Genomic DNA, 568,819 nt, shown 5'->3' with positions numbered 1-568,819 from the left:
TAACCTTGAGCAAAAATCTGCTGCCCACACCTCTTATTCTCTCATCCACACAGCTGCAGAGGTTTTGGGGACCTTCCCTTGAGCTGATCCCATGCTGAGCAATCCCAGCCTTGGCTCCATAAAAACCAGGGCTGGGATGAGGCACAGCAAAACCATCTCTCCTCTCTAGTCCAGATTTTCCTGAAGCTGCTAAAAACTAGGGCAGCCACAGGCACACCATTTGCATGCTTAACTTCTGCTGTCAGTCTGAAAAAAAAAAAAAAAAATCAGGAAGACTGCTCAAAGTGCTGCAAATTTCCCGAGAAATGGAATTTATTCCCCCCTTAGCCTGGTGGATTTGCAGGCAGTGCCTGTCCCTGAGGACAGCATCTGCAGCCCAGGAATTCCCTGTGAGCCAGCAGATCCTGCTGCTCCTGCCTGGGAATTCCGGGAGCCTGGAGCTTCCCACTGTAACTGTGTGCAGTTTGCTAGGTTTGGAGAGCAGGATCCCAAGGAAAAGAGCAGAAGCTGCTGCTTTCTGCATGTTAATAAGCACAAAATATATGCCTAGAATTCTGTGTATCAGCCATGCAACAGTCTCAAAGAAACTAGAGCATTTAGAATATTTTGGAGGTGTTTTCTTACACATTTCAGCATTTATTGCTTAACACAGCCAGAGCAGCAACCTCACTTTTATAGAGACAAGGTACAAGGCAAGTCCCTGAGTTTACAACTGCTTTTACAAAATGTTCTTAAAGACCAAAATGCCCCAGAGCATCTCCCAGTGCCATTTCCCCCTGATTTACCAATTGTACCCTTGATTAAAAGTAGGGGAGTAACACATTAGGCATGCAAAGTCAAAGATCACATGCAGTGTAACAGCACAGACGCAAAAATTGCGGTGTAAAAGGGATCTGTGACAAATTGAGGTCACTTATTTTTGTCATTTTTAATCTTCTTTTTTTTTTATGTGTGTGTATTTATCAGCTTCTATTAAAAAAAAAAAAAAAAGAGAGGGAAAAATGTCTTTGGTTTCTGTGATTTTTTTTCCCTTAAAAAGCAAATGTCTTGATAGCAACTTCCAGCTAAAACTCTGGAAATCTGCAGGATTTTGTGCAATGGGGAGGGCAGGTACAAGCCTTACAATCCCTAACAAAGTGGAGGGACTGGAAATGCTCCAAGAGCCGTCCAGCCCGTGTTCAATCTGAAAGGACATCAATAAAACATGATCTGCTTCCCTACAGCTGATAGCAAGTCATAAATAATAAAACTCTTAAGATGTGGAGTCCAACATGGACTGAAAGAGGAGGAGAAAAACCCCTGGAAATGATGTGGGAGAAGTTAATTTAGGAGTCCCTGTGGCTTGTTCAGTGCTTCCCTTCCCACCGCAGCCCAAAGCACCACCTGAGACAGCAGGGACCCTTTTTGGGGTGCAGATGTGGCCCAAATAAATGACAGCACAAAAATCCAGGGCTGGGTGTGCTCCTCCTGCCTGTCCTGCCCAGGCTGTGATGTCTCCCTGGGCCTGTCCAGGCTCATGTGGTGTCACAGAACAAGTGCCACACTGCTGGAATGGTGTCACAGCAATTTGTTGTACACAGATGGGGAAGTGCAGGTGTGGGAGAAACCTTCAGGAGTGTCTCCCACATGCCTGAGAATCCATGGATGAAAGCACTGCATAACCCTTGGAGACCTTCACTCAATAAATTACAGAATGGAATGGTTTGGGTTGGAAGAGAACTTAAATTAATTTTAATCTACAGGGCACCTATCCACTATCCCAGGTTGTTCCAAGCCAAATCAAACCTGGCCTTGGAAACTTCCAGGGATGGAACAGCCATAACTTCTCTGGGCAACCTCGGCTAAGTCCTCACCACCTTCACAGGGAAGAATTTCTATCTAATATTTATCCTAAGTTTCCCCTCTTTCAGTTCACACCAATCTCTGTCGTGGACCACTCCTTCCAGCATGACCTCTTTCCAATAACCATAAGTGTCTGGGTTTGAAAAGACAGGTGAGAAAAGCAGGAGCCTTCTTTGAACTGGAAAATGATTTAAACCCTCTCCTTCCAAATTATTATAATTTTGAAATTAATGGGCTCTCAGGCATAGATATGGGAATAGGAATAACAGTTCTTTAAAAGGAAAATTAAAAATAAAAATGCAATTGTACAAAAAAAACAAAAAAAAAAAAAACAAAAAAAAAACAAACAAAAAAAACCACTGTCAGAGCAGCCCTGTCCCCCTGTGGGTCAGGGAGGTGGCTCAGCCCCATCCATGGTGGCTCAGCCCTCCTGCAGTGCCAGCTGTGCTTCTGCTGGAGCAGGATCCTGCACAAGGGGGGAGTTTTCCTCTGGAGCTCCAGGGCTGGGGGAGATGGGCCTGGGCTCCTCTGGGAATGCAGGGAGAAGAAAGCTGCTCCCCTGGGAATGCAGGGGGCAAAGGCTGCTGTGCTGTTCCCAGGTCAGATTGGATCCAGGTAGGAATGCTTGGCTCCTCCCCTGGGTGCAGCATCTCCCCATGGATGATGGAATTTTGTCAGCCATGCAGGGACACTCAGTGGCCATGGACAGCAGAGATCTCCTGGAGGGAGGATTGGCTGTGGGAGAGATAAAGAAAACTGCCCCATGAACAGCAGAGAACTGCCCCAGCTCTGACTGATGGCAATAGAATACACACCCCCAGCCACATCTTGGAACCTAAAACAATAAGAATTTTATTTTCCTCGCAGCAATGAAGGGTGAAAAGTCACCTGGAGAGACAGAAATTGACTTCATGTTGTCTGTGGAGGAGAAACTCTCACCAAGGCCATGCTCTGCCCCATGAGCAGCATGACGTATTTTAAGACTGGCAGTACATTTATTAATGTACCAGAGCTTCAGAGAGCAACACACATTGGAGAACAAATAAGAGAAAATAGACACCTCCACTTAACTTCAATAATGTCAGCAGAAAAGGGCCAGCAAGGGGTAAAAGGCTCAGGAGTGAAAGCTGAGCCACTGACTTCGCTTGGTCGCAGATCAGAAAATGGAATCAAATAAATGATTAACAGTCTGGTTTATACAAACTGAGATAAGTCAGTGCTGTAAAGAGTCCTGGGGATCTGCTGCCCAGAGGTGAAGGTTGTGTGGCCTTCCTACAATTGTCTTTAATAGGTTCATGTCACTTTGTATTTGTGATAATAAAAGAGGGTTTGTTGCTGTGGTTGTGTCTATGCTTGAGCTCCTACCTGTAAAAAAAACCCTGCTCTCGGGAAACTGAACTTTATTAAGTTTGGGGAGATTTATTTTCTGCTGATTGCAAAGGATCTTCAAAGAGTTGAATCTGAATCTCCATTTTTAATCTAAAGCTTTATTTCCTTTTGCATTGATTTTCATCAATTTTCTGTGTTTTTTTCATCTCTCCTACTACACAAATATCACAAGTGGCATAACGGTGTCAGGCAGGAATTCTTAAGCCTTATTTGAATTACACTTTATTTACTAATTAGGATATGTTTAGCATTTTAAGCAAACATTCATTTCTTTCCTGTTTGTTTGAGAGACCCTTTTTCTCTGAGGGATTGCTTGAACTCTCTGTGCTAGTGTATTAATCTGGGGAGTGCATTAAGATCCAGAAGCCTGAAAATCCACTGCTTCATCTGCTGCTTCCCTGCTGTTTTCAGCAGAGATGGCTGAACTTGGGCTGCAAATTTAAAACATTTTCAAGCACATTTTAATGCAATCTGCACTCAGATCCACTGAGGGAAATCACTGAGCCCTCAAACATTTTGGGTTGGAAGGGACCTTAAAAATCTCATTCTACCCCTGCCTTGGCAGGGACAACTTCCACTGTCCCAGGCTGCTCCAAGCCCTGTCCAACCTGACCTTGGACACTCCCAGGGATCCAGGGGCAGCCACAGCTTCCCTGGACACCCTGTGCCAGGGCCTCACCACCCTCACAGGGAGGAATTCCCACCCAAAATCCCATTTAAATTTACCCACATAAAGCTTCTGAGAAGGACAGGACAGCTGGTTGGCTCTCTGGTGCAGTGAACACATTCAGTTTTCAACTTTTCATCTACTTTCATTATTCAGCTGCCCCCAAAATCCCAAAACTGGCACTGAGATTTTTACTTCAGTGACCACTGGAAATTTGGGGAAATTCAGAGGGGCTCCAGGGTTGCTCATCTAGACAAAAAGGGGAGGATGATGTGGAAAAAAGCCCAAACCTTGTGACTGGATGCTCAAGAATCCTGGCACTCCACAACAAGTGGGAAAGAGGATCAGGCAATGCACTCATCCATCGTTGTGACAGCATCTCTACAGGCAGCACTTTCCAGCTGAACGAGCCTCGTGCATTTGTCATAGTAACTGTCCCCAGAATCTGCAGAACACTGCTCAGCCTGGTATCTACACATTCCCCTCAACCCTCTTGGTGAGAAAAGAGAGATGAATGAATGCCCTGTTTTCTTGGTTTGAAAAGACAGGTGTCTGCTAAGAAAGGTGGGAGCCTCCCTTGAAATGGAAAATGTAAATCCCCTCTGTCTGAGTTACTATAATTTTGAAATTCTTAGGCAACGATTTGGGAATAGGAATAACAGTTCTTTAAAAGGAAAATTAAAAATACAAATGCAATTGTACAAAAAAAAAAAAAAAAAAAAAAATTACTGCCAGAGTCAGAGCAGGCCCTGGCAGCCTGTGGGTCAGGGAGGTGGCTCAGCCCCATCCCAGGGTGGCTCAGCCCTCCCGCAGTGCCAGCTGTGCTTCTGCTGGAGCAGGATCCTGCACAAGGGGGGAGTTTTCCTCTGGAGCTCCAGGGCAGGGGGAGATGGGCCTGGGCTCCTCTGGGAATGCAGTGGGAAGAAAGCTGCTCCTCTGGGAATGCAGTGGGAAGAAAGCTGCTCCTCTGGGAATGCAGTGGGAAGGAAGCTGCTCCTCTGGGAATGCAGGGGGCAAAGGCTGCTGTGCTGTTCCCAGGTCAGATTGGATCCAGGTAGGAATGCTTGGCTCCTCCCCTGGGCAGAGCATCTCCCCATGGGATGATGGAATTTTCTCAGCCGTGCAGGGACACCTCACCCTTGTCCAGGATCCCTGCTCCAGCAGAAGCACAGCTGGCACTGCAGGAGTTCTGCAGCCACCATGGAATGGGACTGTTGACACCACCCTGACCCACAGGCTGCCAGGGCCTGCTCTGACTCTGACAGTGCTGTTTTGTATTACTGCATTTTTAATTTTTTTTTTTCTATTAAAGAACTGTTATTCCTACTCCCATATCTTTGCCTGAAAGCCCATTAATTTCAAAATGATAATAATTTGGAGGGAGGGGGTTTACATTTTCCATTTCAAGAGAAGCTCCTGCCTTCCTTAGCAGACACCTGTCTTTTCAAACCCAGACACAGCCTTTCTCCATCACTGGGTAGGATTCAGCTAGGTTGGTGTGAGCCAGATGTTTCCTAGGCAAGGAGCTGCTGGCACCCTCTTTTTCCTGGCAGAAACATCTCAGCTTTTCCTTGCTTGGTCTCAGCCTCCACGGTGCCCTACAGGAGTTTGTTCCTTTTTTCTTAGTGATGCTCAAACAGCTGCTCCAGGCTGCTCCAGAAAGCTGCCCTAATCCAAGGAAGCCTCATTTTCTTGGTGAAATTTCAGCTCCAACATCGTAAGATCTCAATAATGTACCAGCTCCATTTCTGCCCTGACATCTCATCCTGATGCAGTGAAAGGAACAGCCCAGGAGGCCTTCCCAGCTTTCCCAGCTTTCCCAGTTTTTCCAGCTCCTGGGTACCACTGCTGAGGAGTCTCTGATCACTGTTAGTGAATTCTGATCCGTGTTAATGCACACTAACACTGTTAGTGTAATACAATTAGCAGGTAAGCAACTGGATTGGCTTTATTGCCTCTCCTCTGGGAACACACAGCATTCCCTCAAGGCATTTTGAGGCCAGGTGTAACTCCACAGCTTTAAACACTCTGCCACATACCCCCATGACAGAAACTGGGAGAAGTTTAATCACATTTTTCTTCCTAAATTGCAGCTTCCAGGCAATGTGGTGACCTATGGCTGGAAATCTTCTTTACAAAGGCTCCTGATTTATTTTGATGAAGATGGATAAGCCCATCCTGTATTCCCAGCAGAGGAGGGCATTTTAGGATTGATCTGCATCACTGTGACCTGTGCTGCTGGTGGTATAATCACCATTTCCAAATGCAGGCAGAGAAGGACTGGATGGGGACTATTAAATCCCTTTTCTGATTACAGGTCTCAGAGGGGAACTGCCTGCACCTTATTCAGCAGTTTGGTTTCCTCTTATTTTTTCTTTTCCCATTTTATCTCCACTAATGAAAAAATAAGAATAGAAAGAATATTTATATTGTACCTCCATCCCAAGGTGGGGAAGCACTCATTGCTCACACATTTTGTTTTGGCTATTTAATTTTTATTTTTAGTGGATGTAGAATGTGTTTGTACATAATCAACCATGACAGAGTCTCTCTCAGATGAGTCCTTCACCTATTCCAGGTATATTTTAATTTGCCAAGTTGAAAGCCTGGTGTTGAAAATTCACAAAACTTTCCAGCACAAAATAAAATGAAATAAAATCCTCTTCACTGCTGCTCATGTAATTTTCAGTATCCCAGAGGAGCAGCAGGGAGCTGAGCTCAGCACAAGCTGCCCTGGATTGTCTAGACGTGTATTAGCATACAAAAGATTAAAGATGCAGTGGGTATTTTGGATCCTGTAGTGTGCTGTGGACCAAATTCTCTGCAATTATGGCTCTCCTGAAAACCTGAGGGAGGTGAGGGTGGCACCTCTTCCTGGCTAAAATTCAGATATTTAAGCCTCAGATTTCCCCCCCCCCCCCATTTTCCTTCTGTAGTCAAGAGAGATAAATGGTTCCATCCAGAGGGGAATTCACCTCACCTTAAAATAGGAAACCAAGGTCAGTCTGATCTCTTCCAGCCAGGTCTCATAAGCTCTCAGGGGAAAGTATCACAGCCAAAATAGCTCAGCTACCTCAGATGGCATAAAAGCAGCAGGATGGCTTCTGTGACACTGTTGGAAACAGAAAAGTTTTAATAAAAGGCAAAATAACACAACTTTTTAGAGAGAAAACCCAAGCCAGGGCAAGAGGTTCTTGCTCCTGCTAAAACACTTCACAAAAGCAATTTACTTCTTTTGTTCTCTTTTTTTTCTAGGGAATTGCTTAGGTGGGACTTTTTGGCTTCTGTCCAATTGGTTATCCTTAAGTTTGAGGTGAAGTCCCCAAGGTCTTATGAGGTGTCTTTTAACCAAATTGAGGAGAGAAACTTCTGGGGTTTTTTCCTTTTTAAGGGGACAAAGGATAATTTGGTCACTCCGTTAAAAGGGGGCACATTCCTTCACTCTGGGTTAGAAAGGGATCCCAGGATGAGGAATCCAGGTGCAGGAACTCAGATATCTGACTTCCAGATGCATGAAATGAAGACAAAACCCTCACTCTGAATCAGGTCCCTGTCCCTCCCCACCCCACCACGTGAAGGGACCAGACCCTCCTCTTCCACATCACTGCCCCACACACCACAGGACTGGGATGAGGGAAAGGAACTCTCCTTTTTCATCTCTGAAGGGAATATCAGGCCCTCTCCCACTCCTTGGGGCTGAGGGAGAAACCAACATCTGTGTGCTGAGGATGGGTGCTCAGCTGCAGCAAGGAAAGCACAACGTCAAGGTTTTTTGGGAGAAAATTATCTTCCTGGGAAATCTGAGCCTGATTTTCCCACCAGATCACCCCACTGATGTCAGAGTCCAGGACATCCCTCTGGCTGCCCTGGCTGTCTCCAGACCCTGGCAGGGGCCTCAGAGACCCTGGCATGAAGTTAAAAACACCTCTGGCTTTGATTTTAGCCCATGGGAAAAGCTGTTAATTTTGTATGAGGAAACCATACAAGGGTTTGAGTAGTGCGGTAGTTGAATTAACATGGGTGGAAAAGTAGAATTTTGGGATTTTTAGAATGGAGTTAAAGGGGTACAAGGTGGAGGGATTTGGGCGTGTCCTGACCTTCTTCTTATCCTCCACATCTTGCTGTGATGGTGACACTTTTCTATTGGTTCAAGGTATAGACACACCGTCCAACATAAGTGATAGATATTGGCACAATATTGTAAATATAGCACACATCGTTTTTGGTATAAAATGTAAACACCACCTGAGACTGGGGGCAGAATGCCATGGCCGACTTGCTAGACAGAGCTCAGCAGGTCAGAGAAAGAATGTTATAGATAAGGAAAAATAAACAACCTTGAGAAGCCAACCCTACACATTCCAGACTCCTTCTTTGGCTGCATGGGCTAGGAAACAAAGACTTTTACAATCTTGGGGTCATCCTGACACCCAGACCCTGAGTCACTGAAGCAGCTGAAGCACTGAAGGCCACTCCACAGCAGAGGACACTCACAGAGGAGAAGACAGAATCCAGAGTTTCCTGGTTGTTCTGGGTGTGCTTTCCCTCCCAGACCTCAGGAACAGGTTTGTAAGGTCATCTCAGGTGCATAAAAAGACGATCTTGGTTGAATCACGTTCCAAAGAGCTGCTTCCTGCTGCAGCATGCCAGCAGTGGCAGCTCGGGGTCCCTGTCCTTGCAGGGGACAATCTCAGCCTGAGCTGCACTCATCAGAGTCAGAGCGACTCCCGTGCTCTGCACTCCTCTGCGCTCAGAGGCACTCACTGAAAGCTCGTCTCTTCTCCCAGTACCAGGAAAATCACTTCACTTGTCAGAGAGACAGAGCCTTTTGATCAGCCCGACAGGTGCCTGACAGAGCAAATCCCTCTGCCTGCTCAAGGTGCAGCCTGCACTGTTTTTCCAGACTTGGTTTGCTTTGTGTTCTGCCCTCAGGTTCTTTTTTTACAAAGTAGAGCTGCAAAGTGGGACAATGCACACTCTGCCAGAGCCTATCAGGGAACTGTGAGCCAGGCCCTGTGAGCCTTGCCACATATATTTCTTTTTTAATCACAGAATGCTTTTGGTTTGAAGGGTCAGCAAAGATCATCCAGTGCCACCCCAGCCATGGGCAGGGACACCTTCCACTGTCCCAGGCTGCTCCAAACCCTGTCCAACCTGGCCTTAGACACTTCCAGGGATCCAGGGGCAGCCCCAGCTCCTCTGGGAAACCTGTGATAGGGCCTCTCCATCTTCACAGCCCGGAATTCCTTTCCAATACCCCACCTAACCCTGTCCTTTTTCAGTTTGAAGCCATTCCCTGTGTCCTGTCCCTCCATCCCTTGTCCCCAGTCCCTCTCCAGCTCTCCTGGAGCCCCTTCAGGCCCTGCAAGGGGCTCCGAGCTCTTCCTGGAACCTTCACCTCTCCAGGTGAACATCTCCAACTCTCCCAGACTGGCTCCAGAGGGGCTCCAGCCCTGGAGCATCCCCGTGGCCTCCTCTGGATTTGGTCCAGGTCCGTCCAACATCGGAGACCCCAGAGCTGGGCACAGCAGGGCAGGTGGGATCTCACCAGAGCAGAGCAGAGCAGCAGAATCCCCTCCCTCAAAGTGCCCACGTGTTTTTGAAGCAGCCCAGGGCATAGTGGGCTCTGAGGGCTGGAAATCCACAGGGCTGGGGCTTGTCCAGCTCCTCATTACAGACAGCCCTGATGCCTTGTGCAGGCTGACCTAGAACAGAGGCTGACAGAGCTAAAGAATAAAGCAGGGATTTATCCAAAGGATCTCCTCCATGGATCCTCCTTGGGCAGCACCAGAGCCCAGCCAGGGCTGCACCCAAATGACCCAAAATGGTCCCAAAATGCACGAGCGCTCCCGGGGCTCTCCCTGGGATCAGTTCTGCTCCACTGGCACCTTGGAGTTCATTGTCCCATTCCAGCTCCAGCCCAGGCAGTCCCATCCTGCTTGTTTTTCTCTCTCCAGCCCACGCTGTTTGTGCTCCTGGGCTGAGGTTTGGATCATTTGTCCTTGGTGCCCAGCTGGAGCAGGAATTGTTTTGTCTCCCTGCTCTGTGCACAGAGCTCGCCATGCCCTGATATGAGGCTCAGACCCACACACTGAAGCCACACAGAATGTGAAAATATAAAAGCTAAACCATGAGGCATCACCCCCAAATTCCAACGCCCCCTGATGCTCAGAAAGGAGTGAGAACCTGAGGGAACAATCTTTGCTGTACAAAAGCTGGTGTGCATTTGTGCCTAGAAGTGCTCTGGGTATTTCTGTGACTATTCCAGCAGTCAGACCTGATCTGGGTCACACAGCTGGGACACAGAGCTGTCCCCATCACCCTGGGATGTGGGACACTCCTTCTCAGGAGAAGAAAAGTGGAGAAGAACACGTGACACCGGCCTATGACACACCCGTGTTCCTGTGTTGTTCTCCTAAATGAGCAATTTCCAAACAAAAGGAAAAGGAGCATTCTTAAAGAGTTCAGATGTTTTGATGACATTTTTGAAAGAACCTATTTCAACCCACACGAGTTGTTCATTTTGAAAATTTCCCTAATTGCTCTTTTGTTATCTTAATTCTCCAACTTTGATCAGAGCACTTTGATTCAAATGAAATGTTTTTTTCTGAGGGTTGCAGTAGCTCAAAACACTGCTTTCCCTAATTACCCTGATTGCAGAGTCAGGGCAATTTGCCCACCTGGCACAGGAGGTGACACATGGCCAAGTCACAGCTGAGGCACAGAGGTCACCATGACTTCCCAGACAGGATAAACCCAAAATTCTGTTTCTGTTTTGGCTGCTTTTGATAGACAGGCACTGGAGATGGGCTTGAGAGTCAGCTCTTCCCTTAGGTTTTCCCTGAGGTTTGGATGCATCTCCCTGAGCTCCTCAGCCTACATGAAATCAGTCCAGGGGACAATTCACTTCATCTTTAAGAGGACACATAAATAGGTCAAGCATTTTGCTCCCTAAAAGTACCAGCTTCTTCCCTTAATCCATTATCAGAGCCCAGGGATTGAATTTATTTGCCTAAAATCAGGCTCCTAATGGTGTTTGAGAGTCATGGGACCCCACTGTGCACTCAGCTGCCACTTCAGCAGGCACTGAGCACCTTGTGCATCCTTCCTGTCCCATACACACATTTAAAATACCCCAGATTGCGTGAAAAGGTGCCAAACACGTGTTTAGAGCCAATCACAAACTTCAAGAGACAGAGAAAACCATAATTCTCTGAAGAGTTTGCTCTAATAAGTGATCTGCTCTCACTTTTCATGTTTTTCTCCTTTCTTTGTCATGTTCTTGTCTAGATTAAAGAGCCCATTTAGCATCCAACACCTCCCTGTCAGTGATGTCCTTTTAGATACAGCAATCAATCCCCCTCTGGACAGTGTTTGGGGGATCTTACTGCAAGATTGTGAACTAATTCACATAGGAGGCAGAAAGAGGTAGAGCAGCGCAAAAATAAATTTGAACAGAAGCCGTTTCTTAAAGAGAATTCAATCCCAAGCAAAGCACAGAACTTACAGGACTCAGAATTGTACAAAAAGTTTTCTAAAAAACAATTTCTGGCTCTTCCTAACATCATTTCCAGAAGTGAGGGTTGTCCTTGCTTTTAGGAATGGATATTATCCTGTGTAATTCAAAGAATTTCCTCTTACCTCACATCTGCTCTTGGCCATCACAATCAAGGTGAGCTCACTAATAAAGGAGTTTTTTAGTGTCTCTAAAAAAAAAAAAATAAAAAAAAAAAACTCAGTGGGAAAAACTCAGCAGAGGGAAGGGGAGTTCTGCCAAACCAGCCAAATAGTCGAGGGGAAAGTAATTTGTTAAGTCACTGATTGTTTTTATTACCAAGCTTTCAACCTCTGTGGCTTCCAACAGGAGGAGCAGAGATTTTATTACAGGCATAAGCTAATGCAGGGAAGTAATTATGTTAATGAACAAGGCAAAGAGCTTGGTGAGGAGAATAAATGAGCTCCTGGGACACATCAGGGCACCATTTAGCAGGGCACAGGTGGCAAATGTCACCAAGGAATGAGGGATCTGCACCAGCACCTCGGGAGCAGAGGAGCAAACAGTATTTGCTGCTCTGAAAAGAAAAAAAAAAGGAGAAATTTAAAAATAAAGATGTAGAGTAACTGGTCAGTGATCTGCAAAATATTCCATTTATTGCTTCAAATTCTGTCTGAAGGTCATAAACCTACTGATTCATGGTTGAATGCCACATAATTGCCTAAAAAATGTCATCAGACAATGAGCTGGCCTCTGGAAGTTTCTGTTTCTCGTGTCTGATGTAGAAAGAACCTGGGTGACTAATTTGAAATTGTCTGTTATCTTTTAAGCATCTGATGCTAGACAAAAACTGTTCTTCCCCTCTTGTTTCAGTAGGTAAAAGAGGATGGGCAGAGGAAATGATGGCCCTGCTACAGAGGCTGCTGCTGGGACTGCCTGAGCTAAGCAGGATGAGCACCTCACTGATGTTCTGACATTTCGTGTTTGTTTTTGTCTTAATGAAGCATTGTTCATCTGAAGATTGGCCTGCTCATTGCAGGGGTGTTGGGCTTGATGACCTTTAGAGATCCCTTCCAACCCAGATTCTTCCAAGGTTCCATGATTTGCCTTCAAAATCAAGCCTCCCCTCACCAGACAGGTCTTTCCTGTGTGTTTGTAAGACTAATGAGACCACTCTTCTCCAAAGCGAGGGCATTTCAACCACAATCAACTTCCTTATGTGCCAATAAATGGGTCCAAAAGAGGACAAAAAAAATCTTTCTCCCAGCCTGATCCTCCCCAGCAGGCACCACATCACCTCCAGCTGTTCAAGCTGCCAATTCCACAGGATGTCCACTCCATGCAAAGCCTTGTAGTCACCTCCAGACACCCCTGTCACCCTCTCAGGGACAAAGGAGCAGCCCACAATGGCCCTGCTGTCCCCAAGGTCCTCAGCATCAGACTGACAACACCCTCTGCCTTGGTTTGAACAGATAGGTGTCAGCTGAGGAAGGCAGGAGCCTCCCTTGAAATAGAGAATGTAAATCTCCTCCCTCTGAATTATTATAATTTTGAAATTAAGGGGCTCTCAGGCAAAGATATGGGAGGGGGAATAACAGTTATTTAACAGGAAAATTAGAAATACAAAAGCAATAGTACAAAAAAAAAACACTGGCAGAGTCAGAACATGCCCTGGCAGCCTGTGGGTCAGGGAGGTGGCTCAGCCCCATCCCAGGGGGGCTCAGCCCTCCTGCAGTGCCAGCTGTGCTTCTGCTGGAGCAGGATCCTGCACAAGGGGGGAGTTTTCCTCTGGAGCTCCAGGGCTGGGGGAGATGGGCCTGGGCTCCTCTGGGAATGCAGTGGGAAGAAAGCTGCTCCTCTGGGAATGCACGGGGAAGAAAGCTGCTCCTCTGGGAATGCAGTGGGCAAAGGCTGCTGTGCTGTTCCCAGGTCAGATTGTATCCAGGTAGGAATGCTTGGCTCCTCCCCTGGGTGCAGCATCTCCCCATGGATGATGGAATTTTCTCAGCCCTGCAGGGACACTCAGTGGCCATGGAGAGAAGAGATCTCCTGGAGGGAGGATTGGCTGTGGGAGAGATAAAGAAAACTGCCCAGGGAACAGAAGATAACTTTTAACAGATGGGAAACAGAACACACACCCCCAGCCACATCTTGCCACCCAGGACACACTCACATTCTGCCTTCCTCTCCTGGGACTCCTGGCCTGAATGGGATCTCACATCACAGGGCTTTGATGAACAGTGCTTTTTAAATTCATTTTGCAGAGTCTGCTTCCAGGGTGCACCAGACATCTCTGGCAAAATATTCCATCTGAGAGCACGGAAAAGCCAAGCAAGGAATGTGAGTCATGGTGAAATGTTTTAAATGCACAAAACCTTTTTTTTTTTTTTTCCTGGGGGGACTAAAAGCTGCACACTTGGCCTATTTTTAGTGCAGCTGGCAGTACATCAGCATCAATATAGCTGCAATATTTTAATGGGTGACAAGTTAAGAACGAGCCATCAGTCCCTGGTTAATGGATGTGTTCTTGGCTTGGGCCAGTGTGAGTTGTTCTTCCTCTCTTTCCTTGCTCCACAATTTCCTGCTTCTGAGAGCTCCCCTGTGACAAGTCACTGTCAGCTGAGCGATGGCAACTTCTCCATGGGTCCAGCACAAATGTTGTGCAATGGGCATTGAAAGTAATTAAATACCCTTAATTAAACCCCTTCCTTCTGCCTGTTCAGGCACAGGAATGTAGCTATGAGCATGTAAAGCAGCTCATTCTTATGAGCCCTAATGATGGCAGCATGATTGAGATGAATCATTTTAAACCCAAAAGTGCAAATTTAAATGTCACTCCTCTATCTCAGGCTGTTGACTGAGGTGTGACATTTTACAAGAGTTTGTGGTGATAGGATGAGTAGGAATGGCTCTAAACTGAGAAAAGATTGATTTAGAGTAGATGTGAGGAACAAATTCTTCCCTGTGAGGGTGCTGAGGCCCTGGCACAGGGTGCCCAGAGAAGCTGTGGCTGCCCCTGGATCTCTGGAAGTGCCCAAGGCCAGGTTGGAGAGGGCTTGAAGCAGCCTTGGAGCAGCCCATGGCAAGTAGGTGAAATTAGATTAAACTTAAGTCCCTTGGGCAGCACCAGAGCCCAGCCAGGGCTGCACCCAAGATGACCCAAAATGGTCCCAAAATGCACAAGCGCTCCCGGGGCTCTCCCTGGGATCAGTTCTGCTCCATTGGCACCTTGGAGTTCATTGTCCCATTCCAGCTCCAGCCCATCAGTCCCATCCTGCTTGTTTTTCTCTCTCCAGCCCACGCTGTTTGTGCTCCTGGGCTGAGGTTTGGATCATTTGTCCTTGGTGCCCAGCTGGAGAAGGAATTGTTTTGTCTCCCTGCTCTGTGCAGAGAGCTCAGCATCCCCTGATATGAAGCTCAGACCCACACACTAAAGCAGCACAGAATGTGAAAATATAAAAGCTACAACCTGAGGCATCATTTCTACTTTATTCTTTAACCTGTCTAGCCTCTGTTTCAGGTCAGCCTGCACAAGGCAGCACAGATGAGCTGATGCTAACCACAAATCCACAGGCAGGGAATGATCTGGAAACACTGCCAGTGTTTCCCTCACTGACTGGGGAGAGCCAAGTTCTCTTTGTGCCACCACTCAGCCTGTAAATTATCATGTTTACAAAACCACTACCTGCTAACCTAGATGGTTTTATGGGTGCAAAATGTTACGTGAGGATCTAGTTTAAAGTTCTCATGTCCCAACATTCCTAGATAGAAGTGGAGATTCCCCTCCAGAACCCCACGTGGTGCTGATGTTTTACAGGCCAAGATAATCTAACCAGACATGGCACAGCCAGGACATCCCCAGCCCCATGTGGAGGGCACAGGCTCTTTTTTCCTCCTGAGAGGAACACAGCATGCAGAGGTCCCTGGCTTTCCCCCATCAAGGTTTGGATGCACCTCTCTGTCACTCCAGAGTCACCCAGGTGGACACCCCAATGCTCAGCATTCACATCTGGTGAAGAAATTGTGCTGCCACTGCCTCAAGAAAAGTCCCCAAGGCAGGAGTGACCTGACAGCAAAGCTTCTCCCTCTGTGACAAATTCTCCTCATTCAGCAGGATGGATGGAGCTCTGATCTCCTGGGCATGAACAACCCATTGTGCTGAGGGCCTTTAACTCACCAGACAAATGCATTTGGGAGGTACAAGCTGCCTGGGCAGACACACAGCCAGGCAACTGGACAAAGAAAAGGGATTTCAGAGCTTGGCCATGATGGATTTCAAACATACTCAGAACTGAAGTGAGGCCCTGCTGTGTTCATTCTTCAGAGAATGACAGCAAGGGGTGAATAACTGAGGAGAGCTTCATTGAAAAACCTTAGATTTTCAAGTTAAATAAGAAGACAAGATGAATTAAAGGAGCTAAAAATTCTGTGCTTCTTGTGGTCATCGATTAGGGCAAGAAGTCAACCGTGGCTTCTGCAGTTTCATCCTGAAGGATGTTTTTCAGCATTACCAGAGATGCTGCTGTGCTGCTGTGTGTCCTTTTGTCAGGAAAGGGCCTCAAAGCCACCAGCTCCTTCTGAAAGAAGCCACCAGCTCCTCCAGAACTGCTGTGATCCCCCAGGCAGATTCCCCCAGGCAGATTCCCCCAGGCACTGCCACTTGCCTGCAGATTCTGGAGCAGGTCTCACTGATGCAGGTACAAACTGCACAAAGAAACAGACAATTCCTGCTGCAAAAGTCTCCAAATCCAAATATAAGAGATAAAAATTGAGAGGAATGTGTTATTTTATAGACTGAGAAGTGAGGCACGGATGGAGTGTACAATTCCCCCAGGGTCACTTGGGGAGGTTTGGCAGGACATGGGAGTAAATCAAGATCTCCTGAAATGTGCTGAACTCCTGAAACCTGGAATAAATAAATCCCTCTTTGCAGTCACAGCACAGCCAGGAAACATGAACATCCCTGCTTTGAAAATGCAGCTGGCATCAGCTGAGTCTCTCTAACACGGTGGGACATCCCTGGAAGAGCAGGATAGAGAAACCTTTGTGGCATCTCTGCAGTCCAGCTGTGGCTTGGAGGCCAGATTTTACACCTTGGGAAAGAGGCTGCAAACAATGAGCTCTCAACCCCAAAAACAACTTTACAGAGGACAAAACTGAACCCATACTAGAGAACTCAGGATACTGCAAGGCCCAGCTTTGCCTGTGACACACAAACATGAAATAGATGCTAAAGACCACAAATGCTGCCACTTTGTGGGTGCAGAGAAAGAATTCAAGTGCCATTATTTCTGCTTGGCTTGCGTTTGACAGCACAATTTCCTCCCAACTCTTGTTAATGCTGGCATAAAGAGAGGCCAACCACTGACACACACCATCAGTGCTAATAAAAATCACGGTTGCTTGGCTCACAGAGATCCTTTTGAGAGCTCCTAATAAGTGGGAAGCTGCTGCTATTACCACTCCAGCTCCTGTGAATGTCAGCTTTTAAAAGAGGGAGTAAACTGCAAGGGGGATGTATCAGCTTTACAGCAGCAATAACATTTTGATATCTAATCCACCATTGTTTTAAATGAGAAACTCTCACTGCTGCAGCTCAGCCTCTCTCATTCCTTTGCCCTTTATGACAATTTGCAGGTGGTCCCATCACTGAGGTTTGTGATGGTCCATGGGAACTGATCCCTAAAATGACCCAAGAGGGAAATGCCCACTTCCCACATCATAAAATCCCAGAAAGGTTTGGGTAGGAAGGAACCTTAAAGAGAATCCAGTGCCACCCCTGCCATGGGTAGGGACACCTTCCACCATCCCAGGCTGCTCCAGCCTGGCCCTGGACACTTCCAGGGATGGAGCAGCCCCAGCTTCCCTGGGCAGCCTGTTCCTCTTCTCTGGATCTGGGGCTGATAAATTTACATCTATAAACAGAAGGAGTAAATGACTCTGCCTGTCCATCCCATAATCACCCTCAGGAACCTCCCCCATCTCCTCAGCCCCTCTCTTCCTCCTTTTCCATGCTCATCAAGGCCAGCCCTGGGTTTTTGGTACTTTCTGCTTCCACTGACTCTGAGTGACACAATTTAATCCCAAGGGTTGATTGAGGCACTTCTTTCTCACTGCAGCATCTTTCCTCAATCCCCCAGTTCAACTCAGCATTTTTCCTCTATCTCAGGCAAGCAATGAGCTCTGAGCAACCTTTTTGAGTGGAAGGTGTCCCTGCCCATGGAAGGTGCTTGGAATTGGGGGATTTTTAGGGTCTCTGCCAACCCAAACCATTCTGTGACTGACCCAGCCAGAGATCACCCACCTTTGCTCAAGGCAGCCTTGTAAGCACTTGGTTGCAGGATGAAGGTGAGAGAAAAACCAAATAGATTTTGATGAGAAATTCCTGCAATTACAGAGCCTGGGGCTGCATCCTTGGCAGAGCTGAGACCTCGTTAGCACAGCTTTGAGAAGATAACCACAAGGATGTTTCATAGATGTGAGAAAATCCTTTCCAAGGCTTGGACAACCTGATCTTGGTGGTAGCATCCCTGATCTCACCCATCTAAGGTGATCCTAAAGTCGCAGACCATTCTCCAAAGAACTTTTCATTGGCTTTAAACAGCCCACACTTAGGTGCAGCAGCTTTGCCCCTGGCCATGGGGAACCCCTACAGCAGGATGTACAATGGGCCAGAGCAGTGTCACTTATGCTGAAAGAGCACAAAATTGGGGGTTTAATGGCTTTGGGCAGCCTGAATTCCTATTTTATACTTTTCATAGGAAACCAGGTCAATTCTGTTTCATGCTGAAGAGCATCCCTAGAAAACAGGGAAAGAAAAAGTAAAAGGAGTGAGGTGGTGAATTTACTCAGTGCAGAGATGCCAGACCTGACTGAGCTGTTTCCTTGTGCCCTTCCTCTGGGGAAAAGCACCACAAACTGCTCCCAGTTCTCCAGATGTGAGAAATCCTGATTGGCCCAGTGGCAGCTGATGAAATATGTGATTCCTGAGCTTTCTCTGGCCACCAGAGCAGCACAGGGACAGAATTTATCCCTGATTGTGCTGGTGGCACCATTTCTGCTCACTGAGCCATGCAGACTTCTAGGAGTAATCAGGGCAATGGGGTGATGGTCACAGCTTGGTCTCAGCCTCAAGGTCAGCAAATTCAAGCCCTGCTAAAGCCCTGCTGAGGCAAATATGAAATCCAGACTCTCAAATACAAAACACACAAATACACACACAGCTGTGCATGGTGACTGCTGATCTTTCAAAGGCATACATTTGTCCTTTTTTGGGGAAAAAATCAGGAAAACTATGTCAGAAATGAAATGGCGATGGATTTGAGATCTTCTCAGAGCCTGGTGTAAACAAATGTCTCTCCAAATAAGTTTTATAATGCTAAGGGAGAAAGATCCAGGCTGGCCCAAGCAGAAATATTCTCATCTCTGAAAAGCAAGAACCAGGTTGGACACAAGAGTCCTTGCAATTGCACAGGTCTCAGAGAGAACAATTTAAATTAAATGAGGGCATTTCTGGTTTCAAACTGGCCAAAATCAGCAGCTTCTCCAGGCTGAGGGCCCAGTGCTGCTGTTTCCAGCACCTCAGGGAACAGGGAAAAGTGTCCAAAGCAAGACTGGATGGGACCCAAGCAGCCTGGTCAAGTGGAAGGTGTCCCTGCACATGGCAGGGGGTTGGAACTGGGTGATCCTGGAGGTTCTTCCCAGAAATCTGATTTATTTTATTCCTTTCAACTCTCTGGTGCCCCATTCAGCTGAGTTTGGTCTCAGCATTCAAGGACCATCACCCAGCTCTGAGGGCACTTCACTCTGACACAGAGCAGCTTCCAACTCCCCAGGGCAGGCTGGAAATCAGACTCTGTCCTTCACATGAGAAAGGCTCTTATTGCCTCAGTAAAATTAAAAAAAAAAACCCTCTGAGCAGGGATTAAAAAAAAAAAAAAGGGAAAACACAGCATGCTGGCACCCAGGATGTGAGAGGTATCCTGCTGGATATTCCCTGCTGAGAGCTGGAGAAGGGCATCCAAAAGGAAATATCAGAGACGAAAATCTCCTCTGAAGGACTAGAAGCTTTTCATGTTAAAATATTTGAAGTTTTCAGGCTTTAATTCAGTTTTTCACTGGTAAAGGCTTGAGCAAGGATGTGGGACATCCTGGTTTCTGTGGTTTGCTTCTCTCCTTTCCTTGGAGGTTTGTCCTTGCAGAGTTCCTGCAAGGCAGTGTTGTGACACTGGCTCAATCCCACCCACCACCAATTTAGCTCAGAAAGCTCAATTTCAGGTCAGGGTTTTGCAGGAACCCATGGGTGACCTCCTCATCCTTTAAGTGTGTGCAGCCCCTCCATGCACTTCATTTAGCCAGAGAGTGAAATCCAGCCCTGCTGGGTCACAGCATGGATGTAAAACCAATAAAAGGGGTGAAAAGCAACACAAATACTGGCTGCTGCTTTAGGCTGAGTTTAGGGGCAAAAAGGGGAGTGCTCAGGCTCTAGTCCCTCTTTTCTGGCACTGAGGAGGGCACAAATGTTTTACACAGCAAGACAAATTCACTGTGGGGTGTTCCTGGTGCTGCTGAGGTGACAGCACAAGGACATTGAGGACAAGATCTCATTTTTAGTGTGGACTCAATGATCTCAGAGGACTTTCCCAGCCAGAATGATTGTATGCTTTTGTGATTTTTCCAAACCAGCCCCTCACAGTCAATCAAAGCCACGGACAGCAAAGCAGGGATTTTTGTGTGTGTGGTCGGTTGCTTATTCTGAGTTGTCTTATTTTCCCCCATTTCCTGTTCCTCTCCAAGTTTCAGTTTTCACACATCAGCTCTCAAGAGGAAGGGTTTGTTCTCCAGATCAAGCTGCCAGGACCCTGCTTGGCTCTCACACCTCCTTCATCCCCCTCCAGTGCTGCCTTCCCACTTTCCTTCCCAGATTTTCACTGGGAAGAAAATCTGCAGAGCTTCACCCACTGAGATTCCCCTGCCCAAAGCCTGAGGTTTTTGTGCTCCCTGTCCTCTCCAGAAGCAGGGACTGGGTTTGCTGGGCAATCCCTCTCCTATGGGATCACCCTCCCCTACCCACTCCTCTGAGCAGACAGCAAAGAAATGTTTCCCTTGTGAGAAGTTGAAGGAATTTTCTGATTTTCCTGGGTTGAAACTGTGGGGATCGTGTCTGTCCTGCCTCCTCCACCACCACCTAATGGCATGAGAGAAAACAGCACTTGGATCCCAGGGAATTCTGTGCAAGAGGCACACCAGGACTTGGTGGGCAGCTCTGTCACTTTGGATTTACTGCACAGAGCAACCCCTGCCAAAATATCCTGAATTAATCCTGCCTCACTGTTGGAACTCAAAATGTCTCTCAGACATTTTTGGAGATTCCAGGCCCTGGCCAGAAGCATTTGAGACCCTGGCAGGCAGCTGCAAACAGCTGTGATTTTGGGTTTGAACCATGGAACGATTTACTAACCTTGCAGGAAGAACAAGAAGTCACAAAAGTTTAGATATTATAGTAGAAGTAGTCACAAAGTAAAGGGAAGAATTTTTGAGTGCTGTACAGGGGGGTTTTGGTTTTGTACATGGGGGTCAGAAGTTTTAAGATGGAGGGATTTGGGCCTGCCCTGTCCTCCCTCTTTCTCCTTCCTTACCTCCATGTTCTTGGTGATGTTGGCACTCACAGATTGGTTTAGAGTAGAAAAGCACCATTTAATATAGGTAATAGGCATTGGGGAAAAACTGTAAACATGTAACACGTAATGTACCATATAAAAGATAGAAAATCACCATTTAATATAGGTAATAGGCATTGGGAAAAACTAACCATGTAACACGTAATGTACCATATAAAAGATAGAAAAGCACCATTTAATATAGGTAATAGGCATTGGGGACAATCTGTAACCATGTAACACGTAATGTCCCATATAAAAGACAGCAGCAGTCCTGGGTGGGAGAGAAGAAGCAGTCGGGGTCAGAGAGGATGTCAGGGTGTGTGTGTGCCTCTGCCTGAGCTGTGAGCAAACCACAGCAGCCTGAGAAGAAAATCTTTTAGATAACTTGCAATAAACTACCTTGAGACTGGATAACAGAAGACTACTCAGCTTTTCTTTGAAAGCACGGGTTGGAGGAGAGATTTTTCCACCACAAGGAGCCACCCCTGACCTAGAGGTGAGCTCCGGCACCTCACCACTGCACGGGCACAGCAGCCCTTCCCAGGGACACCACTCAGCCTCTAAAGATTGTGATATCCATTTCACATAGGAAACAGAGGCCCAAAAAGGACAAAAGGATCAAAGAGTGGAGGCAATGCAGAGAGAGGAGGAATTAAGAATTAAGAATTAATTAAGAATTAAGCCAGTGACCTGGAAATTGAATAGAACAAACACCTGAGAAGTTCAGTATTGTAAACACAGGTGAACCCAATGGGAAGAAATCACGATGTCTGACTCAATTCAGAAGGCTGAATGATTTCTTTATTATAACTATACTAAAATACATTAATATGCTATATAAAAGGAGGATACTAAAACTACATACTACTTTCTCTGACTCTAACACAACTCGTGACCCTCTCTGAAAGCCCAGCCCCAGGTGGGTTGGATTGACCATCAGGCTCAAACAATCCTCACCAGAATCCAACCAAGCCATCACCCCAGGTAAACAATTCTCCAAACACATTCCACATAGGAAAAAGAAGGAATAGAAACAGAAATTGTTTTCTCTTTCATTTCTCTCTGTACACCTCTATGAAAAATCCTGAGAGGGAGAGAAATGTGCTGCCACAGTTCAGTAATGCAATTTGAAAATCCTCTGATTTTTGCAATGCCTTTTTTCAAGGGCAGGTAAATCACCTTAGAATCTTTGCCTGCCAAAGAACCCAGGTTCTCTGTCATCCCAGAAGCACCCAGAGCTCCTTCCCTGCTCACGTAAACCTGTACCTGGTGCTCTGGGTCAGTCCAGGCCTTTCCAAATGGATTTGTACAGTTATAAATGGCACAGGACAATTTAAATTCTGCCTCCCCCTCACACCAAAGCAAAGCCACTGATTTTTCTGACCTTTTCCTGCACTCCAGTGTGATGCTTCATGGTTTATGTGACCTCCAACATGCAAAGTATGGATAAATCCTACACTTGGGTTCAGGATTTGTGGTGCCAAGAGGTATTTAGGGTTTTGATTCTTTAATGAGACACTTCAGTGAAAGTTTAAAACCACACAGCCTGCCTGGGTTAGCAATGAGACAAAAAGAGACACTGAGATTTATCTCCATGCTCTTTAGAGGATCTCCCCTCCAAAGATCACCCAGGTTTAAACATTTCCCTGGATTTAAACAAAAAAAAAATTGTTTGAACTGTCAGGTATAACAAAAAGATTCTTCCAGAGGTGAAAACCACTGGCAAGGCAAGGGAAAAATCAGGATATGTGTTATGTCAGGCATGTCTCGAAAGGTGGAACACAGGGAGGGAGTTTGCTTGCCACAGCTGAGCCTCATCCCATGTGTCCAAGGAGGGAAATCATCCTTCATGGAGGGTCAGGATTCTCCCATCACAATCCTGCTCCGCTCAGGATCCCCAGCTGCTGCTGCAGCAGGAAGAAAGCAGCAGTGGTATGGCTGCACTCAATAAAACTTCATTTCACACTCCTGCAAAGCCAGGGTCCTCATAAAACTGGAAAGCTGGACAGGACAAACACACGTCAAACCAATATGGTTAATTAAACGTTCTCCCTTTATTAGTGAGAAGATGGCAGCTTATCTATACTTCTATATAGTTTACAGTTTACAGTTTACAAAGGCACTCTCATTGGCAAGCTAACATTGTTTATCTTTGTCTTAAGGTGGCCTAAACCTTACACTATAAACCTGTGCTACTTCACCTCCAGACAGCCCAGTGCTTCCCATCCTTAATACAATTTCTAACTGCGCCACAAATTCCTAATTTCTAACTGCACCACAAACTCTTAATTTCTGTGCCACAAACTCTTAATTTCTAACTGCACCACAAACTCTTAATTTCTGTGCCACAAACTCTTAATTTCTAACTGTGCCACAGGCTTGGAGGCCTCACAAGGTCCAAATCTGAGGCCTGGACTGGAGCAGCTCAAATCTCATTCCAGACATAAATCATGCCCTCTCTCTCTCAGAAATGCTGCAACGCTCCTGGGAGTGTTTGATCTGTAGAAAAGGATGCTCAGGAGGGACCTTCTCACCCTAAAACTCCCCCAGGATGGGGCAGCTGGGTGGGGTCGGGCTCTGCTCCCAAGGAACAGGGACAGGACCAGAGGAAACGGCCTCAGGCTGTGCCAGGGAGGGTTTAGATTGGATTTTAGGGAAAATTTCACACTGAAAGGGTGGTCAGGCATTGAAAGAGGAGGGGTTGCAGTCCCCATCCCTGGAGGTGCCCATGGAAGGGCTGGTGGTGGCCCTGAGTGATCAGTCCCATCTTGGACTCCAAGGTCTTGTAGTTCTTTTCCAACCTTAATAACTCTGTGATAGTTCAGGGAAAGGCATCTGCTTTTCTCCCAGCCTCTCTACATCCCCAGCAAGAAAAATCTTACCTTTTTTATTCACTAAAATGATTTATTCTGCTTCATACCAAGCTTGCTGAAGAAGAGGGCTCTGCTCCACCACCCACACCCAGGGTTAAATTTGCTTTTTCCTCACACCCAGTTTCACAGCTCTGGCTGCCTTTTCTCCAGGAGCTGGAATGACAAGTCCCTGTGTTTGACAGGAGGGGAAGGAGCAGGCTTTCCCTGCTGGCTGACATGGCCATTTGCCTCTCTCCTGGCAGGAACCCACGAGGAAAACAAGCACCACATTTACCTTGGCCACATAAAACCTGTCCCAGTCCTCCCCTGCTGCTGCTGCAGAGCAAAGAGAGAGGAAGACACCAGCACCCTGAGACCTTTTATATCCCCTTTGTACAGACAGAACCAGCAGGGAAAATAAAAAAAAAAAAAGGCAAACCACCACCTTCTGTTTGCTAATGCACACAAATTTCAGCCACCTCAGCTCCCACTGTGCTTCAGCTCAGCTCTGCAGTGTCCAAGTGTGAATTGTCACCTCCCCTCACCAAATTTTTGCACAGGCTGGTGGGGCTCCTGGCATAATTTAAGCCTTTTTCTGTGTTGCTTTTGTTTTTAGCTGCCTGCAAAGCTCCCCAGAAGGATGTTTGGATATAACTCCAAACATAATTTAAAATCTAATAGCTGTTCAAAACCTAAACATGTGTCTCATCTGTTTTATATGGTTTCTTTTACTGTCAAGTAAAAAGAAGAGAGAAAGAAAGAGGTACTTCTAGATACCTTTAGAAGGCATTTTTGTTCAGAAATCATAAATAAATGTTTTAAGATGGGATTAATCACTGCCTGTAATTATCTGTCTCTGCTTACAGACCACTGAGGGTACCTAAGAGTTTAATTTAAACTAATCAGGTAAGTTTATGATTGCTAAAACCAGCAGGATTCTTCTCAAAGTATTTGTCTATTTATTTTCTAGCTCCTTCTGTTTTCACAAGGTCCTGTTAAAACTTCTATAGTTTTAACACGGGGGCCACAGGGTTTGGGTTTCAGTTTATCCCAACCAGACAGGCTGGGGAGGAGAAACAGCTGATGGACAAGGTGAGGGTTTATGTGGCACTGGGATCTTCACTCCAGCTTTGGGAGTCCCACAGCTAAGCCAGGCTTACATATGGAATCCTGAGCCCTCCTGTCCTGGCTTGTAAGATCAGCATGTATTCTATTTGCCATCTGTTGGAGGTTGGGCAGTTTTCTTATCTCTTCCAAGAACAATGTCTCCCTCGGGGAGATATCTTCTGTTCATGGACCATTGAATGTCTCACTGCATGACTGGTAAAGTTCCATCAGCCCATTGTGAGATGTTCCACCCAGAGGGAGGAGCCAAGCACCCCTACCTGCATAAAATCAGCATTTTATGGGACACCAAAGCAGCCTCTTTGCTGGATCCCCAGAGGAGCAGCTTCTTCTCTGCTGGATCCCCAGAGGAAGACCAGGCCCATCTACTCCATCACCAAACATTCAGAGAAAACTCCACCCTTCTGCAGATCCCCGCTCCAGCAGCATTTCATCTGCCCCTCCAGGAGGAGCAGCCACCATTTAACTGGACTATTCCCAACACCCTGACTCCTCAGGGTGTCAGGTTTCTGACTCCATCACTAGTTTTGTTTGTATTAATTACATTTTTTTTCTTTATTTTAATTTACTTTTTTTCCTAGTAAAGAATTGTTATTCCCATTCCCATATCTTTCCTGAGAGCCTTTTAATTTTGAAATTGTGGTAATTGGGAGGGAGGGGGTTTACCTTTTCCATTTCACAGGAGGCTTTTGCCTTCCTTCACAGACTCCTATCTCTTCAAACTAAGACCCCTCCCTCAACAGGAACTCTGATCCTAGGCAGGCTCTGACCTCCTAAATCCACTCTGGACACCCTCCCCCTCCCCCCCGATATCCGTCCTGGCCTCCAGCTGCCTTTTCAGAAGGGTGCTGGTCCCTCATAAATGCTCTGTGACACCTGCCAGGCCCATAAAAATGTCTCAGATGCCATCCCAATTGGTATTTGGAATCTGTGTTTGGGAACTGAGTCACACCTGAGATCTGCAGGATCAGGGAGCTGAAATCTAGGCCACTGGTGTCTTTTGTTCTCCTAGAAAAGGACTCCTGAGTGTCAGGTTTAGGTTGGAAATTTAATTTTTACATGTTAGGTAAGATTAATCCTCTGCTGAAAATGCTGGGGTTGTTCAGCCTCAATAAGAGAAAACTCTGCGGGGGTTTATTAATTCCTACAAATTCCTGATGTGTAGGAAGGAAAGAAGATAGAGCCAGATTCTTCTCAGTGATGCTCATTGACAGGACAAGAGGCAAGAGGCTCAACCAGAGTAGGGCAAATTCCACTTAAACATTAGGAAAAGCTTATTCAGGATCAAACCATGGAGCAGGCTGCCCAGAAATGTTGAGGAATTTCCATCCTTGGAGATATTCCAAACCCAAGGGTGCACATCCTGCCTTTCTTGACCAGTTCCAGCATGGAACTGGAGACCTCCAAAGATCCTTCCCAGGGGGCTCTGTGCATCCTAGGGCATGGCCAGACACCTCAGGCAAGTGTCCAAATGTGGAAGATGGGTTTGTAGGGAATTCTCCAGGCCTGACAGAAGGCTCACCCAGTGTGTGCATCCCTGTGCAAACCTTGAGATAAGAAATGCTGGCTTAGAAATGCCATGGAATAGGACAGACATTGCTGAGAGAGAAATGGAGCCAGACACAAGCTTCAAAGGATGGCCTTGCAAATAAGACCAGAAACTCTGGAGAAATAGAATTAGGAAAATGCATTGTAGTAGGACCCACAAGGGGTAATTTTAGTTTATTTGCTTTATGACATTTTCAGCATGGTGTGGCCAAAACTGATAGGCCAAGAAACACTTATAGTGTATTGTAATTAGGAAATATTTGGCTTCTGGTTGTGATGGCCTGAATTATAACATCTGTATTGTCTCACCCTTCTCATGAGACTGAAAATGTAATGAAAGTTTTTAAAATGCCTCTCAGTTGCCCCAGTCCTGGGCCTGGGTCAGAAAAGGGCTTAATCTGACATCCAAAATCTTCCAGTCCTACCTGACATGATTTCTGATGAGCAAAGCAGCCACACTCAGGAAAATAAGGCACAAGGCAGGGCTGAGCTTAAAAGCAGTTCAGTGCCTCATGACAGCCTAATTAAACTAAATTACAAGAAGCTGTGACTGTCCCTGGATCCCTGGAAGTGTCCAAGGCCAGGCAGGAGGGACTTGGAGCAGCCTGGGACAGTGGAGGTGTCCCTGCCCAGGGCAGGGGGTGGCACTTGGGTGATCTTTAAGGTCCCTTCCAACCCAAACCCTTCTGGGATTCTGTGTTAAGACATAACGTAGAGAAAGGTGTTTTTTCAGCTCTTTCCTCCAAGTCTCAGACATTCAGTGCTAGACCCAAAACTTTCTTCTGGATGGAAAAGGAGACTTTGCGTTCTTCTGGGATAGCATGAGCCAGCCCACAATGTCACTGCCCTGCCCTTAAATCCTCCTGTCCTTGTGCCTGAGCTCCTCTGACAGCTACGTCCTTACTGCCTGTATTTTTTCTGCTTTAGGGCAAATTTTGGATGACACCTCTGAATTGGGGTCCTCTAGAAAGCAAATCTAAGTGGTCCTTCCCCCCATTGGTTTAGGAAAAGATTTCTTTGGAGAAAAGTGGAAAAAAACCTATTTAACAGGCAAAGAATTTACTAGCATGAAAAATGAATACTGCTAAATAATAATGCCATTCCCACGGGCAGGAAGTCAAGGCAAGGAAAGGCTAAAACCCAGGAGTTCTACAGCAGGGCAAGGAATTAATCCCATGTCTCCTGAGCGTTTCTTAAGTTCATCTTCTTTCCCAGACCTCTTTTTGTCCCTGTTCCTGTCCCTGCTTTCTCCATGGAGAAATGATTGAATAGGTACTGAAATCAGCTGTTAGTTCTGCCTAAACCATCCTGATGACACTTAATGGTTGTGAAAATGGTTTTCTACGTTTCCTTCCTCCAGGGACAGATACACTTCTCCCAAATCCTCTCAGATTTTGAACCAGCCTCACTGTGAAGAAGCTTTTCCTAACATTTAACTAAAAATCCCCTGTTGTAGCATAAATCTACAATTTCTGTCCCTTTCCCTTTGGAGATGGGAAAGAGTTTATTCTCTTCACTTGCTCAAAGACAATAAAATCCCCTCAGCTCTCTCTCCCAACACTAAAGAACAGAACTGAATTCGTTCATCTCCCCCAGCCTGGCTCCAGAGCAGAGGGGCTCCAGATCTTGGAGCATCTCCATGGCCTTTTCTGGACTCACCCCAGCAGCTCCACATCCTGATGTTGGGAACCCAGGCCTGTGACACTGCAGGTGGGGGCTCCTGAGAGTGGAGTAGAGAGGGAGAATCAGTGCCTTGGTGTGAAAAGCCAGGTGTCTGCTGAGGAAGGCAGGAGCTTTCCTTGGAATAAAGAATGTAAACCCTCCCCTCTGAATTATTATAATTTTGAAATTAAGGGGCTCTCAGGCAAAGATATGGGAGGGGGAATAACAGTTCTTTAAAAGGAAAATGCAGTAGTACAAAACAGAGAGTCATAACATGAATTGACCCCCTGTGTGTCAGGGAGGTGGCAGCAGTCCCATCCCAGGGGGGCTCAGCCCTCCTGCAGTGCCAGCTGTGCTTCTGCTGGAGCAGGATCCTGCACAAGGGGGGAGTTTTCCTCTGGACCTCCAGGGCTGGGGGAGATGGGCCTGGGCTCCTCTGGGAATGCAGGGGGAAGAAAGCTGCTCCTCTGGGAATGCAGGGGGAAGAAAGCTGCTCCTCTGGGAATGCAGGGGGGAAGAAAGCTGCTCCTCTGGGAATGCAGGGGGCAAAGGCTGCTGTGCTGTTCCCAGGTCAGATTGGATCCAGGTAGGAATGCTTGGCTCCTCCCCTGGGCAGAGCATCTCCCCATGGATGATGGAATTTTCTCAGCCATGCAGGGACACTCAGTGGCCATGGACAGCAGAGATCTCCTGGAGGGAGGATTGGCTGTGGAGAGATAAAGAAAACTGCCCCATGGACAGCAGAGAACTGCCCCAGCTCTGACAGATGGAAATAGAATTCACACCCCCACCCACATCTTGCATTTCTAAACAAAGACAATCAGCCCCTCAACTCCTGACCACCATCCCTCCTTCTAGGAAAGGTGTAGCTGTATCTAACACAGGCAATTTAGAAGTGAGGATGACCCAGCCTTTGGTACCTCAGCTCAACCTCTGGCTCTTCTGTTTTGAAATCTGAAGAGTCTTCTGTTTCCCACGATGGAAAGTTTTTCCGGACCATCTCATGTCACTGCTAACGGAGGAATGTCCCACCCTGGGGTCCTGGCCACACCCAGGGGACACACACAACAAATAAAAATACCCAAAAAACATAATTAAACCATGCTCAAACCCCCTCATGGTCCCACGTGTTGAGTTCACCTCTTCTGCCACCTGGCCAGGCTGATCTTCTCACTGTCACTCAGCTCCCTCCCCCAAACCCTCATCCATTATCTCATTTAATTGCAGCATTTCTGAATTGATGGGATTTCATCGATTCCCGAGGAGCTGCTCTGGATTTGTGCCTCTCACATGGATCGGGGCCAGCTGGCAGCTGTGCTCTGTGTCCTCCCCTCAAATCAATACTTAATGGATGAGAGGGATCCTTGAGACTGAATGCAATTTTGGGATGGGAGGTATTTTACACCCTGACTGTCTGCTTTGTTTCCTGCAGCCCATTTGCAGTCTTTTACAATGATCACAGGCATAGCTCAGAACAAAGCAAAGCCCCCTGTGCAAGACAATGCAGGAGTGCTCTGGGCAAGCCTCCCTCTGCAGAGATAAACGGGTTTCATCACTCTGCTTAAAGGATCCAGCCAAGCTCTAGAGGCAAAAGGTGTACTTCAAAAGCAAATTCAGCTTCTTGAAGGGGGAATGGTGCTGGGCAGCCTGGACCTGGTGACTCCAGGGGTCCTTTCTGACCTCAGCCATTCTGTGACTCCAGAACAGCTCCCAGGGCAAACACAGGGGAACAAAGATTTACATCATCACAGGAGTTTTACATCACTCACCCTGCTGCCAGCTCAGGAGTATGTGTCGGTCTTGTGGCACTTGTGGTTTTCCTAAAGCTTCATTCGTTGAAATTGTGCAAGAATATAAGGAGAATTAGCAAACCAAGGCCGTTGATTGAAGCCTTGGAATGACCCCACTGTCACCTGGTCCTCCCATTCGAACCAGGGCTGCAGCTGCCTCCAGTGATTCTACTTATAAAAAGGTAAATCTACCTCAAATAAATTCAAGGCAAACACAAAATTAAGCAATGGAAAATAGAGAAATAAAGAAATCACTTCCAGAGGACAAGCCACAATGGGGCTGGACTGGCTTTACACCACGGTGACAGCCTAGACCAGGAAATCTGGATGAAATAGGAGAGCAGATGATTGCAGCAGAGCCATCCAGCAGATCCAAGAGGAGTTGGGCAGGATTAACCCCATCATCAGCCCTCCCAGCTGTGTGGGTGTTCACTGATGCCTGGGAAAAAGGGAGCTCTGTGTTCTGAGATGCTCTATTGCATGTGGTGATTCAAGAAATAAATCACATTTGCAGATGGACCTGAAAGGATGAGGCCATTACAAGGCCTCAGGTTGCCCAGAGAAGCTGTGGCTGTTCCTGGATCCCTGGAAGTGTCCAAGGCCAGGTTGGAAAGGGTTTGGAGCACCTGGGGACTAGGGAAATTGTCCCTGCCCATGGCAGGGGTGGGACTGGATGATGTTTAAGGTTCCTTCAGCCCCAGGAAATTCTGGGCTGCTGTGGTTCCATGATTCAGTGTTGGGACACCTGAGATGTCCACACAGGACTGGAACACATCCTCCAGGAGACCCAAACCTCCTGGGTTTGGACCACAGGGCCAAACAAGAGACCTCAAACAAGAGACCCCAAAAACCAAAAATGGATATCCAAACACCTGAACGTCCCTGTGCACTTAAGGAACACAAACATTCAAAGACACACATTTACAGGGCTCTTCACCAGAACCACATTAATATTCAGATGTTTATCACACCACTTATGCCACAAATCATTTCTCTTGAAGAGCTGCTTTTGTGTGCTTTGTAGAAATCTCTTTGCAGAAGAAAACCAGCAATTATGCTAAGCTCTCTTCAAGTAATTTGAGCCTTTTTCATCCAGTCCCAGTGTCTGCTTGTCTAGGATGTGTACTACACAGTCTGTTTGCATTTTATGAGTTTTATAACCCATTTTCAGACTGACAGGTTTTGTCTGAATTTCTGGATAAAAACCACATTGCATCCACACTGTCAAAGAGCACCCGAGGTGCAAAATGATGGAAAGACTATCAAGTAACTTTTAAATTTAAAATCAGTGAAGTCTCCCATGTTCTTTAGAGATATCACAGAATTATAGACTGGTTTGGGATGGAAGGGACCTTAAAGCTCACCCAGCTCTAATCCCCTGCCATGGGCAGGGTCTCCTTCCACTAGAGCAGGTTTTTAACCAGTTCCTTCCCTTCATGTGTTAAGTAAGGCCAAAGAGGGTGAGCTCAAACCTCCAAAATTAATTAAAACCATGAATACTGAAGGCAAAAATAAAATGAGAGGGAAATACCCCAAATCTAATGGCACCAGACATTTAGGCACCTTGCAAGTAGCAAGTAGTTCACTCCTGCAGAACTCAGGTAGGGTTAAAAATTTATCAGACCTCCTGAGACACAAAATAATGGGATGCGGAAGCTGTGGGAATCAAATTAATTAATCATTTATTGCCTGACACTGCCAGGGGGGAATAAGCACAGCATGGGAAGGGGGCAATGTAAAATATCATAAAATCAATGCCCATTGATTTTCCACATCCAGTAGGTTGATCTATTTGACTCGAAAGGCTCACGTTCCAACAGATTTAATTGGTCTTCCCTGGTGCTGAACATGAGCAGACACAAAAGGGTGAAACCTGCAAAAAAAATTCTCAGCGGGGCTCTGAGGGGTTTCTGACTGCATTATTTTGACTATTTTGCTCATTGTGGCTGGGTTTTTTCATGTTCCTGGGCTCTCTGGCAGTACTTGGAATGAAACCTCTCTCTTTGTCCAGGACTTGGTGGGTCTCGGCAATCTTGTACTAATAAATTTCTTATGGAAAGCTTACCTACAGATAAGATTGGAATTTGGTTCAGAAGCTGTGGCTGCCCCTGAATCCCTGGAGATGCCCAAGGCCAGGCTGGACAAGGCTTGGAGCAGCCTGGAATGGTGGAAGGGGGTTGGAACAAAACAATCTTTGAGTTCCCTTCCAACCCAAACCATTCCATGGTGGGTTTGGAGGTGTCTCTGTGACCTGTGGGGGGTTTCTGTGCGTGGTGTTTTGGGGCTGGTTGTTTTTCATGCTGATTGTGGGGTCCAGAAAGCAGAAAGGAGATACTGGGGTATTGTAAATGCAGGTGAGCCCAGTGGGAAGAAATGCTGATGTCTGACTCCAGTTCAGAAGGCTGAATGATTTATTTATTTATTATAACTATACTATAATACATTAATATACTATTTAAAGGAGATACTCAAACTACAACCCTACTTTATCTAACTCACAACTTGTGACCCTCTCTCTCAAGTCCAGCCCCAGGTGGGTTGGATTTGCCATCAGGCTCAAACAATCCTCACCAGAGTCTAGTAAAGTAATTACCCTAGGTAAACAATTCTCCAAACATATTCCCCATGGGAAAAACAAGGAGCAGAAATAGAAATTGTTTTCTCTTTCTTTCCTCTGTGCTGCTCGATGAAAAAATCCTGAGAGAGAGAAGAATGTGCCTGCCACACTGGGTTAGAGGGAGAGAGAAGAAGGACAAGAAGGATGAAAACGGGTCAATGAGAGTGACTGAGAGCAACCAATAAATAAGAATACAGTGGTTATGCTTTTATTTATTACATCATATTCAAGATGTAACATTGGAATATTTTTAGTGCCCTTTAAAGTGCAGCCAAAGGTAAATCTGGCAACCCCAAAGCTGTTCTTGTGCTGGAAAGCATCACATGCTGCCACCCTGACTGCCTTTTAACTTCCTAAATCAGCTGAACAGGAGGATAATGAATTGCTGGAGAGGGAAAGCAAATGTACACTGAGCAGTTCTTTCATTTGCTTTCCCCTGATTGTGAATCCAAGTCTCCAGTGGCACTTTGCCCAGTTCATTTTCCTTTAGCAGCTGGTAAATGAATATGTGATCAGGAAGCGTTTCCAATAAATGTAATTACTCCTCTGCTGGGGAGGGGGGGAGGGGGGTGTGAAGGAAATGCAGCCCAGCAACATTTTATATGAAAAAATAAAAAGGGAGAGAAGAAATGATGAGAAATTCCAGCTTAACTTGATTCTCGTGGGTTAAAGCTGATCACCTAAGTCCTAAACTGGTGAAAATCAGGATTAGCTGTGGAAAGAGTTCCCTCCAGTGGATCTACCCACTTTGCTACTGCTAGAATGGCAAATTCAGGGAATCATGGAATCTCAGAATGGTTTGGGTTGGAAGGGACCTTAAGGAACATCCCTGCCATGGGCAGGGACACCTTCCACTGTTCCAGGCTGCTCCAAGCTCCATCCAGCCTGGCCTTGGGCACTGCCAGGGATCCAGGGGCCACCACAGCTTCTCTGATTAACCTGCTCCAATGCCTCACTGCTCTCTAAGTAGAGAATTTCATCTAAACATCCCATCTAAACCCATTCTCTTTCAGTTTAAAACTGTCTCTCCTTGTCCCATCACTCCCTTCCCATGTAAAGTTCATTTTATGGCAGGAACAACTGGATGCTCCTCTGGGAAGAGGCTGAACAACCACACCAGCTGTGGATTTTTGGGTGTGGAGTTTGAATAGAAGTGTGTGATATCATAGGCTGGGAAACTCAGAGTTTGAGGGTTTAGAATACAGGAATAGATATAAAGCAAGATGGAGGTTTTGGGGTGGAGGCTGGTCCTTCCTCTTTTTCCTCTTCTTTTTCCTCCTCTTCCTCTTCCTCTTCCTTTTCCTCTTCCTCTTCCTTTTCCCCTTCTCCTTCTCCTTCTCCTTCTCCTTCTCCTTCTCCTTCTCCTTCTCCTTCTCCTTCTCCTTCTCCTTCTCCTTCTCCTTCTCCAGGGTTTGGGTGGTTTTGTGTAATTGGATAAAAAAGTCCCCATTGCGGGCACGGGTGGTTGGTTATTGGGTTAAAAGTAAAAATAATTCAGGTGTAATTTCCTAATTGGACAGTTGATCCTTAAAAGGCCTTGCAGAGAGAGATGGGCTCCATGTTTAGTTTGTCAGAGTGAGGGGCTGCAGAACTCAGGGTTTGTGAGGCTGTGACATGGATAAGAACTGATAAACATCTGAGTCCCAACATGAAATTCCATCTCAAGGACTTTCAATCCCAACCCTGACCAAGGCAGAAAAGAAGATAAAGAACCAACAGAAAACCTTTGGGACTTGTCTAGAGTGTCCTTTTCCCTCTGTAATTCATGGAACATCACAGGTCACAGGTGGGATCATTTTCACTGAGCCCTTCACAGCCACCTCTGAAGCTGCTCTCAGGAACTCTTTGGTCTTTCAGTCGTGAATAAATCTCTGCACCCACCACACACAACCTGTTCCACTGCAAACACACAACTGGGAGCTGGAAAATCCCAGAATGGGTTCAGTTGGAAGGGATCTTAACAAATCTTCCTGTTCCAACCCCCTGTCATGGGCAGGGACACTTTTCATTATCCCAGGTAGCTCCAACCTGGCCTTGGACACCTGCAGGGATGGGGCAGCCACAACTTCTCTGGGAATTCAGTCCCTCCTGGCCAGTTCTCCATGTGAATAGAGTGGGTTCCTGTGGGAAGAGAGTGTTACCCTGATTTTTAAAAGTGTTAAGTTTTCTTTTATAGCTCTTTTGAAAGTTTTAAAGTTCCCATAAATCTTCTTTAGCCTTCTAATAATGTTTACATATTTCTACTAGAGTTCTCACACACTGTTCATGTGAATAATAATTGTTTTACATTCTGCTTTGTGAGAAGAATTGATAAATTGTTCATTTGACCAGTGTGGTTGGAGAAGTGACAATTTCATCCTCCAATCCACTGTCACTTTTAGAATTCTATATATTACAAAATCAGAAATAAAATTAACACTTTTTCTCTCTTAAACTCACAAAACTTCTGTATACGCATTTCGTGTCCAATAACAACATCTGGAGTAAAAATATGTCAACATTATTAGAAAGGTAAAGAAGTTTTATTAGAACTTTAAAACTTTCCAAAGAACTATAAAGGAAAACTTAACACTTTTAAAAATCAAAGTTACAAGGAGTCCTCGCACCAGGGGTTTTTTGACCATCCTGAGGGAGGTGGGTGTGCAGGAGGTGCCCCAGCTGCCAAAGTGCAGTGGGGCTGTGCAGGTTTGAAAAGGCAAAGCCCATCACTCACTGCAGACACCTCCAGCCCGTGTTTAATGCTGTGACCTTTTGCATTATTGAATATGCCCATTGCTGTAAAAAGGATTGATTTTCCTCCCAGGCAGTGATGGATGGAAAGATCCGATGCAGGGGGAAGAGCTGCTTAATAACCTGGGTCAAAAATATTCTGAAAGGCATTTTCCTTTCTTGCCCACATGCCCAAGTGTGCCTAAAGCAGCAGGAGGTGCCATAATGAACCAGCTGAAGCCCACAATTCCTCTGTACATCAATGGATTTGGGGGCTACACAGCTGACCAGGCACCAAAGGATGACTTAATTTGCAATCATTAATTTATTAAGCACTTAAATTTTTAAGTCAGTCTTAAAAGGCGACGGGGTCTCCGCAAAACTGAGCAGTGAATTTTAATGACTCAAGACTGTCAGAACAAGGGCTGAGAGCAGCTATGCCTTGCCTTTAAAATCTTTATGTGATTAAATTCTTTGATCAGAGCCCACTGTTGCTGTTTCTAGGCTTTTCTGGACAAAAACTTGAGTTGAACAAAATATTTCATTTTCAGGATGTTTTCTTTTTTTACTTTTATCGAGATTGAGGCTAACAGGGAAGTATCAGAATGAAAATTGCAGCATTTCAAGTTTGTTTTTCTTAAAGACAAGTTTGGATTTTTCTGTTTGTGACTGAAACACCAGAAATCCCAGAATGGTTTGGGTTGGATGGGACCTTAATGATCATCTGATTCCAGTCCCCTGCCATGGGCAAGGACAATTTCCACTATCCAAAGATAGTCCAAGCTCTGTCCAACCTGTCCTTAGACATTTCCAGGAATGGGGAGATACAGTCATGCAAATCTGCAGTAAAAAGTAATTTTAGGTCTTTTTTGAGGCTGAGGTATCTCAATCAGCAGAAAAGTGAACTGCCTTAAAATAAGGGAACAACACCACATTTCTATCCCCAGCACACTTCTCTCCTGCTTTGGAAGGCACTGGTGGTGTCAGGTTATTGTAGCTCTCCCATAAACCTATAAGAAACTTGTAAATTGAAAGTTTATTGATTCAGATTGCTGATAACTGGGGAAAAAGAATTTTTTTTTTAATTCTATTGATATTTGATTTCTATCCAGAGAGCCTTCCAGGAGAAAAGTTTGTTTTGGGGTTGTTGGCAGGGATTTTTTGAATGCTGTGCTAATTTAGGACCTGAGTGCTGTGAAGCAGCTGAGCAGCACCCAGAACCCTCAATCACAGGATGGTGACGTGCCAGAGATGCTGGTGGGCAAGGACATTAAATCACAGAGTGCCACAGGTTTGTCAAACCACAGGGGTGTGGTTGGAAGGGCCATTAAATGAGGGAGATGTGGCTGGAAGGGACAAGGAGTGCCAGCTTTGCCTCGGGGCACATCCGCTCTGCCCAGCCACGATGGGCCAGGCTAGGCATGGAGAAAACCCAGCTTCACTTCCCTCCTGGTGGAATTTATATCCAACATCCAGCCTGGACCTGCCAATTGCAGTCACAAAAACACAGAACCACAGAACCAAAGAGATTTCTAAGGTCCAATTCTAATCCAGCACTGTCATGTTCACCACCAAACCCTGTCCCCAGGTGCCACATCCACACAGCTTTGAGCATAATTCTGTCCCTCAGAAGAAGCACAGAGAGAAAAAGAGAAAACAATCTTTATCTCTGCTCCTTTGCTCTCCCCATGTGGAATGTGGTGTTGAGAATTTTTTACCTGCAGTGATTGCTGGGTTGGATTCTGCTGAATCCAATTTTCTGGTTATTTGGGTTCAGTGACCAATGGGATCCAGCTGTGGCTCAGGGTCTCAGCAGAGAGTCACAAGTTTGTAGTTAGTTAGATAGGTAAGTAAGAAGTAAGTATGTAGAATAGGATAGTATTTATTTAAATATTATATTAATATAATATAGTTTTAATAAAGCTATCCTTCAGCCTTCTGATCTGGAGCCAGACATTATAATTTCTTCCCAGTCAGGGCTGCCTTTTTTTACAATACTGTTCCAATGCCTGAAAACACTTTCCATGGAGACATTTCCCCTAATGTCCAACCTAAACCTCCCCTGACACTACTTGAGGCTGTTCCCTCTCCTCCTGTCCCTGTTGCCCGGTGGCAGAGCCTGAACTGGCTGTCCTCTCCTGTCAGGAGCTGTGCAGAGCCACAAAATCCTCCCTGAGCCTCCTTTTCTCCAGGCTGAGCCCCTTTCCAGCTCCCTCAGCTGCTGCAGCCCCTTTCCCAACCCCAATCCCTTCCCTGGGTATCTCCAGCCCCTCAATGTCTTTTTTCCCAAAACTGACCCCAGGATTGGAGGTGCCCCAGCAGTCCTTCACTCTTTGCCAGTGAAGATGTGGTAGCTCAGCACTCTCCATGCAATGATCAGGAAGAGATTTCAAACAAACAAACAAACAAACAAACAAACAAACAAAAAAAAAAAAAAAAAAAAAACACTCCAGGGAAAGAAGTTGCTGGAAGAAATCCCTAAAACTATGGCTGGGAATTTTTTTTTCCTGATTGCAGGTGATACCAGAAGTAGGCAACTTCTTGTAGATGCTAACAGGACTCTCCTCCTCTTCACTCACTCCTCAACAGCAGCAAATTTGCTGTGGGATGAAGCTGGGGCAAATCCATCCTGTTTGCCTGTTCCTGGCACTCTGTGCCACCTCCTCTCACCAAGGCTGCAAGGGCAGCATCACCCCTTGCCCATTTATCAGCAGGTTTGGAACCAAGGCTTTGCCTCATGTCCCATTCCAAAACTCAACTTTCCAGGCAGTTTCTGCAGATGGATTGATTATTCTGCAGATAAGAGCTAGGAATGTATGGATGTGTGCCTCAGAAACCCTCCAGTCCCTTCCTGAATCCCTCAGGCTGAGAACAAAACCTCAGGGCTCAGACCAGCAGCGCCAGTGTTCAGCACAAAGAGCGAGGCTTTGTTCCTTAAACACAAGCAAAACCAAAAAATAAAAGCTGCAGTGATTTTTTGCTTCTGACAAACGGGTTCCAGCCCTGCCAGTTAAGCAGATTTGCAGCCCTGAAGTCTCCAGGGTGTTTGATCTCCATTTCAGGAATCCTAGAACAAAACCTGCCAGGAAAAGTGTAGCATTTTTAGGAGCAGGTTCCCCTCAGCTTCCTTCCAGCCTTGTGCACTGGTGCCTCCCAGTGCCTGGAAAAGGGAGAAGCAGAAAGCTCAGAAGAATTGAAGATTGTTTCAATATTTTTTATTTTAAATCAAAGTATTCCTTGCTATCATAGAATCACAGAATCTGAGAATGGTTTGGCTTGGGGAAAACCTTCGTGATCATCAATTTCTGAGGCAGGGACACCTTCCACCAGACCAGGCTGCTTGGAGGCCCATCCAACCTGGCCTAGAGCATCTCCAGGGAAGTGGAATTCACAGAATTCACAGAATTCCCAGAATTCACAGAACGACCAGGTTGGAAGAGACCTTCAAGCTCATCGAGTCCAACCCACCCCAACACCTCAACTCATCCCTGGCACCCAGTGCCACATCCAGGCTTTGTTAAACACACCCAGGGATGGGGACTCCACCTCCTCCCCGGTCAGCCATTCCAGAACTTTATCACCTTGCTGTGAAAAACTTTTTCCTGATATCCAACCTGAGTTTCCCTTGGTGCAGCTCGAGGCTGTGTGCTCTGGTTCTGTCAGCTCCTGGAGAAAGAGCCCAGCCCCAGCTGAGCACAGCCACCTTTCAGGAGCTGTGGGGAGTGCTGAGGTCAGCCCTGAGTCTCCTTTTCTCCAGGCTGAGCACCCCCAGCTCCCTCAGGGGTTCCTCACAGGGTTTGTGTTCCCTCCAGCCTCGTTGTCCCCTCTGGATGCATCCCAAGGTCCTTCCCAAGCTGAGGGGCCAGAGCTGGGCACAGCCCTCGAGGGGAATGTGTATGGAGCTGTGCAGGGGAATGTTATGTACCCCTTCATGCTTGGGGGAAATCAGGAAATCCTGTGTGAGCTCAGGGAACAGCCAGGGAGCCCTGGGAATGGGAGGAACAAGGCTTCTCCCTGCTGGGTTTTGTGTATCAACCACAAAGTGCTGCTGCTCCCCACCTGCCCCCTCCAGCCACAGAACAAACCAGGAAGGAGGTTGTGAGAGGAGAAAAGTAGATTTATTTATTAAACATGGGCCAGACACAAAGCCAAAGCTTCAGTACCAGCAGCACAGGGCGCCATCCCTGGAAGTGTTCAAAAAACATGTGGGTGTGGCACTTGGGGACATGATTTAGTGGAGTTGAGGATGTTGGACTCAATCCTTGGAGGGCTTTTCCAGCCTTGTTAATTCTGTGATTGTGACTCGTCAGGAGGATTTTGGCTCCTGAGTCCAAACCAAAAACCCAGCTGCCAGCTCCGGGATGCCCCAAGCACCAGAGATTCCTCCTCTGGATCACCTGAGTGTTCTTCATCCCCCACTTCCCTGGGCAGCCACTTCCAGTGCCTGGGAAAAAACCTTCCTGTAAAAAAACCTTTCCTAAAACCTAACCCAAGTCTCTTCTGGCTGAAGGAGAACTTGGCACGACTTGAGGCCATTTCCTCTGGTCCTGTCAATACCTGGCAAAGGTAAGCACTCATACACAAATCTGGGTCCCACCCAAAGCAGGGACAGCACATCCCAGGGTGAGGCACTGCCCCTGGCCCAGTCCCTGTCCCCTCAGCAGCTGTGGTGGTTCTGCCACATCTTCTGAGCAGCACCCAGGGCACATCAAACCCCACCAAACACAGGGGCTCTGCTGCTGCAAGCCTGGTGGAACCTGCACAGGTCTGTTCAGCACCTTCACTGCAGCTCGGTTGGGGTTTTGATCTCATCTAGCACAAAAATAGGAATATTTTGGGGCCAACCAGGCAGGTCTGTGCCCTTTTCTCCAACCCAAGGCCACCACAGCTCCCCAGAGAAAGCCTCGTGCTTGCTTTGCCCTCTGGTGGGGACTAAAGAATTTCAAGGCTGAACTTCCTGCCTAATTTGTCTATTATTTCTCCACAAGAGCCCATGAAATAAGGGATTTGGGATGCTAATTGTGGAATCTTTGCTTCTTTTTTGCCAAGGTTGGAATTTAATGTGCAAGACGGAATTTCTTGTTGGGACTCAGGTGTTTATCAGCTCTTATCCATGTCACAGTCCCACAAACCCTGAGTTCTGCAGCCCTTCACTCCAGCAAACTAAAAATGGAGCCCATCTCTCTCTGCAATTCAGAAATGACACCTGAATTATTTTTACTTTTAACCCAATACCCAACCACCTGTGCCTGCAATGGGGATTTTTTTATCCAATTACACAAAACTTCCCTAACCCATGGAGGAGAAAGGAGAAGGAGAAGGAGAAGGAGAAGGAGAAGGAGAAGGAGAAGGAGAAGGAGAAGGAGAAGGAGAAGGAGAAGGAGAAGGAGAAGGAGAAGGAGAAGGAGAAGGAGAAGGAGAAGGAGAAGGAGAAGGAGAAGGAGAAGGAGAAGGAGAAGGAGAAGGAGGAGAAGGAGCAGCCTCCGCCCTAAAACCTCCATCTTGCTTTATATCTATTCCTGTATTCTAAACCCTTAAACTCTGAGTTTCCCAGCCTGTGATATCACACACTTCTATTCAAACTCCACCCCCACAATCCCAGTTCTGCCATTCCATTTTGGAAGCTTCTCCACGGCCTCAGGTCAGTGCAGTGTTCTCCTGGGGTCAGGGCCTGGCAGCACAGAAAGTCCAAAATTCTCAGTATTCAGGGTTCCAGCAGTTAATGTCTTTCCCTGCATAATGAAGGATTAATCTCAGCCTTCCATGCTGTCCTGACTGGTGATTTGCCTTTTAATGGTCATTATTTTAAGCCTTCCTTACCATTCTTACATCGAAAGACATTTATTCCACCAAAGGGAATTTTAAAAGCATTTTGTGTGTTTTGCTTACTGTGTACTTTAAGTGGGAGCAGGGAGCAAAGGCTTTTTAAGGCTCTGTTTAATTTAATTTAATTACTTTGTAAAGGATTCTTCCAAGGGCTAGAGAAAAGTGAATCACACAATCCCAGAATGGTTTGGGTTGGAAGGGACCTTAAAGCTCATCTCATTCCACCCCCTGCCATGGCAGGGACACCTCCCACTGTCCCAGGCTGCTCCAAGCCCTGTCCTGAGCTTAGGACAAGTGGCCCAGGGCTTTTAAAGCCATGACCACTTGAGAGGGACACTTCACCTGTCCCCACCCCCTGCCTGCCCCTGCTTTTGTGGCCGTGGTTTTCTTTCCCCCCATCACAAACAGTTTTTCCATGCAACTGGGTCACCTTTGAAAGTCAGCAGAAGTGGAGTTACTTTGTTTAAAATAAAAACATGTATTTCTATCACCTCAGGACAGGAATCAGATTGTTTCTCTTTCGGCACAGGGACCCTCTGATCCTCCCACCTCCTTTTATCAGCATCTTCAAAAGAGAAAGGGAGTTATAATTGCTTTCTCCCCTCACCACGGAAGAAAGGGAGAGGCTGCTGTTCCCCTCCACTGGCATCCTGAGAAGAAACATGCTTTGAGCAATCATTTATTTACAGAACAAAAATAACATCTGGATTTCAAAGGGCAGAGCAGTTCTCCTCCTGACTCCCACCCCCTGTTCTGCCTCTCTCCTCATTCCAGGGGCTTCTCTCCCTCTCTCTGAGCTTGGTTTTGCTTTTGCTACAGAACCCCAGGGTGGTTTGGCTTGGAAGGGGCCTTAAAACTCATCCAGTGCCACCCCAGCCATGGGCAGGGACACTTCCACTGTCCCAGGCTGCTCCAAACCTGGCCTTGGGCACTTCCAGGGATCCAGGGGCAGCCACAGCTGCTCTGGGCACCCTGCGCCAGGGCCTGCCCATGATCAGAGCGAGGAATTTTCCTAATATTTAATTTAACCCTGCTCTCTGTCAGTTTGAAGCCATTAGATATCCCGTGGAGAAGCAGGGAGCAGAAAAACGTGAAAGAAACCCAGCAGTTCCACAAGCCTGATTTCTTCCTGCTCTTTGATTTTTGCTTTATTTTCTGGTTCCTGATCCAGCAGAATCCTCTGAGTCCTGTCCCACCAAGCATCTCCCCCACACATGAACCCATCCCATTCCAGTGATGGAAAAGCTGAATTTTGGGCCACATTAACCCCTTCATTTGGTGTCTTCAGAGTCATTAGCAAAGGTGGCTGAAATTCCCCCCAAAAGTCCACAAGCTTTTAGTAGGGACAGATTAATTAACAGGCCAATTTGCATTAAGGCTAAAAATGCACCTGCAAACTGCCACATCCCCACTACTCCCTGCCAGGCTGCTGGAAAGGCACCTTTGGGATGTGTCACATCTCATTTTGCCACTTCAACACACAAATATTGCAGGAAAAGCCTCTGAGAGTCTCTGAAAATAAACAGCAAGCTTGTTAAAGCCACAAGGAGATTCTATCCCAGCCTCCTGCAATCCCCTGCTTGGATAACTAGATTTCTATATTTAGAATATTTATAAATATGGGGTTTTATAAATATAATAATATATATTATACTTATTTAATATATACTTATAATATAAAATATATACTTATAATATAAATATTATAAGTATTTATAAATGTTTATACACTTCAGCTGATTAATTTGCCACAGGAATCACTGAAGGTGCCTGCAGAAATGAAATTATTGATCAATCTTGTTTCTCCTATAATCAGTAAATTCCAAACACCGAATGAAGACAACCATTACAAAAAAAAGCCATTTATTAGATATATGTACATATATACATATACATGCAAAATGATTTTATACACATTTACACAGGTTCAATTATTAATACAGTGCAAAAATGTCTAAAAAGGTACCAGCCCACCTTCTACAAACTCAACAGGTCTTTGGGAGAAAAGGGAAAAAAAACAGAGAATTACCAGCTTCATAAAGTGACTAAGCACTGACTAAGCAAATCTGGAAATTATTGGAGTTTATTCTTTGCCAATTTGCTTGTGCTGAGCTGCTGGGTGAGAAGAGTTTCCAAAATACTTATCTTGCAAAGTGACAGAATGAAGAAGATGTAATTCAAACCACATTAACCACTTTAAAGCTGAAAAAAGGGATGGATTTCTCTTTGGGATTTGATTCAAAACAGGAAAAATTCCACATTATGAGTCAGATTTTATCTTCTCAAACTGCAAGTCGCTCTTTTTTATCAAATCTTAAAGCACTGAGATCAATGTAAACTATTCTATTCCTCTTGCTGTCTTGCCAGGAGAAAATGTTTAACTGTATAAATACTGTGTGGACATGGGATAAATCCCAAATTAAAACTAAAAATAGGTCAAATTCAGTGTGCTCTGCCTCACCCTGGAACCCCAACCCAAACCTATGAAGTGCAAACAGACTAATCCACGTAGATTCCTTAATATGGTTTACACCTACTACAGGAAAATTGAAGGTTACAAAGAGATTAAGACCAACACCAAAACAGAGCTTTGTCACTGGGTAGAAAACACCTGAAGATTCAGCCACATTCCCCAAAAATCCACAAAGCAAAAAAAAAAAAATTAAAAAAAAAAAAAAATTTAGGCAAAGGCAGAATTGAACCAACTGATTTTGTTTGCTTTTACCAAAACGTTTTTAGGAAAACCAATTAAAAAAAAAAGCTGAATTTAACCTTTCTCCACTGTGTTAATTGCACAATTATCCAGACACCCTGGCCTAGCACTGCTTGGCAGAGCTGTGCCTGCCGTGCCCTGGCTCAGGGATGGATCTGGGTCAGGGCAGAGCAGCTGGATGCTGGGGCAGCATCAGCAACATCACAACTTTTCCCATCAGCTCTGAGGACGCCCTCTGGAAATGTTCTGTGTGCCTCAGAGCAGGGCTGGCTTCAGCCAAGCCCAGGAGAAACAGGAAAAGCTCTTTTGAACCAGAGTGAGGATAAAAAGGCAGGAGGAGGGAGTTGGCTCCTGCCCTAAAGTCCTTTTCATGAAGATTTGTCTGTCTGCAGTACAAACACTTCATCCTTTCCCCACAGGAAGCCAGTGGGTTGATACCAAATTTATCCTCTTGGAAAACACCACCAGTCACCAGATCCAGCATCCTTAAAGTGTTAAGTTTCTAGTGTCAGATTTTTGGGGGTGTTCTTTTTTCAGATTTTTTTTTAACTTGTAATCCAAACTGGTGGTTGAGTTCCCTGCAGTCTCCAGCAGTAATTTACCAGGGAAAACTGGGAGTGAACAGTGTGAAAATTAAGAGCAGCACAAAACCTCTCACATCTCTGGGGTTATCTTGGTGTCTCAGGGACAGTGGTTGAATTGTGGCTTCATTTCGCCACTTGCACTCTGACAGAAAACTGGGATAATGACAGACAAAGTTTAATTCTCTCCCTTATACCAGAAAACCTTTCCCTTATGGCACACAGCTCCAGCTGTGTCCTTAAATACCTGGCTAAAATATCCCTCCATCATTCCTACCAGACTATTCCTCAGTTTGCAGGTTTTTATCATGTTGCTCTTACAGTAAGTGCAGAGAAAAAGAAATTCCCTACATTTCCCCCTGGGAAAAGCTCTGGGAAAAGTCTCCTGATGTCCTAAAAGCTGCCCAGGCTGTAATGGGCTGCCCAAGGATGCTGCTGCTGCAGTCAGCTGCATCCAAAAATGCTTCCAAGGTCCTGCACCACAAATTCCTGGTCTGATCCTTGTGTTTGCATCCTGAGATTCCAGGGAAACTCACTGAGATAAAAGAAAGGAATTTTGTCAAGTGCTCCTGCAAAAAAAAAGACAACTCTGCTGCATCTGTTAATCTGTTAATCTCTTTGCAACCAGAGGTAGAGACTATGTGAGAGGAAAATAAAGTCTTTGGTGGAAGAAATGGAGATGACCAGAAAAAAAAAAGAAGGAAATTTTAGGACTGTAATTCCACAATAACATAGCCACACTTCTCTACATCTCAGACTGAATCTCTACAACCCCTCAAGGACAGCTGCATCAAACTGCTATGCATTTTTTTAACAGCCAGCCTAAATTATGCATCTATGCCCTAAAATGCCCCTGTGCACCTGGATCCATGAGAGAGCAGAACAGCCAGAGCAGCAGAGGTTGGGAATTCCAGTCCCCTAATCCAAAGTGCACACCCAGAAACTCATCTGAGTGTAAGAATTCATCCATTACCCACAGGTGTTTTACTGAACAAAGAGAACCTGCTCTTGCTTTCCATTCCTGGAAATGGCTTTCTACTCACCAGCTACTCATTTTATTAAAAAAAGGTGAAGGAGTCAGTGGCCTGTCATAAATAGTCTTGGAAGATTTATTATCCATACAGGCCAAGGAAAGATGGAATTGCCCTTATCCTAAAAGTGACCTTAGCCAAGGAAACAAAGGCCACAAGAGATGACAGATCACTTACACCCACCTGGATTATTTTTTTGCTGCCCCAAGCATATTTGCAATTAACCCATAAGCACACACTAAACTGCAATGTGCTGTTCAGCCAAGGAGATATTTATAGACTTTGTGGTTTATAAAAGAGCCACAGCCTTTCCCTGTCCTTCCAAACCTAGAAAAATGATCCTGAAGCTCACCCTCAGCATTTTCCTTGCTGATACTGCACTCACCTAATTACAGCAAACAACCCCTTCACTCACATTTACCAAGACAATCTAGAGACAAAAATGTTGCCCATCACTTTACCTTTGTTTTACTACATAATTTTGAGTATTTGCAGCAGCAAGGCAAGACTGACCTGCCAAGCTGTCACAGAGCCAGTGAGACAAATGACAAAATGCTGTCTGGATGGTGGCAGCCAAGGAGGAAAAGCTTGCTGATGGCAAGAACTTCCATCAGTGGTGACACCTGACAAGCTCCACCATGCACCATGTGAAATCCAGCTGCACCCCTCACTGTGTGCTGGACACAATTACAGGATCCTACTTATCCCAAATTGCTTGGAACAGTTCTCCTTGCAATAACCACGACTAAAAAACACTCTGAGCTATTTTTGGCCAGGTGAATACAAAAAAAAAAAAGAATTGTAAAAACAGAGTAGCAAACCCTAAGTTTTGTTTTTTTTTTTTTTTCATACGCCACAGTCAGGCTGCTTCTCCAGGAGCTGCCTTGTCAGGATCTGATAAGAGGAAAGAGAAGCCACTCCTATGTGGAAGGAGATTTGCCAGAGGTTCCTCAATCCATACAAATAGATGTTGCATGAGCAGACACAGAAAAGGAGCAGGAATGTCTTCACCTTCCTGGCTGAGCTGTAGAAGAGGTACAGGTAACACTGCAAAAGGAACACAGAGGGAGAGTTAGCACTGAATTCTGCACAAAACCATGGATCCAGCTGGGAATTGCTGCCTGGGACCCATCTACCTAAGGGCAAAACCCTCCCAGGAGAACATGAAAAGCTCCCAGTGCTGCCAGAGGAGTCAGTTTTTCCCCTCAGGCAGTGACAGATCAGCCTTTGTCAGCTCAGGTCACAATTTCCAGCTGTGCTGATGCCACAGGCAGAGGTCAGCACGTGGAAAGCACTGCAGGTTGTGCACAGGCACTTTGGGAAGAAGCTGCTATAAAACAAAAGGAGAAGAGAGAATTCTCCTTTATTCAGCTTCCCTGGCTTCAGGTACTCACAGGAAAAGAGGCAGCACACAGCCTTTCTTTGTGAAAAACAGCTTGCATCAGGTACTTAAATCTAAATTCATCTGTTAGATCTAAATTCATCTATTAGATTGAAATACATCTATTAGATCTAAACCCATCTATTAGATTGAAATACATCTATGAAATCTAAACAAATCTATTCACCCCAAAGCTCTGCCACGAGCAAAGGTGTAAGGAAGCTGAAAGACACTGAATTGTATCATAATACAACAAATAAGCCCATAAATACATCAAAGTCTGCAGACAGTGGTGCCCAAAGCATGATCCAAGTGCAACAAAGGTAATGTAGGCATCATTTATTCCTAGAAACAAAACTGCAGCAGTGTCGTAGTTTAACACAAAAAAAAAAATCTTCTCAAAAAAAAAGTCAATTTAAATATTAACACTTAAAGTAACTAATTAAAAATAGACACGCCTCTGAGAACACAGAGGCGTTAAAAGCAGAATTCCCAAAAAACTCTCTCTCTTTAATTCCAGAGAATTAAATGGAATTTAATTCTATATTCTCTATCACATTTCACAACACTCAATTAAAAGGTTGCATTTTCATAAAAACACTAACATTATACCAGTGTCAAACCATGACGAGCAACTTTCTGCAATGCCAGGCTAAAAGTTGAAGGTTTTCCAGCATATATTGCCCTCAAGTCAAAGGTTGTGGAATTTTTTAGGAATTCAAGGAGCCTTTCAAGAAAAATCAATTTGGAAGATGTTGTGTTTTCCTCATTCAAGCTCCTCTGTGTAAGGTCAGAGAAAATAACCCCATTGTGGAAAGAATCTAAGGAACCACAGGATTCAGTGTGATTTTTCATGTAAATTACAGCATTTTCAATGGGGTTGCTGTGCAATATTTGCTCAGTCCTCAAGGTGGTTGTGCTGCAAAAGCCCATCACTAAGTCTGGCACTGACAGGAAGATGGGCCCATCCCTTTGGGAAGAAACCATCTTTGGGATGGCATTTATCCATCCCACCCAGCCCCCTCTGACTTGTCACAACATGGAAGCACTGAAAAAGCCTGCAAATGCAATTTTCCAAGGGTCAAAATGCGCCTTGAGCTGCTTTTGTGCCACTTCACTGGCATAAATCAGTGGAATCACCCAGGTAGGATATTAAAAACCTCTTCTTAGCTAAAAATGACTCTGTCTTGTGAATTATAACAGCAAAATAATCAGCAAAAGTTTTTATTTGCAGTTAACATACCTGAAAAACACAGGCTAGAAAAGGTATAAAAAAAGCTATCACGTTTCCAATGCCTTCATGGTCCTCCTGTTGGGATTAAAAGAAGTGACAAGTACGTCAGGCACAGCTTTTAGCAAGTGCTGCTTGATATTTGAGAACATTATAAATATAGTCAAGAACCTCTCATCCCAGTTTATGTTGATTGGCTCTAACAGTGTTAAACACCAAGATCAATATCACCAAGAGCTGAGGCTTATGTGACAGTTCCTGCTAAATAAAACTGTGTCAGGATACAATCAGGATACTTTTTTTCCCCCTTTTTTAAAATTGTTTACAGTCTCATGTTTATTTAAAAAAACAAAATATGCAAGAGGATCTAAAATAAAATGCAAAAATGGAGAAAAAAATCCAGGCAGCCTGGTAAGAATAAAATACTTCTCAAAATTTAAACTTCCTCTAGAACAGAATAAAATGCAGAATACTGTGATGTGTACAGCAAAATACACAAGGTGTAGCAGGTGAGCAACCAGCTGCACATCCCCTGGAGAAACAAAACTCTTCTTGTGGAAAGATGTCTGCTCAGCTAAGGGGTAGAACAGCCACCCTTGAACTGGGTACCCAAAAACTCTCTGCCTTTCACTCACTCTCAGGTGTGGGAGCAATCAGGGTTACCTGAAAGGAATATTCTGCCAGGTGAACTCCTCGGATCAGGTTCAGAGCTCCACACATGATGTTCAGAACAAGTGACAGAATCCCCAGGGGCGTCACAGGCTGCATTCTGTAAGTAGGGACTTGAAATGAAATGAAAACCAGGCATTAGTGAGTTTGCACTTTTACTTTCAATCTTTTAATAGAAAACACCACAATTACCTTGTGTGGGTTTTAAGCACTTTCAAAACCTTTCATGCTTGCTGCAGGGAAGACTGATTATGAACAGAAACTCCCTTTTTTTGTTGTTGAATTGCAGTATTCAGTTCTTCACACATCTAGAAATCATCAAAAGCTCTGAAGCATTTTTAAACAGGCCAGTAACAGATTTTTCTTGACCTATTTGGCATCAATGTCTCCTGCTATGGTGCACGTAGATAATTCTTTGTTTATTCCAGAGGATGAGGATGCTCAGCTCTCCTCACAGGTCAGAGGAAAGCCAGAGGCTTTCACCACCCAAAGGTCTGGGGAAGGGCTTAGATTTCAGCCACCCATCAGAGCAAGGCAGCAATTCATCTCCTCCTTAACCAGCAATTAAACATTTCTTCCCACTGGCAGCTTGAGGGTTCAGGCTGCCCCCATTTCACAGGTAGTGAATTATCTGCCTCCTTCCTTTCTCACCTTCTCTGCTGCTGCTTAACACCCACACTGCTGAACAGCAATTCTGCAGGATAATCTCATTGATACATACCTAATTAAGGTCAAAGTAATTATCATAAATGCGCGTTTAGCTTTGGAATATGCTGCCTTTAATTCAGGCTTGGCCAAGAGCACACCTCCAGTTTTCCTGCACTTGTTCAAAACAGATTCCACACCTTGATCCTCGCCCACATTTCATCCCTACCTTTGGATCACAAGTAGGACACTGTCAGTTTAATACAAAATGATAATTTGCAGCTCAGATATCAAATCCAGATCTTCTCCTGCACCCAAGACACAGGAGAGAATGAATGAGCCCTCAAAAAAAAAACCATCCAACCCTCAGGATCTTCTTCCTGGTGTATCCAGATCCTGCCAATTGCAGATAAACTGCACCTGTGGCTTCCTTTAGAGGGACAGCTGAAACACCACAACAGCCACCACATGGTTTCAGAGAGGAAAACACCTCTGCCTTCTCCTTCAAGCCAGATTTTGATAGATGGATGTAAAAAACTCTGGTGTCACATTAATAGAGGGATGTAAAGCACCTTTCATCCATGGCTCTGTAATTAATTTGTCTGGCACGCTCTCACACACCCATAATTTCAGCTCCAAAAGAACTGGATCAACTCAATTTGATGTGTGTCACTTCAGGGAGCTTTACTGGATATTACAGACAGAATGTTGTAACTCTGTCACTCCAAGGCAATTTGGCTTTTCTTTTGCTACACGGTGACATCTACAAAGAACTTGCAGCTGCAACTTTATTCATTCACTGACCCCAGAATTCAGTATCCTTCTATTTTTTCCTGCTATTCTTACTTCCTGCTTTTGATTAATTAAATAATGTTTCAGCTATATATATGTGTAACTCTTCCTCAGATATTTCCTAATAAAGACTGTTCCTCAAATTCTAAGGTTTACTTCAGAGGCATAAATTTGTCTAAAACAAATTATAATTATCAAATACAAATGTCATTCATTGAGCAGAATGAATGTCATTCATCCTGCAAACTACACGTGCCAAGAGTTCCCAGTCCCTAGGGAAGAACAATGTAGGTCTCAATATATTGCTTCTGCAGCATGAAATATTATGTAAAAGTTACATTTTTTTTTAGCCCAGGAGGATAAAAAGAATTGCTGTCACAGATGTAGGGGAGATTAAAACATCCAGTTGCTCAGGGTTCAGATTCTGTGAAAACTGATCTTGAAATGGTTTGTTGCAGAGATTTATTTGTGCTGTTAAATTCTGAGGTTTAACTCACAAACTGAAATTGCACAGAGAAGTGAAACGGGTCCTGCTAAGGGAAAATTATTTCACTTCCTTGGGTGAAGTCAGTCATATTTTTATAAAGAGAATTTCATACTGGAATGTCATATTACATTAGATAAGGGAAAATAAGAGAAAAAAATACTCAGCGCAAGACAGCACCACAAGCACAAATAAACACTAATTAGGCTTCACAATGATCTGACTCTTCAGGCACAGAAGCTGTGCACTTCAGAGCACAAGACCCTGAAATGTCCTGGGAGCTGTGGGTGATGCAGCAGCAGGTTTGAACACGTGCAGAATAACTGCAAGCACAGCGAAGAAATGGAAACCTCTGCCCACAAAAGATTTTCTGGCAGAGGCCTGTGGCCATTTCACTGGAAGGAGACAGCAGAGTGTGCAGCAGCTTGGATCTGCCTCCTGCAGGCACAGCACAGGGCTGGACACTGAGTCACTCGCTGCCAGCTCTGCAGAAAAGCACCAGGAGTGAGAAATGAAATCACACTCCACCAGCCTCAACTGAAACACAAGCACACAAAAGGCAGCTTCAAAAACAACCCCTTGAAAAGGCCTCTGCAGGACTCCCTGTGTGCCTGTGGAAGATGAAGAACACTCACCAAGGGGAGCTGCAGGGTTCACCAGCTCTCTCACAAGACCAGTGTGGCACAAGTTGTTCTGCTGCTTCCCAGATCAGCCGTGATGTGCAAACCCCCCCTGCCCACAGAGAGCTCCTCAGAGCCCCCTGTGCCCTGCCCACAGCCCCATGTCCTCTGCAGCAGCACCAGCTGTGCCCACACTGGCACCAGGGAGGCTCTGAGCAGCAGCCAGGGCTGGGTGGGTGCTGATCGAGGTACCAGGGAAGGGTTTTTGTAGCCAGCGTTGGGCTGGGTTCAGTTAACAAAAGGAAAGAACAGCAGAAAGAATGGAAGTAAGAAGGGAAACATCTCTTGTTCTCATGAATACTAGCAAGGACAAAGCTGCCCTGACTTTTCTGGCTTTTTCACAGCAAACTGAAGAGCCAGAGGATGAGCTCACCCAGAGCCAGGAGCAGCTCCAGCCATGTGAGAAGGGATGTTTGGATCATCCCTGGATCAATCAACCTGCACCAGGGAGTGCAGTCACAATTCAATCCTGCTCTCCTGCAGCCACAGCGTTTCCAACAGCCTCTTGCAGAGGCAGAGCCATCACATAAATAACATTACTATGGAACAAACACTATGCACACAGCTAAACTTAGAGCAGCAAAGTGGGATTCAGCTGGGAGGGGATGATGAGAGGAGAGAGACACAAGCCAGGAAAGCTGACTCCAGTGGAGGCAAACAGATGATCATAAACATGATCCTTAAAATAAAGGCACAATCTGTGAGAGTATTTGGGTTAGACCAGAGAGAACAGCCAAAAATAAAAAACCAGATGGAAAGTAAAGGAAAGCAATTAGGAATAAGAGGGAAGTGAAAATATATTTCTGATCTGTGGACACAGACTAGATCACAAATATTTACTGGCACAGAAGCTGTTCAAAATTTAAAGAAAAAGTGCAAAGAATTTCTAAGCTCTGTCATAACATGAAAAGATTTAACCTTCAAGCACATTTCTGAGGAGCACTCACAAATCTGACTGGCAAATAAAGTGGTTTCCAGTCTATTTTTAATTCCTCCTGGCCAGTGCCCTTCCATACTCTAATTTAAAATACCTATGTCAAATTAGATTCCAGCTCATCTATCACAAACAATAAGATTGAGCAACTGGAACTTAATTTTATTAGTGTTTCATAAGTCAAGAACAACAACAAAAAAAAAGAAATACAAGCTCATGGCACTCCAGCTGCATTTAAACCACCATGCTAATGGGATTAAAATAGAGAATGGTTTAGTGATGGACTTGGCAGGGTTTGGTTTCTGATAGGACTCAATGATCTGAAAGGTTTTCTACAACCTAAATAATTCTATGATTTCTGCTGTGGAGGAGATAGGCAGGACCTTGACTGTGCAACTGAAACACAAGTAAGAGGAACCATTTCATAAAGAATTAGAGGTTGGCACTTCAAAAGCAGCTAAAACGTCAGGTTTTGTTATAAAAAAAGGCCTCTGTGTTATTTATACAGATACACAGTGCCTCTTTCAGAACTTTAGTCAAACTGATTAAATTTCTTAAAAAATAAGGTAAAAGGAAAAAGCAAAGAAGGGAGAACAACTCAAGCCAGACAATGTGGGAACAAGAGGTCACCCTCAGCTCGTATTTTTCTCATCATCTTTTCCCTCAAGGCTGAAGAAACTCATTCAGTCTATAACTACAGATCTTTCATTATGAGTCTGCAACAAGCAATGAATCACTGGAGCTTCTTTAGAAATTTGAACAAACAAGGATTTGAAGAGAGGAGAATTCCACATGGAAAATACCAAGCCCAGCCTATATTTTCCATACAGAGAGGGAGCTGTAAGGCTGGAAAAAGACTCCACAGCAGTCTCCAAAGCTCTGCTGCATACCTGCTGCAATGTAAAGCCCATATGCTGTTTACTATGATGGAAAAAGCCTTTTTTGGTTTCACACACACAATGTAAATAAACATTTCTTGGTACACAAGGAACCCCCACATGTTTTCCTGCCACATGCTGTGGGCCATAATTCGTGACCAAAAAATTAAGCACAGCAGATTTGTCCATCAATATAAATCTGACTGCCAAAACAGAATTGACTTTTGAGGTAGAAAAAGGAAAATATCAGCCTCAGTATTGGCCCCTGGGGTTGCTGCCGCAAAAAATTTAGAAATGCTAAGAGAATTGCAAGTGCTATCTAAGTAAGCAAAGCAGTGCTACATCCTAAGCACTGAGTGAGCTGCTAACCAATGCAATAACAACAAGCATGTAACACTATAAAACCAAGCAGCAACAGACTTTTCACTGCTTGCCCATGGACATAACTGCCAAGACTTTGAAAAGATGTGCTGCTTCAGCATTTCTTCACACTCAACATCTATCCACATCCAGAGGCTGAAGGAGAGAGTAAAGGGCTTAAAAGCTGAGTAGAACTCAAATATCAATGAACTTTTCAGACAATTAGGTTGACAAGATGGGTTTCATCTTTTGCCAAACAGATTTTGTAGGTTGTAATCATTGTTTTTATCGTTTTTACTCATGTTTCCCTGTCTAGTTAAGCACCTACAAAAATCCATTGGGGAAGTCTTCATAGTAGGAAAAAACAGGGGAGCTGTGGGAATGTAATAAACCAGGCTTTGCCCTGCAAAGATTTACCACAGAGTTTTCCCCACCTAGGCTGAAAGAGAGGACTTCCCTCATGGTGCTCTGCAGCACTATTGCCAGTCTTTGTCAGAAATCTGTCTTGGTATGAAAAGACAAGTGTCTGCTCAGGAAGGCAGAAGCCTCCCCTGAAACGGAAAATATAAAGCCCTTCCTTCTGAATTATTAAAATTTTATTTAAATTTCCCCATTGGCCAGCTCACTCTGCCCACCCCAAATGTTCATCCCTCATTCCCCCTACAGATTGCTGCCCTTTACACCACCCCTGTACCCTCAAATCACTGACCCCATCCTTAAACCTGTGCACAGCACATGGTTGGGTGTTTGTCCCTGATCCCTTTGGTGTGGTGGATGCAATAAACCTTTGCTGGAATACATCACACAGAGACCCTTCCTGTCCTTCCTCCCCTGAGCTATCATCATCTGGTGTGTGTGTGCGTGCATGGACTTGAAATGGCTGCTCTGGTGGCCTTACTCTGAGTGGCTTCTGAAGGAGACACTTCAAGCAGCATTTCTACTGTTATAGATACATACCACAACATTGGCTTTTTGCAAATTAAAATAGATTTGATATGTGTAATGTTAAGGTAAGTTTGTTATCATGATATAGTTTTTATTTCTGGTGTTAATTAAGCTTAGTAAAATAGCTGATAGAAGTGTGCTCGTGTTAAAATGCCTGCTGAGATGGGATAACATCCAATAAACACAGGATGAGGACACCTGTACAGATCTGCCAACCATCAGCACTCACCCTCTGAAGGCAGTGTGGACCAAGGCCCAAAAACTGAAGGGAATGATAAAAAACCAAGAAAAAGGTGAATCCAAGAAGAAGCCAGGCTAAAAATTCTTGGGACATGTAAACTAGTTGGAGGAAAAATTTTACTATGCATAAGGATCTATCAATATGCAACAGGCTGATGGAATTAACAGGTATTTAAGGGATATCCCCAAAGGTAACAGTGTGCTCTTGGTTCAGTGCCAAGAGCACCTGGCTGTAATAACATTTGCTCTGTTGTCCTTGTCTCCTATTGGCCTTCATTAAACCTTTTTAATTTTCACAGGAGAGCGAGCGTGTTGTTCACATCTACCACCTGGCAACAACATGCAGGGAGAGGGTGAGGAAATCTCCTGTCACCTGGTGTAGAAGTAACTTACCAACCTCCACATGGCCTCCTGCATGCTCTCCATTGCTCAGCCCGTTCAGCAGCTCCGTGGCCTCCAGCTGCAGCTGCACTGGGGGCTGCAGCTTCAGCTCCTCCTCCACCCTCTCCCAGCTGGCCTTGGCCCGGGAGCCACGGCTGCTGCTGAAATGGTGTTTCACCTTCTGGATGGTGTTGTCTGAAACAACAAGAAAAGCTGCTCAAGTCACCTCTGGAAGGCTGCTTAATTAGTCCTTAGTGTTGTTAAGACCTTAATTGGGGTGATATTTTATCGTATCATGGCGTTCTCTTTGATTTAATTTCTTTGTTTTGTTTCTTAATGGATTCAGGCATGAAATTCCACTGCTGGTTAAGGAATAAAAATACTTCTTGTAGGTATTTTACAGCACAGAAGGGTTTGGGATGGAGGGGACCTTAAGGATCATCCACTGCCATCCCCTTCCATTATCCCAGGGTGCTCCAAGCCCCAGTGTCCAACCTGGCCTTGGAAACTTCCAGGGATCCAGGGGCAGCCACAGCTTCTCTGGGCACCCTGTGCCTCCCCACCCTCACAGGAAAGAACTTCTTCTAATATCTACTCTAAAAAATAATAAAAATAATCTATAACTACCAAACAAAACATTAAACTCTTGAGCATCAAACACATCTTAGATGCAAACACAGGAAAGAAGACGATTAAATTAATAAATAAACAACCACACAGCGATATTAGGCACTCAGTAACTTCATAAATAGTAAAAATTATTTTTTTAAATGTATTTTTTTTTAAATAAGCTCTATGCGATTAATGAGAAATTCCCCAACTCCAATTCCCCTACTCAAGTTTAAAAAAAAAAAAAAAAAAAAAAAAGGAGCAATGTGATTCTCAATATGAAATTACATCCTGGCTGTAATGTGCCCTGCAGAGAATCCACCCAAAATCCAAGATTGCTCTGGAAGCAGCTTTCCTACTGGATGTCTCAAGTTTTTAAGACTGAGTTTAGCACTGTTACTGAAATCTGGACTGAAGAGTGCAAACACACTGCAGGATATTATTCTTTCCCAGAAAAGTTTCTCACTGCAAGGGAATTGTGTCTTTCAAAGGTGTGAAGTTCAGTAGAGCAGCTGCTACTTGGCAAGAAAACCAATTATTTCAGGTTAAAAAAGAACCACTGGGCATGGTTCTGAAGTATTCTGACTCCAAGTCATGCCAGAAATAAAGCTGCCCATAATAATCTATTCTGTCTCCCTTTTTTCCTGTACTCATCTATCCCCACTTGTCAGATTTTTTAATTAAGTTAGAAGGCGTCCAAGATACCCATTTCTTTTTTCTTCTCTGCTTGTTCATCAATCACCACAGCATTTTTGTTCATAATAAATGAACTCTCAGGAACTCCAAACCAAATACTTCAATTAGGTCAATTTTCAATTGCAATTTATTTCTTATAACATTTCAATTATAAATTTCAATTTAGGGCATTAAGACCTCCCCCTCCTCCTCCACATGCAGGCAAAGGCACACCCAGAGTCACTTTTATCATCAGCCTTTAGCCAGGAGATGTTGTTTAACACCATCCATTTGGCAGAGAGAGGGTTTTTACTATTAGAGAGCAAAGTTACAAACCAAATTCAATAAAAGCATATGGTCTGGAAGCTGAATTGATGCTCCTTGTGTTGTAGGAAGCAGCAAATTCCCAGCGAAGCTCTTCCAGGAAGCAGAAGGCCATGATGGTTGAGTAGCTGCTGGAACAGATTGCCATGCAGGCAATATCCCCAGAAGAAAGGAAACTGAAATAGAAATTAAAAAAAAAAAAAAATCACATCAACATAAAAAGTCCTGCTGAACATGAGGATGAAGCTGTGCTGTCTGTCAGAACAAAATGTACAGACTGAGCTGAGAGAGCAGACTGCAAAAAAAAAAGAAAAAGGACTTTTTGTTGTTGTCAAAGTCCTGCAACCCCTGCAGATCTATTTTTTTCTTACACAATTATTTATTCTTAACTCATCCACAATGCCTGCACAACACAGACCTTATTAAATTGGTACATCAGTACAAATCGAGGACATTTTTTCCCAGACTGGCTTTAAATCACCTTAATAAAAACCAAGGTGGTCAGAAGACCAATTTTGAAAACAAATGCAGAAAAAAAATAAAAGCAAAGAAGTTTGTTCCCAGGAAGCAGATGGACTCCTTGCTTCCCTTGACCGTGGCAACATCATATTAGCAGCAAGAAATATTTGCTAATTTGCACAACCCAAAATTTGCAAACACTTCCTGCTACATCACAACAAAAATTCTACTCTAAAAGGGGCTCCTCTAATATTGAATCCATCTTTTATTAACATAAATAAAACTTTTATTTATATATAAATAAATTTTTATTTATATATGAAAGTTTCTACTTGCAGATGGCCCAATCCTTCCAGGAGATTTCTCAGGGATATCTTCCCTTTCAGCTCAGCCATTTGTCAGCAGGAAATCAGTTTAACACCCAAATTTTGAAACTGAACAATTTGTTTCCTTCCTCCTTTTCCTATATTTTATTCCAACTTAATTTCCCACTCACAGTTTCTTTTTCACTGCATTTTTATTTATTTGCTGTACTGTAGACTTGGGATTTACAATTTTGCTTGGCTCTGCCAGGCCCAGTTCCAGTGGGGAGCTTCCCCAAATTCCTGCTGCTCCCAGCTGGGATCAACACCCTGCCTGCCTAAAAACACCTTTTCCAAACTGTCCATAATTTATGGCCTTTTTGCCAGGGATCCAATTGCACTGCTCTCATTCCAGAGCCAGGCCTGAGCTGCTGCACAGCAGATTAAAAGCAGCAGCACTTGCTGGCATCAAAAGGATCAAGTTTGTTTTGAGTGAAAAGGAATGGAGGTGAAAATCTCTTGCTTTTCTGATGTTTCAGTGTAAAATCATGTGTTTTTCACTCCCACAAAAAGGGATGCTTAGTTTTAGCTTAGGGTCACTTAAAGATTTCTTCCATTTGCTCAACAGAAATGTAACCACAAGCTAAAATTCACTTATTAAATTAATTTAAACAAATTTCTTCACCTCTTTCTCTGTAATGTCTTTAATAAATTTCTTCTCCTAAACTAAATCTTTCCAAAGCACTTGGATACCTTCTTAAAGGGATTTGTAGAAATCCATGATTCTCCAACTGCTAAGAGTAACAAGCACTGCCCATTTTTGCCACATGGAATGAAAATTAACATGAGCAAAAGATATATAAATAAGAAATATAATAATATAACAAAGTATGTATCAATATTGTGCAGGTGTCTATAAACATAACTAAATGTGTATAAATATTGTGTATATAAGTATATAACAACATATGTATTAATATTGTGTAGTTATCCATAAATATATAACTAAATGTGCATGACTATTGTGTATCTATCTATAAATATATAATAAAATATGTATAAATATTGTGGATGTATCTAAAAATACATCACTAAATGTGTATAAATATTGTGGATGTATCTATAAATATATAACAAAATATATCTAAATATTGTGGATATCTAGAAATATATAACTAAATGTGTATAAATATTGTGGATATATCTATAAATATATATAACAAAGTATGTATAAATATTTTGTAGTTAGCCATAAATATATATCTAAATGTGTATAAAAATTGTGGATATAACTATAAATATACAACAAAATATGTCTAAATATTGTGGATATATCTATAAATATATAACATAATATGTATCTATAAATATTGTGGATATATCTGTAAATATATATATAACAAAGTATGTATAAATATTTTGTGGTTAGACATAAATATATATCTAAATGCGTATAAAAATTGTGGATATACCTATAAATATATAACAAAATATGTCTAAATATTGTGGATATATCTAAAAATATATAAGTAAATGCGTATAAATATTATGGATATATCTATAAATATATAAAAAAATATGTATAAATATTGTGTATATATCTAAAAATATATAACTAATGGTGTATAAATATTGTGTTTGTGTATGTATATATAAATATGTATGTGTATAAATGTATGTGTATTTAAATGTATAAATGTAAGTCCAAAATGAAATCTATGTAAATATAACACAGTAAGAAAGAAATAACAGTCATGTAAGTATATTTAGATAAATTAACATACAAAATACAATATATGAACATATAAATATATACAAATATGTAACTAAGCACATGGTCACTCCACTGAGGAGGAACTGAGGAATGAGACTTCAAAATCATTGGAATTCACAGCCTGGACAAGCAATGTGGGATTTCAGAGTGCAATCAGGCACTGCAGATCACACCCATAGTGTTATTTCGATATAATACCAACCCCCACGAGCGATATTTCAGAAATTAAAGCCAAAAAAGCCCATCGAAGCAGAGCAGGGACTCACTGGATGCTCAGGTTACGTCCTTTGGCCGTGCCCCGACTGGGGTAGCGCGCCAGGATGGAGGAGAGCGCCTTCAGCCTCTTCCTGCACTCCAAAAAGTCCTGGTTGAGATGGAAATCTGTGGAGGCCGAGAGGGGAAGCCCATCCCTCACCCTCACCACACAGGCAAAGAAGATCATGGACATTCTCCACGGGAGTATTCATGAGGACAACCTGGAAAGGAAAAGTTGGAGTCAGCTCATTCCGAAATTCCAGGCAGGGTGAGAGCGAATTCACCACTGGAACTGAACGGCACCTCTGGTGACACCTCTGCCACTGCAAGGCAACCAAACTGTTCTCAAAACTCATGCCTCTGCCCAATTCTTGCCTCTCAGATTAAAAGGTGAGGCAGAGGATTTGCTAGGACCTCAACAATATTCCTGTTTTCCCTCCTGCTCTGCCCAAAGCATCAGAAAGGCTGAGTAAAGTTCTCACAGGTGTGGAAGCTGCTAAGCCCCACTGATGTGCTGCACCTCCACTGGAGCTCCAAAAAAGCTGCCTGAGCATGGTACTTCTCTATTTAATAGTGTAACACACAAATCCAAAAATAAATTTTAGGCTAGAGCCCATCAGGTTCTGCACCTCCACTGCAGCTCCAAAAAGCTGCCTGAGCGAGGTACTTCTCTATTTAATAGTGTAACACACAAATCCAAAAATAGAGCCCATCAGGTTCTTTTTACAGACTCACCTAGGGCTAAAAACAGAATAAAAGTTGCCCTCTCTTGACTTCTTCCTCTTTAAGAGGTCACAAACTCCCGTGGAAAGTTATTCTTGGGCTTCACCTGGCATATTCAGAAAATGCAGAGATGTGTCCTTCAGACATACCATGGGGATCCAGGGCACGGTGTCAGAGGATTAACAGCACTTCATATCATCTCTGAAAGAGAATCAGAATGAACTAATTAAAAATACATTTAAAAACTTAATTAATTACCTGTATTTACATGCATATTTACTATCGGATCTCCTGTGAAGTGGGAAAACATATCCTAGGAAGTGTTTTGCCTGAAGGAAAATAAACACCTCATTTTCTTCTCTAATATATTCAGTTCTAGACTCATTCAAAGATGCTGTGGAATGATACGCAAAATATTTATGATGCCCCAATCATATTTTTTTAAGTTATATCAGTAAAAGAGCAGCTCTAAATCAGCAGGTTTTAAGGAATTATCACAAACAATTCAAGGAATTAAAAAAAGGGAAAAAAGGAAAACCAAAGGCATTTACTTGGCTTCAGGCAAACTATCTAAATAAAGCATTGGGGAAATAAAAAGAAGGGGAAAAAACACTTTGTGAACTCAAACTTTTGATAGAAAGAACAACTGCTTTGACCAGCCCTGTATCACACAATTCATTAGGATGCTCAAAGTGTCTTTGAAATGTGGCTCATCAGGATGAGCTTTTCTTGTCTGAGAAGTCCAGAGAGCAAAACTTTTTCTAATTCAGGCACCACAAACTCTCCTGATGTCTGATACAGCACTAAGAGGGTCTCATTTCTACCCCACAGGAACTATTCCCACAGAAATTGTGGGAACCACCCCTCTGTCCAAGGTGCCAGCACATTAAAGCAACAGCAATTATCAGAGGATAATTATCAGAGGAATTAGCAGAAAGCACAATGGCACAAAACTTGTTTCCTTAGAAAAGCAGATTAAAACTACAGAAGATCAGAAAATTCTTGGGAAGTGTTATCTTGAACTTTTAAAATGGGGATTAAAGAATTAGATGTGATTTTTTTTCCACAATCCCTCTCACAGTTCTCTTCCAGCTGTCATTTAAGTTGTAAAAGCAAACTAAGCTCACAAACTCCAACACACATCAGAATGCATTTCAACAATAATCATGATTATTACAAATCAATTCAAAAGATCCCACCAATCTTCAATGTGCTTATAGCCATTGATAAAACAGTGCAGAAAATTTTCACATGAAAGTTAAATAAACGCAAAATGTGAATTTTAACAGAAATATTAACTTTAACACAGCCAACTTCTAAGCAAAGTTGTGTCACACTACAACACGAAATAACTCATGCACTCACACTAAGATTAAAAGAGTAAAAGGAAGTAATTTGTATTTCTGACTTTGTAATATATAGAATTTTAAAAGTGACAGTGGATTGGAGGAAGAAATTGTCAGCTCTCTAATTACATTCGTTAAACTAATAGTCTATTAATTCTTACCAAGAAGAATGTAAAACAATTATTATTTACATGAACAGTATGTGAGAACTCTAGTAGAAATATGTAAACATTAGAATGTATAGAAAATTTTTAAAATAACTTTAAAACTTTTAAAAGAACAGGGCGACACAGTTGCTCAGAAGTGCAGTATTAGAGTGAAGGGCTGGCAATGCTGAAGTTTAGCTCCAAAATAACTCCAAAACAGCCAGAAGATGATCAGGACAATGAAAAAGCACCAAACTGAGAAATCACAGACATTTCCTAAAACCTACTCAAACCATGAAATTATTCAGCTCCCTATGCCACTAACAGCAAGAGTTTAAATTTAAATATCTATATTTGTTATTAATCACCAAGGATAACATCACTTACAGTTAACCATCTGCACACGGAGAGTTTTCCAACTTTCCAAGACACACAAACCTTCCTGCTGCAGTGCCTAATGCTGCCAGCTGCCCATCAGAGGGATCCTTTGGTCTGGGAAAGAAAAATTAGGTGTCCACCAGGAGAGCTTCCACATTAAATGCCAGACTTCTCTGGAGAAAGGAGTCCACTCTCCCTCCTCAGAAAAAAAAGAGGTGTTGGGCTCTCCTTTTCAGAGGATGTTCAGAGCTGTGCTGTTTTGGCAAGTGACAGCCACCAATGGCACTGCCCTTGGAATTTTACCTACCCGCGAGCCAGTTTTGCCACGTCACCTGTGAGCAAGCACAGAGTGTCACAGCTGATCAAGGTGTGCCACTCTGTGCCACAGGTGGCTCGGTGCTGTCACTGTGTCACCCTGGCTGCCCTTTCCTCCTGCAGCCTCTCTGTTGGCACAGGCAGCAGCAGCCCAAAGATCTGCCACATCTGCTGGACGTGGCAGCTCTTTGACCTTGGCTCTGAACTTGGACAATGAACTCGAGGCTCTGCATTCAAATCTTGCAGAGTCCACAAGTGATAACATCGTGGCAGCATCTGGCACAAAGCAGAGCCTTGGGAAGTACTGCAAGAAATTATTTCAGAACAAGTTCTAATTTAGGACTGAAAAAAACAAAATTGTTGTTTTTTCATTTCTTGAAGCACCTGTACATGCAACAATGCTTCAGAATAAAACTGCCTAGTGCAAGACACACATCAACAGCCCCAGTCTCAGAATAAACAATTCCTCAGTGTATCTAAGTGATCTGGAGCACAATTCCCCTTTCCCTCACTTCCCAAGGAGCAGCCAACTCTCTCCTGGCTGAGCAGGGATTATCAAGGCAGCCTCAATCAGACCTCCTGCACTTCACTGTGTGTTACACAAGCTCTTCTGGATAAGAAGATTACAACTCACCAGGCCACACTTCCCCAAATGCTCAACAAACTCCTGCTTTATTGGCTGGACTTAGAAAACAATCTGCTCAAAAGGCTGTGGGAGCAAATGCAAACCAGCTCAGAGTTCATAAAGGAGATTGTATCAAAACCCTGCTTCTTTCAGAAACTATCTCACCATCAAAAGCAGGTTTCATTCCAAGAATGGCACACTGCTCCCAAAATATGTGAGCAGGATTTCTCTCAAGAATTCGCTGTCTCTCCCTGTTCAGACATATTTTCCTGCTCTCTAGAGGTGTCCAGCTTCAACCCCATCTGTTTTGTCCAGTTCTGACCTTCCTGCTGAAGGAAGAGCCAAAAGCTTTAGATGTTCCCGTGGCCCTGAAGCAGGATATGATGTTTTTTGGACACATGACAGCTTTGGACACATAATATCCGATCACACCTATTGCACTGAAACATCCTTCCTCAGGCAGGTGATCTCCAGAGGGAGTCCTGGAGAGCTACAGGTGGGATGAACATGAAAGAGACTCAGGTTGACTCATCAAACACAAAACCTGAGCTGCAGCTCCAGTGCTGCAGCTTTTGGGTCCTACCCAACAAGGATGTGGCTCATGTGGGAGATTTATCACATCCCCGAGGGATCACAAAGTGGAGTTTATCTTCTTCTCAGATATATTTAAAAAAATCAAATCCAGGACACTGTTAAACTTCTCATTTTCTAAGATTGCATCAGTCTCCACCTGATCCTTCCCAGCTGACCTCCCTCCAAGCCCCCAGCAGTGCTGAGCAGCTACAGACACCCCAGACCCACTCTCCAGACTGAGCAGTGAATAAAAGCAATTTGAAAACATGCTGCTATCTCAAAATTTAACACAGGATTTGTGCATATCCAGAGCTTTTAGGCTCCTATAAATCCTACAGGCTTACTCTTATCCCCAAGGGGAAGCATGTGGAAAAAACCCTCACCATCACAAATCTGTCTGCACACACTCCTGTGGATTACCAGAAATAAAGCACACACAAACCTCCAACCTCAGCATCCAGCTCCCACATCAATCCCACTATTCCAACAGACAATCCTCCAAACCACACTGCAACAACTCTGGGATGCTCTGAGGCTCTGCCCCACCTTCATCTCTCAGAAACACCAGCCACTTCACCTGTTCCCAAATATACACCCATCCCATCCACCTGAATCCTGATGCCTCCCCAATCCCATCAGCTCACCCCTGTCCCTTCATGAACCCACCCAACTAAGGACCCATCCCACCTCCATCCTGTTCCACTCACATTATACTCACTACCCCCCACTCACACCTCTCCTCCCCCGCATCAAGCATCCTAAAATCCGCAAAAGAACCCCCTTCCCTCACTCTTCAATAAACCTTGAAAGCAAACACACCCATGCCTCCACTCGGGGCTCTGCTTTGCACTGACAAGGCCTTCCACACATCCCTCAAGCACGCAGACACCCCAAAACCTTATCCCCACCCCGCAGCTCCCAAACCCTCCCGTTATCCCTGCCCCCATCCCCAACCCAACCCACGCCTCCTCCTCTACCCCTCAAAAAACCCGAAGTCCTATATCCTGTATCCCAACACACACATCCCCTTGCTCCCCACCCCATCCCCAAACCCCCCTCATCGCCTCCCCAAGCACTCGAACTCCCCCAGACACCCCCACACCCCAAATCCACCCCGGTTCGCTCCCCCAGCACATCCCGGACCGGCCCGCCCGGGGACGCGCAGGGGACGGGGGCACGGGAGGAGGATGAGGAGCAGGGGCAGTGTCCCCCCCGGAGCAGGGGCAGTGTCTCCCCCGGAGCAGGAGCGGTGTCCCCGGTCCCCCCCGGAGCAGGGGCAGTGTCCCCCCCGGAGCAGGGGCGGCGTCCCCGGTCCCCCCCGGAGCAGGGGCGGTGTCCCCGGTCCCCCCGGACAGGGGCGGTGTCCCCGGTCCCCCCGGACAGGGGCGGTGTCCCCGGTCCCCTCCGCCGCTCACCTCCCTTCCCCCGCGGCCTCGCTCCCCGCTCCGCCCGGCCCGGCCCCGCCCGCCGCACCAGCGAGCGGCGGCGGGAGCGGCCGCGCGGGGAGCGCCGGGACAGCGCCCGGAGGACCGGGAGAGCGGCCGGGAGCGGCGATGGGAGCGGGGATGGGAATGGGACCGGGAGAGCGGCCGGGAACGGGGATGGGAGCGGGGATGGGAACGGGAGAGCGGCCGGGAACGGGGATGGGAGCGGGGATGGGAACGGGAGAGCGGCCGGGAACGGGGATGGGAGCGGGGATGGGAATGGGACCGGGAGAGCGGCCGGGAGCGGGGATGGGAGCGGGGATGGGAATGGGACCGGGAGAGCGGCCGGGAACGGGGATGGGAGCGGGGATGGGAACGGGAGAGCGGCCGGGAACGGGGATGGGAGCGGGGATGGGAACGGGAGAGCGGCCGGGAACGGGGATGGGAGCGGGGATGGGAATGGGACCGGGAGAGCGGCCGGGAGCGGGGATGGGAGCGGGGATGGGAATGGGACCGGGAGAGCGGGCCGGGAACGGGGATGGGAACGGGACCGGGAGAGCGGGCCGGGAACGGGGATGGGAACGGGACCGGGAGAGCGGGCCGGGAACGGGGATGGGAACGGGACCGGGAGAGCGGGCCGGGAACGGGGATGGGACCGGGAGAGCGGGCCGGGAACAGGACTGGGAACGGGGATGGGACCTGGAGAGCGGGCTGGGAACGGGGATGGGAATGGGACCGGGAGAGCGGGCTGGGAACGGGGATGGGAATGGGAATAGGAATGGGAATGGGAATGGGAATGGGAATGGGAATGGGAATGGGAATGGGGGGGGCGGGCTGGGTATGGGGCTTGGACCGGGGCTGGGACCGGGGAGAGCAGGCTGGGAACAGGGTTGGGGAATGGGACTGGGAACAGGGCTGGAGACCGAGACTGGGAACCGGGATGGGACCAGACTGGAACTGGGCTGGGAACGGGACTGGGGAACGGGGCTGGGAACCGGGATAGGACCAGGGGGAGCGAGCTGGGAACTGGAACCGGGGCTGAGAAGGAGACTGGGAGCAGGGATGGGACCAGGCTGGGAGCGGGGCTGGGGGTGCCTCGGGATGCTGATGGCGTGTGGGATTGTACAGCAAATCCCTCTGGGAAAAGCCGGTGTCCATAAAGGAGACAGAGGAGTCCTGCAGCTTTATTCGGGTGAAGGCAGCGAGGCCGCTGGGGCACATCCCCACGGGTTTTCTCTCTCGAGGTTTCAGAGGGTGCAGCCTCCTTTTATCCCAAACTCGGCCACTTGTTTCCCTCTTCCTTCCCCCACTGGCCGAGGTACCAGGGAGGTGCAGCCGTCCCGAACCCCCTGCCACGTATCCCCCCTTGAACACATTATTTACCCCAAAGTTCAGAAACTCAGGCTTGTGCGGCCCTGTTTGGCTGTTTCAGGAGTCAAACTGTCCAGGTTCTGTAACAAACCTGCTGCTTGAAGTTTATAATACTGAGACATTAAGCCCCATTTCAAAGCTGTTAACAGCCATGCCCTTACCCATGGAATTGTTTGTAAAGACATCAGCAGACATCTTCCCTATGAGGAATGAGAATGGGAATGGGACAGGGTGTAGGGATGGGAATGAGGCTGGAAACGGGGATAGAGATGAGGATGTGGTGTGGGAATAGGGTGCCGGGTTGGGATTAAATATCAGAGACTGTATTTTTTGTTTGGACTTAGATGTTTATTAGTTTTTATGTATGTTACCGTCTCACAGACTGTGAGTTCTACAGCACTTCACTCTAACAAACTAAAAATGGAGTCTTATCTCTTTCTCTACAAGGTTTTTTAAAGATAAACTGTCTAATTAAGAAATGACACATAAATTATTTTTACTTTTAACCTAACAACTAATTACCCATGGCTTGTAATGTGGATTTTATCTAATTATACAATACCACCTAAACTGATGAAGAAAAAGGTGAATAAGAAGGGTTAGTCTCTGTCCTAAAATTTTCATCTGCTTTATATGTACTACTATATTCTAAAACCTTAAACATTAAGTTTTCTACTATGTGATATTACACGCTTCTATTCAAACTATACACTTATAATCTCAGTTTTATCATTCAATTTTGGAAGTCTTCTTTATGGCCTCAGGTCAAATGCAGTGTTCTCTTGGGGGTGAATGCCTGTCAGCACAGAAAGTCTGAAATTCTCAGTAACCATGGTTCCAACGGGTAGGACTGGATAACCTTTAATAATCTTCCCAAACCCAAACCATTCCATCTTTCGCATTGCAGGTTGTGCAGCAGTAGCACAACACAAACTGCTCTCACAGGACATTCATCTGAAAAAAAACAGCAGAATAAAAAGAGTAAACAATAAATCATTCCTGAACAAGGGAGCTCTGAACTCAAAAACCATGACATGGAGCTGTTATCTGAGCTGTTGCTGTCTCTAAGCAATAGCTGCCCTGCTCAGCACCACGTGCAGTGAATAACCATTGGTTTTCTGCTGTTCCTCTGACAGCTTCCACTCCCCATGAACACATCTCACTGCTGCAGGTCTGCCTTGCTTCACAATCTGACCATCCCTGCTGAGGGCTGTTGCTTTGAACACATTCCACTAGCCCAGGTTGCTCCAAGCCCTGTCCAGCCTGGCTTTGAACACTTTCATTTTGATTGCTGAGTCCAAACATTTATAAGGAAAAAAAATACTTTCATCTACAGACCAGCAATGATCTACCCAATGGCACAGGAGAGAAACAAAAAGCTGATTTTTCCTTTGCCACAACCCCAGCTGTAAGAATGTGAACAATGAGGCACAGAGCACCACTGAAGTTCCAAAGAAAACAAGTTTACATGCAGACAGGCTTGAGCCAGATAAGCTGACACAATCTGTATCCCATATGAGAAGCTTTGCCATGGAATTTGAAGCCAATCTTTCATTCCATTTTTAAGCAGAAAATCCTTATGTCAAGGAAAAATCTGTAGAGAAAAGCATGGACTGAGTATTTGGTGCAAAAGGCATAAAAATAAACCTGCACCACTGAATACTGGAGTGTTGGGAGAATCTTTCTGTGTTAAGCACTACAAACAACCAAACAAGAAACCCACAGAACAACCAAATACAAACCCACAAAACAACCAGGGCACATTCTGAAAAGGCAGCATGGTTTTATGCCCATAAAATGGGAATATATTTGAAGGTTTTCTTCCTCAGGGTGCTATGGAGTGGGGTCAGCACACTTTAGAAATGGCACATGCAGGGTCAGGCAGCTAGCCAAGGGGATCACACAAACTCAGGCATTATTCCCTAAATCCACAGGGAGCTGGGGAAGTGCCAGCCAACATGAGCAGGGCCTTGCTGAGAAAATACCTTGCAGTTATTTCACTGAGTGGTTTTTTAGGCTGTATTTAACACAAATTCATTTCTTCTTGCCATGGCATGGGGGTTAGAAAGAGGCAGGGCACTCATCTACTCAGCTCCCCACAGCACACAGGAGAGTGATTTTTTGACTGACCTCCTGTTTGAATTATCCTGCCAGCCTCAGAATTAAAAACTGGTTTATTAGATTGCTTGCCTTTGGGATTTTTTTAGGATTTAATGATCCTATTCATGACTGAGAAAGAAAAGAGCATGTCAAATACTGTAACTTTCCCTAAAATTTTAAATTAAACTAGAAGAGAATACACTGACATGCAAAACCCTTGACAGCTCTCTGGATGAGCACAAGTTGGCATTTGGTGGTTGTGTTAAAATAGACATAATGGCTTGTTAGAGCTCAAATGTCTTCATCACCACTTCCTGAGTGAACAGGAGGGCTGGACACTAATCCTGGGTTTAAAAGGCCACAGTGCTGGTTCCAAGGTAAATAATTGTGAATAACTGAAGTGATAGCACACAGCTCTGCCTGAAAGGAAAGGTACACCCTGGTCTGACAAACAAAGCTCTGGCAGACTTTATGCCCTTCACAAATGCTTATTTATGTTATGTGGATGCACCTTGTGGGTGTCAGAGTAGTGGGGTTAAACCACTGCTGTGTATCTCAAGGTTAAGATGGGATATTGGGAAGAAATTCTTCCCTGTGAGGGTGGAAGGCCCTGGCACAGGGTGCCCAGAGCAGCTGTGGCTGCCCCTGGATCCCTGGAAGTGTTCAAGGTTGGAGAGGGCTTGGAGAAACCTGGGATAGTGGAAGGTGTCCCTGCCCATGGAAGGGGTGGAATGGGATGAGCTTTAGTGTCCCTTCCAACCCAAACTATTCTGGGACTCTGTGACCTTAGACAGGCAAACAGTGAAGCCAAAACATTGTGAGGTGGGGGAGGAGTGTAAGATTAAAACCTCAGCACACGCAATTTTACACCTGTCCAGGGACCAGAGCCTCCATGAAAAGGTGCAGGAGGAGCTCTCAGTCACTTCCTGAGAGGAGGTTTGATGTCTACCCACAAGAGAGGAGCATGACACTCCTGTGACAGTGGCTGGCAAGACCAGGTAGCTCAGCACCTTCTGTAGCAGCCACATTTCTGTCTCACACTGTCAGAAGTGTGACAGGATGTCACCAGAGATGTCATTAAACATTTTGTGTCACCAACACATCAGTGTAAGACCCTGGCTGAGCTCTACATTCACACAGAAATTACAGTCTCATAATCACATCATAATGCTCAAATCATTTCCTCCCAAAACAACCATGATGGAGTAACTTAGGACATAAAGCCTTAAATTTCCATTTCCTAAGAATTTGGGAACCAGATTTGTTAACCTCTAGAACAACTGGTTTAATACTGTAGCAGGAGATAAATCATTTTCTTTGCTGTACATTGTTGCAGAAGAACATGTCATAAGCCTCAGTCTTGGGAGCATTTGATGAGCACGTGAGAGGTTTATTTGTCTGACTGCTCTCCCTGAACTGAATGCATCCATGCCTTTAAAAAATGTAATTCTGCCTTGTTTAAATGTGTTCAGGATATAGAGTTTGTTTCAAACTGAAAATGGGAAGAATCACTGAATGATTATTCTTCTTTTTAATGTTCATGTTAATGGTTTCTTGTTAATATATAAAAAGGGACAGGGATACTGATTCAGATGGAATGTGTAAGTAGTTCTCAAAAGTATCTGGAGGCACATGTCAAAGAAAGGATAAGTGATATTTCCCACATGAACTAGAGCTTCCAGCTACTTTCATCCCAGAGAATTCTGTGAACCTTATGTGGTTTTTCTACTTGGTAATCCTCAGCAGGACTCTCTAAACTCCTGACTTAATTTCCTTTTTAAGCCAGGAAAGCTTTCTCCATCCACAACCTCTGGCAAGGAGTTCTAAGGTTCAGCTGCCCACAGCATGAAGAAACATCTCTTCTTCCCCTGTATTAATAATGAAATATGCAAATCCACACTGACCTTATTTCTGTGTTTGTTGTTTGGGTTTGTTTGGGTTTTTTTTAATGATGAATTTACCCTGAGTTCTGGTGTCTTTGCCATGCTATCATGGCTTACATACAGATAATTTCCATTGCTCCTGCTGTCCCAGGAACGCTGAGCAAACCCGGAGCCTCTGGGTTTCCTCTTCCACTCCTGGGCTCACGCTCCAAGGACAAAGAAAGCAGCCGCACCCTCCAGGCAGCTCCCAGCAGCATCTCACTTTTGTGCCCAGGTTTTACAGGTGCTAAAACCGACACAACTGCTTGAAGTCTTCTGACACCCTGCTGCTCATCCCTGTCCCGCTCTGCCACGATGGTTTTGGTGAGGGCAGATCAGAGAATGAAGGCAGAAAAAAGAGGAGCTTCACCCACTGCTCCGTGTGAGCTCTGTCAGCCCCGGGGCAGGCGGTGCAACCAAAGGAGCAGTTCAGCAGGAGGTGAGAGTGTTTTAAACTTTGAGGAGGTTTCACGTTACGTTCACCCTGGAGTCAAGCAGCAGCTCGGAATATTTTTATCAGCAGGGAGCCCCGAGTACTTTGACTTTTAAAAGCCTGAACAGCATAAGCAATAAACCAGATGTGCTTTCTGTGTGCTAAATGCAGCCCCATCACTGTGTCCATTTGCAGTCCGTGTGAAACGGGGACTAAAGGGCACGATGCCTCCGGTAAGGGAATTAATAATCAATTACACATTTCTACTGGCAAATAATCCCACCATTGTAATACATAAGTGACCAGAATGGGAATAAGCTTTGGTTTTATTCTATTGCTTCCTGCTTCCCCCTGCCAGGAAGAGCTGCTTGGCAAAGCAGGGCAGAACCAGATGTGACCCCAGCTCAGGCAAGGCACGGTGCTGGAGCAGAGCTCTCAAACCCAGGGCTGCAGGTTCATGGGCAAAAACTCCAAATAGGAATTCTCGTGTTTCCACAGCAGCCTGATCCCACATTACAGCTGCTCTGCAGCAGGGCTGACCCCGAGCACCTAAAGAAAGGCCTGGGAGGGGCAGGGAAGAGGCTGCAGAACCTGTTGGTGCACTCAGGGCTGTGACAGTCACCTCCTTTCCCATCACTGTTTGTCCCCACACGTGATGAAAATCCTGCTTTGGAGAAGCAGGTATGAAATGCTTGGTGCACAGATATCGTCCCCCAGAGGCCAGATTCACCCCAAGGTGTCCAGGGGACACCAGTTTGGGGTGCTGAAATGCGGATGAAAAACTACACCCCACAATTTTAATAAAGATTTGTAGGGAATGGTTCTGTTTATTCACAGTGCTGTGGACACATGTCGGGACTCATTGCTCTTCAATGGACATGCGCCCCTCTGAGAACTCTTGATTTTTTTTTTATTACCCTTACTAATTTCTATATGCGTAGAATTTCACAATAGGTTAATGCATATTTATTTTGCTGATTTTGCATTATACTTATAGCTAGTTGCACTTGCACTCAGTTTTTGTTAGAAAGTACAGAAAGAACTCTTGAGTTACTCTGCCCTATCTGTTTTAAGGTCTGAGGAGTCTTTTTTATCTCTTATCTTTTAGTGTAGAAAGCTTTGTCATTAGCTAGGGTAGTTTTGCTAGGGCTGCAGTTACTAAACTAAACAGTATATTTAGTAAACTCAAAGTGACACATTTCACTTAAATCTAAATAGATTTCTACCCTGTTAAATTTTCACTCTCAGTGCAAAGCTCTGTAGATGCCCCCAACAGGCTCTGCCTGTGCCGGGATCACACCAACGGGGCAGCCAGCAGGGCAGTGATGTGGCAGGGCTTCTGTCCCCTTCAAGGAAGTGGCAGGGCTTCTGTCCCCTGCTGTCCCCTCTCAAAGGGCCACAAAGATGTTCTGAGGGCTGGAGCACTTCTGCTCTGGGGCCAGGATGAGAGACTTAGAGAACAGGAGGCTCCAGAGAGACCTTAGAGCAGTTTCCAGTAGCTAAAAGGGCTCCAAGAGAGCTGGAGAGGGACTTGGGACAAGAGTCTGGAGTGACAGGACAAGGGGGCTTCCCACTGCCAGAGGGCAGGGTGAGATGGGATGTTGTGAAGGATTTTTTGTCTCTGAGGGTGCTGAGACCCTGGCACAGGGTGTCCAGAGCAGATGTGACTGCCCCTGGATCCCTGGAAGTGCTCAAGGCCAGGCTGGACAGGGCTTGGAGCAGACTGGGATAGTGGAAGGTGCCATGGCAGGGGGTGGCACTGGATGACCCCTTCCAGCTCAGACCACTCTCTAATTTTATGAAAGATGTTGGCAGTCACTTCATTCATCTGGGACTGTGGCTGAGAGTGAAGGGGACAATCCTGTGTGCAAGGCAGAGACCTAATCCTGAGAGTGCAGGACAGGGCAGGACAGAGCCAGAGCACCCAGGTGGGGCAGTGACCTGGAGGGGAATGGAAATGCAGGTGACAACCCCTGGGAGTCTCCCAGTGGCCTTGGTCCCACAGCACCTGGGCAAGGGGAGCACAGCAGGTGAGAGTGGCCAAGAGTCCAGTAAATGCCAGACAAAAGTATGAAAGTAGGTCCAGGAAGCCAGGAGCAGGTCAGGATCAGCAAGACACAAGGCAGGGCACAGAGAGACCTCAGCATCTCTCAGACAAAGGAATGAGCTTCAGTGCAGCTCCTGAAATACAGCAAAGAGACCCCAAGCAGGTCCTTCCACACACTCACAGCTCAGCAGAAGGACCCGAGGCCATGGCTGAACCTTGTCAGAACTCCCCCCAGCACAGGCAGCCACAATTCCAGGGAGGAGAGGAGGCTGCAGAGCTCAGTGGTGCATGCAAGATCCTGATGAGGTCTCCTTTCTCCCTCTACATCCTCTTGTCATGCTGCATTAACATTTAAGACCAGACACAGGCCAGGAGCCTCTCCAGCTGACTGGAACTGTGAGGGAGCTGTTTACAGTTTTGTGGTCCCTAAAACAGAGCCTCCCTCTCTCTGTTCCCTTTCCCTCTGTAATGCACAGAACCTTCAGGCTTTAAAAATTGTCAACTCCTTCATACTGGAGAGCTTTGGTGTTTCTTGGGAACTAACAGGTCATTCAGAATAAATGTATGACAGTTTTTTCCATCATAGCTGCTCCTCCTCCTCAGGAGGTGCTGTAGCAGCTGAAAGCACTGATAGGTCATGGTTTAAAAGCTCAGACATTTTTCTGCCCCACAAATAAGCTAATTGACAGTATCTCTACCTGTAAATAAAGGTCAGGGTTCATCCTCTGACCTGAGAGCAGAGCTCCTGTTGATGCAGCTGAGCTGTGCTCCTGTTCTCTTCCCAGGACAGGCTGGCTCCTTCCTTCTGCTGGTCCACTGTCAGAACTCAAAATGTCCCTCAGACATTTTTAGATGTTCCAAGTCCAGGTCAGAAGCATTTGAGACCCTGGCACAGCTGCAAACAGCTGTGATTTTAGATTTGAACCATGGAATGATTTACCAACCTTGCAAGAAGAACAAGAAGTCACAAAAGTTTAGATATTATAGTAGAAGTAGTCACAAAGTAAAAAGAAGAATTTTTGAGTGCTGTACAGGGGGGTTTTAAGTCCTGTACAGGAGGGTTTTAATTTTGTACATAGGAGTCAAAAGTTTTAAGATAGAGAGATTTAAGCCTATCCTGTCCTCCCTCTTTCTCCTTCCTTACCTCCATGTTCTTAGTGATGTTGGCACTCACAAATTAGTTTAAAGTAAAAAAGCACCATTTAATATAAGTAATAGGCATTAGAGAAAAACTATAAACATTTAACACATAATGTACCATATAAAAGATAGCACCAACCCTAAGCAAGGAGAAAGGAAAAAAAGACAAAAAACAGAAAAGATGTCAAGGTATGTGTGTGCCTTGGCCTAAGCTACCGAGCAAACCACAGCAGCTCAAAAAAAGAATCTTTTAAATAACTTACAATAAACAACCTTAAAACCAAACAACAAAAGACTTCTGAGCTTTTTTTTTTTTAAAGCACAATTTAGAAAAAAATTTTTCCCACCACACAGAGCCACCCACAACCCAAAGTAAATTCCAGCAGTCCATGGCTCTCTCAGAGCCTGAGTCAGTCAGGAAATGCCAACAGCATCCCAAAGCAATGCCAACATCTGCACAGTACAGCCACAGACAAGTGTCCATACCAGTGTCTGACCATCTCCACTGGTTTGTAGGTGCCCATGTAGTCCTTGGGGTGGACATGTACTTCATTCTTTAAGAATTAAAAAATTAAAGTAAGATTTGATCCTAAAAATGATCTCATTTTCTCCTCTGATTCCCAACTCAAAAGGGGAGAGTTTCAATGTACCTGCCATCCACAGGTTGCTGACTTTTACTCCCCTCTCTTGCATGACAAGTTACAGGCTATATGGAGAAATACTTGGGGAAAAATCCAACCCCAGCTGATGTCAGACAGGACAATTTCCTCATCCCCTTTAGCTCTCAGCATCTGAGGACTTGGGTGCTGATACTTCTGCCTTTTCCAACTTTGTTGTTTTGTTTTGTTTTGTTTTGTTTTGTTGGGTTTTTTTTTGCCTGACCTGTGTCACTGACCAGTCTGGCTGGGCTGCAGGTCCAGCTTTTCCCTCAGTGCCAGCCTGTAGGAATGCATCACTTCAAAGAGGCAGCACCGACCTTGCTCTGCAGCATCTCCTGTCCCCTGTGGCACTGTCAGACACCAGATAAAGAACCTCTGTGCTTGATGAGTGCTCTTGCTTTCTCCCTGCCAGAAGGAATATTTCAATTTCACAGCCTGAGTTTCCTTCGTTAACCCTTCCCCACCTGCTCTCAGGGTATTTTTATTCTTCCCAGTCTCCAAGAAGATTCAGACTGCAGGTTATGTTTGACTGATTAGCAGTAGGCAAATATGCAGTTTTATAATGTTCAAAGAACCTTCTTTCCCCCTGGGGATTCTTAGAATTAGTGATTTAGAGTAACAAAAATCCACCACAAAAACACACCCTGCTGGAGCACCTTCATGTTGAATGCATAGCATTGGAGAGCTGAACATTTTTAAAAAGCTTATCAAAAGTGGCCAGGGATAATTAGAGGAGGAATTGAGGTCTGGAAGCAGCATCCAGAAGCATCACAGCTCCTCTAAAATTAAAATGCTGTTGTTTAGGAATCCTGGTCACAGGATTAGCACAGGAGGAGGAACTGTGGCACCTGCAGTGAGTGACACTGCTGGTACAGCACACGCTGCTCATCCCAAGAGAGAGAAACAATGGAATTACTGCTCCCTCCACCCCTGCTTCATGTCCCTGTCCACAGGGATGCAACCTTTGAGATGTCTCATGGATTCACTGAATCATTTTGATTGGAAAAGATCTCTAAGATTATCAAGTCCTACCATTAACCCAGAACTGCCACATTCACTAGCAAACCACGTCCCCAAGTGCCACATACACCAAATTTTGAGTACTTTCAGGGAAGTATTTTACGACAATATGTAAAATATGAGGTTTTAACATTCAAAGTTGTGGGATAATGAGAAACCAAGAAAAATCCTTTCCAGAGGAAAGGAACTTTGTAGGTATCCTAACAGCAAAAATATGAATCTCTGCAGGCATTTTTTTTTAAAAAAGCACCCCAGCTGTCTTTGCTTTAAAAATCTTAGAGGCTTTAATTCGGGTTTATGATCCTTTGGGGTTGGATTTGGGGGATGAGCATCTGGAGGTGATGTACCAGATACCACAGAAGCTGTGCCAAAGCAGGGACACCTTCCACTGTCCCAGGCTGCTCCAAGCCCCATCCAACCCAGCCTTGGACACTTCCAGGGGTGGAGCAGCCACAGCTTCCACGAACAACCCGTGCCAGGGCCAGAAACTTTCCCATCTTGCTGCCACATCCTTTCAGACCTCATTGCAGCCTGATCCAGAGCTGCTTCCTGAGCAATGCCCACACATCCCTTGCAGGCTGCAGCAGAAATATTTGGTGGGTATTAAGCAGGGAAGGATGTAGAAAATGACAACGTGCTCACATTTGCACAAATCCCAGAAGTCAGGGAGGCAGGCTCAGCCTTACAGGTGGTTTCAATGTTGTTTGCTCAATTTTCTTCCCAAGAGCCCACATTTTACTGCTCTCAGCAAATGATGCCTTTGCTCACAAATATGGTTTCTCCCAGAAACCTCCCTTCTAGGACAAAGCTCATCCAACCGTGGCACTACAGCATTCCAGTTACATTTAATCCAAATTAACTTGTCTCAGTTTTCACACATCAGGTACCACCAGTGCTGGTAACAGCCCATAAAACTGCAAGGGAGATACCAAAGCACTGGGAAAATTATTCAGAAAGTCTGCCCCATTAGGGAGAGAACAAACCAAAAGAAAATCACCGGCCTCAGGAACAGAAAATGAGCTGTGTCCCTCAAACATGATGTTTGCTGGGAATAATGTGGCATATTTACGCTGACTTTTGCAAATGCTGCAATTACTGCCTGGCTGCCCTAAATAGTCCCATTTATCTCGGGAGACTTTCTCTGCTCTGTGTGATTTTTCACGGCTCTTCCTCAGAGCTGTTTGCTCCCGGCAGAGTTGTTTACATGCTTGTTATTTTTATGGTTTTCCCCTTCATTTCCCTGTAAGTAGAACAGCAAATAAAAGGTGTAGAGAGGGTGTTAGTGAGTTCCTGCCAGGGGTCAGTGGCAGCTCAGTCAGGCCAAGCAGCAGAAGGTGGTTCTGACAGCGGGTTCATCCTACAATTGTTTGAGACAAGTCAATGGCCGAGGTTGACTTTAGAGAAGGAAAATGATTGATGTGGTGCTCTGGCAGGAAAACTGGAAGAAAATTACAGCAGAGACTCAGTTTTATTTCAAGAAATGAATTGTTTTCACCTCGGAATTAAAGGACACATTATTCCCATTTATAGCACCAGGAGAGTTTGATTCAGCCTCACCTTACTTGTCAGTGCCAGCAGGGATACACGAGAAAACGTGGCCATGGAGATGTGATCAAATACCCTTTAAGGAAGTTTTCCAATTGTTTTCCTTGGCTTACATGCTCTAACTAGACCCAGGTGCATCCAGTGTTTGGGTCAGAAATGATACTCAAAACCTTTTTCTGTTCTGTGGGTTTCAGTTTGGTCAGCTCTGCAGATGTTGGTCAGTAGCACTGAAGTGGCCAGAACTTTACAGAACTTGGAAGAAACATTTTCTAGTGTAGCCAGGATCTAAAAGCCTAGGCAGAAAGGGTCATAGAATGGAGTCACAGATTAGGTTGTTTAGGTTGCTAAGGTCTTCTGAAATCAAAATTAACTATTAATACTGCCAAGGCCACCACTAAACCATGTCTCTAAGTGCTACATCTACACATCTTTTAAATCCTTCCAGGAAAGGTGACTGTCCTACTTCACTGGGCAACCTGTTCCAATGCCTGATCACCCTTTCCATGAAGAAATCTTCCCTAATATCCAATCTAAACTTCCCCTGGTGCAGCTTGAGGCCATTCCCTCTCCTTCTGTCACTGTTCCTTGGAAGAAGTGACCAACCTCCAGCTGGGAATTGTAAACCTCAAAAGCCCCTCTGAGCCTCCTTTTCTCTGAGAACCCCCAGTTCCATGGGGTTTATATACAAACCCCTATGTAGGTTTACAGCTGTTTCTTGCCTCAGAATCTGAAGCTGAATCTGTGCAGCCACTCTTGTATTGATCCTGATTTCTGTTTATAGACATAGTGTGATTTTATCATTCCTTCATTTACCCACATCCTTTAACACTCCCACATCTGGCTGTCTAGTTAGATACCAACTGGCAGCAACAGCTTCATGGCTGGATCTTCCCTCATTCTGTTCCTTAATTCACCATTAAAACTTCATTATTATTGTGATGGTAAAAGGCTTGGTTATTCATTCTTACTGTCCCAAAGGCAAGCAGATCCCCTGGACAAACACTTGGCAGATTCGAGCACCAGGACTAAATCTAGCAGGGTGATACAGAATGCTACAGAAATTATTTCCCTGATCCATAATCCTCCATCAGAAAAGCAACATTTATCTGTCTTTGACTGACAACACATGATTTGATCAGGACATCCAAAATGCAGGTACAGGATACCTCACCTACATGACACCTGCAAAAGATGATCTTTAAAAGGACCGTTCCAACTCAAACTATTCTATGATTTTTGAAATCTCTGTGTGGTTTCTCACATGGCCAATCCTAATTTCTCACGTTGGGAGGAAAGTTTTGGCATGTACTGGAAGTAAGCAGGTTGGAGTTTGGCTGCTTCCTGATTCACATTTTATTTACATGTTTAAATTCAGGTTTTACTTTAAGATCCTGTCTTATCATAAGGCAAACCCTTCCTATGCAGAGACATAAATAAGATCTTCACTACATCATGCCAGAGTTTTATATATCTCTGTCCACCAAGATATCTTTTAGTATCAAATTAAATGAGGCACCAAACTCCCAGCACAGATATTTTGCCGCTGCTGCAGGAAAGAGAAATTGTCATTCCCAAACAGATCGATGCAGTTTCCTGTCTCTGACAGTGGCCAGTGCTGAATGTTTCAGAAGACAATATAAATCCTTCCCTTCTTCCAACCTTCTCTATCCATAAGTGCACACACTGCACTTAATAGTTCAATCCAGAAAAATAATATCTTCCTAACCTTAGCTGATTGTAATTGCATAGAGCTTTATTTATATCAACATCAATATTCATCTGGATGGGTTTTACCAGCAGTGCTACCAGGAGGCACTGAGTGTTTTATTACTGCTGTTCTCTAAAGGCACTGTGCCAGGCCAGGACTTCTGGCAATCCTTCATTCCCCCGATAGAAACCGCCCACCTTGCCGGAACTCTCTGCAGGAATCCATCCTGCCTGTGCCCACAAGCCAGAATTTCACAGGGTCATAGAATCACAGAATTATTTGGGAAGGAAGAGACCTGAACGATCATCATTTTCCACCCCATAGGCAGGGACACCTTCCACTATCCCAGGTTGCTGCAACCTGGCCTTGGACACTTCCAGGGATCCAGGGGCAGCCACAGCTTCTCTGGGCACCCTGTGCCAGGGCCTCACCACCTCATGAGGAAGAATTTCTTCCCAATATCTCACCTAACCCTGCCCTCTCTCAGTTTGAAGCCATTCCCCCTATTGCTGTCACTCCAGGGGTGACAAATTCCCTCTCCAGCTCTCCTGGAGCCCCTTTAGGGACTGAAAGGGGCTCTGAGGTGTCCCCAGACTTTTCTCCAGGTGAACACCCCCAGCTCTCTCAGCATGGCCCCAGAGAAGAGGTGTTCCAGACCTTGGAGCATCTTCGTGGCCTCCTCTGGACCATTTTAGCAGATCCATGTCTGTCTTGCACTGAGGACTCCAGAGCTGGACAGGGCACCCCCAGGTGGGGTCCCATGAAGACAGAGTAGAGGGGCAGAATCACTTCCCTTGACCTGCTGACCTGAATTTTTCTGTGCCCTCATCGGTTACCAGGATTCCCTGTTCATTCCTCAGGTCCAAGAGCAGGGAGCTGTTCCCTTTTTCTTACTCAGATCCTCTGTGAATTCCCCAGCTCGCTGCAGCCGTGGCAATGCCAGCTGCTCGGCTTTTCCTTCCTGGCACTTCTCTTGCTGTTATTATCACTCTGCTCTGGAGCCTCAGCTGCAGATTCACTGCTTTAACACCAGAACAAAGCACTGTATCAATTAGTTTGACCTCCCAGCTCAGAGGGGCCACTACATTTCACCCAGTTCCCTTCGCACTGTGCCTTGAATTCTTTATTTTTACAGCCCTGGCAGCTGTATGGATTTATCCGTCCCCGACATGGCTTTGTGTGGAGTCAGCGTGGTTTCCATATGATTGAATGGTTCAGGACCAGCAGTGCATACAAATGGAGCTGCACTTGTTCCAGAGCCAATTTGGGTCTCGGAGCGATGCAGGGCTCAGCTGGTTCTGCTTGGAGCCAGCTCCAGCCTCTCTGTGCTACATGTCACACCCCTGGAGCAGGAAGTTTGGGACAGCAGTGACAAGGTGTCCCAGCAGCGCTCCGTGAAGTCATCTCTGGCTCAGCACAGCAAAGTGATGAATCTCTGCCGTTCTGCAGAGCTGCTTTGATGGTCCCAGCACAGGCAGGGCCCCGAATCTCTGCCTACATTTGCATCTCAGCTAATTAACAATCCCTCCTGTGAGCCACGGCGCTGGCACTGGGCTGCAGAAGCTGTCTGAGCTAAAGCTAACAAGCTCTGAAGCACCTGAGCTGACTCAGATTCAAGCGTTTCAAGCTGCATAACAGAGTGTTCTCAGATGGTGCTGGGTGAGAATATCGAGCTGGATTTACACGTCTTTAATAATGCAAAGGCAAAAAGGTAAATTAAGCTTAAGGGGAAAAAAGAAAGGGAAAAATCTAGGGGAGAGGAAGCATCATGCCATGTTCCCCTCAAAAAGGTATTAATTAAATATTAGTTCCAATCGGAGTGGTCCTGGGGATATTGCAGCCTCTTACAGGGTTGTGTGGTTGCCTCCAGCAAAACGCATGAATTTTCTTTTTCTACTAGCTCAGTACCATTTTTTATTTCTAATCTCTGCCTTGGTGTCACTTCTGAACAGGAGCAGGCTTTTAGGCAAAATTGCCTTATCCCTTTTCCCGACAGCAGACCGATAGAGGTTGTCAAAGTCCCTACCAAAAGCTCTCCGTTGTCACCCACTCCGAGAGCTCAGGATTTAATAGGAGAGACAAGAGGCGCGGGGAGACAGATGGGAGATGGCAAGAACACAGTAGCACAAACAGTCTAATTTTATTGGAAAGGGTAAAAACTCCCTTGTGCTGCTGTTCTGCAGCGTGTCCCATTTACTGGCTTTCCACACGCAGAACCAGACATAGCATCGTTAACCTCCACAATCTCCCAAATTCACTGGTTAATTATACGCTGTCGAAACAAACCTCTTGTTTTTGACCTAGTTTGAGTGTTACTGAGTGGGTAAATCGTGTCTGATATGAGGGAATACACTTCTGCCTTTGCATAAAGAATAGTTTTGAGTGCTAGCAAGACATCAGGGTGGGAGCTTTTTTCATAATTCTGAATTATAGCACCCTGAAGTAAATGAAAAAAAAAAAAATCACTTTGGGGTTGAGATCAGGCCACGTGTGATCTTGAGACATTCCCAAGACACCAACCCACACATCAGGCATTTATTAAGTAGGGAGATGTAAAATCATCAATCCCTTTATCTACACACAGTAGAATATTTAAAAAATGGAGATATTTTTGTAAAATTATTTGGGGAGAACTCATACTAATGCAGGCAGGGGAGCAAATAAGCATGTTGGCAGACAGGAAGGTTGTGCAGCTAGATATCACCCTGCAGCCGCTTGGATGAAATGTGAGTTTCAAGGCTTGAAGAAGCCACAAGCACAGGAATATTCCCTGCCCCATTAAGCAATTCACACATAATGGATTAATGAGTTGCTGATATTTCTATCACGCTGGGGCAGTCATTAACAAATTCTGTTTACTGCTTGGATGGCAGATGGGGCCACCTACTCATGCCAGGGATGGAAACACTCCTAAAGCTTCAGGGCAGGATGGGGGAATGCTCAGTAATCCTTCAAGAAGTGTGTTAGTGGCTCAGGTATTAAGTGGGTTCACAGGAAATCCCAGGGGAAAGGCAAGCCTGAGTGAAGAGAACCACAGGCAGCATTGGGATGTCTGAGGTTACAGATACCCCTGTACCCTGTCCAAGTGTGCCCCCGCATCAGTGCTCCTTCCCAGAAAAAGTCCTGGGATAAAAGTTTTGCTTAAGATGTGCTATTTCCTCCCCTTTAGCTCTCCAAGCTCAAGTGCTGACCTGGGGATTTTTTAATGAAGCCCCTTTTCACTGTTCCCGTTTGTTCAACAGATAAACTGCCTACCAGCCTTCCACTTTTCATTTTGTGAGTGCTCAGCACTGAGGCCTGTCATAATTAAAGCCCATTTTAAATTATTCTGGACTGCAATATTTACTTTTTGTAACAAATACCAAAGAAATGGCTTTGCATGACTGACTGACTGAAGGAAACACTCCAGGTGCTCATCTGTTCTTCAGTAACAAGTTTTTTAAAATTTAAATGTAGAATTTTCCAGCTCTTTTTTTATCTTTCAATGCTTAAAACCTCAGTGACCCCATGAACAGCTCTGAGTCAGTTCTTCTCCTGGCGTGAATTCTTTGCATCCTGGAGCAAAATCTGCATGGAAGAGTGAAGAGTGAGATTTTGAACAAGCAGCCATGGATTTGTCTCACCAAAATATTCTGAGCACCAGCCCCCAAACTCAAATGACCCAGATAATGAAAAATTTCGTTGGAAATTCCTTCTCTTCCTTGAGTACCAAACTAGGTAGGAAAATACTCAGCACCAAGGAGTAAAGCAGAAGTTTTTCAGGCACTAGGCCCTCTACCAACAACTCGTTGCTCAGGAAAAAAAACTCATTTCCCATTGCAGTCTCAGGTTCCATGCATGGGATTTGCAAAAAAGATAAGGAAAAGACTCAACAAATACCTAAACAAAAGCTGCTTAGTTCAAGCTTTCATGGCCACATGGAGACTAATAGCTATTAAGGTAATCAAAGACTGGAAATTAAAGTCTGTGCCCTATTCAAGCAGTTTTACCCCAAAGTGACCGCAGGCTCTGTAGCTTTGCAGCCTCCTACTTTTCAACCTCACAGACCAAGAGGGCTCTGTCTCAGGAAGGAATGCAGCTTCCAGCCAAGATTTGTCAACATGCATTCTTAGGCATGAATTTTACCTCCAAGAAATCTCTAAAGTCGATTTGAGGTATGATAAAGTTGGATCCGCCGATCTCGGCGTGCACAGAAATTCTGTTTTGGACTGGAGAATAACCAGGAAAATTTTAGCCTATAAAAGGAGGGTGTTTCACAAATTTATGGCTTATCAAAAATAAGAATGACACAGAAGCAATTATTCATAACCATGCTGAGTGTGATGCCCTGCATACAGCCACTGCCATCAAAGGGGACTTTGTCACTGCTTTCAATGGACACAGGATGTAACCAGAGCAGCATCTGCAGCAGCTCCCAGAAAGGAACATGAGGGGGAAAAAAAAATCTTCATTTGTAACTCAGTACTTCATCTTTCAAAAGATCAGCTTCAGATTTAGTTCGGAAACTCTTCTTTTGGGTATCTCTTTCTTCCACCAAGCTGCATATTTATCAGCTCTAGTCCTAGACATCATTTTAGGAGCTTATCTCCCAAACAATCAGAACTTCTTTCCAATTTGTGCTTTATTAAAATAATCAGGGCTTGAAATCAACTTCTTTTTTTTTTTTTTATTGCTCACAATTTTTGCTATTTTCATCATGAGCAAGCCCCACATTTCCATGTCTTTTTTGAGACTTTCTGCTTACTTATTTGCTCATCTGCCTCTAGCAAGTTCATTTATGAGGACAGAAAAGCAAGGAACTGCAGGTGAAAGGGAATCAATAATCTATTTTAAGGAAATCAAGGAGATGTGGTTTCAAATTTTAATTCTGGCAAGGAATTCCTGCAGACTTCCTGCAACTCAACCTCTCAGTAGCTTTGTTTCTCAGCTACTGTGGAAAAGTGAAGCAAATAAAACCCTTCTACTTTTAAAGAGCATTTCACAGTCAAATAATTGAGGACCAGACTTGTTCCTTTTTTTTTTTTTTCCACATTTTTTGACAGCTTACCCTACAAACCAGCGTGACAATTCCAGTGACAGGATTCCTGAGGGACCACTTGCACAATCATATATTATTAGATCTAATAAAGAATGACAGAATCCGGCTGTTAAAACTTCAAGAGATCCTCAAACACTATCGTGACAGCAACCATTAAACTATAGATAAATTACATCTAAAACAATCCCACTTTGCTGCATTCCCAACTGCTAAAACATCCTGTGATTTCAGCACTGCTACTTTATTCTCAGCAGGTTTTTTTTTTCTTTTCATCTAAAACCTCTGAATTTCTCCTCAGACAAGGACATAATTGCAGATACTGCTGCCAGGTAAAATTACTGCAGAGTTCTGGTTTGTACAACTTTTGGGAAACATTGGAAATAATTTGCTTTTTGAGTGTTGAGGACTAAGTGTCCTTCCTGCTTAGAGAGAAACAAAACATCTTTCTGGAATTACTACATGTACTGTTACAAGAGTATTTATATAAATTAAATTAATAAACTGAAGTGTTTTAATCTTCTGGATATCCTTGGTGTGAAGTAACTTTGCCTGAAGGATGTGTTAGGCTGAGGATTTACAGATTTAATTCTCCTTCCCAAACAATTTGATGGTTCAATTTCTCGTTACCACTTCCACACTCCAGCACTGTCCAACATCCGCCAGGCAGAATAAATAACCTCTGGCCTGCTGCAATCATTAAAATGTATTTGGTTTAAATTTTTTTGAGTTTTTAAGACTGAGGCTGAGCAGGAGGCAGGATGATCCCTGGGCTGGCAGCAGCCACGTTCTCATCCTGAGGGGGAATCAGGAATTCATTGCAGCGAACATTTTCCATCCATAATCTTCTGAGGGCTTATTTATACTGGCAAAAATATTTTTTATTTCCTGGAGAGTTGTCTTAGACACATCAAATTGAAGCAGTGAAAGAACTGGGGAGGTCCCTCAGCACAGGCATAAGGGTGAGGGGTCAGGACAGCGAGATACCCCCACCGTGGCGTTATTTATTCTGTAGAGGTTATTTATTCTGTAGAGGTTATTTATTCTGTTATTTATTCACTGTATTTAGTCTGCAAAGGTTATTTATCATGCAATTTATTCTCGTTATGTATTCTGTAAAGCCCTTTCCTCCTCCCCGAGCCGCGTTCAAAGAGGTGGGCAAGCAAATTCCCACTCCCATTTGTACAGAGAGGAAAACACCGGAGGGAATCGAGCCGCTATTTCCAGGATTCAAACTCACAGCCCACCACTTACAGGCAATTACACTTCCCGCAGGGAGAAAGCATGAGTTAAAAGTTGTGGGTTTTAATTTTATTTTTTTTTTTTAAGTCACCGTTTTAAACGCGGCAACGAGGAAGCTCGCTCACGCCATGTCTGGCAGGGAGCCCCCTTCCCCTCATGGCGCCACTCCCCTCATGCCCACCGCGGCAAAGCATGAGTTAAGAACCGGATTTATTTTTCACACTAATATTATTATTATTATTATTTAAACATCCATCCCTTCAAAGCGGCGCGGGGGACGTCCCTCACGGCACCGCCCCCCCGGCCCCTCACGCAGAGGGCGGGAAAGCGCGGCGGGCAGGGCGGGCGGGGGGCGTGGCCTGGCGCGGCCATCGAGGCCGGGCGGGTAATGGCGGCGGGGGGCGGCGGCGGCGCCGCCTGGCGGCGGGGCCGGGCGGCAGCGGGGGCCGCGCCGTGAGGGGACAAAGCGCCGGAGCCGCCAGGTAAAAAACCCCGGGGGAAGGGAGCGATGGCGCGGGCTGGGAAAGCGGCTGGAAGGGCAGGGGATGGGCCGCGCTGACGGCGCCGAGCCTGGCTGTGTGTTGGCGGCGGGAACCGCTTCCCCTCAGAGCGAGTTCCCCCCGCCGGCGGGGTCGGGGCTGAGGCGGAGCCGCCCCGCTGTAATTGAAGCCCTGGGTGAGGAGGGAGGGACGCAGGGAGGGAGGGACCGCGGGGGCTCCTTCTGTGCTTTGTGTCCAGGTGGTGAGGCCGAGGGGCGGCCATGGGGGTGCAGGACCGGCCCCAGTGCTTCTTCGAGATCGAGATCAACAGGGAGCCAGGTAAGGCTGTGCTTGGGCTTTTTAAATCACGTTTTTGCTTGCATGATGGGCCCAAGCCGCTGGCAGCGAGTTTGGCCATTGATGCGTTATTTCTGAGTTACTTTGGAATAACTTCGGGTGTTTTCTGGGCTTCTGGATGCTCCTCGTTCCCGCTTGAGAGCGATTTTTATCTGCACACGTAAATATAAAGGTTCGGCAAGGCTGCTAAACGCTGTTGTGAAGGTAAAAAGCCGTCTGGTGATGTATTATACCTTTTCTATGATATCTTTGTTATGCCACTTCTGTAAACTGTGGAAAATCGAGGCAGGCTGTAAGGACATTGGATATTTACTCCTATAAGTATTTTTAATGATACAGTAATTAAAACTGAGAAGGAACTTAGGAGGTCATCTGGGCTAAATCTTTCCTTGACCTGCTCAAAATGCGTCTTCTAAATGTAAAGGAAGAGCTGTGCATTCAATCACAGAAGCACAGAGCCCCTCACCAGCTGGCCTGTAAAAAAAACCAAACAAACAATAATTTAAATAAACCCATCTTTTAACGCATATTTTCCCTATACAAGTGTAATGCTCAGAAGGGGTAGGCTGTAAGTTGTAATGCTCAACAGCAGCTTGGTTCCCTCTTGTGTTTCCCCCCGTCTCTGTAAAGATGGGAGTGGAGATTTTTCTCACCCGTCTCTTTGAACAAGCATTTATCAATGCATATTAGTTGTCTCACACATACTCCGTGCTTTATCTTGCTACCACTTGTCTCTAGAAAAATGAATGTATGTGATGGCTTCATTAGGCTTTCACTTTCATTTTCTTCTTCAATGTTTCCGTGAAAACCTTTGAATTAGGAGCTTATATCTCAAGAGATTCTAAATTTCAGCCTCATTCAGATGCAACTGAAACCCTTCCTGGGGTTTTATTTTCACCACAGTTTCAGAAGAGAGGTTCTGTTCTAACTTCAGAGACCTGATAGAGCATATCTATAAATCTGTTGCTGTTGTAACTCCTCTCTGAGTTATTTTGATTGGCACTGTGGTTTCTGAATACTTCCAGTGAGGAGATAAGTGATTATGTTAATGGAGTTTTAACGCGTTCCGTTGCTTTAATTTCAGGTGAAATTTACTATGGAATGAGACAACTAAAACTGTTTCAGGTTGGGTGGGTTTCCACTTAGGAACGGTAGTTTGATGGGATTGATTTAGAACAAAGACAATTCATTCTCAGTCTCATTTGCTGTTAATCAGTCTTTTTAGGCTTAGTGTGTTTTTGTTGTTGTTTTTTGGGGTTTTTGTTTGTTTGTTTGTTCTGACTCCATCTGAAGGGTCTCTCCCTGCACTGTTTTCTCTGCTCTCCCTGCACAGGTTGCTGCTCCCATTTCATAATCTCTCCTCCTGCCTCGTCCCCTCCTCAGCCTTGAGCTGTACATCTCCAGTGAAAGTGGATTACCTTGTTTTCCCCCAAACCTCTTTGGGTTTGGTGACTGATAGAGCTGTCAGGGAGGAATTGCAGTGTTGGTGTTCTTGGTGGTGCAGAGCTTGGGTTACCTGGAGCAGACCCAGGGCTTTGGCTCTGTCTGTGGCTGTCTGCATTTATTTTTCTCTTGGAAGTAACAGGAATCTCCCAGCTGCACATCAAACTTGGAGCCCTGCTGGTTTCATTACACCTGACTCATGGCTTGGATTTTTGCAAGAAAAATGCCAGTTTGTAAAATTGGTGCTGGGACTTGCGTGCTCTGGTCATGCTACTTTATTCTGGTGCCTGTTTATTAATTCACCATGCAGCTCTGTCTTGGGATTTAAGGACATATTTAAAAAGCTTAAACATTGCTCTCCTAGCTCTTAAGATGACCTTCAAAAGCTGAATCAAGTGGTAAATCAGTGCTTCCAGATGACATCAAGCACTAACTCTGAGAGATGTGCTCTCCTGCTGGCATTAGTGAGGTATTAATTTTAACTTTTAAGCTGCCAGCAGATTTCCAAATTAATATTTTGCTTATTTTGACTTCAATAAATAGGCTGATATTGCATTTTAGGAGAAGTGGGGAGCAGAACAGCCCTGCATTTTGTTGCTAGCCAAGAAAAAGCCTTGCCCCCACTTTGTGTGCACTGAAAAGCTGAACCAACATCTCCACAAAATGCAGAGAGAAGGGGATGTGCCTCTTGCAGCACTGGAAGCATCTTTTTGCCTGCAGAACACAAAACTGTCTCCTTTTTCACACTGTAGGTTGCTGCGAGTCCAAAAACATTCTCCCCACGCAGCTGCCAAATCTTGGCTCTGCCCTTCAGGCTTTGCTTGCCCAGGGTGTGCCAGGATACCTGTAGCAATTAAAAGTCAGGTCAGTTTTACTCTAATAAGATCCTTTGGAAAATCCCTTGGATCTCTGTTTTGGCTGTGCTTCCAGAAGCTTTATTACAGCTTTTGTGTCCATATTTTATTACAGCTACGGAATCTTGGAATAAAACTCGGTGCCAGCTTGTACTTGCCTCCTGCAGTGGGGCAAACTTTGTTGGCTTTCTGTTTTTTAGAGCTAAATTTAGTCTGCTTCTAAATAAGTTGCCTGTTAAGCATTTTTTTAAATGAATACGGGTTGTGGCTCATAATTTTTAAAGGGCAAATGGAAAACAAAGTAGGAAGAATAATGTATTTTGATACTGCCACAAACAGCGCTTCTCCCTTCTTTTGGGCCCCCCACCAGTGGATTTGGGCACAATGAATGTGCACACAGGATTGAACTGCTTACAGTATTCCAAGAATTTTGGGATAGCAGCAGATGCCTATTTCAATAATTCTGTCTTTACTCTGTGAGGCAGAATCTGTGTGAAGCTGCAGCTTTTCAGGTACTGTGGGTAATAGGAACAGATGTCCCACTAGGATGTCACAGATGCAGTCTGCTGCTCTAGCAGCTCCTGTGGCCATCCAAGGTCTTTTTCCCACATCTCACCCCTCCCCTTGACTGGTTGCATCCATCATGAAGTTTGGTGAATTTACTCAGTTTTGCTTTGTTTCATTCTTATTCATAGAATAATTAATATTTTCGTTTTGTTTTGTTTTTCTCCTGTCTTCTGTTACTATTTGACCCCTGGCTCATTGATTTGTTCCACTTCAGTTCCTGTCATTCCTGGCATGTGTCCCTTCCCATAAGTCAGTCTGGTGTTTCCTTCCTTCTCTCTCTCTAGTCACTTTAGCCTGAAGTTCGGTGCATTTGGGGATTTCAGCTGCTCTGAATTTATGTGAAAGGAGCACCCTTGCAATAGTCATTCTCATGTGCCTCCAGTAATAGACCCAGTGATGCCTTGTGGGGTTTTTGTTACCTTTCCTAGAGATAGAAACTGTTCTCAACTGGTTCTACATTAACTTTTAGTCTTTAGAAGGGAAAAAGTTTTGTATTTGCAGAAAATAGAACCCAGAACTTTGTCTGTCCATGAACACATGGGCAACCATTGTGTGTGGGACAGCAGGAGCCAAGGGGGATCCCACATGGAGAAATCCCTTTTCAGGGGTGGTAAAATGGAGATTTGAAAGGAATTGATTCACTAAAAAATTTATTCAGAATAATCATATGGAATTGTTGTCAGTGCAGGATGAAATACCCTGAAGTCTCACCTTGAGGTCTGCAACAAGTTGGATCAGTAAATAAAAGAAAAACTGATCAGCCATTTCTGCCAGAAGGCCAAGTGCTGCCTCTCACTTCCATATCCCTGGGAAACTGAACCCAGGGAATATTTGGTGTGTGCAGGACTGAAAGAAGTTTGGTTTTGTGGAGAGTGGAGGGAATTTCAGGTAGTGTTTGTGGAAGATTGGGATTAGAGAGATGGGGAGAGAAGTTTATGGAGATTTTCCTTGCCAAGAGTGCAGGTGGGGCACAGAGGTGAGAACAAAGGGTTAATGTGCCAGAGCTACAGATCCCTGCTCAGGGCAACTGGGACATCTTGAAACTCATTTTTTAAATAAAAATCTATTCCTGTTCTACACTGAGGTTTTATTTTCTTGAAAGCTGTAACCACATTCCTGCTTTGAAGCATGATTTTCTTTTAAATTCATGTGCCTTAGCATTTACAGATTTAGGGATAAACAAATTAATAAAATTCAAATAGGGTCCTTTTAGTAAGCTGTTATTTAAACTTGTATGCAAATCTGTCTGAGCCTTTGGGCCCTTGGCAGCCGTCCTGGGCTGTGCATCATTGTCTCACTGGTTGTAATCCCTGCTTTCTCCTTCAGCAGGATATTCCTGCTGATAGGCTGGGAAAAATACTTCTTGTTTGTTTACTCTTAAGAAATTGAGAAAACATAAAATCCTGTAGATACAGTTTTGAAAAACCAGATTTGTTTTGGGAGTGTGTAGCTGAACTTGATACCTGTGTGGTTCAAACATAAAATCTAGCAAAACAGTTCACATTACTTGGAAAATAACTTGAAACAATGTGTGTTTGGCTCCCAAGGTTTCTTCCAAAAAGTTAAGCAGCTAGATTGGAGGATTTACCTTTAAAACAATAAATACTTGAAATAAATGATTATTTTAATAAACTTTTCTAGCAGGAGCCCTAATTTCAGTATAGCATAGATGTTAATTTGAATCAAGTACTAGCTCTTCCTCAGCTGGAAAATTGTTAAGGAGTTCAAAGCCAAGAAAAAAAAAATTCATCTTTTAGTTTGAAGACAGAGTTCTGAAATTTGATTATTTTTGGTCATTCTGCCTTCTGGTTTCTCTGATTGGTACAGCTCATTAGCTGCAGAGAGCCTTTCATCAAATTTCCAAACAGCTTAGATTTTATATAGGCATCACTTGCTGTATGTAATGTACATATTTCTTTGACCACTTACTCTGATTCTTAAAAAAGCAAGTTCAAATCCTGCTTACAAATAATACTGTATCAAATTATTGTTTCATAAATAATAGGCAAATGCAATCCCAGCAGATTTTACTTTAGCCTGGAGTTGAGGTGTCTGTGCAGGCTCATTTCTTGGTTAAAGCCAGCTGAGGACTCTGGGTAGGTTTGTGAGCAGCTTTTGCTTACTTGACTGACTCTTTTTAGTGATTTTTGTTCGTTCATTTTAATTTACTGCTCAAATATTATGGTTAGTCACAGAGAGCTTGTTCCCTGATCAGATCACTTAACCTTTGCATCCATTTGTGAGCAGCTTTTGCTTACTCCACTGACTGTTTTTTAGCTATTTTTGTTTGTTTGTTTTAATTTACTGTTTAAATATTATGGTAAGTCACAGAGAGCTTGTTCCCTCATCAGATCACTTAACCTTTGCATGGGGAAATGAAGCTGAAGAAAGCATTGGAAATTGTCTGCAGTGAAGGTGATCATTTCAGAGAAGTGTCTAAATCTGGGGAAATAAGCAGCATCTCAAATGCTTTTTTTATCTGTGCTATATCAGCATATACCTCACCTCCAAGTTTAAAACGAGATTTTTCTTTTTTTGTAAGGGTTGAGGAAACAGAAGGATTTATAGATGCTATTCATACATACTTCTATTAATTTTTTTATTATCAGCTGTTCTTTCTTGCATCTTTGACCAAGGTGTGAAAATGGGTTTGATCTTTCTCTGGCACATTTCATAGCCTGTTTGTCAGTGGAAAATACAACCTTTCAGTGATAATGGTATTCATGCAGTTGCAGTAAAATGCAGCCAGTAACCTAGCAGATGGATTCACAGTGTGTGGTTTGTGTCTCAGGAGCAGACAGCAGCATTTTCTGTGGCTGGATGGAGCTGGGTAAGCAGTGCTCCAGGTTTTATGGAGGAGCCAGCCCTCATCCTATAAACTGGATCTGTCATCTTTGGATCTTGGATATATGTGCATTGCAATTTGTAGGATTAAAGGGCATAAAAAGATCAGGCTGGATGGGCGTGGAGTAACCTGATCTAGTGGAAGGTGTCCCTGCACATGGAGCTGGATGATTTAAGGTCCTTTCCAGCAGGAACCACTCTGTGATTTTATGAGCACCTGGCAGACTTTGTTATTGACAAAACACTGGTGAAAAATACTGCTTAAAGTGATACCTTGTTTATGAATGTCTCCTTCCATCCTCTGCCTTGTCATCTGCAGGAACATAAGAGAGTTCTTCCACTGGAACACCACAGTGGTGGTGTCTGCTGCTTCAGGTGCTAAATGTAGTGGGTTTGCAGCAAAATCCTTCTACAATTTGTGCCTCGGAGTAAAAAGTCCCTTCTGGAGCCTGCAGAGACTAACAGCCCTCAGTTGCTTGGCAGCTGGCACCTCGGTGAAGCAGGAGCTGGGCTGGAGAGCAGAATGGGCGTAGTGACAGCTTTTTCCCTGGAAAGTGCCATGTGTTATTTCACACAGCGAATGCAGGGAATCCTCTCCTGCAGAGACAGAGAGAGCTGGGGCTGTTCAGCCTGGAGAAGAGAAGGCTCCAGGGAGACCTTAGAGTCTCTTCCAGGATCTAGAGGAGCACCAGGAGAGCGACTCACATGGGCATGGAGCAACGGGACAAGGTGTTAAACTGAAAGAGGATGGGTTTATATGAGGTATTGGGTAGAAATTCCACCCCGTGAGTGGTGGGGCCCTGGCACAGGGCGCCCAGAGAAGCTGTGGCTGCCCTTGGATCCCTGGAAGTGTCCAAGGCCAGGTTGCATCAGTCTGGGATAGTGGAAGGTGTCCCTGCCTGTGGCAGTAGAGCTGGGACTGGATGAACTTTCAAGTCCCTTCAAACCCATCCCATTGTGGATTGTCTTCCATGGTTCTGCAGAGCCTGGACGTGGCTCTCTGAAGCACTGGGTCCTGCTCAGGTCAGTGCTTGTGCAGCAGAGGAATGGAAATGGGATTTGTGTTCTTCTGAATTCCTGGGCTGTAATGAAAATGGAGAACTCTTCAGCTAAACTGTCGTGTCTGTTGTGTTCCTTGTAGGGATCTTCAATCCTCACAGTTTAGAATGATTTGTTCACTTGCAAATAGCCATCCTGTCATAGTGGTAGTCACAGAACTGCTGTTTGATGGGGGATCTTTGAATATTCCCTGTTTCTTCATTTTTGGACACTCTCCCTAACCATTTCCTTGGCTATTCCTGCTGTAGTGATAAATGCTTAGAGAACATTATTGCTGCAGTTAATGAGATACAGACCTTTCAACAGCTCAAGGCATAATCTTTTATCTAAGATTATCCAGTACTGGTGCTGTTATTTTATTTCTTCCTTTCTGAACCAACAATTCACCATCTTATAATTGCATATATTTGGACAGAGCCTTAAAATTTAATGCAGTTTCTTAGAAACCTCTCAAAATTTTTTTGGTGACTAAGTATTGAATGAAATACATTTGAACTTAACTTCTCTTTTCTTTCCTTTAAAGGAAAAAAAACAATTATTCCTGAAGTAGTTACTTTTTAAAATGATGAAGTCTTACCAGTGTGCACCACTAGAGTGTAGTGCTCATTGACAAATTATTGCTGGTCTCCTTGTAATTCTACCCACCAGTGAGGCTTCTATGGATTATTTTACAACCTGCAGAGATACCAATTTTTTTCTTTATTAATTATGTATTTTTTAAAGATTTCATACATTTGTGAGCAATTTGTCATGGGTCTTTTTAGTACTATACATCCCAATATCTTGAAAAATAAAATAGAAAATGTAAATCAATTTTAAAACACTTATTTATATTCAACCACTTTTCACAGTATTTTAATAGATTTGGAGGATGCATAGCACAGCTACCACCAGTAACAAAGAGAAAATATTTGGTTTATAATACCTGGCAAGTGGAGCATTAGTCCTGCCTGCCTTTCATCTTCTCTGTTTGATTCATCTGGGTTTTTTTCAAACTGAAGGATTTTAGGCCAAGAGTGCCAATGCAGCTGTAATCCTCAGCAAAATATGGAGCTAAGCCAGTTGGACTTTGTAGGTAATGATCACAGGGAAAACTGTGGAAATGTGATTATTAATGTATTTGTATAAACACAGTAATTGGGGAGGGAATTGCTCCAGCTCTCTGAGGACCTGTATTTATGAGAAATCATTTTCAAGATGGGAAAGATCTGACATGATTAAACGATTTTAGTAAATCAGCTTGGCTTTCCAGGTTCAAATCACAATGGAATCTCTAGGACTTCTGATTAAGTCATATTATTCCATCCAATTTATGTCTTTTTTTTTTTTACAATTATGTTACTCCTCGTTCTTGCTGTATGTTTTAATGTATGCATGCTTAAGATATTTTCTTATCCTGCTTGATAAAATAACCTTTTCTCAGAAAATTACATTTTTTAGAACATACAGATTGATTTATATGCAAATTTTCTTATTCCAGACAGTTCTAAAACTCTTAATTATTTTTTTTAAATTATTTTCTAGTTGGTCGAATTATGTTTCAGCTCTTCTCAGACATTTGTCCAAAGACTTGTAAGAACTTCCTTTGCTTGTGCTCGGGTATGTAGCTGATTTTTCAAATATTTATTGTTAATAAATAGTTTTTAGTGTTAATAATTTTAGTGTTCATTTTAGTGTTAATTATAATTTTAATGTTAATAATTTTATTTTAATAGTAATTTTTGTGTTAATAATTTTTGTGTATGGAAAGAGCTGCTTAGGCAGGATGGGGCTCAACGACAATGATTTTTCTTTTCCTCACAAAATTCATGCACATCTAGAGCAAGAAGAACAAGGCTGGTATTTGGCCTGAAACAAAAGAGAAGCTGAACTCCAGAGCAGTGTATTGGTTATTGTGTGAAGGTGTCTGAGCTTGGGGAGGTGCTGCAGCTCCTGCCAGTGGAGCAGCTGCTGTGTCTTTCACCTGACTGGGAAAGCACTGGGGTACTCTACAGGGGAGTGAGAAAAGGGACTGGGACTTCTGACAAAGCTCCCATCTCTGTACCAGCTGTGTTGAAGAGCTTTAATTTTAAGGTTCAAATAGAACAGAATTGTTATCATTGATGTGTTCATGATACATAACTTCAGAAAATACCATGAAAGTATTACAATGCCATAAAAATATTTCATTTGTGTAGTATAGCATAGATCATCCATTTCATTGTTCATTTTTAAAGTTCGAAAATATTTCAACTGATGTAATGTTTGGAAAAGTGTGTTAAAAACTCCTCACTGGAGGGTTTTATGATATTCCATCTTATTAAAGGAATTCAAATGCAGACTGTAGTCTGAACTGCTTTTCACTTCTGTGTCTGCAGCAGAGGCAGCACTGGTGGTGTCTGTTGGTACAGGAATGTAACTGTACCAGCTCCAGGGCCATGCAGGATCCCAGTCTCTGAGGGATTTCCATAGCCCTGAGGGATGTCCATATCCATGAGGGATACATGACCAAACATGCAAGCAGATATTCCATGGTGTTGTTTGATGAGAGGTTTCCAGCTTTTCAGTGCTGTAGCACAGAGGGGTATGTTTTGGGAGGAGTGTGTCCATCCCTGTAATAGACAGCTTTGCTTGCATAACTGATGTGGAAAACAAAAATAGAGTAGGAGGAGGTGTGGATTTGGATTATGGGTGTGGAGAGGCAGGTAAATAACTTGTGTTCCATGAGTGAAGGATGATAAACAGCAATGCCCTGAGTGGCTTTTGTGCCACAAACTGTTTTTTGCCCTCATCCTGGCAGTGATGGGCTTGGAATGGCAAATTTGGGATGATTGAGCTGGCAGGTAATTTGGGGTGGCAGAGTAATAGATTGCAGCAGGGGAGTGTTGGCTCTGGGTAATGAGTGTACCTACATTTCTGAGAGTGCAGAATGTTTGGTGACATGTCCTCTAACCCAGTGTCAAATACTTGTTCCATAACCAGTGATGGGGTGGAACTGAACACTGGGTTGTTTATCCTGTTATTTATCCTGTTGATTTGTGTTCCAGTACCCAGCATCTCCTGTACATGTGGATAATGTGGGGTTTTAACTGTTGCACAGTGTATAATATTATTATTACAACCTTTTACTGTTAATTGCCACATTCTGCCAGCTCCCCTCCTCTAGGAACTCAAGTCAGTGTCTCTTGACCAGTATAAATCCCTCATGGATCTACTGCCTAGAACCTCAGCCCTGCCAGTCATTGTGGCCTCATCCACAAGCCCAGGGCTGCTTCTCTTCTGAATTTTGGAAGAAATGCTAATGAAACTTGAAGTTGTGGGACCACTAACTCAAAAATCACCAGCCCACCTGATCTGCAGCTGGTGTTAAGGGGTGGCCAGACACTCTGGGGAAGGTGTGGAAGCTTGGAGTAGCTCAATCACACTTTTCCAAGTGTGGATCACATTGAAACTGAGTTGAAACCTGTTTTCCTGGCTTTTCTCCTGGGAATCATCTGGCACATCCAGATGTCTGAGTGGTTTGAAAAGGATACTATGACCTGCATAGGAGTGTAGCCGACCCACAGAACATAGTTAACCCACCATTATCCTGAACTCTTGTTTTTTTATAAATTATCTTGAGTAGATTTATACACTCCTTCTTGAGGGGGTTTTAACAAAGAACTTAATTTTCTCCTCAGAGTCCCCCTTCTGGATGGTGAAAAGCCATCAGGTAGGACTGTGTTATCTTTTAGATATGACTTCCATGTCCATTAGAACTAGGGAGGGAAAACCCGTGGAATTTCTTCAGTGACAATCTGTAGATTCTTTTTGTTTCACCTTCTTGCAGGTGAAAAAGGAATTGGCAAAACAACTGGGAAGAAGCTGTGCTACAAAGGCACCACATTCCATCGTGTGGTTAAAAACTTCATGATTCAGGGTGGGGACTTCAGTGAAGGTAAAATGGGCTTTTAAAACTGCTAAGTTTGCAATGGAACAGAAATGTTATCGTTTATGTGTTCATAACTTCAGAAAGTACCATGAAAGTATTACAATTCCATAAAAATACTTCATTTGTGTGAAGTATAGCATAGATGACCCATTTCATTGTTCATTTTTGAAGTTCTAAAATGTTTCAACTGATGTAATATGTTTAGAGAAGTGTGTTAAAAACTCCTCACTGGAGGGTTTTATGATATTCCATCTTATTAAAAGCAATTTAAATCCAAATTCTAGTCTGAACTGCTTTTCACTTCTGGGTATGCAGCAAAGGCAACACTGGTGGTGTTTTCTTGGTACAGGAATGTAACTTTGAATAAGTTTAAAATAAAATATTGAGTGAGCAAGAAATGTTTTAAGAGTCTCCAGAAGGAGTGTCCCTGGATTTTTTTGTTCCTTTCCTGAAATAGCTGTCTTTACCAAAATGTCTGTTTTCACTGTGTCCTGAAATCCTGGTCCTGACCAAAAGAACCTGAGGAGAGAATATCCTATTTTGAGAGTCAAGTGCTGGTGGAATGTTTTGCACAGCTTTTGTATAAATGAAACAAAAAGTTTTAATTGATGCTTTTTAATGTGTAGGTAATGGAAAAGGAGGTGAATCTATTTATGGTGGCTATTTTAAAGGTAAGAGCAAATATGTCTTTGCAGATTCTCTATTCAGCTCTGAGATAATTAAGTCTTGATTCCCAAACTCCTTAATGAAAACAGGTTCACTTATAGATCACCTTTTGCATGAAACTAATGTTGCATGAGAATTCCTTTTATATGCATGACTTTCAGATAATTTTTTGTTAATATTTAACTTAAATTGACAATTAATTAAGGCTAACATAATTGGTTAAACATGACTTTCAGCATGGAGGCTAGGCAACTTTATTCATGAATAAACTCCTATCTTCCTGCCTAAAACTGTCAACATATTCTTTTGTTTATAGAGAATGTGGTCTTTTGCAAAATGAAAAGGTAAGAGACAAAAGCTCAGTAACACAAATTCAAACTCTGTTCCCTTGTCCCCTCCCTAGTAAATATTTAGACAACTGCTAAGTCCCTTTGTAGATGGATATCTGTGTTGCTTGGAGAAATGAAGAGTTTGTGTCTAACCTTTCTGAGGGTTAATGACTTATTCTGAGAGAGAATCCATGTAATTCCAGCTCTAAACAGTGATTTCTTCTTTTGTTAATGACCCTTTTCCTCCCCTTCCCTACTCAAGGTTTGTATGCTTAGGGTTCATTTCTGACTTTATTTATATGCTGCACAAGTCATTTTCCTTGCAAAGAATTGGTAAATAAATGCACAGTTACCTCTTGTAAAAATCTATTGGAAGGAAATGGTGAGTTTTTAAATTATTTGTTTAAAGACATATAATTATTTATTTTAAAAAACAGGTTCCTTCTGTGATATTCAAGTGTTAAGACCGTGAATATATTTATTTACAGCATCTGGTTCTGTGTGTGTTGCAAATAGCTCTGGTTAGCTGCATGAAACTTAAGTTTGGTTTTTTAAAAAGAGACATAGTTTGATGTAGGACTATTGAAGTTTTTAATCCAGTAAAGGCTAGAACAGATCCATTTATTAAGAAGTTACTCAGGGTTTATTTCTCATGGTTAGTGCTAAATATGCAGGATTGTGTTTTGATATGTGATCTAAAAAATAATAGCTTTGTACATTCAAATTAGTATTTTTATCTTTGGAAATGACCTGGAGAAGATCTGGTTTTATATTTTGCTGTACAACCAGAACTCCTTTTTAATTCACTGCAATATAAAAGACATGTTTAGTTTACTCTTCATGGCTTTTATACTTAGATTCAGATGCAGAGAGGATTTTTTTTCCTTCTGTGCTTTGAGACTTCCAGTTTTGAGTGTAGAGGTGGCATACCAGGGAAATGAACAGCTTTTTCTCCTGATCTGTCCACCTGGAGTTTAAATAACAGCATCATGTATGTTAATTATTGTTTTAGAATGTCAGTAATTCTACCAACCTTGTTCTTACCCAAATAACTCAGTATTTAAATCCATTATCTAATGTTTATTGAAGACACTCGTAATGACTTGAATTATTTTTAATTAGAAATGTTTGCATTGTATCTGCATAATTTTAAGAAACATAGCTTTGTCTCAACTGTAATTTGAAGACACTTGTTTAAACCTGATTGTTGTTTTTCCTCCAACCTATTCCCATTTCTCCAGCAGCAGCAGAATTTCTCCTTAGACCATCCATAAGTTACTAAGAAAACAACCTGCTTCCCTTGCCGGGGGAAAATCTGACAAACATATTTTTTCTTCAAACAGATGAAAACTTTATTCTCAAACATGACAGAGCGTTCCTTTTGTCAATGGCAAACCGAGGGAAACATACCAATGGTTCCCAATTTTTCATGTGAGTAGATGTGATCCCACAGTGGAGCTTTTCTTACACAGAGAAGCGCTGTTCATGAGAAAGATGGTATTGCTAAATTATCCATATCCATGTTCTCCAGGGAGTGGCACCTGCAGGAGGAAATGTTACAGATCCCTATTCCCTTGTGGCATTCATTTAGATTAAAGCTGGTGCTCCTTGGATGTTCTTCCTTTGTGTCTTTTTTCCCTAAAAATCTAATTTATATTCAGTTCTTAGCGGCCAGGAAATAGATTCTTTGCCTTTGTGGGTGCACAAATCTCATCAGTTTATCTGGAAATGACAATGATGAGCATTTTATGTAAGGGGGAGTGAGATATAGAGGTGGTTTGTATGGTTTTGCTCTTTAAAAAATAGTGATTTATGATTTACTTTTGGGGGGGTGTTTTGTTTGTTGTTTTTCAGAATGAGTGGGAATTTTTATTTGATTTATTGTGATTATTATTAATTTTTTTTTTTGAGTGTTTGTTCCTGACATGCTTTTTTTAATACATATTCTGCATAATTCCATTAACTTGTGCTTATACCAACACTATGTAGAGTTATCTGCTGATAATCAGATTTTTCCTTCCTTACCTTTAAAAAAATGCCATTCTAGCAACCACATTCTGTTAAATTATAGAATTTACAGAAAACACAATAACCTTTACTCATAAGTAAAACACTCAGGTCTCATAATTGAGGGTTTCCTGGTCAAAGCAGGTGTATTTTAGGTTGAGTATCAGTTCTTTCAAGCTTGCAAACTTTGATGTGATTATTCCTTTTGTTAACTCCCTTCTCAAAATTGCCTCCTGTTAATGTTTACCAGTTTGTATTTGGAAAGAGCAGGTTGATTACTTTAGTCTAGAAAGACTTAGTGAAACAACACTGGGGTTTGAAAAGTAAATTTTAGCATAGTTACTGAACTAGAAAAAGTCTTTTTTTCTTTGCCATCTTTCTTGGGGGATAAGAATGAATGGCGCTTCCCTGTCTTCAGTAAAGGAGTAAATTGTCCTCAAAAATCTTGGGTTTTTTTCTTTGCCTGAAAAAGATCTTCAGTATGATATGATGTAGTTCAGATAAGAAACATTTTTAGGTCTTTTCCTAAAAAATGTCCTGAAAATGGAAGATGCATAGGAACCTAAAAGAAAGTCTCACACTTACCACTGTTTAGACATTCTATAGAGATAAAATTGTTTCAAAAGCTTGTTTTCTGTTCCCTTCAAAGGAAATTTCAGATGTTGTGCTTCATTACAATAAATCTGAAAGGATATGTGTGCACATTAATATGGAAAACAGTTTACATAAATACAACTCCATGGCTTAATAAGCTCTCTGAAGGCATTGCTTCATTATTTCCTACTTGATGACTTGCCTTTGGGTTCTCTTGCCTTAATTTTCCATTTTTAAGCTTATCTGAACATTAAACGTGAAAACCTAATGATGTCACATCAGTCAAGCAGCTGTCATTTGAGGGCTCTAAAGTTTCTTTTCTCTTCTGCATTTGACTCCAAAGTCATCTTCTTTCCCTGATTCTTGGTAGGCTCAGCTTGTTCAATCAGATTTAAACACCTTGTCTCTCCCCACACACCAAAACAACCCAAGGTTGCGTTGGATACTAAATTATAATTAATACAGGACAATAAATGAATATTATTTTAAAGCACTTTCATCAAATACTGAAGTATTTTGAAAGATGCAGATTCCTTGAATAATTCAGGGTTTTTTTCATATGATCACTCTAAGGAGAAGTGTGAGTTCAGTGGGAATTGACGCAGATAAGAGACCTAAACACTTCCACGTGAGCTGGGTTCACCTGGGCTGCCTGCAGGAATCCAGAGCTGGGTTTAGCTCTGGTTAGGCTTAGCTTTAGCCTCCTGGGGTGTCCCCTGTGGCTTTCAGGATGAGGATGCTCTGGAGCTCTTGCCTTCCCATGCAGATTTCTGGGCTATCTCTAATGTCTGAGAAGGCACCAGCCTGCCCTGGAGCCAGGGAAGAGAATCAGGATTGCAAGTGGGAAACAGCTCCTAAAGGTTTTATCTAGGCAGTTTGTGCCTTCACTTTAAAATGCAGTTTATTAAAGCAGTTAGTCTTGCTGGGTGGCATTTGTCTGATTATTTCAGGGCATGTGCAGTGCATCTATAGAGCTTTTCTTTAGTAAAATACTTCCTTCCTTTTACACTTTAAGCTGAAATTAAAATGTGGGGTTTTTTATACTCCCAGTAATGCTCAGTTTCTCTGTAGTTTATCATTAGGAAAAATATTATTCAAATGTTTAACCTGAAATGTGTGTGAAAGGCAATATTCAGTGGTAGCCTTCAGAATTTTTCTTTTTAATATTTGTATATATTTCATTTATTAAATTTATAGAAAGGGAGATAGTTAATGTGAGCGTCTTTAGAGCTCTGCATTTGTTTTCAGGGATGAGAACTCTGTATCTTGTACACATCTAATGTAGCAGATAAGGAGTGCAAATAAGTGATTTGCTTTTCTATAACAATTTGTCCAAGTAGGGCAAAAATAATAGCAAGGATCCTGACTGTAAGAGTTCTGTTAATTCATCAGAATTCATTGCTCTCCAGAGAAAAATTATATTTGGAATAATCAGTCTTTACATCAAGGAATGTCTCTTTGGCATATTGCACCAGCAAACCAGGCACAAGAAGACTGCAACGCCTAAAAGTTAAAGTGGACAGTTCTAGTTGAAACAGAATCTCCAGACTCTTCTTAATGTAAACAGGCATCTGAGCCATCCTAAAAAATCATCAGCTTTCCTGGAGTAGTCAGGGATTTCTCTGGCATGAAAGAGCTTGTTGGGTTTATGGGCAGCAATGAGAGCTGGGCAAGTGATGGTAGGAAGCTTCAGGGAAAAGCTTAGACTGAAATCAAAGCCCTTCTGGAGAGTGGCACAGTGCAGAGGTGGAAGGAGTCAGAAATGTGTCTGTGTAGTATCAGAAGTGCTGGGTTTAATGCATGTAGTCTAATTCCCCCCTTTTTTTATTCCCCTTAATTCAGTAGGAGCAAACAGTTGGGTGGGTGGGAAGGAGAAAGTGTAGCTGAGGGAGGATTGTGAGTTCCATGCACATGTGCTGTAACTAGGCCAAGTCTGTTCTCATGTGCCTGAGAAACATTTCCTGCTCTGGAGGAACACAGCATTTGGCAGTCCAGCAGAAAGGATCCAGAGAGAATCCCTCTAGATTTGTAAAATACTGCAATTTCAGTTTTCTTTACCCAAAGGTTTGTAGCAGTTCATTGCAGGCTTGTGTTGAAGAGAGTTGGAAAGTTTAGAAATTACCTCTTTGTATTTTCAGGGAGCCCCAGTCTGATATATTATTATTTTTGTGAATAACTTCCTGTAGAACCTTCAGTGATTTTACACGTGTTCTAAACCCATCTGCGGATGTAAATCTGTAACTGTCCTGTTTCCATGTGGGTCCTCCTGAGCTAGGAATCCCTAGGATGGGGCAGAGATTGGCAGAATCATCTTTTCTTTTTCTGTATCTCCAGTAGCTGCTTTGAATTGCTGCTGCCAACATCAGCAGCAGTTACTGGGGGAGCACAGGCAGAGCTCATTGATACCCAGGGCTCTTTTGGATATTCCAGCTCAGTGGCTGGATTCCTCTGGATGATGTTCTGGAGCCATGTGCTCCCTTCTCTTTCTCTGTAAATGTCTTGTCTCTTCAGAGCCATTCCATCATTCCTGTGGCCATTCCCCACGGGCCAGTGAGGAACTCACAGTACAGAATAGTGCAGCTCTGGTGAAAATGAGGGAATCAAGGAACATGTCTGAGACTCCTGATCCTCACTGCTCAGCTCTGTTTCCCCTCTCCCACCAAATCTGCCAAGCAAACCACAAGCGCCCCTGCTGAAGGAAGAGTAAAGCAATAATAGGAAGCAAAACAAAGTAACCTCTTAGAGAAAAGAGGGAAGTTTTGTGTCATAATTATTTTATTATAGTTCAGGAATAAGCCCTTAGTGCAACCTAAAGAGGACTCCTGGATTCTTTTCCTTATCAGTTCAAATGCTTGCAGTTCTTGCCTCTCTGTTCCACAGCTATTTAAAACTTGAGTCTGATTTCCTATTACTGACAGATTTTTTTTTCCCTTATTGAGGCTGTTGTTGGTTTAATGTGTCTCTCAAGCTCTGCTTTCTTGCTCGGAACTAAATAGGATTTTTTGGTTTAAAAATGTTTTAATGTGTGGTGCCATTCCCGGTTCATAAATTGAAACAAAGAAACCACTTTGATCTGTTAAATGAAAGATAAAATAATTTGGGAGTACTCTTGTTTTGATTTTACAAATTGTTTGTGAATGTTACCAGCTCATTAAAAGTAGTTCATATCTTTTTGGTGTCCCAAACCAGCTATTTTTCTAATCAACAGTTAATAATTTCCTTTATTTTTTGTTGTTGTTGTGAATGAAATACCTTTGAGCTAATTATTGAACAGTTGACTAATACAAAAATGAAAAAATGTCAAATGGAAGAGGCTGATGTTGCATTATCTTTGAGCATTATTGGTACACATGCACTTCCCACACAAGCAGGTCCCATTGGCTTGATCAAAAGTTTATGGAAAAATGAAAACATTCCCAGGATACTTTAATGCATAATCAATAACAAAAAGATCATTTTAGTATTTGGCTGTGCAGAGATAATTAATCACTGATAGTTTGTTGGGGGTGAGGGGAGGGCTTTGGGTGAGCTCAGCTGATAATGCAGTTTTCAAACATTGCTGCTGCTCAGAATTACACCAGGGTAAAATCCAGTACCAGCTGCTGCAGCTGTTTGGGCTTTTTTGCACCTGCAATGTGGTTTTTGTTCTAAAATTCTGAGCAGAAGCAATCAATGCACATGTTTTAGAGAAAGCACTGGTTTTTCACTTGTAGGAAAGCTTCATAGTAGGAGGATGTTAGCTAACTATGAAATAAATATCTGAAGCTGTGAACTTCCTGGCTGTACAGGTATCCTTTGTGAATCCAAACATTTGTGTGCCAGCCTGGGGAGTTTCTGCTTAGGAATGGATTCAGCAGAACCTTTGAACCCCTGTGGAGCTGCAAGCATGTGAATAAACCCACAGAAGTTGGTTATTCACCTGCTTCAAGCTGGGCTTTTTTGTTGGAATGAGACTTAGAGGGGAGTGGGGGCATTCTCTAACTGTTTGTTTTTGCAGTAGTTTTGCAAGCAGGTTTTGTCTTGAGTTTTCTTTTTGTTTTTATAGAGAACTTTAGTTTTCAAAGTGTATTCTAAAGAAAATTTAGAGCCCTCTTTTAGGCATCCTTTTTCTGCATACAACTTGATTAATAATAATTTTAAACTTGTATTTAATAAAACATAGACTCAGTTTTGTCTGAAAATGTATTACAATTTATTTCTGCCATTTTTGTGTAAAATTTACAGAAACAGTGTTACATCGTGCGCTCCAAAGGTAATGTCTCATTCCTCTAAGGCTGTGTCCTTTCCTTTTCTTTCTGTTTTTCTCTTTCTTGTTTTTCTGATCATATTGTTATGTGCATTGAACCCTTTCTTAGGCCTGAGATTCTTTGGGGGGGGGTGGGTGAGAACATGCTTTTATCCAAAAGATGATTTTCTCTTCAGCAGTATCTTAAACCAATTTAAACTTGAGTGAAGAAAGGTCCTTCTGTAAATAACTTGCATAACAGTGTATATTGAATGGTTTAAATGATGACAGCTCTATATAGAAATGTTCTAATAAAATATTATTTTGGGGGGATAAACTCATCATGACTTTAGGTTTCCATACTGCCAAGACATGAGGTAGGTTTGCTCCTGGTTAAGTTCTGAAGCCAAAGCAAATATTCAAGGATTGATGCAGAAAACCTTGAAATGCTTTTTAAAAGTGCACCTTTGCAGAATAAATGTCAGATTACATCCCTGACTCTGAAGTGAGAAAACTTTCAAAGGCACTACAAGGATTTGGGGCTTGGGAAATTGTTCAGTCACCCAAGTCCTTGCGGTGCATCTGAAAGGTTTCCCTGTGGGACAAAGCTTCTCCTTGTTCTCTCTGGTGAACAAGGGCAGAAACCCTGTTCTTTTTATCTCTCAAACTGCCAGGGCAGTGGGGCAGCCTCTGCACAGGTTTTTATGCACCACCCACCCCTTCCTCTGCTCAGTAAGCACCAGCCCAAAGGCAGCTCCTGCTTAGGTAATTTGCTTAATTAGTCTCCAATACTGCTGCAGCATGGCAGGAGCACCTGCAGCCTCCCCAGCCCTGGTTTTGAGCCTGTTGCTGTTTCCAGCTAATTCTAAACACTGTCTTCACTACTACTGGTTTCATTGAAGTGACCCACTTAAATTTTTTCACCCCTTAAAACAGCTTTATAATTAAAGCCACTTAAACTGTTTACTTAACAGCAGGTTGTTAATGCAGTTAACTCTTGCTTCAAGAGCTTCAAAAACCATAAGGATTTTTCTTTTTGTAGCATTATGCTGTGTTAGCAAGGAAAAATCAAAGAACACCCACTGCTATTGAGAAATTTAATGTTGTGTTAATAGTATTTATTCCCCTGTGTTAACCAAAATAAGCTTTCTGTATTATTCAGTATTACAGAAGTGGGTGGGCTGGTTGATATTTGGAACTTAAAAAATAAAATCAAGAGTGTAAACACTCCTGATTGATTCACAGTTCCACCTTTTGGGATGTGTTCAGCACTGTGGGGTTTTGTGACCTAATACTTCAAAATTCGGGGCAAGACAAGTGTTTAAGAAGTAATATTTTATTCTAGCAGTGAAAAACTGACTTCTTCATACCAAATCTGTGTTCTTGTAAATCTAGAAAAATCACCTGTGATTATTTATTTTGAGAGCGGGGAGTTCCTTGGAAGAAGGCTTTAAAAGCACAGTAGTGCTTGGGAGGAGAGAGAGAAAGAATGTTTTCAGAAGTGATTTTTCTCCCAATATTTGAGCAGGTTCTGATGTTCTTTACTCAATATTCCTGCATAGCAGGATGCCCTGTGCAGCAGAAATTCAGCCTCACTTGGAGAAGTAACTTTAGTTTTGTTTTGGAAAGAGATTCACAGCATTAGAATCCAAAAGATTTGTACAAAAGTCAGTTGCATTTTCCAGGCTCAATGTGAGAAGCTGAAAAACAGGGAGGAAATCTGCATTTATCAGTGAAGTATAGGTGGCACAGAATGTCTGCTGTTGATTTTGGGAAGCCTGTGAGTTTTTGAGCTGAAGTGTTTGATGATTTAAGACAGAAATACTGTTTTGTGTTCTGAGTCAGGAGGCCAAGCAGTTAAATGTGCAGTGAGAAAGAAGTGGTGGGAGGTGAGGGGAAGCAGGGAATCCCTCATATATCATAACTCTTCTTTTTTAAAATAAACTGTCGTTAAAGTGACCTTGCAATCTAAGAAGCTAACAAGCTCAGAAACATTTAAATCCCACTGGTCACCTAATATTTATCACCAAATTGTATCTTCTCTGTGATTAAAAATCGTAAAGTTAGATTAAATGTAAATTTTAAGACACTTACTTGGAAATTGTTTACTGCATGCATGAAATGATACTTGGTACAGCTTTTAGTATGCACACTTAGCTAAACTTCAAACAGATATGTAAAAGTTTAAGAAAGCCTGTGTGTATAATCTGTAATTTTAATTTGTTAATTCCATGTATTTAACTGTATTTTTTCACTATTTTTGTCTTACCTTCACCTCTTTTTTTCTTTTTTTTTCTGTGTCATTCTCCTCTTTTACTTCATCTGAATCCCTGATTTTATTTTATTTTACCATCTTCCCATCTTGCTGTTTGTCCAACAGAACAACAAAACCTGCTCCTCATCTCGATGGGTAAGAATCCTTTCCAAGTTCTCGAGTGATTGCTGAAGTTTGAGGGTTATATTGAAAGTAGACAACAATGGAGAAACAAATCCTTAATTCTGTGGAAGATTATACAATGGGATGAGATGGAAAAAAAAGATTCAGTTCTAGAAAAGTTTCAAGTGGCGACTTATTTCCTAAAGCTGGACAAAAACTTGAATTGTCTTAAATCCTAGAATTATTTCTTTAAAACTGCTTGCTGCCCTCAGCTCATAAATCTGGGAGTTGAATTGCCAAATTTAATATATTTGAGCAGTCGTGTCTTCAGGGACATGTTTTTATCCCTAAAATTTATGTGGCACATGGAAGACAGAAAGAGAAATGTGGTAACATAGAACAAAACCAAGGATTCCTTTATTTTAACTGTCCCTGCAATGCCAGGAGGGAATTGTATCCTGGGTTTGTAGAGATCTATAAATTCTTCTCTGGGGAGGAGTTCTGTCATGTTTTATAGATGGGCTCTTGATCTTTATTGCACAAAACTGCAAAAATAGAAGGGTGGGTAGGAATTTTAATCTGTTTACCCTGCCCTTGTAGAGGAGATGAGACTGCTTCAGTTTGAGGGAAATACTTGATGTTAGAGTGGATCTTTGTTTCACATTGTATAAAATCTTAGCACTGATAATGTTAAAAGCATTTTAAAAACTTACTTAATGCATTAATAGCTCAATGTTTCTATCTCAAGACTGACTTTTAAAATGTGAAATTAATTGGAAAATCATCACACTGATTCACAGATGTTTTGTACTTTGTAAATACTTTCTTTCTGCAGTGTGCACGTTGTCTTTGGGCTGGTTATTTCTGGGTTTGAAGTCATAGAACAGATAGAAAATCTCAAAACCGATACCGCGAGCAGGCCCTACGCAGACGTCCGAGTCATTGACTGCGGGGTGCTGGTCACCAGATCAGCTAAAGATGGTGAGTCCCCAGAATTATTCATTGGCTTTCATTCAGTATTCCCAGAATTAATGAGGTTCATTTGTGGGGAAATCTGTAGAGAATTCTCCAGGCCTGACAGAAGGCTCACCCAGTGTGTGCATCCCTGTGCAAACCTTGAGATAAGAAATGCTGGCTTAGAAATTCCATGGAATAGGACAGACATTGCTGAGAGAGAAATGGAGCCAGACACAAACTTCAAAGGATGGCCTTGCAAACAAGACCAGATACTCTGGAGAAATAGAACTAGGAAAATGCATTGTAGTAGGACCCGCAAGGGGTAATTTTAGATTATTTGCTTTAGGGCATTTTCAGCATGGTGTGGCCAAAGCTGATAGGCCAAGAAACATTTATAGTGTATTGTAATTAGGAAATAGTTGGCTTCTGGTTGTGATGGCCTGAATTATAACATCTGTATTGTCTCACCCTACACGAGATTGAAATGGAATGAAAGTTTTTAAAATGCCTCTCAGTTGCCCCAGCTCTGGGTCAGAAAAGGGCTCAGTCCAACATCCCCCCCTCCCAGGAGCTGTTCCTGATCTCTCTTCTTGCTGTGCTGCAGGACCTGTTGAATGACAGAGTTCCTTTTGTTCTTCATGGGCTTCAGGGTGGCTTGTCCATTCTTGAAGCAAAAAGGGAAGAACTCGATGTCTGCTGGAGTTTAATCAATATAATTGTACCAGTGTGGCCCTGGAAGCTCGAGGATTTCCCCCAGAGCAGGAGGGACTGTAATCACTTAGATTTGAAAAATAAGACCAGTGATGATGTATCAGAAGTTTAAACAGAAATAAGTGGGTCAGAAAAGGGCTTAATCTAGATTGACACTCATGTTCTCAGAGAGTACCAACAATTCTACCAACAAAAATTCTTATGGTAGACATGTAGAATCTTAATTAATTCTTGTGAGCCTGTAAAATGTAAATACTGGTGTAGGAGAGGAGGGCACAGCAAAAAAACCTATTTTATGCCCTCAACATTTGTCCCCTGCTCATGTTAGAGGTTGACATGACAAATTGAAAAAGGAATCAAAAGTTATTTTTCTGTGTTTGAAAGAGGGAGACATAAATGTGCTGTCCTTAAAGTTGGATTTTGTGCACTTTCCAAAAGATTATTTTAAGATTCTGTAAAGTTAATATATGCAATATATGTGGTCAAGCTTATTTTCCTTTTCATGGAGATTCATAGAGAATAAACAATCTTAGATATATGTTTGGACAGTCTCTGAATTAGTGGAGTGTTATAAGTTTGCATTTTCAGCCTAATTTCTGATTTTCCTTAAGGATAAGATGGTTATTTATGTCCTTTAGAGAAAGTCAAAAGGAGCTTTAGTATAAAAATGTGAGGATGCAAAAAAAGAGAAAATAACAAAGTTTTAAGAATAAAAAATACACAGCTGGGTCAACAACTAATTTGTTCTTAATCTTTGATTTGCAACCTGTGTGTTGTTTCCAAAAGCACCTATTTTTTTTTTTACTATAAGCGGCCTTTGCTTATGTGTGTATTCTGTCTTTGCTGGAAAATATTTGTATAGTACCAACATGGAGTTAGATGAATTTTTATTTTGATTCTTTGATATTGAGAAAAAGGTCACAGAGCTTCTCTAAAATAGCCCATTTGTATATTCATGCATCTATAAAATTTTGTGCATTGTGCTTTTACATGCACTCACATGTGCACAGTGTCAATTGAAAATATCTGTTCAAGCTTTGGAGAAGAAGAAGAAAGTTTGCTCTGACTCAGAAGCCTCAGAATCCTCTTCCAGTGTGTCCAGCTCTTCAGAATCCTCATCTGAGAGTGAGGCTGAAAATGAAAGGAGCAGGAGGAAAAAGAGGAAAAGAAGAGCTAAAGCCAAACAGTCCAGGAAACGAAGGAAGGAGGAGAGGAAGAAGGAGGATCCAAGGTGCAAGCGAACCTCAAGCCAAAGACGGTGACTGTTCTCTAAAATTTAACAATTGCAGTAAAATCTGGGGAATTGTGCTTTGTTTCCATGAAGTGCTCAAGCACTAAATATGAAAATGCTTTTAAGTTTGGGGTTTGGTGCGTGATTTTATAAACAAACAAAAAACCCTAAATCTGAGCTTAAGTGTTCCATTAAATGGAAGATCTGTGTAGATAGAAGCAAGAGTGATGCTGAAATTACTAAATTCCAGCATGTGAAACTCTTCAGGGCTCAGCACACCTGTGTAAAATTGAGACTTCAGGCAAATTGCAGAACTTTGTACGTATATTTGATTATATTTTAAAAATATCTCACAAGCTGTAAATGAAAAGCAGAATTACTTGCTGTAAAGCAAGGACTGAACTTTCCCTCCAGTAATAGTGGCCCATCCACCCTTTAGCCTAAAATGGGTTGTGGAACACATTTTGGTTGGTAAGCCAACTTTAAGTTTGATGCATCTTGTCTTGGAATCCAGTTGGACAAGGGATTTTCCCAGCTGTCTGTGATTTCTCACCCTGCTCTTTCCCTTAGCAGCCTTTCTGACAAGAGCGATGTCGCAGACAAAGTCGACCTTAGCACAAAGCGGGACAAGCCCGTGGTACGTCCTGAAGAAATCCCCCCAGTGCCTGAAAATAGATTTTTGCTCAGAAGAGATGTGCCTGTTGTCAATATAGAGCCTGAACCGTAAGGAACTCCAAGCTTCTTATTCTGACTTGCTGAAAACTGTGCATGAAATATTCTTGTTAACGTTGTGTTCCTGGGGCTGCTGACTGACTGCAGTGTCAGAAATGCTGCATGAGGTCATTTCTTTGTCCTTTTTAGTTTCTTTTCCTTGTGACCTGTGCCAGGGGTTTTCAGTGAGATCTCAAGATTATTTCATTGGCCTTTCAGGTGTTAAACTCAATTAAAAACAAATAATGATTAATTTCAGAAGTAACCATGCTATGCAAACCACAGGAAATACTTGATTGCAAGGGAAACTTGGGATTGGGAGAGGTGATTTTTTTGTCTTTCTTAAACTGATGAAAAAACTTTGGTTCAGAATCAATCACCTGGAATTTTGTGACTTAGCAGTGTTTGAGAATAAGAGAAAATATTCTTTTGCTACAAAGGAGGTCACAAATTCACAAAATACTTTTCAATGTTTTTTGTACCTCCACTGTCACATTTCATTCCTTTTGTGACTGAGCTCATCCATTAGAGTGGATTAGCTCTAAAATCAGTGTTGGGTTTGTTTGGTGTTGGTTTTTTATTTTCCCATAATGGTAGTCTCCTGTAAGCCTTTTCTTGGAACATGACTCGCATTCCCAAAAATTTACTCACTGCTTTTGGGGATATTACACAGACTGAAAGGAGCAAAGCTTTAGAACCTGTGAGCTATCCTGAACTGAGATCTTGAAACTCTTCTGTCTATGTTGTCTTCAGGACTTGTGCCCCAAACACAAGCTAACCTCTTGTGACAGTGTTTTGCAAGTTCATTGTTAGCATTAATTTCTGTGTCAAGAGATCAGGCTGCACATTTGGTCGAAACAAATACATGTTGATTTGTCTTTTGTTGCAGAACTCTCTTGCTTTGTTTCTTGAAAAAAACCACTGAATTCTGTCTGAAAATGAATAAGATGATGAATATTTCTCATTTTTAACTTAAACTGATTGTAAGTTGTTTTTTTTTCGCTGTGTAACTTAATTCTTTATTAATTTATGCAGGAAGCTTCTTGATGCTGTGCCAGTTCTGGCTGACCAGAAACCATCAGTCTCTAAATCCGGACGAAAAATTAAAGGAAGAGGCACAATAGTATGTGACAATTTTATTTATTTCTTTATTTCCTCTCTCCCAGAGAAACATCCCTGACTTTGAGCTTTGAATTTCCCGGAGGGCTTTGTATGACACTTTATTTACATGCTGTAGGATCCAGTGTAGAAAGCATTGAAACCTTTTCAGTTAGTTGATTTTATAACACTTCTTTTCCATCCTTCCTGTTACTGTCTTTTAACTTAGATTGTTTGGAGAAAAAAATGCCTAAATGGAATGTTTGGAAATATTTATATCAATGAAGACTTGGGGAAAAATAACTTAAAGTGGAGTGGAATTGGTTTCTGCCAAATATTGGCGTTTCTGTCTTTTTTTTCTCATCATTTTGGCACCCTCTCAGCAAAATTAAAATTTAAAAAAAATGGCATTTAGGGTTGGCAGTTGGAGAAATGCTTTTTTCTTCCATCTCTTATAGTCTTGATTAGCACAGCTTCTGTCCAGGTGAAGTTTGTTGATGTCTTTCAAAATACTTGTTTATAGGTTCCATGAGACTCCAGAGTATAAAATGTGAGAATTAGGGAGGTCCAGGACACCCTGCAATCTTTTAGGCCATTCTTCTGTAAAAGCTGGTTTTTAAGTAGTCATTGCTTCAGCTGAAACAATAGGGAAGCTCAGGTTATCTTGATTTTGTTTTCTAATACAAGAAGGATGTCTTAAAGCCTTCTGTAATTACCTGGATAAATAAATATCTGCATCTTTGTGATTTTACTCTGAGGGACAACGCTTCTCCCCACATTTAACTGCATTCATAAGTGGCTTAAAATAACTGAGCCAAATCCAGATGTGCTTTTATTGAGTCAAGGAGCATCTGATTTCCTCACAGAATTTACCTAAGTGTGTATCCCACTGGGTAATGGAAAAGAATGAGTTAGCAATAGCAGAGTTCTTCTTTCTCTGCTGCACAAGTAGCTCTTGTTGCCTACTTAAATGCTCTGCCTAAGCACAAATTTTTAAATGTGAATCTTCACTGCTCTTTTTTGTGAAAGAGTTTGGGGTTTTTTTGTGTTCAGTTTTTTATTTTTTAATTGCTTTAAAGTGACTTAATCTGGATTCCCATTTCTGAAGAGTTGAACAACAGTAACTTTTGAAACAGGGTTTGTGTTTGCTCCCTCAAACTGTGAAGTGTCTGTCTGATGTGAAACATCTGTGCTTTAAAAGCGAGAGTGGTTTTATCTCCAGTAGTTCTGTTATTCCAAAGGGGAATCTGTGGCCTCTTCCTTGATTCTTCCTTTCATGTTTCCAAAAGCTGGGTAAGCTGCTGGCCTCTCTCAGGCTTTGCAGGATGCTCTATAAGAAGTATAAAAGATGCAGTGGTTGTGTGAGAAAGCCTTTCTTCCTGCAGCTGTGTGTGTTTGCTGTCGCAGCGCTATCACACCCCGCCGCGGTCGCGCTCCTGCTCCGAGTCGGACGATGAGGAGAGCAGCGAGACCCCTCCCCACTGGAAGGAGGAGATGCAGAGGCTGCGGACGTACCGAGCACCCAGCGGGGAGAAGTGGAGCAAAGGAGACAAGTAAGAGCCTCACCACAGCTTTGAGATGTTCCTGGCCTTTGGCAAGGCTTCATTGTAGATGTACCACAGCAGTACCAGGGTGAGAGGAGACGGCCTCAAGTTGTGCCAGGGGAGGTTTAGATTGGGTATTAGGATTTTTTTTTTCACAGAAAACACTGGAGCAGGCTGCTCAGGGAAGCATGAAGCATCCCTAGAAGTGTTCAGAAAATATGTGGATGTGGCACCTGAGGACATGGTTTAATGCTGAACAAGGTGGTGGTGCTTGTGGTTAGACTTGGTGATCTTAAAGGTCTTTTCCAACCTTAAGCATTCAGTGACTTCCTTTTCCTCAAAGTGGATCACATGGTTTCTTTGGAGTAAAACAATCAAATCCACTAAGCCTTTATTGTTGTATATTCTTTCAGCAGTTGCAAACCATGTGGTGGATGGAAGTCAGCTCTCCAGAATTCCTGATGGCTTGATACTAAATATGAATATTTAGTATTATATAATTATGAGAATATATTCTATAAAATTACAGGAGATAAATCTTAAAAGGAAAACTTTAAAATATTGTATGTAACTAGTAGTGCATAATTGTAAATGTTTCTGAATATTCTTTTTTATGTACCGAGATGTTGTAAAACTTGTATTTAAGTGTGGTTTAATGATCCTGTTTTATAGAGGTCAAAGTCCTGTAGACTGAGGTAATTAAGAGCTTAAATCTCTTTACATGGGTCCAAAAATATGCAAAATTTGCTGGTGTTGGTTGATTTATTTCTTAGGGAGAAGTAGCTCTTGATAGTGATGCAATTCTGTGTCTTAAAATGAGTGTAAGGAATTCAAAGCAATTCTCTGATAATAAAGTATGTATGCTAGGGTTTATGTAAACTTACTTAAACTTACAGGGTTTATGTAAACTTACTGAAAATTAAATTCAAAAATACTTGAATTATCGAAAGGTTTTTAAAGATTTTGCACTTAGTCTGGGGTTTCTTTGTTGGTTTTCCAGGTTGAGTGACCCCTGTACAAGCAGATGGGATGAGAGAAGTGCATCCCGGAGATCCAGGTCTTGGTCCCATAACGGTTATGCTGATCTAAGCACTGTGAGATACTCCAGCCATCACAAGAAGCACAGGAAAGAGAAGAAGAAGGTGAAGCATAAAAAGAAATCTAAAAAGCAGAAGCATTTCAAGAAGCACAAGCAAACAAAGAAAAAGAAAACATCAGCCTCATCAGATGTAGAATCCTCTCATTCCTTCCACAGGAGGACAAAATCATCTTGTGATCGTGAGAGGAAATCTCGTTCTTCCTCATTGTCTTCCAGACGTTCATCCAGGAGAGACTGGTCTAAATCTGATAAGGAAGACCAGAGCTTGTCGTCTTTATCAAGCAGAGGGTCTCGATCATACTACAGGTCCAGATCCAGGTCTAGATCTAAATCAAGATCTTACTCCAGAAGAAGTTCTAGATCAAGATCAGCCTCTAAATCATCGCGATCTCGAAGTAGGTCACGGTCAAGTTCTAACCCCAGGCAGCAAAAGACTGTTTCCAATTCTTCACGAAATATTTCAGCACAGTTAAATGACACTAAGCTGACCAAGACTGCTGAGCCTGTCCGAGCAGTGATACTGCCCAGTGACAAGGTTATCGTGCCACCAGTTGTCCCAGAAAATCTTCCTGTCATACCCTTAAGTGACAGTCCCCCACCTTCAAGGTGGAAACCTGGGCAGAAACCTTGGAAGCCATCATATGAGCGAATTCAGGAGATGAAAGCTAAAACAACCCACTTAATCCCCACCCAAACTAATTACAATTTAGTGGTTGTTAAGGAAGCCAACACTTCTTCCTCCTGTCGCAAGCAGGAGAGGAGCTCTGAGAGCGATCGGAGCGGTTATTCCAAAGGCCGCAGCGACAGGAGCTCGGAGAGCTGGCCGAGGTCCAGGAGCCGGTCCTCTCGAAGCCGCTCATACTCAAGATCCTACTCAAGGTCTAGAAGCCCATCAAGCTCGAGGACAAAATCTCCTTCCTCTGGCAGGTCACCATCCCCAAGTAAATACCGCAGTGACAGGTCAGGCTACAGCGAGTCCACGTCTGACTATTCGCTCAGCGATGAGGACAGGCACAGGAACAAAAGGAAATCCACATCCAGTGATCCCAAAGCTCGGGGCCTCAAAGTGAGGCAGGAAACGAGCTCTGAAAGCACTTTGCCTTACACACATCCAAAGGATTACGATGAGTCTTCCCAAGGGTTGAAGGAGAGTGACAGTTTGTCATCCTCAGACTTCTCCTCCGACAGCGAGCGCTCTGCCAAAGCCAAAGCGGTCCAAGAAAAAGAAGGCCGCTTTCCATTAGAAGGGGATGCTGAGAAACAAGATAAAAATAGCTTAAGTTGTGAGAGAGGGGAGGAGAAAGCCAAGGGTGAGCGGGATTCTGATCACTCCAAAAAGAAAGCAGCTAAGGAGAAATGCTCGGAGCAGCCCAGAGGTGGTGCAAAAACCAAACGCAAATCCTACTCAGGTAGCAAATGGGACTCGGAGTCAAACTCTGAAAGAGGAGAGGCAAAGCATAATAGGGGGGATTCCAGACCCTCCTCTGGGAAGGAAGAAGGAGAGGCCACCTCAGGGTCTGACACGGAGCTTAGTGTTACCAAAAGGATAAAAAAACAATCCAATTCCTCAGAGGGCTTTTTGGGTTCTGACTGCGCATGGAAGACAAGCAAACAGTTGTCATCTTCTGAATCTGAGAGTTCTTGTTCCAGCTCAGCAGACACTCGAGGCAAGTTGAAAAAACACAAACATGGGTGGAAAAAGACTCCTAAAAAATCACATTCCAAAAAAGCAAAAGAAAAATCTAAAGGGAAAAAGGAGAAAAAACACAAAGTCCAGAAAAGAAAAGAAATGTTTCACTGGCAGCCCCCCCTTGAGTTTGGGGAAGAAGAGGATGATGAGATAAATGAAAAGCCGGTTACCAAGGATGATAAAAAAGAAAAGCAGCTTAGCAGGGACATAAAGGATAAAAAACAAGTTTATGAAAAGGATGAAACAGTCACAGATAAAATGGGAAATGGTGAAAAGTCATGTGTGAATGAAAACCTTTTAGATAAAAACACCACATGTGGGGCCTCGCCAGATCGCAGCAACCTTAATAAAGAGCCCATTGAAGCAAGCACTTCAACTGGTATTTTAAACTCAGGAATAAACGTGGTTGCCTGCAAGAGTGAGATTAAGCAAGCTGAAGAAAATAACCAGAATGGGCTGGAAGATGTTATTCAGACAGATGACAACATGGAGATTTGTACTCCGGATCGTAACTCGCCGGGGAAGGTGGATGTGGATGTTTTGTCTCCTGTCGTTCTCACTGCTAAACCTTTAAGTGCTAGTGTAAAAAAAGACTTACAGGTTGAGACCCCTGAGCAAGATGCTGTCAAACTGGGAAACAACATAAGAGACTTTATTAATACTAAAGAAGAAAAAGAAACGGGAAGGCAAGAAAATAACTCTGCTCCTGTGTCTGGTGCTAAAGACTGTAGTTTAAAAGGTGAAAATTCTGAAAATACACCAAGCAATATGATAGACAATAAATGGAAGCCTTTGCAAGGTGTTGGTAACTTGAAACCACCAACAATCAGTATGACCATGGAGGTTAAAAATGTAGCATCAGCACCAGAACCTAAACCAGCAGGTCTAAGAATTGAAATAAAAGCAAAAAATAAAGTAAGGCCTGGGTCTCTCTTTGATGAAGTGAGGAAAACAGCCCGGCTAAATCGTCGGCCAAGGAACCAAGAAAGCTCCAGTGAGGAGGAGTCTCCAAGCAGAGATGACAACAGCCCTTCCAGGAGTCTCAGCAGGTCACGAAGTAAATCTGAGTCTAAATCCAGACACAGAACAAGGTCCATATCCTACAGTCACTCGAGAAGTCGATCCCGAAGTTCTACATATTCATATAGGTGAGAAGCCTGTGCTGCTCCACAACCAGCCCTGGTAAATTTAATGTTCTGATAATTTCAAGGAATGCTTTTCAGGTTGTGTTTTTTTTTGTTTTTTAACAGCGCTGTGTTACAGAACCACAGAGGGGTTTGGGTTGGAAGGGACCCTAAAGACCATCCAGTGCCACCCCCTGCCATGGCAGGGACACCTCCCACTGTCCAGGCTGCTCCAAGCCCTGTCCAGCCTGGCCTTGGCCACTGCCAGGGATCCTGGGGCAACCACAGCTGCTCTGGGCAACTTGTGTCAGTGTGAAGTGTCCTCTTTGTCCTGTCCCTTCATGCCTTGTCCCCAGTCCCTCTCCAGCTCTCCTGGATCCCCTTTAGGTCCTGGAAGGGGCTCTGAGCTCTTCCTGGAGCATTTTCCTCTCCGAGGGAACATTCCCAGCTCTCCCAGCCTGGCTCCAGAGCAGTGGGGCTCCAGCCCTTGGATTAACTCAGTGGCTGTATCACCCAGCAAGTATGGAATAAATATTTAGCTAGAAAGCTAAAGATTCATAACTTCTTCTGGTTCCCATTTTCTGCTGCTCTTCTCCTCAGCTGTGTTCTCTTGGTGTCCTTGGTTGTAGGTCCAGGAGCTACTCGAGGAGCCGGAGCCGGGGCTGGTACAGCAGAGATCGCTCCAGGAGCCGGAGTAGTTCCTACCACAGTTACAAGAGCCGTAGGTGAGTTCAGCCAGCTGGAGACGGTGCCAAAGGTGTTCTCCTCCTCTTGTTCCCCCTCTCCCCCTGCCCTCTTCAGCACTTTTGGTTTCTGTTGACTAAAAACCCCTCTGTGGTTTTGATTTTGTCAGTCGGAGCTACAGCAGGAGCCGATCCAGGAGCAGTTCCTATGGTCACCACAGTCGATCCAGGTATGGATTTGATGCCTTGTGAAGGCTGACCTAGAACAGAGCTAAAGAATAAAGCAGGGATTTATTAGAAGGATCTCCCCCATGGATCCACCTTGGGCAGCACCAGAGCCCAGCCAGGGCTGCACCCAAATGACCCAAAATGGTCCCAAAATGCACGAGCGCTCCCGGGGCTCTCCCTGGGATCAGTTCTGCTCCATTGGCACCTTGGAGTTCATTGTCCCATTCCAGCTCCAGCCCATCAGTCCCACCCTGCTTGTTTTTCTCTCTCCAGCCCACGCTGTTTGTGCTCCTGGGCTGAGGTTTGGATCATTTGTCCTTGGTGCCCAGCTGGAGCAGGAATTGTTTTGTCTCCCTGCTCTGTGCACAGAGCTCAGCATCCCCTGATATGAAGCTCAGACCCACACACTAAAGCAGCTCAGAAACTGAAAATAGAAGAGCTGAAACCTGAGGCATCAGATTGTCCTTTTATACAATCTCTGCAAGAACTGTGCTGCCCATCAAATCATCTTGGTATAAGTCTACTTTTATTTACATTTCTTTAAAATATACTTTATTATATAATTATTGTATATTATACTATTATATATCATACATACTACCTATTTTATTATGCATACTGTAATACAAATGCATATCTAAATACATACTTATTTGTAAAAATACTTTTTAGGATTACTTTTATCTCATAGAATCCCAGAATGGTTTGGGTTAGACAGGACCTTAAAGATGATCCAGTCCCCTGCCATGGGCAGGGACACCCTCCCCTAGACCAGGGTGCTCCGAGCCCCATCCAGCCTGGCCTTGGACAATTCCAAGCATCTGTAGTACTTAAAACTATTATTATAGTATCATACTGGCAACTTGAATCAAAGCAAAATGAACACAAGACACTTTCAAAAGCTGAAAATAACCAAACCATCCTGGCATTACAGTTGCAGGTAATGCCATAAGTAGTAGTAAACACATTTGCTTTTGTTTTTTTTAAATAAAATTGAGTGATAAATGGAATCACTTGGCTTGCTTTCAGAAGTATCAGCAAACAAGAATTTTACCAGGGAAGAAAAGAGACAACATGAAATTTTATAAATGCTTAGTATGTCCTTCCTAATAAAATTGAGATTTTTAGTGTTACTTTGAAGAATGTTGTGTTGAAACCTCTATAAAGTGTAGAATTGTTTACCACATCCTCGACAATAATTTCTATACAGCCCCTCATATATCTATATAAATATCCTTTAAACCAGCATATAAAACAGCACTTTAGAGCAGAAATTGTGAATTCAGTATTAATTTCCCCACCCTTTAAAGCAGGTCCTACAGCTATGACAGTTACTACAGCAGGAGTCGGAGCAGGAGCAAGAGGAGCGACAGCTACCGGAGATCTCGGAGCTACGACCGGAGATCCAGGTGGGTCTGACCCTGCTCTGGTGCACAAGGATTTGCTGAACACAAACAGAGGATGTTTAACAAGGCCAGACTGCTGCTTCTTCCCCATAAGAATAAGAAATACACTCAGGAAAAGTAATAATTCAAAGCAAATTCTAATGAAAATCAGAACGTGCGTGTGAAAGAGGAAGGTGGAAGTTCTGACTTTCCAAATACGAGGATGGGGAAGCAACCAGGATAAGGAAAAGTTGATTTCCATATCATTGTATCTATGCATTCAAAATTAGCACCTTTTCCCAGGGAAATGATGAAGTCCCCATCCCTGGAAGTGTTAAAAACTTGTGGAAAAGGCATTGAGGACATGGTTTAATAGTGAAGACAGTGAGGCTGGGTAAACTGTGATCTCAAAGGTCTTTGCCAACCTTAATGTTTCTATGATTTATACTTTTTTTGTAATGATATCAAATGTTTCTTAAAACCCACATAGCTGACAAGATTTAACTCAAGTGCTCTGTTATGGATTAAAAGCTGCCTGGTATGCAGGGAATTCCAGTGGATGGTAAATTCTTTTTGGTTATGCTGCAGAAGTGGATCTGAAACAATCTGGAAGGGAAATTAAAAGTTTTGCTGGAACCTAGATTTGATTTTTAACTTCATGGAATGTATTTTGAAAGAATATTTTTACTTGCAAATCTCATGTGTGTAGAATAACTTTTAATTTCCTCAGTCCAGGGGATTTATATGAATGTAAGTGAGCACATTTCACAGAGATCAGAGATATGGAGAGTTGTAGATACATCTAATATCGCTGATGATTTGTTTCATACCTTTTAATATGCCCCCTATTAGTAATAAATCAGGTTTCTAAGACTACTGTACATTTTCATCCTCTTTACATATGAATTTTTTCACAGCTTTATACTAACTATAAATGGACTTTGCTCTCACCCATTTGCACAAGACAACTGTCATCTGTTTTGGAGGGAAAATTAATGAGATTTAATGAAGAATGTGAAAATAAACTTAAAAATCATTGCTTTATTATGTTGAGGAGCTTCATTGTGGGATTAGGAAATGCTCACCTTTCACTTAGAAAGTTTCCCTTACAGGCAGGAGGCTGGAAAATCTCTGAAAGCTTGTTCTGTGTAATTTGAACGTGTCCTGTGGCTTCTCTGAAACCATCTGGGCTCTGTGTTGATATTTGGCCAGGTGCTGAGCTTGGAATTTGTCTGGAGGAGCCAAAACATTTTAAATACAATTTCCACACTGCAGACACACAAACACACTTCTGTTGTGGTTATGGGGCCTAAGTTTTAAGACCCTCCTTCAAACAAGAAAATAAAATATATGAGTCAAGGATTTGTGAAATTATCCTAGTTGAGAAATGCTTTCATTGTAAGATTCCACTTGTTAGAATACACTTCTCACTCAGCTTAATTAGCTTTTATCAAAACATTCATTTTGGATGGTTTTTAGCTGTAACAGAGAAAGCAAGATGTTACAAACAGTTTAAGTTAGAGTTTTCATCATACAAATTTAATTATTATTTCCATTTTGAGTATCTTTTAATGAATCCTTCACTTCCAAGAAATACAATCCTGTAAAAGACTGGTGTGTTTTCTTATCTATGACAATTTTTTGACATGATGCAATTTTGAATTTGAGCAGCTTTGGGGTATTTAAATCTTTTTTCTCCTTGCAGGTCCTACGGCTCCGACAGTGACAGCGATCGCAGCTACTCCAACAACAGGAGCCCCAGTGAGAGCAGCAGATACAGTTGAGAAAGTTCCTTTGAGGATGGAAACTCTATTCCAGAATTATTTCAGTGTTATATTCAAAAAAACTCTTCTGACAGTGTCACAAGTGAAGGTTGTTTGCTGAATTAGCTGAAACTTTCCCGTTTAACAGTGAACTCAACTCTGCTTACAGAGAGAAGGACTGAGCTCGACAGCTGATGTTATTTTTTATTTTTTTTATGTCAAATGCAACTTTTACAAAGTAATAATAAAAAACCCCACTTTGGTTTCCTTGAATCAGCTTTTCCAAGCCATGAATTACACTTAGGTGAATTGCTGCTGCCACTTTTTGGGTGCAGCAGTCAGGACTGTCTTCAAGTCTGTTTATAAACACCTTAGGAAAGATGTGCTAGCAACTATTAAACTGTGAAGTCAATTTCTTAAAAAGGCTGCCATTTCTAGTTGAAAATGCTTTTTTATTGCTGGAAGCTGTTTCCAGTCTGTCTTGATTGTTGATTATTGCATTCTGTACAGGATATAGATGAGGAAAACAAAGCCTGCCACTCTGTCTTAATCCCTCTGAACTGTGAGGATGTTCTGGAATTCTGCTGGAAAAGGTGAGCTGATGCCCAGTGGGAATTGTCAAACTGACAAACAGTGAGCAAAAGTGTGATGAGTGAGTTTGGAGCTTTTTATCCAACTTGTCTAAACTTTTTATGTTTAAAAGAGGAATTTTGTGATAAACAGCAATGTCCTTCAGAGACTAAAAAAGTGTTTCTAAACACTTCCTGACTTTGATTTCAGTTCCTATTACAGTGCTTGGCATCCTTCAACACATTTTGAATGTTGTAAACCTGAGTGTTTAATGAGTTTGTCCAAAGCACTCTCTCAAACACTGACATGATAATTTTTTTGAGAAAACCAGCCATAAAGGTTCCTTTATAAAACCTTCTTTATGAAAGCTCTGTATCCCATTCACCATAGGGAATATCAGATACTGCTATTGCAGATACTGAACTATATCTTGTTAAAGCAGGACTAGAAAAATCCTGGGATGCCTCATAAAAAGCATGGACAATACTTTCAAAGTAAAGTTTAGTATCAAAAATTACTCTTAGGTTACAGGTAAATGGCTTGCAAAAAAATAGATTCAAGCTGAAGACTATTGAGTAGTTCTTGCAATATTCTGACTGGGTTGATTTTAAATAATCTGTAAAGTTGTTTTCGTTTTTGTTTTTTTCTGGGGAGTTTAGAAAGTTGTGTACTGAAAAAAAAATCAGATTTTTTTTAATGGCATAATGTAACCTGAAAATTGAGGTCTGTGGTGACAAAAATGTGGTTTGATTAGAGCTAAGGAGCACTGTTGTACCATAACAGTTTCCATTCCTGATTTTCTGTAATATATGGAGATGCTATCTTTTGCTCATTTTCAAATATTGGAAATTATTTTTCTTAATCTCATCAGGATCCAATAGCTTTAAAAATTAAAAGTGGTAATTTCTTGCTGAGGCATCAATTTCTTCTTTCTTTGATTGAATTAAGCTCCCCCAAATTTGATGATTTTTTGGTACATTTATGAAAAGCAAGTTCAAAGGGAGATGGTGATTATTTCCTCCATTTCTGTCCACCCACAGCACATTCCTGAAATCAAATTGGCCATGGAGGTTTTTCACTTTTCTAGAAGTACCCAAAACTCTGCTCTTCCCCCTTTCCTGTACTTGAGAGTTTAGTGACAAAGTGTGTGCATGCAACCTTTCCACCCTTTGGTAAACTTCAGCTTTTTAGCATTAAATACATTTCATACCCAAGTCAGAATACATTTACAAACCTGTTTCTAACAGCAGCAGCCATCTCAGAGTCCTAAGCAGATATTTCAGTGATATTTGTTGTAGTTTCATCATTTTCAGAACAATTGTAACTTGCTTTTTTTTTTTCCCTTACTAAGAAAATAGAACTTGAGGGTTCATGGTGTTACAAAACATACAAATATAACCAGTACTGTTCAATACTTGTTAATGAAAATACTGCTCCAGGATCAGATTTTTATCATATTTCAAATCTGATTTGACTTTTTAAGGCCAGGAAAAGGTGATAGAAATGTGGTCAAACGGTTAACTGTAATTATCAAAAATTACTGCACTGTCACTAAAGTCTTTCATATCTTTAGTCACAGATTTATAAAGAAATTCCATCAGGTAGAGGAAGGTTGGGGAGGGGTTAAGGGAAAGGTTGGGGGTATTTTTGCTTAGTGAAATCTGTTAAATTGTGCTTCAGATGGAAAATGTCCCCCTGAGCTGGTTTTCTAATGCTGCTCTATGTTTTTGCAATTTTGTTATTCCAAAGTAGTTGCTGTTTGTAAAATAAACTTTTGTACATATCTGCAAATGCCTTTTTCTCTATATCTGGAAAAATCTGTGGTGCTGCTTGAAGAAAACAGGCAGGAAAATTAAAAATACACTTTCAGAATCCACTTTTGTCCCTTGTAAGACTCAAACACAAATTTGCTTTTCCTTTTCTTGACCTACATAGGGGAATGATTCCTCAGCAGGACTCTGGGTTTACATAATAGTCATTGGAGGAACAAATATTTTGAAATTTCCGAGTGATTTGAGGCCTCACCATTTCCTCGAGATCGCTAAAAGGTTCCTCTTCTTGGTGAAAAGAAATAACAGATCTCCACAGAAATCTGGGAATGGCTGAGCTAATCCACTCTGTTAAATCTTCTTTCCCAGATCATTTGCTCAGCATATTGGAAATGTGCTGTTAGCCCGTGGCAGCAGAGGTGGGGGCTTGCAGACTGATCCACCAGTCCTTCAGACCTTCTGTTCCACAGGAACTGGATTCCAGTGGGAATACTGCCTTTGGCATGAGGGAGAGGATGTGAGGAGGTGGTTCCTTGGTGTTTGAGGTCTGGAAAACCTGGCACTGCCTGACCTTGGAGGGGGAGTGGCACCACCACAGAGCAGATAAAACAGTGAGTGTTGGAGAAGCTCTTGTGTCACGGCAGCATAAACCAGCTTGTCAGGGAATTACTTGGTTGGAGGGACCTAAAAGGGATCTTAAAGCCCATCCAGTGCCACCCCTGCCATGGGCAGGGACACCTTCCACTGTCCCAGGCTGCTCCAAGCCCCATCAAGCCTGGCCTTGGACATTCCAGGGGTCCAAGGACAACCCCAGCTTCTCTAGGAGACCCGTGCCATTGCAGAGAAAATTGGGAATTTCTTCCTGTTGTCTCATCTAACCCAGTTCTCTCTGTTTGAAGCCATTCCCTGTCTCCTGTCCCTCCATCCCTTGTCCTCTCCTTGTCCCTTTAAGCCCTTCAAGGAGCTCTGAGCTCTCCCTGGAGTCTTCTCTTTTCCAGGTGAACATTCCCAGCTCTCTCAGCCTTTGGAACATTCCCATGGCCTCTTCTGGCCCTGCTGCAGCTCCAGGTCCTTCCAGTCCGGTGACCCCAGAGCTGGACACAGCCCAGCAGGGTGGGGTACAGTTCCCTCCCCAGCAGGGTATTAGAAGTAGTCACCTGTCGGAATCTGTGGTATTGATGATTCTGGGATTGTAGAAAGTCTCTGTCTGTCAGCCCCGCTGCCAAAGCAGAAGCCATAATTGGTCTGTGCTGGTTTCCAGGTTGTTTATTCTGTTGATCTCTCACATGTTCTGCTGCCCTGCCCAGCTCTGTCCTGCAGGGCAGCGTGTGGGGCTCTGCCCTCAGTGGGATGTGACAAACATTAAATACCAGAAACTCCCTGGGCTGCATTTACAAGAACGTGCCAATATCTGTCACCTACGTTGGACAGTGTGTCCCCAGCCTGAACCAACAGAAAAATGCCAACACCACAGTGAGACATGGAGGGCATGAAGAAGGAGAAAAAGGACAAGGCACACCCAATTTCCTCCATCTTGTCCCCTTTGGACCCCTCATCTAGAACCCTAAAATTTGACTTTATCACCTGTGCCACACTTAATTATTACTCATATCAAACACTCAGAGTTGGTAATTCATCCTGTAAGACTGAAAAATCTTTTCCATGGACAGAGATCACAGCCAGTGTCTCTGGGGGCTCTGTCCAGGGGAGTTCCTGACCCTGCCAGGGTCCCAGACCTGCCAGGGCAGCCAGAGGGAAGCCCTGGATTGCCGCAGTCACAAACCTTTCTTTCAAGAACACAATGATTTTGATGCTTCCAGAGCCGTGTTCCCTGCAGGAATCCATGCTGGGGATCCCAGGGTTTCTCTCAAGTGCTGCTGCTGCTGTGGAGGTCACGCTGTCACCTTGAGCTGGCTCTGACAGCAGGGCTGGAGTAGTGCTGGGTAAAAATAGAGTGGTGACACCCAGGCATGGACTGCTCAGGAGTGAAACAGGTCTGAAATCTTCAATGAAGTGAAATTAATGCTCAATTAGGAGTGATTGCATCAAGAACAAAAGTTCTAAGCAAGGTTTGATGTGCAGGTCTGGTTGTTTTGGGAATAGGTTCTGTGCAGGGTATTGTGGAGTGGCTCTGTCTCCAGTTGCAGGTGAGTGCCTTGTCTCAAATAAGACAACATTAAATGAACCATCTGCCCCTCCAAGAACTGCTTATAAATCCCAGATTTACAAAGGCACAGCATAAACACACTTTTCCCTGCACTCTCTATGCCAAGAGATTCCCTTCCCACTCTATCACTTCCAAACAAGGGCTATTTGTCCTCGACCTCGAGGGGAAGGAGCATTCCCAGTGCTCCTCCCGAGGATCCCTGGGTCTGTGGCAGTGGATTAAATTCCTCTTCTGGCTTTGTGTGGTTCCTGATGATCCCACTCAGTTCAGAGCAGAGGTTGGATGACCTTGGGCTGCACCCTGGAATCCCATCTGCTGTCATTCCCACATGGAATGCTGCCTGGGGTTTAAATCAGGAGGAGATCGAGCTCTGCGTGCCCCACCCCTGCTTCACATCCATGTAAATAATTCTTTTTTAGGTGGTGGTGAAACAGGAATTATTTTCCACCTGATACATTAAAACTGCTTACAAATCATCTGAACAACTAGATAGACCCAGGCCTGAATTTAATCATATCCATGTAATCCCTGGGAAGTAGATGGGATTGCATGAGTGAAATCAGAGGGCCTGATTTGGGGCAGATTTGGGGAGGTTTTTTTAACTAAGATAATAAATTTGTGCATGGTGGATGCACAAAGAAGGGATTTGCATTAATTTGGGATTAATTGATATTTCTGCTGTGTATCTGTCCTTGCAAGAATGGGGTGCAGCCCAGGGAAAGTGATGTCCTTATCCCAGGGATTCTCTGACTTTGCACCTGGAATTCTGGGTGCAATGCTGGGCCCCTCACCACGAGAAACATCGAGAGGCTGGAGCGTGTCCAGGGAAGGGAAAGGAACTGGGGAAGGGGCTGGAGCACCAGGAGAGGCTGAGGGAGCTGGGAAGGGGCTGAGCCTGGAGAAAAGGGGGATCAGGGGGGACCCTGTGGCTCTGCACAGCTCCTGACAGGAGGGGACAGCCACTCTGCTCCAGGGAACAGGGACTGGAGAGGAACGGCCTCAAGCTGAGCCAGGGGAGTTTGGATTTGATATCAGGAAAAATTTCTTCACAGAAAGGGTGGTCAGGCATGGGAAGAGGCTGCCCAGGGCAGTGGTGGAACCACCATCGCTGGAAGCTCTCAAAACACGTGTGGATGTGGCACTTGGGGACAGGGTTTGTGGTGAACACGGCAGTGTTGGGGTAATGGTTGGACTCGTTCTTGGAGCTCTTTTCCAACCTTAAAGGACTTTGTGATTCTGGCACGGAGAGTTCTGAGTTCCACACAGCTTGTGAACACTTGTAGCTTCCCCTCTGCCATTATGTCCCTATCCTGGCCTCAGGCTGCAAAATTCCTTAATTAATTCCTGCAGACAGGAAGGGGCTGCCCTCCCTCTTGGGGTTGCTTTTTCTCACAGCTCATGGTGCACCCTGTAAGGGAGGATGATGAAGATCCTTCCCCTCTCCTTGGTGCTGTGTCCACCCACTTGGGCAGCATCCACATTACTTTATCCCAATGAATTTTGGCAAATGAAAATGATGCCTCAGGTTTTAGATTTTATATTTTCAGATTCGGTGCTGCTTCAGTGTGTGGGTCTGAGCTTCATATGAGGGGATGTGAGCTCTGTGCACAGAGCAGGGAGACAAAACAATTCCTGCTCCAGCTGGGCACCAAGGACAAATGATCCAAACCTCAGCCCAGGAGCACAAACAGCGTGGGCTGGAGAGAGAAAAACAAGCAGGATGGGACTGATGGGCTGGAGCTGGAATGGGACAATGAACTCCAAGGTGCCAATGGAGCAGAACTGATCCCAGGGAGAGCCCCGGGAGCGCTCGTGCATTTTGGGACCATTTTGGGTCATTTGGGTGCAGCCCTGGCTGGGCTCTGGTGCTGCCCAAGGTGGATCCATTGAAGCTTTTTAACAAATCCCTGCTTTATTCTTTAGCTCTGTCTATTTTCTGTTCTAGGTCAGCCTGCACAAGGCACCAAAAAAGCATGGGGAGGTTTGGGAAGGTCCTTGTGAAGGGGAGAGGGCAAGGATTGCTGCACTTCCAGAAGAAACACCTGCTCTTGGGAATGTGAGGTGAAGCAGCCAGCAGAGCTTCGTGGGCCTTCAGAAGCAGGAGTTTTGATAAAAAATGAGAATGAACCTGCTTTATTGAGAGGGATACATGTTTCATCATAAAGAAAGATTTTTCAAAGCAAACTTTGTAAAGCAATGCCAATTTTATATATTATACCCCCTGTCACTTAATTTCCCTTATTCCCCATGTCTCACCTGAAGGGACAGATCAGCCCCTCTGTTGTCCCATGATTGACTTTTCATGGGCTTGGAGTGACACTGATGCCTTGAAAAGGCTGATCTAGAACAGAAACTGGACAGAGCTAAAGAATAGGATATGGATTTCTTAAGAGGCCTCCATGGATCCACCTTGGGCAGCACCAGAGCCCAGCCAGGGCTGCACCCAAATGACCCAAAATGGTCCCAAAATGCACGAGCGCTCCCGGGGCTCTCCCTGGGATCAGTTCTGCTCCATTGGCACCTTGGAGTTCATTGTCCCATTCCAGCTCCAGCCCAGGCAGTCCCACCCTGCTTGTTTTTCTCTCTCCAGCCCACGGTGTTTGTGCTCCTGGGCTGAGATTTGGATCATTTGTCCTTGGTGCCCAGCTGGAGCAGGAATTGTTTTGTCTCCCTGCTCTGTGCACAGAGCTCAGCATCCCCTGGTATGGAGCTCAGACCCACACACTAAAGCAGCACAGAACCTGGAAATATAAAAGTTCAAACCTAAGGCATCAACAGGACAAGAGGCAATAACTTCAAACTGAGAGAGAATAGGTTTAGATTGGATATTAGCAATAAAATCTTGGCTGTGAGGGTGGTGAGGCCCTGGAAAAAGTTTCTTAGAGAAGCTGTGGCTGCCCCTGGATCCCTGGAAGTGTCCAAGGCCAGGCTGGACAGGGCTTGGAGCCACCTGGGACACTGGCAAATGTCCAGACCCATGGCAGGGGGTAGAACTGAATGATCTTTTAGGTCCCTTCCAACCCAAACCATTCTGTGATTCTGTGGTGATTTTATGGAACATTTTGGAAATCTCATATTCCACACAGACCTCCAGGTCCTTCACCTCTGGCTAAATAGGAATCACCCTCAGCCCATGGGCATTAGACCCTGGGCCTTTCTTCTTCCTTCTTCAAAGATCAGATCTTCCTCTTGTGACAAACAATTGTTCATTTTAAAAATGAAATATTGTTTTAGAAAGCCCAAGAGAGAGGAAGGATATCAAGGACTCGATGTTCTTATCTGTGGGAAGCAGGGCTGGTGAGTGGGAGCCCTTGCAGAGACTTTGAGGTGCATTTTGGTTTCTCTGTGCCACCAAAGCCACGGGATATAATCTGGGACAATTCTGTGCTCCTGAGAGCTCACAAGTTGCTGTGAAGATGTGATTCCCTTCTGGGCTTGGCAGGGTTGGTTATTACAGGAGTGAGAGCTGTCTAAGGGAAGTTTGGTCAGCAGTACAGGATCTGGGAATATGAGCTCACAGCATCTCGAACCCAGGCTGCCTGCTTGTGTCTCTGGTGTGCTTTTTGATTTCAGGATCGAAGCAGTACACTTCTATTAACCAGGAGGGAAAACAAAGCAAAAATAATAATAAAAAAACCCACTCTGTTTTATCAAAACCGCTCTTTGTAACAAACCCCACGTGTTGATGGATAAATCCAACTTCAGCCATGGATTTCCTGCTGACTTTCTGCAGGAAGCTGCATAGATTCCACGCTCATCTTTCATTTCCATGAATAGCTCTGAGCTGACACCTTTCACAAGGAGCTTGTGCCAGAGAACATGGCAGAAAGGGCCTTTTCAGCTCTGCACAGTTTCCTCCTTTGCAGAGTCAGGATCAACTCCAGCTGTATAAATCACAGCAGTTCTTATCCAACCAATCTACAAAAAAAAATTTTCAGGGCTGATATTGAGCAGTTGGACTGCCAAAATCAAAATTGCCTGAACTATGTACTCTATTAAAAAAACCCTAAAAAAAAAAAAAAAAAAAAAAAACCAAAGAAAAAGAAAACACCCAAAACCAAAACCAACAACAACAGAAAACACCCAAGACAAAACCTCCCCACTCTTTTTTGATTGTTTTTTTTTTTAATCTAAATTGAAGCTCCTTTTCTGTTGCATAAGCCCATCACTGCTGGTCACAGAGAGGAAGGGAACAACCTATTTCCTTCTAATAAAATCAGAGAATCTCAAAATGGTTTAGGTTGGAAGGGACATAAAAGCTCATTCAGTGCCACCCTGCCACGGCAGGGACACCTTCCATTGTCCCAGGCTGCTCCAAGCCCTGTCCAGCCTGGCCTGGGACACATCCAGGGATCAGGGCAGCCACAGCTGCTCTGGGAATTCTCTTCTAACCCCTCAGCACCCTCACAGGGAGGAATTCCTTCCCAAAATCCCATCTAACCTTGCCCTCTGGCAATGGGAATCCATTCCCCCTTGTCCTCTTACTCCAAGTCCCTGCAAATATTTACATAGAAGGGAACAGCCTGCCTTAAATATTTCTAAAAGCTCTGAGGTAGCAAGGTGGCTCTTGCCCAAACCTGATCTTCTCTGCAATAACTAACTCCAAGTCCTGTGATTATTTTGGGGGAGCTTGAGGGTTTTTTTGGAGTTTGGGTGAGTTTGTTTTGATTTCTTTTTCCAGCTGTGATTGATCAACCCCTCCCCAAATCCCCATATCTGTGCAGACAACCCACTCCTGGTGAGGATCCATGGATCCATGTGGATCTAAATCACCACTCCACATATCCTGCAGGCAACATCCACCTGCCCTTGCCTCTGCTTTGCTGCTTTTCCCTCAGAACAAGGAGGGCTGCCCATCCCAGCAGGGATGTGACGCCTCTGCCACATCCCTGCTCCCCCATTCCTTTCCCAGGCCGTGCTCTGCAGCCCAGCTCCTCTTATACAAGCAGCATTTTCCATTTTCCCTTTGTTTCTCCCAAATTTCAGACTATTTTGTTTTTCCAGGCTCATTCTCTACTGCGTCAAGATTGTTTTGAAGTCCCAGCCCATCCTCCAAAAGCACTGCGAGTCCCTCCCGGCTCGGTATCATTTGCAGCTGTAAGAAGCAAATTTTCTATTCATGCAAGTAATTATTAAAAAAATATTTTGAGCAGTACCAGGCCTGGGACAGATCCCCAGGGAGTCCCAGGCTGTGTATCTCCTCGCTTTCATAAATAACTCCTGTGAGCAGTGTTCCTCCTTCCAGCCCCGCTTTCCTCCGGCTCCGTGGCATCTGTCCCTGCCATCCTCCCTCTTCCAGCTGTGCTGGAGCTGCAGGGATGTGAGCAGGGGCTGCCTGCTGTCTTAATTTAATTTGAACTTCAGCTTCTGGATTTGGGTTTTACAAAACCGTGGCTGAAGGTGCCCATGGTTTGTTTTCCATACCCACCCTTGGGGCCTTGGTGATTCCACCACACCCTGTAAATTTATCCTTGGAAAGCTGAGGTTTCCACCCTGAGACACCTCTGTGAGGCCTTCACTTCACCCCTGTGTCCTTAGGGTCATAGAATTATGGAAAACCTTGTGTTGGAAAGGACCTTAAAAGGTCAATCTACTCCTACCCCCCTGCCATGGGCAGGGAACCTTCTCTGCTGAGTATTTCAGCACAAATACCAGCACTTAATGGGTTGTTTTTGGCACTAATATAAATCAGACTATTTCCGTGTGATCTTCATGCTGGATTTTTTCTTATTTTGATTTTTTGTTGGGCTTTTTTGTTGTTGTTTTTTTGGGTGTTTTATGTGCATGGTTTTTTGTTTGTTTGTTTTTCTGGTTTTTTTTCCTGTGTGGGTTTTGGGGTTTTTTGGGGTTTTGTTTTTTTTTTTTTTTTTGGTCGGTGGTTGGTTGTTTTTTTGTTTGTTTGTTTGTTTGTGGTATTATATAACATGGCTTAGGCAGCACTGGATATTTCCTGTATATAAATATTTCCAGAGTAAGATGGTTTCTTGTCTTTCACGTTACCAATTTCACAGAATCCCAGAATGGTTTGGGTTGGAAGGAAACTTAAAGATCATCCCATTCCAACTCCCTGCCATGGGCAGGGACATCTTCCATTATCCCACGTTGCTCCAAGCCCTGTCCAGCCTGGCCTTGGGCACTTCCAGGGATCCAGGGGCAGCCACAGCTCCTCTGGATATTCCTGTTATGATGGTTAATTATCTGTGGATTCCAGAGACCTAAAAGCCAGAGGGGAGAGAAGGGGCAGTGAAATTATTGCAGTTCCTATGAATCTGCTTTGCAACTCCAGCACTTCCACAGCAGCCTTAAAAATCAGGATTATCTAAAGAAGAAAAAGTAAAAATCTGTTCTAAGAAAACAGGTGAAAGGCAGGACTGATAATGGGGGTTTGAAAGGTGGAGCTCCATTTTGCAGAGCTGCATCCCTGAACAGAAGCTCCTGTCTGGGGCAAAGTTTCCCCCAACTCCCTGAAGACTCTCTTGAATTTAAATGCATCTCCGGGTATTTCCTGTAATTCTTGATAATTATTTCAATCAAGGTATCAATTTGTGACTTCCTGACTAATGAAAAGCTGCTTCTTACAACATTCTCCTTTGATATGCAAAGCTGCCTTTGAGCTGCCAGCCCCGTGCTGGGCAGACCACGCAGATCCACACCTGGCAAACCCAGGGTGACACCAACGCCCTTCGGAGCTGTCTCAGGAATTCCATCCTTAACTTTGCACACAGGAGCCATTGAATCCACCTTTGGACTGTGTGTTGGATGAGGGATGAAGCTGGTTGCTCATTGAAGTTTGTTGTTTATTTGTTGGTGAAGCCTGCAGGTGCTGAGCAGTGATCCAAGTGCATCTCAGTCTGCTCCAGTGACTGTCCTGTTTTTCTGTGAGTTATTCAAAACTATTGGTGATTTCCAGAAGCAAAAACACTCCAAGACCAGGTTTGGAGCAGCCTGGGACAGTGGGAGGTGTCCCTGCCCATGGCAGGGGGTGGAATGGGATGAGCTTTAAGGTCCCTTCCAGCCCAAACCATGGGGTTCTGCAATCGCTGTAATTTATAATAATCTCACATTCACCGACCTCACCAGGAGCTTTCCCTTCTCCAGGCTGAACGACCCTGAGCTGCCATCTCACCTTGGAAAGCAGCTGCCCCATCCCAGTGACCATTTAATGGTTCTTCTTCTCCAAGGCCACCAGGCTCTCCTTGGGGATCAGGGCTGCAGAGCTTTGAAACGGGGACGCACTGGGGTTCCCTGCAGCAGCAAAGTGATGCCTTGAGCACTGGATGTGCACAGGGAAAGCTGAGAAATAGCAATTTCTCATCTCTTTTCAGCTGCCACCTTGAACACTCCTTGGCCACAGGCTGAGCCAGTGATTTCTGGGGGCAGGCCAAGATCTCAGCTCGTGGTGCCAGTCCCAGCCTTGGCACAGCACGAGGGTTGTTCAAATCTTTTTTTCTCCAGATGCTTTACTTTATCTCTTCCTACATCAAAGCTTATTTGAATTTTTTTCTCAGCTTTTCCATTTTTCAAGAGCCTTTTGGAGTCTCTTGCCCTCAGTGTGGCACTTGGTGCCCTCAGATCTCTCCTGCAGAAATGGAGATGGGGGGCTGCTCTTGCTCCTGCAGGTTGTGGATCAGGATGTTGAAAAACCCTGAACTCAATCTCTGCTGTATCACACCCTGGACTCATTTCCACCCCAAGAAATGATCACTGAAACCTCTTGCTTTCTGTCTTTTTCACCAGTTTTCAAGCAACAAAAGGACCTTTTCTCCAGTCATGTGGCAATATAGTTTCTTTAATTGTATTGTGAAGGGCTTAAAAAAAAAAAAAAAAAAAGAAAAAAAAAGTAAAATCCTGTGATTTTCCCACCTAGATCATAGAACCCATGTGCTTTATGAGGAAAAGGTTAAATTTTATTATATTTACTTCTGTCCAGTGCCGTGAACATCACAGGGGTTAAATTGTTCTTGCAGGAAAGCAGTAGCCAATAATGGCTGGAGAAAGGCCTGGTGGGAGAATAAAAATATTTCTTTCCCCATAATGTTGAAACTGCCAAGTCAAGTTGTTAATAGAGATTGTTCCTCCAACACAACAGCAGTGAGGACAACTTGGCTTGGGCTGCTTGGCTCGGCTCAGCTCGGCTTGCTCGGTGCATGCAGAGCACAGACCTTGGTTGTAAAACCTGCTCTTAAATAATCATCAAATAAGCTCTTTTCCACCCAAAACGAAGACCTGGCAATGCTCTGCTGAAACTCATCCAAAGGGATGAGCAGAGCCAGCTTCAAAAGCAGGGTCATGGCAGCTGGTCTGTGATCTCCTTGGTTGTAGCACATTTAGGTGACCCACCTGCCCCCAGATCCCTGGAAGTGCCCAAGGCCAGCCTGGACAGGGCTTGGAGCAGCCTGGGATAGTGGAAGGTGTCCCAGCCATGGCAGGGAGTTGGAAATGAATGATCTTTAAGGTTCCTTCCAGCCCAAATCATTCTAGAATTCCATGAAAACATCCCCCAAGGCCCCAGCTCTAATGAGCCTCGCTGCTAACGAGTCGATGTCTGCCAACATCAACACAGCCAGGGATGCACAGACGCTGAAGCCACACTGAGTCAGGCAGCGTGAGGAGACAGCACAGCCTCACCTGCCTCCAGCTCTGGAAGCCAGGAAGTTCTTCTTGAAATCCAACAGCTGGGCAGATGTTTGGCTTACGATGGATGCAGCTCCAGCGTGGGTCCTGCTCCGGTGTGGGCACGTTCCCCCACGGATCCACGGGTCCTGCCAGGAACCAGTGGGCTCTCCCCTGTCAGAATCTGAGGTGTTGATGATTCCGAGATTGTAGAAAGTCTCTGTCTGTCAGCCCCCTGCCAAAGCAGAAGCCATAATTGGTCTGTGCTGGTTTCCAGGTTGTTTATTCTGTTTATCTCTCACATGTTCTGCTGCCCTGCCCAGCTCTGTCCTGCAGGGCAGCGTGTGGGGCTCTGCCCTCAGTGGGATGTTACAAACATTAAATACCAGAAACTCCCTGGGCTGCATTTACAAGAACGTGCCAATATCTGTCACCTACGTTGGACAGTGTGTCCCCAGCCTGAACCAACAGAAAAATGCCAACACCACAGTGAGACATGGAGGGCATGAAGAAGGAGAAAAAGGACAAGACACACCCAATTTCCTCCATCTTGTCCCCTTTGGACCCCTCATCTAGAATCCTAAAATTTTACTTTTGCACCCGTGCCACACTTAATTATTACTTATATCAAACCCTCAGAGCTGGTAATTCATCCTGTAAGATTGAAAACTCTTTTCCATGGACAGAGATCACAGCCAGTGTCTCTGGGGGCTCTGTCCAGGGGGGTTCCTGACCCCTGCCAGGGTCCCAGACCTGCCAGGGCAGCCAGAGGGAAGCCCTGGATTCCCACACTCCACAGGGTCCAATGGTGCTTTGAGCATCCCCCAGCTCCAGTGTGGCCTCCTCCCATGTCCTGCAGGTGGATCCATGGGCTGCAGGGACACCACTGCCTCTCCGTGGGCTGCACTGTGGAATCTCAGGGGGATCGCAGCTCCTGCACTGATCTGGGGGTCTGCAGGGCTGCTCCTCTCCTCCTCACTCCTCTTGATGCCTTGTGCAGGCTGACCTAGAACAGAGACTGGACAGAGCTAAGGAATAAAGCAGGGATTCATTCAAAGGATCTCCCCCATGGATCCATCTTGGGCAGCACCAGAGCCCAGCCAGGGCTGCACCCAAATGACCCAAAATGGTCCCAAAATGCACGAGCGCTCCCGGGGCTCTCCCTGGGATCAGTTCTGCTCCATTGGCACCTTGGAGTTCATTGTCCCATTCCAGCTCCAGCCCATCAGTCCCATCCTGCTTGTTTTTCTCTCTGCAGCCCACGGTGTTTGTGCTCCTGGGCTGAGGTTTGGATCATTTGTCCTTGGTGCCCAGCTGGAGCAGGAATTGTTTTGTCTCCCTGCTCTGTGCACAGAGCTCAGCATCCCCAGATATGAAGCCCAGACCTACACACTAAAGCAGCACAGAATCTGAAAATATAAAATCTAAACCTGAGGCATCACTCTGCCTGCAGCTGCCCCACTTTTTTTTTCCCCACTTCCTAAATCTGTTTTCCCCAGAGCTGCTGCCCCATCTCTGATGGGTTTGGCATTGGCCAGCACTTGTTCAGTCCTGGGGCTGGCTGGAATTGGCTCTGCTGGACATGGGGGAAGCTTCCAGCAACTTCTCACAGAAGCCTCTCCTGTAGCCCCCCACCACCAAAACCCGGCCACCAAATCAAATTCACTCATCCAAGCATTTTTTCATTAATTCTTGGATCTTCTAATTGCTGTGCGCTAACTCAGAGGTTAAAACGTCCTAATATTGGTGTTGCCAAACATAAAATTATACCTGGTGATTACAAAATTGGTAGGAAAAAAGGCCTAGAATCTAATATGAGCTCCTCTGAGAATTAAAACCTGGCTGCTGCTGGATCCAGAAGATACCTGTGGGTGGATAAATTCTTGGGTGCATGAAAAATACAGAAAAATACAAATTCAGTGGGGTTTCTATGAGTCAGGGTATTACTTGCAGTGTGGATTCCCCTCCCTGCCTCAGCCAAGCAGAGGCAAAAAGTTATTCCTGGTGGCAATACCACCTGCCATGGGATAGAGTGGCTTTTGCAGCTTTGGGAGCTGGTGGTTCCCTCCCAGGCAGCAAAATTCTGGGTCACCCAGGGCAGGGATTTGCAGCAGTGGATGGATGGGCTTGGCACAGATGTCGTGCTTGAGAGTGGAGCAACGTCTTCCCTGCTTGGATCACAGCCCTCCCATGGCCCAGGGCAGGATAAACACCAGCCCAGGGCAGGATAAACACCAGCACAGCCACTGCTGGAAGGGGAACAGCTCAGGGGGCTTCACCCCCTCCCCACCCAGCCCTCCTCAACCTGCTCCCCACCCCACGACGGGAGGGTTTCACCTGGACCCAGCCAGCCCTGCCTGGATCATCACTTTTCTTTTTAAATATATTTTTTCTTTTTTTTTTTTTCCAAACCCCCCCCCCCCTCCCTGGTTTGGAGGCAGCAGTGAGAACTGAAAGAGGAAAAAAAAAAAAAAGAAAAAAAGAAAAAAGAAGAGAAGAATCGGGGTCAACACGAGCAGCAGTATTTCAGTCGTCCTTTGAGAGCTTGTCTATACTCACTGTGGGTGTTCTCCTTGCAAACACTGAGCAGGAGATGTTTTCCCTTAGTAGGGCAGGAGGATCCTGTGCTCGGCCCTCCTTGCCTGGCCATAAAAGGGCAGCGTTTTCTGCAGGACCCCCGGGTCCTCCAAAAGCTGATGGGATTTTGGGAAGGGGCCTGCCCCGGCACTGCTTGCTTTGGACCTCACAACCCTCGTGTTTGTGTTACTTTGGCTCCTTCTTCTCTTGTGCCTTTTGTTTTGTCTCTCTCCTCCTCCTGCTCCTCTCAGGAGGTTGGAGGGAGAGAGGCCAGAGAGCCTCCAGGAATGTTCTTGCTTCCCCTATTTTTTATTCTTTCCTTCTCCCTCCCTTGGCCTGATTTGATCCCTTCTTTTCCATGATCCTGCTCAGAAAACCACAGCTGCTGAGTGAAAACCTCTGGCCAAGCCCAGGATGCGTCCCACAAGGGCTGAGCACGTCCCCAGCCTCCATCCTGTGTCCCAAGGGAACCTGGAGGGCTCTTCCCTCCTGCTCTGCCCAAGCCCTGACCCACTCAGGAAGGGGGGACACCACAGAACGTCTTCTCACCATCTCCTGGAACACCTCTCCATGGCAATTCCAGTCTAGAGGAGATGCTCAGCAGAGCACAGCTGTAAAAGCAGGGAATCCCAGGCAGACAGAGCCATGGTTCCACCTTGGAATTCATCATTCCAGGTCCACTTGGCTCTTCACAGAATCATTCAGGTTGGAAAGGACCCTCAAGATCATCAAGTCCGACCATGAACTGCCCAAGCACTGCCACATCCACACCAAACTCTGTCCCCCAGGTGCCCCATCTACACAAACACCTCCAGGTTCTTCCGTGGCTCCTCACAAACCCAAAGCTCCCTGAGATCCTACAGCTTTCTTCTCGTCCCTTGTTCTTGACGACACTTCCTCTGGGGAAGTCTGAAACCATGGAAATGCAAATGGAAACACCAGTTGTCAGTCAAATTAAAGAAATAGGAACCTCTCCTGGTTTCCCCAAACTATTTCCTCTGTGTTGTTGTGGCTCATCTTTCATTTAAGATCCACTGTTGTCGGAATCTGTGGTATTGATGATTCTGAGATTGTAGAAAGTCTCTGTCTGTCAGCCCCCTGCCAAAGCAGAAGCCAGAATTGGTCTGTGCTGGTTTCCAGGTTGTTTATTCTGTTGATCTCTCACATGTTCTGCTGCCCTGCCCAGCTCTGTCCTGCAGGGCAGCGTGTGGGGCTCTGCCCTCAGTGGGATGTGACAAACATTAAATACCAGAAACTCCCTGGGCTGGATTTACAAGAATGTGCCAATATCTGTCACCTACGTTGGACAGTGTGTCCCCAGCCTGAACCAACAGAAAAATGCCAACACCACAGTGAGACATGGAGGGCATGAAGAAGGAGAAAAAGGACAAGGCACACCCAATTTCCTCCATCTTGTCCCCTTTGGACCCCTCATCTAGAATCCTAAAATTTGATTTTATCACCTGTGCCACACTTAATTATTACTCATATCAAACACTCAGAGTTGGTAATTCATCCTGTAAGACTGAAAACTCTTTTCCATGGCCAGAGATCACAGCCAGTGTCTCTGGGGGCTCTGTCCAGGGGGGTTCCTGACCCCTGCCAGGGTCCCAGACCTGCCAGGGCAGCCAGAGGGAAGCCCTGGATTCCCACACTCTGTGACCTTGCAGTTGCCATCTCAAGGCCTGGGGGGAGAAAGGAAGAGGCAAAGCTACAGGAGATGTCTCTTTTGTGGCCACCACACTGCTGTAAAACCCCAGGGAGGAGACCCAACACTTCTGTGTCAACAGGCTCGCTCCATGTGCCCCTTGTTGCCAGTTTCTCCAGAACTTTACCTTCCTGGAGAACCTGTTCCCTAACAGAACTGAACTCTGGACCTTCAGATCCCTCTGTGGACCCTGTTGACCTTTCCTTCATCATTTTTCACAGGCAGTGATGCTGTACAAGGTTTCCCAAAGCCATTTCCCAGCCCACAGTCCTCCAGGAACACACCAGAACTTCCAGAACTTGGTATGAAGGCACCAAGAGCTTGGAGTTGCCCTCAGGCAGAAATCCCAGCAGCTGAAGAAACTCACACAGAATCACAGAATAATGAGGTTGGAAGAGACCTCTAAGATCATCAAGTCCAACCTATGCCCTGACACCACAACCAGACCATAGCACCGAGTGCCAAGTCCAGTCTTTTTTTAAACATATCCAGATATGGTGATTCCACCACCTCCCTAGGAAGACAATTCCAGTATTTTATTATTCTTTCAGGGAAAAATTTGTTCCTAATATCCAACCTAAACCTTCCCTGACGTAGCTTGAGGCTGTGTCCTCCTGTTCTGCCAGTGCTGCCCCATGGAAGAGACCGACCCCAGCTGTGTGAACCTCCCTTCAGGAGCTGTAGAGAGCAATGAGGATCCCCACGAGGGATCAGCCACCCACATGCCCCATTAACCAACACAACAAAGCCCCCAGCCCAGGCTGGGTGGGATCTCACCAAACTGCGTGGGGTGGGATCTGCAGAAAGCTTCAGGAAGTTCTTGCAGCAAACCCCACGCAGCCCCTGGGTGGCTGTGGCCAAGAAAGCGCCTGTGGGTGTCTCAGGAGCAGTGCTGTGGGTCACTGTGCTCCAGTGAAGGGTTTCACACAAGTAAAAAAAACCCTTCCAGGTTGTTCCCCTTGTCCTGGAGGCCCCTGCAGGAACAGCTTCTCCCCCAGCAGGAAGGACAAACTGCACGTGGCAAAGGGCAGATCTCCATGGGAGAGGTGAGCTCAGCTTCTTCCAAAAAGCCAGGCAGGACCTCTTGGTGAGCCCCTCAGAGAGGCATCAGGGCTTTGGCCACCCCTGCACATCTTCATACTCCAGAGCTATGAGGGCTCCAAGCCCTGGAGCTCCCTGGTCCCCTGAGCCACCTCCATGCAAAGGCCACAGGGGTTTGGGCCCTGGAGCAGAGCTTCAATCCCTGTCTCCCACCTCCAGCCTCATCTCACCCTCTTCCCCAGCACTGGCTGCATTTCCAGGAGCTTATGTAGCTTCTTGGAAAAGTTTCCAGGGTAGGAGAGATGTCAGACAGACCAAACACTCATCTCACAAAAAGCTTTCTGACGGGGACGATGTTCTGCTGCCACTGGCCAGGAATTTTTTTCCTGTAGGGTTGAGAGCATTAAAAAAAAAAAAAATATATATATATACATAATAACAATTAAAAAAAAATTTAGAAAAGCTCTGAAACGAAGGCGGCGCGGGCAGGACGTGGCCACGGGGACGTTATGCAAAGAGCTGCTCACATCTGGAAGGAGTTACTGAGCAGGGCTGAGTCTAAACAAGTGCAGGACGCTGTTACCGCGTGGATGCCGGCAGCTGGGAGGGGCTGGGGGAGCAGAGGAGCTGGGAAGGTGGGATGAAAACCTCTGGAGATGCCCCCAGTGCCCTTCAGAGCTACTGTGCTGCTCTGCTTTTAGGGTGGTGTGCTGTTTTGGGTGGTGTCTGCAGGAGGGCTGGGGGCACAGATGGGTTTTGGGGGTGGTCACCATCCCTTTGAGCTTCCCTGAGCATCTCCTGGGGCTTTTCCTGCCGAGGGGCAGAGCCTGTCCTGCTGCTGGAGGTGTGGGAGCACCATGGGACTCTCCATGGGGCCACCACACACACCCTGGAGCTGCTCCAGCTTTGCCCCCTCCGTGCCCAGAATGAGGATTTTGGGGTACCCAGAATGAGGATTTTGGGGCACCCAGCTCCTGGGTGAGGCTGGGGGTGTTGGGATGATAAAATCCACCCCTGGCTCAGCATCAGGGGTGAAAAAATGAAGCTTTGTTTCGTTTTGGAGGGTGCTGGGGGTTGGCTGTGTCCTATCCCAGGCCCTGAGCGGGTTTGGGGGATCCCTCTGCTCTCAGGAAATGTTCCTTAAAAACCATCCCAGAGGGGGATCCCCATTTCCTCTGAGCAGTGGGAGAACAAAAATCCCCTTTTCCAATAATTAATGTTGCCTCATGATTCCTCCAATTGGGGTTTTAAGCCCCAAAAAACGTCGAGGTCTTATTGCTGGGTTTTGGGAGGGGGTGAGGGGTTGTGTGCCTCAGTTTCCCCTCCACAGCAAGATCCAGAGTGTGCTCCCAAGAACCAAATGTATCTTAAACACCCTCCCAATGGAAGATCCTCATTTCCTCCAAACAGCAGGAGAAGACCCCAAGATCCCATTTTTTAATAAACCAGCCTTATTTCACCACAACCCAAACTGAGGTTTTATGCCCCAAAAAGCCTTGGGGTCTTTTTATTGGGTTTGGGGAGAGGGTTGCGTGCCTCAGTTTCCCCAGCCACAGCGGGATCCAGAGGATGACCCCAAGAACCAAACCTGCCTTAAACATATCCAGGTGGGGGATTCCCATTTCATCCAAACAGCGGGAAAACACCCCAAAAATCCCACTTTAAATAAATTGCTGTTACTCCACAGCAGCTCAAATTGAGGTTTTAGGCCCCCAAAATGCCTTGGGGTCTTTCTGTTTGGTTTGGGGATGGGTAAAGAGCTGCGTGCCTCAGTTTCCCCAATCACAACAGGATCCAGGGGATGCTCCCAATTAATGCTCCAAAAACATATCCAGATGGGGACATCCCCATTTCATCCAAACAGCGGGAAAACACCCCAAAAATCCCACTTTAATCAGATGGACGTTGCTCCACGACACCCCAAAAAACCCTCGGGGGTGTTTCGATGCGGTCGGGTGGGGGTGCTGTGTGTGCCTCAGTTTCCCCTGCCTCAGTAGGATCCAGGGGATGCTCCCAATTAATGCTCCAAATGTGCCTTAAACACATCCAGATGGGGGATCCCCATTTCATCCAAACAGCGGGAAAACACCCCAAAAATCCCACTTTCAATAAATTGCTGTTACTCCAAAACACCTCAAATTGAGTTTTATGCCCCCAATATGCCTTGGGGAGGGGTAATGAGCTGTGTGCCTCAGTTTCCCCCACCACAGCAGGATCCCGGGATCCAGGGGATGCTCCCAATTAATGCTCCAAAAACATATCCAGGTGGGTGCATCCCCATTTCATCCAACCAGTGAGAAAACACCCCAAAAATCCCACTTTAAATAAATTGCTGTTACTCCACAACACCTCAAATTGAGGTTTTATGTCCCCAAAATGCCTTGGGGTCTTTCTGTTTGGTTTGGGGATGGGTAAAGAGCTGCGTGCCTCAGTTTCCCCAATCACAACAGGATCCAGGACATGCCCCCAATTAATGCTCCAAAAACACATCCAGCTGGGAGCACCCCCATTTCATCCAAACAGCGGGAAAACACCCCAAAAATCCCACTTTAATCAGATGGACGTTGCTCCACGACACCCCAAAAAACCCTCGGGGGTGTTTCGATGTGGTCGGGTGGGGGGGCTGTGTGTGCCTCAGTTTCCCCTGCCTCAGTAGGATCCAGGGGATGCTCCCAATTAATGCTCCAAATGTGCCTTAAACACATCCAGATGGGGGATCCCCATTTCATCCAAACAGCGGGAAAACACCCCAAAAATCCCGCTTTAATCAGATGGACGTTGCTCCATGACACCCCTAAAAAACCTTGGGGGTGTTTCGATGCGGTCGGGCGGGGGGGGGCTGTATGTGCCTCAGTTTCCCCGGGCCAGCGGGATGCAGGGATGCTCCCGGGGGGATGCGGCGGTGCAGAGGCGGGTGTGGCGGAGGGTTTGGGGTTCGGGCACGGGGGACAGGGGGTGTCCCCGGGGGGTGGCGGTGGCTGCTGTCGCTTTAAAGGGGCAGCCGCGGCCCCAGCTGATGCGGCGGCTCCAATCAGCGGCTCTTGGCAGCCGGAGCCGCCGCCGCTCCGCATTCCTCCGGCTTTCCCAAAAGGGGCGAACATGGCGATGGGCAGGATGAGGTGAAGAGGAGGAGGAGGACGACATTAAAAAATCAAATTTTAAAAAAAGAAAAAAATAATAGATGCGACAGGGCGAGAGGAAAATTACGAAAAGGAGGGGGAAAAAAGGAAAATAAGGACGGGGATGCAAGAAGCAGCGCTGGCGCGGTGATTTCCTCCCCCCCCCTTCCTCCTTCAAGAGGCGAAAAAAAAAGGAAAAAATAAAATAAAAACAGAAATAAGGCAGCCAAAAGAAAAAAAAAAAAAGAAAAGAAAAAGAAAAAAAAACAAACCACCAAACCAGCAACCCACCCAACCCACCAATTCCTTGTTTTTTTCATGGAGAGCACAAACCCCAGGCCAGCGGAGGAGGACCGGGACTCCTCAGCGCGGAGACCTTTGCATCAAAATGGTAGAGCCTGAACTCCCCCCCTCTCCTTTCTCCCTTTTCTCCTCGCTTTTATTTCCCCCTCTCCCTTCCTTTTCCTTCCTCCGCCGCTTTGCCGACTTCCCAAAGGCCTCGAAACTTGCCCAAATCGGGCCGGGGGGATGCGGGAGGGGGAGGCTGCAGGGGCGATGCTGCATCCGCGCCTGGGGGGCAGGGGAAGGGAGAGAGGGGGCCGTGGATTTCATTATTTTATTTGGTTTTTTTGGGGGGTAGGGGCTATGAAAAGCGCAGCCCGGCCGGTGCTGCATGGGGGTCCCCCATCCTGCAAGGCGAGAACGGGCTAGGTTTGGTGAAAATGGCATTAAAATCCTCCCCCCTCCCACCCCCCAGCACCTTTGGGTGCCTTGGAGTAGGGATGGGGGTGCCTAAGGGGGGCTGAAGTCTGAGCCCTCCCTTGGGAGGACCCCAGCCCGGCTCGGGGGTCTCCGGGAGGATTTTTGGGGACGCACACACTTTTTGGAGCCCCCAGGCTGGAGGATTGGCTGGTGGGGGGGGTTGGGGTGCGCACGATCTGCCGCTTCCTCGGCCATTCCCATTCCCCGGATGACTCCATCCTTTTGCCAATTCCTGCCCGCCTTCTTCCCCCTCCACTCCGTGGCTGCTTCCCGTCGTGGGCCCCCTTTTCCTGGGGGATCTGGGGGGGTCTTGGGGCTCCCCGGCATCCCGGAGGAGCAAAGCTGCAGGGAGGGCGCAGCATCCCCCCACCCACTCTGAAAAGGGGTTTTCACTCCCTCCGAAAAGGGATTTTCCAGTGCTGCTATTAAATAATAATAATAATAATAATAATAATAATAATAATAATAATAATAATAATAATAATAATAATAGTAATAATAGTAATAATAATAATAATAATAACACCAGAGCTGGGGCTCTCGCCTGTAGCGGTGACCTATTTTATCGGCCGGTGTAGTTTTGGGAGGGGTTTAGCTGGAGTTGCGGAGGTCAGGCCTGAGCTGGGAAGATCCACGGGGAAATCCCGCTGGGATGTGCTGGGATCGCGGCTCCCCGTGCCTCGGAGCCTCCCCTATCCCAAAAAAAGTGCGGGGTGGTGTCCATCCCAAAAAGTGCGGGGTTGTGTTTGCCCCAGCGCTGGCTCCGTGCCCCTCAAACGCCCCGGCAAGCGTCCGAGTGGATTTTTGGAAAGGGGAAGAAAGTGCAAGCTTGGAAAAATAAGGAAATGATGATGGATTGATGGATGGGATGGTGGGATGGGGCTCGGCTCCCCCCCACCCCCGAGCGCCATTCTGGGGTTAAACTGGTCGGGATTGGGTTTGGGGTCACGCTGGGCAGTCCCACTCGGCCTGCATCCCTTCCCAGAGGAGATGCTGAGGGACTGGGGGACACACCGCGGTGTTTTGGGGAGCCTTTCATGCCCCGAGGTGGAGATGGAGACACCCAGAGCCCACCCAAGCGAGCAGCCCAGCGAGGAAGACGGGGAAAAGTTGGGAATTCAACCTTCCTTCCACACCCTGCGAGAACCAGAGGAAGATTTGCTTTACAAAGCAAAATTCCTCCTTGGAACGACACTAAGGGATTTATTATTTTTTAATTTTTTTTTTTTTTTCCCCCTGGATCTGTGGTGAAATCTCGCTGGGTGCAAATGTTCTGCCTCCAACTGCAGAGTTTCCCTGAGGATGCTGGCTGGGCTCAGCACCACTCCAGGGTTTTTTTTCCTGGGGTGGCCAGAGGGTCCCCTTGGCCACCTGGGCTTGGAATGACGGCGGAGCTTTGTTCTCCCCGCGAGGAATTAACTCGGTTATCAGCAGGCGAGATAAACAGCCCTGTGTTGGTGTCTGGAGCAGAGACACTGCCACCCCCTCCACAAAAATAACCCGCTGTCTCCTTTGGAGATGGATCCTTTGGAAAAGACAGGGAGAAACGGGAGGTCGGTTGCCTGCGAGTTGATTAAATATCGGTTATTTTTAAGATGCAGGTTTTTCTACTCGTGGAAAAATAAGGGGAGTGGGGGAACCCAACCCAAACCTTTTAGGGATGAACTGAATGTGTCAAAATATCAGAGGGTCGTTGAAGGTTTTGGGGGAATTGCTCCTTTTCCCGTTCTCCCTCCGGAGAAAGCTGAGGGCTCTCCCACGCTGCTGCCTTTCAGCCTTTATAGAGGGGACCTGTGCTGACAAAGTGACTCTCCAGGAAGGGCAAGGGATGAAGTTTTTCATTTGCAGCCACGTTTTCCTGGCCCCAGAAATGTTGGACATCTAGATCCTCGATGTGGTTTGCATCCTAGATGTCCCCTGACATTCCATGGCTCCCTGTAAAACTGGAGGAGTGGCTGTTGGTGGGCAGGATGAGCTCTGTGCCTCCTGCCCCTAATTTTCACTTATTTCTAGGGAAAAGGGAAATGGGTTGTGTTGTTGGGGTGATTTGTGCACGGCAGGGATGGCCCTATTGGGTTTCCTGCATGGGGACACCCGAGGACTTGTCCCCATGTCCTCTGGGGCTGTTGTCTCCTCTGCAGCCAACTCAGTGTTCATCTACCTTTCCTGATGGTGAAAACTGGGATACCTTTGGATATGGGGAAAGACTGGTGCAGATATGATGGATAGAAGACTTAATTACAACAAACTGTCTTTTTTTATTATTATTTTTATGATTATATCTTTTGCCTGGAGCCAAGGTGGCTGACACCCTGTCTGAGTGAAAGCCTTGCTCCCCAAGCTACAGGAAAAATGGTGATAAAAATAAGGATAAAAATAATGCATGTTCATAAAAATGTTAAAAGTGCTGGAGAGGAAGGATCTGGCACATCCAGATCCTTGATCTGGGCAATTGGAGCTAAAGGAAGATGGCCCATGTCAGGGAAGTTGGAACAAGATGATCTTTAGGGTCCCATCCAGCCCAAAGCATTCCATGGCTGGATTAGAGGAGCATGGCTGGTGCTTCCCAAAGAGCCCTGGTCAAGGCTGGGTTAGGATGGATCTGGAGATGGGGACCATCCCCGGGGTCAGAGCCAGGGTTTGGAGAAATGCTCTGGGATGGAAAATCCTGCCCAGCATGCTGGGACAGGTTGAATCCTGGATATTTCTGGTGAGTTTGTGGCTGGGTTAGGAAGTGCTGTGGTTTTAGGCTTTACTGTGGGCTGGGTGTGGGACAAACCCTGGAGGTGTTACATCCCACCATGCTGTTGATCCACCTGGAAGGTTGTGGTGGCTGCTCCAGGGATGGGCACTGTGGTGCCAGGCAGAGGATGCTGTTCTTGGATGGAAACCTCATTCAGCAGTGCCCGGGAGGAGGCTCCATCCATCCATCCATCCATCCATCCATCCATCCATCCATCCATCCATCCATCCATCATCCATCCATCCATCCATCCATCATCCATCCATCCATCATCCATCCATCCATCCATCCATCCATCCATCCATCCATCCATCCATCATCCATCCATCCTGCTGGAGTTCCCAGCCCTATCCCTGGCTACATGGCAGTGGGGTGGCTCGGGGTTGCGATGCCTTTGTGCTCTGCACAAGTGACGTGGTGGCTGCCCCGCTGCAGCCATCCCTGCTCCTGCAGCCATCCCTGCTCCCAGCACTGAATTTGGGGCTCCTGGGGATGATCCTGTGAGCTCTGGGGGGCTCTGAGCACTGCCTGTGCTGTTGTCCTCCCTCAGTGGCAGTGGGGACACCCCTGGGCTCTCTGGGGGCGATGCCTCCCCCGGGCTGGGCCGTGGTCCGGGGCCGGCCCCTGGCGCAGCCGCTTGGCCGACAGCCCGGCTGGGGAGGTCAGCCTCGGGTTTTGTCCTCGTTTCCTCCCTCAACCTTCCCTCCGCTTGCTTTTCTCGGGCAGGAGAGGGAGGGGACAGTGGCTTTGCTGTGTGTGCGTGTCCCCCGGGCTCTTCCACCCCAGCAGTGACTCTGTGGGTGGGCCTGCATCCCACAGATGGAGGGCAGCATCCCACCCCATGGATCCCACCCCATGGATCCCACCCCATGGATCCCATCCCATCCCATCCCATGGATCCATCCCATCCCATCCCATCCCATCCCATGGATCCTATCGCATGGATCCCATCCCATCCCATCCCATGGATCCCATCCCATCTCATCCCATGGACCCATCCCATCCCATAGATCCCATCCCATCCCATCCCATGGATCCCATCCCATTTCATCCCATGGACCCATCCCATCCCATCCCATGGATCCATCCCATCCCACCCCATGGATCCCACCCCATGGATCCCACCCCATGGATCCCCTCCCATCCCGTGGATCCCCTCCCATCTCATGGATCCCATCCATCCCATCCCATCCCCGCCGCCTGCTCCAGTGCCAGCGCGGTGGCTCGGGGACATCTCCATCAGCCACGTGTCACTGGCTGTGCCAGGCGCTGGCGGGGCCCCCATGGCCTGGCTGTCCTGTGTGCCCTCAGCGTTTGCCAGGGCCGTGCCAGCTCTGCTGGAATCCACCAGCATCCCGTCGGGATTTGACCCCAGACCTGGCTTTGCCCGGCTCTGGAATCACCTGCAGGGCTTTTGCCCCACATGTTGGGTCTGACTGAGCCACACCTCTTTCAGAGGGGACAGGGACACACAGAAGGGTGCTCCCATCCAGGTTTTGGTGCCTCTGCTCTCCTGCAGGGATTGGGATTTGTCCTGGGATGAAAATAATGTGGCATTGCTGAAGCCTCTGTTTTGGAGCACAGGCTGTGTCTGAGCAGGGACAGCGCTCGGCTTCTCAGTGCCAAGCTCCCAGGGCATGGCACTGCCCTCACTGTCACCCTGGTGGAACAGAGGGACGGTGTCCTCGATGCCATCACCATGGTGGCATCTCCCAGGAGCAGCATCACCTCACTGGGACGATTTTGGGATGGGGTGTGACCGTGGGGTTAATCCATCCATCCTTGGAAGGGTCACACAGTGGCTTTGCAGCTCTGTGTGCAGAAGGAAAGGAGAAAAGCACCCAGAACAGCTGATAGAGTTTAACAATTTTTTAAAATATGAGATATAAAAAAGAAGCACAAAGCCATTAACCCTCGGTGGGCTGTGCTGTTGGGAAGGGAGTGCCTGCACCCAGTGGATGAAGCTTTGTGTTGCTCATCCTACTCCTCTCCCAATGCTGCTGGTGGCCGTGGCACTTCCAAAAAAACCCCAAATTAACCTTTTCCCCTTTGCAAAGGTAGCAGGGAGACAGGGATGAGGGATGGAACTGTCCCTGTTCCATTGCACTGGTGGGCCTGGTACTGCTACCCTGGGAAAAGCCTGTAAATGCTGGATATCATTAATAAGAAATTAGAAACAACCAAAAGGGAGGGGAAAAAAAGAACACAAACCTGTGAAGCATCTGACTGTCCCACATCTGGATTAATGCTCTTCCTCACCCAGCAGAGGCTGGGAGATATTTTTTTGGGTGCCAACACCGCAGGATGAGCATCGCTGAGCCCCTTCCCCTCGCCTGCTCTCTCTGTGGCTGCATTTGGCTCTGCCTTGGGCACCCTAAAGCCTTTTGGACAGCACAGAGAGGAAAAATCACTTTTTGGGATGGTGTCAGCAGCATCCCCGAGGCCCTGGCAGGGGACGGGCACATCCCGGCGGGCAGGATGCCGGCGGTGGGCGCTCGGCGCCTCGCCAGGCGGGGCTGTGGCTGGGCTATTGTTTTCCCTTCCTGCTTGTTTTTCCGGACAACCCTCTCGTAATTAAATAAAAACACCCGTCGAAGGAGCGAGCAGAGCCCACCCCCGGCGCGGTCCCGTGCCGAAAGCACCCACGGAGAGCTCCCCGGGGAGGGAGGGCACGGCAGAGCGGTGAAGGTAGGCCACAGGTGAGGGACAGGCGCTTTGGGATGCGGCTCATCCCTCTCTCTGCCAGGTTCCCAGCTCTGGGAATGGCTGGTTGGGCACTGGGATGTGCACGGTCCAGGCAGCCCTGCTCCTTCTGGCCTGGGAGCTGTGGGAGGACACCAGCGTCGCATCGCTTCCATAAAAATCTTCCGGCCTCAAAACTAGGGAGAAAAGGCTGAAGGTTTCGTGCAAGGGTCTGGAAGGCGGAGGGCAAGTTGTAGGAGGCCGAGGATTAAAACCGAAAGTGTGAGTGTTTGGGATTTGTAATGATGCCCCTTTGTATCCTCCCAGCTAATCTGTAAAAATGGGGGTTTAATGTTATTTCTTTCTTAAGCAAAAGTCAAGTTTTGACATTAAATAGTTCCAGCCCAGCTCTTTTGTCCTGAAGTGCAGCAATGTCCAAATTGCAGAGGGCATGGGGGACTTTTTTTTTGAGGAGCAAGTGCTGACATTGTATTTAGCTCCTTATTAAAGCACTTTTCTTTAATGCAATTTAATACTGAAGGTCAACTATGAATGCTTTGGTGGTTGGAAATGATACAGAAAAGCAGATTGCTTTTTTTTTTCTACATCTTGAGGGTGAAAAATTTAAAGAAATCACCAAATTTTCTGCTGAATGGAAAGTGGTTCAGAGGCAGCTGGTCCTGTCACCACTTAAATGTGAATTTTATGCCCTAAAACCCTTTGTCCTTTTGCTTATGTGGGAAAGAATTGCTCATGGTCCTCAATGCTGTGGTGATGAGGGCGCTAGAAATGAACAAATAATTAATGAAATAAATAAGGGGCTGGTGAATGTCAGAGATGGTCTTCTGGGGGACTGAGGATTTGAGTATTTGAATATATCCAGAGTGGCCCAACCTTCTGGTCCTTTGGGGAGGTTTAGAGCTGCAGGAACATTTAGGGATCTCATTCTCAGTAGCTGCTAAGTGAAAGTGCTTTTTGTCATAGTACCTTGATTTAAATCCAGCAGCAAACACCTTTCAGGGCAGGTGGGCAGGTTCGTGGGGCTGTTTAGGGAAACTGAGGCACGTGGCAGGGTACAGGTGGAAATGCAGCTTGGGCTCCACCTCCTGTGGTGGGATTTTGGGTGGTTTGGCTGGAGAGAGGCTGCCCTGCCCCAGTGACCATCAGCATCTCCTTCCACCACCGTTCCTTACTCATCCTTTCCTTCCATCCCCTGCCATCAGGGCTCATCCAGCCCCCATCCCTCTCCCCGAGCATCCTCCCCATCCTCTGGCCGGCCTGTTGCCCTGGAAGCTGTTTTGGGATGGGACTTTGGCAGCACCACGTGAAAACTCTCTTAAAATAGAGCTGGAGGGCAGCGTCAGGGCAGAGAGAGCTGGCTGGAGGCGCCGCCGGCCCTCAGCGTGCGGAACTCGCGGCCACACCGCTTTCTAATATTTTTTTGGGGTGTTTTTCTGCGCTGATGATACCAGAACTTTGCTTAGAGGTTGGCAGTGTGTGGTGGGGCCCTGTAGTTATAGGGTTTAGTGCACCCAGTGAGCTGCCCAGGTGCAGCAGGGGATGGAGGTGGGATGGGTGACCTGCTCTTCACCCTAAACAGAGCCAGAGGGGCCGGGTGGTGATGGTGGAAAAGAGCAAAACTCGTGATTCTTCTTCTTTTTTTTTTTCTTTTTCCGAATATGTATTTTTAACACAACAAATATTAAAAGGGATATATATTTCAAATATTTGTGTTTTCCCAGTGGAAGAGCACTGGATTTAACCCTCCCATTAATCCCCATTAGTCAGGCTTCTCTGCTCCAATGGAGCTGCAGGGACGGGAGCTGCCGGAGGGGCATTTTGGGGCAAGTTGGGGTCTTTCTGGGGTTCTCACCCCGGCAGGCGCCTCTTGTCTCGGCTCTGGCTCCGGGCAAGCTCACGAAAAGCATCTGAGAGCAATAAAGAGCAAAAGGCTCCCGCTGACAAGCCCGGGCTGAAGTCACCGGCGGGACGCGGCCAAGACACGCATTGTCCTCGCCGCTGCTGGGACTGATTAGAGCCGCCTGGCAAGGAGCGCCGCTGGGTGAGGGATCAGCCCCCTCTGCCAAAAATCCTCGATCCCCAGGGCAAAAAAAGCCAGCTTTTGCTTCCCATGCTGGGTGATGCCGCCCCACATTCCCCTTTTCCCCTATTTTGCACCTATTCCTCCGTGGATGTCCCTATGCCAAGCTTGGGGTATCCTATATGGAGAAGGAGATGGATCCCCGGAGGAAAAATCTGCATTTAGGGTGTTTTTTCAAGAGAGAACCTGGCAAACAGCAAGCTGCTCTGCTGAATTCCTGCTGTCTCTTCAGCTTTTGATATTTATTACATCCTTAATTATTTTTTACGTGTCTTGCGGGGTTGGGGGGGGTAAGCATCCAAGATCTCATCAAAATGTTCTTGGCAGTTGCAAGAGGCTTGGAAAATGGTGAGGTGGATGGGTGATCCAGCTGGGAATGCAGCATTTTGTAACAAATACATATATAAAGAATGTTTCTATATTTATGTGGTTTTATATATAAATAGTTTAACTATATATAAGCATGAATGTATAAAATATTTACAATATTAATATATATAAACTATAAAAAGTATATAAAATATATAAGTACCCAACCCTTCTCCTACCTCTCTGCCCTGCTCCAGGCTGCCGAGCCAAGAAATTGGAGTAGAACTGGTTTTTTCATGTTTTTCCTGGGTGCCAGCACTTGCTGGGATTCTCCAGGGCTGTCAGGACCATGCAAAACTGAGATCCCTATTGGTTGGACGGGTTGGTTGTGGAGCACAAATCCAACAAAAATGAAAAAATTTGGCAGGGATGGGGAAGAGTTTTTTTGCTTGTTGGGAAAACAGAGACGAGAACACCCTTTTTTATTATTTAAACATTTTTGTCTTTTGCCTTTGGCTCACCGGAAAAAAAAAAAAAAAAAAAAAAAGAAGACAAACAGAACATGTCTTGCTGGAATTTGTGTGTTGATCAAGAGCTGCCATTTGTTCCATAACAAAATGGGAGTTGAAAATCTCTTTTTGGAGCAGGAGGTGCAGGATAAACCTGGCAGGTAGAACTGTCCCTTTCTGCCACTGTTCTGCACCATGTCCTTGGTCACATCCTACAGAGGTCAGGAAAAAGGGTGTTATGGGGTCTGGATGTGTCTCCATCCAGGATTTGGGTCTTCAGCAAAGGATGCCAAGGGAAAGGGTGTGTCCCACCTTCTTTTAATACAGGGCACAGGTTTTAGGGTGTGGGATCCCTTGGATTTGGGATGGAGCAGGAAGACTCATCCTGGGGCTCAGGTAGGACCAGGAGAAGGGATGTACACCAGGGATAGTCTGGACCATGTGAAATACATGGGAGTTGGATTAAATACCCAGAAAATTCAGCCTGAGGAGGGTTGGCAGTGCAGCATTTCCCAGCCTCAGGGTGCTGCTCCCTGATTTGAATTTTTCCAGGCAGTGCCTTTCCCCAGGCAATGGAAAATGAGCATTAAAAAGTGCATAAATCATCCCAATGAATCCAGCTGTGAGTGAGCTGCTGTCGTGAGTGAGAGCACGTGGCGTAATTCAGAAATATCAGAGGATATTGGGCTTTATGTTATTATCTGCAGAAACAGGGAGCTATAAACTCCTAATTTCCTTTTGTTTAGGGGGATACATCTCAGTAGGTGCCTAAAATTGGCTTCCTGCTTGGGGCAAATACCCACCTGGATCTCCATCAGGTTCGAGTGGTCAAGGCATCCCCTCTCCTGTGTGACATCTCTGAGTGAGTGTGGACACCTGAGCCTGCCTTTGGACCTCCTCAGTGGCCATGGTGCCTCCTACCCACCTTGAAGGGATATCAGTGGGTGCTTGTGTGGCCCTGACCTGCCCTTTCACTGGCACTTCTCCTCCTTGGTTGAGTCTCCTGGACTCAAGCTGGTGATAGAGCTTCTTGGTTGGCATCTTCAAGCTGGGCCTGGTGGTGGAGGTTCGTGGTGTTCCAAAGATGGGGCTGATGCTAGAGCATTTTGATTGACATGTCCAAACTGTGGTTGATGATGGAGTTTCCTGGCTGGTATCTCCAAACTGGGGTTGGTGATGGTGTGTTTTGGTTGGTATCTTCAAACTGGGGTTGATGATGGAGTTTCTTGGCTGGTATCTGCAAGCTGGGGTTGGTGATGGAGTGTTTTGGTTGGTATCTCCAAACTGGGGTTGGTGATGGTGTGTTTTGGTTGGTATCTGCAAGCTGGGGTTGGTGATGGAGTTTCCTGGCTGGTATCTCCAAACTGGGGTTGGTGATGGAGTGTTTTGGTTGGTATCTTCAAACTGGGGTTGGTGACAGAATGTTTTGTCTGGCACCTCCAAGCCAGGGCTTGGCAATAGTCTCTCAGGTGTTATCTCTGACTTGGGGATGCACGGACAGGGATGGATGGCACGGCCAGAAATGTGTTTTTGCGGGGACAGAGCCCTGAATGATTTCATTTCTTTCCTCCCCGCAGCTGATAGTCGAAAAAACGACTGACTACCCTTCGGCTGAGTACTCCCTGGTGGAGGATGTAGCCCTCCACTTCACGTGTTTGATGGACAGACTGAACGAGCAGCGCCTCTTTCAGCCGGACCTGTGCGACGTGGACATCGTGCTGGTGCAGCACAAGAGCATCTTCCCGGCGCACAAGGGGGTCCTGGCAGCCTACAGCCAGTTCTTCCACTCCCTCTTCACCCAGAACAAGCAGCTGCAGCGCGTGGAGCTCTCTCTGGAGGCCCTCACCTCGCAGGGCCTCCAGCAGATCCTCAACTTCATCTACACCTCCAAGCTGCTCGTCAACTCCTGCAATGTGCAGGACGTGCTGAACGCGGCCGCCGTGCTGCAGATGAACAACATCGCGTCCTCCTGCCAGGACCTGCTGGACACCCGCTCGCTCAGCCTGGCCACCGACATGGCCCTGCCCGCCGAGGGCTGCGCCGGACCCCCGCCCTACTACTGCGAGATCAAGCAGGAGGTGGACGCCCCCCACCCCAAAATCTACGCCCGGGAGGGCAACGACCCCTTCTCAGTGCGGGTGGAGGACGGGACGGGCAGCGGGGCGCTCCCCCCCGGCCCCGCCAAGCAGTACTACAAGGAGGAGAAGGACGGAGGTCCTGGCGCTGTCTGTAAGATGGAGGGCGAGGAGTCTGAGGAGGACCTGGACAGCCAGGGCTCCTACAACAGGGAGCAGATCATCGTGGAGGTGAACCTCAACAACCAGACCCTCAACGTCTCCAAGGGCACGGAAGGGAAGGCGGCCGCCAGCGAGGCGGCCGTGATGGGGCGGCCGGACGGGGATGGGCGCGACACGGAGGAGGACGGGGAGGAGGAGAATGAGGAAGGGGAGGAGGAGGAGGAAGAGGAGGAGGATGCGGAGGTGGGGGAGGAAGAGGAGGAGGAGCGCAGTGAGGAGGAAGATCTGGAGGAGACGACGGAAGAAGAGGATGATGATGATGAAGATGCCTCAGAGATGAAAAGGGAAAAGAGCGGGCAGCCCCGCAGGGGCAGCCGGGCACCCAAAGCCACTAAATCTGCCATGGCAACCAGGTCCCAGGAGATGGCCAAGGTGGAAGAGGAGGAGGAGGAGGAAGAAGAAGGCCAGAGGGGAAGAAAGAGAAAGAAGGAACAAGACGGCTTGGGCCAGAAGGTGAAGCTGGAGGAGAAGCAGCATTATCCGTGTAAGAAGTGTCCCCGGATCTTCAACAACCGCTGGTACCTGGAGAAGCACATGAACGTCACGCACAGCCGGATGCAGATCTGCGACAAGTGCGGGAAGCGCTTCCTGCTGGAGAGCGAGCTCCTGCTGCACCACCAGACCGACTGCGAGAAGAACATCCAGGTGAGCGTGGATCCATCCAGGTGAGCATGGATCCATCCAGGTGAGCATGGATCCATCCAGGCCGTGGACATCCCACCAAGGGGGAAATGCCTTACCCTGGTCTGGAGCAGCCTGCTAGAGATGTCCCACCAAGGTGGGGAAACACCCCACCAAAGTGGATGGATGTGCCATCAAGGTGGGGACATCCCACCAAAGGAGGAGCATCCCACCACTGTGGGACATCCCAGTGAGGGAAGGGCATCCCAAGCGCCATGGAGGTCGTCCCCTCCAGCTCCACCATGGGATGGGTTCGTGCTTAGATAATTTTGATGTTGCAGTTGGCACAATGTGTAGTGGTTTTGGTTGTTAATTAGAGATTTTGAGAATTTGAGATACGAGGTTTTTCTTCTCTATGCAGAACCAGCACAACATGGCAGCTGGGAGGGAACCTTCCTTCACCCATGACTTGTATCCAGACTCAGGAGGGTCCCACAGTGGCCTGGAATCAGAGGATTTGTGCCACAGGGCTGTGGCTTCCCCTTGACTGCCTGGGTGGAAACACAGAGTTAATTTTTGAGGAGTGATTTTTCTTTTGAGTTTATTCAGTTAATCTGGATAAAACACTGCAAGCCCTTGATGGAGACACACTCCAGCATTCCCACACAGGCTGAACCCATTTTAGCTTAATTTGAAGATTTGCTGACAGAAGTTAAAACGGTTTTAATCTGCCTTTTGTGCTTTTTTTTGTGTGTGTATTAGCAAATTTCTGAGTGTGTTTGACATCCATGCATGGCTTGGGCTTGGTGTGGCCTTCCTCTGTGTTAATGAGATCCTGTGTTGGCAAATTGGCTTTGTTAAATCAGTGCAGTTTTGGGGGGATAGGGAGGCAGCCAATCAGAGCAGCAAACACTGAAGATCCCTCCAAATTCCCGTCTCCTAATTCCTGTTGAGCTTTTACAGCATGATGCTGCTAAAAATAATTACAAATAAACCAATTTATGGTTTATTTCTCCCATCACCCTTCCCACCAGTGACCAGATTTTGAATGATCTCACAGCTCTCCTTGAAGGTAACACAACCCAAGTGCTACTGGAGCCCTTCACTGATGGCATCCCAAATAAAACAGGGAATGAGGCAGATCTTGGCAAGCAGGGAACATTGAAGCAGGAATGGTCTTGGCTCAGAGGTGAAGCAGTCACTGACCCTTTGGTGCATCTTCCTGTCAAATTCACAGTGCTGAAGTTGCTTTTTTTGGATGTTTTTTCCCAGGATGAGTGTAGCTCCAATACCTGCGTGGTGGTGGCTATTTCAGGGCCTAACATAAAACCTGGGCAGTTTAAAAGGAGTTTTGCCAAATGTTTATTCAGCTTCATCTGCTTTCCAGGTGGATAACATGGGGCTGTCACCTCATTGCTTGTTTTTTGTTTTGCCCCCTCCTTTTTATCCCTTTTCCAATTAATTTTGGAATAGTAAGAACAACAACTGTCTGTATAGTGACCTCCTTCTGCCGAAAAAGGGATCATTGTCTCCCACTTAATTGAGCATTTTTAATTTTACAAATAGCCAAATCCACTCCATTTGCTCTGATAATATTTAATAACTTTATCAACATCTCATGGAATTATGTCTGGATGGAAAAGGATTTTTTTTGGCACTCTACCTATAACAGTTTTTATTTCTTGAGTTTTAATCAGATCCACAAAGGGACTATCCACATTTTCTCAGTTTGCTCTGCTGCTTTCTTTCTTTGTTTTGTCCCCAAATTTCATCCATAAAGCTTTAGGATTTAAGCATCATCCTACTCCTTGTGTTCACTCCCCATCTCCATAATGTGCATCCTACCTCTACCATCTCAAAAGTGATTCATCCTTTTCTTTATTGAGATAAATGTTTTTATTGCCAGCTTCAGTATGTCTTCCCTTTTAACCTGCAGGGATTTATATCCTCATTCTTTCCCCTCATTTGGACATTACTTCTGTATTTTTGCGTGATGCTTTTCAGCACTAAGTGAGGACACAGCTCGGCTCTCCAGGGTGTTTGGGCCCAGCCCTGGGGTTTTTTCTACCTCTGCTGCTTTCCCTCTACCTTTCACTTTGAAATTCCCCTGCTTCTTTCATATTAAGTGGAGAAAAGGGATATTGATGTGTCTTTGATATCAGGCTGTAGTACTGAATTTGCCCTGAAATATCCCTTAAGACATAGATAAAGCTGTTCTGATCCATGGAAATACATACTTGGGAGCAGTAGGACTTGGAGGACTGCTCATGTTGACATTTGAGCATGATGAGGCTTGGGAATGGTTCTGTGACCTTAATTTTTCCTTTGGGGCACCTAAATATAAATATATATGGGAAAATACAGTGACTTCACAGCATGGTGGTGTGTTTGCCACCGTATCACAGCAAAATTTGGCTGAAACCCATCAAGGAGCATCTGTTCCTCTGGGAAGGAGGAGAAGTGGAGGAATCCCTCCCCAGGTTCTCAGGTACAATTCAGCCACGTTGTTGCAAGATGCCTTCAAGGCATGAATTATTTTCTCAGCAAATCTGCAAGGAGAGAAGGGATGGTTTTAACCCTGTTGACCAAGAGGAATATGAGCCATGGAAAGGTAAAGGGGAAGGAGTTGACCCTTGGCTCCTGGCATGGTTTCCTTGGTGGATATCTCTCTTCTGTGTTTCCCTGAGCATTGAACTGGTCTCACATGCCTCCAGGAGGTCTTACACAGAAGCTGGAGCTTTTCCTGGGAACTTCCAGAGGAACACTGAACTTGTTGGAGCTGAAGTGATTCTCTACCTTAACTTTTTGGGGCAGACTTTGCCTGTCACATTGTTCTCATTGTGCTGATGAACTGGTGGTTTGGGTCCATTTTGGTCCTTTTGGATATCATAGAATCATAGATCTGTTTGGAAAAGTAATTCAGTGGTGAATTATAAATAATATCTGCTGAAGACTGAAGTTGTACTGCTCTGGATGGGGATTCTCCTTCTTTTCATACTTTTTACAAATTTCCAATGCACAGAGTGTTGGGATATTTTAAGTAAAGTCTTCATTTAGGAATAAAATTCCCAGCTGGGAATAGGGCATGAGCTGTTGCTTATCCAAGTCCTGATACAGCCATTGATGGAGATTCCACATCCTTCCCTGGAAGGTCATTGCCCCTTGCTCATCCCATGGATAGAAATACGAAATTTGGAGGTTTTGAGGTGACAAGTTCTATATCAGGCTTGCTGGTTGTTATGATTTTTGATATCAGCTGTAGCTTTCACCATAATATTCCCTTTCCATGTTTCCCTTTCCTGCTTCCCTGACCATCTCCTGTGTCCTTGCAGTGCGTGACATGCGGGAAGGGGTTCAAGAAGCTCTGGTCTCTCCACGAGCACAACAAGATTGTCCATGGCTATGCAGAGAAGAAGTTCTCCTGCGAGATCTGCGAGAAGAAGTTCTACACCATGGCCCACGTGCGCAAACACATGGTTGGTGAGTGTGGGAGGCACCACGGGGAGATCTTCTTGGGGGTGTTGGTCCATCAATTTGGCAATCAGAGGTGTTTTCTGTTGTTGTCATGTTGGGTGTTCAGGGCTGGGCTTACTCTTGGGTGAGTTTTCTCACATCCCCATCTTGAAATTTGGCCTGATACTCGATGCTGAACTGATGTCTTCTCAGTGCTGGGTTTGGACGTGGTGCTGGGGAATCCTATTGTGGATGCAGGCAAACCCAATGGGAAGAGATGATGGTGTCTGACTCAGTTCAGAAGGCTGAATGATTTCTTTATTATGACTATGCTAAAATACATTAATATACTATATAAAGGAAGATACTAAAACTACAAAAAACTACAAACCTACTTGTTTTAACTATAACTCACCCACAACTTGTGATCCTCTAATGAGAGTCTAGACAGGTGGATCTAATTGGCCATCAGGCCCAAACAATCCACCATGATCCAACCAAGCAATCACTCCAGGTAAACAACTCTCCAAACACATTCCACATGAGAAAAACAAGGACCAGAAATAGAAATTGTTTTCTCTTTCATTTCTCTCTGTGCACCTCTGTGAAAAATCCTGAGAGAGTGAGAGAAATGTGCTGCCACAGAATCCCATTTATTATATTGGTCAGAAGTGATCAGAGGAAGGTTTGAATTGTCAGCAGTGTAAAAGGACCAGTGCTGGGCTTTGAAAAGCAAATTTCATATGACGACGGTGTTTGGGTCCCTGGGCTTTAGAGCCACCAAAGAGATCCAAAAGAACAGGGGTTTGGAAGGGAAATGCTTGAGATGTTGCTGCCGTTTATCTTCCAGAGATGCTTTGGGTTTGCTGGGGTTGAGCACGGGGAGCCGGGGCTGGGGTGTGGGGAGGTGGATGGTGAAGGTGTGTGGAGGCTGCTGACGTGCCCCTGTCCCCACCAGCACACACCAAGGACATGCCCTTCACCTGCGAGACCTGCGGGAAGTCCTTCAAGCGCAGCATGTCCCTCAAGGTCCACTCGCTCCAGCACTCCGGGGAGAAGCCTTTCAAGTGTGAGGTAAGGCAAACGAGGGCAAAAACACTGATTTGGGGAGGGTTCTTCCACTCCTTGGGGCTTCCACTGTGCTTTGTGCCAGTGCAGCTGTAGGGATGATCCCACGCTTTTCCAAACTTTGCATCACCTCCTGGTTTGAAAGTCCCACCAACTTTATGATGAAACTTGTCCAATGCCAGGATCTGTCCCCAAGTGCCTGGACTTTGCAGCCACCCCAAGCCCATCCAGCCTGCAAACCTGGCTGGGTATGTCCCAAAATGCCTGTTTTGGGGGGTTTCTTGAGGGGATTTCCTTGCTGGTGGTGATTTGAGGGGAATGTGGGGATATTTTGGGTGCTCATCACCAACTCCTCGCTCCCACAGAACTGCAACGAGCGCTTCCAGTACAAGTACCAGCTGCGCTCCCACATGAGCATCCACATTGGCCACAAGCAGTTCATGTGCCAGTGGTGTGGCAAGGACTTCAACATGAAGCAGTACTTCGATGAGCACATGAAGACGCACACGGGTGAGACCCGCCCCTTGCCTGGCCCCAGATCCCTGCAGTCAGGCTCTCCCTGGAAAGAGTGATGGCATGGGAGGAACATCTTTGGGTGGGTGGCAGGATGGGGTTTTGGGGGTCCCCAGTCAACTCCTTCAATGACTTTTGGAGAGGCTTACAGTGGTTCATCTCTGAGCTGGACACACAGGAGAAATACCAACAAGGTCTTCTCAAGAGGTCAAAGCAAAATTTGCTGGCAAACTTGAGAAAAATCAGGGAACTTTGGTGAAATATTTAGTATAGCATTCAACCAACATAAAACACTTCTCACAGCATAATACTTGGCCCATTCAACTTAGCAAACTTTAAACACATTTGATCTTAAGGTACTCAAAATATTGCAAGGAGAGGAAATTAGAAGAAAAGCAAAGAGAGAAAAACAGAAAAGATACAGAAAATCACATATATAGTTACCAATTTCTGGGTTCAGACAGAACTTCCAAGACAAAGGTAGAGTCTAGATGAATGGGATGGTCTTGCATTTAAATTTGAGGCTTTAAATACCCCTTGGTCCTCAAAGGCTTTCTTCCACATTGGACTGCTGGTCATTTGGCCCTCAGGAGGTGGATTAGGGGAGAGTGAAGCATTGCCCACCACGTGCCATGACTGACAGACACTGCCAGGCTGGGATACAGGCTCTGGGATGGGATGTGGGGCTGTTCACTGCCTCACGAGGGCAAGGCACATGCCTTAATTGTCGAGACACCAGTCTCTGACACCCAGCCTAACCAGCAGCTTCTCGCCCCTCTTCTCCCACGCTCAGGGGAGAAGCCCTACATCTGTGAGATCTGCGGGAAGAGCTTCACCAGCCGCCCCAACATGAAGCGGCACCGCCGGACCCACACCGGGGAGAAGCCGTACCCCTGCGACGTCTGCGGCCAGCGCTTCCGCTTCTCCAACATGCTCAAAGCCCACAAGGAGAAATGTTTCCGCGTCAGCAACCCCTTGGCTTCGGACACGGCCGTCCCCCAGCCCGCCACCAGCCCGGCTCCGCTGCCCCCCGGCCCCGGCGTCTCCCCCCTGCCCCTGCCGCTGCTCCATCCTCTCTCACAGACCCTCCCTCCTCCTCCTCACCTACCGCCACCCCCTCCCCTGTTTCCCGCAGGGAGGATAAATTCAAACAACAATTAGGTTCCCCCCTCCACCCCAGCCATGCGCCTGCACGGACTGCTCTGCCCTTCGGGAATGCCTTTCCCCCGGGGAGCCAAGGCTTTGCTTGCTCTCTACCCCCCCTTTCCTCCTCATTTTGGGGCTGTTTTGGGTTTTTATTCCTTTTTCTCACCAGTCATTCTCCGCAGAGAGGGGGAGCAGGAGGAAGCCCCCCCCGCTGTCGAGGAGCGTGGGTGTTGGGGGGGAACCGCCGTCCGTCCGTAAGGGTGTAGGTAAAAGGTGTCACTCTCAGTTTCATCTTCCTGCTGGGATGCTGGTGAGGCTGGGAGGAGCAGGATATCCGGGCTGGAGCTTGCTGGCCAGTGCATCAATATTTCAAAGCCGAATTCTAGTTAGTGGTGCTTGAATCCCTGTACTGTAAAGCTGGTCTTTCAAGTCAGGCTCTTCACCCACGGGGTTGAAAGGTGGGCACCCCAGGGGAGCCCGTCACTGCCAGGCCCAGTGGCCCAGACGAGTGAGCAGATGTCCCCATTGGAAAGCCATTAGCATGCTCTCGTTAGCAGCCCTCGACACGTCTTCCCTCCAACAGGTTTTCCTCCTCCACAGGCAAAAGCACAAACACCCACCTTGCATCTCGGGGCATCTGCAACTCGCTGTCGGTTCAGTTCCGGGGTGCCCTAAGAGAGCTGGGCTCTGATGTGTCCTTTCTGCTGATCCCGGCAGGAGCTGGGCTCCTGGGGATGCTCTGGAGTCAGGGAGCTGTTCCTGGGAGAGCTCAGGTACCTTTGGGACTGGCAGGAGGGTGGCCTGGGACAGAGGAGCAGGACGCTTCTGTTTCTCGACAGAATCGGCCCAGAATAGTGCCTTAACAATCTGAACAAACCCCTGAGGGGCAGGTGAGCTCCAGGTTGGTCCCACTGCAAGGTTCAGAGCTAAAGCAGGGCCATGTTCAGCCTGGGGATGATGGTGTCCCACTCTCCAGTTTGTTGCCTGCTTTGGTCTCCCAAGCTTCACTTCCCCTTGTGGTGCTGGCATCTGTTGCCCTGACCTGGTTTGTGGGGGGACCAGAGGGGACCAGTGAGAGATGTGGTTGTTTTGGTGATGCCCTGTGGTGTTGCTTAGGGCTTGTTGAAGATGTTGAGGTCGAGCTGGTCTTTGTTTTCACTTACTTTCAAATAATATGGCTGGCTTCATGCTGAGGAGGAGGAGAAGAGGAAGGCTTTGCCGTCACCTTTTTGTTGGGCAGTGAGGTCCCAGCAGGGTCTCTCACTGCTGTGCTCTGCCCCAGGGTGCCATGCATTGTCCTGACCACGGCTGTGGGGTCCCTGCTGGGGGAATTGTCCCCTGTGGAGTCAGAGAGCACCCAGCATGGGCAGAGAAGGGCTGGCAAGAGGTGGGGGGTGTTCCAGCTGATCCTGTGCTTCTAAAGCTGGTGTTGAGGCCACCTGCGGGCCAGGTCACGGAGGAGGTGGTGGAAGCACTGTTAGGTAAGAAGGAAAGAGGTCACCGAGTGGGCTGCAGGAGCCTTTTCTCACCCAGCAGAGTGCTGGGGACAGGGACCCACATCTGGCTCTGCAAAAAGTCTTGGTGCTTCGTCTCCTGGACCAAATCAGCAAAGCACTTGGGCAGCACTGAGGCTGTCCCTGCAGACATGGGAGGATTCAGGGGCTTTCCTGACTGGGGACATGCAGCAGCCTGACAGGGACAGGACCGGGGAGCATCTGCTGTTCTCCTGAGTGCTCTTTGAGGTGACTGGTGTCACCCCCTTCTGAGTGGTGCCCCACTGGTGCCCGGCATCTTGGGAAATCTGATTGATGTTAGCATTTTGGAGCCACAAACTTCTTTTAATCTTTGTGTTGGCTGGGATCCTGTGGATCCCCAGCGTGGCTCTCAGTACCAGTGAGCTCACCCCCCATCTCCATTTGCTCCGAGCACGGGGAGGTTGCTATGGCAGAGCTGCCTCACCTTACTGACCTTCTCAGGTGGGTTCCAAAGGCTTCTCTGCTGCCCTCCTCCATGACCCTGGGGCTTGTTGGGATGGTGCAAAGCCTCAAACACACCTGTGAGGGATGAGGGCTCTTGGGGCCATTGGCTGTCTGAAGGGACCATGACCCGTACTGGAAGATGCTTTAGAGAAGCATTCAGTGAAACCCATGGAGGTGCTGGAGTGGTCCATGCTGTCTCCTCCTCTGCTGCCTCCCATATTCCATCCCCTTGGGCTTCCTTGTGCTTCTTTCCCCTCATGTTCAGTCTTGAGGCAGGATGGGAGCGCTGTGCCCTGAGGAGGGCTCACCTATGGTCTTCTGTGACGGAGCCCATCAGCCGACAGACTTCCCCCCCATGTAAACATCCATGCCGACAGTGTGCTCCCTTATTCCACTCTCCTGGAGGTGGCTTTCCCTGTTCCTGTCCCAGTTCATCCTCTCCCAGTGAGGACCTGCCCCCCTTGGACATCTCTGTGAGATGAGAGCACTTCCTTGAGGCTGGAAGCCCAGCGGACAGCCCAGTGAGCGATCCCAGCCACGTCCGATCCCCTTGGAGAGCCTGCTCGTAGAGCCACTTGGAGACATTGAGATGTGACCATGCACACAGCACTTTGGAGAACCAGATCCCTGCTGCTCCCTCCCCTCTCCAAGGCCTGCGTAGTTCCCAGGAGTCCTACAAGGCCTCCGAGCCCTTTTGTCCATGCCCTGACAGCCCCAATGTGTCTCCATGTCTGGTTTTCGTTCGCGTACTGAGAGCTCAGACGAGTCGCTCCCGCAGTGCCTCGTCCATCCCGGACCCGTCCCCGTCACGCTGTCGCACCCCTTGGGGTTAGACAGGGCAGGAGAGCTGGGTCCGTTGTTTTCAAGCTTTTTATGTTTTACTTTTTTTTTTTTTTAATTTTTTTTTTTTTTTTAACTCTTGCACCTTAATCTCTCACATCCCTTCTTTGACAGACCGCGAGGGTGGAGAGGGGCTTGATTTCCATTACGCAGTTCCTGAATACGCCGTAGCTCAACTTTCAGCTGACAGCTCTTCCCACACACCTAAACCCCAGTCCTGTCTGGGCCGGAAATTTTTTTTTCCCCCTCCACTCCACCCTTTATTTGAACTTTGGGGAGGGAGGGAATCATGTGGGGAAGGTCATTTTTGGTTTATATATCCCAGGAGCCTGGTAGCACAGACCAGTTCGCCTCACGTATCCATGAGGCACAGCTGGCCCTTCGGACCACAGCCATAACCCTGGCGCGGTGGGAAGGTGGTGGATGGATGGACGGATGGGTGGGAATGGCTGTGACAGTGCAATAGAGACGAGCATCCGCTGCTAGAGAACTCCTCTGAGGTTTGCCCGCAGTCAGGAGGGAAGGACAGACGGACAGACGCCCTTTGTTCACACGGACGGCGAGAGCTTCCCCACACGCAGCCCTGCCTAGAGACACAGAACCACGACGGGAGTTGGGTTGAACTTACAAAGGAAGAAAATAATCATTTTTAAAAAAGGAGAAGAAAGAAAAGAAAAATAGGAATAAGAACAACCTCTGTAGCATGGAACTTGAAGGAGATGAATGAAACCCCAAGCACTTGCCTCAAAACTAGTTTCTCATGCCTGGTGTTCGGCTCTGAATTATTTTACGGCATTCAGTATCGGTTGCCCAAACATGCCAAGTTAAGAGTGTATTGGTGGCTCTACAAGTGTGAACAAACTAAACAAAGCACTTTATTCTGTATAGATTAAGGGAAGGCGGGGAGGGGAGGGGAAGCTTGGATGCTTTTCGGAAGCGTCTTAAGTAATGTTCTAGGAAATGTATTATTATTATTATTATTATTACTTTTTTTTTTTTATGACCATGTGTAATCAATATATGTTTATCTTTAACTCCAAGTACAGCAGTTACTCTCTTTGGGATGGTGTGAGGAGGGGGAGGCTGAGATGGTTGGATTAGTCCATCCCCGTGGGGCCAACTGAGGCAAGTCATTGTCTACCGCAGGAACGGGTGAGTCTTGCTTCATCGATGGTCCCGTTGGCCAACGTCCAGGAGGTCCCAAGAGGTTCATCAAAGCCACCTCCCAGGGCACAACTCCCAGTCAGACATCCCCATCCCGAGCCATCTTCTGCCTGGGGGTGCTGGGGCTGCTCTCTGAGCCGCCCACGAGCCCAACAAGTCACGGTAGGGAGGCTGGTTTGGGTTGTCCCTCAAGGCCAGATCCTTGGCCATGCTTTGAAATCTGCTTTTGGCCTCTCACCAAGGCACGTTGGGGCTTGCTGAGCTCTGAAATTGGTGAGAAGTCAGAACCGGGCCCTTTCCACTGCGTTCTCCCAGTCTGGAAGTGTTAAGACTGTTACCAAAGAGGTTGCAAGTGGAAGGACTGAATCAATAAACGATTTGTCTTTTATAAAAGAAAACCAAAAGCTCCACCACTTTCTTTGTTACTTTAATTTTGCTTTATCTTTTTCTTCTCCCCCCCCCCCCCTTTTTTTTTTTTTTAATTTTCTTTTAAAAGGGTTTTTTTCAGGCAACTGTGTGAGCAGTCAGAGATGGGAGGATGAGGAATCCTGTGGAATGTTGACTGCTGCCACTGTTTCGCATGTACAGGCTCTGTGTTGGGTTTGGTGGGAGGTGTGTGCGTGTGTGTGAGACAACTTGACTGCTGTGGGGCCAACAAAAAAGGAGCTTTTCAAGGAAGGGTGATGAGTGATGAGAAGAAGGAATTCTGTGCTTACAGCCCTGGGATAAGGACTGAGCACCTGGCCCTACTGGCTCTCAGGTCAGTGTGAACTCTGAGTAGGAGCTCTCCAGTCTCTGTTGGCTGTGGAGAAACCAAGGAGCACATCCAAAAGCAACCAATGCCTTTATTAATTTAAAGTGGAGCACGGGGAACCTCGACAGTGATATCAGCATGGATATTGGGAAGATAATGGAAGAAGAGATGGTTTTCCCTCAGCCTTTGGATGTAGTCTTTGCCACTGTTGTTAACTGTAGGAGGATCTGTGCCACTGGAGCTGTTGTATCTGAGCCAGGAAGACACCAGGCAGCAGGGAAGAGTGATGTCTCTCTGAGGATTCCTGGTGGCATTTCTTACCCATGATGGCCTTTAAACTGACACAGCCTCTTGGAGATGTGGAGGAACATCCCCAGGCCACACCTTCACTTGGTGATGTCCAACTTTGCCTCCTTCCTGGGACCAGCGTGTGCTGAGATTCGCCTCTTGTTGCTCAAGCAGTGGGCTATTTACAAGTTCTTCTGGGTATTTTTATACAACAGCTATTTTTCCTTTTATAGTTTCCTGCCCTGTGCCAGTGGTGGCTTCTCCACAGCTCTGCAATGGATGTGAATCACACGTGAGCACCAAACTCCAGTTTATTTGAAACATCTTGAGCCTTTATCAGGGACCACATCACAACAACTCATGGAAGGTCAGCAACATTCTCCTGCTGGCTTCAAAAAGCCCAGAATTCCTCCAGGAGAGCTAAGAAATGTGGTGAGGTGAGTGGGGGTTAAACCTCAACAATTTCCCAGCATGAATTCAGCAAGAAGAGCTGAAGCAAAGGTCATGGAATCACAGAATCATTAAGGCTGGAAAATGCTGGAAAATGCCAGATCATTGAGTCAACCTTTGACCAACCACCACCTTGTCAACCAGACAGCTTTCACTCATTCCTTGAACACTTCCAGGGATGGTGTTGCTGGAGGCAGGAGGTGGGATCCTGACACTACAATAAATTACTTTTTAAAATTATTATTCTATTCAGGGATATTTTTTTTTCCTGAATTATTCTCTTTTTTTTCTGCCAAAAGCTATTTGGAAGATTCATCTTTAATTAGCTTGGGAATTCTCAACATTAATTTCTGCAGAGCTAGGCAGAAGGTGTTTATTTCTTTTCCGTGCTTTTTTCACACATTTGATTGTTTCAAAGATTTTTGTTCCTTTTTTTTTTTTTAAGCTACTTTGTGACAGCCAGTCACCTTGGATTTCTTTTTCTTTTGAAATATTTCATTACTGTTCTGATGTGATTGTCCTCTAAGGAGCTTATCCTGTAACTTCTTAAATCCTTCAAATGAAACCAGGACAAGACTCTGGTTCCTTTACTTCCCTTTAATTCTTTTTCTTTTCAAACATATTTCAGTTTCTCCACAACTGCATTTTGACCCAGATTTTTGATACCAGAATTTTCATACCACTTTGAGGCAATTATTTTGTATTATAAACCTCCCCTGGCACAATTTGAGGCCATTTCCTCTCATCCTGTCAGTGTAAGCATCCAGCTTCCTTCTAGTCCTGGGTAAATGCTTAATTGTGGTCTCCATAGGGAAGAGCTCAAGGATACAGATCCTAAAATTTCAGCTCTCAAATGGGGGAAAATAACAAGAAAAGAGGGGTTCTCCATGGGGCTGTTTTACTGCATGTGTCCATCACAATTTTTGCTCAATCCTTGTGTTTGGTTCTGTGAAGGATCAGTTTCAGCTCTATCAATGTGCAAACACGGGGGATTTCTTTTGGAATAGTAATTTATTTTTAAATAAACCACCGGTCAGATGGTGTGGGCATCAGGAGATTTTTGGTCTAACAGATCTTTTTTCCTGCTGCCATTACAGTCATGTCTCTATCAAAACTTCATTACTGACAACTTTAAAATAAATATGTATTTTTCCTCAGTCAGAAGCTCTCTTTGAGCCAAACACATTTGAGATCTTAGCAAAGTAAAATACTCTTAAAAAAGAAAATCTGAACATGAAAAATAAGAAAAACAGCAAAAATATAAAACCTTTCCCTAAAAATCAGCATTTGCCCGTCCATAGGTGAGGACATTGTGATCTGTGATTGAAGGTGGAGAGCCCAAAAGGCTGGAGGTGACCACACATGGCATCCTCTGTCCATCTCTCCTCCCTTCCCACCTACAACTTCCATGATTTCTTCCTTCCTGAGACGCAGCTCCCGGCCTCTCATCACTCCAAAGTCAAGGTGGAGGCAAAGAACTGAGATATTTTGCTCTTCATTACAATTTCCAAAGTGCTTCTGCTGCTCACATGTTCTCTTTTAACTGTCTCATCCCAACAACTCTCTTCACTCAGGAACTCATCAAATTCTACCAGGTTTCTCCTATACCACTTGACTTTAACCCTTCTTTCTCGTCTCCAAGGAACACAGACACCTTAGGCTGGGAAATACTTTGTGGACACCTTTCCTTGGGGAATGTCATCCTAGTCCTCACTTTCTGCATCTGCTGTTTGTTGGAGAGGTCCAACAGCAGTTGGAAAGATGGAGAAAGAAGTTAAAAAAATATATGATCAATTTGTCCTGTCTCCTGAGACTGGAATAACTGATTTTTCTGTGCTTCTCCTCTTCCCCAGCTCCTTGCAGGCTCCAGATCCCGTCTCTAATTACCTTGTGAGCACCTCCAAGTTCCTGGAGGTTTTCCAGATACTCTCCCCTCTTTCCCACTTATCCAAAAAAGTACCAATCACAGATGCAATGTCCTGGGCAGTGTCCAGATGCCACATCTCTGAGAAGCATCTCCCCATCCCTCTTTGCCCCAGAACCCCGTGGAAAGAGGACCCGTCACTCCTGACTACATCTTGGTTAGGCGCAGAACATTGAGGCGCACGGGCAGGAACGTGGCACCGGAGGCGTACTGGATCTCCCGGAGAACCCCTTCCCACTTCTTCTGCTCCTCATCATACCTGGAGAAAGACACATAACGGTGAGGAAATGTCTCCTCTCCCTCCCTCCAGCTGCTCTTCATGGAGGTGGGAGCCCACAGGAGTTATTTGTCCGCAAGAATTTACGTGGGAACTCACAAGAGTTATTTGGCCACAAGAATTTGTATGAGGGCTTTCAGCCCTGGCGTGCTCTGGTTTGGGGGACGTGGATACCAGCATGTGGCCTTGCAAGGGAGGGATATGGGGATATTTTTCTTCTGGGAACTGGGTTGATGGCACCAAGGTGGACCATCCATGGTGAAGGACAGCAGGATCCTGCTGAGGGTGCCAGAGCACCGACATGAGGGACAGGAGCAGCCAGTGCTGCATTAGCAGCTGTCACTAAGTGCTTTCTGCCCACTCCTCTTGCATGTAAGACTATCTGCTTCCCACCCTGAGCACTGGCTGTTCCCAGGGAGAGGAAGCATCACACAAATGCTGCTCCACACCAGAGGGGAGGCTGGAACCAGCCCCAGGCAAAATGTCAGTGCCCAACAACAGCAAGCTTTCCCTGGCCTGTTGCTGTGTGAGGCTGGGAGAGATCACTGAAGCACCAGTGTGCCCTCCAGCACAGCACAGGACAAACTTCCCAGACACCAAGTGCTGAGCCTGCAGCCTCATGCTGGGGTGACAACCTCCATCTCACACTGACGGCATAAAAAAAGACAGAAATTATCTATTTCATTACTAACATCCCTCCCACGCTCCCTTGGACAGCCCTGGGGAAGGTTGTCACCTCCAAACATCGTTCAGCTCCGTTGGCACCAGCTCTCCCGACTCCGTCTCCACTGTGGCGAACCCCCCGAGCAGGTAGAGCACCCCAGACAGGCTGACCAGGCTGACGGAGCTGCGCTCCTGGGGGAACTCGGTGAAGGTGTCCCACCTGCCACGTCACAGAGGGGACAAGTCAGAGCATCCTGGCCACCCCCACACTGAGGATGGCCTCAAATCAGGATTCAACAGCTGAGCTCGCCGGTGACACATCCATCTAATCTATGCAGGTCTAGGGGGGATGGGACCATACCCTGGTTGTTCTTAGGGAAGTTGTTCCCATCATCATCGTTTTGCTTTGGTACATGGACCAGTATGTCCCAGTGCTGGGACTGCAGCTGCCAGAGACACCCAGACTCAGAGGGTTTGTTGTGTTGGGTGAAGCTCCAGGGAACCCAAGGGTGGCACTGCAGGTGAAACCACTTTGAGGGCCAGCCTGAGATGATCCACAGCCCAACCACAGTGGCTTTGGTGATGCCCATCTCTCTGAGGAACCATAGAACCCTGGAATGGCTTGGGTTGGAAGGAACCTTAAAGATTATCCAGTTCCAGCTCCCCTACCATGGTCATTTAAACTGGAGGAAACTGACATCAGGAATCACAAACCAACTGCAGGATGGTTGGAAGCTGCTGAGTGTACACCTGCACCTACTCCTTGTGTAACCACAACTCAGGACATACTTGTTGGTGGTGATGTCATAGACCTCCACCGAGCTGGTCAAACCAGAGTCAGTGACTCCAGCTGCCACGAAGATTTTGTCCTTGTGCACGGTGGCTCCGAACAAGGAGCGGGCTGTTTTCATGGGAGCCATTTCCTTCCACTCAAACTTGGCTGGGTTGTAGACACACATCTTCTTCAGGCACTTCCTGGAGAAAAATGAGAGGGGAAAGGAGCCTCGATCCCCTGCCAAGGGGTGGTTTTGCATTCCCGGGGTTTGGGGGTGTCTGCTGGGAAGAAGGTGGGGTCTCTAGGGAGGATTTTGCTCCTTCACATCAGCATGAGGGGAGGAGCCCACAGCCTTTGTTGGGTGTGCATCCTTTGTTGGGTGTCCATCATCATGGACACCCAAGGATGTCCATGCCTGGAGCCACCATTTGTGTGTGTAACACATCTCCTCCTGCTGTGCCTGCTTTGGATAGGAGTCCTGAGAGCTCAGCTTGCTGCTCACACACCTGGAAACAGGTCCAGGCAGCCAACAGCCTCTTAAGACACCAAGGCATTGTTTTATTGCTCCTGATCCACCGTGGTGCTGCAAAATATCCTCAGTGGCATTCCTGTCACCAGGGGGGCAGTGTGAGGATGTTCACACCCTTCAGACCATAACCCCAGAGCAGGACCAATCCTTGCTGGATTGTGGAATGTTTGCTCTGCAAACAGTCACATTTGTGCCCTGCAAGGCAGCCACTGTGATGCTCCTGAGTGAGGCTTTTCCTGCTGAGCTCGTCTCCTGCAGGAGGGCGGGATGGGGTCAGGGTGGATGAGGTTTTCCCCTCCTGTTGCAAATACATGTCTGGATTTGACTGTGGTGACCACTTTGCTCCACAAGCCCAAGACAGGACACCCTAAAAGTGAAGGGGCTTCTGGCTCTTCAAAGCCTCTCCCAATCTGTGTGACATTTATTTTTTTTGTGAGCAAAGGGGTTCAGAGAATGGTCTGATTTGGAAGGATCTTTAAAGAGCATCTCATTCCAACCCCCATGGGCAGGGCCACCTTCCACTAGACCAGTTTCCCTCAAAGCCCTCTCCAGCCTGCTCCCAGGGATGGGCCAATACATTCTTTCTCCTGTAAGGACACTGCCATCTTCCTGATATCCCTGTTGACCTCCCAAGGTTTTGGAAAGGGCTGCAGGCACAAAGGTGAGTGGAGGCGGAAGGATCCACATCTCCTATCCCATCCAGCCCTCCTCGAACCAGGCTGAGGAGATACCAGCTCTTCACTCCCACTGGACTGGGTGATTGCCTCCTTGATTTTTCTTGTTTTTTGACTTACTTGTCACTTCCTTTGCCCCCGATGACGTAGACAAGATCCTTGTGTGATACCACTGCGTGGCCATAGACTGCGTAGGGAAGGGGATCGGCCTCACCCCACTTGAAGGACCTGGGCCAGAAAAAGATGGGAGGCAAAAGGATTTGCAACTTGCTGGATGACACCTAGAGGACATAGCATTTTCCAGACCTAGAGGTGAGCACAGGGCTGGATTCAATCTCAGACAGACAAGGTCTGTAAGGAGGCTCAGACAGTAAATGTTGTGATCCTAAAAAAGGGTGACAGTAAAATGAGCAGAATATTTATGCCAGTATCGATTATTTTCAGGTAGGTATAGATAGCAATAATGACCCCTTAAACCTCCTTTTCTCCAAGCTGAGCCTCCCAAGTTCTTTCAGCTGCTCCTGGTGCTCCAGACCCTTCCTCAGCTCTGTTCCCTTCTTGGGGCTCACTCCAGCTCCTCAATGTCAATTTTGTCGTGAAAAGCCCAAAATGGGATGTAGGATTTGAGGTGCAGCCTCACGGTGCCCAGCACAAAGGAAGGGACATTCCCTGGTCCTGCTGATACATCCTGGATGCCACTGGCCCTCTTGGCCACCTGGGCACACGGCTGGCTCGTGTTCAGCCATATCAGTCAGAGTAATGTCAACCAAATAAAACCAGAGCTAGAGTGGTGCTGATCACATCTCTACTTCAAACTGATACTCAAACCGCCCCCAAGCACTTAGTGGGGGCAGACAAATTGTTCCCCAGAGTCTGCAGGGGCAGATAAATGTCCTGCTCTGTGGGAATGGAACTGGTTTCAAATCTCTGCCTGTAAAACGGACTTGGAAGCACACACATCTAAATATAGACCAAGCAAAGGCTTGTTGATGCCTGCTGCTCTGTCTCTTTGGGGCAGAGAGCAGCAGGCTTTGGAAGTTTCTGTCTCCTGAGAGAAGAACAGGATGGTGCCTTTTAATAAAGCTCATGAGCTAGCATGGGTCAGAGCCCATTGTCCAAAAATAATTGGATATTAAGCCTGATATCAATCAGGATGAGCCATTCTGTGACACATCTGAAAATTTTAAAAACAAGCTTTTCTGTTCAAACCTCTTTTGGTGAGACCACTGTGAATGTCACTAATCCTTTAATCAATGGGCAAGGGCGGAAGATTTAGCAGAAGAAAAAAACACCTCTGTACACGTCTCACATGAACATCTACTAACACCAGTCCCAGATAACAAAATATCCCCATAAAGGCTTCAGTCTTCTCAACAAGGGGAGCAGCTGGAATGAGGCAGCTCAGAGCCCCAGGGCACAGCTCGAGGACAGTGCCAGCATCCACACCCAGAGTTCAAGCCCTTCTCCCAAACATTTTGACCCCTGGAGAGCTGGAGTCACTGTGCATGGCAGCTGCTCCACCTCCTTCCTCCAAGCCCCCTCCACCCCACGCTCGCCCTGAGCACTCACAGCCGGTCGTAGCACAGGACTGAATCCAAGGTCTTCTCTCCCTCCTTCAGCTCCTTCCCTCCAACCACAAAAATTGAGTTTTCTGCCTCCCCCAGGCCGAAGAGGCAGCGAGGGGAGGGCAGGGGGGGCATCCCCAGCCAGTCTGCGTCCAGATGGTCGTACTGGAAGGGAACGTGCGGTCATTAGTGTGTGCCCATTTGTTTAGCAAAAGTCAGGGTGCAGGGGTGGAGGAAAACGTCTGCTCCCATGTGCAGCTTGGTCACCCCAGCAGCACTCTGCAATGCTCCTGTGGCTGTGCCTTTGTCAGCTGGAGCAGGATGGGAGATCTGAGAGCAAACCCAAGTCACAGTTTGTATGATAGATCTTTTATAACAAGGCATAAGAGCAGAGAGGAGTCTGCAACAACACATTCTGCTCTATTCATCAAAGCCTGGACCTCATAGAATCACATTAAAGTTGGGAAATACCTCTGAGATCATGGGGTCCAACCTTTGACCAGTCACCTCCTTGTTAATTCCACAGCACTGAGGACCACATCAGGTCATTTCTTGAACACCTCCAGGGATGGTGACTGCACCACTTCCCTGAGCAGCCCATCTCAATGCCTGACCACCTTTCCAGTAACAACTTTCTCCATGACATCCAACCTGAGCCTCCCTTGGTGCAGCTTGAGACCTTGTCCTCTCATCCTGTCCCTGGTTGCCTGGGAGAAGAGGCCAACCCCACCTGGCTCCAGCCTCCTTTCAGGGAGTTGTAGAGTGAAAACCTCTCTCCTGAGTCTCCTCTTCTAACTTGGAACTTAAAACAAGCTTGGTCATCTTTGGTTGAGAGACTTCTTGCTGCACTTACCATGGATCATTCCTGGGACTGGAGGAATGGAAACATTTCAATCCTAGAAATTTTCCTGAACCTTTTCATGCATAGAACACCTCACATTATTTCATCCTGGCATTTTCCATCTCTGCCAGGTAACAGGGTGCTGCCAGCAATGTTGGCTACACAGATAAAGTGTGCCAGACCCATCTGAGAGACGACCAAGCTGCTGGATCAGATCACCAACTCCTTGGACATCTGTAGATCATGGCATTGCCTCATCTCCCACCAGGAAAGAAAAAAAAAAAAAAAGAAAAATTCTTAGACCGGAGACTCTGAGCCCTGTGGCTTAATGGGAACTGGGAAAAAAATAATTAATATTGCTTGATAGAGGAGGGAGGGATGTCTTGCAGCCAGTTTTGTGGGACTGCAGGATGAAGCTGTGACGCAGCACTGCCTGGAGCATTGTTTGCCATGGGCTCAGGCCAAGGAGCTTCAGCCTGATGGGTTGGCTCCAAAACTTGCCCTCAGCTGGGTGCCTGTGGTTTTTGTCTCTTTGTAAGCTGTGGTCCACACATGTGTTATTTATAGTGCAACCCTGAGCTGTTCAGTCATTAGGATAGTTCCTGCTTCTTGATGGATTCAGCATTGTTTTCGAGTAATAAATCTTGCAAGTGACAAAGAAAGGATACCCTTTTCCATCTGAAATGTCAATGGAATCATTTTGCTCCTGCCAAAATCTACAAGGCCCCTGGGATTTATCAGCATTTTTATATTTTGGTGCCTGTCTTTAAATCTAAATTATATCTGACCTAATGCACCTGGCTTCAGCAGGGGGAATGTGAAATTTGGGGAGGGTAGAAAGAGTCAGAAGGTGTAGGGAGCTGTGGTACAGTGGCTTGTCATAGAGCTGCATGTCTAAATATGTCATTTGAGCTGCAAAAAAAAAGGCCTCAAAACCTTTCTTGCTCATTCAGCAACTGTGAGCTACATAATGACACTGATGTAATAAATTAAACATCTGCAAACTGATGGCACTCTCCAGTCCCAGGGTTTGTCTAATTCTCCCAAGCTCAAGTGATATGGTGATGTGTGAAAGAGACCCTTCTTGTGGGGAAGTGCTGAAACTGGCCCCATGATGCTCAAAGCATTTGCCACTGAGTTAGTGGCAAACTGGGAGCTGAACAGAGAAATCTTCTGTTTGCAGCTTAGAAACACAGAGTACTTTGGGGGGAAGGACCACCAAAGGTTTTTCATCCAACCCACATATTCAAGGGGCACAGACTTGGAGTTAGAGCAGCTTCTCAGGGCTTTTGTGAAGTCAAACATTGAATTATTCCAAGGAGGCTGCCCCTCCTCTGGAAGTGTTCAAGGCCAAGTTGGATGGAGCTCTGAGCAACCTGGCCTAGTGGAAGGTGTCCCTGCTTGTGGCAGGGTTTGGAACTGGGTGATCTTCAAGGTCACTCTCAAGATTCCATAAAATGGCCTCCCAGGCCATTCTGTGGAGGTTCTCTGATGTTTCTGGACCCTGCTCCACCTCTGCTGGGAAGATTGATCTTTAGGCACAGGTTAGGGCTGAATACATTGGCCCTGCTCTTCACAGGCAAATTATGGGGTTGCCCACACCTCTGTCATCATGGATTGTCCAGTGTGAAAGGCTGTATCTCAATCAGGACACTCCCAGCACTTCCTCAACTTTCCCACTCCTTCCTGCTATGTAGGGCTGGGGGCTTCTTCCTCTTTGCTTCTCATTCCCTGCACAATCCCCTGCCCCTTTCTAGGTGAGGATAAGCATGTTCCCTGCATGATGTGCAGCCCTACTGATGAGGGCAACGAGTCAAGGCAAGGATCAGGGCTCTGTGTCCCAGCTTGGCAACCACCCTCATTTTATCCTTTCTGCCTGGAGATGTTATTGTTCTCCCCAGAAGATGTGAGTCTGAGCCACGTTATTGTTTCTTCCCAGAAGATTTGAGCCATGGAGAGGAACAAAAAAAGGATTTCTGGGTATGGGAGGAAGAACAGGGGATTTACTGGATTGCTTGGGGTCAGCAGGAAGGGCAGGCGCCTTGTGTTAGCTGTCTGCAGAGAAAGAAATCTGGGCTGCAGCCCGGGCTGGGGCTCAGATTGCCTGCATGGCTCAATCCAGTCACAGCTGGGTCGCTGCTGAGTTAGAGCAGCCACTTTCCCTGAGGAGCATCCCCAAAGACAGCTCGTGGTGGTTTCCCCCTCTCAGGATGGCAATGGCTGAGGCAGAGACCCTGAGCTGGACCAAGCCCATCTCCAGGGGCAGGAGCAGCACAAGGAATGGGCATGTGTTGGGAGGCAGGGGCATGCCCTGTGTCCTTGGGGTGTTTGCTCTGTGTCTGCAGCTGCTGATGATTCTTTTTTGGCACCTGACAGTGTCACCCTTGGGTTTTCCTGGGGTTCATAACCAGGGAAGGCAGGGGATGCAAAACAAGCTGTGTCTGATGCCATAAACCTCCCAGTTTGTGAATCCTATGGCAGCCAGGGCTGGGCCAAATCCAATGTTATAAACAATCCTCTCTTCAGGATTTGGATCATTCCTATTTCCTACTCCTTCAAACCTTCTTCCTCAACTACCACAACCTACTCAACCGCAAACTACTCAGTGACATCTGCCTTAAAAATAAAGGGAGAAGAATCTCCAGTAAAGCAACCCAGATCATTGTGCTTTGTTTACAACTTTCATTTTAACATCACGTGACAACAAATATTATGGGCTTTGAAAGCAAGCTAAAGCTTGGTGATGTTACCAAATGTCAAAGAAACAAAAGAAAGATAAAGGTAGTACCTGTAGGAAGTAGGAGCTCATGGGATCCTCTTTGTTGTCCTCGTTGTAGTACAGTCCCCCAACAATGAAGATCTGATTCTCTTTGGTCACCAGACTGACGTGGTTCTTTGGGATTTGAGTAGACAGGGAGGCGAAATAGCACTCGTTGGCATTGGGGTCATAGGCCACTGCTCCACTGTCGCTCACCATGAAAATGAGGTCCTGGAGGAACATCCCGAAGCGCATTGTGTCATTCAAGATCCCAGGGAGAGCATCCTCCTCCGTATCTTCCCCTTCATCTACTGCTCCATTGACAACGTTCTCCTTTGCTTGATTCTCACTGTTCTTCTTCACTTTCTTCTTCTTCACCACGGTGAATTTGCCTTTCTGGGAGTCCTTCACCATCTGCAGCTTCTTGAGCAGCTCCGGGCTGGACTTGACCATGGCGTGGTTCTCCACGTGGTCCTTGATGTAGTCGTTGGGCATGAGGCGGAAGCGGATGCTCTCGAAGATGACAGGCAAGGCCTTCTGCCGGCTCTCGCGGTCCTTGGTCCCCACCCACTTCATCACCACCTCAAAGACACTCTCCTCCTTCTCGACGTTGAGGGAGTCACTGGAGATGATGGCGATCAGCTCGTCAGGGGAGAGCTGGTAGAACTCCTCGTCCCGGGAGATGAGCGCGAAGCGGTCGCAGATGAAATCCCGGGCAGCCACAGCCAGCCGGGCGCAATCCAGCATCAATCCCAGCCGGAAGATGGCCAGGCAGTTGCTGAGGCAGAGCCTCTTCTGCAGGAAGGACACGCACACGGTGAAGATGGAGGGGATCTGGAACATGTTGGCCACAGAGAAGATGTCCTGCACGTTCTGCTCGGTGATCTCCAGCTCGGAGGTGTAGATGTAATGGAGGATCTTGCCCATGACGTCTGGGTCGACATCTTCCAAGCTGACCTCCCTCTTCTTGCTCTCTTCCATGTCTGAGAGGAACATGGCCCGGAAATACGGGCTGCAGGCTGCCAGCACCAGCCGATGGCAGGGAAACTCCTTCCCTTTCACTTTCAAGACACAGTCCAGAAACTTATTGTGGTCCAACATGTCTTTGAGTCCATCCTGGAGAAGAGTTTGCTGGTAGAGGCGCAATTCTTCCACTTGATCAAGAGGCAAACCCATGGTGATGAGCTCGTTCTTTGCCCCAATCCTTCTTTTATGGATAAATATCGGTGGCTCTACCTAAACCTGAGTAAAGAAACTTGCTCAAAGCAGAGCTCACAGCCTCGCGGGCTTCCAGACCGCTGGCACACCAGGAATGTGAAATGCTTGCTCCAATCCCAGCTGTCTGTGCACTTCAGTTTCCAGCTCGGGGCTTTATATATAGACACAGCACTGCAGAGCTTAAGGAACCCATACTGCAGCATGTGTAAGCCGATCACCCTTTAATATGACACATTGGACAGGGAGGAAGGGAGGGGACTGGGGGAACAGCTGTAATTCCAGCCTCAGAAATTCAGGAAGGGTCTGTCAGCTCATGAGTCACTGCAGGGAGAGCAGCAGGTTTGGCTGCTGTGACACCACGGGGGACACGTGCGACCCATGGGCTCGGGGAGAGTGAATCTAACAGCCCAATCTGCCTTTTGGGTCATGGGTGGCAAATCTGGGACTTCCTCCTGATGCTCTGAAAGTGCTGGACCTTTAGCTGTGCTAAAAACAGGCCATGAAGTCAAAGCTGGAAAGATGTGCTAAGGGAGGGTCTTGTGTGGGCTTTGTGGCATCGCCAGCTCCCACCCAGGCCTGCTTTGCTGCAAGGGTTTGTCCTTTATTCTCCTCTAGAGTCACTTTTCAGGGATCTGTAAAGGGGTGGGAAATGGAGATAGAGCTGCTTATTTACAGCCCTCTATGGGATACGAGATCTGTGCTGGAAGTTCCTTTAAAATCCTCATTAAAGCAGGAGGATTATTTCTCAAATATTTTCAAATATTTTCATTATTTTTTTCAAATATTTTTCAAATATAATTATATTTGAGGACCTGAGGATTTAAGATTCGTGGGAGGGGGGTGACTCTTTTTCCCTGCAGTAGGTGGTGGAGTCACCATCCCTGGAGGCATTAAGGAAAGACTGGACATGTCACTCAGGGCCACGGTCTGGTTCAACCACAGCTCGGAGTCAATCCCAGAGCTCTTTTCCAGCCTCACTGATTCTGTGACTCTGTCATGAGTGCAAATGGGCCTCAGTGTCACAGTCTCTGGGTACCTTGGCACCAATAAATCCATCCTTTCCAGAGCCTGGTGACAGAGAGAGTGCCTGAGGCAGAATAGAAATAAAGGAAATGCAATGGTGGGCTTCAACTCACAGATTAAGACATCTAAACACAAATACCTTCTAACAAAGGCCTTCTGGTTCATCACTCCCCTCTGGATGAAGTCTAGAGCCACAGCAGGACAACCTGCCTGGCCTGGAACTGATGCTCCAGGGTGGCTGAGCTCTCCAGCAGCTCTTGTGTCCTGCTTGCCTACCCATGGATGTCTAGGAAGTCCCCTGGGCCCTCAAATGGCCAGTCCAGGTCCAGCTATTCCCACGGACCTCACAAAGAAGCAAATTAGTTTTGACAGACATGGCCGAGCAGAGTAGCTATAATTATTTATACCCACGGTAAAACTTGTGCATGAATCTGTTTTATCTCTTGCTGTGGACCCTCTGGGCTGTCTGACACTCAGTGATGACACAGATTTAATTAACGATTTAATTAAGTCTATGAAAAAATATTAGCCATAATTCTTGGTGCATTTAAAGCCACACAACCCCTTACCCTGGCAGGGATGTGTTTATAAAAATTGCCACCATGGATATTTCAAAGTGGGAAGAGGGAGGGAACTATACCAGTATGAAGCCCTTCTGTACTGGTGTTGTTCCAGCAGCATCTGGGAAGTACCAATACAGCAGGGAAATAATCTCCAGCTGTTTTCAGAGCTCACATCATGAGCTCTTCTGTGCTGCTCATCTGTGAGGGGATCCAGCTCCGAGTGCTGGGTTGGACTTCAGGAATCTTTCCTCCCTGACAACTGGGGCTGGACGCCCCCACCCTCCCCTCTCTGCCCCCTCTGCATCAGCTCTGTGCCACCCCAAGTTTAATCCTGTGCTGTTGTGCCACCAGCTGGGATTTCCCCCCCTCCCTCTGCCTTTAATCTCCCTTGAGCCCTGCCTTGTTTTCCTTTTTGTTGTGCTGCCATCTGAGTTTTGCTTCCTTATCCCCCACCCCACGAGGTGCCACTGCTAAAATTCAGCTACAGCTCTTCCCAGAGGAGCTCTGGGACCTGGTGGGTCTCTGGCATCTCACCCAGGGAAAAAGTCCTGTGCTGGTCCCAGACCTGCCCTGGGGACTCCAAGGTGGCTTTGCCCAGAAGCTGGAGCAGCTTCAAGGCTTGGGAAGCAGCCCAGGTTTTCCAAAAGCCTGGGTGCACTGTCCCCCAGATCTGACAGGGCCACAGCTGGGGATTTCCAATGACCAGTGCACTCCCACAGTCATTAAATGTGTCCCCAAGTGGGCAATACTCCCCCAGGAGTATGGGTGAAGGTCCTGGTTTTGTCTGGCAGAGTTAATTTTACTCCTACACTGCTGTGTTTTTTTCCTGATTTAGGATGAGGATAATGCTGATAACTCACCCATATTTCGGTTCCTGCTGTCATTCTCACCCTGAGTCAAGGATTTTCCATGTCCCACGCTCTGCCAGTGAGGAGCTGCACCAAAAGCTGGGAAGCAACGTGGCCAGGAGAGCTGACCTGAGCTGGCCAGAGGGATATTCCATAGCACAGAACACCATTTCCAGGATATCAAGTGTGGAAATTACCCAGAAGGGAGACAATTTGCTGGCTGGGGACAGACTGGGCATCAGCCAGTGGGTGATGAGCAATTGTGTTGTGCATCACTTATTTGTCTTGGGTTCTGTTGCTCTTTCTCCTCTCCTTGTCATTATTATTATTATTATTATTATTATTATTATTATTATTATTACTATCATAATCACTATGTTTTGTTTCAACTGTTAAACTGTTTTTATCTCAACAGATTTACCTGTTTACTTTTTTTTATTCTGATCCTCCTCCTTATGGGGTGAGGGGGAGTGAGTGAGAGAGAAACCGTGTGGGATTAAACCATTAAACCACAACAGTGAGGATACATGGATGCATCCTAAAGGGAAGCAGTGCTGCAGGATCACTCCCACCCATACAAAATGTTACAACAAAAAGGAATTTTAGCCATGCCAGGCTGAACAAGAAAGTGTCCAGTGTAAGGCTATTAACTGGCATTTGTTATTACACTAAAAAAATTGCTTTTCATGGCTTCTTGGAAGTTTTATGAAGGGTAAGGAAATAACCAGAGCAGATGAGATGCTCTTCTCCAGAGAGATGAGCAGTGGATAAATCCCATCCTACAGAGGCATTCAGTGAGGCTGAGGGTGTCCGGTGCAAGGCTGAGCTGGTTGAGACAGTCTGACCCACCAGACCTCCAGGGTTTCTCAGAGCAACAAAAACTGAAGGGATAACTCCTGGAAAATGAGGGCAGAGCCCAAATTCTCCCATGAACTGTCTCTAACAGATCACTGGCTGGGTTGGTGTCTAAGATTAGCTCCTTCTGGCAGCTTCAGCAGATGCATCTGCTGGGTAAATATAGACTCTTAGTGAATGGGCTATTTTCTCTCCTGAAGTCTCCAAGTCAGGAGGGCAGTGCAGAGTCACTGGGCTTTGCCATGTGAGTCACCCACTTCAGCACTGGGAGGTGACTCTGTCCTCCCAGGCAGGCACAGACCTGAGCTGAGCCTCCACAGCGACAGAACCCTTGGGGCCAGCACCCCAGGGTGGTGCCAGCACCCCAGGGTGGTGCCACCTGTGCAAGGACATCCCCATGGGGGCCAAGGGATTAATTCAACCCTGCAGGAAGTACACCACGGCAGAGCTGGTTTGATGGAAAAAGTAAATCTGAAATAATGGAGATGCCAAGAGACACCCATGAAAAGTCCAGCAGTGACAGATGTGTCAAAAAGGGATGTGACAAGATGCCACCAATGTTAACCCTGATTTTTAAAAGTGTTACGTTTTCTTTTATAGTTCTTTAAAAAGTTTTAAAGTTCTCATAAAACTTCTTCAACCTTCTGATGTTTACATATTTCTACTAAAGTTCTCACACACCGTTCATATAAAAAATGATTGTTTCATATTCTTCTTTGTAGGAAAAGAGAATTGATAGACTGTTAGTTTAACCACTGTAGTTGGAGAGGTGGTAATTCCATCCTCCAATCCACAGTCACCTCCAGAATTCTATAAATATCAAATACTCAAATAAAATGCTCTCTTTTTTGATCTTTGAACTTACCAAGCATTTGTGTACTTACTCTGTGTCCAACAGCAGCACCACCAAGGCACACACAATACCTGCCCCTTACTCCCAGCACTGTTGGTCAGGCTCCCAAAAGTAAAACCAACCTGGCTTCTAACCCAAAACCCACATGGGTGACAGTTTTCTGGCCACAGGCTACAGATACATATGAAAGTAGAGTCAAAATAAAGGTGAATAAAGAAAATAAAGGTGAATACGAATCCAGCTGCAGCCCAAACTCCAGTCTGGTGATGACACCCAAGTGGGTGTCTGATTAAGTCAAAACTGTCTTGTGTCACTCTTTTGGGGGGCAGGTGAGGACCTGCAAACAGATCCTTGTCCTCTCAGCTCCAGGTGTTGCCAGCAACATTAACAGGGATGAGCAGCGGGTGCCAGAGTTTCCAACATTTATTGGCTACATAAATAAGAGACATTTACCAGGGACTTCACAAATTACTTTGGCAGAGCTGAAAGCTGGCTAGGAACCCATCCTGCTTCACCCGCAGGGATGCACCAAGCGTCTCAAGCCCCGTTGCAGAGGGGTGTGGATCCTACCCCCAGACAGCCACAAAACTCAGAGATAAGGCCACTGAGAGTTACTCTAAAGTGCAAGAGAGACAGAGCTATTTCTGTGTCACAAACCCACCTTTCCCCCAAGGCACCGTGTTTCACACACTCCCAAAGTCTTAATTCTCCAAGGAGTCTCCCATGGGCTTTCCCTCCACCCCCCAGCCCCAATCCCTGCCCTTCAGGGATTTTTCTCCTTTGATTTGGGTTTTTCTCCTTTGATCGCATTCAGCTGTGTGCTCGCTCAGCCCTACAGCTGTGGGCAGCTGAGGAAAGGGATGGGTGGCTGGAGATGAGCAAGGGGTGGCTACAGCACCTTCTGTCCCTCAGCCGTGGGCAGGAATGTCAGCTTAGACCTTTGTCCACGGCATGTAAAAAAAAATGAGGTGGGGTTTGGCTTGAGTCCCAGGACATGTGTCACAGCAGGGTGGTCGTGGAGGCCACATCAGTCTCGGATCCAGCAGTGCAGGGCCCTAAAACCTCGAGCCACGGGGCCTGGAGAGTCTCCTCTGGGAGGCTGAGGGGGAGCCCAGTGCTGGTGCACCAAGCAGGGGCTGAAATCTCTGGGCCTGCACTGTCAGAGGGCCAGAAAAACAACAGGGATGGCTCTGGCATGGAAGAAATATCCTGGGAGCTGCCTCAGCATCCTGCCACGCCTGGGGAGATTGTGAAACACCCGCTGTGCCTGATGGAAAATCTTTCCTGCAGCAAGGGGGTGACCTGTGCCTTCCAGGTGACTTCTACGTGGATGAGCTACAGCAGTCCGATTGTCAGGAGGGCTTGGAGAGCCCTGGCCAGTGGCTGGCCTGGCAGCAGTGGCTGGAAGGGCGACCAAGGCTTCAGGACAAGCCTGTGGTGCCTCCCCTACTCCACCTTTGCCTTGTCCCCCTTCTCCTCCTCCTGGATGGCCAGGATGCGCTCGCGCTCCTTGATCAGCTGCACGCCGCAGTAGGTGATGAACCAGATGGACAAGGTGCTCTCAGGAAAACCTAGAGCAGGGAGGGAGATGTGGTCACCCAGCTGTGGCTGCTTGCCCGACAAAGCCAGATGTTCACCAGCACAGCCGCCTCTCAGGTGGGTTTGGGAGGTCCCACAAGATCACGGTGGCCAGTGATGTTTTTCATCACAGACCCTGCCCTGCAGCTTCACCGAGAGAAGAGGGAAATCCTCAGGATTGGATTTTAGGTGGAGCTGTGCCTGAGCCCACCAAGGCACAGTGGACTGGAGCTAATGCTGAAGGGGTTTTGTGCCCCTCTTACCCCTGAAAATCCTTCTTTAGAAATCGTGGTTGTCTTTGTGCCCATTGAACCTGCCCACATTTATCACTGCTCAACACTGTGACCTTCTGGAAGCCCCACTGATGCTGAGGATCAAGCCCAGCCTTGTCCTGCACTCACTGGGGACACAGTGTCCACCCAGGAAAATAAATATTTTTGTCACCTACGTCAGTGACAGATCCCTGAGCTCCCCCTCCTCTTCGGAAGGTGTTGGCAATCACAAATCTGGTATCCACAGCAGAGGGGTGGATCCAGGGTTTGTTCCTGCTAAAACAGGAGCTCTGCAATGAATAATGCAACCAGCAAAAGCCAGCGAGCTCAGCGGGCAGGCACTCCTGGCACACCGAGCGTGACATTATCCATCCCGGAGAGGGCTGCAGGACCCTGGTCCCGAAGGCTATTTATACCCTGGGCAGCTCAGGGAGGCTCCAAAACAGTGCCACAATCCACTGATCAGAAAGGTACAGCCTGCAGGGTGAGGATTTGTACCTGTCACCTTCGGGATGATGCAGGAACATCTGCTGGAGCAGAGGGAATGAGGCAGGAGGAGTCAATCCCTTTCTCCAGCACGGGGACTCAGCCCTGCCTGGTGAGGTGAACGTGACCTCTGCAGAGCTCCAGGGAGGCTAAACCAGGGTCAGGCTGTGCCAGGAGCTGTACAAGCACACCTGGAAGGCAGCTGGTACCCCAGAACACCCAGCGAGGAGCTGGGGGAGCTAAGAAACCACCGCCTGCACGTTTTGCAGAAGAATTTAGGACATCTGGAGCAGCCAATTCACCAGCCAGTGACCAGTTTGGAGCCAAAAGGATTCCAAATCCCAGTCCTCAGCTCCCATAGAAGACAGGGGTGTCTCGGTGGGGAAGGCTGGCAGAACCTTACCCATCACCAGGAGTCTCTTGGTCACCAGCAGTGCAAACTCCAGGCTGTTGAGGGCCAGGATGTTGTAGAGGACGATGGCCCAGAAGTTCACTGCCCCAAAAGCTGCCCTGATCCGCCGAGACATGGCCCCTGACAGCTTGGCCTGTGGAGGAGAGAGGAGCAGAGGGAAAAAGGGTCTGTGAGGAAAATGGGGGTGAGTGGTGCAACCCCAGTCAGAGCAGCTTTTGGTGCTTCTGGAATGAAGAAATAAAAGGACAAGGCAAAACTGTCCTGCTGCTTTAGGGACTCCGGGCTGGGTCCCATGGGTAGAGGCAGGATATTAGACACAGCTTCCTGATAATTGTAGAATTTCAGACATGTGGAAGGGTTTGGGTTGGAAGGGATCTTAAGGATCATCCATTCCACGCCTTGGGCAGGGACACTTCTCACTGTCCCAGGTTGCTCCAAGCCCCATCCAACCTGGCTTTGGACACTTCCAGGGATCCAGGGCAGCCACAGCTTCTCTGAGCATCTGTGCCAGGGCCTCCCCACCCTCACAGGGAAGAATTTCTTCCCATGACACCATCTAACCCTGCCCTGTGTCAGTTTAAATCCATTACTCCTTGTCCTGTCCCTCCACGTCCTTGTCACAAATCCTTCTCCATCATCTTTCTCAGATCCTCTTTAAAATGAAATGGTTGAGTCCTGCTTTCTCCACCTCTTGCCTTGGGTAAGCCACTCCTCGAGGCAGAAGAATCTGTTGTATCCCAGGATTATTATTAGCCCTACATGCAAATCGCTCCTGGCTGCTGGTAAAAATAGTTTCTTAGGAATTAAAGAAAAAAAAAAAAAAAAAAAAAAAGAAGCTCAAAAACCAATGACAGCAGCAGAGTGGAATTGTCAGTGGCACATAATCTCTGGGATCAGCTGCTGTGAGTGGAGCAGGGAAGGCGTTTAAGGAGTTTAAAGCAGCCTTCAAAGAGAGGTGAGCCCCCAGGCTGCTCAGTGCTGGGCATTGTGGTGCCGCAGGGAAGGAGATTTCCCTGCCTGTGAGAGCCTTAATCTGATTAGGAGTTCAACAGGGAGAGCATTGCTCTCCGTGGTTTTTATTCAAAATAAATCTTTAAGTAATTTAGGACCTCCAGAATTTAAACTGGGAAATAAAGAACATGTGATAATTTATTGTGGGGAATTTTGGAAGGAATTTGAGATGTTATTTTTGAATTGTTTTTGATGACATGGTTCATTTTTTAATATTTAATATGTGGTTTATATTTATATTTAATTTATATTTATATTTATATTATATTATATTATATTATATTTATATTTATGATAGATAATATATATTTATATTTTATTTCTATTTATTTATATTACATTATTTTTATATTTTGCTGATTTTTTAAAATATATTTTTTATATTTTTATATTTATATTTAATTTTTTATAGGTAAGAAGGGTGAATTTGTTTTATATTCTAATAGTACGATTTAGAAGGTTACAAGGTTTTTAGTTGTAAGATTTTTTAAGGAGGTTTTAATTAATCAAGTATTGTTAATAAGAATATTTATATTTTTGATTTAATTTTAAAATGTTTTCTTTTATGGATTTATGATTACAGTGTAAGTCTTTTCAAGTTAATTATGTTATGATAGATGAATTTATAGCATTGTACTTTATTTTTTATTTATTTTTGTAGTAATTTTAATTTTTTATAATTTAAAACTTTAAATTTTTAAAATTTAGCTTAACATGGTTTTGTTTTAAATTATAAATGTATATGTTTGGTTTTAGTATTTAAGGTTGGAAGATTTTTAAAAGGTTTTAGATGAAATCTTGTGTTTAATTCTAAGCTGAAATTTGGTGCATTTCGGATTCCAACAGGAACATAATTGTTTCCAGAGTGGAAGTTTTAAAGGATTTTTTTTTTCCCAGTATGTCCCTGAGATACCTTGGTCCCAAAAAAAGACAGGGCACAAAGCTTTGGAGTGTTTTTAAAAGAATTTGTTCTAACATACAAATTCTTGCTTTTAAACGAAATCAGATCAAAACCACTGAGAATGCCAAGATGCTCTGTGGAACAAGAAGAACAAATTAATCCCATAAGGAAATACAGAAACATTTCCCCATAGGATCTTAGAATCTGGATATTCCCCATAGAATATTCCCCATATTCGCAGACGTATTCCCAAGGACAGACCTCATGATTTGTGTCCATCTGTGGCACTTTGTTGCCTCATTGGAGACGCATTCCTGCTTCTCTTGGACCTGTGTTTTCCCTCTGGAATTTCCACCCCAACCTAAATTCCCTGCAGAGCAGCGCAGGGGCAGGAGTTTGTTTGCTCTGGGTGGGCGACAAAGTGCATGAAATGAAGGGACACGGAGAGCCAGGACTGTGCTGCCCTTGCACAGCTCAGTAGCTGATCCCAAGGATCATCCAGGGATGTCACTATCCCTGGAAAAGTTAAAAAAAACCTGTGTGGATACAGCACTTAAGGATTAGTTTAGTGGTGGACACGGTGGTGGTGCTGGCTAGACAGCTGGACTTGCTGGTCCTTTCCAGCCTTCCTGATTCCATGATTCTGAAGGACACAGGAAAGACCTTCAGGTCTCCAGGCCAAGGAGCCCCCAGGGCATCCTCAGGGGTTCTGATCTTCAGCACATCCCTCTGGCTGCCCTGGCTGTCTCCAGACCCTGGCAGGGGGCTCAGAAACCTTGGCATGAAGTCAGAAACATCTGTGGCTTCGATTTTAGCCCGTGGAGAAAGCTGTCAATTTTGTATGAGGAATTACAAGCCACAAGGGTTTGTGTAGTGTGGTAGCTGAATTAACACAGGGTGAAAAAGTAGAATTTTGGGGTTTTTAGAATATAATTCTGGGGGTGAAGATGGAGGGATTTGGGCATGTCCTAGCCTTCTTTTTCTTTGTCTTGTCCTCCATGTCTTGGTGTGATGGTGGCAGTTTTCTATTGGTTTAAGTAGAGATTCACAGTCTAACAAGGGTGATGGGACTTGGTAAAGAAATTGTAAACATACACACGTAGTTTTGAGTATATAAGGTGGGAGCTCCTCGAGGCTTGAGGGCAGAATGCCATGGCCTCCTTGCTAGCCAGAGCTCGGCAGGTCAGAGAAAGAATGTTATAGATAAGAAGAAATAAACAGCCTTGAAAATGAAATTGGACGAAGTCCAGGCTCCTTCTTCGGCTGCGTGAGGCTAGGGAAGCAAAGACCCTTTATGATCTCTTGGGGTCACCCAGACCTTCAGAACCCCGAGAGAAATCTACAACTGGCATCCCACTGGGTGGGCTGGAATGAGCCCAAGTGGGCACAAGCCCAAAAGACCCGAGCCAGGACCATCAGAACACCAGCTGGACAGAACATCAGACATCGACACTCCGCCTCAGCCAAAACTCCGACTCCTACAAACCAGCGTGAGCTCCCTCCAGGCACAGGAATTTCCCAGCACCAGAGCTTGTCCTCAGCCCCCTTGACCTCTCCCCACCGCCTCTGCAGCCCAGCTCCTCACCTCCAGCTTGGCAAAGGGCCCCAGCTGGAAGAACTTCTGCACCCAGAGCTCGAAGTTGAGGCCGAAGCAGTTGACGAGGGACCAGATGTAAACGACCTGGCAGGGCCCCAGCCACAGCGTGGTGATGGCAAAGGTGGTGATGCTGGCCACCAGCTCCTTCAGGATGTTGTCGTGGTTCTCTCCAATGTGGTCATACACGTACCTAAAAGCCAGGGGAGATTTTAGGTGCTCCCTGTAGTCCAGGAGACCCCTCTGGGGTTTCTTTTCCCAAGCTCCTCACAGACAGATCAGCCCAGAGCATCCCAGTAAAACAGGAAGGATGTTCTGGCAATAAACTGATTTTTGCTGTGGCCCAACCACTTGGGATTTTGTTCCTACAAACTTATAAATTGTCAAGGAAAAAATATCCACCTTTCCCCCTCTGGCAGGTAAAGCTTGGGGTCTCTAGAGCTGGAGGCTGTTGCTGATGCTCAGGATTTTATCACAAAGCAGCCTCCACCCCCTCAGCAGAGGTTTGTTGGTGTGAACTCATGCATGAAGGGAGCAGAAGGGCGGAGGAAGATGCAGATGGAGCTACAGTACTCAGTTCCCCTTTCCTCCTGGAGAAATGTAAAGCTGGCTCTTCCTCCTCTGAGGGAGCCCTAAACTTAACCAGACTTTAAGGGATTTTGGGAAAGCACTCTTTGATTCACAGATTTGGAGGAGGGGGCTGCTCTTTGTATAATTAATTCAATGGGTTCTAAACAGAGCAAATAATGGGATTTATCCAGAAAAGAGGACACCCCAGCCTTGGGATGAACAGCTTGTGATGCTTCATTGCTCTGGGATGGAAGGGAAAACCCTGAGCCAGACTAGAGGGGGTCGACTGGACACTTACTTGCACAGCCAGTCATTAATCCCTCTGTCAAAATGCCTAAAAGTGAGATGATAAGAGCATGTTAAAACACACAATGACAATAAAAACCTGTTGAAACAGAGAAAACACCCAATCCCCTGGCAAGGCACACCTTGGACCTTGCTCACAGAAATCCTCCAGGCTCCTTCCTTGGACAGATGCCACTAGAGACACGGTTTAGCTTTTCTCTTTATCTATTTCTCCCCACCTAAGAATATTTCCCTGGGTTTTGGCTGGATCTAGACTATGGTTTCAGGTGGCCTCCAACTCACAGACCAGCTGCCCAGGTGTCCTCCCCTGCCCACAGGTCCTGTCCAGCTCCAACACTCATCATTCACGCTCGCGGGGTACTCACGTTTCGGCAAAGATGTAGAGCATGGTGATGCATTTTGGGGGCTGGGGTGGGTCCAGGTGGTCCAGTCTGGCAATGGTGTTGATGACCCCAAACATGACAGCAGCTTTCACCCAGTCATAGACCAGATTGGAGTAGGCCAGGCCAGCTGGAGCAAAAATGGGAGTCAAACGGGGAAAAAGGAACACGGAATGCATCAGGATTTCTGCAGAGCAAATCTTTTAAAACTAAGTTTTTTTAAGAGGCTTGAACCAAAGGACAGTTTCTTCTCAGGGTATTGGGGAGCAAACTGCTTGCTGGCCTTAATCGTCCAAGAAATTATGTTTGTATAGTCATTTATTCCATCATTGTGCCTTCCCTCTGAGGCTTGCTAAGCAGTTCTGCCTTCTGAGGTTTTGTTGGCACCTCCATCAAAATTCCCCCCACCCCAGTTCCCTCTGGCCATGGATGCAGCAGAGCCAGGGTCAGAACCTCTGACTTAAAGAGGTTCTGACACTGGGAAACAAACCCCGCAAGGACAGCTACTAAAGATTTCAAGCACTTCTGCAAACAGCTGCTAAAATTCCCCATCTTGGTGGGATCCAGCCCCCAGATTAAGGGATGCTCCCAGTGTGGTCAGCACAGCCAGAAGAGCTCAGCTCCCTCTGGAGTGACACAGGATCCATCTAGCCAAGGCTCTTGGGACACCCTAAATCCATGTTAGTGCCACTCCAGCTGCATTAGGATTTTATCCTGGCCTCAAGCTGCCAGTCTGGAGAGACATGAGGCTCCTCCAGCTCCTGCTTGGCCTCTGCTGCGTGCTGGTGTGTGAAGTGCTGCCATCAGACATGGATTTGATAATCTGGAACCCTCCCATCCAGCTGCCAGCTGAATGCTAGTGCTGCTTCATCACTTATCCTGGGAATTTGCCTTCTGGAGGTCTCTAGCCCAGCCATGCTTGGAGAACAGCCACCTTTGGGTAGAGATTACATTGCCCCGGACATTATCCATTTAGGTGTTGAATAGACTCTTTTGGGACAATCCATAACCTCTGTGGGCACTTCTCCCAGTGTTTGACTGCTCTGTGGGCAACTCTCCTTACATGCAATCAGGCTTTGCATTGCTGGGTGTGGTTTGCTGTGTCCTGCTGGTCTTTTACAGGTGCTGAGCTCCCTTCCAGTCCAAAGGCAACAAAAATATCTTGATGCTCAACTTCCTAAACCCCAAACAAAACAATTTACACTGTGGAAAGGTCAGACCAGCACCAGGTGCTTTCCAGGGCTGCCCAACCCCAGCTCTGTGTGTGGCCAGCGTGAGGAAGAGGGGTTTTTACTCAAACCTGTCCAACACAGGCATTCCCAAAGCCTCTCAAGAGGGGTGGATGGAGATCTGGATCACTCACCACTGCCTTGGAGCTGAGTACAGGGGTGAACGTGCCCAAGCACGGCCACTCACCCAAGGACCAGTCCGAGAGGCGGTTCACGAACTTGAGGTCAGAAGGGAGGGTGAGGATGTAGAAGAAGTGGAAGAAGATGTCCACAGCCACGATGGCCCCCACGTGGAGCAGGGCATTGACACGAATGTTCTTCATCTCGTCGTCCTTGCGCCTCAGCTCTCGGGTGCTCACCTGCAGGGAGGGACAAACCAGGGCGGGGCTGAGCCAAGGGACAGGATGGGCGTTGTTCCCTCATCCAGAAGGGTGGTCAAGGTCCAGGTAGGGATTGATTCATCATTCTCCTTTAGAGGCCACTCCATGGACTATGTGGCCCAAATTGCCACTGATTTAGGAAGGCCCAAGGGCTGGCTCAGGTGAGCACATCCACAAGGAACAGGACATGTCCCACCCACAGCAGTGCTGAGGACAGCAGGGATGTCCCTACTGCATCACCCTGCTGTTCCCAGCAGAGCAGGCATGTGGTCAGACAAAGGCCTGGCTGTACTCAGGGACTCCAGGTGGGGTGAAATCCCCTCTGACCAGGGAGCTCCCAGAATTTCATGTTCCTTCTGCAGCGATGTGCTCAGAAAATCAACTTTGTTTAAGGACAGCCCTTTCCAAAAGACACTAAAAGGGATCAAATTCTTGCACCCATCACATCTCCAGGATGGATTCCAGGGTTGGAATCCCAACCTGACAGCCTTGCCAGGGCCTGGTGTATTTTCGTCCAGGGTCATCTGGGAGGAAGAGGAGAACTGATGATGTCTGAGGCTTCTGCTGCAGACTCCTGCTGCAAACGAGAGGGAGACTTGCTCGGGGGGCCATCCTGAATTGGTGAGACCTGATTGATGGGGATTTCATCTCTGCTGTGTCCTGCACAAACAGGGTCTGGGGTTTGCCTCCAGGAGCTGTCACATCTCTGCTCGTTGTCATATAAGCATGACCAGAGTGAGCTCTCAGGATTACACGGGGCAGAGCGATGTCCTTGCTTCCCCGCATCGCCGTAAAATTGCTGCTGCGTTCAAAATCCTCTTATGTTTATTACTTCCCCTTTATTCCCTGTGAGAGGTGGGAGCTCTCCCGGCATAATCCACAGGCTGCTGCACCAGCCCTGTTGTCAAATCCAGATGATTCCTGAGAATTAAAGCCTTTGCCACATTTTTTTTTTTTTTGTGCCTGTTAAGTACCAGGTGCTTCGAGGATACAAAGAGGTCGCTGGACCCTGAGCTGAGGGAGGACAGGGTCTGGCATGGAGACGTGTGAGGGGACACAGAACCCTCCTTCCATGGAATCACAGAATGGTTTAGGCTGGAAAAATCCATGAAGGTCATTGAGTCCAACCATTAACCCAGCACTGCCAAGGCCATCACTCAACCCTGTCCCCAAGTGCCACATCTACACATCTTTAAAATACCTCTAGGGCTGGTGACTCTGCCCTGGAGAGCCTGTTCCAATGCTTAACAACCATTTCCTTGAAGAAATTATTCCTATTATCCTGTCTAAATCTCCCCTGGTGCAACTCAAGGTGGTTTCCTCTCGCCCTCCCATCTCTGTGTGGTGCCAGCACTTGGCCACCACCCCCTTGGGATCAGGGCTGTGTCACCAACACTCCCAACCCTAGAGAAGGGGATCTCTCCCTTGATCTCAGTAAGAAAGGTGCTTCTCCACCCAAATTTGGCTGGCCAAGCCCTGGTACAGATGAGTTTCCACCTCACAGAGGGATGCAAGAGCTCCACCAGGATGTAGGACCAGTAGGATTCAAAGGGACAGATCTGATCTCTAACAGGGCCACACATCCCACCCGGGGGAAGGGCTCTGTCTGCATCCTGCCCTAATTGCTCTTGGGCAATAAAGAATTCACCTCAGCAGCCAGCCTCAGCTCCAGCACGCAGGGGGGATGTAGCCAGGAGATGGCAGTGGTGGCCAGGCCAAGCCAGGACCCCTGGCCAGGGCAGGAGGACGGGGCTGGGGGCTTAATCCTTGTGCCTTTGGGGTTTGAAGCAGAAGAGAGGGGAATTGCTCATTAAGTGGCTTTAGACATCCTGGTTTGGGGTTGTGCCAAGGAGCAGGAAATAAAACTCCCCCTGGATGCAGCTCTGCAGGAGCAGTGGGAGTTCAGGTGAGGAGTTTCATGTCCACATTTGTAGGTACCTGGCTGCATCCTTGACGGGGACACCAGAGCTGACTTATGATCTTCAGGGTCCAATGCTCTAAAAATCACTTTTAATGCACTCAGTAAGACCCGAGGGCTCTAGTTCCTTTTAAGAGACATCATGAAGTTGTGAATTCCACAAGTGAAGAGCAGGCACGGAGAAGGACTGGGATCATGGCTCATTCTGGGGGAAACACCCCAGTGCAAACCCTTTCTTAGGCAACCAGAACCAGCCCCATGTGTGACAGATGTTGCTGGGCCTTTGGTCTTCTCCTCACCATGAGGCTCTGGCTGCTCTCCCCTGCCCTGGGCTGGTTTTTCTTCTGAATCCACAAATGTTTTTCTAAATCATTCTTGTACCCAGGCATTAATTTGGGTCCAAAATCTCAGTGTAGCTGTTCTTTTGCAAAAGGACCCAGGGGTGATGGTGAGAATCCTCCACAGCATCACTGCTGACCAAACACCCCCCTTTGCCAGCATCACCAGTTTGCTTTGGTGGCCAAGGCTGACTCTTGGTGCAGAAGGAGGTTGAGATGGGAAGAGTGAGGGGGGATACAGCACTGCTGGTTTCCTTGATCTTGGAGTGTGGAGCTGCTCCAGAGGTCCCAGCCCAGGCTTCTGCTGATGTTTTCCAGTTCTGTTTGAAGTCTGCTCATCCAAAAGCTCCCTTGGTTGTGTGGAACAGGCAAAGGCTTGGGGCATCAGGCAATTTCATGGAGCCCCTGATTGCTGGAGCTCAGCCTTCCACCCAATCTTATTTGTTTCCTGAGAAATAACTTGATCTAAAGACACACGAGCCATCCCTGGAAGCTCCCTGGGTGAAGCAGCTGGATGGAAACGAGAGACAGAAATGTCCTTGCTGTCACAGCATGCAGAGGTCCCATGGGTGGGCTCTACATGTGTGGCCCTCACCATGAAGGTGCTGGAGTGACAACACAAGGAAGGCACCGAGCAGTGCAGATGCCTGGGGAGCGAGGACATCACAGCAAGATCTTTCATTGTGAATTGGTAAGTGAAAATGGTTAAAAAAACCCAAAAAATAAGGCAAAAATCCATCACTTTGTGCCCTTCCCCACACAAATCCACAGCCACAGACTAGAGGTGACCACAAGAAGTTCTACAACCATTTTTGCATCTTCGCTGCGGCAAAACTTGGGGTTTTTGTAGACACTGACCACAAGTAAATAAATTCTGGGAGAAATCCTGCTCCAGCCCGGCCTCAGGATCACTCACCTGGGCGTGGAACTGGTCAAACGTCATGACAGGCCCGAAGAAGAAGAATGGGAGGTAGAAGTTGTACTTGAGGAGGTCGAAGATGGAGTATATGCCCTCTTCCTTCTGGGAGCTCTCGAGGGCAAAGCTCATGCAGCGCATGATGGTGAAGGTGCATCCTCCGTAGAAAAGGACGTCTTGGAGATCAAAGGCTCCCGTCACAAACCCGCTCTGGGCAAGAAACAGAGAGTTACCACCAGGAACGTGGTGTCACCGCTGTGCTGCCTCGCTTTGTGGGGGACACCACTCCTGGGGCAGCAGGGAATTGTGTGGGCTGGGGGGATTTGAAGCCCAGCCAGTCCCACCCCTGCCATGGCAGAGACACCTTCCACCATCCCAGGGTTCTCCAACCCCATCCAGCCTGGCCTTGGGCACTGCCAGGGATCCAGGGCAGCCACAGCTTCTCTGGGCACCTGTGCCAGGGCCCCTTTTCCACCCTCACAGTGAGGAATTTTTTCCTAACATCTCCTCTAACCCTGACCTCTGCCAGTTTAGTTTTCAGTTCAAGGAAAAATCTCTAATTATGCCCTGACACGAATTGTCTCTGAAGTTAATGAGCTGGAAAGAGAAAACTGGGGCTCGATTTCCCAGCTGGCTCCTGCAGCTCAGAGCAGCCAGGAAGTGGTAGATCCTCTTGGCCACGTCACCAGGCAGCTGTTGGTCACACAGCTTTGGTTTGGGTCGCAATGTCACCCTGTCACAGGTGTCCCCATGGAGTAAAGCAGAGCCAGCACGGGGTTGATGGAGAGGGAGGGAACACATCTTTGGAGGCAGGGAGAGACAGCAATGTCTTGCTGAGGGACTGAATATTTTGATAAATTCTTTCCTGGGCTCCTCTCCACCCACCAATGAGATAAAATCTTAGCTAGGTGGTGGCCTAAGAGATGGGCATCCCTGAATCAGTGTTATAGCTGGGGAAACTGAGGCACAGGGCATCAACAGGCTGACAAATTGCTGCCTGGGCAGCAAGAAGGACTCAGATATCTTTTGTTCTAGAACAGCATGAAGCCACCAAAGCATGACATGAGCACTGTGGGATTATTCCTAAGCTCACACCTCAACATCCCCTTCCCTCTAACATGCTGTGAGAGCTCTGATGCAGCCAGGAGAAAATGGCCAGGGCCTGGGGCTGCCCCAGGAGCCCTCCCTGAGGATAACCCCGAGGTGATGGACACCAGTGGGCTTGGAAACAAGGCAGAAACAAGGCCAGGACAGCACCCACCTGCCACGAGCCAAAGGGCTCCACCTTGAAGGAGGCGAGGCAGCAGAGCCCAGCCACGTAGCAGAGCCACTTCTGCTTGGCCAGGGCCACCGAGTAGAGGAGCAGGCAGTGGGAGAGGATGATCATCAGGTAGACCAGCCCCATGCTGCCCAGCACAGCCAGGACCCCGTAGATCATGTACATCACAGCCCGGTGCTGGGGAGAGAGCAGCTGGGTCAGCCCAGAACATCCCCCAAGACCCCAAAACCCCTTCCACAGATCCCAGGCCACCCCTGGTGCTCTCAAATCCACGCCAGCACCCCCCTGCTCACCTGTGGCACGGTCATGGAGCAGATCTTGCCAAAGAGGACGTGTCCTGAGAGGGCGAAGATGATGATGTTCCTGAACGAGGTGAACCACATCACCCACTCAAAATCAGCCACGTCCTGCAGGAGCAGCACCAGGCACTTTACTGCCCCCAGCCCCACAACTTTTAGAGCTTTTTCTTCCCATTTTCCACCCAAGGGCTCCCGAGCACTTTAGCTCAGATATAAAACCCCAGGAGGGATGCGCAGAGGTCGCTTGTCCCAGAGTACATGAAGTGAAGCATCCACAGCCCCACAGTGATGCCTCAGGTTTCAGATTTTATATTTTCACATTCTGTGCTGCTTCAGTGTGTGGGTCTGGGCTCCATATGAGGGGATGTGAGCTCTCTGCACAGAGCAGGGACACAAAACAATTCCTGCTCCAGCTGGGCACCAAGGACAAATGATCCAAACCTCAGCCCAGGAGCACAAACACCGTGGGCTGGAGAGAGAAAAACAAGCAGGATGGGACTGCCTGGGCTGGAGCTGGAATGGGACAATGAACTCCAAGGTGCCAATGGAGCAGAACTGATCCCAGGGAGAGCCCCGGGAGCGCTCGTGCATTTTGGGACCATTTTGGGTCATTTGGGTGCAGCCCTGGCTGGGCTCTGGTGCTGCCCAAGGTGGATCCATGGAGGAGATCCTTGAATAAATCCCTGCTTTATTCTTTAGCTCTGTCTATTTTCTGTTCTAGGTCAGCCTGCACAAGGCATCAGCAGGGCTGGTGTTTTCCCCACTTCTTTAGGGAGGAAAATACAAGTCAGGTGGACTTTGCAAATGTGTCTCAGTAGCAGAAAAACCAGCTCTGTTTCTCCACTGACCAGGTTGTCTGTAGCTAGAAAAGCCCAAGCCCTTCCTCACTCACCATCTTCCTGCCGAAGTAGTGCCAGCCTGGCTTTATGCCATCCCGAAAGGCCTTTCTGTTCATGCTGTCTGCAAAAGAACCAGAGTTACAGGGAGAGAAACATCTCTGGGAAACAGGATCCAGGCTCAAGCCAGGCCCAGAACCTTCATCATTTTGATAATGAGCCATCAGGGCTCGAATACCCCATCCCAAAAGTGCCTGATTGCCATGGACAAACAGGAGAGTTGGTGACAGCAGGTTTCTGCAGGAATTTTCAGCAAAGCCTTTTTCTCATTACACATTCCCTGTCTGATCCCATAAAGTTTTTGGGTTTGTGGGCTTCCAAACAAAGACAAAACCAAACAAACACCAAAAAAAAAAAAGCCAAAAAACAAAACAAAAAACACCAAACCAACAAAAAAAAACCTAAAAAATCCAACAACAACAAAACAAAAAAAAGCAAACAAAACAAAACAAAAAAAAAGCCAAAAACAAAACCGCAAAAAACCCCCACAAACCCCCAAAACCAACCAAACAAAAAAGGGAATCAGCCCTGCGTGGGCAGGGTGGTGGTGGTTGCCTGGTGTGGCACTACCTGGGGACCTGTGACATCCCACAGCCTCTTGCCCTGAGCAGTGGAAATAGAGACAAAGAGACAACCAGGCAAAAAATCCCTTTATAAAAAAAGATTTCCAAGCTGTCCTCTGCAAAAGTTGAAGCCGGGGATCAGCCGCTGGAATCGACAGCTGTAAAAGCAGGCACCCGATACCCACCACCCTCCCAGGGACGCGGTTACCTCGGGATGCCTCGAAGATGCCGCTGCCGCTGTAGAGCACGGCACAGGTCACCACGAGGGCGTAAAACCCCAGCTCGTAGCTGGGGAGCATCGCCTTAACCCCCATGGTGGGAGGTCACAGCCCCGGCCGGCACGGGAGAGGGATCCACACCTGGGAAAGGGAGAGAGGAGAGGGAGGAGAACCGGGGATGAGAGCTCGGCTGCCCTCCTGTTCCCCAAACACCCTCAATCCCTTCTGCCAGCTCTGCTTTGTGGCTTCCCTGAAGGCTGGAGGGAAGGAGAAGAGGCTCACACCTGGGGCTGAGCCCCGGGGCACAACTCAGGTGCGCAGAGGTGCCTGCAAAGCCCAGGATTTGGGGCCAGGTGTTCCTGATGGGCGGCTCCTCCCATCTCTCCCGATGTTCAGAGCTGCTCCAGGATGGGCTTCCTCTGTCTCTGATGTCCCCACCTGTAAATCCTGGCTGGATCCGTGGATGGGATCCAGGACAGAGCACGGAGACACCCCTGGTGATGGGTTTCTCCACCTCCCTCTCAGCCCCTTGCCCAACCTCCTGCTCCTGGAGGGGCTCCGTGATCCCAAATTTCCCCTGCCAGACACGGCTGAGCCCCGCCGGGGCATCAGCAGCGCTCGGAGGACGGTGACACCCAGCCCCACAATTAGCCCTAGGGCTAATTACTCCTGCAGAGGTTAATTAACCTCGGCGCGACGTGCTCCGCAGCCTCCCCGGCTGAGCGGCCGGCAGCTGCCAAGAGGCGAATCAGGGATGGAGCAGGAGGGATGCGGGGACAGGGGACAGGGAACGGGGACAGGGGACCGGGACAGGGACAGGGACACCCCCGGTGCTGGCACCGCCACCCGCCACCATCCCTGAGAGCGCGGAAGGGATTAAAGCATAAAAAGTCGCCCCGTCACCCTCCGCTCTGGCCATCCGCGTTGCAAAGCTTCTGCAGTTATTAAAATCACTGCATTTAGAAATTAAAATAATATTCAAATTACCGTTTTCATTTTAAGCGTTTATTTTTTTTTTTTTTGGTCGGCAGCCGAGGTTTTTAAGTGGGGGGTGGAGGAGCAACTTGGCAGCGATGAGGGGTGACCCCATCTCCCCCCAACCCCGGCGTGCACCAAACGCCTTTCCCGGGAAGAATTTCGGGTTCATGCCGGTGGGAAATTCGGGTTCATCCTGGATGGAATTTCGTGTTCATCTGGGGGGAATTTCGGGTTCATCCCGGGAAAAATTTCGGGTTCATCCCGGTGGGAAATTCGGGTTCATCCTGGATGGAATTTCGTGTTCATCTGGGGGGAATTTCGGGTTCATCCCGGGGAGAATTTCGGGTTCATCCGGGGGGAATTTTGGGTTCAACCCTAGTGGAATTTCGGGTTCATCCGGGGGGAATTTTGGGTTCAACCCTAGTGGAATTTCGGGTTCATCCTGGATGGAATTTCGGGTTCATACTGGGGGAATTTCGGGTTCATCCGGGTGGAATTTCGGGGTCGCCCCGCGGTCGCTGCCGGTGCGGGGCCGCTGCCACCGCGCTGCGGTGCCCCTGCGGCGGCAGGGCGCGCACGGGGGTGCCTGTAAAAAGCTTTTCTCCCTCCTTTCCACGCTTTCCAACGCTTCTTTTTATTTATTTATTTATTTATTTATTTTTATTCCTTTGGCGAGGGAGCGGGCGGCAGGCGGTGACCAACCCTGGGACAGGCGGGGACCCCTGGGACACTTTTAACTCCTGATCGCTCCCGGCGAGGTTCGGGGGGTCCCAGCAGAGCCCCCCGCAGCTCCGAGCGGCCGCAGGGCAGCAGCATCCTCCCCATCCTCCCCATCCTCCCCATCCTCCCCATCCTCATCCCCCCCGCTCCCCTCCCGGACCCCGGCCGGGCGCTGGGGACACGCAGAGGTGACAGAAAGCCCCGGAGGTGCGGGAGCAGAGTGTCACCACCCGCAGCCTGCGCCCCCCCGGCCCCGCATCGCCCCCCGCTACTGACCTTGAGCCCCGGGGCCGCGGGGGGAGGCGGGCGAGGGTCGCGGATCCAGCGTCCGGCAGCGCGATGGGGACAGGAGGGGGCAAGGGAAATGGGGGTGACTAGCGAGGCTTTGGGGGGGCTGATTTGCCCTACAGCATCTCTCAGGCCGGCTTGGGGCGGGGGGGCGGGGGTATTTTTGGGCCGCCGTCCCCCACCTTGCCCCTGGAGGAAGTTTGGCTGGGAGTGGAGCGGAGCAGGCGGGAGGTATTTTTATTTTCGAGCAGCACTGCAGAGGGGGGTGGCTCGGGAGCTGTCTGTCACGGCAGCTGCCGAGAGGACCCGTGCTGGCTGCCAAAGCTCACCCCGAGCCAGGGGAGCCGGCCCGGGGAGCCCCGGGGCACGGCAGCCCCAGGCAGGGACCGGCTCCATCCCAGGGAGGGGCTTTGGGTCGCCACTTTCAGCCCTGCAAGGGAGGGGGTTGCCCCCATCACCTTGTTCCAAAGGAAGATATCATTGCTGGGGATGGGGAAACTGAGGCATGGAGCCAAAAGGAAGTGTCGTTCCCACTCAGCTCGGGCAGTGTTTAAATCTAAGGGAGGTTCGGGGGCTGCAGCATCTCCTGCTGTCAGGTAAGAAGTGTCAGGACAAGAGGAAACGGCCTCAAGATGTGCCAGGGGAGATTTAAGTTGGAAATTATTGAAAACCTCTTCACTGAAAGTGTTGTCAGGCATTGGAACAGGCTGTGCAGGGACGTGGTGGAATCACCATCCCTGAAGTGTCCCAAAGATGCTGCAGAAGTGGCACTTTGGGGACAAGGTTTGGTGCTGGGTTTGGCAGTGCTGGGTTAGCACTTGGATTCGATGGTCTCAGAGCTCTTTTCCAACCTTAACGACCCTGGGATCTCTACAAAACACCTTTGGGGGGCTTCCAGCATCCCCAGCAGGGGACAGGAAGGGGCAGGGTAGGGTTGTGGGCTCTGTTATCTCAGGGTGGGCAAACACAGCTCAGCCAAGAGGAAAAACCAGCCCAGCCTCGGGGCCAGGCCTGTGCCACATCTGTCACCAAGCCCCAGTGACATCTGGGCACAGCTCACCCTGGGTGAGCTTCCTGAGCATCCCTGGGCTGCCTGAGGGGTCAGCACGGCAGAGATTTTATAAAAGTGCTATATTTTAATAATTTTCTATTTTATAAAGTTGGATTTTCTAAATCCCTCCGTGGCTGGTTTGTTTTGGGGTGAGATGCTGTGCTCCGGGATCCGCAGGGAGGATCTGCAGCCCTGGGGTCAGCCTGGCTGAGATTTTATAGAAGTGCTATGTTTTAATAATTTTCTACTTTATAAAGTTGGATTTTGTAAATCCCTCCGTGGCTGGTTTGTTTTGGGGTGAGATGCTGTGCCCTGGGATCTGCTGGGAGGATCTGCAGCCCTGGGGTCTGCCCAGCTCTGCTGTTGCACTGGCTGTGAACAAAAAAGCTTTTTAGCAGGGTTTTGTTTTTCACCTGGTGCACACAGAGAGGCTTTCCCCAGCCAGGGCAGCGTGGTGACACTCCTAGCACCTAACGAGGTGCTTTAATCTTGTGTAAAACAAGGCTCACTCTCCTGTAAAAATGTAAAAGTTTAATAAAGGACAACAGGAGAAAAAGACAATAAAGCAAAGATTTATGGCTGGGTGCTTGGCGTTCAGCCAGGAGCACACCTGCTATTTTGGAAACACCCTTTATATCCCATTCCTATTGCATCAGCCTGTTACATATTCATAAGCAATTATGCATATTAAAACTTTTCCCCAAACTAGTTTACACGTTCTAAGAATTGTTTAGCACGGCTCCTCCTCGGGTCTGCCTTTTTAGAGTATTTCTTGGTTGTGGTTTTAGTCTGTTCTTGTTATCACCTTCAGTTTGGGCTTTGTCTGTACTTTCTACCGATGGCAGGTTTGATAGTTGGCAAATCAGCAGCAGGGGTCCTCTTCATGGGTTCATGGAATGTTATCTCAACCAAGCAGGAATTTTAACACAAATATTCTTCTATCAGTTATTCCACTGCTGTGCCTAACAGAAATAAAAACTATATCTTCATAGCAAAGTTACTTTAACATTATACATATAACACCCATTGTATTATCTGTGACTTTGTGGGCTTTATGTTGGGTAACTCTTTGAGGGCTGCCCTGACAGGGGAAAATTTTTTTGAAGTAGTTTTTTGTTAGGAAAACTAGATGTAAAGGGCTTTTTTGGTCTTTAGGTTTTTGCTTTATTGTTATTTTATTAAAACTTCAGCACACTGTCTGTATTAGACTTTGTGTGTATGAAAAACAGTATAAAAATGGCTAACAATCTTTTGTTATAAATATTTTTAAGTTTAATTAAAAACTAAATTATTTAATTAATAAGTGACACTTAACCATTTTTTTAACTTAATAACTGATCTTTAAAGACTGGTAATGTGGATTTTTCTACTTAATTACAAGATATTCCTTAAACTTATGCAAAAAGAGGAAGAAGAAAAAAGGCACTTATGACAACACTGTATATTTTTTATTTTGAACTTATACAAAAAATCTTAAAACTTAAATTTTTTACTCATGTGATATACTACACTACTATCTATAATTTTTACAATCTATTTCACGCTTTTGTGGTTTCTAGTTTACCTTGAGGCTTTGGAAGTTTTCTCTATGAATGAAAGTCAAAAATCAGTGCTCCCCTGGGCGTCAGGACACCCCAGAGCAGACAGAGAAATATTCCCAGTGCCCTGGGTTTCCACAGAAAGCCAATATTATAATATTTCTTTACAACAATGTGGATGCAGCCCCTCGGATGGCCCAGCCCTGATCCTGCTGCTGCAGCTCCATCCCTGCCCGGGGACCTCGCTGTAATTAACTGGCTAATTAAGAGCTCGGTGCAGATAAGCACGGGACACAATTCCTCAGAAATCCTCACCATTCCTCAATCTCCCGTGCCTGTGGCAGGCAGAGGAGCCTCAGCAGGAGGGAAAATAAGTCTGGGTGTGGGAATGCAGAGCTTCCCTCTGGCTGCCCTGGGACCCTGGCAGGGGTCAGGAACCCCCTGGACAGAGCCCCCAGAGACACTGGCTGTGATCTCTGCCCATGGAAAAGAGTTTTCAATCCTACAGCTCTGAGTGTTTGATATAAGTCATAATTAAGTATAACACAGGTGCAAAAATAAAATTTTAAGATTCTAAATTAGCAGTTCAAAAGGAACAAAATAAAGAAAATTAAGTGCGTCTTGTCCTTTTTCTCCTTCTTCATGCCCTCCATGTTTCACTGTAGTGTTGGCATTTTTCTATTAGTTTAGGCTAGAGACACACTATTCAACGTAGATGATAAATATTAGCATATTATTGTAAATATAACACACATAGTTTCTGGTATATAATATTTATAACATCCCACTAAGGAACAAAGCCCCACACGCTGCCCTGCAAAACAAATCTGTGGCAGGGCAGCAGAACATGTTATAAATAAACAAAAATAAACAACCTTAAAACCAGCACAAATTATAGCTTCTTCTTTATCAATGAGGCAAAAAGACAAAAACTTTTTACCATCTCAGAATCATCAATACCTCAAATTCCAACATGTGTGGACACAGAAGGACGTGGGCTCGGTGTGGTGGTGGGGATGTGCAGGGAGGTGACGAGGAAAGGCAGAGCAATGTCACCCCCCTGGCTCCCAAACCCACTCACTCCCCATCCCAATCCATGCAGGAAGCAAAAGAATCCCTCAAATCCTTTTTTCTCCCTTTTTTTTGTCATCACAGCCCCATCATGCTGCTCCCCCTGAAACATCCAGACAACTTCAGGCAAATGGTAGATTTTCACCTTCTTTGTTTGTTTTTTTTTTTTTTAATCCTGAGAAATCTGTAATCCTGCTGAATTCAAAGTGCAACACAGGTGAAGGGCCAAGCAGTGGTTTTACAAGAGGCTCTCGGAGCTGTGGTGATAAAAATAATTTAGCTTTAATTTATAGATATGTTTAAAAATTAACGCCCCCCTCGCTTATGATTTCTACTATAATAAGATTTATTTTTTAATGTGACCAGGGTGTCTTCCTCAGCACTGGGACATTTCTGTGTTTTACTGCCCCAGTGTTTATGGCTTTAAGTGTCTTCAAGTTATATTTTTTCAAATATTTGGAGGGTTGCTGGAAGTTGTGGCACAGGATTTGAGGCCAGGCCCCTCTTTAGTGCCTGAGAAAGGTGGTGGGTTCCAGGAAAAGCACTTGGCTCTATCTCAGGGAGGCTTGGGACAAACTGGGGACATTAATGGGGACACCAAACAAAGTCCCTGGCTCCTGGGCCCCTGCTGCTGGAGCAGAAATTTGAACGGGAAGCACAGAAGTTTTTAATCATAGGATCCCATCCATCCATCCATCCATCATCCATCCATCCATCCATCCATCCATCATCCATCCATCCATCCATCCATCCATCCATCATCCATCCATCCATCCATCCATCCATCCATCCATCATCCATCCATCCATCCATCCATCCATCATCCATCCATCCATCCATCCATCCATCCATCCATCATCCATCCATCCAACATCCATCCATCCATCCATCCATCCATCCATCCATCCATCCATCCAACATCCATCCATCATCCATCCATCCATCCATCATCCATCCATCCATCATCCATCATCCATCCATCATCCATCCATCCATCCATCCATCATCCATCATCCATCCATCATCCATCCATCCATCCATCATCCATCCATCCATCCATCATCCATCCATCCAACATCCATCCATCCATCCATCCATCCATCCAACATCCATCCATCCATCCATCCATCCATCCATCATCCATCATCCATCCATCATCCATCCAACCCATCCATCAATCCATCCATCATCCATCCTCCATCATCCATCCATCCATCCATCCATCCAACATCCATCCATCCATCCATCCATCCATCCATCCATCCATCCATCCAACATCCATCCATCCATCCATCCATCATCCATCCATCCATCCATCCATCCATCCATCATCCATCCATCCATCCATCAATCCACCCATCATCCATCCATCATCCATCATCCATCCATCCATCCATGCTCACCTCCAGGACCCCTCTCAGCACCCCCAGCATGGCTCTGCCCATCCCCCATGGCCCCCACGGACCCCACCAAAGCCCCCAAACCTCCAGCCACGGCAGGGACGGGCTCTGGAGGAGACTCCCAGCACCAGGTCAAACCGAGAGCCTCCAGCTCCTGCCCTCCCATCCCAGAAGTGCCCCCCAGGTCGGGGGCAGGCTGGAACAGCCCCTCTGCTCCCACTGCACCCCACAGATCCCCTCCTCCCTGGCCAAGGAGCTGCTCTGAGCCAGGACTCGGCCCTGCCTGCCTTTTGGAGCTGTAAGTGGAGATCCCAGGGATTTAGGTGGCATTTGTGGAGCAAGGCCAGCCTGTCCCATGGGAGCAGCCAGCTCAGGAGCTGGGCTGCAGGGGAGAGGATGAAGGGAGAAATGAGAAACCCAATCCCCCTCTTGGCTCTGCCGTGGCTTAATTTAGAGCACAGGGGCTCTGCCAGAGTGTTTTTCCATTTAAAGGTGAACTCTTCCCTTTTGTCCTGCTCTGTGCCTTGCAGGGCAGTGGCAGCTGATGGCTGGGGCTGCTGCAGGGGGGGCAGCAAAGCAATTTCCAAATCAGTTCCCCTTTGCCACCAGCTGCTTCCCCATTTCTCCCACATAAAGGACTGAAATCCATCTCCTCCTGCCATCCCTGTCCTGCTCTGGGGCCTCAGGGAGGGCAGGAGCCACCCAGAGCCCCAGTCCACAGCTCTAAATTCCCTGGGATGGGCTTTGACCCTCCCCAGCTGATCCTGGGCCCCTTGTGCAAGCAGATCCCAGGGCAGGGAGAGCTCTCCTGTGTCACTGCTGTCTACATTTAACCACCCCAGAGCAACTTAATTCATGTTACAGCCACTTTGGGAAGCTCTTTGCAGGTAAACTCCTGGCAACAGGCCCAAAGGAAAGAAGGACAATTCATCAGAGATTATTTATTCTCAGCAGTTCAACTGTACTTTAAAATGGGATGCATCCATCAGGCACTTCATGGCTGCTCCACAGAAGAGCTCTGCCCACCTCCAGGGCAGGAGACAAATTTTGGCTCAGCCCAAATGTTTGGAAAACTCCTATTTGGAGGTGAGAACTGGCTAAATCCTAACAAGGAGTGCCCATAAAACTAAATACTGGCAGCAGAATTAACCTTAACTGTACCCACCAGCCCGTGCCAGAAATGTCACCTTTAGCCTGTCACCACCATCAGCTGCAGTGAGAGGCTGAAAAAACTCAGAGCTTATCAGAAAGCTGCCTGGGACACGACTTCTCACTGGATGAGGATTGTCCCAGTGAGGAAATGCTGGGGACTCACAGTGCTTTTATCTGAGAGAGGCAAAATGATGGCTGGCTGCAAACTGGAGCCAGAGAAATTCAAACTAGAATTGAAACACAGGATTTTAACGGGCTAAAAAACCCACTGAAAGTTCCAAGGGTAGCAGGGGGTTGTGGTGATTACATATCAGCTGTATCCCTGAAAGAAATGCACAAGTATGCTGGGGAGGTCCTGGGGCTGAGGATCTCCAGAGTGGGGATTTTTCAGGCTGAGAGAAAAATATTGTCATTGATTTTGTTCTCTGAGTGATGGGTTGGGGTGCAGGGGGCTGCTGCTCCCAAGGACTGCCAGGGTTTCTTATATTTAGCGAAATGCTGCAAGAAAATTGGTCTCATCCTTTGAAAACTGGGAACCAGCAAGAGCCAGCACAGGGAGAATTCAAGCCAGGTCGCTCTGGGGAAGTGTATTTCAAAATCCTGAGGAGCCCTGGACATTCTCCACTCTGACAGGAGACAGATTGCACATTTCCATGAGCAGCAGCTGCTTACAGGTACAGGCTGCCTAAATAAACTGCTTTATAGTGGTTGGGTTCTTTCTTTGATGAGGCATCCAGTGATGCAGAAAAAAAGGAGAAAGTGCTTCTGTGCAGCCCCAAACAAGCACAAGGTTAAAGAAATGAGTGTTGCAGCACTTGAGGTCTGCAGGAGAGCCATGTGTGTTCTGTGACATCCCAGTGTCCTCCCTGTGCTTCAGGGGCTGACTCAGAGCCCTTTTCCTGGAGAGAGGTTTGATCTTCACAGCTTCCCTGGGACAGGGCACAAGGAAGGGCAGCAGATGCCTCTGCTCTGCTCCTGGGAAAATATTACTGATTCACACTCCTGTGTAAGTGAAATCAGAAGCTGCAGCTCCGAGTTACAGCCTGAATTTAGCAGCCACTGCACAGCACAGTCCCCACAGCCCTGCTCCTGCTCAGGCAGCTTTTCCAAGGGAACTGCTCACTCCTGCACATCCTTAAAATCCCTACCAGAGGATCCCTCCCCTCTGCAGAGGCATCAGGATGGAGCTGAAAGCAAAGCCGTGGCTCCTCTCAACCCAGGATTTATTCCTCAAGTTATCCAGAGATGATTGAGAGTTACAAGATGCTTTTTCCTCTGGTGCTGCTGGCAGGAAAAATATTACAATGGATGGTCCTGCTTTTTTCTGAGAGGCCCCTGAGAGCTGGGCTGGGCTCCAGGGCAGTGCTGGGGGAGTGGAGCAGCCTCATGAGCACAGGGAGGGTTAATTCCCTGCTAACTCCCAGGTGCTGAGCTTATCCCCAGCTCCCTGACTTCCTCCATCAGGGACTGCAGGAACTGTTTGAAAAGAGACATTTATTGAAGAGAGACATTTCTGAACCTAAGAAGGAAAAAAAGACAGGGACAACACATCTGGAGTGACTCCTGCTCTGCTTTTTTCCACTCTGCACAGGATAAAATCCTCATGCTGGGGAAGGGAGCAGTGGTTTTCATACCCAAAAATCCATTTTGCACTGGTAGTGCTGGCTGGGGTTGAAGCCTGACAAACTTCAGGCTCATAAAAAGAGGCTGACAAAGCAAAGGAGAAAAACAAAAGCTTTCAAGACGTTCAAGTGAGAAACAAAGCAGCACTGTACAAAAATGCCTGTCTCTCCATTTGCCTGGAATCCCCAAGGCTGCTCTGCCCTGGCAGGCTGCATGGCAATGCCTGATTAGCTTGCACTCTGTGTCCTCACTGTGCTGCAGGAGAGGAGGACAGGCTGGCAGGGTTTGCAGCAGCTCCAAAAGTCCCAGCAGTGCTGCAGTGAAGACCTGCCTGCATTTGTAGCATTTCTTCCCAGGGAGAACAAGATCAGCCTGATGGACAAATGCAGAGACTCAGAAACAGGGAATTCATAACCTGGATGGCAAGTTTTGTATGGAATGAGCTGAATTTAAGGTAGGTTGACTCATTGCAGGGGTAATCTGCACAGCTTTTCAGTGGAAACTCACTGGAGTTTCAGAAAACTGCTGCCAGTATGCTCAAGCAAAGAAAGAGGTAGGAATGATGAGAGGAGCCCACCCAAAGCTGATTTGCAGATAGTCCCAGGTCAGGCTAATCCTGTGCCTCAGCACTGAAGTGCTACAGAAAGCCTGAGACAGGCAGGTAGCAGTGTGGGGATAAAAACAGAGCTTGTTTTGCTCTAAGGAAGGGGGCTGGCCTAACTTTTGTACAGCAAATTCCTTCCTGAGCTGATAAAGGCAGCAGCAGATTGAATATCGAGCCCTCCCAGGGAACATTGTGCTGAAACATGGAAGGTTTTATCCAAAATCCCCCTGCAGAACTGCAGCTTCCCAAACTACACCCACCAGCCCTGCTTGCCAACCCTCAGAGACAGAAACTGCTGACACATAAAACCTTCACTTTTTGTATTTCATCTCTGCTTCTCATCCTCTCCTGCAAATGCTAAAGAAATGACACGATCCGAGGCTGCAAAATGACACTGGTGCCTGGGCTCTCTCTCTGCTCTGCAGCACAAAGGACTGGGAATATCTGGATTAACTCTTCTCTGGTGTATGGTGTTGAACAGCCTGTGAAGAACTATCCCTCACTTCCTCTATTATGACTTGATGCAGTTTAAAATCATCTCCTTTGTCTCTCTCAGGCACTCTCAGACCTTTGTTCTCATCCATCTGGAAGCCAAGACTGCAGGGAAAGAAAAGGAAAAACCTCTCTGTGAGCTGGGGAGCTTCAAAGCAAATTGAGAACAGACACCTCTGTTCTGGGGAAGAAACACTGGAACAGGAGCTGAGGTGCTTTGATACCAGAGCAGAGTGAGCACTTGCTCCTCCTCTCCCCGAGGCAGGACAGAGTGATCCCAGCGTGGAGAAAGGGAGAACATACCTCCTGCTCAGCTCCTCCTCCTGAGCTTCCAGGGGCAGCTCGGGCAGGGATGCAGAGAGCTCCTCTCTGTCACTCACAGGCAAGGGGAGGCTGGGCTGGGCTGGAGATTCAATCACAGAGTGGAGTTTTAGTGAAACAGCAAATCAGTTTTGGCAGCACGCTGAGTTAATGTCAAAAAACACTGAATTTATTCTCTCAAACTATATACTTAAATAAATATACTATATATATATATATATATATATATATATATATATATGCTTTCAAATAAATATTTGATCTTCTAAATTCTATATTACATCCATATCATAAATATATGACAGACTTATTTTAATTTCCTTCCAGCAAAATGAAAACATGATGAATTTGCATTTCAGGGCTAAATACGTGCCTACATACATAGGGAGGAAAACAATGAATCCAAAATATTGAAGTGACCAAAACAAGAGGTCACAAACAGCTGAAAAGGATTAATTTGATGTTAATCTTGTAATTGTGTTTCAGATTATTACAGCTGTGGCTGGGACAAAGTTTGCAAGTGGCACCCACTGAAACAACTTCTTAAAACACTTTGATCCTCAGCATAAACAAAATGTGGGTTAAATGTACTTCAAAGTGTACTTAAACCAAGGTTCTAACTCAAGAATGCTTTTCTAAATAAAGGTCTACCCAAAACATGCAGCTCTGGTCATTCCAAAAAGAAAAAAAATTAGAATTTTTTTTTTAGGGTTATAGAGAAAATGTAATTCAAGTTTACAGCTGGGACTGGAGAAGCAAACCCTGTGACCAGTGAATCCCTACAGGGGAAGGAGGACCAGAGAAGTGTTCAGGGAGCTCAGAAAGGAGTGCAGGAAGGGAGCACAGCTATTGCAGAGGATGCTGAACTTATCCCAGCCCTGGGGGACTGCAGGGTGATCTCTGCTGTAGATAAAAGGCTGAATCATTTTAGCAAATGTAAATAAATGGCTTTTCTCAATAGCCAGCACTGCCTACCTGGAGCCAGGTAATGTGAGGGAAGGATTTGTGTGGTTCAGCCCCAAATAAATTATAAAAATCAAGAAACCAGCTAAATGAAGAAAACAACAGGCTGGAGCTGGTTGCAGTCCTTATAATTGGGAATACAGCACCAGGATAGGGATCAGCCAGGCTGAGATCTGTGCTGTGCTCCTACTGAGCAATTGTTGGTTTGTGCTTGTGTTGTCATGTTGGCACACTTCTGTATCCCTTTTCCCAATTCATATCCCTCATAACATCAAATATCTTCAAATAAGTACATTTGTTATTAAAAATCTAAACTCTCCTTGTGTGGAATTATCTGGTTGGAGAGCACTGAACTCTGACAAAAACAAATGAGAAGAAAAGGCTGCATTGTACAGCTAAAAAATGCTTTTGATCTTGAGGCTGTACTTTACAGTGCTGAGGAAAACCTGCTGTTACTTACCTATCCCTCCTCTGGGATTATTCTTTGATAATTTGGAATTTGGATAAAACAGGAAAAAAAGCACATAAGATTAAAAGTTTGAATAATTTTAAAACACAACTGGGTTGTTTGCAGCTCCTTAGCATCATTATCTACTTCCCTTGGATTGAAGAGACCAGGAACATTAGACTAGCAATTAGATCAGCTCTCTACAATTTTGCACATTCAGAAAGAAAGGAAAATATTATGTTAATTAGCAGGTTCTCTAGTCTCTATTTTGTATTCAAGCTTTTAATTTCTTCTTATTTCCTCAACCACTGGCCATGAAAGCATTGAGATAACCTCCATGCTCTGCTGGAGAGGTGTACTACAGATTTGTAGTCTTGGTTCTTGTACAAACTCCAGTTTTGGCACATCACAAAGCCCTCATCGAAGCAGGGGAGTGAAATAGATTGTTACCTACTCATCTGGTGGATTTAGAGGGGATTTCTCCTTATTAGCCTTACTGCCAATCCTTTTCTACTTTTGCTTTTAGTCCTTAAGCAGAGGAGATTAATGAACTAAATATTTAGTGAGAAGGGATCTGTCACTTGGTGAAAACAGCTTCTTCCTCTGACTATGAAATGCCAGCTACCAGGGGAGTTACGAAAACTTTACTACAGCACAACAAAACTTGACCAAAAAGCCTCAGGACCTGGAGAGTTTGTTTCTCTTGGAGCTTGCAAGGGGAAGATTTGGTAACAGAACACATCAACACTTCACCAGGTTGTGTAAAAGTCTGAGCCCTCAGAAACTCAGTTAAATTCTGTACAAAACAGCACCAAATTGATCCCACATTTCTGGGATCTAAATGTTTCTGCTCTCAGTTAATACAGGTGAGACAACTCTAAGAAGCAGTGCTCATAAAAAACCACATGAGAATGAGTCAGTGTGGGCTGGAGCCCCTTCCATGGACGCAAAAATCCTAAATCCTGCTCTAAGGAACAAATCCATGTTTTACAGAGAGGAGGAGGTTTGAAGCACCCATTCAGTCCCCATTCAGTATAAAGGTCCCTCTGAAAGGCTCATCCAAGGTCTCTGATGAGCCCTGTGGTCCCTCTGGTCACCTTAATTCAGCCTGACACCACCCCAACTGTTGCCAAATTGAAATTCCCCTCCCTGCTGTTCATCTTCTGGCATTTGAAGTCTTTTTACTTTATGAAAATACACATAAAAAGGGAAACCACTGGAAAATTTTCCTTAAGAATATGTGCCATTTTATTGGTTTAGACACTTTACAGAATCAGAGTCCTTAAGCAATAAAAGGATCTGATCAGGGAAATAAAAATTTAACACCCACCATGAATTCCTTTTCTTTAACTATGCCAGGGAGGCTTTCATATTTATAGCAGGAGATTATCACGTTCATGGGATAATAAATTACACCAGATCTAATTACTTCATCACCAGCAATAGTTTTTCATAGGCACTGACAGGCCTTAAATTGGGATATGTCCTTTAATTCTGCTCTTAACCTTCAGCTGAATCCCTCAGGCTCGAGTGCAAAGGGAGCTGTGGGCAGCACAGAGCAGGGGAAAGCTTTTTCCCTGGAGTTATCCCATGGAAACACGCTGCAAAAATCCTGCTCCCACTCAGAGCTGTGGGAAAACCCTTTTCACTGAAGAAGGGCCAGGATTTTTCCTGCTGCCTTGCTCCTGGCTCTGAGCAGGTCCCATCACCACGTGCAAGCTCCAGCCCTGGGCTGGGTTTGGCAGGTGGAGCCCGAATTTTGTCGCTGTCTGTAAAGCCCAGAGGTGAAATAGGGGACGTGGCTGGGGCTGAGGGTTCCCCTTCACCTTTTCTGCTCCCCAGGGCAGGCTCCTGTGCACTTGTGCTGCTCCCTGCATCCACCTGCAGCTTTTCGAGCTGCTCTTCCAAGCTGTCACTCTGCCACTCCTCTTCCTGGAGCTTATTCTCAGTTTCCAAGATTTTGTTGCTGATCTCCTCCACCCTGACAGGGAAAAAAAAAAATAATAAAAAGAGTTCAGCTCATTTGTGTCACGTCTACATCAAATCTATCTTGGTACTGCTTCTTCCTGCAGAGCTCCCAACAGAAGGGAAAGAACTTTCCGTGCATCCAAAGGCAGAAATCCCAGTGAAATTGTAACAGGTGAAATCTTCTAAATATGCAAAAGAGAATTAACTAATGAGTACAGCTGGAAACAATGGGTTTGTTTGCTCAGATCCCTTAATTCTGGCTCCCTGTGTGAATTCACCCGTCAGATGAGCAGGAAAGCTGCAGATTGCTGAGGAGTTTTATTACAGGAATAATAAACTGAATTTTTTAGTCACTCTGGGAAAGCTTGGAAGGCAAATAGTTTACAAAAACACAGTCTAAATTTGCGTCAGTTATCTGAGAGGGAGAAAAGAAACTTCTGCTTTTAATAAACTTGGCAATTAGACATGACCATGGATGGGAGAGGGTGGAAAAGAAACTGGTGGTTACATCACAAAAAAGCAAATTGCCTCTCTCCATCCTGAATAACATCTCAGAAAATTAACTGCAAAAATCTGATGCTGCCAGTGGGGACTGACACCAAGTGATTCCAAGGAGTTTAAAGCTAAAAAGAAACACAGATTGACTCACTGGACTGGACTGAATAAGAGAATTTCCCTCCTGACCCCACAGGTGGAAGCTGGCTACTGTCTGAATTGAGCCTTGATTAGTTTATTTCCCTCCTAGCTGGCATAACTAGAAAAAAAAAAATATTACAACTCTAATAAAATTATATCACTGGCTTAAAAATGTAGCTACAGGCAAGACTCGACCTCCTGTGGCAGTGAATTCCCAGGCTGGTGATGTGCTGTGAGACATTTTATTCCTCTCAGTGGTTCTGCATTCACTAAACTTTCATTTGACCCCAGTGGTCCTCTGGCATCCACTTTATACAAAAACTGGAGGAAAAATGGCAAGATCCGAGGGATTTTTTTAATGGAATCATCTGCCAATAGGAATAATTTAAATTAAAATGCTGTAGAAAAATCCCACTTACAACAATTCCCAGGGCTCTTCTCTTGATTTAAACATTATCTGTGTTACCTGAACTTTGTTACACCCCAGCAGTGGAGGGAAGAGGAGGAAAATCTGATTTTTAAAAATATATTCATGTTGAAATCTGACTGGTGCTATATTACCCTGAGGTCTTCCAAGAGTTATTGCACACAAAATTTATGTTACCTGCTTGATAAATGTGTGATAACTGTGGAGCTGCTGAATCATCAGTTTATGGCACATTTTACAAGCAACTGTGCATTTCATTGACTCTGGTTTTCATTATCCCATATTGGTGGTGGCCACACTTCAGTTACCATCACAGCCCCATCCTCATCTGACTGCAGAGCTCTATTAAAGTCACTGGGCTTACAAACATGAAAAAGATTTTTCCCAGCATGTATTTCCAGAATTTAGCTTTAAAAGCATCTTTTCCACAGTTCTAAAAGAAGAAAAAAAATCTGGTTTTTTCTGTGATTATTCATACAGGACTAAAGTTATTATACAAGTGAGAATGACAACTGTGATAAATTCAAGCGAGCAAACAGTGCTTATTGTATTGATAAGCATATAGACAGGAATATATTTCCAATATTGGAATACAGATTTGAGAATCAAATAACACATACTGGGGAAAAAAAAAACCAATAGCTGAAAGGTGTCCAGAAAAAATTACTTCACTTTTCCCCTCTCTCCTAAAACATGGTTGGCTTTTAACATCATCTTACCTTGAATTGAAGCATAGAAAATATAATTTTTTTAAAAATCACTGCTATGCCTCTGTTAAACCAGAATAAATTCATTTAGAAAAGGATACAATGAAACTTAAAAAGGAATGTGAAAAGCTTTGGAAGAGAATATTTTAACAATAATTACAGTATTTACTACTGCTGCCTCAATAAGGCCATGCATGTATAAATACATCAATTCTGGTTTTATCTAGGTGCAGCAAGCTGGAAGATGGCTCCATTTTTTTCTGCCCTTTGTTCTAAAAGAATAATAAAAAAGAATGAATCATCAGCCAGGCAGGGAAATTGAGCAGAAAAAAATTGAAAACCCCCTATTTAAGGCAAGGATGGCAGCGTGTGATGTTCTGTAGTGCATGTCCCAGACTCTGCAGTGCCCCCTGATCCCAGCACCCCACAAAGGATGCTGCTGGCATGAGGCTGTACCTTTTCTCCAGCACAGCCACCAGCTCCAAGAGCTTTTTCCTCTCTGCTTCAGCAACCTGGCACTGAGTCCTTTGCATTTTGATCTGTCCCAGCAGCGCCTCCCGGCTCGAGCCGTCCGTGCCAGCAGACCTGAGGAAAGCACAAGCACAGAGAGCCTGGTTCCCACTCCTGAAATGAAAGGAATGAAACAAAGCAGCATTTGAGCACTATCTCCAATACACTTGTCTGAAGGTGAAGGCAGGATGCAGAGCCAGGCTCACTACCTCCCCCCAGCACCCATCTCTAGACTGCAATAAATAGCACAGAAATATTTGGATATAAAGTCACAGCGAGTGTCATTAGAAAGATGCTTCCCCTCCCCATCACCCCTGAAAACAAACTTCCACCTCTGATCAATTCATTATTCCTGACTCTCTTCCCACTGCTACTGCCAAAGTAAAGGGAGATTGTATCTCCCAAGTGCTACACTAAACTATTAAATGTCCTGCTATTGATTTTCCCCCTCTGAAAGGCTCCAAGCAGCACTTGCACAATGGCTGTTCTTGTGTCCAAAATGTGCTGAAAGGAAGGAGCAGTTTTCCCATGCATCCCATTATTATGTAGTTCATTACTTCTCTGACCTTTCTGCTTTCAGGAAGACTTTCTTTAGAACAAAAATAGCAGGAGAAATCTTGGTGGTTGGGAGTAAAAAGATTGGTGTCAAACAAGCAGTCAATTACAATATTAAGAGAGAAATCAGATGTTAGAGCTCTTAGACAGCTTCAGGTAGGAGGGATGGTGCAGGAAGCTTTCATTACAGAAACAAGGCAGGCAAAGCAAGGATTTCCAGCAGCTTGCAGAGCATGGCAGAGCACTTTCCTTGCTGAAAATGAAGTTTATATACCCACCTTCCAGGTGGGATGAGGAAGAAAGGCGTTGTGGCTGCTGACTCCACGAGCACGTGGCCCATCGCAGACACTGTGCTGGGGGGAGGAAAGCTGTGTTAGGGGCTTCACACAGGGCAGCCTTCCCAGAGTTCCAGTCCTTTCCCACTAGCTGTGTTTTGTAGGGAAGAGCTCCCTCACCTCACCTTCACCCAGCACTGGGAGAGGCAATCCCAGCTCTGTGCAGTTTGTATGCCACAGAATTCCCTAACAAAGTGACCCCTGCTCTGCAGTGCAGGGCACAACTTGTATTTCCCAATGCCCTTAAAAATTGTTTTTCACACAGCTTTAGGAAATCTGCTTTGTGAAAACTCTCAGGAAGATCTGTCATGTTCATTGCTGCAAGAGGAGGAGCCAGCTGATAACACTGGAGTTATCACTGCCAGCCTGGATGAGTTTTATGGATGATGACATGTACTTGGGACACCCCATTTCAGGAGGTATTTGTTTGGGACACCCCATTTCAGTGTGTGTGTGTGTGTGTGTGTGTGTTTGGGACACCCCATTCAGCTCTGTGTGTTTGGGACACCCCATTCAGCTCTGTGTGTGTGTTTGGGACACCCCATTTGGTGTATGTGTGCTTTGGACACCCCATTTCAGTGTGTGTGTGTTTGGGACACCCCATTTAGCTGTGTTTGTTTGGAACACCCCATTTCAGTGTGTGCTTGTTTGGGATACCCCATTTACCTGTGTATGTGTTTGGGACATCCCATTTAGGTGTGTCTGTGTTTGGGACACCCCATTTTGGTGTCTGTTTCTTTGGGACACCCCATTTAGGGGTGTGTGTGTGTTTGGGACACCCCATTTCAGTGTGTGTTTGTTTGGGACACCCCATTTCAGTGTGTGTTTGTTTCCTCAACACAAATTCAGCTGCCCAAAGCCAAGTCCCTGCAGACTCACCCCATGTTTCCTTACTTTAGCTGTAGCTAACAAGAGGATAAAGCCTTAGTTTTGTGGAAGTGACAGATGTGCCTTCTGGGCTAGGAGTGGTTAACCCTAAAATCAAGTTAATGCTCATACTGACAGTCTTGGCCCAGTCTAAAAATGCAGATTTTTACTCTGCCATCTCCAAAAGGTTTAGCATCTATTTATACTATTTTTCATTTCACCTTTTCTGATGGGAAAAGATGATTCACTAGAGCCAAACAGAACTGAGAGTTCATCAGCATATTAAAGTTAATGGAAGGAGCGAGCCTTGCTGGCCAAGTCATTAACAGCTCTCAGAGTTTTTCAGGATCACTCATTGCCCACCTGACACGTCAGCTCTTTCCACTACAGAGCCCTTGGCCTTGTACACAAGCAATAATTTATGCATTGCACTTAGTGGTTTCCACAAAGCCATTACCCAACTTTGGTTCCTGTTACCATCAGTAGACATGTGAGGTGAAAAAAAAAAAGGGGATAAAATATAAATTTGCTCCAGGAGAGCACAACAACTTCTGCAGAATTAGAAGTTGGGGGGGGAGGGGGGTGGGAATTAAAACAGCCAGAAGGATGCAGAAACTTTTAAATTAAGGATGTTTTAACTCCAACTCAAAACCATAGAATTCTTCTTACATTTTATAGTAATGCTTTACTTAGACCCAGAGATACTCAGCTGATTTTAAAGCCAAATTGGGTGTCTAAAGTAATGAGGGAGGAAATTACACAGAAGAGATCAGCTGTAACTTTATCTTGATGAAAAATTTCCCCCATCCCCATCAGACCAGTCTCAAATCCTCACTATCAATTAGACTATGAACTCTTTAGCAACAAACTCAGCAGCAATTTAACAGGAAAGGCTATAACTTGCAGTGGTACCATGGTCCCTTTACACAGCCAGAGTGACCCAGAGTCACATCAGTGTAAACAGAAATCAGATTTATTGCTGCACTAAGATAGTGTAATTTACACAGTCCTCAGCAAGGCTTTAAAGAGGGTGTTTGGTAAGAACAAACGATGCGGTGTGTTTTCAACATTTCTGCATGTAAATCCTACTCAAAGAGCATTTATTGATTTAAATAATGCACCAGTGATTTAATGCTTACCTAAAATGGCATTTTGCATTCACTCCCCACCCTGCTCACAGAAATCTGCTCCTTAGAAGCCCCACATCTCATAAGGGAAAAGACTCCCAGGCACTTAAGCTGACCACATAAACATTATCTGAGCGGCAGGAGGAGAAATAACTGCACTACCACCATGCCAAATCTAGTAATGTCTGCAAGTCTACATTCTTCTCAGTTTCAGGACAAAAGTCCAAGAGATAATGTGATTAGAGATTCCCATATATTGCAAACAGGCTGCCACAGCTGTTGGCACAAAGCACTTGTGGTTTGATGAAACTCCCTGGGAAAACCAAGCTCCTGGATTACTCAAACTTGAAATACTGACTTTCTGATCTTCTTACCAGGCAGATTCTGTCCTTCCAGCTCTGCTGCTGCCTGACCCCTCAGGTAATCCTGAGTGCTCAGAGCATGGGGGATGAGCAGCTCCTGACTTGTCCTGTGGATGGGCAGATTTCTTCTGTTAATGGTGGAGCATGTTATAAAACAAATTATGTAGTTCAGAGGAAAACAGCTGCACCAATGCCAAATCAGCAGCTTTTGATCATTGCTACAAGCAAGGCAGAACTTTTGATTTACAGGACTCTGCAGAAGCTTTGCTTTAATTCCCAGGATGAAAACAAAGCAGAAGTCAGTAAAAAGGGCAGTTTCATATGAAATCGGAGTGCATTAATAACCCACAGTGAAGCAGCATCACTGCCAGCATAGCAGGTTTGTGTCCCTAACCAAGGTTTGATCCTGACATCTATGCTCCAGCCCCCATTCCTGAGGTATCTGGCAGATTCACAACCTCACCATAACCCCAGGAGGGCTTTGGATTAATGAATGGGATGCCCAAATACTCTTCACAAATCCTGACTGGGAGACAGCAGCAGCTGCTGATGTTGATGTGACACATTTGTTTGCTTCCTCCTTCCAGCAGCCAAGGGTGCTGAGCACTGAGGAGTCCCCAGTGCAGCCCCAAGTCCTGCTGTCAGGCAGTGACAGTCCTGACACGGCCCATGTGTGGACGTGATTGGTATCTCTGTGTTTGCTGCTGCTGAAACAGCCTCAAGTTATGCACAAAGGAGCTGAGGAGTACAAAAGAGAATTCCTGCTTTATCATTCCATCAGGAAAGACTGTCATCAGGACAGGGATCACTGTCTGGAGGCAGCGACCATCCCAGATAACAAAGGACAAGGAAGTGGAATAGCAGATCTAAAGTGATTACCAGGTGTGCTCCTCTAATTAATTTGTTTGCCTACCTGAAGTGTGAGCTGCCCAACCTCCTTCTCCAGCATTTGAAGCTTTGTTTCTCTGTCAACCACCAACTTGCTGAGCTCATCTATCAGGGTACCTTTTTTCTGAATCTCAGGGTCCAAGTGCTGCCCCATCATCTCCTGAGATCCCTTGTTCCCATCCTCCTTCTGGCTCAGGCCCTTTAAGATCTCCTGCATTTGCTTCTGCTGGCTCTGGTAAAATAGAAACAGGTGAGATCTTTATTTTGTACATAATTATTATTTAAAACCCACCCCCCCCAAGATAAATATCCATTTAGGAATGGTAGGGAAAGCTCCCACCCTGCCAAGCCCATTCCACTGGTGTCACTGGTGCCACTTTGGCAATGTTATTTGTTATGTTGATCTGAGCTATGGTCAGATTCAATTTGCTGCCAGTTCTGCTGCTCAGTGTAGCAGAAAACAGAGCAAGAAAGGCTGGCCTTTGATAAAGAAGTGACTTTTTCCATAAAATGAATGAAACTCAAGATTTCAATGTGCTTTTTGTGGAATTAGAACATGATCAGATCATGTGATAGTAATAGCTGAGGGTACTGTGGGGTGACAGATACAAGGCCAGGCTGCTTCACCAGTATTTTGGAGGTTTTTTCCACACTGACAAATCTAATACCTGTCAGGCAGTTTGTTCTGTCAGGCCAACAACCTGCAAGTAAAGTGCTTTTGTGATAGAAGGGATAAAAGAGATTAACCATCCCTTCCCAAATAAACTTGCATCTTTCTGTACTAATTTTAGTAGGAATACTCAGAAAAAGTGACAAGTGCTTTTTGGTTCCCCTAATCTGCTGGTCAGCACCCACAGTGCCTGGTGGGAGAAGGGTGAATTCTAGCTGAGCTAAAACCCACTCACAGCAGCAGGGAAATCTGAGTGGTTTGAAACTAGTGAGGAGTTGGATCAGGAAATACAGAATTAACCCTGCTAGGAGGTGGCATATTCTCTACTATATTTGCTATTTTAATTGAGGAAGGCTGCTTAGAACCATTGCAGGACCATGACAGCAGCCATTTATTTCTTTCTCAGCATCTTTGAGCCTTTGTTAAAACTCTTGGTTTTGAAGAGGCCAGATCCTCTCAGCTACTGAATATGAGTGTGCACATGGTTTAGTGCTCGTGTGTTGTGGGCTGTGCAACAAAATAAATGGCAGTTTTGTTACAAACAAAGAAATTCCTGCAGGACTGCAGGCATTCTAAGGAAAAAAAATCTACCAGGGCAGCTGAAAGCAGAACAAAGAACACAGGCCAGCACCTTGGGTCAGGACTGAAGCCCTTCCTCTACCTATTTCAATCCTTCTGCAAAATGTTTCTGCCAGTCCCTGCAGTTCAGGGCACTTGACTGTAACTGGCACACCTGGTGCTGTCTCACAGCCCTTACATGACCTGATCCAAAATGCAGAAGGATTTCAGCTGACAGAGAAACCTCTGGCTGTCAGAGCTGGATCCATCAGGCTCCTGTGCACCCTAAGGTGGTGTGTGCCATGAAAGGACATCATGTTTTACCACCTATAGAAACAGGGCTGGGACCAACACAGACTGTACCAGCAAGGCATCTATGAGTTCATCATCATGTTTCCCTTTCTCCAGCAAGGTTCCAATCTGTCCCTTCAGCGTCTTCACTTCTGCACACAGAATTTGGTTCCTGGCTTTTGAGGCATCAAGTTTTTTTTTCAATTCCTCATGGTTTTTTTGGAGAGTGTTGTGTTGCTCAGAGAGTTTCTGCAGTGATGTAAAAGGAAATGAGTATTATAATTTATCACCAAGTAAAGCAAAAAGAATCACACATGACCTGGTAGATTCTAAAAAAATGGGACTGGAATACTGTATTATTCCTAGGGAAGCAGAAATTATAAATGCTATTTTCTGCCTGCTTGCCAGCATCCAAAAAGGGTCTGTCTGCTCAGGAATCCAGGTGGTCTGGGATGATTTTCCATTTTTCTGGATTCTGATTCTCCATTATTCTGTTCAAATGGAGAAGGCCAGAGTCCTACAGATACAAGAGGTATGAGAGGATGTCTGTATTTGGGATGAAGAATGCACACCTGGCCAAGGGGTGACAGGGGTGCTAAGGAGTTTGGGGACAGCTGTAGCAGGGCTTGGCTGTGAAGTGGGGCAGAGCTTCCTCTAGCAGATCAGGTGGGTTTGTGAAATGGTTTTGGGGAGGCTGTAAACACCCTGAAGGCAGGACAGGTTATTACACAGTGCTCCACACCCAAACAGAACTCTGTCAGCTCACAGGATTCTACCTCCAAAGATTCCTTCTTTTCTTTTTCCAAGCTGCGAATCTTCAGCAAGTTCTTCTCTTGGACTGACAACTTCCTTGGATCAGGAAATGCCAGCAATCCCTCATCCACCTCAAGCAGTGAAGCTCTGATCTTCTGATGACTCAGTTTATGCTCCAGCTCCTGAACCTATGGCACAACAATGACAACTCACCCAGAGCTTTCCCACAGGTACAGGGCGAAGAGGACACAGCCAAAGGCAGCTCAGATTACTCTTGATATTTTCATGGTTAATTAACACTAGCAGTGTCTGGTTTTTCAAACTGAAATTTAGCTGCTAATAAACATGCAGATTTTAGGGCATCTGTGCAGGATGGAGAATTGGGACATGTGGGAGCTCTGTGCCTTTGTGGAGCCCCATTTGGAGGCCAGACAGGCACTCCAGAGCATTGGAATTGCTGCTGTGTGAATCCAGGGAACTCAGCTTGTCTGCTGCTCACTGCAGGCTGCTTTCACAGGCAGTAGAAGGAACTGGGCACTGCCACAGCTCAGTTCCTCTGCCCTGCATTGCAGGAACCTGCCTCACTTTTGATCCAGTGACTGGATTTACAAGATCCCCACTGACTACAGAAGGGGCCGGAGGAGTCTGGATCAGAAAGAAACCTGTACATTAGAGCAAAGAACAGCAGGAACAGTGGTCAGATGAACCCCAGGCAGGGATAAAACAGGGGGAAATGGAATTTGCTCAAGGGAAAGCAGAAGTTAAAAGTCTCAGAGTGAAAAAAAAAAAATCACAGTTTGATGGCATTGAACAGCAGAAAAATAGGAAAATTACGTATCAAATTTCCTGAGAGAAGTTTTATTTAGATGCAGACAAAACTGCCTCCTGCTGACATTTCAGCTAAACTCTGCCCTTCAGAAGACTCAAGAGTTAAAGATTTCACTGAAGCTCCCGAGGGAACAACTTGAAAGCCTGATCTGGCCTCAATTCTTCCCATCTGACTCCAAGCTCTGAACAAAGGTGTCTAAGTCAGAGCACAGACACTGACAAGGCTCCTTCTGTTCCCAGTGGAGAGAGAGGCACCTTCAGAACACCCTGGGACTTGAACTAGGCTGCCACAGCTCTCCAAGGTCACTGAACTCCTTCCTTTGACACAGATGTGAAAGATTCCCAGCTGGAATACCAAAGCTTGCAGGGCTGCAGAGTCATTAACATGGTGTGCACACATTGACAAAGAGATGTTAAGAATTAATGAAGGAATAACAGTACTTTTACCTTAAACTGAGGTGATAACTCTACTTAGAAAGAGAAGTCCAGCTGAAATGGCACCTTGCAGGGTCGTAACTTACCTTAGTTTGGAGAAGAAGAATTTGCTGAGCTCGTCCACGCCAGTTGCCAGAATTGGCCATGAGATTTTGGATATTCACATCTTCCCCCACTTCTTTGGCTAAAATCTGGGAAAAAGGATTAATAATAAGGATCAACAATAAGGCTTAAAAGGATGTGTTGGGGAGAGGGAAGGAAAAGCAGCTCTCTCTAACAGGGAACATAAGCAGTTTTTAATATACACAGTTATTTTTGATATGATGAATATTTACCCATAATTAACCAGGAGCAGAGTAGAGATATTGTCTTCATACACACCAGGAATTGAACCAATCTCCCTTGCAAAATTCTGACACAGCTAAACTTAGTATGAAGAGCATTTAAATTATTTATAAAAAGGTCAGCAGAGTTCTATTTTTAGGACCATATTCTCTACTATGAGCTGCATTGCAGGGCTCCTACACAGAGGAGGGAAACCAAAGAGAATCAGAGCACATAATAACACTTAAATCCATCATGAATCAGAGGGAAAGGTTATTCTGGATGTCATTCCAACAAACTCTTTAAACACATGCTTTAGTTCAAGCATGACCTTTAATCCCATTGATTCCTATGGGACTGGAAACTGCATTAAAAGTAAATACATAATTAAATGTATGGGAAAAGAGCAAAGAACCTGGATCTATGTCACAAACAGTTCTGCTGATCTGGGACTTTAAAATTCAGAAGGATTTGTGTCCAATGGACAGCTGGAGGCAAAACATGAGATCCCTGTGCCCAGGAGCACAATTTCAATTCCAAACCCATTCCTTGTGTCTTCCTCACTTCCCTACTCCACTGGAACAGCTCCTGGGGGCCAACCAAAGGCCAAAAACCTCCCAATTTCCCCAGCCTGAACCTCCTGCAGCGATCCCAGCCCCAGACTGCTCCCTGCAGTGGTACCTTTTGGGTCAGCTTCAGTTCCTGTTTCAGATTCTGGAGCTGGTTCCGATATTCTGTCACTTTTACGTTGGCTGTGCTCAATTTTTCTTGCAGTGCTTTCACCTCTGGATTTTCAGCCTGGGAGGAGAAGAATGCACTCGGTGAGAACAGAACCCTCAGGGAAAAACTGAAGTGATTAACAGCCATGGATCCATCAAGACCACTGATTTTTTTTTCCAGACCTAATTTTTGGGGCATAGAGGAGGTACAGGGGAATTTGGTCCCAAAAGTGGAGACAGAGATACATCCTTGTTCTACAAAGGAGCTGAGTATCAGCTGCTGATTTCCTCATTTCAATTACAATTCCTACCAAGTTTCCTTCCAGCATTTTCAGAGTTGATTCCTTGATTCCTGCAGCATCACCACCAAGGGAATGGATTTTTTCTGTGGCTGCCTGGAGCTGGAAAAGAACCTCATTGTTAGTGTAGAATGGATGCAGTGAACAGCATCAATCCATGGAGTATTAATTAGCAAAAAAGTATAACTTGGATGTTTATGCACTCTAAAAAAACCCAAAAACCCCTTAATTTTCCCTTGTTTTTTTAACACAATCAGTAGTAAAGCATAATTATTTTTTTCTGAAATGCTTCCCAAAGAGTCATGTTGCATTTTACTGTGGAATAACTTCAGAACATGTCTTTGACTTGCTGAGATGGGATCAAATTTCAAGTATGGAGATTTCTGAGGCATTTTATCACCAAAATTACCTCAAATTAATGTTTATATACATAATTCAAAAACAACCCAGAATATTTCATAAAAAGCAAACAGTACTCAACAGAGGAATATAAAAGGAGAACTCTACCTGACACCCTGAAACTGAGATTTAATGGTGTTAAGGCTCTTTTTCTTTAGTTGGGAGCTCTAAAGCAGCAATTTTTAACTGCTTTAAACAATATTTAGGTATAAAGACTCTGTCACTGCTTGCTTGCCACAGCAAAGGAAAACAGACATACAACTCCTCCTGCTCTGAATCATGCCCTATGTTGGTGTTGCAAATATTTCTAAATGGATGAGAGTACAGAAATTTGGGGCTGGAAAGGCCAGGAAGTGTTTTAAAAGTTTGGGACTTCATTATTTGAGGTGGGTAGAAAATCTTGATTATTTGCCTGAATTAAAGAAGGCTCTAAGGAAGAGCTCCCTCATTAAAGGGCCATCTGGGGAAAAACTCAGAGGCAGCTCTAGCTGAGCTAAAGACTTCTGACTTTAAGACTTTAAAACTTTAAGACTTCTGACTTTCACCCTTTTTCATGGGTTAGGGTCAGTCTTTCTATCCAGTTCATAAAGTTTTGTAGTCAATGAACTGATAATGAGGAATTTCAGCTGGAGCTAGCAGCTGCTGGCTCCAGCTCTCAGGAAATTTTCTGCAAACATCCCTTTGCTTACGTGGTCCACACTTTGCCAAGTGATTGTTCAGTGGCCACACCTTCCATTCTGTTTAGGGGAACATAATCATGGTAAAATACTTATGATTTACAGATTTTTCAGTTTTTATGCAAGGAAAGAGCTAAAAATATGTAAAATAACAGTGTTTTCTATCTATCATTCTGCATTTTTGGTAGATACCCCCCAGTGTCAAACACTGCTTTCATTTTACACATCATTTACGTCTTCATCTTGAAATGTTTGTGCTCCTTTCTTTTTGTGCCAGAATCCGAGAAGATTTAATTTTTGTTTGAATAATGGTCATTACACTTCTGCAGTAGGGGAGAGGAACCAAGTTGATTTTTCCTTAAATTATTCATGAACTGCTTCACTATTTGTGTGATTTTGTAGGTCCCAAACTACACCTGTGACTTGTTTGCCAACCTGCCAACTGTTTGACAAGACCCCTGTGACCAGAACACTGTGGATTTATGCAGAAGTTCTCCAAAATTTAATTTAATCTATGACTTCTTGATCTTTCAGGTAGCTGGGGTGCAATTCAGGTAGATGCATGACTCATGATAATAAGTGATGGTGAAAGACTGAGTCAAAATGCATCTGTCAGCATTATTGATTCATTTAACTGATGTCTTCTCAGGAAGCAAAGTTCAGAAAAAAATTTTAAAGCTGTATTAAAAAATCACCAATACTGTGTAAGGAAGAGGAGCAGTAGCCAAAGGACAAAGCAAATATTGACATCAGGACATCTCATTTTCAATTCAGCAGCCACCTGAGTAAAATTACTTCTGTGAAAGGTTGGCAAAAAGTCACCGTAAACCAGAAAATTTAATCTGCCTGAGTGAAGATTTGCTGTCTTATATAATATAGTTTGGTGTCGTCTCAGTTCTGTAAGTACTTATTCCAGAAAACAGCTTTCATTACAGGGATAACAAAAGCTTAGAAGAATAAAGAACTAATTGCTGACTGCTCTTAACGAGGTGGGAATGTAAGACATAAAGGTGTGAAATTTGCTTCTCCTCACAAAAAAAAAATAATAAGAGAAATAGCATTGCCAAACTGGTAGAAAAGTCTCTGTGCTTCTACAAGTGAACATTCCTAACTGCTGTTTGATAAATCCTTGGCTCGTTGCAACTTGGGGATATCCTTTCCTAGCTCCTCCTGTCTGCAGAGGTGAAACAGCTGAGGGAACACATCATGGACAGAAATGAACATAACCCAAAGCAAACACAGATTTAAGAGCAAATTCGACATGGGAACATGAACCAAACCCGTTTTCTATCCCAGAGGCTGGGCTGCCATGTTTTATTGTGCAAAAAGAACAAGAAAAACGCCTCACTTCTCTCTCCAGCTCCTTGACTTTGTGATTCAGCTGCTTCACTTTGGCTCTCTCACTCTCAAACTCAGCAGTGACCTCACGGTTCTTTTTGGCCAACTCAACGATTTTAGTGGCAGCCACGTCTCCAGCTAAACCAGACACCCCTGCAAAGAACACATCAAAGCAGAGGGCACAGCTTGCAGGCAGGATTCAGAACAAACCATGCTTTTGTTCTCTGTCACAATGCACTTCCATTGTCCCGTCCCTTCCTCTCTGAGCTGTGCCAGGCACTTAAATGAACAAGTGAGGGAAGAGATGTCAGAGGTGCCAGCTGGATGGGTTGGTCCTTTGATTCAGCAGCACACCAGGGCCACATTTCACACTGTGGCAACAGCCACATGTCACAGGGACACAGCAGTGGTCAGAGCAACATTATTACCTAGAGAGGGCAGTGGTGCTTCCTGCTCACTGCTGGGAAGAACAGCTGGGAACAGGATTTTTTTGGCATTATCACAGAAAAAGGCAACACTCTGCTTTGCCTGGTTGTTTACTACTGGAGGAGCTGCTGGGACAGAGGTGTGAACATTTCTAGACATCAGTCCTCAAAGGTCAGGCACAATATTACAGCTGGGTCCTGGACAAGGTCCAGGAAATTTCATTGTGCCTATTTATAACTCCCTTGGGATCACACAGGGAGCTTTACTGGATGACTCTTTTAATTTCTCTTTTAATTAGCCACATCACTGGCTCCCTCATCAGGGAGGGTTTGATTAGTGCTACAAACAAATCAAACCCCAGGCCTGGCTGTTGTGTCACCTGGCTCTGGTTAAAAGCACACAGGTGAAGGAAAGCTCTTGTACATGTGCAAAATCAATGTCATGGCAAACAATGTCCACAGAAAGCTCCAGCTCAGCAAGGAACATGAGCCTGCAACAACAAACCCTTGGTGGGACGTGTGAAGACTGAACTTGGCTGCTGTTGTTCCTCTTAACTCTTTCATCCTCCTTCAGAGCTCTGCAGTAATCACTTTTCTCTGATGTACATTAACTGGGGTGGGAGAGGTGAGAAATCACTCACAAGTCAATACTGAGGCTCATACACCCCCAGAGACATTAATGGGGCTACACAGAATACAGCTGAGAGCAGAATTTGTTCCTGTGCCACCATTTAAAAAAACATGTAAAGAACATAATTTATTGTTTTAAAGGAATTTATTTTAAAAGCATTTAAAATGTTTTTTTGAAAGCACTTAAAATCAATTCATTATTTTTAAAAGCACTGTTCTCACTCCTTTGTGTGATTTATGTTACCCCTCCCACCTGGGAGCTACTTTTACCTCAGTTTTCAGGATAAATAACGGCTGCTGAGAATTACAGTAAATACTAAATTAACCAAAGACAGGTTGCTGCTTCCATGTTAAATTTAGGGTCTTCAAATGCATTGCACACACTCACCCAAGGCTTTTCATTTCCAAGCAGTGTGGGGATTGCCACAGGGAAAACACAGGCAACGGATTGGCATCAGCCAGAGAAGCTGCAACAGCACATCTGGCTCCTGGTCCTGACTAGGAAGAGATTATCACCTCTCCTAAACACAAACTACAGCTGCTTTTCAAGGATTAAGGTGTAATTTAATGTTATTTAGTTCTCTTCGTTGCTGGTTTCCCCCTTCTCTTCAAGCCTGGTCATCACTGCTGTCCTGACCAACAGTGGCACCCAGTGGAGGAAGTGCAGCCTGCACAGTTCAGTTGTCAAAAGACACCGAAATCACTTTAGCAGCTGAATTTTGCATTCATCAAGCTGAATTTTGCACGCATTCAGCATTTCTATGTTCAGACAGAAAAAAAATGGCACCTGAATAAGAAATGTAACCCTACAGAGCAGAGAAAGCTGCAGCACAGCTCTTGACACTAACAGGAAGTTTCCCAAATAACGTTTCTATGGAACACCACTATTTTTTTGTGCCAATAATAGCAACTTTACAGTTCTATGAGGAACAGAAATCACTGTGTACCCTAAAAGAGCACTATTCTTTTCAGGGACGTTTTTTGGTCATCCACATCAAGCAAACCAACATGAGGAGAAGACAAAGTTGCTCTGTTTACCTGACAAAGCCAACCTCTCCTCCCGTACTCTTCTCTGGAGCTCCTTTATTTCAAAATCTTTCTCTGACACCAGTCTGTAGAGCCTGCAGTTCTCATCCCGGACCTCTCGGAGCTGATCCTGCAGCTGCTCATTCTCAGCCTCAAGCAAACTGGGAAAAAATAAACCAGAATGGCAAATAACACACAAATAGATGCTCCTAGAAGTAAAATAATGAAACAAGTGCCTGATAGATGGCTGAGCTTATCAGGAGTTTAATGAATGAGGCAGAATGTTCTAAACCTAAGATAAAAACACAAGCTGATTATCTGATCTATTCAGATAACATCTTCTTAAAAAAAAAAATTCTGCACTTTCTTGAGCTGTCTGGGGAAAAAAATCACAGAGTAGGTGTATTGAGATTACCAAATAGTGTAATCTCAGTTTTACTTACCTGGTTCTTCAGTGGAAATCAGGCAGCATTCAGCATGTGGGACATTCAGGCTTTCTTTTCTATACTTGACAAAGCCAAGAGAAGCCAACAGAACATTGACTACAAAGCTGCCCCTGGGGTCTTTTAAAAATCAATGTTTTTGAGCAATTCATAAAAGACCAATTTCCCATGTCCTCAGCTGATTCTCTTGGAACCCGGTGAGCATCAGTTTGTATTGTTAATGGTGCCTTTTGGAATTCATTTGGAAACAGAGAATACCAACAAAGCTCTCTGAATGGAAAGAAACAGCCTTGCTTCTCCTATTCTTCAGGACATTTAGCAACATTTAAAGGTTTCATGTCTCTACGACATCCAGAGAATTAATAACTTTAATCTCTTTACTGCCCTGATATGATGGGTCCTTCAAATATAAAATCCAGGAGCTGCGGCCTCAGCGGCTTAATTCAATTGTGGGAGTTCAGAATTATCTGAACTCCCTGGCACAGGGTCCGAGAGAAAACCTGGGATTTAATATAATTACCCACTCACAGGTGGCATTTGGGCTGCCCACCTGACGCCAGCTGCTGCTGGTGGAAGATGCAGGTCTCCAGTGTCCCGTGATTCCCATGTGGAAGTTCCTGATAATCTACAGCATTTCAGTACTCCAGACACCTAAATCAGCTGAAGGAATTGACTCCTAGATTCTCACTTAACCCTAAATGTTTACACTTTGGAGATGTGGTTTGGATAAAGCCCAGTTGTTACAGTAGGTACCTGCAGACACAGGCAAGTCAGATGTCTCAATAATCATCTAATTTTTTTTATTCCACAGTTTTAGCAAGCTCTTAATACCCACTGCACCTGGGAGCTTTTAAATGCACCCTCTATCTGCCCGTGGCACAATAAATGCCCTTAAGGCACTGCCATAAACAGCACAGCCAGTTTAGGAAAGGATTCACAACGCGTAATTAAGAAATGCACTTGTGTTTCAAAGCTGCAAATCAAAGGGAGATCAAAGGCAGCTGTTCACAAAGGAGAAGAAAGAAAGGCGCAGAGGAGAGGCAGAACTGAGTTATTCCCACATGAACCACTCAGAAGAGTGAGCAATGAAACCCAGATCCAATTAGAGACACCTGGACCAAAAGATTTTGAACAGCTGGGGGATTAACATGGAAAAAAGGTTCTAAGCTCTTAACACACCTGAGCAGTGAAGTCTTCTGAGAGCTGGAGTCCAAGCCTTGAGGAAAAGCACTTAGAGGAGGATGGACAGAAATCCCAGTTTCACAGAGCTGGAGTCTTCTCTGAGGAACTTCCCACCCCATCCCAGAGTGACTCTCCCTGTTACAGAGGCTACAGAAAATGAGCCAAAAGAAACAGGCTGCAAAAGGTGCCCCTTTTCACTCTCCTTCAAGGAATCAAAGCCAGGTGGAGCTTATGAGCAGGGCTCTGCCTGGAATTCAGGTGGTTTCCCAAATTGCATGCTCTGTTCAGGCCAAGAAAAGTACAAAAAAAAAGTAAGGAATTTAACTTTTGTTAAATTGTGTCTTTCCCAACTCTTGTTAGAATTCTCCACATGATGGGGAGAGTCACTTAGATACATTCAAGTACACCAAACAGAGAAGGGAGGATAAAGTTACAGAGAGAACAAAACAGAAAGGCAGAAATATCACTAAACACTTGTCTAAACAAGACTGGGGAGTAGGATGGGAGGAAGGAAAAAAGAATTCCCAAGGCTCAGAGGAAGGGGGAGTTCTGAGAGGAGAATGTTTTCTGAAATCACTGCCACTGCAGCCCATGTGCAGTCCTGTGATCCTGGAACAGCCCTCTGATGTGTTGTCATGGGAATATTGCAGAGAACATCCTGGTGAATCCCTTCCAAAAACAAACTCTGCTGGCTTTGATCACTCACAACCACTCCTCTGCTGAATGTACACAAGCAAAGGACAATCCAGATAGATCTGCCACACCTGCCATGTCAAATAGGGACTTCTGACAGTCAGTGACACAGCAATAGAGGTGAATAAAAAAAATCTGTGATTACTCAGGCCTCAGCTCTAAATAGCAGACAACTACTTGGCTTTCCTGTACTCTGCATACTGCCCATGCTGTGCTCTTGGAGCACCTAAATCCCTTTCCTCTGCCAAACATCTGAACTATGGGAATCAGCCTCACAGAAATTTTTTAAGAATCAGATTTCCATCATAATCTTCTACAGATTATCAGAAGACACTGCAGAAGGGAAGAGGACAGCTGGTAGAGGTCAGACTGGGGGTTTAACTTGGCAAATCAGACAGCTCTGATGAGGCACCAGTGCATGAAGAAATTTCTTCACCTGGCTTCACCACTGCCACACAGCAAAGCCCTGCACAGCCAATGTTGCACCAAGGTAGAAAAATCATAAACAAAGGCTTCATAAAATCAAGCCTGCTCTGTTAAAATCAGTGGCTGGCCTTGTCAAAGCTAGTATTTTGCAGGTTCCCATGTGAAAGCAATGCTGGTGTGAGCAGTTCATTAACATAACAATCTATTCCTTGGTGAAAAACAACTGGCACCTGGATAAACCTGGATAAACATTAGATAGAAAAATGAACATTATCTCTCACAAACAACTTTTCATGCACATACACCCTCGGGGTTTGAGTGACCAATCAATATAAAATAACAACTTGTTAATAACCAATAAGTAATTGGCAAGAAAGCTACTGACCAATTGGACTCCCACACAAGATCTGTAAAACTGAATAAAAATTATTTATGTGAATAAAGAATGGGCTTTTTCCACCAGGAAGAAAATGGAGTCCCACAGCCAGCAGTGCAGACCCTTTGGGGTGTGTCCAGCCCCGGACCTGTTCTAGTCAGGAGAAGAAGTATTAATTGGGTCAGAGGGAAAGGCTGACTATATCCTGGAAGGAAGAGAAATTATCTGAGCTGGGGCTCTAAATCTCTGCTCCAGTACTCAGCTCAAAATAAAACACAAGATTAAGGGAGATCCATACAAAATGCCCAATATCCTGGTAATCTTATGATCCACCAAATCAGGATATACTGCAAAGAAATCCCAGGGAACACTCTTCTGCACTGCCAGCCTGTGGCTTGCTCCCATTAGCCACTTTGCCTCTGTCCACCTTTGGAAATTATTCATGTAGGGAATCTATTTGCTTAAACCTTGGCAGGAACTAACCAGCAGTTCAGAGGGTGCCAGTGACCCCAAAAGGCTGGATTTTACCAGGTAGTACCTGGCTGCCCCTTCATTTGTAACATACTGATATTAAAGAGCACAGCACAATGCCCTGAGGATAATTATGGACAAGAAGAATCTCCTTAGGATAATGAAAGCCCAGTGTGTGAAGACACAAAGAGTTCTATCATCTTAATAATATTGAGTTTCATGGGATCATAAGCAAAATATACTCCAGTGACTTCCTGAAGGAATGGTGCTGCCAGACCTTTACCTTTTGCTGGCATCTTCATTTACAGGAGGTCCTTTTTTAAACAGGTTTAGATCACTCAGGGCTCTTATAGTCCCCTTTGCGCTGCCAGTGTTCTTCTGCCTGTCCTGCTTCTCCTTCTTCATCTCCATCAAGTTCTGCAGCCGCCTTTGCTGTTGCTCCTCATAAGCCTTGAACTGGCTTTTGAAATCTTCATTCACTTTTACATCTGGCTCCATTGTTTACTAAAAGCATAACAAGAGGAAAGTAAAAAGTGAGAGAGAGCAGAGATCAGCACTGCTCTGAGAAACATCCCCTTCTGGGAGCTGCTCTGCAGATTTTCCCCGCTGATGTCTGCCCAGTCTCCAGCCTGGCTTCAAGTGCCTTTTTCCAAAAATGGCTTTTAAACAGCCCTTTAAAAAAAAAAGTTGTTGGGTGTTTTTCACTCCAAATGTTCCTAAACAGACCTGTTTAAATAAACATTTTAACAGAGGAGCAGGTTGGGGCCAAATCCAAGGCAATGTGGCAGCCACGTCACACTGGCTAAAGGGAGCACAGAGTGTTTGGGACCATCCAGCCTCCCTGCCCATGTCCAGGAAAGCTGAAAATCCCCTCAATTTTTGGGTTAATGAGAGAGAAAGAAAAATATTTTTTTCCTTATGCTCCCTTTAGGGAAGACAAAAGTGTGGCTTACACCTTTCCTGCAAATTTCTAATCACTGAGTGATGACATTAAATAACTAAATAATAATACATTAATTATTAAGTATATTTAATGATAACAATATATTATGAATATATATTTTAAAATATTGATATTGCTACCCAAACATTTTCTTAGGATGAATAAAGGCAGTTTTCTGATAAATTGCAGCCCCTTTCTCCTTCTCTTTGACATTTATTGTGGGCAAAAAAACCCTATTGCACCTTTGGTCTATGAAAATCAACACATAAATACCTCCAAAGGCACGCCCTGCACTAATTAACACAGAGCCTTTCCCACACTGAGGGAAATCCAATTATCCTGATTAGTGCACCAAAAGGCAGAGTGTTCCTTTATGTATTTTATAGGCAGAGAGTCACCTGGACAAGGTGCAAGGAGCAGAGTCTGGTGCCTCTGCACAGCCCACAGGGCTCAGGGCATGAGGGATCAAAGAATTACTGAGTCAGTGAGGTTGGAAAATTAATTTCAATTGATTCAAGCTGATTCTGAGATTTGGAAAAAGCCTGCAAAGATAAGGAGTTCATTCCATTTACTTAAGCAAACTGGATATAAAAGTTAGAGAGCTTTTCTGTTTTCAGTAACCTTTGGGTTGATAATTAAATTTATAATTAGATTGGACCTCTTCATAGATTTAACTACTGACCTTAAAGATAGCAAAGATAAGCAAGAACATCTTCAAACAGTAGTTGTCTCTGTTCTGAAAATATCCTAGAATTATTAGTAGAGTAACTATTTTAGGCTTCATGATTTTTCTCAGAATTTTCTTTACTTAGACTGCGCTGCTGATTAATTTATTATGTCATAACTTCTGGACTTATTTACTAATCTATAGGCCAAAAATGTGCATGGCACTCAAAGTGCAGCTCCAATCACACAATGCTAAAATGGAAAAGCCTTCTCATGTTCTTGGGTCCAACCATTAACCCAGCACTGCCACCAAACCTTGTCCCCAAGTGCCACATCCACGTGGGATGTGAACACTTCCAGGGATGAAGCGTTCCACACTGAAGGGTTCAACGCTTCCAGTGATGAAATATTCCAAAATATCTCATCTAAACTGTGAAAAACACCAATCACTTGGTTTTTAAAATTTTTAAAAGTTTAATAATAATGAAATGGTTATAAAGACAGTAATACAATTAGAATAATAAAATTTAGAGTTAGGACAATTACAAGACAATAAAAAGCAAAGAATTACGGATGTCTGGATGCTCTCGGACATTAAGTCATGAAAAACATCCCTTGTGAACAAAGGAATAAACTTAAAAACAATAGCCTGTTGCATATTCATATATACTTCATGGTTATGCATACATTCTATTTAAAAAAAGAAACTCTGACTGGTATATGTTAACTTTTTCTGTTAATCTCCACGGTGTCTTTGAGTCTGAGCAAGGCCTGAAGAAATTAGCTTCTTCTGATAAGAAAACCATAAATTCCTCTCCTTTGGAAGATTTAGGTGTTCCTCGAAGCGAGTATCTCATTCCCAAAAAAAAAACCTCCCCCCACATACATACTCTCTATTTAACATTATGTTGGAACCTAAAAGTGTATTTAACACACTACTTAAGAGAATGAATGCACCATAACTTTCTAACATTACACACATAATATTCATTGTAAAATTTGTGAAAAGCCAATCACAAAATATGCATTTTTCACATAAACCATCCCTGGCTCTAGGCAGGAGGCAGCAGATGACACAGGAACTCGCACAGGTGGCTTTAGGTGGGAACCTAAAACTATATTAAACACCCTACTTAAGAGAATGAATACAGCAGAACTTTCTAACATTACACATATAATATTCATGGTAATATTTGCGAAAAGCCAATCACAAAATATGCATTTTTCACATGAACCATATGCCTGGCTCCACGCAGGAGGTGACACAGGAACTCACAAAGGTGGCTTTAGGTGGGAACATAAAACTACGTTTAACACACTACTTAAGAGAATGAATGCAGCAGAACTTTCTAACATTACACATATAATATTCACGGTAATATTTGCGAAAAGCCAATCATAAAATGTGCATTTTTCACATAAACCATCCCTGGCTTCAGGCAGGAAGGCAGCAGGTGACATAAGGACTCAGGCAGGTGGCTTTAGTGGGAACCTAAAACTGTATTTAACACACTACTTAAGAGAATGAAGACAGCAGAACTTTCTAACATTACACATATAATATTCACGGTAATATTTGCGAAAAGCCAGTCACAAAATATGCATTTTTCACATCAACCATCCCTGGCTCTAGGCAGGAGGCAGCAGGTGACACAGGAACTTTGGAAAGTCCCCACAGGAGGAGACTCCACGCTCCTTTTGGTTAGACCCTCAGCGGAAAGAACTTCTCACCCATTTTAAGGCGGAAATTCTCGTGTTTCCGTCTGTATATTTCAATTACAACCCTGCAGCTGTTAATTGTCCCCCACCCGCCTCGCCCCTGTGACCTGCCAGGACCCGCTAGGTCCTGGCAGCGCCGCGCTGTTCCCACCGCGGGAAGTGCTGCGCGCACCTCTGGCCTACCCGAGCCGCGTACCGAGGGCACCGGGAGGCTGCCCGGGGCTGTCCCGTTCCCCGTTCGGCGGGAGCGGAGCGGCGGCCCCGGCTGCGGGCCCGGTGCGGCGCCCATGGCAACGGCGGCGCGCGCCCCGCCCCTCAGCGCGGCCGCCATGATGGCTCCAACCCCACAGCCGCTCCCCGCCGCCATTCCGCCAATCCCGCCATTCCGCCAATCCCGCCATTCCGCCATTCCCGCCATTCCGCCAATCCCGCCATCCCGCCAATCCCGCCATTCCGCCAATCCCGCCAATCCCGCCATTCCGCCAATCCCGCCATTCCGCCAATCCCGCCATTCCGCCAATCCCGCCATTCCCGCCAATCCCGCCATTCCCGCCATTCCGCCAATCCCGCCATTCCGCCAATCCCGCCATTCCCGCCAATCCCGCCATTCCCGCCATTCCGCCAATCCCGCCATTCCGCCATTCCCGCCATTCCGCCAATCCCGCCATTCCGCCAATCCCGCCAATCCCGGCCCCTCGCGCCGCCTCCTTCACTGGCTTTCCGCAAATATTACCGTGAATATGATATGTGTAATGTTAGAAAGTTCTGCTGTATTCATTCTCTTAAGTAGGGTGTTTAATATAGTTCTAGGTTCCCACCTAAAGCCACCTGTGTGAGTTCCTGTGTCACCTGCTGCCTCCTGCCTGGATGGTTTATGTGAAAAATGCTTATTTTATGATTGGCTTTTCACAAATATTACCATGAATATTATATGTGTAATGTTAGAAAGTTGTGCTGTATTCATTCTCTTAAATAGGGTGTTAAATACAGTTTTAGGATCCCACCTAAAGCCACCTGTGTGAGTTCCTGTGTCACTTCCTGCCTGGAGCCAGGAACATGGTTGATGTGAAAAAAGCACATTTTATGATTGGCTTTTTTACAAAATATTACCGTGAATATTATATGTGTAATGTTAGAAAGTTGTGCTGTATTCATTCTCTTAAATAGGGTGTTTAATATAGTTTTAGGTTCCCACCTAAAGCCACCTGTGCGAGTTCCTGTGTCACCTGCTGCCTCCTGCCTGGATGGTTTATGTGAAAAATGCATGTTTTATGATTGGCTTTTCACAAATGTTACAATGAATATTATATGTGTAATATTAGAAAGTTGTGCTGCATTCATTCTCTTAAGTAGCGTGTTAAATGCAGTTTTAGGTTATGAGAAAAATACATATTTTATGATTGGCTTTTCTCAAATATTACAACGAATATCATGTGTGCAATGTTAGAAAGTTCTGCTGTATTCATTCTCTTAAATAGGGGTGTTAAATATAGTTTTAGGTTCCCACCTAAAGCCACCTGTGTCACCTGCTGCTTCCTGCCTGGATGGTTTATGCGAAAAATGCGTATTTTATGACTGGCTTTTCGCAAATGTTACAATGAATGTTGTATCTGTAATGTTAGAAAGCTATGCTTTATTAATTCTCTTAAGTAGTGTATTAAATACACTTTTAGGTTCCAACATAATGTTAAAATAGAGACTATGTATGTGGGGGGAGTTTTATTTTTTAGGAATGAGATACTTGCTTTGAGGAACACCCGAATCTTCCAGACAAAAGGAATTTATGGTTTTCTTATCAGAAGAAGCTAATTTCGCAAATATTACAATGAATATTATATGTGTAATGTTAGAGAGTTGTGCTGTATTAATTCTCTTTAAGTAGTGTGTTAAATACAGTTTTAGGTTCCCACCTAAAGCCACCTGTGTGAGTTCCTGTGTCACCTCCTGCCTCCTGCCTGGATGGTTTATGTGAAAAACGCTTATTTTATGGTTGGCTTTTCACAAATATTACCTTGAATGTTATATGTGTAATGTTAGAGAGTTGTGCTGTATTAATTCTCTTAAGTAGTGCATTAAATACACTTTTAGGTTCCAACATAATGTTAAAATAGAGACTATGTATGTGGGGGGAGTTTTATTTTTTAGGAATGAGATACTTGCTTTGAGGAACACCTAAATCTTCCAAAGGAGAGGAATTTATGGGTTTTTTATCAGAAGAAGCTAATTTCTTCAGGCCTTGCTCAGACTCGAAGAAAAAGTTAACATATACCAGTCAGTTTCTTTTTTTAAATAGAATGTATGCGTAACCATGAAGTATATATAAATATGCAACAGGCTATTGCTTTTAAGGCTTATTCCTTTGTTCACTAAACATTTTTGGCAGCTTGGTGTCCAAAAACATCAGGACGTCTAATTCTTTGCTTTTTGTTGTCTTGTAATTGTCCTAACTCTAAATTTTTCTTATTCTAATTGTACTACTATTTTTATAACCATTTTATTATTATTAAACTTTTAAAAATTCTAAAAAGAAGTGATTGGTGTTTTTCACACTCCCCATCTGTGTGGGAGCAGGCAAGGGTGATACCAGCCGGGATTCCAGGAGAGCACCAGCTGGGAATTTCCTTTCCCCATCCCCGCCAACAAATCCATAGGTGAACAATTATTACCTCCACTGCTCACTTTTATTCGTGTTTAATCTCCCCCTGCTCTGTACAACAGGTCACAGAGAGGTAGGTGCACTTTGTACCTTGTATGTGTGACATCTGAGACTGTCACCATGGAATGTCAGCTGACAGGAAAATACTTGTTTTTTTAGAAATTGGCTTTTATTTTTGTGACTGCTGTTGGAAATACAAGGAGATTGAGTGTAAACTCACAGACAAATATTTTAATACCTCAAAGGTGATGGGGGGCGCTTTTCAGATTTAAATGTTTTAAAATTTTCTGCAGGAAACAGTACTGCAGAAATCAGCTAGATCGTACAGTTTAAAAGCATTAAATCACCAAATTGTAGATTTCACAATCTGTATTTTAAATGTTACATTTAGATGTTACTCAGAAGAACACCCTAAATAAAGTTACAAAATACCATAATCCAAGGTTCTGATATAGCAAAAATAGGGAGCCTGTGTCTTTGTTAACAATGAATAAATATAACATTTAAATAGCTGCAACATACTTATCACATGCTTTAAACAAAAAATATAGATGTTTATATAGCTCTCAATATTTTAGAAGTCATTTAGTGCTACTGGAAGCTTCTAAATTACAAATTTAGAGGCAGAGGATAGAAAATGACAGCAAGGTGTTCCTGACATTCCCTAACAGAAGCCAGTTCAGACATCGTGTTTTTGGGCAAAAACAGCAAAAGAAGTCACCAAATTTAGGACTGAGCTGAAGGGGAAGATTGAGGGATTGCACTCCACGGTATCCCCTAAAAACTGGGATGTGGTGGTGTCAGTCAGAGAGACCCAGACCCCAATACCTGCTCCCCCAGGTCACATTCTGAGGCTGCCAGGTTCAGCACAGTGTACCATACACAAAATAGAACAATTCACTAATGCCATTAATTATTTGTTTTCCTCAAGAGCCCCTCAATAGGAGGTTTGGAGCTGCAGTACACAGGCCACCACCAGGACAGGGATTTCAGACAGCTTCCCACTATTCTTTGGGCTTCAACACATACTCCTGGAACATGGAATACAGCACCCCTGCAAGACAGAAATAAAAAGCACAATTAAAGAACTGTGTTAAATTAGAAATAATGGGTTTCAAAATCTGAACAGTTCTCAGCAAGACAGAATTTCCCTACCTCCTCAGCTGCATTTTTTAAAATAAACACTACAAAATTCTTTCTACAGAGAGAAAACAGGTATGAAAATATACTATTTATGAAAATTGAGATCCTGAGCTAATTCTAGTTCCTTCTGTGGCCAAAGTCAAGCTTTTCTGTTGTTCCTGCTGGGAATGCAGTGTGGACAAACAGTGTTTCATGGGATGTACATTTACACATAAATGAGACCTGGGATGTACAGATCAGGGGCACAATGTCCCTGTACATTCAGACACTCAAGTCCAGTCCTGAAAAAATACATATACCTATAAATATATATTTTAAATATATATTTTATATATATATACCTATAAATACATATACCTATAAATATATATTTTAAATATATGTAATACATATATAAATTAAAAAATATAAAAATACATATACCTATAAATATGTATTTTAAAAATATATAATACCATGGTCTACTGTAGGACTGAAGTAAACAAATTTCCCTTTGTCCCCTTAAAAAGGAAAAAAGCCCAGGAGTTCCTCTCCTCAATTTCGTTAAAAGACACCTCATAGGACCTTGGGGACTTCACCTCAAACTTAAATTGGACAAGAGCCAAAAAGTCCTGCCTAAGCAATTCCCTAGAAAAGAATAGAACAAAAGTAGTAAATCGCTTTTGTGAAGTGGTTTAGCAGGAGCAAGAACCTCCTGTCCTGACTCGGCTTTTCTCTGTAAAGAGCTTTTTTTATTTTTGCCTTTTATTAAAACTTTTGTTTCCAACACTGTCACAAGAGCCATCCTGCTTCTTTTATGCCACCTGAGGTAGCTGAGCTATCAAGGGTATAATGCTTATCTCTGAGAGCCTATAAGACCAGGCTCAAGAAAACAAAGCATTAATCTACACAAGCTGTAGATCTTCCAATGCATTAAATTCAGAAACAGCAACATATTTACAAGGGAAAGTATTAATGTCAGATGAATGTTTTCTTTTTTTTGGCCTGAAAGAGGCAGAGATGCAGAACCTCACGTTCCACATCTAGACATAATCAAAACTGCTGCTCTGAAATGATATACTTAAGTACATAGAATCAGATCACTCCAGAAAGGCTGACTGAGCACCAGTAAGGAATCCAAACATCCTGGAATAAATGTTCTGGATGCTTCCAGGCAGCCATGCCAGCTCTGTTATCCACTGGAGAGGCACAGGAGGCTCTCCATGGTTTGCCACTGCCAGGGACAGCTCCCGTTCCATACGTACCACACGTCAGGGCTCCCACGGCGAAGCCCTGGGCTGCCACGCGCATGTGGATCAGGTGAAGGGACAACTTCACGTTACCTCTGTGCTTCAGCTTGTACAGCCCGTAGGCAACCACGGCGGTGAAGCCACCCATCCCTGCAAGGCAAGGAGAGCATCCCTCTGAGTGGAGATCCAGAGCACCGGGGACCCACCTAAACAAAACAGCCTGTGAACCACTGAGCTGTTCAGGTTGGAAAAGACCCTTTAGATCATTGAGTCCAACCATTCCCCCACAACTGCCAAGGCCACTGCTAAACCCTGTCCCCAAGTGTCACATCTATACAGGTTTTCAATCCCTACATGCATGGTGATTCCACCACTGCCCTGGGCAGCCCCTTCCTTGAAGAAATTTTTCCTAATATCCATTCTGCTCTACACCTCCCCTGGCACAACTTGAGGCCATTCTTTCTCATCCTAAAATAAGCCTGTTTTGATCTAATCACTCTGGTTTTGTGTAGTGGTAAATCCTAGCCCTGGTTTCAGTGTAGGGAAGAGCAAGAGATTTCCACCAGCATTAAAATGCCAAAGGAGCAGCTTGAGGTGTCAGAATTCCCTGGATATTTTTCAGGCAGAACCAGGGCTCCTCATACCTCCTTTCCTGCATAGACACTCACAGCCAGGACCCCCAGCCAGCTGATGCTCAGACTCTCAGTGTGTGGATGCTCCCTGAAGTACCCACTGGCCTGCCTCAGTTGCTGTTTTGGGTGTTGTCACATTTGGCCAGGTGCCACCAGGACAGGACAAGTCACATGCTATTGTCCCCAAGCTGTGAGGAGGGTGGCTCCACCAGGTCTCTTTCCCAGGGCCAGAAATCACTGATATTCCTTCAGAAGAGCAAATAGCCCCAGCTTTGCCAGCTCCAACACGGAAGCTTCCACGGAACACACAACAGAATTGCACAGACTTCCAATTCCATCTATTTAATTCAATTTTTAGGATTATTTGCACAGTTCACAGGTGCATGCCAAGTTTTAAGTGCTGTGTATATTTTACTCAGCAGAGCATGGGCAGTTTGTCTTCCCTGAGTCAGAGCACTACCAGTGCCACCAGAAAGCTGTAAGCACTTAATTCACTCTCATTAAATACCAATTAAGAGTCTTAGGGCCCAGCTCTGACACAGGTCAAAAGTGAGTTCTGCCAATCTGTTTCAGGGAACTGGAGCTCCTGGAGTTCATGGTTCAGCCCAGAAAGGTGGAGACAAAGTGCAGTGACCACGGAAGCAGTGACGGAAATCTGCTGGCAAACACTAGGAACAGTTCACCCCGAGTGACCCCGCTGCTCTCCAGTTAAGGTGGCTGGAAATCAAAACGTGTCTTGTGTCACACAAAAGCTGATCTCTGATCTCCTCAGAAGCTCATTTGGAGTCTCAACAGAGAGGCTGAGAACTTTAACAACTTCCTCAAGCTGGGGTAACATAAAAATTACTACAAAAATGCATTTTAAACTAAACAATAGCAGCAGAGGGCTGAAACATTTACCAGACAGGCTGCAATTTAAATCCTTCTAGTTTGTATTTTGATAACTTTTAAGTCACTTAGTAGTGTCACATAATTCCCAGGAACTATGCTCCAGAACAGCTGCACAACACACTCCCTAACCACTTCACAGCATCACTTTCCCATTTTTCCTAGCCTCACTTAAAAATCCTTTCAGAGTTTGTCGATTTGGGTTTTTTTCTTACACTTGTAGGTTCTGAGTTTTTTAATTAAGGTAACAGACCTCATTAATTTCCCTCTGTCTTTTAGGACAACTCTTATGGGGAGGTAATTTTTAAGTAATTTCCTGTTTACAGAAAAAAGGTGAACAGTGATGGTGTTTCCCACATTGATTGTGCAAACACATTTCTCCATTTTTGAACTCACCAATGGGCACAAACGGCGTCTCCTTAAATTTTTTGAGCAGCTTTGAGGTCTGGCTGGTCTCTGTCTCATAGTCAGGGAGAACAGATTCCTGGCTGGGTGACATTGTGGCTGTGAAGACAAAGAACGTCCCTTCAGGTTTTGGAAACCCCAGATAAAGAGAATCTTTAGGAAAAGAAAATCCCTTGTCACAAATAGCCAGGTAGTGAGATATAAGAACAGGCACCATGAACAGATGGCTAAATTCAAGTGAAGCTTGGGAAGCAGGACTGTGCTTACTAGGAGAGGTAAGAACAAAACAAAACCAAAAAAAGTAGGAGAGCAACAAATTTTTGCCATCCGTTTTCACACCATTAGAGATCCCAGTGATCCCCCCCATGCTCACAGGCAGCCACAGAAAGCTTTGGACACTGCCTGCCCTTCCTTTTAGGAATTCCACGCCTCACCACAGTGCTTGGCTTTCGCAGGCTGGTCCTTTATGGCCGTTCTGACCTCAGCAAAGTTCACTTCTCTCCCCTCATTCCCTGCCAAGAGCAGCAGCCACAGCAGCTGGGCTGGGAAGCACGAGCTGCTGCACAAGGTCAGCCCTGCCTGGCAGCTCCTCAGTCACTATCCCACATCAACAGAACTCCAAATTCCCAATGGAGAACACAGGGAAGGGGAACAGCCACCGCCAAGGAGCTGCTGAGCAAGTCCTCAATGGGTGCAAACTCCTGTGAGGTCGCATTAGGAGGAGAAGCCATCCACAGGTGATTTCTCACCTTCCCCCAAGGAAAATAAAAAGCAGCAACAGCTTGAGAAGGGCTCCACTCACAGAACCATCATCACCAAAGTTAGATCATCCTCAAGACCTTCCCAGCCTTTTGTGTTGGGAATTGCATGGATTACACCAAGACCTGTTCCCTCCTCAGTACTCCATTCAGTCAATGATAATTTCTGCCAGTGACACCACAGAGGGCCCTGCTAGAAAAATCTCTACTGCTATCGCTCAGCTTTGCCACCAACAGCAAAACACAACTCAGGGGCACATAGAAAGGCTCCAAGCTCTCAGAATAAACCAAGTGGAATTTCATTAAGCAGGTGCCAGTAACCTTAGGCTGAAGACACATTTCAACGGTGGCCATGCTCCGTGGTTACACAGCATTCAGTGCACACCCGTGTGAGCAGTCTGACTGGTTCTCAAACCATTTCCTCTGCAAGGCCAAAGGATTTGGTCTCTCTACGCCTGCTACAACCATTCTTATTGGCTAAATGTAAGCTATCATTTTAGCCTGACTCATTCATAGAAGGAAACAAGAGCTTTCCACCACTTAGCAGAGGAGGCGACAGCCAGAGGTAAGACTTACACATGAAAATTATATTAAAAGTGAAACAATTCATCCACCGCGAGAAAGTTCCTGTGACCTTCAGCTCAGACCAAGATGGGCACAGGGCAGAAGAAACGGGGTGAAACACACGGCCCAGCTGCCCTGACCTTGCCGACACCGAACAGGGCGCTCAGGGCACCGCGGGCGACACTGAGGCACGACCACGGGTGGGAAGGCGACAGGTCCCAGCATCCTCCCGGCAAGGGGGAGGCCCTGGGTACCCCCTCCGTCTGCCCAGCTCCACGTGCGGACCCTTCCCCATTCCAGCCCCAGGCCGCCGCACTCCTCATGGAGACCCGCAGGCACCTTCACCGCGCTCCGGCCTTGTGCCGCATGTCCCCCAGCTCCGCTCCTGCCCCAATCACATCCCCCCACATGGAAACCTTTGCTCGTGCAGCCCCGGGGCCGTGTCCCCGGCAGCGTCTCCCCCCCGAGCCGGCTCTCACCGCGCGCGTCCCGCACCGGCCGGCGTCTGCCGCGCCCGGCCCCGCCCCGCCTCTTATTGGCGGCCTCCGCCCCGCCCCTCCGCCGGGACCACAACTCCCAGCGTGCCCCGCGCCCGCGCGCTCGCCGGCGGCCAATCCGGAGCGCGGTGGTGAGCGCCGCTTCCTTGCGCGGTGACGTCACGCGCGGCGCTCCGCATTGCGGCGGGGGTGGCGCGGCCGGCAGGGGGCGCTGCGGGGTCCGCCCCCCCCCTCAGGGCCGGCCCCGCCTCAGCCGGTGCCGGGGCCGCTCCAAAACAGCGGAAAAAGGAAGAGATTAGATTAGATGGAAGAGATTAGATATTGGGATAAGGAATTGTTCCCTGGGAGTTGGTGAGGCCCTGGCACAGGGTGCCCAGAACAGCTGTGGCTGCCCCTGGATCCCTGGAAGTGCCCAAGGCCAGGCTGGATGGGTCTTGGAGCAGCCTGGGACAGTGAGAGGTGTCCCTGCCATGGAAGATGTCCCTCCATGGAAGGTGTCCCTCCATGGAAGGTGTCCCTGCCCATGGAGGTGTCCCTGCCATGGAAGGTGTCTCTGCTATGGAAGTTGTCCCTCCATGGAAGGTGTCCCTGCCATGGAAGATGTCCCTGCCATGGAAGGTGACTCTGCCATGGAAGGTGTCCCTGCCCACAGAGGTGTCCCTGCCATGGAAGATGTCCCTGCCCATGGAAGGTGACTGCCCATGGCAGGGGATGAGACTGTACAGCAAATCCCTCTGGGAAAAGCCAGTGTCCATAAAGGAGACAGAGGAGTCCTGCAGCTTTATTCGGGTGAAGGCAGCGAGGCCGCTGGGGCACATCCCCGTGGGTTTTCTCTCTCGAGGTTTCGGAGGGTGCAGCCTCCTTTTATCCCAAACTCCGCCACTTGTTTCCCTCTTCCTTCCCCCACTGGCCGAGGTACCAGGGAGGTGCAGCCGTCCCGAACCCCCTGCCACGTATCCCCCCTTGAACATGTTATTTACCCCAAAGTTCAGAAACTCAGGCTTGTGCGGCCCCATTTGGCTGTTTCAGGAGTCAAACTGTCCAGGTTCTGTAACAAACCTGCTGCTTGAACTTGGTAGAAACATTAAGCCCCATTTCAAAGCCCTTCACAACCGTCCCCTCACCCATGGAATTGTTTGTAAAGACATCAACACACATCTTCCCTATTAGATGAGATGGTCTTTAAAGTCCCTTCAAGCCCAAACCCTTTGGAGATTCTGTGAAATTTAGGCTCTTACTTAGTCCTTTGCTGAAGATCTTCCACCTGATGTCAAAATCATGGAATGGTTTGGGTTGGAAGGGACCTTAAAGTTCATCCTGTTCCAACCCCTGCCATGGGCCGGGGCACTTTCCACCAGATCAGGTTGCTCCAAGCCCCATCCAACTTGGAACACTTCCAGGAATGTGGCAGCCACAGCTTCTCTGGCTTTGCTTCAGTCTGATTTTCTTGGTGCTGAATTATGTCATTGACCATGTTTTCCCATATTTCATCTTTCAGGCAGACCTGGTTTTACCCCCACTCTGTGCAAGGATTTTGATGCCCAAAGACAGCCTGAAATTGCTCCTGACTTAAACCGTACTCTGAAAGAGGAAGAAGAATCCAGAGGGATCCCAAAGATCCCCAAAAAATCTTTTCCTAAGTCTGAGAACAGCTTGTCATAGAAAACCAGCTGAGATAAATAATTTTGTCCCTAAGCCCAGTGCTCCTGTGTGGTGTTTGTACCTCCTCATCTCCAAGCTGGGGGGAGGCAGAGCTGCTGCAGCTGCAGGGTCACTCTGCCACCGACATTTGGCATTTTGGGCAGCAGACAAGCGCTGCATCTCTCTAAATGTGCTGCCCATTACCCCTAATCTTGTTATTTTAATTGCCAAAGCCATCAGGGCCCTGCAGTCTGAAATGAAACAAAAAATCAATGCAATTACCAGCCCTGAAATTGAGTTAAAATCTTGTAATAAATTACAGCGAAGGCCACTTTCTCCAGTGACTCTCAGAGGCACGTTTAATTCTCTGCTTCAGGGCAGAAACTCAATTAAAAACAAAAACTTATTTCATTTTAATTGCTGGCCTAATGAAACCTCTGTCACCTGCAGCTTCCTTGTGTGTGTGTCCAGCGTCTCAGTTCTACAAGTGGCTTCTTGCTCTCTGCTAATGTGTGTGTTGCACACACATAGTAATAATAATAATATATATTTATTTATTACATGGTATATTTAAAGTGCAGCAGCAGCTGATGGTGGCAAACATGGAAATGGGTAATAAGAACAAATTTCTCTCTGTGAATCCTCTGTGAATCTCTGTGGATGTGGGTCTGTGGCCATCGCTGCTGCTCTGCTCTCCTGTTTTTACCAGGGTGGTTTGGTGTGTGTAAAATGCACTGGGATTGGCACAGGGGAAGCTTTGGCACAGCCAGCGTGTTCCATAGCCCTGTTTGTTGGTGAGATGAGGAAATGAGCAGGAGTGTGACCACTAACCCTTGCTGATGCCCAAAACTCCTGCAATAAACTGCTTCATCAGAAACACCTTTGATAGAGACCATTTGTGCTCTGGCAGGGGATGAGAACCCTGCAGCATCAGATTTCCTGGAAAACACGTGGATTTTGTAGCAGGGACTCAGCCTAGTGGGAGCTGTTCTAGAGGTTACGCTTAAACCCCGAGTGGAGATCAATCCTCCAGGACGGACAGGGAGTAATGAAAAGCAGGAAAAAACAAAAGAGAACCGGGGAGGTTGTGCTGAGCTCACATTTCCTGACTGTCCTCTTACACAAATGGAAGAAGTTCTTAAAAGCCTGGTTCAAGCCTCTGGGAGAATGGAAAGAGAAGAAGCTTCTGTAAGTGCCTTTTCTGCTTCTTGCTTGTAGACAAGGCAACACAAGAAACCTGGCAAGGCTCTCTTTTGTTTTTGAATGGTTGACAGCTCGGGGCCAGGATTAATTCCTGAGCTCAGCCCTCCCTTCCACTCTGGGGTACAGGATGGGGATGCGGACGCTAGTGCTGGGCTAATGTGGAGGGAGAAGGATCTGGGAGAGCGAGAAAAGGCATCTCAGTGGGCTGGAAGAGAGCCCAAATGCAAATTTTGGGAATATCCTGGTGTGGGCAGAGGGGGGTGTGAGGGGGAAGGTGTTTATGAGTCTCGGGTGTTGCTGTTATCAGCAAGGTGCGCAGCTTTGGTTTCCTCTCGAGGGTCTGCAGTCACAGCTGAGGGTGAATTTCCTCCAAAATATGATACAAAAAAATAAATGTTAAAAAGCTCATTCCCAGACAAGTCTTTTTGTGGCACTTTCCCGTGGCAGATCCCTGCTCCCCCACTGCTCTGTCCAAAGTGCTCTGCAGCACTTGCCAAAGAACTGTGAGACTGCATGAAAACATTTCAATCCAGCTCAAACCCAGTTTTTCTTTTCTTTTCAGCTGCCTGGAACTGCCTGGAATGCGTATTTAAGCAATTTCAGTCATGGGACCACAGCGGGTACGAGCAGAGCTTCACCCTTTACAGCTGCACACCCACTCTGAGCCTCTGGGGTGGAGGGGCACCCCTTTCCCTGGGTGTTTGTGGGGAGGGAGCCTAAAACCTGCAGATCCACCATGGGATATGTCCTGGATGGGATGCACAGCATAGCCAGGGATCAACAGCTTCATGTTCTCATTTCTGAGTGGCTGCAAATCCTGGAGGGGAAAACAGATCCTTGAGGAGAGACTGGAGCTACACAGCAAAGGCTGTTTGGGATTCCTGGAAAATGAGTCCCAGGGAAAAGATGAGTATCTTTGGCCATGGCTGAAAAAATGTGCGCTTTAGGGGTAGAGGGGTGTTCACATGATTTTTTGCAAAACTGTTTTGTTTTGCTGCCAGATTAACCTTGATGATTAAACTCCTCATTAACCTTCAAAGTGCCAACAGCACCAGGCAAATCCCATCTCCTACTATGTGAAATGAGCTCCTCAGTGACAGCTTTTTTCCTGAAAATCAGATGCCAAAAGTAGGAGGCTCCCAATCACTCACCATTTCCTGAAATCTGGGCTGCAGCCATCTAAACAATGACGTCCACAGTTCCAGGGAGTGACCAGTGCAGAGGTTGTGTCATGCATTGTCTCAGCAGAATTGATTCCAGCAGTGTTCTTCCAGCTGAATCTCTCTTTCTCACCATAATTCAGGACTGGATTCTGGTGCCTAAATGCCCTCACCTTGGATGAGTCTTTGAGCAGCCTGGGATAATAGAAGGTGTCCCTGCCCAGGGCAGGAGGGTTGGAACAAGATGTTCTTCAAGGTTCTTTCCAACCCAAACCATTCTGGAATCCTGTGAATTCTGTATTTTCCACTCACCAATGCCTTTTTCCAGAATCCATGTCTTGTTGGCCTAGAGCTGGCATGGAGAGGCCTCAGTGTCCTCCCAGGAGCAGGGAGATGTTCAGCATTTCACCTTGGGGAACAGCCTCACTGACATAAAGGCTGGTGGCAGGTTCTTCTTTACCAAGAATTGAGATGCTGCTTTTTCAGTAGTGACCAAAGTGAATAAAAGCAGCTCACAGGGAGCTGTGCTGGTGGATTTCCTATAATTTAGAGCAGAAACTTCACTAAAAGCTTGTGGTGGTGCCAGGAGGAAGTAGTGATGTCTGTCAGAGGAAACCATGTGCATTCATTTTTGAGTTTTATGTGTTTGAGTAAGGAAAGCAGAATTAATTTTAGGTTTTTTTTAGGTTGTTTGTTTGTTTGTTTGTTTGTTTGTTTGAATATGTACATGTAGACAGCTATCCCCATGCTCAGGCAAAGGCCAAGTTGTTCAGGACAAAAAATACTCACCAGACAGTGGCAGAAATTTAAACCAGTGAAATTCCAGTGTCTGAATGGAGCCTACAAGAAAGACAAAAAGGGCCTTTTTACAGGAGCATGGAGTGACAGGACAAGGGGTAATGGGTCTTTCAGTTGAAAAAGGGTAGGTTTGGACCAAAAAGGGGAGGAATTTCTTTGCTGTGAGGCCCTGGAACAGCATGCCCAGAGAAGCTGTGGCTGCCCCAGGATCCCTGGAAGTGTTCAAGGCCAGGTTGAACAGGGCTTGGAGCAGCCTGGGACAGTGGAAGGTGTCCCGTCCATGGCAAAGGTTGGAGCAAGATGATCTTGAAAGTCTCTTCCAACCCAAACCATTCTGTGATTCTATGAACTAAACATCTCTGTGTCTCAAAGATGTGATTCACATTCCCTCTGTGATGTGCTCTTTGCTTCCTGTGTGAATTGGAACAACACCTTGATCTCTTTCCCTTGCTCTTAGGCAGCCACTGGTCAAACACAACGTCGGGAGTGACAGCAACAACCACAGACATGTGGCTGGATGCTGCCAATTTGAGTGAGTACCCGTACGAGTACCTGGATGAAGAGGATTATGGGCTCTATGGCCTCTGCACCAAGGAGGAGGTCCTGTCCTTCAGCAGGGTGTTCTTGCCATCATTTTACACCGTGATCTTCCTGGTTGGAATGGCTGGGAATGCCCTACTGTTTACTGTCCTCCTCATGCACATCAAGAAGAAAAAGAAGATGACTGAGCTGTATCTGATGAACCTGGTGGTTTCAGACTTCTTCCTGCTACTGACCCTTCCTTTCTGGGCTCTGCACATTTCTCAGTGGGTCACCTGGGACATCTTGTGCCCATTCTTAAGTGCCATGTACACTCTGAACTTCTACAGTGGCATCTTCTTTGTGAGCTGCATGAGCCTGGACATGTATCTGCAGATAGTTCATGCTTGGTCTCCTCACAGCTCCACGGTGTGGAGGAATTCCATCCTCATCTTGTTGGTGATGTGGGTACTTTCCATAGCTCTCTCCATTCCTGATGGCCTCTTCACCAGCACAAGGCAAACTCGCAACAAAACCATAATGTGCACCCAGGATTATGGCCAGGAACATTTATTTTGGAAAGTTGTCTTTCGGGTGACTCAAAACATCCTGGGATTCCTTTTCCCCTTCCTCTTCATGACGTTCTGCTACTCCCGCATCGCGTGTGTGCTCAACACCTCACAGATACCTGGCTTCAGGAGAGCTCTCTGCTTGGTCCTTACTCTGGTGGGAGTCTTCTTTGTGCTGTGGTGTCCTTACAACGTTGTGCTCATCCTCCACTCCCTGCAAGATGTCGGTGTGATCAGGAGCTGTGAAAGCAGTAGGAAACTGGACTATGCCCTGCAGATCACCGAGAGCTTGTCCTTTGTCCACTGCTGTCTCAACCCCTTGCTCTATGCTTTTGTGAAGAAACGGTTCAGGGCATATTTGTGGAAGATCCCTCAGGCCATTTTCAGGAGAGGAGCCTTCTTTTCCATTCAGGACTCCCAGACAAGCCTGTCTTGCAGCAGACATGCAGCTGAGATAGAAATGTTGAGCATCACAAATGCATCATAAATATTTACATTATGTGTGAGCCCTCTGTCCTGCCTGTGATGGAGTTGGTGTGAGCCCACAGCACTGTTTAACCAGATAGTTCATCCTAGCAACAATCTTGAGATGAGGTTTCCAATCCATACTGAGATTGGAAAAGTACATGTGGGATCTCTCTGTTGCAAGTGGAATTATGAAAGAATTGTCCTGTATTTACACTAGTGGAAGAAACCCAGTTCTCATCTGGAGGCAGAAGCAAACACAGAATCAGATTTCTCAATGTTGTGCCTTAAAAAATGCAAACTAAGACTTGAGGAGAAATTATCCTCCTCCCTGGCGCAGGCTTTCCATGGATGGAATTTCATGCTCATCCATCAGGCCAGAAAGACTGCCAAGGGATCTGGCTCTTACCATCTGCCAGATGATTTAACTGGGATAATCTCATTTTCTACCAGGAGATACAACAGGAAGGACTGGACATCTTTAAGCTGAGCTGTTCTCTGTCATGATGAGCTGTGGCACACTCAGACCTGCTGAGCAGGGAACTGTGACTCTCCAAGGGGCAGAGCCTTGGTTAGAGATCAGTTTGATCATCAGCTGATTTGAGACAGTTTGAGCAGAACACAGTCCAGACCAGTAACAGTGAGAAAGAGATAAAAAGGGGGCTCAGCAGAACAGTGGTGGAGGTATTTGCCTTCCACGATTCAGTTTGACAAGATAAAAAAGATCCATGGGTATGAGCTATAACATAAATATTGGCTTTGAAACACAACAAGAGTGAGAACATGGCCTGAACAGAAGAGCACAGAGAGCTGATGGTCAATCCTTATTACCCAATGCAGCTTTGAAGTTCAAGGTTCTGAGTTTGCTGACTTTTATTTAAAGGCATTATTCACCCCAAATGCTCCTGAACATTAAATACTCCCTTTCCGTCCTGTAAATCTATTAAGTCTGGAAGTTGCCTAGAGTTGTACAAATAAAATAATGAATTTAAAAGAAAGCCTCATCACATTTATTTTATTAGTACATAAGATTACAGGACTGAGAAGGGCTTTGAGTTGATCGCTGCTGTTATTTTTCTTCCCAACATTGCTACAGTGTTTTTCCAAAATGGTAAGGTTGGGAGCTTTCCTTAAAAAAAACAAAGCCCGGATAAATATTTAGCTGATGCTATAATGTGACCATCACTCCTTGGGTCAGGTCACTAGAGGGAACATGGAAAGAGACAGCAGCTGGGAAGCTAAAAAGATGAAGATTGTGATCCCAGGCAGAGGAAGGCTCTTGGGACTGTGGAAAACTCATGATGGGATGCTCTAGGGAAGAGCAAAGGTGAGAAAGAGAGGGGAGTTAATGTCACTCTCCATCCTGCACGAGAAGAGGTCCAAGCACCAGTGGCTGGGACAGGCTGTGGTGGCAGTCTGGGTAGATCAGGATGGCAGCACCCAGAGGAGCAGTGCCAGCTGGGATATGGGGTCCCTGGCATTGTCCCCAAACCCCATCTGGAGGGAGGTAACAGGGGAGTTTGAGAAGCAGAAGGGAAAGTGGGTAAAGCAGAAGTGCTGTGGTCCCTATGGGCACTGCTCCTCAGCCAGGGGCTGGGTGGAGCATCTGGAAACTCTGGACTTCTCTGGTGCCAAGCAAATGCAGTGGCTTAAGCTCTCCCCACTCGTGGGGCAGCTCAGCTGCTTTGCTTTGCATTCAGACAGAGCAGTAGTGCTTTGTTCATTGGCAAAGCACTCCTGGGACACCATGTGCTGTGGAGATCACCAAAATGTCAGAGAGACTTTTCCTTCTCTTGGCTTTTGAGACCAAATCAGCTCAGCTGTGACCCCCTTCCATCGATCCTGTGCTCATTTCCAGTAGCATTTCCAACATCCCCTCTTGATTTCATTTTTTCAGTGGGTGTCCACAGCCTGGTCTTAAAGGCAAAAATCACAGAGTGGGATTCTCTGAACATTTTCCTTACAAAATCTGAGCTCCTTGCAGCCTAGAGAAGGGAACTTGCCTCATGCCAAAACTCATCCCTAATACAGCATGGATACTCCAACAGGATTCCAACATACCTTCCACCTTAAAAATCTGTGTTCATCCAGGGACTAGTTCACTCCGGAGAGCTCTGCCAGAGGCAAACACTCACAGCCAATGGGGACAGAGGCTGTCAGCTCTGCATCTGCCTATCAGCTGCTGGCTGGGGATAAAAAGCACATTCCCACCCCAAGCTGCCTCTAGTTCCAGCTCCTGGACGGGCACAGAGGTCTCATGGTGCTCTGGGTGGTTCTCCTCTGTACCTTGGCGTCATCACTGCTCGGTGGGCTCTATGTCCTGGGTGTGTTTCGGAGACAGAGACCCAGTGAGCCACCCCTGGACAAAGGTACCATTCCCTGGCTGGGCTATCTGCTGGAATTCAGAAAGGACAGCTCAGAGTTTCTCAAAAGGATGCAGAGCAAACACGGGGATGTTTTCACTGTGCTGATCGGTGGCTATTATTTCACCTTTGTGATGGATCCCTTCTGCTTTGGCACCATCGTGAAGGAGTCGCGATCTAAGCTGGACTTTAGGACTAGTGCAACTCAGCTGGTCGTGCAGGTTTTTGGCTACAAGCCCACCGAAGCCACTCGTAACATAGTTCATGCAGCAAGCACAAAGCACCTGATGGGAGATGGCCTCACTCTCCTCACACAAGCCACCATGGAGAGCTTTCGGAAGCTGCTGCTTTTCAACCTGAGCTCAGGAGAGAAGAGAGTGTGGCAGGAGGAAAACCTCTTCCACTACTGCTACAACATCATCTTCAGAGCTGGGTACCTGGCTCTGTATGGCAGCGAGCCACCCCAGGGGACAGGGAACAAGGAGAAAGCTGAAGAGCAGGATCGCCTCCACTCCAACCAGCTCTTCCAGGAGTTTCGGAAGTACGACCGCCTCTTCCCTCACCTGGCCTTTGCTCTGTTGCCTCCCAAGGACAAAAGAGAGGCTGAGCGGCTGAAGAGACACTTTTGGAACGTGCTGTCCGTGAAGAAGGTCTGTCAGAAGGACAACGTCAGTGGCTGGATAAGTGATCAAGAGCAACTTCTGGCAGGAAATGGCATCCCCAAGTACATGCGGGATCGTTTCATGTTCATGCTCCTCTGGGCATCCCAAGGCAACACGGGCCCTTCTGCCTTCTGGCTCCTCTTCTACCTGCTGAAGCATCCAGAGGCTCTGAAGGCTGTGAGAGATGAGGTGGCTAAGGTCTTGAGGGAGAGTGGGCAGGAAGTAAAGGCAGGGAGCCCCCCAGTTACTGTCACTAGGGACATGCTGAACCAGACTCCTCTGCTGGACAGTGCTCTGGAGGAGACCCTGAGGCTGGTGGCAGCCCCAATGCTGGTCAGAGCTGTCCTCGAGGACACCTCCCTGAGGACAAGCAGTGGCACAGAGTTCACGCTCCGCAGGGGGGACAGGGTGGCTCTGTTCCCACACATCTCAGTGCAGATGAACCCAGAAATCCATGAGGAGCCTCATAAATTTAGGTACGACCGTTTTGTAAACCCAGACGGCACCAGGAAAGATTTCTATCGAAACGGGAAGAAGCTGAAATTTGTCAGCATGCCTTGGGGAGCAGGAGTTTCCACTTGTCCAGGGCGGTTTTTTGCTACTGCTGAAATGAAACTGTTTGTGTTCTTGATGCTGAGTCACTTTGACCTGGAGCTGGTCAATGAGGAGGAGGAGACCCCAGCCATAGACAGCAGCCGCTGGGGATTCGGGACGATGCAGCCTGTCCGTGATATTCAGTTCAGATACCGGCCACGCTTTTAACCTGGCGAGTCCTGGTGGTGTTGTTTGTTCTGGTGTCACCTATGGGACAAATTGTCTGATCCTGTCGTTATCAGATCCGTGCAATGCCACCACTGATATGATCTTGTTTGCTTAATGCTTATCATGGCTGTTGTTGTTACCTCCTCCTCCTGTGCTGCTGCTGTGTGTTGTGTTGGTTATGGGATAGAGGTTAATCTGCACAGAGACAAAACGTGTCCTGCCAGGCTACTCCCAGCCCCATCCCAAAGACCATCAGCCCATTGGAAGCCAAGAGGAGCACGGGGTCAGATTGGCAGGTGGGAACCCAAATTCAGAGCTTCCAAGGAAGAAGGGTTTTGCCCAGGTTCCTCCCTGGCCTGCCCCAGCAGAGCATCATCCCCATGGTCCCAGCATGGCGCCCATGGAGATGTGTCATCAGAAACATCTCTTTATCACCACCTGAGATAAGGGGGATTGTGTCAAGGCAGGGGAGACAAGGATCCTATGGTGTGTAGGGGAAGAGCATTTTGGCACTGCACAGGACAGAGTGTTTGGGAGAGGAATCAAAGGGGGATTTAGGTCATTTGGGCAGGAAAATTGAGATGTAAGGGGATGAAAAGGTTTGGTTGGGTGCAAATAGGTGACCGGTCCATAGACTTGTCTGCACCTGATAATTTATTTTCCACATGAAGTATCATTGGCAGGATGGCATCAGCTTGTGGTGAACCCCTGAAAGGTCAGACAGCAGCAAATATCCTCTCTAGATATCTAAAAATTTCCTTGGGGAAATCTTGTATTATTTATGGTTCTCTTCTTGTATCTGGTGAGGCTTCCAAGGAGAGCAACCTCAATCCCTTATGGGCTACAGCCACTGTGATCTTATAGCCCTCAAACATATCTTTTATCTGCTGGATCAGTGCAGGATAAAACTTTATTCTACAAAGCTCTGCTTTGCTTTATTACCCTTCAACAATTAGGACTCCCACCACTCCCTTACAGAAATTAATCCAAATCCTTTCCTGTATGGAGAACAGTGGTTTGATTTTAATGCTGACACTAACCTTGAACTTTGGAGATTATTTGTGGTCGAGGGACGAAACTCAAACATTTTCACATGTGTCCAAACATCAGATCTAGATTCTGCTTTGTCCTTCAAAAGTCAGGGTGATGTTGTAACTGCATGTTAAAGCCAAATTATCCCAGCCTGCCAGACTGGTCATTAGCCTTGACCTGATGGTGGTGGTGGAAATTCAGGCAGAAACTATCAAGCAGTTGTGGCAGGACCAAGGAAAACAAAAACTACCTGTAAGGCTTGACTGCGACAGCCGATATTTCAATTAGCAATTCCAGCATCTTTTCACTCCTTCCATGCTCCAGCTACAGCTCTCACTTATTTTTTTGTCATACACGGGTTCACTCCTCTGAAGCCCTTCTCACATTCTGGTCAATGCAAGATCCAAACCTTGCCCAGGAATGCTTTGGGGTAGCTGGGTAGCACAGAGCCATTTGGACGGTGATGTCCTCCCTCCAAAACTCTAGGAAAAGGATTTTTCATGTGGATGTCTTGCATGGAAGTGGTTCCTAGCTAGTAGAGAGTTACACACAGGTTATCATAAAGAACTCAGGTCAGAGATGAGGGGTGAGGGATGTGTGGTGCACAAATGTGGGTTGGGATTGGGGAAGGGATGTAAAAATAATAACAATGATTCAACAGAAAAATCTGGCTTTATTTGCTCATCCGAATGGTTTATTTAACCAAACAGTGTTGAGTCTATAAAAGAGCTCAGACATGCTCAAATGCATGCAATTGTGAGAAGCAAAAAAGAAAATAATTCATATATGGAAGAGCATGAAAGCTCCAAATGAGTTAATCTACAATTATGTTTTTTATGTTTAGATAGGTTTTTCCCTGGCACTGACCTTTCCATCCCAAAGTGCACCACCAAGAGCAAAGAACCAGCCTGTGCCAACAAAAACTTGACTGGATTTGTGAAAGAAGTTAAATTGGATGGGATCCAGTCATTGCACTGCCTGTCTCATGTAACTCTCCTCTCCTCCCAGAGAACTGAGCACAGAGTCTGGCCCCAAGCCCTTGGGTTTCTCTCCTGTAGTGAAGACAATATCACTTCAGCATTCCAAATTTGACAATCTACTGAGTTGGTGCCTGCTCTCCACAGCACAGGGAAAGCTCCTCTGCTCTCAGTCACAATTCCTGCTCTGCATGCTCAGCAAGAGAAGGAGTCATGATCTTTCAGGTTTGGAACAATATGGATTAAACTTGTTGGGAAAGAGCAACAGCCTCACTTTTACAATTGAACTGTAATGCATTAGGAACTGTTTTCCTGTTCTCCTTCCTCTAAACACAGCCAGACACAGCTCTGAGAAAGCCTCCTCTTACTGCTGCTCATATGGAAAATTGAGGGACACATCAATCACTGCAGAGAAACTCAAAGGAGCACTGAAGTTATGAGTACAAAGCAATGACACAGCCAACACCATCCTTTGCAGAGGTAAGCAGGGACAAAGAGGAAGGTCAAAGAGGAACATGACATTTCAGGATTTTTAAAGAATTAAAACACTCAGCCTTTGCCAGGAACACTGCTGCCACATCTCCAGGTAGATGTGTCCCTGCTCCCCAGGGAAGAGCAACTCAGCTTCAAAGTGGCAAAGTCTTTTAGTGGTACAACATCTGCACGTTACAAGGTCACGGTTGGCTTTGCTGCCTTCACTGTCCCAGTTCCCCCATGAGTCACACATACACAGAAACAGCCCGTGGCAGGCAGGACACACGGATAAAACACAGAGGGGTTGGGCAGAGAGCAGCTTGGCAGGAGGGTTTGGTACCAAACACTCAGTGCAGGAGGGCACAGGGAGGCGATTCCCGCCTGTCGCCACATCCACGTCACTGTGCAATCATGAGGCCGTACTTGGAGCACAGCAGGCCCCTCTTCTTCTCCCGTTCCATGAGGAAATTCCTCAGTTTGGTGGTGGGGAAGGTGACCAGTGCCTGCTGCCTGTTGTCCAGACCTGTCTCCTGGAGCCACGGGCTCTGGAGGCACTCGGAGGCTGACGGCCGTCCCCTAGGACAGACGAAGGTGAGGGGTCACTCAGGGATCCGTGCTGCACGGGGAGGCTCCTTGCCAATGGAGAGAAGGGGCAATATACCCAGGATGTGGCCCAGCTGTGCCAGCCTCTTACCAAGGGTTTGCACACAGAGTGCTCTGGAGGAAGGACACTGCTCCCCCGGAGAGACCCGCGTAGCACCGCGTCAGCTTCAGCTTTCCCTTCCTGGCTGTTCTCAGGAACTCACAGGGCGCATCCGAGCTGATGGGGTAGTTGGCACTCAACCTGCCCCAGGAGAAGAGGATTGAAAACATGAAGCTGCCTCCAGCTCTGGGGCTCCCAGCATGAGGAGGATGTTGGAGCAAGTCCAGAGGAGGCCACCAAGGTTAGGAGAGGGATGGGGCACCTCTCCTTTGGGGAAAAACTGAGAGAATTGGGATTGTTCATCCTGGAGAAGGCTTCAGGGACACCTTAGAGCCCATTCCAGTGCATAAAGGGTCTCCAAGAGAGCTGGAGGGGGATTTTGGATAAGGGCTTGTAGTGCCAAGCCCTCCCCTAAGGATGAACAGTTTTAAATTAAAAGAGAAGAATTTTAGATTTGATATTGGGAAGAAATTCTTCCCTGTGAGGGCACTGAGCCCTAGCACAGGTTACCCATCCCCTCCATCCTCCAACTTTCCATGGCATTGCCAAAGGAGGGGCACAGCTGAGGTTAACTCTCTGAAACTGTGATTTTAAAGCCAATAACAGCACAGGGAGCAATCAACTGACTCACATGATGAAGGCTGTGATTCCGATAGACCAGATATCAGTCTGGGGAAGGGCTCCTTGCTCTGTCAGCAGTTCTGGAGCTGGAAAAGTAAACCTGTGTGAGGCAAGCTCCTGTCCAACACACGGCGAGCAGCACAAAGGCAGTGAATACTTTTATGCTTTGCTGCCTTCCCAAGAGGGAAGAGGCAGCTCCCAGGACAGGGAGCTGGTTAAGGAGCTTCCACGTGGATGCTGACTGCAGTGAAACCATGAGAACCTCTGGGCAGATGGCAGCAATGCTTTATCCCTGCATAAATGGACACATGGGTGCCAGCCAGGGTGGCGTTGCTGTGAGCTCTGTCCCATGGTCTGCATGGGACACCCACTGTCACCACTGCTCCCACAAACTCACACTGTCCCTGGAGAGCAGCACCTGGAAGGCTTTTCTTGCTGGGACCACCTGCTGCCTTGGCCAATGTTTGTGTCTTTCTGTTTATCACAGATTGCAGATAAGCCCCACGTCGCTGTGACTGAGCTCTACTCACCCATGGTTTCCACATAGTCCGAGCATTTGTCCATGGTAATAAATTTGTCTGGTGTGTAGAACTGTGCGTTCCCAAAATCCAGGAGTTTCAGCAGGTTGGGCTCGGTGATGATCATGTTCTCAGACCTGAGGTCCAGGTGCAGGATGTTGTGTGCATGGAGGTACTCGGTGGCACTGAGGATCTGCCACAGGTAGTCTCGGACCTCCACCTCCGAGTACGATGTCCTGGTGAGAGAAAGGGGATAGAAAACACAGGTGTCTTGTCTGCATGCCCAGAAATGCCTTTCTACAGCCACTGTCACCCTCCCCTGGGTGTCTGATCCCATCAGACCCTTGAGGGTTAAGAAGAAACAACTCTAGCAAATCGGCTCTGTGTGGAGAGGCTGGTCCACCCTGTGAGTCAGGTTTACAGATGCAACAACAGGATGTTGTAGAGCTGAAAGAGATAAAGCAGATTTGATGCCCACAATTCCCTCTTTTTAAAATCACAGGATTTCAGCAGAGCCATTTTGTGCCACTGTGAGAAACAATGAATCTTCCTGACCCACAATGACTTCCTTGTCATGGTGCTGGGGTTAACAGGTGTTGGTGTAAGGAAACCTTCATGTACCACATTATGGAAGATAGTGATGCCTCAGGTTGTAGCTTTTATATTTTCAGATTCTGTGCTGCTTCAATGTGTGCATCTGGGCTTCATACCAGGGCATGGTGAGGTCTCTGCACAGAGCAGGGAGACAAAACAATTCCTGCTCCAGCTGGGCACCAAGGACAAATGATCCAAACCTCAGCCCAGGAGCACAAACAGCGTGGGCTGGAGAGAGAAAAACAAGCAGGATGGGACTGCCTGGGCTGGAGCTGGAATGGGACAATGAACTCCAAGGTGCCAATGGAGCAGAACTGATCCCAGGGAGAGCCCCGGGAGCGCTCGTGCATTTTGGGACCATTTTGGGTCATCTTGGGTGCAGCCCTGGCTGGGCTCTGGTGCTGCTCAAGGTGGATCCATGGAGGCCTTCTAATAAATCCCTGCTTTATTCTTTAATTCTGTCCAGTCTCTCTTCTAAGTCAGCCTTTTCAAGGCATCAATAGAGTTTCATATCAACCACTGTAAACTGCTTTCAACATCTCAACTGGGTGACCCTGAGTTGCCCCTCTCTAGGGAACTCAAGTAATTTTTTAAATCTCACAAAAGATGCAGAACAAGCACCTTACAAATCCCAGACAGCAATGACAGCACACTGGAAGAGGTGGAGAGGGAAGATCCAGTTTGTCAGGAGAAAGCAACAGGTATCTTCCTCCCAAGAGCAGCCCTGACTGGAAAACCCTTCCCTCATGTTCTTACCGCAATGCCAAGGAGTGGAGCAGCTCTGGCCCCACGCACATCTCCTGGATCAGCACCAAGTGCCGGGGGCTGACGTAGGCGCCCTTCAGCTCGGCTATGTTTGTGTGGTGGAGCTTCCTCAGCACCTGGTACTCCAGCAGCACAGCCTGCTTGTCCTCTTGCCAGTAAGGGATGATTTTAGCGGCCAAAGTCTTGCCGCTCCCCTTCTCCCGGCACTGCCGGACGATGCTGAATCGGCCCCTGGTGCAAAGGAACACAAAGGCATGTTAAACTCCTCTTCTGTTCTTTAAATCCAGGATCCCATGCTGTGTTTTTCATCTGTGCCTGGTGGGGAGTTATTGCATCTACTGTCACAGTTTGCACATCCTCCTGTGTCTTTAAACTGTACAGTCACTTTAAATTGTGGGAGTGAGAACTTAACTCCTCTGGAGAGAGAGAGGAGAGAGCAAGAGAACCATCCCTGTTGGCAATAGAAATCAGTGTCCTTCTTCCAGGCAGAGAAAGTTGAATCTCAGCACCCTGGCTGAAGTGGTGCCTGCAAAGGTTGGTGCAGCAAGGACAAGAAGCTTTGTTAGCCCTGGGCTCATTTCATGATAAATCAAGTGGCTGCCTCCCTGCCCAGCATATCTGTTGTGACAGGACAAGGGGGGGGTGGTATTAAACTAAAAGAGGGTTGATTTAGACCAGATATGAGGAAGAAGTTATTTTTTACAGTAAGGGTAGTAAAACACTTCCAGGGATGGGGCAGCCACAGCTTCTCTGGACAGCCTGTGCCAGGGCCTCCCCAGCATCACAGGACCAATTTTTTCCTAATATTTAATCCAAACCTACACTCTTTTGCCTCATCCCCTTGTCCTGTCCCTAAATCCCCTTATGGAAAGTCCCTCTCCATCTTTCTTGTAGGCTCCCTTCAGGTCCTGGAAGGTGCAATTAGGTCACTCTGAAGTTTCTCTTCTCCAGGCTGAACAACCCCGATTTTCTCAGCCTTTCTTTGTAGGAGAGCTGCTCCATCACTTGTGGGATTTCCCTCTGGGTCATTGAGAACTCAGCTGGGTTCTCTACCTTTTGATCTCAGTTTGGAAGGCGTAGGTCTGGTAGGTTGGGAAGGGCTCAGGAGGTGTGACCATTTCACTCTCTTCTTCAGGGGCAGCTGATGGGAACTCCTGCGTGGCAGCACGAAGCTCTGCAGGGAGAAAGGGACAGGGTTTGCATGGGAAAACAGCTCTGGGTGGAAACTGGAGCCTCTCTGAGCCTCCCCTGCTATCTGTGAATAATGACAAGCAGAGCTTTCTCCAGGTGACTCTGTGTTCCAGCTGTGGCACCCAGTGCTATTGGAATGCCACAGATTCTGCTCTGTCCACCCCAAAATTCCCTGATATGGCCACTCCAGACAGAATGAGATGGATTCTATGTTGTGTGCTATGGTATCTTAGCCACTGTTTCTTATTTTCCCACACAAAAAATCCTCAGGATACGGTAAAAAGTGACAAGAAATTAAAAATTTCTAGTGGTTGGGCATTTCAGAGCAGAAGCTGGAATTTGTTGCTCTGGTTCTGGCATGTGGTTGTGTCCAAGCACTCCCTGAAATACTAAAGCATCCCTTTAAAGCATTTGGTTGGAAAAGCTGAACACATTGAGATTTGATAAGAAGTCCTGAGAAAAAGGAAAGCAGAGGACATGGGGTGAGTTAAAAATATCTCTGTGAACTGATTTTTGCAGAGCAATCCTCTCCATTGGGAGGAAATTCCAGCTAGAACATCCTTCTGTTTCTTTACAGAAAGGACATTTCTTTTGCTATGAGGATATTTTTGCTGTGGGCCATGGATCTCTTAATTTTAAAAACATGTGTGCAGTACAAAGTAGTCAATCAGGTGACAAAATCAGTAAATCAAGATTTCTGTACTTCAGAGACAAAATACAGCTGGAAAATTCACTACAGAAGACAATAATTCCCAATGGAAAACTCCAGAACAGACAAGTTTACTACTGAATTTAGGATTTAGTCTATAATATCAGCAAGTCCAGAGTTTTCACCAGTGCAAATCTATATAAGTAGATAAGTGCCTCCAGTAAAACATTTATTGTACAAGACCCATTTCCTCATAGTCACAAATCAAAACTGTGTCTTTAACAGGTAATCTACAGCTCCCAGCTTTTTGTTTTGTTATTAAATTTTATATAGTTACACACTGTTTATATATACATGATGTTATCTTATTGGGGTTTTCAATATGCTTATACCTATTCCCCTGTGTCCAGAACAAGAAAATAATTAGAAAATAATTTAATTTTAGAAGCAAAACAACCCTGAGCCAAGTGGAATTGTCCATGATTCTCTTGCTCTTGGCTTCTGAGCCCCTCAGCTAAAAGGATGCAGCGGGTTTGATGCAGGAAAATCCCAAAGTTTTCTTGGTGTTTGGTCTTACCCATCTGATCCTTCCCAGCGATTTTCACTCTGGCAGAGGGGTCGCTGTAGGGGCCCATCCCTGCCTTGCTGCTGCAGGCTGTCCTGAAGGTGTAGATGAAGCCCTGGGGGAGATCTCTGGCATAGTAGCAGCAGTCTGTGATGTCAGAAGCAAGAGTTGTCCACTCTCCATCTTAACCAAGGGAAGAGAGAAAAGAGATCAGGACCCATTTGAAAATGGTCACAATTGATCGGAAGTTTTTTGAGATTTGGGGTTTTGTTGTGGGTTTTTTCCTGCTTTTTTTTTTTTTTTTTTTTTTTGTTTTTTGTTTTTTGTTTTTTGTTTTTTGTTTACCAGCTTTATTTATGTGCTGGGAATGTGTAGAAACCCACTTACCATGACCAATACCATGACCAACTTTGGGGGCTCTAGCTGTGTCATTCTTCTCTAAAATCAGCTGGTTTCTATCTCATAATTCCAAATTGTGCCAATATTGTTCCAGAGGAGTGGTGAAATTTTCCTGTATTTTTTTTCTTTATCTAATTCATGCCACCAAACTCGACTGGAAATATACATCAAGAACTCCGAACAAAAGATAAATCACTTTTTTTTTTTTCCTATTGGCCCTGTCTTGAATCCAGTTGAGACTATGAGGTGCAGGATTCCTGGACAGAACCATCCACAAAGACCATCCCAGCAAACCCAGTGTTTGAAACATGGGGGTTTTACTCAGCTTTTATAAAACTCAGATAATTTCTCACGGAACTGGAGTTCTGTACACTCTGGACTCATTATTCATTGGAACTAAGTTAGGAAGGAGAAAATCCCCAGTAAACATTTAATCAGCATTCCTCCCACACGATGCTCTTCCCCCTGTTTTGCTGCTGTGCTCAAGGCTGAACCCAACTCCCTGCAACTGCCTGAGATTAAACCCATCCTTCCATTCAAATGAAATCTGGAAAAGAGCCTCAAACCATTGGATAAGCAGCAATTCCCCACCCAAACCCAAGGTATCAATGATTTTACAGGGTAATGGTTGAACTGAGGGCCATTTCTGCAAGAAGGAGCAGATACAGCTTAGAAATAGAGAAAAATATCTGCAGAAGCAGCATAGAAAAGCCCATTAAAAAAAAAAAATGATAAAACAAGGAATTCATTCTTGATTATCTTAATCCTTCTGTGTTCAGGAGAGCAGGATTTTGCATATTCCTGCCAAATACACAGAACACAGTGGAAAATTGTAGATGCTGTTCTCCATTTTTCTTCCTAATTGGAAGAACTTGAGTTTGCATCTTCCCCAAAATCTCTCCTACAGTTGTGGCAAAATGAATAATGATAAAGAAAGTGTTGTTGGAAAGAAAGTGACTCAAACCAGCTCCAGAGGGAAAGGGCAGAAAGCTGCTGCCCATGCAAATCCAGAAGGGAGGGTTTGTGTGTTTGTTTGTTTGTTTGTTTGGAGAATTAAGTGAAGGAACATGGAGCAGCTGAATCCAGGCTGTGTTTGTGTGGCTGCAGCAGGAATTGCTATCAGACATCACACTCATAATAACAACAGCAAATCCATCCCAAGAGAGGCAGAACAGCCTTGGGGATTTGATACAAAACTTTTGTAACTAAACAAGAAAACATCCACTTTTGACAAGGGCAGATAGTGACAGGATGAGTGGGAATGGCTTTAAACTGTGAGAGACTTAGGTTAGATGTCAGGAAGAATTTATTATTCAGAGGGTGTTGAGGCCCTGGCACAGGTGCCCAGAGAAGCTGTGGCTGCCCCTGGACCCCTGGATGTGTCCAAGGCCAGGTTGGACAGGGCTTGGAGCAGCCTGGGATAGGGGAAGGTGTCCCTGCCCAGGGCAGGAGGGCTGGAATTAGATGGTTTTTAAGGTCCCTTCCAACCCAAACCATTCCATGATTAAATGATCCACTGACTTCCATCAGCCTCTGGATGAAGCCTCAAAAGAGAATATCAAAGGGGTGATGCAGTTTTGTCAAACTTTGGTTATCTTGTCCTGGCTCTTTGCCCTAAGCTTCTTCCATAGTCAATGGAAAAAGAAAGCACAGCTGTTCAGCAGAGGATAAATTGCCTGTTTGATAAATTATCTTTCTCCAAGACTGTACAGAAAGCCTGAGCCTGGGATGATGTTGTTTCATTAGTGTCTAATTTTGTCAGATTACTCAGGGCTGCATATCAGACCAGGCATTTTCTCCTGTAGCTGCTCACTTTTTGGTTGTAGCTTCCACACAGCCTTCTTTGATTCACACATTATTAAAGCCTTGGTATGAATATGTAAACTCCAGGTTGATTTAACCAGCACAACCCCTAGCTTTTAGATGGTTAAATGATAGCTGTATGAATCCCATTCCTAACTGTAAACTGGGCAGTTAAACCAGGCTGTTTCTGAACAACAATAAAATATCCAGCTGGTGAAGAGATCATACAAACCAAGATGTTCCTTGCAAAGCATAAGGACAGCACTTTACCTTCAGTCTTGCACTGGACAGTGTAGTGGACGGGGGTGTTGGTTTCCACAGGTTTCCAAACCACCTGCACTCCATCCTTGTAGACGTCCACGATGTCAGGGGGTGGAGGGCTGGGAGGAACCTCTGTGGAGAGGAGGCACAAACTCTATGAGTGTCAACAGCAGCACTATTAACTGATAAATTCCTTGTTTTACACTGATAAATTCCTTGTTTTATCCAAAACTCTACACCCAGCATGTCTCAGCTGCAGATATTATTTATATATATTTAGAAAACATACATATGTTTTTTATGTATACATATATTCACACACAGCTAGTGCAACAGCAATCCCTAATTTAAACTCACTACTAAGATTTTTGTCTTGGTGTGGCTCTTAATCCAGGAGAAAAAATAAAGAGTGAAGAAGAGGGAATGAACCCTGGACAGGCTGTGGGCCACAGCAAGAGAGAGATCTTCCTCTGCATCTATGTGCAGAAATCTCACCTCTAAGGCATTGATAGGTTATATTTCTGGGGACAAAATTACTTAAATACCTATTTCTGTAGCTACTCCTCTCACCTGCTTTTCTTATGACGCAAGAGGTGGATGCTGAGCCCAGAGAATTTGTGGCCACACAGGTGTAAATACCAAAATCCTCAGCATTAACAGAGAGAATCGTTAACAGCTGGAAGTGTTTGAGCGTGGACGAGATGAGGACCCGGCTGCTGCTCTGGACAGGAATCCCATCTGCAAAGCAGGAGATGGGAGAGATGAACACCCAGCAAAATGAATGCCAAGGTGTTTAAAGCAGGACAGGCCTGCAGGGACTCTCTGGAGGGATGGCAGTGTCACCTCTGAACCAGCTGATGTGCAGGGAGGACTGAGCTGCTGTCCGGCACGAGAGCGTCACGCACTGTCCGGCGGCCGCAGCCTGGTCCACGAGCTCCTCAACGAACAATGGAGCTGCAGAGAGGAGGGAAAGTGGGGGTTCAGAATGGCCTGGAGAGCTTTGCCTGGAAAACAAATCCTTGCAGGACATCAGAAAGCATTTTTAATGGGGTCAAGAACCCTTCTGGTTCATGGTGTCCCATTCCTTTGACCACCATTTGGAGAATCCCCCGGACGCAGAGCACACAGGTGAAGGAACGCTGTTCACGCATGGGTGTAGTGTGACAGGTCCAGATGGATCTTGGAAAATCCATGGGGAATATCTGCATTGCTCAGCCCTGTTACAGCTAAAGCAGCAGAACAGCTCAGAGCAGAGAGAGACCCTGTCACAGCAAGGGTTTTCCTCATGCTGAACCTAAATGTGGGGGTAAAACTGAATTATGGGATTTTAAGGATGAGGGGATCAAAAAGGACAAGAGGAAATGGCCTCCAGTTGCCCCAAGGGAGGTTTAGTTTGGATATTAGGGAAAATATCTTCATGGAAGATGTTATCAAGGAATGGGAGTCAGCATCCCTGGGGAGATCTACTAGATGTGTGGCACTTGGGGACATGGTTTACTGGTGGCTTTGGCAGTGCTGGGTTAATGGTTGGACTCAGTAAACTTAGAGGTCTTTGCCAACTAAATGATTCTGTGATCAAAACAACAAAAGAAGAGAGAAGGAGACATGAAAGATGTGTATTGAAGGAGAAAAGGCCTTGTAGAGCATCAAATGTGCTCCTATCTCCATGGGAAAGGGGGAACTCATGTTTTCTTCTGTGTTTCTCCAGGGGTTTTCTCCACAGTGACCAGGGGCTGCCAGCCTCCCACAGTTGCCCTTCCCAGTGTTTGTCTGGGCTCTGCTGAATTCTGGGACAGTAACATGACCTCAGAAAATGCTCCTGATGAAGCCAAGGGAAAACTTGCCAGGGAAAAAGCAAATCTTTCCTGAATCACCCTCTGAGGGTAAAACAAACCAATGACTCCTGGCACAGCAATACCTTTCTCCTTTGGGATGAGGCTTGGTAGCTTGAATGAAGGGAGTGCTGATTTCCTCTTCAGAGATCCTTCAGCCCCTATTAACAGCTCTTTTTCTGCTGCCTCACTTCCCAGCTCACCAAACTCTGTTGCGAGAAAGGATGAGAAGTCATTCAAGGCCATCCTTCCCCCAATGGCATCTATTTGCAGTGACAGTTCTGCCTTCACACATAAATAGTCACAGGTTCCCTTATTAACCAGAGTTTGATTAACAGGGAAGTCTGACAGCTGCTGCAAGCAGAACAGTGTCCTGGAAGAAAAGGGAATATCCAGGGATGGCAGAGAAGAAAGGACAGATCCCCATGTCCAGTAACCAGGGTGACTTCAGCTGGTCCCAGTCATGTTAACCTGAGAGTTTTACCATGGTCAGATGACAACTGCAGCAAGGAGAGCATCACCCAGCAAGGAGAGCATCACCCAGCAAGGAGAGCATCACCCAGCATCACCAGCTTCTGTGCAACCTCACACAGGGAACTGGAGCCCCTTCCATCAGTGGGTTAACCCAGCTGACTCTGCACTGAAGCCAGCCAGTAACAGAGACCTGATAGTGGAGACTACTGATTTCAGAGCTTGCCATGGCCAGATTTGCTTCAAACATGCTGGGGGAAAAACAAAAGAGAAGCTGTAGCAGAGCCCAGTTATGGCAGCAAATCTGTGAAGGAATAGAGGGAAATAATTACCTTCCTCTGGCTCAGGAGATGTCTTTCCTTTTAGGATTCTTGAAATATGGGCAACAGAAGCTTTTACTTTCTTCTTCAGACTCTGCTCCACCGACTGCTCCACTGAATGAGACCTTGCATACGGCTTGAAGAGTCCAGGCTTGGTGTGGAAGGAGCTTTTCTGCTTCCCACTGGAGTCCTTTTGGGAGCTATACATTTCTTTATGGCTCTCTGCACCTTTCCCCATGGCTAATAAGTTAGCTACCTTTGAATCCTTGGATATTTCCAAATGGTTCTTCCTGTTCTTGTCTTCCTGTTCCCTGATGCACAGTCTTTTATCCTTATGGAGATGTCCTGCAGGAGGGGACCTTGCCCTTTCACCAAGGAACATAAACCGTCTGGGAACTGGTTTGGGTGAAGGCTTCTTATAGCTGAGAAACTCAAATGGAAAATAGACAATGTCATATAAATCTGAGAAATTCAAATAGGCAGGCTCCACTTCTGAGATGTCAAATTTCTGGGGGCCGCTGCCAAGGCTGGGTGTCTCATCTGACAGGTCCTTGATTTTCACCAAAGAAACTTCTGGGTGTTTGCCAGTGTCCTTGATCACTGGCACGTGGATGGGTCTTCTTGCAGTGTCCAAGCTCTCTGTGGAGGAAACGCTCTCTGGGCTGGAAGGGGAAGTCTCAAATGCCAAGTCCTCCAGGTGCTCACATTCATGAGGAACTGTCTGTGCTCCTTGCTCTTCCAGGACTTCTGGCTCCTCACTCACAGCAAGGTAGGGTTCTGCAAGGTCATCCTGCTCAGCAACTTCCCCTCTTCCACTCTGTTGGACAGAAGGGAAGGAGGTGTCCCCGTGTGCTTGGCTGCCTTTGTAGAACATCTCTCTGTGAGGAGAAATGTGCTTCCTGCTTCCCTTCTCTCCAGAAACTGACTCTGCCCAAACATTCATCTCCTCAGAGAGGGAAACCATCTCATCCACTAAGCCCTCCAGCACAGCAGACTCTTCGTCGCTGTAAAAAGAAGATCTGTGGTGTGACAGCTCCTGACTGTGATCCCTGCGGAGCAGTGGGACAGATTTTCCAGCATCACATCTTCCACTTTCTAAGGCAATGCCTCCACCGTCACCATAAACCTCTGGATATTCCTCATATTCCAGTTCATAGGCTGAAACTGGAGCAACTTCTGGTTGTGAAGCAGTTAATGCACCTGAGCTGCCACTTTCCAGACCACCCAAAATCCCAGCCCTGTGCTGCTCAAGAACTCCATGTCCAGCCTTGGGGAAAGGAGCAGCCACAGCTTGTCCAGCTGCTTGGCTTCCACTTGCTGTCACAGCAGATCTCATCTCCCTGTGAACTGACACCTCTGGAAGTTGATTTTCCCCCTCCCTGACCTGAGGGAGGACAGTGCTTTGGGAGGACGCAGCTCTGGCTGGGTGTCTGCTCTCCAGAGCAGCAGGCTCTGAGCCATGGCCTTCAGGAACCTTCTGGGGCTCAGCTCCTTCACGGCCCAAACTGGAAACAACTCCTGTGACAGCTGAGCTTTTACCCCTCAGAGCAGCGAGTTTCTCCTTGCTGAGAGCCTGCTGTGCTCCATGGGAGACCAGAGCTGGCACTGATCCTGGTGGTGGGATTCTGGGGACAGCGAGCTGCTCTCCCTTCAGGACAGCTGGAGCTGTGTCTAAGTGAACAGGAGGAGCCTTCTTGTGTGCTTGGCTTTCACCACCGTGGGCTGATGGTGGAGTGATTCCTGTAACAGCTGCTTCTGCATCTTCCAGGACAGCAGATCTCACATCTTTGTGGATCTTCAGCTTCCGAGGAACACCTTCACCACCTGTGAGGGTACCTGGCTGTTTGCCCAGCATGACAGTAGCTGCTGGAACACTTTTCCCAGGAATTTTCTCACTTTTGTCTTTACATACTGGAAGTGAATCAGTTTCTGTTTGTTCTGTTGGAACAGCAGAGCTCTCATGCTCCATGAGTTCAGATTCAGCAGTGCCACGAGCAGAACTCTTCTCATCTGAGTGTTTCTGCCTTTTGTCTTTCCAAGGTGGGGCTGGGGCTGTCCTTTTGATAAGCAAGCTTCCACCTGTTAGATCTGGGTGGGTGTTGGTGGGAGCAGACTCCTGGGGCAGACACACACCTCCCTTACTCGGAGGAGATGACTTTGGGGTGCTCTCTGACTGTGTGAGGGTTGAAATGGACTCTTTGCCCTCCTGAAAAGCAGAGTCCGAGGCATGGCCAGAGGCAGATTTACCCTCCATGCTCTTATATTTTGGAGCTGATGGTGCTGTTACATCTGAGCACTGGGTAGTTGGAATGGGGCTTTCGCCTTCCAAACATTCAACGTCCTCCTCAATCTCAGTGGCTTTTGACTTCTTCAGTAAATGCTTCCTATTCTCACTCCTCTGAGGTGACACTGGAAGCCCCTCTACCCGTTGTATAAGGGCAGGTGGGCATCCATTCCCCTCACAGTGTGTGGAGGGAGAGGGTTTCTCTCCTGGGCAGTCCTTGCTGGCTCTCCTGGTGTCCCCTTGCTCTGCTGTGCCCGCAGAACATCCCTTGCCAGGCGCTGCGGAAACGTCGCAGTGATCACTGCCTTCAGGGCAGCTTTCTTGGGAAAACACATCACAGTCCTCCTCCAAAATACCTTGTTCCCTCAAGGATCTGGAGGCTCTCAGCCTGTAGTCATCCAGGGAGCGGCTGCGGCTGGCACCAGCAATGGCAGGGTGTGGCGGCTTCCTGGCAGTGTCAAACGACGCGGATTTGGTCAAGGACCCCAGCAGACCTTCTTTGCGATCGTCTCCTCCTTCTTCTTCTTCTTCTTCCAGTTCAAACTGCTCCAGGAGGGGTTCACGGAGGCCACTGAGGGGCACCTTTGAATACCCAGCCTTCCGGAAAGTCCTTCTGGCTCTGTCCAGGTGCCTTCTGAACTCCCTGCCCGGAGACGAAGGCGGCCTCGCAGGCAGCTCAGTTGCTTGGCTGTAGAAGGTGCTTTTGATGACACTCTGCCTGGGGACACAGGCAGATGGCTTTTCTGTCCCTTCCCCTGCCTCTTCACCTCTGTCCTTTTCAGATGAAGCTGTGTCTGGTTTTTCTTTCTGATGCACAAGTGATGTGCTTTCTGTGGAAGCCCTCAGGGACAAAGGCTCAGCAGCAGCACCACTTTTTTGGGATGGCTCTCCCCGAAGGCTGGGAAGGAGCCTCTCCTCTTTCTCCTGTAAGATACTCGCCATGAGCTCTTTGCTTTCTGTGGGTGATTTGTCCCCCACCTCAGCTTTCATCGAAGCATATTTCCTCCTCATGGGTTTTACTGGAGGGATGGAGCTTTTGGAGTGCTCCCGTTCACTTGCACGTTTCAGAGGCTCGGGATGGCTCGGGGCATCAAATACAGGCAAGTGCAGTTCGGGGGTGGAGCCAAAGTGCCTCTTTTTGGGGAAATTGGTGTTCTCGTTGTCCGAAGAGGAGCCACTGGTGCTGGATGAAGTGCTTTCCTCAATCAGGTGCCGGGAGATGGCCAGGGAGCTGTTGTCGTGGGTCCTTTCGAGGATTTCTGGGATGGACCTCATCACCAGGATGGATTTGTAGCACATCAGGGAGCGCTGAGGAGGAAAACATGACACAGCACCAGGAGATGGGAACATGGTCAGAGTATGGAAACCAAAATGAACTCCTGCACCCCACCCATGAGTCTGATTAGACACTGACACCCTCTGCACGTGTCACCAATCCAGGCCTCATTTTCTCTCCAAATCTTCTTCCCTCATTCACTGACATGAAATTAAATTGACTTCAGGGACCACACTTGCTTTAGTGACTGGGAGAAAACAGGACTTTTTTTGAGATTTCCAAAGTCAATCTGGCCACTCAAAGCAGATGGAAAGGAGTTTTTGATGGAAATATTAGAGGAGAGACTTACTGGAGTAAATGGCTCCCTTTGACTGCAATACAACCTACAGTGACTTAGGCCAGCAGAAGACCTACCAAATGTAGGAGATGAGATTCCTCTGCTCTAAATTCTGCCATGTGGGGCATCTCAGTTGAAGCTGAGCCTTTCCTTCAAGTCAGCAGAGAGAAACTGGTATGTTCAGAAGGCAATCAATCCAATTATTTGAGAGAACTTCAGGAAAAGAGGAATTTTCTTGGCACCTGTCTGTAATTCTGCTCTGATTTCAAAGACAGCTGAGGGCACCTAACTTTGACACAGCCTTGTCTCTTACAGGCACCTGCATGGGTTCCAGGCAGTGAAAGCCTAGATAATTAATTCCTGACACATCCATCTCTCCTGGGCTTTTTCCCAACTCCCAGCCATGCTCCGATCTCTGCTGTGCTTGCTGTCCTGGCCCAAAAGGTTTTCAAAGATTCAGATATTAAATCATGAGTTGTAATATTAAATTATTCAGCAATTAAAAATAGATGTAACTAAATAGAATCAACACAGATTAGGGGAAACTCACCTGCCACTTGCTCCGAGCCACAATGAATTTGAGCTGTTTGGTATTAATGAAATGAGCTGCTTCAAGAGGGACATTGTGCTGCCAGGTGGAATGAGAAGAAAACCATTGGTTAAAAAAATCCTGGTTTCATTTCCTGAGGCATTTCTGTGGGTTTTTGGTTTTTGTTTTGTTTGTTTGTTTGTTTTTGTTTTTAGCATTCTCTCTTTACACAGTTGTTTAATTTAGGAAAGTTACAGCAGGTCAAATGCTGCAGTCCTTTCATAGTTAAATTGCAGACAAAATCAGCTTTTCAGTGATTAAATCAAGACCTGTTCAATACCTGTCAATACCTTTTTGCTGTTGGCAATTTTTGACTCTTTTCCTTAGTGATTTGGAATATAAACTTTGGTGTGCAAGGCCAGTTTCCTTTCTGTACTGACACGATAGAACAAGAGGGAATAGTCTCGGGTTGCACCAGGGAGGTTTAGACTGGATATTAGGGAAAATTGACTAATAAAGGACCAGGACAAACTTACCATGAACCATTTGTGGGAAAGACAGTCCAAAGCACTTGGCCTGGATCTGGTAAGAGAACAGATTGACATTTTAGTAGGAAATCACCTCCAACAACAAGGACTGATCTTCCTGAAGGTGCTGCTGCATGCGGACACCCACGTACACTCAGGGCTGTGTCCTTGGGATGCTGATTTGAAGCAGAGAAGCAAAAAAGACACAGCAGCTTCCAACCCAAGGTTTCCTTCCCCTGAGAGGAAAACATTCTCCTTTTTCAGTCTGACACTCCCCACAGATGTTCAGGAAGAGCTCATGGCTCTCTGCAGGGTCTCAAGGGTATCCAGAGCAGCTCTGAGAGTGACTTTGCCTCTTTAGGTGGCCAGGGTGAAAATAGCTTTGGCAGCTAAAGAGTGGGAATGAAATTAAAATCAAATGTCTGTAAATATGCCTTCAAGCCAACTTTTGTACTTGAAATTGCTTAATGAATGTGGTCAATGTTGTTTACTTCCCTCCGTACCAGTCCGTGCTCTTCCCACTCGTCTGTGTCATTGCAGAAACTCCTCAGCCTGGAGGAGGCAGGGAGCAAGGACATCACCACACCAGAGAGAGGCTAATTTGGCAAATATCCGAGCTGTGGGTTGGGTAATGGTGAATAATACGGAAAAATTGGGGAAAAATGCAGCACATCCCACTCAAATTTCTGCTTTTCAAACCAAATGATGAGCTGGGATGTGCCTGCTGAGACACCAAGAGCTCTGCACCGAGGGAGGCACAGGAGGGCACTCACTTGGGGTGCTGCTGCAGGATCCCTTTCATGAAGTCCTTTGCATCTTCACTCAAGTGAACAACATCAGGAATGGTCCATGAAATTTCCCCGTTCTGGATATTTAGGAGAGTTTGCCTGTCGTTCTCCCCAGCAAATGGAGACTTGCACGTGAGGCTTATTTATTGAACACCATAAAATGAAAGGAGACAGGTTTTAGATTTTCTGTTCAAATGATAGAGGCACAAATGCTTACATGTGGGTTTTAAAGGGGCTCCGTGCCTGGGACTTGCAACGTTCGTGAGGAGCAACCAGGAAATGAGGAAACCACAAAATAAATTGTCCTTATTATGAAAGGACTGAATGCTCCACTCAAATCCCTCACTTGAAAGTACTGGAGGGCTCTGATGGACAAAGGGTTATTGAGGGAGTGCTTCCAAGATTTATTTACCTTAAATATGTGATGACTCCAACAGCCCTGAGGAGAGAGGGAACACAAATGTCATTTTTGTCACTATTCTTCCATCCTTCTCAAGCCCCTCTTCCTGCCACTAGACACCCTGAAACAGCAAGATCACCTTCTCCTCAACTTTCAAGAATAATAAATTCCAAAAGATTTTTTTTTTCCATTAATCTTTCCCCTTCAGTATTTTCTAAAATTGTTCTCAAGCACTCCTTCATTTTTAAATCACAGATAGAGGAAAAGACTCAAAATACTTATTTTTTAAACTTTCTTTTGCCTTTTCTAGAAAACCCTTTAGGATCATTCCCTCTAGTTGCTGCCTGGAATAGAGATCATCTCCTCCAAGATGCTCCTTTGCATTAATTAGCAGTCAGAGTTCAATTATGGCTGAAAAAAAATTAGACAGAAGGAGCTTTAAAGAGCCTTGATGGCTTTTGGATTGTCAGCGTTCGCTTTCGGTTTCCTGTGTTATCATCACTGCTCCATTTACTAATTAACAGCTAATGGAAATTCAGGCCATTGAGGGCCTGGAAAAGCTTTTTTGGGAAAATGAGAGATTACCAGATATCAGTTGCTTTTGACACTGGTGACTGGGAAACAATTTCTGGGGCGACAAACTCTGGAGAGCCGTATTTGCTGTACTGAGGCTGCACGGGTGTGATCCGCTGGGCAAATCCAAAGTCACAGATCTTCAGGTCTTCCCTCTCGGGATAAACCATGAGGATATTCAGTGGCTGTTGAATGGAAAAAATAATAAATAAATGGGGGAAATTTTCTTGAGAGCAGGGAGTATTTTCAGTTGTAGGACTAATTCAGAGAACACCCAATAACTGGCCAACACGAGGCTGGGAAAAGCCAGACTCATTGCTCATTACCTTGATGTCCAAATGAAGGATGTTGTTGTCATGAAGATATTTGATTCCTTCCAAAATTTGCTTGATGTACAGTTTGACCTGAGAATTGAGTCCATTAATAAACAATTAATAAATAAGCAATTATAAAACAGGGAGAGTAAATAGGAGAGTCCCTGATGTCACCAAGATTTGATCTCAAAGGTCCCTCCTAATCCAAACAATTCTATGATATTTCCCTCTGAGAATTTATTAAAAAAAAAATATTTTACCAATAAATATTGGACACCTGGCTACTAGATGGGAGATGTGAAACATTTTGAACTTTTAGCACCAAGGATGTAAAAAACATCCCTTAGAAACCATAATTTCAGCTTTTCTTTTAAAGTCAGAAAGGGAGTAGACAGAATACAGTTGCAAGGGGAAAAAGTGGTATTAAATAAATTGAGATAGGAGCTCCAGATGACAGATAGCAAAGAAATTATGGCAAGAGAGCAAATATAATCTCTTTTTTTTTAGGCTGAATGCAATCCTGGTGGTCAAAATCCCTGTCTGTTTGTAGTTATTTTCCAAAGAAACCCAACTAGCACTGAAAGTTGTTAGGAGAACATTGTAAAGGCTGATTCTGCTCTGATAGATTAACACTGGTTCAAAGACATTTCTCATGTTCCAAAAGGAAAATGCAGAAAGAACCAGCTCTGGGCTTTCAAATGAGAGATTACCTCAGCTTCAGTGACCACGCTCTTCTTGAACAAACGGTCCAGGAGCTCTTCATTGGAGCATCTGACAGTGGCATTAAGGGACAACAGAACCACATGGAAAAGCTTATTTGGACTCTGGCACCTCCTGCATCCAGCCAACAGCAGAATTCAGGAGTCATCTCAGGCAATGGAATGTCATGAAAATCTCAGCTGCAGCAGAGACTGGGCTGGTCTGAACCTGGTATCACTTCTGCTAAAATCTGCCTGCTGATTTTGGGGTTTCTATTCTGCATTTCCCTCATGCTCACCTGGACTTCATCTCACAGAAACAGAGCTCAGAACTTCCAGATGTGTCAGGAAATAGATTTGGTGCTTAACAACTCATTCACACTTGCATATACAAGTCTAATTTTTCTCACCCAGCAGAAGCTGAGGGCTGCAGTGGGGCTCTCACAGAGCTGTGTGTCCTGCAGTGCAGGGAAGAACTGTGTGTGTCCTTTTCTCCCAGGAAAAAACAACAACAAAAAAAAAGAATTACTTAGATATTTAATAAATGAGCTCTACCCACTACTTCCCAGCCTATTCAGACAACTGTACAGAAAAGGATACAACTCCAGAATCAAAATCAGAGTTTTTCGTGTTTCAAACTCATCCAGGAGCCTGGTAATTCTGTCGTGGGACAGAGAGGCAAGAATATCCCTCTCCTGATGAGCCCGAGACTTGGTTTTGCTCCGCAGAGGGATGAATTTGGCAGCACAGGACACCCTGTTCCCTTTGTGCACCACCCGTTTCACAAAGCTGAAGCAGCCCCTGTGCAGGAATCGAAGGACAAGCCCCGATCAGACTTGGGCAGAGATTTTCCCCCACCCTGGCCTTTGACAGCTCCCTGCTGCTCGGTGCTTCAGTTCTCCAGCATGAGAAGATCATTTTGCTGTGTGTGAGGTGCTGTTGCCCTCTCCTGGCTGTCTCCAAAGGGAAGCAACGTGTTCCCAAGAAGGGAAAAGCTCTTGCAGTTGATGCAGGCTCATGCTGGTGTTCCTGCATCCCTTGGACAGACCCGATGTGATGGGATTGGGATGCTCCCATTGCCAAAAAGCCACATCCAGGCACTGATCTGTGAGCCTTTGGATGCTTTTTCCTTGGAGTGACCTCCCACTTCTGCCTTTACTTGCACCTTTTCAGACTTTTCAGGACCCACCTCTGCCTCAGCAGCTCAGATGGGCAATGAGGTATTCCCTGGCAGTGATGCTGTAGAGTTGGAAAATTCATTTACCTTCCAATCTCCTGCTTAACCTCATAATGGGAGTGGAGCTTTCTCCTGGTGGCCACTTTCTTTCCTTCTTGGTCTTTCTTAGCTTTGGAAATGAAGAAAAACAGGGTAAATATTTAGACAATGCCTTGCTAATAGTGTGACAAATTATTACAGGACAATTTAAGGAAGGAAAAATTAGAGGGATCTTCTAAACTTCTAATGAGAGTTAAGTGGAGTTGTTTGATAAGAAGAATGTGTCAAAATGAACTTTGGGGTTACCCAAAGAAGTGGCTGCCCCATCCCTGGAAGGGTTCAGGGCTAGGTTGGATGGGGTTTGGAGGAATCTGGGATAGTAGAAGTTAAACCTGCCCAGGGCAGGGAGTTGGAATTAGAGGATCTTTAAGATTCTTTCCAACTCAAACCATTCTGGGATTCTGTGATTTGATTTTGTCCTGGATCCTGCCAGACTGGCCATATAAAAATGCCACACAGGAATACAGAACATGTTCCATACAGGTACCAGAACATGACTGCAACAAATTACACATTGCCGTGGCAGTGGAGGCAGCCCCTGCAGCTGAGGGGGTGGCATTGTCCTCACGGGTGAGAGGGTGGCATTACCTTCACGTACGACGAGCTCTGCTTTGCACAAAACCTCCCCTCCTGCATTTTTGGCAACACAGGTATAAACACCACCATCTTCCAAGGCAGCATTGTCCACAACCAAGAAATATGTTGTTCCTTCCTTCCCCTGATGGACCCTGTCACTGTCTGTCAGCAGTGAAGTGCCCTGAGGGAAGGAAATGACATTTTGGCACTGGAAAAGGCAAGATGGAAACAGATGTTTCTGCTCTTCTGATGCCTCAGGTTTTAGATTTTATATTTTCAGGTTCTGTGCTGCTTTAGTGTGTGGGTCTGAGCTCCATACCAGGGCAAGGTGAGCTCTCTGCACAGAGCAGGGAGACAAAACAATTCCTGCTCCAGCTGGGCACCAAGGACAAATGATCCAAACCTCAGCCCAGGAGCACAAACACCGTGGGCTGGAGAGAGAAAAACAAGCAGGATGGGACTGCCTGGGCTGGAGCTGGAATGGGACAATGAACTCCAAGGTGCCAATGGAGCAGAACTGATCCCAGGGAGAGCCCCGGGAGCGCTCGTGCATTTTGGGACCATTTTGGGTCATTTGGGTGCAGCCCTGGCTGGGCTCTGGTGCTGCCCAAGGTGGATCCATGGAGGAGATCCTTTGAATAAATCCCTGCTTTATTCTTTAGCTCTGTCTATTTTCTGTTCTAGGTCAGCCTGCACAAGGCATCATTTCAAGAAGCAAATGTGGGAGCAGAGCTACGACATGGATTATTTATGTGAGCAAACCTCACAGAGAAAATGCTGCCCAGGAGAGTGGTGGAGTCACCATCCCTGGAAGTGTTCAAGAAACAACTGGATGTGGGTCTGGTTGACAAGGTGTTTTTCTGTCAGAAGCTGGACTCAGTGATCTTGGAGGTCTTTCCAACCTTAATGGTTCTGTGATTCTATTTTTTAAAATAAATTCTATGAAGAAAGGGGCAGGATGGAGTGTGTGTGACACAGAAGATTGTGAGCATTTGCAAAAGGTCCCTATGACAGTAAAATGCAAAATAAAAATATATAATACAATATGTACATATATGCATATAATATCACAAATATGAAGTGAAGCAATCCTGTTTTCCCACATAAATCTGTGTTTCTGAGGTTTTCCTTATGAAACTGTAAGAAAAATTTAAATTAGAGTAAATCACTCCACAGCAGCACCTGCTCAGCACTTGGTGGGAGCTAAAAGGTACCAGATACTAGAAATTATTAGGGAAGAAATGAAGGATAAGACACAAATCATCATTTGATAAATGCTTGGTTTGCCCATGGTGTGGTACTATTTGGTACATCATCATCAGTGTCCTCTGTAAGAACTTCCTGATGAGAACTGACAGCAGACTGGGGCTCTTCAGCCTGGAAGGAAGGCTCTAGCAAGATATGACAACAATATTCTAAGGAATAATAAATAATTTCTCTCCCTTCTATGGAATACCCATTGTCCTTAGTCACACTGATTTTACTAAGTAGTTGCAGGAAAGAAACAGAGCCTGGAAGTCACATTTGGGAAAATTCACAACTGGGAGTCACAATTGGGAAAAACCACTCAATCCTCAATCCCATTCCTGCCCTCAGACTGCAGCACACATCTCAGTGACACTCAGGAAGAAAAAAATTTTCTTTCTGCTCTTTTTGGTCCCCAAAACCATCTTGGCTGCCCTCTCTGCAGGGTGACACGGTGACAGCACAGGGTGGGATGCACAGGTGGTGGTTCAGTGAGGACAGCTGGTTCCACAAACTCTGCAGGCACGATCCAGAGTCCATGTGAGAGGTGAGGGAGGAAAGAGCAGACAGAATTCCCCGTGGAATTGTGCACTACAGTCCTTCCTATGGTCCTCACTCTCAGCCATGCACTCACCTTGAACCACAGAACTGTGGGTTGAGGGGTTCCTTCAATGACTGCCTGGAATTTGGCACGTTCCCCAGAGTTCACCTGCACGTCCTCTATTGTCACTTGCATGTAGGGAGGACCTGGTGACAAAAGGGCATTTGCTGCATGGAAATGGAACTGAAACTTCTTTTGCAGCATGCTGACAGAGCTGGAGTTACTCAATTGGATTGATAGGACAGTCCATATAGGGTGTAACAATAGTTTAGAGTCAAATCAGGAGGTACAACAGCAATATATTTGGGTTTCTTCATGCTGACATTACTTTTAGGCTTCTTATCTTCACACTTAGGCTTCTTACTCCTCACACTTCTTATCTGCTTACTTCACACTTACCTATTAACTTTTTGTTTAATAAACAGTTACTGCTCAAAAATTTGGAATATTAAAACAGTCAGGAGTTATTACCAAAAGAGAAGACAGTGAAAGTCAAGGGATTGGGAAAGGGAAACAGGGTTTGGCCTTACTTGTTGGAGTCTTCTCCTCAGTCTTATAGACACGAGTTCTTTCTGTGGTCTCGATATAAACTTCACTGTGCACGTCCCAGACCACGTCTCCTTCTCTCCTGTACCAGCCTCCTGCCCCTGCATCTGGGGATGTTCTTTCAAGAAACCCAAGAGAAAAGATCATGGCATAGCCACATACAAGAGGTGCAGGATTACACCCTGCCATTGATCTGTTTAACCAGCAGACAAAGGATTATTTGCTTAAAATTAATACAGGAATAATTTTGGTTTGGGGTAGATTAATTTCACTCCACCCTTTTTTTTTGACAAAGCATTGTCACCAGGATTCTGAAAATAATGACAAAGCTACAAGAAACTGTTTGGGTCCACCACAGAGGACTTGCTTTTCTTGCACCGAAGTCAGAAATCCACATGGGTGTATGGAGGTGGGTATTTACCTGTCGATGGGAACAGTGCGTTCCCGAGCGCTTTCCCCTCCAGCAGCCTCCTCTTCCCGGGAAGGAGCAGGGCTGGGCTTTGGCACCCCTGGCTCTTCAGCTGGAACCTGCCTCTGTGCTTTGGCTGGCAGCAGAAATTGGGCAAGTTAGACACGCCACCCCACGAGTTCACACCCCAAACCCAGAGCCAACCTTTGGAGCCATCTCTGGTGCCAGAGTTGAGCCCACCTGAGCTCGGCTGGGTGCAGACACTGAAGGTTAGAGGAGAATTTGGCATTTTTGCAAAGAGCACACGAAGCAAAGGGGTTGGACAGCACCAGAGGGGTGGCACTTGGCTGACTGGGCTAAACTGACTGCTGTGTAAGGAAAAACACACAGACAAAGGTGGGAAAGGCAGTTGGCAGGGACAGGGAAACACAGGTCAGCTGGAAGGATAGTGTGGGTTCACACAGCCTTTGTAGGAGATAATTTAATTGTGTTTGAGTTCTGGCTCATTGTTGTAAATGTAGGTGAACCCAGTGGGAAGAAATGATGTCTGACTCCAGTCCAGAAGGCTGAATGATTTCTTTATTATAACTATACTATTATACATTAATATACTATTTAAAGGAGATACTAAAACTACATGCTTACTTTTCTAACTACCATATCTAACTAACTCACAACTCGTGACCGTCTCTCCATAGCCCAGCCCCAGGTGGGTTGGATTGGCCATTAGACTCAAACAATCCTCACCAGAATCCAACCAAACAATCACCCCAGGTAAACAATTCTCCAAACACATTCCACATGGGAAAAACAAGGTGCAGAAACAGAAATTTTTTTCTTTCTTCTCTCTGTGTTCCTCTATGAAATAATCCTGAGAGAGACAAGAATATGCCTGCCACAGGCTCATGGCTGTGAGGAAGTCATGGAATCACAATCCAGGTTGAAAAAGACCCTTAAAAACAAGTCCAGCCATCAACCCAGCACTGCCAAGTGCACCCCTGAAGTGCATTCCAGGGAATAACCCAGTGTTAGCTTTGTCCATATGAGTGCTTCCATTCAGCTTTGCATTAGAACAGTTCCTGACTCACTGCTGTGATTACAGACAGCATCAGGGACATGAGTGAGCTCACGTCCATGTCAGCTGGTGGTCAAAGCATGTCCTGGCTGAGCATATGGTTGATATGGAGGTAATATGGACTCTCACAGAGGACTTGGTGATGGTTTAGCATCAGCATTGCTGCACCTCCACTGGAAAATGTCCCTGTACAGCTCTGATTTACACCAGAACAAGGTTTGCCATCTGGGGCTTGATGAAACAAACAAAAAAAAAAGGTGCAGCTTGTGGCTGTTTTAGTTATTTTTCTTCTTTTATTATTAATTATCAGCTATAAATTCAAAACCTGGTTTGATCTCACATTCCAAAATACTTGATTGTCTTTTTATATTGACCATTGGAATGACACTGTAGGATCAATGTATCATCTCCTTTTCATTTAAGGAGAAAGGTTCAATGCAGAGGAGTCTTCTACCCAGCAGGTGGGAATATTTTAGGGAGCACTCTAGGGATCTTTGGTGCTGGCTGGTTTTGGGAAAGAGCAGCTGTTTCTAGGAATTACTGGATCAGAGATCCCAGGCTGTGGGACTGTGTTTTCCTATCACCAGCACTACTGAAATATTCACCCCCTTTTTATTTAAGGCATGTGATCATAAAGAGAGGTGTCAAGTCTCCATCTGATTGAAATAACTCCCATAACATGTTTAGTTTTGCACAGATGAAAGACCTGCCAAACCATCTCATTCATTATTGTATTTGCTCTTTAGTCATGACTGAGGAAATAATCTGCTAGGTGACAGATCATTGAGTCATCTTACTCCACCAGAGGATTATTTCCAAAGATGGTTTGTGACTAGAAAGGCAAAAAGGTTTTAAAGCCCTGACATTTCTTTATGCTGTTATTTTGGGTCTGATTCCGTAAACAATTTTTATTCTTGCTAAGTAAGAATATTTATTTTTTAAGGAATTATCTGGAGTTTGAGGGCTGAGGGTTACTTGGCATTATCCTTTGAGTTAACAGTGGTGGAGAACAGTTATTCTGACTTGACGCAAAGACACCTTAGACAAGTTGCTATGGCAGAAGCAGAGGAAGAGTGGAAGGGTTGTCACTCATCCATGACTTTTTAAAAGCAACAGAAAGACAAAGGAATTGTTCTCCTGGCAAGACACAGCCACATACACGGTTGGTTTTAGTCACACAGAAGCTGCAAGAGCTCTGTCCAGGGTCAGTGAAATGCACATGAACTTGAGGCACCCAACCCGCGGGAAGTCTCTGACAGTTGGTCCAGGATATTAAAGACAATTCCAGCTTGTTTACAGCAAACAATAAAATAAAAGCAACCACCCTTACCCACCGCACCAAATCAAAACCCAAATGACTTCTCTGAATGTAAAGGAAGGATCTCACCCCACCTTGAAGCAAGACCAGGGGAAAAGCCCAGAGGTGGAAAAAAAATCCCCTATTCCTAAATTTTGAGCAGGTGATGAACCAAACTCTACTTCAGACATGGCTTTCAAACACCCCCTACTTCCAGAAAGATCTGCCCCAAACTTTGATCCAACCTAACCCCAACCCACCCTCCACATTTCTTCGGGTCTGAATGCCCTCTCTTAATCTTCATCTGCTCAAAACACAATGGCACAGAAAAATGAGGTTTAAAACACCATTACTGGCATGCTCAACATTTTCCTGTCTCTCAACTCCTGGGGGACATCTCCCAGCTTCAAGCCAAACCTACCATGGCCTCCGGCAGTCTGGGTTTGGGTGCTGGCTTCATGAACAACCACAGAGGGTGCTGCCCCTGAGGGCTCTGGAGGAGCAGAGCCAGCAGGACCAAGGCCAAGATCTGCTTGCATGCCTGGGGGAAGAGTCACCAGCAGCGAGGCCGAGTCCATGAGCTTCTTCAGGGCTGTCTTGATCTCCTTATCAGCGCGCTGCAGCGAGGCCTGCACGGACGTCTCCGTCGCTGACTGGGGGGAAGTCATTCCTACAGACAAGAGCAACAACTTTTCTCTCTTCAGGGCAAAGAATAAAATAGAGTAGCACCATCCAACCCATGGAAATATCTGCAACCATATCGTTTTCTCCTCCTAGAGAAGAAAGTTGATGGAGAAATGCTTATTCCAGAAAGAGGGAGTGTAGCTGGGAGTTAAAATAAGAAATTCAGCACAAAATGCTTTGGAAAGTTGTATCTCAGCAGGCTGGGGACACTGTGCCACCTATGCGAACACTTGGTCTGTTCTCAGACAGTGGAACAAAGGATCCATCTCCCAGCTCAACCTGACATTGGTTGGTCTGTCAAAAATACCTTTATGTATCAGAGAATCACAGAATATCCTCAATGGGAAGGGATCCACAAGGATCATCCGGTCCAGCTCCTGGCCCTGCAGCATCACCCCAACAATCCCACCCTGTTCCTGGCAGTGTTATCCAAACTCTCCTGGAGCTCTGGCAGCTTTGGGGCTGTGCCTGTTCCCTGGGGAGGCTGGGCAGTGCCCAGCACCCTCTGGGGGAAGAACCAACCACTGGGTAAGAGCAATGAAATGAACCCACTGCACTGATACAGACCCCACGTGAAGGAAGATGTTATCTCACGGGGAAGGAAAAGGAGTGAGCAGGAATCAGCTGTCAGTGACTCTGGAGAAGGGCAGGGGAATGAAGGGAGAGCTGTTCTTTTTCACCAAAGTCTGGCAGAAAAAACACTCCCTGTTCTAGGGTGATGTGTTTGTCCTGCTTCACAATATTGAAATATTTCTGATGGGTTTGGATGCAGAAGGCTGGGATGGGATCACAGACTGCAGGAGCTCATCTCACCCAATCTCCTTCCTGATAAACCTTCCACAGATCCTGAAAAAAGCTCAACAAAGGGATGGATGTACTAGGGAAGCCCCCACATAATCATGAAAACAGAGAAAATGCAGTCAGGTTAAGACAGTGATCACATTCATGATGCAGCTGCTCACCAATCAAGAGAGAAAAGTCAAATCATCACATGGTTTGAGGGAAAAAAAAAAAAAAGAGCATTTGGAATAAATAGCTCTGACTTGTTTAATGTCATTGACATTAATGAGTATGTCCCATAGGGGTTTTGATTCTGCTCCTTTCCTGGCCTCAAGAAAGTCAATTCCCATGATAGACCTGAGAAAATAAAGTTGAAGGCAATGTGTGGATGAAGACCTCTCACTTGATTTTTGTTTTCAATAATAATGATGGTGACAAAATATTTACTTCCTGAATCTATTGATAGAAAAAAGCAAGATTTGCTGACATGATGTCCCAAACTGCCCATCCTTGTTCATCAGCACTGGGCTGGCTGGAAGATATTAAATATTTTCCTAGAGAAATACCTGGATTCTCTGGTGCTCCTGCTGTGATTTCTGCCAGCTGGTGCTGTCCTGTGAACTGGGCAGCTGCCAGTGAGTGAAATTATTGGAAAGGCATGAAGCATTCAATTAGGAAATATATCCACAGGGGTATAGATATAGATCTAGAGGTTATATATAATCACTGGTGTCCCCCATGCTCTAACACCATCACTTTCCTCCCTGCCTCGGGGACATTACACCACTTCCTTCTTTTGGACACTGATTCAGGCTGAGGAACTTTTATATCCCCCAAGATATAGAGACCTAACAAACACCACAGTGATGACACCCTGTGATGGACAACCTCTTTCCCAGCTCTAAAATCTCAGCCTTGACCCTTTCCACCCCACAACTTCAGCCCATCCCCAGGAACTCAAGACTGACAGATATTTTGAAGCTCCAGTTTGGTCTTAGAGAAGGACCCAAGAAGATGTGAATAATTCAAGATTCCTGAGCTGGAAATATTCCTAAAACCAGGTTTTTTTCACTTCAACACTCCTGAAACTGTCCATAAAAAAGGAGCCAGAGCCCAACTGCGTTAATATTCTTGGACTGCAACCCAGCTCCTGCTGAAGTCAGCAGGAGAAGAGGATGAGCTGATGGAATATCAAGTGTTGTAACAAAGAACACAGAAACCCAACAAGCCCAGTGACAGCTGATGCAAGACATTTATTGATTTAAACTCAGCATCTAACAGCATATCTTGCACTTGACTTTTTTTTGTGTGTGGATTTTTTTAAAATTTTTTGTATCTCAAGCAAACTGAAGTTTCCACTTTATTAATACCAATTTACCTCCAGGAATTTCAATAAAACGTTCATTCATTGTATTAAAATCTTTCATACAGCTGTATCTTTTCATCTACAGGAAATAAATCCCCACACATCTCATTAGTTATCTACACAGTTTAATCACTTACAAGCATAATTTTTAACCTCTAGGAAAATATTTTGAAAGTATATGTAATGAACTTTTCATAAACCTTTCACTTTTTGAACAGAGCCCTGCATAGGATTTTAAAAATTCCCTTCAGTTGATACTCTTTTGCTTAAATTTCAAAAGAAAATGTAAACAGATGTTAATTGCTTTGAGCTAATGAATCAAAGTACAATTATTTCTTCTATGACCATCTGAAGTGCAGCCTTAGAGCTTCTTTAGAAAAGCCTGAGTGTCAACCACACCAGGAGGAAACCTCCATGTTCCTTTACACATCCTCATTATCTTTTGGTTGAATATTATATTTTTTGAAGACAATCACAGGGCAAAAACTTTTCTCAGCAGTATCTTTGTAAATCTGAATAAAATCCACTTCCTTCTGTGGAATTATTCAAGATTGATACTGGAATAACTGTGATCAGAATCAGGCTCAAAATAAAAGAAATATTTTTAGCTTTGAAAGCATTTCCCTGTTATGTGTCTGTTAATTTCCAATGTACAGTGCAATATATGAAAAAAGCACTAATATATATATCCATCATATTGCTTCATTATAAAACAAACAGTATAAACCAAGGAGATGTTATAAAAAATGGGATAGTACCATAAAGGAAGCTTGATTTCCTTCACCACTGGAAAAGCATCCTCTATCATGAAGGTAGTGCACACGACATCCTGAGTGGATGTTGAAAGTGAAAGGCTGTGAAATCAATATGTTCATTTTAGTCAGCACAAGGTGCAGCTGCAGAAGGAAAAAAAAAGACCTTTTCCAGAAGCACCTTTTGTGAATTCATTCCCTGTTGGCAGGAATATTGCCCCAAGCTTCCAGAAGAAGCTCCTCAATATCACCTGGCTGTGAAACCCTGAGCCAACATCAACCATTCCTTCCCAAGGCAGAAACTCACTCCACCCTCTCTCCTCACACTGCTTGGAAATTCAGCTGTGCCTGAGCACTTCTGGTTTCCCTAACCCACAAATGAAACCACAAATGAACATTTCTACAGAGCTCAGCTGGGACAGGCTGTGGGGACTCTTCACCCCACATCTCTGTTGGCAGAGAGGGCCAGTGCAGGGTCCTGCTGAGATCAATGAGCTCCATCTAACTCCAGCTGGCACCAAGATTTGGGCCTGGGAGCTCATCTCTTTTCAGAGCAGCTTGTTGGAGGTCTGGGCTACATCCATTTCTGGTGAAGCCAACAGGGATGGGCTGTGCTCAGTGCACCTCAGCCTCCCCCTCATGCAGCATTCCTGCTGCAAAGCTCCAGAGGAACTCCATGATCAGTCCCTCTCCGAGGCATCTTGACCTTCCTGGTTACAGTAATATGATGCAGTTGCAACTGGCAGCCCAATGCATTTGGAACAGATCTATGTTTCAACTGAATATTTATGGTAAAGCTCTTTTTTCTCTCTCTCTGTTTTTTTTGTTTTTTTTTTTTTTTTAATCTTTGTGCTCCTGCTACTTTGCCATAGCTCAGTGGTAAATTCCTCTTATCGCATATAAGGGACATCACGGATCAATCTGTTAGTAGGAATGTTTCACCACTGGCACATTCAGGAGAAAAAATACTTGTCCAGTCATATTTATTGGCAAAGACTACATTTGTGGTCCTTTACAGACCACATTTGTGGTTCTTTGTACTTGTTAATGTTTGATTGCAGATGCAGGAATTATTTCGTGTGGCACTTTAATCTTTCAGTTAACTGAATTATATTTCAAAAGATATGGTTTATAAATCCACCACACTAGAATGCAGAATAATGAAACGTACATTATCAGACAACTAGGGAGTGGATTTGAAACTATCAGTCATTTAGAAAAGATAGTCTTTTTCACTTGAAGCAGAAGAGAACAATAAAACTCTTGCTTTCTCATGACAGTGGGACTCTCTCCACTGACTAGTGTCAAACTGGGATTTCAACCACAAAAATGCCTGAGCAGCCCTTTGAATCCATGCTATATGTAAAATCTACTATATATCTCATTATATGGCAGAAGGTTAAAAAGATGCAACCAGACTGTGCATGTTGAAAGGTTTATGAAGAAATTTTGGTAGAGCTAGTTGGTGTCACAAGTGTAGAGCAGAGTCAAAGCAGAGTGAAGCTTCATGACCTTTGGGCCCACACGGTGACAGGAGACACCCCCTGTCCTGGGCTACTGAAGGACGCTGAAAAGCTGAGATACTTTCACCTCCTTGCCACACCAAAAACTAGCACATTAAAAAATTAAGTTAATGGACAAAAAAATACACTTCTTCATCTATATTTCTGTCATTGGTAGAAGAATCAGGCTTTTCCTAAACCTCCCATCACTGCTCCACTATGGAATGATACGTGTTCACCTCGATCAAAGCTTTTAAAGTTACAAACTGCTCTGACAGACTGTTCCCTTTAAGACTGGAAAAGCTTGACACATCATATATAAATGCATTTCCCTCTAAGGTATTCCCTTGTACTTGTTACCTCGTAATCTTTGCCACCAATTCCCCTCGCCTACAACAATCCTGATTTTTTTTTTTTTTTTTAACATAAAGCTGCTTTCTTTGGTGTTAAAAATCATGCTTGAGTTCGCTCAGCTCTGGGAGAGGTCTTCTGTGCTGATGTGCAAGGTGACAGGCTCGCCAACAGTCCCGTAGCTGAGCGTTCTCGTGGAAACTTCAGTTTTAAAGCTGGACTGCCCGTTGTCTGCCGAGCGCTGGACCTCGGTGCAGAACGAGGGCTTCACGGTGAAGGAGGGGCCGGGAGGAGCCGCGCGGGCGTCGCTCACGCGGAAGGAGATGTTGGAGGGACCCACGGACTGCGCGCCGGCCACCCGCGAGGCCGACACGAACACGGCCCCGGGGACGCGCTCCTCGTACTGGCTGAAGAACCTCTGCCTGGGCTCGGCCACCACGGGCCTGCCCAGGTTCAGCAGCACCGGCTTCCCGATGGTCGGCTCGTTGATCTCCGTCTGCAGCACGGAGATCTCGCAGGGCTTCTCCGCCGTGGGCTTCTGATCCTCACACCTGTAGGTCTCGCCTTCTTGAGGGACATAATCCTCCAGGTCCTCCAGAGTTAAGAGTTTCCCATTGTGGGTTAAAATCTTGCGGTCCCGGGTGCTGATGTCGTCGGTGTGTAGCTCCTCTGGCTCATCCACTATGACGTTGTCCTCTTCGGGAAGGATGTCCTGTATCACTTCAGGTACCTCCTCTCCAACAGGCCAAGACACATCCACTTCATCGAGCCCTTCCTGACCCTCTGGACTCGCCGGGGAGAACAGAACTTCGTGTTGGTCTCCAGCAGCTGTCCCAAAACTGAAGACCAAAGGCTCACCGCCGCAGGCAAGCAGAGGGGAGGTGGCGCCTGACCCATTGTCAGCACACGGTTCCTGAGGGCAGCTCTTTCCTTCAGTCCCATAATCCAAAAATGAATCGCTTCCTAATTGTTCCGACCCGCACGGGGAGTTTCTCTCTTCGCTGCTGACTTGAGGTCCTTCCTGCTCGGTTGTATACACCAGAGGCTGGATGTCCCCTTCAGAGAGACCCTCATTCGGCAGAGATTTTGACTGTTCCACCAATTTATTGTTGGAGTTGTTTGTGTTTGGATCATCTTCTGGGGAGCGCTTCGGCCTTGAGCTGGGAAAAGTGAACGTTAACACCCCTGAGTCATCTTTCTCTTGCTTTGCTGGGGAAGAACCTCTTTTCCTTGTGGGCTTTGGTGATTTTTTCACCTTGAATTCAATTATTTCTTCCACTTCGACCCACTTGGGCTTTTTCTCTTCCACTGTGCTCTCCACAACGACGTCTCTCGCTGCTGCTCCTTGCACGTCCTCATGTTCTGTGACATAAAGCCTGGGAACAGCAGCAGACTTTGGTGCTGCCTCCTGGTCGTGTCTGTGGACAGGCTGCCTGATTTTGGAGACATAAACCGGCTCGGGAGCCGGCTCCGCCCGTGGGGAGCGGGAAGGAGAATGACCTGAAGGAGAACGTGCAGGAGAAACCCTTCCCCTTTGTCTTGGGCTCTTCACCACCGTGGTTATGGTCTCCTCTCTGACGGCAGAAAGGGGTGGAGTTGGTGGGAAGATGAGACTTTTTGGGGAGCCACACCCCACCAGCACATGCGGCAGTCGGCCAAGGCGCTGCCTGGGGTTAGTCTGGGGTGAGCATTCCAGCTTTTGGGGAAGTGGTCATTTTGGGAGGGACACACTCACAGCACACACACCCACATGCCCATGTCCACTTCCTCATCCAGGGAAAACCCTGATCCTTTGTCCTTTTCCCCAGGGAAAGCCCCAGCTCCATGAACCTCCTGGGGTGTGAGCACACAAGGAGCACGTCCAGCTGAGAGATGCTCTGCTGGGTGCTGCAGTATTTCATGTGCTCGTGTTGATCACCCACTCTGCTGCTTTGGACCCACCCACAATTTTATACACTCAAAAACTTTACCTTTTCCTGAGTATTCTTGGCTAAAATCCTAATTCCATCCACCTCTCAATGGCTAAATGCCCTTCATTGCAGTAGGGTCAGTGTCTTCTTAATAATATTTAATAACTGCAACATATCTCTCTTTTAAATTACAGCCTCTTTGGAGACCAGTGATATGTATTTCCACATGCAGAACAGTTACATTGAAAGTGATTAACCCTTAAAATGTGGAGATGACCAGGAAAAGAAAGTTAGAACATGTCCTGCACAAATCATCTATGCCAAAATTAATTTGTTTTTACTCTTCTTAATATCATTAGTGCAGACACAGCCTGATCCTACTGCCTCCAATAGAAACAGGTATAGCAAGCCAATTTGGGATGCATAATTATAATTTTTCAGCATATTTCTGCTGGCTTTACTTTAGATTTTTTGACTGCAGTTGGGCTCGTGGTAGATGCCTCATCTCTGGAAACATTCAAGGTCAGGCTGGATGGAGCTCTGAGTAGCCTGATCAAGGTGGAATTGTCCCTGCTCAGAGCAAGGGGTTGGGCTAGATTATCTTTAAAAGTCCCTTCTAACCCAAGGTCTAAAGCCAGGCTCCAGTGCACTTAATTTATATACTTAGCATGCAGATTTTCCTGCAGTTTTTTCCTGTTTCTTGCCTTTATTTTAGGTAAATACATTTCTGCCAGTGTTTTCCTGGCAAGCACAAGGAAGCCAGTGCTCCACATCTGCTCCAGTGGAAATCACAGGAAAACTCATTTTGTTTCTGTCTTGAGATTCTGTCCCTACCTACAAGGAATGGGGTTAAAAACAAAGAATTAACTAAAGGGTCAAATAGTGGCCTGAACTGAAATTAAGAATAGAGACAGCAGCTTTTTAATTCCTCTCCTCCTCGTCACCATTCTCCAGTCACAACCACGTGGAGCTGGAGGTCACCCCCTCTGCTCCTCAGACATCTCTGCTCTGACTTTTGCCCTTGAGAGTGGAGAACCTGTTTACAGCCATCATGGAAGACAAATCCTCTTGGGTTCATTGCAGCCTTTCTCATCTTCTGGTCTTATTTTTGAAAGCTTGTACTTCCTTCTCCTCTGTTGATCAGGTTTGTTTCCACCATCAATCTCTCCCTTTGAGGACATGGTGGAGTCCAGGACTGGGTCAGCTACAGAGAGATTTATTTCCTTGCAGAGCACCTCTCTTCTACTGCTCATTTCCACTGCTTTACTCTTTTCTCTAAGTTTTCTCCAGTTTTCCTAGAGACCTTTAAGGTCTGTGCAGAGCCTTCCTGCTGGCCATGGTGCCTTTCTGAATTACACAGAATAAAATCATTTTAGGTGAAAATGAATGCTTGGGGGCTTGCAGCAGATCATGATCTACGTTGCAACGTTAAAATGGGTTTTGTGGGGCCTGGGATTTGCATATATGGACATGGTTCAATCCCATCTCTCAATTATCTATTATTTTCTGCCAATAGTTTTAAAGCTGCTTCGGTTCATCAACTTGCTACAGATTAAAAGCTGGAATTTGCCCTTACAGAATTATTCCCAACCTTTCCCCCACCACTATCCCAATTTCAGTTGAGGTCCACTCTTATTTAAAGTTCATGACCACAAAAGGAGGGGAATTTCTCCCTGAGATCCCACTCCTCAAGTTACCAAACTCCTTTGAGGCTGCAGCCCTTGATTTAGGAATCCCTTCTGGAGCTGTCCTGAACAACAGCCAATGGAATTGAGATCCCATAAATTTAGAAATCAGCTTAACTGATGGTATTTTGTATTAATTAATATTATTTAATCCACCAGTATTAATGCTGCTGCTCCAGATACAGGCACAGAGATGTAGTTAAATGAGATTTACCAAGTTTTAGATGTAGACTGGCTCTGAGATTCCCTCCTGCTCATGACCTTCTTGGGATATTTCTGGCTGTGATATAAAAAAATAACTCTCTCTTTAGTTGCCCCTGTTCAGTCTGAATCCTGGTCCTTGAGGCAGTACAGGTAAAACCACTTTATTTTCTGGTTTTTGCAGGGTGAAATGGAAAATGGCTGGAAATTTAACTGAGCTTATCTGCAACTTCTGGGAGGGGAGACAACTTATAAACCACTGCCTCCAAAAGGGAGGAATAATCTTCACAGGAAAAATAATAATAATAATAATAAAGGATAAAAGGTAAGTAACTCTTAACCATCCTTCAGTTGCAATTTTATGTCTAATAAAAATAAAATACATCCACTTAAGCCTCATGTCCAAGTCAAGGGCTGATTTTAGCAATAGTGCAGCCATTGAAGGAAGGCATTTCCCCAAAATATCCATTGCACAACTCCTTCCTGCCCTGAGGACATGGCTGGAGTGGCTTGGAGCTGCTCTGAAATCCTCAGATCAGTGTCCCCCTTCCAGCACATGAAACAATTTTATTATGTATTTCTATATGGTACTTGAGAAGATAAATAAAGATTTTATTGGCTACTTGCCTTCTAGGCTGTGTATGATTGAGAAAATATTGCTTTTTGCAGTAGTTAATCCTCTATTTTATAGGCATTCAGTATAAACCAGGCTCAAAGTATCTAAAAAGACCAAGTCATCAGGACAATTATTTATATTAGAAATATAGAGCTAGAAGGGGATAAAAATATTCATTTTCCTTCTGCTTCATCATACAAGGATTTCCTTGTATGATGTAAAAGTTTTAAAATTGTAAAAGTTTAAAATAAAGCCAGAAGAGATCACGCTAAGCTCTGAGATATTTGATAAATTGGTAGATATTTTCAGGCAGACAGTTTTCAGTTTGGTTTTCCTTTGTTCATTCAGTACTGAGAGTCACACTTGACCTTCCCAAGCTCTTGTGAAATTCTACCAGCATTTGGGGGAATATTTTTCCTGTGTAATATCATAAAACAACTGCCCCAGGCTGTGTCTAACACCAGTGCTGCTACTTTTGGAAAAGAACAAAAGGATTTTTTTGAGGTGATCACTTCACATGGCACAGAATTCCGTGGGATCTGGTGGGCTGGGAATGAACACACTTGCATGGCCAACGAACACAAGCTTGTTATTGGATCATGCAGAAGCAGCAAGGCAAAAAAACCACAAATGTTACCCAAAAAAAAAACCCAAAAAAAACAGCACTTACATGATGATGGTTTTCTTGGGCACTTTAGTCTCTTGTTCAGTGACTACAAAGAGAACAGTATGAACAGCATGGGGTTAAAGAAAGGCAAAAGCTGAAATGATTAAATTATCTTTGCTCAGTTCATCAACATAAACTGGAGTGAAAAATAACCAACTGTACCATCCCATCCATGCTTTCTGTGGTTATTTCCAGCATCATTTTGTGTTTCTGACCAGGAATGAGAATCCAGAATGTTCTCTGAACATTTAACTTTGAAATTAAATATTTTGTGGAGAACAATTTGGCAAAAACTTGTTTGGCATTTTTGTTTGGTAGGGCAAAGCTAGAAAACAAGATCCTTATTTAATTTTTCTTTATCCTATAATAAGGTAGTGATGGTGTCAGGAACCTGAAAATCCCTCAATCTGGTAAATCCTGGAGAGCTGAAATTCCTTAAACTGTGATTGCACTTCCTAGAAAAAAGAACTCCCCCAAACACTGAATTGTGGCCAGACTTTTGTGGACTGGATGCAAAATCTAAGCTAATAAATATGAAAACTAATATCATTATCACCAGTAGAGTAAATCAGCATCAAAAAAACCCAAACCCAAATCCTAGGAAATTCAGGAGAGCCCTGTGTCTGCTCCATCTCTTTTTTTCTGCTCTAATTTGCAATTTTTCCTGACCCTTCTCCCATAACAAACTGGAAGCTGTTGATGCATATCGAGATCAAAAGTTATGATTTCATGGTGTTGCAAATATTCCTTAAAATGGACATCTCTAAAAGGTAGAAAGATATTGTTTGAAGAACTAACTGAGATTTTCAGCAGGTTTCCCATCCTTTCCACTGGAATAAAATTAAGACACTCTTTGAACAACACTGCTTTGAACACACTGAACTGCTGAACCTATTTGAGATCTAGGAAAAAAAAAATACCATCAGCAAGCCCATCAGTTTATTTATTAAACTAGGAAAATATCTAAAAAAACCCCAAAATTTAATCTCCAGCAGTTGGTTTTCAATTTTCCAGCCAGCCTATAATAAATAAGGTCTGGTAATTTTCAGTCAGTGCAATTTAAGTGAACTGTTTCTTAAAAATATCTACAAAATCACAAACAGTTCTTGCCCAGAGAACTTGGAGTGTCTGTATTATTTGTTTAATAACTGGTGATTCAATGTTGCCCCCAAATTGCATTGACTGAAAATTAAAAATACATTTACAATATTAAATGGAATACTTTAACCTAATTTTCCTTCCACTTCACTTCCAAGGGATCTTCCCTGCCTCGGGTAAAAAACACAAATTTGACCATAATGAAAAAGAATTTTGTGTAAATATTGATGTTAATTTCTGACCTAGAGCTCATGTTTCTTTTGCAGAGCTTTGTCTTATTTATGCCTGTAAAAATCTGGAATCATTTCCCAGAGATTCAAAGGAGAAACTGCAGAACTGGGTGAGTAGAAACAAAATCTGTTTGGAGATTTGAGTTTACACTAACTGGGTAAGTAAACAGCAAAATTATTTTCAAATATTTAGCCCTGGACACAATTACAATAAACCCATTTACCTATCCTTAATTAATATTTTTTTAAAAAAATAACTCAGATTTTGTTTTAAATGTGGAATTATAATAATACAATGATGGCAGTTGAACTGAGTGCTCAAAAAATTTACCACACTCAGAGATTTTCACTGAATTTTTAAATCACTATTCTGCAATTTTCAAATAACTTTTAGAAATCTCATTAAATAATACTATGAGATTAATCCATATACAGCAAGTATATGAGTAAAAATACTGAAGTTCTGATGGAACTGTTTTAATTAATTGGATTAGACACCTGGTAATAGGTGTTTTCTACAATTATTTCAGCAACAAGTGTATTTGGATGAGAATTAAGTAATATAAACTAAATAGTTGAATAAATTTAATTAAATCTCACAATGTCTGTAAGAAAAAGTCTCTTTATTTGGATGAGAATTAAGTAATATAAACTAAATAGTTGAATAAATTTAATAAAATCTCACAATGTCTGTAAGAAAAAGTCTCTTTAGTGGTTGCTCTGTTCATGTCTGTTCTTGGAGTCCTCCCAAATGACACCAACTGTGATAGTTCTATTTGTAGTGGATGTCAAAGAGATTCAATATTCAAAAGTTCAGCAGGCTTGGGATGAGAAAGCTGAAAATGGCATTTAATAAAATGTTTATGTGCTGTCCGAGGTGTGAGGGAGGATTTGAGCAATCCTGTATTGAAGGATAGAACCACATGAAAGTAGGATGAGAGAATTTGGGTTTCTTTTCTTTCTTTTTGGTTTTCTTTTCTTTTTTTTTTTTTTTTTTTGGTATTTGGTTTTGGTTTTTGTCGTTGTTTGTTTGGTTTTTTTTTCTCTGTAGTTTTTCCCCGAGAGGAAAATATCCTGCATCCATTTTTAGCACCGGATTTATCATTTCAACTTTTCAAGAGCATTTTAGGCAAACAGCTTTGCAAAGCAGGAGCCCCTGATAAGCAGGTTAAAAGCTGTAAGCATTAGGGACAGCCCGTGCTTTTATAGGACCAGACATCTCTTTGGTTAATAGATTAAAACATTGGCTTACAAGTGATGGAACACTGAGGATAAGTAAGTTCTCCTTGCTCTGGATGGATAGAAGGTTATTTGTGGCCTTTATTGCATTTTTTTAGGTCTCTTTTCTCCACTCACAGAAGATTAAACCTATTTTTGCTGCTCAGTTCACACTGCTGACGTGAACCAGAGGGGCACTGCTCTGTTTTCACCTCCTTCTGCTACACTTTGGAGACCAATCTGCAAAAACCTGGCAAGAACTGCTAAAACTAATCCTAAAATGAGCAATTCATGCAGCAATTCCTTGAGGTTGGAAAAGACCCTTAAGATTGTTGAATCCAACTGCTCAGCGAGCACTGCCACCTTAAACCCTGTCCCCAAGTGCCACATCCACAGGTATCTGAAACCCCTACAGGGCTGGTGGCTCAACTCATGAATATAAAATTTTTAAAATTATATAAATGGGATCTCTGTCAAAAATACCCCACCAAAACCTGAACAAACAAACAAAAACCCCCAAGCCCAAACAACCAAAAGGCTCCACGCCTGCAGTGACTGACATGGCTGCAAAGGCAGATGGGGCTCTCCTGAATTTTTACTGGAAACCCTGTGGCCTGGACAAAAATGAGACTAAAACATGGTGATAAGAGAATAAAAATAACGAAGTAAATACCCTAATCATCACCCTAATCAGGGAACATCCCACAGGGGGCAAACTCCTGTGCCCTATTTCTTCAGTAACACTAAGAGACCTGATGCTAATCTGTGTTTTAAATCCTGCTGTAAGAACTTTGTTTTTTGCTGATTTTTAACAAGGTGGCTGCCCCAAGGCAACTGAAGAACCTGCCCAAGGCTCTGCATGAAATCTAAGGCAAAGCTGTGAAGGAATTATTGTTCCCTGGCTGTAGCTGCTTTGGGAATTTTTATTTATGGTTTTGTCTCCACTGCTGTACCTGACTCCTCCCCTTGTATTGCCTGTCTTGTTCTAAGTCCTGACCTGCCCACCCATATGGAAATGCAACACCTCTCCAAGGCACTGGGCTTTGCTTTTCTTGACAAATAATCAAGTTAGTGAGCCTGGATGGAAAAATCACACCAGAACATGCCAGAGCACATCAGCCCAGGTGTGCCGTGTGCAGGTTAAGCAGCAAAGTACAAAGCAGACACAGTCAACTGAAAGTCAAAGAGAAGGATCTTCTTTCAGCTACACTTTTTTTAAAGTGTCTCAAATTCTTCCAATATCTACAGAAAGAGGATTTTTTTTAACCAGCCCTTCATTGACTTCAGTGCAGCGACCAGGTGTGGCTGAAGGCAGATCTCAGCTCACAAGGGATCCTTTAGTCCAGTGGTTTCCATCCTTTTTGGATTTGGTCCACCCAAGGGACCTGCAAACTCCCATAATGTGAATTTAAACCAAAGAATTTTGGTTTTGGTACCCAGGGTCCTGTTACTGGATCATGCAGAGGCAGTGGAGTGTGGACCATCAGCAGCTGCAGGTCAGGGGCTCATGAACCACTGGACTAATGGTATCCCAAACCATGGGTTTGGTTCAGCAGAATAAACAGTACAGAAAGGCAGGAGGATAAAAACTAAAAGAGTTGCCCCTTGGGTGCCTCGTGAGACCCAGACAATGGTCATTTCACAGGAACAGAGATAAATCAGGTAAAACTCAGACCCAGGGTGCAGGTGAGCCAGGAAGCAGACACGGTATCTATTTCCTGTTGTGAGAGCAGTAATGTTGTCCTCTTGGTGAAGTTACAAGTAATCCCATTTTCACAAATAGGAAGGGTTGTGAGGATGGAAAGAGCCTTCATGAGATCCACCTGTCCTCCAGTTCTTTGCCAGATGAACCTGATTTTTCCCCAGGCAGATCAAGGCTGGTTATTGATTCTCAAGAAAACGAGTTCCCTCCTCAGTCAAGTGCATTATGTCAAATTCATCCCTGGTGCCATTCTGCTCACAACAATCCTCTTCCTCCATGGATGAGCCTATTTTCTCCACTGGCCTCAAGCAGATCTCCCTCTGTTTCTCCCTGGAGGTGACTCAGGGATCTATTTTCTTCCCTATTACCGAGTTCAAGCAATTGCACATCACAGAACAAACTTATTTCATGACATTTCTGAAGCTTCCAGGCAAACTCCAGTTATATTTCTGAAACCAAGCTCACAATTTTTTTTGTTTGTTTATGATTACAGGAATAACAGCAGATGAGAAATTTGGAGCTGAACATCCACACTTGCAACCCCCAGAGCTGAAAAAGATCCTAACATTTTATACAACTCTTGTTTGCTTTTATAACATCTGCCTGAAAGGAACTTCATCAAAATACACAACCTTGACAGAGATTTATTTGTGTTCATCTACATCCTGCACATAACTTATTTTTCTCTCTTTGGGGCATAGAAAAGACAAAGAATTCAAGTACTTGAAGGTTTATATAGCTGAAAAAATTCTAGTGTTTCTACACTTACACCATCCTCCCTGTAATGCTTTTTGATAGGACTCTGGGAAAGAACTAAAAGGAAAACATGTTTAAAATGAAGTCAAGAAAGCTCAATGATCAGGATCCTAATCTTAATAATTTATTTTGGATGAATCCTCTTAATGTAATAATACAACAGTTGTGTCTACAGAGGGCTGGCCCAAAGGTCCAGCCTGACCAGAGTCCTGTCTCAAACAGGGCCAACAGCAGAGGATTGTAGAAAATGATGAAAAAATATGAGTAGAAGATCATTTATCCCTGAATACTTTTCCAGACTCCAGCAGCTTCACAAGTCAGAACATTGCCTCTTAGTGGATGTTGATAATGTCAATTATGCCCTTTCAAACACGCACTTGAACTCCTGTTATTATCACAAAACGGTGTGGAAACACCAAGTTAAAGAAAGAAGGTCCTAGAGCTGCTGGCAAAACTCTGGCTTTTGTTGGCCATGCCTCCACCAACCACATCTGGGAGAGGCCTTTGAAACCAAGATTTGCTGGCATGGAAAGGCCTGTGCCTATCCCAGTCCCTCCAAATCTGTCCCTTTCCTGTTCAAGGTGGTCCTTTGGCTGTGTCACCTCCTGAGCTGCCACTGGGAGCTGCTCAGGAGAGACAGGACAAGTCCACACTCAGCCACATTAGGACATTTCAAGGTGTGCAAAGAACCAATTCCCTTTCCAGGAAATGCTCCCAAGGGAGATGTAGCTATGGATTTATAAACTGGGCTGTGATGGGTTTACAGCAAGCAGTAACACACTCTGTGTGGAATCCCTGGGATAGGCAGTAATCCCTGGAACTTTAGGCAGTAATGACTAAAAGTTGTGCAGAAAGATATGTTTTTGGATGGGTATAAAATCAATTCTTATTGCCCTAGAAATCCAGGTGAAAATGGCAGGAAAAAAAAGGAGCTAGGACTATCCCTGGACAGTCCTAAATAATGGATGAACTAATCATTGCTGAGGACACAGTGCTGTCAGTTCTGCTTTCCCAGTCATTCCCCATGTCCTTCAGTGGTATTTCAGGAACAATCCCAACACGCCTCCACCTTTACTCAGTGGCCCTGTAACATTTCTGCCAGGCTGACACACATTTCCAAGTATTCCAACAATATACAACATTTCTTTTTTCCACTATTGGTGACGTGACAAACCCTTCATTTGCTCCTCCTTTTTCATATAATGCATTCACGAGCATTATATGAAGTTGATTTGCCAAGCTTGGAAATCAACAGATGGTGATGGGCACAGAGCCAAGCTGCTCTCTGCCCATGCACATCTCCAGAAGACGTACAGATACATGGACACCAACAACCAACATGGATAAGGTGGCAAAAAATACCAGAATCTTGTTGTTTTTAGGGCAACTGGCTGGCGCACGCACGGAGCTGGGCAAGGGTCGTACCTTCAATGGTGATGGCTTGGTCTCCTCTCCTCTCCTGGGTCAGGGCTGCAGCGCTGTGGTGGTAAAGCTCTGCTCCACTTTTGGCAGACCCTAATCTGTTCATCAGCTGGAGAGAACGGTGCAGTGCCAAGTGAAACACAGGACGGGTTTATTTTGGCGTGATAAAACCCTGCCTGTGCTAGCCTGGAAAATTCAGTGGGTGAAGGTGTAGGCCCAGTGCCAAGCTGGAGTTTGAAGGGACGCTCTGCTGCTCGATGGAGTTCGTGGTCTTTTACCAAAAATTATTCACACAGACAAGTTACAGCACATCTGCAAACTTAATTATTTGGTGTTTGCTCTGCAGCCTGGGACTTGCTCCTGGGGTAACTCTGTCTCTACCAACAGGCCCAGATTCCTGCTGTACACACACTTAGGTGGCCCTTAAATAGGATTTTTTTTTTTTTTTTTTTTTTTGTTTATCATCCAATAATTACTGAGTTTTACTCAACAAAGGGAATACTGGACCTTAGGATCTTGGTCAAATGCAAGGTAGGTCGATTTTGCTAAAATTCCAGTAAAATTCTTTAAAGTATATCAAACTTCCTAAATATTTCTGTGAACTAAACCATTTATCATGGAGCAGCTGACCCATGCTAACTTCCTAAACCAAGACTAATTTCTTTTATTGCCAAGCCCTCAAAACTTATTACTGTTTTATTACAATGAATGCATAGACTATGATTAATTTTCATAAAATTTCTTAACTTTTTAAAAAGTTATCAGATACTTTCATGCTTGGTAAAAAAATCAGGAATTTTATTCCTTTATCCTTCTATTTAAACCTAATTTCTTTATTTTGGATCTGGAGGGTCTCTTAGGCATAATTTAAAGACAGTCCAGAAACAAAATATCACATCAGAATGGTCACAAATTTTGTAAGAGTTTCCTCTAGAGATCTGGATCTGATTTTAGGCTCCAGAACAAGCTCCATCAATTCCTACCTGTACCAACAACCTGTCAGATGAGAATATTCTGAAGCTTTTGGACATTCACAATCCAGATCTAGCTCAGCCTTTCTATAAAATTCTTACGAGCAATTACTCAGCCACTGGTCTCTCATAGTAAAATGAATTCTCCTGCCTGTATCATTTCAGATGGCAGATATTTAAATCTCTCTGAACTTACCTCACATTCATAGTGCCCCATATCTTCGTTGGAAGGGTTCTTGACCACCAGGACTGCGATGCCACTCCGTGGTTCACTGAAAGTTTGGTATTTACTGGTGTCCTTCAGCAGCACCCCATCCTTGTACCATCTGAATGGGAAAACATGGAGTATAAGCCAGGAAAAATAATGCAGTATCAAGAGGTCCCCAAGATCACTGATCCATCCATAAAACAGCTATGGAGTTGATCCTTGGACAGACATTTGGATCCTGGAAGGGAGAGCTGCAGGTGGGTAGATCACACCTGGGTATGGAACTGCACACGTTTATGAGATTCTTCCCAAGAGACCTCCTCAGTCAGAGATAGAAAAGGGTTTTAAATTATGACAAGACAAGATTTGCCGAGCTTTTTGTCTGAATACCTGATAAAATCAAGTCAGGTGTAAGGCAGGGAGGATAAACAACAATAAAATGTTTTCTAGGGCTTTATATTGGACTGAGTCCTCCTCAGGGTCTATCTGTAGATATTTCTTTTCAAGTTCTAGCTATAATTAATTGCTGAGAACCTCAGGAATGTCTGGACCATGAAGAGCCAACATTGGGATGGGGTTAAGATGGAAGACACAGTAAAGAAAGGGTCATAAACTCAAAATTACTTTTCTGACTATGCAAAAGGGGAAAGCAGGATTTGCTCCCATGTGAGCTGCAGGACTGACCTGATCTGAGGCCGGGGTGCTCCTTCCACAGTGCAGGTGAACTGGACATCTTCACCCTCGACAAGATAAGCATTTCTGACCTTGTTCACAAACCGTGGCGGCACTGCAAAAAGCAAAGGTAAACGTGACTGGTAGCTGGAAATATGAACAGATAGGAAGGGCATGTCCCTGACCAGGTAATTCTCACTGGGTATAAAGGATACTAAAGACCAAATTTTTCGAGCTAAAAAAAGTTGCCTGCACCCGTATGTATTTGGTTTTTTTTTAATATATTATCCAGTCTATGTTGTATAGAAATTAAATTAACAGGTCCAGGGAGGAGATTCTGCCCCTCTGCTCTGCTCCTGTGGGATCCCACCTGCAGTGCTCTGTCCAGCTGTGAGGTCTCCAAAATAAAATGGACATGTAGCGGCTGCAGTGAGTTCCAGTCCTCTGGAATGCATTAATATTTGTAACATCATAGAATCATAGAATCATTTAGGTTGAAAAAGACCTCTGGGGTCATGGAGTCCAACCATTAACACTGCTAAGGCCAACAGAAAACCATGTCCCCAGATGCCACATCTAAATGTTTTCCGAGCTCTTCCAGGGATGATGATTCCACCAGTTCCTTGAGAAGTTTGTTCTGGTGGTTGACAATGCTTTTGGTGAGGAAATTTTCCCTAATCTCCAATCTAAACCTCCCCTGGCCCAGCCTGAGGCCGTTCCCTCTCCTGTCCCTGTTCCCTGGAGCACAGCCCGACCCCCCGGCTATCCCCTCCTGTCAGGAACTGTGCAGAGCCACAAAGTCCCTCCTGAGCCTCCTTTGCTTCAGGCTGAGCTCCCACAGCTCCCTTCTTGTCCTCCAGCCCCTTCCCCAGCTCCATTCCTTTCCCTGGCCATGCTCCAGCCCCTCAGTGTCCTTCTGCTCATGGTGATCTCAAACCTGACCCCAAGCCTGGAGGTGCCTCAGCAGTGCCAGCACAGGGGACAGTCACTGCCCTGGACCTGCTGGTCACACCATGGCTGGTACAAGTTTAAAATACTTAAAATACTTAAAATACTGCATCTGTGCAGGGCTTTACCTTGAACAAGGATCTTTCCCAAGGTACTGGCATTCCCAGCAGGACTGGAAGCAAAGCACATGTACTGCCCTGTGTCAGCCCCTGTCAGGTTGTCCAAGATCAGTGTGCAGGAACCATCAGGATCTTCTATTATAATGTGGTGGGGATCCACCTCCACGGGCTTTCCATCTGAAAGAGAAATTATTTCTTTTAAATTAGCTTACTAAGAGCTTCCTCCTTAGGAATTTCACCCAGGGCTGAGAGCTGTATTATTGCAGCTGGTGTTGGTAGTTGAGAAATCAGCTCTTCATCCAGCTTTCCATAAAACATCATCCAGGCCAAAGTACTGTTAAAGGACCTCACACATCACCACTCCTCATTAAAAAGTGAAATTATCCCAGAATACATTCTGTACAGTCGTAATTCTGCTTTTCCAGTCAAAGGAACACACCCAAAATGCCCAAAAACTCTAGACTCAAGTATCTTTAGGGGATCAGCTCTTTGGTTACCTGATACCTTAGGTTTTAAGTTTTTCTGTTCTGATTTGGTGTGCAGATTTTAGCTTTATATTAAGTGTTATTGGTATCTTCTCACAGGGTTGTGAAGACAAACCAATCCTGTTCTAGCTGGAGACTCAAGGACAACATCTTCAAACTTCAGGCCCAAATCATAAACAACGTGAAAAGAGGAGGGTGGGCAAGTGAGCAAGGAGAATGAAACTTCATAATTTGACGTTATTAATCGGACAGTTAACTCCTATATGCAAATGGACTAAAATTTAAAAAATGTGAGATCTCATGGCCAAGCCCTCTTTTGCTTCCATCTTGGAGCCATCCGGGCACTGACAGGGTGTGGCCTTTGAAGGCACCTCAATAAATTTCCACTTTATTCCCCTTAAGTCTGTCTAGCCTCCATCCCAGCTCCTTAAGGCATCAACCCACTGCCCAATTATCACGGCAATATGGACAGGGAGCACATTTGGAGGGTGCACTTCATGCCCTGCTGCTCGTACCTTTGTACCAGCTGATGGATGGCTTGGGAGCTCCTGTCACCTTGCAGGCCAGCTTGACTGTCTCTCCCAGCTCAGCTGTGCAGTCTGCCAGTTCTTCCTCAAAGTCTGGAGGGACTGAAATAGCAGAGGAAGCATATTAGTCTGGAGGAAGGGGCTCTGTCCATGGCATGGCTCCTGCTAAGTGAGATAAGAATAATTTTTGCACATCTGTGAGGTTCAGAATGGAAAAACTGTACAGGAAATTTTAGCAGCTCAAGACTTAATAGGTGACATGCTCTCCTTTCTTGTCTGAGACTAAATTCAGTCTGTAACAAGCTTGTTGTTGGCTATAAAGTTAGACCATATGGAAAAAAGGGGATTTGTTGCTGATCTGGAATTGTTTTAGACCAAGACTTTAATAAGCGCATCCATGTTTCTGACACCACACAGCTGTCACCGTTAAGGCAATTCCTCAAATAAAATAAAAATCTAATATCCCTCCTGATAGATTTTGTGGATCAAAAATTGGTGGAATTTTAAATGACACTGAGAATAACGAAGCCATAATGACCAGACAAAATTCCAAAGCAAACCCAGGTGCAAAGATAGAGCAATGCAAGCCAGGAGTCGAGTAAAGGGTCTGGAACCCAGTGAAGTCACAGGGTCTTTCTTACTGGGGTGTGTGGGACTCCGGATCAGGCTACAACCCCAACTCTCCCTGCCTTTACTCCAGGAGAGGAGTTTCAGCCCTCAGGTTATCTTCTAGGCCTCTTCTGGACTCACTGCAGCAGCTCCATGTCCATTTTATTTTGGAGACCCCACAACTGGACAGAACACTGCAGGTGGGATCCCACAAGAGCAGAGCAGAGGGGAAGAATCCCCTCCCTGGACCTGCTCATTTAATGACTATAAAAAGTTTCTCTCCCTCTTTTAGAATTTCCTGAATCTGATGCCTCAGGTTTAGATTTTATATTTTCAGGTTCTGTGCTGCTTTAGTGTGTGGGTCTGAGCTTCATACCAGGGGATGCTGAGCTCTGTGCACAGAGCAGGGAGACAAAACAATTCCTGCTCCAGCTGGGCACCAAGGACAAATGATCCAAACCTCAGCCCAGCAGCACAAACAGCGTGGGCTGGAGAGAGAAAAACAAGCAGGATGGGACTGCCTGGGCTGGAGCTGGAATGGGACAATGAACTCCAAGGTGCCAATGGAGCAGAACTGATCCCAGGGAGAGCCCCGGGAGCGCTCGTGCATTTTGGGACCATTTTGGGTCATCTTGGGTTCATTTTGGGACCATTTTGGGTCATTTGGGTGCAGCCCTGGCTGGGCTCTGGTGCTGCCCAAGGTGGATCCATGGGGGAGATCCTTTAATAAATCCCTGCATTATTCTTTAGCTCTGTCTGGTCTCTGTTCTAGGTCAGCCTGCACAAGGCATCAAACCAAGGAGACCATCTAAGAGAAAATCAGAGGGTTGTCTTCTGCCACACTTACTCCAGATGGGCTCGCTGATCCTCTGCTGGATGCCCAAGATCTCCTTCACCCAGGAGTTCTTGATGTTCACGGTTCGTGCCTGCAGCAGGTACTTGCGCACCAAGTCCTCCCGCTCGTGCCAGATCTCGAAGGCCCGGTCATCCCCTTCCACCAGGTCGTTCACGTCTATGTTGTTCAGCTGAGTGACAGAAGAGGCAAGAAAGTCACCACAAATCCTCTGCTTTTTGGGAATTCCCAACAGCAAAAAGGGGTAATTTGCACCTTCTTCAAAGATTTTTCAGATCGCGTGACCAATGCAAGCTGGCTTTGGTTGAAGAGCAATCAGTGCTACTGTGAGAGTTATTTTCCCTGCTATATTTGACTTTCTGGTTACCAAACCAACATTTTCCTGGGATTAGATTTCCAGGAAAACTATGTCCAGCATTAAAAGTTGTCCCAAGGGTGGAACACACTGTCCCTGAAGGGTTGGACCCAGGCAACATGGAAAAAAAGAGAGCAGGCAGTCTCTGGACAAAGCATGGGAATGTTTCCATTTTATTTTTCTTGTAAAATAAAATCTGACTATGAATATTGATGAGAACAGAGATGAGGACATTCAGAAAGTCCTGGATGGGCTTGGTCAAGAACTCAATGAGTTTTTTGGTTGGTTGGCTGGTTTTTATTGGAGTTGAGCATCTCCTGCCTTGTGAAAACTCTTTCCTCAATTTCTGGCAGTTTTAACCCTGAATGTCTGAATATGAGTGGGTCAAATCCTCTGAATTTTTCCATTTCTGAACAGGAATTGGTGTCAGGAAAGGACATAACCAGCAGAGAGAACCTGATGGAATTCAGCAAATAAGATTCCATCTAATTTATTCCCAATATTACAGACTGCCAGAACCAGAGATTTACAAATGCAAGAAAATATTGTAGGCAGCAAAATCCACATAAATATAATATATTTATGCTGTTAATTAAATGAGGGAACAGAAATAAATAAATGCTTTTACTTGTAACTTCCTTCCTGCATGGTAAAACTCCACCCTGATGGTTTCTGACATGTTCCTGAGAGGTTTAAAATAGATATTTTGGGATAAATGTAGATTCTACTTATGCTTCAAAGACTTTTTGAGGCAAAGAAATAGCTCAGAAGGATGAGAAGAATATTCAAGCTGGATATAAAAGCAAAGCTCTAATTGACAGAGAAATGCTTTATGTGAGGATAAACTGATCAGACCTTCATGATGTTCTTGAAGATGTAGCTGTAGGTGTCGGTCTTTGTGTCTCGCTTTGGTTTGCAGATCACAATATAATTTTTGAAGAGGAAAACATGTCTTTTGTGTCCTTTCCATGCCATTCGAGCTCCTGGAGCTCCTTCCCACACAATGAAGTGGCCCTGATAGGAAAAAGAAAGAAGAGCACATAGTGACACATCTGGAATAATTACCACAGTTATGTCTCACCATCATTTTTCAGTGCCCAGATAACAAATGTCTCCTGTTGCATCATCCCGTGATGTATCTCTGGTTTATTAAAGCACAGCAGATTGTTTCTGGTGCTAAAGGTGACTCATCAGACACAGGCACAGCCAGTGGTTGTCATTACATTGACATTTAAATGGAATTATTTGGTGCCAGATAAATAGACAGCCCTTGTTAGGTAGAAACAGTCTTGAAAATATTAAAGAAAAATTGTATTTTGTGTGTTATACAGACACTTTATATGATGATTCAGTCACCTTCACCAGAGCAGGACATTCATTTCACATAGCTTCAGACACAGACAGCTCAATTAGTGACATGGCTTTCCCCTGGCATTTCTAGGGAGAAGTAAACACTCGAGGGATGTGACTGGACACTTTTTGGATGCCTAAATGTGGAGAGGTGAATGCCCACCACAGTATCACTGTAATTTAGCCCTGCAACCCCACTCAGAAATACACCATGATTCCCATGGAAAACACTGGATACAGACAGAATAAATTACTTGCCTGGTAGAACAGAGTAAATCTATACAGAAACAAGAATTTGACTGAGGTGTTGGAATTCCTAAAGTGTCCTAACAGCTGGATCACCTAAAAAGCCACACACCTGGTTCATGGGATAAACCTGGGGGAGCACATGGGTCTGTTGATGCCAGTAACTCCAGGAGCTGCCCCGTGCTGCTTCCCAATAATGAGTTAAAACCCTTTTAGATCATGTAGGGGCCCAGAACAATTTTATTCCTGTTTGATGAGCAGGTCACAAAGGCAAATAACTGCATTATGTGTGAATTATTCCATAAGCATCCATGCTCTGATGTTTCAAACCTTAGTGAAGCCAGAACACCCATTTCTGGACAGCAGTAAGTGAAATAAGCAAATTATCTCTTTCAGATATAATTTCTAAAGGATTTTCTTCTAAGAATTAGGGCTCCTTAGGAGCTGGTGAAGGCACACATGGAACCAGCAACCAGGGAAATTCCAGTTACCTGGCGGATGGGCTCTCCAAGGCTTTCCAAGGTCCCTGGATAATTCTCAATGAGTGAGACGTGGAGGTTGTTCTCTGCTCTTCGGGTGAGGGCAGACACAATGGCATAGGCCTGCTCCAGCAAAGTGCAGTTCTGGCTGTTTCTGGCTTTGTTTCGGATTAATTCCTGTAGGTGAGTGAAGAAAATATTAGTGGACAATCAGACAGAAAATAAGCAGTTCCTTCAGAGCCAAAGATTTTCTCAATACCTGCTCTGTCTCTTTCATCTCAGCAACTTTTATTCAAATTTTTCACCACAAACAGCTCAGATAACAAAGTCTTTCTTTCCTACCTATTCTGCAATATTAAAGACTAACCAGTCTGGCTTTTCCTTACATCAGTTGATGACAAGCAAAGATATAGTGAAACAAACACCAGATGTGCTTTGGTGGCTGAAACCCAAAAATTCCAAAGTGATCCTAAATGTACCCATTGCATTTCTCTTCTCCTTACCCTCACAATGGCAGAGAACAAGGAATTCATGTGGCTATGCTGAGTCAACATTAGCTCAATAAAAAGAGAGGTTGGAAAAAATGTGAAATGATATTTTCCCCGTTCTTCCCACATTTGGTCCTGTTCCTCTCTTTCAGCAATGAAAGCATGGAAAATGCCTTTTCTCCTCCAAGAGACCTTTAAAAATGTTGGTGTTTCTGTGCAAGATTGTGTTCAAAAGTAGAACTTTCTTCAAAATCTTCAAGCTGCTCATTTATACAATAATACATAAATATTTTGCCACGATTATTTTCTTCCTCAGTATCCCAGTGCTATTTCCCATTAAAACATTGTTTAAAATGCTGCTCTGAAATGTTTGCTTATGGTCCAAGACAGATGCAAGCCTAAAAGGCAAAATATTTCAAGGTGGCAGAATGGAGCAAAGCTTTTCTGAAAACAAGAATTTCATCTTACTAAATATCAGGATAAAACATAAGGAAAAGAAGTGGTAAGTCATTATCATAGACAAAGAAACTACTTATTTTTATAACATAAATGTTGCTGAGTTTGAAGCAAATTCATACCTGTCATCCATGCAGTCATACATTATATTATACATATATTTTTACATATGTTTAAAGATAGAGTTTACTGAACTTTATGGGGTTGGATTCTGTGAACCTCCACCTGGATTTACATTTACAAAACTATTTAGAGAACACCACCACTGGTGATATTAATATCTTGTTTACTCAAGCAGTTTTCAATTGTAGTTTTATCAGTAGGAAACTAAGAAATAGGAAATAAAAATAAAATCTTTTTTCTTCACAAGCCGCACAGAGCAGAACATAAACCTGTAACAACTCTTTACCTTAATTATTGTCTGGTACTGCTGGATCCTATTTATGGGTTTTTCCAGGTAGTGCTGCAGTGGTGGAATAAGTGGCTGTGAAGGATCCTCATTAGTTAAAAATTCATCTGTGTATCTCTGAAAAAAATACATGGAATAACAAGGAATTGTTGTTATAAAGAGCAGTAGAAAAAATCCTGAGTAGCTGGAGCAGAGAAACAAGATTTGCTTATCTATATTTATGATTTATGTGGTTCTCTTGGTCTTAAATTGTGGTGACCTTTAAATAGTCCCTTAATTACAAGTACATAAACACAGTCACATTCATGTCTGTACAATCTTTATATAATATTAATAAATGTATAATAATATGTAAATATGTCCCCACATTGGCCATACTTGACAGAAAAAGCTAGAAAGTGAACTAAAAATTATTAGTTTCAATAATTTTTAAAATTTAATTAATTTTAAGTTAATAAGGCTTTGCTATTATATTTAGCAAAAGATACTACAAATACTTTTGAGGTTCACACTTATGATTAATAATGACATTTCTTGATGCAGTGAGTTACAGGATGAATTTCCCACATGTGCTTTGGCTCCTGCCTTGTGAGAGTCCAGCACATCCCTCTGGCTGCCCTGGCTGTCTCCAGACCCTGGCAGGGGTCTCAGAGACCCTGGCAAGAAGTCAAAAACACCTGTGGCTTTGATTTTAGCCCATGGAAAAAATTTCCAGCTCTGTATGAAGAATTACAAGCCACAAGGGTTTGAGTAGTGTGGTAGTTGAACTAACACAGGGTGGAAAAGTAGAAATTTTGAGGTTTTAGAATATAATTCAGGGGGTCAAGATGGAGGAATTTGGACGTGTCATAGCCTTCTTTTCCTTCTTCTTGTCCTCCATGTCTTGGTGTGATGGTGACACTTTTCTATTGGTTTAAGGCAGAGACACACTGTTCAACATAGATGATAGATATTGGCACATTATTGTAAACAGACTATACATAACTTTTGATATAAAATGTAAACACCACCCAACATGGCAGAGCAGATTGCCATGGCTTCCTTTCTAGACGGACCTCAGTAGGTCAGAGAAAGAATGTTCTAATAAGGAAAAATAAACAACCCTGAAAACGCAATCAGATGCATTTCAGACTCCTCCTTTGGCTGCACGGGCTAGGAAACAGACTCTTACACTGTTGGGGTCCTGACAAGCTGACACTGACACTGCCTTACCTTGTAGAAATCCTGGACAGCTTTGCTGACAACAATTGATTCTGCCTGGATCCTTCCCACCAGGTACTGGATGTACTTGTTAAACTCTGCTTCGTGCTTGATGAAGCACATGGCCACGTCATCATCAGTGTCACAGCCCTGCAGGCTCCGCAGGAACACACTGTGGGGGCAGGAGCACAGGACAGCTGAGGAGAAGGTGCTGGAATGAGGCTAAAAACACAGCCCAGTAGCCAGACTGTGAATCAGGAGATGTCAGGTGAACACAGGTTAAGGGAAATTGTCCTGGGGTGTAAGATATGGTTTGGCGATATTCCATTTCCCATCTGTCAGAGCTGGGGCAATTCTCTGCTGCCCATGGGGCAGTTTCCTTATCTCCCCTACAGCCAATCCTCCCTCCAGGAGATCTCTGCTGTCCATGGCCACTGAGCGTCCCTGCACGGCTGAGAAAATTCCATCATCCATGGGGAGATGCTGCACCCAGGGGAGGAGCCAAGCATTCCTACCTGGATCCAATCTGACCTGGGAACAGCACAGCAGCCTTTGCCCCCTGCATTCCCAGAGGAGCAGCTTGCTTTCCCCTGCATTCCCAGAGGAGCAGCTTTCTTCCACCTGCATTCCCAGAGGAGCAGCTTCCTTCCCCCTGCATTCCCAGAGGAGCAGCTTTCTTCCCCCTGCATTCCCAGAGGAGCAGCTTCCTTCCCCCTGCATTCCCAGAGGAGCAGCTTTCTTCCCCCTGCATTCCCAGAGGAGCAGCTTTCTTCCCCCTGCATTCCCAGAGGAGCAGCTTTCTTCCCCCTGCATTCCCAGAGGAGCAGCTTTCTTCCACCTGCATTCCCAGAGGAGCAGCTTCCTTCCCCCTGCATTCCCAGAGGAGCAGCTTTCTTCCCCCTGCATTCCCAGAGGAGCAGCTTCCTTCCCACTGCATTCCCAGAGTAGCAGATTTCTTCCCACTGCATTCCCAGAGGAGCAGCTTTATCCCCCTGCATTCCCAGAGGAGCCCAGGCCCATCTCCCCCAGCCCTGGAGCTCCAGAGGAAAACTCCCCCCTTGTGCAGATCCTGCTCCAGCAGAAGCACAGCTGGCACTGCAGGAGGGCTGAGCCACCCTGGGATGGGGCTGCTGCCACCCCCCTGACCTGCAGGGGATCAGTTCCTATTCTAATAGTCCGTGGTTTTTTTTGGTTTTTTTTTTTTTTTTTTTTTTTGTTGTTGTTTGTACTACTGCATTTGTATTTTTAATTTTCCTAAAAAAGAACTGTTGTTCGTATTCCCATATATTTTCCTGAGAGCCCCTTAATTTCAAAAAGCATAATAATTCAGAGGGGGGATTTTGCATTTTCCATTTCAAGGAAGGCTCCTGCTTTCCTCAGCAGACACCTGTCTTTTCAAACCGAAACAGAAATGATGGGGGGGAAAAAAGGGATGTTGCCATATTTGGGTTAAACTGCTCAGTGCCTCTTCACCCAGCACAATGTCATTCCTCTTAGCTGGCATGGCTGTGCAGGGACTTTGGACAAGGGCCTGGAGGACAGGACAAGGAGGATTGGCTTTAAACGGACAGAGGGCTGGGTTAGATGGGATATTAGGAAGGAATTCTTCCTTGTGGCAGTGGTGAGACCCTGGCACAGACTTCCCAGAGAAGCTGTGACTGGAAGTGGCCTGGAATTGTCGAAGGCCAGGTTGGATGGGGCTTGGAGCAACCTGGGATAGTGGAAAATGTCCTGAAATTCATGGATGCTGACATCAGTTTTACATGGATTAATATCTCTATGAAGACACCACTGAAGCGCCTCAAAAAATCTCGCTGCTTTTTAAACATAATTCACTGTTTCTCAGTTAAATTCACTTAAAAGAGTAAGAAATGAGCTGGACACAGGAAGCCTTGAAGCTCTGAAGGGGGTTATGGAAGTCCTAACCCTGTGCTATGATTCAAGCCATGCCATCATTTACCCTCCTGAAAGGAGCATCAATTCCCTTGCACCTCAGCACTGCCAGTGCTCCACATCAGGAACAGTAGTAAGAATAGTAGTGATAATAATAGTAGTAGTAATAATAATTATAATAATGATAATGCTACTCTTTGGTCTCCAAAGAAGGCACTTGGGAATGCCCACCTGGAATGGAAGCGACCAATGTCATCAATATTCCTGAAGATGGTGGATTTCTGACTGGCAACAGCTCCTGGCACACTGGGACAGGTCTCAGTGTACCTAAGGTGATGAGTCTGGAGGAACTGTAAATCTTGAATGTAATCTTCCTCTGAGATCAACAGCTCCTGAATGAGAACACTGAAGTGGAGACAGAGAGGCAGAAAGAAATCACAGAAAAATCATCACAATTGTTCTTGAGAGGCTTTTAGGCTGTAAAGTAGGGATTTATGATCAGAGGAAGCAACTCCTGGGGTGTGTTGAAAGATCCTCTGTGGGGATGGATAGATGCATGTGATGCCTTAAGTTTTAGCTGTCATATTTTTCAGATTCTATACCAATGTACTGCATTGGTATAGATCTCTGGACTTCATATAAAGTGTTAGCAAGTTCTCCTCACAGCTCAGTCACACAAAACAATCCTTTTCCAGCCTGAGAACCAAGGACACTGCTGCAGCTTCAGCCCAAAAAGTACAAACAGCAGGGAATGGAGGAGAGCAAACTGGGAGGATGGGACTGCATCACCTGAAGCTGTAATTGGACAATTAACCCCAATATGGAAATGGATCAAAACTTATAAAAGTGTGAAAACTTGTGACCCGGCATCCATCTTGGGTGGAGCTACAGCTGAGGTCTTGCACTGCCCAAGGTGTATCCTTTGAATGCCTTTTCAATAATTATCTACTTTATTCCTTTAACACTGTCTAGCCTCTCTTCTAGGTAAGCCTCTTAAGGCATCACATGGATGGAGGATGGATGGATGGATGGATGGATGGATGGATGGATGGATGGATGGATGGATGGATGGGGGATGGATGAGGGATGGATGAGGGATGGATGAGGGATGGATGAGGGGATGGATGGATGATGGATGGATGGAGGGATAGAGGAGTGGAGGGATGCCTGGAATTTTCCTAAGCTAAAATCAATCATAAAATACAAGTGGTTCAAAAGGCAGGAAAATTCAAAGGTGCAAATACCAAATGACATGAGCTTACCTTAGCTTCCTTTTGTATTCATCTTCGGAAACAAACTCTCCAGGAAACTCTGGAATTTCTGTTGTTCCCCACTCTGGTGACAACTACAATATTAGGAAAAAAAATTAAAATAGTTCTTGGGAGTGGACTGTGCTTTTCTATATACATACTGAAGAATGTCTCTCAGATGTTCACAGTCTTGTTTAGTCCAACAATTCTAAACCATTGTGACCTTTCTTCTGTATTGGAGAGGTTTTAGGTCTTTTCAACCCAGAAACCCCTGAACAGACCAGAAATATTGTCTAATAAAAACATTAAAAAATATAACCTTGTTCCAGACCCCTTCAACCTTCTCCACCATCAATCCTTGAAAAATGGACAGCTCTAAACTGCAACAGGAACAAGAAATTTTAAATGAGAAATAACCAAACATGATCAATCACCTTTAATTTCTTGTCCAGATAAGCTGGAGACACCCAACCCTGTCGAGAGGGACTCGATTTCGTGGGTTTAGTCCTGACCAGCCATTTCAGAGGATGAGCTGAATCCAGGACTTCCACATATTGTCCTTCCTTCAGGGTGATGGTCTCCTTGTCCGGCGCCACGGGCACGTAGTCAGCAGTGACCATGTAGACATCAAAGATCTGCAGGCATGAAACTACAGTCACTTTGTGCTCTTCATTTCCCTCATGGAGAAGCTCCCAACAAGATTCCTCTGGCCAACTCTATCCAAGGCCACAGAAAATCAAGTTCTGACTTCCTGAAGTTCAGCCATGACAGCAAGAGCTGCCAAGTCATGGGTATGTTTTGACCATGCTGACTTGAACCACTTGTTCAGGATCACAGGGGGAGCATCAGAATTTGATTCTCTGTGCTTTGTATGAGACACAACATTTAACTACCAAATACACCTACAAAATTTAATTACATCACTAAAGAGAATGGAGATCCCTACACCATAGTAGGTTGGTCATTCTAAGTTTAGTTTTCTCCTTGTGTCCAACTTGTCCATAGAGATGTCATACCTCCCCTCTGGAATCCCCATCTTCAGATTCAGAGGAGGATTCCTGAGCAATGGATGAAGGTCTGGATCGTCCATGGCGAGGAGATGCTGAGGGAGTTCTTGACTCATCATCACTTTCTGCACCCGGTACGCGAAGCTTAGCTGAAAAGCAGAGCAACAGCAAAGTGTTTAATAAGTATCCCCAATTTGAACATGAACCAAATCTATCATAATTTTTCTTCTTCCAAGGAACAGCATTCACAGTAATATCTAGTGTGATTTCCTATTGATATTTAGGAGTAAATGAATAATTTGGACGCTTTAATACATGGTGTTGCAGGCCTACTGCATGTATTGCTGCTGCACTGCAAGAATGTTTGTTGGAGAGTTAATGCCTCTATTTTTGCTCCAAGTTAAAGTTTTTCTACAAGATAATCAGGGCAGGCACAAACCAGAATTTTTCATTCAGCTCAACAAATCATTGGATTGCTGCACAGCTGTGCACAGAGTTTTCAGCCTTAATTTGATTTTTAAATTTCACTGTGAGCTAAAACTTCAAGATGTGGGAAGTAGAGAAAACTGGATTGCTTTCTGATTTAGGAATGATGAATATCTGAGGAACTCAAAATACCTAAGATATGCAAAGTACACTTATATTTTTACAATTTACTGTAATAGCTTTTTTCCTAGTTCAAATTCTAGACTGAGATGTGCAGGTTGGATGGACTCCTACTTAAATTTCTTACTTTTAAGCATTGACAAATGTTCATGTACTTATACAGAATGATTGTCTCAAAACCTGCTGCGTAAATTTCACTTATAATTAAACAACACCTAAAAAAAGAGATTGCTTTTTTTTTCCCCTACCATATTTAAACTGTATTTTCCAGATTCCTTACCCTGAGTTATTTTTGCAGATACCATTTCTGAGATACGTGAGGTGAGTTTCTGGAAGAACTCTTCTGAGCCAACATCAGCTAATGAAATAGGGCTTTTGGGCACACCTTCTCTGCCAGCTTCAAGGTCTCCTGGAAAAAGGAGAATTTGTTATTAAGCTGGCAGTGTCATTGAAAATTCATCTCTTTTTGAGTAATAAAAGCTTCTGTGGAAGGAAGGTTTAATTTTCTTCCCTTCTCCTGGTTTTAAAACTGTGCTTGCTCTCAGCTCATCCAAATAATTCACCCTTGAACAGTGAGCAGTCCTGAAAAGTTCCAACATTGCAGACAATTTCACGAAAAGTGGATAAAAATAAGTGGATACATGAAATACATTGACAGGCTCAGCTGTAGATATGGACAGGAAGAAGAGAGAGAAAACAGCTTCTCTTACCTTCAGAGGACTGAATAGTTCTGAAAAAGAAAATAAAGCAGAGTTAAAAATGACAATAGAATGGGCAGTAAGGAGAGCTAAATGAAGAACAAGTCCCCTTTCTCCCGTGCATCCAACTTACCCCAGTGTGGTCATGATGGCTTCTGACACCATCACACGCTCCTGGGTCAGCACTTCAGCCTCTTTCACTGCAAGATTGGGGTTTGTCATTAGAGGACAGAAGGCACAGAATGTCCTTTTTTAGCTATTTAGTACAGGCACATTTTCTGGATGTGGAGCACTGCAGCAGCTCCTGACTGGAGATATATATTCCCAGTCCTGTGATGGCAATGGATTCTCCCTCCTCTCCCTGTTCATGGAAAATATATAATTGCCCCATTTCTCCACACTGCTCAAGTTATGTTCCTGCAGCTAAAAGTGTGGGATGCAAGGCAGCATAACAAAAAAATGAAGTCCTTCACAGCTCTGCCCCAATTCCCAGTATATATTTGTTTTTCCCCTCATCTTATTGTGTTAGGCCTTGGAAAGCTCTACAGAAATCAAATAAGTCTAATACAATCCAAAATACCTCAGCAGAGTGAAGCACACCAAAAAAATTTTTCAAAAGGTGACTTTTCCCAGTTACTTTATGTTGCCTTTATCTCATTTTTTTTTAATTTGTGCTTAATTTGGCTGTTCCTTAGACTTGCCTTCTGTTTATACTGCAAATATGCTACTGTTAATACAAGACAGAATCATAAATCTAAAATATTGTAGAAGAGTGTAACTATTTGCAAGACAAGCAAATAGTTGCTCTTGAGAAAATGCATTTTTCTGGGTGTGATTGGATAATTTCCTTAACAGTTACGCTTGTGGTTTTTGTTTTTTTTCCTTAGCACTGCATAAAAGGGAAATATAGAGAAATTTTTTGTGTTGCAACAAAGATTTACCATCTGCAACTTCCAGGTTGGCAGTGCAGATGGACTGGCCAGCCTTGTTGGTGGCAATGCAGGTGTAAGCTCCACTGTACTTCTTCTTGACATCCAACAGGATCAGGCTGTGGTGCATGTTGGAGCTGGCCAGTTTATACCCAGGAGTGTCTGGTTTGATCCACAGGATGTCTTCCCGAGACTCTTCTTTCATCCAAGTGATTGTTGGTGGTGGATGTCCTAAAGGGAAAATTGGTGCAATGAGCTTTAATCTTCCTGTTTGTGCTCCTTCCTTAAAATTTTGAGCCTTGCTGTTAAAAAATGCTGGTTTGATCCATTTTCTGATACTTTCCCAACAATAAGAGGCATAATATTCAATAAAGGAGGATAAACCATTTTACAGCATGCTCATAAACACATTAAATCTTTCCATAAAACCAAATTTGTCAATCACCATACAATTCATGGTCAACATCCATCATACTACAAAGTGTCACTATCTCCATTTTTACATACAGAAAAATGGAGGTGAGGAAAAATAAGATGCTTTACTGTGAAGTGTCTTTGTAAGAAATGTAAGTTGGGAGTAGAATCCCAGACTTCAGATACAGGAAATGAGGTTACAATGACTTTGGGCAGAGAGAGAAGAATGTGTTGTGAGGTTCCACATTTCAAGTGTTGTTCAGAGAGATGAGGTATTTGCTCACTTACCTTCAACTTTCACAGATAATGTGATGCTTGCACCCTTTTTCACTTTCTTATTTGTGAATCTTTCAAGGAATCTTGGCGGTATCAGCTGCTCATGGGAATCTGCAAATAATATTATTGATAAAGCACAGTGAGTTTAGATTGAAAAATTCCTGGGGCTTCTGGTCTCACCTGCTGTGTCTTCTCTTACCTGTTTTGGATGGCTCTTCTTTCTCATAAGGATCTGAAACACGAGAAAAAAAAGAACATGACAAATATAAATAAGTGTTAATCCAGGAGTTGCAGAAAAAAGCTCCCAAAGTGACTCCAGTGGAGATATTGCACAGAAATATTGGTGTGATATGTAGGAGTCCCTAAGTTTTAATGAAATGAACTTTTAAGGTTCATGAGGATGGGCAAGAATAAAATACCTGTTTATGAGACAACAGTCAGACCACAGAGAAGTGGCACCATCATCTTCTTAAACAGCAAATTTATAGGTGAATAAATAAAGAACCAAGAGTAAAGCACATGATCTTTTACCTACAGACTTCCCCACCTCACCCAAGTTACCTCGAGAGGTTTCCTCAGTAACAAAATAACTATACAAAACTGCAAGAACCTCTGGAACAGCCCAAAATAGAGCAAGACCCACCTTTGACGACCAGCCTGGCTGAGGAATACGCAGAGCCAGCAGAGTTGATGACAAATATCAAGTACTGGCCAGCATCTGCTTTGGTGACGTCGCGGATTTCCAGGGAGTGGAATTCCTGCCTGTCAGTCTTGAGGATACGATCAGAAGCCTTTAGGGGCTGCCCATTTTTGAACCAATAGAGACGAGGCTGAGGGTACCCTGTGAGGAGCAGTTACACACACAGAGAACAAAATTCATTGGCAGCATTGATTTGGGAGCATCTCCAAACTGCCAGATCCACTGCTCTTTCAGGGGTTTAACAGGGCTCCTGTTTCAAGGGTTTAACCAACTAGGAATGCTTAAAAATGCATTAAATTAGATTGATCAGTCAAAATTCTTTCCTGCCTCCTCAGTTTCTGGCATTCCCCATACTGTCTGCATGTGCAAACACATTGGAGGTTGAAAAATCAACACTTAGGTCTGAAAGATTTGAAAGGTTCACAAGGAGAAATGTTGAAGCCAGATGCATTCTCATCATTTTTATAGACAGCAACAGGAGAAAAAAGGAAAATCTCTACCTGTCTTTATCAGAGTTAACACCAGAGGGATGCTTTTGCAGTTTTTACATTGTAGGAGCAGCCCATTAATGGAGGAAGGCAAGTCCATGACTGTTTGATTTATTGAAGAGAATGAAGGAGACTGACTTCATTTTTATTAATATTATTACATAATTATGATTAATATCAGCACATTATACTAAATATAGTTATCAATGTTATAGAAATATATATGTAATATATATTGATAGCTATTAATAATGATAACAATAATGTCAAGATTATTATTCCAAATTGCCCCTGTGCTCAGAGAAATCCAGAATTCAGTTTTCAGAAGCATGTGCCTGTCATTATGCCTGGATATATGGAAACAAAATGAGGCTTAATCTACCTGAGTCTGCTCCAACAGTCCCTGTTCAACAGTGTGAACACATTTGTGCAAAAGTGATGCAAAATGCTCAGCCCAGGGTCACAGCTGCAGAAGAAAACCTTGGAAAATCTTGTCCAGTACTTCAATCTGATATCAGACCTGGAAAACTGACAGTAACCTGGGATCCACTCACCTTTCACCTTCAGGTGAAATTTAGCCAGCGATGCTCCAGGTGCCACATGAATATCATGAAGCTCATCAAAGATCTGGGGCAACTGCTCCTCCTCAGTGGTGGATTCCTCCTGTTCTCGGCTGAGCAGCAATTGGAATTAGAAAGAAGAAAATCAGGATGCCAGGTCAGAGTTCGGAATCAGAATGACCTATTTTAGGTAAATTCGGTCTGTGGGTTTTGGCATCCTGAGAACAGACTCAGCACCATCTGACATTAAAAGTAACAGAGTGATTCCTTGAGGAAATACCCTGGCTTGCCTGAAGGCTCCAGAGCAATTCTGCCCATGATGAATGTGCAGCTGTCACAGTTATTGGGCTGGATGCTCCTTTATGGCGTTAACCTGGCCCTGCTTGACACAGCCCTGACATAAATACACAGATTGATCTCACCAAGTCAGAGGTTAGAGCCACAGTTCCATATTTTACCTTGAAATATATTCCTTAGCACTGTAGTAAGAGGATGTCTCTGTTGCATCTGCTGCTGTCTCATAGTCTGTGCTGGTCACTGTTAAATGGAAGAAGATAGGTCTTGAATCATCTGAACTTTTAAATTATTTTGCTTGCTTAAATAGTTCTTACTGATTCTAGTTCCCTTGCTAATTTGAGTGACTGGCAGATAGATTTTATATTGTACTGCAGCACGATCCCACACATCCCTGGATTATGGAAACCACCTCTGTTCACGCCAGAATCTTTGCTCTGTACCTTGCCTTGGAGTTAGTAAAACCTAGCTGAATCCCAGAAGTTTGCAAGTGAAAATTTGTAGCAAAAACATTTTCTTTTAAAATGTAAATGGCGCTTTCTTTGGTGGGGGAGGGGGGGAGAAATCAGGTCTCAGCAGAACTCCTTTAATTGGTTTTTCTACAGTGATTTTGAGACTTACAGTCCACACGAAGCTCAGCCTTGGTCGAAGCCACCCCCATGTTGTTCTCAGCGAGGCAGCGGTAGACGCCCATGTCCGTGGGCACCACGGCGGTGATGATCAGCTGGTGGCACCCTTCCTGGTCCTCGTTGATCATGTAGTGATCGTTTTCTTCGATAGCTTTGCCGTCCTTGAACCAGCGAACCGTGGGCAGGGGTTTGCCAATGACGATGCAGTCAAAGCTCACTGGGTACCCGTCCTGGACCTCTTGGTTTTGGAGCTCGGTCATGAACATGGGGGCTAAAGTTGGGGTGGTTGGAGAGAAGAAAGAAAAGTTTGTTTTTATCTAAAGATATATTTTAGGCCGTTGCTGCCCAGACTTCTGGTTTCCAGTTTTTTAATTCCAGAGTAATATGTTTTCTCTGGAAAAGAGTCAATAAACTCCCTAGCATTACAAAGATATTCCATCAGCACAATACCACAGCTCCCAACTATATATTGTCCCTGCTTCTGTCCTTGTGAAAATGTCTTTTCTCCCTCCAAACCATTCTAAATCCTACATAATTTATTTAAGTACAATAATCATAGTACTTATGGTCATGTTGTAGTAGGTGACATTTCTAGCATGAAAAGGGGCTTCACAGGTAAGTCAATACATTGAAACGCCCCCACCAGCGTGCTTCCTCTCCCTCAAAATGAAAAAGAATAAAAAAGTCATTATTTTGTCAAAAAGTGCAAGGCTTTCATAAAAATATCTGCACCAAATTAAAAACAAATTAACTTGCTTGAGAGTGAAAAAATTATATTGTGACCTGTTCCCAGTGTCTTTTCCAAGGAATAAGTGAGATTTGCTTCTCCTACCTGTGTCAGAAGTCAGCAAAGGTGGTGGAGGTCTCGCTACTGGAAGTGCAAACTTCCCAAGGGTGGGAGGTGATGCCTTCCCAATGCGCAATTCTATCTTTTTCGGGCCTTGTTCCAAGATGTCGATCTCCACTGGGATTCCCAGAGCGCCAAACATCTCTCTGAACCGTGTGGCGGCTGTTTTGGCCTCAGACATGATTTCAAACTTGATGTAGATGTACTGGTTGTCCTCACGGTATGTCTGGTGGTCAACCACGTCTATGTCCCCTTCATCCGCGCTGACAAAGAGCTCTTCCTCCACGTCAGAGATCTCCGTGGAGATCTTGGCCCTGAAGAGTCTGTGGAGTCTCCTTCCTGCTTTCCGGAAAGCGTCGTCCAGCTCGCTGCCAGACGAGCTTTCCGTCTCACTGTCAGTGCTCTGCTTACTCCGCTTCTCCTTCGCAAGAACTTGAGGTTCCTGAGTGCCGACCACCACCTTAGCGCTGTGTGAGACCTTGCCAAACTTATTGGATGCCTCACAGGTGTATTTGCCTGCATCCTTCCTGTCCAGGCCAGCGATAATCAAGGAGCAGGTGCCATCGCTGTAGCTGTCTATGTGGTAGTAGCGACCATCCGAGAGCTCCTTCCCGTCCTTCAGCCACCGGACGTTCATGTCGGTTTTGCTGTGGGCCACGCACTCCAGGTGCAGGGTGCTTCCAGGCTCTCCAGAGAAGTCTTTGAAGGTCTCAGTAAACACCGGGCACTCCTGTTGCTTGATCTCTTTTCTCACTTTGTAGCCTTTGAAAGCGGCTTGGATCTTCACAGCCGCCTTGTTCATGGAGGGATCATCTAAATCTGGCAGCTCTGGTTCAGCTGGCTGAGCAGCTGTGGTGGCCACAGTGGTCTCCACGGTGGATGTCTCCCACTGTTTCCATAGTTTTCCTGTGGAGGTGGACTGAATCTTGCTGGTAATACTGGTGCTCTTCCTCTCAGCTTTCTTGAGGTAGTTTACTAGGGAAGGAGTCCCAGCTCTAGACTCATCATCAGAGCTTGTGAAAGAGAAATCTGCCTCTCCGGTCCTGGCTAGCTCGTCACACGTGGAGTATTCCTCTGAGTAGTAGTGAGACATCTCTGCTTCCTCCTTCCTCAGCTTCTGAAGCTTCTCATCCTCCTCGGGCACCTCGCTGATGGAATCCAAGGTGGGCTCCCGGCTCATCCGGCGCTTTTTGGCCAGGGCTTCCCACAGGAGGTGAAGATCTCCCTCCTGGGCAGCTTCAGGAGGCAGGCTGGGCTGGATGTGTCCATCCACCTGCTCTTCAGCCCGGCTGGCACGAGGAACTTCCCTGGCAATTTCCTTTAGCATCGACACTGTGGGAACTGCAGGGAATGAAACAGATGAGAAGTTAAATATCTGTGAGTTTTGAGAAAGCACATGGAAATGTTCTACAGGAGAGTCTCAGAGGCATTTAACTAAGCACCATAATGAGAACAACATGGGAGTTTACAGAATCACAGGATGGGGAGGGTTGGAAGGGACCGCTGGATATCATCTAGTCCAACCTCTCTGCTCATGCACAGTCCTCTAGATCACATTATTCAGTGTCCAGATGGATTTTGAGTATCTCCAGAGAAGGAAACTTTACACCCTCTCTGGGAAGTTGATATAACTGAATCTGGTTGTCCTAGCTGACCATGCTTTGAGGAGGAGGATGGACCACACCATCTTCAGGAGGTCTGTCCAACCTCAACAATCCTGTGATTCTGTGCATGCACTTAAAACATTACCAAACAACTTTTTTTTTTTTTTTAGTTTATTTATTCCTTGCACATTTGGACCAAATAAATCGATTTCTGTCCTTTTTAATGTTGCAGTTCATGAACTGGTTAAGACTGCCAGAGGAACCTTTAAAGCTACCCAGGCTCATCCTATCTCCCAGGTATACAGGGCTTTCCTGTGTGTCCTGAATAGATCTCCAGCAGCTGTGCTGGGAGCTGAGACTCCCTCTCACATGGACACACTGGCTGGGTTGGATGTGCCTAAGTGTGAAAGTGTCTAGGACACATTCACATGCCTCTACATGTTGCCCAGTCCCTTTTGAGATGCTTCAGGTTGTCTGGGACATCCACAGAATACCCTAAAGCATCTCAAAAGGCACCAAAAACTCTTGTAGAGACAATAATGTCACACCTTAAATATCTGTCTCCAGAAACTCTAACCTGAGCAACTCAAAACTATTTGGGATGCAGGAACATACTGGGCAATGCCAAACAGGAAAAATAACAATTCCTTGTGGATTGTTATCATAGCTTGTAAAAAAATTATTTCCAGTCCAAGCTGTGGAGATGCCCCAGATGTCCATACCGGATCTGATTTAACACCCCAGCAGTGCACACTCCATACCTTCAAGGCACAGGCTGGCAACGGATTTGACTTCTGGAGAAGCCATGCAGGTGTAGCTGTCCTGATCCTCAGGTTTAAATCCACGGATAATGAGTATCTGTTTTGTTCCATCAGAAAGGATCTCGTATCTCCCTCCAGATTTTATTTGCTCTTTTCCCTTGAACCAAGTTACTTTCTCCTCAGTTTTACTTGATAATGTGCACTCCAGGCGAGCCACCCCCCCTTCTGAGACAGATCCTCCCACCAAAGGTTGGGCGATGGTAACTGGAGGCTCTGCAATTACAAAAATAAAATTGATTAGCACAAAGAACAATCATCTGGTTTTAAGGCACTCCACTCCATAAAATATTCAAGCAACCCATCCATCATTTACAGATTTTTCAGCTGTTGTAGACAACTAAAGGAAGAAAAAAAAAGTGTGGCAACACCCAAAGTATACACTTCCAAAGATAATATCAAAACAGTCTTCCAAGCTCTCCCAGTTCCAGCTCCATCTAAACATATACATGCAGAAGTGGTTGCATTTTCCACATTCCCATGTTTGTTTTCTGGTCTTCATTTACCCATCATCAGTATAAAAGAAGTTCTACAGATTTCTAGATCTTAAATGTTTTGAGATGAAGGAGTTGTGATGTGAGACAAAAAAGAAGACAAAAAAAACACAATAAATAGAATGAAAAGAGATTATTCAAAGTGGCATTCAGCTCTGCCTCGACATTTAAAAAAAAATATATCTATATCTTTATGCCATCCTAGGAAGAGTAAAAATTATGAAAAAGTATAAATAATTTAAACCAAAAATTTCTCTGCATTTTCTTTACTTTGGACAACAGAATGCTCTTTGTAGAACGAAGAAAACTCAAAGAACACATAAAACAGAGATGTTGACTGGGATGTAAAAGACAGTGCTGGGTTCCCAAAAGCAGCACATTCCTCAAGGTTACCTTCCTCTCTGCACATTTCACCAGGGTGAGTGGATTGCTGCCTAAAATGCCTTGGGTTTGTTGTTGACAAACTCAGCATGTGCAGAGTCATCAGGGTCCAGCACTGGCAACAGTTATTGTTGCAAAAAGAAAAAAAAAAAAAAAAAAGCAACAGAGCATTTTAATCAAAAGAGTATTTTTTTTATCATTATTCTCATTTTGAGGAATTTAGATGAGTGGTACTGGAGAAAGCGTTGCAAGGAAAGAAAGACTGAAAGAGAGAGACTCCCCATCCCACTGAGCTTCCAAAGTTTCACCATCAGACAGCAAAGGAACTGTGTCCCCCAGCATTTATTTGGGGGAATTCTTGAAAAAGACACATAAAAAAGATAAAAAAGGAAAAAGATGGGTGAAGAAGACAATATTGCCCACTCATGGTCACAGTCTTGGTTTTTCCAAACACATTCCAGCATGCCCTTTTTCACTCCCAACTCCACCAGAAAAGACACTTGTGGTGACTGGCCAGCACATGGATGCAGTGCAAGAAACCCATGGTGACGAGCCAGCACATGGATGATGCAGTGCAGGCTGCAAGACAGCTAGATGCAGTTTGGAGGAAACCACTGCTGGGTGCTAAAAACGCAGCAGGTTTTGTTCACAGCAGCCCAGACCGACTTTTTCGTCCCAAGCTCTTCCTCCTCTGTTGCGCTGGCAGCCAAGCACTGAAAGGTATTGCACTGGGAGATGCCTGGAATGGGTGAAGCAGGCATGCCATGCAAAATGTAGGGTCTGCAGGAGCTTTCAGTCCTCCTTGGAGCCTGTGTCCATCCTCACCTAACCGCACCATCTGGGGGAAGTGCACCGCCTCGCTGGCCCCGGCTCTGTTTACGGCCGACACTCGGAATCTGTAGGGCTCCCCCGGGGTGAGGCCATCCACTGTGAACTCCGTGTTCTGGATGAGGCCCTCGCTGCAGGACTGCCAGCCAACTCCCAGGATTTTCCTCTCCACCTTGTAGCCCAGGAGGTCCTGGCCGCCCTCACCCAGCGGCTTGTGCCAGGACAGAGTGACAGAGTGGCTGCTCTGACTGAGGACTTCTGGCTCTTCGGGTGGCTCGGGGAGGGCTGGGGGCACAACAGAGGTCCTGTGATGTACGGTGTGAGCAGGAACCCTTCATCCTAAAACACCCAAGAGCCTTCTGCAAGCCGTGGGGATGGAAGTGCAATGGACTGAGTATTCTCCTTGTTGTAAAGTTGAGTGTAAAATCATCATAAAGTCATGACCATGAGTGCCTGTGCACCACTGATTTATCCTTGTCTGCTCTGATCTATGCCAAACATTCATTTTCCAACTCTCATCTCAAATAATTAACCTCTTTTATATATATAATTAACCTCTTTGTCCCACCAAGCTTAAAAAAAGAGATAATCCTACACAGTCCATATTTTCAAGGAATTTAACTGACAATTTCAAGCACATTTGAGCCTTATTGTATTTATTTTAGGTCTGGCCTTAATTGAAATCAAGTTATTATGGGACTAAAGAATAACACAAATATTTTAATAACGAGTCACTCTACTTCTGTGTAATTGCAATATGTGTCACAGCATCAGGCAAAAACAAATAAATATGTGATGGGAATGATCTGGTGTCCTACTGTCCACAATCATGGAATGGTTTGAAGTTGGGACCTTGAAGATCATCTAATCCCAATCCTTCCACTCAGTACACTGGAAAATGTTCCTTGCTTACATTACACTTTGGCCTAAAAGACAGAAATAATTCTTTTAGTCTTGAGTTCAAGACATTTACCATGTAAATGACCTGCCATGATACACCAATCCAAAGAATTAAAGGTAAATATGGTCTACAGCCAGTTCTTTAACTCTGGACACCACAAGAACAACAAAGTCTTTTCTCTGTTGTCAGCCAAATTTCATAGAGAAAAATCTGTCAACAGGAAGAGCACTGTATTTTTATTTTGAAAATCATTAATTATAAGTATCCAAAATTAGAAAAAACTGATTTAAATCCATCAAACTTTTTTTTTAAATTGTGGTGAAAATTACTGGAATGTATAACAGAGATCTCTTAAGTCTCAGAAATCCTTAGAGACTGCCTGTAGTCATTTAAAGTATAGATGGTCCATCAGTGACTCTTTAACATCTCAGCTACAGCTAAAATACATTTAATTATCTCATAACCACTGCTGGGATGGTGCTGTGTGACCACTGCTGGGTGACCCACTTGTCCCACTGCAGGAAAGAGCCAGATCCTGGGTGCTGAGATGGACACTGACATGGAATCACCCAGCTTGCTCCATGAAGGAATTAGGGAATTATCATCTTCCCTATTTAACTGTTAACACTTCTGCCTCTGAAGCAGGAGGTGTGTGCTTCATGGGTGTCCCCCACTTGAGGGTTTTAAAATGCTTCTCATTAATCTGGGAAACTGTTTTCCCAGCAACTGAGCTAAATTAGCAGATTTCAAAGATCCCTCTGCTGTTCTGGATAATTTTTCCACATGGACTCTAGCTCAGTTCCCTCCTGTGTCCATATTTGGTGAGAGTGAAGCTGAACTCAGAATACTGATTTCTGTCAGAGTTTATGTTACATTTTACAAAAGACTGCAGCTAAAAAAAGCTGGAGAGCATCTCTACCATCACTAGCCTGATACATTTGTCTTCTGATGAGGTGGATTACTTCTGGTCAAAGAACAAGTTGCCAGTAGTATCTTCACAGACTAAGAGCACTATTTGGATACATGTGAGGCAAGATGGAAAAGAATCAGCACAAAGATTGGGAAATTCGATGTCGCAGCTCAATACCAAAGTTTGAGATTTTGAGTGCCCCTGGGCTGGAACAACACACACTTACCTATCACAGAAAGCTTGGCTGATGAAATGGCCTCCCTGGAAGCAAAGGTCACCTCTCCAGAATGATGCAGCTGGGCTTTTTTCAGAATAAGTTTGTATTTGTTTCCATCTGCTTGTACCTCCCAGTCCTCACCCGGCTGGATCTCTATGCCATTACTGTACCAGGCCACTTCATTAACTGGCACAGCTTCACTCAGGACACAGCTAAATGTTGCTTTTCCCCCCAGAGACACTTCCACGTCTGTGAGGGGCTGCAAGAACTGCAGGCGCCACCCTGTAGATTAAAATCAGTGATCAAGCCCTCAGTTACAGAGAAAATCAAGAGATTTTGTGACTATTTGTGCTGAAGCTCTGAACAGCAGGTCTGGGAGAGCGAGGAGATTAAAAGGTTTTTGTATATTGCCAGAACAGAAGGTTTAGATCCACAGAATGGTTTGGTTTGGGAGGGACTTTAAAGCTCATCTTGTTCCATCCCCTGCCTTTGGCAGGGACACCTTCCACCAGACCAGGTTGCTCCAAACCCCATCTAATCCACAGGTGGGGACTGATCTCTGCTTTTGTACTCTTATTTTTTTGTAAAGAAAGGGCTTCTGGTTCCCAGTGGCATAAAGGATACAGAGATAATAGTGTTGCTGATAAAACCCTTCTCTCTGAAGCCCTGAGGTGCCTATAAACACAACCAAACTCATCAGAATCGTGTTAGCTCTGAGACAGTCATTTACTGCTAATTCAGTGCCAGCTGGAGCTGCTTATAAACCTTCTCACATCCTACAGAACAAGAAAATGAGGAAATTGTAAAGCATCATCCATTTAAGGGTGAGAGAATTGAATTTTTTTCAGATTTTTGTTTTTTTCAGGGAAAACAAAAGGCCTTGGGATGATCTAATTTGTACCTTCCAGTAAGCGAAGGAAGCTGACAAGAAAGATGGAAAGGGACATTTTGCAAGAGCATGGAGTACAGGACAAGGGGGAATGGATTCAGATGGACAGAGGATAGGTTTGCATGAGATATTAGGAAGAAATTCTTCATTGTGAGGGTGGGGAGGCCCTGGCACAGGGTGCCCAGAGCAGCTGTGGCTGCCCCTGGATCCCTGGCAGTGTCCAAGGCCAGGTTGGATGGGGCTTGGAGCAGGTGGAAGGTGTCCCTGCCCATGGCAGAGGGTGCCACTGGATGAACTTTAAGGTCCCCTCCAACCCAACCATTCTGTGATTCTGTGGGTTAGTGGTGAGCTTGATGATCTGAGAGAGCTTTCCCAACCTGAATGATCGTATGATTTACTGTGTGGGAAGAACATTTAGATAAGAGACAAACAAATGCAACATTTCCTTGCTGCTACTCATCATATTTCCCTGGTTTCTTTCCCCTTTCCAAGCAGAAATTGAAGATTTCCCCAAGCACTTGAGTTACCTTTCACCGTGAGGAAGGCTGAGGTCACCGCATCGCTGCACATGAAAGTCACCCTGCAGCTGTCCTGGGGAGTCAAATTCTTCAGCAGCAGGATATGCCTGAGTCCATTTTCAAAGTAAACCATCTCAGTGTTTTCTGTGGTTTTGGCAGGTTCATCGTCAATCAGCCAGTTGTAATTGTAGGTCTCAGGCTTGGAGAGATAACACTCGAACAGGGCTTCCCCTCCTTCCACAGCCTCCACGTTCTCCAAGCCCTGGACAATGCTGTTCTTGGCTAGAAAAGAAGGACAATTAACATTATTAATTATTTGGTCATATATCTCTGAATATTAGCAAGCCTCAGAGCACTGGATGATTCCCACTGCTGTAAAGCTGATGGAAAAATGTGGATGTTATAAACTATGCTTGTAGGTTTAATTGTCGATTGCAATCCGTGCTCTAACAAAGTATTACAATAAAAAGATTTAAAGACAGTTTTAAAGTAATGATAAATCTCTAGAACCTCCAGCATTTCATCTAGAACCTCTAGCATTTCACCCAGATTTCTTCCAAAAACCTGGTTTTTTTATAAATAAAGGGAAAAAATGGTCATATTTGTATGAATCAGGCCAATAGTCAATAGGAAGGCATAGCTCAGTAAGATAAAAGTGCAATCAAATTCCTTTTGTCCTATGAGAGTTTCCCAAAGATCTCTCAGACAACACAATTAAAATCATGACTGGGGAGGTGGGAATCCACCAGCAGCTTATGATAAAATCTCATTACTTTTCTTGCAAAGCAAATTTAAGACAAGATTATGGCTGGCAAAGCTACAGTGACGTTTATCCAAGATAATTCTGCCTCTAGGAAACACTCCAAGTCAACTTCTCCATCAAGATTACTTTGAACAGTAAATTTAGAATTATTGTAAAAGCCCTGTGACATTTAGGTTTATTTTCCCATGCTGAGTGGTGAGTTGTGGGGTCAGAAACATGCACAAACCTCCACACTCCAGCCATGCATCAGCTGGCACCTGGTCAGAAACAATCAGCTCGATGCCAAATTAAATGTGGGCTGGTGCACGTGGGTATAATTCATGTTGCTACGGGGACAAATGACATGCACAAGGGTGGGGACACACAGTGGAGTAAATACAGTTTACACAAATGCCATAAAATGGTCAGCATGATTTATGTTATATACCAAGACCCCAAGACATCCCTGCTTATATCTCTATAGATAATTTGGAACTGTGCCCAGCAAAAAAAAAAAAAAAAAAAAAAAAAAAAAAAAAAATTAGTAAAAATCAATAAAATGTTAAATAAACCTCCAAACGGAGCCATTTATTTAATGGTAAAAACAAAGAAACATACCCAAAAAGCACAAGCGACCATATATTTATTAACTTATTACTAATTACAAGATGTCCACCAAAGATGTTGTGTGTGGACTCCCCATCCCTGGAAGTGTCCCAGGCCAGGTTGGACAGGGTTTGGGGAAACCTGGGACAGTGGAAGGTGTCCCTGCCCATGGCAGGGAGTTTGGAACTACATGACCTTTAAGGTCTTTTCCAACCCAAACTATTCTGGGCTTCTATAATACTAAAAAATATTCTGAATTTTGTAAGATTTATACTTATGGAGAACAATGAGGGGGTTGCAGACTATTCTTGGAGAATGTATAATTTTTTTAGAACAACCCAAATTCTTTATCCACATACTTTGGGAGCACTGGTTTCCCTAATTATGGAAAGCAGCCAATTGCTAACTCTACCTCCTCTGGGATGCTTTTTGATTATGTTAATTAAAATAGTTTTAAATCCCTGCAATGGAAAGTGCTTATCAATGTAGAAAACATTATAATTAATATCAGCCTGTTCTTCTGCACTAACAACCAACTCCAGTTAAGGAAGAAGGCAGAATAGTCACAAATACTCAGAAATCAGAACCTGCTGTTGCTGATCACACCAATTCACTTGGTAACCAAACCCGGGAATTCCATATGCAGCAGAAAAAAAAAAAGAAATTTCCATGTAAAATCCTAACTTTTTTGTTAATTTTTGTATATATTGTTCCTCAGGATCTCCACAAATGTGAGTGCTGAGTGAGGAGGTAATTCTTGAGGGATCACTGTTTGAAATAGGGAAATTACCAAGCTCCTTTACTCTGCAAAATAAAATGGAATTGCATGCTATCCATTAGTTACTGAGTTTATGTAAAAAGTGCTGTAAAAAAAATGCTTTTTAATAGCAGAACGATATTTGTATTATTCCTTTGGACCAAGAATATGCCTATGATTTTACAACAGTTCAGCAGGGCACATCCCATCACACTGATACTCCAGCTCACTGCAGAAGAGGTGGGCTGGCTAAGTGGTGTAATGAGTGCTAATTAGAAATATGATAATGCTGCAGTTTCATATTCGATTCCCATTATCCCCCAGCTATCTTTATCCTTATTTTCAGTAGTGGAGCGAGCACCAAGAGCAGGTATCTGATGAGTTCCTTATTGCAAAGCCTTGCCATGATTTTTCTACCTCTTTTATTTGGAACCCATGGTAGTCTTCCTCTCTGGCTGGAAGACCTCACCTTGAACATCAAGTGTAGCCATCACTTTAATGCCTTCAGCTTCACAAGAATAGATGCCAGTGTCTTCTGGGACCGTGGGGTTAATTTTTAGCATGCTCACATTCCAGTCCTGATCGATAATCACTCGCTGCCCATCTGCATGTATTTCCTGATCATTTTTCTTCCAGATGGCGTGCACTGGCCTAGAATATTGGCATACGAACTCTGCTGGGCCATCTTCATCAACAGTTATGTCCTGCATGGGACTGACCACTTCAATGGTGGGATCTGTTAACCAACATGTCAGGAAGGACATGCATTAGTGGATCCCCATGGAAATCACCCCTTTTGGAGGGTTTTTGCCAAGCACAGAGCCCGTGGGGAGCAAGCAGAGTGACAGTGCAAGCAGGGGGATTAGCAATTTAGTCTGTGCCTGTGTCAGCATCAAGCAGGATGGAAGCCAGGCTGGTGCATTAGAACATGACCATGACACTGGGAAATGGGCCACCAGGAATTGAGGCTTGTGCTGGAACAGTCCTGAATTTGGACTGCTTCTCCAATTTAGTGTCACTTCCAGTGTTTCTGAGATCTTCCAGGCTGGGAAGCACTGGAGGTGAAACACTTCTGCTTCCTGAATGTGGAGCAGAAGTGTGATGCAGAGGGAGTGGTTCCCTGCAACTCTCAACCTCCCAGAGCAATGGGAAAATACCACAAACCCTACTGGAAGCTCCTTGTGTGACTAAAATATAAATACTCATCAGAAAAAAATACAGTCCTCAAATGCAGACATTTGCATAATCAAATGCATCATTCCTGTCCTGGAGTGGTCTAGGCTGTCAGAAATCATGTGAGGAGCAAATATCGGTGACAAAAAAAGGGCACTCCACAGGAGCAGATGAATATTGCTTTGATTATTTGTGTGTTGTTTATAGAGAAAAAACAATAGAATTTCCTTGACAGTATTTAATCTACAGATCATTGAGAGATCATAAACCCTGACATCTCAGACTGAGAGCCCATAAAATGCATATCCAGCTGAGAGCAGCTGGATATGCAGCACCTCTGGAGGTGTTGAGATACATTAAGTTGCTTTTAAGCACTTTTAAAACCCAAGTTCAGCTGTAAGGCACAGTAGATATATCTGACCTAAAATACTCTTAGTTCCCAAAGCAGCCAAGGGTCCCTCCTGAGATGTCAGACTGGACCATCCATCTACCATGCAATATGCAGGTCAAAAGGAAAAATCTCAATGCAGTCTGAAAATGGAAGTCTCTCTGAAACATCATTCTTAGCAGAATTATGTCAACTAGAAAAAAAATTATAAGGCTACAAAGGGACATAAAAAGATGACAGTCAGAGAAAGTTGGGATATCACCAGGAGCTTGGCACGTTGATCCTTGAGGACATTCTGTGATTCTACGATGTCCTAATTCTTCAAATAGTTGCTCTGCTCACAAGCCAGCTGGAATAACCCCCCCAGGATCTCTGTCTGGAACGCTCCTCTTGAAACTGCTGCAGCAGGCTGAGGCTTTGAGATGCTCCTGGCAGACCTTGGGGAGCAAAGAGAGCTTTGCAAACATCATTTGGAAACTTGCTGCAAGGCTTGATCCCACTCACTGAGGTTCCCTCTGCCACTCCAAGTCTCTGCCACGTGTGTTTATGGAGAGGAGAGCTCTGTGGAAGATCTTGGAGATGTTTTGCTGGCTGAAGAAACAAGCAGGTGTCTGGGGAGCACAGCCTCATCCCCTTCCATAAGACGTAGAAATGTGTTCCTCACAGCAAACATCACCCATGGTACTGGAGGAGGTCCTGGTTCCACTGTCCCCTCGCTGTTGGCCAGGGCAAGGACTTTGGTGGCCTCTGTTCACCTGTGCAGCTCTTTGGGACTGAGGAGCCAACGTGTGCCCTGGAACCTCACCTGCCCAGAGGAGCTAGAAAACAGTAGCAGCTCCTTCACCCTTTTCCATCCTCCCCCATCACCTGGGAACCTGGTCATGGAATGAATGCAGTTGCAGGGCAGTGATATTGTGGAGGCCCAGCATGGAAAGCTGAGATCTCACTTGTTACAGAATAAATCCAGTTACCAACATGCCTTAAACCAGGAGAATGAGGCACATGCAACAAAGTCAGCTTGCTCCTTGATTAACAGCAAGCCATGGATGGCTTGATAGACTGAAATATATTTCAAACAGAGATTTATGCTTAAATTTATGAGCAATAAATTTGTACACTTTATTAAGTGTACAAACTTTTGTACATTTTATTGTGTACAATATTGTCAGTACAAGAATCGTTGGAATTTTAAAAATGTTTCAATTTTCTATGAAATCAGGTGTTACTGAGCACAGTGTAACTAAGATTATCCCAACCCAGTTATAAAATACTGCTAGTGTGATTCAGGTTTGCAATTCAGGAATCCTGGCTTCATGGAAGTACAAAATATCCACATACATGTGTGTATCTGCACGGGCTGTGGGTTGGACTGGATGATCTCCAGATATTTCTCCCAAAATCAATGATGCTGTGATTCCATGAAATGGAAATATCTCAGGAGCCCATTAATTCACTGAGCAGGATACCTAACAATGCATTTTTTTTTTTTAATTTATGGTTTAGGCTCACTGGATTTTTTTGTCTGGAGAGCTCAGAACCAGGTTCTGTCTCTGAAAATGGATGCAAACTGACACAGGACTTGTGGGGCCTGTGTACTCTGCTGTCACTGCATCACTCTATACCATGAAGAAGTGATTTGACATTTTATCTTTGCAGAGAACCAAATTTTCTGAATGTACACAGGACACATGATGCAGAGAAGGAGACATGACCACTGACTAAAATTCCATATTGTGGATCATTCCTGTTATGGCCCAGTTATTTTTATTCAAATCTACTCCCCTACAGGAGTAGATTTGAATAAAGATCTTTTAGTGTTCTATATCTCTGCATATATCCCTTTTCCAAGCAGAAAATAAGCCTTAATTGTGCCTGAAAAATAACAGATCTTCCCCACGGCTATAAAAGGAGTGGGTGGGAAGGAGTTTGCTTTATCAAGTCTGGAGCTCAGTGTTATTTGCAGCTTTTGGCTACCCTTACCAAATGAAAAAAATATTTATTCAACAGACCAGAAAGCTTTGCCAGCACAGGGATGAACTTTCAAAAACAAGGTGCATTTTGTCTCTATGTTACTGGAATGTCACACACCCATTGGTTTCCAGGAACAGCCCAAAATCCTGTCCTGGGAACATGCTGAGCTCAGCACCAGTAGCCCAGCTGTGGAGCAGCAGAGTGGGAAATTTGGGAATTACCACCACTGCAAGATTTTGTGCTATTTATGGGAAAAAAGCTGAAGTGGGAATGTAAAGTCAGGTGCTACCACAGATGTTTATGTTCATCTCTTCTTTGATGTCAGGTGAAAGAAGCAGCCCTGACCCTGCAACCCTCCCTCACCTATAAAATCCAAAAACACTTGAGGGTGAGGAAAAATAATTAAAAAAATCAGTGTGGCTGTATCCAGAAGAACTCTGAGGTGAGAGTGGGTGACTTGCAGAGTGGGAGGGTTGCAGGGCACAGGAGGACCGTGAAGGGATTTAGTGAGGGTAGCCTGGAAGGCAGAAGCACCAGCACATGGAGCAAGTCCAGAGGTGGCCACGTGTTTCTTGCTAACAGGGAAATACCTTTGACTAATAATTTAGCTGAAGATATAAGGGACCCAGCTCTGAAGGTGACAGTGCCCGAGTCGTGGCACGCCACATCGTTTAGGGTTAGAGTGTGGATCCTGCCGTCCTGCTCAGAGATTTCGGTCACCAGGTTGTTGTGGAGGGGGGTCCCATCGAGCCACCACTGCACGTTCCTCACGCCCGGGTGCGAGAGCTCGCAGGTGAACGTGGCTGACTCGCCCACAAAGACGTCAGTGTTCCTTAAACCAGACACTATCACTGCTGCTTCTTCTGCGTGACAGAGCAAGAGAAGGTGCCAAAGGGAAACAAAAACAAACGCGCACGAGTTGCTCCCTGCAGAACTAACCCAAGCCCAAGTGCAGCTCCAGCGGAGTTAAACTTGTAGTGCTTTTCCAAGGGGAAAAAAAAAGAACTAAAATTGTCTTGAAAAGGGTTAGAAACCACCTTCCATCCCTCCAGCTGCTTGTAGGAGCAGTGTGTGTGTCTGCAAACATCATTTCACTGGGAGGAAACTACATTCCTTGCCCAGGTCATGCCTGGCTCTCCTGTGTGTTGCAACCATCTGCAGAAATTGTATGAGGCAGAGAAGTACTTAAAGATTTAAATGTTCACTTGGGTGCTTTAAAGATTACCAAAAACGACAGAAGCTGCAATCAGTTGTAACAAGAATTTCAGTATTTTTATGACCACTGCTCCAAGTTTTTCAGCAGTACCACCATCTATTCTGAAACGCAGTGTGGTCAGTACTTTAAACTAGCTTAACTAAAAAAGATGGGTCAAACCTCAGCCTGGAGGTGAGTGTTTATATCTTGGCTGGAGAAAGGAAAGAAATGAATAGACTTTCTGCTGTTTGGCCAGTTACTGTCAAAGATTTTGGAGTAAGAAATCCAGGCATTTCCACCACGTTCTACCACCTTACCTTGCACATACACAGACCCTGTGGTGATCTCGTATCCAGTGCTGCAGGTATAATCCCCACAGTCATCAGGTTCTACACCACGGATGATCAGCTCAGCCACGCTGCCCTTCAGCTTCACCTCGTACTTGTCACTGGGCTGAATGACCACCCCTCCTTTCCTCCACTCAACGGGAGCGTCCGGCTTGGAGATCTCACAGCGCAAAACTGCCGTTCCCCCTTCTTCAGTCTCTACGTTTCTCAGCTCTTTGTTAAACAGCACTGGCAGTACTGCGGTGGAGAAGCAACTGCATCAGTGACGGCGCTCAGAGGTGAGAAACCTGCTTGTAACTTCTGCAGCTGGGCTGCTCCCCTCTTCCTGGACCACAGTTTGCCTGCTGGCCACTCATGGAATCAGCTGCTGATGCTGCAAAGGTGTCCAGGGCTGCTCTGGGCCTCTAAAGGTCTTTACATGGCCATACTCACCATTCTCAGTGGAAGCACACAGAGCACAACACCACCAATCACAACTCAGAGTCAGAACCCTTTAGGCTGGAAGAGACTTTTGAGATCAAGTCCAGCCATTAACCCAGCACAGCCAATCCACCACTAAACCATGTCCCCAAGTGTCACATCTACACATCTCTTAAATATCTCCAGGGATGGTGACTCAACTGCTTCTCTGGGCCATCTATGCCAATGCTTGGCCACCCTTTGAGTGAAAAATTAATTCTTAATACCAAATCTAAACCCACCCTGGTGCAACTTGAGGCCATTTCCTCTCATCTTATTGCATGTCACTAGTGAAATAAACCAACCTTTACCTCACCACAACCTCCTGTTGGTAGTTGCAGAGAGTGATAACATCTCCCCCAAGGCTCCTTTTCTCCAGATTAAAAAGCCCAATTCTCTCAGCTGGCACATGAGATTTTTGGGTGTTTAATCTCTGAAACTACATGCTCTGAGCAGGAGTTTGTTATGGTGACTAAACCCACAATCTACAAGTGTGATCTAATCTAAAAGACATAGGATTTTTAGCAAAAAATTAAGAAAACTGTAAAATCCCAAATCCATAGAGTTCTAAGTATAAAATGAATAAAACTGTAAAATCCAAACCAATAGAATTCTTAATACAAAATGAATAAAACTATAAAATCCAAAACCACAGCCACTAAGAAAGCAAAGAACCATAATTCATGGGCTTCTCAGGCACTAAGACATACAATGGATCAATTTAAAATGGATTTGTCCTAGGTATGGTGAAATACTCCAGTTTGATTTCACAGTCTCAGTGATGCTCAGCAATAAAATTTCCATGTGGATGTGGCACATGGGGATATGGTTTAGTGGTAGACTTGGGAGTTTTGTGTTAGTGGTTGGACTCGGTGATCTCAGAGATCTTTTTCAAACTAAATCAGAGAATGGTTTGGGTTGGAAGGGGTCTTAAAGATCCAGTTCCTGCCATGAGCAGGAAACCTTCCACTAGCCCAGGTCTCTGAGCGCCCCATCCAGCCCGGCCTGGATGATTCCAGGATTCCAAATGAAGGATGGACACAACCAGACCTCCTCTACCCCCAACCAAGCCTCGCCCTACCTTTGACCTGCAGCGAAGCCGTGGTCTGCTGATCCCCTGAGTCACAGGTGTATTCTCCAGCATCCTGAGCCCCAGCCTCGTAGATGAGGAGCTCGGCTCGGGTCCCCTCCTGGCGGATCTCGTACTTGTCCCCGGGCTGCAGCACCATGTCCCCTTTCCGCCACTCCAGGCGCGCGTGGGGCCGCGTCAGCTCGCAGCGCAGCACGGCCGTGCGCCCTTCCTCCACCTCCTCGTTCTTCAGCCACTGCTTGAACAGCACGGGCAGGCCTGGCAAAGGGCGGCGGGGCAAAGAGGAAATAAGAGGTGGGTGAGGCAAACATGGAAAATAGAGGGGGGGTTTATTGTTAAGGTGTGAGTAGAGCTAGTCATGAAGTTGATGGAAAATTCTGGCTGGGTTTCCCTAAGGAGGGCATCCAAGGATGACAAAGTCAAACCTAGAGAGAGGAGGAGGAGGAAGGGGAGTTAATCAGCAAGACAAATTTGATTGCTATGTGAGCTTTTTTCTCTTCCCATATCCCAGACTTCTTTTCACGAAGAATTCAAAGTTCAGTGATTACTACTGAAGGCCAGATAGCTCTCCATCCTTGAAATAAAATCATAAAACTGGATAAAATCACTCAGAAAACATATAAATAAATATAAAAATATAAAATACACATACATATATCTATATAAATATCTATTAATATATATAGATCATATAGAAAATTAGAATACATAGAATATATTAGAATATATAGAATATGTAGACTAGTATAATAGAATAATATACAAAATAGAATTATATATATGTCATAAAATATTATTAAGATAGATAATAATATATGTAGATTCTATTAGAATATTAAAATATATACAGAATATATAAATCCTGTGTTACAATTCAAGGATTCAGATCAATTACAGAATAATTAAGGCTTGCAGGGACCTCCATCCTCTGGAGGACTCCATGGATGGAGATTCCTCCACTCCTCTGGAACTCAGTTCCAAACTCTGACCATCCCTTCATGTTAAGTCTGTTTTTTTTCTAATCTGGATTTTTCTCACTGCAGCTTGCATTTGTTGCCTCTCATCTCTTTACTGAGCCCTCCAAGAAAGTTCTGTGCCTCTCTCCTCTGTAGTTCTCCACTAGGAAGTTGCAGAGATCAATGAGGTCTCCCTTCCACTTTCTCTTCCTCAGTTATCAAAATCAGCTGCCCTCACCTCTGCTTATACTTAGATTTCAGAATGGTTTAAATTACAAGGTACTGTCGTCTTCTCCCTAACCCTGTCACTGTCAGGGACACCTTCCACTATCCCAGGTTGCTCCAAACCCAGACCAACCCTGGACATTTACAGGGATCCAGGGGCAGACACAGCTGCTCTGGGAACCTGTGCCAAGGCCTCACCATCCTCACTGTAAAAAATATATTTCTTATACCTGATCTAAATCATCCCCCTTTTGGTTTAAAACCATCACCCCTTGTCCTATCACAACAGGGTTTGTCCATGTACTTCATGTGCTCCAGCTCTCTGACAAACTTGGTGGATTCTGCTGCACTTGCTCCACTGATCAGTGTCTCTCTTGAAACAGAGAGCTCTAAAAATCGATGTTCCCTCCTCTCACCACTGCTGAGCACAGAGGAAACCCTACCTTTGACCTCCAGCCTGGCCGTGGTCTGGCCAGCAGCCGTGTGGCAGCTGTACTCGCCGGAGTCGGCGCGGTTCAGGTCGCGGATGAGCAGCGTGTGCACCTTCCCCTCCTGCTGGATGCTGCACTTGTGGCTGGGGCGGATCACGGACGTGCCCTTCTTCCACTCCACGGGGACATCAGGCTTGGACACCTCGCAGGACAGGTGGGCAGTGCCACCCTCCTGCAGCTCCAGGTCGTGCAGCGCCTTCACGAAGGTGACCGGGGCAGCTGTGGGGAGAGGGGACCAGCGCTGCTGCAGCATCCTCACCCAGCATCACCCCCAGGGCAGGGCTGGGGCTCTGTGGTTACATTCGGAACCAGCTCGAAGAGGAACAACACAAGGCACTGGCGTGGGCCATCGTTCAAAAGTCATTCTACATATCTTAAAAGAAAGGTTTTTCAGAGCTTTTTTGTGTAAATGTGATCTGAAAGCATCATAAGTAGGATATTAGTCCAGAGTATATTCTTGACACTCTTCAGCATTGATTCTGACATGTGATCAGCTGCGTAGTTGGATGGTCTTCAAAGGATGTTATTGTTAATTGTTATATCAAATAACATCAAAGGATGTTAATAACAATTATTGTATCAAATAACATCAAAGGATGTTAATCTTCATTCCATGTACAATAAAAACGCCTGGAACGACTGGCTCAGATAAACCTCTCTAAATTGCTAAATCAAATTAGCAGAATCTCCCAAAATTTGCAAGGCTCCCAAATCCCAAATACACCTCTCCAGAAGTCAAAGCAGTGCCTGCCAGTACCTGCTCAACCCCTCTTGCAGGGAGGCTGCTCACCTTCCACCTTCAGCTGCGCTGCTGACGAATGCCGCCCCACTTTGAAACTGATGGACCCACAGTCTTCCAGGGTCACCTTCCTCAAGATCAAACTGTGACGTGTCCCTTGCACTCTGATCTCATTCATTTCGTTGGATTGCAGGGGAACATCCCCCAGGAACCACTGAGCATCCTGAGCTGCTTCCCGGGACAGCCTGCATTCGAACAACGCGTCTTCTCCTTCGTACGTGGCCACGTCCTTCAGCCTCTCCACGATGGTGGCTGCTGGCTCTTCATGGAAAGGGCAACAGAGTTTGAGATCTACTTTCAGGTGATGCTTCCTGGGTTAAACACGTCGTTAGGCTCTCTCTTGACAGCACTATGTTGTTGTTATTTGAGGCCCTAAATAATAAATCTGGGCGTGTTCAGCTTGGAAGAGAAGGTTTATGGGGGCTTATGAAAAAGAGGAAGAAGGAATTTTTATAGGGGTAGATAGTGACAGAAAAAAGGGGAGTGGTTTCAGGATGAAAGAGGTTAGGGTTAGCTTTGATGTTAGAAAGAAATTGTTCCCTGTGAGGATGGTGAGGCCCTGGCACAGGTTGCCCAGAGAAGCTGTGGCTGCCCCTGGATCCTTGGAAGTGTCCAAGGCCAGGTTGGACAGAGCTTGGAGCAACTTGGGATAGTCGAAGGTGCCCATGGCAGGAATTGGATTACTAAATTGCCTTGAAAGTCCCTTCCAACCTAAACCATTCTGTGATTCTATGATTCTAACCTCATGAAGATGTAGGTACACAGGCACGTAGCAACATATAACAATGCTACAGATGCATGATTCATGTCTGCATGTGTATTATGCACATATATATGATAATCTAAAAAATTCGCAAGTTATTCTGTGATGTGTGCATAATAAATATTTAATATGCATATAATCATAACCTGTGTGCTGCGAAAAAAATTGTCAAAAGATTCCCATGGGTGAAAATTAATTATCATTATACCACAATCAGTGACCAAAGAGATGTAACTGACACAGTTCTCAGCCCAGTGAAACCTCTCTCATCTCTGAGATCCCCATTTCGGGACAGGACAAGGTTTAGCTGCCAAATTACTCAGTCCTGTGCCCCTGCCGTGGTGCCAAGCTGTGCCCAGCCCTTCCCCGTGCAAAGCCCCACCTTTCAGCTGCACTGCCGCCGTGGTCTGCTGGTCCCCTGTGTCACAGGTGTACTCCCCAGTATCAGCTTCGCTCAGGTTGTGAATGGTCAGCTCAGCCAGGGTCCCCTCCTGGCGCATCCTGTATTTGTCACCGGGTCGCAGCACCGTCCCCGCCTTCTTCCACTGCACAGGGCTGTTGGATTTGGAGACCTCGCAGCGCAGAGTGACAGTGCCACCCTCCTCAGCCTGTTGGCTCTGGAGTGGTTGTGTGAAGGTGACTGGAGAAGCTGAATCAAGAAAGATCAGAGGGGGAAAAAAATCATGTGTCATTGCTGACAGTTTAACTAAGCCTTGTGTTTGATGAAACTCCGGTGATGCCCTAAATTTGGTTCAAACTCAATTCCAAAGTTAGTTTAAAAGCAAAACAAGGAATGGCAGAAGGTGCTGTGTGGGAAATGGGTTTCTAGAAAGTTCTCCAAGCCTGACAGAAGGCTCACACAGTGTGTGCATCCCTGTGCAAACCTTGAGATAAGAAATGCTGGCTTAGAAATGCCATGGAATAGGACAGACATTGCTGAGAGAGAAATGGAGCCAGACACAAGCTTCAAAGGATGGCCTTGCAAATAAGACCAGATACTCTGGAGAAATAGAATTAGGAAAATGCATTGTAGTAGGACCCGCAAGGAGTAATTTTAGATGATTGGCTTTAAGGCATTTACAGCATGGTGTGGCCAAAACTGATAGGCCAAGAAACACTTATAGTGTATTGTAATTAGGAGATAGTTGGCTTCTGATTGTGATGGAGTGAATTATAACATCTGTATTGTCTCACCCTTCTCATGAGACTGAAAATGGAATAAAAGTTTTTAAAACACCTCTCAGTTGCCCCATGTCTAGGTCAGGAAAAGGGTATTGTCCAACAGTGTTGGATTTCAGGAGCTCTAAGCACTCTGCACTCCTGAAGAATCACTGGATCACAGTGCTCATACACTGAGCACCTCAAGGATTATGCTCCTTCTTGCAGAGGAATAGTCATGGACACAGTTTTGAGCATCTCAGTGCATCTATCTCCAAAGGGGTACCAAAACCTGGCCTCAAAAGCCTGCTCCTGGTATCCCAAGTTCTTGTGTGTTTGGGAGGGAGCACAGAGAAACATCTTTCTATAATATTCCTTATTTCAAAATGGGACCAGCAGAGAAAGGAACCCTGGCAGTCTCTGTGCAGATGGTATCACTGGTGGGTCAAGGTGGAGTTTTGGTGGGTGGATTTATCAAGTGCCACATGTAGAACGTTAGCTCCTCAAGCCCAATTCCCTGGAAGAACCATGGTGGCAGTGGCTCCACACTTACTAGTATTGAGATATATATATTTGTTTGTTTGTTTTTTCTTTTTCAGCCAATTGGCTGAATTGGTATTTATAGTGCGGCTGCACAGGCTTCCTCAGCTTCCTGGGTTTGGAATTTTTTTCAAGGAGTGCTGGAGTGGCTGAGACTACATGGAGAGACACAAATTGCCCATCAGAGGACCTGCCTGCAGCACCAATATTCTGGTGTCCTTCAGTTGTTGACTGCAGGCAGCACTTCATGGGAGAGCCCCCAGGGATATTTCAAAACTTGGGATTTAACAATATCCTGGCTCATCTTTGTTTTTCCTGATCATGTGTCTCAGAAAAAGTCACCTTGATATTGTATTTGTATGAGATCAGATTTTAAAAAAAACCAGACCTATTGTCACATTACGTCTATTTTAAAGACCTGTGGCACTAGAAGCATTTAGATGCCTTGCTCATTAGCTGGAGCTGTGTCCAAGTTGAACAAATTCACCTGGATCACCACTTTTCCCAGGCAGAACTACAGCTCAAAGGATGATTAAGCATCAAAAATAGTCCTATCTTAATTTTAGCTTCAGCCCTGGTTTTCTGGGTGACCAGAGAGAGGCCATAGGGTCTCAAAATTCCCACACTTGGGTCCCTGCATTTTTTTGCTTAAGACACCAGAGGACTTCCAAAAGCAAAAGCACTCAGCTGCTTTTGACAGCACAGCACATCTGAAGTCAAGGACAGTAGAAAAAAATCCTTGTGGCAGAGCATAACTAAGGGAGTTGGGCAAATTTCTTACGTTAAAAAAAAAACCAACCCAACACAACCCACCTTTAACAGTCAAAGTGGCTGTTATTTGTTCATTTCTGTTGTCACAGGTGTATTTGCCAGAGCCTTCTGATTTTTAGTGATAAATCTTTCAAGGATGGACTGTTCCCTCCTGCCTGATTTCCTACTTGGAGCTTGGGGAGATCACCTAAGGGCCCTTCACCTCAGCACTGGGCTGGGAGAGCTGGCAGCAGGGGACAGCTCTGTCCTCCTCCTGCACTTCTCTGCTCTGCAGTTTCTCCTTAAAGACTGGAGGTGGCACTGAAATAACAAACAAAGCAAAGGGTTTCTTTGCTTTGCTTTGTTTGCTTTGTTTCCCAGGCTCCTTTGTCTTGGTGTTAAAGCTACAGCTGAACGGTTGAGTATTAAAAAAAATCCTCTGACTTCTCTGTTATTTACTGAGGGATTAAAAGAAGCTTCTCAGAGGGAAGGAGAAGAATTTTGGATGGAGAATTTAACCAAAATAATGTTTAGAGAAAGAAAGAAAGAAAGAAAAAAAACAGATAATAGCAACCTGATTTTGCTGAAGATGTAGAGAGATTGGACCAGATGGCTTTTAAAAGTCCCTCCAAACCCAAATTATTCTAGAATTCTAAAAGGGGTGGTGGAAGCAATGAAAATTCCAGGTCTACCCATATCCAAGTAGTGAAGCCAAGCTAGTAATTCCTCCAGGAATCAGCGAGCTTCGGGAAGATGGTGAAATGTCCCCTGTTCATCCATGGTGATTGCAGCCACGGATGCTTTCAAGCACAAGCACCCCCAAGACACGAGGGGTGAATTGGTGAATTTTAGCCTTGGATTTGCTGCCAGCATAAGCAAAGCACCCCCTGTTCCCACTGACCCTGCCCCACAGCACAGGGAGCCCTCACCTTTCACCGTGAGCTCTGCTGTCGACGTGTGGGGTCCCACCCGGAACATCACGGTGCCAATGTCCTGCTCTGTCACCTTCCTCAGGGTCAGGGTGTGGATCTTGCCCTTCTCCACCGAGATCTCGTTCATTTCGTTGTTCTGCAGAGCCACATCCTGCAGCTTCCACTCCACGTCCCTGGCGTTCTCGTGGGAAACCTGGCACCGAAAGGTGACATCGTCCCCTTCGGCCACCACCGTGTCCTTGAGGCCGCTCACGATGGTCACGTCGGGCTCTGCAAGGAGGCAGAAACGGGAAATGAAAGGGAAAACACGGATCAAATCATGGAACCATGAATAACCCAGGCTGCAGTGGGCTTTTGGGAGCCACCTGCTCCAACCACTGCTCAAAGCAGGCCCAGGTTGCTCAGCACCTTGTCCTTCAAGGGTGGAGAGAGCCTCTCAAACCCCATTTCAAACTCTGCTTTCAGTGTGCTTGGCAACAGGACAAATGGCTTTTGGATAGTGGCTTTTCCACTTGTCCTTGCAAAGAGACACGTTGCATATTGGTCCTTTTAATTTCGCTTGATTGGGTGAACAAGGCATGAATGCTGGTGCCAGAATCAGGATTTGGAAATTTGTTCCATTTACTTAGACATTCTCACAGGATAACATTAAAGCCTGATCCTCTCTATTGCATTTCTGTGAAGAGTTTTGCATTTACTCCACGCTGATGCTCCAAGCTGGCTGAGGCCCTGGCTGGCTTTGTCCTCCCAGCAGGACTCACTGGGTTAGTGTGAGCACAGGGCTTCTGCACTGCAGTTTGCCTGAGTCCTGCTTCTAGGACAGCTGGGCACCTCTGCAAGGATCATAAAGACAACCCCCAGCAGGCAGAAGCTGTAAATACCCCAAACCCTGCAGAATACCAAAGGAATCATAAAATCACTAAGGTTGGAAAAGACCTCTGAAATCATTGACTCAAACCATTCAAAAAGCAGCCCAGCCTCTCTCTGAGCAAGCACAGTGGATATTCCTACAACTGAGGTCACCATCTGCACGAGGAATGCTGCAGCTGGGTGTGATGTGCAGGAGATCTACGACGTGGAGTAGCCCGTGGAGATGCTGGGAGTGTTTGTTCCACACCAGTGGTCCAACTTAAGCTCTGCAATGCTACTGAGGCCAGATGCAGCTGCCATGTGACTGGAAGCTGGGGCTGGACCATCTGTTCAGTCCCATGCACATGATGCCAGGCAAATATTCCAAGAGACAAGTCACGGATTACAGCTGCCTTATCCTCCCCTGTCCACCAAGTCAATCTTTGCTTTGGTGCATCCACTAACCATAAGGCTTTGTTTTTTATGATGCCCTTCCTATGGTCCTCATTGATCACAATAACTCATTTTATGTGTTTACATGTAACTCAATCATGTTGTGAAATCCACTGACCATAAGGTTTTGTTTTTTATGATGCCCTTCCTATGCTCCTCATTGATCACAATAACTCGTTTTATGTGTGTACATGTAACTCAATCATGTTGTGAAATCCACTGACCATAAGGTTTTGTTTTTTATGATGCCCTTCCTATGGTCCTCATTGATCACAATAACTCATTTTATGTGTTTACATGTAACTCAGTCATGTTGTGAAATCCACTGACCATAAGGTTTTGTTTTTTATGATGCCCTTCCTATGCTCCTCATTGATCACAATAACTCGTTTTATGTGTGTACATGTAACTCAATCATGTTGTGAAATCCACTGACCATAAGGTTTTGTTTTTTATGATGCCCTTCCTATGGTCCTCATTGATCACAATAACTCGTTTTATGTGTGTACATGTAACTCAATCATGTTGTGAAATCCACTGACCATAAGGTTTTGTTTTTTATGATGCCCTTCCTATGCTCCTCATTGATCACAATAACTCGTTTTATGTGTGTACATGTAACTCAATCATGTTGTGAAATCCACTGACCATAAGGTTTTGTTTTTTATGATGCCCTTCCTATGCTCCTCATTGATCACAATAACTCGTTTTATGTGTGTACATGTAACTCAATCAAGTTGTGAAATCTTGCTCCAATAAACAGTTCTTGCCTTTCACAGTGAGCTTGGCAGAGCTCGTCTGGTCTCCAGCCTTGCAGGAATATTCCCCAGCATCCCCAGGCTCCAGGTGGTGAACACGGAGCTCCCGGAGGGTCCCATCCTGCCACATTTCATACTTGGAGCTGGAGTGCAGCAGGACTCCATCCTTCCTCCACTCCACTTCTGCTTTGCTGATGGAAATCTCGCAGCGCAGCCTGGCTGTTCCTCCCACTTCCACTTCCTCGTCCCTCAGCTGCTGCTTCAGCTGGGGTTTGATGGCTGTGAAATGAGAAATAAATAATACATAAGCTCTTTGTTTGAATGCCAGGTCTGCACAAGTCAGCACAAGGCACCCGGGCTCTGGTGCTGCAGTACAACTTTGCATTAGTGGTGATATGAAAATAAAACCTTTTTTTTTTTTCCCAATAAACAGACATATATTGTGTATATCCAGAGGATCAGAAAGTTCCCAAAGTGTCTTTATATCCTATAAAGTCCAGGGCATCCACATCATACCTTTTATGCATCCACTCAGCATATTGGAAACTCCAGCACACAAACATTTTGACTAAACAAAACCTGGCATTTTATGTTTAAACCAGTATAAATCTTTTGACCTTTACAGAAACACTCCTGGTTTTCAACAGCTAAACAATATAAAGCTTTAAACTAATTTCTGGTTTCTCAGCTGCCTTATCAAGACCCAGATCATCACCAGTGAGTTCTTCCAGATGATGCACAAATGGACATTTATTCAAGTAGATCATGGAACAGCTCAGACAACAGCTTGTCACTGATGGAAACAAGAAGGGGATATCCATGGTGTGTGAGCAGTTGGAAAAACAGGAATCTCACTGCCTGTGGTTCCAGTAAAACACTACTGTGAGACAGGAAAAGCAATCACTGGGCTCTTTCACCCATAGTTGACCCTGTGGCTGCTTTTTGAGTCAAAGTCAGCAAAAATGTATTGTTGGAAAGGTTATGGCTTAGATCAAAGCCACAAATTCCACCTGACTTTGAGACAATCACAGACATTTCCTAGATGGTGCTGGCATGGCCCTGTTTGAGCAGGGAGGTTGGACCTGTGACCCGTTCTGTGATTCTGTGATCAATCACAAACATTATTCCTGGTTAGGTTAAACCCAGCATTCTCGGGATCTTCACAGGGAGATTAAAAATAGCCACCTCAAAGTGCTTTTTTAAATGATATGTCGTTTTGCTATTGATTCAAGTGAGCCAGGAAAATTGCAAAGTGCCAAAAAAGGTTTTGCAAGTGTTTCAAAATCCCCATGACGCAGAATTCCTTGCTTTTATCATATCAGAGGAAGGGGTCAGTGCACTGCACTCTGTGCTTTACAGGCTTAAACAGGAACCCTGTCCCACCAGATCCACTTCTCTGTACTCTGCTTTAGGACTGGGCAGCTCTTTCCCTTGTTATCTTAATTTTTGGATTAAATAACCCCTTTCACACAGTTCCACCAATGCCTCTTCTCCTCCAGCCCGGTGGGTGCAATGCTAACCATTCACTCTGAGGACTGCAGTGCTCTGCTGGTCTCCCGTGTCACAAGTGTAATCAGAGGCATCCTCTGGCTCTACATTATGGATCACAAGCTCAGCTCTGCGCCCACTTAATTTAATTTGATATTTGGCACACGGGAAGAGCTCCATGGTGCCTTTCCTCCACTCCACGGCGGCGTTATCCTTTGTCAGCTCACACTGGAATTTCACCACGGCTCCTTCTTCTGCTTCCTCATCTTTGAGCTGCTTTTGGAAAAGAACTGGCAGAGCTAAAAGAGAAAAGAAAAGGATCAACAGGATCTTTTAGTGAAGCCTGGTTAACACAGAGTCTTGGAGAACAAGATACTCTGCTTTTCACTGTGATATTCCTAGGTAGGATCCATGTTTTCTAATTTTCCTTGGCACAGCTGGGAGATCTTGCTGCATCAGAAGAAGCCATCTGCACCCATAACATTTATTTCCTTTGTTCCTTCACTCAGATCCTTCCCAGTGGTGAATTCATTGACTGATTCTATCCCTGAGTTGATCTAACAATGATTTCAAGAACAAAGAACTTTGAAACTCCATGGACAGCCTTGAGAGGTCAGAGATGTCATTGCTTGTCTTCTTAGAGTATTTAAAAGAAAATATTATTTTAAATATTCAAACAATATGTCCTGCAAAATGTCCAGATGTTATATTAAATCATTGCTTTTTCCTTAATTTCTCCTCAGGCACAAAACTTGAAAGTATTTCCTATTAGGGCCTAAAACTCAAACACAGCACTGGAAGAACAAAGTATCATCCTCTTCCACTCTTATTAAAAATAAAATAAAATTAATTTATCAGATGAAAAGGAAAATAATCATCAAGAATAAGAATATTTCACTTTAAAATATTCATATTGAAATGGTTGTTTTGCCCATTGGAGGAACCTATTCCTCGAGGAGTCAGCTCACACCACATACCTTTCACATTCAGAGCTGCCCTGGTTTCCTGATCCCCAGTGTCACAGCTGTATTCTCCTGTGTCTTCTAATCTGAGATTGTGTATCAAGAGCTCTACCAGGCATCCCCTCTGCCTCATTTCATATTTCTGGCTGGGCTGCAGCCCCACGCCTCCTTTCCTCCATTCCACTGCAGCACCGGCTTTCGACAGCTCACAGCAGAACGTGGCTGTGCTTCCTTCCTCAAATTCCTTATTTTGTAAAGGCTGCTTAAACGTGACGGGCAGTGCTGTAAAATTTGAGAGGAAAACGTTTCAAGAGTGTTTTAGTGCAAGAAGGATCCAGTCCTACCATCATCCTTCAGGTGTGGCTTATTCTAATGATTCCATAATCCTGGGGATGCAGCTCTCTGTCTTGGCAGAATCTTTCTTGAACCACTAAAGGAACCAAGAGCTGAAGGCAGGCAAAGTTAGAAGAGATGTGGTCTTAGAGGTCAACAGAATGGCCTGGTTTGGTGTCTGAAGGATTCAGACTTTCCTATGGAAGAGTTTCCATGCCAGCTAGGGATGCTTTAGGGAAAGATCACTGGGAACGGCCTCTTTTACACAGATCTTTGTCCCTTAACAGAGGTCTGTGAGTTAACAATACTAAACAGAGAATTGCTGCCCCAAATAAGGCTTCTATCAACGTATAACAGATCAAGTTAGTATTGATCTCTTGGTAAGAGATCACAGTGAAGAGATAAATGGGAAGGGAAATCCAGATTCCAGTTAAGGCTTTGCTCTGGATGTTAGAAGGAGTGAAGGAACGCAGGTGTGGATTCAAGATGTCTGCAGTCAGCATTTGCACCTGAAGTTCAAAACCTCTAGTAACAATACAGCACATTCATAATCCCAGAAATCCATTATTCCCTGGTTGGGCATCTCTTACCATCCCAGGCAGGCATTACATCCCATTGGGCATCCCTTACCTATTCCCATATCCAGCCACGCTCCCTGCACTCAGGGCAGCAGGGTTCAGTGTATTTTTACATCATGACAACCTTCAAAGCCAGGTTAGGGCTCTGAAAAACCCGCTCTAGTGGAAGGTGTCCCTGCCCATGGCAGAGGGATGGAAATGGATGATCTTCAAGGCCCCTTCCAACCCAAACTATTCTGTGATTCAATTGCTTCGATGGCCACTAATCACTCCAGACACTGCCAGAAGAACCTTTCTGCTTTGCTGTGTGCCATGCCCAAGAAGAACATCTATTCTGGTGTGGACCAGCAACAAAACAAATCAATGGCTGCAGAGAGCACCAGGAAAAGCTTCTTCCACTCCACTCCTGCTGAGCTGAGGGTCACCCCTGCCTACCATGCACAGCCAGCACGGCTGTTGTCCGCTGGTGTCCGGAGTCGCAGGTGTAAATTCCTGAATCCTCCAGTTCCAGGTCAGAAATGAGCAATTCAGCAGCACAGCCCTGCCGCCTCATCTCGTATTTCAGACCAGGGTAGAGAGTGACATCCCCTTTCCTCCACTCCACTGGAGCCTCGGGTTTGGTGAGCTCACACCTCAGGGTCACCGTGCCACTTTCTTCTGCCTCAGTGTCCTGCAGCTCTTGTTTAAAAAGGGCTGGTAGGGCTATAAAATAGAAATATTACTTGGACCTGCTGCAGCTGGGGCTCGGGAAAAAGGAATTAGAGGGAAAATGAAAGCACCAGAAGAGTTTTTTTGGGTTTTTTTGGTTTTTTTTCCAGATGTCTCTAAACCTCAATAATCTAATTCAAACTATGAAGCTATTTTCGCAGAGAAGTAATAGGAATATCTGCAGCGCAAGAAAAAATGGACTTCAAGAAGTTACACTTGCCATGAAATATATTATCTAAAAATGGAACCATAGTTTTTCTGCTGTAAAAGCAGGTAGTGTGCTGCCCTGATCACTGAAGAACTGTTCTGAAGGTCAGCAGGGCATTTTCAGAGTTCAAATTCCCTCCTAATGCAGAGACTTGCAAGAGTTCATACTCCCTCTTAAGGCAGGGAATTTTAAGGGTTCAGATTCCCTCTTAAGGCAGGCCATTCACAGGAGAGTTTTTTGATTATTCTGACAGCAAAATACAGAAAAAAATGCACTTAGTTCTACATTGCAATTCCCATTTTCTGCCTGGCCACTCCATGAGCTGCATAGACCAGGCTCTTCTGCACACCTCATGATTTACAATCTCTTCCTTAAGCAACACTAAACCACGGTTTCTATTTTTATTTTCAGAAAATATTGCAGCCTTTTCCCCTTAGCTTTTTACCATTGACTGTCAGCGTGGCGGCTGTCTGCTGATCTCCACACACACAGGTGTAAACTCCAGCATCCTCCTCCTCCAGCTCATGGATAATCAGCTTTGCAACAGCACCATCCTGACTCATTTCATACTTTCTGCTCTCTTTGAGCACCTCCTGCCCTTTCTTCCACTCCACCTCGGCAGGTTTTGTCAGCTCACACTGCAGTGCAGCTGTGCCATTTTCCACAACTTCCAGGTCCCTCAGCTCTCTCTTGAATTCTGGAGGCAGCGCTGGGGAGTGAAAGAGTTACCACAGAGAGGGTGAATGTTCCTTCAAACGCAGTCCTGGGGGAGAGGTTTCACGGGGCAATACCGAGCCCTGATCCAGGTCAGTGGAACACAATGGAAAAACTTCCCCACCATCCCTGGGCACCAGATCAGGGCAAGGAAAGTGAGATGAACCAGCACAGCTGAGGGGGACAAACACCAGCAGGGAATGATTCTCCCAGTTCTACAAAAGGAGGAAGCACAGAGAGTCCAAAGGAACCAAAATCCCAAGCAAACAGAAAGGGACAGGAGCAGACCACAGAGATTTGGGCTGGTTTGGAGGATGTTCACCCCAAGGATTACATTACCATGAACTGTTAAGGCAGCCGTGGTGGTCTTGTCTCCACACACACAGGAATAATCCCCACTGTCACTCAGGTCCAAGTCGTGGACCACCAGCTCCACAGCACGTCCCTGCTGCCTCATGCTGTACTTGGTGCTCGAGGTGAGGATGTGCTGATCCTTCCTCCACTGCACACGGGCAGGGGCCTTGCTCAGCTCACAGTGCAAAGTGGCTGTTCCACCTTCTGCCCCTTCCTGGCTCGTCATTTCTTCTTGGAAAAATGGAGGCACAGCTGAAGGATGCAGGTAAAATGTGTTACAAACTGAGAGCATCTCCAGGGAGGAGAAGGATGAAGGATAAAATGTGTTACAGACTGAGAGCATCTCCAGGGAGGAGAAGGATGAAGGATAAAATGTGTTAGAGACTGAAGGTGTCTCCAGGAAGGAGAAGGATGAAGGATAAAATGTGTTACAGACTGAGGGTGTCTCCAGGGAGGGGTAAGGAAGTGACAGGGGAAAGTTTGAAGGTTGTGACAGAGGAAAGTTGTCATGGAAAGGTGAGTATCAGCCACAAAGAGAGGAAAGAAATGAAAATATCCTCGTGAGAATAGACATCCTAATCCTTTTGGATTTACCCTGGCTTCCTACAGCAAAACTGCACAGTCCTCAACAGATTTACACCTGCTTTCTACCAGGTTCCTCCTCATAAAAGAGCAGAACACCAGTTCTGAGCTCCTCAATTCACATGTACTGGTGTCTTTCACAAACTTCATGGCTTTGCACTCTCTTTTCCTACTCACAGAGCTGCCCTGCTGTGCTCTGCCTGCTGACACAGCTCCTTACTCATCCTCACTCCTTCTTCCTTGAGATATCCTTGGAGAGGAGCATCCAGGACTCACAGATTCTTCTTGACCTCAAAGCAAATCTCCAGCTGCTGAATTCCAGCCTGGGTTCTTGTCTCAGAACACATTTTTCTCATTTAACTCAGTTCTTGTACCCATTGCGACTTGCATCCTTGAAATAAATGTGGTGACTTTCACATATGTCCCTCTATTAACCAGGTGGGATAATGGGATATTTAATCTGTTTTACAAGGTTGGATATCTCAAATCCCAAAATTAGTGTCCAGTATTAGAGATTTAGTTAAAATATCCAGGCTATAAAACAGGCTTAGCCCTGATTTGGCACATTTCCCATTCCAGCAGTGTTAAGCTGAAACACCAACCTTGCTTGTCCAGCAAATTGTTCTTCCAGCAAAGGAAGACCAGAAGAAGGTCGCAGAAAGAATTTATTCTTTCCTTAGATAAATCAGTCTCCTAATGGAAATCTATCTTTTGACACCGGGACAGAGATTATGGGCACAAAACCCAAAATGGGCACAAAACCCAAAATGGGCATAACTTAGTGCAGAGGAAATGATAACTAACAGAGCCTAATTCTGGATACTCCTTATTCCCTCTATTAAAATCGTTGGCATTGAGAATTCCAGAAAGGAATGGCAAAGAATAAATGCAGGAAAAGAAAGACCAAAGAACAGTGGGGTTACATGGTAGGAAAGGAATGGCAGAAGGGAAGGAAGAAAGGAAAGCAGGCTCGTGTTTAAGGAAAGGGAAAGGCAAAAGGATGGCACAGAGAAATGCAGACAGGTATTTTCCAATTCCCACAGCCTGCAGGTGAGGAGGGACAGGGAACACTTTTAACTTAATGGAAGTTCAGTTAATAAGGATGAAGAGACAGATGTAGAAAATTGAACAGCTTTGAGCAGAGGACAAAGGTTTCCAGCCAGGAAGAGGAGGTCAGGGATGAATTTACCCTGTACTGTCAGGACAGCTGTAGTCTGCTGCTCTCCACACACACAGGTGTAGGCTCCTGCATCCTCCTCAGCTATTTCATGGATCACCAGCTCTGCCTTGAGCCCTTCCTGCCTCATTTTGTATTTCCCACTTGCTTTGAGGATCCTCTGGTCCTTCTGCCACTCCACCGAAGCAGCCTTGGAGAGCTCACAGAGCAGGGAGACTTCTCCACCTTCTTCTGCTTCCTTGTCCTTCAGCTCCTCCTTAAAGAGCGGTGGCAGAGCTGGAGGATGCAACACGGACAAAGGGACAGCAGAAAACCAGAATTAAAACCCTCCTTCCTATTATGAAATTATTTCCAGTCTTGCCTTTTTTTTCAGCCTATTATAAATATTCAAAGCCATAACCAAGTTCAGAAACTGAAAATGTGTTTCTTCAAGCGTAATGTGGTTTCAGTCACCCTAAGAGATCAGTTCCCTGGGTTTTGTTGTTATTTATAGTGAAAGAACAAAACAGAAAGACCCAGGCCTCAGATCAACAGCACTCACAAATAATGCTGCTGGATACAGAACTATTTTACCCACACAATTGTCATTTTTTGGAGGCTGCCGTTGTTAGTTCCTGGTTTGTTTTTATTAAACTGTCACAGCCCCATCTAGAAGAAAGCAGACAGATATCCAAATAAAACAACTCCTAGTTTTAAATTGAAGTTTGAAGGGCCATTAGATCTAATAAGAATTTTAGATTCTTATTAATCCTCATTTTGGAAACCATAACTCAAACACAAAACAACCTATGTGGGAATTAAGCTCCGGAATGATAACACTTTTCTCACTCTGCATGTCTGACTTCTTGAAAGAATCTAGAACCTTAAAAAAAAAAAATATATATGGCCAGAGAATTTCCTCCTCTTTCTGCTGCCCCAACCCTCACTTCTCCTTTTCCAGTTCCTGGAGAAGAGGAATCTCATATCTGGGTGTTTTGGAGAAACTCTGGTGGACTGAAGTGACCTATGGGGTCAGAGCTGGAAAATGCAAATATCCAAGGAGAGGAGACTTGCACAGAAGGAAATGTCTCATTTTCTCCTTTTAAAGGACAGATTAATAACAGCTAAAAAATTCACCATGAGCAACTCTTTCTCAGGAAGAAATGAGTTATAAATAGAATGAAGGAAGAGGAAGGGATAAAAACAAACTACTGACCCAGGGGGAAAACGACTACATTTCAGAATTATGACTATCTCAAGAGATATTTAATTTTAATAAGTCCTTTTTTACCATGAACTGTTAAGGTTGCTGTTGTCTTCTGGTCACCACACACACAGGTGTAATCTCCAGCATCTTTTACTTCTAGGTCACAAATGACCAGCTCTGCAGTGGTGCCAGACTGTCTCATTTGATATTTATCACTTGTTTTGAGCACTTTGGGCCCTATTTTCCACTGCACGGGAGCTCCTTTGGTTAATTCACATCTCAGAGTGACTGATGCTCCTTCTTTGGCTTCTTCATCCTTCAGCTCTTCCTTGAAAAGCACTGGCAGGGCTGGGAAAGGAAAGCCAGTAGAAAGTGCATTTAAACTAAGTGATCAGCATTGTGAATTCTCAGCTGCAGTTCAAATCTGGCCAAATCAGGGGGTTGAGGTTATCCCTATGAAGATGTGGAAAACTGAATCCAGCAGTATGACAGGAAGTGCTGAGAGGACAGGCCAAAGTACATGATTTAAGGTAGAATTTAAGATTTATCTCAGGACAGAACATCTCAGCTGGTGGAACATTTCCTGGGTGCAATTCCCTTAAACCTACAACGCAGCAGTGTGTCTGCAGGGAGAGACAGCCCTGAGCTCAGCTCCCTTCTCAGCAATGCCAGACAAAAAATAAACACCTGAACAAGACCTGGACACAGGTGAACAACGGGTGGACACTTCATGGGGGTTTCAGAGAAGCAGAAAATGGACAATGCTCTGCATTTACCCTCCACTGTCAGAGAGGCTGTGCTGTGCTGCTCCGCACACACACAGGTGTAATCTCCTGCATCCTGCAGCTCCAGGTCACGGATTTGCAGCTCTGCCAGGGCACCCTCCTGCTTCATGGTGTACTTTTCACTTGCCCTGAGTGTTTTGTTGCCTTTCTTCCACGTCACAGCTGCAGCCTTGCTCAGCTCACAGCGCAGAGTGGCTGTGTGGCTTTCCGTGGCTTGCAGGTCCTTCAGGTCTTCTTTGAAAAATGCTGGCAGGGCTGAAGGTCACAAAAAGCACAGAGGACATGAAAAAATGACATGTGGCACACAGGTGACAGGAGGGGTGGGGTGGTACAGCAGCAGAGAACACTTTAGGGTGGAAACAGGGTGTTTTTCTCATAATTCCAGGATGTTGGACAAACCAAAAGACAGAAAGAGAAAAGCAGTGTGGATACAAGCAGATCTTACAGAGAGTTTACAGATTTAAAGGAACAATTCAGCCACAGGTGAACACACAACCAATATCAAGGAGCTGGCATAGAAATCCACAATAATACAGAGAGATGTATATGATTTTTACCATGCACTATCAAGGCCGCTGTTGTCTCCTGCTCTCCACACACACACGTGTACTCTCCAGCATCTTTCAACTCCACATCCTGGATGAGCAGCTTCCTGACCGTGCCCTCCTGCCTCATTTTGTACTTGTCACTGGCTTTGAGCAAAGTGCTGCCCTTCCTCCACTCCACGGGGGCAGCTTTGGTCAGCTCACACCTCAGAGTGGCCGCTTGACCCTCGGTCACCTCCTCGTCCTTCAGGCTCTGCTGGATGCCTGCAGGCAGCACTGAGGATGCAACGGGGACAGGGTTAAAGGGAGCAGCAAACACAGCCTGCAGGTGAGGATATGGGTGTGATGTCTCAGGTTTCAGCTTTTATATTTTCAGGTTCTGAGCTGCTTTAGTGTGTGGGTCTGAGCTTCATACCAGGGGATGCTGAGCTCTGTGCACAGAGCAGGGAGACAAAACAATTCCTGCTCCAGCTGGGCACCAAGGACAAATGATCCAAACCTCAGCCCAGGAGCACAAACAGCGTGGGCTGGAGAGAGAAAAACAAGCAGGGTGGGACTGATGGGCTGGAGCTGGAATGGGACAATGAACTCCAAGGTGCCAATGGAGCAGAACTGATCCCAGGGAGAGCCCCGGGAGCGCTCGTGCATTTTGGGACCATTTTGGGTCATTTGGGTGCAGCCCTGGCTGGGCTCTGGTGCTGCCCAAGGTGGATCCATGGAGGAGATCCTTTGAATAAATCCCTGCTTTATTCTTTAGCTCTGTCCAGCCTCTGCTCTAGGTCAGATTACACAAGGAATCAGGTGGGAAAGCATCTTCAGGCTTGACCTCACATCTGCTTCAGGAATTAGACCCTAAAACCACTTTGTACACAGAACTAGGGAAAATTTTTACCCCTAAATCACAAAATCCATCCCTGTGGTCATGGCATACAAGGTCAGACTCAGAGGAACTGTGAACAGATAACAATGACCATGGTGATAAAAATAATTCCGACCATAATCTCAACAATGATGGCACCAGGTGGAGCTGGTCATTACCATGCACTGCTAAGGCAGCTGTGGACTGCTCCTCCCCACACACACAGGTGTAATCCCCAGCGTCACTCTGGGTCAGGCTGTGGATCACCAGCTCTGCTGTGACATCCTTCTGCCTCATTTTGTATTTCTCACTAGGTTTGAGGGCTGTGTGTCCCTTTCTCCACTCCACTGGGGCAGGTTTGGTCAGCTCACAGTGCAGAGTGACTGTTTCACCCTCCTCGGCCTCCTCGTCTCTTAACTCTTCTTTGAACAGAGCAGGAAGGGCTGAGAAACAGAGCAGCAAAGGTTTTCATGACAAGCAGCTCTTGACCACCAAAATAAACAATGTTCACCAATATCTATCCCTGCCTTTTGCTGACATGAAGATCATCTCACAGAAGGAAAATGCTGATTTGTGTTGTGGACAAAAATGGTCTCATCATTTCTTTCAGCAAATATTAAATTAATTTGCTGATTAGTTTAGGGATGTATGGGGAAAAAAATCAGAAATGGGGAAACTTCATGTATGGCAAAAACTGCAACTTTCTCAGTATAATCCAGCCTAGAAAATTAATAAAACAGGTTAAACCATGATCAGGAAAAAAGCTAAAGGAAAAAAACAGAACCTTTTAATTTAATTTTAAGGATGCCTTCAGACCTAGCCCAGAGTTAGGATAAGACTGAAGAGTAGAATCAGAGAAAGATCCTGAAGGTGCTTGGGTAGGAATAAAAAAGGAAAGAAAAGGATGATGTAGCCACTGCAGAAATCTGCCATAATTCCCTCACCCCAGGAAGTTCAGGTGCTTCCTGACACCTCATCCCCTTGGGAACAACAAACAGAATTATTCAGAGTGTTAGACTGCATGGAAACATGGAAATAAGTGGAAGCAATAGGATGGGATGGCATCCACTGGGTCTTTGGAATGGGGTGGAAATGACATTTGGATTTAAAGTAGCTAAGAAAGAACTTGAGAGGATGGTCTCCAATTCCTGACCCTGACCAGCAAGAAAGGAATAATTGAGAAAAGGATGTGGAGGATCACTGTGCAGACATTAATCTAAATAGGTTAGAAGGAAGGAAAACAACAGGGGAGATGTTGGTCTGTCTCTCTTTCAGGAATGTAAATTGACAATGAGTGGAATGGGGAAAGCTGAAGTGTTTAATCCCTTTTTCTTCATTATTACTAAATGTTAGTTTTGATTTAGGAAATAATAGAAATTCTGGCTTGGAAAAGAAAAAAAATAGAGAATATATCAATAAATAAATAATCAAAACAGCTTGGTGTGATGGAATTTGTCCTGGAATTTTTAAGGTGCAGGCACAACCAATTTCAGACACTGACAGTGACACTGAAGACATCAAAGAGAGTGGCTGATGTTCCTCAAGTATGGGAAAAAACACAGAAACTAAGAGATGAAAAATGTACCTCAGATTGAAATATGCACATTAAATTCTTGCTGTGTAAACTAAGATTCTAAAATCCCAGAGAGGAAAGAAAGAAAAATCACTTGTGTGAAGTTAGTAGAGCCAATAGAGCTCCAAATAGAAATGCCTGCTTTAAATGAGCTGGAGGTCTCCCTGATTCCCCTGGTCTGAGTTTGATAGATCTCCATTGGCAAAAATTTGGGAATACTCTTCAGTCTGGAAGCTGAATCCCATTCATAATGCTTGTCATAGAAAAAGAGAGAGGGCAGAGAGAAGAATTATGGCATCTCAGTTTAATTATTTGAAAAATGCAGATTTGCCAAGAGCTTTTCTCTTCATGAAGGAGTGGACCAGGGCAATTTTTTTCTTGGTATAGATTAAGCTTCCTTGACAGAAGGACATATTATATGTTCTATATTATTATTTAGTAAAGTTTTAACTTTGATATAGGTGGAATTACAGAAGGGAAGTGCTACTAATCTGAAAACCACTGTTGCAGGATATTGAACTGGGGTTTACACTCACAATGAAAGAATGAATCGAGCAGTTTCTCAATAGTCTGAGTTCAGGATTATTCAGAATTTTCTGTAGCAACTTGGACAATGAAATGCAAAGTTTCATTAATTTTGAAGATGATCTCAAGGTGGGAAGGAAGAAAGGGTAAAAACACTTCTTTAAACTGGATTAAGATATAGGAAGATTTGTATAAAGTAGTGGTAATAAAATAGCTTCAATTCAAAATGGCTTCAATTCAGCAAGGGCAGATGGAAAATATTTAGGAACAGTCAGTAACACAAATACAAAAAGAAGCAGATCTGCAGTGAGGGATTTGGGGTTACAAGAGTTTGTGGAGAAAATTCAAGTCAAAAAGTTCAAGCCTGATGCCAATAAATCCTCATAACTGAGATGTGCAACTTGGAGTGCCACGTTACTTCTTGATTTAAATTTTATACAAATATTTCTCTGCTTCAGTAAGAAGTAATTATTTAAGCCAGTTCAAGAAATACTTTTGTTGATCTGAAGAATTTTCTGGCAATAATGATGGTGACTTGGGGCTCGGGGGTGGACTGACCTGTACAAGTTCATTTCAATTCTATTTTCATGGTTAAATTGGAAGTCCAAGACTGAAGCAATCCTTGTTGTATTGGCAAATGCAAAGATGGGCAGAAAAGCAAAGAAATCAGCTCCTGAATTCAGACTTGCTGGATTTCCAGATGAGAAAGAGGCTGAAAATACTTCTGACTGTCCTGTGTTAATAGTGAAAATAAAGTTTCCCTCTCTTCCATGGGAAGTTTGCAGATTAATTTGGCTGAGGACTGTGAAATATTCTCCTACTCTAATGCTGAGTATTCTGGAGTACCTGAATAAAAATCAACATTATTCTTAGTCAGAGTTACAAAGAAAACTACACTGAACCAAGTTGTCTTTTCATTATTTAAAATTACTTGTCAAATCCTGGTGCAACTTGAAATAAAATTCTTCTTATAAAGAGCTATGAATGTTTCTGCTGCTCCATGTGTCTAGGTTCAAGTCAAAAGTGAGTAAAACAGAATTTAAAAAAAGTAAATCTGTGACATCCTTCTGACTTTACAAAGAAATACAGCCCTGCACCAACAAGAGCAAAGAGGATAAAGAGGGAAAATGTAGTAAAATCAATGGAACTGCAATAGTGGTTATAATTAGACAAAAACCACAATAAAAAGAAGGAAGTCTGTTACAAACAGAATTAATGATGGCAAGATTAGAGAAAGAACTCGTGCTGTGTGAGTACTGAGGCTGGCAGAGGAGGAGGGACAAGCGCCACCCAAAAACGTCCCATTTCTGCGCTCTTTACCGTGCACCGTCAGCGCTGCTGTTGTCTTCTCCTCTCCACACACACAGGTGTATTCCCCAGCATCCCTGACCTCCAGGGCATGGATCAGCAGCTGGGCTCTGCTGCCCTCCTGCCTCATGGTGTATTTCTCACTGGCTTGGAGCACTTTGTGTTTCTTTCTCCACTCCACGGAGGCAGCCGCGGACAGCTCGCACTGCAGAGTGGCTGTTGCACCTTCTGTGGCTTCTGCATCCTTCATCTCCTTCTGGAAGTGCACAGGCAGGGCTGGGGGGGTCAAAAGGAGCAGAGTGTGGGACCGTGGCAGCAGCTCAAGTAACCATTTCACGTGGTCTGACAAACACAAGTGATCAGCAAAGCCTTTCCTAATCCAATCCCTCAGGATTGATGGCCACTCCGAGAACCGTAAGGGTCTGGCTTTGGAAAGCTGGAAAACACCTCATCCACAAGTCAGAGAGGGATTTTTATGGTGAAGTCCATGGTGTGAAGTGAAGAACCACATCAGCCTCAATTCAAACCTGCATGACTGAGACCTACCTTGGATATTGCCTGCTAGAATGGAAAATAAAGCCTAACCAAAGCATCTAAATTCTATGGAAATGCAAATTGTTACTAAAAAAAGTTCATAAATTAACCTATATCTGAGGCATCAGTTTCACTTTTCCATGAGGGACCTTTAAAAGTTCCTTTCCAACTCCAATTATTCTTTAGTTTCACCTCATACAGTTGTCTAGCAGTGCTTGACCATCAAATTATACTGAAACACTGATAACGGTCTCAAAAACATCTCATCAAAAAATCTTCTCAACTTTATGATTGTAACATCTTTACAACCAACATCACGATAATGGGATTTTCCATTTCTCAGCACCTACTGCTGAACATAAGGATCAAAAAAATGAGTGAGCACCAGGATGAATATCTGCAATTTTTGCCATGAACCTCCAACCTGTGCCTGACACTGACCAATGCATCCAAGAATTTATTCCCATAACCAACCAGATATTGCTAAACTCATCAGAAACAGAGCTGCACTTGCACAGCTGACACTCCTATGCTCTTAAAAAAAAATAAAAAACAAACAAAAATCTAACTGTTTGAAAGCCATCTCTAATTATTATCTATTTCCTTTTTTTTTTGTTAATTTTTACCATTCACTTTGAGCGTAGCCGTGGTTTCCTGCTCTCCACAAGAGCACGTGTAATCTCCAGCATCTGCCAGGACTAAATCATGGATCACCAGCTCAGCCACCGTGCCCTGGCAGCTCATGGTGAACTTGTCACTTGTCCCCAGGGTTTTGTCTCCTTTCCTCCACGCCACGGCAGCTCCAGCTTTGCTCAGCTCGCAGCAGAAAGTGGCCGTGCTGTTTTCTGTGCCTTCCACGTTCTTCAGCTCTTTCTTAAAGTGGGGAGGGAGGGCTGAAGATCACAGGTGAAAAAGAGCACTTTAAAATTGAGCAAACATCGTGCCTTGGCTGCTCCACTGAATTAAAGCACTTTAAAATGTTTTAGAATGTGCAGAACCTGAGAGCAAAGGATGATTTCAGGGGCATCCCTGACTTGTGCCTTGCAAGACACCACATTGACAGAATTCACAGAACTCTGCATCTCACAATGACTTGGAAATCAGTGTTGATTTATAACTCTGAGAACCATAAAAGAGTGAGTTTGGATAGCTTGAAAACACCTTATTGATAAATCAGAGTGGTTTTTTAATTATATGAGACACAGCATGAAATGGAGAGACACACCAGTCTCAATCCCTGAGCTCTCACTGATTTGGAAATCTATAAAACAAAAATATCAGTACTGAGAGGTATGTTTAAAAGCATGTTAAGATATAACAACAGAAATCTGATCCCAAGACTCAAGGAACTATGCACAGCTCTTTCTCAAAACCAGGTTAAGAATTAAAATGATCATTGTATTGTTTAAAATTAAAATTTCATCACTTTTCAATTTCATTCAAGAAAATCAAGGGTAATCTTGGTGATATACCCTATAGAAATTAATGAGTGAAAATACTCCAAAGTGCTATTTCTGACGTCATCAAGCTTTTCATTTTCCATTTCCAGCTTCCATCAACAGGAAAGAACAGGGAATGAAAAGAATCTGTGGTGCTGTTTACCCATCCCAAAGGAAGGGCTTTCAGTGGAAGATATTCCCAGTGGTTGGAACAGCTGCCACAACATCTTAAAATAACAGAAGTAATCAAGAGCAGATTGTGATCCCACAGGAGGATCACAGATGAAAATGCAGAAAATTCCTGTTAACCCAGATATTTTACCATGCACTGTCAGGGAAGCTGTGCTTGTCTTGTCTCCACACACACAGGTGTAATCTCCTGCATCTCCTTCCTCCAGGCTGTGGATTGTCAGCTCAGCAGTGGTGTCCTTCAGCCTCATTTTGTATTTTTCACTAGGTCTGAGCACCTCCTGCCCCTTCCTCCACTGCACCGGGGCGGGTTTGCTCAGCTCACACTGCAGAACAGCCGTCCTGTTTTCTGTGCCTTCCACATTGGCAAGATCTCTTTTGAACAGTGCAGGCAGAGCTATGGGGTGCAACACAAACAGAGAGGACATCAAAACCATTAACCAGACCTTGGGGAACTCAGGGCTGGGGCCTGTGGCCAGTCCTTCACCATTACAGGAAAACCAATCAGTCTGGAAAGCTGCTTCTAACAAAAAATTACTGCAGGATGCCACTGGGATAATTTCCACCATGACCTGCTTCTAACATTAACTTGTTCATATTCACCACTTCACAACTGATTCCAATACTCCTCCCTACCTATTTCACTCTGAAATATTCTATCTTGAACATTATTGACCTCAATTTTAATTAAAAGTCATCAGCCAGGGTGACAGCACTGCTGGAGATCCCTGCCTTTCCTAACATCATAATTTATATTTCTGGTTTAGGAAAGAAAAAAACCCAGTAATATAGATTCAGGTGCACCTTTAACCCAAGATTTCCAAGAACATAATGACACTAATATCAGGATTACAGAGGTTTTTAGCAGCCTTCAACAAGTTGTCTTTTGATGTGCCACTAAAATAAAATGGAAGTGACTTGCATAGGGATGAAAGTGATAGGTCAGAAGAGGGAAGGAAGATAAATTCCTCCATCTGAGAGAAAGAAGATGAAGCAAAAGTGGGCAGAAAATCTGGGAGAATAGTTTTGCCTCCTCAATTTCCCCTTGCCTTCGGCAGCTTTTTATCCATAAGAGATATCTTAAATAAAAGCTGTTCTTCCATCTATGGGAGCTGTATATGAACTGTTCCTTCTGGAGGGGCAAGCAGAGCTCATCACTGTTCACTATGGCAGAGACAGGAACAAAATTTCCCCCATTATTCCCTAAGTCAGGACCTGCAGAATAATGCTGAGAGGTGGGGATTTATATAAGTACCATGTTCTCAGCAGAATATACCACAGTCCTACAGAAGAGGAGGGTGGTCACTCATTCCTGAATGGAAAAGCCTCTCACTGACTGAGCTCAGCAGATTTAAAGAACTTCCCTTCAGGTTAAGCATGAAAATTCACTGATGACACAATGAGAAGCCCCCTGAGAACAATCTTCTGCTGGAGGTCTGCTCACTCTTGCTCCCTGAGATGAGAAATTCTCACGGCTTCTCTTTACTCTGATACAAAACCACCAGTTTCCAACTGACAGACAGTGGGAGATGGGATGAAACAGCACCAGCAAACCAGGAAAATGCTGCAGAATCAAAACACCAAAGCAAGTGGGAGGGAAGAGAGAAAAGGGGTGTCCTTGAGGTACTGCTATCCCAACAGAGAACGGCTTTTTTACCGTGGACGGTCAAGATAGCCGAGGTCTTCTGGTCTCCACACACACAGCTGTATTCTCCTGTATCTTCCACCTCCAGATCTCGGATCAGCAGCTCTGCAGCTGTATCTTCCTGTCTCATCCTGTACTTTTCACTTGGCTTGAGTGCCTTGTCCCCTTTTCTCCACTCCACCGGGACGCCCACCTTGCTCAGCTCGCAGTGCAGAGTGGCTGTTGCACCGTCTGTGGCTTCCCTGTTCTTCAACCCTTCCTTGAAAAATGCAGGCAAAGCTGAAGGACAGCAATATCAGCAGTGAGATGTAGCACTCCAAAGAGTTAAAATTATGTTTAAGTTTCCTTGTCCCTCCGATTTATCAACACAAGAATAGAGATTCTCATGGGTCTCCGTGAATCAGCGTTGGGAAAGAAATGTCATCACCAGGAGAGGATTTAATGATTGCAGTCATCCATTGAGGTATTTCACATGTACTTAGAGTCACAAATCAATACAAATAGAGGTTGAAATACCATTTTTTTTCCCCTTGTGAAATTTCAATCAAAATGAACAAACACCAATTTGAAATTTCTGGAAAGAAAATGGTTTTCTTTTATGACATTTTAAACCACAATGGGAGGATGTTTGCAGTTTCCACATACTTAAGCAAACAAAGAGACATTTTACATTTAAAAAAAATGAAACACTGGAGTTTCATTTTAAATGTCGTTTTGAAATGAAATTGTTCATTTCAATACATGGTGGGAAAACAAGCATTTTCACCTGAACTGACATACCCTTTCAAAGATGTCAGGTTCAGTAAAAATCAAAGTTCTCCCTGAGAATTGTTATCCTTTAGAATTTCTGGGCTTGTTTTACACAGAACACCAACTGAATTCCATGACAACTGGGCTGTAAGCATAAAAGCACTTTGTTGTCTCAGGAATGGAGTATGAGCATAAGATTCCACAGAATAACCTAACCTTTTGGCATTTTACGGAACCTTAAAAGCCCTAAGACATAATCCCTTTGAAGCAAACCATTTTTGTCTTGAGGATAACAGGGATTTCAATAAAGGACCTTTCAAAAAAGCAAAATGGAGGCCCCTAATTAAAAGAGTGACAGCAATCCTGGTTGCCTCACTCTGAGCTTGGACACCAATATCCCTCTTGTGCCACAAATTCCAGCTGCACGGATGCCAATGGATGCATTTCACTGGCATTGGTGAGCTGTGGATAAAGGTCTGGCTGAAGAAGGAGATGGGAGTGTCACCAGGGGTCTGCCCAAAGGAACAGAGAAATGAGGATAGTTACTTTCAGGATGTGTCTGGTTTTGTTTGTTTTACCATGAACTGTTAGAACTGCCATGGTCTGCTGGTCTCCACACACACAGGAATAATTCCCAGCATCCGCTGTGTCTAGATTTTGGATTATTAGCTCAGCCACGACACCTTCCCGCTTCATTTTGTATTTGTCACTCGGCCTGAGGGTCTTGAAGCCCTTCTTCCACTCCACGTTAGCAGCAGCCTTGTTCAGCTCACAGCTCAGGGAGACACTTTTACCCTCGGTGGCTTCTTTGTCTGCGAGTCCCTTGGTGAAAAGAGCAGGCAGGACTGCAGAGCAAACACGGACATGGCATCAGCCTTGGGAAAGCCTGAATCCATGACTTAATCCCTCTCTTATCTCTCTGGAGCCACCAGACCTTCTTGGTCTCCTCCAGGATTCAGCTCCTCCACAATTTTTCTCCAAACTCTAACCCTTCAAAAGATAATTCAGTCTATTTTTTTTTTTTTCTGTCCTCACGCTTTAAAACTTCCTTTAAATTCAAGTCTATCTGCAAATTACTTGACAAGCCAGCTACCCTTTACTTCATACAGCATAAAATCAAAGACATGAAATTACAGGCTGTATTTCAATATGAGACTCAGAGCATTTTGCTTCCCTTGAGAAAAGCAGGAGTTCTACAGAAGGGCCTGATTCATGACACTGTCTGAATTTTTATAAACGAGAGTCCCTTAAAGCAGAGCAGTTGCAAACATGCTGTCAGATTTTCGCAGAAATTAAATATTTGCTTGTATTAAGACAAAGTTGGTAAAACGGAGCTGGGAATAGCAGGAGCATTAAAAGCCTATTTTTTATTAAGATTGCCCTTGTGTAGCACCATACGTTGATGAAAATTTGTTCCTCTTAGGAGCAACAAGTGCCATGGTCTAAGTAATGAAAAATGAATATTTTTTCTCACTTTTAGGTCAGTTCCTATGGGAAAACTTCTAAACAGGAAGCTATTCTGCACTAAGGAGGTTGTGATGAGTTTGGAACCTGTTCTCCACTTGTCTTTTGATTAAAGCACCTTGGAAGCACATCAAGAAGGTATCAGGTGATAGGAGAAAATGAGAGAAGGAAGAAAGGATAGAAAAATTAATCAGCAGAAAGGAGGATTGGCAGTACACAGGGATCAGAGGAAGCAGAAGTAAGAGAGGAAGAGATCTTGGAATTACACAGGTTGACTTGGAACATGCGCTGAGAATTTCTTTTTTACCATTTACTGCCAGAGCAGCCGTAGTCTGTCGGTCTCCACACACACAGCTGTAATCCCCAGCATCTGCCAAATCCAAATCCTGGATTGTCAGCTCCACAAAGGGACCTTCCTGCTCTATTTTGTACTTTTCACTCGGCTTGAGCACCATATTTCCCTTTTTCCACTCAACTGGGGCTGCTTTGCTCAGTTTGCAGTGCAAAGTGACTGCTTCCCCCTCTGTAGCTTCCTTGTTCATCAGTTCTTCTTGGAAGAGGATGGGCAAGGCTGAAGGATGCAACACCAACAGAGAAGGAATCAGCACCAGAATGAAATGTACTGGAGTTACTGGGCTGCAGTGTGTACACTCAATCAAAAATGCTCTGTTTCTAGGTGGGCACCATTGAAAAAGGGGGTAAAACCTCCTAGAGGAGAGAGAAATAAATTAAACAATATACAACATAGAGGTGCTGTCTCAAGGCAAAAAAAAAAAAAAAAAAAAAAGCACAAGGGAATATTCACTAATAGGGCAACTCTCTGGCACTACAGAGCCAAGAATATGGAAACCCTAAGAAATCACACTCTGGTTGACCAGGAATGCTGCCAAAACTGCTGCGTTTGGGGTTTAAAGAGAAACGTGGGTAAGAGGGTTACCATTCACTCTCAAAGCAGCCGTGCTCTCCTGCTCTCCACACACGCAGGTGTAGCTCCCAGCATCCGTCAGGTCCAGGTCTTGGATAACCAGCTCGACGAAGCGCCCTTCCCGCCGGGTTTTGTACTTCCCGTTTGGGACCAGCACCTTCCCGTCCTTCCTCCAGTGCACGGAGCCGCCCGGCCGGCTCAGCTCGCACTGCAGCGTCGCCGTCCCGCTCTCCGTGGCCTCCTCGTTCCTCAGCTCTTGCTTGAAGTGGACTGGCAGGGCTGAGAGATGCAGAACGAAAAGGGATTGCCACCCTAGACCCCGCTCGGAGGCCGAGTCGTGATTTGTCGCGTGTCTACCTAAGCCTTACTCCGACACCCCTATCCCTTAAGCACATCCTTTTTTCATGGATGGGAAAAGAAATTCTCTATTGAATTATTCTGTGGGAATCAACAAAACCATGACTTTGGCTGAGATCAAACTCATTCTCATCATTACAGATGAGAAACAGAAAATCCTTAAGGAATCTTATGTTTCCGTGCTAATTCAGGAAAACACACATGCAGGACAACATCCTTCGCTCGAGGGAAGGTGAGAAGACAACACAACACACACACGTCCAACGTGGGATATAATGAAATGGAGACTGGGGACAGGAGTGACACGAGCAAGTGGATGGAAGGAAGCAGTACATGAAGGAAGTTGTGTGGGAATGTACAGAGAGAAGGAGGAAAGAGGTGGACAAAAATATTCCAGCATTTCACAAGTTATTTCTGCCTTTTTACCATTCACTGACAAAGCTGCTGTGGTTTTTTGGTTCCCCACTAGACATGAATAGTCTCCAGCATCCTTTGGCTCCAGGTCGTGGATCAGCAGCTCAGCCACGGTGCCCTCCTGCCTCATCTTGTACTTGTTACTGGCCCGGAGAAGAGTTTGTCCCTTCCTCCATTCCACGGGGGCCTCTGTGCCCAGCTGGCACCTCAGGGTGGCTGTCCCACCTTCCACAGCTTCCACAGGCTTCAGCTCTTCCTTGAAGAGCACAGACACAGCTGAGGAGTGAAGCATTCTCAGTTTACTTCATCGTCACCACCTGGTGACCTCACACAGGACTTAAAGCCAACACAAATTCAAATTCTCTTGGCACACACAGCAAAGAAGCTCTGACCTACCTGCACCTCCAGGAATCTGCTGATATTTACAGTAGCAACAAGAGTTTTGGACTAAATAACAAAAAGAACAATTATTTTCTAATAATTAGAACACCAAAATGATTGCCCTTCTGCTGCCCAAAGTTATTGGTCACAGACCTGTAGAAACTTGTTGAGAAAGTGGAGAGAAGAATGGAATATTCTTTAATAAAAGGCACAGCTGAGACCTTTCTTACCTCTTGGCTTAGAGCTTGGACAGTCACCTCTATCCAAAGCATAAGAGACATTTCACAGACAAGAAAATATATTATTTTGTCAGCACCCTTGATTGATATATTTTAGCATGAAGTTATCATCCCAAAAAACAAAGAACATAACGGACCCAGCCAGAGCTGCCTTTCGTGTGTGCTGATCCTTGTTCCTCTGAACACTCTCTGACAGTGCCCAGGGTTAGCAGGACCATGGCAAGAACAACAACAAATGGTCACAAGCAGGTGTCTCATTCCTACCATGGATTTTGACTCGGGCTGTGGTCTGCTGCTCTCCAGTGTCACAGGTGTATCTTCCCGCATCTTCTGGCTCTGCATTATGAATCACCAGCTCTGCCACTGTCCCCTTCTGCTTCATTTCATATTTGGCACTTGCCTGGAGCATGGCTTCTCCCTTCTTCCACACCACGGTGGCATCAGCTTTTGTGAGTTCACAGCGCAAGGAGACGGATTTCCCTTCTTCCACATCCGTGTTCTCCAGGGCTTGTTTGAAAAGCACAGGCACAGCTGGAACACAGAGCCAGGGGTTTAATCAAAATCAAATCCCCCCATGAGAGCTGTCACCTCTTAAATCCTGGCCTCTTCCAAGCGAGCAGAGCAGCCCTAGGCCCTCCACTGGCCGTAGGACACAAGGAGATTCTGCACAAGGAGTAAATCTCTCCCTCTGATGTTACCATCTCACCGTGGATTCCTGGAAATGTGGGGCAAGTTTCTTTTATTTTTAAAAAGGACCTTTCAGATTCTTCTGGGCACCTTCACCTAATGAATTCCCTGCTCCTGCAGGGCTCTGAAATAATATTAATATCCTGTATTTCTCCTGCTTTCTGCTCCAGCACACACTACTGAAGGCAGTGTATTTATTTAAGGGCAGTGGAGAGTGGAGATGGCACCTAAGAGTCTTTGAAAAGATGTTTTGGGGAGTCTGGAGTCTATTAATTACTTGACCAGCTTCAATTTTCCAGGGATTGGATTTATCACATCCTTATGCTCCAGTACTACTGGTCTCCACCTCCAACTCCAGTTTTAATCACAGCCACGTAAAGCAGCTGATAGGGCAGGATCTACAACACAGAGAAAATTAATCCTCTGCACTTAATTTCTTTTTTTTTTTTTTTTTCCAGTGGACAGGTACAGATTGAAAATCCCATATACAGAATATGAGAATATGAATGAAATACATCCAGGTGCCTATAAGGGTGCAATATTACCTTTAAATTTCACTTAAAGATGGTGCTGCCACAAAAAAAAAAAAAATGAAGTGTTATGTGATTTTTGTTTAACAGATCTAATGCAGTGTCATGTGATTTTTGTTTAATAGATCTAATGCAGTGTTATGTGATTTCTGTTTAATAGAGCTAATGCAGAGTTATGTGATTTTTGTTTAATAGAGCTAATGCAGTTATGTGATTTCTGTTTAATAGATGTAATGCAGTTATTGATTTTTGTTTAATAGATCTAATGCAGTTATGTGATTTTTGTTTAATAGATCTAATGCAGTGTTATGTGATTTTTGTTTAATAGATCTAATGCAGTGTTATGTGATTTCTGTTTAATAGAGCTAATGCAGAGTTATGTGATTTTTGTTTAATAGAGCTAATGCAGTGTCATGTGATTTTTGTTTAATAGATCTAATGCAGAGTTATGTGATTTTTGTTTAATAGAGCTAATGCAGTGTCATGTGATTTTTGTTTAATGGAGCTAATGCAGTGTCATGTGATTTTTGTTTAATAGAGCTATTAAGCACTCGATTAAGTGTGGCAATGTCTCAAATTGTACCCACCATTCACTTTGACCCGAGCAGTGGTTTTCAGTTCCCCAGCACTGCAGGTGTAGTCCCCAGCATCTACAGACTTCACATCTCGAATGATGAGCTCTGCCACAGTCCCGTGCTGCTTCAACTCGTACTTCTCACTGGCACAGAGAACAGTGTCTCCCTTCATCCACTTCACCGGGGTGCCAGGTTTGCTGAGCTCACAGGTCAGGCTGACCTGCTTTCCTTCTTTGGCTTCTTCGTTTTGGAGCTCTTGCTTGAAAAGAACTGGTGTTTCTGAAAAAGGGAGTAACACGAATGTTAAAAGAAACACGTGAGGTTGGAAATTACTTTTTTCCTTCAGAATCAGACTTTGCTTTTGAGACAGAAAACCACAGGAATGAAAAAGCATTAGCAAAGAGTAAACAGATCCTGACATCTCACATCTGGCTGCCTGCACTTTACAGCAGCAAAAAAACCAAAAAGCCAAACCTGAGGCCAGATGCTTATTTTCTTTCTAACCACTGTCTGCACTGCTGAAGATGCTGCTGCTCTTACTGCTTTCATTATTAACATCAGTGGCAGATGCTGCACTGCAGTTAATGACACAAACTGTGCTCCTGATGGTTGCTCAGGGCTGGACCACCAGCACAAAAAACATAAAACTTCACTGAGGTCAACTCACAGAAAACACATAGCACACAGAGGAATGGCAAAGCACTTTCTGCCATGATTTCTCACCATAAAAACCCCTAACAGTGTATTTTTTTTTTTTAATCCAGCATGAACACAGACTTAAAACCAGCACAGAGCAAGCACAGAGAGGGAAGCACAGCTGAACGTGGCAGGGTCCCTGTGGAGCTTCCCCTGCAGGCTCTGTCACAGCCTGGGGTTCAAGGCTTTAAGGTGAGTTAGTGCAGGGAAGGCACTGTTGGGGGGAAAAATAAACTCAACTGAAATGTTCAGATAAGGAAAAAATAAGTTCTTCTTGAATTATGCTGTCCTAAGAATATGCAAGTCAGCTACTGACCTGTGATGCACTAAACCTGTGGCTGTTGGAAACTACACCCTATTTTCCTGTTCCCCTTTTACCTCCAGTTTGGGATAGTCAGTGTTACATGAGTATTGAATTTTTATTTTTACTGAATTTCTATTTTTGCATTCTACTGTTCTGATGTGACTGTGACAGATAAAGGGAAATTTTCTAACAGTGAAATTCCTTGTAGATGTCCTTAAGACTTGACTCCCTTGACCTGAATCTGTGGTTTAAATCCTACATCCACCCACACCCTTCTCTGTGAGGGGGAGAATGGGGCTGTTGTGGGAACATTACAAACATGGTTCTTTTCTAACAGAAAATTGTTCATCCAGGTCCTCCTGGAGTCAACACAGATCTTTGTTTTGTGTGTAATGGATATTGAGAAAATAATATTGTGCTACAGAGAGACAGAAATTCAGGATCATTAACAGCCAGCTCTTCTTCATTGCATCATCAAAGTCTTCTCTTTCTTGCACAGCTTCAAATTGGTTCTTTATGCTCTAGAAAACTCCTGTGAGCAGCTTGTCCCTCCTGCTTGGTGCTCTGGGGTTCAGATTGACCATTCCAGCAACCCAAATGCTTTTTTTGTTCATGCTGACTTCCCTAATGCAGCTTCTGATCAGTCCATCCCAAGCTGCACACAGGACATCCTCTGGTCTGGATAAACACAGCCTGTGCCTGTAAAATGCTCCTGACCTGCCCAGGGGAGTGATTTCATTCACAGAGGGATTTAGCTCACAGAGACAGAGCTCCTCCTCAGCCTGGGGCTGGGACAGTGACTCAGGACAGGCAGGGGGGATCTTTGGTGAGCCTGGTTCTGACCCAGATGAGACCCAACCCACTTCCAGCTCAAAGACTCACCTAAGAAGAGAACTTTTGCCTCAGATCAGACACCAACCCTTTAGACCAGAGAATCACAGAGCCCTTTGGGCTGGAAGAGCCCTTTAAAGCTCCTCTAGTCCAACCCCCCTACCATGACCCCAGAGATCTTCAACCAGACCAGGCAGATCAGAACCCCATCCAACCTGATCCTGAATATTTACAGGGATGGAGAATCCACCACCTCTCTGGGCAAACTCCTGCAGTGTTTTACCACCCTCATTGCAAAATCTTCTTCCTTCCATCTAATTAAATTAACACTTTTTTACTTTAAACCATCTCCCCATGTCCTGTCAAGCAGGTGAGCACCTCCTTCCTGGTGATGCTCTTTGGGTGCATTGCTCTGAATAAATCCAGCTGCCTAAAGAAATTACACAGATAAATTTGGGGCTGTGATTCCCTCCCTGGGGAGGGCAATCACCAGAGACAGCTCCAGGAGGTGATCCATCCTTCCTGTGGATTATCTCTTAGCCTGGGGTGTTCTCCTGCTGCTCTCTTTTTGGGGTTTGGAATGAGATGTTCTTTAATGTACCTTCCAACCCAAAATATTTTAGAATTCCGTGGCTCTCTGAGGCACTAAAGTTTCTCAGAGCTAGAGCCAGGTCAGATGAAGGACTCTCCTGTTCCACATTCCTCTCTGGCAGCTCTTCCAGATGACTTGATGAGAACACCTCAGTGCACACCACAAGGTTCCTTTTCAGTGCAGTTTCATGCTTTTAATTCCAATTAATTACTCTGGGCTCAGTGTTAGGACCCAAATCACCCCAAAAGTTCTTAGCCTTGATGGTAATACCTGCCCCACTTTGGGCTGCTCCAGCCTCACACTCACATCTGTCACTGTCTCTTTCTTCTGCCCTGTGAATGACAAGCTTGGCTTCAAACCCTGACTGCCTGATGTTAGATTTGGAAGAATTCCTAAGGCTTTTCCTGTCTTTGCACCACTTCTCAGGGCTGTCTGATCTGGAGGTTTCACACAGAAGGCTCACATCCTCTCCCTCAGTGACTTCAGCATCATCCAGCTCCTTTGTGAAGACACAGAACTTCTTCAAATTCATAGAAAAAACATCTGACATGGTTCAGAAGAGGTGTGGATTTGCACATCACAAGTAATCTGTGAGATTTGGACCCAAGATTGCTTGTATAGAAGCTATAGGTCAGAGTTAGTAACAAATAATTTGGTGTTTGTGACTATAAAGCCCTCAGGAAGTCACCAGTGATGCTCTAAAGTGTTAACTGTTAAATATCTGGAAGAAACTAAGAAGAAAAGATTCCTGCAGAGGAACATAAGTAATTAGCCTTTTGCAAATTAAACCTTTCATTTTTCCATCAATAAAAAGAAATCCATTTGCATTTCTGAAACTTAGTAATATTTGGGCAAATTTTCAACTTTCTAAAAAGGAAAGTTTTCTAAAAAGAAGTTCATAAACAAAAATGTGGTTATTCTAAAAAAAATTTTGATTATGTTCTGACACAGTGGAGACTGTGCATTTTACATCTCTGGGCCATGAGAAGCATTTATATTTTCAGTAAGGAAGCATCTCTCCAATCTCACATTCTTGGGCTGTCTGCCATTTATTTTGTGTCTTTGTCTTTTATTTTGTGTCTACCAAACACTGCAGTTTTACCTCAGTTTAACTCCTCCAGAGAAAAGAATCCATTGTCAACAATGAATAGCAGAGAACACATGCAATTGTGTTTCAAACACATTGCCTTTCAAACAATGAAAACTGAGTATAAAATTTACTGGTTGCTCTTTTTTTTTATTTATTAAATTAATTGATTTCTCCTCATGAATCATCACCTCATCAGCTTGAGGAAAACTGAACGAGGCATCCACTGTATCATCACTGCATTATAACATTCCCATCTAAATCAAATAAACACTCCAAGAGTTGTCCAGGAGTACAAAGAGTTAATTCTCCAGCCATAATTTCAAAATATAATTAATGTTATTCTTGAACATGTACAGGTATACAATGATGGTGGTAAATTTGTAGCATTTTTGCTCCTTTTTTTTCCACCTACCCGCATTAACCCCACTTATTTCTACTCATCATTTCCTCTCCTGCAGTTGTGATGATGGATTTACCTTTAACAACCAAACTGGCAGATGTTTTCTTATCACCAGCTTCAAATGTAATGACCCCCGAGTCCTTCAGTGAGAGCTTTTTCAGCGTTAGCAGGTGATATCCACCAGGCTGGGACTGGATCTCATTAAGTTCATTGGTATGGAGTGGGGTTTTATCCAAAAACCACTGCACTCTGCTATAGTCTACGGGAGAGATTCTGCACTTGAACATGGCAGATTCTCCTTCTAACACAGTGACATCCTCCAGGTCTTCCGTTATTAGCACTTTCTGGCCTGAAAGGAACATAAATACATCAATTACTGGAATCTTCAGCTGCTGGCGTGAAAATTGACGTGGAAAAACTCCCAAGGTTTCCCACATGAGCATTTAAAGTAAGAAATACGTTCACGACAGAGAAGATTGAAACAGGATTCCCCCATATTGACCACAAACCCACTCACAGGAAGATAATATACACAGGACACACACCAAAATAGGGCAAAGACAGCTGTAATACATAAAGCACAACAAGTAGCCAGTACAATGCAAATCCAGGGATGTAAATTTTCTCCTAATGAAATCTCTGGAAAAGTCGGAAGGATGAGTCTCTGACAACATTACTGGGCTCTAAACATCACCATGATGTCTCCCTTGACAACCTGCTTAATTTTCTACAGCAAAAATAATTCCCTTTCTGTGGGATTGGACCACTGATCCCACACCTTCTTTGAGTTTAGCCCAACCTCAAACAAAATGGGAAATGGAGAAAATATCTGACTGTGGATTGGTAAAAAACCCCAAAACATCTTCCCTAAAAACCTCTCTCCATAGATAGATACATCCCTAACTAAAAATAAATATATAAATATAAACACACATACAAAGATAAACCTCACTATAAATATATATAAAATAAGGTTAGCACTGCATACAAAAATATCTCTGATGCTCCTCCTATTTATGAAACCAGCACAGAGATGTTTTACTTTGATGTTTGTGTTTTTTTCCATTCAGAAAAGCTGGTGTTAAACCCCTCAGAGTGAATTCAGACAGCTCAGAGCCTGAGGTTACATTGGGGATTAAACACATTTCTTTGCTCCTTGAGGATGCTGTAGCAGATGATCAGTGGAGGAGTCTGGCTTTACCCCATTGTCTTTAAAACCTACAATAATTAGCAAGTGGATGCTGCTGCACCTCCATCTGCCTATTCCTGAATCATTTCTCCAGAGGCAGGGTTAGATGGGACACTGGGAAAGAATTCTTCCCTGTAAGGATGGGGAGGCCCTGGGAAGCTGTGGCTGCCCCTGGATCCCTGGAAGTGTCCAAGGCCAGGTTGGAGCAACCTGGGACAGTGAAATGTGTCCCTGACCCTGACAGGGATAAGGACTGGATGATTTTTTAGGGTTACTTCCAACCCAACCCATTCCATGGACCATTCTATTTTCCCACCACCTTTTAGGAACCACTCCTGGGAAGAAAAATGGAGAAAAGCCTGAAGGCAAGATAATTTCCCCTCATCCAACATCAGGCACTGTGCAACACATCCATTCTATGTTCACACAGGAGCACCAAGCTCAAGCCTTTGGGGGGTTTAAATCACACCCAAAATACTCCAGATGTAATTTCTTCAAACTGCTCTGCATGTCCAGCTCTACATTCCTATATTTTTGGCCACGTTCTCCTGCCATCACGAGAGAGACAGAACCAGAACTCAGCAGCTCTGCTGCCCTGCTGAGATACAGCTCTGCCTGTGCATGTTTCCTGTGGCAGAAAAGGGACGTAAATCACATTCCTCTCATCCATACCTTGCACAGTTAGCTTGGCCCTGGACTGGGCATCCCCAATGTCACAACTGTAGGTGTCACTGTCACTTTTCTCCAGGTTCTTTACGGTCAGCTGGAGGACTTGTCCTTTCTGGGTGATCTCGTATTTCCTGCCAGCCCTGAGCTCAGCGATGCCTTTCCTCCAGACCACAGAGGATGCAGCTCTCTCACTCTGGCACACAAAAACTGCAGTTCCACTTTCATCCACTTTCAGGTCTGAGAGTTCCTTGACAAAATAATTAGGTTTTTCTGGAAGAAAAATAATTAAAGAAAAAAAAAAAAAGATAGAGGCAGATTTGTCACTCAAACTAATCCTGAGCATCCAGAATCATCTTGGATCCTCTCTGCTCCAAATCATAGAATCATAAAAAAAAAAAAAATCATAGAATCATTTAGGCTGGAAAAGACCTTAAGATCACCAAGTCCAACTATTAACTTAATTAAACCATATTCCAAGTAACCACATCTACACATCTTTTAAATCCCCCCTCTAGCTGTGACACCACCACTTCCCTGGGCATCCCCTTCCAAAGCCTGACCACCCTTTCCATAAAGAAATTTCTTCTTACATCCAGTTTACAACTTGAGACCATTTCCTCTCATCCCATCAGATGGAATGATTCCAAGATCACCAGGTCCCCCTCCTGTCACAGGACATAGCAGGTGAAATATTTCCAGGGAAGTTTAATGCCATGGTCCGTGTACTGGTAAGGTTTCCTCTCGCAGACAACTTTAATCACTCATATTCAAAATAGAGTAATTCAAATTGCCAGTTTTGACTGGCTTGTTACAGAGTTCAGCATCCAAAAGGTGCTTTATCATATCTAATTTTTTTAAGCTTTTAATAAATGATGTTTTTTTAAAACTAAAAACTGATCCTGCCCAGGGAGATGGAGGAGAAAAAATCTCCCATGGTTGTAGATATTTACACCCAACCTCTGAAGCTGCAGCTCCTCTGCACCCTTCAGCTGACCTTGCACGGTGATCCTGGCTGTTGTTTTGGAGGTCTCTGTCTCACAGGTGTATTCCCCACTGTCCTTGACCGTGGAGTCACGGATGATGAGAGTGGCCCGTGTCCCCTCTTGCTGCAGGTCGTATTTCTGGCTTTTCCGGATTGCTTTGCCATCCTTGTACCACCTGATGTTCACATCAGCTTTGGACAACTCACAGCTCAGGCTGATGTCCTGCCCTGCTGGTGATGTTTTATCCTCCAGCTGTTTTATAACCTCAGTAGGTTTTCCTGCAGAGATTGAGAAAAAAAAATCACCAAAAAAGGGATCTTTGAATGAAAAATCATCTCTGTATGGTTGGGTTTTTTTGCAATTCAAATCATAGAATACCAGAATGGTTTGGATTAGAAGTGATCTCAAAGATCATCCAGTGCTACCCCCTGCCATGGGCAAGGACACTTTACACTATCCCAGGCTGCTCCAAGCCCGGTCCAACCTGACCTTGGACACTTCGAGGGGCAGCCACAGCTTCTCTGGGAAACCTGTGCAAGGTTGGAACAAGATGATGGAAGGTTCCTTCCAACCCAAACCATTCTGGGATTTCCTGATTCTATGGAAAAGTACTAACTGCAGATTATGAACTATATCTGAAAATTACTAATTTCTGCTCTCCACTGCCCACCCGGGAGCCTTGGATTATTATCTCTGATGCACAGTCTGGGCTGGAATTATCTGTACACACTACCTAGTGTAGTCAGTTCTCAAATATCTATTACAGACTTCAGCATTTCACTTGGTTTTAAGAAAAAAATCTCGAGAGCTCTTCAAGGCTCAAGGGAAAGCTGCTGTTGACTCAGGCCATAACAAGTGTTTGCTGACACACCCAGGACTTTTCTGATCCTGTTACCTTTCACAACCAGGGAAGCCTTGGAGGTGAGACCACGGGCAGTGAAGATAACCTCCCCAGTGTCATCAGCAATCACATTTTTGATACTCAGTGTGTATTTCCGACCCGCGTTGGAGGCTTTAAATCTCCCCCCGCTTTCCACTTTTCTCCCATTCAGCATCCAGTTGAAGTCATCAATGCTTTCATGGGACAAAATGCACTCAAAGGTGCAATCTTCTCCCTCCTGGATTTCAGTGTTCTTGAGCCTTTTGGTGATGCCAATGTTCAGTTCTGGAGAACAAAAATTGATCAATACAAGTTAAAAATGCTTTTATGATAGACATGAGTAGAGCAATGGCTTTTTTAACTCATAAGAGGGGTTTATCTGCTAGATTGGCAGGACGCCACTGTACTCCTCAGATGGCTGTGACATGGGAAGGATTTTTCAGGCTCAGAATCATCTCAAAGTTGTAGAAAAAAAGAAATGTGAATCTCCTGGCTGTGCTCAGGAAGGACTGAATGAAGAACAGCTCACTGGGGAAAATTCAAGATTCAATGAGTTGGAGAAGAGAAAGGCTGTCAGAAAAGATGCCTCTGGGACAATGGGTGATAGGAGAAATGGGATTTTTGAGTTTATTGACTTGTTACTCCTGGTGTTCAAACCATGTAAAATCAAATTTTTTCTCATTAACATTATGAGTTTGGAAGCCATAAACAATTCTTTGTCCTGCAGGCTGACACAAGAATTAGAAGACAGGCTGAACAGTTGGGTTCCTCAACAGGAATATTGTTGCCCTGCTTTCGTGTTCCTACAATGGACTCTGAGTCACTAGCTCAAAATATGAAACAAGCTGCTTGGGGGATTTTTTGTTCTTAGTTGGGATGTTTTTTTGAGAGATTTTTGCTTTTCTGGCAGGATTTCTGCACTTTAGGAATGTTCAGTAAGAAGCTATTGTCACCACATTCCTGACACTTGATTTTCACTTAAAAAACCCAGATATATTCTCACCAAAATTACCAGGGATTGTTCAGACATTGCAGTATTATGTGAGATTTGTTCAGGAACAGGTGAGTTTGAGTTTGCAGGCTCCAAGTTGGGTAACTCCCTGGGGGCTCCCCTGGCAGGGGAGACCCTCCTGGAGCAGTTCTGTGTCAGGAATGAGAGATTCATTGGACTTTTTGGGTTTTCAGCTTCTGTTTATTGTTCTCTTATCAAAACTTCAGCACACTGTCTGCACCAGACTCTGTGTGCAGGAAAAACAGCACAAAAATGGCCAACAATCTCTTGTTATGAGGCCTAATCAAAAACTAAACTATCAAATTAAGAAGTGACACCTAAATTATTTTCCTTTCTAAACCAATAACTGACCCCTAAAGACCCGCAATACAGATTTTTCTACCCAATTTCAAGATACCACCTAAACCCAAGAAGAAAGAGGAAGAAGAAGAGAGAAGAAAGGAACTCAAGATAACACCCTATATCCTGCATCTTGAACCCATCTATAACATCCTAAAAATCCTAAAACCTAGATTTCTCACCCATGTGACATACTACACTACTCTCTACAAGCTCTACAATCCATTTCACACTTTTGTGGTTTCTGGTTTACCCTGTGGCTTTGGGAGTTTTCTCCATGAATGAGGGTCAAAGTCGGTGCTCCCCTGGGGGTCAGGACACCCCAGAGCAGACAGAGAAATATTCCCAGTGCCCTGGGTTTCCACAGGTGAGACCCCAAAGGACCAAGCCCACCCATATTTTTAACACCCCTTGAGAGGCCACTGTCTACAGCACTTACCCTGAACGCTGACCTTTGATTTGGCAACATCAGTGCCGATGTCACAGGTGTATAAGCCCGCATCTGTCTTTTCAAGGTCATGGATAAGGAGGCACAGGGTCTTCCCAGACTGTATCTCCTCATACTTCTTGCTAGAAGTGATCTTCACACCATCCTTTTTCCAAACAGGTTTGACCTTCTCTTTGGAGACTTCACATTCCAGTTTGATCATGCCTCGCTCCTCACCGAAAACATCATCCAAGGATTTCATGAAGACAGCAGGTTTCTCTGAAGGTCAAGAGGCAAAACAAAGAACAACCAGGGTTTTTGGGACACTTTCAGTTGCTATCAAATATTTAGAGACATTATTAAACCCTTGGCAACATTGCTGATACCAATGCAGAACCTAAACCAGTGTCACCCTCCAGCACCCCCAATTCCTTCGTCCTGCTCTCAATCCTTCATCCTGCTCCAAATCCCTTCACCCCAAGATTGTGTTGACACGAGGGGCTGCCCTGCCCCAGGTGCAGCACCTCCCACTGGCCTTGTTGAACCCCAAGAGGTTTACATGGTCTCACTTCTTGAGCATGTCCATGTCCCTTTGGATGGCACCTCAACCCTCAGGCATGTCACCTGCCCCACTCAGTTGGTAGTCACCTGCACACTCACTGAGGGTGCCCAAGAACGTGTTAAACCACAGAAACACAGCTGTGTGACTGAGCTTTTGGACATATGAGGGACAGCAGGAAACTGATTTCTCATGGCTGTTTGAATCCAGCTCCAGAACTGATGTATTAAAAACCATAGAATTACAAACTATCCTGAGTTGGAAGGGCCCCACAAGGATCATCCAGTCCAACACCTATCCCTGCACAGACACCCCAACAACACCACGCTGTCCCTGAGAGCGTTGTCCAAACACTCCTGGAGCTTTGCAGCCTTGGGACCATGATCATGCCCTGAGGAGCCTGTCCACTGCCCACCACCCTCTGGGGGAAGAACCTTTTCCTGAAATCCAACCTAAACCTCCCATGACTCAGGCCCAGCTGTCTCCTCAAGTCCTGTCACTGGCCACCAGAGTGAAGAGATCAGTACCTGCCCTTCCACTTCCCCTCACATGAAGATGTTGAAGCCCACAGCAATGTGTCCCATCAATCTTCTCTTCTCCAGCTGACCAAACCAAGTGACCTCAGCTCCTCCTCTCAAGGCTTCCCCTCCAGACCCTTCACCATCCTCATGGCTCATATTTAATAACTTTTTTAATCTATTAAGCAGAATTTGATCCTGCTTACCAAATTCCCATGAATTTGGTAAATAATGGCTCATTTGCAACTCTCATTTTCATTCAGGAGCATGATCTGGACCCACCTATCACCTTCAGCCGCACGGTCTCTGACACCTTGTCTGACTTCATTGTCACCGTGCCAGCATCCTCAGGCTTCACCTGCTTCATGGTCAGCATGTAGCACTTGCCAACGTTCTTGATGTCATTGAAGTTGTTGGTGTAGAGGAGGGTGCCGTTGAGGAACCACTCCACGTCCTCGTCATCGTGGGACAGCTCGCAGGAGAACACAGCAGAACTGTCCTCCTCAATCTCCACGTCCTGCAGGTGCTTCAGGACCTCTACGTTGCGGGCTGAGGGAAACCAAGAGGCACCATCATCATCATGATTCAGTTGTTATCACAAACAATTTCATGGAGTTTATTAGATGATTTGTTCTGGTCTCCTGCACACATTTGGTCACCATGTTTGGCTCACTTGGTTCTGCACTTGCTCCAAAATGAAAAAAAAAAACTATTAGAAAGGCTAATTAAGATTGTCTAGAACCCTCAGTTCTCTTTTTATATATAAATCAATCTGGAGGTTTTGTTTGTGTTTTATTTAAAAATAAGTTTTTTTTTTTTTCTAAAATGATGTTACAGTATCCCTAAACATCCCACAGTGCTCCATCTCCTGTGTGCTTGTCACTGCACACACAGACACATTTTCACTGAATTGTCCCTCATTTCCAGGGAATCTGTAACACAGAGGATGAGATGAAGACAATGATTTTGGCCACAAAAGCAAAGTACAAAGAGATAAAGCAAGTTGCTCAGGTTTAGGGAGCAAGAGGATTTTAAGTCTTTTCTTTCCCAGTCCTTGGGCAGAGAATTCTTGCAGCTTCTCTGCTCATGGAATGTTGTTTTCAAGGATGAGATAACTTAGAAGAGGGTTTGGGACTATTATTTTTTATTTTTAATATACATACTTGTTTGGATAGAATGGAGTCACAGAATCATTTAGGTTGGAAAAGACCTCTAAGATTGAGTCCAACCATTCCCCCAGCACAGCCAAGGTCACCATGAAACCACATCCCCAAAACTTTTCAATCCCTCCAGAGATGCTGACATCACCACTGCCCTGAGTATTTAATTTCAATGTTTGACAACACATTCAATGAAGAACCTCTGCAAAGCCAAGCTGCTACCAAGAGCTGCTCCCTGGACTTTTGGAAATGATTCTACAGCTCAGCTCCAAGTCTTTCTGGAAGTGACACAGTGAACATCTTTTCTTGCAGTGTCACCTGAAGGGAAGAACTGGATAAAAACAGTTCCATGCCCAGATGGGATAGAATAACACTATGAATAATAATTGTATTCAGATATATAATAGTAGCTATAAAATATATTTAAAGCAGGTAGACAAATGCATAACAATACAAATGCATAACAATAGCAGACAGACAAGCTGACACAGCGGTCAGGAAATGAAAACCACAGCCAAGATCACCAGAATAAGAAGCCTGTGGCATTTTGGCATAAAGAATATTTTTAGTTAAAAGCACCGGAGGTCTAATTCCTTGTGTGAAATGGACAATAATGTGCCTTGACAAATGTTAATTTGTGCCTTACCCACTTGGTGCCCTCCCACATGCATTACCAACTTCACAGCAAGAGATGGATTTCAGGACTGTGAAATCAGCAGTTTGCTTGTGGCACTGCATTTATATAAAATTAGAAGATAACTCTGGGAAATCTACCTCTCCTCAGGAGGAAGAACCTTGAGTAAAACAGAGAATCATAAAGAGCAGGACCAGGCCAGCCCTGCTGCTGGAAACCTCTCGTACCTTCAACGCTCAGCATGGCTTCGGTCTCAGCGATGCCAGCCTTGCACTTGTACACGCCGGCATCCTCGGGCTTTACTTTCATGATCTTGAGCTCTGCTGAGTACTGGTCCCGCTTGATTTTGTACTTCTCTGAGGGCTCAATGAGCACTTGGCCCTTGAACCACTTCACGTGCTTTGGGGAAGGCCTGAAGTCACAGGACAGGATGACCGAGTGTCGCTCCAGGACGGTCTTGTCCTCCAGCTTCCTGGTGATCTGGATGTGGTAATCTGCCAAGCAGGGGTGGGGAAGAGGAATGGATCAATCTAAAGAAGAGGAAGGTTTTAATCTGTATTTCATGCCCATTAATTTCATATATGACTTTCTGTTTCATGAAGTGCTCAGTTCCTGCTACAAGTGTCTTTAACAGAGCTCATTTGTCACTACTGGACATGAAATGAGTACACAGAAGCTTGGTAAGTTCAAAAGAGTAAAAGAGCTAATTTTATTTCTGACCACACAATATATAGAATTCTAAAAGTGACTGTGGATTGGAGGATGAATTTGCCACCTCTCTAACCACACTGGTCAAACTAACAGTCCATCAATTCTCTTCTCTTACAAAGAAGAATGCAAAACAATCATTAATTATTTACATGAACAGTGCATGAGAACTCTAGTAGAAATATGTAAACATCAGAAGGTATAGAAAACTTTTAAAATTACTTTAAAACTTTTAAAAGAACTATAAAAGAAAACTTTTAAAAATCAGAGCAATACTCATGTGTTTTGAAGCTCCAACAGCACAATGATCTATAAAGGAAAACTGATTTCTGTAAGGTAATACTGTATATTAACCATAAAATTCATGGTCCACTTCTGGCTCAGTGCTTGCCGAATTGCTCTCTAATTGAGGTTTTCATTCAAGTAAGAGCAAATGAAAGACAAAACAAGGACTTCAGGATGTGATTGGAGAGATTTACCATGGTGACAGCAGAAGATAAAAAGATAAAAAGCCTTGAGGCTTTGTCCAATGACAAAATGAATTAAGTAAATGAGCTATCAAACTTGTCTAGTTCAGAAATGGGACAAAATAAACTCTCCTGGCAAATTTCATCTGTTTTCTCCTCCTTGGTAAAGTCAAGAGAATAAAAATAAACCAGAAACCAGTTTTAGCTTGATAGATTTGAATACCAGGGACACTAAAGTCATTTAATCAGATCCCTTCCTAAGACATTTCTGTCTCAGTCGGTGTATCCAGCAGTGCTCCCAACAACTTGCAGCTGGGAATTAAACAGATCTTCCAGGTACACATGCATTTACAAGAACACGGCCCAGAACAGAGAATATTTATGACAAATTACTTTCCAAGTACTGTGAGAGCAAAGATCTTTATTCTGATTCACATGATATATATCAAAAATCACATTACCTCTGACAAGCAGGTTTGCCGTGGATTTGGATTTGCCAATGGAGAACTGGATGGTGCCTGTCATATCAACACTTGTTTTTATTATTGTCAGCCTGTGGGTGGTGCCCTCCTGCTGCATGATGATGTTTCTGCCAGCCTGCAAGGCTGCTCCCTTCAGGAACCACTTGGCAGGTTTCACAGATGGAATGGATGTCTCACATTCGAAATTGGCTTCTTCAGGCTCAGTCACATCCTCATCACACAATTCTTTTACAATATTAATGGCTTGCTCTGGATGGAACAAGAGAACAGGGATTTAGGAGCCATGAAAGCTTTGCCATTATCAGACTGAACACGCATGACATCTTTTCTGTACTTATGAACTCAAAAGGCCTTAAAACATCTTTTTATTCTGTATAAAAGCAAACAGATATTGCTGGTCACATGCCAGAAAGTGAATCTATATCTCTTTATTCCTAGTCCCAATTCTAAAGTTACCTTCCTGTACTGATATCAAATATGTAATACCATAAAATTGAAAAGAAGGTTCATTGCAATGCAGATGTTGATAAAAGGAGCTGCAACATTTATCTGACAAACAGACTTTATCCAGTACATTTGAAAAGTGCCCCTGGAATGGGAATTCCCTCATTTTCCTTATGAGAATATACCATATATTAATTCCTGTGCGCAAAAGGATTCAACACCAATGGACTTAAGAATAAAGAACATGAATTAAAATTCACTTTTAAGCAGCATTGTGTTCCCAAAGTAAACAACAAGTGAGCCAGCCCATCCTCCTCCCAGTGGGTGAAAAAAAGGGGTTTCCTACCTTCCACAAAGAAACTGGCACTGGTTTTGTCATCGAAGGCATCGCAGGTGTACGTGTCCTCATCTTCGTAGTCGGCGTCGTTGATGACGAGTTTCCGATAGACGCCCTCGCTCACGATCTCGTACTTCTCTCCGGGGTGAATTTCCACGTCCTTTTTGAACCACCGGACCTTGGCGTTGGCTCGGGACACCTGGCACTCCAGGACCCCCCGGTGCTTCCACAGGGCGATCTTATCCCGCAAGGGCTTCACGATTTTTACGGGCAGCTCTGCGAGGGCAAAGAAAGTGGAGCAATCACTACGGCCTCCATAAGAGATCATTAGCAATATTTCTTTTATGCGCAGTGATTTGGATGGTGACAGGAACCCCTGCTATGCTGAGCACTCAATTAAAAAGTTTAATTAGTAAGAGTTAATTAAAGGGAAACTTTTCTTCTGTATTTTACCACCAGAGTGGCTGAACTGCAGAAGTAACAGGTTTTTTTTCCTCAACACTTCACAGCAGTGCTATGGCAAAACCAGGGACTGATCTCTGGTTTCCTGAGCTCCTCAGCAGTGCATTGATTCAAACATCTTCCTTTTCCTTCCTTCCATCACAGTGTTTTAGTTAAACACACCAAAAAATGCTGGGTTTTGTTATAACATACACCAAAGAGTGAAAGCGCAAGAAAAAGTCAAGTTACAGCTTTTTGTGCCTCAAATATTCACGCACAACTTTAAATATCTAAAGGTGCAAATCCAACCTCCTGAGAAAATTTAACTGGAATTAAGCCAAAATAAACTCGCAGCTGATATTTACTGGGCAGCAAAGTAGGCAGTTTTTATTTCTCTGAACACTGTAGAAATTTTTTTAACTTTCACATGCAAAGTGAGGGAAGTGAATTGTTTTATAAGGTGAGAGAGCAGAAGCAGTGCTGGCACGAACAGCAGAATTACCTTTTACAGTCAGCTGAGCACGAGATTCTGCCTTTTCTGCTACAAATTTGATCTCAGCCGCATCCTCAACCTGGACACGTGTGTACGTCAGGGAATAGGTCTTTCCTGGGAACAGACACAAAAACAGACACAGCTCAGCTGTCCCAGAACAAAAAACTATTTTCTAGCCTCCCACGCCAACCCCTCGTCCAACCCACCCCCATTCCAGACCAAAATCTCCTTTTTTTTTCCTCCTACCATCCTGCCGCATTTTGATGTTGTCGGAAGTCTTCAGCTTGTTGTCATTTTTGTACCACTGGGTTTCAACCTCGTCATGAGAGATTTCACAGATGAAAGATGCACTCTCGTATTCGTTCACTTCCACATCTTCCAGTGGTTTTACAATCTTGACATCTCGGGCTGTGAAATCATAAAGACAAATATTTATTTGGGGGTTTCTCCACAAGTGAGTATGGTGTGTTTACTTTCATAATTACTTGGAAAAAAACAGGATTGTTTTTTATTCTAGACCAGCCTTTCTGCCTGGGTAGTTTCTCTCTTCAACACAATGAATGGCTGAAGCTTACTCTAAGAGGATTTTATGGATGCTGGAACTTCATGCAGGTATTAATGAAAGAAATATACGTATTAATGAAAGCAAATTCACTAAGAAAAACTAAACATAAGCCTACAATGCTAGGTTGGCATAAATTTGCCTTGTTCATGCTTCTCTGCATGCTCTCCTCTGTTTTACATAGGAGATAAGTTTTTTGAGGGTCTCCTGAACTGAGTATAATCCTCTAACTCTGCACCTTGGCAGTCCTCTTGTCAGAACTGATTTATCTCTGCTACTGCAGCCTTTTCTTTTTTGACAGAGAAGGCCTTGATACACCTTGGATCAGCCTCAGGAGCAGAGCTGAAATGCAAACAACAACCCATCCCAACCCCAAAACCAGGGAGAAAAGGGGAAGTCCAACAGAGCCATGGGGCAGACGTTCATGAAGATGCTGCTGAACCCAAGCCACCACATGAGGACAGCATCTAGTAAGCAATGAGAAAGATACTCAGTCTTTCACTAAGAAAGAGCTGATCTGTTTTTCAGATGCCCCTTTAGAAAACAACATTTGTCAGGGCACAGCAGAGCTGTCTGTCGAGTCACCTGCCTTTATCTCAGAGCTTATCTCAGGTACTTTGGAGCCTGGTGACAAAATACACCTGGTGCTTCATCAGTTGCTCAGTGCAGCACTCAGATGGAAAAACTGCCCCGAGGATAAAGGAGAGGTGCAGGCAGAAATAACCACCCTTTCCTTAGCATTTATAACCTAAAAATGAGGGCACTTCTTGAGCTCACACCCAAGGCTTGTCCAGTCCCTATTCAGGCAAAATCCCCCCGTGACAATGGTGCCACCAAACCACATCAGCACCAGCCACTGAATCTCTGCTTCGGGCCAGGATGCCCAGTATTTCCTGATATGCCAATCCAGAAACACCATTCAGATTCCAGAGAATAGAAAACACTTATGAGAAACAGAATACTGAGTTAGGACCTCTTCTAAAAATACTGCAAGGATAAAGCAAGCATAGGAGAGCTTTGGCAGCATTTTTTCACCAGGAAGAGAAACTTAACCAAAACGAGCAATTGTGAAAAACAAACACTCTAAGAGAATTTCTTGCTGTCTAGCCAAAAATGCTGCAGTAAATGTACTTTCCTACTTCAGCCAAACATACCATGAACCTTTAGAGTAGCTGATGTCTTGTCTTCAGCTGCTTGACATGTATAGGTTCCCTGGTCTTCATATTCACACTTGTGAATAATGAGGCTTCTCTTATTTCCTTGGGAGATAATCCCAATGTTTTTATTTTGCCGGATCTCCTTCCCATCCTAGAAGGAGAAAAGATCAAAGCAGATCACCCTCAACTCCTGTAGATCTGCAGCAATCAAAACAGGCATTCAGATCTGTGCTTATTTCATCCTTCTTGTTGGACTGAATGGAAAACTGTTTTTAAAGGAACATATGTTGAATATTCGTCACAGGGCAAAGATTCTAGGAAGCTGGAATAGCTGAAGAGCACACAGAAATTTCGGATTATCTCTGACACTGTTTTTGAAGGCTTAAAACACCATGCAGGGTTGGCAGCGAGTCCCTTTAGGCATAAATGGTTTTGAACTAAAAGAGGGCCAAATTTAGACTGGAAATAAGGAAGGAGCTTTTCACAATGAGGGTAGCAAAACACTGGCACAGGTAGCCCAGAGAGGTGGTGGGTGCCCCATCCCTGGAAACATTCAAGAGCAGGTTGAACAGGGCTCTGAGGAATCTGATGTCCCTGTTGTTGCAGATGTCCCTGCTCCTGGCAGGAGGTTGGAAATGAGATGACCCTCCCAGCCCAAATTCCACTTTGAAGAACTGCTGTTACCCCAAATTAAGGAAGGTATCAACTGAGCCCCAAGGGAAGTACATTAAATGCCAGAGCTGATCCCCAAAATAAGTGTATAGGGAAAGGGAGCTGGTTTGTCACTGACAAAGGAAATTGAGGCTTCTCTTTATATCCCATTTCCCAAAAAGGCTGTAAATCCTGGATGAATACTGCTTGATGTGGACTGAAGTATAAGAATGCAAATCTGTAACAGCAGTGCTCACATTCTGTACAAGAATAGAAAAGTTTAACTTTCAATCCAATATACAAATACAATAAATAAAACCTGAGTGTGACAAACTGGGAGAGAAAATGAACATAAGGACAAAAGAGAAAACGAACATAAGGACAAAAGCTCTTAGCTTTGCTAAGAGCTTTACTGCAAAGGCTCAGGCTTATATTCTCTGGAAGTAGAATTAAAGGCTCCCATTCCCTTCCAGAGAAGTGAGAAATTAAAATATCACAATCCATTAAGTGCTGTACCTTGAACCACTTCACATTGGCATTGGGTTTGGACAGCTCACACTCGAATGTGGCCTTGAGCTTCTGAGTTACACTGACATCTGCCAAAGGTTTGCTGATCCTCACAGGCAATTCTGGGAAGGAAAGAGAAAGTCCAGTGAATGGGGAATTGTGAGAACCCCAGCCTTGCTTAGGGGTCTTATGTGGTGGTGAAATTCACTTTGTACATGGGGGTCAGAAGTTCTAAGATGGAGGAAAGTGAGCTGATCCTGTTCTTCCTCCTTCTTCTTCCTTACCTCCATGTACAAAGTGAAAACCCCCCTGTACATGTGTTAAAACCCCCCTGTACAGTACTAAAAAAATTTCCCCTCTACTTTGTAACTACTTATACTATACTATCTCACTTTTTGTAACTGCTCGTTCCACTTCCAAAGGTGGTAATTCATTCTATAGTTCAAACTCAAAATCACAGTTGTTTTTCAACTGTCTGCCAAAGTCTAGAATGCTTCTAACTAAGGCCTAGAACCTCTAAAAATGTCTGAGAGACATTTTGAGTTCCCACAGGGAATGGGGTCACACAAACACTGATGGGTAGGCAGAGCCTGGTTTTCATGATAAATAAAATTTGTATTGGTTTGGGCAGTTTCTCATTCCCTCTCACTTTGTCATTGTTCTGTGACAACAACAACCCTGTTGACATCAGAAGAAACATTTTCGTGCTTTACATCCCTTGCAGTGACAAGGAAAATTTGTTGCCGTCCAGGTCAGGAGAAGACAATTGCATCCACCCCAAGCAGGGCTGGAGTACCCTCGTGTACCTGTCACAGTGAGCTTCCCCGATGAGTTGATGCCCTCTGCCTTGAAGGAGATGAGTCCTGCATCTTCCAGAGCCACCGAGGAGAGAGTCAGCGAGTGTTTCTTGCCCAGGACACCAAAGCTGACGTTGGGTGCAGGTTTCAGACGAACTCCGTCCTTCTGCCAGGTCCCCTCCACGTCCTCGTGGGACACCTCCACCTCGAAGGTGACAGAACCTTTCTCAGCCACCTCCAGGGGCTGAAGGCCTTTCACCAGCTTGATCTGCCTCACTGGAAAGAAAGATGGGAAAGTTGGAGATCTCACACCAGCAGCTGTGAAATAGCCTGAGGACTTCCAAAATGGATTATTTCCCCATTGCTCATGCACCTGCCAATTAACTGGTGCCAATTAAACAATCATTTTAATAGGAAATAAAAACCTGTCCATGACCACACCGCTAACATAGCTGCTATTTTTTAAATGGATGCTTTCATGAGACAAAGAGATCAACCAAATATCACAGAAAACACCACTGGCCCCTTTTCTATCAAGGTCTATCATTTTTTAGTAAGAGAAAGAAAAATAAGTCTATGGCAATACTATGCAGTCCTTCAATCAGGATAAAATAAGGATGGGAGGAAAAAGCTATAGTAAAAGAAAAAAAAAAAAACATGACTGGTGCAAAATATGCTGACACCTCACAGGTTGGTGGCCAAAACATCCATGGTTTGGGCAGATATTACCTGTTCCTGTGACAAGACATCCATGCCCTATAATCCAGTAAAATGGATTATTGTTTAAATTTGTATCAGCACTGCCAATTAAAAAAAACCCAAAAAGATGATGAAGTCTCCAAGACCTCTCCAGACAATCTATTCAGTCATCTGATCATTAAAAAGCTTTTTTAGAATATAATCTAAATCTTCCTCACTACACCTGAAGCCCATTATTTCCTGGCATCATGGAGATTGTTCCTTTCCACTTTGTAAGACATGAAAAATCCTAAGGATTGTTTTCAAGTCCTTCCTCACCTATTATTTAGAACCATCCCAGCATCAGTTGGTGACAAGGACTTTATGGACAAAATTAGACCTATCCTGTGACAATTATTACAAAAAAGATGTAGGAAAGGGATGGAAGTATAGGGCTATGGATGAGGCACCATTAGTTTACCCAAGAGTGAAACACTCTCAGACAGAAAATTTGCTTTTGTAGTTTTTTAGATCTTGACTGAATATAGAGACATTCTGAATGAGATGGTTTGCAGAGAAAAATCAGGGCAATGGATGGCTGAAGAGGGGGTTTTGGTAAAAAAATCATACCAAGGAAAAACACAGAGCATATCAGAGAATGAGAAAGAGAGAAAAGAGAAGAATTTTTCAAGCAGCTGAAAGGTCAAAGCTGGTGGGATGAAGGCAACAGGAACCAGTCAGACATTCTTTGTTCATGGCTTAGCTTTCACCTCCTCTTGGTCATTTGGCTGGTGGCCAAGCCCATGGCTTTGTCCCTGTGTCCCCATGACAATGCAGAGACCAGAATCCACCTCCAAACCCTGCCTGGGGTATTTATGGAACTGAGGATCACTGAACTCACTTTCCACATTGATCTTGGCTTGGGTCTTGTCATCGGGGCTCTCGCAGCAGTAGAAGCCCCGGTCTGCGAAGGAGATGTCCTTGACCACCAAGGTGTGCTTTGTTCCCTCAGCTTTGATCTCTATTTTGTCACTGGGCTTCAGCACAATGCTGTTCCTCATCCACTTCACCTCTGCAGGCTTGTTCAGCTCTACCTCCAAGGTCACTGTCTCCCTCTCTTCAACTGTTTTGGGCTCCAGCTTCTTCGTGAAGGAGATTGAGGCTTCTGCAAGAGAGGAAATATTAGTAGGAATGTAGAAGATCCAGAAAACAGGCTTTGAAAGAAAATTAAACCAGTGGCTCATGTACCTCCAAACACAAAGCATTCTGGGCACTCCTATTTAATGATGTTAAAGCAGAAATTCCCTGCTGCTAACATAGTTAATTAGAGAGAAAGCCACATAAAACAACACCATAAGAGAATGGCTTGTGATGGAAAGGACCTTAAAGAACAACTAATTCCAAGCCTGTGTCGTGGGCAGGGTGACATTTCCAGCCTGCCAAAGGGGCACTGCCACCTCTTACCTCTGACTCTGAGGCTGGCTGTGCTTTCCACGCCCTCAGCACTGGCGGTGATTTCAGCTGCATCCTCCAGTGTCAGGTCAGTGATGGTGAGGCTGTGGTTGGTGTCCTTCTGAGAGATCACGTATTTCTTGCTGGCTTCAATCTTGGCACCATTCCTGAGCCAGGTGACCACGGCGTCACTGGGGGAGATGGTGCATTTGAAGACAGCCTCTTTCCCTTCCTCAGACACCACACTGTTGAGACTCGTGACAAATTTCACCACTCTGGGAGCTGATGGACAGAGGTAAAACATTCAGGAGCATGTCATTGAGGCATGGCATGAGTACCTCCAAACAGTTAAAAGCTTCCATGACTTTACTGGAAGCAGGAATTTGATTATTTACAGTATGTGATGACAATAGTGGATCATCATATTTCCCACGTCTGAGTAAATTTTGTGTACAAAGAGAAGCAAAAAAAGAGGGGAAATAAAATCCCATCTTTTATTTGGGAAAATGAATTCCAGCCTCAAATGCAATATGAAGGTCAATATTAAGAGACCTGGGCCCAACAGGTCTCACAATCATTATGTTTTCCACAAATAGAGGTTCCACTGACACTGAGAGGGGAGTCCTGCATTTTGTTCTCAACACAGGAGTCACCCCAGACACATGAACAAATTCAGCTTTGCAGGGTTGTAACAGCTGAAGACAAAACCAGGATCCCTCCACACTGTCACTGTTACAGACATACGTTTGGGGACGATGGTGATGCTGCTCTTGTCATCCCTGGACTCGCAGGAATATTCTCCCTCGTCCTCAGCCCGGATCCCCGTTATCGTCAGGATTCGTTTGATTCCCTCCTCACGGATCTGGAAGCGCTTGCTGGGCTTGATCTCCACACCATTCCTGCTCCACGTCACCTTCCCTTTGGCGTGGCTCAGCTCACAGCTCAGGGACACGCTGCCACCAATCTCAGCTTTCACAGCCTCCAGCTTCTTGGCAAACTTCACCGGGATTTCTGAGATCCAGAAGGGAAAAGTGTGAGGGAGGAAAAGAGAAGAAACCTGTTTAAGAAATTGGTTCTGCCCAACTTTGGAAATAAATAAGGAAACAGATAAAATGGCCCTAAGTATTTGGGGCTCAGCGGAGAGAAAATCTAACTAGAAACATGGAAGTTCAGGCAGATTCCTTTGACATGGTATTTCCAGATCCCTGTCATTCTATAGGAAACAGGAGGGAAGCAAACACCAGAAGTACCCGTCCTAGGTTTCCATGTTCCAAACTGACCAGCAAAAGTCAAAAACTGGAAATTTGGAAGATGGAGAACTTTACTGGCCCATGGTGGGGCATCCAGAGAAGGTGCAACAAGCCTTGAGGTTGGAACAGTTTCCAGAAGAGTTTGGATTGCACTTCCACCATGAGGGAAGTGCAGCTGTTGGCTTGGGCTGTGACCTGGGCACTGCTCACCTTTCACCTGGACTCTGAACTCCTGCTTGTCATCCTTTGTCTGGCAGGTGTAGAGGGCAGAGTCTGTGCTCTCAGCCACGTTCACTGTCAGCATCCTGGATGCCCCCTCACTTCTTATCACACATTTCTTGCTCGCCTTGATTTCTGTGCCATCCTTGAACCACCTCACTGCAGCGGTTTCGGGCGTGACTGAGGTTGTCAGTGTGATGCTTTCGTGTTCTTGAACAATGAGAGGCTCTTTCTGGACAACTTTCTTTTCAAATTTAGCCTCAGGTTCTAGAAAAGATAATAAACCAGGAAAATTAACAACTTTATGCTCAAATCCTTGACACAGCACTTTTATATGGCTCTCTCTTCAGGACTCACACCACCAGCTCATCCATAACCTGTGTACAAGTTAAAAATCCAGGGAATATGGCTCAATACTTGTGGCTGGTATAATCTTTTCCTGAGCAGGAAGAAAGAAAATGGTCTCTCAGGCAACCCAAAGCTTCTGTTTAGAAAAGAAGCAGAGGAAAGGAAATGCAAATAATTTATATTTTATCTGCTGCCCATAGAAAGCTTGTTTCTTGGAAGTAAAATTGCCTATATAATTATTTCCCTTCCCCTTTTTTGGATCTTAGATAAAATTAAGAAGAGATATTAATGGGCTGAATTTATGGCCTGTTTTCTCTTTGCTTCACTGGCAGGAGGGCTGGAACTCAACCTTTAAGTTTCCTTCCAACCCAAACTATTCTGTGATTCCAGTCCCTTCTTTTTGGCCTCCTTTTTATCTTGTACAACCCTTTGCCACAAAAACAGGCGTTTTTGGGGCACACACAAGCAGCAGACCAGGTTTCCTGAGTCACTTTTCCCCATAGCTCCACTGCTGCTCTTCAAAACTTCCCACATCTACTTTCAGCTCCCCACCACTGAAAGAGGTTGGGTGATGCGGTGTGTGAAAGAGATAAGCAAAAAGCTATGTAGCATTTCCACACCCCCAAAAAAATCCAAATTTCCCACCTCTACACTGCTAGATTAATAATTAATGTGTCATGTGGCTCATTGGTGTTTCTCCAGGGGAGACAGTGGCTGTGCCAAGGCTGCTGTGTCAGGAATATCCAGTTTTCCTCTAAGCCACAGGGGCTGGTTCTTCCCACCACGAAGTGAGCACTCACCAGTTGGTTCCAGTTTGAAGGTCAGCTTCTGGCCTGCAGCCTCACAGACATATTCCCCAGCATCCCTCTTCTCCAGCTGCTCTACCACCAGGCGCCGGGATTTGCCCAAGGTCTCTATTTTGAATTTCCGAGAGGAAACGAGCAGTTTTCCATCCTTGTACCACTTCACTTCAGTTGCATCCTGTGCTACCTCACACGTGAGGGTGGCACTTTCTGTCAGGACAGCCTTCACCTCCTTCTGGACCTTTTCCTGGTTTATAAATGCAGGTTTGGGCTCTGAGCACAGAAAAGGAAGAAAATAATTGATTTCTGTGGAGAGGTTTGGAAAATATTTAGGTTGTCACTTGCCAAAACCAATTGCCATCACTGAGCAGTGCCTATCCTTCTGTGGGGTGGAGTTGCCACTTGGAAAATTGGGAAATAAGAGCCTAGGAAAGGAGAGGACCAAGAGAAGCCTTGGCATCAACCCTACAGTTGCAATCACCAGGTAAAAAATATCTAATTCAAACTTTCCCAAAGAATATCTGTCTTGCATATCACTATAAGCTCCAAAATTCCTTTTACTTAAGATCTCAGACACAAAAAAGCAATTTCTTGGAATATTTCACAGCAAAGGGGCATTTAGCACCTGTCAGGAATAATAAGACATCTCAGAAACCTAAGATCTCAGAAACCTAAGATCTCAGTCACACAACAGCCCAAATAAGAAAAAATGCTGTTTACAACCCATCTTGAGATGTGCTGGCACTGACACTGCAAATGACAAAACATATTCCAGCCTCTAAATCTTCCAAAACAGGATTGCAAGGCTAACAAGAAAGGGATTCTGTAATGGCTCTTTGCTTTCAAGAAGTTCAATGTACAAGAATCACCCTGTGGGATTGCAGGAATGGAGGGGAACTGAACATTAATTATCTCTATTATATTTATAACAGAGAAATGTTAGACTGGCTAAGAATGAGAGAGAATTTGTACCACGCTAAAGCCAAATATTCTAATTTCCACAAATCCAGGCAACCAAGCACAGAAAATCAACTGAACTCCGCAGGCTGCAAGAAAATCCATACTATTGCAACTGTGTCTTTGTAGAATAGCAATTAAAATTATTGCTGTATTGGCCTCTACTGAATTGTGGCAAAGAATCTTCTCCTACCTGTGACATCAATCCTGAAGGTGAGTTTTTGGCCAGCAGCCTCACAGGTGTACTCCCCTGCATCCTTCTTCTCCACCTGGCCCACCACCAGACGACGCGATTTGCCCTCGGACTCCACCTTGAACTTCTTGCTGGAGCTGATGAGTTTCCCATCCTTGTACCACTTCACCTCCGTTTTCTCCTGGGCCACCTCGCAGCTCAGCGTGGCATTTTCTGACAGTGCCGCCTTCACCTCTTTCTGCACCTTCTCCTTGTTTGTAAACACAACTTCTGGCTCTGGAAAAGAGAGAGAAATCCAGACTTTCTCCGAAATACGATGTTGCTCAATCCCCTTATCTTGGCTTACAGGTAACACTGGAAAAACCCCTCTGACACGACAGTGCACATCTAAGTCTATCAGAAGAACATGCAAAGGACCTCATGGTGGGGATTTTGTGGTGGGATTTTGCTTATTTTGTGTCTTTTGACAGCAGTAATCTCTCTATGGTTCATAAGAATATTGTCTGGCAGGACCCAGTCAAGGCAGGACGTGTTTTGAAGTTAATTGTAAACTATCACATTTTCAGAGGAAGGAGCTGTTCCATACTGCATTAGAGTCCCATAAAATTGATTTCTTTGATTCTCAGCATGATTCTGCTTTTTCTTAGGTCATTTTGTTAAATGAGAAAGGTGCTAGACCAGCAATGACATGTCCAGGACCCTGTTATTTGTTCTCAGTGCAACCTTGGGAAAAGCTCAGCTCATCTCACATCCAAATGGTGAAATCCCCTTGTTCTCCAGAGACACATCAGCCACACCACTTGGAATTGGATTGGGAAGCTGTGAGGGAGCTGGGAAGCTGAATCTGTTCTACCTCTCTATGGCCCCAGTAGGGAAATACAACTGGAATGAGTCTCCATGACACCTTCTTTCCTTACTTGCCATTTTCTTAACAGCATAAAGACCTTAATATATATCAAACCCTACTTCTATGACTCCCTTCAGGCTGAAATGAGCACTTCTAAGGTAAAGAAAAGGAGTGTGGAAATTGGGCAGCCTCTCCACCATGACCCTGCACTGAGAATGAGCTGTGGTGCAGATTTGCTCTCCTTGCACCAAGATGGGAAGAAGGAGATGCACAATCAGTAAATTCTTTTTTACAGCCCTTTTCCTCCAGTAGTGTGTAGCTTCCAAAATTTTCCAGGGATTCAGATCTCTGTTTTAAGAATTTTAATTGTTTTAGAAAGAACATATGAAGAAAACTTGTACCCATTCTAGGCCATGCCAACGAGGTACTCCAAAAATTTGAAGTGTAACACAAAGAAGACTTATAAAATAATGTAAATTTTTCTAAAGCTTCTAGAAATAAGATGTATGGGCCAAAGAATCTTCTCCTACCTGTGACATCGATCCTGAAGGTGAGTTTTTGGCCAGCAGCCTCACAGGTGTACTCCCCTGCATCCTTCTTCTCCACCTGGCCCACCACCAGACGACGCAATTTGCCCTCGGACTCCACCTTGAACTTCTTGCTGGAGCTGATGAGTTTCTCATCCTTGTACCACTTCACCTCCGTTTTCTCCTGGGCCACCTCGCAGCTGAGCGTGGCATTTTCTGACAGTGCAGCCTTCACCTCTTTCTGCACCTTCTCCTTTTTGATGAAAGCATCTTCTGCCTCTGCAATTGAGGGTACAAGGGCAGATTTTGAAAATTCACAGGTCCCTTCCCAAATGCACACATCACCTTTTCAATTGTGGTGCTGAAATTAATTTCCCATTCACATTCCTTGCTGCCAGCACCTACTGAATTTTTAACATTGAATTACATCAGCTGCCAGTGAAGGAGTCATTCTCTGGTAGTCCAAGACACAGCCTCAAAATTGCTTTAATTTCCACCACTACCTTTATTCAAAATCTGAAGAAAGTAACAAATCCCAAAATTAAGCAGCACTAAGATGGATGAGGTTTCTCAGAATTAAGTTTCCTGTAAGAGGATAAACATTAAATTGCCCAGCCAACCCAAGATTTGCAGTTTACTTTGCCAACAAAACAAATATAGTGTTAGGAAAACAAACTGTGTGAGCCTATTCGTGTCTGAATCTTTATTTCCCAACTATTCTCTAGATGTGCCATCCTCAAATTATTTTTTTGTAATGAATGAAAATTAGCCAACCTCCATTGTATTTGCACCATGCCATGCATCAAAAATAAATCTAATGTATAAACTCTTCAATTTCCTTTAAATTCATCAGGATCCAACTGAAGGATGTCAAGATTAAAAGTTGTCTTGAATATCAAGGTGAAAAGAGCTGGTTTCTTAATTTCCTGCTTCTGAGAACAGTTCTGGCATTTCCATCCAGTTGACAGGGGCCATAATATAAAGGTTTCCTCTACAATAAACTGTATTTCAGAAAGATGGTTTCACAAGAGAATGCCTGTGCTCAGATTTGCTGTGCCCTTTAATTTGTCCAGAAATTACTGCATTCTCTCTTTGCTATCAGTGCATCTCCTGAAGATTCCCAGGGAATTCCCCAGTGATTTTCAGCCTGACCTGAGTTTGGGTCTACAGAAAGCCACTGCATGCTTAGTTTCTAAAAATCAAAGATAGATGTTACAGCTTAAACATAATTTTATGAGTAAACCAACACCAGTTAAGTGCTGGCTCGGCCACTGCCTGTTGAGATGGAGTTTGACAAGCCATATAACTTTCCCCTCATTCAGTTTTTCAGGATGAAAATCAGGGATTTCAGTTTTTTCAAGATGTAAAACAGGGATGCAGCACATTCTCTCACCTTTGACATCGATCCTGAAGGTGAGTTTTTGGCCAGCAGCCTCACAGGTGTACTCCCCTGCATCCTTCTTCTCCACCTGGCCCACCACCAGACGACGTGATTTGCCCTGAGACTCCACCTTGAACTTCTTGCTGGAGGTGATGAGTTTCCCATCCTTGTACCACTTCACCTCCGTTTTCTCCTGGGCCACCTCGCAGCTCAGTGTGGCATTTTCTGATAGTGCAGCCTTCACCTCTTTCTGCACCTTCTCTTTGTGGACAAAGGCATCTTCTGCCTCTGAAAGATGGAAACATAATTGGGAACATATATAAGATGTAAATATCTTTTGTCAAGAAGTTTTTACTTGTATGAGGTGTAGATGGTGTGCAGGATCTTAGACCTTCCAGCGCTGGCTTCACCATTGGGCATGATGATCTTACAGGTCTTTTCCAATACAAATAATCCAATATAAAACTCTTGTAAGTAACGCAGATTTGCAGTTCTATTTATCTAATAAATAAAGCTATGTACCCTCAAAATATAGTCCATGTAATTATCATCCCTCTTTGACTTGTTCTCATGGACAGCTCAACCACCCTATTTGTAAATTTCTTAAAATGAATATAAAGATGAAATTCTCTTTTGTGTCTTGTTGATATTTCTACTCCCCACATTTAGAACGAGCCAAATACAGCACAATAGTGAGTTGCCACCTCCACTATCACATTATTCATAGGATTTTAGCAGGTATTTTAGATCAAAACTGGGTGTTGCTCAGAAAATACCTTGTAACCCAATCCCAAAGACAGGACAAAGACAGTTCTCAATATGGAAAAGCACTCAACAAACATTACACGTAAAACTAGCATATAAAATTTGAACTGCATTTTTATTTCCTAAAAAAAAAAATCTGTGCTTTTCCAGCAAACTGGCCTCCTCACAGGAGGCTGCAGCCATGGGGAAATCAGGTTCTGCTCTCAGAGAACAAGAGACAGGATGAGAGGGAATGGCCTCAAGCTGGACCAGGGGAGGCTCAGGTTGGACATCAGCAGGAATTTCTTCATGGAAAGGCTGGTCAGACACTGGAAGAAGCTGCCCAGGGAGATTTGGAGGTATCCAAGGAACACCTGAACATGGCATTTACTGCTCTGGGCTGGGTGACAAGGTTGGGCACAGCTGGGACTTGATGGTCTGGGAGGGCTTTTCCAACCTCAGTGATTCTGTGACCTGGGAAGCTCTCGGGGATGCTGAGCCACTTCCATCCTCTGTGCTACCACCTTTCTCTCCCCAGTCACCCTCCTGGAGCCATCCTTGGCTGCTCCTGGATGACTTTCTCTCCATCCCATCTGTGCTCTGAACATCAGCAGCTGCCTGGGAGGGTGAGGGGAAGGGGTAAGCTCAGGTCGAGTTCCTCCGCTGCTGAGAGTGGCACCACGCGTGGTCCTGGGCCACATCACAGCCTTGCTATAAATATTGCACAGCCCACAGAAAGAGAGGAGTCCTGCAGGGAGCAACACAGAGCAGGAATCCAGCTCAGGGGCTCTGAATTTGAGCTCCTCTGTTTATATTGGCTGTGGAAGGGGTGTGAGGAGACGCTGTTGTCATTTAGAAGGCACATGGTCTGTGCTGGGCGATGCAGAGCTCCTCAAATGGACATGTCAGCAGCATTTTGACATCTGAAAGCACCTGAGCACACACCAAGCTTTGCATTCAAAACTGATTGTAAAAATATTAATATTTAAACTCCCATCTAAAACTTTGAGTGTGAATATTCAGAGTGCATTCAATAGGTTATAAAACAAGTCTGTGTTGACGAGGGCTGTATTTAAAATGCCAGGTTAGCAGAGCAGGAATATTCCAGACTCATATAACTTGTCCTTTGCATTCTTGACCTTTCATATAAACCATTTTTATACTGAGAGGAAGTGTGACTAAAACTTTTAATCAGCTTCCAAAGTGATTTACACCAGTTAATAATTCCTTTTAGAAACTTGTTTTAAATTTAAACAACTACTCAGTGAAGATGACATTTCCAACCTTAAATGAAACTGATTAGTGAAGATACAGTGGAAATGAGGAAAAATATTTTCAGGACGTGAAACTTTCACTGATTTAAAAGATGGATTCCACTGCATACCCTGAATCCTGAAATACTGCAATTTCAGAATCAGCTCTTTTTCTATATGTACAACTCAGTCCCAAGGTGTGCAGCAGCTGATTTTTTTTTTTTAATATTAACCCAAAAAACTACAGTGGCATCCCAAAACTCAACACAGAGCATCTAACCTTCAACCTGTCCTTAAACAGGGAAGGCTTTGTGCTTCCAGTGGAGCCCTGGAGTACAGGAGCTCTGAAAAGCTGTCCAAGTGCAAAGGCACCAGGATAAATTAAGACCCAGAAATCCTCTGCACTTTGGGATAAACTAGTGAGAGAAGGATTTCTGCTGCAGAAGAGCCAACCACTCCGAGTACGCATAATCCCTCCTGACTTTCACACTGGATCATTTTCCAGCCGGTGCTGGACTTGCACGTCGTGTTACAGCTGTTCCCATGAGCAATACAGCAACGGTAGCTAAGGCAGGCTGATGGCACAGGGCAAGGGGTCACGTTACCCTGTGCCACCATGAGGTCACCTCGCTGGAAAGAGAGCTGGAAACCTTCCTGAGGCAGACAGCTCCCTCAGACAGAGATGTTCATGTGCAAAACACTAAATTTCTGTTTTCTGACTGACCTCTGCAGTAACACACAAACCAGCGTCAGCAGCAAACAATTAATTTGGTTTATAATAATTTTGCCCAGAGAAGCTGTGGCTGCCCCATCCCTGGAAGTGTTCCAGGCCACGTTGGATGGGGCTTGGAGCAACCTGGGATGGTGGGAGGCACCCCTGCCCCTTGGCAGGGGGTGATCTTTAAGGTCCCTTCCAACTCAAATTAATCTGTGTTTTTATGATGGTCTATCAGTGTCCATATTGAATTTTCTCTGGAATACACCTCTCAAATCTACCCTTACTTATCCTTCTTTCCTTACCTATCTTCCAATGAAACTGGAATCTCCCTCACCCAAGGAATGAGCTACACAAAGAATGTAAAAGAGCCAAAATGCCCCAGCTCACAGCCTAGGTACGCCACACAGAGTGGAGTCAACAGATTCCAAACACAGTTGTGCCTCTAAACTGCTGATAAAACGCCAAACCTCTGTTTGGTGCTATAAGACAACAGAGGTGAAAATTGCTTCCCTGTTCTGATCACCTCTGCATATGAGACAAGAATTTTAATATTAAAAAAGAAGGATTTGGCTGTAAAGATGGTGGACTGCTATAAATATTAAACCAAACAAACCCTTTCTTAACATCAAATTCAGAAATGATCACTCAGAATGTAGATGGTGTCCACAGCTGTTTGGGGCCTGAGATAAAATTCACCAGATACCTTGTAAAATATACTGAGACCAAAGAAATCAAAGAATCATTTAGGCTGGAAACAGCTTGGAAGATCATTGAGTCCAACTCTTCCCCCAGCACTGCCAAGTCCCCAAGTGCCACATCCACACAGCTTTTAAGTCTTTTTAAAAGTGGTGGAGTCCCCCATTCCAGGGATGGGGACTCCACCACTTCCCTGGGCAGCCTGTCCCAATGCCTGACAACCTTTTTGGTTAAGAGCTTTTTTCCTAATATCAAACCCAAAACTCTGGTGGAACTTGAGACCATTCACTCATGTCCTACCACTTGCAAAAAAAGAGAAAGGAAAACAGCGATTTCCATGGAAGAATTCCCATAACAGGAGGAAGAAAACCAGTACTGATGACAAACTGGAAGAGATTTGGGAACACAGTGCCTGCTCTTGAGAAATCTTGTTCACTTCCACAGCTGAGGGAGATAAACAGGGAACTGAGGAGCTGATATTAGGACATGAACAGGTCAGCTCCAGATCTGCCCAGTCCTACACAACCTCACTGAATCGACAGCTCAGAGCAGCATCAGAAAGTTCTTTAACAGCTTTTATAATACTGAATAAGAGAAAATGTGGGAAAACACCCAGATACAAAGAAAACCAATGAAATGCAACCCAAAATCTGTCTCCCACCTGAGACATCAATCCTGAAGGTGAGTTTTTGGCCAGCAGCCTCACAGGTGTACTCCCCTGCATCCTTCTTCTCCACCTGGCCCACCACCAGACGACGCGATTTGCCCTCGGACTCCACCTTGAACTTCTTGCTGGAGCTGATGAGTTTCCCATCCTTGTACCACTTCACCTCCGTTTTCTCCTGGGCCACCTCGCAGCTCAGCGTGGCATTTTCTGACAGTGCAGCCTTCACCTCTTTCTGCACTTTGTCCTTGTTGATAAATGCATCCTCTGCTTCTGTGGAGTGGGAGAAGTAATTTTAAAATCACGCACAATTTGATGCTGTCCGAAGTGATCAAAGCAAATAAAAAACATGACAACTTCCACATCTCTGGTATTTTTTAATGCTCATACAGGATGTGGGCCTTTCTCGTGCTTGAGGACAACACATCAGCCATTTCTAAGAGAAATTATCCAGTGCCTCAGGATTTCAGCTTCTTCCAATCTCCATAAGAAATCCATTGCTTTGTTCCATAATGTAATGGATACATAAATACCAAATCTCATTTGCCACTGGGACCCATATGGAAGCCTTGTTCAGTCTAGGAGACCTGTTTTCCTACTTCTTCCAGGCTTATTTTTCCCACATATCTGGGAGACAACCTTACCTTTATCCTTATAAAGGCATAGAATGGAATGGAATCTTATCTATCTTCAAATTAGTGGGAAATCAGAAAACACCAAGGGGCACTGAGGGGGATCCATCCCATGGATGAAGATGTCCAGCTGCCAGCATCAGTGTGACAGTTGGTGGTTGATCTCCATCCCTACTCAAAGAAGTTTACGGCTGCACAGAAACCGGAGCCCATAGTGTGGTACATTTTTCATTATTAAGGGACATTTCTGTGATGAGAATGAACAATCTCTCACCTGTAACAACGATCCTGAAGGTGAGTTTTTGGCCAGCAGCCTCACAGGTGTATTCCCCTGCATCCTTCTTCTCCACCTGGCCAACCACCAGACGACGCGATTTGCCCTGAGACTCCACCTTGAACTTCTTGCTGGAGCTGATGAGTTTCCCATCCTTGTACCACTTCACCTCTGTTTTGTCCTGGGCCACCTCGCAGCTCAGCGTGGCATTTTCTGATAGTGCAGCCTTCACCTCTTTCTGCACCTTCTCCTTGTTTGTAAACACAGCCTCTGTCTCTGTAAGGAAACCCCAACAGTCACACACAGCTTCATGCAGTCGTTGTCTCTGGTGGTTAATCAAGTTCCTCCTATTTCACTGTACTTGCTCTGACTGGTAATGTCATGATGGGCCATTAGTGCCAGAAATTACCTTCATCTCTGTCTTGCTAAGAGGTGAATAGGAGTGGCAATTTGATGGGAATTCTGGGGTAATGTTAAAAACCCACAGTTTTAGGACAGATTTAAATGTAGAACTTGGAGCACCACTTGCAGGGCCTGAGCCTTCCTCCCTCTTCTCTCTTTTTCTCTTCCTGTGTCTCTCCAAGATTCCAGTGAATCAGAAGGGAACAACACCTGTATCCTTATGTCCATGAACCATTGCTCTTTTTTTGCCTATTTGGGATAATTCTGTTGTTTTCCATCTAACCATGGAATCATGGAATGGCTTGTTGGAAGGGACCTTAAAGATGATCACAATCCAGCTCATCTGCCATGGGCAGGTTCCCCTAGACCACGCTGCTCTAAGCCCCATCCAATGTTTAAAGGATGGGATCTAATCAGAGCTCTTCAAACACCTTCCCCTTCCTCTTTATCCATCCCTCTGCTATCCATCCCTCACACTATTTTCCCATGAGAGTTTTTCTGCAGACACACCAGATAATTGTGAGAGGAGAAGGAATGTCCATCATTTCCTATGATTTCTTTTTGTGGTCACGGCAGTCATGGATGCAGAACCATGTGTATAAATTACTGTTATGAAAGTTGCCAAAAAAAAAAAAAAATCAAGTATAATGGCTGAGATCTTTCACCCCAGGGAGATTGTGAGATGATCCTCTAGATTCAAGACAATCAAAATGGAATTCTCCTTTTTACCTTTTGAATTCCTGGTATTTTCTCACCTCTGACTTTGACTTGGAATGTTGTTCTGTCGTCCTTTGTCTCACAGGTGTAGCTGCCTTGGTCTTGCTGTGTCACCTTCTTGATGATGAGCTTGCGTTGTGTCCCCTGGCAGACGATTGTTGTCCTCTGGTCCTGCTTCACCTCAGTCTGATCCTTCCTCCACACCACAGCCCCACCCATGGCTGACACCTCACACACCAGCTCCAGGCTCTCAGAAGGACTGACTGATACTTCTGGAGTCGTTTTGGGCTTGTTGACAAAAGTGACAGCTTCATCTGGAGTGGAAAAGAGAAAACAGGTTTACACCTTGGTGCAGGTTTATCTGCACAAAGTAAGGATACAGCAGTTATTGTTATTCCATTATCACACACACTTGATGCCTCTGACAGATGGTGTAAATCCCTCTGATCTTCAGATAATTGCTCTCAATTACAGCAAAATCCCCTTCATCTGCCCGACATCCTCCTGGATCTTTCAAATCAAACTGAGACACCCTCAAATTGCTCACACTTCATTTACCACTCCTTGATTCCAACATCAAGCAAGATCTGGGGGATATGTGTTGATGTCTGAGGGCAGAAACAGCTTTGAAAAGACCTGGGAAGCCTCAGAAAATCAATTTAGAGGTGATGAGGAGCCTTTTTTAAATGTTTCTGAGCCCATTCCTGCACCTTCTTGTTCATAGCACCAATCCTACTGGACTAATTATTCTCCAGGCCAGGGCACGTATGGAATAAGTTCATTGATAAAATATTCTCCAACTTCAAGTTAGCAACCTGGTCTAGTGGAAAACATCCCTGCCCATGGCAGGGGGTTGGAAGGAGATGGCTTTTAAGGCCCTTTCCACCCCAAACCATTCCATATTTCTATGAATTTAGGAGTCAATAATCTCATCTCTTTTGGTTGAAACTGTTCCTCCCAGCAGAGAACTCAGAACTGCTCACACAGCTCAGTGGAGGTTCCTGCATGGATAGCTCAGCCCAAACCCTGCTGACAGCATCAATAAGGGCTGTGCAAACACTGGGTATTTATCATGTAGGCAGCAACAATTCAGCATTTTTATCAATTAGGACTCGTTGCAAAGGTAAAAAACAAAGATTGCCTGTCTTTGAAGGCAATCAAGTGAGGACAGAGACCTCAGTGTAAAATGTGAGCAAACCTCCTCAACACACCCTGTCCCTAAGCCAAGGAGCAATATCTGCTGGGCATGGCAGGTATTTCAGAGCCTTTGCTCCATCAAGGAAGAGCAGGCTGAGGGAGACACACAATCCAACTTGGAGCCAACCTCAGCTCAGTATTGCATTTCCTTCAGCAACAACTGTTCCTTTCCATCACTGAGTACCCCAAGGACAATTGCCATGCCAGGCAAGTATTTAATTAAAATTGGCAGTCATTAGGACTGATGTATCCTTCAACAATTAGCTGCCCAAAAGGGAGGGTCCCTCCAGAATCCTGCTGTTCAGGGTTATTGGGGTATCTCATTACCCTCAAGGCAGACTGATGCCCTGCCCTGAGAACATCCCCTGAGTGTGCAGTGCAGCTTCTCAGCACTCTGGAAAATGTTTATGGTGACACATGAAACAAGGAGGAAGCTGCCCTGCCTAAGGTGTCATCACCAGGTTGTAACTCAGTCCTTCCTCACCAAGAAGTTTGTGGGGATAGGACATAGCATAACAACTTCAAACTGCCAGAGGACAGGGTTAGATGGATATTAAGAATAAATCCTTTCCTGTGTGGGTGGGGAGGCCCTGGCACAGGGTGCCCAGAAAAGCTGTGGCTGCCCTTGGATCCCTGGAACTGTCCAAGGTTGGATGGGAATTGGAGCAACCTGGGATAGTGAAAGGTGTCCCTGCTCATGGTAGGGGGGAGAACTGGAGGAGCTTTAAGCTCCCAACCCAAACCTTTCTGTGATTCTAGGATTCAGCAGACACCAATTTTCTTTGCCTCAGCCATGTGATAGGAGCTGCAGGTGAGATTCACCCAACCTGCCCACGGCCAGCAAAAAGTTTATACCAAGCTCAGGCAATCCTCTGTTCCTGCTGCTCAGACAAAACCACAAGCAGAACACTTCTAGAAGACATCTTTGCTCTAAACAGACAGTATAAATCAGATTGCACAAATTGCCTTTCAAGGGGTCAGTTTGGGCAGAGCCTGGTTGGCTCTTTCAGATCAGTTTTTCAGTGGGTAAAGTCAGGGGCTGGGAATTGCACTCCAAGAGAAATTGCATGTTGTCGCATTCTCAGAAGAGAACAGAAGGTGAGATGCAGAGAGAATACCTGAGCAAGCACCAGCTGGAAGCTCTCCCTCTAGCTCACTAAATCCTGCAGCAATCCCTCCAGACAAGTGCTGTCCTAAATTAATCAGCTTTGCTGAGTCTCTAGTTAGCTCATGGTCAGCATCACAGTAACCTGGATATTCTGTTACAGGTCACAAGTGCTCAGCTGTGATTTCTCTTGAATTGCATTGTACTGCAGACATGCCTGGAGAAGCTTCCAGGAGAGTTTAAATCTTAAATTTAGGAGCAGGTTAAAAATTAGGTTCCAGGCACAAGGCAGAAGAGAAGTTCCCACAAACATGCAACTCGAATCAGTTGAATTTCACGGATATTGAATTTCACAGATGAATTCTTGTGTCATTTTACACTCTGGCTCCATCCTGGGCTGGAATGCAGTGGTGACAAGCATTTCTCTTCTGAGTTTGACCTGACAACCATGTGCTTTGTGTGATGGGCACGTGACACGGACTAACAGAGTCGCTTACAGCACCACAGGGAGTGATCCCTGAGATCACAGTGTCCTCTGGCAATAGCAGGAGGTGTCTAACTCTCAAAATCAGGAATTAAACTTGTCAAAGGAGGGCACAAGGCTCTCACAGCAAGGCTCTGAGCCCCTGACCGAGGTGGTCCAAAGATGATGCACTGAGCTCAATGAATAGAGGCCAGATGTGGCTGCCAGCTGTTCAGCCAGCACCGTGTTTGGGTTGTGCTCCTGCCCTAGAAAAAGCTTGAGCTGCCTCAAATAAATCACAGCATGGTTATTTTATATGCCCATACTCTGGGCTTGCACCAGGATCACAACAAGGGTCAGAACCTCTCAAAGCGTTGTGCGACCTTGGCCCAAAAGTCTGTCGGTTTGTAAGGCAGGACAAGGCTAAAGAACAAAATCCTGCATTTCTCACACAGACTCTGACCCCATACTTGCAGTACAAACTCACCTGAGACTTTTAAATCAAAAGTAAGGGTGTCATCCCCGATTTTGCAGATGTAAGTTCCTTCATCTTCCTTTGTCACGGCCAAAGCCACGAGCTTGTGCAGTTTTCCTTTGTCTTCCATGGTGAATTTCTTGCTGGCCGTGATCTCCTTCCCATCTTTGTACCACTTCACCATGATGTTGGCCTCGGAGGTCTCAGACACAAACTCAGCCCGTTTCCCAGCGATGGCCTTGACAACTCCTCCACTTTTCTCCTTGTTTACAAAGTTTGCAAGTGCTGAAACAAAACCAGGACACAGCTCTGGCAAAGAATTCTGTGCACAGCAATAAAAATGTACATTGACATCTGCATTAGGTATTCATTTATCATAAGACAAAATCTGTTTATTTAATTATGGATGTATTTACTAGATTCCAAAGCAGAAGCAGACAAATTTCTAACTATATTCCTGATTATTCCGTGTCCAAAAAGCAGAGCACATAGATGGCACAGGAGGCTGAGTCAAGGAGAAGAAGCCCCAGGAAACAGAGCTTTAAAATAATATTTTTAAGAGACGTGAGGAAAGAAATAAACTGGAGGTAAAGCCAGGAAGGTTATTCAATCATTACATTGTAACCACCTGACAAATAAATTGACTCCAGAAGAGGTTAAAAAATAACCTAGATAAATTAAATTACATAAAATTAATAATCTATATGGATATCTCATAGGACCAAAATGAAAAGAAATTTAATCCTGGAAATTAACTGGAGCATAGAAAATAAACAATTAATCTGGCATCATATTAACATGGAGTGAAATAATTGAGTCAGCAATTGCCTCAAAGCAAAAGAGGGGAGGGGAGGGGAGGGGAGGGGAAGGGAAGGGAAGGGAAGGGAAGGGAAGGGAAGGGAAGGGAAGGGAAGGGAAGGGAAGGGAAGGGAAGGGAAGGGAAGGGAAGGGAAGGGAAGGGAAGGGAAGGGAAGGGAAGGGAAGGGAAGGGAAGGGAAGGGAAGGGAAGGGAAGGGAAGGGAAGGGAAGTGCACTGCCAAGACATTCTTTCCCCAGCACTAGTGAAACTCAGTCCACAGCTTCAAGGTTGTGGGAGGAAGAAGAGGGAGATGAGTTCATTCATTCACCTTTCCCTTCCTCAGAAAACAAGAGTGGAAAGTACAAGCAGAGCAGCCTGAAGGAGACATCTCAGATGTCCCTTGTCACCACAGAGGTCATGTGCCAGAGGGTGCCTGGCACGTGGAGCTCAGGGCAGTGCAGGGACTGCAGTGACAAATGGCAAGTGCATTTCTGGCTGGTTTGGGCAGGAGGCCCAGGCAGTGGCACAGTGGCCGTGGCTCAGCACAGTGGCCCCTCAATAGCCACATGATGCCCACGTGTCATTTACAGCTGACCTGCTCCTCAAATCATTCCCAGCTCCCTGTGGCTGATAAAAGGTGTTGATAATGGAAGGTAAAATGTTGATACAGCATTTTTGAGGCCCATCCCACAAGGATGAGAGGCACCAAAGGTGATTCACCAGGAGTCAAGCTGCAAACAGCAGACTTCAAAGCACAGCTTCCCAACTCAGATTTTAAAATAATGACATTGATCACTCATTTGATAGGCACACTGCTGTGAAAACCACATGGAAACATCCATCAAGTAATTCAAGTAAATGTGGGTAGAACTGTCAGCGTGCAAAATGATGCTAAAGAGACAGAGAAAGGGGAAAAAAATAAAAATCAAGAGCAGGCACCAGTTGTAGACAGAAATTCATCTCGATATAGATTTAGTCACATTTTGATTTCTTTTTCAGCTCTCTCAAGTTTGCTCTTTGAAATGACTAAACAAGTTGTCAAATGAGAAAAAAAACCCATTATATTCTCAGGCTTTGCTGTTTCTACAGAGACCAAGGAGGGTGAGGGTGAGCAGAACATGAGGATGAAACACTCAGACTTCCTCCATGCAGGAACTGTGATCATGCCTGGGAGGCTGAGCTGTGGGACAGAACATGGAACTCAAATGGCTTTAGAGAGTGAACTTGCCAGTTCAAAGAAAAATGGGTTCTGAAATCCCCCCAGTCTTGTTGGAAATGATACAAAGTTTAAAAATTTTTATAACTTCAGTCAGGGGTTTTGTTCACTTTTGCCCAGGGGGAAAGGAATTGAATTATTTTCAAAGGATTTTGTCACCACTCGAGGCCTGATGAGTTTAACATCTCAACAGAGTGGAGGTAGCACAGGAGATATAAAAAAGATAACAACCATTAATGACCATTAATGAACATCAACTCCAGACATCATCCCTGGCATGGTTGGAGACACTTGGTCTCAGAAAAGATCAATAAGAGAATGAAGAATAAGAACCTAATTAGCACTGAAGGCAAAGGGATCAATAACCAATAGAAAACCATATGCTAAGAACTGCAGAATTTGGGATCAATGAACATTGAAACAATTAATTTCTCTGGGTTTTGACTGCATAAGTAAGTGAAAAATCTAGTAATGGCATGATTTCCTCTGGGCAATGTGTAGATGAAATTATTTCTGTTGCACATCCTGGCCAGAAATAAAGTGATTCTCTAGCACTAAAAAATGTTGTTGGAGGGTTTTTGTTTTTCCGTCACATTCGGTGACAGTCTGACAACAGGCTGGACTGGCCTGGAGTAAGACTTAGTGCTCTGAATCTCAGCAGACATCTGATGATCCATGTAAGGAACAGTCCAGGGGTTTTCAGCAAAACCTGGTCCCCTTCAAGGCAGAGACAGCTTTGCTCTAGTTCATAAAATCTTGCACAGATGGGAAGGTTTGCAAGAAGGAGGCTTCATGCTGTTGGTTTCAGGGTAAAGGTAGAGACTGCCATGAAAGGAAGAGCAGCCAAAAATATAGGGCAGCTGTAAAACTGTGCTGGTTCAAGAAATATCAAAATAAAGTGACACCTTGCTGGTTTTCTACACATCTGAACACCTTGTAAACAGGAAGGCGTTAAACCATTCAGTGTGCCCTGGGAAGGTCTTTTCTCTTATCTACCACAGTATTGACAGAAAGGAACAAAAAAATCCTCAAACAAATAATAGTAAAACCAAAACCAGATCCCACAATGCCAAAATTATCTTGTACAATCAGAACTGAAGTTTCTCTTCTGATGTCACACAGCAAGTGTGGGACGGACATGAGATCCTGGGTCATGTCCTGCCCCTGGGGCTGGATTTCTTCATCTCCAGAGCACTTTTCCCTACCCACCACTCTCCCTCACCAAGTTACACTAAATTCCATGGAATATCAAGATGCCAATTGGAGCGAAAGCACAGCTCTTAGCACCTGGCCAGTTGCTGTATTTGCTCCCCAGGTCTGCTGTGGGACCACTTTATCAAGGCTGGATGTTGATGGGCAATTACCAGACTCCCTCTGGAGCCTCCCTTTGTGTGCCTTGATGGCTCCACTGGTTTAGGGCAGGAACATCATTAGTGCAGAGCAGCCCAGGCAGTCACTCACCTTTCACTGAGAGCTGATAAAGCATTTTATCCCCATCACAGACACACTCATAGACACCAGCATCCTCCTCAGCAGTGCTGCGGATTTTCAGGATGTGCCTCTTCCCCACAGTTTGGAACTCGTATTTTTCACTGGCCTTGAGCTCCTTCCCATCTTTCATCCACTTCACAGTGGCCTCCGTGTCTGAAAGCTCAGCCTGGAGTTTGGCTTCCTCCCGCAGCCGAGCTGAGACTTTTTCTACATCTTTGGTCTTGTTGGTGAATCTCACTGCAGCTCCTGCCAGGACAAGAGGCTTCGTTATTTTGAGTTCTATCATGATAACTGATCCCTGGTACAGGCCTGCTGGAGACTGTGAGATCTCTGAAGGAATTAGATCCTGTTCCTGCCCTCACCCACTGCTGGAACCCTGGCTGCTGAGAATTTTGGGCTTTCTGTGCTGCCAGGCACTGACCCGAGGCCATGGAGAAGCTTCCAAAATGGAATGGCAGAACTGGGATTGTGGGTGTGGAGTTTGGATAGAAGTGTGTGATATCACAGGCTGGGAAACTCAGAGTTTGGGGGTTTAGAATGTAGGAATAGATATAAAGCAAGATGGAGGTTTTGGGGTGGAGGCTGCTCCTTATTATTATTCTTCTTCTTCACCTCCTTCTCCTTCTCCTCCTTCTCCATGGGTTTGGGAGGTTTTGTGTAATTGGATAAAAAAGTCCCCATTGCAGGCAGGGGTGGTTGGTTATTGAGTTAAAAGTAAAAATAATTCAGGTGTCATTTCTTAATTGGACAGTTTATCCTTAAAAGGCCTTGCAGAGAGAGATGGAGCTCCATTTTTAGTTTGTCAGAGTGAGGGGCTGCAGAACTCAGGGTTTGTGAGACTGTAACAACATTCATGTCAATACTGTGCATTCTTTCCCAATTTTTTCCCAAATTCTTTCCCATTTCTTTTCTAAATTCAGAAAACCTGATCTTTTTTTATTGCCAGAGTCACTAAGGAAAAAAAAAAAAACCCAACACATTTTTCCTACTGATAAATAACACTCTAAACATGCTTTTGCAGAGATCTTCTCTCAAACCAAACACATCCTTCCAGAATAAAGGATTCTTTATGAATTCATTATGTTTTGCCTTGCAATGTGGTAGGTAGAGATGTTACAGTCATTTCACAGAGGAAACTTTGATCTTACTTCAAGTTCCAGCATATTAACTGCTATATTCCTACATGTGGTGGACTTAAAAACCTACAAGAAAAGCTTTGTTAGTAATGAATGCTCTTTTACTTTTGAAAGATTATTACAGTCAAAGAGAGTGGTCAAAGCTAGAGCTGAAATTACAACTTTAAGGTGTAGATTTGGTGACAGAATCTACTGAGAGATGGTTGTGAATGATATAAATTTGACAGAAATTTGAGAGCTGATGTGAAGCAATTTAGTTCAGAGACCACCAGCTGGTCAGATCAACTCACTCTGAGCTGTGAGATCATTCCCAGGACACACATTAATCATATGTCACAATTTCAGGTGCTTCCCACAGACCAAGGAAAGCCTCCAGCCCCAGTTTTACTCCTCAAGTCCCAGCAAGCACCCCCTGACTGGTAGAAGAATGGACAGCAATGACAATAAATACCTCTCACTCTCATCTTGGTGCTGGTCTCAACGTCATTGGCAACAAATTTCACTTCTGCCCCATCATCTTTCCTGGTGACATTTTTTATGACCAGGCTGTGGGTGGTTTGGGTTCTGTTAATGATGTAGGTCTCACTTTCCTGTAAGGCTTTGCCATTCAGGTACCAAGTGCCAGAACATGTCTTGGTCAGATCAACAGTGAACAGGGCATCCCCTCCAGGAGCAACTTCAGCTGTTGTCAGGGGGTTCTTCACAGCCAGGACGGGTTCTAGGGAAGAAGAACACACACCTCTGAGAACAAGACTGTCATGCTGGAGGATAACTCATCTTAGGAACCAAGTTGGCAGGCTAAACAAGACGTGAGAATAAATTAATGCAGCCTGACACAATTCTCCTGCGCTGAATGAAATGCATGGTTGGGCTGAAGGATTTGTTTCCTTCAGCTGCAGGTAACTGACCTCTGGAGTCCTGTTTTGGCAGGTCTAGAAAAGCAGGTGTATTCTACTGGTTTTTTTTTGTTTTAATCCTTAAAATGTATAGAGGCATAGGCCAGAAACACCTAAGTCCCCTACAACTGTGTTGTTTATTGAACAGCCAATATTATTCTTAGATTTCAGAAGGAGGGATTTTAGATATCCCTACGAGTCAGTTCTTGATATTCTAGGAAAATACAGGCATGTTCAGACACCAAGGGACAAAGATGACGCAATCATAAGACACAGTATGATCAAAGTTTGTGTGGGTCTTCAGTATCTATACAGATATTTTCTAGTGCACTGAATCAAAGGAAGAAGAAATCCTATTGCACCCAATGATTCTATGGGCACATCAGCACCCTAGAAATAAAGGAAAACCCCTGGATTTCTCCTAGAAACTCCTTATTCTAAGAGAGACTGGCTAGAACTTGGTTTTCTTGGTGGTATGATCACCCATAAATATTCTGTAGGTGCAAGACTGATATCTCATGTCTATATATTGAAAATTGTACCATAAGGCCATCTCATTTTTTTCTTTTCATTGCAGGTGCAGAAGAAGCAATTACAGGTTTAAGGTCCACAGCAGGGAGCACTGCCTCCCCCACAGCCTGATGTGAGATATTGGAACATAAACACACCCACAGCTCCACCACAGAAACCCAGCCACCCTCACTGGGGTGACTTTGGACTTTTTCCTTCCTCCCTTTGGTGAGAATCAGAGGTTGGCATGAAGCAGGAGAACCAGCAGTGAAGGCAAAGAGGATTTGCTGGGCTATGGCTCCATCCTCAAAATCATGGGAAATGTTTTCAAAGCACCCAGCTGTCCGACCACCCCGTTGGGCGCCGGTTTCATGCTCACCGAGGTGCAAGCTCCCAGGGAATTCCAGGAAGGGGCTCTGTCCATAGGCATTGACAGCAGACACTCTGAACTGGTAGTCAGCCTCTTCTGCCAGGTTGCTCACCGTGAGCTCGGGGCTGGGGACGTGGGACTCGTGGCACCTCACCCAGGTGAAGCCGGTGAGTTTCTTGCGCTCCACGATGTATCCGTCCACTGGAATGGGTCTCTCCATCCTCGGAGGGGACCATGCCAGTGTCACTGAGGTTTCTGTTTTATTTTTCACCACAGGGTCAGCTGGGGGTTGGGTGGGAGGTTTTTTGGGAGCTGAGCAAGGGAAAGAAAGAAAACAAAACAGAGCAGTAAGTTACATCAGAGGGGGAAAGGCAAAATAGCTCACGCTGGGCTAAAAGTTCATCTTGCTTAATAAACCTCCGTAAAATGCTGACGTGAGATGGAAAAGCAAGAGAATGGATAGAAGATGCTTTGAGGCTGTTTTACATAAAGATCACAGAATCATTATCATCCCAGATCAAGTCCAAACTTTGATGTCCAATGCTTGTATTGCACAGCTAAACTTATGTGATTTCTACACACAATGTTAAAACTGTCAACACAATAAGAGAGTCCTCAACAAACACTTTGTAGGCCTAAATCTTCACTGCTGATTACAGACCCACTTTTCTGCCCTTCACAGCTCCTGGGCAAAGCAGACTAACACTCAGCTTCTTATTTTCACTCAGAAAATAGGTAAAACCATCAACAAAGATTGTTCAAATCTTTAAGAGTTATGGAGAGCCTGGCTTGTTACACAGGCTTGGATGTTCCCTGCAGCCTCTTTCATCTGGGTATCTGTCCTGCTCCTGAATTTTATGCTACCCTCGCTCAGAAGCTGTAACTTTGTCTCCCAAGAGTGACATTGTTACGGAACTTTGTTTTAGTAATTTATACAGAACCAGTTTTTGACACTGAGGAATTAACTTCAAAAGGAAATGACATAAAGATGTGCCCCCACCATGAGAACCTACTATTGAGGAGATGTGGCTATTTTATGGTACCTAAGGCTACAAACGTATTCCTGCAGATATTTGCATAATGAATATTTATTTTCACCCTTTCATTCCTCTTGAACCCTTTAGAGAAGGCTCAAGTCCCATCAGGATTATTCACTATGTGCTGCCACTTATATGGTCGAGAGGAATTACCTGATGTGCTCTAGTTACACCTCTACTGACATGGCACAGGATTAATTTTATTTAATTTTGGCTATCTGAAAGGTGTCTGGGTTAAGTCAGTCAACCAGACTCCAGCTGTGATCCCATGAACTCAGGAGCAATTAACCCAGCTTAAAGAAGGTGGGGAAGGTGGGTGAAACAATCATACTCAAGAATTCCTGACTGTAGATGGAGTCTGTTGATGAGCCTAAACTAAAAACTGAGCTCTGAGACAACTGATCTCTTATCTGCCTCAGTTTCCCCATCTTTAAAATGGGCATGGTAACAAGATGACAAATGATACACAAACATTGCCTGTAGATTATAAAAGATATCAGAACAGCCACCACCAGTCTCACCCAGCTAATTGAAAAAGATGTGGGCATAGTACACAGGATTCTCCAAGCAGTAAATCTGATATTCACAAAGTGTAAAAATAGGAAATTTCAAGGCGATATGCTTTTCCTTCCTTACAGAAATAGACACAGAAGTGGTTTGGGGTGCACAGTTACCAGCCTGTCAGTAACTGCTGGTCACAGATAGATGTCAAAGGTCCCATTAGGGTAACATTAAGCTGAATGCTAAGCCCTGGAAAAAGATCTCTTGACCTTGCCATAAGAAATTGCAATGCAATGTTTTCTTCAGCATTAGCTGTTTGTGGGAAGGCAGTTTCTTACAATTTCTATTCCTTGACTCAACACTTTCTTCATAATTTAAACAGCAGAGTCTGAAATCAAGCTGAACTTTATAATTTCCATTATATAGGTGCTTGTTTGGATGTTACAGCTTTACAAATACCTTAGAAACTGTCACAAAGCCAGATGTGAAACTTTCTTCATTTTAGTTCAATGGCTTCAGAATGCCTGAACCAAGTTTAGATAACACAGCAGTTACATATCTGTTAAATGAAAGATTCCTTTTTGCCACTGACCAATTGCAGTGGTGGGAGAAAAGAAGAATTATTCTTCCCAAATTGTGACTGGAGTGAGTGATTTGTTCACATATGAACCAGAACTGCAACAGAGCAAGAAATCATATGTATTTTTGTTTTAAATAAAGCAGATTTTGCCTGGGAAATGCAGTGTCATCAAAATAATGCCAAACAAAATTAGGCAACTTCACCAAAATTTCATTTCAGGTCCAATCTTGACCATGTTGCACCTGCTGCTACTGTTCTGCCAAGTAGGATGAGTTTGTGCCATGCTCTTTCCCTAGCACTGCTTTTACCCAGAGAAGCCATGGATGCTCCACCCCTGGAAGTGTTCAAGGCCAAGCTGGACAAGGCTCTGACAATCTTGGTCTGATGGAAGGTGTCCCTGCCCATGGCATGGGGTGGAATGAGGTGATCCCATCCAACCCAATCCATTCCATGACTCTACAGACATTCTCTCAGTTTGGATTCCTCCAAACATCTCACAACACTCACTGCCAGGCTTTTGGCTTTTTGTGGCAGGCATCCAACCTTCAGCTGTTTTTGGACACCAAAATTATCACGGTGGCACTCGAAACAACAACACTGCCACGGGAAGACACAACACCAAGGCCAAACAAAAGAGAAGCTTACTGGTCACAGTGAACTGGGTGGAAGTCCTGCTTTCATCAGCCAGGAAGGCGATCTCACCAGCATCTTCCATCTTGCACTCCCGGATGGTCATGGTGTGCTGCTTGCCAGAGCGTGTGATGGAGATTCGGTCGCTGGGTTTCACTTCTTCTCTGTTCTTCAGCCACCTGATGTTCTGGCAGTCGTTGTCCAGCTCCACGCAGAAGGTGGCCGTGTCGTTGATGAAGACGGCAGTTTTCCGTGGGAGCTTTTTAATGATGTTCCCTTCAGGTAACAAAATAATCATAGTCAGCAAACGGCAGATATTAAAAGCTTTGGCAACACTGGACCGTCCAGACTGAAACAGGACTAGCCCACACTCAATCAAAATATTATAGACCCCATGCAGACACCTGAAAATAAATTCCAAGGCTCTGAGTCACAAATGATCACAAGGACTCATTTTAGCCTTCAAAGAGAGAAAAGCAAATCTTTTTTGAACTGCAGTCACTCAGGTTTCTTGTCTACCAAGCAGAGCCAGTTGCTGGGTTAACACAAAATATATATGGCCTTGCAAGAGAACAGATTTGACAGCTTTCATTGTCCACATATGCTGGAAATTCAAATTAAAACTTTGCTGAAGTAGGTCAGTCTAAAGCCAGACAGGTCTCTGCCTTTAGGATTTCACCTCTATCAGAGTCACATAACCAACATGGCAGACACAGAAGTTACCTGAGTTAATGAGAAAGACACTGAAAATCTCAGATTTCTTCTGAGTATCAACCCAGAAATTCACACTGAATGAATTTATGTCCTTCCCAAGTGACTGCGTGCATCATCACTTACTAGGACAACCTCAAAGGTGTAAGATGTGACTAGTCACAGAAAAGATTGGACAAACCATAAGGAGACCACCCCAAATGACCAACACTGACTGTCTCCAGCTCTAGAGCAGTCCCTGAGAGGTTGGCCCAGGCAGATCACCCAGAGCTGTTTAATGAACAGCAATGCTGAACTCCCTCATAAAGTAACAGGCCAGGCACAGGTTTCACCACAGGATTCAAGACCTGATTCTCTGCTTATCCTCCTCCTGACCTCTCTGCCCTCAGCACTGTCCTCATCCCACAGCTCTTTACCTCTCACATTGTTCCAAGCCCACCTTGCTCTCTCCAATCCCCTCCCAGAGCAGGCACAAGGCTCCCCCAGGGAGGCTCTGCCTCCTTTCCCTCCAGAAAGCTCCACCTGGCTCAGTCACTCTCTTTTGGATGGCACATGCCATTACAGCACAAACAAGTGAAAAAAAAATACCAGTTGTCCTACAGAGAGCAAACACACAGGGGTGGGCTGGTCCAGACCTTATGAAAGGTGCAACAAAAATATGTCAGTCTCAAATCTCTCATGTCTCTGGGTGAAATTTTCCCTTCTGCATCCACCTCTGTGCACTCCCAGCTTTTTACTGGTGGTGCAAAAAGGGGTTTGCATGAGGATGCACAGCACCCAGCTGTCATATAGCAATTTATATATAAGAACTCTTTCTGGTTTCACTGGGAGTATACTCAAGCTTCAAATGAGTCAGGACAAGATTAATCCTGTAGTTGTGGCAGCCTCCAGTGCCTGCAGCTCTGGGGTTTGTGTCTCCTCACTGAGAGACACCCACGCCATGCCCAACTACACCTACTCCCACTTCAGTCTGAACCACCAGACTCAGGACACTTGGACATGGCCATCCACACTTTGTCCTTTCCTTGTCCCCTCCCCAAACTCCAGAGAACAGCTCCAGCTCCCAGGGATCTGGAGCATAGATGTGTTTTCCAATCTAAACCATGCTGGTGTTGGCTGCAGCCTGCACCACACACCTGGCCACAAACCACAGCTGCTAAACCCCCTTTCCATTGTGGTCACCCCATTCCCAGACAAAAGTCACCACTCTGTTCACTGGACACCAGACAAGATGGGTGTGACACTGCCAGGGGACACATCCGATGCTTGGGGTCATGTTAAGGTGATGTCTTATGATTTAGATTTTATATTTTTCACATCCTGTACTGCTTTTATGTATAGATCTAAAACTCCATAGCCTGTCAGCTGCTGCTCTCCCGTTTTATTCAGAAAAAACAATTCCTCTCTAGGCCTGAAACTCAAGGACTCTCTCAGGCCCTGAGAGATGTAAACAACAGTGAATTCCCCTCAAGCTGCACTAAGGGAATTTAGGTTGGATATTAGGAAAATTAGGAAAAAGTTTTTACAGAAAGGTGATAAAGTTCTGGAATGGCTGCCCGGGGAGGTGGTGGAGTCCCCATCCCTGGGTGTGTTTAACAAAGCCTGGATGTGGCACTGGGTGCCAGGGTTGAGTTGAGGTGTTGGGGCTGGGTTGGACTCGATGATCTTGAAGGTCTTTTCCAACCTGGTCATTCTGGGAATTGAGGGGAGGAAACTTGGAGTAAATTACTTCATTACCTGAAAAATGGACCAAACTTGTAAGTGTGTGAAAAACTCATGACCATTGTCCATCCTGGGAAAAGCCTCTTGGAGGCTTTTGACTGCCCAAAGTGAACCTATTGAAGGCCTTTAATAAATACCCACTTTTATTCTCTTAATCTTGTCTAGCCTCTGTTTCAGGTTGGCACTCCAAGGCATCAAAGAGAAGTCTACAGGGCCAGGCTACAGCTGGAGGAAGCTTCTTTCAGCAGGGGTTCCCACTGTGTGACATCTTGTACAACACAGCCTGTCCCTGCTGTGTGGCCCTGTGTCCCGAGGCACCCTCTCAGGAGCCCCAGGAACCCACCAACCTCGCTGTCACACCATAAGGGACTCTGCTCCTCTTCAGCGCCCACATGGATGCGGCAAATCCTGCTCACGAGGTCAAACCCGGAGCCTCCCATGCGAATCCCACACTTTTGGCCAATCTGAAACACCAAGAGCCATTCTTACCTTGGACAGACAGCTCTGCAATGGTCCTGCTGCCTTCCTTCATCTCACAGATGTACACAGCATCATCATCCGTGGTGACGTTCTGGACGGTGAGCCGGCGGTACGTGCCCTCCTCCTCGATGTTGTACTTCTTGCTCTGCTGGAGCTTGGTCTCCTCCTTGAACCAAGCTGTCTCTGTCCCAGGAACGGGCACCTCACACTGGAAGGTGGCAGATTCCTTCTCCCTGACTTCAAGATCCTTCAGTTTTGCCTTGAAGGGTATGGTGGGTTCTACAGAGGGTAAAAACAGGAAGGAGAAATAAGAGTTTATGATGAGAGTAGGTTTAGATGGGAGTTTAGGAAGAAATTCTTCTCTGTGAGGGTGGTGAGGCCCTAACACAAATTGCCCAGAGGAGCTGTGGCTGCCCCATCCCTGGAAGTGGTCAAGGCCAGGTTGGAGTAAAAGGCCTTTAAAGGAATCCTTCTAGATTGGTTTATTGATAAACAAGCTGGTCATGGGACAGAGCACAGGGCAGAAATTCCAGGTGAGCGTGAGCAGCTGAGCTGGTACAAGAACCAGTGTTTTAAGGGTCTTACAGCAGAAATCAGCTCAGCAGAGTGATCTGAAAGGGCACAAAGAGCCGTGAGGTGGCTGTGCACAGTCAGATGTGGTGGAAAGCACAAAAGGAGGAGTTTTCTGTTCTCCCCACCAGCACCAAAGGCTCTGTATCAGCTTTTGTCAACGACAATAAAAGAAATAGAGAACGAGCCCCAGTCTCCCAACTGCCTCAGCCCTCCTCAGCAGTGGGGCTGCAGTGCTCACGCTGAAGGCCAAACCCAAGCATAGATCAAACCCACAAAGCAGCTGCATGACAGTGAGGGAAGTCATTTTATGAGCTGAACAATGTCGAACTCCAGCAGCAGCTGCGCTGTGACATCACCCTGATACCCCAGCCCTAAGGTGGGGAAAGGGGAGCTGGACTGAAGAGAACAGCCGGCGGTCAGGGCCAGGGGACTGGTGCCACAGCCATGTCACACACTTGGATTAGCCAGTGCTGAAACACTGCTCATGCTTCGTGAGAGATCATGCCTTGATATGTACCTTCACCTCCCAGTAACGGCTGTGCCAGCTCCCAGCTGGGTTTTGTGACTCCATCCTGCCTCACCACCCTCACAGTAAAGCATTTCTTCTGATAAAAACCTCCTCTCCTTCAGTTTCAATAAGGTACCAGACTCTAAAGGCTTGAAAGGACACCTGGAGGGGGCAATGCTATGGACCACTTTTGTTATCCTGAAGGCAAAACCTAACTGGGAACCCACACTATATGACCAGGAACAGGAAGGTGACACTAACTCACCATGTCAACTTGATAATTTTTTAAAAAATTATTATGCCTAAATAGACCTCAGTTTAAAGCAAGTCAAAGTCTTGCCTTGCAAAGGCTTCAGCTGTGGTTCCACAGATTTGTTCTGCCCAAACTCCAGATGGTGATTATCCTTTTCCTTTTTTTCTCCTGAATTTGTTTTTCATGGTTAGATAAGACATTATGATGAAATTCTTTATTCTGAGGGTGGTAAGGCCCTGGCACAGGTTACCCAGAGAAACTGTGGCTGGCCCTGGATCCCTGGAAGTGTCCAAGTCCAGGCTGGATGAGGCTTGGAGCAACCTGGGACAGTGGAAGGTGTCCCTGCCCATGGCAGAGGGCTTGGAAGGAGGTGAGGTTTAATGTCTTTTCCAAGCCAAACCATTCTGGGAGGCCAAGCCAGCTTTAATCAGAAGGATGCAGCCCTCTGGCAGGAGGGAGGCTGGAGCTGCCACTGGGAACACGCAGACCTGCACAAGGGCCAAAAAGAAACACAAGCTGCACCTGAGAAGCACACAAGTGTATTCCCATACTTGGAGCAGCTGGCCATATCATTAACCCCTCTCCCTTTACAGTCACTAAGCAGTACCTAAAGTAAAAAAAAAAATTAAAAATAAAAAAGCTATTCCAGGAAAAATCTCTTAAAATTCAAGGACAGAAGGGTTGTGTTGGAATCTGTGCTATTGATGATACTGGGATTGCAGAAAGTCTCTGTCTGTCAGCCCCCTGCCAAAGCAGAAGCCATCATTGGTCTGTGCTGGTTTCCAGGTTGTTTATTCTGTTTATCTCTCACATGTTCTGCTGCCCTGCCCAGCTCTGTCCTGCAGGGCAGCGTGTGGGGCTCTGCCCTCAGTAGGATGTGACAAACATTAAATACCAGAAACTCCCTGGGCTGCATTTAAAAGAACGTGCCAATATCTGTCACCTACATTGGACAGTGTGTCCCCAGCCTGAACCAACAGAAAAATGCCAACACCACAGTGAGACATGGAGGGCATGAAGAAGGAGAAAAAGGACAAGGCACACCCAATTTCCTCCATCTTGTCCCCTTTGGACCCCTCATCTAGAATCCTAAAATTTTACTTTTGCACCCATGCCACACTTAATTATTACTTATATCAAATATAAGAGCTTGTAATTCACCCTGTAAGATTGAAAACTCTTTTCCATGGACAGAGATCACATCCAGTGTCTCTGGGGGCTCTGTCCAGGGGGGTTCCTGATCCCCTGCCAGGGTCCCAGACCTTCCAGGGCAGCCAGAGGGATGCTCTGGATTCCCACAGGGTTGGTTGACTCTTAGGAGCATGTTGCATTGACAGCACTGCTCTCCCAGCCAGGGAAAGGCAGTGCAAGGCTATCTTTGGCAGCTTGGGGTCACAGATATCCTCTGAAAACAACTCTGCTTTCGTCCTGCTGACATGTGCATACATGTCTTATCTCCCTCTGAATGGAGCTTCGGAGCAACAGCAGCTGATAAACTGAATTGAAGCCTGGGATGAACCCAGCCGAGGGGTTTTGGAGATCTCAGAGTGGTCCCAAAACCCACCAGCCTCCTCCTCCTCCTCCTGAGCACACCTCCCTGCTCTTTACAAGGTCTAGAATGTGCCTGGTCAGGCAGAGGGGGTTGATTTGGGTTAGGGGACTACAGAAGGACCAGAGGTCTCCCGAGAGCAGGCATCCCAAATCATCTGGCCCGTAACCAGCACCACACCAGGTCAGAGAGGTGCAAATAAGAGAGAAAATAAGAGCTGCCAAAACCTGCCCACTGGGAAAAATGTGAGAGGCACAGCAGAGCAAAACAATGAGGGAGCACAGAGCAAGAGCAGTTCATGGAATTAGCAGGAAACTGCAAGAATTTACATCAAAGACTCATTTTGCTGCCTGTCCTGAGGAAATATTTCTCCAGCCTGACATAGGCTTTTTTGTTTGGTCCATAGCAAGCAAACTGGCAATGAGAGGATGTTATTTTTAAAAAGCAAGCCCTGCTAACACATATTTTGCTAAGAATAGGTGCAGCCTGCAAAGAATCCCAATGTTTTCATAACCTTCTCAAGGCACATCTGCCCTCTGGACCTCACTTTTTCACTTGCCTACACTTCCTCTTTCTTATTGCTGGAATTCTCACATTTATTATTCCAGAGGCAAGTTTTCCCTCTGCCTAATGAAAATAATCCAGGAAAGGTGAGAATATGGAAAATCCTCCCAGCAAGAGCTGGCTAAATGTGGACTGACAAACTTCCACCATCTTCAGCCCTTCATCTTCCTAGTTACTGTGCTTTCCAAATTTCCCTTCTACCTCCTCATTTCTCAAGCTGCAATTCTCTTTCAGATCTCCAATGTGACTGTCATGACAGCGACCATCCAAAATCCCATCTGATCAGAAGGACAATAAGGTGGCTTCAGCACCTGGGTGTTTTTCTCATCTCCATCCTCTTTGGCTTGCAACCTTTAACCTTCTCATCCAGTATCTGGTTACTTTATTCAGAGACTCCAGTGAACACAGCTTGGCCCAGGATAGAGACCTCAATTCTGTTCTCACCAACTTTACACATGGCCTAGGGAAATCTCCAAAGCCTTCAGGAAACCCAAGCTGGTTATTTTTGTTCCTCTCATCCTCCCCACTCTTTGATTTGTTAGAGGTTTATTTTTGGGCACAACTTCCCCAACTTCTTTTACAGCTCACATCTCAGTGTACAGATTGTGATTTTATCTCTGTTCCAGACAGATTTATTAATCTAATAAAATTTCAGTTTTCCTTATTTAGGAGAGTGATTCTCTGCCCTGTAGCCTTTCTTTGTTTAAATCTGATTCACTAAATCCCACTTAGGAACAGCTCAAAAATACCATTTTTTTTTTTCTCCAGCTCAGTGATCTTTAAGGCACAGGCTCAACAAAGTGTTCACAAATATCGGGTTTCTGGGTCCCTAGGTACCTAGGACCTAGATTGACAGAATATAGGAAACTTTCTATGGATGTCCCATCCCTGGAAGTGTTCAAGGACAGCTCAAACAGGGCCCTGAGCAGCCTGATCCAGTGAGTGGCATCCCAGCCCGTGGCAGGGGGTTGGAACCAGATGTGCTTTAAGATCCCTCCCAGCCCAAACCATTCTGATCCTATGATTCTAGGGGTGGCTGCTTGGAGAATTCAACTTCTCCCACATGGCTGAACAAAGAGAAGTTTGCACAGCAAGATGACCTCCCTCCCCAAGCCTGATGAACCAACAGAATCACCACTGACACAACAGAATAAAAAGCTTTTTTTCATCCGCTGCATCATTCTGACCTGTCGTGGGAGGGCTGAGAAGAACTCCTGGTGACACAAAGGAGAGTCATTTATCAGGGCCTAATAATAACCAACACACGTAGATTTTCCATGGCAGCCTTGGCCTGGACAGGGAGCCAAACGTGGCACAGCGTAAAAAAGAAACAATCCATAAACATTTCCACTTCAGCCTCCTGACTCACAGGCAGCTCTGGACAATGGACACGGATCAATAACCTTTTCCCATGGTGTTTTCTCCCAGCCTGGCTGCTTCCTTTGCTTTTCCCAGCTCCTCTGGAACAGGTTGCAGCCCTGAGAGCAATAAGAGAAGCACAGGCAGAGCAGGGGGGTTTTGTTTTTGCAAAGTGTTGGGCAGGGAACCGAGCTTCATCCTTCCTCAAAGTGATCAGGGCCAGGATTGATCTTCAGCTCTGAGTCCCAGCTCATGAGGTAATCACAGCTTTCTGGAACGGGACAAATGCCCTTCCCCACACCACTCAGCACCTCCAAGGGACAGCAAGGGGTGGGACAAGTGCTAGTGAGTTCCACGGATCAGGTGTCACCGATGGGATTGAGCCACTGATGGGAAAGACAAAGACTCTGAATGGAAAAGGAGATGTCCCAAAAAAGGGAAAACGGAAAATCAAATAACACCTGAGAGTCTTAAAGATGAGTATGAAACACAGATAATTCCTACTTATTTGGATTTCTAACTTATTTTGCTGCCAGTGAAAAATCATCAGTTTTACCACTCAAGTGGTAAAATTTTTGTCTCTGACAGCTCATTTATAGGTACTGCCTGGATTGCAAAACTTCCTGCTGTCCCCTTGCCAAATGGGAGAGCAGCTGGAAAATTTTGAGCTTCCTGGGTTGTTCAAGGCTAGGTTGGATTTGGCTTGGAGCAACCTGGTTTGGTGGAAGGTGTCCCTGCCCATGGCAGGAGGTTGGAATGAGATGATTTTTAAGATCTCATCTAATTCAAACCATTCTGGGATTCCATAAAAACTACGTGTCACACTTTTGTTGCCATGCTGAAGAACTAGGACTGTTCTTCACCACTGATTATGGCAAACAAAGGCATCCTGGACCTGGGAGGTTTTCTAGGAGCATTCAAGGAGCACAGACTATCCAGCAGCTCAAGCTGGGAAAAGGCTGAAGAGCCTGGCAAGAACCAGGCTGCTGGTGGGTCACTGTACAGGAAAACTGAGCTGGACTGTAATTAGAGTTGGAGTAGGTCTCCCAGGGGATCCAAGGCAGCCTGACACGCTCATCTTGTAGGGAGATGTTTCCACTACTACTACAAATGGCACGTCTGAGTAAACCCCATGGTGAACACAAACCCAAATGTGATTAAGGCCTGGAGGGTGAGACAGGGCATTGGCAGGCACTGACCCAGAGCACAGAAATGGATCTCTAACATCACTGTGAAACCAGGACTGATGGGAGCCTTAGGGATCTGGTGCATCCCAGCTGCCCCACAACCAGCTGATGCCTGTGAAGGCTGACCTAGAACAGAGACTAGATGGAGCTAAGGAATAAAATGGGGATTTATGAGGAGATCTATTTTCAATAGATCTACCTTGGGCAGCACAAAAGCCCAGCCAGGTCAACTTAAAATGGTTACAAAATGTCTGACCAGTCACAGGGCCTAACACTTTTATAAGCTTTGGTCTATTTGCATATTGGAGTTCATTGTCCCATTCCAGCTTTAGCCCAGGTGGTCCCATCCTGCTTGTTTTTTCTCTCTCCAGCCCACGGTGTTTGTGCTCCTGGGCTGAGATTTGGGTCATTTGTCCTTGGTGCCCAGCTGGAGCAGGAATTGTTTTGTTTCCCTGCTCTGTGCAGAGAGCTCACCATCCCTTAATGTGAAGCCCCAACCCACACACTAAGGCAGCACAGAATCTGAAAATAGAAAAACTAAAACCTGTCCTGCCTCATCCACCCATGCCTGGCATCTCTTTACTGCCCTCCCTAAGAACCACCAGCAATGGGACTCTGTCCCCAGGTCATCTATTCAAGTGCACAAGGCCTTTCCACAAGGAGGGCGTTATTCACATCTAAACACTCTCCCCTGGAGCAGTTTGGAGTCAGACGTTTTGTTCAAACCAAACCACCCACCCCACACCAATTAAAGGGCGTGTCCTTGCAGGCACGTCCACCCTGGTGAGAACCACAGCCACCCACCTTTGACAGTGACAAGCACAGAGCTGTAGGTCTGCCCCGCCAGGTTGGAGGCCGTGCAGGTGTACAGCCCATTGTCCGTCTGCTTGCAGAAGAGGATCTTCAGCACAAAGTTCTCCTGGTCATCCTCATAGATGACATGCCGCCGGCCTTCCAAAATGACCTCGTTGTCCTTCTTCCACACGATCACAGGCTTGGGCTCGCCCGTCACGTAGCAGCTCAGCTTGGCGTGCTTGCCCTCCGTCACGCTGCACGTGCGCGTCAGCGCCCCGAACGTGGCGTTGCGGGCGCCTTTGGTCAGTCCCGCCGCCCGCTCGTAGTCCCGGGACAGGCTGTAGCCGATGCCGGACAGCCCTTCCACCGCGGAGTACGACTGGGCAGAGGCCGCGTCCAGAGTCCCGTGGGAGATGTCCATCTTCCTGATCTCCTCCCGCCTCTTCTGCAGGTGGGACAGCAAGGAGGCCGTCTTCCCGCAGCTGCTGTCCCAGTTGCCCGGGTTGGAGGAGCCGTGCGTTTCCACCACCAGCGCGGCCGAGGCGCTGGCGGAGCCGATGAGGTTCTCTGCCCGGCAGGTGTAGGTGCCGCTGTCCCCCAGCTGGGCACACTGGATGGTGAGAGCGTTGGACTCCCCAGCAGACTCGATCTGGAAGCGTCCGGCGTCTGCCTTGTTCCTCAGGTATCTCCCATCCTTCTCCCAGTTCACCGAGAGGGGAGGGCTGCCCTGGACTTTGCATTTGAACATGGCGTCTTCTCCCAAGGTTACTTTGATGTTGGAAGGTTTCTGGATGAAGTAAGGGGCTGACTCCGTGACTGTGGTCTCCTCTCCCACTTTGATGCTGACAGCAGCAAAAGCCTCCCCGATGGTGTTCTTGGCCCGGCAGATGTACTGGCCACTGTCCTCCAGGCTCAGGTCGTAGATGGTTAGTCGATACAAATCCCCATCCTCTGTGGTTTTAAACCTTCCCCCAGACTGGACTGGAAGTTTATCCTTTTCCCAGCTCACCGCTGGGATGGGGTTTCCAACGATCTGGCAGCTCAGGGTGGCATCCTTCCCCACAGACACCATGAACGCTTTGGGCCGGGTCAGGAAGCGCGGGACGCCGCTGAGCGAGCTGTAATCCATCCTGGCTTCCTTCCTACAGGGGGACAGAGAAAAGCATCAGGAGAGAGCAGGGCAGAAGGTGCAGCCAAAGAATCGCTGCACTCCTGTGCTATCGGGGTGTTTGTCACCTGGAACCCTTGTGTTTTCAACACCCTTCTCATTATGGGTGAGAAGGCCTCGGAATATTACTGGTCTTGAGGATTTCTTATATTTGAGGTTAATAAACTGATGCATAAGGCAGCTCGCTTCCCCACAGGGCAAAGCAGAGCTCTTTGGGCTGTTCACACAGAAGGAGCACAATGATGCCTTTCACTCAGGAAGTGACCCACACTAAAGCTGTGGGACAGATGGGCTGGTTCTGCAACCACAAGGAATAAACTGGACATTCTGAGAGATGGGTCTGCCCATCAAGATACTGCCTCCACCACAGAATGGTTTGGGTTGGAAGGGACCTTGAAGATCATCTCATTCTACCCCCCTGCCATGGGTAGGAATGTCACCCCCTAGACCAGGTTTTCCAAGAAGATTTGAGCGCACCATTTCTCTTAAAGCTGTTTAACCTCTTTGGCCTCATGATGCCAGACCCCTCTGTCCTGGCAGCTCCTGTCTGACCATGGGAATGGTCCTACTCCAGGTGAGCACATCCCTGATTTTTCACCTTCAAAGTGCTGCACACAGCAGAAGGACCAGGGCTCTGGGCGCTGTAACTCAGAAAGGAAATAAAACCCAGCCAGTGAGACAGAAATATCCTTCTTAATCCTACAGCCGTTTGGCTTCCCTGCTGGCCACACATCCACCCACTCTCTCACCCAATGGCAGGTGCTCTCACCATCTCCCCCCAGCTCCAGCAGAAATCAATAGGAGGTGGCCAAAACCCTGCTTTAATTTCTTAAATCTCCATTTCTCCATCCTCCTCCAGCTCCTGTTAGTGCATTTTTGTTAATGCACAAATCACTGATGGCATCTGGGAGTGAGGATTGAATTGCCTTGCTGCATGACCTTAGGAAAAATCAATTCTTTTCCCAATTTCTTGTCTCCCCTCCAACTTCTTCATATCAAGACAGGGATGGGCTAGCAAATAATTATGTGTACAGTGTACATATGACAATGTGGTCATGAGGTAAATGAGGTAAATGACAAATTGTGCATGAAAATTAATTACAGATTAAAAATTTAATTCCATTTATGCTGCTGGGAATTGAAAAATACAAGTTACCATTAAAACCATACACTGAAAAGGATTGCCACAAAAATACAAAATCGTATTTGTTGTGAGAGCCCAAGTAAAACTTTTGGAAAACTGCCTCAGGCACAGGGTGGGATTCTTGGGGTTGTCTTGAGCAAAGCCAGGAGCTGGACTCAATGGTCCTTTGTGGGTCCCTATGATTTTGTGATTATTATCATTCCAGATGATATCACTGAGCCAAACTTCAAACTTCATCTAGGTCAGAGATCTAAGGCAAAACCAAACATAATCTTTCTACATTTAACAGAAAATAAAACCCGTGTCCTGTCCTATCCTGTGTCTCCCACTCCGAAGGACACACAAAATGACAAGGAGCAATCAAAGACTTTTCCTTCTAGATGAGATCAATCCTTTCTAAGTTAATTCCATTTTGGTTGCTTTTGTTTCCTGGTATTGTGGAAGAATAACGAAATTTGCTCAAGTCTTTACAAAATAAGCAAATTTCAAACATTAAATCTGGGAGGGGAAAAAATGTAACAGGGAAAATTTACTTTTAGTAAATGCTAGGAGGGTAAAGAATGATTGATTTGCAGTCATCAGTGCCAAGACCATCTGACTTTCTGTCAAGCGGCCACCTTCAATACAAAAATCTCTTTTTCACTTGGTCTCAAACTAGTCTAGAAATTTGTGAATTAGTTACAACTTCTCTGTACCCACTTACTACCTCCAACCTCAGCTGAGCTTTGAAATGTGTTTTCAATAAATGCTAGTGCAGCTGCAAGCAGAGAAGCTGCATGAATGGTTAGAAGGGCAGATAGGAGCCTGGGGCTTGAGCCAAAGTTCACTGAAGTCAGTGGAAATTTCCACTGAAGTCGATTGACAATCAGAGTCTCCTGCTCATTTGAGGGAGGACCATTTCAACGCTCAGAAGGAGATGTTGAGGTTCAGCTCAGCTCTGGAGTGCCCAGAAGAACCATTCACTGCATTAATGAAACAAAAACTTCAAGGAATTTAGAGATTTTAGAGAAGCTAAGATTTTAGTTAGAAATAAGCCTTACCATTTAAAATTACTTACTAATTAAAAATGAATGAGTAGGCCTTGATGAAGTTTAAAGTTAGTAGTTAACTAATAATTGATTGCTTGTCAGCACAATGTTTAGTTAGCTGGGTTTATAATGAAGAATACACAAACTGACAAAGAGCTTTTAGGAACATCAGACAATTGTGGCCTCCTCTGTTCTGAAACCAATTGAGGACAAGGAATGGGAGTTCTACCAAGAGTTCATTTGTCATATTTGCATTGGAAAGGTAGAAAGGTCAGAAGGAGGAAGACTTCATTGACTTCCTCATTTTGGGATCCCTCCCCACGAAGGGGACACCGACCCATTTCAAGGAACAAACCATGCATGCTTAATTACTTTTGAAGTGATTAGGGTACAAAGTGAGGAATGGGATGTACCAAAATGATGAATATGTATTTGTATTTTGGGTATTCAACACTTGTATGGATAAAAGGACTCTGTAATCACTTGGAGGCTGCAGTGTGGATTTGGGAGTGATCCCACACACAATAAACACACACTTTCTAACTTTAAACTGTTGGAGAGTTTTTGTCTGTCACAGTTGGATATCGGTACTAGACCAATATCCATATTTCTTTAATAATTCATTAACTAAGAGCCAAAAGTCAAAAACACAGACTCAGAGCTCATGCCCTAACATTTCCCAGCCATGAGCTTGAATTTCAGGCTGCACTGTGCCATCAAAGCACTTGGGTTCACCTTCAGAAGACACTGCCACATCTCACCCTCCCTAGGTTCCTATTGTGTCCAGTAGATGCATCACTCTGATTTATTTCCCGCTTCACAGTGTCAAAAACGAGGAGAACAAAAGAGTTGCTTCACTTCTCCATCAAACTGGGCTCTGCATAGCATGGGCAAGTGCCTGGAGCACTGAGGTGGCTGCAGAGACACGAGAGGAGCTGCTTGGGGACCTCCCAGGAACCAGGGGCTTCCCTAAACCCACCTGTGTGCTGTCTCCATCACCTGGGCCCCAGGAAACCTTTCTGTTCCTGCAGGAGCAGGGTGAGGGCTCTCAAAGCCTGGCTCTTGTGCTGCTTCACATCCTAAAGTACATTTTTCTCTCCCTGCTCAGCTGTGCCCAAACACACACACCCCAGCTGCTGCCTGGTACCTCTGAGAGTCAGGAACAGCCAAAAACCAGAGAAGCTCCTGCCCCAGATGCCTGTTGGTTTTGCTCCTGAACCAAACTGGCACAGCAAATCCATCCAAGATGCTTCTTCCCAGTGGCCTCAAGGTCCAGCCTCCCCCTCCCATGGCTCCCAAAAACTCAGCTGGTGTTTGCTCCCATCCAATACAAGATCCTGTGTCCACAGACTTCCTAGTGTGGGGTGAAAACCCACATCCCCTGCTCTTACCTACGCCTCCAGCAGCTTTCACCATGTGCCCTGACACTCTGTAAGGTTTTCACACCATTATGAACAGCCACGAGGCCAGAAGAAAATCCAGGGATCAGTGAAAACAGTGCGTGCTCATCATTATTCTAGATATTTTTCTAACATGGAAAGAAAAAACAGGATTTATTTCTTGCTCTGCTGCTGGCTTGCTTTTATGAGACAGACACTTCAGTTCTCATATCTTTAGTCCCCATCTGAAAAATAGAGGGAGAAACTTGTTTTATGGGTGTGGAGAGCATGAAATGCAGTAAGAGGCATGAAATCCTAACCTGCAGCAAGGATGAGGCTGTGTGTGTATCTAACACATCTAACAAGTTCAACAGGCTGCAGAAGATAAATTACATTTTATAATTTCAAATAGGATAAAACGCATCACACTGGATTATGAGGATAAATAGATTTAAGAGTCAGGAGAGGACAGACTTGTGAATGTACTGAAAGGACAAGATTTGATATTTCTACTGTGTAACTTGTCAATCAGCTTATTCAATGATTACTCTGATTTCAATTATTTAGATGTTCATTCAAATTTCAAAAAAGCTCAGTAACTCTGAAACTTAAAAAAAAAAAATAGCAACTCTCTGCACGTGCCAGGACAGCTCCCTTGGAAGCAACAGGACCAGCAACAAAGCATGAATAAACCTAGTCAATGCAAATGCCCTTTCCAATAAATCTCAGACATTTGCCAGTGTCATATTTCCCCATGTAATCCCTCTGTGATTAATCATTTGCAGCAGAGATCACATTCCCATCTGGGGCATTTCTGAGCATGCCAAAGGCAAACTGGCAGCACTTATAATTTTGCTTATGTCTTTATTCATTCAGATCTTCCCTGGTTTGTGTTTGGGGAAAGAGGCAGAACTGCACAGAGCTGTCAGATAATGCAAATAAATCACTGCGCTGGGGCCAACAGGCAGCTGGTCCAGTCCTCTGCCCACTCCTGTGCCAGCCCTGCCAGTGACTGCCCCACAGTGCTCCCATGGGCAGGGGAACGAGGGCCTTGCAGTGGGAACCACCACGGAGTTGTCCAGCTCCTGATGGAGAACCTGGAAGTGGAACCCATCAGGAGATGGAGAGCCCTGGTGGTGGTACCACCGAATCCCAGAATGGTTGGGGTTGGAAGGGACCTTAAAGCCCCTCCAGTGCCACCCCTGCCATGGGCAGGGACACCTTCCACTGTCCCAGGGTGCTCCAAGCACCATCCAACCTGGCCTTGGACACTTCCAGGGATCCAGGGGCAGCCACAGCTTCCCTGGGCAACCTCTGCCAGGGACTCCTCACCCTCACAGGGAACAATTCCTTCCCAAAATCCCATCCATCCCTGCCCTTTGGCAGTGGAAGCCATTCCCTGTGTCCTGTCCCTCCATCCCCAGTCCCTCTCCAGCTCTCCTGGAGCCCCCTCAGGCCCTGGAAGGGCTCTGAGCCTTCCCTTCTCCCCTCCAGGCTGGCCACCCTCAGCTCTCCCAGGCTGGCTCCATCCCAGCCCCCTGGGATCCACTGTGCAGTGCTGGCTGATGGGTTGGTTTCACGTTGCTTCCTCAATGCTGATCTGCACCTGGAAAACCTTCGACAGCCTCTGAGAAGGCAGAGGTCCCCCCATGGAACTGTCCCCCAAGCTGCCAGCAGCCTGTGATGAAGCTCTTTGTGTGAGAGAGGACTGGGGCAACAGGTTATTCTCCATCCAAGCCTTTCCATTCAAGGATTAGAAAGAGAATCCTGTCCACCAGGACTCAGTACAAAGAGAAAAAAGCACCGTGCAATCCATCTCATAAAACACTCCCTAGACAAAGGTGGCCAGGAGTAGCAAAATTAGAGACTCTGGGGACATAATTAAACCTAAGGGATTACCAGGGTCCAAACACAGATCAGAAGCACAGATTTCTCTCAATGCCTCATTAAGCCTCATTGTGACCCTGTTTGCTCATTTCCTCAATTCTCTTTTACCCTTTCTTTGCCCAAGTCAAAAATACGTTGATTTGAGGTATTTTTCTTGCCTTTGGAGTTTATGTTTCCTGAAATTCCTCTATAATGCTAAATTCTAACCTTCTCACTCGTTTTCCTGACAGGAAAGGCAGGATTTACAGGGAACCTCCTGTCTCTGAATCCTGAACTTTCAAAGAACATCACTGAAATGAAAACTCCAGATAAAAATCAAGGCAGCACCGGTATTGCTGTAGTTTACATGACTTATCTGTTTGTATTGTTCCATCTAAAAACATCAGGAAGTGGGATCTGTGGGTGGGAAGGGAAGTCCATGAGTTGTCAAATGGGAAGTTTGGGTTTCCTTTGATGTTTAAAATTCTGCTGAGGGAAAACAGCAGTAACCCATCTGCCCTCTCGCTCCCAGCAGCCTCCCAGGGAATGGACAACTCTGGAATAGCACAAGTGTTGGGTGTCAGCAGCAGGCTGGGTGACATCAGCCGGGCTCTGGTGGGTGCCTGAGAGCCATCACAGCAGACAGGGAGCTCTGGGGGTGAAATGCACACCAGCACGCCCAGTGCTCCCTGCACATCTCGCCCCCAAATCGGGGCTCGGCGCGGATTTGCGCCAGCGCTCTAATCCAGGGAGGTGGGATTGATCCCTTTCCACTGGAGCAGGAACGCTATCTGTGCCTGAGGAGCTGGGCTCAGGGCTTAGCTCGGGCTACTCTGAATTCCACTCCAGTGAGGGAGCAGGGATTTTGGCATGTCCAAAGGTCACTGGATGAGCAGACGGGAGAGGTTTCTGTGGGGGATCCGTCACGGGAGGTGTCGCACAGAGACCGCGCAGCGCACCAAGCCTTTTGCAAGGAGCTTTTAACTCGACTCAGAATAAAGCTTGTCTGCATTCCCTCCCATCCACAGCCTCCACCCTAAGCCAAAATCCATGGGAGATGTTGAGGGAAAGCCCGTGGCAGGTCAGGGGCTGACATGGTGTTAAACATGGTGAGCAGCCCTCAGGGAAAAGGAGAAGCTCAAGACAATTCTGACCTTCAGGTTAGGGCTAAATATGCACCAAGAGGAACCTTCATCCCTTCATGCTCCCCCTATTAATTATTATCAATAACCTGGATGTTCCCAAGGATTGGTAGCAAACAAGGGTTCAAACATTTAGGGAATTCCAACAAGGAGCAAGAACAAATCACGTGTTTTGTGCACGTCACTGGGCAAGAGGGTCAGATACCTCCCAGCCACATTAGCAGCACACACTTCATAAAAACCACAAGAGACTCAAGCCACTCAGGTGATTTATATGGTTAAAACACTTTTTATCTTTCCTCTCTACAGGCCTAGACAGACCTAACTTAGAAAACTCATCCCAGTTTCAACCACCTGGCCAGAAACCATTCTCCATCAACACAGTAACAGCTCCAAGAAACTCCATGCAGGGAAGAGATTTCCTCTTTGGGTTTTACTGCAACATGGGGACTTCACCTCATATTCCACTCTTAGTGGAGCTACAAAACCACCCCTGAAACTCCCACAGGCCAAAAACTGCACAGAGCAGCCCCTCAGGACTCCACAGCAACCACTTTTCCTTCTAGTTTTTTGAGCCTCCCAAGGCTGCTCTGACAATAGCAAAAGGCCAAAGCACCAGGGAGTTCTGGGCACATTGTGATGCTCACTCCTGTTCTGTGGGGCTGAGAATAAAGGAGACGAATGGAGAGAAAACACACAAATTCTGGGGTTTCCACCCAGGAGACAGAAAAGGAGCAATGTAAATCTAGAAACATCGTCACAAATTTCGCCCAACTGCATTTTGGTTTACACACAGGCCCGGAGGGAAGCAACTGTGGCAGAATCCCAGGAAAAAAAAACAGACCTGCAAAGCTAGAAATGCTCCTGTTTTAGCCCATGTGATTTCCTACATGAGGGAGTTGCAGGATCACAGCTCCCATATGGACAAAGAATTCCCGTGGTGACAATCAGCCATGGCTCTGACCTAAGCCCTTGTATTTTAACAAGTGGACGTCATTGTCATTACAGTCGCTCCACCCCATTGAGCTGTAGGGCCCAAAATAGCCTCAGCTGTCGAGCTCCATCTCTCCCTATCTCCCCTCAGAACCATTTGGAGAAATGGGAGGAGGGTGGGGGGCTGCAGAGTGGATCTACAGTGACACCAGAGAGGAGCTCAGAGGGCAAAAAAGTCCTGGCTGAAGGGAAAAGCTGCACTGAGATTATGCCCTGGAAATAAAGCTTTTTGAAACATTCCTTTCTTCCACCTCTCCATGTGTTTTCCAGGCTCTCCATGCCCAGTGGTGTCTCAGATTCAGGGACAAAGTGTATCAAGTTAAGTCTACAGAGATAAACCTGATTTTTTTCACTTTCCTCCTCTGCTCAGAAATAATTAAGCAGAACAATCCACATTTGGCTCAGAGCAAAGGAAGGATGGATTTACAACCTGCACTTCAGCTCCATCCCAAATAAGTTTCATACAGCAAAAGATCATCCAGCATGGCACAGAAACAACCTCGCCCCTCCCTCAGCTACCAACGACCTTCTCTGTTTCCTGCTGGACATCAGCATCCCCAAATCCACCTCTGCTTAGCTGAAGGTTTTGTTCTTACCTGGAGTCTTGTCTGAGTCTGAGGAGGACAAAGCTCTGGGCAGAGGAAGAAAAAGCCGATTCCTACTGAGATGAAAGGAGGGGGAAGAGGGAAGAGGGGAACAGAGGACATGGGGAGACCATGTTGGCTTGGGCTTCCCCCCCTCTTTCCCCTCCAGGAAATAAAACAGAAACCCCAGCGACGGCAGGGACGTGCAGCAGAAGGTCCCCCCGCGTCCCCCTGCAGTGGCTCTGCTGGCCAGGGTTAGGCTGTGCCACCCCACCCCGACCCTCCTCTGGGTTGTCCTCCTCCAGTCAAATCGCTGACGTGCTTCTCCTTCCCTCCACAGCCCAGCTCCAAAATAGCTCTGGGTGTCATTTACCGGGGAGATTAAATTTCCTGCGGCACAGAGGCGAAAGGGCAGCAGCGTTTTAGGGACTCGCTGCCACGGCCCAGCAACAGGAGGGGGCAAAAACCCCCATCATGCTTGGGTGGGGGACAAGGTGGGTCAGAAGCGTCCCTCAAGGGTCCATCCCACAGCCAAGTGCTAAATGTGACGTGGGGACTCGGGAATGGGCGGCTGCTGAATTATCAGCGCCGCACACTGGGCAGGAATTCTGTCCCAAAGGCATCAGTTCAATAATAGGTTTATTTATAACCTCCCAGGCAGGAGGTGTTACAATGGCAAATCAACAGCAAGTCAATAATCCCAAGTGTGTCTCTGCCCCTTCACCTTCAGTATATATATATATATATATGTATATAGGCTATATATTTCCCCACCGTTTTGCCTCACGAATAACAAACTGTGTGCAAAGATGACCCGAGCTGCCAATCCATCACGTCTTAGAGGCTCAAGATCGTAATTTCTATATTTACAAGTCAAATTTCTAGTTCTTAGAAACAATTTCCTTGGAGTCCGCACCAATTCTCATTGGCAATCACAGTATTTTAAATTTAAAACTGATTTCTGCAAATGGTGGAAGAGCTACAAGAGAGCCCAGCAGGCCCCCTCAGAACCACTTCAGCTCTGTGCAAATATCAGGAGTGAACTACAAGATACGCTTATTTTTGGCAGGAAGCAAAGCAGATAAGGTGCTGCATAGCGCAAGGCTCTGAAGACAAGGTGATAGGTTGTGTTAAATCACTTTTCAGGGCACAAAACCACCACCAGAGCAGCATGAGGGAGTTTTAGCTGCGACTTTTGAAAGCAGAGCTTGAAGAGAATCACAGAATTCCACAATGGTTTGGGGTCAAAGGGACCTTAAAATTTAAATTAAAAAAATTAAAAATTAAACATTATGTTTAATCCCCAGGAATCTTCCAAAGCCAGGCTGGACAGGGCCTGGAGCAATTTGGGAGAATTTGAGGTGTCCTTGCCCATGCAGGGGGTGGAATGAGATGTGGTTTAAGGTCCCTCGCAGCCCAAACTATTCTGTGATTCTACCAAAATTAATAATAAGATTACAGGGTTGAGGAGGAAAAAGGATTTAAGGTGCTACATGAACGACATGTGCATTGGCTGAGGGATTTTATCCAATGTTCAGCTCTGTGAAAAACTCATCCCCTCTTAAAGACAGTGGTGCTCATTCTCCCCTCTTTTCTGAAGGTGGCTTAAAGTTTTAGCTGTAGGATTTACAGAGACTTCCCAAAGGCACAGGGATGTGCCCCGGGTGTGTTGGCAGCAGCTCTCAGCAGGATTCTCTTTGAATCAGCAGGATTTGATTTCTGACCAGGATCATTTGCACTGCTCCACAAACTGGACATCAGCAGACTCCAAGGTCTGTCCCCAGCTGGTGCCTCAGGTTTTAACTTTTATATTTTCAGGTTCTGTGCTGCTTCAGTGTGTGGGTCTGAGCTCCATACCAGGGGATGCTGAGCTCTGTGCACAGAGCAGGGAGACAAAACAATTCCTGCTCCAGCTGGGCACCAAGGACAAATGATCCAAACCTCAGCCCAGGAGCACAAACAGCGTGGGCTGGAGAGAGAAAAACAAGCAGGGTGGGACTGCCTGGGCTGGAGCTGGAATGGGACAATGAACTCCAAGGTGCCAATGGAGCAGAACTGATCCCAGGGAGAGCCCCGGGAGCGCTCGTGCATTTTGGGACCATTTTGGGTCATTTGGGTGCAGCCCTGGCTGGGCTCTGGTGCTGCCCAAGGTGGATCCATGGAGGAGATCCTTGAATAAATCCCTGCTTTATTCCTTAGCTCTGTCTGGTCTCTGGTCTAGGTCAGCGTGCACAAGGCATCAGTAAATTGGAATAATCCAGTGTCCATTTGGAGCAAGCCAAAGCAAATTTGCTGTTCCCCAGCCCTCCATGACATCACCTGACTTGCATTTCCCTGCCCTATGCAATTGCCAGAGGCACCAGGTAGATTTTTATGGGATTAAATGAGCAGTGCCTTTCCTTTATCATCTTGGTGACTTTGAGGAATATCTCTGAGACTTCACCATCTCCACCTTGGGGTTTTTTTGGTAAAGGACCACCTGCATGCTCCAGAATTGTAAAGTGACTCCACCAATGCCCTGGGCACCCTGTGCCAGGCCTTAGCAACACTTTCAGGGAAGAATTTTCCCCCAATATTCAAACTAAACCTCCCCTGGCACAACTTGAGGCCATTCCCTCTCCTCCTGTCCCTGTTCCCTGGAGCAGAGCCTGACCCCCTGGCTGCCCCCTCGGGTCAGGAGTTGTGTAGAACCAGAAGATCCCCCCTAAACCTCCTTTTCTCCCTTTTTTTTTACCCTAGTTCTCCAATGTGTTGTATCCCACTCTAGAACTGCCAGAAAAATAAAATTAAATAAGAATCAGTGAGTTGGATTGCCTGAGCTACCCCTAGAAGTCACTAAAAATTAAAAACAGAGAAATATCTCCAATACCAATGAGTTATTAACTTATTCAGGAACTACAACTTGTCATGGGTTTAAAATAAAGCAGCATCTTAAAACAATGAGCTAATAAAAGTTCCGGTTTATAGAGAGAATGGTGAAGTGCTTGTAATAAAAAAACCTGAATTTGGATGAAGACAAATAAAATATCATCAGGCACAACACTAGTCCCTTCATCTTTGAAATAAAAACTGAGAGCTTTCCCATAAGTGTTTGTTGTGTTTTCTGCCCACAACAAACATCAGGAAGATGTGCTCGAAACAGAAATTTGTGCAGTTTTAAAATGCAGAAAAGCCTTTCTTTTCACTTAAAAACCATATCTTTGAGCTGCAAACCTGCCCATCTGAACAGTTCAGTTGGAAATAAGAGGATGCCAAAGGGAATTAACCAGAGTTTGCAGGCACCAAAAAAGCTGTGTTTGGGCTGTCTCCAAGAAATCAATTTAAATTATTTGAATTATAATAACTAGCAAGGCCCGAGGCGTTACATTTTATTTCAATATTCCTCTGAAGTACGAGATTTTTTGCATAAAAAGGCAGGTTTTTGTAAAAAAAAAAAAAATATTATTCCTGCTTCTCTCTCTGGGAGAATTTAATTTGATTTTTCCCCTCGTGATACTGCACAAGAATTTAAAAGCTGACACAATTTATTTCTCCTCAGTATGTTTACTTAGATTACAACTAAAAAACCCCAATGTGTTGTCTCCCAATCTAGCCTTGTCAGAAAAATAAAATTAAATAAAAAATCAATGCTAATAAAAACTTTACACAGAAATAAATTACAGAAAATGAGATTTTTTTTTTTCCTATCACATTTAATTCTGATGGGAAGAGCACCTAATTCTGAGTTAAACCTCACAAGAAGTTCCCTAAGGCACTTCTATCACGAGGGAACACATTCCCCTAAAAAGTTTACTTATACCTGGCAATGTTAATTGAGAAAGTCATGGAGGACACAGAAAATTAACATGTAGAGGAAAATTAAGCATTATATTGATTTTAAAAAGAACAGAGGAATTGGGTTAATTTTTCTTCAGTTCCTAACTGGATTAATTTTTTCTTAAAATGCTTTTTTTTTTTAATTTCAGGCCAAAAAAAAAAACTTAACAAACAAGGCAGAAATGACACATCTTGCCAAGGCTTCCAAAAAACCTTATAAATATTCCTTTTTATTTTATGCTTTCCTGAGCTTCTCTGCTCTTAACATCAAACCTTTTTCTATATTCCTAATAAAAGACCTAAATTTTAAAATTCCTGCTATGATTTAACCCTGTATATCCCAAGCATTTTGTCAGGATGCCTGGAGATGTTTGAAGAGTGGCCAGATTTGTGCATCCCATAATGGATTTTCGCCCATTTCAAAACAACTGAGGAGTTGCTGATCCCCCCAAAAAAAAAAAAAAAAAAAAAATCAATCAAACAAACAAACAAAAAAAAATCAACCACAAACCACTCACACATTAAATAAAAGGTTAAAAAGCTATCTCCTGAATTTTAGGATGGTAGAAGTCTAAGCGTGGCTGAAGTCTCAATGGACTCTGCCAAAATCAGATTTTCAATAAAAATATGGTTCTGATGGCAAAATCTGTGTGGTTCTGTTGGGCCAATCCTTCCATTTATTCCATTTTCACAGTGAACAAAGCTCTGCACCATAATCCCAAACTGTCTACAGGTCTCTCACAGAGCCAAATTTATTTCCTACAGGAGGAAAAAAATATGATGCTGGTAGAAATAAACATTTTACAACTTCTTTTGCACTGAGGGCAGTGCAATTGCCATAGGAAAACCCCACACTTGGTGTAAATATGGTTTTTTGCCCAGAGGATGTGGACTCCCCATCCCTGGAAGGGTTCAAGGCCAGGTTGGATTGGGCTCTGAGCAACCTGAGAAATAGTTCTATTTAAAAAAACCCCAAATAATTAAACATTCACAGCACAAAGCAAATAAAACCCCACAACAAATAAGAACACACAAAAAAACCAAACAAACACCAAAAAATCAAATAAAATACCGAAAGAAAGCAACCAACAACAAAAAACCCAGAGAATCCCAGAGTGGCTCGGATGGGAAAGCACAAAAACAAGTTCTATTTAAAAACCCAAACAAATAAACAATCACAATACAAGACAAACAAAACCCACAAACAAATAAATAAAAAACCCTAAAACAAACAAACACCAAGAAAATCAAAGAAATCCCCCAAAAAACCCAACCAACCCAAAACAAAACAGCAACCAAAAAGTTCAAATAGAGAATACCAGAGTGGTTTGGGTTGGAAAGGACCCAAACAACCTGAGAAACAGTTCTATTAAAAAAACCCAAACAAATAAACCATCACAGTACAGAGCAAACAAAAACCCACAAAGAAAGAAAAAAGAAAACAAAAAACCAAAACACTGGAAAAAAAAATATAAAAAAAAAAACCTAAAAAAAAAACCCAAAAAACAAAACAACAAAAAAAACCAAACGAAGAAACCAATCCAAAACAGAAAACAAAAAACCCAAACAGAGAGCCCCAGAGTGGTTTGGGTTGGAAAGGACCCTAAAAACATCATTTTCCACCCCTTCTTTCCACCTTCCACTACCCCAGGTTGCTCCAAACCCTGTCCAACCTGCCCCATGCTAAAAAAATAAAAACAAACAAAACAAAACACTCATCTAACAGCAGGAGTCTGACAATTATTTCCCTTTTTAAATGTCTTTTACTCAGAAAACTTCATCCCTTTCAGAGAGTTGCCTGCACAAAATGTCCATTTTGAGGTGCTGAAGCAGCACCACGGGCGCTCCACGGTCACTCGCATCCATCTCTGCTCTGCTCCCAGCTAAGGAAGATGCGTCAGCACGGATAAAACGGGTTCATTCCCTCATCCCAAACATTCCCCAGACCTTCCCGGTGACTCAGCTCATCCCACTCTGCCTCTCCAGCTCAGCCTTTGTCATCATCATGAGGAACTCCTGAGGGAGCTGGGGGTGCTCAGCCTGGAGAAAAGGAGACTCAGGGCTGAGCTCAGCACTCCCCACAGCTCCTGAAAGGTGGCTGTGCTCAGCTGGGGCTGGGCTCTTTCTCCAGGAGCTGACAGAACCAGAGCACACAGCCTTGAGCTGCACCAAGGGAAACTCAGGTTGGATATCAGGAAAAAGTTTTTCACAGAAAGGTGATAAAGTTCTGGAATGGCTGCCCGGGGAGGAGGTGGAGTCCCCATCCCTGGGTGTGTTTAACAGAGCCTGGATGTGGCACTGGGTGCCAGGGCTGAGTTGAGGTGTTGGGGTGGGTTGGACTTGATGATCTTGAAGGTCATTCTGGAATTCTAGAGAAACCATTTCCCTTTTTGCAATACCCCCACAACCGGTGGCAGTGATGGCTTTACTCAAAAATAAAAAGATTTCATGGCCACATTCTACTTGGGTGAGTTCTGCTTTCCAGGGAATTCCAAACCAAGTGCAGATCCTGTTTGTGACTCACCTTGGACACGCTGGAGATGCCAAGGGAGATGTTTAAACTCTAAATTCTTCCAGCACCCCCGAGGGATCAATCCCAGTACAATCCAAGCACCAGCAGTGCCTCTGTGAAAAGCCCAATCTGTCAGAGATGTGACATTCTCAACAAAGTGGCTACAAACACTTGATACACAAAGGAAAATTTGCATAAAAGGCTGACAACCAGGTTGTTTTTTTAAATAAAACTACCTTAAATATTTTAATTGCATGAAAATGACCTTGAGATATTTTTTACCTTAATAAAACTAGCTTAAATATTTTACTTGCATGAAAATGACCTTGAAATAATTTTTTACATTAATAAAACTAGCTTAAATATTCTACTTGCATGAAAATGACCTTGAATTATTTTTTTACATTAATAAAACTAGCTTAAATATTTTACTTGCATGAAAATGACCTGGAAATAGTTTTTACATTAATAAAACGACCTTAAATATTCTACTTGCATGAAAATGACCTTGAATTATTTTTTACATTAATAAAACTACCTTAAATATTTTACTTGCGTGAAAATTACCTTCTTCAATTTTCCGTTAATTTGAACTTATGTATTTTATTGTTTGGGTTGTTTTTGTTGGTTTTTTTTTTTACACCCTCTGGTAGGCAGACAAAAAATCCCTCAGGAAAGAGAGAAGGAGCAAGCACCAAGGTTTTTATTCAAGTGTGCTCTCCTCAGTGATGGATATTTATATCATTATTTATAAAAGTATTGGCTGTAGTCAGTGTCACTTACAGATCTCTAGTGTGATTGCATCCCAACAGGATGCACATCCACACTTGAAAAATACAAAGTGTCTGCTCAATGGATTTATAATCCTAGAAAGGCCATTTCTTTCCACATCACAACAGAATTCAGCCCTCAGCTGGAACACAAATCAATCATTTACAAGATGATTAAGCACCCAGGAAAGCTTTCACTCACACACATTTGCATCCCAGAACAGCTCTGCTTCACAACTGCTGCCAGAATTTGTCTTTAAAATCTAACTCGGATACTCGGCTGGGATTTTGAAGCGATTCTGATTAAAGCAAAATGCAACTTTGCTTATGATAAATTAACAGAGGGAAAAAGAGTTCTCTCAGCTTAGCAGTGGCTTCAGCTGAGCTGCACCCACCCTGGGACAGAGACAGGACAAGAACATCACGGACATCATTGCTGGTGAGGGATTTGGGACAAGGACCAAATTTTCTGGGAGAAAAAGGGGAATGGCTCCAGATTGAAAGGGAGCAGGTTTAGATGGGATATTGGGGAAGAATCCCTTTGTGTGGAGGTGCTGAGGAACTGCACAGGTGCCCAGAGCAGCTGTGGCTGCCTCTGGATCCCTGGAAGTGTCCAGGGCAAAGCTGGATGGGGCTTGGAACAACCTGGGATGGTGGAAGATGTCTCTGCCCATAGCAGGGGTGGAACTGGATGATTTTTAATGCCCCTTCCAACCCAAACCATTCTTGGATTCCATGCTCAGCAAGAAGAGTGGAGTAACTTACTCAGGGTTTGTGAAGGCTGAACCAGCATCCAAGAGTGAATTCCAGACACGCCTCCATCCCCGTTTCTTCCTGGTGACACCACTCACTTGAGTACCCTGATAAAAAAACCTCGATAGGAGCCAGACAATTTTATTTCCCCCATTAACAGCGGTGACTGCCTCTGTTCAATCCCTCTTAAAGAGCTGTCTGTTCTTCTGGACACTGAATTTTAATGGAATTGCCTGCAGCCTTTGCAGTGCCAGGGATCTACCAGGATAACAAATCCATCTTTTCCATTAAAATCTCCTTTACCACACGTCAGACACCTGCTGAAAATGGATTTATGGATTCCAGAATTAAGAAAGCAATACCCCACCAATTCAGCCAATCCTCTAAACCCACTTATTTCTGTTTAAACATCTGATACATCACCCATCTTATTTTTCAAATCTAAGTGATTACAGTCCCTCCTGCTCTGGGGGAAATCCTCGAGCTTCCAGGGCCACACTGGTACAATTATATTGATTAAACTCCAGCAGACATTGAGTTCTTCCCTTTTTGCTTCAAGAATGGACAAGCCACCCTGAAACCCATGAAGAACAAAAGGAACTCTGGAACTCTGTCATTCAACAGGTCCTGCAGCACAGCAAGAAGAGAGATCAGGAACAGCTCCTGGGAGGGGGGGATGTTGGACTGAGCCCTTTTCTGACCCAGAGATGATGCAATGAGAGGTGTTTTAAAAACTTTCATTCCATTTCAATCTCGTGTAGGGTGAGACAATACAGATGTCATAATTCAGGCCATCACAACCAGAAGCCAATTATTTCCTAATTACAATACACTATAAATATTATAATATATATAATATATATATTTACTATAAATATATATATTATAATATCAAAATACAATATAGTATAAATAAATTATAAATGTTTCATGGCCTATCAGCTTTGGCCACACCATGCTGAAAATGCCCTAAAGCAAATAATCTAAAATTACCCCTTGTGGTCCTACTACAATGCATTTTCCTTATTCTCTTTCTCCAGAGTATCTGGTCTTGTTTGCAAGGCCATCCTTTGAAGTTTGTGTCTGGCTCCATTTCTCTCTCAGCAATGTCTGTCCTATTCCGTGGCATTTCTAAGCCAGCATTTCTTATCTCAAGGTTTGCACAGGGATGCACACACTGTGTGAGCCTTCTGTCAGGCCTGGAGAATTCCCTACAAACCCATTTCCCACAGGAGGAAGCTGTGGATTTATAGAAGAGGATGAGCTGAAGTTCAAAGCTCACCAGAGGACACTGCATCTTCTAATTATTGATGAGATTATTGATTATTCCAGGCCAGGTTGGACAGGGCTTGCAGCAACTTGGGATAGTGGGAGGTGTCCCTGCCATGGCAGGGGTAGAACAAGCTGAGCTTTAAGGTCCCTCCCAACCCAAACCATCTGGGATTTAACAAAGTGACTTCTCACAGCTCTGAAATCCATCTGCATCTCTCAAACCAACATCTGTCAGCAAAGTTAAAGATCTGTGTTATCACAATTCTCTCTCTAAGTGAACACCCCCACAGCTCCTTCAGTCGTGACCTACCCAAGGCACAAAGATCTGGGAATTCTGTACCATAAGCAACAGCAGAAATGTTTTTGGGTTTTTTTTCCATTTATCTAATGGAATTTATCGAATTTTATTTTTTCATTCCCTGCTCTTGCAACCCAACACTCTTAAATTAAGTATTTATCTAATATTAATCAGATAAATATCCATCAGCTCCAAATCAAAGGTCTCCTCAGTAAGTGGAGGGAGTTGGTACTGCGGAAACACAGATTTTTTTTATATGGCACTATTATTCAAATCAGACCAGCACTACTGAATTTCACACCTTCACAAAGCCCAGCCCATCACACAAACGTGGATTTAAAACACTTTTGATCAATATTATTTAAAAATCAGCGTAAAATACTGAATGGTAACAGCCTGGTTTGGGAAGAACACATTTCCCCGTGTGCCTGTTTTCCAGAGGATCTCCACTGGCCAGCTGCCAGCACTAAAATAGCTGCATTTATTCCATCACAGGTGTTTTGGAACAAGCACCAAAGCAACCAAGCTGCAGCCAAATAACAGCAGAGATGCCCCTCGGGGAGGGGATGTTTCTCTCATGATCTGCTCTGGAAATCCCCTTCTCTCTGCAAAAGGAGAAAAAAAAGAGGAGGTTTCTTGGCAGTGTCTGCAAAACTCATTTATAAACCACGTGTCCAATCAGCAACAACAACAGAAACCTGCTCAGAAGGGATAATTTGGGATATTTGACATGTACAGCTCAGCTGATGATGGAAATACCTAAAAATTACATCTTTAGGTTATCCAAAGCACCATTTTATAACTTTTATAATGTTTTATAACTTCTCCACCAATGAAGAACAAGCATATCTATTTTTTCTGCCTGTCACCAGAAAAGGAAAAAATACTTTTTGATTTTAAACTCCAAAGCAAGGAACTTTTCCCAGTCAAGGTTTTGAACATCACACTCAACTCCACAGGACAAACCAGCCAAATTCTGTTGTTGCCTTTGCAATTCTTGACTTGTGCTTCAGATCTCTGCCAACAAAACCAGATCTGGGCCATTTGTCAATTTATTTTGAGAAAAGTGCCAAACTGATCCCAATTCCCCCATAACATCTCTTGAAGTCCTCACTAAACTCTTCCCTTTATTCTCAACCACTTGATGCAAATGTGAATTTTCTGTGTGATCCCAAGTTCAACAACTGCCCAAACTCCCCCTTCTTCCACAGAATTAAAGCAATAAAACCAGTCACAAAAAACACAAAGGATTTTAATTTGTGTCATGAACACGTAACATGTCTTCTCAAGACAGAATTACCAAACTGAAATTCAGCAGCTGAAAAACAGCATGAGTTGACCTAAACAAGCTGTCACTATTTATTAGGGATATCCACACAACAAAGGTGATTATTCAAATAAAAGGAATTAAACCACATACATAGAAAATGCCAGAAAATTCCACTGGACATGACTTGCTACAGAATTCTCCTGTTTCTGAAGACTCTCACACAAGTAACACAAACCCCATAACAAGGCATCCTGGTGTTCCACAATAAAAGAAGAAAATAAAAGGAAAAGCAGATGAAATTCCCAAGTTGAGGTGCACGTCACCCTGTGGTACATCAGAGTACATCTGTGAAGGGGAATTTTAAGGATGTTACACAAGAGGTAGAAGTAAGATTTTTGCAGCGTTCAAACATCCACAGTTGTTTTACAGAAACACTGAAATAAACCTAAATTGATTAATGATTAAAATCTTGCATAATCAACACTTTTTTAGGCTAAGTTATAATTTCACATATTTCTGTCAGGCCCAACCAAAATCTCCTTCAGAAATAGCAGTGTAAAATGGGATATTTTAAGGAAATAAGTTTTACCACACAGGCAAATGATACACTTCAGACACCAAACAGTATTATTAAAATATAGACACTATTCATCTTTGTATATTTGTCATAAAAAATAAAAGGAAACTTATTTTTCCCATCTATATATTGGAAACAGCCTAATTCTGTGAAAAAACTCTGCTCATTAAGTTACTATTGTGCATAAACAATTTGTGTTTTATTCAGTAAAAAACAAAGCACTCTTCGTCTAGCAATGATTTTTACTCTGATTTATTTTCTCTCTAAACAGTGCACTTTTTAAAATACACTATATGCAAATATTTTCCTTTTTAAAGCTCATTTGGCAACAAGCAAAGAGGATTTATAACTCTAGTTCCTCAATTTGTTTAGAAGTTGCTCCTAACCCAATATATTTTTAGTCTCTAACAGCACAGCCATGTACATTAAGCACATTATTTAGTACCTTTGATTACAGTATTGCTAATGAAGAAAAATAAGGACCTTTCATTCTATATCACTGATAAATTTGCTTGGCAAAGTAATTCTTTAATTTTAGAAAATTACAAAGCAGTTCTCTACCAAAAAAAAAAAAAAGATAAAAATCAGACATCTCAAGTGATAACAAGCAAGGAAACACAAACAAGGGAAAACAAAAAGAAGCAGGGAAAAAAAGGAAAAAATGAAAAAAGGAAAGAAAGAAAAGAAAAAAAAGAAAAAAAAAGAAAAAAGAAAAAAAGAAAAAAGGAGAAAAGAAAAAAGGAGAAAAGAGAAAAGAGAAAAGAGAAAAGAGAAAAGAGAAAAGAGAAAAGAGAAAAGAGAAAAGAGAAAAGAGAAAAGAGAAAAGAGAAAAGAGAAAAGAGAAAAGAGAAAAGAGAAAAGAGAAAAGAGAGAAAAGAGAAAAAAGAGGGAAAAGAGAAAAGAGGGAAAAGAGAAAAGAGGGAAAAGAGAAAAGAGAAAAGAGGGAAAAGAGAAAAGAGGGAAAAGAGGGAAAAGAGAAAAGAGAAAAGAGAAAAAAAGGAAAAAAGGAAAAAAAGGAAAAGAAGGAAAAAGGAAAAAAAGGAAAAAAGGAAAAAAGGGGGAAAAGGGAAAAAAAGGAAAAAAATTTAAAAAAGGAAAAAGGGAAAAAAAGAAAAAAAGGAGAAAAAAGGAAAAAAAAGGGGGAAAAAAGGAAAAAAAAAGGGAAAAAAAAGAAAAAAGGAAAAAAAAAAAGGAGAAAAAAAGGAAAAAAAAAAGGAAAGAAAAGGAAAAAAAAGGAAAAAAAAGAAGTGCTGGTGACTGCCATGGACAAACTGCACAGGGAATAATAAATCAAGATCTCAGCATGGTTAAGGCTCTATTTCCCTCGAAGCAGAACAGGAGAAAACGAGGTGCAAAAATTCCCAGAAACCCCCAGTTCCTGCAGCAGGCACATTCCTCAGCTTTAGGAGAAATCAAAATTCTCCAGGCTGATTGCAAGAATCCTTCTAAAAGAGGCTGGGAGCTCATCCCTCCAGAGCTTCTTTGTACATGTTCAAGGGGAATTATTGACTTTGTGTTTAATGAGTTCCTGATCTCAAGGTAAAGCAACAAAGCCAAATCAAGACAGAAATCTCTTAAAAGCTGTGGCTTCAGTGGAAGCAGGAGCACACTCAGCTCTTCAGCAGCCCAATTATCCAAAAATAAGAATTATAATATATATTCCACAGTCAACTGCCCTCATATTGACTGCTGTGAAGTGCTCCCTGCTCCATCTACAAACAATAAATAATCAATAACTCAAAGTTGTTCCACTTCAACGACTCCATTAGGAAAAATAAATAAATATCTCTGTAGCAGACTGTGGCCATAAAGAATTTAACATTTAGTTTTTAGCACATACTCTACAACAGAAACAAAGCTATAAAGAACACAAGAAATAAAGATAAAAAGAACAAAATCCCCAAATCCCACTGCTTTGGGCTGTGCCACGATGCAGCATTTGTGAAAATTGCAGCTCTCAAACAAAGAATAGGCCCCCCAAAAAAAAAAAAAAAAAAAAAGAAGAAATCATTTCCAAATTTCACACACCCAGGTACAGACAAAAATATTGATAGTGGTGGTAAATTCCAGCAGCAAAATAAAAATATTGAGTTTGGAAAGGATAAAAGTGCAATAGCAGCAGTTTGGGAACTAAATGTCACCCACTCCTGAAAAGGCCACAGCAAGACAAGCAGCATGAACTTAAAAATTTAAATAACCTCCCTGCCTGCTGCTCTAATGGAAATAACAAATTAATACCAATTTCTGAGTTTTAGTTTTATATAAATAGCATCAGAGTAGCTTAACTGCCAGAGGGGCCCTGTGGATAAAGAAAAACAGAGATACAAAATCTATAACCAGAAATACAAATAATAAAGAGTTAAAAATAAAGTTAAAAAAAAAAAAAAAAGGTCTTCCCTGCTGTTGTCCTCCCTTCTGGGAATTAATAAGGTTGAATAATCAAAAACCTTCAGTTATTTACACAGAATACAGAAATAATTGTAATTCTTAAGTCTACATTGTACTGGACTATAAATTTGGGATTTTAAAGCATTAAAGTTTCACTACCAACTATCAAAAAGTACCCTGATAATAATCCTGACTCAGAAAGGGACAACTGAGTATTCAATTTATTTAAAGTGGAGCAATCCAGTGTCCCTGCCACCAGGACTGCTCACAACTCTGCCACCTTCTTCAGCCCACCCCAAAAATTCAAAAAGCATAAATCAAAACAGGGGAAAAAACCCAAACAATAAAATCTCAAGAAAGCTGAGTGGAGGGGTGGAGGTGGAAGAAAAGGGAATAAACTGAATTTTTTACCTGATAGCTTCTCAAAACAGGGAGGGAAGGGGGAATTTTGTTTTCTCTCCATAACATCAAACCTAACTCCAAACCAAAACCACCTCTTTGGCTTAAGTGTGACCCAAAACCTCAATTCTGCTTTCCCTGAAGTCAGTAAAATGTGAATACAAGCATTACACTTGTGCTTATTCACACCAAAAATTCAGTGCAAGACTTGCAGAATTTGTACCTTGCTGCCAAATTGAACACGAGGCAGTGAAAATTATGTTCTGACAGAGCTGCTGCAACTCCAGGTGTTGTTTTATAAAATAAAGTGGGGTTTTTCCCTTTAAAATGCAAAAGGTTTTGTAATAAAACAACAGAAGTGGGGCATTCTGAAATTAGGAATTGAAGACAACTCATTCTAGGTGTGATGCAGTTCCATAATCACAAACTCGTTTAAAGAAAAGGGCACTAAAAAAAAAAAAAGATTAAAACTTATTTTTGTCAAGAAAAACTTGTTTTTGCTTGAAGACCTGGAGTTTTTGTGAAGCAAACTGAGCGAGGCCAAGTGGAACAGGAGCATTTGCAGGACCTGACCCTGGCACATGATCCAGGGGGACATCCCAGAGGCACAGAGCTCCTCAAGGAACCCAAACCTCATCAGCTCTGAGTGCAATTAGTGTAATTAACAACTGTGTGCCGATTGCAATCACGTGTAACCCTTTAAAACGCATTCCTAAACTGGAATTGGAACCAGAAGTGACCACACGGCTTCTTAACACTCTGGAAAAATGAGATTGTTAAAGGCACGTTAATGATGAACTAATTAAGAGCATTAATTAACACGTGAGCAGTACAATATGAACCAATCATACCCTAAACATTCACCACTACAAAACAACCCTGGCTGTGTAAACAGAAAAAAACTCAAGATCCAGACTCTCAAATCCTGATTTTCTGCCAGCACAGCAATGATAAATTAATTTTAATTTGGCTAATTAAACCCCCAAATCACCCACGAACTGAAATCCTGCAAACTCCACTTTTAAGCTGTAGAGCACAATCAGTTTCACAAATGCAGATTGAACCTTCTGGAATTAGTTTGTGCAAATAAATTCCATGTACACAGAGAGAAAACACACTAAAATAACTCTGGTGCTTGTTTTTTAGGCTAAGGTTTGAAATAATCTTTTACGTGGAATTTCATGTGTAATTAATAATTTTGGAATTTTATGTGGAATTAATAATTTTTAAGTGGAATTCACTTTCTTTAGGGGGAAAAACCATAATTTTGCTATAGTAATTATCTGATTTCTATCTACTTTTGCTTTTAAATTTTACTCAGTGGATTACAATGAGGCCTGGGTAAATTTCAGCTACAAATTCTCACGCCTCAGTGGAGTTAAGGATGGCACAACTGAGACAAAATCTGCTCTAGAAACATCCACGGATCCACAACTACACAACTGCATTTGGAACAATTTTGCAAGTACAAATATATATGTGAACAGCTCTATAATTACCCACAAAAATGTCAAGTTTGACACTAAAGACCACACGATACAAAAATCTTCATTTTTGTCCTTCCAGTTTTGCTTAAATCCCCAACTAAATTCACTTCTAACCCAAGAACTGCTCTCCAAAGCTGTTCATTAATATTCTGATACTCAAGAACCTTAATTATTAGTACATGTTAGGAGATTGTGGAACAGCAATACAGTTGTTAAAGCATTAAAATATTCCTAAATGCCCTAAGGTCACACCTTGAATTAATTATTCTTTACTAGTTTTCACCCTGAACAACCACACTGATTGTCTAAGCCACACAATGGAGACTAATTAAAAGCAATTAAATATATTAAACCTTCCACACCAAAAAAATAATCCGTGAAAGAGCTTTGGTAACCTAGTAAATAATTAGCTTTGTGTAAATATTTTGCAAACATCCCTTTCCCAAAGAATTCCTATATACCACATGTATATTTGTATAATAATATACAGAGTTCCTGAGTAAATCATTAAATATGAATATTTGGAAGATTTGGCAAAATATTTAACTTCATATTACTAAAATAGATTTTTCAATAAACATTCAATGAAGACATTAAAATAAATATGCAATGTGTCTGAAAAAAAAATTATAGTACCGTGAACATATATTAATAACAAATAATAGTTTTTTTTAATTAAGTGCATACTATGGTATATTGTTACTGGTTTTAAACCCACTGAAGAATCAATACATCTAATTTCTAATCCTGAGAAAGTTTTCTGACACCTGTTAACGTGCACTTCCACGCAGCTCACACTGCAAAGCTACAAAAATCCACTTTTTTTAGTGGAAAATACAAAGTGGACAATTCTGTGGAAAAGCTCAGCTCACACTGGCTGTGCTGGAAACTGAACTGGCAGCACAAAACTCTCTCAAAATCAGCACTGAACACTGATTATTCCTGTCAGACAGAGACAACTTGTCCCAAAAAAACACCACCACAGCAGCGTGGATTGCTCCCACACAGTGATGGGGTGCAAACCACTCAGTGATCACTTTGGCTCTGAAGAGAACTACACATGGTGCAAAAAATAAAAATAAAACAAACCCTGAAGGACTGTCGAGTACCTTCAAATATCCTAAATGGTCTCAATAACTGAAAAAAAAAGAGAATTAAGTTCTAGCAGACTCTGGTTGCTCAGGTCCTGGTGGACTCAGAGCTTTGGGTAAGCACAGGAGGGAAGCTCAGCCCTTGTTCAGCTCCTCTGGACATTAAAATTCTCAGCAGCAACGCTGAAACTGCAGCAACATCACCACAAGCCGAGTCCCACCACACCAGAATCACAGTGCCACAACTGCAGCGCTGACCAGGCACCTTAATTAACCCTTTTTTTTTAATTAACCTCTTCCTGCCATCCCATGAAATCCACCTCTCGCAGTGCTGGGCAGGACCTGAGCCCTTCCCTCCCCATCCTCGGCTTTCCGTTTTATTATCGGCGATTATTCCAAAATCTTCCTCGCTTCCTCAGCTTTGTCACTTCCTCTGCTTTCCTGCTCCACGCTGCTTTTCCCCTGGCTGCTTGTGCTTGAGGAGCAAAGCCGTTGCAGGAGGAGGTGCTGATTTTGGGGTGCGGCAGGCGGGGATTTTGGCAGAGCCAGCTGCAGTGCGCACCAGAGCGCGGTGCGCGCCCGGCGCGTGGCACCAGCCAGGGCTCGCAGGGCAGCTGCCAGGGCCAGCACACCTGCAACAACAGCAAAAAACACATCACTGCGTGACAAATGAATACTTCTCCGGCCAAATTTAAGATGAAAAGATAAAATATTTATTTGCAATTAAATTCTATCTAGCCAGCCACAAGGAAAGAACAGAGCCGAGCCTGGGGCCGGCACTGGGTGTGCAACACAGAGTCAGCCTCAGCAGAGGTTTTCCTCTGTGCCCACACACCTCCATCCTGGCACAAGCAGTTTTTATAGGGAAAAATCCATCTGAGGCCAAGATTTCAGCAATTCTTCTATTCAGAGTCTATATGTTAATAAGATTTTCTTTGTTGGTGATGAGGGAGAACAATTCAGTGTCTGGAGTTGTTGAATCCCTCGATGAAATTTATGGGAACCTGCATTCACATGGATCTGCCCGAGGATTTCCATGAGATCCATCTCGGGTCGTTCACGCAATGATCAGTGCCCCGTGTCCCATCCCTGGCCAGCCACATCCTTTTACCTGTAAATCAGTTTTTAATATACACCAGGTTTTGCCTGCAAGGGTTGAGGGGACTCCTAATACAAACGTGTCTACTCTAACAAATATTCAATATCACATGTATCATATTAGAAATGGCACAAAATTTATCTATTATACATAACTGCACAAGCCTGGAAACGTTACTGACAGGTTTTGATTTCTCTTTCTGCCTCTGTCAGGGTTGGGATTGAAGGCACTCAGGACCATAGTTTGCATTTAGAATTAGATGTTCATTATTTCTTATCAATGTTACAGTCTCACAGCAGTGAGTTCTGCAGTCCTTCATTAACAAGGCACAAAATGGCTAACTAGCTCTGGTTACAAGGTCTTTTAAAGGCTAAACTGTCTAATTAAGAAATGACACCTCAATTATTTTCACTTTTAACCCAATAAGTGATCTCTCAAAGTCTGCAATGCAGACTTTTATATCCAATTACAAAACATCACCCAAACCCAAGGAGAAGAAGGTGAAGAAGAAGGAGCAGCCTCCACCCTAAACCTCCATCTTACTTTATATCCATTCTGTATTCTAAACCCTCAAAGTCTGAGTTTCCCAGCCTGTGATATCACACACTTCTATCCAAACTCCACCCCCACAATCCCAGTTCTGTGATTCCATTTTGGAAGCTTCTCCACGGCCTCAGATCAATGCAGTGTTCTCCTGGGGGTCAGTGCCTGGCAGCACAGAAAATCTGAAATTCTCAGCAGCCAGAACTCCAATACATTATTAAAAAAAAAATTTAATTGGATAAATTTGTTCAACTCACAGCTCCGAGCAAGCTGTGCTCAAGGAGCAGCTGAGCTGCACCAGTAACGACAGCTGCAACCTCTCACATGAATTGTCAGTGGAAAAAGGATCCAAAATGCTGCAAAAGGCTCAAAATGCTGGTGGATACTGGGCAAACTGGTCTGCTGAGGCTGCAGGCAGTTTTTTGATTTTGCAGGAAGAAGGGAACATTTGTTTTTGGATGGGTGAGTAAAGGCACAAAGATCTGGTCAAATACACAAATGAAATCTTAAAGCAGCTCCACAGGGGATTCGTTTGCAACTACAAATCCTGCAAGGCCAGGAATTGCAAACCTGCCCATTTCCAACCAAAACTGCAACTTTGCAGACAGAAATGTTGATGAAATCTGGGACTAAGTGGACCAAGCTGCTCCTACACTCCTCTGGGAATTCAGGAGGGGAGGGGGTCTCACCAAAACCTGAGACTCAGCAGGAGGGACCAGGACCTGCTGAAGCCATAACTCATTGTAACAGATGACAGAGCTGTTATTTACAGTATTGGCAATATTTAGATGCTGTATTGGCAATATTTGGATGGTGTATTGGCATTAAATCTAACCATAATCATCCACTTAAAATCTGTGTCCTACTTCTCCTGCCTAGCCAAGAACCTTCCTTATACTGCTCCTGACTCACACTTGGAGTTAAAGTCACATCAAAGATTTGCAAGTTATTTTAAAAGCCAAATTGCAGATAGATCTCTTGTTTTAAGGGCATGACATTTTAGATTAATTTTATATTTTAATTTTTGACACCTGAATTGCAAAAGCAAAATATTTTGCTTATCTTTCCCTCACAAGAAGAGCTATTCCACAGCCAAAGGAACTTCACTGTCCACTTCAGCACTAAGGAGTGAATTCCTCTTTTGTTCTGAGACACAGATAGTTTCTGAAGAAAAAAAAATATGATCTTTAACCCCAAACCATAAATTGCCACATTTACTGCTGCTCCAGGTTATTCTGGCTTTACTTCAACAGAATCTGGGGAACGTGGAATGTCATTCCTGGTGGGTTTGTGAGTTAGGTAAGGCAAACAATTGTTTTGCACAACACTGGCAATTTTTTTACTATTTTATAAGCTGAAGAGAAAAAAAAGTTTAGCCATATCAGGAAATAATGAGTGTATTTTAAAAATGGGTGTATTTTTGCTTTTAGGACAACCACTTATGGTTATATAATGTCACTGAGGAGCTCTTACAGTTGCCTCCTAGTCAAGAGGAAAAACCAGCAATTTTTTAAAATAATAACAGCAAAACAAAATACATAAACCAAACAAACCCAATTTAAAGTCTTAAAAAGCAACAAGAGTCTATTTGCAAACTTCCTTTCGCTGAAGCGACAGCAATTGCTGCATATTCCAAATTTACATTTTTAAGAGGAACACACTCACAATTAAACTCCCAAAAAAGCTCTGAGGGCTGCAGGAAGGGGCAGCATTACCTTTCTCGTTGCTGTAGCGTGGCCCCCCGTGGCTCTGGGGGTTGGCAGCATTCCCAATCGCATCGTTCCGCCGTGCCTGGGCCACCTGGATGGCTTCCAGGTGGAGCTCCAAGGCCCTGGAGATGTTCCTGTGTAGGGGAGCACCACAGAGCCTCTCCATGCTTCGTATCAGTGCGAGCACCTGGCAGAAAATTCAAGTTATTGTTTCATGTCCTTGCTTGCTGTACCACTGCAACGTTTCTACTCGTACACTTTGCAGCTGCAGGGAGCTCTGAGTTCTCTGCTCTGTTTCTGGGGCCTCACAGCTTTATGAAAGTCTTCTTACCTTTGCTACTTCCCACAATCCTCCCTCTCCCCCAAATTTAGTAAATACCCTCACAAAGATCAAATAGCAACAGCACATCCCTTCATTATACAGAAACTTCTCAACATATAAAAGAAAAGATGTACTGTTCCAGTGGGGAGAAAAACTAGAATCACAGAATAGTGAGGTTGGAAGAGACCTCTAAGATCATCAAGTCCAACCCATGCCCTAACACAACTAGACCACAGCACCGAGTGCCAAGTCCAGTCTTTTTTTAAACATGTCCAGAGATGGTGATTCAGATGGTGAAGCAGATCTTTAATAGAGACCACGTCCAAAGTCACCATTCTAAAGCTACCACAAAAAAATTAATAACCCTATTTAAAATAATCAATAACCTTTATCAAAGAAAAACCTAAGTACCCTTGAAAATGTAGTAAAAGAACAATTATAAAAAAAATCACATCGCATCCACAAATAGCCTTGTATTCATCATCCACAAAAAGACTTCTACCTCCTAAAGATTACTTCATAACCTAAAGAAAATCAATAAAGCAATCAAAAACATGACACCCCTCCAACCTAGACTTCCCTCTCTACCAATAATTCCAAGTAGCTAACCCCTTATTATCATCAATTTAAAATGATACCATACCACTCCATCCAAAAAAAAAAAAAAAAATCTGTTGCTCTGATTCTTAGGATTTTCTAAAGCCTTTTGAGTTTACATTCTGTTAGAGAACTTTCTCATACAACTTTCTGTAAACAACCTATTGTTTTGCATTCCTCCATAGAGGTGGAGACAACCTATTGTTTTGCATTCCTCCATAGAGGTGGAGACAACCTATTGTTTTGCATTCCTCCACAGAGGTGGAGACAACCTATTGTTTTGCATTCCTCCACAGAGGTGGAGACAACCTATTGTTTTGCATTCCTCCACAGAGGTGGAGACAACCTATTGTTTTGCATTCCTCCATAGAGGCGGAGAAATTTGATGGACTGGTAGTTTGTCCAATGTCATTGGAGAGGTGGCACATCCACTCTCCAATCCACTGTCACCTTTGGAAAAGTATAAATGCTGGAGTCAGAAAATAAAGTTCCTCTTTTTCACCTTTGCAATAGCAAAGCGCGTCGCGCTTTCACGTGTCCTGTGGCGACAAAAACCCACCCCAAAGTTCACCTCTTGAGTTCCAGCTACCCACGAGAACCACGAGAAAGCAGCAAACCCCGCTGAGGAGCGAGGAACAGCCAGACAAACCCCGGAGGAGTGCAGAGCTGCAGCCCCGCGGCGTACCCGGGCGCGCTGCCGGCGCTGGTCGGCGATCAGGCGATCCACGCAGGCCGGGCGCGCGGGGAGCCGCCGCGCGGGGCTGGAGACGCGCTGCCCCGGGAAGCGCCCGGCGAGGTCAGCCTCAGCCTGTGGGGAAAACAGCTCGTCAGGGAGGTGGCTGAAATCAGTGCGGCCCCAGCACTGGCGCTGTTGGGAATTTTCAGGTGGGTCGGGAGTGAGCGTTGGCAGAAAAACATTCCCCAGTACCGCCGGATCCCAGAATGGTTTGGGTTGGAAGGTGTGGGTCTCAGATTCAGTCAAAGAGAGAAACGGAGAGTTTCTAGCCAGGCAGAACCCTGGGAAAGACCTGGAGAAGAATGTAAATAATTCTTTATCTCTCTTGTTGTTCACATTGTTTATAGTTAAATTCTATCACTGTACACCAATGCTGTGCGTTGTTTTCACTTCAGGACCAATGGATTTAGTCCTCATGAAGCTCTGTATACAAGAGCAGTGTATTTTGAATAAAATTGGAGTTTTACTCTCACAACCTTCTGAGTCAGAGTCTCTTCATTCCCATCCTGCCTCGACAGTGACAGGAAGGGACCTCAAAGCTCATTTTATTCCATCCCCTGCCATGAACACCTTCCACCAACCCAGGTTGCTCCAAGCCCCAGTGTCCAGCCTGGCTTTGGGCACTGCCAGGGATCCAGGGGCAGCAACAGCTGCTCTGGGCACCCTGTGCCAGGGCCTGCCCACCCTCACAGGGAACAAATGCTTCCTTTTTCTGTGAGGAAAAAGCTAAATCTCTGCTGGTTTAATCCCAAACTGCCTGGACATGGATTTGCAACAGTATGATTTTGGTTGGGAAAGGACCTGGAACTTCCAGGGTGCTCCAAGCCCCATCCAACCTGGCCCTGGACACTTCCAGGGATCCAGGGGCAGCCACAGCTTCTCAGGGCATCCTGTGCCAGGGTCCCACCACCCTCACAGCAAAAATTTCTTCCCAAATCTAACCTAACCCTGCCCTCTTTTGGTTTGAAGTCATTCCCCTTGACCTACCACTACATGCCCTTGTCAAATGTCCCTCTCCAGCTTCCTTGCAGGAATATTTCTCTAATTCAGCTCTCAGCTTCCTTGCAGGAATATTTCTCTAATTCAGCTCTCTCTCAGAGTTCAAGACCTCTCACTGCTTCTCTCCAGTGTCACACATTATGATTATTTAAAAAAAGAACCAGGTGATAGCAGCAGCATAAATCACATCTCAAGTTCATCTTTAACACAACAGCCAAACTTCCACTGAGAAAGAGTGGCTTAGCCAGGGTCTAACACAGACAGTGACTCAACACCACAAACCTATTTCTGGGTAGGAAATTCTTACACTTGAGTAGAAAAGACACAGCTAGCAGTAGATTCCTTCTCTCATTCCTCCTCCAGGGTACCATGGATGTAGAAGAGAGGGGTCAGGAGCTGCACTGCAGTTCAAGGCAAGGCTAAGTCCACATTCACACTGTGCACATTTGTACTGAAAGCATGCGGTGAAGTCCTTCTCTTTTTGCTTTACTTCCACATTATTAAGTCCCTGCCCTGGCCTAACATGGATTACAAGAGCTGGCTCCACCTCTGCTCATCATCCGAGAAGCCTGAAAGTCTTCCAGAAAATAAAAATGGATGGAGAAAAGGTCATGGATTCATATAAAGACACTAGGTAATTAATTGCAGTTAATAAGCAATTAACTAAACTATGTGTACATTTAATACTGCAGACAAATCCTAATTTGTGGAAATGCTTTAAACGTGAGATCCCTGGAAAAGTGGGGTTTATGAAAGGAGACAGGTAAGCTGTGACCCCAAAGCAGGCTTCAGAGAGCTGAGAGGGCTGAGTGATTAGACAAGGTAAAGAGAATTAAATCAAATCCCAGGGGGAATTCCTCTCTCCTTGCAGCCATCCCCTCCTGAAGAATGTGGTTTGGCTGCAGGAATGGGAGCCAGGCTATGGCTTGGAGGACTGAGAGCAGTTTCTATTCTGTAACCATAAAACACCCTGAGAAACGCAGAGCAGCTCACTGGGATAAAACTGGAACACTTGGAATGGACCAGAGCAAGGGGACAATTAAGACCCATTGATTAATGAGGACAAACAACCCTCCTTTCATGATGAAATAAAAAGTAGGAGACAAAAACTATGACTAGGTCTTTGCAAATGAGTTAAGTGTCCCTAATCCTGCCTGAGAAGAGGAAACAAACACTGGAGCAAGAATCATCCCTTTCTCACTTCCAAAGCATTCCTGGAAGGCCAGGCAGGCAGAGAGAAATCTTGTTTAAAGGCATCCATGAGAGAACAACACAGGCACCTCCATTCACAATTCCAAAGGTCCATTAGCAAGGCCCCACAGCTGATGATGGGAAGAAAAAGGTGTTTTCCAGGTCTACTTTGCTCACACACCTTTATCCAGAGACCAGGAGGCTTCTCCCATGTGGAAGTCACCAAGTACCCAGTGCATAATTAGAACCAGGAATTATGGGCAATTTATTTTCTGAGACCTATTCAGGGATGTGACTCCTCTTGGGAAAGCTCTTCCTGCTTCTTTAGAGCACAGAGCTTTCATTCCCAAGTGCAATACCCTCATTATCAGTGTGATAATGCCAACAATTCTGGGAGCGAGTCTGAAGCAGGAAAGTAACTGCAGTGAGAAGAGCAAAAACTGAAATTTTCTTTGGGAGCATGAAAAATATTGTAGGTCTTCTCTACAGACACACAGAGGGTGCCCACGATTAGTTGCTTCATTTTCTTTTTTACTACAGCCAGACATTTATTACAAGAAAAAAAAAAACAGAAGAGGAGAAAGCTGTGACTAGAAAAACCCAACCCAAACCAAAAAAACATCCCAAAGCAACAAAAAGAAATACTAAAAATACCCCAACAAACCAAAGAAGAAACACCATAAAAACTTTCTCTCTTAAAACCAGCCAAGTCTTTATCAGGAATCATCACCAGTTGTGTTTTACCTTCTCCCTCTCCTTCTCCAAGGCTCCCCACTGCTCGTAGCACTCCTCCAGCCGGATGCTGAGCTCGCTGGAGGGGCCACTGCGGCTCCTGGGGGGTCTGCACTTGTTAAATGGGGCTGGAAAGGCAAAGCAGGGCGCAGGGATTTCTCCAGGAAGGAGATCACTCATGAAAGGACCCAAGGGCTTGAAGTCGTCACAGTGAAAACGATCAGCAAGGTCCGGGCATGGAAACGGCGGCGGAGGGAAATGGAAAGGATTTGCTGATGAAAACAGATGGTGATTGAATGGAGGGAAGCTGGGATTTTGCTTAAAATCAGGCACGAAGGGGAAAGAAGGAAGAGGAGTGATGAGATCTGAGGAGCTGCCACCGCTCTGCTCGCGCTGTGTCGGGAACACGTCAAAGGGCTGGTGGCTCGGGGCCCTGGATCCCAAACGAGGGCTCCAATTCCTTCTGCCTCTTCTGTTTTCTTTACTGCCACTCTCCTGGCTCTGCCTTTTTGGGAACCTCTGGCATTTCTCAGCGGGGTCTTCTCCTGCAGCTTTCTGCTGCACGAGCCAGTCGGGTGAAAAACGAGCAGGGAATTTGTGGCGCTGCCCCTCCTTTGTCACCCCAGCATCCTCCTGGGATCTTCTCATCTGCTTCTGGCTCTCCGAGATGAAATGAGGAACCCCCAAGTGACTGGAAACTTCATTTGATGTTTGGAGCCTCCCATCTTTCCTGGCAGGGAGGGCAGGGAGGAGCTGGGAGTAGTAGGGGGGCTGTGTGAAAGGCTGGTGGGTGGGAGAGCCCCCAGACATGCTGGAAACCCCTGATGAGGACTGGGGGCTCGTTGCCATTTGTTTTCCACATGGAATTTCAGATGCAGCTGCCAGACTGTTCCCATCCAGCCATGCACACCCCTGGTACGAAGAGTAATTTCCATTTTGCACAGATAAATCACATTCAGCTGCTTGAGGAGAGCTTCCCTTAGGTGCCATATTCACTTTACACTCATCATTATTATTATTATTAAAAGCATCCCCTAAAGTAAAGCCACAATGGCCATTCTGCACATGGCTTTCCTGGGGTTTTCTGCCTGCTCCTCCAGAAAAAGTATTTTCCTTAGGGGGTGGATTGGAAAAATGAAGGGATGGCTGGACAGGTGACTGCAGTTTGTGGGCAGCTGGGAAGTTCTCATATCTCTTAGAGAACATGTGGCTGTCCTGGGGTACCTTATCCCAAGAGTTATCACCAGGCTGATTGGAAAGATCAGGGAAATACTGAGTTTGTCCTCGAGCATAATTTTTCACAGCTTTTCCTCTTCTCCAAAACTCCTTCTCAACGCTGGGGCTCTCTTTCATCCTGCTCTGAGGAGAAAAAGGCTGAAAATTGGACCCACATTTTTCGTGGCCTCCATTTAACCTCCCATGGTCGTAAGTGCACAAATGCTGGTTCCAGCTCCCATTTGGGAAGGAAAAGCCTTCCTGGGGAGCTGTGGCTTGCAAAGGGGAATTTTCAGGGTTCCTCGGGGCATTGCTGGGGTGAGCACAGGGAGAGAGCCACGACTCGAGGAGCTGCAGGTCTCCCAAGCCTCTGTGCAGCATCTCCAGCTCGGGAGGCTCCTGCAGGGGTTCCTGATGGCAGCTGGAGCCCAGCAGGTTGGGAAAATCCTTGTTTTGGACACAGTGCTGAGCTGGCAGCCCTGGGAACTCCCCGGTGCTGCCCAGATCAGGTGCCCACACAGGGGGAAAGAATCTTGCTGGAGAATTCCTGTAACAGAGCGAAACCAACCATTTGTCAGCATCTAAAACCTTTCTTACTTTAAAATAATTCACAAGCATCATGGTAATTCCCCAGAGTTACATTATTGACCAACCATGCACAGCTCTCCTCAAAAACAGGAGGAATATTCCCACTGCCACTGAGCAAGAGCTCTGTGAAATCTCATCGCCCACACTCTTTATTCTGCACCTTCAGAAATGCAGAGTTTATTTGGATTTGTTAAATATCTCAGATTCCACTGTATTCAGTCAACTCCCTACTGGTTAAAATTATTATCTTTTTTTTTTCCCTCCTCAAATGCTGTAAAGCTGATGGAAAATTTTTTAAAATTTCCATTTTTAACAATTCAGTATTGTTTTTTTTTTTTAGTAACAAATGAAGTAAAGACACTTCCACATTTTAAGGGGATTTAAAAGGCTGCCATTACTCAACTTCGAAATAATTAAAAATGTGTATCATATCTGTGTGACAATGGGCATAAAAGCCAGCACAGAAATTAGAAGAACCCTCAGAACAAACTTACCAATCTGTAGCTGCTTCTGGCTTGGTTGGCTCCTCTAAAATGCTCGACACCAACCCAAACACATCAGGGCCATTGCCAGTGTAAGAAAGATTTATTGGTGCCCTGAAGAAAATAAAAAAACCAAAACAGAGTAAAAGTTTTAAATAAGTCTTTTTCCTAAAGAAAAGAGACAAAAAGAAGATCAAACCTTTATTTTAGCCGCATTTTTTAGTTGTTCTGAATTTAATGTATCCTCAGCATCCCTCTACAGAAATCCCTTCCTGCATTTGTGAATTCTAGAGCCCAAATGAAGCAGAATTATCTTCCTTCTTGTTTCACCAGAGATTTTTTAAGCAGCAAAAATTTTCCTCTCTTTCCAAGAAACAAAACTATTTAATGGGCAACACTTGACTGTCTTGTTAGAGCGTAACTAGGATCAATATTCTCACAGGATGGAGCACTCTAATTTCCCTACTGCCAAATAATTCAAAACTTGTTATGTTAATCTCAAAAAAAAATAACATATATGGAAGTTATATATACTTAAATTGAACTGCTTTTTAATCCCCTTTTGGACAGGTCAAAATTTGAATCAATATTTCTGGTGAACACCCAAGGTTTTCAACAATTTGTAAACAAACCCAACTTTTTACTTCAGGTGCACAATTAGATTTTTATGGAGTTGTTTGTAATGACTGCTGCTCTTCCTCACAAGTTAATTATACAGTTCTCCTTCCCTCTATCCTCAGGTTTTGCTCCAGTAAAATTCCCTCCCCACCTCGATTCCTTTCAGCATCTCTGAGATTTCTGGTCCCACCTCACCCAAACCACCTTGGCTGCCACAAAATCGCTCAATGACTTTGCTGATTAACAGAGACCATAAAATGTGGGACAAACTCTTATCAAATTCACCTTTTTAATCTCTTGCCACTGTGAAATCAATGAAAATCACACCCTGCTGGCTTTTCAGACCTCACCCCAGTTTCATTTCTAACTCAGTCCCTGATTTACCCTGTGACTGCTCAGTTTCCTCTCAAAGGGACATGGATTTAATTTGGGATGCACAGAAGTGCAAAGACTCTTGAAAATGTTTTGTGAATGCAGAACTGATATTTGATAATCAGATATTGTCTGTGTCTTGGTCAAATAGCAGGTTTTTTTTCTTGTTTTTTTTTTTTTTTTAGGGAGGAATTTTGAATATCCACAGGCTCAGAATGGGTGTAGACATGGATTAACCCTAATTCCATAACTTTTTGACTTTTTAAAGCCACTTGCAAGAATCCAAAGGCTGCTTTAAGAAAATAATGTATATTTTAATTAGTAAATTGCCACCTCTTGCTTAAAATTAACTCTTACAGCTGACACCAAAGCTGTGTGATCTTTTATTCAAAAACAAACATCACTCTGACACTTCCCACTGAAACCAGCAAAAACATTAAGTCTTTTTTACAATCCATGATCTTATTTAACTGTTACCTTTTTAGCACTTTGAGAGCCAGTGGACTCCACTTTTCACCCCACCTCAGATTTTGTCTTATTAATCAAATGATACAAAAAATTCAGTAAAAGAGAATTTACTCCTCAAAAGCTGCTGTGTCAGTCTCTATCACCCAATTCCCTCCAAAAAAAAAGGCAATATTCTGTCATCATCACTTGGCTTTAGGATGGAAAAAAGAAAACCCCCACACACATTTTCTTCACAACCTCAGTGAGCAAAGAAAACCTGAAAAGCCTGAAACTCTCCCAAAAAAAAAAAAAATCCAGAATTTGTTCTGTAATACAAAAAACCCAGTGAGCCAGAAGCCCCAAGGCCACAGCAGGGGTGCTGATACCTTTGTTTTGGGCACTCCTGGAAGGCAGTTTGGGATCCAAAATCCTCAGCACATCCTGGCCAGTCCCTGCACAGCTGGGACGGCTCCAGGAGCGTGGGGGGACTGGGGACTGCTCCCAGGAATGGGGAGAACAACTGAGTGTCCATGGTTTGCTTCCTGCTATTCACCTGCATGGAACAGAGAAAAAAAAAGGTTTTTAATATTAGATGTTCATCTAGTGAGCAGAAAAGGCAGCGAAGCAAAGCTTTGCTTTTGTTTCCTGAGCTAAATGAATTTTTCAGCAGCGTGTAACGCAGCCACGACAAAAGGATCAAGTCTAAATCATGCTCCCTCCCTTGCCTTAAATCAACCCAAATCTGTCTTCTAAAAATAAATATGCAAATATCAGAGTTGACTTACTGCACAGTAATAGGAATTCTCCACAGGTTTCACATTTTAGGTGCTGGAGTGGCACGGTCACAGCTCAGAACCTCCTGCTCTGCGAGACTGGGAATGCACCTGTCCCAGGCAAACACATCCCCTCTGGAAAACAAGAGCCACCATCCCTGTTACACCCCAAAATCCACCAAAATATTCCAGGGAAGGAGGGAAGGGCACCTGGAAACTCCACAGAGCAAAAGGTGGGTAAAGAAAAGTAACCCAATACTGCTGCAGAAAGGAATATTACAAATAATTTATATTTGTTCCAAGGTTATTTATGCCAAGACAGACTGGAGCAGATGATATTTGAGGCCTCTTCCAACCTGGAATTCTCTGAATTTAATTTACTATTAATCCTTGGCCTACTGAAAGCTGTCACAGGCTTAGATCTCCATTCCTGGGTATTTTCTGAAAAGGTTGTAGAAATATTCTCTAGTCGTGTATGTTCCTACCAAGAGCATGGCAGAACCCTGCAGTAAATGTTTTTAAATAAATAAACTGAGAGTTTATCACCTGCTATAAACTGATTTTGCACATCTAAACCAATCCCTATGAAATAACAGAATCAGAGGCACCAAGACCCCGTGGAGGCCACGCAAATATCCTGTAAAATTCCATATCAGCACTGTCAAGAATTCCATATCACACATATCAAGAATTTAGCATCAAGCCCACAGCAATGCCCAGCCCCTGGTCCTGCCTGGGCCACCAGGAAGCAGCAGGCAAAGAGAAATTCCTGCTCCTTGGCCAGAGGATAAAATACTTGTGCACAGATTAAAAATAGGGTCTGCAGCAAATGGATTGATGTTTTATTTTCAGAGCCATTCATCACTGCTGATGTGAGTTGTGCAGGACAATGTGTCTAAAGCCCAGGAGAAGAGGGACTTAATGTACCCTAGATAAGGCTCGGTGCTTCCAGAACACTGGAGCCTGTCCTTCCACCCAGAAACACACAATTTTCTCTGGGGTTTATATAGGAACCACTAACAAGTTGCAGGAAAAAAAAAAAAAAAAAGGATGGAATCACTCGGAATATCAAAGTTAAAAATCAATTAATTAAATGCTGCCTTTAAAAAAATCAAATTATAACTGCCACAGTCTTCAGTAAGGGTTTTATTTTATTCCCCTGCAAACCCTGTGAAAGCCACTGGTCTTAATAAATTACCTTCAAAAACAACAATAAAAAATTACATCTAAAGTCCAGACAGGCCTTCTGGATTAATATTTGTTTTCATTCCAACAGTGAAGGAACAGACAAAAAAAAACTATTTACCAAAACCATTCACTATTCCCAAAAGTCTCAAGCAGTTCTTTGTATTTAAATTCTCTTCCAAAGTTTATTTTGAGGGGAAATACATGAGCACAACTTCATCAGGAAAATGTTAATATTTCATGTATAAATATATATGGAATTAAATAGCAACAAAGCAATTAGACAGTGATATTGTTGTGGTATCTGTGACAGGAAGAAAGGAGAGATTTAGATCAGACATTGAGAGGAAGTTGTTCCCTGTCAGGGTGGCAGGCACAGACCCCAAGAGAAGCTGTGGCTGCCCCTGGATCCCTGGAAGTGTCCAAGGCCAGGTTGGAGCAGCCTGGGACAGTGGGAGGTGTCCCTGCCATGGCAGGGGGTGGAATGAGATGAGCTTTAAGGTCCCTTCCAACCCAAACCATTCTGGGATTGTATGATTCACTTTTCTCTAGCCCTTGGAAGAATCCTTTAGAAAGTAATTAAATTAAATTAAATTAAACAAAGAGCCCTAAAAAGTCTTTGCTCCCTGCTCCCACTTAAAGTACACAGTTAGCAAAACACAAAATGCTCTTAAAATTCCCTTTGGTGGAATAAATGTCTTTTGATGGAAAGATGGTAAGGAAGGCTTGAAATAATGAACATTAAAAGGCAAATCACCAGTCAGGACAGCATGGAAGGCTGAGATTAATCCTTCATTATGCAGGGAAAGACATTAACTGTTGGAACCCTGAATACTGAGAATTTTGGACTTTCTGTGCTGCCAGGCACTGACCCCAGGAGAACACTGCATTGACCTGAGGCTGTGGAGAAGCTTCCAAAATGGAAGGCAGAACTGGGATTGTGGGGATGGAGTTTGAATAGAAGTGTGTGATATCACAGGCTGGGAAACTCAGAGTTTGAGGGTTTAGAATGCAGGAATAGATATAAAGCAAGATGGAAGTTTTGGGGTGGAGGCTGCTCCTTCTTCTCCTTCTCCATGGCTTTGGGTGGTTTTGTGTAATTGGATAAAAAAGTCCCCATTGCAGGCACGGGTGGTTGGTTATTGGGTTAAAAGTAAAAATAATTCAGGTGTCATTTCTTAATTAATCAGTTGATCCATAAAAGGCCTTGCAGAGAGAGATGGGCTCCATGTTTAGTTTGTCAGAGTGAGGGGCTGCAGAACTCAGGGTTTGTGGGACTGTGACAGAGATGGGAACTGATAAACATCTGAGTCCCAACAAGAAATTCCATCTCACACATTTAATCCCAGCCCTAGCAAAAAAGAAGCAAAAGAATCAACAGACACTCCTGTGTTGCTCCTCATCACTGGAAGGGTTTTGGTCCCAGAGTTGTCCAGCAAAGCCCTGGAAGCAGTTCAAGACTGGAGGCTGCCATTCCGTGATGCCAGGAGCTGCTGGCAGAGCATGGGAAGCCCCTTGGGCAGCCTGGAAGGAGTTTTAAGAATTTTCATGGAGAATCCTAAATTATACCAGGGTTATGAACATCTGGGGGACTGAGACAGAATGATTTGGGTTGGGAATGGACCTGCAACTTCCACCAGACCAGGCTGCTCCAAGCCCCATCCAGTCTGGCCTTGGGCACTTCCAGGGATCCAGGGGCAGCCACAGCTGCTCTGGGAAGCTGTGCCAGGGTCTCACCACCCTTTAGGAAGGATTTCTTCCTCTTTAGAGGTGACAAGAGCTTCTGGCTCATATCAGCTTAAGAATCCTCAGAGAAGATATTTTATAAGCTGAAAAATAACATAATGACAGCTAAACATTGCTTCATTGTACCATCAGAAGAAAATGCTTTCACTGACAGCAAGTCTCACCTGGCAGAGCTGTTGATTTTCCAAAAAAGCATTAAAATTAGCCCAAAGTCTTTTTAGAGCCAGTTATCCTAGAGCTGCAGGATCTCCCTGCTCCAGGGCACTGCAAGAACATTCCTGATAACAGCAACAAACAGCAGCACTGCAGCATTATCACAGCCACACTGAGGGTATTCTGCTCCCATTTCTTGTTTTGTTTCTTGGCAGGATAAAGCAAGCACCAAAAAGCACTGTTTTGGGGCTTTTTAAAGATTTTTAGTAATTCCCACCTATGGATATCTTAATCTGTAGCACACTGGGGCTGCCTGACTCATTCAGGGTGCACTGCCAGGGATTCTCTGAAACCACTGGGCAAAAAAATGAAGTAAAAAAAAAAACAAACAAAATAGAAATCTCTAAATTTCTTTTCTCAGTTTCCCAGGAAATGAACCAGCAGAAGTAAACAGGCAACAAAGATATGAAAAAAAATAAATTCAGGTGAATAAATAGGTCAGTTATTCAGACCTCTTAATAACAGGGAGAAAACCATAAAAATGGCAGATTACTGAAGACTTACCCCTAAATCCTGAACTCACATCATCAAAAAGATTTGCCTCAGCAACAAAAGGAAACGTCCCTTTTCAGCAGCCAAAGAATCAAGAAGCTTTTTTTTTTTCTCTGAGGAAAAGGACCTAAGTCTGCCAGACCCCTCTTAGCTGGGTCAAAATTACCTTAACAAAAGCACCTGGGGGAATAAAGTGTGTGTGGGGGAATAAAGGTAAATAAAATCAATTTAAACGGTGGTGTGGGAATAAATAAATAGAACAAAAAATACTTTTAAAATTATTTGAAAAAATACTAATAAATAATAACAAAAAAACTACTAGGTAAAAAACCTGCTAGCTAAAAAACCTGCTAAAAATGAATAAATCTATGAGGTTTTTGCTCAATATATGGGTTCTGTTGCCCAATTACAATTAAGAATATTGACAGGCTCACAGGCCATTTGTTTATTTTGTTTTAACACAAGCATCTAAATACTCATTTCATACCAAGTGGTGGTTTTTTTTGTTGTTGTTTTTTTTTTTGGTCCATGGTAACTTCCAGCAGTTGTTCTCCAGGACTTTGTGGTGACACAAAGACAAGAAGAGCTTGGGAGGATCTGCTGGATTTCCAGGACCAGAGGATGACTCTGACACAACCAGGGACAGCTGCTCCACCTGGGATGGAACATTCCCTCCAGGTGCTGAGGTTTTTATGCAACGTGGTTGTTCACCACAAAACAAACGCCTCACCCAAGTTTTTATTTCTGCTGCCCTGCAATAACTCGGTTTTGGACTCACCTGTGGCTGGCAATGCCCAGGGTGGCACTTGGACCACGTCCTTGTCATCAGCACCCAGGGTCTCTCCTCTGGAGCCTGCAGCATTGCGTGCAGGCAGGAATCACAGCTCCCAAGGACCAACTTCTCCTGCTCAGAAGCAATTAAAAAAACCCCAAAAAAAGCAGTTACCAGGCCTGTCAAAGCTGTCTTTATACACAAAACTCATTTCTAGCTCCCCCAGTCCAGCCACTCCTATCCCAAGGCCAGATGGGGAAGTCCATCCTGCCAGGGAAGGGTAAGGAGATGGGAAAGTGTGGTAATTCACTTGTAGGGAATTTTGGAAGGAATTGTACCATTGTTGTTGCTTTTAATGAAGGGATGGGACTATTTTTGGGCTAAGAACAATTTATTGCTCAGTTAAACATCAGTCTCAGGCTGTGAGATTTTAGAGGAGCAAGCAGTCAGGCACAGCTCAAAGTAGTCACCAGTTCTTTGTTAAAAGACAATACAGAACTTTATAAACCAATGGACAGTTGCCACAGGGTTTATTTTGGTTTTCTAACGTATCACCTTTACTTATTCTGCTGCACTGTGGATATTTTCATCCCATGGGCTTCTGTCTCACACGCACAAATACACTTCTGTTATAAGTCCTAAACTCTTAATTTAGTCTGTACAACCACATTACTACAGTATAAACACTTCATTATGTTATTAATAGTTTTTCACTTGAGGCATATTTTTACAACTACAGAAACATAAATTTATTATTTTTCTGCCTAATATTTAGTATTGGTTTTGTATTATTTTTCTTTTTAATATTTTAGTATTGTATTTTTACATCAAGCTTCTTCCAAAGTTTGTACAAATCAAATCCTTCAGTGTCTGTAGAAGTTTCTGTTTTTCCAATTCCCACAGAATTTGAGACAGGACATTTGAATTTTTTTTGATGTTGTGGTTTGATTTTTCTTATCTTTTACACAGATAGAAAGGGTGAGTTTGGTTGTTTACTGAATTGTTTAGAAGGTTACAAGACTCTTAGTTACCAAACTTTTAAAGGAGTCATTGACTAATGAAACACTGCTAACAAGGATATTTATGTTTTTAATTTAAATGTGTGAATGCATGAAATGCAAGGAACTCTCAGAACTTTGGGGCTGTAAGCCAAAGCTTAGAATTAAACCCAGGATTTGATCTGAGACTTTGGAAAAGGCTTCCAAACCTAAGAGCTAGAAGTGAGAATGTGGATTTAGAGTTTAAAGCAGAGAGACATTAAGCTAAGTAAAGTCTAGAGTTTTAAAGTTTAAGATATAGAAAAAAATGAAAGTAGTTACACAAGGAGTTTATAACACAATACTGAAAGTTTGTGTATTATAACAGGATTGGCTAAGAAAATTCATACTGTAGCATGGGTCATAAGATGAAATATTTAAAGATTAAATCAAAAACATAAGTATCCTATTGGCAGTGTTTTATTGGTCAATAACTCCTTAAAAGTTCTTGTAACTAAGGGTCTTGTGACCTTCTGAGCCGTGCTGTAATGATGTGAGCTGAGCTCACTCTTCCTGTCTGTGTGGAAGAAAATAAATTGCATATCAAAAACAATTCAGAGGTCCTGTCTCAAATTCCTTCCAAAATTCTCCACAAGGGAGAATTTTGATTTTCCAAAAAAGCATTACTGCAGAGTAAACTGCAGAGTCAGGCACTGGAGCAGGATGGCAGGGAAGGGGAGGAATCCACCATCATCATCATCACTGGTGGAATCACCAGTGCTCAGAAGGAGTCTGAACGTGGCACGTGGGGACAGGGCTGCACTCGACGATCTGAGAGGACTTTTCCAACAATTCCATGTACCCACGAGCACTCCAGGTGGAATGTTCTGATTCCAAAACCCTTCCCTGTGCTCTCTGCACACCCACTTTGACCCGTGACAGCAGAAGGGAGTGCCCAGCTGTGGCCACACGTGTGACACGTGCCAGGACACACCAATGTCCCAGGTGAGAGAATCAATGCCCTGCACAAACCTAAGGCTTCGTTTTCACTGCCACAAAGCTTTGACTGAGGGAAGCTCAGTGCAGCTTTCATGATTAAGATAAATCAGGATAAATTGTGCAGCAGTCACATTATGATAAATTCTCCAAACCTGACAAAGCAGCTGCTCCTGTCCCAAAGGAAGGAGGACGGTGTCAGAGTGTTGGAACCCTGAATACTGAGAATTTTGGGCTTTCTGTGCTGCCAGGCACAGACCCCCAGGAGAACACTGCACTGCCCTGAGGCTGTGGAGAAGCTTCCAAAATGGAATGAGAGAACTGGGATTGTGCGTGTGGAGTTTGAATAGAAGTGTGTGATATCACAGGCTGGGAAACTCAGAGTTTAAGGCTTTAGAATATAGTAATATATATAAAGCAAGATGGAGTTTCAGGGTAGAGGCTGCTCCTTCTTCCCCTTCTTCTCCATGGGTTTGGGTTTTATGTAATTGGATAAAAAATTCCCCATTGCAGGCACAGGTGGTTGGTTATTGGTTTAAAAGTAAAAATAATTCAGGTGTCATTTCTTAATTGGACAGTTGATCCTTAAAAGGCCTTGCAGAGAGAGATGGGGCTCCATTTTTAGTTTGTTGGAGTGAAGGGCTGCAGAACTCAGAGATGAGAACTGATAAACACCTGAGTCCCAACAAGAAATTCCATCTCACACATTTAATCCTAACCGAAACAGAAGCAAAGACTCCACATCCCACTGTGCTTGATGCTCCCCATGCTGATCTGATTTGGCTGATCTGTTGTCCAACCTGGATTTTGCTACCAGAAATGTGATCTCACCACTTCAACCTCTTTATCAGCTGTTTTTCTGTCAAGGCACCCCTCACTATACACATTATTGATCTGGCTAATCATTACCTTTCTAATCAAACCCTTCTATTTGCAGCTTTACAAGTGGATTGCACATCCTGAAGCCCAAACCACAAATCCTTGATCTCTCTAAACAGGAACCACCTGAAAACCTGGGAAACCCCCCAAACTGTTGCAGGTGCTGCATTTGGAATTCACAGCTCACACAAGAGCCCATGTGAAGCTTAAAATTTACACGGGTGCTAAAAACCAGCTCTGAGTGCTGCTCCTGTGCTCCAGCTTCCTTCAGAAAAATGGATTTTCTGTGCTCACCCTCTGTGGCTGCCACCAACAGCTGCTTCGTGCACTAGTGGTGAATAAAAAGGGGATTTCAAACATGACCCAGGTATTTCAGATTTCAGGGGGTAATGGGGAAGGCCTGAAAACTTCCTCCCACATTACAAGTTCCAGAATCAGGTGTCAAGTTTGAAGAACCACATTTCTCTTTAGCACACCCATTTTTATTTTTTTAATTTATATTTAGGCCTATCTGCTTTAGAAAGCCACATGGCAGAAAGTTTTTGGGGATGAGAGGTTCCAACAAGCTCCTCAAAAAGTTACTAATATTGTTTTTAATGACAGATTTTAAAGCTCTACACACTCCAGTTTTCCAAAGCCACAAGTACTCTGAAAGCTTTTGGGACGAGAGGTTCCAACAAGTTCCTCAATTCTCTCCTTGAAACAAGGCAGTGAAGCCTTTGTCAGGTACCTCTTCCTGACCAAAAACCCCCACCCAAACACACAGAACATTTCTGCAATATTTATATTGAAGCTTCTCATTCATAACCTCTCCACTGACTGAAATTCTTGCTTTATTTCAAAAAAAATATATAATTTGCCAGCAGATAGTTTAGAAACAAAGCCCTGCTCAGCCATTCATTTAAACTATTTCAAAAAGTTACTAATATCGTTTTTAACGATAGATTTTATAGCTCTACGCATTCATAATTGTTGTCCAAAGCCCCAAGTACTGTAAACACTCCAGCCCCACTATTTCTCAGTATTTTATGTGCAAAAATGACTGAAACCCTTACTCTGAAGTTTCATGTTTTATTTTTTATGCAGGCTCCATGAAAATATAAGAGATTAATTCACCTTCACTTACAATTCCTATCACGTGTCACACTCCATTATCTCCTGGCAGTCGCAGGAAACACAAGGGAATATTAAACAAACAGTTAACAAGATTTTACTGGACTTCCACTCACTTTAAAGTCAATTAATCCAAAGGCACTAAAAGTGCCTGGTTTGTAGATAATGCCCTGTGCTGTAAAACAGGATTGTTAGCACTAGTAAAAACCTTTTTGTTCAGGAATATAAAATTTCATCTGGAGTTGCAAAATATTTCTCTCAATTCATTCTGACCTATCCAATAAAGAATAAACTCCCCTAAATCAAACTCTTTCCAAATTAATCTTAAAACACACAAAAATACTGAAAACATCCATGGCTGAATGAGGACTTATTCAGCTCTTATTGAAGTTACAAACAGGTGTAACATGTGGACAGACAAATAGAACTTTTTTAATCAGCTGCACAAGGATCAGGACACAATAATATTATATAAAAGTTTGTGTCTTAATTTCATCAGACTATTCAAATTTGATATAAATCCACTTTTCTCATTTGATTTCCTCTGCACTTTGTGAAATTAAAATAATAATTAGGTGTCCTCAGGACTACAGATTGGAACAAAGCACATTCAACATGTCCCTTCAAACACCTAAACTGTTTCTAAAGAGAAATAGATGAGGTTTTAATGTTTTATTTACCTGGTTGTGAAGTTGCTACACTTCTCAGGGGAGAGATGACAGCAAGCATTCCCAAGTTTCCTATTCACTTCGAGAAAGACTTTTAAAGTCTCCTTCTAGGAAACTCTGCTGCTCAGCACCACGAGATACTTGGAGAAATCTGGGTTCTGCCAGGCACGGGTATCAAAGAACCACCTGAAAGCAATGAAAAATCAGTGGAGACTATCAGGAAAGGAACTCACTACACTTTGCTTTAAACTGCAACAACCTCAGCCAACGTTCCAGCACAGAAATCACTGTCCTGGCTGTGGGGCCAGGACCACCAGCATCCCTCGGGACACCCCAAGTTATCCTCGGGGCAGCTCGAGCATCCCCCCAGACACCCCGAGTTTGTAATCCCACTCAGACACCCTGAATTATCCTCTGGACACCCCGAGTTTCTTATCCCACCTGGACACCCTGAATCACCCTCTGGACACCCCAAGTTATCCCCAGGGCAGCTTGAGCATCTCCCTGGACACCCCGAGTTTGTTATCCCCCTGCAGACACCCTGAATCACCCTCTGGACACCCCGAGTTTCTTATCCCACCTGGACACCCTGAATTGTCCTCTGGACACCCCGAGTTTGTAATCCCCCCTGGACACCCCAAACCACCCTCTGGACACCCTGAGTTTGTTATTCCCCCTAGACACCCCAAGTTATCCTCTAGGCAGCCTGAGTTTATTATCCACCCAGACACTCTGAATTATCCTCTGGACACCCCGAGTTTGTTATTCCCCCTGGACACCCCGAGTTATCCTCAGGGCAGCTCAAGCATCTCCCTGGACACCCCGAGTTTGTTATCCCCCTGCAGACACCCCAGTTATCCTTCGGGCAGCCCGAGCATCCTTCCAGGCACTCCAAGCTATCCCTTCCTGAGTTAGTCATCCCCCTGGGCAGCCTGAGCATCCCTCTCGACACCCCAAGTTACTCCTCAGGGCACCCCAAGCTTCTTGTCCCGTCCGGACAACCCCGAGCATCCCTCCCGGAGGCGCAGAAATCCCATCCCGCATCCAGAGCCAACTCGCTCCGAGAGCAGCCCGCGCGGCGGTCGCTTCCCACCTGCCCTTCCCCGGCTGCTCTCCCTGCAGCGGGCAAGGAGCGAATGGAGCAGCCGGACCCAGCAGGGCAGAAGGGAAGGAGCGAATGGAGCAGCTGGACCCAGCAGGGCAGAAGGGAAGGGGAGCTGGAACAGCCGGACCGAGCCCGTCCGGGAGAAGGGAAGGAGAGCTGGAGGAGCCGAGCCGGACCGAGCCGGGCAGAAGGGAAGGAGAGACTGGAGCAGCCGGACCGAGCCGGGCAGAAGCCAGAGGGGAAGGAGCGGCGGGAGCAGCCGGACAGAGGCTCAGAAGGGAAGAAGCGAATGGAGCAGCCGGACCGAGCCCGTGCCGGGAAAAGGGAAGGAGAGGCTGGAGCAGCCGGACCGAGCCGGGCAGAAGGGAAGGAGAGGCTGGATCAGCCGGACCGAGCCCGGGAGAAGGGAATGAGCGGCGGGAGCAGCCGGACCGAGCCGGGCAGAGGGGAAGGAGCGGCTGGAGCTGCCGGACCGAGCCGGGCAGAGGGGAAGGAGCGGCGGGAGCAGCGAACCGAGGCTCGGAAGGGAAGGAGTGAATGGAGCAGCCGGACCGAGGCTCGGAAGGGAAGGAGTGTCCGCAGCAGCCGGGCCGAGGGGAAGGAGTGTCTGCAGCCGCTGGCAGCGCGGTTGCCACACGCGCTCCGTTGCCAGGCTGTGGCCGAGCGTCCCCGCCACCCCCGGAGCCGCGGACAAAGGGAAAAGCCGCGGGGAAGCCTCGGGAAAGCGGCGGGCTCGGGGAGGTCCCCGGAGTCACCTGCGGCCCCCGGCGGTGCCGGGGCGCGGGATGCGGGGTGCGGGATGCGGGATGCGGGATGCGGGATGCGGGAAGGGCCGGAGCCGAGCTCGCAGCCCCGGCGGGCCCGGCCGTGCAGCGCCGATGTCACGGCGGGCCGGGATGCGGGAGGACTCTGGGAATTGCAGTTCCCGTTCCCGGGGCTCGGGAGCTCCCCGCCCGCCGGGGTTTGATGGCTCAGCCCCGCCGCTCCGGCAGGAAACGCTGCCCAGCTGCGACAGCGCCTTCTCCTCCCCAGCAGTTAACTGTGCTCAGGTGATCCAGAGAAATACATCAATATATAGCTGTTAAAAAGCAAAAGCATTTCTATGTATAAGTATATTACAGTATATAATAATAAAGTAACTATATATATTATAAGTAAAAATATTATGATATTATAATAATCATTAATTACATATATTTATATATAGTGTATGTATAAAGTATATATAAATACATAAATATATTAAAATGTATATAGTATTAATAATATAAGTATTAATAATATAAGTATGTATATAATATATATACATTATATATATAAATATATAAAATATATAACACATAAATATTATACATAAATATATACAAATATATATTTATATATTATATATAAAAATATGTTTGTATATAAATAAATATATAAAAATAAACTTATATAAAGTATAGATACACTTTATATATAATAAAGTATATAAATATATAGAGAGAAGTATGTATATGCATGTGTGAAAGTATATCTATAAAAGTATATAAATATGAATATATAGAGAGAAGTATTTTATATGTATGTGTAAAAGTATATATAAAAATATATAACTATAAATATAGAGAAGTATATATGTGTATGTGTGTGAAAGTATATCTATAAAAGTATATAAATATGAATATATAGAGAGAAGTATTTTATATGTATGTGTAAAAGTATAAAAATATATAAATATAAATATATAGAGAGAAATATATATGTCTATGTGTGTGAAAGTATATCTATAAAGGTATCTAAGTATATATCAAAATATGTGTGTATACATGTATATATATTTATATATATATATATATATATATTTATATATATATATGTATAAGTACATATCTATTAACATCTATATCAATAAAAGTATATGTAAATATAGATGTAAATATATATGTGTATGTGAAAGTACATGTATAAATGTATCTAAGTATAAATATATATAAGTATGTATGTATAAAGTATATATATGTGCAAAAGTGCATCTATATAAAATTATATAATTATAAACGTGTATTATCAAAGTGTGTGTATATATGTATCTATATTTAAACTATATCTGTATGTATATTAAAAAGTATATATATAAATATATGTATATATGTGTGTATGTGAAAGCACATATATAAAAGTATATAAGTATAAATATATATAAAAGTACATGTATATATATTTATGTAAATTTAAAGTATATATATGTGTAAAAGTACACAAAGTAGATATATAAAATTACTATAAAAAGTGTTTATATGAAGTTATATAACTACAAATGTATATATAAAAGTATGTGTATGTATGTGTGTAAAAATACATATCTATAAAATATAAAACTATAAAAGTATATATTAAAGTATGTGTGTATATATATTCAAAATATATATGTGTAAAAGTACATATATAAAAGGTTATATAATTATAAAAGTATATATATATATGTATATATATTTAAACTATATATGTGTGAGTGTATATATATAAAAAATAATAATTATAAAAGTAGATATAAAATACATATGTAAGTTTATATATTCATTTATATATACTATATGTTACTATATATATTATACTACTATATTATTTATATATACTATATTTATATCTTTTTAATATAAGTATATATTCATTGCTATTTATATTAGTATATACTCGTGCATATATACTATATTTATATACTTTCAAATATATTAATATCAATATATACACATATAGTAAAATCATATATCTATATTAGTATATATACAGTGTGTATATATACTATACTTATAGAGTAATAAACTCTATATTTTAATATTTTAAAACCATTTAAGCTGTGATCAGGAAGCACAACCGAGTAAGGAAATTTTAATTGCTTTAATGCATATAAATACACAATTACTTGGTTTGTCACAGTAAAAGGCTTGTACACCTCTTGAGTCTCTGGGGGTTTGGCATCTCAAATAATTCACTGGAATTAATGTGGTTTTGGTGCTCGTGGCACTTCTGTTGCACTGAAAGTAGCACTGAAAAATAAACTTCATTTTTAATTCTTTAAGTAAAGGCTTCCTTCCATGCTAAGCTGATTTGCCTTTTTCTCTTTTTCAAATTTCTCGGTGAGAAATGCATTTTATCACTTTCTAAACTTTTTTTTTTCCATAATAAAGTTGTGGTTTTCCCACAATTCTTTGCCTCTGATTATAAATCCTGATCATCCCCCCGCATCACTCTATTTTTAGCCCTACCAAAAGAAAAAAAAATGTAATTTCAACAAATAAATGTGTCCAGAGAGAATGGAAATGGCAAACGGATCCATCTTCATCTTTCTGAAGAAAATGACACAAAACCAGTTAAAATGCAATTTAGTCGGGTTGCTGGGAAGTGGAGTCCATCATCAGTCAGGAATTACTAATCTTGAGACTGGAAAAAAGAGAAAGAAAGACAAGAACCGTTCCTAGAAATTTTTTAACATTAATTTAAAGGCAGAAAAAAAAGAGGAAAACTTCTTTTTCCTGAAAGCAATCTATTCCCCTCTGCAATCTCTGCCAGTGACTCCTCTTACCCCACTGGGATTTCAGATTATTCCAAGTGTTCATTCCACACTTTTCCCTCCAAAAGCATCACTGAGGCAGAGGAAGGGGAACCTGAGGGAAACACAAAAGGGGGAGCAGGAAGGGCCCCACATTTTCCAGCTGTTTGGGTTGAGGCTGGGATCTGACCAGGCACCTTTGGGCACCGTGTTGGTGCTCCTCAAAATTCCCTCCTGGATTTGGAGGTGCTGTTAATGGTTGGAGTTGATGATCCAAGAGGTCTTTTCCAGCCTTAATAATTCCACGGCTTTCAGAGAGCCAAAATCAAGAGTTGCTTTTTTGCAACTCTTGATTTTGCATTTTGCACCCTCCAGCCCCAAATTCACCTGGCTCAAATCATTAATGGTGGAGAAGGCTGTGAGGGAGAATAAAAAAAATTAGGGATAACATGGATTGGGGCTGCTTCCCTCCATTTCTACCTAATTTTTTTTTTTATTTTCCAGAATCCATCAAACAACTCTTCACCCCAGCTCCTTGTGTCTAACCCTGTGTCACCTGCAGCTGCTGGCAGCAACAAAAGCCTTTCAAACACTGTAGAAGACAAAAGAAATGCGTGTCCAAGGCAGAAAAGATGCAGGGCTTCCCCAAACAGGAGTTTATTCAGTGTTTGTTCAGGCCCCAGGACAATAAAACCATTCTGAGCAGCCTCTGCACAATGGGTGGCAGAGGAAAAGCTGCTTCAGGCCGAGCTGGGCAGCACAGCCTCTGAAGTCTCCAATTTAATTTATTTTCCCAGCAGAAAGCCTCTGATACCAATCCCACACCTGACCAACAGTATAAGGCGTGGTTCTTGTCAGCAAGCAACCCGAAAATGCATTTATTTTTCTTTATTCTTCACACCAAGCAAAAAAAAAGGCATCTTCTCATTCAGGTAAGTCACATTTAAATCAGAGGTAATAATTAATGAGGTATTCCACAGAATCATTTTACAGCAACCATAGAGTTTTAATCAATATAAGCTTTTTTTTTTTTTACAGACAAATTCCTTTTCACTGTAACACTGAAATGGAGGCAGAATGTGATTTTGGACGGATTTTGTTACAAATATTCATGCAAAGGTGCTTTTTTTTTTTTGTTTTGGACAAAATGGGATCTCACCTGGGCAGCTCTCTCATTGTAAAATGGATTGATTACAATACAAAAATAAAAAAGGTTCCTATAAATCACTGCAGGTTGACAGGGTCAGGAGGCACGGAGCTGGCTGGCTTTGGAATAAGAGAGGAATGTGTTGCAGCAAGAAGAAAAATTGGGGAAGCAGAGGAGTGTTGGCAGCCAGAAAAACAAAAAAAATGAAGCAAAGAAATGCCAAGGCATTGGGCTGCTCTGAAAACGCTGGGGGTGGTGGATGGAGAAAACCCCAGGTTTTCCATGGAGAAAACCTCCATCCAAAACTGCAGGTGGCAGCAGGGACAGGGTGTGAGGAACACAGAAAACGTGGAGGTGCAGAGCCAGGACATGGTGAAAATCCTCCCTCAGCAAGGCCAGGCCAAGCCAGCACGTGTGGCATTGAAAATGTCCTTTTCCTCTCCCAAAAAAATGGTTTGAGGGAAGGGAGTCAGAGGAACTCTGCTCCCTCCACTGGCACCAAAGCAGGAGACAGGACAGGAGGTTTGAGACCTTTCTTTCCCAGTTGGGATGAGTTAAAATCTGACAATCTGAGCTAAAATCAAAGTCTGACATGAAGTACAAGGTGTTCCTCTTCCTGAACACAATTCCAGTGGTGGCAAGAAACGCCAGCCCCATCAGCAAGTTTAAGAAGCTCAATGCAAGGAGCAATTTGCAGCAAAAAACTTCAGCCTGAGAATACATTCCGATAAGAGCAGCATGACCTCCACTCAAAAAAAAAAAAAAAACCAAAAACAAAACAAAACAAAACAAAAAAAAAAAAAAAAAAAAGAACAACAGAATTGTTATACCACAGAATGGTTATTCTGAACTGAAAAAATCAGTGCACGGAACAGGAAAATTCCTGATGCTATCGCTTGGGAGAGCACAGTGTGAGGGAGTGAGTGTCAGCCTGGAGATCCATCCAGCATCCATCCAACAACACAGGGCACCCCCTAAACAGGGTCCAACCCAACAGCTCACAGCACCCCTAAGAAAGTGGAAAAGCTGCGATTCCCTGGATTTCTCTCTCCACGGCAGATCCAACCCAGCGATCTACCACAGCTTTGGGCTCCCGCTGTTCATCCTGCCACGAACAGCATTCCCAACCTCTCCCTCCTCTACTTGGCAGCAGCCTGGGGCCACCACTGCGGCGTGGCGGCGCGGAGCCTCACCCTGTGCGCTCCCAGGGGGATGCAGAGCGGCTCTCCCAGGTGGGCCAGCCTCAGCAGGGCGATGCCCAGCTCTCCTCCTCCGGCGCGGAAGGTGCCGGCGCGTTTCCCCGCCGCGGTGAGGATCTCGGCGCCCTCGGGAAGGCCGGCGGCGGGGAGCGGCTCCGGGAAGCTGACGGGCAGCAGGCGCTTGCGGATCACGCCCATGTGGTGCGTCCTGGCCGTCAGCTCCTGCCCGATGTAGCAGCCCTTGGTGAAGCTGATGCCGTTCATGAAGGCCAGGTTGGATTCCAGAGGGAGGGCGACGCCAGGGGGGAGATCCTTCACCCCTTCGGGAATTCCTAGGGGGAGAACAAAGCCAACAGGTTGGCGCCTTGGGAAGGTTGGCCTAGAGCAGAGGCTGGACTGAGCTAAAGAATAAAGCAGGGTGTGGCTTTTGGGGGTCACTTACGGCTGTCCCCCATCCCTCCCCGGCCCCCCAGGACCCCTCTGGCTAGCTGTCCCCTCCGGGGACCGGGATTTGCTGTGGTCCCATTGTTGGCACGGTCTGAGCACCGGCATTGCCTCGGACACTGCAAGGATTCGGGATAAAGAGACAAAGAGAGGTCGGTGGTGTTCAGTCCAGAGAGATTGTATTGCCTAAATGGTTGCAGGGACAAAAGACCCTGGGTTACTGCCCAGATGCAGTTTTATACAGCAAAATTAAGATATAAGGTCTAAACAATAGAGACAGTGTCCAGCCCGGGCACATCAGAACCACCCCAGGGGTCAACTCCAGTGGGAACTGCTCAGGGGTGGGGAGAAGGGGGTTACAGAAAAATGCTGAAGCAAAACTTTCCCGAAACAATGGGGCATACAGAAATGTATCTTTTCCTCAGTTTCCCATTCCCAAGGCCTTTCTAAAACCCTTCCTCCACACCACTGCGCCAGCACGGTAGCAACACCTCCCTCTTCTTTACTTAAGATGAACAGTGCCTTGGGAAAAGGTAAAACTGTGGCTCTCAAACTGCAGTGTCGTTCTGCTTGGCCTCCATGGATCCACCTTGGGCAGCACCAGAGCCCAGCCAGGGCTGCACCCAAGATGGACCAAAATGGTCCCAAAATGTTGCTGCAGGCCCCCAGCTGGGTAATAATTAGCATTGACTCTGTGATTGCAGAAGGCTGATCAACTGCTTTATCATATCATCCTATACTATATTATACTACTCTACTATATATTATACTGTATTACGCTGAGTTTCATACTACTACACTATATATTATGCTATATTATGCTGAGTTCCATACTACTACACTATATATTATACTATATTATGCCGAGTTTCATTAAGAAACTCAGCAACCCTTGCAGGCAGCCCGATACAGCTTTGACCAATCGACCCAAACACCATCCAGTGTCCAATTAAGGAATCACAAATCTCCATGGCACACTCCACGTGTGCACAACAGCAGGTTGAAGTGGAGATAAGAATTGTTTCTCATTCTTCCCTCTGATCTTCTCACAGCCTTCCCCAGGAATATTCCTGGGAAAGTCTGTGCCTGCTCTCTGTGGCCAGGGAGCTGCTGCCACAACAAAATGCACGAGCGCTCCCGGGGTCTCTCACTTTTATCAGTTCTGCTCCATTGGCACCTTGGAGTTCATTGTCCCACTCCAGCTCCAGCCCAGGCAGTCCCATCCTGCTTGTTTTTCTCTCTCCAGCCCACGCTGTTTGTGCTCCTGGGCTGAGGTTTGGATCATTTGTCCTTGGTGCCCAGCTGGAGCAGGAATTGTTTTGTCTCCCTGCTCTGTGCACAGAGCTCACCATGCCCTGATATGAAGCCCAGACCCACACACCAAAGCAGCACAGAATCTGAAAATATAAAAGCTGAAACCTGAGGCATCAAGGTAAACGCTGCTCCTCATTAGATCTGTGCTCTGAATTGTTTGGCTCATTCTCAGATTGATTTTCCAACCCAAAGGGATCCCAGTTTCAGCACATGACCATCATCCTTCCCTCCTTCCCATCCTTCCTAATTAATTTAATCTTTTATCACCGTGGAGACACTAAAATCAAAGGCACTGGGGGTCCCAGGACTGAGATCCCTGTCCAGTCTCCTTGGCCTCAGAGTTAACTCAGCAAATCCAGCCACAAAATTTTTAGAAAGCCAAGTCTGGGTGTTTCCTTTTCCTTCTTCAGCAACAACCAAACACCTGGGCTGTGTGTCATCCCAAAACAATCAAAATTACTCAAACCATAGATGCTCCTCTCTAAGAAAATGAATAATCTTGGCTTTCTTTTAGAATTCCTGACCAATCCCCATAATCTGAATAACAGAAAATGATACCCAAACATTGCTACCAGACAGAATTATAACCACCAGCACACTTTAACACTCAAAATAGCAATTAATACATGTATTAATTAACAAATTGAATGCATTAAGACTTGATAATGATAATTAGAACTTATTACTGCCTTAAATCAATATGTGGACTCCCAAAACCCATAGTGCACAACAGGGCTTGGCTTTACCTTGTTTATACCTGTGCCTGTGGTAATCCTGGATGTCTCCAACTTGGCTCCCAGGGATAATCTCTGACAGATTTGCTCCTTTCTTTGCAATCAGTCTCCAGCCCATGACTTCTGTCCTGGGGTCAGGGGTGAGGAGCAGAGCCTGGTCTGCACATTTTGGGAGGGAGCTGGCATCCCCAGGTAGGACAGCCCACAGGGAGAGGTCGGGGCAGGGGGTGATGGTGACTTTCCTGCGGATCTTGTAGAGTTTCAGGTGTTTCTGGATGGAGTCCAGAACGCTGCTGTCACACTCCAGCAGGATGTGAGGCTCCTCTGCTGTGCTCCTGTGGAGCCTAAAAAACCAAACAAACAAAAAAAAAAAATCACAAAAATCACACCCTCAAGGTCAGGAAAACAAACACCCACAGCAGCAGGAGCCAAAGGTGGATTTTTATTTGGATGCTGGTGCAAATCTAGAAATCCACACAGGGATTTTTGGATTTGCACAGAAATCCAGAAATTTCTGTGCAGATTTCTGGATGGCACAGAGGGAGCAGCAGCTGTCAGTCTCAGATTCAGTCACAGAGAGAAACAGAGAGTTTCTAACCAGGCAGAAGCCTGGGAACCTATTGGAAAATAATGTAAATAAGAGGTTTATCTCCGTGTAGTTCACATTGTTTATAGTTAGGTTCTATCACTGTGCATCAAGCACTCTGCACTAATGGTGTGGTTGTTTTCACTCCAGGACCAATGGAGTTTGTCTGCACAAAGCTCTGTATAAAGAGCGATGGATTTTGAATAAAATCCGAGTTTTACTCTCAGCAGCCTTCTGAACAGAGTCTCTTCATTCCCATCCTGCCTCAGCAGTGTCAGCACCCACATCCCCACAGTGAAACACCTGAAGTGCTTCAGCCACCTGCTGTGGCTTCCCTAGCAAAAACCACCCTCACTTCTCCCGGGGGCAGAAACAGCTGGAATTCCATGTGGAATTCTCTATCCTGACCAACAGTGAAGGGCATTTCAGCTGGGGAGAAGCTTTGTTCAGCTGTCCCCAGGAGGGATTTGGGTTGGGAGGGACCTTAAAGCCCATCCAGTGCCACCCCTGCTATGGCAAAGACACCTTCCACCATCCCAGGCTGCTCCAAGCCCTGTCCAGCCTGGCCTTGGGCACTGCCAGGGGCAGCCACAGCTGCTCTGGGAACCTGTGCCAGCACCTCCCAGGGAAAAATTCCTTCCCAGTGCCCCATCCATGCTGCTGGCAGGGGCTCTGAGCTCTCCCTGCAGCCTCCTCCTGTCCAGGTAGACATCCCCAGCTCTGCCAGCCTGGCAGAGCCAACATCCACACGTGGGGACACTGAGGCCACCACACTTCTCTGCTGCTGATTTTGTGAAATCCAAAGCTGTGCTTCGTGGCAGGTAAATAAATAAAGGCAACCTATGCAGCTGTGGTTATGAAATGTGTAGAACACCCCCATGGGACAGCTATAAAGATGAGTTCTAATAAACAACCAAGCATGGAAGAAGGCTTTTGAACCAATCTTTTGTTTGCAAATAACAATTATAAGTCTTAATCTGTTTTGTAATAAGAGTATTTGAATTAGAATGTTGCTTAGTACTAAGGATTTTAAACTGTAGCTTTAGATTTTATAAAGGATTTAAACAGAAAGGGAAGTGACCCTATCTCAAGCTCCTGGAGAAGGAAGGTGGACATGAAGATTGCTGATTAGTGACTTTGAAAGGGGAAGCTGGACATCACTACCATAGATTAATGGTCCTAAGAAAATAAGGAAAATGGGTATCAAGATTGTTGATAAATAATTTTGAAAAGCAAAGCTGGACACCACTACCATAGATTAAAAATCCCAGAAAATAGAGGCTGGACCCAGCACCTGCACACACATCCTGGGATGTACACAATATAGAAATTGGTAAGGAACCAGACATCACCATCATGGATTTACGGTCCTAAAGTATAGAATTGTGTTGTTAAAGGTAGGAATAGAAACTGTCAAAAGCTCACCTAGAAACTAGAAAAAGATTATGAATATGCATTAATATGATCAATAAATACCAGCAAGCCCAACAACCAGCGTGCAGTCAGAGAGGAAAACCCCCACCACTGTACCCAGCGCTGTCTGTGCTCATACGTTATTAATTAATAATTAATAAATACCATATTAATTCATAAATGGAATTGCTGCTTGATACATTGGCTGAGTCAAGCGTCCCATTCCTGACAATCCCCAGATTGCAGCACACACACACACACGGAGGAATCGCTTTTTATTTTATTTTTGCACATATAATTAAGAAATTTAAGCCGGAAATGTCACACGGCGGTGACAGGAGCCACCCCCCCCGGCCACCCGCAATGGTCTGTCCCAGCTCCCTCCATCCCCCCCTCCGGCGGCGCCGTTGGTCTCACCTGTACAGGATGACGTCATACAGGCAGCGGCCCTGCGCATTCAGCGCGTGCGCGTAGAGCGCGCGGGGGGCGTCGCCCTCCGCCAGCAGCCGCGTGACGTCATTGGTGAGCAGCCCCTGCAGGAACGCGCCGGCCTCGGCGCCCCGCACGCCCAGCAGCGCCCGGCCCAGCGGGAAACAGGCGGCGGCCGCACCCCGCCGGCCCCGGCACCACCGCCGCAGCCCGGGCGCCGTTATCGCCCTCACCAACATGGCGGCGCCCTCAAAGTATCCACCCGGCGCCGCCGCCGCCCGCCGCTGCCGCCGCCATCTTGTGTGTGTCCGCCGGGAGGGCGACAAGGCGGGACCGCCCCCTTAGGCAGGCCACGCCTCCTTTGGCTAGACCACGCCCCTCCATTGGCCTGTGTTGCTGTCGTGGCCACGCCCCCTTTGGCTAGACCACGCCTCCCATTGGTCTGTGGTGCTGTCGTGGCCACGCCCCCTTTGGCTAGACCACGCCTCCCATTGGTCTGTGGTGCTGTCGTGGCCACGCCCCCTTTGGCTAGACCACGCCTCCCATTGGCCTGTGGTGCTGTCGTGGCCACGCCCCCTTTGGCTAGACCACGCCTCCCATTGGTCTGTGGTGCTGTCGTGGCCACGCCCCCTTTGGCTAGACCACGCCTCCCATTGGCCTGTGGTGCTGCCCTGGCCACGCCCCCTTTGGCTAGACCACGCCTCCCATTGGTCTGTGGTGCTGCCCTGGCCACGCCCCCGCCCTCGCGGCCACGCCCCCGGTGCTGAGGGGCGCCGGGCGCTCCCCGCGATCCCGGAGCGGGAATTCGGGAACCCCCAAATTCCCAAATGGATTTGGTGTTTGGGGATTTGGGGAGTTTGGGAACCCGGCCATGGAGCGAGCGAGGGGACAGCCCGCAGCGCTCCCACGTCTCCCCGCGGTTTGCTTGTGGGGGCTGCCCAACCCAGCTCGCCCCATTTAATTGGAGAATCCGCCAGGCTGGAAAGGAGCGGGGCCATCGAGTCCGGCCACAGCAATTAGAGCATGGCACTGCAGCACCTCCATTCCTGCCCCTAAAACCCACTGGGGGCTGCAAACAGCGAGGGCACAGAGCCATCCTCCCCCTCCAGGTGCATTTTGGCTGTCGGGGTGGAAAAGAGACTCCAAAGGTTCCTGGTTTTCTACTGTTTTGTTTCCACAGCTGCCCTCCATCCTCTTTTAACAGCCTTGGAGAAGCGGTCAGTGGTACCAGTAAATGGTAACGTTTGGCAGTGGGAATTCCTGCTAAAATAAAGCCATAGAATCATGGATTTGGTTTTAAAGGTCATTAAATCCAACACCCTTCAAGGAGCAGGGGCGTGTTCAATCCATCAGGCTGCTCAGAGCCGGAGCCCAAACTGACCTGGAATATTTTCAGGGATGGAGGATCCCTGTGTTAAAGGGTTAAGCGCTGTTTCCCTCCCCCTGGAATGTTCCCTGGCGCTGGGGGAAGTGGTTCCTGGAGTGCCCGGACAGCCCCGGGTGTGGCTGCGGCTGGAATTCACCCCACAGTCAGCCCGCGATCCCCCTTCTCCAGCACCAGCAGCTCCCCGGGCAGGAGCACTCGCCTGGCCCCGAATCACCCCGCTAAAACCTCCAGCACCAGCCCAAACCCACCGATCCCAAAACCCCGAGGGGTTTTTGGGAGGGAGGCTCATCTCCAAGGAGCTGGAGTTGATGCAGCTGGCCCTGGGCAGGGCTGGGAGTCAATGCAGCTCTCCCCTTGTGCCCCGCAGTGATAACCTTATCACACAAACCCCTCCCGGCAGCGCTGAGACACGGGGGGTGTTCACCCCACTGGAATTGGGGGCTGGCCCTGCAGCTGCAGAAATAAAGATGTGGGCAGAGGTGACTGGAGGTGACCTTGGCACACGGATGTGCTCTGCCCACCCGCTGGCACCAGCTGCGTGTCCAAAACGGATCTGGGGAAACCCACCCGGCTCTGGGGCAGCTGGAGGAGCAGAGAGATGATGCCCAGGGTGGTTCTTTTCTCTCCCTGGAAGTGGGGATGCGCCCAGAGCAGGAGCTGGGTTTGCTTTTTGAAGGAGAAGGGGGGAAAGTCACAAATCTGGAAGCGCAGCTGGGCTGGAACTCCAGAGTCCAGCAGGCACCCTGCAGGCACATCTGGATCCAGCTTTGTGGGTTTTTTACCTGTTCCACAGCCCTGCATCACCCACCAAGCTGTGGAAATTGTCAGTGGCCATCCCACAAGCAGCCCTTTGCCATCTCCCTGCTTTCCCAACCACCACAGGTGTCTTGTATCAAACCCCATAGAGCTAATTGAAAGGGCAGCACAGGGAATAAAGTGAAAATGGAAAACAATCAGCCAGTTCAAATCTTTATTTGTTTTACCACTTCCTACTGCTTTTATTCCCTCCCCTCTGGCTTTGCTTTTCTCATGGAGTTATGCAGCCAGTGAAGTCATATAGAAATATTTCAGTGTCAGAAACTCCAACTCTGCCACTTTAGTGCATTAAATCAGCTCAGGGAGTGGTTTGAGACAATCCATGGTGTCACTGGTTTGTGCCAGCCCTCAGTGTGTGTCTGTTCACTAAAAATGGGGGTCCTGAAGCCTGGTGGAGGGGACAACACACTTTCCAGAGCTTCCATACTTTAATTTCTAGTGGAACATGGGGAATTCCAGTGAGAGGTGTCTCTGCTTGTGGCAGAGGGTTGGAACAAGGTGTGCTTTAAGTTCTTTTTCAACCCAAACCATTCTGAGATTCTGATATTGCCCCTGATGGATCAAACCCCACCTAGGGGTGTTTTTGGAAGGAGAGCTGGTGGCACAGGGTGACAGGACACGAATTCCCTCCTCGGTGTGCACCTCTCACCCAGTGGGATGTGTCAGGGTGGCTCAGGCTCCCTTCCCACAGCTCAGAAGGTGGTGACAAAGGACAAAGATTCCCTCCCTGTCCCTCAGCATCCCCTGGGTGGTTGCACAAGCTGCCAGCAGCCTCCTGCTCCATCAACTTTCCACTCTCTGCTCTCCCACTGCACAGAACCCTGGACAGCCTGAGGCTCTCACTTGTGAGGGCTCATCCTTGACATTTAATTGTCAATAACTCATCCTCACCAGGGATAACCTCTGCAGCCAGCCTGCAGGGTAATGCTGCCATAATAAACTCTTTTTCTTGGGGTTTTAAGCACAACTCCTCATCCACAAACCCACGTGAGCTGCAATTATTCCTCCCTGTGCATTAAATATTCTGAGAGGTCAGCCACAGGCAGCTGGGACACGAGGCTGTGGTAAACCATAGCAGCACTTCTGGGACAATATCCCACAGCCTTGGAGAGGAAAACAGGGATTGTGGCAGGCCTGGACAATGCAAAGTCAGTGATGACAGGGAGAATTGCAAGTACAACAGGCAGGATGCAGGAATAGAGCAAAGTGGAAGCTGAGCTTGGAGGGAGTGAGTTTGTGCATCCAAAAGGCTGTTCTGAAAGGAGGGTGGGCAGCAGGATTTTCTCCTATATTTCTCCTAAATACAGGGGAAACAGCCTGAAGTTGCACTGAGGTTTACATTGGATATTAGGGAAAATTGGATATCAGTTGCACTGATGAGGTTTACATTGGATATTAGGGAAAATTTCCTCACTGCAAGAGTGGCCAGGCATTGAACAGGCTGCCCAGGGAAGTGGTGGGATCACCATGCCTGGAAATGTCTAAAAACTGTGTGGATGTGGCAGCTGGGGACAGGGTTTGCTGGTTGTGGTGCTGGACTCATGCACTCAGAGGGCTTTTCCAACCTTAAGGGCTCTGTGATTCCTGCTGGAGGGACTGAGAGGGAGGGACAGCTGTTCCTGCATTTCCCTGGTGTGGCTTTGTGATGGGTGTTTTACTCTAGGTGAGAGGAAAAAGGAATAAGTTGTGTTTGGGTTGTACTAAAGCCTTTATTTTATATTCTTTCAAGATCTTTTGAAGAGGATATATTGTTATTTTTGGTATAGTAGTAGTAGTGAAATAGTAATAATTGAGTGGGATTTTGAGTAAGTAAGAGCTAAGCTTACATTTTGTTTGGGCCAAGGTAACTTTATGGAAATACCAGAATTGTGCCTACGAGCAAAAAGGCCTCTGCTCTCTGCTGCAGCTTTTTAGATCAAGGCACTTAGTATAAGTTTCTACTAAAAGCTAAAATCTATATTCTAAATCTATATTTCTATTTCACTTTGTGGCTTCATAAATCTCCGTTTCTCCAGGGGTTTCAGTTCAATCCCTGTGCCTGGATTTCCCTCTGGGCCTGTGCCCTGAGGGGCTTGCATTCCAGCAGCCTGGGAGGAGGGATTGGGAGCCAGTGGGATGCTGTGGCTGGAATTTTCTGCAGCCATGGGTGTTGTGATCCCAGAGAGAACTGGAGTCACCGGCAATTTCAGCCTGGCTTTCCAAAGAATGGGAGGGGTTGTAATTATTCTGCCTGTTCCCAAAATACTGCTGGATGGGGGCTGCTTTTGCCTTTCTTCCTTCTATGAGTCAGGATCAACCCCCAGAACAGGAACATCTCCCGCCAGCCCAGGCTGCCTCCAGCCACATCCAACCCAGCCTTGGCTCTTCCCTGTCTCTTGGTGGGACCACGGCCTGTGTCCTGCCAAAGTTGTCAACTTAGCTCAACTTCCAGAGAAACAGAAAAAAAATGCATGTTTGAGTCCAGATTTTTTTCCCTGAGGACATTTGGAGAGGGGCTGTGAGTAAACAGTGTCTGTGATTTAATGGGAGCAGCACGCACTGAGGTGCTTGGAAAGCCAGGCTCTCTCACAAAGTGCTTTCCCCTCATTTCCTCAGCCTGAATCATCAATTTCTCCCATATTTCCCCAAAGTTTTCTTGCTTCTGAAAGCCCAGGCTTCCCTCAGCAGTTTGAGCTCCATGCCTGAGGGATCTGCAGTGATTCATCAGGGAGACAACGCAACCCAAACAACACCAAGGTCAAACGCTCCTTAAGGCTAAACTATTTTGTGATGATTTGTAGCCATATCAGGGAAAACAGAGCTCCTACGTGGCTAAACCAGGCAAATCACAGATGGAGAAGGACTTCTTCCCATCACTCAGAGCCCTTCTCAAGCAAGCACCACACGCTTTATGTACTGTAACAAAATGTAAGTTTTATTCTGTATTATTAGTAATGGTGTGGAATAGCCACATTGAGTTGGACTGATGTCCCTTTCACTTTTGACCAGTGTTTCATATTCTAACTACAGCCCAGATGTAACATTTACACTGGAAAATACTTACAGATTCGACCTCATACTCCAAAAAATTTCTAGTACAAATACAGTTAGTACATTAAAAAAAAAAAACAGCCAAAAAAAAAAAAAAAAAAAAACAAACCAACCCCAAAAAAACCCCAAAAAACACCCCACCAATCCCAGCCACTTTGTAACAGCACAAACTGGTTATGGCCTTGAGTTTAGTTCAAGTATTTCCCAGTGGAATGCAATGCAAGCATGAAAGTAATCTGTCTTTTGTGGGACATTCCAGGCCCTGAATGGTAAGAAGAGAAATATAAGTGTGGGCACTTTATCTGACCAAGTTTAAAGAGAGAGAGTCAGAGTTTATGATTAGTTCAGCCACAAAGCTAAACCTGTCTTGTGTGTGGACAAAACTTCTATCTGGAGAAAAGACAAAAATAAAAGCAAAGCATTAATTATACCATTGGCATTTCTTCCGTGGCTGATGCTTCACCCTCTAAATGAATTTCCTCGAGCTGCTGGTTGAGCTAGGAACAATTGTGGTGGGGATTTTGCTTGTGGCTGTGAATATTTTGCTGCTGTATCCTTTTCCTGTCCCCATTGACAGGATAAAAGAAGGGACTGTTGCTCCTGCCCGGAAAGGAGTCATTCCTGCAGAGTCATCATTGCATTTGGTCACCTTTGTGTCAGTGACTCAGTGGAGAAACCCAACATCCTAAAGAGGTCACAGAGTGGAGGAGGAAGGGGGGAAGCGAGCAAATCAGTATATATAGCAATAATCATAATAATAGTAATAATCTTTTCTGTTCCTAGGGCTGTGTGTAGCCCAGATGGGATCTGGGAGAACTGGGATCCCTCCTCTCCAGGCTCAGAGGATCAGCAGTGTACTCCAGGCTGGCTGGGACCTCACAGGCAACTTTGCATCCCTCCCAGGCACCCCTGACACCAGCTGGGAATACACCCCTGTTCTTGATTCCCTGACAAAACTCTTGGAAAACGTGGGAAAGCAGGATCAGCTCCCACTGGGAAGGGATGCTATGCAGGGAAGTACACCAGGCCTGAGGGGTGAGCAGGGCTGGGAGTGGTCACCCCGTGTCCCTGCCTGACGAGGGGTTATTGATCCTCCAAGAGTCTGCCCTGGCTCTGGTACCCATCAATATTGCAGTTATTGACTCACCCTGCGGAAAACAGCGTGGGCGTATGAGATGTGAGGGTGACACCAGCTGGGGACAGGCTCCAAACCCTCTGCAGGACCCAGGGGTCACTCAGAGCACCCCTGGCTCACTGTGTGACAATAAAAAGGGGTTTTGAAGGACGGCAGGAAGATTCTGACTGTACAACCACACATCTGGAGAGGGGAGCAGTGGGGTTTTGGGGGGGAGCAGAGTGCAGGAAGAGGGGAAGGGAGGGAAGGTGACATGAGGAGCAGCACTGCCACACTGCTGGGAAGATGTGAGGTGGCCTCTGTGGGTCCAAAGACACCCGGGAAAACCACGCTAGAAAAGCAGCCCTTGCAGAAAGGTTGGTGGGATTGGAGGTGTTCAGCTTAAAGCAGATTTGAGGGGGAAAACAGTCTCCAAAGAGCCAAAATATGCAGAGGTTAAAGGCATGAGACTTCTCCATGTCTCCGTGGGGTTGCAGAGAGGGGGTTCATGTCACCCTTTAGGGAGTCATTTAATGGTGGCAAATTGGCAAGAAGATCCATGGTCTTTTCCCACCCTGCTGCTCTGAAGCTGGAATCTTCTCCTGTGGGCACTGCTGGGGCATCCCTGCTGTATGGACTGGGTGTAAGGAATTCATCAGCTCTCCGTGACCAGGTTTGGGGGGTTTTAGCTTAAAATCTGCTGTTCCCACAGCGAGGCGTTAGGCAAGTTTTTTTCCTGGAGCAAGAGCAAGGGAGTCACATTCCTGTCCCTGGTGTGGTGACTCACAGTGGGGATCTGCAGGTCAGCAGGAGCTGAGGGGCAGATCTGAGTCACCAGGAAGTGCTCAGGCCATGAGTGGTGCTGAGGGAGGTGTCGCTGGTAGGGGCAGGAGGAACCCAAAATCCCAACTGCCGCACGGGGCGGTGCCTTCCAGCATCCTCTGGGAAGCACAAGTTTATCTGGGGCTTGGGTATTGTTGCTCATGGAAAAGGAATCAGAAGAACCCAGGCAGCATCCAGCCATAGTTATCCTCAGAATTTCCATCCCTCCCTTGGGATCATGACTTTAAATACACACAGTTTCCCATGGGACACAGGGCTGGGAATAAAGAAGTCCCACTGATGTAGAGGATGCGCTCTGCACAGCTGCAGCAACCAGGGAAGAAATTTGTACCCAGGATCACCTCTCTCTCCTCCCCAGCAGCCTGGGCTGTGGCCCTGCAGGCATTTTTTCCAGGTTTCAGCAGCCCTGAAACCAGGGTTTTTTTTCCCAGGTTTCAGCATCCAGCCTCTCCTGCTGTGCCCAGCACATCCCCAGCCAGCAGAGAGCACATTCCCACACAAGGGACAAGGACAAACAGAGCAGTTGGATATGTTTGTCTCCCCACCACCGTGGTGTGACCCTTCTGAGCCTTTCCTACAAAACTCCCAGAAGAAGGGGATGGATGGATGGATGATGGATTGATGATGGATGGATGGATGATGGATGGATGAATGATGGATTGATGGATGGATGGATGGATGGATGATGGATGGATGGATGGATGGATGGATGGATGGATGATGGATGGATGGATGGATGGATGGATGGATGGATGGATGGCTGGCTGAGGGATAGATGGATGGATGGATGATGGATGGATGGATGGATGATGGATGGATGATGGATGATGGATGATGGATGGATGATGGATGGATGGATGGATGATGGATGGATGGATGATGGATGGATGGATGGATGGATGGATGGATGGATGGATGGATGGATGAGGGATAGATGGATGGATGGATGGATAGATGGCTGAGGGATAGATGGATGGATGGATGGATGGATGGATGATGGATGGATGGATGGATGGATGATGGATGGATGGATGGATGGATGGATGGATGGATGGATGATGGATGGATGGATGGATGGATGGATGGATGGATGGATGGATGAGGGATAGATGGATGGATGGATGGATGGATGGATGGATGATGGATGGATGGATGGATGGATGATGGATGGATGGATGGATGATGGATGGATGGATGGATGGATGGATGGATGATGGATGGATGGATGGATGGATGGATGGATGGATGGATGATGGATGATGGATGGATGGATGGATGGATGGATGGATGGATGGATGATGGATGGATGGATGGATGGATGGATGAGGGATAGATGGATGGATGGATGATGGATAGATGGATGGATGATGGATGGATGAGGGATAGATGGATGGATGAGGGATAGATGGATGGATGGATGGATGATGGATGGATGGATGGATGGATGGGTGAGGGATAGATGGATGATGGATGGATGGCACTGCTGACTGCTGCTGTGCTGATCCTCCTGGATCCAGTTACCCCTTTGTGGGGGAAAGGTCTCAAGCTGCAAGAGCAAACAGCATTCCAGGCATTTTACCAATGCCTTCAGCAGGACCAGGAGCAGGCCTGGAAGCACTCCCCAGACAGCTACACAAAGGCACAAAGCTGAATATTTGCTGCTGGATACCTCATAGGATGTTTCTCTGCTTTCCCTTTAATTCTGCTTTTTTTTTTTTTTTTGCTTCCAGGACTGCTCTCTAATGCATCACACAGCTTGGCCAAAGTTCCCAGGAGATGAAGGGCATACCCAAATTCTCTGCCTGTTTCCAAAAATGGCCAAAGGGCTGGACACTTGGGGAACAGGCATCCTCAGGGCTGTTAGGGACTGATCTCAAGGACATGGGAGTGATGTCCAGCGAGAAGTCTTATCCCATGGATAAGAAGTCCTGGCATAGCCTGAGGGAACAGCTTAGCACAGGGACAGTGCAGTGCTCAGGAAGAATTTACTTCTTTTGCAATTGGTTTGATCTTGAAGACTCTGCCTATCTGGATGAAAAACCTATCTGCCTATCTTGATGAAAACCACCCTCTGACAAAGAATAGTATGAGCTTTGGAACTCAGCAGCTTGGTTTTAACACGTATCCAAAAAACCACCCTAAAGTCAAGCCCAGCTGAAAAAAATTTCCTCATAAACTCAGGAAAAACTTCCTGCTGTTATCCTGGTCCTGTCCCCACTGAAGCCAGACCTCCTGCAAAGCCCCCCCAGCAATTGTGGAAACCCTCCCAGTTCCCCAGGTGGGGCTGGAGGTTAAAAGCCCCAGGATGAGATCAGCCCCAGCCCTGGAGCAGCTGGGTTTTCTCAGGGGAGGTGGAAGGCTGTAGAAGGAGCAGAGGGTTGATATTACATTTACACCTAGCTCTCTACGTCTATGTTCACACGCACATGGACACACACACACCAGAGACACACTATGCATAGATCTGCCACCTGCCACTATTTATAAGGGTTTGATTAATCAGAAAAACAAATTTGCCAACAGCGCTTTTCCTCAATTAATCAGAAAAACAAATTTGCCGACACCAATCTTCTAAAATTCAGCAAGTAAAGGAGCCTCAACCCTTTACACTTTTGTTTTCCTGGTTGCATAAAGGCACTTTCTGATGATGTGAAGCAGCAGTTTGTTTAAAACTCTGCAACTGCAATAAATCCCATCACATCTGTAGCAAGTGCTACACAGGCACCAGTAGGATGCAATGTCACTGCTCGCTCCTGCTCCGGAGGGTTTGGAGCAGATTTGCTTTTTGCTTTGATGCAGAGGAAGAAAAGATGAAACCAGTTTTAGGTCTCCCTGTGTGAGGCAGTCGCTGTGTTCCTGCCCCAGACCTGATTTGGGTGCCAGCTCTGGCTCACAGCATCCAACGAGGCCTTCATTGGCATCTGCCATCAGCTGTGAGCCTGCCTCCAAGGTCCCTGCAATATGTCAGCAGTTTTCTCACCAAAGGATCAGAAATTAACTTGATTAAGGGTGTTTAGTAATTAAACACTGCCTGGCCTGCAGCACTCAAGCCTTGCCAAGCAGGAGGGTGCTGATCCCTGTCAGCCTCACTTCCCTCCTGAGCCACCAGCAGCTCCTCTTCCCAGCACAGCTCATTGTCCAGTCTCTGCTGGGGGTTCCGGCACTGACCCAGGGGCTGGGAGGTCTGGGGGGTTTGCTGTTACTCACTGGGAGCTTCCCAGCTGGAGAACACGTCAGAAACGGAAAAAATGTCTCTTGTTAGCACAGTGGAAGACAGCACTAAATTGTTCCGAAACTCCTGTTGCTCTCTTGACTTCCACACAAAACCCGTGCCCTGCGAAACAAACGCGAGATAACACCGAAAACCAGAAACAAACCGAAATAAAAACCCCGCTCACGCCACCCTCTCGCCTTCCTGACAGAGTTATATCCACACAGACGTCTTCCCATCTTTGCTGCTGGAGCTGCCTTTCTCCAGGGAGGCTTTGGGTTTAGCACCTTGTTTCTCCTGGGCGGTGTTGGCCCTGTTCTGCTCCACCACGGTGCCCCCCGAGGCGGGGCTGCTGGTCCGGGAGGGCTGCGTGTTGGCCTGGGTGCTGCTGTAGCTCTGGAAGGCGATGTCCAGCTGCTCCTGGGCCACCCGCAGGTGCTTGTGCAGCGTGGACAGATCCGCCGGCAGGTTCTCGTCGGGGCTGGTGCACTGCTGCTCCTGAGCCACGTTGGCCAAGTTCTGCTCGTGGGCCATCAGGCTGTTGGGAATCTTGGTGGACTTCTCGGATTTGACGACCAGGTTGTACTCGGGAGGGCAGGAGATGTTCTTGGGGTAGGCGTAGTTGTAGGGGGGCTGCCGGAAGCTGTTGATTTTCCGGTTGCGGATGGCGTCGCGGATGGTGCCGAATCCCAGGTGGAACATCTCGCACATGTTCAGCAGCAGGCACAGGCAGCTCACCACGTACATCACCAGGAGGAAGATGGTCTTCTCCGTGGGCCGGGACACAAAGCAGTCCACGGTGTGGGGACAAGGGACCCTGTTGCAGACGTAATAAGCTTCCACCTCGAAACCGTAGAGCAAATACTGCCCTATCAAAAAGCAAACCTCAAAGGAAGCCCGGGTGAGGAGCTGGAAGACGTAGATTTTCATCAGTCCCTCCTGCTGGATGCGCCTCCTCCCGTCGTGCTTCTGCTGCTCCTTGCACTTGGGCTTGGCCTTGGCCTTCTCGTGCTCGGCCGCGTCGTCGGAGATCATGGGCTCCTCCTCGTCGGCCTCCATGGCGTCCTCCATGTTGCGCACGGCCTGCCAGTTCAGGGCAAACTGCTTCTTCTTCTTGAACCCCTTGAACTTCTTCTCCTCCTCGGCCGAGCGGGCGATCCTGTGGATGGCGTAGCCCAGGTACATGACGGAGGGCGTGGAGATGACGATGATCTGGAAGACCCAGAACCGGACGTGCGACAGCGGCGCGAAGGCATCGTAGCAGACGTTGTCGCAGCCCGGCTGCTTGGTGTTGCAGGTGAACTTGCTCTGCTCATCGGAGTAGATGGACTCGCCCCCCACCGCCGTCAGGACGATGCGGAAGACGATGAGCACGGTGAGCCAGACCTTCCCCACGAAGGTGGAGTGATTGTGAATCTCTTCTAGCAGGCGGGTGAGGAAGCTCCAGCTCATGTTGGTCATAAGGGCTACTCAGTTATAACCTGCAGGGAGAGGGGGAAATAAAAAACAGGGCTGTGAGTGAGGTCACATCTTGTGCCAGCAGGAGGACCAGAGCAGTGACTGTCCCGTGTGCTGGGCATGGTGAGGCCACACCTAAATCCTCGTGTCAGTTCTGGGCTCCTCATGGCAAGAAAGACATCGAGAGGCTGGAGCAGGTCCAGAGATGGGAACGGAGCTGAGGAAGGGGCTGGAGCACCAGGAGAGGCTGAGGGAGCTGGGAAGGGGCTGAGCCTGGAGAAAAGGGGGATCAGGGGGGACCTTGTGGCTCTGCACAGCTCCTGACAGGAGGGGACAGCCGGGGGGTCGGGCTCTGCTCCAGGGAACAGGGACAGGAGGAGAGGGAATGGCCTCAGTTAGCACCAGGGGAGGTTTAGATTGGATATTAGGGAAAATTTCTCCTCTTAAAGAGCGGTCAGGGTTGGAGCAGTGAAGGATGCTCCCACATCACAGAGACTTGCCCTGCTGAAACATCTTTCATTAGCAAACACAGAAAAATGCAAAGAATCAGTGAAAGAATGGGAATATTTATGTTTACAGGCTGATGGCCCTTTTAAGTTCCTCTTGAAACAAAGCAAAACAAAACAAAACTTTAATCAAATACAGACTGTTTCAAAAATAAATCTTGAGAATCTTTCAAGAGAAAACCATGGATTTCTTAGGAGACCTGGACAGCTGGGGAGGAAGAATTTGTAATAAGCATTTTGTGTTTAGCTTAACTTGCAGTGGGGCCTCAGCCCGAGTTCCTCGGGTGACCTGAGGCAGCACTAAAGACAAGGAGGCAATTTCACTGTTTGACTGGCACGGATACTGAGAGATGAGAGTAGCAGGGAAAGCACCTGCACCCAAAAAACAAACCAAAAAAAAGGGGGAGAGAGAGAGAGGAGAGGAGAGAGAGGAGAGGAGAGGAGAGGAGAGGAGAGGAGAGGAGAGGAGAGGAGAGGAGAGGAGAGGAGAGGAGAGGAGAGGAGAGGAGAGGAGAGGAGAGGAGAGGAGAGGAGAGGAGAGGAGAGGAGAGGAGAGGAGAGGAGAGGAGAGGAGAGGAGAGGAGAGGAGAGGAGAGGAGAGGAGAGGAGAGGAGAGGAGAGGAGAGGAGAGGAGAGGAGAGGAGAGGAGAGGAGAGGAGAGGAGAGGAGAGGAGAGGAGAGGAGAGGAGAGGAGAGGAGAGGAGAGGAGAGGAGAGGAGAGGAGAGGAGAGGAGAGGAGAGGAGAGGAGAGGAGAGGAGAGGAGAGGAGAGGAGAGGAGAGGAGAGGAGAGGAGAGGAGAGGCTGTTTTTCTACGTGCAAGAAGTGTGGGCATCAACCACAACTCTCCATGCTGGGTGAGCATGGCTGAGTGGAGGTGAAGATCCAGGGGGGAAAATGATCATAAAATCTCAAAATCCTATAATTTTGGGGGATTGGAAGGGACCTTAAAGATCATCTTGTTCCATGGGCAGGGACACCTTCCACTATACCAGGTTGCTCCAGGGTCCATCCAACGTAGCTTGGTGATGCCATGAGACAAAAGCCTGGCCCTAACCTGGCTTTGCACCACTGGAGACACAAAATTTTGCTGTGGGGTTTCCATGGTGGGAGCGGCCACGAGCACGGCCCCACAGGGGAGCAGGAAGAGAAACGTGCCCCGCTCTGTTCTCCACATCCAGCCCTTCTGGAATGTGATTCTGCTCCTGCTGCTTCCCAGGCCAGGAGCCAAGAGCAGAGCTGGTTTGCTCAGAGCTGGTTTGCTCAGAGCTGGTTTGCTCAGAGCTGGTTTGCTCAGCCCTGGTTTTTTCAGCCCTGCTTTGCTCAGCGCTCACCATCGCGCTGGCCTCGTCCAGGGCTCTCGAGAGCAGGCAGATGGAATTTTCTAACCCTGCTATTTCCAGATCAAACAAATCCCCTGTGAACACAAACCCCCAAGTCTTCACACGCCGGGCCGAGCCTGTGGGAGCACTCTGCAGATGGTGCTATTCTTGTCCTGGGGCGGGGGAAACTGAGGCAGGGAGGGGAGAAACAGCTGGGTCATAAACCAGAAGGAGAAGTGGGGAAATTCTCCTCTCTGCCCTCAACCCCGAAAGCTGCTGGGACCAAAATCCTCCTCTCCTGGCCCAAAAGTGATGCCTTGGTCAGTACAACTGTGCAGGTGGGACAATTCAGCCACTGCAGGAGATGGGAAGTGATGCCCACTGAGATATTCTTTATTTATTGAGGAAATTTGGTTTATTCGGGGGTGAGATGGGGAGGTTCCCTCTTTGAGTGCCTTTTTTTGCTTCCTGACAGTGGGTACACCCTAAGGGGTGTTTAACCCTCCCTCTGTCGTGTTCACATTCAGATATGGGCAAATTGAGGTGTTAAATGATTTGCAGAATTAATCCAGGCACTCGGCCAAGCTCCACTGATGGGGGGCTGGGAAGGGAAGACCGTGCTGGGTGTGGGGCATGGTGCATCTGTCTGTGGAGCATCCGGGTCTGCATGAGGCAGGCTTGGATGCAGCCCCACCTTGGCTGGCCCCATGCAGGTGTCCAACCCCCCCACCAGCTCCCACCTGCACCCCGAATGAGCTGCAAGTCCCGAATTGTTCTTAAAAATGCACTTTGAATGTCCTGTGGAGCAGTTCATTCAAATTTCAGTGCTCCCCTAAAGGGTTTCTGAAGCTTACACCGAGGATCATTCACCATTTTGCAAGTGTTACTCATGGACACAATTCCCAAAGCTCCAATGCACCTCCCAGGAACTGTGTGCTGGGGCAGGGAGGGTCTGACCAAGCTTTTGACAGCTTTTGGAGTAAATATTCAAGTTTTGAGTGGTATTTGTCAGGGATGTTAGCAAAGCACCCCCTGTCTCCTCTAGGAGGAGAACCCAATGAAGTGCTCCCAGATCTCCCGTGTCAAGAAAAATGAAGGAAATAGTAAAATAACAGAAAAGAAAAGTGACAGGTTGTTGCTTTGAGAAGACCACCCCTGGCTGCCAGCCACCACCCTGAGCCGTGGGTCCTGCCCCTGCCCCTGCTCTGTGCACATCTGGATCTGCAAGAACATCTGCAGGAACCCCGAGCTGTTCCTGCACCCCTGGGCCCCCGATGAGTGGGGTCACACCTTGGTGCTGCACCCCTGTGTCCACCTGCCCTCCTGGCATTGTATCCGAGAACAGGAACTGAAGGAAATGAGGTAAAAACCCCTCCCTGCAAACCAGTTTGGTTAAACTTCTACAAAGACCAAACTGTGGGATTTCAATGCTTTTAATTGCTTGGGTGGGGGTTTTGTGCACCATGATGTTTTGGAATCAGTTATAAGTAAAACAAGATTCCAAGGAAAGACTTGTTCACAACGCAAGACTCTGTCTAGGAAAAGGCTGTGTCTCCTCTCCTCATAATCCCAACCATCAAAGCACAGAACACAGATTTTTGCATCTTTCCACCTGCTACAGACCCAATTCCTTGGTGCAGTGTGAAAGTTATACAGTCTGAGTAAAAAAAAAACAAAAAAAAAAAAAAAAAAAAAACCCACATCTGTGTGGATCTGCAGCAGGTAGAGGGATGAGGTGAGGTGCAGATTCATGCAGCTCAATCACCTCCCTGAGAAAGGACTCCCCATCCCTGGGGCTTTGAAATCATCCACTCAGTCATCCCTCATCCCATGCCACCTCCAGAGGTGACACACAGAGTATAAAACACATACAGGCTACAAGCTACACTTCAAAACAGCTACAAAGGAGGGATTGGATTGCTCAAAGCACCACCAACTCCTAAAGTAATCAGAACAACCCCTAAAGTAATCAGAATGAGATTGTTGGCTCCACATTCTCGCCACAGTGACTTCCCAAAATACACTGACCCCCTCCACACAGTCGCAGGCACAGCTGTAGGAACTGGAAAAACTTTAAAAACCGAGTCTAAAACACGCCAAAGTATGAAAAATATAAATCAGCGCTAGCTGGGATGCCCTTCCTTTCTGCACGCTTCTCGCTCCGCTGCCTGAAGGAAAAACGAGAGGAGGGGGGCAAAAAATCGACTTACAGAGACATGATGCTTCTCGCCGTGGCTTTCCCTGCTCCACCGACATTCCAGTGCCTCCGATCCCTCCGTTTTGCCCTGGATAAAGGCGCAGCAGCCCGGGGCAGCCGCGCTCCGGCGCTCGGGATGCGCAGCTCCGGCGCGGCACTTCAAGCGCTCAGACCCCGCCTTTGCCCGCAGCCCCTGCCCGACCCCCGGGGCCGGTCCCCGACCCTCCAGCCCCTCGGGAGAAGCTGGGAAGGTGCTCCACACACACGCCACGCGAAGGAAAGCATTGGTTTTTAAATGCAAACAAGCCGCCGGGTCTGGTTTTAGGAACGCTGCCTGGAATTTTTTTTTTTTTTTTTTGCTGCCGAGCCCTTTGTGTCGGTCGGGAGTAAATTAATAGCATCAGCTTGTGGCGCTGGGAAGAGATTTGTAAAGGCTGAGAGCATGACTAACAGGGAACATGTGGAAAACACATTCTGGCAAAAGCTCCTTGGCTGTTGGGGGTGAAAAAATAATTGCAAAAAAAAAAAAAAAAAAAAAAATAGGGAAAGCTTGCTAGTGGGAAAAACTGCCCTGAAACTCCTGCTTTGCTGCACTCCCAGGAAAAGCTGTCCCTGAAGGAGGTGGTTCCCCTCTCTCCAAGCTGGTGGAGGTAGCAGAGAGCAGCTGAAGGATGGGAAAGGGGTTTTGAGCACCAACAGAGAGATTTTCTGGCTTCATTGCAGCTGCAGGAAGGAATAGCTGGGATGGGGACGCACAAGAAGCTTGAGGCAAGTGGCTTTCAAGGGAAAAAACCTCCAGCCTGATGGTGCCAGGATCACCTGCTCCATCCCTGAGGAGTTTTGGCATTGCCATTGCAGCAGCTCGGGGGGTCTGCTGGTGGAAATGGAAAGTCAGGGCAGAAAGTCCAGCCAAGGATCAGATCTCAGGGCAGAAAACAAGGGATTAAAGGGGGTTTATCAGCAATGGTTTATCAGGAACTTTTATCCCTGGTACTGACAAAGCAGGATACTCAGAGCTCTGGCTTCTCAAAAAGCCTGAATGGACCTGGAAGGGCAATTCCTGCTCATTGGAACTCGTTGTCTGGATACTCTTGCAGGGAGCAAAAGCATTTTATTGCAGTTCCATTCCTCGAGGTTTTACGTTATAAACTAATTACTCACTTATCATTACTGATAAGTTTATTCCCTGTTTGGAATTAGTCACCTAAGATAGGCAGGAAAAGCCCGATCAGCTGAGTGAGGTGTAGGGATGAACACACCTCGGTGGGAATATGCCACACCAGGAAATCCAGGGTGTGGGAGGCATTTTTGGGGAACAAACCTCTAAAAAAGTTGAATTACCACAACCCTGGCTTCATGTTTCAACCTCAGCACGTGGCACACCGACAGCTTAACTCTCCCAAAGGACACAGGGAGGTCCCAGAGATGAGCACCAGGGTTGGAGATCTCCAAACCCCCCCAGGGCAGCAGGCTGAGGCCACGTTATCCCTGCTTATTCCTGGGGTAGGGATTGGCCTCCAGCACGCTGGGACAGTGACCCCCTTCCCCTCAAGGTCCTTCAGCTCTGGAGACAGCAGTGGCTCACCTCGTGGTCACTCCATGGGGCACTGAATGTGCTTTGGGTGCATCCCCCCAAAAGCAGGGTCTCTGCAGCTCATGTCACACCTGCTCCTGAAAGCCACACACTGGGACATCCACCAGAGATGAGGGATGGCCACCAAGAGCTCCTTCCCACCCAAAACCTGTGGTGGAAGTCCCACCTGCTGCTGGTGCTGCAGGACAGAGCTGCAGGGAAGTGCTGTTGGTTATTTAAAAATAACCAGCTGAGAACAACTCCCAGGCTCAGCTCAGAGATAAAAGGCAGCTCAGCGTGGTCCCAGCCCCGTGGGTCAGGCAGATTTTCCAGGCTCTTTGCTTTCTAACCGTGAGGGTTATTTATACACACAGCTCTCACGTCTGGGGAAAGATTTTTGGGGCATCTGTGCTTCAGGCAGGGCAGGCAACATCTGCTCCTGCTGCAGCCTGACAGGCAGCAGCTCCAGCCACCACACTGGCAGGGACTGAGGGATCCCCATCACCAAACCATCACCAGGGCAGGAGGCAGGAGGCAGAGCCATAAATGGGTGTACAGGGAAAAACCCACCCCTGCAGCATCCCGTGTCCTCAGGTCAATGCCTGGCTAGGAGAGACGGGAATAAAAGAGAGGAGAAATGTGGTTCTGTGCGTTTCTATAGGATTTTACAATGTGTTATTATATGAGTTAGGAGTTTATTGTTAGGAAGTCTCAGCTGGTATGTTCCTTGTACCCCCCATTCCTTCCCCTCACAATGCTTTTTCCCAGGTTGTTCACTCCTAAATTTTCCCACCACTCAGCTGTCCCTCAAAGTGCCAATCTCCCTGTTCCTCCCCTCTTACCCTTAAATAGCTGTGTCAATCCAGGTTGTGCTGCCCACCTCCCTGGCTGTCATTGCAGCCACCCCCAATTGGTTCTGGAATGTTCCCTGTCAGTCACCCATGTTCTTAGAGTTGGTTATTCCCCGAGGTTTCTCCCCTCCCCTGTCTTCTCCCCATAGGTTTGAAATGTAAACTTTAAGGAATTTATAGAGATTTTAGAGGAGCTAAGATTTTAGTTAGAAATAAGCCTTACTAGAGTTAATTAAAATAATAATAATAAATGAGTAGGCCTTGATGAAGTAAGGAGTTAGTAGTTAACTAATAATTGATTGCTTGTCAGCACAATGTTTAGTTAGCTGGGTTTATAATGAAGAATACACAAACTGACAAAGAGCTTTTAGGAACATAAGACAATTGTGGGCCTCCTCTGTTCTGAAACCAATTGCAGACAAGGAATGGGAGTTCTACCAAGAGTTCATTTGTCATATTTGCATCAAAAGGTAGAAAGGTCAGGACGAGGAAGACTTCACTGACTTCCTCATTTTGGGACCCCTCCCCACGAAGGGGACACCGACCCATTTCAAGGGACAAACTACGCATTCTTAATAGCTTTTGGAGTGATTAGCATATGAAGCGGGGAATGGGATGTACCAAAATGATGAATATGTATTTGTATTTTTGTTATTCAATACTTATATGGATAAAAAGACTCTATAATCAACTGGAAGGCGCGGTGTGTATTTGGGAGCGATCCCACACACAATAAACACACTCTTTCTAACTTTAAACTGTTGGAGAGTTTTTGTCTGTCACAGTTGGATATCGGTACTAGATCAATCTCCATATTTTTTTCAATAAATCAGGTTGTGACCCATGAGGTGATCATACTGTAATCTGTCTCCATTGGTTGTCCCGTGTTGACACCCCTTCACACCCACACCCTTTATAAGTTGTAGCAAAACCCCATTTTTTGACACTTGTCCTTGACTGGTTCCTAGAGTAAAACCTCCTTGGACTTCACACAAGTGTCCTGTCCTTTATCCCTTTACCTCGGATCCTCGTAGCACCTCAGAGCGAGCGCTGCCCACGCCGCTGCACACAGCAGCACCTCTGAATCTCAGCAGAGACCCAGGTGGCCACTCTGCAGCCCTCACTAGCCACACCGGGGAATTGCTAGCCAGCGATCTGACACCCAGTGGCTGCATGGAAGGTGCTACAGAAACAGAGGGGGAAGGTTGTGATGCAGCTTTGTTTAATTCTGGCTGCTGCTGGGGGTCACCTCTCCAAGCCACCTCTCCCCCAGGCACCATCTGTGTTTCAGAGCAGTGATCTGTACATATTTATTTAAATGCCCAATTGAAATACATAAGCGCTGTCACCAATGATAATGAGACCTGGTGTAACATCTCCCGCTACGTCAGGGGTGAGGAGTGACCATAATTACCCACTCTGAGCACAAACCTACAAAGCTCTGTGCTGGATTGTGCTGACAGCTCATTTCCATCCTCTTTTGGATGTTCGTTTGTTCAGTTTTTAAACTAAATGCAATGAAAGAATGCATCTTTGTGCAAATGATAAACCTGGTTTTAAAACAGGGCCCACTGTGTTGAGACAGATGTGACAAAATCGGAAAAAATTAAAACCACCATCTTTTTTCCTTATTGATTCTTGTTGGAGCTGGGTTTTTGAGTTGATGGAATTTCCCATCTGAAAACCAAAAATGTTTGAGCACCACAAGCGAGAACAAGATGTGAAGCAGCAATTTTAGTTCTTATGTTTTTCCTCTTGGATTAACTTCACTAAGCATTTTTCCCCTGACTTTTGGAGGTGGGATGCAGGACTCATCCTCACCTTTGGTGGCTGTGGGTGGTGCCCACTTTGAAAGGGATTTGTGATGGAAAGTGTGGCAAAGGTGCTGCTAAAAAGGAATACTGGGATTTGGAAAACATTCTTTCCCCTTTTGCATAGACTAAAAATCCACGGAACTGTGTTATAATTCTTATTTGGCAGTAATTTGGTGGCAGTTATGAACAAAAAGGGATCTGGGGGCTCAGTCAGTGAGTGACAGAGTCACAAGGGAGGCACGCTGAGGTTTTATCCCCTTCAAGATGGGTTTTAGGGGTTGACACCCCCTCCTCAATGTGTCCTCCTTTCCTCCATCCCCTCTTCTGCTTTCAGAGCTGCTGTCCCAGGAGCACACAGGTGTGGGGGGACCCGTGGGGTTGAAGAGGATTCGGGCTCATTTTCAGCCAGTTTGGTTCAACCAGTGCTGCGAATTTGACATTTCTAGCAGCACGTGCCTGGCTGATAGGATGAGGTGAGCAGAGCACTGTGGAGAATCCCAGAATGGTTTGGCTTGGAAGGGACCCTAAAGATCCCCCAGTTCCACCCCCTTGCCATGGGTGGGGACACCTTCCACTCCACCAGGTTCCTTGGACCAGAGGTCCAAGTGTGTGTCCCGCTGGGACATCTCCATTTGCATTCCTGGTAGGAAAGAGGCCACCAGCTCCCATTGGAGCCTCTTCTTCATGACTGGAGTCTCCAGAGCCTTCAGCAACCCCAGGACCCAAACTGTGTTCCCAGGAACCCAAGTTGAGTCCCCAAGGACCCAAATTGTGTCCCCAGGACCCAAACTGTGTCCCCAGGAACCCCAAGTACTCAAGCTGTGTCCTCAAGGACCCAAGTTGTGCCCCCAAGAGCCCAAGGATGCAAACTGTGTCCCCAAGAGCCCAAACTGGGTCCCCAAGAGCCCAAACTGTGTCCCCAGGACCCAAACTGTGTCCCCAGGAACACAAGTTATGTCCCTAAGAACCCAAGCTGTGTCCCCAGAGATCCAAGATGTGTCCCCAAAGATCCAAGTTGTGTCCCCAGGAACCCAAGTTGTGTCCCCAAGGACCCAAACCATGTCCCCAGGAATACAAGCTATGTCCCCAAGAACTGTCCCCAAGGACCCAAACCATGTCCCCAAGGACCCAAGTTGTGTCCCCAGGAACACAAGTTGTGTCCCCAAAGATCCAAGCTGAGTCTCCAGGACCCAAACTGTGTCCCCAAGGACTCAAGCCGTGCCATTGCCCCAGTGACATGGCTGGGCTGGGGCTGGGCCAAATCTCTTGAGTTCTTTGGGACAGACCAGCAGCTCCCAGCACGGATGGAAGCACCACACTGGGACAGAACGTGGGTGAATGGGTGGAGGGGCCAGGCCTGGGGACAGAAAGAGCCCATTTCCTCATGAACCAGAAACCCAGCCAACAATCCCATGGTGAGGGGATCAGGGACAAGCGTGGCTGTCCCAGGGAGATGCTCAGGATCTGGGGAGCAGAGGTAGGGGTGACCAGGTGGGAATGGCCCTGGTCCTGCTCGATTTAACCATGCCATCCCAGGGCATCCAGGCTTCCTTTCAGTCCCACCAAACTCCCTGACTGAACACCAAAACCATCCCAGCTGTGCAAACTTCTTCCCTCCTTCACTCAGAGCTTTGGGTGCTCTCCAAGATGTGGGGCTAATCAGGGCTCACATCCTAAGAACTCAGCCAGAACCTTAACTCTCTGAAAAAAACCAATTTACAAGCAGCAGAAAAAGCTGTGCCAGGGTCTGTTGCTAAAATCTGCTTCATCACAAAACTCTGCTCAGACTTTTCAGGGCAGTGGTGATGCCAACCCCACTGCATATGTGTCATTTGAAAGGCAGAAAGATAAAATCTCTACTTATTCATCATCAGGTTGATTTTTATCCTGCACCCAGCTCTGCTTGTTGGAGGAACCCAGAAAGGTTTTGATCTGAAAAAGAATTATGTGGTTGGTCTCTGGCCCTTTGCAAGGATGAAACAGGGAAAATCTGGTCTTACACATTTTTCCAAGGCCTGTGGGGATTTGGGCTGAATAATGTAAGACTGTTTGAAAGCGAGGTGAGGGATGTTTTCCTTCATGCACTCTGAAAATGTAAACTCTGGCTCTGAGCTGCCTTGACATTTGGACCACAGTTATGCCTCAGTTAGCACAAAGATAGGTCAGAAATGGAATTTCTGTGAAGTTTGCATTGGTTTGTGCCTGGAGCTAGAAGCCAAAGCTATTAGCAGAATAAATAACATTTCTGCTGAAAAACAGGGAAAGTTTCCTTCAGATATTGCTGGCTGATGACTGCAGAAAGGTAAAAGCATTTCACTTTGAAAATGGCCTAAAAACTTATCTGATATGCTTAAATAACAATAAGATTTAAATTCTAAAGTACAAAAGCCCAGAGGAAATGTTTAAACCCAGGCTGGAGAGCAGAAGCGATTTATTCCAGCCCTTCCCAGCTGAAAATTTCACTGTGATGGACACGTTCTTGAGATAAATTTGAGTGTTGAGAAAAAAAAAACACATTAATTTTTCTGAGGGGAACCTTTCTGCTGAGGTGTCTGAGGTGGTGAGGTGACACAGGGATGTGCTGAGAGGTGACAAGAAGGGACTCAGGTGGAGCCCTGGGACATGGCTGAGCAAAGCCCTTTATAGCGTTTTATTCCCGCTCCAAAGAAAACACCTGCCTCGATAGCCAGAGCTCAAATCGAGCCATTATTCCCTCCTCTATTTGCTTCCCTTTCCTGAAGTGGCTGGAGGGGATGAAAGGCCATCTCCAGCCCCACCCATCAGGGTCATCCCTGGAGTTGGAGCTGCCAGTGTTTCTCCTGAAATCCCATCCTGCCTCCCTGAGCTCTCATAACAGGAAGCAATAAAATTTCCACTCGGCGTTGCCAGCCCTGTGAAGCCAAGCCAGGCTTGTCTTGCTCTAGACCTTCCTGAACTTCTACAAAAGAGTGAAAAAAAAAATAAATTTTGAAACAATTCAATTAAAATCAGAGGAAATCCATCCCCGGGCTGTGTAAAAGTTCACAGCTCATCTCCTCCTCCCTCTGATGTCCATGTGGATATTCCTCCATCCACAGCAGTGCTTTAATGCAGGTGGGGGCAGAGGAAAAAGGTCAGGGTGTATGGGAAAGGTTAGGGAAGACTGGAAAAAAAAAAAAGGGAAAGGGACACATTTTTGGCTGCTCCAGCAAGGTGTGGGTTTGGCGGTGTTGTTCCTGACACCTGTGGATGGGCAGAGAGGGATTGTTAGGAGGGAGCTTGGAAGAACCCCAGGAAAAGGGGTCAGGAGAGGTTGGAAGCTCAGCCACGGCTTCTGAGCTGCTGGGCGGGGTCCCTGACTGCTGCCAGGTGGGTGAAAGGAACATTTTCCCCTATTTTTCAGAAGCACAAAAACCACATTCCCAATGTCAGTGTGGGAAGAGGGAAGGGGATGGGAGCAGCAAGACCTTCAGGACAGCTTGAGCATAAAGACAGCAACCCCCAAAGTGGAGGTGGAACAGTTCTGTCCTTGGGAGCCACCCAAAGAAAGGCATGGAGGTGACAGAGCTGCTCCAGGGCTGGAGCCAGGCTGGGAGAGCTGGGAATGTTCACCTGGAGAAGCTCCAGGGAGAGCTCAGAGCCCTTCCAGGACCTAAAGGGGCTCCAGGAGAGCTGGAGAGGGACTGGGGACAAGGGATGGAGGGACAGGACACAGGGAATGGCTCCCACTGCCAGAGGGGATGGATAGGTGGGATTTTGGGAAGGAATTCCTGGCTGGGAGGGTGGGCAGGCCCTGGCACAGGGTGCCCAGAGCAGCTGTGGCTGTCCCTGGATCCCTGGCAGTGCCCAAGGCCAGGGTGGACAGGGCTGGGAGCAGCCTGGGACAGTGGAAGGTGTCCCTGACCATGGAAGGGTTTGGAGCAGGATGGGCTTTGAGGTCCCCTCCAACCCAAACCCTTCCACGATTCTGTGGTTCTCTGAAAGCAGAACACGCTCAACACCTCCTCCAGCTTTCCTCACCAATCTCCTCTTGCAAACACCTGCAATACTCACAGGTTTGGGGTGGCTTTGTGTGTGGAAAATGCTTTGCAATGTCCCAGTCAGGCTGCTGACACTGAGAATTTTACTCTTTTTTTTTTTTTTTTTTCCCAGATGTTCCAGTGGAAAAAACGATGGTGTCACTTCTGTCACCACACACCTCATCCATGTCAGACACAGGGACAGCCACTGCAGCAGACGGCACGACCTGGTCACACCCAGCCAGGGCAGCCATGAGAAATAGTCCAAAATTATTTAATGTTTTTATCTTTTCTCAGATAACAAGTGACAGGACAAGAATAAATGGCCTCAAGTTGCACCAGGCGAGGTTTAGATTGGGTATTAGGGAAAAATTCTTCACAGAAAGAGTTGTAAAATACTAGAACATTCTGCCCAGGGCAGTGGTAAGATCACTATCACTGGAAGTGTTCCAAACTGTGTGGATGTGGCACCTGGGGATGTGGCTTAGGAGTGGTTATGATGATGCTGGGTTGACTGGTGAGGATCTGAAACAATTCTATGATTCTAATTTTTTACAATGCAAAAATGTCTGTAATTTGCCAACCAAAAGAAACCTCTCGATTCCAACAGGGCCATAAATTTGTCCAGGAACAGGACCCCCAGGAGCCAGCTCGGGTGTTTGCATCAGGTCCATGCTCTGCCTGGTTCTCAGGCTGTTCCCTCGTGCTGCCCTGGCCAGACCCTGGGACCACTGAGGACTGTCCTGTGCTGCCCATCCATGGGGCAGAGCTCATCTCTTGCTGCTCTAAACAACTTTAATGACTCTGAGGTGGTTAAAGACCTCCTGGGGGTCATTTGGAGCAGCTGCTGTGCTTGGCAGCAGCTTCAATGTCCTCTTTTGGGGTGTCATCTCCTCAGGGTGCTGTGGCCTGCTCTGCCAGGAATGGAATCCCAGAATCCCAGAATGGTTTGGGATGGAAGGGGTCCTAAAGCCCATCTTGTTCCAACTCCCTGCCATGTCAGGGACACCTTCCACCATCCCAGGCTGCTCCAAGCTCCATCCAACCTGGCCTTGGACACTTCCAGGGATCCAGGGGCAGCCACAGCTTCTCTGGGCACCCTGTGCCAGGGCCTGCCCACCCTCACTAGGAAGAATTTATTCCTCATATCTCATCTAAAGCTACCTTCTATCAATTTAAAGCCATTCCCCCTTGTCCTGTCCCTCCATCCTTGCCTAAAATTCCCCTCCAGCTCTCTTGTGGCCCCTTTAGCCACAGGAAAGGTCACCTTGAAGCCTTCTCTTCTCCAGGCTGAACAATCCCAGTTCTGCCAGCCTTTCCCCACAGGAGAGGTTCTCCATCCCTCTGGTCACCCTGGTGACCCTCCTCTGCTCTCCCAAACCCATCACCCACCTCAAGGGTTCTGCTTGCAGCAGCTGAGGTGAAGCTCAGGCAGCAGGAATTTGTGAGATAAGACAAAATTTAACCCAAACCATCATATCTGAAAAACCAAACCTTGCTGTAGATTCCAGCACTCATTGCTGGGATATCTATTTCATCTATTTCCCAATCTTTTGGCTTTGGAGAAGCCTCTGACTTGTCAGGTCAGACAGAGCATAACAGTGAGGCTGCTCCTTGATCCAAGTGTTGTGCAAACAGGGACAAGGGCTGGGAACAGCTGTCAAACCCTTCTCTCCACCATATAAACCCATCCCTGTGCCCTCCCCACATAAATCTGCTCCACACTTGCCACCCCAAATCACCAAAACTCAGCCCTGAACACCAGATTTTCTTTATGGTAATGAAATCTTTATGGTAAAGAAATTCAACCTCAACTTTAAAATTACATTGAAGACAACAAGAAGATGCCCAGAGAGGCTGTGCCCACCCCATCCATCCCTGGAGCTGTTCCAGAAAAAGCTGGATGGGGCTTGGAGCAGCCTGGGGGAGTGGAAGGTGTCCCTGGCAGGGGGTTGGAATGAGGTGATCTTTAAGGTCTCTTCCCACCCAAACAATTCTGGGATTCTATGAAGACAAGAAGGAAAATGCCAAAGCAATAGTCCAAGACAATTAGATGTGACTTTGTGGCCCATTTCCTCATTCCTAATTAGACCTAAACAGAGTTAAAAGGGGAGACAGAGACTTCAGCACGAAAAATAAGGCAGCAAATGGGTTGGATGCGATCTTGCCAAGCTGTTCTTAGATAACAGACACAACAGAAAATAAGGAAAAATAGGAAATATTATTTCCACAAGTGCTTTCCTACCCTCCTGGCCGGGTTCCCAGCACCACCGGGGCAGGTCCCTACTCTGCTCAGCGAGATAATTCATTACACCGACACCACCAGCAAATATTTAGTAAGCCCTTAGGTAATTAGGCACAGACTCAATTACACAGCCAGATTTGCATGCAAAGAGGAGGATGAGAGAGCAGTGCCCAGAGGAGAGCCCAGGGCTGGGCGAGCAGCACGGTACCTCCCAGAGCTCCGGGCTGGAGCATCGGCGAGCGCTGCCGGCGCCGATCCGAGCAGGGTCGGACCCGAAGGCGAGCACGGGGTGGAAGAGGGACAGAAACAGGGACAGGAACCTTCCTGGACATGTTTACATAGGTGGTCCCCACCCGCTGACGCCACAGAGGTCAGAGGTCCTGCCTGACATCTGGACAGCCCCGGGTGCCCGTGCCAAGAAGGGACACCGCGTCTGGTCATCCCCAAAGCCTGCAGGGCTGGAGGGGATCAGGGTCCCTCTGTCCCCTCAGGACTCTGTCGCTCACTGACCGAGCCCCCAGATCCCTTTTTGTTCATAACTGCCACCAAATTACTGCCAAATAAGAATTATAACACAGTTCCGTGGAGTTTTAGTCTACGCAAAAGGGGAAAGAATGTTTTCCAAATCCCAGTATTCCTTTTTAGCAGCGCCTTTGCCACGCTTTCCATCACAAATCCCTTTCAAAGTGGGCACCACCCACAGCCACCAAAGGTGAGGATGAGTCCTGCATCCCACCACAGAAAAAAGTTCTGTGAAGTTAATCCAAGAGGAAAAACATAAGAACTAAAATTGCTGCTTCACATCTTGCTCTCGCTTGTGGTGCTCAAACATTTTTGGTTTTCAGATGGGAAATTCCATCATCTCAAAAGCCCAATTCCAACAAGAATCAGTAAGGAAATAAGATGGTGGTTTTAATTTGTTCCAATTTTGTCACATCTGTCTCAACACAGTTTTAAAACCAGGTTTATCATTTGCACAAAGATGCATTCTTTCATTGCATTTAGTTTAAAAACTGAACAAACGAACATCCAAAAGAGGATGGAAATGAGCTGTCAGCACAATCCAGCACAGAGCTTTGTAGGTTTGTGCTCAGAGTGGGTAATTATGGTCACTCCTCACCCCTGACATAGCGGGAGATGTTACACCAGGTCTCATTATCATTGGTGACAGCACTTATGTATTTCAATTGGGCATTTAAATAAATATGTACAGATCACTGCTCTGAAACACAGATGGTGCCTGGGGGAGAGGTGGCTTGGAGAGGTGACCCCCAGCAGCAGCCAGAATGATGCTGGCCCCACTAAACCTATACTAGCACCACCAACCCTGTACCAGCACCACAAATTCTACCCTACTCCCTCTAAACCCACACCACACCACCAAACCTACACCAGCATCCCCAAACCTACACCAGCAGCACCAAACCCTACACCAGCATCCCCAAACCCTACACCAGCATCCCCAAACCCTACACCAGCATCCCCAAACCTACACCAGCATCCCCAAACCTACACCAGCAGCACCAAACCCTACACCAGCATCCCCAAACCCTACACCAGCATCCCCAAACCTACACCAGCATCCCCAAACCTACACCACCAAACCTACACCAGCAGCACCAAACCCTACACCACCAAACCTACACCAGCACCATGAAAAACGACCCAACACTCCCAAACCCTACACCACACCACCAATCCATTGCCCACCTTCACCAAACCCTGGAGCATTCCCCAAAGTCATGGTGTCCCCAGTCTGGGACCATGATCCCAAGGGTTTGATGTGATACCATGATGCTCCAGGCCAAGGCAGATGTTCCCAGCCTTGCTCCCTGCCCTGTCCTACCAAGGGATGGACCAAGATGGTGGGACCAGCTTGGTGTGGCCTGTGTGCCAGGATAAAAGGAGCCAGGAGATCTGGGCTGCAGCCAAGTGTCCTCAGGGGACTATTATGGGATGGTGATAGTATTCACATGTCCTCTGAACAGAGAGAGACTTGGCTTTCTCAGGATTGCTCCTGAGAGAAGCAGAGAAAAGAGAATCAAACCAATTCTTACCTCGCTGCTGCTGCTGCTCCTTGCTGTGCACATGTGGAATGTGTTATGGAGATTGGTTACCCAAGGTGATTTCTCAGCTGGGCACTGGTGATGGTGTTTTGGATTGATTGACCAATTAGGTCTCAGCTGTGTCGGGACTCTCGGCAGAGAGTCACAGGTTTTCTAGTTAGTGATTGTTCTTGTTAGTTAGTGTAATATAGTATAATATCATTTAATAAAGTCATTAATTAACCTTCTGATACCACCAAGTCCTGCACATCACCATTCTTCCCGCGTTGGGGATCGCAGCACCGACAGGATGGCACCTCCCTCCGTCCCCAGACAGATCCATTGCGTGGTCCCCCTGCAGGAGCACGTAATCCCTTCCTGCCTCAATCCTCGGTGAGCACGTGGGGCTGTGGAGCTCGTGGAATCACAGAGCCCTACAAGTGGTGCGGTGGGAAGGGACCTCTGGAGATCACCCAGTCCAACCCCTCTGACAAGGCAGGGACACCTGGAGCAGGTGACACAGGAACTCATCCAGGTGGGGTTGGGGTGTCCCCAGGCAGGGAGACTCCACACCCTCCCTAGGAAGCTGTTCCAGAGCTCTGCCATCCCCCATGGGAAGAAGTTTTTCCTCGTGTTGAGCTGGAACTCATTGTGTTTTTGTTTATGGCCATTGCTCCTCATCCTGTCCAGGTCACCAGTCCCAGGGGGGACAGCACCCCTGGCTGCCCCTCGGGCAGCCACAGCAGCCTGTGCTCCACACGAGCACACTGCTTCCCAACAGGTTGCACCAGGGACTGAGCAGCAATAAAAAGCTGGAGAGAAGAAAGGATAATAGAGAATCCAGCTGCGAAAACAAAGATTAAATCCCTCCAGGCCTACGACCTCCCTTGGCCGACGCGCGGGGAAAAAACGCGCCAACATCAATTCCTCTCCGCACGTCCGTCCAACTGGGATTTTTCATGAATGAGCATGCTGGGGAGGAAGGGGAAGGCAGGAATATGGAGGAGGAAGAGGAGGAGGACAGCCCTTCCATGCCTGTTACACAGGGGACACTGCAGCTCGTGGCTGTGGGCCTGAGCCAGCAACGCCGCAGTGCTCAGGGCTGATCCACGATGAGATGAGGGATCTGTCTTTGTTTCCAGGTTGGTCCTGAATGCAGAGACCTTCCCAAGGGAGCACCAGGCCTGTGGGTGCAGGTTTTGCTAAAGAAAAAACAATTCAGGTGAGCCCTGCCCTGCTGACAGCAAACCTGGGAAGAGGGGAGCTCCCGCTGCCAGGGCAGGTACTCCTGGTTAATTTGTCTGTCTCCCAGGCAGGCATGCCTGAAGTTCCAGGATGAGGCTGGGGATGGGACACAGAGGGTGTTGCAGTCATGGTTTAATTCACAATAATACTAAAATCCCTCCAGGACATGCAGCACGCCCCTTCCCAGGCTCCCAGGCTGGTGCTCACATTTCTTCCACACTTTCTGCCAGCCCAGGGCTGGTTCAGCCTCCTCTGCTAAGTTTAAAGAGGCAAATGAACACGGAAAATGCTGTGGAAAGAGGGTATTTATGAAAAAAAAAAAAAAACCAAAAAAGCAAAACAACTAGATCCTCCTTCACTCAGTGATAAACAGACCTTAAAAATGCCAAGCCAGAGTCTCTGACCTCCAGGCAGCTTCTGGGACATGTCTCAGTTCGTTGCTGCTCAGCTGGTGTCCATCCTCTTTGCTGTGGTGGTCACTGGCTGGGCACCCAGCCCACCACATTTCAATATCCCAGGAAACCCCCTGAGAATTTTCTGGAGTGAAAAGCTGCAATCACTCACCCTGGCCATTACCAGAAGCTGAGGAAAGAAGATGAAGTGGTGGGAGGCTTTTCTTGAAAATTCAGTCTTTCCATCTCTGGTTCTTTCCCTCCCTTCCTCTACAAGTCATCCTTCCTTCAGCCTCCAGACAGAAATAATTGAGAAACCACACCACCCTCTGTGTTTCTGGGAACCTTGAGGAAACAACTTAACATGAACCAAACCCCCAAATCGTGTCCTGCTGGGGGGCCTGGAGCCAGAGGAGCAGTCCCACACCTGACTGGAGGCACCTGTGATGAACATGGAGCCTCTGAGCTTCCTTGTGTCATTTAAAAGCAGATCTGCATCCACTGTCATCTTTTTTCCTGGCTGCTTTTTGGTCCTTACTGACCTCAAAGCCTTGGAGCCTGCCTTGACTCCTCTGGAGCTCGTGGCAGTGCTGCTTGGCCGGCTCTGTGCTGCCTCTAGGGTGACTCCAGGCAGAAATGAGCATGAGATCCCTATTTCACACCTTTTATTCCCTATTCCACCCCTGTGGAATCCCACAGGGGGTTAGCCCCAGTGGTGGAGAGCTTGCTCAGCATGTGGGTGCCTGCGTTCTCCTTCTGGGAACCAGAGGATCTTTAATGTCCCTTCCAGCCCATGCCATCGGATTCTGTGATTTTCTCCTCTCCCAAAGAGAACAAGGGAAATATTGTTTTTGTCTTCTCTTGAGCTGTGAGAGTCCTGCAAACCAAACACAGCCCTGGGGTGGAGGGTGGCTGAGATATGATGAGGGAAGGGATTTGCCTGGTGGGGGACAACACCCAAACCAAGCCCAGGATGTCCCACAGAAGGTTTGTCCCATGGCATTGTCACCCTGTCCCATGTGGGACCTGATCCAAACCAGCTGCATCATTACCTCCTGCATGGATGTGCCTCTTCTGCCATGACAAAATCCCATTATCATCACCCTGCCATGACCCCAGACCCCTCTTTGTGTCCAGCCCCACTTTTTTGGGGGGGCTGCTGGCCCCAAAAGTGAGCAGGCCTTCTCCTGGCACACCCGACCCCACATCCCAGCAACCTCAGCAGAGCAGATCCAGCCCTTGTCCTGCTGCTGCCCATTCAGATCTCCTCACTCCACCCTTCCCAAAAATCCCGCTGACCAAGTGGGATTTCTCCTTTGGCCGAGGCCCTTCTCTTCTGCTCTCCATTTCATTGCCAAGAATTTCCAAAACCTGGTGGAAAATTAGAGAACCAGCAAGACCTGCCCTGCCTTGGAGCGCGGCGCACTCGTTTCCTGCCAGCCGTCCTCTGTCAGCCACTGGGAGCAAAATATTTCAGGCCTTTCCAGGCACTAAATCACCCCGCTGGACTGGTAACGGGGGCAGCTGAACTACACCTAGTTCCACCTATTGAAATGACGGCAGCAGCCTCCATCCCACAGGAACTGACCCCTCTGCTGCTGCTGAAGGGCTGATGACATCCATTTCCAGAGGTGTTTGTGGAGCCTGGGGTGGAGGGCTGCAAGCTCAAGGGACTGGAGGTGGGATGTGGGGTGTTCAAGCCAAAGGAGAAGCCTAAAGATTCATGGAGGGATGGCCTGGCTGGATTAGCCCTACCAGACTAAATCATTAAGGGATATTAAGGTTGGAAATGAGCTCTAAGATCATCAAGTCTAACCATCAACCCAGCACTGCTGTGTTCACCTGAAACCACAGCCCCAGGTGCCACATCAACGTGTGTGTGAACACTTCCAGGGATGGTGACTCCACCACTGCCCTGGGCAGCCCCTTCCAATGCCTGACCAGCTTTTCAGGGAAGAAATTTTCAACCTACACCTCACCTGGTGCCACTTGAGGCTGTTCCCTCTCCTCCTGTCCCTGTTCCTGGAGCAGAGTCCGACCCCCTGGCTGTCCCCTCCTGTCAGGAGCTGTGCAGAGCCACAAGGTCCCCCTTGAGCCTCCTTTTCTCCAGGCTGAGCTCCCTCAGCCTCTCCTGGTGCTCCATCCCCTCAATGTCCTTCCTGTCGTGAGGAACCCAAACATGGACACAGAATTCAAGGTGTCCCAGCAGTGCCAGCACAGGGGGACAATCCCTGCCCTGGATCAAGCCACATGAGCCTATTCCAGCACAGAACACCCAAATTGGAAGGGATCTACAAAGACTAACACTCTCCAATCACCACTGAAGTTCTACATTCAAAAACAGCTGATGTGGTCACTGGGCTTCACAGGACTGAGAAATGGGGTCACCACGGAGGTGACCATGGGCTCCTCCTGCAGCTCTCAGCAAAGTCTGCCCAGAACAGAAGTCCACACACACCCCCAGCCCATCCCCTGCCCCATCCTGGCCACCCCCAAGAAGTCATTGCTGTCCCACCAGCTCTCCCTGCCCAGATTTCTGTCCAGCTCCCACCTTTGGAATTTTGGGTGCTTTCACTTGTGGTTTAGGAGATGACCAGTTTTACCCTGCCTGTCCACACAATGTCCCCGTTAAACTGGGGACAAGAAGGGGATTTGGGAACATTCAGCCTCTCTGCCGTGCAATGGAAGGGGCTGGGTGAAATCTGCTTCCCTGGGCAGATCTGTTTTTGAAAAGCAATTACTGGCAGGGAAGACCAAATCCTGCATTCCTCAGCGAAGGAATCTGGATGATGTCACCTCCTGCCCAGTGGCAGGAGCATTCCTGCCCGAGTGCTCCCTCCAGGCAGCCCCTGCCTTTCCTCCAAATATTTGTTTTGGCTGGTTTTTTGGAAGCTTCCCATTTACAAGGAATAACAGCAGGATGGTCTCTCCTACTGTAAGGTTTGTCCCTGAGCAGCACGTTCACAGGGCCACGGGTTAATAGAGGCTCACATGTGTCAGCCAAAATTTTACTGCCAGTAGCAGAAGTGAGGGGTTTTGTTGGTTTTGTAGTTTTGTTTTTTTTTTTTTCCCTCCTCTTTTAGACTCTGTGTGGTTCAGTGCAGGGTGAGAGATATCAGAAATCTCTTAAAATAGACGGTTCTTTGCCTCACTCAAACACTTTGAACTAAATTCCTTAAATTTTTCTTGTATGTGTGACTAGACTAGAGGCACGTAGATGTGCTTGTAATGCCGTGCCTGTCCTTCCCTCCCTTCTTATTAGGATCCACCCAGCAGGACACATCTGCTGGCGTGCCTAATGCCAGTCAGGACTTTTCCTAAACAGCTGGCCTGCAGTAAAGTGCCCTTTTGCCTGGCAGGGAGTCCCAGTAGATGTTTCTGGGATAAGGGTTGCAGGGGTATGGAGCAACTGTGGGCTGATGCGGAGGCAGGACCATGTGCCATGGTATCCTCAAAAGGATAAAATCTCTGTGGCATCCTCCAAGACCGGTTTTAAGGCACTTGGGTGGGGTTTTATTTCTAAACTTGGGTGGTCAGTCCTCCTTGGAGCTGAGCAGAGGGTGCCCAGAGGAGCTGTGGCTGCCCCTGGATCCCTGGAAGTGTCCAGGGCCAGGTTGGATGGGGCTTGGAGCAGCCTGGGACAGGGGAAGGTGTCCCTGCCCATGGCCCTTCCAACCCATTCTGGGATTCTGTGACCTGCCTGACATCCAGGGGCTGGTCTGGGACTCAAATCCGTTTCCAGCTCTTCTCTCCACTCCTCTAGATTTCACCACCTGCTCTCAGGAAACCAAGAGAGCCCAAGATGTGGCATCCCCCTGCAACTCTTTCCTGCTGTTTTACATTTTAAACTGCCCTTAAGAGTTCCCCATCCCACACCAAGGTGCTGCTCACACCCCATGGGTCCCCCACGTCTCCTTAGCACCTGTGATGCTGGAGAAGGGAAGGGGGACATGACTGGAGGGATCAGGAGCTGATTTTAAAGTAGGTTTCATATGGCAGGTGGGTAAATTCCTTCCCTATGCTCCAAGATCACCAATTGCTGGCACCTGAAAAAGTTCCCTGCTCTCAGAATTATTCTGCAGGACTAATGGGAGAGGGATAGTCCAGTGGAAAATTAAGAGCAGGAGGTTGCTTCTTGTGAGGGGCTGGTGAGGTTCAATCACTCCAAATCCCACAGGTGATGCTGGGATCTCACCAAGACACTGATTTCACTAAAACCTCAGCTGGGACACTGAGATCCTACAAAGACATGGGGAGAGGAGTACTGGGATGGAACTGAGCTGCGTTTCCACACCAGCACAAGGTGTTGCCCCACATCTCAGTCATAAAAGAATACCACAACTGCTTTTTTTCCCAAACTGAAGCCTCTTGCATCTGCTGATCACCTCGTTCTGCCAGGCTGTGAGCAGGGACAGGAGCCCAAGGCACCACGATCTGTCCCTCTCCATGCCAGATGTGACCTTCGCTGGCCAAACGGCCCAACCTGGATGGATCCCACCCTGCTGACGGCTGAAATCCTCTCTCCTTCCCCAGGGGAGCTGCAGGCAGCAGCAGCCCCTGGGAGCCAAGCAGGAGCCAGGCATTTTGCAGCCCTGAATCAAGCCCTCTGCAATTAGCACAGGACTTTTCATCAGCGCTCTGTTGTTTTTCAACGATAAAAGGGCTTCAGAGAACGTTTCAAACCGTACATAAACTGCAGCCTGCCAACACAAACACCATAAAAACACTCCTATAAATCAGAGCTCGCCCTCGCTGGAGCTATCCAGATCCTCTGGAATGGCTAAAAAAAGTGCCAGGAGGCTCTGCAGCCACGAGATCCGGGAGGGAGGGAGATGAGCAGGGAGAAGGATTGAGAGAAAGCAGCTGCTCGGAGCTGAGCTTCCTCTTCATCCCCATCCCCATCCTCATCCTCCCACCTTGGGATCTCCGGGAGAGCTCCGTGTTGGAAAGGATGGATAAATATGATTGCCTGGCAAAAGATTCACAATAGTACAGCCAGGATGAAAGCAATCCCCCTTACTGGCTGGACAACACCCTTACCTACAGATAGGTCCAAAAGTCAAATGGACTGTTCCATCTCAACCCCCAAAATGTGTGCTTCATCCCACACCTGAAACCCTCCCCTGAAGCATCAGGTGTCTGTGACCCCATTGGCCCAAGTCTTGTTCCAGCCCACCTTGAAGCCCCCTGATAAGGGGTCTCCAAGAGGCCAGATGCTCTCTTGGAACTTCCCCTCTCTTGGATCTTCCTCTCTCTTGGAACTTCCCCTCTCTTGGATCTTCCTCTCTCTTGGATCTTCCCCTCTCTTAGATCTTCCCCTCTCTTGGATCTTCCCTTCTCTTGGAACTCCCCTCTCTTGGAATCCCCGCTGTCTTGGATCTTCCACCCTCTCCTGGAGCATCCTCTCTACCCCTTGTCTCTCCCCCCCCATCCCCTCAGGCCTTGCCATGTGCTGCGCCTGGCAGCTCCAAGCAAGACCTTCCACCATCCCTAATAAACCTGATATTCCAAGAGCAGCCTTCAGAGATCTCTCGTCTCCATTCAACAAAGCTGTCCTGGAGCCCAGCATTCTCTACAGCTCCACACAGAGGAATAAATAAAGGAGCTCCACACCCACACATGTCCTGGCCAGCGCACAAAACCTCGCGTGTGTTTGCCCTTAGACACGGAATTTCTTGCAGAAAGCTGAACCTCTGAGCTGGCCCTTCCTGTTTTCCAGGGTATCCCTCTGTGCTGTAACCACCAGGAGCTGGGTTATCCCACACAGCAGCTTCAGGAGCCCCAACACTCACGCTGACCTTGAGGATGGGCACAGGAGATCAAACCCTGCATTTGCCACCGGAGTTTTCCCCGACCTCCAGGCAGAAGCAGCCTCGGCCAAACCCTCCAGCAGCCCCAAGAGCCGAGCAGGGCCCGCAGGCAGGGCTTGACCCCAGCTCTGCTCCTTTTGCTGTGGTTCCCACCCACAGAAACACCAGCCCCGGCTCATCTCCCAGGCTGGGCCGAAGGAGAGGGGACAGCAGTCCTCCCTTCTCCCAAAATCCCGGCGGCACGCGGTCCATGGGGATTCCCGGCAGGGCTTTGCTCCCCGGCTGGAGCTCCTCACCTCACACCGGGATGCCGGGCAGGTCTCCATGGCCAGGGCAGGGATGTCTCAGGCTCCAGCAGCCCCGCTCTCCCCCGCACACGCCGCCTGCATCCTCTGCAAACCCCCGGCTCCATCCAAGCGGGCGCTGAAGCTCCGGCTGATCTCACCCGCGTCCCTGCGGCCCCGCAGCACGGAAAGCGCTTTGTCCGGGGATTCTGCACCACCTCCCATCAAGCCAAACCAAGCATGCAGCAAAGCCCCGAGAGAGGCGGCCTTGCTCTGGATGCCCCGGGAGAAGCGGCTGCGGGAGCGGCGAGCGGCTCCTCCCGAGCGCCGCATCCTCCGGCAGCCGGAGCATCCCGGGGGCCGCCAGCCCTGCCCGGGGCACGGCAGAACTAAGGGCTTGTGGCATCTGGGATGAGCCTAAACACCCACCCAAAGCAGCCCGGGGGTCCCTGACACAGCCCGGGGGCTCCGAGCTCAGCACAGGCTGCTGGACCTGGTGGTCTCCCCTTTCCTGGGGGATCTCCCAGGAGCGGCCGCGCTATCAAGCGAGGCTGTGTCTACACGAGGGATTGCTTTGCGACGCCCGGGGCATCATCTTTCCCCCCTCTCCCTTCTCCAGCACGGCTTTTTATTATCGGCTTGCTGTGATTTGGGTGGGAGGCGCAGAGCCGGCGCTGGCTCGCATCTCCCCGGGGCGCTGCCGGGGCAGGCGGGGAAGGAGCAAAGCGAGCAAAGCGAGCAAAGCGCCGCTGCCGGGGCTGCGGAGAGCCCCGGGGCACCGGGCAGAGCTGCACAGAGCAGCGGCTCACAGAGACATCGGCCGTGCCCGCACACGGCTCCGGAGAGCGGCTCCTCCGCGGGGCTGCGAGCGGAGACACGGCCGGGAAGGAAACGGGGGCATTCATTCCTTAGCCAAGCCGGTTATTTCTGTCTGGCACAGCGGAGGAAAGGGCTGGGCAGAGCCCTGAGCAAAGCCATTGTCACCGGCAGGAAAAAAAGAAAAAAAAAAAAGATAAAAACGCGCCTGGAAGAATTTGGCTCGGCTTCATGTTTCAAGCGGATTCAGGTTTCCCAAGCGGAGGCTTCCGGATGCGCGGCGGGTGTTCCCTGCGGTAGGGAACAGGATTTGGGGTCGTGGTAGGGATCAGCCCTGCCTCGACCCGGAGGGTGGCGCAGAGAAGGGATGGAAGCACCCAAAGGTGCTCAGGGCTGGGCTGGAAGTGATGCCGAGCCCCATTTCGGGGCTGTTTCCCCGTGATTTTGCCCATTTTCAGCCCATCGGGGGCTCGCTGCCCCCTGCCCTGTGTTTCACACCAATCCCACTTGCACAGCTCCGGGCCGGTTTAAAAGGGTGTGAAAAAGGGTCGAGATAACAGCACAAAGCAGGAACACAGCCTGAGCTGAGCTCCCTCGATCCTTGCTGTGCAGAAACAGACCTGATCTCTGGGGAAATGGGGACTCTGGGTGCTCAGAAAACAGGGTCCTGTCACCTCACCACTGTCCTGGCTGCTGTGTGTGGAGCAGCCGGTGCTACCCTGTCACCCCCTGTGCCACTGACAGGACCCAGCCGCTGGTGGCACCTGCCAGGGATGAGGATGTGGAGTGTCATTCATGGTCAGGGTGATGGGAGCGAGTGTGGGGAGGGGCTGGGGGAAGCTGTGCTGCTTTGTGCTGCTCACAGACATCCCAAAAACACGCCACGGAAGGACAAGATGTAGCCAGAAGAATTCCAGGTGGATAGGAAAGAAAACCTCCCTGATAAACACCCTGGCATGGGGAGCTGGTGGCATCTGCACCTCCCAAGGGATCTTCAGCCTCTGCTGATGTGTGATTGCACAAGTCACCCTCAGATCCCCCCCTTGCTCAGCATCTCCCACACCTCCACACCCACCGGGAGCCAGGAAAAGCTGGCATCCTCCCCAGGGGATGGAGAAGAAGCAAAAAGTCAAACTGCACAAGAAAGAGAGCGTGCAGCTCCTGGAGGAGCAATTCTGACCTGCTCCAGGGCTTGGCTTGTCCTCACAAAGTCACTTCATTCCTCAGGGACAGCTCAGAGTGGGACAAGGGCTCCTCACCTTCTGGGGATGCAGCCAGGGAAACACAGCACAAGCCACAGCACCAAAAAATGGGAGAGGCAGGGAGCTAAACTTTGCTCATGTGCCTTAATTAATTTATAGCTTAGGGCTCCTCCTTTTCTATCCATCGTCCCTGTTTTCTCCTGCTACAGCCCCAGGTTGCAATGTGCAGAAATCCCACAAAAACTCCTTTATTTTCCCTTCCCCTGGCAAAGAGGAGCAGAAACCACGTGGATTTTCATGGTTGGTCACCACAATCTCCAAGGGACAGAGCGGGTCAAAGGGAGCTGTGCAGCCTTAAACTGACCCTTGGGATGGACACTGGGTGGAAGAACTCCAACCAGACCATAAATTACAGGAGAAGAGAGACCTTTCCAGCACTGGGATCATTCAGGAATATGGTGCACACCGTATTGCTGGGGAAGGAAGGGTTTCCTTGTGACACACACACACACAAAAAACCTTCCTGGTATTTTGGTCTTGGACAAGCCCCAAGGATTGTCTGGGAAATGGCTCTCCCAGCTTGCAGGAGGAGCACGAAGTGCAGATTCCCCATCTGCCTCACGGCCCTTTTTCCTTTTTCCGTTCTGGAACTGGGTTAGGTTGGGATTTCCTCCCTCTGACTTTCTAAGGAAGCTCAGGCCCAGGGCAGGTTGCCCTCCTGTGGCATTCCAAGGAAATCTGGGGGAAAGGTGAAGGTGCCTGTGGCCTCCCAGGATTTCAGGGACTCTGTTTCCCTTTGGGGGTAATGGAATGTTCGCTCACCTCCCACCAGGAGAGGACACAGCTCTGCCAACAAGCAGAGCTCAAATAAATTCATTCAGCTGAGCACTTGTGCTTGGGATAGATGGGAAGGGCTTTTTGGGATGGAGGAGATGGAGGGAGGAGATGGAGGGAGGAGATGGAGGGAGGTCACCTCATGAACAAGGAGGGTCAGGAGCTCCTTGCAGCCCCCCTCTCCAGGAAATCCTTTGGACAAACACTGGTGGCAACTAAATCTGCACAGATCTGGAGGTAGAAGGGACATAACTCAGGGTCGTCCATCAGCCACGGGGAAGCTCTTTAGGATTTTGAAAGATGGGACAATTAAAAGCTGTGGAACTCCAACAGCATCTCCACATGAGGTTCATGTCAGGAGCTTGAGGTGGGGAGGAGGGATCCAAGTTGGAAATCCCACCCCAGAGGAGCATCCTGGGTGTTTGGTAGCCAAAGAATTTTCTCTCAAGGAAGGTTGGCCAAGAAGATGAGGCCACCAAGGAGCAGGTTCAGCTCCCACAGGTGGTGATGCTGTGAGCCACGAGCTCCCCTGCCTCAGTTTCCCCAGCTGCACAGGGGGGAACACAGCCTTTGCAAGGTGTTTGGGATGTGAAGATGAAAAGGGTGCTCACAGCCTTGGATTTTATTTTAAAAACAAGCCAAAATCACCTTACAGAGAACATAAATTTAGCATGGATTAGAGACCCCAGCTGCAAATCCACATCTGCTGCTGGGATGAGCCCCCATGGCTGCTGCTCTCCAGCTGTGCCTGGCCTCAAAGCCCAGCTCAGGATGCGGGAGCTGGGGGATCTGCGCTGATGATCCCAAAGCCAGGAGGACACAGATCCCAAAATTTGCAGAAACCTCAGGAATGTAACACGGGATCAGCAGGAAAATCAGAATCTGGGGTTCCTCCCCCCAGCTCGGGTGATCTGAGATAAGAGGAGGTTTGGAAAGGGACTGGCCAGGAGATCACAGAGCACAGAGGAGTTTCACAGAATCCCAGAATGGTTTGGGGTGGAAGAGACCTTAAGGATCACCTCATTCCACCCCTGCCATGGGCAAGGACAGCTTCCACCGTCCCAGGCTGCTCCAAGCCCTGTCCAGCCTGGCCTTGGGCACTTCCAGGGATCCAGAGACAGCCACAGCTGCTTGGGCACTCTGTGCCAGGGCCCCAGCACCCTCACAGGGAAGAATTTCATCCTTTTTCCATGAGAAAAAGCTAAACCACTGCTGGTTTAATCCCAACCTCCCTGGAGGTGGACTTGCACTGCCCTTCGTGCCGGGGGATGATTCATGCCAGCAAAGTGTGCACAAACTGCTGCCAAATAGGGATGTTGTGGCTCTCACCCCGGCAGGAAAGGCACCAGATGAACATTCAGGCTCAGCAAACGCATTTCCCACCCTAATAATTAGGAAAGGGCAGAAAATGAAGAGCAGGGTGGGAGCAGGGGGGGTGGTACAGCACAGGGAGGGGATCTGCGACGTGCCAAGCTAAATAAAACCCACCGGCAAAACACCAACACGAGGAGGAGGAGGAGGAGGGAGAACACAACAAAACAAACACAAAAGTAACATACGGAGAAGCTCTGGGCTCTGTCCTTCCCAAAATTGTCCCATCCTGGCCAGCTGTGGGTCCGTGGATCCCTGTCTGGTGCCGCTCCCAGCGCCGCTCTCCTCCTCCCTTCCCACCCCGCCACAGCTCTGACGTGGAGAAGGGAAAACTCCTGTGGATCTGCAACCCCAGCGCTCCCTGGGACAGCAAGGATTCCTTCAGCTTCCCTTTAGTTTGGATTTTTGGATTTGCCTTCTCAGCTGGCGTGAACAACGCCATAAAAAAGAGAGCGAGATGAATAACTCGCGCTCAGTCTTAACAGAGCCAAGAGCGGTGCTCATGGAAAAAAAAAAAAAATCAGATCATTCAAATAGTCAAAGAGTTTAGGGCTAAAAATAGCAAAAAGAGCTCCTTGGAGCAGGAGAGGGAGGCGGGAAGCGGAGGTGCTGCAGCGGGATAAGAATGTTTCCTCCCTGTTTGGGATTTCTTTTCCTTTCTGCTCCAAACCTGGTGGAAAGTTGGCTACAAACTCTCCCTGTCCTTACAGCTGCAGCACCACCAAAAAACTTCATCCCCCCCACCAATTTTCATGCCCAAAGCAGTGCCTGTTGCTGAAATTTAATATTTTAATGTTTTTTTGTTGACCAGAGGCTCCTATCCCAGCCTTTCTTCATCCCTGTTTTCCCAACCCCGCTTTGCAGGGCAGGGCGAACAGCTGGAAGCATCTCCCTGCTCTGTGGAGAACAGCTGGAAGGGAAAATAGCTGGAAGGGGACAGAAGGACATTCTCCTCCTCTTGCTCTCAGCCAGAGGGATTTTCCCCTCCCTGTGCACATCTCTGCTGCAGAGGGGGGGACGTTGCCCCAAAACAAACCCACAAACAGGGATTAAATAATTGCCCCATGCAGAGGCCACAACCTTTGGCACGTCGCCATCCGCTCCCTCCCATTGCCAACTCGCATGATTTTATGGCTGACCTCACAAAAATTGATGTTTTCCTTAAAGGCCCCATGTTGTGAGGGGAGATTTGGCTTCCAGGAGTCCAAATCAGCGAGGTTTTACTCGCTGTAATTAAAAAAAACCCCAAAACTGAGCAAATTTGGCATGAAGAAGGCCCTAAACCATTAAAATCTGGTGGCTCTTCATGTCTTAAACATACACAACCCTCAGCATGTCTTGAGCAGCTCCCACCATGTGCAACTCCTCAAAATAACTTGTTTTTCCTGGTTTGAAGGAAATTTTAAGAGATGTCCTTGCTCCTCTGAACAGCTGGGATGGGGCAGCCAAGTCTGGATCATCTAATTTAATTTCTCAAGTGTGATTCTGCTCTCCAGCTGCTTTAGGGGAGGAATAAGCTGGGAACAGCCTGGCTGAGTGTGCAGGGGTTCTGTGATCCCAGAAGGAATTTTCCAGAGGAAATCAGCTCCTGGGATGCCTCAGGGATGGAGGAGGAGGAGGGAGAAGGAGAGGCAGCACCACAGCTCCTGTTCCTGCAGCTGCTGCTGCCCTTGACACAGTCACGAGCCCCAAGTTCAGCCCAAATCTGAGGATTTCAAGGAAATCTGGGCAAGAAAACGCGTAGGGAAATCCTTTTTGTGATCACACAGCTCAAAAACAACCTACAAATATGCTCCTAAAAAAAAAAAATCTCTATATCAGACTCTGAGCAAAGCCTTGTATGAAAGAGGTCCAAGCAAAATCCTGGATTCAAATTTTAAGGGATTCTCCAGAGCCCAAGTGGAGTTGGTTCTCTGTGTCTTTATGCAAATATTTAACGCAAAACATTTTGCAGGCTTAGGAAGAAATTAAAATTTTCATGGCTCTCAAAGCTGCCTTTATATATGTAATGTATAAAATGTAATAAATACATGATATATTACAAGGATCAATGAAACAGTGACACGGCCTCCTGGTGTGAGGAACTTTTGGGATCTTTTTGCTCCCAAATCCACAATCCCTCCCCGTCAGAGAGCCCCTTCCTGGCTAGGAGGTGACGATGAAAAACCATAAAAACATTTAAAAAACTATAAAAACATTTTTAAAAATAAAACACTAAAAGAATTTACCCATCATTAAAACAAAACTATAATAACTTCAAATCTTAAAACCATAAAAACCCACTTACATTTATTTCCAGCTCCACTTACCTCAAACATAACATTAAAACAATTAAACTAATTAGAGTATTAGCTAAAAAAAATCAGTACTAGTTTCATTACAACTAATGACCTAATAAATTACTGTTATGTCAAAATAACTAATTATTATGTTGTTATATCATAATAACAAATTATGTTATGTTATAATAACAAATTATTATATTATGCTATATCATAATAACAAATTATTATGTTGTGCTATAATAATAAATTATTATGTTATGCTATAATAGCAAATTATTATGCTATAATAACAAGTTATTATGTTGTGCTATAAGAACAAGTAATATTATAATGCTACAATAACATGTTATATTATAATGATATAATAACAAATTGTTGTTATAATGCCATAACAACAAATTATGTTATAATAACAAATTATGTTATGCTATAAAAAATTATGTTATGCTATAATAATAAATTATTATGTTATAGCATAATAACAAATTATTTTGCTATATCATAATAACAAAATACGTAAAAAATATATAATTTTGATTATAGCACAATAATTATATTTCATAATAAAATTATGCTATACTAAAATTATATCATAATAAAAATTATGTTATGTTATGCTATAATAAAAATTATTATGATATATAATAATAAAAATTATGTTATGCTATAATAACAAGTTACGTTATGTTATAATGCTATAATAACAAATTATTAAGTTATGTTATAATGCTATGATAACAAATTATTATGCTATATCATAATAACAAATTCTGTTATGCTAGAATATTAAATTGTTATGTTATGCTATAATAATTATGTTGTTATATAATAATAACAAATTATTATGCTATATCAGAATAACCAATTACACTATGCTATAATAACAAATTATTCTGCTATATCAGAATAACAAATTACACTCTGCCACAATCCCAAATTCCGGTGCAGAACCCCAAGCCGTACCTTTCCCAGGAGAACCCCAAACTGTACCTGTCCCAGGAGAACCTTTCCCAGGAGAACCTTTCCCAGGAGAACCCCAGAGCTGTACCTGTCCCAGGAGAACCTTACCCAGGAGAACCTTACCCAGGAGAACCCCAAACTGTACCTGTCCCAGGAGAACCTTTCCCAGAGCTGTACCTGTCCCAGGAGAACCTTTCCCAGGAGAACCTGTCCCAGGAGAACCCCAGAGCCGTACCTTTCCCAGGAGAAGCCCAGAGCTGTACCTTTCCCAGGAGAAGCCCAGAGCTGTACCTGTCCCAGGAGAACCTTTCCCAGAGCTGTACCTTTCCCAGGAGAACCTGTCCCAGGAGAAGCCCAGAGCTGTACCTGTCCCAGGAGAACCTTTCCCAGGAGAACCCCAAGCTGTACCTGTCCCAGGAGAATTTTTCCCAGGAGAACCCCAAGCTGTACCTGTCCCAGGAGAACCTTTCCCAGGAGAAGCCCCTGCCGTACCTGTCCCAGGCAGGAAGAAGGAGCCCGCGGAGCTGCGGACGCTCAGCGCATAACCAGGGAGAGCAGCAATGCAGCAGCAGCAGTGCAGCAGCAGCAGTGCAGCAGCAGCAGTGCAGCCCTGCAGAACAAAGCACGGGGATCAGCCCGGGCAGCTCTCTGCCAGGCACAATACGGCAGCGTGCCACTGTCCCCCTCAATGCCACCATTGTCCCCTCCCAGCCATGGCTCCTGGCACCCGGAGAAGCTCCTGCCCCTCGGAGTGTTGCATTAAGGTTTTATTTTTGTTGTTGTTTTTGTTGGGGTTTTTTTTTGACTCAGAGTAGTTAAGAAGTGTTTAAAAAAGTTTTATTTTATTCTTAGAGTAACTGAGAAGTGCTTTAAAAAAGTTTAATTTTATGTGAAGACTAAGATAATAATATAGATGTTATAATTTACACTGTTATAATCAGAAACTAATTACAATATAAGTACCTCAACTCATCACACTACACTGTAAATACTTTAATCATCTGAAATTACTTCTCACAAGTTCTACTATAATGGATCTTTTATAGTTCTAGTTCTCTAAAATACCTAGTTGTATTTATAAAACCATCCTTTAAAACTTGTTTCTAATTCTCTGTCAACAATATCTATCTTATTCTATAGTATTTCTAAATACTACACTTATTCTATGGTATTTCTAAATCTAAATCTAATTTCTTATCTCAAAATTTGCATACCAATATATCCTATATAAACCTTCTATCAAACTTTTAAACATTTCTACAAATTCATTTCCCTCAAGAGAGCTGAAGGGCTTCGTGCCACCCACTGGAGAAGGGCAGGAGGCTTTGATTTGAATCCCAGTTTTGCCTTGACAGCAGCACTGGGGTGAGGTGACTCCAGGAGAGGAAGGAAATGGGATCTGGTGGGAAATAAATCAGAACTGGGAGGATTGGGGTGAGGAGTTCACAGAGATCAAACAGAAGGATGCTCCCTGGGGGTTTTGTTGGGATTCTTGCAGGAGTTTCCATCTGGATGCTGCTTCCAGGGGAAGAGCACACCGAGGAGCTGGAGGAATCTTAGAATCCCAGATGGTTTGGATTGGAAGTGACCTTAAAGCTCACCCAGTGCCACCCCTGCCGTGGCAGGGACACCTCCCACTGTCCCAGCTGCTCCAAGCCCCGTCCAACCTGGCCTTGGGCACTGCCAGGGATCCAGGGACAGCCACAGCTGCTCTGGGAAATGCAGGGAGCATGGTCAGGGCACAAGGGGAGGCTCAGCAGGGAGACTTCACTGAGAAATAAAACTCTTAAATGGGAAAGTGGTGAGAAAACAGAGCCAAAATATTCTCAGAGGCATCCAAGGCCCAGAGAGGCAGCACATCCGTGGCAGCCACAGTGGTGAGAATTCCCAAGGGAAGATCCTGCCTGCCTTTGGAAACACCAGGAGCTGCTGCAAGGACACCAGTGAAATGTCTTCCCTACAGGACAAAGGGGATCAGGCAGGGTTTTAGACAAAAAAAACACCAGTGAAGATCCCACCACAGCAACGCTGTGGGGTGAAGCTGCAGTGGGATGACCCCAAGGAGCTGCAGCATCTGTGCTTGGGAAGACACAGGGTGAATAAAATGCTATGTATTAAAATATATATATATATGAAAAGGCAAATGAAACCTAGAAATGAAATGGAGCCAGGCTGCAGCTCCTGGGGATGCTGGCACGGAGTGCAGGCAGGTGTGGGATCACCCTCCCTGCTCAGGGGACAGCCTGACAGGCATGCACCCCACCAGGGAGAGATCATCTCTCTGCTCTGGGCTGTGCCCCCAGTTTCCCCTCTCCACCCAAACTGGGGTGCTTTTTGTCCCTCCAGTCCATGCTCCCACATCCAGGAGGCATCACAGGATTTCAACCACGTTCAAAGCAAGGGATGAAGCTCAGGTATCCTGCACTTCCAGCTAAGAAAAAAAATAAATCTCTATTTTCTCATCCTATACCCAGCAGATCCAGGTCAGTACATTGGTAGTGACTGGAGCATTGCTCTTGGCTTTTTAAGATTTTTCCATCACCTCCGTGCTGACCCCACATTAGGGAGCCAGGCCATCCCTAAAGTTCAATGCCCCCCACACAGACACTTTGTTTTCCATCAAGAGTTGATACAAACAGGAGCAGCAACCCCTGGTCCTTCAGGGAATATCTGCAAATTAATACTGGGCTGATGCTTGGGCACCTTCCCTGTGCCCATTGGACACAGCTCCCAGGGGTCTTATTCCCACATGGCTTCAATAAAATAAACCCCTCTATGTGGAAATAGTGGAATATAAATCTATATTTGCCCAGCTCTACCTGGATACTGGAATTTTGCCTTTTCTGCCTCCCTTCTTTTTATCCCCTCCTTGCATCTCCAGAGATGGGGAAAGTAAAACCCAGAAAAACATCCTGTTTTCCCTCTTTTTTGTGGCTGGACAGAGAGGAGTCAGTTGACAGGAGGGGGGATGCATCCCTGATTCCACAAGCATCCGGTTGTTGCAGTGGCTGTACCAGTTGCCACGGCACAATGGGAATTGCAGATGGCTTCTGGTTATTTACAGGGCTGGAGTCATGTCCGGGACAAGAGGAGTCACAGCTGCTGGAAAAAGCTGAGCCTGTAGTGGATTCCTGAGTTTTGGAGGCTGGGAGCATGTCAGAATCTGTGGTATTGATGATTCTGGGATTGTAGAAAGTCTCTGTCTGTCAGCCCCGCTGCCAAAGCAGAAGCCAGAATTGGTCTGTGCTGGTTTCCAGGTTGTTTATTCTGTTGATCTCTCACATGTTCTGCTGCCCTGCCCAGCTCTGTCCTGCAGGGCAGCGTGTGGGGCTCTGCCCTCAGTGGGATGTGACAAACATTCAATACCAGAAACTCCCTGGGCTGCATTTACAAGAACGTGCCAATATCTGTCACCTATGTTGGACAGTGTGTCCCCAGCCTGAACCAACAGAAAAATGCCAACACCACAGTGAGACATGGAGGGCATGAAGAAGGAGAAAAAGGACAAGGCACACCAAATTTCCTCCATCTTGTCCCCTTTGGACCCCTCATCTAGAAACCTAAAATTTGACTTTTGCATCCGTGTCACACTTAATTATTACGGATATCAAACACTCAGAGTTGGTAATTCATCCTGTAAGATTGAAAACTCTTTTCCATGGGCAGAGATCACAGCCAGTGTCTCTGGGGGCTCTGTCCAGGGGGTTCCTGACCCTTGCCAGGGTCCCAGACCTTTCAGGGCAGCCAGAGGGATGCCCTGGATTCCCAGAGGAGCAGGGCTGGGAAGCAGGGCTGGGAAGCAGGGCTGGGAAGCAGGGGGAGGACAGTGGGCTGTGCGTGCCATCCTGGCCGGAGCCGGCCGCGGTTATGGATCGGCGTCCCGCGCTCTCCAGGGATGACACAGTTGCACATCCAGTCGATGTGGCTGACCCAAATACAGCACCCAGCAAGGCAGGCACTGCCCAGCCCCTGAGCTGTCAGCCTCGTGGAGCTGATGGGCATGGCAGAACTCCTACACCAGCAGCCTGGAGCATCCAGAGCCACGGGATGCTCGGCAGAAAATTCCATCCTCCCACTCAACTTCCTTTGCAGCAGAGAGAAGCCCTGGAGGAGCAATGCTACAGCCAAGGGATGCTGGCACGGATCCATCCGAGTCCCACGTGGATCCCAGGGAGGGTGTTTGGCTGGTGTGGGATAGTAGGACCTACCTGTGGTCAGTGTTGGTGGTGCTGGTCGGAGTCTCAGCGTGAGGCGCAGCAGCTGGAGTGTGGTGTCACCTCCCTGTCCTGTGGGAGAGCACAAGGGATATCAGGATACCCCAGCATGGATCACACCATCCAGCCCAGCTGTAACCTCCTGAAAAAAGCCCAGGATCCACATGGCAGGGGAAATCCTTCCCAAGCCCATCTCCCTCTGCTACCACCATTCCACTGCTCTTAATCCATTTTGGAGCAGCTGGGAGCTGCCAGAGGTTTTTGCACCCTGGTGGATTGGGGAACATGGGCAGGTGGCTCCACTGTGGAGGGATGAGGATGAGACCCCCAATTCCGTGCTCTCCTGTTTGAAGCCATGCAGGCTGCTGGAGGATTTCCTAGAAGATGTTTCCCTCATGGATAGAGCAGGAAAGCTGTCTTTGCCAAAAAAAGGTGGCAATTAACAGCCTCCCCCTTTGAACAGCCTCTCCAGAAGATCCCAGGAGTTTTTCCTCACAGGACAACTTCTGGCAGCACTCAGCACACCCTCCCTGTGCCCCAGCACGAGCACATCCCCTCACACTTCCATTCCTGGGGCATCAATGGCAGCGCTCCCGTGGGAAAGGCACACGGAGCGAGCCGGGCGCTGATGGACAGGCAGGAAAATCAGGGTTATTCCTGCTCCTTCTTCCCCTCGTTGCTCATTTTCTACGCCGGCTGCCCAATTATTTGCCAGGCTGGCTCTGCCCCGTGGTGCCTTTCTGCAGTGGAATGGAAGGAAGCCTGGAAATCAGAGCTGCCTCCAACAGCCCTGAGATGCCGAGGAAAACCACAGCAAGGACAAGTCTCTGGGCTCAGCAGGATGGGGGAAAATGGGCTTTGGGCTAATGCTGGCTGCTTCAAGGTGTCCTGGAGTGTGGCTCCAGCTTTTCTTGAATGATTTGGGCTTTGGGAATGCCTGCCCTCATGCATCCCTGCACATCCTTCCCAGGCAGGGGCTGGGTGCTGCTGGGTCAGAGCAGGGGTGACCTCTGAGTTCAGACCCTACAGTCACTCCTGGAAGGAGTATTTCTATTGCCAAAGAGCTTGGGGGGGCAGGAAAATTGAAAAATGGGGGGAAAAAAATTAGCTCCTGCCCCAAAAGCAGCGTGTCAGCCTGGATTCAGCAAAAAATAATGCAATGACTGCAAAGCAACAGCTTTGAAGCAAAAGTGCTACAGGGTGTTGTTATTTTTTTGGCATCAGCTCCAAAATATCATCAGCCACAGACAAGAGAGCTCCCAGGGCAGGTTTTATCCCAGCTTTTACTATCTCCTGCCCTCCTCGTCCTCCCCCAGCAGGGATGTAGGTGCTGCCACGGTTTCCCAAAGCATTTCAGCTGAAAAAAGCTGATGTCTGTCCAAATTTATCTCAGTCTGACAGAACAGTGAATATTTAGTTATATAAAATCCCTATTTCTGACATTTCTGGAAGCAACCCAGGAGCAGGCCTGTTCCTTTACTCGGGTGTACCCCAAGACAGGAACAGCACCTTCCTGCCTGGAAGATCTAGGTGGGAAAATGGTCCTCCAGGAGGAGCATCTTTAATCCCAAACAACCCCTGGGCTGGAAGGCTCCTGTGTCCTCACTATCCCAGTCTGATCCCTCAATCCCAGCCCCACATGGAGCACTTGGATGTTTGCAGCTGTGGAGAACCCAGCATTTGACACCTGCCGTGCTCAGCGTGGTCCTTGCCTGCCCCAGGGGTGTGGGAATGGAACACCCCAATGAGCCAGTACCAAACCCATGGATCCCAAAAGGCATTTATGGCTGCAAACTCAATTACCAACACAAACATCCCATTTTTGAGGGAGCAGGAATTAAACTCACTCCAACAAGTGCCTTCACCCACCCAGCTTTGGGATTCAATGCACGGCCCCTCCAAAACACCAAACCTGGAGAGAGGCACCCAAAATGATTCCCTGGAGATGCTCCACAGCTGTGTCACTCACCTGGGGACCAGCCTGGCTCCACCATGCCCTGCTGCTCCCTGTGCTTCCCACTGCCATCCCGATGGCCATCCTGTCACCTCGCGTTAGCTCTGGCATTCCAGTTCTCCATCTGCTCCATCACACACGGCAGCTACAGCAGGGCACCCACCAGGCTGGGACATTTCGGACTTCCCTCTCCCTCCCCTTCACCAGGGAAGGGGGACACAAACCATGCAAAGGAATGGTTTTTCCCGTTTCCCAAGAGCTGCCCGTTCCCGGTGCACTCACGCGTCCCGCAGGGATGAGCCGAGGCCGGGCGGGCAGGAGGGATCCGCAGGGAGCTGCTGGGCACTTCCATGTGGTGACAGCCCCGCAGGTGCCACGCGGCGGCCGCAGAGCCCCGGACTGAGGCGGGCGAGTCCGTGTCCTGCGCCTCCTGCTCTGCTGCTCCAGCGCGTTCCTGCTGCCGTTCCTGCCACCTAGAGGGGACCTTTTCCCATTGCAAACGCGTCCCTCAAATCCTAACAAAATCCCACGGTTCACAAGGAAAAATAATCCGAGCCCATCACTTGATGGCGCAGGGAGAGCCTGGACACAGCAGCTCACACAGGAGTCTCCTGCTCGTTTAGCCAATTCCAGAACCAACAGTGGGAAACCCACAACAACGGGAAGCAATATTTTCTAGGAAATCTAGGAAAGATATATCAAACCAGTCCAAGGAAGGTAAATAAGCAGTCATCAATTCTTGGCTGTAAATGCAAGGTACTAAAAGGGTGGCCCAAGGGTGGTTTCTGCTTGTTCTCTCCATAAGGTGGAGGATGGAGGCTTGGAGGCACTGCAGAGCATCTGGACAAACTGGAGGGATGGGATGTGAAGAGGATGAAACCCAAAGGTGGAGTGTTTAGATAGAAACCTGCTCTGGTAAAATGTGGTTTGGATGAGAAAATATCCCAGCCCGGCACTGCAGGGCCCAGCTGCTCGTGGGCTGTGTGGTTTGGGGGCACAGAGGCTGAAGTCACCACCGGTGGGACAGGAGCTCTGACAGATGGGTCATTCCATGGAATGGAATCACACAAGGGTTTGGGTTGGAAGGAACCTCAAAGCCCATCCTGTTCCACTCCCTGCCATGGCTGGGACACCTTCCACTGTCCCAGGGTGCTCCAAGCTCCACCCAACCTGGCCTTGGGCACTGCCAGGGATCCAGGAGCAGCCACAGCTGCTCTGGGCACCTGTGCCAGGGCCTGCCCACCCTCCCAGCCCAGAATTCCTTCCCAATATCCCTCTGGCAATGGGAGCCATTCCCTGTGTCCTGTCCCTCTCCAGCTCTCCTGGAGCCCCTTTAGGCCCTGCCAGGGGCTCTGAGCTCTCCCTAGAGCCTTCTCTTCTCCAGGTGAGCACCCCCAGCTCTCCCAGCTTATCCCCACAGTTTTCACAGTGTGAGAAACCAACCCAAGGACATTCCCTATGTCCTGCTGGAGGGACCGAAGAGCTTGGAAATGCTATGAAAACAATAATGTTAAAGTAAAGAAAACTTGGGAAATGAAGTGCAAAGGTCACAGAACAGAGACCTGTACACTGGATGCAGTGGATTCCCCCTAGGAAAAGGGATTTATTGCTGCCTTCAAGCACATCAGCCCAACAGCTTCTCCACAGCCCTTCCGGAAGGGCTCAGCACTTTGGCAGCTCCCAAAGAACCCGGAGGTACAAACCTGGGGGAGCACGTGCTGAGCATGCAGCAAACAGAAGCACAAGCATGACCAGGTTTCCTTTTCCTTGCTTTTAATAGAAACATCCTAGGGTAAGTTGGGGGTAGGAGCAGCCTAAAGGGAATGTCTTTTGGAATAAAATGCTGTGACGTGCTTCGGGAATGATGTGCAAAATTGAAACGCCCAAGCAGGGCCAGCTCAGGACTTCCTGGATTCTTCGGTCTTCTTGATTTCCTGCAAGGAGATCAGGAAAGAGACTGAGAGTCTGCCACTCTCTGGGAAACAACTTGTGGTTTCACAGCTTAGGAGACCAGGAGCGACCAACAACTCAGACCAGTTCCACAGCATTACAGGACCAAGCCCTGAGTTCACCTTTAGAGGCATGGCAAAGTTTGACTTGGAAGCTCCAGAAACAGGAATCCCCTTCTCTGCTACACAGAGATGAATGTTTCTTCTGCGCCAACTCAGGATTGTGTTGGATTCATTTCCCACTCTCAGGCCACTGATCCATCATCACTTGTATTCAATCTGTCCCTCAGCAGCTCAAAGCAGAGCAAGTGTGGGATGAGGTGACATTTCTGTGGCTGCCTGAGAACAGACCCTCACCTGTGTGGCACAGGAATAAGGTGGAAAAAATCCCCGAGGACTCACCTCCAGCAGCACCTCCTTCAATTCGGAATAGGCCTTTTCTAAATCATCATTAATAATGACCAGGTCAAACAGCCCAGGCTCTTTACCTGGGGAAGGAGATGAGGACAGAGTTAGAGGACAGCTTTTTTTTCCCTGTGTCAGCTCTCATGCACAAAGTCCCGTGGCATTTTAATGTGATTTTTCAGTATTATTATTAGATCAGCTGCTCTAATGAACTGCTCTGCCAGCTGCCCCCAAGGAACTGCAGTGGGAAATGCAGCAGTGATCCAACTCAGCTCGTGGCCGGCCCTGCCAGCGCTGCTGGAGAACACAATTCAGATGTTCCCACAAAAACCAGCTCCCAGATCACCCAGGCAACCCCTCTCCCTGCACACACCACTCCAAGGACTTACTGAGCTCCAGGTCCACGCGGGCAGCAGTCAAACGCTTCTGTAAACTCTCCTCTGTCTCAGTCTTTCGGTCCCGTAGTCGTTTCTCCTAAACCCAGGGACAAAGACAGTAGAGAAATGAGTGTTCTGCAAGCTGCAGGCACAAACCACCCCCACCCTCAGGCCAGTGCTGTCTGTGACCACGGGCACGTGAGAACACCCTGCAAAGGGCAAGGGGCCTTGCTTACAGCCCAGTGCAACCCAGTGGCCAAACTGGGCTTGAGATCTCCTACCCACAGTTCAGGGCCCCGGGTTTCTTTTACCTCCCTCTCATTTATTTATTTTTCCAGGTACTGCTGGAAATGAGATCTCTCTGCTGGGCTCTGGCATCTGGTGCTGCTGGCTTCCTCCTCCACAAACTCAACGAGAAACAGAGCCTGCCTGATGTACTGAGAGCAAGAGGGGAGAGTCAGGAGTTGTCCTCACGTGTCCTCATCCCTCTCTGAACCACGACAGTGATTCCACTGCTGCAAGAGTCCCACTGCAATCACTTACATAGGGGCAAGACCAGAGGGGCACAGAACTTAATGTGCTGCACAGAACCAGCCTCCCTGGTTTAATTTTAACTGTGGGGACAAATCTCAGCATAGCATGAAACACAATTAATGCATTTAAAGACTGGCCATGCTGCAATGGAGTCCATAACCAAGGCGTGGAAAATACTGAGGAAGGACTCAAAAAACAAAACACAGGAAGAGTTACCCCTGAAGAGCTGAGCCCTTCTGGAGTGGCTGTAGAGAAGCTGTTGGGCTGATTTATTGCTGCTTGAAGGCAGCAATAAATCCCTTTTTCTAGGGGGAATCCACTGCATCCAGAAACTGTTGCTTGTACAGGTTCTGTTCTGAGACCTAGAGAGCTTTGCACTTCATTTCCCAAGCTTTCTTTAGCTTTAACAAATATTTAAGACTTATCTCAGATGCTGGGGAACTGGGCTGGGTGGAGAAATCATTGTAAATCCAGGTGAACCAAGTGGGAAGAAATGCTGATGTCCGACTCAATTCAGAAGGCTGAATTATTTCTTTATTATAACTATACTATAATAGAGTAATATATTATTTAAAGGAGATACTCAAACTACAAACCTTTTTTAACTACCATATCTAAAGCACAACTTGTGACCCTCTCTCCAGAGTCCAGACACAGGTGGGTGGGATTGGCCATCAGGCTCAAACAATCCTCACCAGAATCTAATCAAGTAATCACCCCAGGTAAAGAATTCTTTAAACACATTCCACATGGGAAAAACAAGGAGCAGAAATAGAAATTGTTTTCTCTTTCTTTCCTCTGTGCTGCTCTATGCAAAACCCTGAGAGAGAGAAGAATGTGCCTGCCCCAGAGATAAGCTAGGCAATGTCCTGCCCAGCTAGCACAGGCCCCGAGGAAGCCCGAGGTGGCCGGGGAAGGGGAGCCGTGGCTGCAGAGCCGCGCGCTGATTACCTCTAACTGCTAACGGCAAAGCAAGGCGGGCGCTCACCAGGATCTCAATGGACGGCGGCTGCACCGAGATGTAGATGGGCTTCAGCTCCGTCTTCTTGATGTTCTTCACGCCCTGGATGTCGACGTCGAGGACACAGATCTGGTTCTGGGCCTGCACAGCCTGCACGGCTCCTTTACTGGGGACACAGCACACAGGGAAGGGTCAGAGCGCCCAGGGGTGCAGCAACCTCACAGGTCTCCCCTGTGCCAGGAGAGGACAGAGCCTGCTCTGCTCTTGATAAAGAGTTTCTCCAAGTGTCACTGCTCTGGGTGGAGCAGGGAGCTGCTGCCTCCTGCTACAGAGGCTGGCAAAGCCATGCTGGAAGGTTTTGATGTTCCCTTTTATCTCCCTCTCTCTCATCCCATAGGGATGGGTGGGATCATGTGTGACTATCCCACAGGATAGGTGGGACTGTCCATAAATTCCTGCCTTGGCACAGCTTCACCACCTGGAGGGAAGATTCCTGCAACCACGGCAGGAGGTTGGAACTTGGTGATCTTAAAGGTCCCTAACAGCCCAAACCATCCTGGGATTCTGGGACAAACATGGAAATAATCTTCACCAAAGAGCAAAACCACTGAGAACTCCCTTTCTCCAGAGATCCACTGACTCCACACTCTCTCCTGAAGGATGCTGGATGGACATGGATGCTGCATCTGGGTCACAAGACGCACTTAATTCTCCACTTAATTTTTCCAGTGATGGCTTTCATAAGCTGTGAAGACAATTTCTCTTCCCCAATATGGGGAATTGCCCCAAGCTTTCTAATCATTTATTAAAATTAACTGATGAGACTTAGAGAACAGAAAGGATTGGTGAGAACTTCAACTCGTCTGCTAAGCACGGGAGACTCTCCATTTTCTCACATCCTCAGGGGCTTGAAGAGATTCTGTATTTATTTTCTAGAATCCCAAAATAGTTTGGATTGGAAAGGATCTTCAAGACTACCTAATTCCAGCCCCTGTGGCAGAGGCAGGGACACCTGACCTACCTTGTCCCGTACATATTCCCGGAGAACTCCGCGTGCTCGATAAATTCACCAGCATCAATTTCTTTCTGCATTTCCTCTCTGGTCACAAAGTGATAATCTGGAGAAGGGGAAATGGGAAAATGGAGAGAAATTAATATTGTGAATTTCATGATCAAAATGACACCCATGGCTTTCTGAGGATGAAGACACTAAAAATGTGTTTTAGACAAGGATTCACTTCCTACTTCCACACCACTTGTCCAAACACCTGCTCAAAGGTTCTGGAGTTTTCTGTGTGGCCAAAAATGCTGCTCTACCCCATTTTTCATATCCTTTGCCATTCTTGTTGCAGTGGGAACATCTCCCCCCTTGCCTACAGGTGTAGGACACATTACAGCAGGACTGGCAAAGCCTTTAATTTGAAAGGATTTCTAATTAAAGACCAGAATGCAATGAAAGAGAGGGAGATAAAAGGGAACATCAAAACCAAACTAACTAAAAAGGAATATTGCTCTGTCTTCTATTGAAATTTCTTCCTGTCATTTCAGAGGGAAAACTGCCATTGGAAAATAAGATTAAACCTCATTTGGTTGTTTCTTAAATATGCAAATACATGAGAAAACAGCTGGGTACAAGGTATTAATACAGCTAAAACCATCTAATTAAGCAGCTGCACTTCCCAAAGCGGTGGCCGTTGGAGATATCTCCTCAGAACTACCTGGAACTTTGGAAAATCAAATCACCCAAGTTTAGAGCACAGTACCTAGAATGAGAACTCAGCTTTGAAAACCTGAATTATTTGGAGAGTCCAATGAGACCCGACTGCAACAGGCTCACCTTTGCCATTCACTTCTCCAGGTCTCGGCTGCCTTGTGGTATCTGCAGGATAAAAAGGAGGGAAAAAAAAAGAATAAACAGCCTTGTAAATTCTCTGCATCACCCACAGGTGTTGCAGGATCAAAGAAATGCCAAGGTGTAAGTGGCACGTGGATTTCTAGGAAAAAAATCTCTACCAAGAGGCAATTTGGGAGAAAATAAGGTTTAGTTTGGAGCGAGGAGAGATACAGTTGAATAAGGAGCATAGGACGATGAACACATAAAATGGATAATTTTTTTTCCCAGAGCATTAGATTCTTTAAGCATCCAGTATTTGTTCTTTCATGGTGGAGTGAATCCAGATCTCAAAGCACGGATTTTACTTGCAGCACGCAAAGTGCTGGGACATTAAAACACATTTTGGAAATGGACCTAAAAACACCTTACGAGGCTCCATGGAAAAATCAAATGGCTTTTGAAGCAGAAATGTGGGGGAATTTTGTTACTTTCACAGTCAAGAATCACTCAGAAGAATCTTGTTTCCTCTCTGAGTTGTGTTTAAAGATGTGGGGAGTCACTAAACCTGGAAAGGTGCTACTCCAGACAAAGCTTAGACCCACCACTCAATACCAGGAGTAGAGGTGCCCTGAATTATTTAAACATTCCAAAGAGCCCACAGGCAGACTGGGACACAGCCAAGCCAGGAAAAACCATTCTTTGGGGTATAAATAGAAGCAGGCTCTATTTATAGAGCTGGCACTGCTGAGCTCCTCCACAGCCCATCCCTGGATACTCACGGGAGACGCTGAAGCCGAAGACGTTCTCATAATCTTTGAACAATTTCTTTAGCAAAGTGCTTTTCCCTGCACCTGATGGGCCACTCAGAACCACTGGCCTTGGTCCCTGCATGACTGGGGAGAGACAGAAAAATGTGTCTGGTTAGAAACACCCATGGAAACGCAGCTGTGGATTCCCAGGAGTGCTCAGCCCCTCAAAACAGCACCAATCCTTTACCCTTGGGTACAAATTTCCACAGAAAAATCTGAAATTATGCAAAAGCACAAGCTTAGAGTTGATAAAAAGTACTGGGAATGAAGAAACATTTCTCAAGAGACTGAGGTTAAACTCATAGGAGGATGTAACCCAAAGAAGGAGGAAACTGGAATTTAACTGCCACTAAACTGGGATGATTCAAGCCAGCTCTTTTCCCTCACAGCTGGGTCTCACTGGGACCACAACCTAAGGAAAACTCTCTCTGAAAGGAAAAAAAAATCCTATTTTTAGATGCCTTGTGGCATTTGGAATCATGGGACAGAGGTACAGTCCCAGCCCCTTCCCTCTCACAGGGAGAAAGGAGCTTCAAGGAGAGTTTGCAGATAAAACTTTGTATCACCAACCCCCAAACCCTTGCAACAGCATCTGAACTCAGGTGCCATCACTGCCATGAACATGCCCAGGTGTTCATTCCTGTATTTCCTGAAGCACCAACTCCACCTGCAGGTGTTTCACAGCAAGAAGGAAAGAGATCCCAGAGATCAGTTCCTAGTACAGGTGGAAAAAATGCAGCCTGGGGCCACACAGAACTTCCTGCAGTTGTTTCTTCATCCAGAAAGAAAGAAAAAGGTATGTTTTTGTGTTCCTGTGTCTCTGGAGAGGAGGAAAGGTTAATTATCCACATGTGAAAAAGAAGAAATGCTATATAAAGGCGCAGGGGGTACCACTGGGGACCCTCATCCATCAGCAGCTTCCAAACCGGAAGTGATGGCGAGAGTGTAACAAATCAATAAGTTCTTTCTATTTAAAAAGTTATTTGAGCAAACAAGGAAAGAATTTCCTCAGCCTCCCGGGCTGGGTGTGGCCTGGGGAGCCACGAGCCAAGAGGCAGATAAGGCCTTTCCATTTTAAATGAGCTCATAGCAATGTCGCCCTGACCTTACACATCACTTTTCCGACAGCCTTAAGCCAAACGCTGTCTCACCAGAGCGGCCGCGGGCTAATCCCGCCGGGCTCCCTCTCCCTGACCCCGCCTGCCGAGCCGGAGCATCCTCAGCCCCAAATCCCTCCTGCTCGGGCTGCACGGCAGCCGGAGAATTACACAACTTTTCCCTCTGCTCATCCCAGGGATATTAATGCACAAAGGAGGTGTCAACAGCGGCGACGCGGGCGGTGAACACCCACGGTCGATAATCACCCGTAAGGAAATTCCTTTTTTCCTTTTTTTTTTAGCTTAGTGCCCTCCGAGTGCTGCAGCCTCAGAGAACCAAGAAATGGAATCGTAAGAGGACCAGTCTCATCACCACAGGGCCGGAGCAGGCTCCATCATCCCAAAACCAGAAGGCTGAACAAACTCTAGGAAGGCCTTTGGGGACTTTCCTACCATTCCCTTGGTCTTTAAACTTCTGTAATTTCCAAAAATCACAGGTTTTGCCTAAATGTTCAAGACAAAAGAATGCAGCAGGGAAATACTACTCAGTGCTAGCAGCAAGGGAGCAGAGCAGTTACTCAAAGCACTTCCCTCTCTCTGTCCCTCACAGTTCTCTCCCACAAAATTCATCAGGTGAGCCCCAAGCATTCCTTGGAAAACACTCCACAAATTCCCCACCCTTCAGACATCCCAAAATGTTTCACAACATATCTGTCCCCAAACCATGCTGCTCCATCACACAACAGCTTCCACAAGCACCCCAAAAACCCCACAGGTGACATCAGGATGCTAGATGGATTTCCAGGCATTCCAGGTTCCCTTCCAGGATCCAGCTGTGCCAACAGGAACTGTACTGGATGCACAAATCCCAGCCCCAGAGCCCAGCCAGAAGGAAAAGAGCTTTCCCCTCATCTCCCTCAAAATTTCATCTGCCCTTAGCAAACACCAGCAGAAGTTTAAATCACTTTCAATCGTTCCATCCCAGACAAACTGGGAAGGGGGCAGAGGAACAGGCTGGGAGCAGGCTCCAACACATCCTTACCTTTCCCTTGTGCTCCCTTCCAGCCAAGGAAAGCAGCGCGGGCTCCTGGGGACAGAGCTGGGCTATTTGTGAGCTCCTAAAGCCTTAATTAACGAGCTGCAGTTTGAAGGTGGCCAATGAGAGCAACCCTGCTGAGCTTTAATCTCCCCCGCGGTTCCTCCTCCGCTCCCTGCTCTCCTGGCTGGCAAAGCTGCAGCCAACACCCCCAAAGGCTGAGGGGTGCCAGCCCCTCCTGGGGATTATGGAAAGCAGCAAAGCTGTCCCTGTCCCTGCAAGTCACAAGGATTTTGTCTGTGAAGAATCCTGGAATGGTTTGTGTTGGAAGGGACCTTCCAGACTGTCTAATTCCACACCCATGGGCAAGGACAATTTCCACTAGGCCAGGCTGCTTCAAGCTCCATCCAACCTGGAACACTTCCAGGCACTTTCCTTCTGCAGGAACATTGCTCTTCCTTTGGGCCAGATCCACACAGCTTCACCTCAGGCCCACCACCACAAGGCAACAGGAAAACTCCTTCTCCTGCTCACAGATCCAAACCACTCCCACAGTGGGACCCCCCACTTCACTTTGCTGCCTTTTCTTTCCCCAGAACACTCCTAACTAAGAGAAAAGACACCTGGGTAGTGATCACATCTCACTGCTTTCAAAACAGCTAAAAATAAACCTGAACACTTGCAGGTGTTTCCTCCTGCCTCCCTTGTGAATCCCTTCTCCTGCTGCAGATCTGCAGAGGAAAACTGAGAGGCAACAAAAGCCATTTCCACTCCCATGGAATCCCATCCTGGGGCTGGGCCCTCACAGGAGGAATGATGGCAAACTGGGAATTTCATAGAATTCTGGAACAGTTTGGTTAGAAGTGACCTTACAGCTCATCTTGTTCTACCCCTGCCATGGCAGGGACACCTCCCACTGCCCCAGGGCTCCCAGCCCTGTGCAGCCTGGCCTTGGGCACTGCCAGGGCAATCCCAGGATGTTCCTGCCCTCATTCCCTGCTCCCCCACCCCTGCCAAACACCACAGCCCTCAAAACCCACAGGTAAAGCAACAAGAAAGCCCCAAAACCCCAGATCTGGTGGATATGGGGCTTCTTTCTCTCTTCTGTTTGGTTCCAGGGATGCATTGGTGCATCACATTTCCAGGCTGGCTGCAGCAGGAATGTCACAAAAATGCATTTTAGGCAGAAGCTCAATTTTTTATCCCCCCTTTTGTCAGGTTTTGGCATTTTCAGAGCAGCCAATCTACAAATATTCAGCACAGAGGGTTTCCAGCCTAACCCACCAAAACCACTGCAGAGTTGATCAGCAAGAGAACAGCCCAACTAATTAACAACATTAATTATCTTCCACTCCTGGGCTTGAGGACAAACAGCCATATAAACCCCTCTGGGCTGCAAAAAGACAAGGAGGGCACAGGAGTTGTCCCAAGGCAAGGAATGGCTCCTGGTCTGCTTATGCTGCTAAATTCACCCTGGATTTTACCTCGTAGGTGGCAACATAACCAGGGAAGCAAAGGACAGACATCACAAGAGTTAAACAAATTAAAACTGATTAGCAGAGAGGCTTTACAGGGAAGGCAAAGCCCCCTTATGAAGAAGAAAAGAAGATTAAAGCACGGTTTCCCTGGAGCCTTGAGAAAGGTCTCCTGGATTAGGATTATAATCCCACCCCCTATTTTTAGCAGGTTTGTTATAAAGGTGCCACCCCCACCTTTGTAAAATTTGGGACAGGTTCCAAAAAGGGAGAGAGCTCCTGCTGTGACAGAGAGGAAATTATCTGCAGGGAGGTTCCAACCTTCCAGCTTTACCCATCCTGTGGTTCTGTGAGGAGCAGAGCATCCCACAGCAGTACAGAGCTGGAGCTCAGCCACCTTTTTCCTGGAAATCATTACCTACAAACACTAATTAGCCTCTCCACTGGCTGCACTCCTGGCATGCAGGGAGCGGTGATGCTGCAGACAGAACACAAAGCACTCGCTCAAGGTCACTGCAGAAACCAGGGAGGTCCAAACCTGTTATCCCCAGACCATGTCCTCCTCCTGTAAACCAGACCAGTTTAACTCACCAGTAGGCTGAAACCAGTTTACCCACCTGGAAAACCTCTAGAGAGGTGAAGCTCACACAGGTGTGGTTTTATGGGTTTGTTTTAGGATACCTGAGGGCTGCTTATCCCTAAAACCCTCTTACCTCACCCTTGTGATGCTCACAAACCTCACCTGCTCCCACAGGCACATCCCAGCCTGCCTTATCAAACCAGGGACATCTTGAGCCACCCTGGAGCAGCTCAGCCACGGGGCCCCGCTGTGGATGTCTGGAAGGACACACAACCAGCCTGGGGACAGCCCCGTGGGGGCTGTGACCTGTCCCACCCCCCAGCCATCCCACACAGGTAATACAGGACAGATGGGGGGAGCTCAGCCTCCCCGGGGCTGGGTGTGGGGATCACCCAGGGGCTCCTGGGGGGGATCAGCACCCCCAGGTCGGTGCCTCAGTGTGCACTGAGGACCCCCATGAGGCACCCAGCAGCCTGGGGCCGGCTGGGACCCCCCAGCTCAGGGCTGCAGGAGGGGCTGGGGGCCCTCAGTGCAGGAGCCTGGAGCATCCTGGGCCCGGCTGGACCCCCCAAAGCCAGCCTGGGCTTCAACCCAGGGCCGACAAAAGGCGCTGAGCACCCCGGGACCCCTCGGCAGAGGAACCCCCGGGCAGGCTGGCCCCCTCAGCCCTTGTGGGCCCTTGTGAGGGGCTGGGAACCCCAGAGCCGGGCGGGATTCCTCATTCCAAGCCCACCGTGAAGGGCTGAGAACCCCAGAGCCGGGCGGGATTCCTCATTCCAAGCCCACCGTGAGGGGCCGAACGCCCCGAGGCCACTCAGCCGAGAACCCCTGTGAGTGGCGGAGCTCCGCGGGCCGGTGGGACCCGCTGCGTCCGCAGCCCCCGCGAGGGTCTGGGCCCGCTGTGCCCCTCAGGCTGCTCACCCGCCCGGGCGATGCCCGCCCCGCGCATCCGCCCGAGGATCATGAGGGGACTTGGGGTGGGGGGGCGCGGTCCCGGCAGCCCCCGCGCGCGCGCGCGCCCGCCGCCACCGCCGCGCGCCTGACGTCACCGCGGGGGCGGGGCCGTGCGGAGCGCGCCGGACGTGAGTGCGGGGCGGCGGGACGGACCACGCGGCGGGCCGGGCGGGGGTGCATGGGGATGAACCATGAGAGTGGCGGGGTGGAGGTGCGGGGCAGCAGGGTGAGGGTAGTTGTGGGAGAACGGAGGGGGCAAGGTGGGCTGAACCATGGCGGGGCGGAGGGGAGCACGGTGGGGTGGCGGGAGGTTGGAGAGAGGCGGGAGGGCTGAACCAAGGTGGGTGCGGGGGGGGGAGGCGTGATGGGATTGAACCATGACGGGGAGAGCGGGGGGGAGCTATCATGGAACTGACCCATGGCTGGGCAAGGGGTGGTTGGGTTAAACCATTGCGGGAATGGGGGGGAAACGTAGAGGGGTGACGCATGGCGGGGGGCGCCGTGGGGCTGCACCATTGCGGGGATGGGGGGAACCGTAGAGGGCTGAACCATGGCGAGGGCGGGGGGAGCCGTGCCATGCCCGTGGCTGCCGCGATGCCTCTCCGTGGTGCGGACGGGATGCGGCAGCTCCGCAGCGATGGCGACACGGGGGTGTCCCCCCGCAGCCACGCCGGGACCTCTCCGTGTGTCCCCAGCTGCTCCGTGCGCTGCCCGCCGGGCTGAGATGGCGAGCGGGGCGCTGAGGTGAGCGCGGAGTGCCCGGGGGCAGCGGCGGTGTGCCCGCGGGCGGCAGCCCGGCAGCCGCGCGGTGACACCGGCGCCGTGCCGCCTTCCCCCGCCAGAGCCCTGCGCCTCCCGGCCGCGTCCCGGGCGGCGCTCGCCGCCTGCGCCCGCAGCAACTCCAACCGCGCCGCCGTCGGACACCTGCAGCGGCAGCGCTACGGCCGCCGCTACCCCGTGCTGCTGGTCGGCACCGACGGCTCCACCGTCCGCCTGCGCTACGGCGAGCCCAAGAGGATCCTCATGGTACGGGGACAGCCGCGGGGCTGCGAGCCGGCGGGTCCCGGGGGCTCGCGGTGTGTCCCGAGGGGGATCACGCCCTGTCCCGGTAGCTGAGGAGGGGTGCTGGCAGCTCACAGCGTGTCCCTGGGATCTCACACTGTGTCCCTAGGGAATCTCACAGCGTGTCCCAGGGGTCATGCCCAGTCCCAGGGCTCCATGCCCTGTCCCTGGGATCTCACACTGTGTCCCTGGGGAATATCACACCGTGTTCCAGGGGTCCATGGCGGGTCCCTGGGATCTCACACCGTGTCCCAGGGGTCATGCCCGGTCCCAGGGCTCCATGCCGTGTCCCTGGGATTTCATGTTGTGTCCCTGAGGAATCTCACACCATGTCCCATGGGGTCATGCCCAGTCCCAGGGCTCCACACCGTGTCCCTGGGATCTCACACTGTGTCCCTAGAGAATCTCACACCATGCCCCAGGGGTCATGCCTGGTCCCAGGGCTTCACACCGTGTCCCTGGGATCTCGCACTGTGTCCCAAGGGGTCATGCCTGCTCCCAGAGCTCCAGGCTGTGTCCCTGGAGTCTCACATTGTGTCCCAGGGGGTCACACCCTGTCCCTGGGATCTCACACCGTGTCCCAGGGGTCATACCCAGTCCCAGGGCTCCATGCCGTGTCCCTGGGATCTCACACTGTGTCCCTAGGGAATCTCACAGCGTGTCCCAGGGGTCATGCCCGGTCCCAGGGCTCCATGCCGTGTCCCAAGGGGTCACGCCCTGTCCCTGGGATCTCACACCATGTCCCACGGGTCATGCCTGCTCCCAGAGCTCCATGCTGTGTCCCTGGGATCTCACACTGTGTCCCTAGGGAATCTCACAGCGTGTCCCAGGGGTCATGCCCGGTCCCAGGGCTCCATGCCCTGTCCCTGGGATCTCACACTGTGTCCCTGGGGAATATCACACCGTGTTCTAGGGGTCCATGGCGGGTCCCTGGGATCTCACACCGTGTCCCAGGGGTCATGCCCGGTCCCAGGGCTCCATGCCGTGTCCCTGGGATTTCATGTTGTGTCCCTGAGGAATCTCACACCATGTCCCATGGGGTCATGCCTGGTCCCAGGGCTCCACACCGTGTCCCTGGGATCTCGCACTGTGTCCCAAGGGATCATGCCTGCTCCCAGAGCTCCAGGCTGTGTCCCTGGAGTCTCATATTGTGTCCCAGGGGGTCACACCCTGTCCCTGGGATCTCACACCGTGTCCCAGGGGTCATACCCAGTCCCAGGGCTCCATGCTGTGTCCCTGGGATCTCACACTGTGTCCCTAGGGAATCTCACACCGTGTCCCAAGGGTCATGCCCAGTCCCAGGGCTCCATGCCGTGTCCCAAGGGGTCATGTCCTGTCCCTGGGATCTCACACTGTGTCCCTAGGGAATCTCACAGCATGTCCCAGGGGTCATGCCCGGTCCCAGGGCTCCATGCTGTGTCCCTGGGATCTTGCACCGTGTCCCAAGGGGTCATGTCCTGTCCCTGGGATCTCACACTGTGTCCCTAGGGAATCTCACACCGTGTCTCAGGGGTCATGCCTGCTCCCAGGGCTCCACACCGTGTCCCTGGGATCTCACACCGTGTCCCAGGGGTCATGCCCGGTCCCAGGGCTCCATGCTGTGTCCCTGGGATCTCACGCCACGTCCTAGAGGTGTCACACACTGTGTCCCCGCGGTCTCGCCCCATGTCCCCCGTGTCCCCAGATGCCCCTGGACAGCAGCACGCTGCCCGAAGCCGAGCGCAAGGCTCGTCTGCGCCGCCACTTCCCCAGCAAGCCTAAGGCCAAGCAGGAGGAAACCTTCGAGGGCATCGACCTGGACACCTACAAGAAGTTCTGGAAGAAGTGAAGCGCTGAACCCAGAATTGTATCAATCTATAAATAAAACCACAGTAATAAAATGAAAACACAGCCGTGTGTGGGCGGTGCGGCTCTGCGGGGCTCCCCCCGCGCTGGGCCGCGCGGTGGTACGGCCCGTCGGCCCCCCCGCGGCCGTGCCCGCGGTGGTAGCGGCGGGGCGGGCCCGCGCGGCGGCCGGAGGTGCGTGAGGGGAGCGCGGTGCGGTTCGGGAGATTCGGGATTTGGGGGAGTTTTGGGATTTGGGGGCTCCGTGTGTGAGCCTGCGGGTCCGGCACTCCCGGTCCTCGCACTGCCCAGCCCGGACAGGCGCGGGCTGCAGGGAGCCGCCCCGAGCTGCCTCCGCACGCCTCGGGGACGGGCAAGTTCCCACTTCAGGCCCTGCAGCGTCCAGGTCCTGCAGCTTCCCCCGGCCCTGAACCCCTTCCCAGCCCCGGAAACTCTGCCCCAGGTAATGTCCCAGCCCGGGCCCTGCAGCCTCTTCTCGGGATGTGCAACCTCTCATGCAGGCCATCGCCCCCTCTGCCAGCTCTGACCCATCCAGGCTCTGATCCCTCTCCCAGCTCTCATCCCCTCCAGGCCATCGCCCCATCTCCGAACTCTCATCCCACCCAGGGCATCACACCCTCTCCCAGCTCTGATCCCATCCAGGCCATGACCCCTTCTCCCAGGACTCATCCCATCCAGGCCATCACCTCCTCTCCCACCTCTCATCCCATCCAGGCCGTCACCCCCTCTCCCAGCTCTCATCCCACCCAGGCAGGCTGTGACCCCCTCTCCCACCTCTGATCCCATCCAGGCTCTGATCCCTCTCCCAGCTCTCATCCCCTCCAGGCTGACTCCTCTCCCAGCTCTCATCCCATTCAGGCCATCACCTCCTCTCCCAGCTCTCATCCCATCCAGGCCGTCACCCCCTCTTCCACCTCTCATCCCATCCAGGCTGTGACCCCCCTCTCCCAGCTCTGATCCCATCCAGGCCGTGACCCTTTCCTAGACCCTGAACCCCCCCGTCCAGCCCAGGAACCCTCCCCCTTGACGCCCAGAATCCCCATGAGGGCATTAAACTTCTCCACTAGCCCTGCAGCCTCCTCCCAGACCCAGAGCCTTCCCACTTCCAGTCCTGAACTCTCCTCCCGCAGGCTGAGCCCCCGAGCTCTGCAAGCAGACCCTGAAACCCGCAGGCTGTGACTGCCCCGCTGCCGGCCCTAAACCCTGCTGGAGGCTCTGAACCTCACCCAAACTCTGAACCCCCCAAGGCCACGGACCCCCTTGGGGCTGCTCTGAGCCCCGGCAACCTCCCCCAGGCTGGGACCCTCCCCAAGCCGTGCACCCCCTCCCACCTCCAGGTTATGAACCCCCTTTCCAGCCTGTAACACCCCATACCTTTGTGTAACCCCCTTTGCTTACTCCACTGACCCCTGGGGGGGCTGAATTTGCTTCCCTGCACCTTCAGGAGCCCCCCCAGAGCTGCATGGGGGATCTGAAGTGGATGAAGGCAGGGCTGATCTCTTTGCAGGTCACCGGGATCCCCCGAATCTGCTGCGGGGTGCGGCGCCATGTTCGGCTCCTCCCGGGGCGGAGTCCGGGGGGGCCAGGACCAGTTCAGCTGGGAGGATGTCAAGACAGACAAACAGCGTGAGAATTACCTGGGTAAGGGCTGATACTGCCCCAATCCCTGTCCCCTCTGCCACGGTTTTGGGGTGCAATGATGCTGACTGGGGGGGGGGGTCATTGTTCCCCACAGGGAACTCCCTGATGGCGCCGGTGGGGCGGTGGCAGAAGGGCAAGGACCTGACCTGGTATGCCAAGGGCAAGAAGGACACGGGCCCCCCGTTATCCCGGGAGGAAGAGCTGGCTGCCGTCCGCCTGGCTGAGCAGGAGGCCATGATGGCAGCACTGTGAGTCCACACCTCACAAAACCCCAAAAAACAGCAGGTGCCTGTCCCCACACGTATCACCTGTTCTTGGTTTTACAGGGGCTACAAGAGCTTGAAGAGGCAGCCCATGGGCCTCAGCAAAGAGGTAAGAGGGGCACCACACATCCCCCCAGTGTCCCCTGGGCTCTAATTTTGGGGACACACACAGGACACTGTCCCCTCTCCCCACAGGACCTGGCTGAGGTGTGCAAGAGGGACGGTGCCGAGCGGGACGAGAAGGACGTGGATCGGGTGGTGGGTTTGGGCAGCTCCAGGTAAGGAGAGAGGGAAGGGTCCCACACCAATTTCAGAACCATTTGTTGGATTTCAGTGTTTTTATGCTTTTATCTGTGGTGTCTCTGCAGTGGCAGCGCTGGCCGGGTGATGCTCTCCAAGGAGGACAGGGAGGCAGCCAAGCTGGGGCTCTCGGTCTTCACGGTACGGTGCCAGTCACATTGTCCTTGGAAGGTTCAAAAATAGATTGGAAAAAGGCAAAAAGCAGTGCCCCTCACTTGGAATATTTTATTTAAAATATTACCTGGGTATTGTAGCACAGAAACCTGCAGGAGTTTCCTCTGTCCTGTTGGCACAGAGGTCATCTGTGGGGCTTTAATTTGGAAGAAGCTCTTAAGGGTATTCTAATTTTTCCCCAAATGTAATTTCAATTTTTTTTTCCAAGCTTAATTTTTAAAGGGAGAAAAACCCTTTCTCTTATAATTACAAGCTGTGGGCTCATGGATTCACTCTGTATTTTTCCCCCTCTCCAATTCTAGCACCAGAAAGTCTCCAGCAGCCCAGAGACATCTGTCTCCAAGAAGCAGGAAAAGGAGGAGAAGGTGGAGGAGGAACGGTGAGGATTTTTCCCACTTTGGTGGGAAACCACCAGAAATGCCCTGGCTTTTATGGGAAATATTTTACAAAATGTTTCCATGGCTCTGTTTGGCACTGGGCTTGTTTTGCATCTCTATGAATCAGCCTGAAAAGCCCCTGTGGGCTTCTCTTTGGCAGAGGAGGGATGTGGTGGGATGTGCCTGGAAAAAGGGATGGGGATGAGTTTTTGGAGCCAGAGGGATGCACAGTGCAGGGATTCTCATTGCTTGATCTCTTCCCTGCAGACCTGACAGCAGCAAAAAATCCAAAAAGGAGAAGAAGAAGGAGAAAAAGAACAAGAAAAAGAAGAAACATAAGAAGGAGAAGAAGAAGGACAAGGAGAAGCATTCCAAGAAGGATGCTGCCCCATCATCCTCCGATTCTTCCCCGGATCGGGATAAGAGGTAGCTGGGTTGGAAGGATTCAGGAGAGCCACGTGGTCAGGATGCTCCGTTAGCCTCTCCTGACTTTCCAAAACCCCTTTTTCACCCCCCGAACCACCTCGCTGGCGTGCCCACGGTAGTGGCAGTCGCTTCTCCCGTTTCTGCAGGCACCGCGGCAGGACAGCGCAGCAGCACCCGGCGGCGCCGCGGCACGGCGGCCGGCGGCGGCGCGACTCGGGATCCTCGGCGGGCAGCGGCGGCCGCAGCCCCGCCCGCCCGCGCAGCCGGAGCCGGGACGGCCGCGCCCGCCACCCGTCCCCGCGGAGGAAGGGCAGGAAGAGGAGCAGGTCCCGCTCCCCGCCGGCCCGCGGGGCCCGGCAGCGCCACGACACCGACTCGGAGGACTGAGAGGGAGCCTGGCGCTGTTTCAGGGACATCTTCCATAGATTTGTATTTTTTAAGGCGATTAAATGAAAAACGCCGCAGCCCCGCGGGTGCCGGGGCGGTCTGGCAAAGGGCATTAAGGTGCCAGCAGCCCCTTCCCTGCTCGCCCAGGGGCAGCAGGGCCTGGGCACCCTTCTCCTCACTCCCCGAAATCCATCCAGGCAGGATTGAGCATGGAGGATGCTGTGGGTGAGGGCTGGTGCTGGGGTGGTTCTGGCTGTGGTGCTGAAAATGCTGTGGATACCTCGTGTTTATGGATAGAGACTTTGGAAGAAATTATTATTATTATTTATTATTATGTGTTTTTGTCTTCTTTCCCTGCCCTTGAGTGCTTGCCAGTGCAGTGGCTGAAGAGTTTCTTTCTTTAAAGATTCCCTAAGTTCATCAGCTGCATGGATGGGAGCTTAAAGCTCATCTGCTTCCAGTCCCCCTGCCATGGGTAGGGACACCTTCCTCTGTCCAAGCCCTGTCCAACCTGGCTTTGGACAACTAAGTAATTCCTCACCTTTTCGGGGAGAAATTGGATGGGACCAGGTGTCTTCCATAGGCTTTTGCCCTGGCCACGTCCACCCACCCCAGGGAGCAGCCAACTCCATTCCCATCCAGGACTGAAACCCTCAGCACACCATTATTTATGTTCTTGGCATAAAAAGAGGGGAAATTTTACACCAATCAATAGAAATATTGATCCAAATGGAAAGGGGCTGTCCCGAGCAGCTCCGGAGCATCGCTGCCAAGCACAAGGGCCTCGTTTGTGTAATTAATGATGCAACTGAAGACAGGGAGGGTTTGTGTGTCTTGGTGGACAAAAGCCCAGTGGGGCCGTGCCCAGGAGATCACAAAGCCCTTCTGTCCCAGCGTGCTCAGCCCCAGCACTGGGAGATGCTGCAGAGCCTCGGGTGATTCCCCACCCCAGCGTGATTTTTGGGGTTGGCAGCCCCTTGGCACGAGGGCTGTTCTCGTGCTCAGAGCAGCTGCAGCTCCTGATCCATCCCAGGGATCCCAGCTGGGGTGACCTGAGCCCGTGCACTCCCTGGCCAGGAGCTCTGCCCCTGCTGCTGCTCACCAGGCCGAGCTCCGGGTCACTCCACGGCATTTTGGGATCCAAACTGTGGCTGGAGCCTGCTGGGAACATCCCAGAGCAGGACTGTGCCTAATGGGAACTGGGCAACAGGTTGAAAAGGGAGTCATGGGAGAGTGGAAACAGCACAGCAAGCAGAGAAAAAAACCCAGAGTCCTGCTCCCTCCATGGGCTCCCATGTGCCATCTTCACCTCCCAGGTTTTGGGGTGGATGCTGTGGCAGGGCGGGGCAGGGCCAGGATGCTCTGCACCCCCAGCTCCTCAGCAAAGGGAGCGGGTGTTGGTGTGCCCAGCACCACGGCAGAGGGCCGGGCACTGCTGGCCCAGCTCAGTTCAGCTCTCCTGGCCTTTCTCCTGCTCTCCCCCGTCCCTGTTTCACACCCAAAACCAGGATCTGAGGAAATCAGTTTGCGAAACACGGGAAGTCAAAACTGAGGGGGAGGGGGTCAAGGAGCCCAGCCCCATCCCTGTGCCAGGGCTGCTCCCCCCAGACCATCCCTGTCCAGCTGCTGCAGAGTTCCTGGGGCATGGGGCAGGATCCTTTGCTCTGGGCTTGAGCAGTCCAGCTGCTGGTGGCCAAAATTCCAGGCTGAGAGCCTGGGACAGAGCAAAGCCTGTGCTGCCCAGAGCAGAGGGCAGAGCACAGCTCTGATAACATCACCACATTCCCTGTTTCCACAGCAAATCCTGTATGCAGAGGAACAGCATCCTAACCCAGCTGGCCCTTCAAGTTCAATTCCCTCCCAGAACAGGAATAAAGAGCTGTCCTGCTCTATTAGGGATGCAAATATCCTGATTCACAGCTTGAAATTCCAAGGTGGATTTCTGACTTGCAGGAGGTTTGTGATCCCAGTTTGCCCAATGCTATTTACCCTGTACTCCAACCGCAGTCCCTGTTACCCACCCAGAGTCCCAGGTTTTCCCAGAGGGAATTTAGTCTCTAACCTGCAGGACAGACCTTTCATCCTGCAGCTTTCCAGCCTGTGTAATGGGGGATCTGCTGCAGCTCCAGCCAGGAAAACAGCCAGGAGCTGGCAGGCAGCCTGAGCCTGGGGAGGAGAAGCTGCAGCTGACAGGGAAGGCAGGAGGATCACCCGGAGGAGGAGCTCTGTCCTGGATCCAGAGGGAACTGCAGAAAGGGAAAATGCAAAACAAAGCACTTAGGAAGGCGGAATTCCTACTTTTTCCCCCCACAAAACAGCTAATTCACGGATCCTGTCAATAACTGGGATCACCAGGAGGAACAACCTGTTGGGGGCTGTGATGGGGCTACTCAAGAAGCTCAAGCTGTGTTGCCCCAGAGGCAACAAAGTGACTCCAGCAGAACCCAGCAAGCATCACCCACCATTTCAGCTGCAGAGTTCCAACCAGGAATGATAAATTTCTTGGAAAATACAGAAGACATCATCAAATTTTTGTGCAAATCGTGATGTGGCAAAAAGCTGCCTGGATCTGGATGCCCTGCACGAAGATGATACAAACCAACACAATGCCAGTGGAAGTTTCATGAAACTTTTTATTCAACAAGTATTTAATTATGATTCTGCCAAGATGATCGAATGAACAGCAAGGCATAAAAAACATGAAATAGTTAAGAGATTTTATTCTAATAGCTTTAATTACAGTGCTTGTTTGTCGAAATGAAAACTGAAAACAAGTATACAAAACAGTTGATTACTAGTTGTGTATTGAAAGCAATAAAGGTTTCCACAACACTAAATAAACCAGTTCTGATAGTTCCTCTAGTTAAAGTTTAACAGCTCCAGCTTCTTCAGTGTTTATCAAAATACAAAAGAAAAGTAAAGAGGTCTTTTTTTTATTTTTCTGATGGCAAATCTGAACCTTGCAGTATGAGGGATGCCAAGGGTTTTCACACATATACAGATATGGGATTGTTCCAAAATGGGATTGAATACTTGTAGAGTGGAATGACTCTCCAAACTCTCATGCTTTTTGTTTTTTTCCCTAGACACTATACATAGATGTTTGGTGTTTTTCATGGCAATTCTTACGTTAAGTACAGTACTTTCTGCCTATAGAGCTTAGGACTGGGACAGGCTGTGCTTCCTGTGGAAAGGTTTTGCCTTCTGGAGTGGTTTACGCACAAGAAAAGTATAAAACACTTTTTGACAAATATGACAGGCTAAAAATGTCGACTTCTGGAAATGATTCAAGTTCAATGGAAACAAGAAATCTCACCTGAACCAAAAGTCAGATGTTTAGCATGAGTCTGCAAAGCTCATCTAAACCAGGCCCAGCAAATGTTTGAACGGTTGTGAACGAAGATGAGCACAGACTACGAGCTACAGAAAGAGCCAGAGATCTACTACTTATGATCTGTTCGTTAAGCAGATGAAGCTAATTGGGTGTCAGTCATTGCTTCACCCTTTCAAAAGAATCAAGAGTCACCACGTTAGAGCTGGAGCAGCAGAAGCGATGTCAAACATTTGTGTGTTTTAAGTGTTTTTACTTTTCCTTGTCTATTTAAAAAAATACAGAATTCAGGTTAAAAACCAACCACCAAAATGGATCTCACAGATCTCACAACCCAACCAAGATCGAATCCAGCTCTACTGCACAAGGACCACTGGCAACCCTTACGTTATTAACCCACTGAATTCCCTTCCAGGTACTAAACAGTGACTCGATTCTTTACAATAAAAAAGCTGAGTAATATTGCATAGGAGTACCAGAAACTGCCTCATTGGAAACAAAAACTATTTACATTAAATAAGAAACCTAACTGTTTTCAGGCTTGTATTTGCCACATTTACAGCATGATGCAATATATACTGTGACAAAAAGAAATGAAAACAGCTTCCGGCACTCAATACCACAAAGTAGCACAGTTTGCCACATTAGAGTAAAGCGAAGGGCGAATAGGAGGAAATAAGAGGGAGGGGGTGGAAAAAGAGGGAGGAGGAAGGTTTATGGTTTCATTTCTGGTTTCGGAGCTGATTGGACAACCAGTCCAGTCCTTCATAGAGACCGTCTCCACTAGTGGCACAGGTTGCCTGGATGTACCAGTTCCTGTGACGAAGAGAATGCAGTCCAAGTTTGTCTGTGATTTCTGCTGCATTCATGGCGTTCGGCAGGTCCTGAGGGAAGCAACAACAGTCATTCCCCACTCCATCACCAGCTTTAAAGGCATTACAGCAAAGTTAAGAGCTCTCACAAGTTCTCTTTCAGAAAACCCCAGTGGATTACTTTGATATTCCAGCTATTTCCTCAACACTGACAAAAGCCTCCAAGGTTTAACAACCCAGTCTAAATCAACATCATGGAATTCATATTCTGATACTGCTGATACTGCTCACAATTCCAAGTCTGTCTCCTGATACTCAGGAGTATCCTTTCTGTCACTGCAGGTATGATTTAAGATCAACTTTTATCACCCAATGTTACTCTGCTGAGCACAGCTTCTTTAGAGCCCACCTTTCCTGCTCCTGGACATGACTGATGGCACCTTCACCCTTTCCAGCTGAGGCTGTGCAGTCAGTGGAGCAGGATGTTATTCCCTCTCTTTACATTTCCTAGTCACGTTTCAGGCCCTTGACATTTGGGGTTAAGCTGCCAAGACTTCTAGAAGCAATAAAAGGCAGAACTCTCAGCTAACTCTGGGGCCTGGGAGAGCCCAACTCACAGATCAATACAAGCACATTAAAACTCCAGTGCTTCCACCAACACCACCCTAAATGAGGAATTCAGGGAGGTTCTGGCATTCCAGCATTCCTCTCTGGAGGAACTTTGGGCAGGAGCTGTAATTGAGCTATGTCAACCTTAAAAATCAAACTGGTTTTCACTAAAACTGAAAATCTCTTAGCCAAGACTGTACAGAAGGTTGCTCCTTTTAGATGAAAATTTAACCTATGCTTTTCTCCCTTCAACATACCTAAATGACCATTTACTCTGAGTTATCTACCATTACACTGAATATATGAAAATTAAGGTTATTTTCTGGCACCCACAAGGACATTGAAAGTTTTCGAGGGTTCTGACAGACAGACACCTTTCTTGGGCATACCTGTTTGTTAGCAAACACTAATAAAACAGCATCTCTGAGCTCATCTTCTGCCAACATTCTCATAAGCTCTTCTCTGGCCTCGTTCACACGTTCTCTGTCATTGCTGTCAACCACAAAAATCAGACCTAGAAATAAGCAAACAAGAATAAACAAACTTGAAATCTCATGTCTGAGAGAAAGTCTGTTCTGACTGTTGGTGAAAGTTGGTGAAAACTGGAGATGGTTTGCATGTTTTTGGAACTTGGGTACTCTTTCTACAGAACCACTTGACATTTTCCAGGGAGCAGCAGCTCCCGAAATGCCGTGACAAGACTCAAAGACATGCACATGAAAAAGGCCCAGCAGTGACAGAAGTGACAAACTCCCAGTTCATGGGGCTGCAGAGCTTTAAGTAAAGACTCTGCTTTGAAGTGAGGGCAGAGCTGCAATGCTGACAGAAGAAAAAACAAACTCCTGAACTCGCTCTGAGTCAGAAGGACAAGGAAGACTGGTTTCTGGAATTCTTCCCATCCCTCTTTGAACCTGCAGTGGCTTAAGAGAAAAGCCAGAGCAGCACACAAACACACCCTTTTACAATAATAAAAATTTCCACTCCCCTCCAAGAAACTTGCAGAATTAACTTAATGAAGAGAGTCAAAAAGCTCTCTTGGACTCTGGGAAAGCTGGGAATCAGGAGTGTGGACTCACCTTGTGTGTTCTGGAAGTAGTGGCGCCACAGTGGTCTGATCTTGTCCTGACCGCCCACATCCCACACTGTGAAGCTGATGTTCTTGTATTCTACTGTTTCCACATTGAAACCTAAAACAGAGATTGTGCCACAAATCTCACTTAAACACAACACAACTGTTGTATTTAGCAAGTCACACTCAGACTGTTATTATTTTAAAAAGTTCACTTAAAATTGGAATTTCTTTAAAACAGTGGAACCCTGTGCTGGAGCTCTCGAAGCAGACAAACACAGCTTGTCCTGCTCCCACCATCACTAAATGAACAGATCTAATTGCTACCTGAGCAGCTACAAAAAATAAACTATGTGGCCGTAAAAAAAAACCCCAACAAACAAACAAAAAAAACCCCAAACAAGCAAAAAAACTCCCAACCTCCCCTGGGCTTTAAGAACTGCAAATTTCAATACCCTCTAATTAAAAGAGAAAAAAAAAAAAAGGTGAACCCTCTGCTACTCATTCTGACTGACATGATGTCACAATAGCCTGGGAGACAAATTGCTTTTCTATGGCCCAGAAAGGCTCATGCCACAAGTGACTGATGAGAGGGAGGGGAGTGAGAAAAGAGTCACAATCTCCTCCCATGGCAGAATATTTGGCTGTGCCACCTTCACACCTCGGCTTTAGCAAGTGTTTTTTATTCTGACAAGCAATTTAAATCAGCTGAGACTCGAATCTCAAAGCCATCAGTTAGAGAAACATAAAACTCTTACCTATAGTAGGAATAGTAGTTACTATTTCACCAAGTTTAAGTTTGTACAAAATAGTTGTCTTTCCTGCAGCATCCAGGCCAACCATTAGAATACGCATCTCTTTTTTGCCAAAAAGGCCTTTGAAGAGGTTAGCAAAAATATTTCCCATGATTGAGATATGTTCTCACTGGCCAGTGAAGTCTGGAGGAAAAAAAAAATCAGAGTATCACTCATGAGTTTCCAACAGCTGTGTTCTGACCATGACATTAAAAAAACAAACAAAAAAAATACAAAATAAGAGATAATGTGAATCATTTATAGACACCCCAGCCACCACTGAAGCAACACAAAGATGAACAGATGTGCCAAAACTTGGTTCTCATGAAATGACTCAGCTTTAAGTGCTTGAAATGCTTTAAATATTATTTTAGACATTTTTGCATTAATTGCTGTCCTCAAACTTTTGCTTGCAAAATTCATGCAGCTGACCACTTCAGGTACTTTGCTCCCCATTGTTATGGAATAGTTTATCTGCAGAAAAGTGTCATCATTAAAGAAGCTTTTCCCAGTTGAACTGCAGATAACAAGTTTTTGCTTAGCACAGCAATAGCTGGTCCTTCTTTTGGGAAGGAAGCTCTGAATACAGCTTGGGTTTTCTCCTACTCAGAACAGCTTCCTTCCTCTCCATCCCCGAGGAAATGGTCTGTGAACAGCACATAAACACAGAGCAGTTACTTTCATTAACAGTGGAGAGAGACCTTCTGTAGGATGTAAACCCACATTTAATCAAAGTTTACTACGGAGAATTAACAGCCACATTAAAAGAGCACGTTCAGAGATGAGCACTTCCTTCACAGCCAACCTCCTGCCTGGGTGATTAAAGTGATTAACGTCAGCAGGAGCTTCCTGTTTAGGAACTGCAGAGCTGCCTCTGCACTCCAGCCTCAGACACTTCCCTGTGCCCTTGGGACCTGACCCATCCCATCACAAACTCCCCCCCTGTCCAAACTTACTCCTGCACAGTTTACAGCAGGATTGAAATCCTCAGGAGAACTACTGCTGTGCTCATACACGGCATGGAAAAGCAGCCTGGGAGCTTCATGAACAAGTTACAGGGACAATTCACACTCTCCCTGACGCTGGCCATAGAAGCTGTCAGGTGTTGGTTTAAGAAAAAATAGAGCCCAACTGAAAATTCAACTTTCAGATAAGATGTACAAACAGCCAATAGATTCAAAGCATTAATTTCCTGTAAACCAAATTTAAAGCACAACATCAAGTTTGAATCATCTCTGGAAATGTTCTGTATTTCATGATGAAGCTGTACGTGAAGCAAAACTCTCCCGAGAAATAGAGTATCTATACAAATATCTAGTCTATCTTTACAGAATATCTATTTAAGAGCATTAAAGCAAGATTTTAATTGACAAGCACAACACAAAAGCCTTTTCCCACTCTGTTCAGTGACGTCCTGGCCATGTGTGAAGCCTGGCTTCCCCACTCTGCACTGGGGAAGGGCTCAGCAGCTCTGTTTTCTTCAGGAAGCTTTGCTGGATACCATTTTTAACCCAAAGTTAAACTCTGTAATATTAACCAATTCACGTGTCTAAGCACTCCCAGCTCCACAGGGAAGTTCAGAGTCCACTCCACAGCTCCTGAAGGACATCAATCCCCACACACCAACTTGCTGAAGCAACTCCAGTCAAAGATTTATTTATTTTGTATGACTGAAGCTTTAAAACTTAACTCCTTTACAAACCAGACTGGACAGCCTGGGGGTTAAAACCAAAGGGGAGGTTTCCACCATTTCCTTTTGTATTTCTGCAACACGACCATGGATATTCCACTCCCACTGGAACCTATGAAGGCTATATAAACAGGAAGGTTAATTAGGAAGCAGAGAAAACAGCTTTGCTGCAGTCCCCATTTCTCCACAGCAGGAAATCCCCCATCCCAGCCCACAGCACAGCTCCCAGCAGCCTGGAGGGCAGGGAGGCTGTAAAGCAGCAGCCAGGGCTGAACTGTGACCTTTTACCAGAGCTCACAGAAACTGGCTGCAAGAACTTTCACAGCAAGAATACCTTAGAAGCCTGTTCAAAGAGTGCCTTTCTTTGGTTTGCACACCTTTAAAAGCACAATGGGTTATCAATGCTTGGACTGATTACATTAATCAGTAAAAAGAGCAAAATCCTATCATTTAATCTATGACAGCTTTCCACACACCGGAGAAGTGCTGAACAAGTTACTTGTACTCGGCACTAACAGCAGTGAATCCCGTTAGATCCTTGTTTTCCTGGCAGCTATTTCCAGGTCAAGCCTGTCCTTTGCCATTGAAGCTGCTTTTATACCACCCATCCTCCCTATTTTTACTTTTTGTGAAGATTAAGAAGTTAAGATCCATTTAAGCACTTGGTTTCCATTTCCCCTCTTGTTCTCGTCTACATCCCTCCTATCCAAACCGAGTCTGTAACTTTACTTGATACTTCAGGGTAGGTGGCATTACAAAAAGTCACATTTATTTTTACAGGCAGCACAGTATAGTTTACAGCCCACTCCTGCAAGAAGAGTGTGTTTACAAGTTGACTAAAAAGTAGCTGAATCCTTGCTGTCTAAAAGAAGAAAAAAACAGGAGAAACCCATCTGCAGAACTCCCACAAACTATTTTGGTTCCCATCAGGGTTTTGTTGGATGGGGCTGGGGCAGGGTCCCTGTGTTCCCCAGGGCTGGGACCATCCCCTGAGCAGAAGTTCCTGTTCATCTCTTCCCACAGGAAGGAACTTGCACTCCATGGGTTGTACACTGCCACAGGAACTGCCTGGGTTAATACAGCTCAGCTGAGGGATCACGGGACTGCTCCCTCTGCACTCCCGGACCCGGAGTTAATTCCCATCCCAGCCCATTACTTGCACCGTGAGAAGGTGCACAGCTTGAAAAGCCTTCAATCTCCTAGTGTACCAAGTTAAACAAAAAAAAAAAAAATTATCTTTCAGGCATTATCACCCCTTATAATGCATATCCTAACTCACCAATATCTGACCCGTATTCCTTACTAAGTTTAACTTCCTCCTTCCCTCCACCCAAAAGTTGTCAGTAATTGCTACACCTTTTAGGAGCACAAGTTGGATAAAATTCCTGAAAACATAAAAGACTACAGCTTGTGAGCTGCTTGTAGTGCTTGAGCACATCTTCAAAAGAGGGATCCATCAGGCTAAGTGGGAAGATTTGAGTATGAAAGGGAACGACGTGAATAAACAGCAGAGACTATTTTCCCAGAGCTCCGTGTGTATTTTCCCTCAGCACAACTCCAGCTTCTGGAAACGGCAGCTCAGCGCTCCTGAGCAGACCCAGATCACCCCAACACTCAAGTGTCTGTCTGTCTGTCCCTGTCCTACAGTCCTACAGCACTGTGACACACTGCACTCCACCTGAGCAGCACCAAAAACCCGTCAGGCAGGCTCGCCAAAGACACACTGTGCCATTAGCCAACAGCAGCGCTGACGTTCAATGGGGAAGTTGCAGTTTCGTTTCATGAAACAAAAGAATTTTCAGCCGCCTGTTTTCTAGTAAGCGATACATTCAGATAAGCCATTAGGAGAACAGACAGCCTTTTGCAGAGAGGCTCGGAGTGAGGAGTTAAAAATGAATGAGTGTATGCAATAGCAGCAGCCCGGTGGTTGTTAAAGTGATATGGCCCATGAGGAAGAAGCACAATCTGCTTTTATTAATTGTCGGTGGTTAGAGTAAGAGCTCTGAGGAATATCTCAAGGCCAAAGAGCACTAAACACTTCATCAGGCTGCAGAATTTAATATTTAAACCTACATTAATGCATTTGAACATCATTTCATTCAGACTGCTTATCGTGAGAAGTCCAATCTGCTGCTTGACCTCCAAAGGCCGTGGGTGAGCTTGGTGAACAACCCCATGGGTGTGTGACCAGAAGGGTGTGCAGGCCATCAAAGAGAGCAAAACACACCTTGAAATTCCCACAGAACCTCCATTTCACACCTCTGGAAAAGTTCTTTTTGGCCACATAGAGATTAAATTTCCCTGAGACAGGAACTGCATTTAATTTTGGTTTACACCATTCATTTAAACATACCAGAGACAAAATGAGAGGCCAAGGATGCCATATGCATTATTGACTCAAACTATAGTGCAGTATAGAAATTCATTTATTTCACTTCTGTAGACCAGCACTTACCACATGAGGCTCCCACAGTGAATAAATAAGGCTCCAAATTTTGCAAGTGTTAAAATCAAGCTTGCTGGGCCCATCGTTTTGGCAACCTAAAAATCCCAGCAGCCATGGATTGGTATCAGCAGAGCTTCAAGGTCCCTTCCAACCCAAACCATTCTAGGATTTTATGGTTCTGATAAGATCTGTCAAGGAAAGTTCAAGCCTCTGTCCCTCCCCAGCCCAGCAGGCTGGGACAGAGGTACAGAGGGCATTTGCTGTCTCTGGGATATTTGCTGTTCCTCTCCTGTTTAAACGCCCATTGATAAACACCAATGACACACTGAGCTACACAGCTACAATCAGACAAAATATTAAACACAGGTAAAACCCCCAACAGCTGCAGCTTTACCAAAAAGCTCCTTCCTGCACCTTGTTCCATTTGCTCGGGCACCTTGGCAAGTAAAACCGGCCTGCTTACAAAGGCAATGGATTCACTACCAAAATTCCATCTCCATCTAAAGGAAAATCTACTTGGTATTGACCTAAGCTTTAGCTCCATGTCTAAAACAATTAGAAAACACGCAAATCCATAACTCCTAACCAGGTATTAACATACTGGTTCTATCAGTCACAGGGGAACAAAAATGGATCAATTTGTTATTTACCAGAAATATTGATTTGAAATTCAGCCAGTTATCACTAATTGGCCTGGACCACTCTTTCTCATTTACAGCATTCTAGAATGTTTTAAATTAAATTATCGAGAGAAGCAGAATATTCACACATGAGATCACCAAACCAATGTGCAAATAAGAGGCGAGAGTGCATTTTTTAAAAAAAAACAATGCAACTCCAACAGCTGTTGCTGGTGTAACATGCAAGAACAACTGGCAAATAATCTGAAGTGCAAATCTAACCCAACAGCTTGTTATTAACAATATAAAGTGTGATTTAAAGAAGAATGTGAGAAGAGATCCAACAAGAATAGAACAGTGCTAAAATTCAGGATTAAGCTACAGCCCCAGTGTTTCACACCCCCACTCAGCAGGAAACAGTACTGATGTGTGCTTTTGAACTTGAAATAATTTCTTTACAGATTAAAGTGTTCTGTTACAGCAAATTTTGGAAACACCTCTTTATATATAGCCAGGGTGGCCCAAATCTATTCCAGCACAGTTACATTCAACTATTTTTAGAAACTGTTTACTGCCCTTCCACATCTGCTAACCTGAGAGATGCCAATTTATCAACTCAAATCCTTTAACTTTGGGGCCTTAACACTGAAATTTGGCTCAGATGATTTTATTTTGAGTTCCTTTAGACCCTATCAAGTATCAATAGGCATGGATTACGTGTAACATGTGAGAGCAGCCAACAAGCAGGCCGGGTCCTTTGTTCACCAGGTGATTCATTATCCTGCACAAACAGCACTGTAATAAAGGCCATGGCAACAACATCCTCCCAGAGCTCTTCATTAATATTAGTCTAACTCCTTGATCAATTTAATCATTAGACCCAGAGGAGTATTAGCTGTGGAGATCAACACTCCCTCCAGCTCACACTGGGGCTGCTTCTGCCAAGCTTGGCATGGAAAAGGTGTCCTGAAGGATGAGAACCTGGTTATTTGAGGGAAAAGGCAGCAGCACTGAAACCAAGTCAAAGGTACATCACTGCTGGATTTGGCCACCAAAGGCTTGCAGGGCTCAACTAAAAAAGGCTCCAAAAGCACTGTGCATGTCCAGGGCACATGGAGGACAAGCCAAGCACAGGTGAGGCTCCAGGTGAGAGGAAATCTTCTTGTCCAGCACATCTGTTTACCTCGAGGAGGTTGAACACCCCCCATTTACACACCTCACCCAGACAGGACATTTCCCACACGCTGGGACATTCTCTTGAGAGCACTGGGCTTGGAGTGGCAGAAAACAGCAAACAGTTTCACTTACAAGATCAAAACAAGGACAAAAGAGGGAAAATTTCCTTTGGGGTCTATTTCTCAAACATGAGAACAAGTCACTCCTAAAATAACAGCCAGAATAAAAAGAGTCAGTGTCAAAGAGAGTGGGTTGCCTGATTTGGTATTGAAACCCCAAACCAGAATTATTCCCTTATTCTAACCTTCAAGCAGGGAAAGCAAACTGCTGCTGTTTCACAACAGAACCTCCAAATATTTTTAAAATATTTATACACTTGAGAGCCCACAAACCAACCCAGAGGAGAAACAGGTGAGTGAGTTTCCTCACCTTTCACCCAATGCAATTATTCCAACAGGGAAAGCAGCCCAGCAGGGTCCTCCAGCACTGCGGGTATGTTTGTAGCAGAGAAAAATCAGTGGCATCAAACCACCCCCAAAATCTTTCCTTTCAGAGAACCCCTTTATCCATAAGACTGTGTTCCTATTTTATTCCATTATAAACCCCATTAATAAAAGAAAAATAAAAACAAGTATCTGGTATGAAAAAAGGACAGGCTGACAGGTGAAAAGCACAGAGGGAGCTGCATCCATGCCCTCCCTGCTCAGGAAATATTGTGGTGCAAATAATGCAGTTGTGAACCCCAAGAATGGCCTGTGGCTTTCTGCTCACCAGTTCAGCACTGGGTACAGTGGTGTGAGAACTGAGGGCTACAAAGAATTTATCTTCAGATAAGCGGTGTACATTTGGGGTGTTTTTTGTTTTTGAGGCTGAATTGTTCCTGAGCTCAAAATCTTCAATTTTAAGCCAAATATCCTGTTATTCATTCCTGGGAACTGGGCACTAAGTCAACATTTACACTTCTAGTAGAAATGGCAAGAACTCACACGAGAACACCATCCAGCAATGAAACTGGCATTTGGTTTAGGGGAAATGTCAAGGCAGAACCCCTGAGTTGTGAGATAGAGGAGCAGTGGGCGAATAAGAGCTGTGTGAGACACGAGGGTTTTATCAGAACTGAAACATCAGCAGAAGCTCCACCACAGCCCCTCCGACGTCTGCATGCGTTAAAAATAAGGAATAAAATCGGATACTCGCAAGCAGAAAGAAAAAAATGCTGAATTACACAGAAAAAACAGCTGCTGTAGTAGGAAGCTGATTCTGAACTTCTTTACTCATCAGCTAAAGAAAGGGAATGGCTGAGGACAGCGTCGGCTCTAACACAAGCCCTGTAGCATTCCAGGAGCAGAACTTCCAAGAGATTTCTAAAAACAGAATCAGAACTATTCCTTTTCAGATAAAGTTAGCTCATATTCACCAAATTTATCCACTGTAAAGCAAGCTGGATGTTTGCGAAGGCTGTTGAAATCCCTAAGAATTCTTGCTTGAAAGCCCATCTTTAAAAATAAGAGGTTGTTTTAGAAATAAAACCCTCTGGGATGTGTAAAGGTGGTTCTTTAAACATCACCACTGCCATTTCAGCTGGAATCCTGGGTTTTGAGCTTTTCCTCCTTGCACCAATTCATGTCACCAAAGGCTTGCTTAGCTGATAATTATCTGTAGAAACGTTCCTGCTCGAAGCAGCCGGAGCACAGCAGAGTTTGGTGAATTCCCAGGAGCAGAATCCAGCCCCGACTCCCACACACGCTTGGTTTGCCTCGAAAAGCTGCGCCTGGTCCTCCCCCCACTTGGTCAGCATGACTAACACTCACAGGGAACTCGGTGCACAGCTCCTGCCAGGCCCTTCCACATTCCAGCTATTTCACAACCGAGGAAATGCTCCGAGAGACCCATCCGAGCTCCTCGGACCATTTACACCGAGGGGTTCGACTTTAAACAGGATTTACATGACAAACACAAAGCCGTTCTGAGGGGAGGGCGGCTCTGCTTGAGCCATTTCAATTCCTGATGCTCCATCACAGGAAGCACCAACAAACTTGGCAAAGCTGCGGGGTTGGAGCTGCAGAGGTTCAATCGAGGTGAGTTTCCTCACCCTTTCACCCAATGCAATTATTCCAACAGGGAGAGCAGCCCAACAGGGCCTCCAGCACTGCGGATATGTTTGTAGCAGAGAAAAATCAGTGGCATCAAACCACCCCCAAAAACTTTCCTTTCGGAGAACTCCTTTATCCATAAGGCTGTGCTCCTATTTAATTCCATTACAAACCCCATGAATAAAAGCAAAATAGCAATCCTCCACTTCAGCCACACTTCCCTTTTTTTTCCCCCCTAGAAGCGCTCCAAATCAGCAGCAAAAATAGCAATAAAGACTGCTGAATGACCTTGGAAAAATCCACTTTGCCTCGGTTTCTCTGCCTGGAAAATAAGGTCAATGGAATACCCTGCAAAGGGGTGCTGCGAGCCTCGCAAGACAAAGCTCAAAGTATTACATAAATACTTGGAATTTTAGTTATTGACAAAGCTACAATTTCAACACCAGACCTCTAGTCGCGACTCTAATCAACCTGTGGAATTTGCTTTGGCAGGAGCAGAGCAGCAAAGCCACAAACAAGGTCAATGTCAAACACGACAACATTTGGGGCAGTTTTATGGCCCGGCAGAGTCTCGGTCTCGCTGTGCTGGGGCAGAGCCGGGCTATCACTTCATCACACCGAGCTTTATCAGCCCCGAAGTATCACGTTCGCCTCGCACCACGGAGTATTTTCAGACAGAATATAATATCCTCCCACCGGGAGCTGCTCCGCCAAGGAAAGCTGATCTCCCACACCACCAAACCCAAGGCGATAGGCGGCAAAAAAGAATTGTTTGCTCCACGATAAAGCTCTGCCCAGCAAGAAAAAACACCAACTCAGCAGCCAAGGGCTTAGGGAGAAACAACCTCTGCCCTGCGAGCTCCATCCCAACCTCATTCCCGCACCCCACGAGGGTTTTGGGGGGGAGAGGAGGAGGAGGAGGAGGAAATGCCTCTCCTTGCTCGGAGCCGTCCGCGGGCGGGGCAGAGGCCGGAATGAGCGAGTTTGGGGAAGGGAGGACAAACCCATCCCGTCTAATGCCATCGCTAGAGGGAGCGGAGCGGGGCCTTGTGCAGCTGCTGCCGAGCTGCGGCGATTCCCCTCGGCCAGCCCTGCCTCTCCCTCCCCATCCCACCCACGAGCGGGGAAGCCAAAGGCCCGACCCCCCCACAAAGACGTGGAAAGGGCGGACGGGTGGAGCAGCGCCGCTCCCGGGGAGCTCTGGGTCTGTGGGAGAAAAGGAATGAGTAGGGATAAGGTGGCGTGAGAGAAGGAATTAAAAGCAATGGGAAGGAACGAGCAGGAAAGCACCGCCCGGCCCCGCTGCCTCAGCGCCAAGGCCGCGGGATGCGGGGCGGGGGCGCGGCGCGGCGAGCCGGAGAGGGGGCGGGGGGGGGAAGGAAACGAAAAGGCTGGAAAGGAGGGAAGAAGAAGGTGTCGGCAAACGCACCGGCGCGGTCGGGAGGCGCGGGCCGTGGGTCTGGCAGCGCTCGGAGGGTCCCGCTCGGAGCCCGCTGGCCGCGATCCGCCCTGGAGCACAAGATGGCGGCGCGCTGCGGCCACGTCAGTGCCCGCCCCGCGCGCGGCGCCACGGGCAGGCCGGGCGCGAGCGGGGGGCGTGGCCTGCGCCGGGGGGGCGTGGCCACGGCGGGGCGCCGCAGGGCCGGCGCGAGGGGGCGTGGCGTAGAGGCGCAATGGGCGTGGCCACGGCGGGAGCGAGGCTCTGTGGGGATGGGGGCGTGGCCTGGGAGTGGGCGTGGTCATGGTGGGAGTGACGGTATCAGGAGGGGGCGGGGCCTGGGTTGGCCACGCCCACTCCGCAGCGCGGGGCCGGGATCCCCCGGGAATGGGATGGGATAACGGGATAACGGGGTGATGGGATAACGGGATAACGGGATAACGGGGTGATGGGATAACGGGATACCGGGATAACGGGGTGATGGGATAACGGGGTGATGGGATAACGGGATAACGGGATAACGGGGTGATGGGATAACGGGATAACGGGGTGATGGGATAACGGGGTGATGG

The 568,819-nt window shown here is 45.8% G+C and overlaps 18 protein-coding genes and 1 long non-coding RNA gene across 120 annotated transcripts; 8 read left to right on the top strand and 11 right to left on the bottom strand.

Moving 5' to 3' along the window:
- Window positions 1-43,030: 43,030 nt before the first annotated feature.
- Window positions 43,031-65,163, bottom strand: SEC22C (SEC22 homolog C, vesicle trafficking protein). Of its 10 annotated transcripts, XM_085562773.1 has the most exons (10): window positions 63,226-64,908; window positions 63,070-63,144; window positions 62,130-62,234; window positions 60,263-60,451; window positions 59,539-59,748; window positions 56,750-56,913; window positions 55,142-55,324; window positions 48,785-48,903; window positions 48,134-48,199; window positions 43,031-46,556 (listed from the first exon to the last, which is right to left on the bottom strand). In XM_085562773.1, the coding sequence occupies exons 5-10, from the start codon at window positions 59,718-59,720 to the stop codon at window positions 46,356-46,358; spliced, it is 915 nt and encodes a 304-aa protein (XP_085418899.1). In that variant the 5' UTR covers window positions 59,721-59,748; window positions 60,263-60,451; window positions 62,130-62,234; window positions 63,070-63,144; window positions 63,226-64,908; the 3' UTR covers window positions 43,031-46,355. The 10 variants fall into 10 exon arrangements, with proteins under 10 accessions (XP_085418899.1, XP_077645871.1, XP_085418878.1 ...); XM_077789745.2 differs by lacking the exons at window positions 63,070-63,144; window positions 63,226-64,908 and adding an exon at window positions 65,049-65,163; XM_085562752.1 differs by having other exon boundaries at window positions 63,070-64,908.
- Window positions 65,164-85,633: 20,470 nt separating this feature from the next.
- Window positions 85,634-123,660, top strand: NKTR (natural killer cell triggering receptor). Of its 14 annotated transcripts, none has more exons than XM_021537971.4 (17): window positions 85,634-85,761; window positions 86,018-86,097; window positions 94,407-94,481; window positions 96,691-96,798; window positions 97,419-97,463; window positions 99,131-99,218; window positions 106,994-107,023; window positions 107,826-107,971; window positions 109,694-109,916; window positions 110,463-110,612; window positions 111,636-111,723; window positions 113,106-113,251; window positions 114,243-117,179; window positions 117,785-117,880; window positions 118,009-118,068; window positions 119,380-119,475; window positions 121,157-123,660. In XM_021537971.4, exons 2-17 carry the CDS (start codon window positions 86,040-86,042, stop codon window positions 121,233-121,235), a joined length of 4,425 nt encoding a protein of 1,474 aa, XP_021393646.3. In that variant the 5' UTR covers window positions 85,634-85,761; window positions 86,018-86,039; the 3' UTR covers window positions 121,236-123,660. The 14 variants fall into 14 exon arrangements, with proteins under 14 accessions (XP_021393646.3, XP_085418738.1, XP_085418766.1 ...); XM_085562612.1 differs by having other exon boundaries at window positions 119,377-119,475; XM_085562640.1 differs by having other exon boundaries at window positions 110,460-110,612; window positions 117,854-117,880.
- An 18,859-nt stretch (window positions 123,661-142,519) lies between these two features.
- On the top strand, window positions 142,520-166,697 carry ZBTB47 (zinc finger and BTB domain containing 47). The gene is made up of 6 exons (XM_021537972.3): window positions 142,520-143,169; window positions 153,462-154,826; window positions 158,135-158,282; window positions 159,214-159,329; window positions 159,689-159,833; window positions 160,630-166,697. The coding sequence occupies exons 1-6, from the start codon at window positions 143,167-143,169 to the stop codon at window positions 160,995-160,997; spliced, it is 2,145 nt and encodes a 714-aa protein (XP_021393647.3). The 5' UTR covers window positions 142,520-143,166; the 3' UTR covers window positions 160,998-166,697.
- A 342-nt stretch (window positions 166,698-167,039) lies between these two features.
- KLHL40 (kelch like family member 40) lies at window positions 167,040-177,967 on the bottom strand. The gene is made up of 6 exons (XM_021537974.3): window positions 176,494-177,967; window positions 172,869-173,029; window positions 171,420-171,527; window positions 170,111-170,296; window positions 169,395-169,541; window positions 167,040-168,640 (listed from the first exon to the last, which is right to left on the bottom strand). Exons 1-6 carry the CDS (start codon window positions 177,637-177,639, stop codon window positions 168,529-168,531), a joined length of 1,860 nt encoding a protein of 619 aa, XP_021393649.1. The 5' UTR covers window positions 177,640-177,967; the 3' UTR covers window positions 167,040-168,528.
- A 4,261-nt stretch (window positions 177,968-182,228) lies between these two features.
- HHATL (hedgehog acyltransferase like) lies at window positions 182,229-199,595 on the bottom strand. Of its 2 annotated transcripts, XM_021537954.4 has the most exons (12): window positions 199,344-199,595; window positions 197,360-197,510; window positions 196,585-196,652; window positions 195,687-195,800; window positions 195,376-195,570; window positions 194,115-194,324; window positions 190,750-190,921; window positions 189,319-189,463; window positions 188,946-188,981; window positions 188,069-188,270; window positions 184,563-184,704; window positions 182,229-183,394 (listed from the first exon to the last, which is right to left on the bottom strand). In XM_021537954.4, exons 2-12 carry the CDS (start codon window positions 197,463-197,465, stop codon window positions 183,270-183,272), a joined length of 1,515 nt encoding a protein of 504 aa, XP_021393629.3. In that variant the 5' UTR covers window positions 197,466-197,510; window positions 199,344-199,595; the 3' UTR covers window positions 182,229-183,269. The 2 variants fall into 2 exon arrangements, with proteins under 2 accessions (XP_021393629.3, XP_085418862.1); XM_085562736.1 differs by lacking the exon at window positions 199,344-199,595 and having other exon boundaries at window positions 196,585-196,648; window positions 197,360-197,464.
- Window positions 199,596-201,848: 2,253 nt separating this feature from the next.
- On the bottom strand, window positions 201,849-235,026 carry CCDC13 (coiled-coil domain containing 13). Of its 12 annotated transcripts, none has more exons than XM_085562734.1 (16): window positions 234,864-235,026; window positions 231,647-231,867; window positions 227,785-227,933; window positions 225,702-225,844; window positions 223,290-223,379; window positions 222,941-223,057; window positions 222,022-222,126; window positions 220,696-220,860; window positions 219,992-220,168; window positions 218,426-218,632; window positions 217,525-217,619; window positions 215,100-215,174; window positions 214,213-214,380; window positions 211,845-211,999; window positions 208,590-208,689; window positions 201,849-203,272 (listed from the first exon to the last, which is right to left on the bottom strand). In XM_085562734.1, exons 2-16 carry the CDS (start codon window positions 231,859-231,861, stop codon window positions 203,254-203,256), a joined length of 1,980 nt encoding a protein of 659 aa, XP_085418860.1. In that variant the 5' UTR covers window positions 231,862-231,867; window positions 234,864-235,026; the 3' UTR covers window positions 201,849-203,253. The 12 variants fall into 12 exon arrangements, with proteins under 12 accessions (XP_085418860.1, XP_085418838.1, XP_085418854.1 ...); XM_085562712.1 differs by having other exon boundaries at window positions 201,849-208,391; window positions 234,864-235,019; XM_085562728.1 differs by having other exon boundaries at window positions 201,849-208,391; window positions 214,213-214,341; window positions 234,864-235,019.
- On the top strand, window positions 214,374-225,847 carry LOC116183184 (uncharacterized). The gene is made up of 2 exons (XR_014950378.1): window positions 214,374-214,443; window positions 215,422-225,847. It is a non-coding gene; the product is annotated as an uncharacterized LOC116183184 (long non-coding RNA).
- A 2,465-nt stretch (window positions 235,027-237,491) lies between the features above and the next one.
- HIGD1A (HIG1 hypoxia inducible domain family member 1A) lies at window positions 237,492-243,473 on the bottom strand. Of its 2 annotated transcripts, none has more exons than XM_021537976.4 (4): window positions 243,383-243,473; window positions 241,636-241,743; window positions 239,735-239,869; window positions 237,492-238,401 (listed from the first exon to the last, which is right to left on the bottom strand). In XM_021537976.4, exons 2-4 carry the CDS (start codon window positions 241,736-241,738, stop codon window positions 238,352-238,354), a joined length of 288 nt encoding a protein of 95 aa, XP_021393651.2. In that variant the 5' UTR covers window positions 241,739-241,743; window positions 243,383-243,473; the 3' UTR covers window positions 237,492-238,351. The 2 variants fall into 2 exon arrangements, with proteins under 2 accessions (XP_021393651.2, XP_021393650.2); XM_021537975.4 differs by having other exon boundaries at window positions 243,446-243,473.
- Window positions 242,214-250,816, top strand: ACKR2 (atypical chemokine receptor 2). Its single transcript, XM_031503761.3, has 4 exons — window positions 242,214-242,967; window positions 244,962-246,292; window positions 246,870-246,927; window positions 248,723-250,816. Exons 2-4 carry the CDS (start codon window positions 246,230-246,232, stop codon window positions 249,838-249,840), a joined length of 1,239 nt encoding a protein of 412 aa, XP_031359621.2. The 5' UTR covers window positions 242,214-242,967; window positions 244,962-246,229; the 3' UTR covers window positions 249,841-250,816.
- A 128-nt stretch (window positions 250,817-250,944) lies between these two features.
- Window positions 250,945-253,751, top strand: CYP8B1 (cytochrome P450 family 8 subfamily B member 1). The gene has a single exon (XM_021537992.4). The coding sequence runs from the start codon at window positions 252,076-252,078 to the stop codon at window positions 253,603-253,605; it is 1,530 nt and encodes a 509-aa protein (XP_021393667.3). The 5' UTR covers window positions 250,945-252,075; the 3' UTR covers window positions 253,606-253,751.
- Window positions 253,752-255,305: 1,554 nt separating this feature from the next.
- Window positions 255,306-434,160, bottom strand: OBSCN (obscurin, cytoskeletal calmodulin and titin-interacting RhoGEF). 45 transcript variants are annotated; one of them, XM_031503758.3, is made up of 117 exons: window positions 433,921-434,157; window positions 424,614-425,746; window positions 417,826-418,095; window positions 414,919-415,179; window positions 412,165-412,467; window positions 410,831-411,097; window positions 409,214-409,489; window positions 405,750-406,022; window positions 402,536-402,811; window positions 401,379-401,654; window positions 400,470-400,745; window positions 396,410-396,685; window positions 395,020-395,295; window positions 393,643-393,918; window positions 392,490-392,765; window positions 391,333-391,608; window positions 390,617-390,883; window positions 389,885-390,154; window positions 389,322-389,585; window positions 387,752-388,018; window positions 386,955-387,067; window positions 385,785-385,938; window positions 384,315-384,476; window positions 384,078-384,182; window positions 383,144-383,410; window positions 382,333-382,602; window positions 380,924-381,190; window positions 379,185-379,451; window positions 377,838-378,104; window positions 376,063-376,332; window positions 375,179-375,445; window positions 374,188-374,454; window positions 372,403-372,675; window positions 368,426-368,692; window positions 366,886-367,152; window positions 366,014-366,277; window positions 365,243-365,509; window positions 364,613-364,876; window positions 363,420-363,686; window positions 362,104-362,370; window positions 360,580-360,843; window positions 359,445-359,711; window positions 358,297-358,560; window positions 355,058-355,321; window positions 354,032-354,295; window positions 353,466-353,729; window positions 352,774-353,037; window positions 351,516-351,779; window positions 349,730-349,996; window positions 349,122-349,385; window positions 348,196-348,462; window positions 346,865-347,131; window positions 345,920-346,186; window positions 344,412-344,678; window positions 342,337-342,609; window positions 339,342-339,608; window positions 338,188-338,457; window positions 337,350-337,616; window positions 335,717-335,983; window positions 334,147-334,413; window positions 333,225-333,497; window positions 329,572-329,838; window positions 327,007-327,279; window positions 325,600-325,872; window positions 323,560-323,847; window positions 321,803-322,075; window positions 319,423-320,778; window positions 318,583-318,861; window positions 318,126-318,204; window positions 317,662-317,780; window positions 316,563-316,760; window positions 316,119-316,151; window positions 315,932-316,030; window positions 315,242-315,460; window positions 314,434-314,500; window positions 314,313-314,332; window positions 313,883-314,011; window positions 313,006-313,145; window positions 312,424-312,624; window positions 312,002-312,084; window positions 310,971-311,144; window positions 308,859-309,018; window positions 307,647-307,763; window positions 306,306-306,470; window positions 305,074-305,232; window positions 303,858-304,035; window positions 302,390-302,503; window positions 301,399-301,566; window positions 300,335-300,437; window positions 299,639-299,768; window positions 298,475-298,580; window positions 281,953-282,201; window positions 279,172-279,295; window positions 278,735-278,868; window positions 278,238-278,350; window positions 276,371-276,539; window positions 275,771-275,852; window positions 275,107-275,307; window positions 274,519-274,579; window positions 273,821-273,898; window positions 273,507-273,679; window positions 272,934-272,960; window positions 272,507-272,659; window positions 271,743-271,788; window positions 271,228-271,305; window positions 266,793-270,372; window positions 266,076-266,198; window positions 265,001-265,111; window positions 264,728-264,895; window positions 264,167-264,289; window positions 261,707-261,877; window positions 260,343-260,463; window positions 259,281-259,520; window positions 257,943-258,166; window positions 257,423-257,498; window positions 256,783-256,932; window positions 255,306-256,664 (listed from the first exon to the last, which is right to left on the bottom strand). In XM_031503758.3, the coding sequence occupies exons 2-117, from the start codon at window positions 425,731-425,733 to the stop codon at window positions 256,487-256,489; spliced, it is 29,379 nt and encodes a 9,792-aa protein (XP_031359618.3). In that variant the 5' UTR covers window positions 425,734-425,746; window positions 433,921-434,157; the 3' UTR covers window positions 255,306-256,486. The 45 variants fall into 45 exon arrangements, with proteins under 45 accessions (XP_031359618.3, XP_085418490.1, XP_085418484.1 ...); XM_085562364.1 differs by lacking the exon at window positions 372,403-372,675 and having other exon boundaries at window positions 433,921-434,158; XM_085562358.1 differs by lacking the exon at window positions 346,865-347,131.
- A 4,698-nt stretch (window positions 434,161-438,858) lies between these two features.
- On the bottom strand, window positions 438,859-473,894 carry LOC144245902 (uncharacterized). 11 transcript variants are annotated; one of them, XR_014950264.1, is made up of 12 exons: window positions 473,663-473,797; window positions 472,018-472,191; window positions 467,379-467,504; window positions 462,977-463,099; window positions 462,578-462,744; window positions 460,767-460,868; window positions 458,482-460,231; window positions 455,497-455,619; window positions 453,899-454,079; window positions 443,726-443,934; window positions 441,772-441,866; window positions 438,866-440,365 (listed from the first exon to the last, which is right to left on the bottom strand). XR_014950264.1 is itself a non-coding variant. In XM_085562240.1 (10 exons), the coding sequence occupies exons 5-10, from the start codon at window positions 462,721-462,723 to the stop codon at window positions 443,819-443,821; spliced, it is 2,418 nt and encodes an 805-aa protein (XP_085418366.1). In that variant the 5' UTR covers window positions 462,724-462,744; window positions 462,977-463,099; window positions 467,379-467,504; window positions 472,018-472,191; window positions 473,663-473,797; the 3' UTR covers window positions 438,859-443,818. The 11 variants fall into 11 exon arrangements, 5 of the variants coding, with proteins under 5 accessions (XP_085418366.1, XP_085418354.1, XP_085418351.1 ...); XR_014950263.1 differs by having other exon boundaries at window positions 438,866-440,349; XR_014950258.1 differs by having other exon boundaries at window positions 438,859-440,561; window positions 440,684-443,934.
- Window positions 472,952-477,951, top strand: LOC146768092 (uncharacterized). The gene is made up of 2 exons (XM_085562320.1): window positions 472,952-474,159; window positions 477,147-477,951. The coding sequence occupies exon 1, from the start codon at window positions 473,142-473,144 to the stop codon at window positions 474,075-474,077; it is 936 nt and encodes a 311-aa protein (XP_085418446.1). The 5' UTR covers window positions 472,952-473,141; the 3' UTR covers window positions 474,078-474,159; window positions 477,147-477,951.
- Window positions 477,516-484,214, bottom strand: IBA57 (iron-sulfur cluster assembly factor IBA57). 2 transcript variants are annotated; one of them, XM_021537955.3, is made up of 3 exons: window positions 483,897-484,214; window positions 481,493-481,824; window positions 477,516-479,320 (listed from the first exon to the last, which is right to left on the bottom strand). In XM_021537955.3, exons 1-3 carry the CDS (start codon window positions 484,145-484,147, stop codon window positions 478,929-478,931), a joined length of 975 nt encoding a protein of 324 aa, XP_021393630.3. In that variant the 5' UTR covers window positions 484,148-484,214; the 3' UTR covers window positions 477,516-478,928. The 2 variants fall into 2 exon arrangements, with proteins under 2 accessions (XP_021393630.3, XP_085418429.1); XM_085562303.1 differs by having other exon boundaries at window positions 481,504-481,824.
- A 2,037-nt stretch (window positions 484,215-486,251) lies between these two features.
- Window positions 486,252-528,164, bottom strand: GJC2 (gap junction protein gamma 2). 5 transcript variants are annotated; one of them, XM_031503760.3, is made up of 2 exons: window positions 528,008-528,164; window positions 486,252-495,790 (listed from the first exon to the last, which is right to left on the bottom strand). In XM_031503760.3, exon 2 carries the CDS (start codon window positions 495,768-495,770, stop codon window positions 494,523-494,525), a length of 1,248 nt encoding a protein of 415 aa, XP_031359620.1. In that variant the 5' UTR covers window positions 495,771-495,790; window positions 528,008-528,164; the 3' UTR covers window positions 486,252-494,522. The 5 variants fall into 5 exon arrangements, with proteins under 5 accessions (XP_031359620.1, XP_085418391.1, XP_077646020.1 ...); XM_085562265.1 differs by lacking the exon at window positions 528,008-528,164 and adding an exon at window positions 524,459-525,181; XM_077789894.2 differs by lacking the exon at window positions 528,008-528,164 and adding an exon at window positions 520,060-520,322.
- A 7,275-nt stretch (window positions 528,165-535,439) lies between these two features.
- On the bottom strand, window positions 535,440-545,790 carry GUK1 (guanylate kinase 1). Of its 4 annotated transcripts, XR_014950252.1 has the most exons (9): window positions 545,662-545,790; window positions 540,523-540,636; window positions 539,747-539,788; window positions 538,931-539,027; window positions 537,937-538,075; window positions 536,726-536,851; window positions 536,427-536,511; window positions 536,035-536,120; window positions 535,440-535,617 (listed from the first exon to the last, which is right to left on the bottom strand). XR_014950252.1 is itself a non-coding variant. In XM_021540049.4 (8 exons), the coding sequence occupies exons 1-8, from the start codon at window positions 545,702-545,704 to the stop codon at window positions 535,582-535,584; spliced, it is 642 nt and encodes a 213-aa protein (XP_021395724.1). In that variant the 5' UTR covers window positions 545,705-545,790; the 3' UTR covers window positions 535,440-535,581. The 4 variants fall into 4 exon arrangements, 3 of the variants coding, with proteins under 3 accessions (XP_021395724.1, XP_085418316.1, XP_085418311.1); XM_021540049.4 differs by lacking the exon at window positions 536,726-536,851; XM_085562190.1 differs by lacking the exon at window positions 536,726-536,851 and having other exon boundaries at window positions 545,527-545,757.
- On the top strand, window positions 545,788-548,646 carry MRPL55 (mitochondrial ribosomal protein L55). Of its 4 annotated transcripts, none has more exons than XM_077789909.2 (4): window positions 545,788-545,822; window positions 546,360-546,438; window positions 546,537-546,720; window positions 548,441-548,646. In XM_077789909.2, the coding sequence occupies exons 2-4, from the start codon at window positions 546,419-546,421 to the stop codon at window positions 548,582-548,584; spliced, it is 348 nt and encodes a 115-aa protein (XP_077646035.2). In that variant the 5' UTR covers window positions 545,788-545,822; window positions 546,360-546,418; the 3' UTR covers window positions 548,585-548,646. The 4 variants fall into 4 exon arrangements, with proteins under 4 accessions (XP_077646035.2, XP_085418330.1, XP_077646042.2 ...); XM_085562204.1 differs by having other exon boundaries at window positions 546,330-546,438; XM_077789916.2 differs by having other exon boundaries at window positions 545,788-545,905.
- Window positions 548,647-548,716: 70 nt separating this feature from the next.
- Window positions 548,717-552,307, top strand: C2H1orf35 (chromosome 2 C1orf35 homolog). Of its 2 annotated transcripts, none has more exons than XM_021540050.4 (9): window positions 548,717-548,775; window positions 550,109-550,242; window positions 550,337-550,490; window positions 550,569-550,614; window positions 550,701-550,783; window positions 550,874-550,946; window positions 551,282-551,358; window positions 551,624-551,782; window positions 551,929-552,307. In XM_021540050.4, the coding sequence occupies exons 2-9, from the start codon at window positions 550,149-550,151 to the stop codon at window positions 552,167-552,169; spliced, it is 927 nt and encodes a 308-aa protein (XP_021395725.2). In that variant the 5' UTR covers window positions 548,717-548,775; window positions 550,109-550,148; the 3' UTR covers window positions 552,170-552,307. The 2 variants fall into 2 exon arrangements, with proteins under 2 accessions (XP_021395725.2, XP_077646064.1); XM_077789938.2 differs by having other exon boundaries at window positions 548,750-549,043.
- Window positions 552,308-554,784: 2,477 nt separating this feature from the next.
- On the bottom strand, window positions 554,785-568,343 carry ARF1 (ARF GTPase 1). Its single transcript, XM_021540053.4, has 5 exons — window positions 568,239-568,343; window positions 558,749-558,928; window positions 557,998-558,108; window positions 557,311-557,435; window positions 554,785-556,384 (listed from the first exon to the last, which is right to left on the bottom strand). The coding sequence occupies exons 2-5, from the start codon at window positions 558,894-558,896 to the stop codon at window positions 556,223-556,225; spliced, it is 546 nt and encodes a 181-aa protein (XP_021395728.1). The 5' UTR covers window positions 558,897-558,928; window positions 568,239-568,343; the 3' UTR covers window positions 554,785-556,222.
- Window positions 568,344-568,819: the final 476 nt, after the last annotated feature.

The sequence above is a fragment of the Lonchura striata genome, chromosome 2 (genome assembly GCF_050655825.1).
Source record: "Lonchura striata isolate lonStrDom1 chromosome 2, ASM5065582v1, whole genome shotgun sequence".
Taxonomy (NCBI): domain Eukaryota; kingdom Metazoa; phylum Chordata; class Aves; order Passeriformes; family Estrildidae; genus Lonchura; species Lonchura striata.
This window is presented reverse-complemented; position numbering and strand designations above follow the sequence as displayed.

Coding starts and splice junctions, on each gene's coding strand:
- KLHL40 (XM_021537974.3), bottom strand. CDS start 177,639: ATGGGTTTGCCTCTTGATCAAGTGGAAGAATTGCGCCTCTACCAGCAA. Junction 170,297..171,419: donor GGGGGCAAAGGAAGTGACAA/GTAAGTCAAAAA, acceptor ATTTTTCTCCAG/GAAGTGCCTGAAGAAGATGT. Junction 168,641..169,394: donor GAGCTGAACGATGTTTGGAG/GTGACAACCTTC, acceptor GTCTTTCTCCAG/GTATGATGAGGAGCAGAAGA.
- ZBTB47 (XM_021537972.3), top strand. Junction 154,827..158,134: donor ACTGCGAGAAGAACATCCAG/GTGAGCGTGGAT, acceptor GTGTCCTTGCAG/TGCGTGACATGCGGGAAGGG. Junction 159,834..160,629: donor GCACATGAAGACGCACACGG/GTGAGACCCGCC, acceptor TCCCACGCTCAG/GGGAGAAGCCCTACATCTGT.
- GUK1 (XM_021540049.4), bottom strand. CDS start 545,704: ATGATCCTCGGGCGGATGCGCGGGGCGGGCATCGCCCGGGCGG. Junction 536,121..536,426: donor CCGCGTGGACCTGGAGCTCA/GTAAGTCCTTGG, acceptor CTCCTTCCCCAG/GTAAAGAGCCTGGGCTGTTT. Junction 535,618..536,034: donor TGAAGGAGGTGCTGCTGGAG/GTGAGTCCTCGG, acceptor ATCTCCTTGCAG/GAAATCAAGAAGACCGAAGA.
- C2H1orf35 (XM_021540050.4), top strand. CDS start 550,149: ATGTTCGGCTCCTCCCGGGGCGGAGTCCGGGGGGGCCAGGACCAGTTC. Junction 550,243..550,336: donor ACAGCGTGAGAATTACCTGG/GTAAGGGCTGAT, acceptor TGTTCCCCACAG/GGAACTCCCTGATGGCGCCG. Junction 551,783..551,928: donor TCCCCGGATCGGGATAAGAG/GTAGCTGGGTTG, acceptor CCGTTTCTGCAG/GCACCGCGGCAGGACAGCGC.
- CYP8B1 (XM_021537992.4), top strand. CDS start 252,076: ATGGTGCTCTGGGTGGTTCTCCTCTGTACCTTGGCGTCATCACTGCTC.
- NKTR (XM_021537966.4), top strand. CDS start 86,040: ATGGGGGTGCAGGACCGGCCCCAGTGCTTCTTCGAGATCGAGATCAAC. Junction 97,464..99,130: donor TTATGGTGGCTATTTTAAAG/GTAAGAGCAAAT, acceptor TTCTTCAAACAG/ATGAAAACTTTATTCTCAAA. Junction 107,024..107,825: donor CCTGCTCCTCATCTCGATGG/GTAAGAATCCTT, acceptor TTCTTTCTGCAG/TGTGCACGTTGTCTTTGGGC.
- LOC144245902 (XM_085562228.1), bottom strand. CDS start 462,723: ATGGACACTCAGTTGTTCTCCCCATTCCTGGGAGCAGTCCCCAGTCCC. Junction 460,232..460,766: donor CCAGAAGCAGCTACAGATTG/GTAAGTTTGTTC, acceptor GCTCTGTTACAG/GAATTCTCCAGCAAGATTCT. Junction 455,620..458,481: donor TGGAGAAGGAGAGGGAGAAG/GTAAAACACAAC, acceptor TTTTCCCCACAG/GCTGAGGCTGACCTCGCCGG.
- HIGD1A (XM_021537976.4), bottom strand. CDS start 241,738: ATGTCACCCAGCCAGGAATCTGTTCTCCCTGACTATGAGACAGAGACC. Junction 239,870..241,635: donor GACGCCGTTTGTGCCCATTG/GTGAGTTCAAAA, acceptor CTTGCCTTGCAG/GGATGGGTGGCTTCACCGCC. Junction 238,402..239,734: donor CGTGGGAGCCCTGACGTGTG/GTACGTATGGAA, acceptor TCTGTCTTGCAG/GGGTGCTGTATTCCATGTTC.
- IBA57 (XM_085562303.1), bottom strand. CDS start 484,147: ATGTTGGTGAGGGCGATAACGGCGCCCGGGCTGCGGCGGTGGTGCCGG. Junction 481,825..483,896: donor TATGACGTCATCCTGTACAG/GTGAGACCAACG, acceptor TTGGTTTTTTAG/GCTCCACAGGAGCACAGCAG. Junction 479,321..481,503: donor CAGGATTACCACAGGCACAG/GTATAAACAAGG, acceptor TTCTCCCCCTAG/GAATTCCCGAAGGGGTGAAG.
- ACKR2 (XM_031503761.3), top strand. CDS start 246,230: ATGGAAGAAGTTCTTAAAAGCCTGGTTCAAGCCTCTGGGAGAATGGAA. Junction 246,293..246,869: donor TGGAAAGAGAAGAAGCTTCT/GTAAGTGCCTTT, acceptor TTTTCTTTTCAG/CTGCCTGGAACTGCCTGGAA. Junction 246,928..248,722: donor CAGTCATGGGACCACAGCGG/GTACGAGCAGAG, acceptor CCTTGCTCTTAG/GCAGCCACTGGTCAAACACA.
- GJC2 (XM_031503760.3), bottom strand. CDS start 495,770: ATGACCAACATGAGCTGGAGCTTCCTCACCCGCCTGCTAGAAGAGATT.
- MRPL55 (XM_085562204.1), top strand. CDS start 546,332: ATGGCGACACGGGGGTGTCCCCCCGCAGCCACGCCGGGACCTCTCCGT. Junction 546,439..546,536: donor ATGGCGAGCGGGGCGCTGAG/GTGAGCGCGGAG, acceptor TTCCCCCGCCAG/AGCCCTGCGCCTCCCGGCCG. Junction 546,721..548,440: donor AGCCCAAGAGGATCCTCATG/GTACGGGGACAG, acceptor CCGTGTCCCCAG/ATGCCCCTGGACAGCAGCAC.
- SEC22C (XM_077789745.2), bottom strand. CDS start 59,720: ATGTCCATGATCTTCTTTGCCTGTGTGGTGAGGGTGAGGGATGGGCTT. Junction 48,200..48,784: donor TGGCAGAATATTCCTTTCAG/GTAACCCTGATT, acceptor TAATCCCAACAG/GAGGACCATGAAGGCATTGG. Junction 46,557..48,133: donor TTCTAGCCTGTGTTTTTCAG/GTATGTTAACTG, acceptor TTCCTTTTGCAG/TGTTACCTGTACCTCTTCTA.
- ARF1 (XM_021540053.4), bottom strand. CDS start 558,896: ATGGGAAATATTTTTGCTAACCTCTTCAAAGGCCTTTTTGGCAAAAAA. Junction 558,109..558,748: donor AACTACTATTCCTACTATAG/GTAAGAGTTTTA, acceptor TCTCTGTTTTAG/GTTTCAATGTGGAAACAGTA. Junction 557,436..557,997: donor CTACTTCCAGAACACACAAG/GTGAGTCCACAC, acceptor GCTTATTTCTAG/GTCTGATTTTTGTGGTTGAC.
- CCDC13 (XM_085562688.1), bottom strand. CDS start 231,861: ATGGAGCCAGATGTAAAAGTGAATGAAGATTTCAAAAGCCAGTTCAAG. Junction 223,058..223,289: donor AAATGCTGGAAGGAAACTTG/GTAGGAATTGTA, acceptor TTCTCCTCCCAG/GCTGAAAATCCAGAGGTGAA. Junction 217,620..218,425: donor TTGGGCAGCTCACACTTCAG/GTAGGCAAACAA, acceptor GCCCATCCACAG/GACAAGTCAGGAGCTGCTCA.
- OBSCN (XM_031503758.3), bottom strand. CDS start 425,733: ATGGATTACAGCTCGCTCAGCGGCGTCCCGCGCTTCCTGACCCGGCCC. Junction 391,609..392,489: donor CTTCAAACTGGAACCAACTG/GTGAGTGCTCAC, acceptor TATCTTTTCTAG/AACCTGAGGCTAAATTTGAA. Junction 354,296..355,057: donor AGCTGCCTTAGCAGTGCATG/GTAATGACCAGC, acceptor TTGCATCCTCAG/TGCTGCCTGCAGGCATCCAG.
- LOC146768092 (XM_085562320.1), top strand. CDS start 473,142: ATGGAGCAGCCGGACCCAGCAGGGCAGAAGGGAAGGAGCGAATGGAGC.
- HHATL (XM_021537954.4), bottom strand. CDS start 197,465: ATGGGGGTTAAGGCGATGCTCCCCAGCTACGAGCTGGGGTTTTACGCC. Junction 195,801..196,584: donor ACTACTTCGGCAGGAAGATG/GTGAGTGAGGAA, acceptor CTGCTCCTGCAG/GACGTGGCTGATTTTGAGTG. Junction 188,982..189,318: donor CTCTACATCTTTGCCGAAAC/GTGAGTACCCCG, acceptor TCTCACTTTTAG/GCATTTTGACAGAGGGATTA.